The sequence below is a fragment of the Rhopalosiphum maidis genome, chromosome 1 (genome assembly GCF_003676215.2).
Source record: "Rhopalosiphum maidis isolate BTI-1 chromosome 1, ASM367621v3, whole genome shotgun sequence".
Lineage (NCBI taxonomy): Eukaryota > Metazoa > Arthropoda > Insecta > Hemiptera > Aphididae > Rhopalosiphum > Rhopalosiphum maidis.
In genome coordinates this window covers 79,212,102-79,788,817 of record NC_040877.1, presented here as the reverse complement: position 1 = coordinate 79,788,817, position 576,716 = coordinate 79,212,102, and the positions used below count along the sequence as shown (strand labels likewise).

General features: G+C 29.1%; 6 protein-coding genes and 1 non-coding gene across 14 annotated transcripts; 4 read left to right on the top strand and 3 right to left on the bottom strand.

Moving 5' to 3' along the window:
* Positions 1–76,890: 76,890 nt before the first annotated feature.
* Positions 76,891–109,020, top strand: LOC113555761 (serine proteinase stubble). Its single transcript, XM_026960288.2, has 9 exons — positions 76,891–77,346; positions 102,875–102,977; positions 104,883–105,495; positions 106,656–107,014; positions 107,079–107,164; positions 107,243–107,349; positions 107,416–107,713; positions 108,434–108,559; positions 108,632–109,020. The coding sequence occupies exons 2-9, from the start codon at positions 102,887–102,889 to the stop codon at positions 108,788–108,790; spliced, it is 1,839 nt and encodes a 612-aa protein (XP_026816089.1). The 5' UTR covers positions 76,891–77,346; positions 102,875–102,886; the 3' UTR covers positions 108,791–109,020.
* A 9,141-nt stretch (positions 109,021–118,161) lies between these two features.
* Positions 118,162–258,727, top strand: LOC113556807. The gene is made up of 9 exons (XM_026961965.2): positions 118,162–118,773; positions 153,407–153,600; positions 191,572–191,709; positions 191,828–191,973; positions 209,729–209,904; positions 210,397–210,523; positions 212,658–212,767; positions 219,841–219,917; positions 256,756–258,727. Exons 1-9 carry the CDS (start codon positions 118,499–118,501, stop codon positions 256,764–256,766), a joined length of 1,254 nt encoding a protein of 417 aa, XP_026817766.1. The 5' UTR covers positions 118,162–118,498; the 3' UTR covers positions 256,767–258,727.
* Trnai-aau lies at positions 198,803–198,876 on the bottom strand. Its single transcript has one exon. It is a non-coding gene; the product is annotated as a tRNA-Ile (tRNA).
* Positions 258,728–260,941: 2,214 nt separating the features above from the next.
* LOC113555507 (protein TANC2) lies at positions 260,942–444,792 on the top strand. Of its 5 annotated transcripts, none has more exons than XM_026959855.2 (22): positions 260,943–261,125; positions 330,783–331,002; positions 432,766–432,972; positions 434,854–434,954; positions 435,052–435,136; positions 435,219–435,332; positions 435,440–435,532; positions 436,270–436,590; positions 437,539–437,646; positions 437,769–438,044; positions 438,117–438,325; positions 438,864–439,156; positions 439,763–440,204; positions 440,270–440,391; positions 440,956–441,456; positions 442,168–442,483; positions 442,573–442,741; positions 443,459–443,640; positions 443,719–443,888; positions 443,964–444,153; positions 444,219–444,319; positions 444,386–444,792. In XM_026959855.2, exons 1-22 carry the CDS (start codon positions 261,072–261,074, stop codon positions 444,552–444,554), a joined length of 4,443 nt encoding a protein of 1,480 aa, XP_026815656.1. In that variant the 5' UTR covers positions 260,943–261,071; the 3' UTR covers positions 444,555–444,792. The 5 variants fall into 5 exon arrangements, with proteins under 5 accessions (XP_026815658.1, XP_026815656.1, XP_026815657.1 ...); XM_026959860.1 differs by lacking the exons at positions 260,943–261,125; positions 330,783–331,002 and adding exons at positions 386,112–386,465; positions 389,865–389,943 and having other exon boundaries at positions 444,386–444,554; XM_026959857.2 differs by lacking the exon at positions 437,539–437,646 and having other exon boundaries at positions 260,942–261,125.
* Positions 444,793–536,311: 91,519 nt separating this feature from the next.
* On the top strand, positions 536,312–553,756 carry LOC113558811 (hexokinase type 2-like). 3 transcript variants are annotated; one of them, XM_026964362.2, is made up of 9 exons: positions 536,312–536,654; positions 547,161–547,323; positions 547,383–547,525; positions 547,593–547,811; positions 547,956–548,064; positions 550,425–550,614; positions 550,717–550,872; positions 552,236–552,509; positions 552,991–553,756. In XM_026964362.2, the coding sequence occupies exons 1-9, from the start codon at positions 536,553–536,555 to the stop codon at positions 553,099–553,101; spliced, it is 1,467 nt and encodes a 488-aa protein (XP_026820163.1). In that variant the 5' UTR covers positions 536,312–536,552; the 3' UTR covers positions 553,102–553,756. The 3 variants fall into 3 exon arrangements, with proteins under 3 accessions (XP_026820163.1, XP_026820164.1, XP_026820165.1); XM_026964363.1 differs by lacking the exon at positions 547,956–548,064 and adding an exon at positions 549,056–549,155 and having other exon boundaries at positions 536,553–536,654; XM_026964364.2 differs by lacking the exon at positions 536,312–536,654 and adding an exon at positions 545,609–545,823.
* A 4,677-nt stretch (positions 553,757–558,433) lies between these two features.
* On the bottom strand, positions 558,434–558,997 carry LOC113557730 (endothelial zinc finger protein induced by tumor necrosis factor alpha-like). The gene has a single exon (XM_026963288.1). It carries the CDS (start codon positions 558,995–558,997, stop codon positions 558,434–558,436), a length of 564 nt encoding a protein of 187 aa, XP_026819089.1.
* A 4,473-nt stretch (positions 558,998–563,470) lies between these two features.
* LOC113556020 (M-phase inducer phosphatase-like) lies at positions 563,471–571,257 on the bottom strand. 2 transcript variants are annotated; one of them, XM_026960716.2, is made up of 11 exons: positions 570,770–571,257; positions 568,834–569,040; positions 568,294–568,324; positions 568,056–568,218; positions 567,822–567,937; positions 567,634–567,748; positions 567,437–567,568; positions 567,074–567,365; positions 565,480–565,648; positions 565,236–565,421; positions 563,718–563,994 (listed from the first exon to the last, which is right to left on the bottom strand). In XM_026960716.2, exons 2-11 carry the CDS (start codon positions 568,988–568,990, stop codon positions 563,718–563,720), a joined length of 1,638 nt encoding a protein of 545 aa, XP_026816517.1. In that variant the 5' UTR covers positions 568,991–569,040; positions 570,770–571,257. The 2 variants fall into 2 exon arrangements, with proteins under 2 accessions (XP_026816518.1, XP_026816517.1); XM_026960717.1 differs by lacking the exon at positions 570,770–571,257 and having other exon boundaries at positions 563,471–563,994; positions 568,834–568,990.
* Positions 571,258–576,716: the final 5,459 nt, after the last annotated feature.

Sequence of the window (576,716 nt, the reverse complement as noted above, 5' to 3'; positions counted from 1 at the left end):
ATACCTACAACAGTTAGATAGGATACAAGATTAGAGACTTTGATTGAATCCTAACTTTAATACGTGATTTGGTAGCAAATTATAATTCATCCACCGCCTGAAGTAGAATAGGTACTATTAAAAATCATTAATTACTTACATTTGGACAACAGAATTTAAAATCATAGTTGAATAGGAATTCGGTTTAAAAACAGAGGCTCATAATGTTGGGATGTATTCCCGTTATAAATCACATAATTTATGAGTTAGAGAAATGTTATCGGAATTTAATGACATTGAGGGGTCCAGATGGGAAAATGTTGATGGTAGAGCTCGACAAAAAGTCAATAAATCCAAAAATATGTCCAAAATACACGATAATACGTGAACAGTAATTCATACAAATATATGAAGAGTTAATAATGATCTGGAGTTGAGTGATCTAAGAATCAAATCAATTTTTAAGATGTTTGTGTAATACTTGAGATTGATACGTTATTGTCTTCTGTAGTTAAAACTTAAAAGGCTAGTATAATATTATGGAAATAATGTGGGCGACTTGTAACGGCTAACGAGATGAATATAATATACGCGTCGAAATAATAACCATATTTTCACTGACGTCCGAGTCCAACAAGTTATTGGATATTTCATTTGACGTGGTTGAGACGTATGTCATCTGGTTGGATTTGACGGAATGTAATATCAATAGAAGCGAAAAAAACATATGCGAAAAGTATAACAATAAAAATTGGAAAGGTATTACAATACAGATGTATAGGTATTATTGTCGTTATAAAAGATATCGCCCAACAAATTGTTGGCGTTAGTCTCGCATATTATCTAATCGTCATACGCGTGTCACGGCCTTTAAACCTGTATACGAAACGTGTCTGATGTTGTTAAAATGAACCAAATTTGCAGATGTGGTCTCGTGTCAATTGAAACGAAAATAGTTATTTATAATTTTTAGCTTAAATCGAACCATTAAAAAAAAAAAACGTATTTCTGTGTGAAAGTGAGTGGACATTCAACGACTAAAACAATAAACACGCATTTACAAAGTAATGTAGGTACTCGCCGAATGGTGGGAGCTCTTAAGTATCTGTGTCATTTTCGGTTTGTCTTTGTTGACTGTTAACACAATTTTAACTTCTAGGGAATAAAATGTTTGTGCGAACAAATATTTATTTACAAAAAAATGACTAAGGTTTTGGATTTAATGTATTAAGAATCTTAAAAATTGCAATATTTAATGCATATCATATACATTCCGAAAATTACACCGAAAATCCTTATAAATGCTCAAAAGGTATAATTTAGTATGCATATGCAGAATATAAACGTATTCGATCAGCGTTGAAGAATATTTGTTAGTTTTTGAATCAAAATTACCAAAATTTTAAATCGCACTTAGAAGAACTTTACCTGTGTTGTAGCGTTTTAATTTTTTTGATAGTGGTAACCAATAATTTTTAATAATTAAATGAAAAAAACCTTAAGTTCTCAAACCGATAACTTTAATTGCATTCATGTTATCAAAAAAACTAAAACGCTACGTCACAGTTAAATTTCTTCCCAATGGGATTTATAATTTTGGTTGTTTTGATTAAAATATCGCGGGAGTAAAGTTGTCCCGCGCAAAACAGTTTTTAATTACGTTACGCGTGTATAAGACAGAGACGACACATGCGGGTATAGCGTCCTCTTAAGTATTTCGTTATGTTTTATTTATCGATATACACATTTACAGAAGTATAGGTATTATATTTCGAGGCATAGATTATTATTTCTAGAGCATCGTCTAAGCGCACGGAATTAGAATGTTACAAGATAATTTTCCGATACTTACACGGTAGATTTGAAAAAAAAAAAAAACAAACGGAAAAAAAAATGAATAATGCGAACGTAGACCCTCGAGAGATGACGACGGTTTACGCCGGGCGATCTATATATAATATAACTGCACGCCTGTGATTCAAACATACCTCAATAAAAATAAAAAAAACACTATTTACCTGCAGTTATCACCGCAAAAGAGGTCGACGAATTATTCGGTAAAACGTTTTCAGCTGTTTGGATTTACAAAATTATTATAATAAAGTTTACGTGTAGAGTGCAATTTGAACAGCAGCGGCACTATTAGATCGTGAATAAATCGTTTACGAAAACAGGATATTGACGGTTTGTAGCAGACGATACGGTCGAATAAACAAAAACAAACAAGGACAACTATTACGATACCACGATCGCATATAATGTTATTACAATAATACGCAGTGGTCATCTTCGGCATAACAATAAAATAAAAATATATAAATAAACGTAAATCATGTATATAAAATACCGCGTAGACCACCTCCGAAATTGCACCGCCCAGCCGAGTGGACTAGTTCGTGTTTTTTTCCATACGAAAAATATTGAAACTACTTAATATATTCTAAATAATAATATATTTATATGTCATACATTATAATGTCGGTCAAAATTATGTTTCGTTAGTTGTTTGTTTTTGTACAGTATACATAACTCACTCATTTACTATTTAGAATGTTGACACCTACTTAATTTTCAAATGTTTTTTTTCTTCATCTATCTATATAATATTATGATCTATCAGGACAGATGACTAGTTTTCATGCATAATATGCTTTATAAAGTTATTCGAACACGTTGTAGTAAAATTCAAGCAGGCTTTATGAAAAACTCTGTGGACAAAAGTAATATAGTTATGTATAATTTTTTTTTTTATATATTTACATATTTTGAGTTTTTTTTTTATGCTTTTAGACCGTAATGCTCTATATTGTTTTTACTTTTGATGCATATAATTAATATATGAGTACGTACGTCGCAAAAATTGTTAAAATTAATGTTGTATTTATTAACAAAAGTTGTCGATAAATCTTGTGATGAGTAACAAAAAATTTTATTTAAACCTTAAAGAGATAAAGTACAGTCTCATTGTTATGGATAGATAATAAAATAATATTTTACTCACGTATACAATATTAACATTTCAATGACATAACGATTTACTGTAATATTATATAACGCATACTTCGTGTTTTAAGTGGCTTATGTTTATATATTATTGATATTATAATAATATATAGGTATACAAGAGATTCACCTACTATGTTTACTCCTTTTTTCTTCATGATAATATGCAATTATTAGAAATCTGATTATTTTGAAATTGTCAATGACACTTTAAGATTATTTCTTCAAATTTTTAAGAGCTTTTTCACTACTTAAAGAATATGACGATCGATAAAAACTTCTAATTGATACTAAATTAGATTTCTACTTGGTGAAAAGTGTTAGGAATAGTTGGTTAGTCAGCTAAGAAAATTTTCAATATAATTGAAGATAATATTGTTTCTTGAGAAACTCTAGGGGAAATGTCGATTTTTGAGATATTATAATATAAAGAACAAGAGTAAAGAGGAGATAATTGTTTTAACTTAAATTAGAAGCCAAAATGGTAGGTATAGTAAAATTATTAAGCAATAACTGAGAAAACACAGTTGCAGTATAATATTGTTTTCCAATATAAAAGGATGGCATTAATTAATCGATTAACTTATATATATTTGAATGGGAGTGACGAAATACAAATTAAGTATCAGGTAGTGTTATTTTTATATTAATTACGAGAATTATCGATTTGAAGAGAAATTTCTCACAAAATTTGTGAAAAAATTGTAGTAATAAATTGAAAGATTTTTAATCGAATTATCAAACTAAGGAAGAAAAACAATAATTAAAAATTTTCATTGTTAGAAAAAAATTAAAAGTAGAGAGTCTGAGTATTATGTTTATTATGTATGTAAGATAAATAAAATGTCTTTCATAGGAAGTTAGTGAACTTTTAAGTTATATATTAGGTTATTAAATCAAAGCCGATGTGAGACTTTTGACGTGAAGCAGGGGAAAATATTGTTTGGAGTGATCGCTTTAATGTTCAAGTATAAAGGAAGTGTGTATGTACCTATATATGTATAAAATATAATATACTCTGATATACTGTTTTTTTTCAAAAATTACTTTCACCTTTGAAAATGTAAATTCACATTTTAATAAAAAAACTTAGTATCACTACAATAAGACACTCAATTATGGTCAAAAATTTTAAATATATGAAAATTTGATACTCAAGTATACTTTTGAATTCCGACAATAGCATTAACTTTATTAATTTCAATTAATTTATATTATATTAGTTTCAATAATTGGAATCTCTTTTAGTAGTAACGTGGGAGTATTGGCACCGTTACGCCACATATTCATCATTTGTACTCGCATATGGCTCCTCCTCAGTACGTCTCCCACGTTTTACGTCCATAATATTGTGTCGGAAAATCCAAACAACTATACAACACATCACTCTGTTGAAGACTTAACCTAACCTAACTTGAAGTACATCTGTGCATTATTATATATATATATATATATATATATATATATATATATAGTAAATAAATAATAATAATGACAGTATGTGTATGAAAAGAGCAAGTTGCTCAATCGAAACACGTCATCTCCAACGAATTCTTTGTGGTATACCTATTGTGTCATTGACACGCGAATGCCTTTAAACAAAATAATAGTGAAAACCCATACACACGCACAACAATGATCGAGTATAATCGTTTTGTGTATAATGCATAACACCACGATATTATTATTATATTAAAAAAAATGCGATTGTCATAATGTATAATAATATGTAGGTAGATACTTTAGCAATTATTGTATTGTTCGGTTGCCTTATAATTGGTCGCATAATAATAATAATCGAATCGTTTTAAACACATAAACGGTGACCGACATGGTTTTTTTTCTGCTGTCATTGTTTGAATACAAGTTGATAAATCTGCGTAAAAATAAATATTATAATTGTAGGACAATTCTGTTTTCTTGAACTTGCTGCGTGCGCGGGAATATCAAGATATTTTTTTCTATACGAGTGACACAATTAATTACAAAATGTTTACCGCGGGAACTTATGACAATGTCGGTAGCAATGGTAATCGCTACATTTTATTATACATTATTAAACGTGTAACCAACATTTGATAATATATTATATAATATGTGTAACAGGAAATAATGACGTGAACAATAATTGGGATGCAACACAATACCTTTTTTGAATGCATTGTTTCCGGAAAATAAGTTAACGTGTCATTGTATGATTCCATAAATATTGACTGTTGATGTTTGAGCTGCTCATTTAAATTAAAACAAACAATGTTTGTATAACACTGTCATTTGAGTGTTACGTCATAATAATATTATTATATATTAAACGATATTATAAAATACTGTAAATGGCTGCAGATTCGTGTTAATATTCACAGCTATTATACAACACTTTACTATTCACGCTATTCCGGTAAACATGTTATTAAATGTGTATATATTTTTTAAATTAAAACATAAAATTATATTATCTTGCCAAAAATGAAATATTTAGACTATTAATATTGTATATATATATATATATTTAACTATTCAAGTGAGATACAACTTTAAGATATGGGTCATATCTTATACATTGTAAGTTCAGCAATAAAAAATAATGGTCTTTTTTATGCAAATTTCTAATTAGCTTACGAAGAGAGGTGTTAACGAGATACCAAGAAATCGTCTTAAGAAATGATTATAAGTCCACTTTATAATTACAAAAAAAAAATCACGATTAAGTTCAACGAATTCGAAAGAAATAGGTCGAGCATGAAAGTTTTTCATAAAGACCGCATATTTTGCTGTTTATTTTTTATTTTTATTTTTATTATTTTTTTTTTTTTTTACAAATATTATGATTTATTTCCTGAAACTATTACTACGGATTAACAATAATTTAATGTATTCGGAAGAAAATAGGTCAACTATGGCAGTTTTTCACGTAAGAATTACAAACATAAAAAAGTGACTCAAAATACAGATTAACAATGATACGAGAAAAATAATTTTCAATACTTATTTTTTTTCCTTAAACAAATATGAGATATTTTTCAAAGCGTATCGCATTACTTCGTATAATATATTCATAGTATTTTAAAACACGTCAATATATTTTTACGACGACGTGTTGGTTATAAGCACTTAGATACCAAATTTTAATTTATAAAATATGTAAGGTATACTTAAGGTTAGATTATTTATTATAATACATAAATTCCAAAAACCAATTCTAAAGTTACTAACTGCATAGTGCATGATACATAATAATATGAAATAACAACTATATTGTTAATATTAGCACATATTACTATTAATTAGCAATGATTATTATACCTGTGCGGGGTAAAAAATATATTATTTTTAGTGTTAATTGTTCGATATAACATAATGTAGTTTCTATTTTAATCCAAAACTAAACTTATTTTGGAATTCATGTTTACAAGTTTTAATAATATTGAATCTTCTTTTTAAACAGTACACCGTTCGTTATCAAAATAGTATAGGAGTTTTTGAAAATATATTTTTCACTATTTTAGATGTAAATTTGTAAACATTAAAACTATACAATATCGAAACAATAGTTTATTTAATTTAAAGAAATGTTTTCAAGTATATTATAAACGTTACGAAAATTAAATACACGTCGACCGTATTATCGTAGGTACTTGAGAATTTATTTGAAATTGTACACAAACTATTATGGAATTTTGTTCTTTTATTTTCAGTGCCGATTCTACTGTTTTAATATTGTTCTACGTTTCTAAACTGACATTGCAGGTTTCGGACAATTCCCAAAGTCATCCGAAGATGTGGCAGACAACATTCCAGACGGCTTTCTTGACGGAACGGTTGATCTCGTGCTAGTCACCGGCCGTCGTGCGTGTGGGGAAACGATTTGAAAAAAAAAATTGAAAAATCGAAATCATTGCCGTGTGTATAAAAATAACAAAGCGAAAAATTGGTCCGAAGAAAAATTAACGGCAAAAACAGAAAAATTATGCTCGGAACTGGTTGTTGAACAGTCGGAATTATATTATTACTTATCTCGTTTTCTCTGTGTTACACTTTCAAGAAAGTCAAACGACGTGTTAATAAAATTTAATAATGAGTATCATGAGAAAGTGTTAACAGTGAATCTGAAACGGCCATTTCAACCGTAGAGATGTCAACTATTATAAACAGAGTTTATTAAACATAACACAAATATAATACGATAGCGATATATGAGAGGAATAATTAAGCTTGTGATATTTGACAAAGATTTCGATCTCATATCTACGAAAAATCAGTTTGCTGTTTAATAATTATCATGTTTATGGATGGTTTATTTAGGTTACTATTAGAGCGTTATACGATATTAAATTACTTTAGCAGCCGTCTATATTTCGTAACTTGTACACAAGCCATTAAATACGAGTACATGTGATTTTTAACGAAATCGTAAAATAAAAATTGCATCAGGCTACGTGTGCGAAGAACACAATTTACGAGTTAAACAGTATAGGTATAAGTTTGATACTGTGTTCGTTAAATTAAATTTAAATTTAAATTTTCACTTTATTAGTTCATCGAATTTTGTGTGGTGTGTATACAGAAACTTAATTGTGAAATTAGACGATATCGTATAATAATCATACAATCTCACTCGAAATGATCGCAATATGTCTTTAATATTTTTTCTCGTAGTACTGTAATGTATTAATCGATTGTTTACTTTAAATGTTTCTAGTACCGATATCCTGGAAAACATTCAGGACAGCATTGCAATACGTATGCGTATCGCGGTTTGGTGGTTGCAATCCCTTGCATTTCTGTACTTATAAAATACGATAAAAATTGTGTTTAGAACCGGGTAGAAAGTTCCGGTAAATCGTATATTTAGAATCGGACGTAAATTCTTAAATCGACCACGGAACACCGTGCGAATTACGTATACGTTGGATTGTATCATATACGTACGTGGTGTAAGCCTATGTTGGATTTAAAAAGTTTTTATTTTTTACTCGATCTGCAATAATAACCCCGTGTGCTGGATATGCGTATACACGACCACCAAGTATTGCGATTCTCGGAAGTGCGCGATGTAACCGTTTTACACTTTTTATTTTTCTGAATAAAAGTCACACGCAACAGGTGCAATGTACGCGGATTAAATGGTTCGTTAAATATTTTATTATATGAGTTGTACTACTGCAGCATAGTAGTTGCGATTTGTTCCAACGAATTGTGTTATCATTTTTATAATTTTTTTTACGGCATTTCGTGTTACAATATCACGTAATATACTTATACGAATACGAAATAGTGTGTATTGTGGGCGGCGGACGGCCTAAAGCATAATACATAGAATAACGCGTACTTGCAGTGTACACATCGATCAGTTGCAGTAACGAATAATAATAATAATAACGCTCACCCGTCAGCATCATAACTCACTTCGGTAAAACGTGCGCATAAAGCGTCGCATACGACCAACATCAGCTACTATATCGTCGCACGAGATTGATATTATCCAGACGGATCTCAGGTAGAGTGGACGGACGGAAAAACGGTTAAAGGGGCGTACCGAATAAATTATAGTGATTATAGACATTATACGCGATACTAATATTATGGGTAGGTCACATATTATATTATAGACGACTGACGGTCAAGTTTGGTCCTGCGTGGGAGTGTGCAGTCAATAAACACACCACGAGTTGCCCACGAAAGAAAACTGTTTAATATGCACTGCTCGTTAAATCTTTAATAGTTTATAACTGTTTGGTTTTTTTTATCATATATGTATACGTGGTGGCTCAAAAAAAAAAATGTCGGTTTGAGCAAATTGGTTTTTCAAATCACCGTTTAGTTTACAGAAGTTACACTTCGATTATACACAGCTATATCTGATTAAATAAATAACGTCGATCGACTGTAATGTAGTTTTGTCTGCAGCGGGATGAAAGTTCAAATCTATACTTTTATCTTGCACAAAATTTAAAATAAAATTATGTTTTCATTTGATATACCTAGAGTATAGATGTAGTAAATCAATTTATAAATAGGTCGACAGATATAGATTATAGCAAGATTACACCCCCCCCCCCAACAGACATCATTGAAAGCAGAAACCTCCAAATAGCGGAAATTTCTTTCGGGAGTATCGAAAACACTAAATAACTGACGCTGTTCTATAATATAAATTTTTATCTCATTTTAACAATAGGTAATTGTTTAAATTTGCATTCAAATTGAACTTTTTAATAAACCAAAGTAACTGATTGTTGTCAATGAATCATAATATTATGCGCATTTCTCGTCCTCTACTTTTATTTTACTATGGAAATGTAAATTTTTATCTATTAATTTTTAAAATAAATTATGTTCATAAAAAATAGTAATCATTAATAATTAAATATATATATTACTTAGGCTGTTATAATACTCATTAATTTAATCACACTTAATTGCATAATATTAATTCACTCCACTTCATAGAGTATCGCCATTGAATAGTGTACACTGAATACAAAATATCGGTGACGGGAAGTGTCTGTTATTTAAAAGTTCTGTCGTACAATGTTTTCCGGTCCAAGCCGTCTGGTGAGGGAGGGGGCGACGAAAAACAATTTAGTAAGTACAATATATTATTATCGTTTTATAAAGTTATTTGTGCTTATTACAATAACCAAATAATATAGATATTGTTATTCCGAAGATTTCGGCGTGCCGTCTTCTGTGATAACGCGTTACTGCGGCATATTCTCTTATATTATCGACCGTTTCTTTTACCGGGCGGAGAAACGAAAACGGTTACAATATACGGCCTTTGTTTGGACTTGAGATACACAAAAGGACAATAATTATATTATTATTATAGCCGAGATGGAGGCGGCGATGTCGTCGGAAGAATTATAATTTACGACGAAGCCGTTGCCGCCACCTCCACCGCCGCCACGTCACTGAGCGGCGACGACGACGACTACGCGCAGTCGAGAGAGACGGGTCTGTCAACCCAGTGACCGACTGGCGAGAGGCGACAGCCACCGCAAACGGCCTGATTCACTCTCTCTCTCTCTCACCTCTACAGCCGTCCATCATTAAAACTATTATTACTACGGAGACGCTATGGTGTATGGGATTTCATTGTTGTCATTATTTCGGCGGCAGGTAGAATAGACGCACAAAAAAAAAAAAAACCGAAAAAAAACCGAAAAATAACGTTTAGATTCAATGTAAAGTGATATAGTATGTATCATATTATTATGCGTACCTTTTTATATTATTATGTTATCTGTCAGCACGGAATAATAATAATAAAGCGGCTCTCGAACGGCGAAATTCATTTTCGACACTGTTTAGAGATTTTCGTTGTCGCTGCAAACGCGATTTCATTGCGATATCATACGATTGGCGACGAGCTATCGTGACGACCTGAACTCGAACCAAGCATGGCCATCAATGCAGTGGCGCATTAAGATTTTGGCGACTCGGGCCCGTTGATATTTAACGAAATAGACATGTTTATATGGTATTAGCCATTGGGCGACGTCGGTGATACACGATCGCGATTGACGGTTACAGATTTGCGGACAAATGTTGCCCAATTTATAAATAATACATTGATAATGTGGGAATTATGAGCTTATTAAATGAGTATTAATAACAAGAGTTGTAATGTTTATAAAAATTACAATAACATATTACAATATTTAAAAATAATTTGTTATATAATTTATAACAGAGAGATAAAAAAATATAAATTTAAATGTGTACCATATCAAACGCTTCCTGTTTTAATTTCTACAACACCTCTAATATTGTACTTTTTTAATCATTTTTGTAATCATAATATACTAGATTTAATAGAAATATGACGTCAATGTTATTATCAGTTATCATCATTTTTATGTGTATTATTATATTATCAATATTGTGTTTTCCACGGTTTAAGATATAATTGAAATATAGGATTATATAAATATATATATTTAACCGTGATGAAGTCGCTGCTCACGTGAAAAATTTGGTCGATAAAACGATCTTAAAATTAATAATATATGGGCTCAGTAGACTACATAACTTAGTAACATTAATCTAAGTTTTATCCGCAATCATTGGATTTTTTTTTTTTGAGTATTAAACAATATATTTTATTAAATAGTAAATATTTATATTTTTATTACACTCAGGTGGTCTAAACTTTAAATAGTTATAAATTATAACTAACCAACTACTCAATTGAAATTTGATTTTCATAGATCAAATTTCTTAAAATTAATGGTATTTATTATTCATATATTTTTAAAAAGGTAATATTTTTTAGAGATTATTAGTGTTTACTGTTAAAAAATCTCAGTCTTATGATTATAATATTATAATAACTCATAAAGTCTCCATTGCAGTTGCTGGACCTACATTTATTTTATATAATAATAATACGTAATTATTAATTATTAACTAATTATAAAAGGCACGCGAATACGTATAATATATCATTTACATTGTAATTAATGACTGTCTCAAGTATATAGGGAAAACACTGCCTACAGTGGCGTAGTTAGGATTTTCTTAAGGTAGTTATTAATTATCAACATTAAATATTATAATATCATATATACTATATACTACTTACAAACTATAACTTTTATTTTAATCAATTAATAATATGTATATCATATAATACTATGTCAGTAAATACAGATACTCGTTGTATGTTTTATAATTTAAAATAAACGAGTGCATTATTATTGATGATATCGAAATCCACTAACTAGATGGTTATATATATATATATATATTTTATAAGTAACTCACTATTATTGTCTTTGAGGTTATACCATTATGCTTTATTGTATTTTTAAATTTAAAATATAATATAATATTATAATTAACAAATTATTATATATGAACGTTATAAAATCCTTTACCTTTATCCATGTGTGTTTTTAAACCCTTCTTTATATTGACCTTATATAAGTATTGTGCTTAACGTTCAAAATCCATACACACGACCTTTTCGTTTGAATACAATTATTATTTATGACTGTAATCCGCTGGCCAGTACTGCTGCGATCAGTTGCGGTTTTAGAATATTCCTGAAAAGAAATTCGAAATTAGGTTAAGCCTAGAGTTCTTAATTTGTAGTTATCTCAACAATCAGTAAATAAACACCAATAAAAAATACCGGTTTGTAATTTACATGATTTTGGCTTGCTAGAAATATAAATCGATTTGAAGGGTAAAAAATTAGATATCAACACATTACAGCGTTCGGCTTGCCAAAATGTGTACATTGATGTATGTATACGTTTTATAAGCGAGTACACCTTACAGGGTGTTTTTTTTTTTAACAGAAAAACACTCATTATAATATTATGCATATTACATAAAAACTAATGACATTCAAAAAATATTGTTTTTAAAATCATTATACAAAACAATATTTTTGAAAAAAAATTATATTATTTTGCTGTTTCTTATCATTATCATTTGAAAAAAAAGTAAGATAAATAGTATATAAAAAATATAAAACGTTATTTTATAACAAAGTGTGTAAAAAAAAAAAAATTCTTGGATAAATCACCCGATATAATAATATTTATGCGTCGTTCGGAGAGTGCGAGTTATTACTAAAAAATAAATTAAATCGTACATACATAATATCTCTCGCATCAAACAGTAAGTAAAATTATCAAAAAAAAAAAAACCAGATGGGCTACTAGTTTAATAAGTAGGCTACGTGGACGTACAACATCAGTAACATACGTGTCATGTGTGCATGTCGTGTCGTGTCATAATTAAATTTGCCAACGATCAAACGTAACTTACGCGAAAATAATGGCGTACGTAAATTACATGCGGATATTAATGTCGTAGCTAGCAGAGGTGTACTGCAGTGAATATTATTATGACGTGTGGTCACAATAATAATATTCATAAAACAATTTTTTTTTCTCGAAAAGCCGTTTTTAATCGGACGACGTATACAGAAGTGGGTAACCTACCCACTCGCCACTGTAATATAATTATACAACTGCCGATACGCACAAGTGATTTCTGGTTTGAAACGCACGTCTGGCTATTTACTCTGTAAAACGATTTATTTTTTAAACAAAATTTGACCGGACGAAATGACGATGGCGCACGTTATATTATTATTAACTGTATCATTATTATTGTACACGTGTACTACAGGTAGACGTAGCATATTATAGCATTGCGTATGTACAACCTTTTCTGGCGACTGCACAAAACCTTTGATATTCGCTGCGTTTCGGTTTTTGAGCGCACAGCGAATAAAATAAAATAAAAAAAACTGCCGCCCCGACGAATGCATAAATAATTTTCCCTCGGCGACGTATAATTTATAACATTACGATGGTTAGGTACTGCAAAGGTCCAGCGGCTACAAAATATATATGACACCTTGCTTTAAGCCGGCCGCGGTACAGTTATTTTATGCGAGTTATTAATTCGAAAATTTAGTAGATTGCATAACTCGCAAACTTTTGATTTGGTGAGACGCGAATACGCGATGGTTATGATAATATGGTAATATTGTCGCGACATATATTATATTATTGTGTTGTTCCAAGTCCCTGCAAAATGACAACAGTAACAATAAAAAAAATATACTTCTCCGGAACATAAACCCGCGGCCGAAACGAGATAGTCATCGCGCGCGCCAGAGTTTTGATTAGACCTTAAAAACTCAAACCATAATAAAGTCCTAATTTATCCGACGGCAATGCGAAATGTACGATTTTTTATTTCGCGCATAAATTGCGGCAACTTTGGTGTCATCGAGTTGAGTTGAGCGCAAAAACTAATTATGAATAAATAAAAGTTAAACTTTTTTTTTTTTTTGAAGATAAATAACTCACCGTATAATTAATGTACGAGTATATAACCCAATGAAAAATATGTTTTTTGTTTTACTTAATTATGTAATATCTTATGTACATACTAAATTACATAATTTTTTGTCATATAATATCATAAGAATAATAATGCCACGTTTACTCGTTTTATAAAATATAAAAAAAAATCAAAACTTTTAATATTTTAATTGCCACAAAAAATAATGAGTGTACCTCAAGTTATATGCAGTATAATTGTTTTGTGCTCGCACAAATTTTAATGTCCTTTTGTAACGATTCAAGTAGGTACATAATAGTAATATGTGGCTTATAGGTACTTACTCGTACAAAACCATCTCAAAACACGATATTACATTAAGTAAAAATGTTTATAACATAATCATTGTGTGAATATCAAACTTATAATAATTTACTGTAATACTTGTAATGTAATACAAAATTGTTCATTTTACAATAGAAGTAATAAAACTGTAAATTGAAAATGATATTACAATATAATATCTACTCTGTTGAAGTAATTGTTACGTTATTTGTTGTCAAATTTACCTAGAATTTAAAATAATGTTTAATCAAATAAACCGCGTATTAAAAAATCCATATTTATAATATTATTGTTATAAATAATTTAAAAGGTATAAGCGAAAAAAATGATTGGTCAAATCTCAAAAATTATGATAGTTTATCTATTTTTTTTTTATGTAAAATTCTATACTTGAAAAGAAATTCTTAAATTGGAACCTGAAACTTTAGAAATAAAAAAACTAAAATTTTGAACATATATTATCGTGTACCTTTTTTATCACACATATACACGTTTCACTCCAAATAGTTTTTCAATTTTTTTTTTTTTTTTTAATTCGGTATTCACGCAAATAAGCTCAAAATCATGATGTACAATTATTTGAAAATCTGATATTGAAATGCATTGTACACACATCCGAAGCATGTTGGTTATGCACTGTGTGTATTGAATACAGGGAAAAATATATATAACGTGTTATCTTATTACACATGGTATTATTAGAATGAGACTGCTATTACCACGTATTCAAAAGACTATTCCAAAACTTATTGTATTTCAAACGGAGAACGAGCAGAATAATAAAAAAAAAAAAATAATTCACAAAACAAACTGAAATGCTAGGCGTCCTCGAAAACTATAAGGAATTTTTCAAATTCTCACTATACACTAAAATATAATATACTTATTGATCAAACCGGCTATATATATATGATATTCGTACACGGGATAGGTTGAACATGTTGGAGTGCCTACCCACCTACCTAATTTCGACTCCTAGAAATGTGTTTTACGTTGTCGGCGCGTGTTTGTGATAGGAGTGCGGGGTGGGTATCCAATAACTTTTCTACCGCTTGTATGACGTGTAATCTAAAACGGTGTACAATATTATATTATTATTGCACAGAATTTTTATTTTATTTTTATATCATAGCTGTCCGTACAGATATTAGAACGATCGCAATAAACTACTTTTATGTGTATAAAAGTATACATATATATATATATATATATATTATATGCTTGTCGTAACTAACTCTGTTGTCTTAATATACAACACGAGCCTATGGCAGAAAACGCCATATAATAATGTGAGGAAAACAATAATAATAATAATAATGATAAAATATGTTATTAATCAAATTAAAGTTATGTAGAAAATATTTATTTTGTCGACAAAATAATATATGCCCTATTATAATATGCTAGCTTATTATTCTTGAAGTGAATAGTTGAATGTTCGTTCTTGTTGAATTGTTGTTATTTTAAATTTTTAGCATTAATATCTATTTTGTAACTCGTAAATCAATTCAATATGCGAGTTGGTACATGTGATTTTATACAAAATCGTAAAATAAAAATGTCATTAAGCTACATGTGTGAAAAATAAATACAACTTACAAGTAACAGTGTAAGTATGGTATCCTGTTCATTAAATTAAATTTCAATTTTCGCTTTCTTTTATTTGATTTCGTGTGACGGGTTCATAGAAATTCAATTGCAGCCAAATATATCACTATATTAGTATATTATACCATTTTATACTTAATGATCAAAATAATATGTCTTATACGATTTAAATTCTTAGCGAACCTATGAATGTATCGATTTTATAATTATGTGTCATATATACTTTGTGTTTTTTTTTGTATTTGTCATCAGCTTTTGGGATATTAAAAATTTCATCTTTTTCAATATTTTTCTTAACAATAGAAAACCCACCTCAAAAGTAAAAATAAAAACACCGAAAAATGTAAATTTTTACGTTAAACTTGTTTTTGATAAAATTGATTTCTTTATTTTGTTATAATACAAAAATGAATAACTATAGAAAATTGAAAATTATTTATATCACTTATCACAATATTCAGTTTCTATACACTGTTTAATTTTCAAAATATTTTGATATTTTTTACAATATTTATAAGCTATTAGAATTATAAAATTTTTAGTTAACATTTTTAAAATCTTAATAAATTACTCAATAAAAAACTTAAAATTGTAATTAAAAATCTCATATAAATTATTTTCATATCTGTATGAAAATATTAAAAATACATAAGCACCATTTTTTTTGTGTATAGATTTATTAAAATTAGGATTATAACATATTTCGTTAAAATCGAGATAATTAGCAAATTATTTTGTAGCTAAAAATTAATATTAAGATTTTTAACTTTCATACCTAAAATTAAAAAATATAATACAAGGTCCCATATAAGTTTTTAAACCTATGTATGATTATTTCTCGTGTTATTGAATTATTTATGGATTAACTGACTAACATATAATTATTTTGGTTTTATATTGTTAACAAAATCGACGTTCGTAACGGGGGCAGTTCAATGTTGAATACATTTCTCGGTTTGAGTTAGACATTGTCACGGAATTGTTGGGTTCGCGTTCTATTCGATATATGATAAAAAAAGTTTGGGTTTGGTTCGACATATAATTAAAAAGTTTGTTACTAGTTAGATTGGAGATCTTATTTTTGAGTGTGGCACACCTCCAATAAAAATGTACGAGTTGATCGTGGATAGGAGTCACCCGTGGTACACTTCAGTTGTTTAATCTTGTCGAAATAACCTCCTTATACATTTTTAATTAGAAATGCTCCTACGCTCTGCACAGTATTTGAATATTAAATATTACAAGAGTTAAATTTTTGGCTGATATTAAGTTAGTGAACAACTTGCGCTTTTAAATAATCTAAATTTCCTGTAGTTCTCTTATTAGATATCATATTGATGCACAAATGGTGTACGATAATTTTGCGTAAGGTAAACGGTCGATGCGTAATATTGTCTTATGAAAAAAGGTCAAAATGAACAATAGTGATGCGCAAAGCAATGCGCTGTCGATGTAAAACACTGCAGTGCGTACGAGTCCCTTAAGGGCAGGCCACGCATAATATTTAAGTGAGTCCCTCCCGGAGTTGGATGTCTGGTATCAAAGTCTAAATCACCCTTACGCCAGTCGTCACAATACTATTATATTATCACATCAGGTAATTCGAACGATTTTAATCTGAATATGAAGGACTTGGAACGATCTTACTAATTTTAGGACTTTCATTATTGCTTAATTACCAGAACTTTTAATTAATCAATTACATTTTAAATAATTAATGTACAATTAAAATGATATATTTTATTGTACCACTAGTATTTAAAATAAAATAAATTAATATAAAAATTGCATTACATTTTAACTATAACACAGTAGCTAGGGATTTAATTAAGATCCAACTAGTATATAGATAAAAAAAATTTTACTAGTAAATTATATAAGCAATATAACGGTCGATTTGATTAAAATAGCAGTATTTATAAGATAAAATATTTAATTAGTTATTGAGTTAAATAGTATAGGATATTAAAATAATCAATAGTAGTATCAGCAAACAAATCTATGTTAAAATAATGTAGTAGCTTCTTTAATCTAATTATACGATTACTTTGATTGTAATTCGAACGCTACTGGAAGGTCACATAAAAAGCGGTTAGTTGTCTGATTATACGACTAGAAATATGTTTAAAGTTTAAAGTAATTTAAAGTTTAATTTTTTTAATAGTATAAACTTCCATTAGATAACGTACAGTGTCACGGTTGTGTACTGTGCGAATTGTGATTTATTTAAAATAAAGTATCTTTTTTGAATTTATATTCATTTATTATTATTACAACGTAATCGAATGAGCGCCTTCAGACGATCTGCAAATACCTAGCCGTGAATATCGCCACAAACAATAAAATACAAGTTAGTGAACATGAAAAAACAACATGTAGAAAAAAATTCACACTCGATAATCAATACAATATGACATCGGCGGTTTTTCTGTTATCGGGTAAAATTGGTTATGTGTCGACGAAGCATTTCGTACCGTTTCAGATTATTGGTTTCGTTACGCGCAGAGTTAGAGGAAACCGGCAAGTAGGCGAGTAGCGTGTAATGTAAAAAGTAATACATTATATTATTATAAGTGTTAAATGCGTGTAGGTGGCTCAAACTATATTTTCCTCTGTCGTAAGCAGATAAAAATAAATCTTAAAATAGTCAATACGAGTTTTACTAGTGTCCACTGCCCGTGAGTCAACGTGACATTATAGAAAACTCATTTATTATTAAAATCCGAGCGTTTTTCAAGTAAATATTATTATTTTAAAAGCTTTTAACACGTCGACGACGGTAGTCTATTTCGTATGTCTGTACATACCGTTTTTAACATTCATAGTAATAAAAAATATACTTATTTAGAAAAAGTGATTATTTCTGGACGATAGGGTACACCGTGACTCTCGAATTTTATCAGTTTTATGTACTGATTAGATAGGATTTAAAATTTATTAATCTTTATACTTATAATAACATTTTATTTTTAATACCAAGAGGTAATCTTAGAAATTTTTGAGTATTTAGTACAAAGTATTACCTACGTAGAAATAAGAAAAATAAATATGTGCTACAACATTAATAATACATGTATGATACCATTTATGTATTGTATATTTAAAATTTTGAGTGGATTTTACAAGGATATGTGTTTTTTTTTTTGTACCTTCTTAGGGAAGTAAAAATGTTGGGGTGATTTTTGGTAGTAAATTGGATCTAGTTATTGATACTCTGAAGAGAGGGGTGGTTCAAAAGTAAACAATTTCTAAAATTAAATTTTATAATCGGGAAAACAGAGATTTTTATGCGAATCAAATTTACGACAAAACCGATTGTTTTTTTTTTTGTGTATCATAAAAATAAATTACCGTAAATACTTGAAATTATTATCAAATCTTTATATTATCGTTTTTTGTTCACGATAACATTTTCGAAATATTTTTTTGAAACATGTCCTGAAAAAAATATTTGCTGGATAGAAATGCTTGAACGTTTTAATATAAAGCTTCTCAAAAGTTGTAAGTTTTTTAATTAAAAAATATCGAAAATCTATAGTCACAAAAAGTTAGCATTTGGACAAAATTCATAAAATCGAGAAAATTAGTTTATTAGCAATTATTCATAATTTTTTTTTGTTTTGATATCTAAGATTTGAAAATGTAGTACAAGATCCCATATAAGTTGTTAATATAATCTTCTGTAAAAAATATTAAAAAAAAACAATTTTTATTGTATATACATTTGCAGTTAGAAGTTTTGACAAAAAAATTCGTTAAAATCGCAAAAACTGCAAACTATTTTATAGTTAAAAATTCATAAAAAAAACTTTTGTTTTTATATTAAAGTTAAACATTTAATACAAGATTCTTCATAAGTATTTGATACTTTAACTATAAAGTCTAATAAATATAAGTAAATAATTTTTAAAAGATATTTTATTCACTTTTCGACGAGATAACACATTTAAACAATGAATATCGTTATTCGTTATTTTGTTTTTATTTAAAAACGTTATTCGTGAGAACTTAAATTTATGAATATATTATATTATTATAAGTTTTGCTATACGCGATGACATTGTTTTAATTATTATAAGATATTTTTATCGATTTATACTATATGAATCTAATTTTACTATTTATGGTATTAATAATTCATATAAATAATAAGTTACTAGATTTTTAGTTATATAAGTTGATTAATATGGTATAAATATATATATATTATTATTATAATAATCAAATATTATTAATAAAATAGATGCTATTTTTTTGGAAAAAAATGTATCAACCTGCTGTAATACCAATAGTAAAAAAAAAAGACTTAACTATATCAAAAACATATTACGAAATATATTTAGTAATATATATTTGAATTCAAATTTAACACACCGACAATAGTAATACTCAACTAATGTAAAGCAGAGCGAGTACTCACTTACCTGCCTTTTTTACAATTACATTTAAAATTTAAAATAGGTACCCATATTTATTTCGGTGTATTCGAATTGGTTCCGAAACGTCCGAATTCGTTCCCAAGTTGTTATAAAGGGTATAACCGAGTTGGTTCCCGAGTTTTCGGATCAAAGAATTTTCAGTTTTCTTCACTTAGGACTGTCCACATAATATTATGCAGGTTAAAAATTATGATTTTTTCCATTTTTATTTTTATAATGAAATTTGTATGATATTTTTGTCATGGTAAATAAAAAGTAATAATAAATATTAGATTTAAGATTTAATAGTTTTTCTGTATTTTGCATTTTACATATGTTTCAATTTGGATTTCTTTTAATACATACATGAATTGAAAGATGTTTGGATGTGCGGAATAAAAGCAAATTTTGAACTTACTGTTATTATAATAAATATTATGAGATTATACTTCGCCTTTTTCGAAAGTTTTTATCCGGAACCAATTCCGATGTAGTGCTGCCTACCTAAAATATCGGAAACCAATTCGGATATATGTTGCTTGGAATATTGGGAACCAATTCAGATGCAGTCATTTATTTATCACATTAAGCATTTAAAAAAAACCTTTGATAACTAATGATCAACATAATTCGATATTTTTCATTTTAATTTAAAAGTGTTCAGAAATTAATTTTGTTTATTGTCCATAAGTAATTATAAAACAATATCAAAAGTTGCAACTTGAGTTTAGTTTTTTTGTTAATGAATTGTTAAATTAAAGAGTTTTTTTATTATGAATTATGAACAATTAATTTTACTGTAGAACATACACTATACTTTTAATAAGATATCAAAGGTTCTATTCATATAAGAAATTAAATATTTCGATTTTATTACATGTAAATAAAAATTTCTTTTTGTACTTTATGTGGTTAGATATTAATAGAAAATTAAAAGATATTTCCCAAAGATATAATAATTATAGTTAATATGCAAAACAAAAAAGATCATATTATTACTATTTTATGATAAAATGAATAAAATAACATAAAATTACATCTATACAAATTAATTATAGTGATAATAGATAGTACATTAATTCAATTAATATCAATGTTACTATTAGTGGTGTCTTATACAATACACACATATAATATTAAAACTTGTTAATAAATGACTAAACTTTTGAAACCAATTTAGTAATATCATAAGAAATTGTTATTATTTTTATTTTTTTGTTTACTTTATTATAGTCATATTCATCAAGTATAGATATTAATAAGTAGGTGCTTCTAGTGTTTCCACCATTTACTTCTGAAATATTCATAAACTTAATATTGGTTAAATATATATTTTATAATTTTATTTTTTAATAAATACATAATTTATAATTTTTTTTACCCTAATTTATTTCCATATCTAAGCAGGTACTAGGCCACTATAGTGTACACTGGCCAATTATATGCAAAACTATCACTATGATAGGCGAGCGTAGACGCACCTTTAACTTATATGACATATGTTCACGTTTGGAAAAAAGAAGAATTTCGTGTTCGGACAGTGGGTTCACAAAAAACTAGGTTACCTACTGGATCGTAAATAAAGTCTTTGGTTTTAGATGCATATCTCCTTGAGCTGGCCCTAAGTTATGTTATAAGCTGTATGTTTTACTGTTGTAAAATATGATTTTATTAAATTCTATTAAGTATTAGTAAGGGTATTTAAAAAAATGTATAGTGTATACTACGGTGTAGCATTTGAACGTATTGTTTCATAATTTAATTATGCAGACCACAAATTTACATTCTAATAAAAGCACTTGACAATTTAAATTGTGTACTGAATTGTTTACATCTATTATTATAGCTCACCACTATAGTTTAATGCTTTGTAAATGGCATAGCGTTTAATTAATACTACTTGTGTGCGGTTTCGAACAGATGAATTTGATACGCTTAAAATTATGCATTTTAAACTCCGAGATAATAAATAATATTATGTGTAAACGGAGCTTAGAAAATAAATGTACACTTACATGGCACCAACAAAGGTTTTCGTATTCCACTGTAGAAAACTTTACATAAAATCAAACAAAATATTAATTCTTGATCCTTCTCCCTATAGAGTTTTTCAAAAAATGATGTAAATTATTACAAGTCACACAAAAACATCACACTGTTTATTAATGGGGCAAAAGAGGACACCAGAATATTTGCCTCCTACCGGGATCATATTATTAACAACATCAAACACGTTTTCACTGACTGCTCGGAAAAGAGAAAATTCAAACTATATATCTATTATATCTAATACTTGAAAAAAACCGGTCAAACAGCAATTAACACAATTATAAATTATATCATACCTGTCTTTATTAAAAATCATAATTCAAGTGCAGGTGCTTATTATATTCAATCGAGTATTATATATACACAAGTAATAGATGTGTACCGATATTAATATATCGATTACAAATTATAATATTGATATAATGATGACAATATGAATAATGTATAATAATAATAATAATAAACGTAGTAAATTATCTGGTGTACTACTAATAATAATAATCGAATGTATAATATTAAATCGTATAACGTAGGTATATTTTTTAAATTCCACGATGGCTCATCGCCGTGCACTTAACATATTATTATTATTATTATTATAAAGTAAAATAGGATTGAGAATATAGATATTTGTACGTTTTAAATTCGACATTGAGTATTTATTCAAATGTTTCATAAAATTACAACAATTATACCTTTTCAACATGAATTAAAAAAATGTCTCCACGGAATGGTTTTTATTCAAATATTACCGTTTTGTATTAACTACCGAGTCATTTGTAGCACGTATTTTCGTCATAAACAAAACGTAGACATTTGTGTGTGTGTGTGTTTAATTAAAGGATAAAAACCAGTCTGAATTCATGCATATTATTATTACAACCCGCGTTTAATAATTAATCATCGAGAGAATAAAAATGTTTACGGCACAACTGGCCGACCGACATTATAATTTATAATATAGTGAGGTACTGAGGTGCATAGGTACCTACATACATATATTATATAATATGTTGATATATCAAAATATTTTTAATTCGAAAAGGACTCGAAAAACATGCAATGATATGACCAAAAAACAAACCCAACAAAAAACCCCAAAAATACACTGTCGACTACGCAATTAATCGTCATGTACCTTAACACCTACCTCGAAGTTAGAATCATATTATTTTTATCCTTATTTAGCGATCAAAGGACAGTGATGGTCGTTTTGTTAATAACGTTGTCAGTTTGAATACTGCGAGATAAAATTATTACAATAATAATATTACAACTATCCGTTTTCGTGAGTTGACGAGTCACCTTCATGTTCTCCAGGCACGTGGCTTGTATTTTATGCAGATACATTTTTTTTTTGCACATGTTAACAAATAAATTATAAACGATGAATTATATTTAATAATCAACTGCGGCCGAATTCGAGTACTTACGTGGTATAAAAAAACCAATGACATATTAATATATTATTATTATTATTATATTATATTGTACACCGCGAGCTTATAGCGTCACCACGGTTGCGTTATTTCGATGGACCAACACCGAAGTAAAAGTGATAAAGAACGAGGAGGGTAGCGTAGTTAGTACCATAGCACCGAAAACTGGCCAAGCTTTTCATTATTAAATTTTAAAATGTTTATAATATTCATACCGTTAATAATAACTGCCATAAATTATTATTATTTTTTTTAATATTTTCATCAAAAAAGTAATTGACAAAGTCCATAGGAGTAAGGATATGGATTGCTGTCTCATCACCACCGTCACTGATATATGTGTATACAAGATGATTCCCCAAGTAAGCATAATGCTCATCCTTATTATACTTATCAGGTTAAGGTTGTAGAGATGTTGTATAATATGAGTAATGTAATTATTATATTAGAACAAGATACTCATATCTATTTATAAATGAAAATTTAAAAAAATGTATTAGCATAACAATTCAAAGAAAAATTGTGATGCTGGTCTGAAAAAAAGAAGTTTGTGTGAAACAGGACATTCTTTAAATAGTATGAAAATCCTAAATATTTTAAAATATGGTATTCAAGTGCATTTAAGAATTTAAAAAAATAAGGATTCAATTAATACATTATTGAAGGATAAAAGGTGGGTGAGCATAGTTGACACATTATTTTGTATTTTATATCAATGTTTTTATGTCGATTTTTTATAAAAGTAAAAGTAGAAAATTCGTATTTAATAGTGCTACCCTGCTGCTTTTGTACGTAAATACATTTTCTTTCAGTGGTTAATCGTAGAAGGGTAGTTGCTCGCCCCGGAATTCGTCGACATTTCAGGCCAAATTCTTACTCTATCTCGTGAGCGGTTCGTATTGTTTCTGGTTATCGATTGACTGCGGAGGATCAATTCGCATTTTTGAAGCTGGTTTTTGCATTCCTATAGTTCCAAATCGAACTCAACAACTTATTGTAATTACTACGAAAAATTAAGAAGCCGTATATTACATATAAACATTCCCCGTTGGTTGTCTGTTTCGTGCAATTAGAATGTTTTTATTAATATTTATTATGTTTTTATTTTCATTTTTTTTCAAATACAGAGTAATATCACATTATATAAGTGAAGTTTTGAAGATTTCAAAATATAAATCAATCATACACTTCAAACAAATATAGGCATATCTATAAATATCTTAGGCTTCATCTTTTGATCTGACGATGTGCACAGTTCGATTACTTCGATTCGCACACAATATACCCTAGAGTATAGAATAGTCTATACATAATAAAATATATGAGATTTGCGCTAATTTAAATCGAACTAGTTATGAAAAACATATTATTTTTTTATGTTTGAGATGGAAGCTGTAGCTGATTGGTTTAATATATTAAGTACTATGTCTGCTATTACTTATAATATCATTATTTTGTTACTTAAAATCATTACAAATATCATATAATATTACCTTGCCGATCTCGAAATGAATTTGGTAAAAAAAATTACTTTCTAAACTTAGATAAAATGCGTGAGAGTTAAAAACTAAGTGGCTATTATTATTTTTTAACTAATATACCTAAGTAAACAAAAAATCCATATTGTTTGTAAATGCAAATTTTAGTTTTTGTGCGTCCTACAAAACTTTTTCCTGAGAAAAAAAGCGTCAAACAATTTAATATCGAGGATACATTTTCTCTCTATATATATTCGATGTGATAGTGGTATTTTGTTTTATAATAATAGATAAAATCGTAATTTTAAGCATTCTTTTCTTTCATGAATAATGCGTTTATGAGGAGTGCCGATTGTAAGTACTTATTATATACGCACAAATGTATATATATATATGCAAACATACATGATATATTGCACGCTTTACGATGGCTATAATAATAATATATGAAATGAAATATTATTTAAGTCGAAATACGATACGCCTAATAAATAAGGGTCATTAAAACAAGCTGCACTTAAAGTCACGTCGGTAGCGTATATGTATTATAAAATATATATGCATATGTATAAAGGAGAAGTTTGGAAGTTTGGACTGTTAAAATATAATATGTGTAGGGTGATTCTTTTAACACGAGACACTCATTATTTCGATAAGTATTATTACAGTTTTTAACTTTATTTGAAATATACATGAACGGAGTAAGAGTGGAAAAGGTATCAAAACTAGTATTAGAATAATAATAACATTACTACTATTTTTATCAAAGTCGGTCCACCCCAGTAATGACTATAAATATAAAAACTTATAATTAATTAATTATTCGTTGGAAAATTTAAATCAGGTTTTTAGGTATCAACATTTCCAGAAAAATATCCTGCTTATAAAATTAAAAACGTTCGCAGTAATTAAAAAAAAAAAAATACTTAAACACTTAAAAAAATATAGTTTGTTTTAAAAAAGGTGTATAATTTTAAGATAATGACTGATGTATGTTAAATATATTACGCTGTGGTAAGATTTCTCACACATTACAACGAGTTTAATAGTGTGCATAATATACTGAATGAATACTTTTACATAATCTCCATACACACACACACATGTTGTATCGTTGTCATTGATAGAGTCTAAAAAAAAGTTTAAATCAGAAAACGAAATGTAGTTCAATAATAATATTGTTACTAACATTATTTAAACCGATACAAAAGTACAATTTACGAATTTTATAACATACCCGTAATAGATTATTATAATTGCTGGAATAACGCGCGGAATTAAATCTTTTACGGTGGGATTCTGCAAGCCACTTATTTTACGAGTATATACCTATACTTCCTATTCAAACACCGTCGTCGGGTGCGTTAAACTCTAGCGGTCATTGAAGTGTTGTAGGTCATACACACACACACACATATTATACATTATATTTACGCATATTATTCATATATAATGTGTAGGTATTTTGTATATATTATATATTTTATTATCTGGGTCGGGGTTTGCAAATTACAAGTGGTGTGTGATGACAGTTTACGTATACACTTTTGAGTGTGTAAACTGCAATGCTTGTGTGTGTGTGTGTGTGTGTGTGTGTAAGTATTTACACTGTGCGAGCGAAACGCAATGGTTTTTTTTTTTTTGGTGTTTATTTATTTTTTACCCTGCGTTAATGGTTGGCGACGAGTACTTTTGCTATCTCTGGAGGGAAATAAATAAATATCTAATACAATATATTATTACGATACCTATAATCGAGATTTTCCCTCGAAGTTCATATGTGAAATATTATGCTAGCCGTTGAGTAGCTCCCGCTCAGGTTAGGTTAAGCTCATGAGCTTAACAATATTAATGAACTAAATAATTACAAGATTATTATCGTGTACATATTCCATAAATTAATAAATATCGTTTTTCATATTATAGTAAATATAATAGTAATAAAATAAAATAAACGTTTACAAAAATAAAACTTAGCCGAGATTTTCGACATATTTTAAATATAGGTTAGTATCGATAAATCGTTGGCTAGACCGTGTATGATAGTACTGAAATGGATCAGATAATATTGCGCCTATTTAATTTTCAAGTGTTAATAAGTTCAAAATTACCCGTTATTTTACCAAAACGCCGCACATAATTCAACCATTAACGATTAAACGGTTGTAAAAAATATCGTCATAGTTAATTTTTCCTATTTTAGAATTAGGTATAGTATTAGAATAAACTTGTTTTCAATATGTATAGGTCATAGATTTATGAACTGGAAAACTACATGACAAAATAAAAATTAACTTAATTATCAATTTACAAAGTATACCGAATTATATATCCAATTTATAATTAACAACTGAGAACCTATATAACATTTTGGGAGTACCCCTTCTATAAAAAATAAAATTGCATAGGAAATACTATTTTTACAATTCTCAAGAATTTATTTATAAAAACAATATTCAAACTTTTTTCGTTTGATTGTATTTTTATTCAATTAATAAGCTTATTACATTTATAAAATATTTGAGTAATTGAGCTTTAAATTTCAAAAATTGTTGAGTAAATATGAATTTATTTTTTTTTTTATTTTAAGAAATTATTGCTAGACAAATATCGCATCCAGTACAGGTACAATTTTAATAGCACTAAAGATAAATGTAATACATTTTTTTTTTAATATTTAATAATGTTATTGAATTGTTTATACTTTTTTAACAAAATTAATTTAACAATATTTCATAAAATATTCAAACAATCATAACTGACAAAATTATAATTATTACATTTTTTAAACTTTTAACAAATTAATAAAATATATACATTGTGTAATAGATATGTATGTGTTGTCTGATTTTCCTTCATTAAAGCACATATTTAATGCTTTTATCATTAGTTATTTGTCTATTTTTCAGTTTGACGTCGTTTGATTTTTCGAGGTAACTATAACTTATAAAAAAAAATTAATTAATAATACGTTAATAAAAATTATAACTAGATAAAATTATTTTTCTTTTGATATATTTTTTAATTTGCCCCATTCATTTGCTTGAAAATAAACAACCATTCTTACTAGATAGAACTCTCTAAACAACGTGCACTAATTTACTGCACTAACTGTTTTAATTTCTTTTTATAAACATATAAAATCATAAAAACATGAATGTTAAATAGCTTAAGAAAACTAGTATAATATAAAAAAAATTACATTTTAAGTATAGCTATAGAAAAATAATATATTTGCTTGTTGGTACATTTTGCTGTCTAATTGCAGATAAATACATTTCTTACAGACTTCTACAAAATCGTAAGATAAATTGTCTAAAATTGAGAATACCCATGCAGTGATTTATTAATGTATTTAGTGCGATTGAAGTTTAAATTTCAGAAGTAGTCAATTTCTCAATTCAATTATTCCGTATTACGTTTTTCGATCCGAAACAATTGGTTTGAGATAATATCATAACGGATATATATATATACATGTACGTGTGTGCACAATATCCTATATCGTATCAGTAAAGAAGAAGTACACCATATTATTATAATATTATAGCTTGATCGATAATTCTCAGGTGATTTATAAGAGATCTAGGACAAAGACTGGATATTAATCACGCAGCAGCTGGTACATATATATATATATATACAACAGCTATACGAAACGAATGACATTCCAGTCAAAAAAAAAAAACAGTAGTCCGCGAAAGCGGGGATTAAGCCCCCATTTTATCTAATCATTAGCCGGTAATAATAGCATTTCTTTTTGTCCATTAGTGGAGTGCATTCTATGGATTCGGGATTAAAGTCCGGGGGCTTTATTTTATTTTTAATTTTTTTATTTCCCACTGGCCATTAAAGTCAATCCAGTTTCATCTAGACTCTCAACATACTAGGCAGGTTATCATAACTATACTATTAAATTCAGCAGCGCGCCACCCTGTTGCACGTATATATCAACGGTGGTAATGTTTTCGTCAAAATACGCCAATAAATAAACATCAAAATAACAAATCAAAATTAAAATAGCAGAATAAAAATATATTTTATTTATTTAGGTAGGTGATACAAGAGATAGTATAATAGTTACCGATAATGACGCATAATTTAGGCATTATGAATCCTGGGGTAAAATGTCACTGTTCCTCCCCCTCAATGAATTGGGATTGTATTTTGGTTTATAGTTTATCCTTGTTTTAATACATATGACATTAATAATACATTTTGTAGAAAGTAAATAAAAATTCATGTAAAATAATTACAACAAATAAACAGAAATTATTGAATCCATTTTATTTAGGGGGAAATAAAATAAAAGGTTTCATTTTAAATTGGTCCATAACAACGATTTAAAAATATATAAATTACATATTAAGCACATTTTATTTTTATGGACATATTTTTGAGTTCAAATTTTGACGAAATTTCATATTTGAACCATAATAAATGACTTTTATATATAATAATAGTTTTAGAAAAACATGTGGAACTGCTTTAATTGTCTAACACTTAGTGCCCGACTGTTTAGAGTTCAACCAAGAGCGTGTTATGAATGGGATATCCTACAACCTCGACCCCGCACTCGGAATGGATCATGAAAAAACCTAGAGATAATTAATTTTACAAAATAAACTTAATTGTTCAACCTTATATATACAAAAAAAAAAAAATTATATGTATCTTATATATTATAACCTGTATAAAACTAATGGCCTTTGTTGTCGATGTTTTTCTTTGATCAATAAAAAAAAAAATAAAATAGTTTTAGTTTTAATTGTTAAAAGTTGATATGTAGTGATAATACTAGTACTATACATATTATATACATGTTCTAACCACTAAAAAATTTAACACCCATGCGATTTACCAAGTCGCTCATCCCGCATTTTAAATGTCCCACTTAGACTTGGTGCCTACCAATTATATTATCTGAAACATTTGAAACATCAATAACGCAACTTAGCACTTGTAAACGTAATCAAATTATACAATAATGTTATATTGATACATTTTATATTCTTATACGATGAAGGAAACAATGATAGAAAAATTATTTAAACACCTACGGGAAATGGTCAAAACATTCATACAACTCAAGAGGCACCGTTTGGCTCATCTATGACGTACATAAATGTTTTGGCGCATTGACCAAATGTCCATGTAGTCCATTTTATTAGTTTGAGTTTCCTGATTATTTTTTTTTTATTTATTTATCATAGAAAAAATGAAACAAATTTTAGTTATATCATTATCATTAAAAATTTCCTCTTAAGAAAATTAATATTTTCATGAAAATATTTCATAGTTCTCTATATTAATGACGATCTCAATGACTCTAATAATATATTTTATTGTTACATATTTAATATGTGTAAAAAAACCGTTTAAAAATGGTACGTGCATATAATTTATTGATTTTACACTATGACGTCTTGATAAACTGTTTTTGTAGGCGTTTCGATGGTCGAACGCATATTTAGACTATAAATAAGTAGGTAGATGGATATTTTTTTCGTCGAGGAAAAAAGTGAATTTTATTGCCAACAGTATATAACCATATACAATGATATAAGACCCGTAGAACCCTTAATAATAATAAAAAAAAAACTGCAGCGAGCTCACGACTGAATATACCTAATATTAATAATATTGCCTTAGGCCTTAGCAATACACAATTGGACGTTTGAACGACGTGTGAACGCATACAAACATTATATTGTATATTATTATTATTATTTTACAAACTAGACCGTCTGCAGCAGCATTATTATAGCGTATTTGTAGCGATGGCCGATGGCAGGTAGAGTTAGGACAATTTTTATGACTTTTATATATTGTTTTCTTCCAGTCGTGCACATTGTAGACCAAATTATTATAAATTCGTTTGGTATGCCATAAAAGCAGTAGTTATATTGAATATTATTTCACATAATTTTGTATTTTTACTTTAAATGTATTTTTTATGACATTATTTTTTACCATATGTCGTTTAGTATATTACATTGTATATGTAATTTTTTAAATTTTAGATTTTAAAGAACATTTCAAAAAATGCACTTTTTTATTATATATATTAATAATATTAATACTATATAGGTGTTTGTTCACACTGCGCAAGATTTCACAGGCAATACAGGTGAGGTATTGCAGATATAACTAATATATTATGTACGTTATATTGCTAGTGTAATAACTCACGCGGAATATGAATCGTGGTAGCATGTAAAATATAAATAGGATATTTTGAATAAATAATATAATTTTAAAATTTCATATTTGATTGTGTTAAGGGAATATTTCTATGCATTTTTTAGAGTCTTAAATTCATAAACATCTTAACCTTATCACTGTATATATAATATCATATTACGAATTTCATTGAGCAGTTTTGTACCAATAACAATAATATAATATATTATTATTATCATTATATACCTATAAACTATTATTAGAAAGTAGTTAAAAAATAAAATATTATTAATTCATTTGAAAACGTGTTGATTTTCTTATAATAAATAAAATGAGCTTTGCAAATGTATATTTTTATCGCAAAAAACAAACAGTATTATATTCATCAATACCTAAGTGTTATTCTAAATAAGCTTGTCAGCGCAACTCATAATTATAATACACAGGTAATATCACAGGGCAAGCAAGTAGACTTCGCAAGTCCAGACGAGGGATTTTCCGAGGTACTAATATGTGTATAAATTACGGAAAATACTCCAGAGACGATCCTGTTAGGTTATCGCAATATGAAGTCCACGTAAAGTATAAAAATATGCACCTATAATTAGATTGAAAAAAATAATGCGATTAACGACAAAAGTTTATAATGGTTATCACGTTATCTATTATTTAAAATACATAAATTTAGACGAAAAATCATTAATATAACGTATATAGACACTAGCAAAAGATGATATGAGTAATGTAATAATACTGAAATAGTATTGTAAGCTCTATTTTCTATGATTAATTGTCCTTTTTATTTTTTGTCCAAAACTAAACATAATATTATTATGATAGCTTGCGACGCTTGCGTTGATATTCCGGGAAAATGCTAAACTGTAACTGAGATATCTAGAATATTACTGCAGGCAATACGAAAATAATAACGTATTATATTAACCCTGTTATCATATAATATTGGTTGGTTGTACATTGGGATTTACTTAACTTGGTAGTATATGGTCTTAGGGACCTCTTCAAAGTTTTTATTTACAAACTATTTAAAAATGTATTATTAAACAAAAAATAATTAAATAGAAATTGGAATTTAACAAAAACAAAATAATGTTATAAAATGATATACGTAAGTACCTCAGTACTTGTATTTAAAAAGGTACATGAACAGTATAAAGTGGTCAATGAATAACTTTTTAATAGTTGCAACTTATAAAAATGTAATCAAGAACTTTTCATTATATCCCACGCAACCTAAATAGGGATAACAAACATTCATGTGATGCGCTTAGATTTTTGCTGTAATCAAACCACGAAATATGAATGTAGTGTGTAATGTGTATTACTTCAGTAGACCAGATGAAAATATGAAACTATAAAATTAATTAAACAGTGGTTTATATGCATTTTTATAAGGCATTATGGCTTCTACGAATCACAATACAAATACGAAGAATTTAATATAATTATGTAAAATATCCTCCTCAAAGACTAAGCTTCTTACTTGTACCAAAGATCATACACAAATAAAGAAACTTCCACAAATTTATGCGACATGACAAGATTATAATTTATAATAAATTATATTAACCCAGAAACCACTCGATTTCAAGAAAAAAGAAACAAGCTAACAATTTTCAGTAAAAATGGCACATTTTACATCGGACCAATCACATGTGAAAAAAACAAGTCTGTACCGACACACAACAACCATTAAATGACGTGTAAGCTGCGAAAAATTGATGAAAATCTAATCACTTAAAAATATGGATGATATATTTCTAATTAAAAATTCTAAAAATCAGAATATGAATATACTAATCACCGAAGGTCATGGTGGCGACTGGTGACTGGTGAACATACCCGGTATATCACCTGGTATACATATTATGTAATGTACTATGTAGGTATAGTCACAGTGTCTAAAGGAGCTAAGACGAGAAACGCGCGTGTGAAATTGAAATCATAAACAAAATTATAATGTACAAACACTAAGTCGTACGGATAATATTATGTGCATACCTATACACAAGTTAATAGTATACGACATGTACCGTACAATGCGTGAAAGCGTTAGCTCGAAACGATCATTATTGGCCGCTCGGCCGGGCAAGTATAAGTTCGTGTGCTTTCTATCACACGCACACACACACACACATACAGTCGTACGATAATGTTTATTATATCTACAGGTTGACGCGGCGGCGATTTTGTGTTTCTCATCGTCCGCGGCCAACAACAACGACAACAACAAAAACAGCAACAACCGGTCGTCTATCATATGCGATATAATATTATTATTATTACGTATAGAAGGCGAGCCGCGTTCGATGATAAATCGCCGGCCGATAATCAACGTCTAACTTAGCAGCGGTAGTGTTCGATTTCGAAAATATTTATTATACCTACAACGAGCGCGCACACAGGCACACCGCACGCCGCCGCCAATGACTAAAAGCCGACGACGGTTGCCCATTATTAATATTATCCATATAATTTCGTGCCCGCCATCAATTACCTTCCGGTTGTCATATTGGTCATATAATATAATAGGGGGCGGCCTAAATATATATTAGCAGAAGTATTATAGCGCTGCGATTATGTATAATAATATATGCGACGTAAAAGGCGATTCTTTCATCGCTTAACACTAATCTACTCAACTAATTTATGGGTTTTAGAAATTGATTTTATCTTTGAGCAAATTTTTTATCATTATCAGTTTTTAAATTGTTACGTACATTTTTTATTTAGAAACCGAACAGTATTTCTAAAGATTTATGTATGTGTATAAAAATGTTATTTCAAATCATTATGGTTAAATAATTATATCCAATTTCCAAAGTATGTACTTAACGTTTAGATGGCGAAGTAGTGTATTATATATGATGGAATTATCAATCGTATACCAACATTTTGCCTTTCCCTTTCATTATCGTATCTTAAATATTGAAGTTATTATATCGTTATAGGTTATAAAGAATTAATTACCACACGGACAATTCGCGAAAAATATTCTGCTTTGAAATATATGAAATTCAAAATTGTATGTTATCATAACGTTTTATAAAGTGTTGTGATTTTATATAATTTTTTTCTCAAAAATACAAATTTACCTAATAAATTACTGTTTTATAGTAATAAAATAATTATAGTGAGTAATTACATGGGTCAAAGGTTATATGCAGAATGGGAGAGTTATACATGTATATTAATATTTAATTTCACTTTCCTTATTTGACGGCACGATAAAACATAATATTCAATCGACAATAGTTTAAAATTATAACGGTCGATAAGTACCTATATTCACCCTAAACCAAATTCCAATATATATATATATAATACGAGTATATAGTAATACACATTGATGCTTTAATAATAATATTTTGTGTTTAATAAATAAACATAACGCATATATGAGTTGAGGACATTCATCGGCATTTGCATTTTGCGTCAATGTATGTTATAATATATTATAGGAATCTATAGTTACCCGTCGATTTTTAGAAATAGTAGACTTTCGCAATGTCAACAAGTGACCATTCGTAATAAAAATCAGCATTTTTAGTATTAAAAAATTCTATTTTGAACTCATTTTACTATTTTAGTGTCATTTAAAATCATTAATATATTATATTATTGACGACGTATCGTAACTTACCGAAGTATACCGTATAAAGAAACCACTGAAAGGAGTGGGCGAGTAAATCATAACTTCCGCATGAGAGTCAAAAATATAAGATATATGTATGTTACAGTTTGGCATTTTCTTTAAATCAATACGTACATTATACCTACCAATTAATAAATGATAATATTATCTACCTACAGTAGTATTAAATTATTAGTAACGTGAGCTTATTAAATCATAGAATCGTGCCAAAACAGTTTGTATGCCCGACAATATAAGAAAAACAATTCGGCCGCGTATGTAATAATGCACATAAATACGTAATTTTAGAGTAAGTATGTAAACATAGTTATATGCATGTCAACTAGCGTGGAAACGAATATTTGATTATTTTTTTGAAAAAAAACTAAAACACCCAAATATAATTTTGAATATCTAAATATTTGTGTATTGAAAAAAAATAGTATTAGTATTGTATAGTTTATTCAAATAAAATAATAATATTAAATATGTACGATTTTTATTCAATGCGTATTCTAGTTGAAAAGAGACGTAAAAAAAAGGCAAATGTGGTAAAACGAAAGCTTTTGGATGCATTGAACAATGAAATCAGGTTTCGTGATTCAGACTTTAGAAGAACTGGCAGCTTTGAATCTCTTTAAGTTTTCGAAATTGTCCTCACGGTACGTTTGAGAAAATCCTAACTAAGTATTTCGATTTTCGAATATTCTTTAACAGTAAAATATTTTTCCAACACTACAAATTTATTATACCAATTATTTTACATTCATATTACCTATATTATATAATATTTATATATATATATATACATATGAGTTTTTGATATTGGTCGTAAAACCAAATGTTATTAAATATTTCTATATGGCTGTAGGGCTTTTGATTTTAATTTTAATGTTATATATGTCTCTGCACAGAATAATTCATTAAATGTGCTCAATCTTATATTTCCTTTGATTATTTTTTATAATATAAACGTTGATGAATGATGAATGCAGTATATAAATTCAAGTGAGTAGTATTTGAGTCATTCAATTTTACCTACAAAGGATACTAGTTTACAATAATAGGGTTAAAAATATGACCAATATGGGAACTATATGACGGTTTGATAAATCATAATATAAGTACCTACTGAAAGTTAATACTACTATTACTACTATTTACTATAGTAATCTACAGTATTATTATGACTAAGCTGAATATTACATCTTATTTATATTTTATATAAAGTAATTAGGTATATTGAGAATAATTGTCTTATGTGTAAGTACTACTGGTACATATAATTAAATAACTCGAAAACAGTTGATATTTAGATTAATTAACTTATTTTTCAAAAAATATTATATATTTGATAAATTGCACTAAAGGTTGTCGTTTAAAAAAAGTTAATCCAACCCATCACAGGACACTTCTCAAATGGTATAAAATAATCTATGAATATTTGAACATTGATGTTTAAGTATTATACTAAAAAATTTCAAAAATCAAAATTTAAATAAATGCTTAAAAAGGACAAAAAGAGGGGGGCGTGCGTGTACGATGAATCATCCTGTGTTTACAATTTTTTTCGAGGGACACGGGGAAACATGTGGACGCGATTGTTTCGGAGAAAGCGAACCCATGTGACGAAGAATAGGAAAATCAGATGAACTTTCACTGCGTTGCACCTGAAGAAGAAAATTGAACTAATGACCGAAACACGAATCACGATTTACGTGTCGGATTTCTTGATCCACCTATTAAATGCCCGTGATTAATGCGCAATTGTTCATTCGGGTAATTGCTATGTATATGCAGCGCGTACGGTGCCGTCTCATACAATGGCGTGGATGTAATGCGCGCGCAAAAAAGGTCAAATCATAAACGTCAGATTATTATTATTATTATTATCTTTTTTTATATTTCCGTTCACACAGAGAAATGCCTCACATGATGGATCATTGTAGGGAATAGATTTAACGTTTTGGCTTACCACAGTTATTCTGATTGCGGAAAAATATCTTATTTATCGTCCGATGATTTTTCTTTCGTCTACGGATAAGACATATTAAATGGATATTTAAAACATTTTTCATGCTTAAGTGTATTCCATTTGGAAAGTAAAAAATGCACTTTAAGATATACTATTATATAATAAACGTATAGTGCCAATAAACATTTTTATTTTAATACACATAATATATGCACGTATATTTTATATGTACAATAAAATATGATATGTGATTTATTTCAACTATACAGAAAATTAATCATTTTAAACGTTTTTCCAATCGCTTTTAGTTTGTAATATTAAAATTCATAGTATGAGATATTATTATACTGTTAACATGGTGAATACGATGACGTGCAAATCTCGTGTAGGTATATACATAATTTTTTCTACCATACACGAGAAAATTAATTTTAATAACGTACTTTTTTTTTATAATTTAACGAGTTCTCGTATAGTAGATAAATATTCAAAGTATCAACAAAAGAATTAAAAAGGTAGGATTAAAAATGTGTGATTAAAAATGAACCAGATATTTAAAATTTAAATATAAGTTATTTAATCAAAAATGAAAAAAAATAAGCAAAATTACTGAAATACATGTTTTATTTTTATAAAAACAAACCAAAAACTAAAATAGCTATAACACAACGAAAAAGGAATACAAATGGCATAGGACAATATTCGTATTCTATTTGAATTAATTAAACATTCACGTTAACCACCTATTTGATTGTATTATTCATGTATATATATTTTTTTTGTATAGCTTTAAACATTATAACATTTGTTATTATGTTAGATTTAAATTGTTTTAAACGTTTAAAAGTAGACGAAAACATTAAAACAATAATATCAAAATATCAATTACTATAGACATTTTAAATTGTATTTTACCTATATTCTGAATAAAAATCTTCGTTAACAATATATACCTTCTGTGGGCAATATTCGGATTATTATAGACCATGAGATATGCAAACAAACGAAATATTTTTGTGTTTACTATTTAATATTTGCATATTAAGGCCCCTGCAAGTCTGATGTCAATAAAAACTCGTTTGTTAGTCATTAAAACATGCAGATGGCCAACGTTCAAATCCTTTTCGCTTATTATTATTATTATTATTTAGTTAAATCGTTCAAGTGCATAATTATTTCAAACTTGACGGATTAAGACGAACGCGTCCCTGTCGTTTATTTAAGTGACTCGCTTGTATAATAACTTAAAGCTATTGTACGGTTGTTTTTCGTTGTTATATTTTAATACACTATTTCTATACCTATACTATTTTATGAAGGAAGTTTGAAATTTGGAAACTAATTGATACGTTTTACTTAGCGCTGACGACGTTGTTTTTACTTAATAATGAAACAAAAACAACGATAATTAATGTAATATTATAATACCTATGTCTTATTCCAATATCACTACCATCTACAAAACGTTTTCAGTTTTGTTTGAATAAAATCGAAATTTAAATTGTATAACAAGATGCACGGATTAGGTAGGTACTGTTAAATTTCGAACTGATGTACCATCTAACATGATTTTAATTTTACCTAAACAGAATCCACACCTTTAGAAACGGTATTTGGACTGCAATATTTAATTGAAATATAATAACTTACTATTATAATATAGGTTACGTTGAGCCAAAAAGTAAAAATAATATATAAATAAAACCAGTTCTCAATTCAAGAATTATTGCGATACCTAAATCTGATTTAATTTCACTTCTTTAACACTTTGAAGTCGTTACTGCACATTTACATTATATACATTCGACGTATATATATATCGGTGTTATTAAAGTCATAATGTATTATAACATTCAGTTCTTTTGTTTTTATTTCAACGTGTCTATATAAAGCATCTACAAATTCTATGTTGTGCTACACTCGATTAAAAAGGCAACGTATGAAGAAGACGTTTAAAAATTAAATTTAACAGGGAAATAACGTGAGTACATTTATTTTATAGTGTCTTAACGACGCCTAATAAAATATCATTATTTATTGTCATAAATGTAGTTTAAAAAAAGTGGATAATTTATCATCTCTAAAATTTGGTTATGTGGGTACAAATTATTTTCTCTAATATATCATTCTTTATATAGCATTCAGATGTATTAGTATTATTTTGCTTTTAATAATATTTCACAGGTCAGGTATTATTATTATTTTTTAACGATTTAGTTTGTCATATTATATTATATAATATGATAATAATAATTATTATTATTATTATAAAATTATGTAATCATTTTTATTTACAAAGTATAAACTTCAGTTAAAAAAAAATAATTATTGTTATTATTTCGTTATTAAGTTTAAGTAAATAATATATAATATATTATTAATTTCATTATTTTAAAATTAAAATAAAAACACATCCAAAGATTAGGTATTAAAAATGAATTGATCTACAACAATTTAATCCATTATAAATTCATTAAACGCACAGTCAAAAATTATTTTCGATGGTGTACAACAATATTGATAATATCGCTTTTTATATTATATTTTCGCTATTAAACAGTACGTGATACTTTGATTTCTAAACTGCTCAGAGACCAGAGTCCATTTGTAATTGATATAATCTTAACATACGTAGTTGCGATCTTAAACTGTTTTAAATATTTGTTCTAATATTTTAAGTGTTTTTTAATCCAAGAATAAAGAGGATTAAACTACACTTAAAAATGCAATTAACTTTGAATAATTACAATACTCGTATGTATGCGTATGTTTTTATGATTATTAAGTTCCCAATAAAATATCCTACGTATTTATATACCAGTTATGTATTGATTATTTTTAAAAGAAATTATGTACACAGTAGCATTATATAGTGAAAAATAACTCAAATTAAAAAAAAAAGTAATATGATATGTGTTAAACCATCATCAAAAAGGTAAGTAATGTAATCAGTATACGTATTGGTTTATGGTTATAGTAAATGTATCGTTTGATTTACTGTAGAAACTATTTCGAATTACAACTATATAAATGGTGAAATATAATAATTTCAAAAGTAGGTACAATGTTGGGCCAAACGAAGTATACCAAATATCGATACTATAGTGAAATAGTCGTATATATAAAAACAACAACGGTGAGAAAAACTGTAATGGAATTTGTATTTTGAAATGATTACAGTGTAGAAATCAAAGTACATATACCTGATTATCGATGTTGAGAGGCAATTTTACGAGAATAAAACTGTCGAAAAGTCGGTGGTTTTGCTGGTCTTAACAGGAAATATTCCATGTCGGATGTCCGGCCAACGTGCCGACTGCAGACCAGCCTCATTCAGTAGGAGAATCATGGAAAACCCCTATTTGTACCCCCCCCCCTACCGTTTGACCGTCTTCTAGTGAAATGGTTTCCGGTCACACACACACACAGTTGATATATACTCGCATGTGTGTTTGTGTGTGTGCCTAACCTAACCATATATAACATATACAAACCCTCTTACGGCAAACACTCTTTGTTACGAAGCAATTCAACTCGGGTCTTACCTAGTTAAAACCGTTGATTTTTTTGCGGTCTCAACAGTTTCAAACACAATTATCGTTTGCTGTTTTGTATTCCAGCGCAGACAACTATTTGGTTACGCGATTGGGGAAAAAAGAAACGAAAAAAAAAATAACAACAACAACAACATCGAAATCTATTGATAAGCAGTACTTTTATTTTTTTTTTTTTTCACTCATGTGGTAACCAATTAAATAACATCAGCATACCTATAGTACTATTATTATAAAATGCGTACCGCACGTGTACCTCCTATGTGGTATAGACATTTTAATACGTATGTTATACAACTATTAAAACAATAGACACAGGTTCAATTAAAAAAAAGAAAGTAAATAATCGGGAAAAACGATCACGTCATAATGCATATCATAACGACGCGGAATGATTGTTTTCCATGTACATATTACAATAAATTATATTATACATTGGATTTGGGTCAGGGCCTTGCCTGAGACCGAATACATTTTTGTTCTTCCGATATCGCGTACGTACATCTGTGTAAATTATTCAACAGATGAAAATAATTCGAAGAGTACATCAAACGACGAATTTACGAGATCAATTTCGAGACACAATCCATACACTAGGAATATCGAATTTTACGTAAACCTTTATGATGGCTGTACAATAATTAGTTTTATTGAACTATAATGCGTAACATGATTGTATGCATGCGTATACAGTTAAACAATATTCATTTTCTGTACAATTCAAATAACAGTTATTAATGTTATAATAATAAATGTGTTTTGAAGAGTAAACACCGACTTTTTTTAGGTACTTAATATGTTATAATAGTTGTACGATGTTTTTATATCCGTTGCTGTTATTATAGTTATCAAAACGAAATAAACTTTACATTATCTCGTTCCTAGATTAAAATTTAAATGTACTATAATAATTTATTCTATGTATTGGTGATTCTTCGTATAATAATAATAAACGCTTATGGTCTCAAAAATGTTTTTTTTTTTTAAAGATTTTTCTCAAAAAATGTTGATCTTTAGGGGACATTATATTTTTACTAATTTTTATAGATATACCTTTTTAAATTTTTATATGATATAAAAATTCAATTTCGAAAAGTATAGTTACATAATTAATTAAATACTTGATGTTAAAATTAATAGAGTGTGAAATGATACAACTACTCATTCAGCTGCTCACAAAAATTTGACACTCAATATAATTTTTTTGGTATCAACTTAAAATAACATAACAAAATATTTTTAAAACGTTAATAATTTTCTACTTAACAAACCATTTACTGTAAAATAGTCACCACCCTTATAAGTTAAACGATCAATGCAGATATTTTTAACATGGGTAAATACTTATAATATACGTATTAAAGAATTATTAGTTAAGCAATACACTACGTAATTATATTCCAGGTTCATAACGACTAATATTTTGAAATTTGGATAGGCCATATACCATTTTAATTTATATGTTATACTTAAATAACTTATTTATTTCCCTAAAATTCTGCAAAAAATATTCGACCCTTTTATTCACGTGTTAATATTTTTTATTGGACAACATTTTTAAACATTATAAAATGTCGTATTTTTATCTTATAACTATTGATTTCTTTTTAAATTTCGAATTTAACGAAAATTTTTGTTAAATATTGAAGGTACCACCCCACATCCATTTATTTTATAAATTATTCAATTTTTGTATTTTTTCAAGTCCGATAACTGTAGCCAGAAAAACGAAGCATCGTAATTAATGTTATAAATATTTTATCAAATAATTTACTTCTTTAATTCTTTTTCCGCTCTTGATGATGCCAAATAAATAAATGAAATACCAAGTGAATACTTTTAAAATCTTATAAAATCTTCGGTTAAATATAATATAATATTATATTGTAATACAATTGTTTGTATCATTTCTGCATGACTGTATCGATTATCCTGATTGCAGCGAAACGATATCGTGACCGTTGAAAAATATATCCCGGTGGAACGCAAGATCATTATCGAAATCTGTGTTATCAAATGTTTGTATCGCCTCACTTTTATCATTTGTGCCTGTTCGTGACTAAGTTGAACTTTTATTCGAATTTAAGAATGCTTATTGCTTTTAATATAAAAATGCAGATAGATTACGTGGTACACGTATCCTGTACCATACCTAATATTGTTATAATAATACTTTTCGTATAATATTCTCACATAGTATTTCTGGAAGGATATATTCGTCAACTGCTTCGTAGTTCACGTCGTTTGTCATTCACTATATATTTAATTAGTTCTTTCCAATTATTAGGGTTTTTTTGAATTTTCAAAAGTATGTTATATTATGGCAGTGAAAATTCTTTGGGCATGCCCCAAATTATATACACATACCCTCTTGTTCGTTTCTTCCATATTTTGGTCCTCCCTATATCTTTTCTGTAATCATTAAAGAAGTAGACATTATAAAGTTTAATGGATATATCATTTTAATAGTGCTTCATTGATTTCCAGACTACATATTTGGGTAGGAATTATACTCGACGCATTAAATGTCGGTTTTCATTTATTTGGTCTTCTCTTTTTTATTTTTATTCGTCGAGAATATCTATCAATTATCCTGACCATTACAATATCTTATTATCGTGTACCTATATCTAACTAATAGGTCTGACAGATGAGCTGGATCTGCAGTTGCAATCCACGTGATTGTGCGATAGACGCGACGTGATTTATTTTCCGATGTTTACAAAATAATAATATATTATAATACATGGCCAGAGTAAAAATAATGTGCCGGTTTGGTTTTATTTTCCATCGCGAAAACAATCAGCCACCGCGCAGACTATCGGCTATAATAAGACACCGCTGCAGTCGATACGATGCGGTCGCGTGATAAGAGTTTTTATTTTCCACTACAGACGCACACGGGACCACTATACATATATTTAATAACAAAATATAATAGACAACTGTATTATGTATATACATATATATATATAGGTGTTCGGGACGTCATTGAAATACCGGATTCTGTGCGCCCCGGGACCCGCGGGGTAATCAAAACGAGATTGTCTCTCGACGTCCATAAAGTAAGTATACTATGTATATATGGGTACCTATATGGCTATATGGTTGTATGTGCACGCACCGCAGGCGATCACAGATGGATCGCATAGATCAGGCCCCGAGTGTGTGTGTTTGTGTATGACTTTCACGCAGCCGGCCAGAAAATAATAAGTACATATTATAGTATTATTATTTAAGAACTATAATACTATATAGGTACTTATATATACCACGTGCGACCGCTTCTTCGGGCCGGAGGTGGCTTCGAGCACACTTACTACTGCAACGGCGATGACGATAGGTCCGGGTGAGCGCGTAAGCGTGCGTGTGTGCGCGTGGGGGGGGAGGGGTAAGGATAAAGGGCTCGATTGTTTTCCCTCTCGACTCGGCGGCAACCCGCAGGGCGATCGGATTGTTGTGCGCGGATACGAACATATAAAAGCCGAGTGCAAGACAAAAAATAAATTGTGACAAAAGAACAGACGGGAAACAAAATTAATAATGTTATAATAATAACGACGACGACAACGAACGTTTTCGTACGTGTGCTATGATATGATATACGTGTGCGCGCATTATATATATTATTATTATTATTTTGTTTTCGACGTGTGCGGCACGTACAATGGGAAGACGAAAAGAAAGTGCACCCGATTACGAAAGCTCTACGGGATCGCGTGTTCGTTGGTCGTGCGAACAAGGGTCCCCCCGGTCTTGAAGAAAGTAAGTGCTCCTCGGCGTATCGTCCGGACTAGAATGGAACTGAATACCTATACGTATATACGACGACGGCTACTGCAGCGACACTGCGGGATATTTGTATTATTATATAGGTACCGTCTACGTTCATCCTTCAGACGACGACGGTGACGATAATAATAACGCTAAACGTATAACAATAATGAAGTGACTAGACCGCGAGAACGGTACTGCTCCGCATAATATATTATATTACACTATATTGTTGTGGTATTATTATGTTGTGTACTATATTATTATAAACGTGTTTCGACAAATCCTTTCATTTTGAAAACTTTAATTTGATTTCACGTGAGAGATGTTAATTAAAAAAAAAAAAAAAAAACGCGCAGTATTTACCTTGTTGTGTCAACTGTATTATACGATTGTTTATATTATAATAATAATTGGATACAAAAGGAATATATTGTTGTTCATTTCGTTATCGAACACCTGTGGATAATATTTAAAACCAACGAGATAGGTCACATTGGTATATTATAGTATAATACGAATATGTTAAAATATGATTTCATCATTCATATTTTTGCAGAATTATGAGACACGCCTATAATAAACTATACCACGTGGTGTTAACAATAATATTATAGTTTATTATTAAAAATACTATTTATAATATTCATTTTTAATATAAAAAGTATATTATATTAATTATGATTATACTCAATTATAGTTGAAAGTGCCGAGTTATTAGAAATCAAAACATTTGACGAGAAAAAAACTCGAACAAATTTATTTGTATTGATATTATTGGCAGATAGAGAGCAAATACATAAATAAATTAGGAGTCAATACACGAGGCATTATGATTTGTGATTGATTCCTAAACTGAACGCCTACTCTGGCCACAATCCCGTACGCAAAAGCACATTTCGAGTGAGGATTGGTTTATATATCATAACTCATTGTCAATATACATTATAAATCGAATTTTATAAAATATAAATAAAAACAAGATTTACTTCACATATATTTTACATATACATTTGACTAATAAAAAATAAACAATTAATTGCATGTATTCAAATTTTGTTGTGAATTCGTGAATTTTACCTGCTAGATAAATGCTCTCATTTGAAAAAACGATTTTGTGTTACCATATAAATTCACTTGTCATAGTATAAAAAATCTGTGAATCTAAAAATTAAATATTTAAGTATACTTAATAAAAATTCAGAAACAGAAAAAATTAATTATACCAAAAGATTTTGTGCGATGAGCAATGCTATAGAACAGTGCTTCTCAACCTGTGGGCCGTGGCTATATGACTGGGGAGGGCCTTGAAATATTTATTTCATTTAAAATATTTTCGATTATTTAGTTATTATGTAAATATAACATTATAACGTATACATTATATTATAACCGACCATATGATTAATCATTATTTATTAAATCGGGGAAGTTTATCTTACATTAGAGTATATCATTAAAAAAAAATAATTAATGATTCTGATTGAGGGGGAGCTTGACAGTTTTAAATTAAATTTAGGGGGCCCTATAACAAAAAAGGTTGAGAAACACTGCTATAGAATACAGATGATTCATACTGCAGTCTATATAATACCGACATAGGTCATCGGTTTACCACTTACGTATTATCATTTCGCGCTTAGTTTCCGGTTAATTTCATTCGTCATTATTGGAAACATGAAATGTTACGTGAAATGTTAATTGTGTTTTCTTTTTTTCAACCGTCGAAATTTTAAAATGTTTCCAGTCCTGCAACAATTAATGCGATTCCAATTTATAAAAATGCGTTTCGTCAGTAATCCCGATCTCGTGTTACCTATGCTGGTTGCAGTTTGGTGAATCACCCTGTACACGTGTACATCAATACAATATATTATCTATATAGTATATGTATATTGTGAATACTACACAATTTTTGTTTATCGGAGAGAAAGAAAAATAGCAAACATCAAATTACGATGACGTTTATCGGCCACCCGTCTCCGTCGCCGATAGTGTAATGTTAAACATTTTTTTTAAACCGTTTTCTCGGCATCGTTTACGCTCGTATTGTTTTTCGTAATTGGCGTTTTTGACATAAAAATCTTCGCTTGGAGAAAGCTGCTGCTGTACAACACATGCAACATATTAATATGAGTGTATCATGCATGGTGTGTGTGTGTGTGTGTGTGTGTGTTTAGCATTCGAATTACGCAACCGTGAATTAATGTGTTTTTTTTCCTCTTTGTCCACGGACTTCAAACGTCGTCTGGGTTTCGCGTTATAACCTACCTGTATTGTTTGGCAAACGTAGATACCTGTGTATAAAAAAAAACCCTATCGGTTCCGTTCAGAGACGGACTTCCATTCGGATATTATAATATATACGCGCGTGTGTGCAGTCATCGATAAAATGTATAATAATATATTCAACCAATCGGAAATATCGTACACTATATGGTAGGTAATATTCGATTTAAATAATATACGATCAGACGGCGATGGCGGCTGGCGACTGTACGTCTACCGTGCTTTTATCAGAAACCTGTACATAGGTAAAATACCCGAGTAAATTGTGACGGAAATGTAAATCTTTGAACAAAATGTTTTCGAATCCAAGAAATATATTCTTGGAATAATATAGCTTTATGTTTGTCACTAAACCTTATGTCATTATCTTATCTCAAAAAGGCGTAGTATATATTTATTTTTTTTAGGTTTTATAAAACTTGTAAACGTAACATGTTATATCTATAATACAAATATTGAAGACTGAAGTGTAAAAATCTAACAAACATATTAAGAGCTTTTTTAATAGTTTATTAAACGAAATTAGGAAACACAAAAATATGGATAGTAAATTATGTTAGTTTAAAATATTAACCGTATAAAATTGTAGACAAACTTTTTTAGAATATTTTTTTTTATTACATTTCAATCGTAGATTAGGTGTTACTTAAACAAAATATGTATAATAGCAAGAAAAAGCATAGGAACATTGAAAAGTTAATGCGAGGATGAACATTATATCTATATAATAGTCAAATCATATAAAGTTAACATCGGCAAGATTTTATAACATTTTTAGTTTTAAAACTATCTATGTTTAATTTGTTAGCCTAATAAAAAAAATTATCGATATTTTATTTAAAATCACGGAAACCGTAAATATCAATTACTTACCTAATTTTGTTGTTGTCGAATGCATTTTTTAACATCTCAGGAGAATAAAAATAACCCTCTAATGTACAATCTGTGTTAAATTTAAAATCAATTGATTTATAGTAAGACAATACATACAACTTAAACATTTGAACTAAATTTATTGCCACAAAAAAAAGTTTTTGAAAAAAAATAGATCATAGTGAGAAACCATACAAGTATATAGCTTTTGGGATCCTTTTGGAATCAGAAACTATTAATGATTTTTAAATTTTGAGTTTAATGTAAAAATTGTTCATATTACTGGACACTATTTTACATTTTGATTTGAGACGCATATGATAAAATAATAAGATTTAATATTATTCTAATTAATTTAACCTAGAAAACATCAGTAAAAGATTTTAAAAATAACAGCAAATATTATAACAATAATATAATAATATACACTATAGACTCAACCTGTCAATAATATTGTGTAAATTATAGATAATTTAAAACATATTATAAATACAAAAATTAATAAATAAAAATAGTATAAATCTCTTGCAACCAAAATAGTTATTTCATATATAATAGTTTTTAACTAATAGCTTGACAGACAAATATAAAATAAAAAAACGTATCTAAACGTATACGAATAACATATTGGTGTTGCTGTAACTAAAATACAACAGGGGCGACTAGTCTATGACTCGCGTGCCTAAAGACGGAAACATTTTTACCTATATATAAAACAAATTAAGTATAATATTATTTATATCTCTATAATTAGTAATACGGCCCGGGGCAATAATGTACAATGTGCCTAATTTTTAATCAAGTAAGTATGGTAATTAAAATAAAAAAAGTCTGAATTTTTAAAATTTTAAGAATTTAGAAAAAGATAAAGTTCTGAAAATCTTCACTGCACTTCTCCTAGCCAATGTCATTATACATACATATTGCAATTAATACATTTCTAAAAATTGAAAATCAAGAATGTTTACATGCCGATCTCTGACTTGGCAAGCATTTTTTCCAAGCAAGTTTACAGTTTTTATTTTTATTTTTATTGATTTAGCCTCTTATCTATAGCGAGTCTCTTCTAACCGGCCATCTCAGTGCTATCATAATATCGTGTAGAGACTATGCGAAAGGGTGCAATTCGCTATGTGCCTTTGCCGTTATCTACCTAGCTTTAAACCAATGCGATAAAAATGTATTGAAAACGCAATTTAAGCATATAGTCTCGTGGTGTCATGACATTTGCGTAGCTACACAAAAATAGCATTGACTTTGCATGATTTACAAGTATCATATTATACTAAAATTAACTATTTAATTGTGTGTCGTAAACATATTTTTTAAAAACCGTTAATCGTTTCACTGAAAAATAGAAAATGTATCAAAAATTTATGATTTTAACGCGCGTGTTAATATTATTTACAATTTCCTTACTTTTTGCGGTATCAAATAACTTATTATACCTGTAGAATAGCGTGACAGAAAAAAAAATCTATAAAATGTAACAAATCAAAATTACACTTACCTTTCATTAATAGTTTAGTTTATATTAGTTTTCATTAATATATAATTTTTTTCATAGTGAAATTGATTAAAATATAAGTAATTTTATAGCAAGTTAATTAAATCTGTCAGTTCTGTTTGATGCACGTATATAGGTATACTATACGCGCAACAACGATACATCCATATTTATACATGTATATATTATATGCTTTTTTATGTAATCACGTTAAATTTAAGTTGCAAAGCCGTATTAAAACTGGGTTAGCATTTTCAACAGTGTTTTTATTTTATTTTTTTTAATCACCAGAAAAAATACGAACAAGTTAATTAATCAACGAACAAGATATCCTTCGGCTGCCACAGTTTAAGCTCATCGTGATATAGACGTTCAAGTCCGATGATTCTACATAGGTATACATTGTGAATTATTATGAAATATATAAATAGTTTGCACTTTTTTTTTTAGTTCCTCGTAAATCAAACCAACGAGATTGCACTGGCAGTACTACACTCTGTAGCACGCGAATATACGTTGCCAAGAACATCAATAACGATTATTTTTATGTCCCCTTAAACGTTAAGTATTTTCTTCGTTGCAGTAATAAAATAATACTATTGATTTTTAGCACTTTAAATCGAAAATCCGTACTACTAACCTATAAATATATTATTATTATTTTGTACAATTATTATTATTATTATTATTTTTATTTGTATTTGTATTATACGACAAGGATATTTATCAGAAGATGGAAAAATTCGATTCGGTACATTTCGATTTCATGAATACGAATGGCACATATGCATTCGCATATGAATGAATATAGTGACCATCTGTTGAGACATTGACCAGTAAAAAGGTGAAAATAACGAGATGAGCTCCCCATATATGTTCTACCGATACAAATAGTAACATACAAATGTATGCTACAGGGAAAAGTGTAGCCGGTTATAGTGTATGTATAGACATAATGGTTTTGGCCTAATCTTCCCGGAACAATCCAACGATATATTATTATGTATGTACCTATAAATATTTATTCTGATGGTACTCGTACTACGTCTAACTATAATAATATATCAACCAACCAAGGAAGTGTTTTAATGTCTGATATCGGATCGATTGACTAAAAAAATAACATCTAAGCCTACAGATTTTTTTTTCAGAGGATACTGTTGTTGTTGTTGTTGTAATATTATTATAATAGTGTTTAATATTATAAGTTTAATTATAAGTTAATAATGGACGATAATCGGTGTTCAAAAATCTGCAAAGGTTCGGCATGGTACAGTTCACTTACCATACCTACACACTTTGAATACAATTGCAGTTGTATATTAGTAGTATAAATAGCGTTTTAGAGATTGATAATAACAAAATATGACTTCAGCATAAAATATAATATATTTGAAAATGAAAATAAATTGCATGAAGTAAAGATTATAAATTGGTATTTAATTTCACGGATACCGTTTCTGATATACATACTCGTATAATATGTGCATTATAAAATTATAATACATATTAATGATATTTAAATTTCGAAAGACCTCCTCGTGTATCGGGCATGTTATTATAGGATGCTTTGAAAGATAAATTGGTTCAAAATCAAACAAGTTAATATTTTGTGCGACATTAGATATACCTTTTACGCTTAAAAATATAATGAAAACTGTCAAAAACGGACTGTATTTATTATATTATTTAATTTCCCATATACGGGAATAGGAATTCGATTTATGATGAAAACATCGTACGTCCTGTATATAGGAATGGTTATTGAAAAGAAAATGTATTTATGAATATAATTATCTAAAAAGTACACTAAATATCATATATATTTATAATTTTTTTTTTTTTCAGAAACCAGTACGAACACACGCAAAAAAACGGTGTCCGAAAAATAAAAACACACGCACATAATTTATACGACATAATATTAATACGCCATCGTAAAACCAATAGCTTTCTTCATTATCGTTTATCTATGAGTAAAAAAGTACACTGACCACGCAGTGAGTCGAGAAATGTGTCTGTACTAATTACATATACGGAATAAAATATAATAAATTAGTTTTCTATATAATATATAAACATTTGAAGCGATATGTTTCTTGAATTCCACAAATTAAATCATATTGGCAGTGCGATCACATACTGTTACAATATAGTACGATTACAACTAATAATATAATATTATTAGCTATTTAATTACATACGATTTAAAAAAAAAAATCGTAATGAATTATTAAATATCGACGTACTATTATAGTAGAAAACGGGTTTAAAGCGTATCGATAAAAAAATATAATATGTTACTGTCATATAAATATATCTTATATATCTCATATATCAAATATTAATAAACGTGTTTTATTATGTACATAGTTTAGAGTGTTTAGTCACTATTAAATAATGATCGATATACGGTTTTATCTTGTTAAAAAATTAGAATTTTTTTTTTGAAAATTGTATTCTATCAATCTATATATATATATATAAGAATCTAACCTGATTTTGGAGACGAAGAAAACCGGTTTTGAACGTCTCTAAGCTTATCGCTTCCTCTCATAATAATTATATATATATAAATATTATATATACCTATGTACATAGATTACCTAATTCTCGATTATTTGCATATATTCACCGATAAGGATATGTCTTTTTTTTTACATTTAAAGAAATCAGATTAAATCTCGAACGTCAAGCAGTAGAAAATAAAATTATTAGTCGAAGACAATAAGACATTGATTATTAATTTTATTATTGTCTATATTACCTTCTGTAATTTATTGAAATTCAATCTAAATATGCTATTGGTTTGTTTATTTATTACTGTTATTATTATTATTATTAATTATTTATTTGTTTACACTTGCATTTTTCCATTCGAAATATATATTATTCATTGAACAAATAATTTATTATTGCATTTTTTTCTACCTTATCTCTATTCTATAATAAAAAGAATAAAATTTACCACTCCAGTGGTTGAATTCAAAATGTAGGATATTTATTTTTCAGAAATTAGCAATAACAACAACTACAATATGTAATTATATTATATTATTTGTGTAGCCAAAAAATAGTCATATGTTTTTAAATTAAATTATAAAAAAATAATTTCTTTCGGCGGAAGTTCATAGTTAAAAATTACAAACATATTCTATTTAATTTACCCTACCCCAAGTTAAATATTAACCATCGGCAATGTTAAACACGATTTGTGCCTAATTAACCGGGAAAGGCGCACATTACTCGGATATCGGACATCATTAGGTACCCGTTATAATATAAATAATATATATATATATTGTTATTTTTACGTACGGTTTGTGAGTCTTACACTGGTGTCCATTGAAACAGTAAAATATTTTATTTGAGCGAGCAACTATCAATGCGTGTGAGCGTGTGTTTGTATTTGTTTAGTGGCAGTTTGGTCTCGTCCATTAGCAATATTATACAGCATTATATTATTATATACGAGTGTAGAAGAAAATATGATGCGGACCTTTCGAATCGCTCATAATATTATTATACATTTAATCGCTTTTAGTCGTAATAATAATTGCCGTTTCTCTGAACGCGTTGTTCGCGGGCGCAACGCAACAAACCATATTAAATACGTACATATCATATTGATATCATATTCACACACATTTAATATAATACGCCATACATTATTTAGAACCGCAGTCAGTCGGATATTTGGACGGTGTACGGTTATAGGTTATGTCGGCGAGAAAAATTTCACCGAAAAATTTCTGTCCTACTTCGTGCACCGCCACACACACACACACACACACACACACACACACACACACACACACACACACACACACACACACACACACACACACACACACACACACACAGAATACTCTACTACTACTTCAACTGCAACCGGCGATACCGTATACGCGTTAAACTATACAGTGAACGGTGCGAGTCGTTATAATTATTGCGAACGGTGGAAATTCATTCATCCGGCTGCTGCGCGCGTCCATCTCGCCGGGCGGTATGTCACGGACGCTGGCGAAACGCATCCGAACGCGCCCGCCGGGAGACGGACGGCTGTGAAAAGAAAACCGCCGGAGTCGTGTGCGTACATTTTCTTGTCGTTTCCCCTCCGCTCATCGCAGAAAACAATCGAGTTTTTGTCGTCCGAAATCTGGTAGTCGCCCGGTGAAATCTTTTAACGCGCCGCAGTCTGCAGTTTACTGTATATACGACGGATACCGGAATTCTGGTTTTCACGATCGCGACCGAATTCTTACAATGGAAATGCGTATCGTGTAGGTATACCTACTGTGTAATTGACGACTGTACTTTGCGTCGATATTTCCTGAAATCTCTCTCTATATATATATGTATATATAGATAGGCATCCTCGAGTGTGTTATGATCATAAACTATAGAATGTTATCTTATAATTATAGCGCGTAGGGTAATATTTCAAGTGTCCCCGCACAAATACATTTTGAATTTTCCGTGTTATTTATAGACATTCAAGGTTGTTGAGTTTACTTTTCAATATCAGTGTGATAAAATCCTTGTTTTAAGTCTAAAACCGTGATAATTTAATACAACGTTCCTCCTAAGTGTTTTCTTATAGCGATTAAAGTACATCAAAAATAAGTAGTATGCAATATTTTTGTTTCATAAACTTTGAAGTTTAAAATCCAACATAATCGGATATGTAAACAATAAATATCAATATTTTCCATAACGTTTATGATACCTAACCTAATGCCGATATAGCTTATTAAAGAAAAGTTAATAACAATCATACTATATTTATTAGTATTATATAATATGCAATGTGTTTGGCGTAAATCAGTTTAACCTACACTTACCATACTATTACTACGAGTGTGATGTACACAAAGTATAAAACGTCCTCAGAATTGGACGTATATAATATTATATACACACTGTCTTCGCATAAAAATCGTTTTTTCCGTGTGCAGCGATGCATCGTCGAATGCAAATTCGACATATTCATTACTGCAGTGACCTTATCCTAAACGATCAGTCGTACTCGTATAAATCCGTATACTATACAGCCGACCCAGTTTTCCTGGGGCCTTTTATTTTTTATTTTTACCGCGATAGACCGACACTCGCGGAATGCAGATGCACGGCAAAACTATTTCCCGCGTCGAGTTTATACAGCGTCCGGGTGGTATGCGTGGCGTATACCTAGTCTACCCTGTTTCCATCATCGTCAGACTCGAGCGAGCGGTTAAGTATACCGTTGCGGGCTGCAGCAGTTGAGCAAGTGTTGTATTCAAAAGGAGATATCTGAATCCCGCGTGCTCGAGCCATTTTAAGTCTTCCCACAAGTCACAAAGAACGTCATTTCCCTTTGCCACACGCTCCACGTCAACAACACGGCTATTATTATTATTACTACTACTCTACTGCTTAACGTACAGTGTATGTATGTGTTCGTCTGCGCGTACGTATATAGGTACGTGCGACACGGCGACTATAATAATAGTATTATACAGTATTTACTATATAATTACGAAGTCCTATACACGCTGCAGTCGCGCCGAATGCAATCAACGACAACCGGCTAATAATATTACAGAATTCGATTATTCTGTTATCGGACAAATCTATGCGTTTAGCGAAGCTATATGTATACATGTACACGTATAGTAAGTCGTATGCCCGCACAAAATATATTTTCATCTGATTCTTCGCGTCCATGCTATTTACTACTATATAGCTATAAACTCTCGGCGTTTTCCGTTGTTCAAACGATGTATAACGTTTATAATTATAAACGATTCGTATAACGTTGTTCGTTGGCTCTATCACCAGTCGAATGGATTTTCACTTTTAAATCATATAGGTATCCTGAATTTCTAGATAATTATAGTTTTTAATGTTATTACCTGTACCTATACGAATTCGGGTTATAAGACTTCATTGAACTATGCTTAAACATTTTTTTAAATTATTATGCAAAACAATAATTAGTTGTATGCAAATGGCATATTGTATACATTTAGAGTTTTTGTGATTACTTGTGCCTATACTTTACTTGCCGTAAGTGAAAAAAAAAAACAAACATTATTACTAAAATCAGTTCATATATTTTAAAAGCTATCGAAATGATTAAACTTCAAATAAACAATTGCAGAATGTGGTAGATTTACACACACTTTACCGCCAGAGGGATGAAGTTATATTTAAGGGGGACGGGGTTGCATGGATAAATCGCAATGATCAATTAATTGTTGTTTTACTTAAATCCGTACTGAGAAACTGATAGTTGACCCTGTGCACTTTTTTACAATATAATTATTTTTTATTGTAGGTACCAATAATTAAATTATTATTGTGTTATTTAATTTTTTTTTTTTTTACAACCCACATAAATTTTAAAATAATAATATTATTGCTTAGTCACTACAAAAACAGGAGCACCTAATTCATATTTTCAACATTGTCAAAAATAGTTATTTTGTAATTTAGAAAATATTAATTTATTGACTTATTTAACTTTCAGAAATATATGTTGTATGCGTCATTCGATTTTCGTTGTAAGAAAAAAACAAACGCATAAGCCCTAAATATAGACAATCACTTAGGATAAAAAATGAATTAACCAATAGCTATTTATCATTTAACGTCTATCAGTGTATTTTGCCATAATATTCTAAGCCATTAATTGTATATGTTTAATATATTTGTAACAGCTTTTAGATTATTAAATTTGAAATCGTAAAATTCAATAAAAATATAATATAGATTTTTAAATTCTAACATAATATGTTTTTATATTTAAATGTGCACATAATATATTACATAATCTTGACATATATACCTAGAAACGAACTACATTGAATTAGCCAATAAAAACGAAGGAAAAAGTGTCACCGTCATTATATTTTACGCAGTATTATTGGATACACAATATAATTTATTAACTACGTATTATAACTATATATAATATTATATACATATATTATACTTTAAAAATATGTCGTATTTTGTTACAAAATCCCCTATTATTTTATTTTATTCGAAATATGATTTCTTATTATAAAAAGTTCACAATAATTGCCGTATTAGTGGCAAAGAAAAATAATTTTTTAGCACGTGTCCCAGGTTCAATTTCCGCTAATCTGCGTTTTCTCGGGTTTCTGACCTGATTCTTTTCTATTTCTGCGAAATATATTTTATTTCGACTATAACGACATGCCGCTATCGTTACACCCACCGCACTTATTCATCTTCTAGCTCGTTGTCGTTGTAGTGCTACGATGATTTCTCACCTCCACGACGACAAACTCGTTACAAAATAACGCCCAGACCGGCACAGACGCACTTCTATACATCAAATAAACATCTCATAAGCCATAACATACCATACCGTTGACACGTGAATACCTATGATTAAGAGAACGTCTTACCCACATGCGTTGTCTCGGATTTAAGTGCGTAACATGGTCAATTTATGTTCACAAGTTTTAATTTTGCTTCGTTAGTCTTACAATTAGTTGTGAAATGAGTGAATTCACCTAATGTTAAGCTTCAAGGCAACAATACATTAAATATGCTCTTTTTTAAACACTTTAATTTAAAAGAGAGTTATGATCTGTTTTGAATTATAGCACTGTACACAATTTTAACTCGATTCAAAATTAAAATACTGTAAAAGCACTTTCATCAGATCATGAAAAATGTTATTACCTTTATGGTTAATAGTGGATAAGTTTACTCATATTACAGCTATTGAATCCAAACGAGAACTGCTTAATTAAATTTATTTTACGCACGTTTCGTAATTATGATCGATATCATCGCCCATACTACATTATATTATAATTTTTGGTATTTTATAATATTTGATCTAAATTAAAACAAAAAAAAATATAAATAAATATCTTAATTATTTTGCTATGAGTAAAATCATAATTATGTATACTAGACGTTTAATAACATGTAGTTTATTTTAAAATGAATAACACGTTATTTTTTTATTAATTTTATGAACGGCAGATAACCATTAGCAAGTTATTAAATTAAACTAAGAGCGTGTTTTTGATTGAATTACTATACGAACATGAATTAATATAATATTCGAGTGTTGTTAGGTAATTTATTAGTCACTTTTATACACTCATAATATAGAACAGGACACAGATTTGTAATATATATATATATATATGCCGTCTATAAGAAAAGTAAATGCAAATAAAATTGTACGACACCAATACAATTAATGATGTGAATTTCACTATTTATTAGTTAAACGAAATTTTTCTGTAAATAATTAAACAAATAAATATTTATAAATATTTTAATTTTATTTAACATTTTTTTACAAACATTTAAATTTTAGATACAGGAAATGTATTAATAAAATATATAAATATATACATATAGTTCGTGTTTTATTATGATTTAGATCAGGTTTTTAATTGTATTTGTGTTATTTGAAATAATAAAAAAAAAAAATGACAAATAAATTATAATTTTATATGCTGTAATTAAAGCACAACCAAAACCATAAGCTGTAGCTGATACAGAAATACTTTTTACATCGCTATTCGTTAAGTGACTTAAACGCTATTGATCATCGGATATATTTCAGTCTACACTAATCAATGATTCTCCGCAGGTTGTTAATTGGTTGTATATATACAATTTTAGTTGTGTTTTCTTTCGAGCTCGGAATTTCACATCATTCTTTAATGTATTAGTTTCAAGGAATATCGTTCTAACTCACAAACCTTTCTAATACAATTTTTATTATTATTATACGATACAAAATAATACATATTATATCGATATAAAGAGTGTTCATTTTCAAGGCCTTTTATAATAATGATATATATTTTTACTTTAACATTAACAACAGTGTAATACAATAACTGAATATACATTTTATGGACATATTTCTAAAATTAAATAATAGTATATTAGTTAGTGTTAAAAACATCCAATTACTTAATTTTGTAATTATGCGTTATCAGTGTATTCGGCTTTGACGCACTGTATAAATTGTATATTAAAATACTAATTATATAATAATGATGTTATTGTTGCTCTATAATATTGCTTCCGTTAAATTAGTGTTTGTATTCTGTAACAGCAGCCATCGCATAATACAATTTTAAATAGTATCTATTCTAATTTAAAAAAAAGTTTACAAAGAGTCTGCGCTTTGCTAAAAAGTTTTTCGTCCAACCAGGTGTTTCTAAAGTATGCAGCATCTGAACCATACGCTATGAATTACGCAATAAGTCTGCTGATTATAAATTCAGTATTTACAAGACTAAACGCGTTTGGACGCGTCATCATCAAAGTAGAATAAAATATATTATAATATTAGACTCACCAAGTAAAAGTACTCAAGTGCATAATATAATATATATATATATATATTATATATAATACGGCGTGGTTTGACAAAATAAAAAACGCTCAGTACTACATTATACAGGTACATAATATATAATATTATTATATATTATGTACGTATTATATGGATAGCGACTTTCAAGATCGATTATCTGCTTTTACGTACGAGATTGACCCACAAAACGTCGGCGCGCACACACACGAGCTTAAGTTATGACAGGGTTCTGACGTCGCTGGTCATGACACACACTCGGAGAGATATACCAGGACGTGTGCGGACATAATGGATAACGGGGGCAGCTGCTGCGTTTAAACGGCGTAAATAAAATGACACAAGTGGACTATAGGTACATGCGATGTAGATATTAAATATATACGTACCTACACGCCAATTCATCAATGATGACATCCGCGAGCCTGTCCAGTTGTTCACACATTTCCTCTTACCCCGACCCGTCGTAATGCGTTATCTATCACGTCCGACTTGACCGACGATAACAACAATATTCAGAAAAATAATATTGTTATAGTGCTCGTGCTTGTGTTATATATTTAGTAGGTACTTGGTACCTTTATTATGCAAATGTACATATTTTGTTTCTCATATTTACTTACCGACTTTATGATAAATGTTTTAAATAATTCCGAACAAGTCCATGTTTAAATGGTTATTTATTTTCATATTTGTACATATCATAATATAAACACAAAAGGTGAATTCCCCAAGAATATTCACTCAGAATTTCCCCTTTATAGTAATGAATTTATTTAATTTCTGCTTTTTGAAATTTTTAAACATACTTAAGGGCTTAATTATTTTCAAATAATTGGATTATTATACAAGTATTTTCAATTTTATCTTATGAAAATAAGAACCACCTATTTACTATTATAAATAGCTAAGAAGATAGTTTTTTTGAAAATGATGATGTATGTATAAATAAAAATGTTAAGCTAATAGTTACTAAATTATTACAATGTAAATACTAAGAACAACAGTTCATGATAATTTAAATTAAGAAAATATATGAGGTATGACGATTTGAAAATTATAGTTATTAACAGTTACCAAAATGTTCTAATTTGTATAAAAATTCTAACAAATTAAAAATAGACACGTATAGGTAATTAGTAGATACTAGATTAAATATTGTATATATATTATGTAAAACTATTGTTAATGTACTAAAGACTATTATCATAGTTACATAAAGATTGATAGTTCAAAAGATAATCGTCTGACTTTTGATGTAGACGTGCCTACAAATTTTTTTTAACTGCCGTAGAAAATTACGTTTATCATTTGAAAAAAAAGTTTATTTCTCCATAAAATAAACTTTAATTTATAGTTGAATGGTATAGATAATTTAAGTATTTGAAAATATACTTATAGCCTCTATAAGTGTACTTAAAAATTCCAACAATCAGAATGTAAATACGCATGTATTATCGAATGATAAAAACTAGAGGTGAGCTGTGAGCATTTTTAGTGTATTAATATATTTTAAGCAACATACATTTTTTTTATTTTTCTATAGAGGAACATTGGACTAAATGATTGATGTCCACTCAAACTACATCAATGTAATACAATAAACACTTTGGTTTAATTTCAAGTGATTTTAACATCATAGCGATCATTCACATTCAAAATAAAAAAAACGAAATCATACAACACATGGCATTACAATATGTAATGCTATATTATAGCATTATTGCAATCACGCTTAACATGTATAGATATAATCCTATTTTTATAGGGCGTATATTTTAATAGTTACACCATTTTTTCACAAAAAAAAAAAAAAACCTACCATTTTATAGTTTCTAATATCTTTATAGTATAAACTCTCACTGTTTACATACGTATTTTTACTTGAAAAAAAGTATTTAGCTATTCAGAATTACCTAACTATATTATTATGTACACTTAATACTTTTTAATACAATTTAGCTTAAATATACAACTACAATTCAGGCCCGATAGAGATGAATAATAATATACAAAACGTGGATCCGTCTAGATTATACTATATAGACAGAGCTGGCTATCTCAGTATATCATGTATATATATATATATATACTATACGACGATAGTATAATATTATTATTGCGAGTAGTGTTCGGTTCGAGAATAAATATTTGTTCGGCAGCAATTTCGACAGAGTTCGACGGCGGTGGTCGGACGTACCGCTCGCGATAACGACGGACTAGCCAGCAGTAATGTAAATCTCATAGCACCTAATACTGCAGGTTGTAATACTAACGATGATATCTTATTATAATATTGTAATATACGCGTTGTTAATCGGAACATTCGAAAAATAGAAAGTAATGCAAGCACGTAAGTATCATATTATTGTAGAAAGACATTTTCTGGTTCCGAAAAACAAATTATAAACATTGAAAACGGTAATGAAAAAAGCCTATACGCTCCGTTACAATACATGCTTTTGACGAAACACACACACACACACGTGTATATATATATATATATATATATGTTATTGTCGATCTATTTTTTTTCTATTTCGGACGTTATAATAACATGCCAAACAGTTATTGTAATGCGTACCTACCTATACATAGGTACATGTTATATTATTATCATAATAATATTATTGTATCGTTAATGTGTCTCGAAGAACGCAACATTAAAAAAACTCATCGGATGAGGACGCTGCACATTTACTCAACTGTTTGATTTTTTTCACGTATTTATTTATTTTTTTTAATTGGAAAACCAGAAAGAAAGAGGAGACAAACAGACAACGAAAGACGATCCCGTTGTGTGTGATTGTCAACAACGTCATTATTACGGCGATCTTTGAATTACACATTGCATTAAACCGATTCATCAACAAACCGTGAATAACATTCGTAATTGCCGTGGCACAGATAACATTTGAATGGTTCGTTACCGAAAATGGTAAGTGTGACCGTTTCCTTTTTTTTTAAACGATTTTCGTCTTGATTATAAATTACACTTTTTTGGTATTTACGCGCGAGATGCGCTAAAATTTGTATACCTATACGCATGAAAAGCACTTTGGCCATTGCGTTAATTATTATATTATTTATATATATCTTGTATCTTTATCTTATCTTGTTTGACATGAACCGAAAATTTAAACATAGTGCAATATATAGGTCAGTGGTGTAACCAGCATTTTTATTTTTTTCTGGAACGAGAGGTAGGTTTATTATATTAACTTGCTTTTAAATATCTCAGTTTATATTTTGTATTCATTGTACATATTGTGTAGTTATAATAAGACCTATAGGTTGTGATAAAAAAAAAAAAAAAGAATCACCAAGTACATATAGTATAAATTGCGCGGTGGAAGATTCTGGATCAAGAGTTCGCCTCTTTTGATACACTACCGAAATAGGTGCATAATGATGACTGAATAATAATCTAATAATGTAAATGTTATTATTAAAGTATTAATTCAATTGGGTAATATCGTTAAACCTCTTGTATTAATATTGTTTATTTTCAGTTATAAATTTTACCGTTGATTTTCTACGCTACGCAATAGTGCATTTTAAATATTGAACATTTACAACGGGTTTTTATAATTAGCAAAAATAAAATTGATGAAAAAATTATAGGTTCGGAAATAATCACGCATGTGCACAATAAATACGATATTACTTTGGTAAAATAATACTTTTTTTTAGCTTACGTAGATAGATATAGGCATATAGGCATAATGTATTATAAAAGAAAAAAGAAATAATAACTATGCTAGTCTCGTCCACATAAGCTGGCACACGTAAATCTTAAAAAATAATCTTATCATTATCTCTAAAATGTATTACACTGTGCATAACAATTTTATTTTATAAACATTTACTTATTACTTTATAATATGATAGAAATTGAATATTATTATAACATTTTTGTGAGCATAAAAAATAAATATACAACTGTTTCATTGATAGGTATTTAATGTATGTACCAAACTTAATACTATTTCCATTATTAAACGAATTTTAATATGTATGCTCAATAATGTAATGTTTTAATTTATTTTTCATACGTGCCGATATTGAATAAATTCCAATTTCCGAAAGCAGAAATATTATAATTTCGACGTTTTCAATACAACATTTTGCAATACCAAAAGAATAATGTACGAACAGTAGGAATTAATAATATAATATGCAAATATCATATTATTTTAATAACCAACACGCTGCAGTATCACAAGGTCTGAGAGTAAATATGAATTTCATGATAGTCATGCAACTCTTAATAATAATAATTGGATTGTGAACGATTTATTAGATTTTTTTTCAACGGCTAAACCGAATGGAAAGTAAATAATAGGCACATGAATTTTCCAGGTTTTAGAAAAAAATAGGAAATTGTCAGTTTAATTCGATATTTACTACCATCCGTATGGGTACTGCATGTGTGAACGGCGTCGTCAGCGCGGGAAACGGATAGTATACACACGATTACACGAGAGGTTAAAGAAATTACCTCATTAAGCGTTCGTTAGTGCGGTATGTGTTTGTTTTTAAAAAAAAAATTTCATTGGCTATTTGATAGGTTTTAATGAAACTTTAAAGCAATTATATGTTATAAGCTTGTGAAAACAGCACAGACAGAATAAATGTACGGTGTGTATATATTTTTATTTGTTTGTGTCCGTTCGGAAGTAGGATGATATATCTAGTTCCACAGGGTGTTATTATTATATTCAAGATATACTTCGAAGGTATAGTAGTCCACGGTAATAAGAAATACGTCCTGTTTCTGACCGAACAAAAAACAAAATATTGTCTATAATAATATAATATTATGTGCGTATAGTTTGAGTGCATATTATTATTTTATAATCAATAGAATTGATATTTCAAAAAAATATAAATAATTTATTGTTCGACACCAATAACTAGGCTTACGTATATACCTACGAGCCGGCAGTGCGTAGAATTTGTACAAACATAAAAAATAAATAACACAATAAAAATGGACTGTTTGCGGTTACAGCCGGCGCGTATACCCACTTCGTTCCAACGACGACGGCGATGGAAATAATATAATCGAATAAAGGATTCACGGATTCACGTCGTAGTTATTGACAAACTTGAGCGTAACTACGACCATGAAATTTGGTCACCAGATTAATTTTTTTTACGTTGTGTGCCTATGTCCGGTTTAACTGCTGCTGCTGCTACTGCAATATCACAGTATTATATTATTGTGTTCGGTGGAAATTCGACAAGAACTACACAAAATACACCTTCACCAAACTTCAGTCATAATATGCGACGTATTCGTTTACAGGCTATAATGTGTATAGTATGTCAATTTTTTTTTCGTTTTTTGTTCATCATCGCGATACTTGTTTCGTGCCCGTACTACTAAACTGTTCCAACCTTTCGTGAAACCATCACAGTTACGTGATTGATTAGTTTTGTTATTTTTATTATTATTATTATTTTTTTTTTATCAATATCGTGTAAGCACTTGAGTACTTGACTGACGCGAGGAAAGTGACGATTTATTTGCTCATCGGCTCCGTAGTGTTGCAGCATGATATGTTGTGGATGAGTCACTCATCGAAGTAAAAAAAGAAAGATACCACAAAAAAAAAATTGTTTTCGATACCTATAGAAAAATATATACACTAACAAAAAAAACCGTACCTATAGTATACGCGCGCAGAAAAATAATTTCATCATTTTAAGATCATACCAAGACAGATGGTTTTCTATTATGATACATATACAATATAGGTACAGTTTATTTTTTTGGAAATATCATATAGTAAATCGTAATAATTTATGGATAATAAACCAAAAATGTTGCTTGGTGCAATCCGCCGACGCATATTATAATATTAATCGTATAGTCGAACAAACCGCAATTCATCATTGGTCCATAGTAATATGACACACTGCACAAGTAATACGCAAATAATTATAAAAAAAATATTTGAAAATATCATTCTCGTTCTACAACACACTATATAGCACAATATACCTGAATGCAGTATATACTTTTTTGCAATCAAATGTCACGGCCAGTGCAGCGGAAAGTTATCTCCTACACAGATTTAATCTAAATGTATACGCACATTTTCAAACGGATCTGCGGTAAAATTGGGCGCAGACGATTGCGGGAAAAGCTTCTGTTTTAGTGTGGATATAGCGAGAAGATCGCCGGAGGCCCGCCCGAATAAATTAACATGTTACGATTTCCTCGCTCTACCGGATTTTATGCCAACGTATTCGCAGCATATTATAGCTATACTATTATAATACACATAAGTATGTATATATAATAATAGGTTCCAGTCACGCATCCATCATTCGACGGAACCTATTTATTTCGACTACGCGAAATTTATAACGCGCATTTACCGAAATCATAACAATTATAATTATGATATTATGTGGGCTTAGAAATTCTATAATTTGAAAAACAAAATAATCATCATCAAGTGTAATACAAAGAGCGACGATAATATTATATCGTAATAGTGATTTTGCTCCACGACCGTTTAGGATGTGTACAATATTATAGACTGAATTTAATATCATAACGTGTACGTATTTGCTATCGCGGACGACATAATAATTCGCAACGTAATTTATAATTTCAATATACGTTCATCGGAAAAACAATGCACTGAAAAGGACGAGCCATTTCTACTGTGATTTCAAGTACCTAATTTTGTGCACAAAATATAAACATCGCGTGTTACTCTATAAATTAAAAATCTGAAATAACCAATTTATAATGCTAATTTATGTAAATATTTTAAAAGTTGAATTAATAATTTCCATTCTATATGTATATAGTGTATATATATATATATATTAATAAAGTTACGTAAAGTTTTAAAGTTTAGACAGGAGGTGCGTGTTGTATACATAGAAAGGATTAAAATATAATACAGTAAACGGGAAGGAATGTGTACGAACAAACATGGCCAAACATTTTGTATATAATAATAAATGTTTTTTTAGATTTATTCGCTTATACGTTATGTTATTGAAATTTCCACAAAAACTAAAAAAAAAACTGTATATTTTATAAAATATCGTAACTATATTTTCCAATTGGGAATAATTTAACCGATAACTCGTTGTATATATAAATTCGTTTTTAGACGTATTTAATAAACATGATGCAATACTTCCTTTACTTAAGTATATCAGAAATATTTAAAACAATATACATATGTATTATTTATGTTCCAGGTGCGCATGGAAAATACGCCGATACAAATGCGTATAAATTCTATCAGTGGAAATTCTCGTTTGTAATTTATGTAAAATCATTTAATTTATTTTATTTTTTTTTATATCTATTTTAGGTAACAATAATAATATACCGTTTACGGTAACGAACGGTCAGTGCAGGTAACGTCTCTTCGAAGGGCCGAGAAGAAAACTGCGGGAAAAACCATTCCGAAAAAATCTATTGTCGTGGAAAAAAAACCATCCAATTTCACCTAAACAAATCATTTCCCAGTCGTCTGAGATTTCACAGACGGACACTGCGGGACAAAAATATATTATACTATGACGAATGTCCGTGTTTACTTTCACTCGTCGACGTGGGCGCTTGTTTCCCACATGACCTGATCGTAATTATTATTTACCGGGGTGTATTTAATATGCCATTTTGTAATCGACTTTGGCGGTTACCGATTATGAATCGGGTAAAACATGAGTCCGGTCACCACAAGTATTAGTCACGATCCCCCCGGAGACATGCGTACACTATAGCAGCTGCAGCCATATCTGAAACCGACCAATTTATAGGCTTCGGGACGACTCCCGGATCCTCCGGGCCACCCAGCAGGTTTTTTTAATGTCATAACTCAACCACTTCAAAAAATTACTAAAAATAATAATCTATAATGATATCTGATCATGTATGAGAGCCACTCGGTGAGCAAATTTACTTAATTTTGAGTTTATAAAAACGGAACTCGTCGTCGCCTTCGTCCTACTGCATGATAATGATATTACTATGACGGGCCGCCGTGTCGATAAAAACGATTGAAATCATAATATGATACTACTAATATCAAAACGGTAAAACTATTAAAAAGTGGGCTATCGCAAATAAGAGATTAATTATAATTATAGTCTAAACTAATTAATACAATTAATTAATTACCACTTGATTTTTATCTGTTCCGCGTTTTCATTAAGCTCGCGTTTGAAGTATAAAACTACAAAATATACGTGCATACTTGATTACAACGATATTATAATGTTTCCAACTAAAAACAAAAAAATGGAAAAAAAAATTATAAAGTTAGTTTAGAATATAAGTGCTAGTATACATAGCACCATTCGCCTGCACTTCACTAATAAGCGTGGCACCAATTATAATTTTTTTTTTATAAAAGTACTCATTTTTTTTTTTTTTTTTTAATATTTGTTTTAAAGTGATTTAACTTGAATAATGAATGATCAAACAATAAAGTTTCATAACACAAGTGATATTTTAAGTGTTTCATGCTTTTCGTATATTATACCTGCATAATTTAACTATCATTAATAGTTTAACGATTTTTTCAAACAAATATAATGAAATTCGTTTTTAAAAATAATAATGTTAAAAACTTTCACCATATTTAAAAGAGTCACAAGGTTGTGTGAATAAATTTACGAAAAAATTATAATTATTTTTATTGTTTTTACTCTCTAAAATATTTGCATCTAAGAGAATTAATTTTGCATAATATTATTTTAAATTTGAAGACAGTATAATGTGTTTCTCACATCTAAATTTAATTGTTGAATTACTTTAAATATTACTGACCTAACCTAATTTTAAACTATATAATATAATATGTATGTTTGAATACATGATCATAATACAGTGAATGCCGGTTGAATATCTACCAGAACTCGTCTCGCTTCGTTCACTTCAGAATAGGCCTGCAATACCTATTGTGTTATTTTTTGAATTAGAAAATAATGATAATTCGTCGCATTTTAAAAACTGCCCCAACCAAAGTTCATATACAATAGTATTTAAATTTATAGAACATTATAAAAAAGATAAATTATCATAAACATAATTCATGAGTAGAGATTTTTAATGTGTATTGAAAAAGTAATAAATTTGAAATAAGGAACTGTGTAATAGTTATTAAAATGTCATATCTATATCTCGTATTATATATATATATAATTGTATATAATATATACATTATTTTTATATATATACGTATAATTGTATATTTACAAATTGTATAAAATAAAAATCACCAAAATTTGTTCATTGATTTAAAAATTCTGTATAATAGATTTAAAGTTCACAACAATGCTGAAATATTCATTATATAACTATAAAATAAATTTGTTTAAAATAATTGTAATAAGCCTAACATCGTGTTTTTTATTTTTATTAATTTAAACAAAATAATCAAAATAGGTTAATAAAAAAAAAATGTGTTTTATTACAAGTATTTTAGTAGTTATCAATATTGGAGAAAATTCCTAAATCTTCTTTTTCGAAAGCACTATAATTTATTAACATTCTACATATTTCACTTGTAAAATGTTGGTATAAAGTGTTAAAACTAAGTATCTATATGTTATAAGTTATAAGGAACTTGTTCAGAAAAAAAAAGGTATATAATATTAATTCCTTTATTTATAAATTTACAAGTTCTAAGAATCTAAAATAAAATAATTTACAAATAAAATGGTACTTGTCATATTAACGTTCTTATTAATAATATTATAATATACCTACTATTTATGTGTGTATTTATATATATTTTTTAATGTAATTAATTTTTTTGAAAACGTAAATATTATGTTAAAAATTTAAGACTAATGTAAATAATTATACATTGGTCTTGTACCAATATGCATTGCAATTAAATAACATTCATTATTGTATCTTTAACCCTTGCGAATATTAAACTATTAAACAAATATTTTAATATGCTAAAATGCCCATTGGGCTTACTTTTAAAAATGTATTAACATTTTAAGTTTTGAAACTGTTGTAACTGCAATAAAATTAGGTTAGATTAGGTAATAATAATTTAGTAATAATAATGTGGTATTCTGAATTTCGAATTAAAATAAAACTAGTTTTTATCAACTGATTTGCAATTGTTTTTCCTTTGATTCCCAAGTGTGTATAATTCATTATTAATTACCAGCGCAGAATTAGATGAATTTTTTATTTTGCAACGTTGAACGAGTGTTTTGTATTAACATATTAACAATGTATAATAAATAATAGCTTTTTAACCGTTGTCAGTAAGTCATAGTGGTAGTATTTTTATAAGTTAAGTAATTTTTCTTTACAATAATTGATAACGCATCTGAAGTGTAATACTCTACAAATAATATCAATAATAATAAAAACAAATATATATACATATATATACATATATATAAAATAATAATTTTACATTATTATAATGGCCGACGATCAACGTTGGTTATAAAATTTTTTTACAAAAAACCACTAATCAGCACATAAGTAAAATGATAATAATATAAAGACAGGTACCTCCTAATTGTCAAGATTTTTAAACAGAAATTAAATTATATGTCCGTATCCATTTCCGAGGTCATTGTGTTACGTAACTACTATACATTCTTTAGAAATACGTTAAAATTTAGAAGACTACAGTTAGAAAAAAAAATAGGCATTGATGCACGTATTATGCACCATTTTGTCAAAAAAGTTTCACTCTGTGATGTGAATCAACTATTAACACAGGTGGGTATATTCTGTTATTTAATATGCACACTGCGGCTACATGCCTATATGCATATAAGTACTCGTATTACGACACCACGAAATCTAATAAGTAATAATAATATAATATAACATTGTGTTGTGTTTTCACTTATCCATTATTTTTTCGGAGTGTTATGCATTGGCCATTTAAACAACGCAACATACTCGTTACTATTGGCGTGTCACGTTTTTACGATGCAGCGGCGTACCGTATATTATTATTAGTAGGCAAAGAGTTTTCCTAAGGTAGGCGTAAGAAATTGAGAAGAAGAAAAAAACGTATTAATAATACAATATTTGTTCAACCAATTGATTTGTTAGGTGACGGCGCACAAACCGTGCCGTAACGCAGTGACTTGTATACTGATTAGCGCCCACGACTTTCGACATGTTATTTTTGATACAATAATATTATCGATTGGCGGAAATCAATCGAAAGCATTGTAATAGGCTGATATAGTGATTATATTATTATTATTGTTGGTTATTCATGAAAATGTTGATCTGATTAATATCATATTATGTTTCAGTTTCTATAAATCTACTTAAAAAATAAATGCGAAAATAGAATAAATATATAATAGGTAGATCAATCAAAGACGTATTCCTATTAAAATAGGTACTTATTATAGTGTGTATAAAGTACATCTTCGTCAAATATAATAGGTAAAAAAAATATTAAAACAAATACGATTATATCAATTAAGATCTACTTATTAATTTGAATAAAACGCATCATCCAAAATAATCTTATTATTCAAAAAGCATTAAAAAGTATATTTATACGATTAGTAATGCCTATATTTGAAGATCCTCCAGAACTTAAAAAAAAAAAAAATCCTTAATTATTTGATTTTGTAATTTGTTTTAATATTTTATTCATTTTTGGGGGATTAAAAAGTAGCGTTATTTTTAAATCTTCAAGATTGATATTCTTTGAAATTGTTAGTATAGTATCAAGTAATGAAATAAATAATTAGATAATTACTAAATATGGAAAAATAACTAACATTATGATATAGTGTTATGTTTTGCAGAGTAATAAATTCAAATAATCTTATAATTTTTTTTTGTTTGACATAATCGATTTCCTTAATATTAATGAATTACGAATTTCCAATTAAATAATGTACCTTAGACAATTTCCGGAACACTTCTACTGTCCCGGAAAATATCTCATCTCAGTACATTAAAATACCAATTTACTCCCTCTGCAAGTTATAATAACTTTAAGAATTTAAAATAATTAATTTCCTTTTCGGTAAAAAATATGAGTGACTATATGATATTTTCATTCGGGTGTTAACTTTTATTTTGTTACTTTATTATTTTCAAAGCTTATAAAAATATGGGTCAATTTAATACGACAGAACTAAATATAGCAACTCACCATATTATTATAATAACAATAAAAGCAGACAATAATATTTATTATAGTTTATGTATGGAAGTCGTTACTTATTTACACTTTCATAAATCAGTAGACAATAGGCTGAAAAAAAATGCTAGCCATATTATGAATAAAGCTGATTATATACACAATTAAACCTCATTTTATATGAATTAAAAACATTTTTATTTTTTTTTTATTCGATTATAAACATTTTTTGGGTGAACTTTTCATTTTATTCAATAATATATATACATATAAAATATTAAAATACCTACTGCATGTATGGTAGTAATTCACCGTTCATTGGTAATATTTTGTAAGATATACGCAATTGACTTAAATACTACAGATATATACCTATAATAGGTTATAATTCTGAATGGTGTTTATCAAGAATAAGATATTGATCTGTATAATCTATACAATTGATATGATCATAATTCATGATGTATTACCAACAAATTCCAATATAAACTGTCCGTACATGCCCTTCACCATTGTCCGCTTTAAACCTGTATAAAATGATCGATACATTGTATCTATTTAAGATGTTAACTTAGTATGCATTTAATAAAATCGACTGACGTTAAATTTTTATCAGGAATAGAAATTCTGCTAATTATCAAAAAATGGAAATTTCTAACCACATTTTACACAATTATATAATAATAATAAGTGGTCAAAATCGGTTATTAAATTTAATTATTCTTGAAATAATGATGACTCAAAAAATATTCGCAAAAATACTTACGAGTTGATTATAACAACACAACAATTTAAAAATAAAATCATGTGATTAACAAATTACAGAAAATAAGGTAGTTTTCATCAATAATAATAATAACAAAAAAAAAAAAAAAAAAAAAAAAAGAAGTTTGTATCTCAACAAAGTACTCCTTAAATGCTATAGAACATCTAAACATCTGAAAATATGATGGTCTTTAAGTAGATGTAATTAAAAATTTCAAAAATCGAATTTGAATAAATTTAAATACTATAAAAAAAAAGGGGAGCGATAAGCATGATTTGTTGAATCACTTATAGTGATTCCTTAGTTTCCGGTTTATGCGGTTTGTCATTATTGGAAGCAGATGAAATATTACTTATGGTTTTTTTTTAACCATTCAAGATCTCGATTCTTTCAGCCCAGAGTGACACGTAATCGATGTAATGATTCAAATTTATAATGACGCGTTTCGTCATTAATCCAGAGCTCGTTTTATATCTATGCTCATCGATTCGTCTCGTACCGATCTTCTTTACATATTATTATGATTCTAATAACTGGGTCATGGTCGACATACTGCCTCTATTTTCTTACGTAATATTGGATTATGTAGAAAACAAATACACATTCCACTGTCGATTAATCATAATCGGAAGTTGGAGGGTGTGTATAATTTATGAGATGGTTTATAATAATTATAAACAATAAGCACACTGGAAGAATAATATGAAACTTATAAGAACGGACTGAAAATCACTCTTCTTAAATCAAAGTGCGTTTTATTGTTTACTTCTTAAACTTGAAAATTTAAATATTTCATAATTTCACAATATTAAAAAAAAAACAACATTATAGTTGATTAGCCATTTAGAAATTGTTGAATCTAAAATATAGTTTTATTTAAATAATTATATATATCTCCAAAATCCGGGATTCACGGAACACGCATATAATAATATAATATAGTAAGTTAGTTTGTATTAAAAATCTTTAGTGTATTTAGCTTATATTTACATAATTATATTATACTTTACACGATTTTATTACACGGATGGCTAGTCTTGCGTGTAACATAATAATGATATATTGTACGTATCAATTCCTATGTAATATTTGCATACAATTGTTAGTTATTAGATCCATCAAGTTCGCCATTTAAATATTTTCCTATTAGATTGGTGTGATTTTTTTTTTTTTTAATGTTTTAATGTCTTATTTCTTCCTTGAACCAAACGCGTATACAATATTACATGGATATGAAGTAAGCGAATAAAATAATTCAAGTAAAGTTTCGACGCAAACTGTAAACCATAAAACCATTCATACAGATATATAATTTTAGGTTAAACAACTATAAAGTATTATGGAGGTCAGCAAAGTATTTAACCACCGTGTGCGCATTAGATATTGGTGTACCGCGTACATATTATTCTCATACGGCCATACGTTTGATCAAAGAAAGTAAAATGATAATACTATCATAAATATATAAGAAGGTTTTATAAAGACGAACATGACGTTTGAATAGCATCGCGGTATACTTACACGGTAAGCTGAACACACATACACGTACACCGTACATGGCATTACCTAATTACGGTGTTTATGGAATCAGGCTGGAGTATATTATAAAGTGTATAATTTTCGTATAATGTACCTATGTATATATGCGCATGTGTATCTCCGTCTAAATCGCTAATTTTCGATACCTACCTACCTACCTACATGATTTTATTTTCTCATATCCATTAACGTGTAATAACGATGTCCGTGTCCCATAGGCGCTGTATAATTACAACCATAGAGAAAGGATTTAGACAAATCTTATATTATTTGTACACCGTGATATAATGTGTAACAACTATACGTTTATTAGACGTATCGAACGAGAAGAGCTCTGAAAAACCGCGATCGTTAAAATATAAGTAGATATAGTTCTCCGTTTGTAGACATTATGGCCTGTGGTTTTTTTCTTTAACGATTCAGAGACGAAAATGAAACATAATTTGTGTTTTATATATCTGGGTTGGATGTTTTTGTAAGACCGGATTCAGCCACAGTGTCCTAATAAGAAAAATAATGCTGGATTCGAAATTGAAAATCAAGGTTACATCTGAACGCGATAATCTCGAGGGTGACCATAATGTGATCGTGTTGCAGTATTCGTAAACATCGTTTTTCTCGCGTTTAAACAAGCGCCGCTTGAAAACCTAAATACATTATTATTTCGCGAACGAGAAGGTGAACCGATTTTGAACGTTCTTATAAATCGACTAAGTGGTCGAAATACGAACGATACGTCCTACTTAAATAGTAAACAATTTAGTAATAATAATACCTATATAGTTCGGCGATTCGGCGATGCCGGTCGGACCCGATTCGTTTGGAATTAATTGTAGATACAGTTGCGGAAATGCGAAATAATATATTATTATTATACACCGCACATCATTTGTTCGCGCGTTAGAATATTATTGTTTTAGACGTCTCTATCGGTATAATAATTATTGGCACGTCTGATAAACTTCGCGTTATTTGTCCGATCACATTACCGTATGACATATCTGACTACGTTGTAGTCGGTCATTGCCATAAATCGCATTATGATCGATTAATCATGTTAAATATTGGATAATCGGTATTGTGCGAGTTTCAGTGCCGTGCGCGCTTAATAAGTCATAACAACACACATCGATAGCTCAACTTTGACACTAATTTACGTGCCATGTTCGGAAGGTGACGTAATTTATTGCTAACCAGGACAACTTCCTGAATATATTTATATCCCGTATATATATATATATATATATGTGTGTAATGTATTATGAGGTTGTAGTTTTAAGGTCAAAGTCGCTCTTTACCTGCTGCTGCTGTTGTTGTTTACAGGCCATTGACATTTGCCATGGCTCCAACCACAGCTGTGTCGTATTAACTATTTTGTACTCATTAACATATTATAGATCGTAACATTTATTGATTTTAATTTCAACATAATCGAGTTTAAGCCATGTGTGTATTGAACGTCCCGTAATATATGTTACACACGATAGGTGTGTATAAACAGACAATAAAAAAACTCTCACACATATCGTCATAATTGCAATCGTCTGTTTCACCGAATCTGAATAACTATTAGCTACTGAATGTCCCGTTGGCGTTTAATTAATATTATAAAAGTAGCATTAAATAAACCAATACGTTTCCGTACGATAATTGATATTATTCATTCGATAATAAATCTATTAATTCATCTATTTAATTATAGGTTCGTAATCATTATTTACCACTTTACGAGTGACAATACAATTTAAAAGTAATTAAATTGTATTCCCGGAAAATACTATAAGGCGACACTGTTGCTTCAAGTGTTAATTGATATAGTTAACGACTTACCGTAATACCATATTTTAGTTTACAAGAACTAAATTTCTTAAAATGTTAGACCGCTATTATATAATAGTCGTTTTCTAAAAATGTTTGTAGTAGGCATTATATTGTCTTAATAACGTTTCAAAAAATATCAATTTTGCGATTTACTAATTGGAAAATATTAAATTCTTTACAATGTACCTACTATGAATTTGCGTGTTACTTATATGTAGTTTTTATTTTTATTCCGACTTCAGATTCATATCTTGATATAACTATATATGTATAAATAATAATAATAATAAATTATTTTTATTTTATGAATAAAACTACTTAGGATGTTATATTATTAGCAACAACTTTCTTATACCTATTGACCCTATATATGTATTATAAACGTACTATAGCCGTTAAAAATGTATATTTTTATTATATTCATGATCTTTTGATAACATAAATAAAATCATATTAAAAACCAATTTAAATTATTCAATTTTATAGACTTATAAAATAAACATTATTTTTACCTTGATCTTTATATTTTAATTTTTTTTTTCGTATTTTTATTGAACTTCGTGACATTAGCTTCGTGATAAGTAATTTTAAACATTTTATTATTTTAATGCGTGTCATATTATTTGATAATGGAGTTTAAAATTTTATTATACTACTAACTGTATCCATACGTACATTATTATCGTTATTTAAGTTACAAATTATTAAAATTTCAAACGAGTAGAATTAGAAAACAATTATTATTCATATTTTATTAAAATTTAAAATATTAATACACATTTAAATATTAAAAATGTTCTTTTGACTATATAATTTATATTAGATATTATACGTATATTATTTATATTTGATCAAAAGGATTGTTTTTATACGGGTTTTTTTCCATAGTAAAAATATAAAAATATTTTTAAAATTTAAAATATAAAAAACATCTACCTAGCTATAAGTGTGTTAATTTCACACATACTTAGTAATTTCTGTACTACACTATAGTTTTTTAATTGAATATATTAATGCTTTGTAGTAAAAAAAATATATATATATATATAATAAATTCATTGGAAATATAAAGCTTTATTTATTTTACAGCCGGGATAAACTTTAACATCATCAAACCCTTGATGTTCCAACTGACCCTCCATACAAATGTACTTAATCACTTTATTAAAAACGTGTATAGTGCTTGTTAAATTAATAACTCCAACAAAATCAAAAAATGTAATTATTGATGTATAGTGGTAATATTACGCGGATTTATGTGTTAAAAAAAACACACATTTTAAATGTTTTATTAATTAAGAGTTTAAGACTATAATAAATACAATATATAATTTGTAACTTTGATTATTTGTGTTTAATATTGCAATAATGTAACACAATGTACGAGTATGATGCTAATTATATTTAAAATACTTATTTTATTCTATTTATTAGAAAAATCCAGATATTATAGGCAGTAAAGTAGACTCTATCCATCATAGAATTAGAAATTAATATATGATAGTTATACAAAATTATTATAAAGAAATAAATTCTTGTAAAAAGTTTTAAATTAATAAAAATAAAAAAGTGAAAAATTCATAACAACAAATTTCGAAAATTCTTCAAAAGATTTCTAATCGAAAAATTAATTCATGTATTAATATGTTTAATAATTCATAAACAGATTAAAAAAAAAATGTTAAAAATGAATTATGAATGTAAATAAAATTCAATAATTATACATTTATACATTATATATACATTGAATGGATAAAAATATTCTTCAAGTATTCTTTCGTCTATCAAACATTTAGAGATTAACTAGGTACTTAATAAATTAGTATTTATAATATATATATATTCAGAAGAAACGCATGCATATATACTGATATGTATCTATTTCGATTTTACTGTAGAAAAAAATGTAAAGCTTTTGGGATTTTTAACAATTTGTAAACCGACCGGAGTGAATCAAACGAAAAGTGGCAAAATTAATCGCACCTATAGAACATAATGGTGTATCGCGCATGATAATAATTATATATATATTATGTAGATATAAGCGTATGGAACACAATGTAAACACTTATCGGTACGCGTATTAAAATGTAAAACGTACCGATGAATAATAATAGTAATAATAATAATTCTCCCGCTGTGCTCTGGTGTGGCATAAGTAATAACATTATTTTAGAACGTATAATAATAATAATAATAATAATATGACCCACTCCTACGGTTCCCCCCCGATTGCAACAATCGCGACGGAGGCGGCAAGGATCCGTCTGTCAAAGCCACGTGCTCGTCTCGAACGCCGCGAATACCGGCAGTCACCCGCGTTCCGTTTGCCCGACCGCTACACACTGACCAGATAAAAAAATAATATAAATAATATACAAACATAGGAATAAAATAATAAAAATAGCACTGGTCAATGTATCATACCTATTGCGATCGTTAATAATAATAACAATAATTTATAAGCCGACGGTTATTTGATTTCGATTTCATTACTATGCGAGTTACGTTACGCGTGTACTGCTAGTTGTCCGATAATGATCGTTGATTGAATCGCGTGTGTTCAAGTGCAGCAGTGTGTTGTAGTGTGCAATATACCAACGACAGTCGATAGAACATAGTTTATAATTTCTATTACTATTCTCTTACCAGGCGAATTCATATTTTTATTCGTTTATTTTAATGATATCGCGAGTTCTTCAGCGCGGACTATGCAGGCCGGGGATACCAGGCGTGCCAAGTCAATGAATAGTTATTGAAAAACTAAACGAAAATCAGGTACATATTAAAATATTATTACTATTATAATTACATTAATATCATATAGTAAGTAGCTGATACTTTTTACGTATAATTAAAAATTGTATATAATGTATAATATACTATTTAATAAAATAATATATTTTATTTGTTTGCAAAACATTTTATATTTTCTGCAAATATTTGCCGTCTTAACACGATATTACCTAGATATTAATTTTTTAACGCAGTTCAAATTTTCGATAAAACCGTTAATTTAAAATTAAATGTTTATACTTAAAAAAAAATATCAAAATTGTTGTAGAATTGCTAAAAACATTGTTAGTAATTTAAATTAAATAGTCACTCGAGAATATATTAAAACATATAAATATATGAATATATATTTATTTATTTATTTTTCACAATTTAATGGTCGAAGTAAATATTTGTACAATGAAAAATATTTGACAATAACTATGTATACGACTATTTAAGTCTCTGTAAAATATAATTATGGACCATATAAATATTTTTAGATGAAGTGTACACACCTATATATTATGATATTTGTAGAAAACGTTACAAGTATGAGTAAAATGTAGATCAGTAGTTAAAATAAAATATTTTGACCTTTTGATTATAATGGCACATCAGCATTATAATCAAGAATTAAGATAATATACAATTTAACAGAATATAAAATACACCACCATACTGACCTACTAGTTATAATATCGAAAAATAATACAGTTAAAAATAAATTTCCAGTAAAATTTAAATAATGTATGTACATACAGAATAAAATCGTGTTACAGCATTTACTTTGTTTTAAAGTACAATCATCTTTTAACGATTTTTAAATCACCGGTTGTTGGAATATATTGTAATGTAGTAAATATGTAATAATAATATGCTATTGCATGAATAAAACATTCGAAAAATGTAAAACGGTTTTTACTACATATTCGCAAGTATTAAAGGTACTTGAAATAATGATAAGTCGTGTGGGTCAATGATAATAGATACGTCAAATTGACTGGATAGAGGGATACGGAAAAAAAACAAAGAAGGAAAAAAAAGATCAACCGGTTTTTGTTGTATGGTCAGAAGAATAAAAAAAAAAAACAGTAAGAAGAAATATACTGTACGTGTGTCGTATGATTGAAAAAGCCGACAACTGTGCGCTCTCTAGCTAGACAGGATTGTCGTGTTTAAACGGCTCCAGAAATGGCAAAGATGGCCCCAAAACAACTGCCGCCGTGATTTCTGTAATTGGTAAAATTGGTCGGAGAATTTTTTTTCCTCTCGTAGGGAGGCGTAATTTATTTTAGGCGACTTCCAACGACACCTTTTTAGGATATGTCCATTTTACGGACATCTCGGTCACAAACTATGGGCTTTAGTGCTATAAACACTTAAGTATTGCATGTGTAAGGGAGTATGCTACACCATTGGCTTAAGTATACACTCGATGCAGTGGTTTTTTTTAAAGTCAACAATATATTTATTTAACGAATAGGCTATTATTACTTTTAATCACACCCAAATAACTGCAATAGCTATTTTATAAGATATATTTATGAAAAAAAAAATAATATTTACTTATATTAAGTTATAAATGTTGGTCTGTGTAGTAAAATCTAATAATTTATTAGCGAGAAAGTCATAAACAAATAACATTTTATACTTACAACAGAATCCAATGGCTACATCGTAGACGAACATCAACGTATATAATGTATCATTATCATAGGAAAAAATAATACTTATGAGTTCATAAAGTACTTTCTTTTAAATATTGTTGTAGTAGTCTTATAAAATGAAATTATTAAAATTACCTATTCACAATATTATAATAATAATAGCGCTTTGAGCGATGGCCATAAGTCACTTGTTAAATCTAAGAACAGTATTTATCTAATTACATAATAAATAACATAAAAAAAATAACTGTTTGCTCAAACCATTCTCACGGTTGTAAAAACGAAATTATATTTACATTCTCCGTCTTATATATTACTATATACTCAAATTTATTAAACTGCCTAAGCAATCTTTAAGCCTACGATTTTTATTCAAATGCATTTCTTCACGTCGTCATCGTATTAAAATCTTCCGATTCGAATATCAAATTATTGCTTTAAAGATTGATTATAAAGTATTTTATTAAAAGTTATGATAGTATACATTTTAACCGAACTATTAAATCAAAGCACCAAGTTCATTACATTAGTCGTACGTCAATATTATAACATCTCATAAAAGTCATATTATGTGTTTCATCAAATACGTACAAGCAACTGATTAATTATTTATGATATATATTTCACATTATAAACTTACTGCTCTACAATGTACGCCCATCCACAATCATTACGCGCACGTTTATTTTTATAAAACATAAATATATTATTGTGTTTCATAAAGTAATAATATTCCAAGTTTGAAGAATGTTTGTATACATTTTCTACGTGACTTCTGTTGCAGACTTCCCGCGTTGGAAAAATAATAATCATTGAACCATAAACGTTGCACCTAGTGCTATCATGTAAATAGTAAAACATATGTAAAATATATGGACAACGAGTGAAATTCTATTGTTGCATAATATACCGAATGCATCCGTGATTAAGGTGTACTTTGTGAATCAAAGCAAATCGAGGAATAAAGATTTTCTATTCAACGAGGTGTATAAGAGAATACATATTAGAAAAGTGCATTGTGTTGCGATGAATAGTTTATGATGTGTAGCTTATATATTTGTACGGGACGTGCATTTAATAATTCAATAATAATAATAATAAAAAAAAAAAAACTATTAATTACCTATTGTAGTTTTAACCAATAAAATGTACGGTGATAAAATAAAGTGCACTTTTACTATAACCTGGATCCAATATATTGCATGTTAAACTACCGTTGTATGTAGAATATTACATTATTTTTTTTACCTAAAAATACAAAAATGCGCTGTTGTATAATTATATTTCGATACGTTTGATATTATATTATCACATTATGCTATAAAATAATACGTTTAAAATTCACAATATGTGAATAGATTATACCTAAAGTATAATAAAACATGGAAAATTAAATCAAAATATTAACCATTAACTGAACTCTTGAAATCGAAAATTTGAAAAAATATTACTCGTCTTGATAATAACTATAACTAAATATGTATATATATATTGATAATGTACCTGTTGCAAAATAATAAATGTCGGAATAAAAAGCTTAGTGTAATAGATTTACCGTATAAATCCACCGATACGGATATCTAGCGAAGTCAAATTATTGTTCGTAGAACTTGCACGCATATACAGCTGCGGCAACAAAATATATGCATACAAGAAAGCGATAAAGTCGTGGTTTTAGTTTTATGGTCATGCCGCCGCGCCGCCGGTGCGTACGACTACGGTGCATGCCTCTATCATCGTTCAACGTGTTAGAATAATATCGTTTTGCTACTGTTATAATAGGACACCGTGCTACGTATTATTATGACACTGTACGGGACGTGTACAAAATAAAATAAAAACAAATAAACAATTTTCTCCGAGATATCATGTTTTTATCACCTTATTTGTTGCGAAAATATAACGATCATGACCGTAAACATATTAATATAATATCGTCTGTTGTGGTGAACTGATATTATTATTTTTATACAACTCAATAATATAATATTATTATATAGCGTACTTCGCAAGACCAGTAATCAAAACCTAATACATATTGATATAAACAATGGTAAACGCGAAAAACCCAATACACCGCATACATGTATAAAATATAACGACATAACGCTGCGACTATATTGTGTACCTACATTACCGCTTACCTATATATTATAGTGTACAATATTATTAAGCGCGTGTTCGATTCACGCGCATACGTCTTCGTGTAAGTACATTATAATATTGTAAGTCGTATATGCGTGAGCTATAACTGCTAAGTACCAATTTCGTTTATTGCCTAGGTAAATATGTTTACCAAGATTGTTTCTATGTTAATACACAACCATAAAACTGTCGTTATTATTTCTGTATCGAATAGTCGACTGACTTTTATTATTTGAAAAAATTACCATAAAATACGGTTACGTGCAATCCATTGGCTTACGCTTATCATAAAAGACGGTAACGTTGTTTCGATTACACGTCCGTATTCCAAGTGAACACTGTAAGAAGATAATTGAATTCCTGTTCAATCTGAGAGGTTTTGAAACACGTAGTATCCATATTTTCGTCAAGCAAATAATGGAAGTATATACTATACGAGAACTAGAGAGTTTAGACGACACTAATATAACCTCGAAAAATTAATTTAGAATAATAGAATATAGACGCGTATTATAAAATTATAATATACTATATTATTATACTGAACACGATCACGAAATCGAAATTATATAGTTTATAATTATTAAAAGATCATTTATTTTATTTAACGTGTATACGGTATACCCACGTATGCATGACTATTGTTTAATTTCATTGCGATTGTAATTAAACATATTATACTTACCGTTAACGCGATAATAATACTTTGGAAATGTGAATAAATGATTACTAATAATATACTTTGTACTATCAAAATTTAGCGATTGCTGAGCTTCAGCATTTACTTAAAAGCTAATAATCGCATAATCGATGAACCGTCGTAATAAAATAATTATTTCATTAGAATAGTTGGCGTTATAATTAACGGAAAATTAATAAAAAAGAAACTCTGATTTGCTTGTATCGCGGTTCTAAGCAAACACAATGAAATTAATCAACAATAATTATCCGGGTTGGCGAAAATCTATGTCTTCTGTTAGCGTTTAGTGAAATGTACTATTAATTAGTCACCTTCCAATTTATTTTACTCGGACCGTGTCTAACCTAGATTAACAAGACCATAAATGTTAGTACATACACAAAAAAAAAAAAATATTTTAATCAACAACTCATAAAACGTCTACAATTTTAAGGTGACAGGTATAAACGGACATTTATGTTTTTTATTACTTTATTATTTTAATTACTTTCCTATTTCGCTTTCGCATGAGAAAACCAGCAGTTGTAGGATAGCCAACCGGTCTGGTTAAAATCTTTTTTAATTTTTTAATGAATTATTATTTTTACGTGCCCTTGAAACTATAACTCTTAATTTCTATTAAAATATAGTGTACGGAGCCCAAAAACTGGTTTGTTCCTTCCGAGCAATACCAAAAAAATATGATTTATTATTATTTATTTTAACTTTAGGTGCATACATATCGATTAATTAATATCTAAACAATAAAATAATGTAGTAGAATTTGGCCTCATAAAAAAAAAAAAATTAAAATAATTAGAACATTTCAGCAGTTAACGAATGATAATACATATTTACATGATATTTTGATTATCGTTTGAAAAATGAATATATTATTTGAAAACGTGTTTAATTGTCCTAAACCAGATAGTCGAAAAGTATAATTATTATACGCGCGTTTGAAAAATAAGTTCAATAAACGGAATGATTACTATTTGTTTTGTCGATAATCATCGTTATGTGATTTTGAACAAGTATTATAATAACAGGTCATTATAAATGTATAATTCATCTTGCGCTATAATAACATGATGAAAGACACGTATGTACATTTACATGCCTAATAATTTATTTTGATTTTGAGTATATAAAAAAAAAAACTATCTATCCGTCTATTATATTATACACACGAGATTGCGCGTCATTTAATTCATATGATTTAATAAAACTTAAACATATATAATGTAATATTATAATATTAAGTATCAACATCGAGTTTTAGCAAAATAAAAACTGCATTATAATCATAGTTTTTAATGTGTTTAATTGAGAATAAATATAGGTACTAATCCATGGAATTATTTTATTAGTTTTATTTGCTTACTATACACGCATATTATGGCTCACAATATTTCGTTGTGTTACTCTAAATAATCGTACACATAAATCTAATTCTCCGGTAGTCTATGGATTCGGGATTTCGAAATTGAAATATGCTTTGACTAATAAGCGGGATGATGAAATCCTTTATTCGGAACACTATACATTGTTATAGAAATAATGATGACAATGATATATGTTAATATATTGGGCGTATGACAAATTTCCTAAACATTTTTTTTTTCTTAAAATATTTCAACCAGAATCGTAGTATAACAATAACAACTAGATGATAGTTTTCAGTTAAAATATTATCATATCAATGCTGAAATTTCGCGGTTTCTCGTACATTATGTTTATTGAATAAAAGTGTCACAAATTGGTTATGATTACATTCGTTTGTCTTTTAAATAGCGACCAAACTATAGTAGAGCTTTCCCGTATTACTCTCACCGGTCTCACTAGCCTTCAGATACACGTTTACGTATAATATATATTATCAGCGTTATACTTTTTCCATATCATTCATCAGTCTTACTGCATTTTATACTGGACGGTTAACCGAATCACTCAAATGGAACCTCGCGTAGAGATTGAATGTAACATCGTATCCTTGTGGGGATTTGTAAATCGAATTTCCCGCGGGGCTCGAAAAAAGTATTCGTATAAAGGACTTAAAGGGGATACGCTAGCTATATCCGGAATATATACGTTCGCCGCAATTTATCTGTTTTGTTTTTTCACCCTTATATATCCTTTATGTATTCTATGTACAGTTTTTATTGCTATTTCGACGCTTTTGGACCTGGTTTGAACGGCCAATAAAATTAAAAATATATATATAAAATATAAAATAAATAAATACAATATGTACCTATATAGTATACGGATATATCTAACTATAATGTAAATATATATATATATATATATACATGATAAGCAAATTCGTACAAACACGGACACGACTGAAACCATTGAAATCATTCAGATAACGATTTATGCTCAAATTTATGTTTGCGTGCGAGTTTTATTATATATAATAAGACGTACCTATGCTAACAACCAAACAAAATAATATGATTATTACAGTGTCCTAGAAAACGACTATAGCTGGTCGGCTGGTGTGTAATGGTTTTTATTGGGCGTTCAAAGTGATTCTGCAAATCATAATAATTATATAGGTATACGAGGTAATGGCAATGTCCACTGCCAAATATTGATTTTCACCCAAACCCAAATTCCATGTTAAACTCTCTGAATTTAGAGATAAATAATATCATCTATATAACCTTACTATACAACGTATAGTGTTTTATTTTTATGGAATATAATTAATATTTACAGTAAAATATTTATTTCAACCATTGTTATAAAAAAATATACAAAAAATATTATTTTACTAATAATCATATTATGATACACATTAATTAAATTCAGTCTGTAATAAAATTATGCAGAGTACATTAAAAAGCGCAAATCATTGAATTTTTTACTATAATAAATAGGTTGTCTGTACATTGATTCCAATCAGACAAAATTTACAGTTATAGAACTGCTAAATGGATAATTAATATAAATATGTATAGTACCTATTATGTTACGATTACTTATTATCACATAATAACATTATGACGTATTGAGAACACGGAATCTTTGTTGTAATTACACATGCGTTTTTCAGCCACTATTGAAGTCTAATTTAATATTAAATACCTTTTAAAATATTAATTGCATTGATTTTAACATAACTAAAATATTTTATACATTAACGTTAGTTATACAAATCTATATAACATAATATATAAATCGTACGATTATAATATTATGTTATTATTTGTATCGTATCGTTATAATAACACCAAATGAACTTTGGATAATGTTAGCACTCGTTGAATATTATCCGTAAAAATATATGTTGACGCTGTATTGTGTTGTTACGAGATTCTATACACTACACGATAAATAAATAAGTTATTATAATAAGTTATTATAACCAATAAGAGAGTCTAATGGATCGTGTACTAGCTTCATTAATACATATAATATACGAATTGTACATGAATATGCGTTTCAACAACCATTTTCGCACTAATGTTTTCTAGTATTTTCCATAAATTTCTTTTAAAACGAATTATACGCGATTGTTTGCGAGCTTTTGAAGCGAACACTTTCACCTGATCCCGCGGCTGACTCGTGTACCTTATATATGTTTATAGTGTACATGTATTAACGCGTTAATAATGTATGTTTGGCTCTAATAACTCTGCAGACAACGATATACTTGCTCTTTGTTTTTCCGAGTAATAATAATATCGTGTACATATATATATATATAATAATTAAGTAGAAGATGGGAAAATTAACGTCCTACATACAACACTCCCGACGTGCACATTATATCCTGCACTCAGTATGTGCACGGTGCGTACAATATAATATGTATAACGATTTTAATTAACACCGGAGACGTGTCTGTAAGCCGGATGTCACATGATGTCTCCGCGTATGGACGAACATCTGCAGGTCGTATCATTTTCGCGCGCATACACAAATATCTATGTAGTAGCTGCAGCAGCAGTACAATATAATAATAATCATCTCAACGGATTTACCAGAAAATTAGACGTTTTTCTGTTAATACGCACTGGACTGGAGACGAACTCACGTTCAGCCGCAATACTAAATAACTACAGGTACGATTATCGCGTGAAACGTATTAATGTATAATTACCTACTTAAGTCCAGCCATCACACGAGTACACGAACTATTATTGTTATTTCGTTTTATTAGCGTTTTGAAAGACCAACATTAATATTATGTGACATACCTAATTAAACAAATTAACACTCGACACTTGTAAAAGCAAACATTTAGAATTTTGGAAGGTACATGTATAGATATATAAAAGAAAAATGATGCGTCTGTGTATACTATATATACATAAAAAAATGACATTATTTTTATCTTTGCCAAACTTTTGTTTGTTTCTGTTTTGTGTTATATATTTCTACGTATGACGAGTATAACTAGTCGTAAAAAAAGAAAACATCGAAGAAAAATATCAACATGTGTCTAAAGTAAATCTTCATTTTTGTTTTGAAAAAACGCTTATCTACTATTATAACTACATAACAAAACTTTGGCATTTTACCAACTGTGAACTGTGGGGTAAAGATACATGAACAAATTGTTTTTATTATGATAAGATAGATATCAAAAGCGTTTTTAGTAAAAATTTAAATATTTTTCAAGATAAGAATGTTAAAAAAATTGACTCATCAATCAAATAAATTAAACGAGTAACAGTACCAAGGTACCTAGGTACAATCGTCTTTGCTTATAAAATATACAAACAAATATTCTAAAACGAAGAATAATATGCAGGTGCTTCAAGATATTACATTTAAATTCATCAGGATATTGAAACCGAGTTCAACCAGTTACTGCGGTTAGGAAATAACAATTTATGATACAATCGTGGTTGACCGATTTCTACCGATCGCCGCAGTGATTATTTTTCGTGTCATTATACAAGACTTATACGTACCGTTCTCATTAAACCCATCTCTGACATAATTATTTTCATAATAATAACAGTCCGACGACGAGTACCGTTCTCGAATCCGTCGGAAACCGAATTGGCTTGTACAAATAATAATATTATATTATAATCTTGCTCAGTACACCGCACCGGTCTACTGCAGCGCCAACACCGACGATGATCCGGTAGTCCATTGCGTGAACGATACCTACGACGTTATAATAACTGTCATGTGCGGGTACTATTACGAACGTCACCGGTGAGATAGTATTATTATGATATAGGTAGGTAGGTCGGTAGACAGTAATAATAATAATAATAATAATAATATGGTCGAAACGTCTCGCGGGAATCGCGCTTTTGTTTGGCCACCGGTCGCGAACCGCGTCGGGGAGTAAGAACGTCGGGATATTATGTGTAAAAAAAAAAATTACAAAATAAAAGATTGCTATGGGCTGCGGACGATGTGACCCCCTAAAACGCGGAGAGAAAAAACTGCGCTCCGACCGGGTTTAATTTAATTACAATAAAAAAAAAAAAGAAAGATAATCGCGAATAAGGCACAGGGCCGCAGGGTGTGATTTGTGGAATTTTAACGACCAAACCCTCCGGGGGGGAACGTTCTGCACACTCACGAGCACACGCTCTCTAACACATATGACCGCATACGCACTCACACATGTATAACGAGATTACCGGTTACTATCATCGGCAGTACCTATATACCCGTAACTAGAATGACCGCGCGTACTCTGATCGTAGAAACGATTCGTGTTGAGAACGGCATGAGATAAATAGGGCTCGTGTGTTGAATTGACAGTGACAGAAACCGGCCAAAATGATCAAACGTCATTGAAAATAACGAAAATACAATAATAGAGTTTGCAAATATTCTTTGTAATTATTATTATTATTGTTAACGTAATTATTATAATAAACATATATTTTTTTAACAAAATCAGAAATTTCGTTTTTAAGGTGAAAATATGAAAATAATTTAATGTATTGGCAGATATCATATTATAATATTATATACTATACATTATAAAGGTAGTTATAAAAACGCGTGCACTTTGAATATTATTTGCAAATTAATATTTGTATACCTTTTTTTTTTTAAATTTTTTTTAGTAGATAAACATTATATATTGGCAGATGTAATAACTATGACCTTGTATAACTGAGTCTGTATTATATAGAAAATCATGGTGAAATTTATACTTTATTATCAGAAACATAAAAAAAAAAAAAAACAAATAAGTACCTACAATATTAGGTTGTTTTCGTTCAAACTATTATTATAATATCTGTAAAAACGAGTTGACCTATCTATTTTTTATTTTTATTTTTTAAACAATCGTTTAATCCCTTTATTAAATATTATTATCATGCTACTGCAGGTACCTATATTATATGATATTTATATATTTATTATTATTATTATTATTTTTTTTTTTTTGTCAAAAATTCTAGAGTAAACATTATTGATTTTCTATTTTTATTGGTTGGACGTACAGCATGAATATGATTAGATTTTGGCTGACAAAAATTTCTAATCAATACCTACACACGCGTATGTGTTATCTGATGAAAACAACTTTATTACTAATCTTAAAAAGATGCAAAAGACATCCGGAGGGTTTCTTATGCTAGCATAAAATTGCAATTGAAAACCTGTTTGTTCAGTATTTCAGTCACACGATTTCAATGCTTTCAAGCGAGATACGTTTATTGAAGTGCATTCACGATTCACTATCAAACAATTATTAAACGGTTCTTTACTTCGTGTAGATTCTATTTTATCTATTCTTATTTTGAATTTTTTAAACTCAAAGACATAATGAAATTCCATACTTTAAGTTTGCAGTTGATAGCATTAACTCGTGTTGAAAATCAAAGTTTAAATAGTCTAATTTTAAATGATGTATATATTTCTTAATCGATTAGTTAGTAAATCTTTTTCATCGCTATAACAGCCATAAGACATTATTATAATTTATGGTATATATAATTTGATATGAATTAAAAGAAATATATATGTATTTTATTGTACTAATATAATCGTATTTATAAGCATTCTTGATTTTATCACAAAACAGATTAAATTAAATTTAATCTATTCTGTGATTGTACAACTATAGTTAAACATGTAACACGGTAAATAGGTTAAGTTAGATTAGGTTAAAATAGATGTGTGCACAATTATACTTTTATTATTTGTTTAAGTAAAACGGTTATAAATAAATTATAATTAATGTTAATATTCTTGAATACCATGAATCTATTAAAGAACTTATTGAAACTCAAAATCATGGAAATCATCTAATAATTATTTTAATTTCTGTGGAATTTATTAAACAATAAATATTGCAAATTATAAATAATTAAAGATGTCAGATCATAAGACTTATAAGACATATAAGACTTTTTAAACAAAGCATGTAATATTCGACATTAAAATATGATATTTTACTTAGGCAGTGTAAAATAACAGTTAAGATATATTTTTTAAATGTAATTATTAATTATTATTAAAATAATCCGTTTTTTATTCTTTCAATTTAAATCACGAATATTTCCGTCATGATAAAATAATTTACAAATCAAATAATTGAGTTGATTTAATATGATACCTTTTTATATACTTAGTGTTGAAAAATGACAATTTTATAGCGTTTACAATGAACATTGTAAATATAATATCTATTTTACAGTGTAAAAATTATAGATAAAGTAAATAAGTATATATTTTTATAATCCGATTCTCAAGTAAATAGCCATGAAAATTGTAATAATCATTGTGGTTTTTTTGCGTTTATCTCTTTGCTCCACTAACAGTCTTAAAAAAATATTCTGCGGGACAAATCACATCGAATTAGACGCTATAAGCAGTGAGTAACTACGTAAAACACAATACTTTGGTACAAAACAATATAATAATAATAATAATAATAATAACAAAAATAATATAAGTAAGTGACCAAAGTTTTCAGGTTACTAGATTGAGAAGACGGTTGTTAACGCCGTATCTAATGGCCTGTTCGTAGCGTGTCAAAACGTATGAATTCCTAAGAACAGCTGATCCGGACCAACCATTATCTGAAGGTTTTTGATAAAGTTTCGTGTACAGCTTAACCCGTATTATATTCCGTATCGTTATATTCCGTAATTGGACAGGAAAAGGTAACAATAAAAAAATAAAAATACACCAATTATGGAAAACTCATTCGACCGCAGATGATCTGAACAAATAAGATTTGCGCCGATGGGTTAAAAATGTTAAACAAACTTTCAGCGCTCGTTGCGCAAAATTATAACTGAAATAAATAATCACCGTGTATTACCTACATTTTAAACTAAAAAAATAAACATATCAATCATATTATTATATCCATCGTAATAGGTATGACGACGGTTGATGAATGTTTAATGGACATTTAATCATTGGAGTTTAACAATGATCTTAATACTATTGTATCCGAGTATAATACAAGTGTAAAACGGTATTATAATGGTTATATAATTGATAGATAACACTTAAGTGTACAAATATCTTAGAAATTAGTTTCATGATATTATTTTATCGCGCGCAGTTTAAAAACCTAATACGACATCTACTTGATTAATCACCCAGGAAACAAATTAATGTGTAAAATAGAAAAAAATTAAATATGGTAATATTCAAATTATTGGATGTATATCGTGTATCTAAACTATACGTATTTTAAAATAATTATAATATTTAAACATTTTCTTTAAATTTGTATACTAAATTTAAAATCTACTAATTTATCTTATATTTTCTTGAACAAAAATCAAATTTTATTATTTCATTTTAAACAGCGAAGTAGTATGTAGTTTATAATATCGTAAGTGATTCCTTTATAGATTTGTCTAAGCAAATAATTAACATACATATATTTTTATTCGTTATTATTAAATATTATATAACATAAGGTGATTTAAAAAATAAAAATTCCTAACAAAAATAAATGTGTTACACCCATGTATAAAATTATAAATATGGTATAAAATACCATTAAAATGGACATAAATATTAATTCTATCGTATCGTTCAAGTGTATAATTTAAGAACTTAAGAATTACGTTTTTATAATGCGTTATCATTATTTTTAAGTATTTTATTATTGAGATACTTTCACGGCTATAATAAATTGATTTCAACATTTCGCTATAATCGCAATGCGTTTTTTTTAAAGTACGAATTTATTAAAGACGACATCGTTAAACGGTACAAACACGAAAGTGCGTGCTATTATATTATCGTTCTTTATACGATAAATATTATTCAAGTATTATGTTTTTACATATGCAAATAGGCATCATTGGAAAATTTAATAAAAAAAATAAATACTAATAATAATATTTATTATCGATATTATATAGAAAAAGATGAAATAAACAAAACAAAAATGTTTACAGGACGATGTCTGCCGATCCCCAATCGTTATGTTTTTAGGTATGCGTTTTTCATAAAATATTTATAGAGAAAAAAGTTGATTGAAAAATCTATACGTTTTCGTTTATACAGCGCGCAGAGACACGTCATAAAATTATTATCGTCAAGCAATTTTTCTCACTCGCACAAGAACAAAGTACCTATAATATAATAAAGTCTGTGATATTATATGTATACATATAGTAACATTTCGCGTCGATAATAACTATACATAATATTAGGTACCTATACTACGGCAATTTGTTTTCCGTACCATAAGAATAAAAATAAAAACGAACGAAAAAAAAAATTAAAACAATTTCCTAAACAGGTCGGCGGCAAAAATCGTTATTAATTTTACGTATTCGCGGGCAACACTTTAATAATAATATACCGCGAGATGACGTTCCATCGCGGCGGCGGTGTCAGATGCCGATTAGAGACGTATAGCAGGTAGGCATTATACCGGACGCGGTTTCTCCGTGTGGTCACTACATACCTATGCACTCGTCTCACTTGTATACTATAACGTTATTTGTATAATATCTACACATCAAACACGTGCTACCGCGCGGATAATTATTGTTGTCGGGTGCCATTATCACCGGTCGCCGCTTAAGTAACGATCACCCAATTGTTATTGTAATGATATGATATTATTATTATTTTTTTTTTCGGCAAAAAACTACCAAATAGAAAGTGAATCCGGCCGGCGGTGATGTGTCTGTCGATAGACGAGCGTGATCCACGCGCGCGCTACAGAGGCAGACGCGTCATTGAAACGATTACGACGACATACGCACGCACACAATATAAACGGCTGCTATTGTCGTGGAAAGTTCATTGTGCCTTGTACATCCACTCACGCACGCACGCACACAAATTCGGTTACGTCCGTAACACACACACACACACACACACGCACACATATCACACGTACGTGAAGTGTTCGCAGCGTGTCACACGCGAGGACGGCCTTCCGAAAAAAAAAAAAAAAAAATTATAATAACAATGATAATTAAGAGTAAAAAAAAATGTGAAAAAACTTTCCTCTCGCGCGTGACGTAAGCTCGCGGAGGCGACGGGAATAAAATTGTGCAACACCCGTCGTCATAGTATTGTTGTCGTGTAAGTCACATAACTCGTAACACAATAACGCGGATGACACGTCATCCGATTCGTACAATACGGGTACCTGTACGGGGCCGCAGTGTAGTAGGTCAAGACGACGCGTGTTCGTCGTAATAGGTTGGGTATATGACGTTACGTGAGGTTCGGCAATAATGACGATGAATAATATGAAGTATGTTTATTTCTGAGACGTCCAGCCGTCGACACGCGGGCACCTACGCTCTTTATACACTAACAATTTACGCTGTAGTAAGTACACCCGTGATATTATATAAATGTGTATACAACCCAAATGAGATAATCGATGGAGCGTTTTGCGTGAGTAGTAGGAAAGTACAAGACATCAATTAATAGTACCTGGTCGGTATAGGTACAAAATATAATTCAGTATATTCAAAAACGTTAAACATTTTCATTGATTATTAACTTGAAAAAACAATTCGATATCAAATACAATAAAGTAATAATTTTTTTTTTATCACATTTATAAAAAAAATATGTCTTACAATAGAAATCATATTATAGACTATATAATACATTTTTATTATATTGTAAGATAGTACAGACGTAATATTACTTTCAGGAAATAAAAATGCGTTATTTTTTCTTTTTATATAAAAAAAAAAAAAACATTTTTACACATATCACGTGATTTATTTCATAAAAAATTACAAATTGATCTTAAAAGCTGATACACAATGATTTATGGTGTTCTACTAGAATAGTCACTGTCAGTTTTATTTTGTAGTCATTGCAAGTTATCAAGGTAGTTGCAAAGAGTCAGATAATTTGTCGGTACGATTTATAATATATGAAGATAATACCATCAATAAATTAATGTTGAAAATAACTACGAATGACGTTTCAACAAGACATTTTTTTAAGTAAAAATATTGGACTGTTATTTATAAAAAGATTATTATTTCTACTTTTTTACCTACTTACATATTTTATTATAATACATATACTACATAAATAAAACAAAATAATATATTTTTTATTGTGTTAAAATAAGTAATGGATACGTTAAATATATAAATGTACATACCATATTTATTTATAAGTTAAAAGTTTACATTTTTTTTTATTTTGATTGTGACATGTTATTTATGTTGGCTTTTGTTTATTAACGTTTTTGGTAGATACTTAACTATTGTGACAGTCTCTTTATCTCTAAATAACATAATGTGTTATCTTGTTTCCTATTATTTGTTTAGATTTTTCGTTCTCAACAGGAAATTAATTACAAGATGGTCCATATTTATTTCGTATTAAACATCTTCATAGTTGTGTTTACTAGTTCATATTATACTAGTATATATATATATATAGAGAGAGAGAGATATTGTACCTATATGTACATCGATTTTATTACGTGTGTTTTTTCCATCTCATTTCCTCTTCACAATGTTTCCTTAGAGATGAACAAAAATAACATCATATTGTGGCTATTATATTGCTATTATTGAATATCACGCTGATTTGTTTAAATGAGGTCATTATTCACGGTTTGTTTTATACACAAACTCGGATGACACCAGATTGTGGTTTCTAATATTATGATTGGTGTTGTCCCGAGGCCTACATTGGTACGATTTTTTCGTGTACGTACATTTGTGTTTAGGAACACAATACCTGATATTATTGTATTATTTATACCTACGTTTCTCGAGTTATTTACTTGTGATATACTAACCGAATGATGTGTATTGATAAAAAAAAATGTATTAATCGCAACAAAATTAGTATATAAATTGTGTATTTGAAGAGTATAGATTTATTTCTGTTTTAAATCAATAAGGCCATTAAATTATATATACACTACGACTAGTACTTGCCTTACAATTGTGTTCAGAAATTCAACAATGTCAGCGATTTTTTTTTAAGAATATTGACACAGTTACAAACAAGACCATTTGTAACATAAAAACATGTTTTCAGGGTTTATTTTTATTGTCTACTTTATATATAATGATAGTCACGAAAAACCTAATATTAGCTATTTATATTTTGTATGTTTTGTTAAACTTAAATAACCATTATAACGCACTTTCTGTATTGATTAATTGTATTTAAAAAAATTTGCAAATGTTGAATTGTATTGTTACTTTTTCGTAAAAATGTGTGGTTTAATTTATATTTAAACAGAAAAAATAAATATTTGTAATTATTTATTATTTTTTTCTACTATTATTGTTAATGATCAAAACTCAATAGTATTAGATGGTATTTTGGTTTAAGTTTTTCCTTTTTATTTTTTTAAATAATATACTTGAATTAAATTTAAAACTAATTTTCACGAGTTAATTTATATAGAGAATTTTCATATTATTCAATCATTAGTATAATCGCCGGGAACAAATAATTCGTGGATGTGTTCTAGTATGTCATATTCTGTACGGGCTTCTTATGTGTTTTTGTATTCTGTGATTATATTTTTTTTGTAATTTTTATAAATTTATTTAACTGTTACACTTAAAATAATAGATTAATTTAGATATTAGTTTAAAAATACGACGAAATACAGTTTTTTAAATTACCTATAGAAATATAAATTCAAAAATTAAATTTTTCGAAAATTGATCAATATCGTAGTAATAAACTTGACCCTAATTTATATTAATCTAAAAAAAACACCATTAAACTGTTAATTTTATTTATACAAATCTTGTAAGACGTTTAACCAGTAAATACTGTAATGAATTATATTACTTATTGACATTTTTGAAGAACATAACTGTCAATAAATAAAATATTATTCATCAATTCATCATTATAGCTACGAATCATGGTAGTAGTTAACATTTTTTTTTTTTGAATACTTATACTATATGAATACACATGACAATCTTCCACTATATATATATATTTATATATGTTCTTCTCAAACATTTTTATATGATTTTGGGTCAAAATGCAAACTTTATTTTGCATAAAACTGACAAATGACCACATATAAACAAAAAAAAAAACTATTCAGGTAGGATATTATAATAATATTAAGCGCTTTTCTGACATGTTTATCTAGCATAAAACGTCACATTATATCAGCATGAACAGACGAGGGTCACGATTTTCGCGGTTTTTCCCCTCGGTGACACCTGCAGTGTCTTGTAAGTTGTAGTCGTTGGATTGAAAGTTGAATATTGTTTAAAAATAAAAAAAAATTGTTTTCCCTTTCTTATTTTTCGTCTTTCAGTCTTTCCATCTTGGACATGTTTGGTATTTGGGTACCTTTCCAGGTCACCATTGGGTATATATTGGCTGTGATTGTGAAAGCTGCGTAGCGCTTTGACATTGATCGATAATTTACATACAATGCATGTAAATATAGGAGCTTCCACATCAGGGTACTATTTGCCCGTTTTCTGTCTCGTTCTGTTTCCCCGTCTTCGTATCTTCCTTTACTCCTTTACTGTTTTCTTTTCATCTACACATATCTGTTGTTCTGAGACGGCTATAAATTTAAACAGTCCCCCTTACCGATTTCACTTCAAGATAGAGAGAAAACTACACTATTTTTATTTATGCAGAGCATACTATATAAAAAAAATTACTATTTCCTAGGTATAACTTATAGTTGGCATATAATATTTGTATGATTTTTTTATCTTATGTACAAACCTAATACTTATAAAAAAACAATAATACTATGAAAGTATTTTTATTTTAAATATTCATACGAGGTTTGGGTATGAGTTTTTAAATTATTTTTTTATAATATTGCCATAATTAGTGAATCAATAAATACAAACAAAATCGATAAAATTACCTACCATTAAAAAAAAATCTAATTTTACCAAGATGCACTTTTCATTCAAATAGTTTCCGATTAAATCCACAGTAATATGACTTATAATATACTAAACAAAAAATTTAACAAAATTTTTTAGTAGTTTTCTTTTTAAGATATTTCATATGAATGTGTATATATTTTTGGATGTGATCAAAGGATGTGACATTTTGAAAAATATGAAAGTTTAATCTGAAGCGAAACGCAATAAAAAACCTGTCAGACTGAAACGTTAACTAAAATAGAACACCTGTGTCAGGGTATTGCTTCATTTTCTAAAAATTCAACTTCTATATTTCCTCTTATTAACATCAATGTGTAGTTGTAAATATAAATAGAATCAAAATAAAATATTACATTTATTTTTTTTTTTATTTAAGAAAGGTTTAATCAAGATTATACTTTACTATTTATAATAGATTATAATAGGTTATAGTACCTAATACTTACCTAGTAACCACTAGGTAAGTATTAGGTACTATAACTTATTTAAATTTTTAAAATAAGTAAAAAAATATAAATAATAATACATTAAAGATTATGTATTTTAATTTTGTTTTAAAAAATTCTTTTCTGAACCAGTAAATAATACATCGTTAAATACTAACGAAAATATTATAGAAAGAGAATGTAGAATTTGTTCACCTAACTTACTCAGGCACAATCCAATTTAAAATTGTTTAGTTATTACTATACATTTGAAAGCCATCATAAATCATCGTACTCGTAAAATGATTCTATTTTAAATTTGTTTTATTTCATAACATAGTGATAATAAGACATTTTAAAAATGTTACGTACTTATAACAATAATTATTTATGGATTAACATTTAAAAAATGTACCTAGTAAAGTTTATACTAGATATAGTATGTGAAATCTAAGAAGATATAATTTCATAAATAAGAGTTGGCTTACCATTTTTTGCAAATTTGCAACTCTAGATATTCCAAAGTTAAGCAGGTAATATGGATCAGTACGAAACTCGAAATACGCAGACGTCATGATTATTGTACTCGGGAGGCCATGACTTGTGTGATCGACACGAATATTGTACAGCAAAAATACACTGTATATAATAATTCTTATTGGATTATAATATAACCCTAGATTTCAGTTCAGAAGTCATTAGTCAGGACATATTTACACGTGTCCAATTCATTATACATTGAATGTGTATCAAAAATTTAATTTTTGTAAATACAAAAAAATATTTTATTATTCGATAATTTACGTAAAATAATACACATATTTAGGAAGTTTTATTATAATATTATATAATAATATTTATTATTATCTGAAAAACAGTATAAATCCCTGTAAAATAAAATTTTTTTTTTTAATAAATAATAATAATAATCATTATTATTATTGTAAATTAATATGTTGGGGTTGACTTGATGTATGATACAATATATATATAATACTATATTGATAATAAATACAAGAGCTAACCATGATATGTATAGAAAAAAACATTTCTCTATAATAAACTTAATTTTTTTTTTTAATAATTCTATGTTACTTAGCTATTTTTTATTGCGTAATGAAATAATATTTATTAGATACCTATTTAACATTAAAAATACAACTATAATATTGTAATATACTTTTGTTTAAATTAACTTTTAATTTTTTTATTTATTAATTACAATATTACCTAATTAAAGAATATTTATATCTTATTCGATTTATGGAATTCAAAAATTGTGATAACGATTTAAACACATTCATTATTTTTGATAAATAATTATTAATCAATACTCCAAGTATTAAAATAAATATAGACATTTCAAAAATAATGATTTCAGTATTTTTAGTTCATTTTGTAGGATTCAAACATTTAGATTTTCAACAATTTATGTAAATGGTATGAATAATATTAGAAATACAGGATTGTATTGGTAGATAATTAACGAAAAAGAATGAAAGTGTTATTATTATTAAAAAGTTAAAATTCATAAATATTAAAAAAAAACTTTATTTGAAAAGATTGTTAAGTTTTCAATTATGTTTATCCATTTAAAGTTTTAAAATACTCTTCATAAATCTGATTAAATACATGCGATGTAGGTAAATCTAGAACTTGATTTTAAGACAATAGTCACTAACAATAATGATTCGTTACCACAATAATAGGCTACTATCAACTGCTATCATTATAAATAGTGTGTAGCAGGTGTTTTCTACGAGAGAATCGTGTGGCTCAAATTATACTTATAACGTTATAACCCTTAAAACCATTATAATTATTTTTAATCAAAATACTTAAGTAATTTAATACATTAAAAAGCAAATAATAATTAATTTTATTGTTTTCCTATAAAATATAATTGTCATATTGAACAATAGTTTTAAGAATAATTAAATTTAAATACATTTAGATGCGCGAATGGCAATAAAAATAAAATAAGTTTTGCGGAAAACGTTTTCTTTTATTTATTATTTTCGTATAGTATAGTTTTAAGAAATGCTTTAATTAGATTACTATTAAAGTTTGAATTTACTTATTGAAATGATTTTATTTTTGTCAATAATAAAAAAATTATTATTTTTAAAGTATCTTATGCAGTAAATCCCCGATTATCTACCACTCTCTCATCCATCAACTTCTATTATACGCTACCCACTTTCATAATAAATTATAGTAAATTATGAACAGAATATTGCATGCCCGAATTATGGGTATATACGTACTTGTAAACAAATAAAAACTTATCTATAAAAAAAAGCTAAGAATTCATATAAACAAACTAAAATATTAACAACTTTTTTCAAATTATTTTAATTGATCATCATATACATTAATACGTATAATATTAAAATTAACATAAGTACAATAATTACTATAAATATAAAAACTAATTCATTCTTTTATCTAATTCAATTATACATTACTCTCTAGTCTCTTGGTCCCATCGAGGTTTTACTGTACTTCAAAAAAAAAAAAAATAATAATAATAATATTTTTATAAGTATAAACTGAACTGTATCTAACTGAATCATTTTATTTTCCTCAAACCATACATTGTGATTTCACTTGTTAACAATTTATATAAAATAAATGCTATATTATGTTTATTGTTTACGGAATATTTAGTAACATTTTTATCAAAATAAATATGTATTGGTAAAAATGAATTCCTCCATATTTACAAATATTTTTTAATAATACATCATACATTTTAACGAATACATTTAATAGATTAGCATAAAACAATGCAATTATGTTTGAAGCTTTGCAGAATTTGTATAGGTAGGTATGAAAAAATACAACCACCAGAAAAGTAAAAGGGAAAATAAGAAAGCTTAACAATATAATAAGTATTCCCGTTGATAACACCAATCCAATGATTTCTATGAAATTCTCATCACAGATGACCTGTCATGTTTTCGTGGTAGTTTTTGCATCCAAAATGTACAGTCCGAGGGGGCATCCGATGATAATGCAGTTTTATTATCTTTATACTGTACAGTGTACATACACAATTACTGCGATAGAGACCCGTCACGTACACGGTATACTTTCACTTTGTAACCTTATAGATCACATTGCTGTCGATCATCATCACTGGGTTATTGATAGGTTGTTTCTGCTATCAAAATGGTCCGACTTCTCAAACAATTTAACTAAGTGTATATCAATATAAGGTGCAAAAAAAAAGGCACTAAGTCAGGAGCGCGGAAAAAGTCCAATAATTCTATAATTTGCTTTTTATATTTAAATCGTCACTTACTGCGGATTGAACCATTATACCTTAAAAATAAATAATAAATGTAATATTCGTTTACTTTGTTTTTCGATTTTTAGCACATAATCTATCAGCTAAGCGAAATATCGTTTATTTGTTTATATTTTTGTCGAACATAATGTAAACACGTGTTTGGTAATAGGGTAATTACGAGGACAAATCGTATACAACAGAATATCGCTTTCTAATATACATGAGAGATGAGACGATTGTAATCTACGGTGAGCATAATATATAGTAGTTACTACAAAAGATACAGATCTGATTGGACAATGTTACATTGTGTTCGTTTAAAAATTGTATTTGGATAAGTGTTACGTCGTTAAAACAACTTCAAATACAAAAGTCATAAAGAAATGTAGTTTTTAATCGGGACATTTGAAACGGGATTCCCAATTGTTCGTTAATGTATTCTATTCCCACGTCGACTTTGTAATCAAACTATTTAGACATTGACGTTATTTTTTATCTATACGATTCCATTTTAAACAGTAATTTTAATTTATAGTTTCGAATATTATTATTTATTTATTTTTATATATATATATTTTTTTTAAATAAAACCATTAAAAAAAAGTTATTTTCATAAACTATTTTAATAAGTATATCGTGTGATATTTTACTTATTGTTATAACAATAAATTGAAATATTGAGCAGAACTGAAATAGTAAAAATAAATAAGTTTTTCAATTTCATAAGCGACTTATAAAAAGACAACAAATAACAGTAAATAACATAGAAATTTGAAATTAGAGGTCAAAAGTTAAACCTAGTCTTACCAAGAGAAACAAAAGAAATGCAGGTGGTATATGTATAGTGTACATATATATATGCACGTATGTTATGCGTAAAACCGCAAAATGTGATATGGGATAATCATTTTGTTTCTTCTAATATCATAGAGGCTTTCTTTTTACACAGAAACACATTCAGCTATAGAGTATAACCAGGTCTGATTTCATCTGGTCAACAGCGGGGGAATAGATCTCGAAACTAGTTATTATTACCACGTAGGCATACAATTTGCTTAGATTGTCCGTTACACGAACAGTAACCATCAGTAATAAAAATCTAAAGTAATTTATATTATATTTTGCACTTAGTAAAATAAAGAATTATCTTAGAATAGCTTGTACTTTGGTACAATGATGCCTGATAATTTCTTTGATAACCAAACCAAATTTAAACAAAATAAATTATAAGTTAAAGTACAATTTTACAACAAGTGAAATATGATATATTAAAACTTTTAACTGTGAAATAATTAAATAAGTAGAATTATGACAATTATTTGTTTAAACTTTGATCAATTAATGAATACTAGATTGTTACAATTTAGAACTATGATGTGAATAATAATGAAGCATATAATGCATCCACATAAAATCAATGATATTATAATGTTTGTATACATTATATTGCTCAAACATTGAAGAGTAACTACAATGCGTTGCGTTGACTGAACTACGAGTATAAACTTTACATGCTTTCAAATATTATACGATTTAATAACTTGTGTAGTTATGTTATGCAGTAGCGTTCAGATGGGTTACCGAGTAATGCAATTGCAAGCGATGTTGTGAGGAGAAATGGGTGTAAATAACTGATATCACACGAAAGCTTCATATTATATTTTAATAATTATAATTATTGTAGACTAACAATGTGAATATTAATATTTTTGAGATTTTGAGAGCAAAGAGAAAATTTTTTACGTTTTAAAAAACAAAATATATAGGTGGTAGGAATTTTGTTAACTATGTGTGATTTCAACATTTCAATGTGCATCACTGTAGTAAGTAATGTGTTGAATAATCATCAAATGAGTGCAATATGATTAATATTGACAATTTCATCTAATCCAGAATATCATATCTACTAACAAATCAATAGTTTTGTTTTAAATCGTACTTAATATTTTAGTGTTAATGACTTAATATTATATTTTATTTTTTACGATGATATGCATATTTGTTAAGTACTTATATTATTGTTAAAAGTATTTTAGTTTGGTTAGCATGTGTTCAAAACATCATATTTTTTTTTTTTAAATTACTTAAAAATGTTACTTATTTTTATCGAATATCAAATATTTCAATAAAATAATCGCTGGTCATAGCATTTAGCATTGTGACTTAAAAATAGTTTTGTGAGGTCATTGCCCGACAGCAATATTGTATACAATATTATAGTATAGTATGCGTGTATATGTATGTATTTTATGGACTGTTGAAAGTGATGTAATTGAATACTATGAGAAGTATACCTACTTGATAACACGGCTATAGTGTTATAATGTCTGCAATAGGTGTAGAACTATAGACGTACTCTGTTGTTATTAGCCGACTGTGACGGATCAATGTACAACAGGTTCTAGGGTAGCGATCGTAATAATTGTTATCGATAATATCGGAAGCCGAGGGGGTACGGACTAAACGTTGTGTTGTTCCAGTTGTCCAATCGGTTACTGCGGGCTTTGCGAAAAGCGAAAATGGCGTTTACTACAATATATACTGTTGGTGTTAATGATGCGTTAGAACGAGTCTATTAATAGGTGAAAATTCACCGAGTGACCGCGATAATAATTTACACACATATTATATTTTGACAGCTATTGTTTAATCGAGCGTACTTTTAACATTTCAGATTTAGATACCTCTTACCCATGCTTATAATACAGGTTAATTGAGTATTGAAAAAAAAAAATCTAAACAATGATAATGGTTAATTGACTTTGTTCGGTGTTAATAGAAACAAAGTCAGCATGTAAAATAAAAAAATTGCCAATTATTAATTTGATGAATAATATTAAAATAAATAACGCTAAATAATGTGTTCTTATAACAAACCGATTAAAGTAAAAATGAATAGTTCTTTCATATAAAGCATTCATCGACGTTTTTATTATTATATCATCTTACTGTAATATATTATATTTTTTTATAACAAGTTATTGAATGTACTTTGAATTATTATATAGGTCCGTGCCAGCATGAGAATAGCGACCTCATGGATCGTCATGTCTCTACTGACCGCCATATTCGAATCGTCTCAAGGCCATGATCATCACAAAGCGCTTAACAGTGAGTATAAACGTAGTTAAAATATGTTAAAGAATTGAAAGTTGGATGAAAACATCATAAAAATGAATTAAACTGTTTAAAAAATCTATACTAATTTAATTGACTGATTCATTTTTAAAGCTATTAGTAAACTGCAATTACTAGTCAGTATAGACAACAATGTCAATGTTTGTAGATCTAAGCCTTAATAGCATAAAAAATTACCGATGATACCTAAATAATAATATACCATATGTAGTAATGAGTATTTCAAACATACATGAATGTATTCAAAAATTAATATTTTATAGATTACCTATTGAATAAAACTACACGCAATTCTAGATTAAAACGATGAGCTAATACTTTTCACAAGAAATTAAATCAACACAATTATACGAGTTTAGATAAGTCATTTTTCTATGAAATAGGAATACTACGAAGTACGAAGATATTTTACTTTATTTTTGGCAATGATAAAAACAATACGATGACAGTTACATTAAAATTATTGTTCTCTAGTTGTTAATTTAACCAATACAATTATCTATTATGCAATACCCCTGTAACACTGTACAATTATTTAGACTGTAAGACTAACTATTCTAACGGTTAGGCGTGGGCCAACGACTCTAACCATTACAACTAAAACAATAATAATTATTAAAAACAAAAAAACAAAAAAACAATATACAGCGGAACTTGTTTACAATTTTCATTTAAATATAATATCATAATACACAATAAATCCAAACGCCGAAATGACTAAATGAAATGGTATTTCATTAATTTTTAATCAATCATTTATATTATATAATATTTGAAATACATTTTTTAATTAGATTTTACTCGGAAGAAAAAAATAATTTATCACATAAAATATAGTTTAAATTGTACACAGAAGTTCGTTATAAAATGCGTGTTATTAAAATATTGAATACCCATCAACCGTTTGGAACTATAATTATATTTTCGAATTGGATTTGGTCGGGCCACGATAAAACATTTCAACGTTTAAAAACGTATATAATTTTGAACCAAAACAAATTACAGTTGTCGACACGATTATTTCGATTCATTGGTGACTTTAAACGGTTTGTGTTGTATGAGCTATTATTATATGATCGGATACAAAACATTCAATGAGCAAGTAGGTGAAACATCAAAATTTAAGGTATCTAATAATCTTTTCTAAACTTGTTTGAAGAGTGATTTTTGTATTAATAGTGTTGGCAAACTGAAATCGTAAAAAGTATCTTTAAACCTAGGTACATAGGGCACAACGGATCTTCCGAAAAATGTTTTTGTTTGTCGCATCCTACGCATCACCAACCGGCCCAACAGGCGGTGGGAGAATTTCATCATTTAAGTGGACGTTATACTAATATGTGTTGTCTCCGTTTTACTAACGTAAGACATGGCTAGTACACTTCCGTTAAGCGGAATTTTATGCTGTTAAAATTTATAAAATACAATTATCTAATTGACCTTTCCGATAAAGCGAGTTATGGTCATTTTAAAGTTTTTATACTTCAAATAGCTATAACTCACTTGAAAACAAAATATCAATAAAAACCTCTAGACGATATTCTTAACTTTAAGTTTTATAATAAGTAAATTGACTCTTTTTGTATACTAAAGCTAACGGTATAAAATGGATTCTGCTGAATGGAAAGTGTCTACGATGTACGTCGGTATTTACCGAACAACACGCGTGTGGTTACGAGATATCCTCTTAACACGAACGTCATCGCGGAAGACGAGATAAAAAAATTGCCCAAAGGTTGCCCCTCGAAGAAAAGACACACTCAGGAATCGCCTATATATAACAGCGCGGTCCGAGAATAGTCAAAAAATCAATATTCCCACCGCGTGTATATGACAATGACTATAACAAAAAAATTTACGAACGTTGCGTATCCGCAGATTACAAGATCAACAAAAAACCATGTTCGGTGAACAGCCTGGAGGGCACGTGCATGTTCGTGTACGAGTGCATCAACACCGACGGCCGGCACATCGGCATGTGCGTGGACACGTTCATGTTCGGCAGCTGCTGTGCGCACAACCTGACCACTGCGCAGCTGGCCATGTTGCCCGACTCGTCGGAACCGGCGGTGCTGTTCACGCAGCCGGGCGGCAATGGCGTGTCGCAGCGGCCGCAGCACAGGCCGCACCACAGGCCGCACCGGCCGTCGCAGGTGATGACGCGGCCCAACGGCGGTGACGGGGACGGTGCCGCGACGTCGTCGGTGGACAAGAAGTACCACTACCAGCCCGCGTCGGCCACGCCGCAGACGCCGAACGCGCAGTCGCAGTTGGCGCACGTCAACCGCGTACCATCCACCAACTTCATATCGAACAGCCGGCCCAACTTTTTGTCCAGGCCCGCGGCCCAGCCGTACACGACGACCACGACGACGACGACCACCACCACCACCACGACGCCGCAGCCGCCGCCGATATTCACCTCCGGTCGGCCAACTGTCCAGGAAGTGGATGACAACGACAACAAAGTGGATTCCGTCTGGTCGCATAGGTTTGTACATAATAATTTAACCATATTTTCATTCATGCGGGATACTGCTCACCACTCATCCGAACTTAGCGATTCGTCACATTGCAATATTTTCATAATTAATATAGAACATATTATTACAGATCGCGGTAGAACGGTTTATTAAATTAAAACGTTCTGGAATGATCACAATCGGTATGAACGTCATACGTTTTTAAGCGAGTATTTGCAAATACGATTTAAGCAATTATCGTTTTAATTCCATAAAAAATGACACCGTTTAACGGTATCGAAAAAATAATTCCACTAAACAATAAAAAAAAAAAGTCTAAACATTTATGATAATTAGTTTGATTGTATATACAATTTACGAAATACGAAAAAAATATCAAAAATAAGAAATGTTTTAAATGTAAATTATAAGTTTGGAACCCGTGCACGATTATACGAATTCGTGTATAGAAAATATTATATAGAAATTATTTGTAGAAAATAAACGACATTGTGGCATTATAATTATGCACCGCTGACTCAAAGATATTGTGTAATTATTATTATTATTATTATTATTATTCAATATCCCATCCAATGTTATTTAAGAAATAATTTAAATAATTTTTATGAGTCGGTGTAATACCCAATATTTTTAATCTAATGTATGGCACTCAAAATGTGTATATCTATAAAATAATTAATAATTATTTAGAACATGTAAATCGTGCCAAACAGGTTTTTAAAAAACTTATATGGTTATATTATATTTATTAATACTTTTAAATCAAAGAACCTACCTGTTCATAAAATAAATAACTTTTTTTTTCATTGAAACGACTTTATCAGTCTTTGTCAATGTCTTATCACTCGGGAGCGGTATTGTATGTCTAATGCACTACTACCCCTTCTCTAAAGAAGATAATTCGTACGTGTGTAGACAATACACTCAGTGAAGTGGACCCGGCGGGAGGACGGTAGAGCAACCCGATCAACAGCAGGGTGATATGTAGTAGTATTTTTTGCGATGTACCGAAGTTCAAACCGATAACTTTACACGTCATGGCGAGCTGGTGTGGCCATTGCACCATACTTTCACATATAAAATAAATAATCGCAAAAATAAAGCATGTCACACTGTTTTCCTTTACAAATTAATATAGTTTAAACATAAATATTTACATTTTTAGACCTAGTTGGAGTTCGAGTATGGGTAACCATCATACGTTCATCACCAAGCCAAGGCCAATCCCTCAACACAGACCACAATATACAATACCATCGTCGACAACGTTGACGACCATTGACACTACCACTAATCCTACTACTACCACGACAACTACTACTCCAACTCCTACGACAACAACTACAACCACTCCTGCACCTGTACCACCATTACCACCGACCACTACAACTACTACCACTAGTAAACCTTTAGTTATAAGTACTACAACTAGTCCCATGGCCATTCCCACTACAGTTCCGGGTAAGCCAGAGAAACATACCGCCAAGCCGGGTGTATCGGCTGAGATGAATCAAAAATCAATGCGTACGCTATTTACAGATTAAGTTTTGATTAGAAATAAATATTTATACGATTTTGTTTTTCTTAGCTTGTGGTTTGGCTCCTTTGCACCCCAGGCACGAAGTCCGGATTGTTGGTGGGAGAAACTCTGCATTTGGTAGTTGGCCCTGGCAGGTAAACAATATTTTCCACATTATTTTTATATTATGCTCATAATAATACCTGAAATAACCATGATATTATCAATTATAGGTATCTGTACGAAGGACATCGTTCTTTGGGTTTTCCAGTACACATCGATGTGGAGGAGCTTTATTAAATGAAAACTGGATAGCAACAGCTGGTCATTGTGTAGATGAGTGAGTAAACGATGATATTATTTTTTTAATATATAAATAACTAATTACTATGTTAATTAATTATAGTTTGCTGACATCACAAATTCGTATAAGAGTCGGTGAATATGACTTTTCATCCGACCAAGAGCCATATCCGTTTGTTGAACGTGCAGTTGCCCGGAAAATTGTGCACCCTAAATACAATTTTTTCACTTACGAGTATGATTTGGCCATGGTGCGATTAGAAGCACCAGTAAAATACACACCACACATAGTGCCTATATGTTTACCTGGCTCGGATGACCTTCTCATAGGCGAAAATGCCACCGTAACTGGATGGGGGCGATTAAGCGAAGGAGGCACTTTACCTTCTGTATTACAAGAGGTAACAATATTGTTAATATTTATTGTAGTTTTATTATGCATATTTTTTTCATTGTTCGTTATTACCGCTACCGCCTACCTTTCATTTTTACTCAAAACAAATATTTAATAGATAATTATTAATTATTATATTTTTATAAATCAAATATTAACAAAGTTATTCTTCTCGCATGAAATAAGGAATAATATTACTAGGTTTCAAATGTACCCTACCATTGATTGAAAATTTACTGCTAATAAATCACCCCTGACCGAAGTTAAAAACTGAAGCATTTTTCTATTATAAAAACTTTTTTCCACGCAAAAAAAAAACAAACATTATAAAACTAATAAATCTATCGGTATTCACAGAATTTAAAAATCAATATTTTGTTGACTCCGAAAAATAAGATCATGGATTAAGTCTGGCACAATAATTGTATCCGTGTCCAAAAATATCTACACAGAAATTTCCCTTTAATAAACTTTATTACCTTACACATATCTTAATTTGTTGGCTACTTTACGAAATGTAATATCTAATAACAATTTAAATTTAAATTTTAGTTTATGAGGTTTTTTTTTTATCAGACAATAAATGGTTTAAGTAATGTAATTACATAAAGTTTAACATATTTTCATAATACTGTATATTAGGTTTATGTACTTCATGTTTACTCTGGTTAACCTTCATGATAAATATAAATTTATATTTTATAAAATTAATTTGTTATTTATATAGGTGAGTGTACCAATAGTTAGTAACGACAAGTGTAAAAGTATGTTTTTGAGAGCGGGTAGACACGAATATATACCAGATATATTCATGTGTGCCGGATTTGATGACGGTGGACGTGATTCATGCCAAGTGAGTAGAATCCAAATATAACATTTTAAATCTGATAGTAAGAAAAATAATAATATTTATTAACCTTTTAAGGGCGATTCTGGTGGTCCATTACAAGTTAAGGGTAGAGACGGGCGTTACTTTTTGGCTGGAATCATAAGTTGGGGAATTGGATGTGCAGAGGCCAATCTACCTGGGGTGTGTACCAGAATTTCCAAATTCGTACCTTGGATTCTACAAACAGTCACATAGTTATATTATTACCATTATCATAGTAGGGAGTCTTTTATGTAGACTCTCTGACTATGACGTTAATTATACTTATATGTTTTTAAATATTTTTAAGTACAGAAAATACCGAATTGGTAGCACGTGTACGTTCATTTTCGACGTTAAAAAAAAAGTTGTAAATTCTGTTTTTTTATACGTTTGTAAATAGTTTATACATAATATATTATTATCATAATTTTGTTAGAATAAAATCTTGCAATAAATCTATCTTCTGTACGAATAAAACCATAAAATATAATACAATCAGAAAAGTATAATAAAATAATGATTCTAAAATCACATTTGTATTATTATTATTTAGTCTTAAAGAATCAAAAAACTAGAATAAATAAATTTTACAATGTTTTAAAATCTAAAATATTTTATATCATTGAAATTAATTTACCTTGAAATCTTTCAATATGTTTTTGAATTATATTATGTTAATCAACGTTTACAAAAATGTTCTTACTTTACTTTTTTATAAAAGGAAAAATAATAAATTATTTGTATATTTGCATGAAAGAATTTTTACATTAAACGGTGAAAAAATAATCTGCAGATTTTATAAATAAATTCTGCCATCAAAGATTTAGAAAATTGATATTTGAAAAAGCACAGTATTTTTAACATTATTAGAAAAAGTATTGAAATAAATTTTTAAAAGCTATTTACTATTTATACTGAATAAAGTTAATTTACTTCAATACATTATTTTTTTTCAAATACCTAACTAATTTTAAAGAAACTCAATTTACATAGGTCTTATATGAAATATAGTTTTTACAAAAGGAAATATTATTACATAAAACGTTTTGAAAATATATCATATTTTCTAGAATGTTTAAAAATATACCTATATTGATTTATTAAACTACTGAAAATATCTAAGAATTTAAGTATTCATAATTTGTTTGGTGTTAAGATATAACGATATTATGATTAAATTAAATTAATAAAATAATTCAAGTACTATATTACTATATTCCATTACATATTACTGATGTTTAGTATTGAATTAGCATTTTCTAACAGTAAATATTTCAAAATGAGTATTAAAATAAGACTATCGGAAATTTGAAACTTATAAGCTACTCTTTTTCTTAGAAAATTGACAAAAGACGAAGTATCAAGATATTGCTATTAGATAAGTCCCAATACTTAAATCATATTTTAATAAATTTCATATTAATAAGCAAGTCATAATATACACAAAAATTTATATTAAAAAATGAAAGTATAATATGCATAAAATGATTCTTTGAATAATTTTTTTTAATTTCATTTTAAATATAAAATAAAATTTAAAATACTGTTTTATTTCATTTTTTCAAAACTCGTTTTGTAATGCATTTGTTTATTTTTTAAAGGTTAATTTGAGTGATGAATATTTAAATATATAAAAATAATAACATGCATTTGTATGCAAATTCACATAAAAATTTACAATTTGCAGAGCTTAAGTTAGAATAATAAAAATATAAAAATAATATTATGTACTATCCAATATTTAATATGGTTAGATGCAATAAGTTATTCATAAATAATATCTGTTGAAAAATAAATTATCAAGCATGAAACAAAATATTCCAGAAAGAAAATTTTATTGACTTATATAAAATAAACAACTCGGGTCATAAAATCACACATATATAAATAATCAAATGGTAAATATTCCGGTGCATATTATAAGGACAACATAATATGAGTCAATGGGCATAATAAAATAATATAACTTAATATAATAAACCAATAATAAACGAAGAAATACTGGTACAATAGTGGGAGGAGTGTATAGCAAGTTTCTCCCATAAGAAAAAAAATATTATATTCTTACATATTTTCTTAAGCTTATAAGCGGAAAAAACTAAATATTGACTTTAAAAATCTTTGTTTTTGAAAAAGAAAAATATTTGGTATAACGGTGTACATAAAGTATGGTATAATAATTAAAAATTGCAATATCCATAAAATAGTTTCTTAATCAGTTATTTTTAGGTGAATTGTATTCAGTGTTGTATGATGAGTTGTGTATTGTAATTTACTATTTTTAGTATTTAAAGGGACTTGTGAAATTAATCATTATTCATTTATGTAATAATAATTTTCCAGATCTTCCCAAAAAAATCATCAATATAAAACGACACATTTGATAATACTTGAATACAACCTAGTAACATTGATGATTAATGATTTTATTTTTTAAATAAAAACATAAATCTTAACATGTAAAAATGTTATTATAAGTATGTATTTTATAAAATTTAAAAATGCAAATATATATTTCATATAATATATTGATTATTGACCAAAAACTTTAAAAGAACTCTATACATTTAGTAAGTTGGTAATCATACTCAATTTGTAAATAAAATATGATGCATTGCATTAAACTATAAAAGTATGTCTTATTGCCGATGATGTAGTTGTAGTGCAACTGATACAAGTGTACAACTATTACTATTAAACGCACTATACTACTAATGTTATAGTATTGTTTATTATTATATTAGTAGTGTGTTAACATAATAATAATAATATTTTGAATGATGTATTGTGTAAAAATATGTTATTCCACGATTTATTGTTATTTATTGCTCACGTATACACAAATTAATTAATACCAAAATACAGAGATCGTGTATGCAATTTCTTATACATACAAGTAAACTAAATTATACTTTACTCCTAGATTTTAAAATAAAATGATATAATAGTTTTTAGAAAAGGAACACTATATTAGTTTTACAATTTCTTTTTTTTTAATGAGATTTACATGGTTAGTACATAAAATAAGTTGATTTTTACAATTATAAAAATATATCTATATATTATGTACCTATATATTAAATTGAATATTAACTCTTAATATTTATTGGTTATTATAATATAATAACCCAAGTATAAAATCAGTATAATATTAGTTCAATATTTTTTTAACAGAATTTTAATATCCACAAAAAATAAGATTTATGGTTGACAAGAAGACTACAAAAATTTATTTTCTTTCAATATATGTAATAATAAATAATATATTATTTACTTTTTATTTATTTATTTGCAATAAATAATCATTTTACAAATGGTTTAATACTATAAAAAGCAAACTATATAATTTTGCACAAATATTGAAAATCTTCGTTAGTATTTTGCACTACTGTGAGAGATTATATTTTTATGTATATAATATTTGATTTTATCTCCAGTTGAACCATAATAGTTTTCTAAAATCAACGACTACCAAACGCAAATATGGTAACCGTTTACTTAAAACTTTACACTAGAATGTATAATACTAGTTTCAAATTAAATTGTGTTATTATACTATTTAGTATTTATACTAAATAGTTCCACGAAAAACTAAAGACGCCGAAAGAATTTCGTTGAAAATAATTGTGATATTCGTGTAAATATCATATCTATTATGAAGCCGTAAACAATAATTGTACAAAAATAACTTCTCCCAGAAATACCAATAAATAAATAAAAATGCCTGTCGTTTATCTTACGAATTTTAAAATATATTTATATTATTATTGTGGGCATAGTTTTTATACAAAAGTAAGTAACTATATAAGTATTTAATGGGAAATTATCTAAAAGCAATAATAATCATACTCTTACCAATAATATAGCTTCAATTGAATAATACAACATTGATAAGTTGATTAACGAATAACTAAAAACTGCAAAGATAACATTTAACTTAATAAGTTGAATGACTACAGAATTTGTTATTCTAATTATTAGTTAATTAATTATTTTTTTAAATACATACAGATTGGGTAACTTAAACAGACTTCTTCATTATTTTCAAAGCACCTTTAAATTAAATTAAATATGATAAAGGATTAAGCACTGAGATCTAAAGACCATAAAGATTAAAGGGAACATACAAAAAGCACAACCCAAATAAACTTAATAATTATTATCATTCATATTATAATGTTTTTCAGTAAGTCGGATGTTAATTAATAGAACCAGATATATTTTACATATTTCATTACTTACGTGGTTAATACTAAATAATAATTAATAATGGAATTTATAGGTAATAAATAACTTTCTATGCAGATATTTATTATATAATTGTGTACTTACACTGTTATACTATTATACCAATAAATAAAAATGAAATCTATCGTTATCTAGTAGTAGACAAACTTACTTTTTAAATTTAAAACAAACATTTTTTTTTGGTAATTTTTATTTTTACAAAGTTTTTAAACGCCATACATAACTACAATCTACACACAATTTTATTAAAGTAAATATCTGACGTAATTGAATTTACCAGACAAAATTTTAAGATATTAAACATTTACTGTTTCATCTATTTTTACATCATTTTCACATAATATTTTATCAGCTGTATTCACATGTTTATTTTTTACAAACCTATTTTTTATAATATTTAATATAAAAAAAAAGTTCTTGCTCATAGTAGGTATCTCTAACGATGTTGGTGTGTTACTCTATCGAAATATATTGTATTGTATTGTATCGTTAAGTTTGTACACCCTGTGTGTGTCGACTGTTATACAAAGATCAATTATTTATTAGTTTATTGCACTGTTGTCAACCACAATAGTTTAATAACAAGTGCAGTCTGAATCTGATACAGATCTATGTATCTCTTTAAACCTAATTTATATTAAAATATGATATTATTTAATAATATGAACTTACGTAGAATAATATGCGGAGCGGAGAAAATGCATAATAATAAAAAGAATATGAGGTTGTCTCCAAAATATTGTTTACTTTAAAATTTGTTATAGGTGATTTTGCTCTAAATCCACTATAGAACAAGTAATCACTATTCTCCGTAAGGATGTTTTTACGCTTTAAAATCGGTGGTATCACGTCCTCTTAACAATACGTGTATACTGTATATAACTTATATGCATGGGTAAGAATATGGCGCGAGATCATATTTTTACCTTTACTATTTCTAGTGTTCCCTAAATTTTGACATTACTTCATCACTAACGCTGACCGGTTCGAACGTCAAATACAATAAGGTATAAATAATTGTTTTTCATTATGTTTCCTGCATTGTGTTTACTAATCGTTAAAATAATTCGTATAATTTTGTAAAAATTCGAATACTGCATCACAAATGCTTATTGTAAAAATAATTTAACAACTTGTATATTTTCATAATTAATGTTAAAAAAAAAAATTATTATAAAAATATTAAGTGTATATTTTTAGATTTTTTTATTTTTACTATGAAATTCTTATGAGCAACCATATTATATTAAAATTTCAAGTCTTAGATAGGTATACAAATTGAATATCTTATAAATTATTAATACAAAATAATTGAGGAATATTTGTGATTTTGACCAATTTTGTTAAAAGTCAAACTTAAAATACATATGAAAAATTTTACCTAAGTTTTTAGTTACTTTTAAATAGGTATGTTAACGAATAATAAAGAACCTTATTAAATTTGTATGTTTGTTGAACAAGCATTCAAACAAACCATTTTCATTGGTAATAATTGAAAAAAAAATCAAAATTCCTTTCCTATAAATAGTTCAAAAAGAATCAAAATATTTAGAAAATTATTAAACTATATGTAGGATAAGTTAACATAAGTAATTCGTGATATTTGGTAATATCTTGTAATATTTTACTTTTGATCCCTCAAAATACCAACTAAATCGAATTTTTACGAGAATCCACCAGTTGAAAATCGATACATTTTTACTGCCCAAAAAGGTGATGACACTATGACAGACGGGAAAAAAACACAACAATTTAAAATTAATAAATTCATTGCTACGCTCAGAAATCAGAATTTATATATTTATTAGTAAATGAAAAATGGAGGTATTCATATTATGCATGAATCATCCAACATGGCTGTATAATATGCAATTTATATACTCCGGTGGCCGGTATACACATTATGTTTAATAGACATTAGACATAATCTGTTACGATTTTTTCATGAGTATTGGGGTATAAATAATAAATATATTGTTCTAAGAAAAATGTGTTGGGTATGAATAAAATTAAAAATAATTATTTGTATTTAAATTGAACCGTAAATTGTCATGTGTCAATAGAATTTAATACAAATGAGAAGCATTTAATATTTTAACTTTTAAGCTTTATAAACTTAATAATATAATTGAAAAATAAAAATCTAGGTAGATATACTTATTTTTATAAGTATAAAAGATATACGTAAAAATAATACTACAACAATGTAAGTAATAATTACATTCTTTAACAACATAAAAACAGTTGTGCAAACAAACACTAGTGTTAAAGCTCATAGGTATAAACTTTTAATTTAACAATAGGTACATTCAATGTATTTATAGAAAGTCTTTTCTGAGAAAATTAATTATAATAATTTTAGTCCAAATATGAGTTTAGTTTTGAGCACACTGTTAAGTAAAAGCAAAGAATCAGAAAATGTTGAAGATCATAACTCTATAATAACAGTTAACACTGGAAATCTTATAAATAGTAGATATTATATTATTATGATTTTTTAAAAATTATTTGTTTACAAATAGCATTATATGTCAATGATTCTATTATATTTTAGGCTTTAGTTAAGTTCGGATTGATAATATTTTTCTAATGGGCATATACATACAGTTTTACATATTAATTAATTAATTATATTATTCACTATGGTCTGTGGCGTATTGATATCAGGAGAGGGGTAAACCCCAAAGAAATTATTGAAGGATTAATTTCTTATAACATTTATTTTTTAGTGAATAATAACGTAAGAGTAATCGTATATCGTATTTATTCGAATTTAGTTTACTTTACTTAGATATAGTAAATTGTCGTTTATCATAGTAAAATAAACGGTTTACAATTTAAAATTCCTTTGTTATATTGTTTCGTATAATTCTGATTATAAATATTAAATATTACAGGTGAACGATGAACATTATCTTATGTGGATGGATACCTAGGGTATTTGAATAGTTCCAAGAAATTGTCGTTTCCACATAATATTATAATATATTAGATATTACCTCAGCACTTCCAAAAAAAGATCGACGTTCAAATCTGCTTAGTTTTATTCATCGATTCCGCACAATTTTCCACAAAATCAAACCATTAAATATTGCACACACTGATAAACATCAATAACGCATATGTGTAACTAAAATCACATAATCGTTTAGAATCGCACACCAGTGATCATATTTAATTAAAATCATAAGTAATGAAATTAATAAGAATATTTTCAAAACATTAATGTATATTTATTTCAATCTCAGTATTATCTGTTGAATTACTATACATACCTACTTTATTTTATCTTATTATACATAGAATTGTTTTTAATTAATATGAAAATTATAAGATCTCATATATTTAATTATTTTTATGACGATAAATGATAACAATAAATGTAAAAAAATGTAGCTATTAATTACAGTCGGTTTTGAATTATCGACCTTGCCCAATTCCTTTTTGACAATAAAAAAAAAAAATTCGTGCAGTACTGAAAGGTCTAAAACTTGTAGTTATAAATGGTTAGTACTAACTACTAAGTGTGCGTTTTTGAAGAACACCCAATAATTAACGCCCCTTCCTCCGTTAAAAAAATTGAGGTCTAAGTACGCCCCTAATTTTTCAAATAAAATGATATTTTAATGACATAATGCATATTATTATTATATAATGATAATATAATTCACACATATAACTTAGGTATATTATTAATATATTTTTATCTTAAAATTTCTAAAAAAAATTGTTTAATTTTAATTAAAATACAGTTTGTATAATATTATACTAGGCGCTATAGTATAAAACAAATATAATTATTATAAGCCATTCATCTGCTAATTGCTATCCTGCATTTTTTATTTATTTAATTACGTAATGAACTATTATCTGTTAGGTATAACTGTATAAGGATACATGTTATATCCGGTAAGAACTTGATATTCTTAAATCATAAAATGTAGAATGGTTTAAATATATAATAGATAATAAATAAATATACAAAAACCCTAAATGCCTAATCAAGTATTAGTTTGCAGAGCCTTTTTCGTCCATTAACTGTAAGTATAACTTACTACAGTAATTTGTTTAAACAATCCGTTTAAAACACACTAGATTGTCTAGATTTAAAACGGATTGAGATGATAATTTGCTTCAATTTACCTCTCCTTATAACATTTAAAATATATTCTTTCCGTGCACAGCACCGCTTTTGTTGAGCATTTTTTTTATTACACATTATCAGCTTATTATTTATACAAATTTACGCAATTAATTTATACTTATAATAGTAGTCAGGTGTGATATAGCGATGTATATTGTTTACCTACCTAGCACTTATTATAATATGATAGAATATCTATGAAATGAAAATAAAATATTATAGCCATTTAAGTATTATTTTTTTTATTCAAAACAATCAAAACCATTAAACACCTATAGTTGTTTTTAATGACAACAATAATATAGCAATATACATAGAATCATAAAAGAAGTCTTGTGATATCTCATATAATTAGACAACCGTCATAAAATAAAAGTAATTAATGGTAGGTACATAATTGCAGTATAATATATATCATTTATATTATGTATAAAAATTAAAATTATTTAAAATTATATGTCAACAATTGATTGTTCAGGGGTACGTGTCAGATTAATTTAAACAGAATGGCCGAAGAGCGGACAGTAGCTTTTACGCTCACTTCTGCCATACCCAGGGACGTATACGGAAAAAAGTTTTGGGGAGTGTTTTTGAAAATTAGTTATTGAAAAGTAGAACTTTTTTAATAAATATACAAAAAAATTTATGAAAATTAGGTATACTTAAAATACTTTTTTTAGATGCAAACATTAATCTAACAAAATTAATATTAAAATTGAATAATTAAATAACCATACAAAAACCCAAGTACTTCGGGGGGTGTTTGAACACCCAAAACACCCCCCTGTGTACGTCCCTGGTCATACCTATCATGTAGATTTTACGGACGTCGACAGGACTTAAATTATACATTGTTATAAACATAATAATATAATATCTATTATAACAGCTCTGTTTACCTAAACGCTGCAAAATGTTTAGAAGTTCTCTCTATCGTCGTATAAAATAATAATAATGATAATAATAGTATAGTAATATTAATATTTATTAATATTTTCGCGAAGAGCCGCAAGGTCACCAATCACCGATCCACTTCCCGTACCGGTCGCCAGATGGCATTTATGCCTTTTCTCTTCCCGCGGAGTGATTCAGCAGCGGCGGCGCGACAGGCTATATACCTACCTACGCACCGCTCAACCCCTTTGAATGGGACGCAGCGCGCGGCACGAGCTCAACAGTCGTTTCGCGCCCGACGTGCCGACCACACGCGTTCGCCGATCGAGGTTTCCGTCGCACCGGAACCGAGCGGATTTCGCGCCGCACACGGAATCAACCGTCCCCGATTCAATACTATCGTTTCCGGTGACTTTCATTACCGCGGAGTTTCTGGCTTCCGAAATTCCCGAAAATTCTGTCAGGTCGAATACAATTGTCGTTTTCACGCGAAAAAAATAAATCCGAGATCGTCTCGCCGCCGCGCGACGAGTCGACGGCGTACGTTCGTCGTCCGTTGTCTATGAACGATTACCAAGTGTGGTAATATAGGAGCGGATCGACAGAGGTACGCGCAGCCACGACGAGCGTCGACCATGCGTACCGCCGCGCTGACCGCGGTCGCGGTGTTGGCCTGCTGTCGGCCACCGCTACCGGCCGTTCGGGCCGCGTGCTTGCACACGGCCAGAGACCTGCAGGCCCAGGCCCGCGCATCCGAGGTGGTGGTCAAGGCGCTGGCTATGCGCGTGTGGCCGGAACCTGATGGGCTGGTGGGCGGCCACTTTGCGGTCATGGCAGTCTACAAGGGCGCCCGAGCCGTGAAAAACGTATTACGCGTCGGCGGCACCGACTTGTTCAATATGCACGACAAGTGAGCAGCACTTTTGTTTCGCTTGACCGTCTAACGACAATAATAAATGATTATTAATATTACATAATTGAAAACGGTGATAAATGATAATAATATTAAGGCTCGGTTTTCGATAGGTATATACACGAATAGTGCAATATTTTGTGATAGACATAACTCATATTATTCTGACATTTCTATTCACGAATTTTACGTAAGGCATACATGGTTGTGATTAAAATAATAATATGTGGCTGATTAAAACTAACGTAATTTTGATTTTCTACAAGCTTTACATGAGAATTTTAAATGAAAAGAAAAAAAATCGCTATTTATTTCATTATAATCGCTACATATTATATAATAATACATACACGACATTTATTATATAATTTATTATGATCGTTTTGACAGGTCTAAAATATATCAGATTCTTATAACCGTAATAATTGTCATATTTAGTAACCGCGTATTTAATTATACACTTTTATTATAAAAATAGATTACAATGCACTTTTAAAACATTTAATACGTGAGTGATTTAGTGTCGATGCTTTTTTTTACGATAAAACATCTAAAGCCAAAAGCAGTTCTACATTAATAAAAAGTACTGTTAGAGTTTGGTAAAAAGCGTTTTTCAACTGATGGGACCATTTTGTTTTTAAATTATGTAAAATTCGAATGTAATGTGAAAAATACAACGTACGGTAGTATATTATTTTTGGGGATAGAAAACTACATAGAAGCTGTGAAAAACTCGGTCGCTTTTTTTTTTATAAAATGTAATGCTTTTTTGTTATTTCTTTTGCTTAAAAATACGAACCCCTAATAATAATATTATTACAATATTCTTCTGTTGCCGTAAGTGTACGAGTACCTGTATTATGGAAAAAAACCAGAAATCTAATAATAGCGCAACACGATTGATATGAAATTAGTAGACTTTATCAAAACTGAAAATAGTATAACATAATAATATATCGACAATATAAATATCAAGGAATTACGATATTATAGTATTAGCAATTAACATTGATTATTAATACTAAATACTAATATAAGAATACTAGTATATTTTATAAATTTATAATCAATGATATTACGTATTATCCCTGATAATTACTATAGAGTATATATATGTATACCTTTTTTTTTTAAAAACTCCTAATAAACGAATTATTGATTTTTTACAATTAAACAATTTACAAATGATTTATGCGACTAGTTTTGCATGTATTTGTGAAATGTATACATTATGATTGTCAGAGGCATTATTTATTCGTTTCAACCCGATAAAATGTGACACTGGACGGTTTAGATGGAACAACTATAGTACTACGCACTATTTTTTTTTTGTATCTGCATCACAAAGTGTAATCATGTCATATTATAAATTATAACATAATTTACTACGCGCATAATTCTCCCATATTGAGTTGTAATTTTAGTAACTATTTAGTCTGTAGTAGAAGTATCTTACTCGAGTATGTAAAATGGTCATGTTCAGCAAACTTGTATTGTGTATAATATAACAATATTTACTATTTATGGCCATATCGACCTAAATTACGAGCTAATACTAATGTTGTGTGTATGTGAATTAAAATATTTCGATTTCTAAGTATTCTATAAAGATAGTAATTAATTTTCTTGGTTATGATTATTGTATTGTAGATTTATATTCAATAGTATGTTGATTATAACAAATAATATTAATAAAAAAACAATAAAACAACTTAATTACTACTTTACTATTAAATGGCTAGTTATTATAATATAGGTATTTTAAAATTAAAATAATAATTTTATATTGATATTTACTCATTACACTTAATTATAATATTAATGATTAAATTGACAATTGTAAATACTAAATACTATATTCATTTAGTAGTGTACTAGTGTATTTTTGTATTATTTTTTTCTTTTACATCTATTTTTCTTATAGTTTTAGTCATATTATATAGTTTTAATATGTACCTACTACTTTGTGTATTTGTTTAATTTCTAAATATAACATATTTAAGCTACATTTTTGTTTTATTATCTTTATATGAATACCATCATGACTAAATATACTAAATAGTCATGGATGTGATTATAATTTTTATAGGTAGTAATCTTGAGAAATTAATTTAAATATTTTATCTTGTTTAGAAACTTCTATAATGTTTAGTTATTACTTTATTAGTTTATAAGCTACTTGTTACTATAACATTATGATACTTATCGTATACGTATTATTAAAATTAATACACGTTTTACCTTAATACAATGTTGGGTACAAGATTTCAACCTAATTTTAATTCTATGATAATTTTAATACAAATCAGTTAAAATTTCTGAAAATAATTAGTGTACCTTATTTAAATTTTATTAAATATATATATATGTTTTTGTATTTTATATTGAAATAATATCTCTTACAGTTTTATTTCTGGCTTAATAATATAAATTATTTTATTATTATCGATATATTATAAGTAGTGTTTTCTTTTTAAATAATATCATTAATACTGCATTACATATTTTATGAAATTCTATAATCACTATAAATTATAGTCACATCTTAAAATTATTTTAAATTGTAATTATATGATAATATACACGTATAACATTAGGTTTCAGCTACATTATAGTTTTTGGTTTTCAATAGTAGCCACATAAAAGTTTGTTCATAATTAAAATTATTTTCAACATAGAAGTTTTCAATGTATTATGTATGAATGCATGGTATATTAATAATGATAAAGGTACACTGACAAATTTAATTTTATTATTAACTATTTATTATTATGTATTTTCTTAATTAATGTTTTTCAACCCTACATTACTTATATTGAAAAGTTTTGTAACAAAATTATGGTAATTCTATTGAAGTGAAATTAGTGTTTACTTTATTATTATTTTTTTAAAATAATTAGACTTTTATACTGAATACTGATGTATTATTATTGTACCCAAAAATAAAAAACCTTGAGTTTAGGTTTCAAGTGTAACTAAACGTTTAGTATTGTTATGTTATGTTGTGTTTAATTTGAATTTAATAACAGATAATTGTTTTTATGTTTATGAAATAAATAATGATGAGTAGCTAAATATATAGGTAAATCAGCATATACTCGTATTTCCATTAAAAATAAGGATAATGTATTTGTATAATTTTTTTTTATTTTTATTTTCTTAATTAAGTTATTAATATTGAATTCATTTTTCCAATACACCACTTATAAAAACATAACAATCAAAAATCACATAAGTAACTGCATACAACTCATATAAACGATAATATGGTTATAATTTTGTGGGTGGTGTTGGGAATAAAGAATATAAATTAACGCGTATTAAGATCATGTATTATAGTATAATAATTATCCCGACGAAGATAAGTTAGATAGTATATTTTTATTTTTATTTTATGAGAGGAGAGTGTAGGGAGGTCAAAAGTACCTAATACAAGTCAATTACGATGTATTGTATAATTGGACAAAAACTATTATAGTATTAATAGATTAGAATTAATTACAATGGTTTTTTTAAATTTTAAAGAGTACAGAAATATTAGAAAATAATGGTATACGTATTAGTAAACAATCACAACGATTTATATTTCATGAATCACAATAAAATAACTTAAATTGATTGAGAAAAAATTGAGAAAATCACTATAATAGAATATGTTATGGACTATTTTTGTATTAAATTTTTAAGTTTTTTAACTAACAAATAAAGATTTTATCAATATAAATCGAATAAAAAGATAGAAAATTGAAATACTGACAATATATCTATAAATAGTTAATAATTAACTTAAATATGAAATTCAATGTGTATAGAAAATTATAACATAAATATTATATACTAAATTTTGTTTTTTTTTTTCATATTCATAAAAAAAATACGTTTTAAAACAACCGTCATAATAATTAAGTGTTATAACATCGTAGTTAATGTATTAAACTTCAGAAAAACTAATTTCGATGATGCAGGCACAGTATATAATATACATATATATATTAGATTTCAGTGTTTGGCCCAATAATCTTTAATGTCAAATATCACTAACGAAAACTCGCCATTAATATATTAATCGACCAAGTGATAAGAAGTACCTATGCTAATTAAATCGCTTGCATACAACCTACCAAAGTACCAACATATTCGGTAGGAGAGTTTTCAGTTTATTTAAATGTAAGTGTTTATGTATGTACTCGTTCATAGATTACGGTCAAAGCCAGTGAGTTGTATTATAAGTGTTTTTATAAAACATCTTCAGATTTATCTTAATACAGTATTATCTTATAGAAATTATTAAATAATAAATATTATATTAGTGCACCAATTTAATAACATGTTATTCTGAATTTCTGAATGATATTTTAATCGTGTAATATGTTGTGTAAACACAAGTTATACGAGATATTAACACAATATGTTTTTGATCGCACTTAATGAGTTGAACAACAAAAAACTGTTTTAATTAATTGTGGTAATTATAGTTTAAATCTTAAAATTTGTAAATATTAATCTTTTATTGTGTACATAATATTTTAACACGCTTCTGTACTTTTTAATCTTACCTGTTTTAATAATAATAAATAAATAAATTATTTATTTCTTGATATGTTTTATAAAACTTATTAACTTAAAGTCTAATGTAACATTATTTAATCATATGTAAAGTCACTCAGAAAAGTAAATTTATTATACAAAATCAAAGATATATTTTTTTTTTTGTCTCATTAGATAAAATAGAATTGTTTATTCTTTCACTATACATGTACGCGCACAGAATGCGCCAGGTTTAAATGGCACAAGCCGTGGCTTGTGGATTTTTGTACGACTTTAATTCGTTCAAGGATTTTGTTTAATGTTTTACTAAGAAATAATAAAAATTCTAACCCACGAGGATGAGGTATGAAGAACTTTAGGCAACCAGTAACCGCTAACCGTGTCTTATCACTGCCGTTCCATCCGTCTCAAAGCGTGAATTCTACCACGGTTGGAAAATATTGATAACAAAGACATGTATGATATTATATACAATATTATATAAATATATTATCTAGTAACTTTTTTAATAATTATCTATTTGTTCGAAAATATAAAAATGTTTAACAAATAACCAATATGTGTTATATGAATTGATATATTGTATTAAATTTATCTTTTTTGTTGTGGAAGAGGGAGGTTTAGGTTAGGTAGTAAACGTAATTTTGGGAAAGTGGTCCTATTTTCTTCATGGCATACCTCATACCAAAGTCCAGTACAATGCTATGCAGTTTTCAGATAAGTATTCGTAGTTCTTCTACAGTTCTAATATTTTTGATTTTGGTATAAATATTTAGTTTCGTTTCTATGGTTGAAAACATATATATGTAAGAGCAAAAGAAATAGTTAACATAGGTGTGCGCGGGACTTATTGGTAGGTGTTGCTGAAAGTTATTAATTTATATGTATTTAAGCTTTAAGAAAAGAGCATTTACACTGTTAATAATAGGAATTTTTCTTCAGTCTTGAAAATTCATATGATTGATACAAAAATGGATCATAATGTTATGAATGTTCTGTTTGATACTTCTATATTCAATCAATAAATAATTGATTTCTATGTAATTTAGTAAAGATAAATAAAAAATGTAGTTTATGAAAATGTAATTGATAAAATATTATATTGGATATTATGAGTATATTATAAAACACTATTGAATAGGTATAGACATTAGATACCAAATATACTTACTTACTCATGAGTTAATATTTTTTTTCCAAATAAACAAACACAAACTTATTGTAAAATATTTTAAAATAATTTATTAATAAATTTGATTTGTAATGTTATTGTAATTTGTAAATTGTAACTACTAACAATACTATCAATACTAACGTCTAACAATAGTTACTAGTTAGTTAGAAAAAACAAAAATTGTAAGAGAAAACTGTAACTATATTTATTATTTGCATCTCGCAGATGTTGCTAAAGCATACCCTGCAACACCCGTGTGAACGCCTATAATAGTTAATAATATATACTTTATATGAGTTGATATATCCTACTTATTAGATTTATAATACTTATAATATATGTATACGTAATTTATACGTTTAAGATACAAGTTTAGAAATACACATAAAAAGTCATTTAAAATGGTTTTGTTTTAATAATATCTATATTATTCAGATGAAAAAACTAAATTTTAATATTTATAATTCAAGTTATTTTTCAAAAAAAAATCATAACTCAACTAAGTTAATTTTTCTTTTTAACTAAATTAGTTTATTAGTATAATATAATCAAAGTGTATATTAAATGTAATTATTATATATTATTATGTAACATTTTATATAAAAAAAAATACATGTAATTTAAAATTAGACTGTAATTATTTTAAAATTCTGTAAGAATTGAAAATGTAACTTTATTATCTCAACCATGGTAATTACAGTTTAGAATTACTTACACTACCTATATTATAATATGTATAAGAAACAATTATGCAGAGGTTTTTCACATGTATCTGCATTGCAGTACAAAATCTGGTCCACTATATACACCTTATTTCTGGTAATCTACATTTAAGCCAGTGACAATTTACAGTCAATCGCATTTATACGCATTAATTAAAAACTGTTGACTTTTAATCAAGCTTAATTTTTAAGTTTAATAAAAATACTTGATGCGATTGAAATCAAGTGTCAGTTACCCATAACAATATTCCTCACTTTAAAATTACCTCATCGTAATAAATTACATAATATTGTATGATTATAAGTGCAAAATATTAGATGATAAACTGAATATTTTTAAGGTTTTTAATAACCTAACCCTAAAAAATAATTTATCATTTTTTAATCACAGTTAAATAGATTAATTTTCGAAATAACTATAGTTTTTACATTTTAACTTTTTGAAATCAAGAGTTTTTCGAGATTTAATAATTATTATTTGTATAGAATTATATCTGAAATTTGTAATTCTATTTAAATAAATATAAATTAATCATTTTTAACAAAAAAAAAATATGCTTCATTATTAATTGTATTTTTTTTATTATTCACAATTTATACTTTTATTATTGAATATTCCACCAAAAAATATAATTTATCTAACTACTATACCATATATTTAAGTTATTTTATTTGTATTGAATATATACTTTCTATTATTACTTAAATTATAATTTCCAATGCACAATATAAATTTTTAAATAATTTTGGCTATTTTAAGTTCTTTACATTTTACACTGTTCGAACAGAATCTCGGTAGTTACTTCAAAGTTAATAACAGATAATATAAAATACAATTTTAATAATTACCATATTAAATGATTTATATGTGAAATGGTGGTGAAAAATTAGTTTAACTTATCATATAAAAAATTTTTACAACATTTTAAGTATATAACGATATATTATAAGAAATACTGACTGATAGACCATATCAACTCAGAATTTTTTTTCATATGTAATGATTCCTCGTTCAAATAAATAATTACTTTATTATAGTGAGTCCCCCACTTGGTAGTTTACTTGATCTTACGCACGTTATATTTATTTGAGATGTTCAATAGTCTGCACATTCTTAGTACAAGTCGAAAAAATATCTATATTTTGATTTGACAGGCATATGGGTTCGTGTGAAGAGACCATCTAGTATCGACACTTCAGTTTTATAGATTTAGAATTGTAATATTATATTGTATTCATAAATTAAATATAACATGTATTTATTTATATAAATAATTACGATTATTTTATTTTATACAATATTTTATGTTTAACATTTTGTAGTACATTTTGATTTTCTTAAATTAAAAAACTATTAATATTATTAATTTATAGTAGATATTCTTACATATTTAGTGTAAATATTGATAGTTCAATACCCAATTGCAATCTCAAACGTATTTAAAATTTAGTTTAGATACGTTGTGTACTTATTGTTTTGGTCTGTAGCGTATACTTTTTTAAAACATTTTGATATTGGTTTAAACTTTTTATGACAGTTGAAATGTTCAAAAAGTTTCATAAAATACGTCCGTATTTTTTAAACCTATAGTAAAGATGTGTTAGAAAATTACAAATAACTGTGAAGATAGATGAGAAAACGGTAATTATGATCAAATGTTAAACTATATTTTAAGTAAACTTCCATTTTCAATGTGATATATATTACAATTGCCTCATACAATTTTAAATAATAATAAAATACTATTCTCTAATAAGATAATTGAAATGAGACATTTTTATAAGGATCTGTGGTTACTGGTTAGGTATTTAGGGTTTTTACTTAATCTATATAATACTTTATCCTGTTCTATCTTTATAGAAAATTATACTATAACAATTTTTTTTAGTATAATATTAATCAACAGTAATAATATTTAATAAAAATTATCAATAGTAATGACCGGGTATAATTATTTTAATGTTGTAAAAGTAAAAGAAATAATAATAATAATAATAATAGTAAACGTATATAATCATGATAATAAATATCTGCTATTTTCATATGACAACAATATTTATACTTGCCATGAAATTGAAGTCACTGCACTTAGTTGCAGAGCTCGAAACCGTTCATATTTTAAGGGATTTTGTCATTGTCATGTTTTTTCCATTGAATTAATTTGTTATTTTTTTCCTTGTCTTATATTTTATCACTTGTTAAATATTGTTGGTTAGATCATCAATGAACCTAACCTAACCTATCTATAATTCTTACTCATATTTTTATATCTGTTGTGAATTTACCGCTTGATGTGCGCCGTCACAACTAATTCATTTCTTTACAGTGAAGTCTTATTTACTATTCGAAATAATTAATATTAATTAATAATATGTACAAGAACACTGACCTATTGCAATGTTAATGCACATTTTCGATTTAATATAATATAATATATAACTCATTATACTCATGTTGTTGTATATTTATTGTTGACTTGTTTGACAGGTAAATGCTTCCCCTTGTACCTACCTTTATTTACTATAAATGTAAACAAATAATTGTATGTAAACACTGTTATTATCATTGAAGTAAGGTGATAGGCTGACATTCTACAAAGTGATCTCAATGATTGCTTTATATTTATATAATTCTCTTTTTCGGTTCAGATCAAATGAAACAACTGGCAAATTCCCCGAGTTCTAAAACTATCCGGACAAGTATTGAAAAGATTTAGTGCTCAAACAAAGATACTTTAGGGACATAAAGGTAGTGGTTAAAATAGTAGATATACATAATTCATTGAGTTTTACTTTACTGATATTGCAATGTGCTAAGTCAAGCAGTGTAAAATGACATGCTTTTGCTATCGTATTTAATGAGTTTTAGACTTATTTTATTAATTTTCCAATAATTTTATAAATTATTACATAGTGTATTAGTTTTTACAAAACAATGAATTCATTGAATAATAATAATAATAATAAAAAATAATCATACTTAACTTGAATGAAAAAATATATAATTCCATAAGGGCATTGTACTTAATTACACTCATATTATGGATAACTTAAACAAAACTTATAATGCTCATAGTTGTTTAAAAAATAATCTTTGAACTTCGAACAACAACACGAGTTTCTTTCATAAAACAAATGTGGGTTTGTCTGGTATTACAAAGGATAAGTAAAATTCACATTCATAAATTTCATTATTATTATTTACCTAGTTAACTCAACTTAACTATTAACTTAACCTAACTTTTATTTAAACTATTGTTCACCTCATAATATCTACAACTTTGTAGTTTTGTATTCTTTGAATTTACTTTAGTAAATGTAAAAAAATAGGTCTGAATTTAGAATCATTAAGTTTTGTATTAATTTATTCATATTAAAATACTATATTTTTCGATATATTCGTAGTAAGTAAACACACAAATAAATTAATATTTATTTTTTATTTATTTCCTGCAGAATTCGAATATTTAATTTTTTTGAAATTTGTTTACATTATGCTCACTTTAGCTCAAATTAAGTTTTCATAAGAATTTGTTATTAATTTGATACGAATTAAACTATATTACAATTATATTATAAAGAATATTGCCCAGGTATTATTAATTAACACAATGTATTATTTATAATGATTGTATTAATGTGATATGCGAGTAATGTAAATCAATCGAACTGCGGACAGAATTAAAAAAAAAAAGTATTTATTTAATATGTAATGTGTGTTAGGGCAAGTAAGTTGATGCCTTTAAGAATTTCAATTATTTTGAATAAATATACATAGTTTTAACAGGGTTTCCATATCGCTGTGTATGTAGTAAGTACACAACTATTTATTCATGTGCATTATGAATATTATTCAATAATATTTAATTAAATAATAGCAGATAGTTAAAGAGTATATATTATTATATACATTTTATATTTAGTGTTATTGAATAGATACTATAATTACCTTTTACATTTTTTTTATAGCTACGTCATCAAAACAATTGTACCTATTGGAGTATTACACCAATTTGATATAGTAACCGTATAATCTGATTTATCCATTTGTGATCGTTTTGATAATATATTATTTTCATTCTGCAATATAAATCAATGATCGACCATCAGATCTCTGGTTAATGTATTTATTTCCATTTGGCTAAACAATAATGACCTTTATAATTCTTTGTTTTTCACGTGAATGATGCGCATTTGTCGATAGACAAGTAATTGGATAGAACACATAAGGTATACAACTTAAATCTCGTTTCAGATAAAATAAATCTATGAAAAATGTTTTATACACAACATATTTCGAAGTTCTGTTGTACTCGAATAGATAAAAACGTCGCTCTCAGAATTGTTACATATTATTGGTTTTCTGATAAAACTGTATAGACGCATACCTTAAGTTATCTTTAGTCTATACCGTAAAAAACATCAAATGCAAGAGAAAAAAAATGTATTAAACATCCATCTTAAGTTTTTTGATCTAAGACTGTGAATTAAGTATTCGTAAACGAATTCTAATAATAAATTTAAAAGTACTGACTGAAAATGGTGTTTTACTATTTATGAATTATTATTATAAATTCGGAATTTATACTTTGTTAGACATTAAAATCATTATTGTAATTTTGTAATCACTTACATTATAATGATTTAATAATTAGAATTTTAGGTGCCACAAATAATGCCCACAACAATATTAATGATAAATTATTAAGTAATAATTAACTTCGAAAATAAATTTCAATGAATATTTTAAAAACACACTTATTATTATTATTTATATTAAATTATAAGTAGCTTATATTTTTAAATTATTCTATCAGAAACAAGGGAAGTATGTTTTTTTTTATAGATTATAGTTACAAAAATGTATTACAATTACATTTTAATTTTTAGATTACTGTATGAAATTTTCATGATGATAGTAATATTATTCTAACAAGGATTCAAATGATTATTGTTTCCAAGGAAATTGCATTGTATTCGTTGTTTAAGTTTATATAATGGATGAGACTAATTATTATTCGTTGAAATTGTTAACAATGAGTTAGGGTCGGCGAACTAATGTCGACAAAAATTATGGTTTGTGTTCAATTTTTCTATTTTTCCATAAAATATGTATAATATACTTATTTATTTTTAAATGCTTTAATCGTAATAAGTTAATGGGTTGGTGGTAAGAAACGTCCTGTCGTAAAATGTTCTCAACAGTAAAATCGAGGTCATAACGCAAACAGTTGCTTTGGCTCTTTAATATTCCGTGGCGTTGTCAGTGATAAGTACGCGTTTCTCATGTAAAATAGTCTCAATTTCTTTTTCTCTTGTTTTATCTCTTCGTTCGTTTTGCCAAATAAACACCACAGAGAGATATTATTATTATATTTAGCCAATGTCTTATATTTTTCTAACTATGTATGTATATTACACTGCATTACACATTAAAAAAATGTATATATTATATACCTACAAATAAAACAAAGCATAGGCATATATATAGATTAAAATTAAAATGAGCATAATTTATTTATTTTAAGTTGTAAGGATTTTATAATAACAAAATAAATAATACTAATAGTTGTTAACTATTATATATACTAGTATTTTTTATACTTGTTTTATGAACGAATCACAATTTTGAACAATTATTATAATAAAACAGTATATAAACAATTTTGTCGTCAATAAAATACATTTATATATTAACACACACACACACACACATATATATATATTATTTATGTAATATAATGTACTTATTTGGACGACTATAATAATCATAATCATAATAATATTATATTATGTCAGTTGGTTCTGTATTTACTTTTGCCTATACATAACGCCGTCGTAGTTTTATTTAGACATTGACATTTTTAATTTCCTTTCCGTTATCTTACGATAGATTTCAAAACAAATTATTGTTACGACATTTTTTATGAACTAAGTCTAAACTGTTGATTATTATACAGTAGACGTCGCTTATAAGACTCACGGATATAAGATTCAGTCGCTTATTAGACTCAAAATCGTCTGGAACGGTCCGGTCATATCAAAATACATTAAAAATAATCGGTTATAAGACTCAACACTTCGGTTATAAGACTCAAATTTTGTAAAATAAATAGTAAAAAATAAACTTTTTTGGTTATAATTTAGAAATAAATTGGTATTGAAAAATTAAATAATATTCGTGACGATTATTTCTAGTTTTTGTTGGTACCTTATAACACATAATAATTTTTATCGCCGATAAAAGTTCACATTTATCGAAACGATTATCGTTATTATATTTTCAGAATATTAGAACAAAATAAAATTACAATTTTTTTTTCAAAAATAATTTTTCAAAATAAATAATAAATACATTATACATACATCCTTTATACATTTTTATTAACGTATAATTTTTATAATATATTTATATGTAATATTTACCCATTATAATTTTAGTTTTTTTTTCCACTTCGCCTATAAGATTCATTCGGTTATAAGACTCACTTTATACTGGTCCCAAAGTGAGTCTTATAAGCGAAGTCTACTGTATTTCAAAATATAATCTAATTTGACGATGTTATTATTTAGAATGGTAAAATATCAGCCAATCGTAAAGAAACAATAGTGTTTCAATGTTTAGTTGTTGGAATAAAGGAAATAAATTATATTGCAATAGGACCTTTTATGAGTGAGATACAATTTATAAGTTTTAATAATTGGAATATCATAAATGTTTTTATCTAATACTCTTTATATTTGCCAAAACTTATTGTTTCCTCCAAATAATGTTTTTTTTTCAATATCAAATTCTCTACAACCACCGCTTTTCCTGTTTTTTTTTAAAAGTACCTATAGTTAATGATTATGTTGATTCTAAATTCATTATAATTAAAGTTATTATTTTATATTTGGTCTAATCACTATTCAGTGATATTTTTTAACTGTATTAGTATGTAAGTAAAAATAAATTTTGTGTAATGTTGTAGTGTTACAATCCTGTTTATAATAGGTCGTGAATATGCTTGTCTTTACATTCCTTAACGGCTTATTTTGCAAAGAAAAATTGGTTTTTATAACATTAAAGTTGTTACAGTAATTTATAAATAATATAAGATTATTATATACATGAAAAACTACAATTTATTTATATATATCTCAGAGGATATTTTGATTATAAGCCGTAACTATAATGAGATACGAAAGAATCTGCGGTGAGATTTGGTAACGATATCAGCAATGAAGACATGTGATGATGTTTGTGCATGTGTATATCCATTTCACGCATGTATACGATATAAGTAAATCAAGAATCTTACAATCGAGACAGCATTTTAGTTTTACTTTAATGTATTAAAAAAAAAACTAACAGAGTGCATGTAAAAATGCATTTAGTTTACGTGTTGTATATTGTGTAGATCATAAAAGAGAATTTAAAAGAAACGAAAAGTATCCAGTATGTTATGTTATTTCTTAGACCCCCACATGGAACTTGAATAAATTAACCGTAATAAAGTGCTATAATATTATACGATTATGGCATCTGTAATGTGTAACATTTTACTAGCAGCAATAGTTAATCGTCTATTATTGATAACAAATATATATTGGTGTTGGACCAGGAATAGTAATAGTAGTAATACACCAAAAAATTATCAGCTGATGATCTAAATGTTTAATTTACATATTCCATAGACTTATTTTCATACTCAAATTTAGTTATATCTATAACTGTTAAGTCATAATAATGATTGAGACTTCTATTTTCGAATCAAGAATAAAGTTTATTTTGTTGTTCATTTGAAAACATTATTAAACGCAGATGCAAAATAACTTGATGACATGAATGCCAATAACTTCATTAGAATAGCAACATTTAAATGTAGTATATTATATCTTATATAACTCAGTTATTGAAATTACCACAAGTAAATTTATTTATTTACGAGAAAAATAATATTATACGTCTACTTTATACACATACAACTACGTAACCAAATTATTCCAATACCTATAGTTATTTTTTTTAATAATCTGTGTCTTGTAAGATTAAGCCGACACATATAATATACGTATAATTTAGTGGATATCACATGTATTACTCTACCTACAGTGCATGCAGTTATTTATATTTTATAAAGTTAAAAAGTCATTCATACAAAAACGTAATACATAAACATACATGCATTTTCTTTGTTTCCACATTAAAAATTGAAAAAGTAGTTACCCGTTCTGTTGCACGAGTGTACATTGAGTAAATTACTATAATACGAGTGGACAATTTTAATTTAACGATAAATCATTACATATATATAAAACTATTATAAGCAAAGAAAGTCATCCATTCTATATTACTAAATATACAGGTATGTTTCCTGATAATCGGTTTTCTTATCTAATAATTTATTTTTATATCCAACCACCTCGCTGAAGCACTCAACCCGGACCCCAACAATATACACAAGATCATACAATTCCTCAAACAAACGAATCTCATAAACAAACTGTAAATTGTAAATAATACTAATCTCTCTACTTATCTCATAATTATTACTACTTTGTCTTGTTTTTAAATACTAAATTACTTTGTATATTTTTCTTAAATATTAATGTGATATGTAAATATACTTATAAATAATGTACTATTACATCCAATGGCCATAGACGCCGCGGATAGTTGTTTAATAAAAAAAAAAAAATTATTTTAGTTCCTATTAATTATTTTTTTTTTTTAATTTCATCAGCCATGTAGTCTCTTTCTTTCTAAAACCAATTCACCCCGTATTTCTCGTTCGTAAAATGTTTTTCTCGAAGATCGGCAGTTTATTGTAGTCTCTTTTTGTTGTTACTAATGTATTACAGCTATACGTAGCACCACATGGTATCAAGTTCTGTACACATTTTTTCTTTGGTCTTCCTGGATAATAGCCTGGACTTCAACAATACATCTATAGCAAAATACGCTTTGTTAGTAAACTTTAGGCATAGTTTTATTTTCTCGTGCAAAAAATTTGAATTAGTTATATATTATCGCCTAGATACTTAAAACAGATAACTTGTTGAAAGGAAGGACCGTTAACTTTCAAATCATTCGTGTCTTCTTCGTTATTCGTCTTCTTCGTCAGCATTTGGTTTTTTCTTGATTAACCATTCGTTTACTCACATTTATTATACCAACTAGTGCCCTAGTTAAATCTTGTTTAGAATTCCCAAGGAGAACAGGGTTATCTGCATAATCTAGGTAAGTATAATACTCCTCATTCACTTCCATCTTTTGTCCTCTAGAGTCTAGGTAGACTCTTTATAATTTCTTCTAGTGCAAGGTTGCATAACTCAACATTCTCTGACCAACATTTTCAGTAATATTATTGCACATATTAATTAATCTCACGAGTTTCCATGAATTCTGAAATTCTTTAAAGCAGTCTATAATAATAACAATTGAAAATAATCTCCTTTTATCACACACACATACCTTCAAATTACTAACTAGATTCACTTTCCTAATGAAAAATACACTGAAGTTAAAAATCTAGGTATTTCACTACTTCACTGTAAGGTGACGAAAGAAATACAAAAAAAAACACATTCATCATTCATGATTGCACAAAATCGATAGGTTCATCGTTCTGCTCAGGATCTGAAATTGTTAAAAATAACTGCTTTCAGTTATTAAATCTTTTATACAATTTTAATTTAAATAATCTATCAGTTATTCATTTATATTTATATAAATGAAGTATTTTTTTTATTTAACTATAGCATATTATATATTATAAATAATAATGTGTACATATCAATACAATTTAATATTATTTATTTTTCTTTACAAAAGAATTTTAAAAAAAATATTTTTTTTTTTATTTAAAGCTATAAAGCTAAAATTATTAAAATTTAATTTACATGTTTTATAAACTATAAATTTAAAAAGTATAAAAATTCATTATTAAAGAAGTTGATTATAAAAAACTTCTGAACAAAATCATTTATATAAAATTATATATTATATTATGTGACCAGTGTATTAATCCTAATGAAGTTGTGAATTGTATTATTTTAGTATTTGTAAAAACGAGTATCAAAAATGTAAAAAAACGACTGTGGTACATATTATACTATTATAAAAATAATAGTATAAAAACAGAATGTAGTGCACGTTTTGAATTTAAATAAGTCTTTGATTTGGTGGAGACTCAATACTGTTTGGTAAATTATATTATCAAAATAATCCCTTGGTTAGTTTTCATTATCAGGATATGAATATGTTTATTTTTATTATACAGTTAGATAAATAAAATATAATACTTGTTTGTACTTATGAGATATAAACAGTAAACACTAGAAAACAACTTTATCAAGGATTATTTTGATTGTGTTAAACATATTACTATCTACTTTATTTAATTTAAAATCATAAAAATATTCTCAGATACAGCAACCAAACAGCAAATACAAAGCATGTATTTGCTAATTTAATTAAATCTATAATTTATGTTTAATACAATCGAAGATATTGAATTATAGAATAATTGTTTTAACTATTCATGCTAAATTTAATCATTATAATTTATTTTTATAACAAAAAATCGTATAGAATACGAAGAAATTTGTTTTATAATTTAAAAACTGGACTAAAGTAAAGTCAACTGGACTTAAGTTAAAAAATTACACTATAGCTGTCAAATTTGCATCTGTAATACGTAAAATATTAAAATTAATATAAACTAATAGTTATCTATAAAGTATAAATATTATTGTAAATTAAAAATTAAAATGTGTTATAATGATTTTAATTAGTTGTATACACCTTTTTTTGACTGAGTTTGATCATCTAATAACCGTTCCATCTTTTCTTTTAAAAATTAACAAATTATAATGGAAACAATTATTGAGATACCAATTTTCTTGAAGTTTTTTATTTGCATGATATTATATATTATTTTGTTAAGAATCATGGGTTTAAAATAATGTTTCTTCTTATTCTCAATATAATAAAATAAGTCTTGTGACATCGCATTTTCCGTTTTCATAATCAAAATATTTTGGAAATTTAGGGCTTTAGGAATCCTATGTATCAAATACCTACAGTTAAACTATCTTACTTGTTTGCCATTAGATATATTGAATAATTTAGTGAATAAGCTTGTATTATTTGCGTTTACCTTAACTATAACTAATAAATAATAATAAAAAATATATGGTTAATAATATATTTAATGCAAGCTAATGGGCCCACCGATTGACCTAGTCCATTTAATTAATTTATTTAACAGTTTCATGCTTATAGTTTATTCATATACCATATGCATCTCATTGAATATAGTATAGTGGTTAAGTACCCTAAGTTAGACTTTACTGTTATAACAATGTAACGTCTACAGTATAAATATTCAAATTTAGTGTTCAACTTGAACTGTTTAGCAGGGTTTTTATTGAATTATTATTATTAAACCTTATCATTCATTCAATTTTAAAAACAATTCAATTTATTATAACTTTAAATCTTTTTCACAAAATTCAAATACTTGTTTATAACAGTAATTTATTATTTATCATTTACATTATTTGTAAAATGCTTATGTGATCAACGGAATGGTATTATAATAAATTATATGTGACAATGAATTTATTTAAATATTGTTTTCTAAGAAATTACTTGTATTCTAACATAAAAAAGTGTGACAATTTTTAAATATTAAAAAGTAAAAGACTCATAAAGTTGTAGGTATATTATATTATTGGACAATATAATTAATTTCTCATAATTTTCAATGTTTATAAATACCAGTATTTTTAATATACCTAAATATATATATAGAATAAATCAATGTATATTCATAACGCATATACATTATAAATCCTTAAGTTATTACTAATATACCATAAATACATACATTGTCAATAATGTGTAAAGTTGTCAAAAATATGGTGGGTAAATGTAGCTTATTGTTATTATATATTAATCAATGTAAATATATTTCGTTTTTAATAATTTCTTTTAAAATTAAAAATTTAATTTAATCTACTGATTAATTTCAGTATAAGTACAACTTACTGCAATATTATACTGATTGAACATTGATGATTAATGGTTTTATCGAAAATTTCGAATTTAAGAAAGGAACTGATTTTATCTCTTGGTTATTGTATTTCAATACATCATATACTTCAGTATAGGTAATATACTTTACTATACCAACCATTCATCATTTAACAACTCAATATTATTAAATCAAATTTCTTAATTAAATTTATTCATAAAATAATAAATTAAATATTTCAATGTAATTTACAAAATTTGACAACCATCATTATTTCACACGTTCCCTAGTAATTTATTTATGTATATTATGAAGATTTATTAATGAAATATTGTTAATAACAAAATTGTACCTAATTAATGGATTTTGAAATAAATATAAGCACATTTTAAATATTTGATATTATAATATTATTATTTCAATATATAATCTTTAGATATTGAGTGCAATAGATAATAAAATGTGAAAATAATATTTCATTAAAAAAATAAAAAAAATTAAGAAACATAGAATTAATATTATATATTTTCAATTATAACTTATTACTACAAACATTTTAATTTATTAAAATAATATCAATAATAAATAAGCTTGTGCAATTTGTATTCTATTTGAAAAAGAGTAGCTTGATAAATTGTAGGCAGATCTATAAATTATTATTATAAATTTATATAAATAATTGTTAATTGAGAAAGATTTTCAGCCATTGTATATGACATTCAACTATGATAAATTTATTATTAAATCATTTTTAAGATTTTGTCTCAACTTTGGGTACCGATAATGTAAAATAAATAAATTATTGAGAGTTTTAGTTAGTTAAATACTATTAGGTATGTTGTATGAAACTCGGTATAGGTTAATATTAATTCCATAACAAGTTTCTCTATACTTCTTAAAAGTTATATCCGTTTTTGACATCAACATTATAGAGGTTTGAAATAGCGCATAAATTATTTGCAATAAAAATATTTTAAAATTACATACGTTCAATATACTGTGTGGATAATATATAAGCGATCCTTAACAACCAACGGTTAGTACAAATAGTCGTCTGACAAACGAGATATATACACTAAAAAGACCATTGTCGGTTTCGTTTAATGAAATAATGTGTAATTGTGTAATTCACTACGTATACGCACAGCAGACAGAAAAAAACAGCGACGAGATTTCTAGTAATACTAATAAAAAAAAAACGATTTTTCTCGGACCATTTAGTCACCCATTTGTCGGTCCGCATTATTATTATAATAAAGAGAACGAAAAGCGCGCGTGTTTTTTTTTTTTTTACATACTCATATCTATTTATTTATTTTTATAACCTCGAAAATCTCCGAACCGGAATAATGCAAAGTTATACGTGTGATTATATTAGCCGGTACATCGGTTTAATGGGATCGCGGCAGAGCGAGTGAGATACGTAGTGGTAGGTAGGTAGGTAGGTAAAATTTACAATAGGTACATGGGGCTCGTGACTGTCTCTTATATATAAGCACCGGAGCTTCGGGCGGCGGCGGCCACTGCGTATTATAAATCTTAATGGGTCCTCTGCTGGGCTCAAATCCGAATTTACTGCTTTCCATTTGTTGCCCAGTGCGTAAGCCACCGCTGCCGCCGCCGCGGCACATTGCACACCGGAGCCGTAACGTTCGCTAACGATTTCACTTCCGCCATAGTCGTTTTTCCTACAGCCCCACACCATCATACGCCACCCACACACACACTGTTTAAAACCGATGGAGCGTCTATACGTATTATTATTGTTATTGTTGCTATTATTGTTACTGCTATATTGCCTTTATACCCACGTGGTTATAAATCGGGCCAAAAGTCAATAATTCTATCTTCATTTTGTGCATGATATTTATAATATTATTTATACATTACATATATTAGATGTATATACTCGTATATGTATGTGTGTGACGGACGTGTTTCGTTATTATTTGACTTTACTCCCAACAGTTCCAACCACTCTTTTAATCCTATGTGGGCGCCAAACGCGTGAACGCACACATCCGCACACACATCCGACGGTCTTATCGTATCAGAAATCGGACAACGATTGCTGTGGGATCCAATTGATTGAAAACGATTGGCCGTGGTTTTTTTTATGGACAATTTTACCCTGGGGAACAACGAACTCCGCGCGTGATGCGCGCCGACATTATACATACACGCAGACCGCAACACCATTTTAAGGTCTCATTTTTTTGTTTCCCCCGAAGTGCTACTTTTTAATGGAGTTTTCCGATTGCGGTTTGTGTAAAATAATATATATATATGTGTGTGTGTGTGTGTGTGTGTGTGTGTGTGTGTGTGTGTGTGTGTGTGTGTGTGTGTGTGTGTGTGTGTGTGTGTGTGTGTGTTTGTGTGTATGTGTTTGGCGTATGTATGTATTTGTTAAGCCATTTGGTCGGCACTAAAAACTTTTAGTCAACACTGTGTGTACGAGCATTCACTCTTATTTTTTATTTTTTTATTATCGTGACTGATATTCAAACATCCGGTGCTAGTGTATTTCTCAAATCGAATCCACGTATCAGAAAGTTTTCGTAATCATATCATGTACTATGTGAAAACGAAATGGTGGTAGGTATCTATGAATAGACTCATTCATCCGTTGTAAGTAAATAAATTATCTATTTTCTTTTTTTACAATTTGTAGTACATTTTACACTGTAAATGAATTCGAAACAGAATGTTTCAGTTTGGCCTATAAATTCTACTCACTCCATTTCTATTAATTATTGATTTTATGAATTGACTTACATAGAGAAGGTATATAATAAATTATTATTGTTATTATTGTATATGTTATTTTAGTATATATTCTATAGCTACCTATTTAATATTTAATCGACTTTATATTTAATATCAATTAAATTCGAAATAAAGTTTTGGTAAAAAAGTTCACCAAATTTTACATGTCTAATACAACTATTAATCAAAATAAAATGATTAAATAATAGTTATTTAATATGTGCATTTTACTTAAAAATTAAAATTAAGAATATTAATTTTATATTAATATGTTATGTTATGTATTATATAGAATAATTCAATAAGCATTATTACCCGCTTTTTAAATTTTTTTATGAAGTTATTTAAAATATGATTTTTTGGATTTTTAAATAAACTTAAAGACCGTATTTTAGAATTCTTCAAGTTTGTATTGTGGAGAAACACATTATTTTAATAGTGTATCATTTTTCAAATGAGATTAATAGTTTTCTTCTATACATTTTTTAGTTAATAATGTTTCAGAAAATATTAATGTATCTAAATAAAAATTCAGTCGAGTAGTTTTTGAATTGTATAATTTTATGTATTAAGGATCAAATGTTTATGATAATGAATTTAGAAAATACGGGAGCTCCTGGTGATTTGAAAACGTTAGTAATAAATTAATATTAATTTATCAAAATTTATCATTTGTAAAATAGAGTAATGAATATAAATTCTAAACTGAACATTACATTTATTTTTATAACATTTTTTTTAAAACTATTGTCCATAGTATAAGCATTTCAATAACAGAGAAATTACTCGCTGGAATTTTGAATCAGGTAAATTGACATTTTCTAAAAAATTATCTACTGACTAATAATTTACAGTAAAAATTTAAAATATAAAATATTTTTATTTGTAAAACAGAAGTTCTATCACCATGGAACACACTTTATGTAAAAAAAAAAAAAATCTGTAGAATTTTAAAACATAGTAAGCATATTTAAAAATCCGAAAAATCTAACTCATTTATTATTAAATTAAAAAAATGTGTTAGAATATTTTGTGAATCATTTTCCAGAATTATATTATACACATTATAATATAATATATTCATTCGAAATAATAAAATATAGTTTTTATTATTATATAATAGTTGCACATTTACTTGTAACCGTAAATATATAGATAATTTGACTTATTTGTTGTGTGTTTAATTTATATAATCTTGTGATATAATTTAAATTTAAAATTTTTAATTTTTATGTTACTAGGATAAGAAAAATATTGTAAATGTATGAAAATTCGAGTTTTGTTTAGTTGGTGGCGTTAATATATTTATTTTTTTTATGTTGGATATTGGTGCAACAAGAATTTTGTTTAATTTCTTGTTTTTTGTTTTGGCATTAAGCCAATATTAGGTACTTATTGTTTGATTAATCATTAAACTTTAAAGAATTTATCTTATTATGTAATATTATAAATATAAAAATTATTAAAGATAATTAGGTATAATATTATATATTTATGTTTAGTAAAAAAATATTGTGCAGTTATTAAATTATAGATATACCGTTCAAAAATTTTTTTTTTCTTTTATTTACATATTATATTTTTGTTGCAACTTTGTGTTTAAATAGAAGTCGTTTCATAAATCATTTACCTAGTACTATTATAAATCAATGACCAAATTAAGATCATTACATTGATATACAATGGTGTGAAAACAAAATGTATATATAAACATCAAATTTACAATACTCTGTTAAACTAATCCAAATCACGAGAGAAATACCACCTGAGAAAACGACATGGAAAAATTGACATTACTCTCTGTTCATGTAAAAATCGGTATCAATTTATTTCAAGAACACCATTTCCGATGCTGTAAAATAAAAAGTCGAATAGCAATATTTTTTTATCTTCATTCTCGTTAAAAACAAAAAAAAAACGATATCGAGACATTGAATAATGTTGGCTCTTTTTTGTAGTCATAAGATGTTTTCGATTTTTACATTCGACCCGTCTAGATTTTTTAGACGATATTTTAGAAAAATGAGAATAGACTAAAACATATAGGTACATATTAAATTTGCAGGAGTGATAGATACATGACGTTTACTTGTAAAGAAAATCTACAAAACGTTTTCGAGAGAATAAAAATTGATATAAAATAATTGATAAATAATGATACGTAAATATATTTTAAAGTTGAATTGAATACATCAAATAAATTCACGTTTTTTGTATAATATTTATAAAAAAAAAAAAACATGTATTAGTAAACACTATCAGAAATCCAGAACATACCTATATTCAATCTTATTCGAATTACGAGAAGTAGGTATTGTAATATATTTTACACATAGTTTAAACTTCAAACAATTATTCATACTTCATACTGCCTGATGATAAACGCTCTTTGCATAGTACTATATAAAATAAGTGTGACTAAAGTTTGTTACTAGCCGACGGCAAGCAACTTGTTGAAAACTGTAACTAACTGTATTGGTAGATTGATTAATGATCATAATTATTTTAATACTAACTGCAATCTATATTTAATGTCGTATAATTTAAATGATTAATTTATAATTTGCAACTCAAAATAATTAAAATTAAATTGTAATATTTATAATTTTTCAAACATTTTCCAATTTATTTTTTTTATAATTTAAAAATTCCATGTTACGTCTTATGTATATTAACATTGAAATAAGAGGTAAAATATATTTTAGTATGAACAAAAAATAATTAATTAATCATCGTAGGTGAATATTTACGTTTTATAAATATGAAATATTCTTTGTGTTAAGTGTAATAAATAAGTTATGCAAAATATTCAAAATATTTAAACATTTACGATATATATTTACATATAAAGAAAAATAATTATTAATTATGTACTATTAATTAAATAACATATTGTACTTATATAAAACATTATTATTTTTAAATAATTGCTTTTTTCTTTTCTAAAATTATAAAATACTTTCACATAGCTACCTACTACCTAGTATATACATTATACATATACGAGTATACCTTAATATATATTATAGAAATAAAGTTATTGATTGTATAACTGATATTTGGTTTCATGTAATATTTAAATGGAATTTGTTTACATTGTTGATATTCAAGTAAACAATTAGTACACAAAAGTGTAATGTACAAAAAGTTCGTATACTTATAAAATATTATGTTTTGGGTCATCCTTAGTTAGTTAACTAAAAACAACTAAGATGATATGTCTTATATTTTCTCCAAATTATAGATCAAATCTATAATAAACTTTGTAGTAGAATGATACATATGATTTTAAAACTTTAACACACACACACACACACACACACACATATATAAATATATAAGATTGGTACCTTCAATGTTTTAAACTTTAAATGAATATCGTTGATGCATTGTTCTCCTTTATTCCATTTCTACATTCACACACAGATACGAATATGTACACATGTTTCTAAAAGGTGTTGGTAACTAATTTCTACACCAAAGTCAGAAACTTATCAAGGTCTATAAAAAATAACGAAATTTTAACCAAAAGTTTGTATTGAACAATATCTCATTTTATTTAATACAATTATAAACTTTACCAAATTAAGTAATCACATTCAGTTTTTGTTTGATCAGCTTAAGTATAATAAACGTTATAAACTTATAAAATATATTAAATAAATAAAACAACTTTTATAAAATAATTTACTATATTTTATAAATAATACCATACCTCAGTTTTATAAAATTAACATTATGCAATAATTTATTTTCATGTTAAATTAAAAATTGTTTAAAATAAAATATAAATATTTAATCATATAATATAAATTACATAATAGTTAAATATATTAAGATAATTTTACGTTTACTTAAAATTGAGTTTCATTAACGAAAATTATAATAGCGAGAAAGAATTTTTCATTATTAAACTATATAGGTAGGTACTTGTTCTGTATATGTGTAAAGCTAGATTTTAAATAATATTTATTAATTTTCAAACGTCTATATTATATTCATTCATTTTTATGATATTTCAGTTCTAAATACCTATATGAAAGTAAAGTTAACATATTTTTCTCGGATTTTTTATTTAAGTTTTTATGATTTCCATTTTGTCATCATTCTAAAAGGTTCTTTGCAAATAAACAAAAGCACAACCAAACAAATACTCACCAAGCCTTAAGACGCGATAAAATAACATTAGTAAATTGCTGTCAACGGATTTCTATAAAACTTGTTTGCAATTCTTTATAATATTTAACATTTGTTTATCATTTTTCATAAAGATTAATTTTAAGCATGACATTTTGCTTTTGTTTTTACTTTTTTCGATTTACAAATGTTAATTCTTGAGTAAATATTGTTTATTTAAATCAATTTTTCAGACCTAAATTAACTCGACTGTTTAATCATACTATATTTAAAAATACAAATTTCAGTTGGATGTTATAGGATTTGAGATATATAATTATTTTGTATTTGAAAAATCAAATTATATGTGGCAGATTGTAAAACATTTATTTTACGCAGTATGATATAACTAATGATTATGGAATTTTAATGCTTACCAAATAATCAAATTAGTATTTACGTGCTAATTTTACCATAATTTGCTTGATATTTTTTAGTGTTATTCATATTATATATCTATGTCATATATAAATATATATATACAGATTTTAATTTAATTTAATTCAATTAATATGAAAATTTTTTTGTTTTTGGTTAAAAAAATGTTGTAATTTGAATACAGGGTTCATCATAACCTTGTCTGAGCTCACTAAAAAGTTAATCATTATTTTTTTGTAAGCAACTCAAGTTTAAATTCTTACTGAATTTATGAAAATTAGATGAAAATTAAAAGCTATTTTGAGGTTAAAAATGTATAAAATGTTCTGCTTGTATATGCTTGATAAATTAATATAAATTTCTTCATAAATAATTCTTAATAAAACCTAAAATTCATAAAAGTATAAGCACTATATTTTTTTTTATAGATATTTAAAGTTTGATACTTGACAAAAATATAATAATTTTAGTTTTTGTGGTGTAATTGAATAATATCGAAATATGTTAAAAACTTTATTCATTTCAAAAATAATAAGATTAATTTTTAGATATAGCCTATATTTTATACCACGAACCTATTCACGGTGTTCTACAATATTAAGTCTTTACTGGCTAAAAATGAATACCAATTATACATATCATATCATATAATATATAAACATATACTAATTTGTATTGTTTCTAAAACACAAAAAACAACGTAAAAATATACATCGAAAAAGTAAAATGTGTAACTGTAATTGTATATTTAAGTATTACTTTTATTTCAGTTTGGCATTGATCGTATTTTAGCTTATATACAACGGATTTAGAATATTATAGACAAAGAAAAATTTTCGTTAAAATTACAACTGTCCCACAGGCTATAACATAATATCTCGACTTTTGGTGTGACATAAATATAAAGGTCGAATTTACGTAACCAAAACTTTTCTCTTTGCATAAAAAAAAATCGGTCGGTTTGTGTTATGCAGATTAGTACCTACTTAATAACAAGGTGGAATATTATAGTCATAGGTATGAGAAACTTGAAAGCAGAGTGCTATAATGGGAAACAGCTGGTAGTACTCGCCGAGAATTAAGAACCACAGCGGTTGTTGTTTTTTTTTTTTTTAAATATCCATCAACCCATATAAATCGATGAACAGTAACATTACGCGAGATTGGCGAGGGACCCGGTGCTTTGATTATTACTCACAGCCACAAGCGTTCTAGTTAATTTTCCCAAGGCCCCATCACTGATGCGTGTCAGCGTCACTGAAAATCCATTAAGCGCAGTGACAAAATAACAATAAATAAATATATATATAAAAAAAACGATTGGTTACAGAAGTTGAGATAAGCTCATCAAAAATCAAGAGCGACCGTTTATAACAAAGGCCACATTATTAAAAAAAATAAATGTGAGCTCATGGTTTTGCTAAGGTGCACACGGTGCAACATTGACATTCTCATCAAAATTTGATTGGGGCTGTAATGTATGATACACTAAAAATCTGTTCAAAAATATTCGATATCTTGACATTAGTTTATTTTAGTACTCATTTATATATTCCGGCAGTTCTCAAAACATTAAGAACAAAAGGTTTGGTTCTACGTCTTATATCTACTTATGATTCGCAATCAATTACATTATATAATGAAGCATAAAATTAGTTGTTATTAATTAACGCACTCATTTGTAAGTTTTATATTTTATTGAGTCAATTATAAAAAAACGAATTCCAGAAGTATATTTTTTACATTCTAAACTCAATAATTATGAATTCATATATCAAATCAACTAAATTATTATGTACTAATAAATAATATATTTCATATTATGTACAATATCCCATAGCACATAAAATTGTGTAATCGTAAATAATAAAAAATAATTAACCATAAATAATTATACCTATTTTTAGTCGATTGTTTAAATTGTTAATAATTGAACTGATATTAGGACGACCGTGGAAAATATTCATTTATGTTCTTGTTGCTATCAATTCAATTTCCACATGAACAATACTTAAAAATTAATTATTTGTTTTTAGAGCACAAATATACAAGTATTAGTTCAGAGATTTATGATCATCTAAAATCTAAGGATTATTAATTTACTTTTACATTTGAGGAGTCGTACAATGTCCTGTATTAATTTTTTATTTTGTCATTGGTGAAACGACGAAAATGTAATTTTTTTTTCCCGCTTGGTAACAAAATGTACTGCAGAAGTGTAAGTGTAGTGTCAAATTGAATTATTACTACTAGTCAAACACACACTGGACACAAATTTAAGCAATTGCTCGTCGCGTATTTTTCGATACAAAATATCTCTATCACCAGTAACTCTTTTTCTCTATTTCTCTTTTTGAACTTCTCTAGTCATAGATTAATGGAATCCCTCGATCGGTCTCTGTATTGAACGTTCTCTGGACATATTATTCAATTACCTCTAAAGCTATAATTTGTTTCTGAGCTGAAAATCGTTAATGTCATTCTTCAGCGATTGTAGAGCTATAAAAGAACATTAATCATATTCCTGTCTTCTTGTAATACATTTCTTATTGTTTGTACAACGCATTTTTCGTTAATATTCCTATTTATAAATTACAATTAATATTTTAACAATTTCTTGGAATAATAGAATATCGTTAATTTTGAATTAGGTACTTTATCTACTGAAATGACCTAACCTACAAGTTTAAAACCTATTTATTATTTAAATAATTTTAATTATTTGAAATTAAGCTAAATTACATTAAACTAATATAGAATAAATTATTCGTCGGATTTGTAAAGTGATAATACCTAACTCGATTATGGGAATGTATGTATTTGATTCGTTGTTTTATTAAACCATGTTACCTACACAGACAATAGTATCTTTTGAAATAAGCTATAATATTATACGGACTGGTTAGGTTGTAAAAATACAAATTAGGTAGATACTTATATTTATAATAATATAAAATATAACCGTTTTAATTTAATTAAAACAATAAAATCATTTATGTATGTCTTTATCTGAAATCATATCTACAATAATAATAATTGTATTAACATAAAAAGCAGAATAATAATAATATTAAGTAAAAAAATAAAATCAATGAAAGTGAAATAATAAAATTGAAAGTTATTGTGGTTCCCTGTCTTATTACTGTATTTTTTACTTCATCGAAGAAGTTTTGAGAATTTATTAGGATTGTTTGTAATATTAAAAAATAATTAAAATGATTAATTTATAAAACAATAAATATCTCGTCATGCTCGTGCATTATATCCTATCACCAATCACCGAACTAGATAGCTTATTCCATTAAGGTTATTTAAAATCCAATAATATAAACGAATATAGTTTTTCTCCTACTATAATAAATAGTAATAAAAATATAGTTTTATACGTCAGTTAGAGCGTTAGTTTTTACGGGCTCACTGTTGATTTAATATTCGCCAACTCACGTTAAAAGCTTGAAGACATGACTTATCTTTATGTTTATGTATTAAGTAAAGAAATAAAAATGATGTTAAATAAATATATTTTATAATTTAATGAGCATAAGAAGTATGACATGTTATAACAGAATCGATTACATGATGTAGGATGTGTACGTTGCCATGCACTGAAAGACATCAATTTGGACGCCCGAAACCATGGGTATCGAGGCTAAGGCTAAGGCTAAGGATCTTCCTTTGTTTGTGAAATAATAGTAGTCCCTTATTTTATTTTTTAAAAAAAAAAAAATTATTTATGGCTACTTTTGGTATATTATATTCGTATTTGTGTTAGAAAATGATGTGCGTAATCGATTTTAGACTTACAGCAATACAACTACGTGTTATTTATTAATTTTTCGTTGAAATTGTATACATATTGTATTTAAATGTTATATTGGTTACATTATCACACATTCCATACAAAATATAATATATTGAACGGGGTTAGACGTATTTAAGTCTAAATTTTAAAATTATGAACAAACGGTATGTTGAAACGCAAATTGTAACAGTATATGTACGCCCGAATAGTTGTGGATATATTATATAATAATGTATCTTTAGTCTCTAAAAAAGTAATATTATGTATGGATTTATATTCACTATATTATAAATCCTCATTGGCGTCCTATTGGTAGAATTTGACATCGTTTAATTACAGTATTTTCAACTCGATGCCAAGGTATTACACCACCACAACTTCCACCCACTTACTACTGTGGGATACGAGACAAAAAAGAGTTATCGTGAAAACTTATTATTTTGCTTTCTCTGCTTTTTTCATCCCCTTGATGGGTTACCGATTAATTTATTAAACTTTGGCAGGACCTTGGCCAAAATATCAGTTCTTTCTTCTTTGAGCAGAATAGGTATATACACTATATAAATATAGCCGTTATAGGTAGGTATAGGAGTAGAAGGGTGGTAGTTTGGAAAAAAAAATAAGAAAAATCGATTCACTGAAAGTGTAAATTAGGGCACAATGGGGTGCTTCTATTACACCGCTACCAGTACTACTCTTTCCACCGCTATCAACGTGTCTCTAGCATAAGACCTGGTGCCAAAAAATCCTTTGTACGGGTGTATCAACTCTCCTCCCAATACCATTGTTCCTCTTTGAGATTAGTCCTCATTATGTAGTTTGATAAAACGGATAGTTCTCATCGAGAACTATTGTTATCAATATTCTAAATTTTTAAAAATAAAAAAAAGATCTATCGTTTAGTGTTTAATAAATATTTCTTTAATACATCAAACTTAAGTTGCGTGTATCCGATACATATTCTACCTAACCATAGTAGAAATTACTATCATTTTGTAAATTGTTTGTAAATTTGTTTCGTGTTTTTATTTTTTTTTTTATTTCGAGTATTATAAATATATTTATGACTGTATATCAACATTAAATTGTTAATATTATATGTAAACAATTAATTTCTATTAAACGCAATCTAAGATATTTAAGATATATATTTCCTCGTCGAGTTAAAAGTGTTAAGATACTTGTAGAAAATTAGTTTGTTACTGTGAAAAATAGTATTTTGTTATTAACATAAAAGGATATTATTTTAAAGAAAATAATGTACGCAATTTTAAATTTTCTGTATATTTTTAAAATTATTTTCGTTATTTCTTATAAATTTCTCTGAATAAAGAATTTATATGTGTTTTCAATATATCTGTAATAAATTTTAATACGATAATTTACTGTGATAATTTAAATTTCTAGGTATTATAAAATAAGTAATAAAGTATATAAAACCTTTGATTTGATTACTTTACTATTTTTTTAATGTGAAAAGAATCTTTCAAATGGTTTAAACTTGTGCAATGAGTTCTTCAAATACCTAATTAGTTATACAATATTCCTGTTAACTTTATAAATTACTATTTTCATATTTATTGTGTATATAATACATGACTATTTTATACTCAACATTATAACTATAAGTGTAATAATATGTGTTTAATATACATATAATATTTTGCATAAAAAATTGACAATGGAAATATATGTATTTTAAAATTTTATAGATACTTACGATAGTTTATCGTTTTGAATTATTATTATTTCATACTATGTTTTTTTTTTTTTTAATAATAAGACGGAAGTATCATATTATGATATATTTCTTAAATTAAAAACAAACTTGAGAGTTTCCAAACTTTAAAAACCATTTTGTTTGGTTTAACTGGCTCAGTTGCTCACTTATAAAATACCATAAGCCATTTCACAGGTTACCCAAAGTTAGTTCACGCAATGATATAAATATGCCCAAATAAATCTTCAAAGCGATTTTTTACTAGTTTCACATTAAATTGTAATATCATACACTCCAGTGTATTTTAAAAAAATAAGTTCTCAATAACTTCAATGATTAAATAAAAAACTAATTATGAATTTGCATATCTACCTATTGTTTTATATCGAATGCATTAATTCAAATAATCTGCAGAATCAACTACGGTTGATTAGGTTGTATACATAGTTTTTTTTATGTTATAAATGCAATAAACCTAGGTATAGTACGTAGCAATCATATTTTTCAATAATTAAGTACTTAATATAAAAAAAAAATAAATAAATAAATAATCTCGATAAAAATGTATTGATAGTACTAATACTTAATAATGTTAATAATTATAATAATTTACTAAATTATAAAATAATATACACAATAAACAGAATTGCATGTATTTAGTTACGAGTTTTTTAGTTAAACCTTCAATATCGTCAAAGGACAATGTAACAGAAGGAGTCTATATAGATAAAATATGTCTTGACAGCTTCCAGTTGATTTAATTATAGTTATGCTGTTGGTGAGAAGACGTCTAGTGTATATATATACATAAATGTATATAGCTTTAAGGTACCATGTTGTATTGGTGGCGGACGCAGTCAATTTGTGGTAGGAGCATAATATGCAATGCTGGTAGTGATGGTGATTGTGGTGCTGGTAGTGGTGGCAAAAAGGCAATTGTCAAAGGCAACATTAAATCCCCTCCGGATATTTTATTAGATGGTTTTTTTTTCATTTTCACGCTCACGCTATGAGCCAGTATATATTTCAAAAGCATCCTGTCCGGATGAAAGAGAAAAAGAATCCTTTTATTTATAATAAAGGCGGATGGAAGTTGGTCTGGTGTAATTTGTGTGCGTATAGGTGATAGAGGAGTAGCCAAAGAGAAAAACTTTTAAGGTATTCAGCGTTAAATGCGATTTATACGTTAGATAACATTTTATAGTATGAAGGGCTCCTTGCCATCACAGTCACCTACGCTATAATATTATCTGTTCTTATCGGATATACCGGGGATATTCTAAACTAGGATTTTCCGACTTATTAGCATCTTTATCACATGGTTTAAAGGATGAAATTTGTATAATAAGGGATGATTATTATTATTACGTCCCAGCATCCACCAGCAGGTACCCATCAATCCCCAGTCCATTGTCTGACCACGTCATCTGAGCTTCCTATAAACGAAACATTCTTGTTGTCCTTTATTTACTTTGTTCTCGGTTATCGCCAACAATGGCTATGCGGTTCACCTATACCTGCAAAATATTATGAAGCCACATCATTACCGACGTCCGACACCTACTCATACGCCAATTCTGCGCCTTATACTGCTTGTCTATTATCTCACTTCGTGAAAAATAATTTAATTTCCAAAAATGACAATTAAAATATTCGTTGAATATATTACATTAAATTTAATAAATGTATATTGTTTTAAAACAATTAAAAAAACCTATAAATTGTATTACATAATATCTGTTCTGCGAAATTATGGCAATATAAAATATACCAGCAAATACACATTATAGGTAATAATTCGATTGTATTTATGTGTTTCAAGCTATTTATTTTATTTATATACATTTGCACAGTGTAATTTGGTATGTTTGTGTAATTTATATATCATGTTTCCAAACAAAAAGCATTTCATATTTTTTATTTTAAATTTAAATACGTACCATATAAAATATTATCGGTTTACATTATAGTTTATTATATAGTGATTGCAATACAAAACTTAAGGATTTTTTATACGCACGATTACATGTACTAAGACATATATGATATATTTAATGGCGATGAATATTTTACCGATATCAACTCGTTATAGTCCAGTACCAAGTTAATATATGTACTCAAAATAAACTATTTTGCTAGTAAGTTGCTCCTAGCTGACCTAGCTCCATATACTAAGAATTTTAATATTCCAAATGATCGATCCAAAAGTTTTGAATTCACTTTGATATTTGATGGGAATATATTATATAATATACAATCTCTTCAGTAACTTTAGAAAAACTATTTTTTTTTTTTTTACAAGAAGCTTTTATATTTACGAGCACAATATAATATTGCTTTAATAAAATACTGTTTTCTCAAAAAAAGGTATAAAAATATAGTTTATAATGTAGTTAACTGAAAAAAAAAATATGTAGGCAAAATGTAAATTATTCGACACCATCAGAACATTTGTTTACTTTCTTATAATATTTTATTTATTCAATTTAAATGCAGACATCATTGTTATTTATATTTAATTTAATTAAACGATAAATAAAAAAAGATTCTGAGGTGACCTTATTGTTTAAATTCACAGAGTTTTTTTTTTTTTGCTGTTTTGTAAAAGGCATTGAGAAAGTATTTGAATGCACCTCTAAAAGTATTTTTAATGTGTTCTGTATTTATTGTATACAATATCCAGCATAATATGCAAACGATATAACGTGTATTTTTTGTAAGTATTTTCATTGCAAGGAAATAATAATAAAAAAAAACCAATCATTCCGGTCGGAATCCAAGACAGTATAATAACATAACTTACTTCGGCAATCCACCTCACCAAGAATATCTCGTTCTGATGCAGTGGTGGTCAAACGCGGAGAGGGGGGAGGAAGAAAGTTCCCTCCTATGACTTTTTTCTTTAATGTTTTTAACAATTAAATTTATGTATATTGAACTATAATGTTAATGTATTAAATATTATTTTATTTTTACGCCACCCCCCCCCCCCCATGACAAAATCATTTGACCTCCGCTGTTTTGATGAGTACCATATTATTTTATTTATATATTATAATATAATATAGTCATCCGACCGCACGCAAAATGTTCGTATAATATTACTACTGCAGCTCATTTTGGCAATCTCGAATTACCTACTAATTAGACATGTGGTTATATGTATAATAATAACAAATTAATTTATACAAACAAATACGTACGTATTTATATTCTTATGGGATACTTATGCATATAGTAACTTTGTATCATAAAATAATATTATCAATATTATAAATCATATTGTTTTTGTATTAACTCGACTGTCGGTGATTGTTGCAGGAGAATGAACGTGACGGGATTTTGGAACGATTTATCAGATGACGGGCACAGGGCGTGCGGGGCCAGGGTGACTGTGGGCACGTATTATGTGCTATTTGCAGACGTCGTGCACGGCCGATTTGTAGCCAAAGACAGACAAGGCGCGTTGGTCGAGTGGACAGACGGCAATGAAAGGGCCGTGTGGCACGGACTTGGTGAGTAGTGCATAATATTATTATATCAATATACAGATGGATTTACACGTGTAAAGCGTACCTATGCGTATGGCGACCTATATTTTTATTTCAACTACTGTATTGTATTATAGGATAATAATAAATTAGCTCTCGAACGAATAATATTGATTTTGGTTGCGTTTTCGTGACGTATATCGGATCGAATAACGAATCTATGTATACATATTGCTATATATGAATACGTAACGAATACGCGGAACGTTTTAATTTGCTTTGATATCAATAATAAATGAAGAGGTATATTAACATAAAATATACGTGAAATCCGTTCCGTTCCGACATGGCTAATTCATAGGATATCAGATATTCGAGTTTGTTGAACGCATATAATAAGTGCACATCCTTCTTCATGCCGTCCTTTATGCGGCTAAAGCGGGTCGGTATGAGTATATAAACTTTTTCCCTATGATATCTCTTGTGTGAGTCTTGTTCGGCAGTGTTGCAAAAGCTCTATATGCCACTGCCACAGACAAAGAGTATGACTGAGTCGTGGATAACATCTGATACTATTGTTGGTACGTGGTCACAAAACAATAGTTTATTACATATTAGAATCCATATTACGCGCATTCGGTATTATTTCAGTAGTCGAAAAAATGTTCTCGTTATTTTTTATGACATTCGTTTTTATTGATGGAGGGAGGTTAATATAAAAATGTATTATCGAATTATTTTCGTGTACACAATTTTATAATAAAAAACAATATCACTTTAAAGTACGCACGTACATCCTGTGTCCCCGCGGGAATAGAACATATTAATTCAATTTATTGTAGAAGATATGATAAATTAAAACCCCCGTTTAATAATTAGTAGGTTGTAAGCATTATGATATGTTTCGTTTGACAACAAAATATATTTATTATTTAGTAAATATATAAAAAGTACATCATAAACATTGCATCTGTGTGATCTGGTTATTTCGTATATTATATTTTATTTTTTATAATATTTTTGATGACATTTTTTTCTAAATTCGGTAAAAATGTTTTGTTGTTTTATACTATTTGAATTCAAATACACGCTGGTACAGCAGAATATCATTTCATAAGCTTTTTTTTTTTGTTTTCTAATCGATGAAGCTGACTATTATTACAGATTATTGTGTTGGTATTTGAAACGATACAACTACAATTATCATATATTAATTACTAATTATTGAACATTGTATTCGTGTTTGTGTAAATAATATTATGTAAAATTAATAATTCAATAGTATATGTGAACAATATGATAAAATGTATACACGTACACGTTTGTGCAATACAGCAATTAATAAAGTACAGTAGTCTGGTAATTTTTTCTTATGGTATTAATTTTTCAATAACAATTAGGTGGTTAAAATTACTTATAGGTATCTAAATCAATTTGGTGAAAATCTAAAACAGATATACGTGACGAAAGTTCTTACATAAATAATCTTTTGCGTGCCGCCAGAGATATATTGTATTGAATATTTGAATGATATCGCTACGTACGTACAACACGGCTGTACTATGTTTGGTTTGGTGTTTTTTTTTTATATTAGCATAAGAGACTCGTAAAGATATAAAACGTAGGACGTGAGTATGTTGCTAATGTTAAAAACCGTTTGTGCAACACACATCAGTACATCACTGTCGCCAAACGACGACGTATCTTTATACAGGAGGAATTGTTTCTCAGTTTGATTATCATTTTACTAAAATCTTAGGGGTTTCAGATGATCGGATTTACGTTTGTATATATAGTAGCTATATTCGCCATGATATATATGTCATTGTCGAATCAAATCGGTTGATTCGCCACCATCATCAGTATTATCATTATTTGAACTGATTTTTTTTTTCCAAAATGAGAGTTTGTATCATTATCGAGTAAAGGCTGACGAATATTTATATTTATATAAATATTTATTTAGATCGGTAATCCTCCTCTACCGTGATGGTTATTTTGGATCTAGCGTGTATATCATAATGTGCTGTCGTACGTCGACTATACAATTTTTCTGAAACCAATAACGCATAATATATCTAAGGGTCAGTAGTCGCTAGGATACCGTTTCCACGAGTTAATTTGGCGTAGTTTACGGGGTAGCGATGTTTTATATTTGACACACTCTTTATGTACTTTTCCGCACCAATGTTTTTCACCCTCCGCGCATAGAAGTCTCTTTTATCCTACGTCACATCTCACTCTATACGGCCTGACAGAATGAAACCAAGTTACTTGGACCATTGACCGTTACTAACTTTATTCCGCATATATATGTTTCCGTATAGCATTAATGGAGAGACCCGTGCAATTTATGTGGATCGTAGAGGACAATGAAAAAAAAATTGTCCACATAATGGTCACGGATCTGAGTTGAGGACACGAGAGGAAAAATGACTTCTTCTTCCGTCGTCGCAGTGGTAGTATGTTGTAGCAGTATAATAATATAATAGGCAATACATGCACGTGATGGTTCTCAATATATAAAATACACAGCACAGTTGTGGAATCGTATATTATATGTCGCATCCATTTTGCGTTCTGAACCGTTTCGTGAAATGGATAGAAATTTCATCCAGGTTACGAAACGTACACAGATATTTAGTAGTACCTACAGAACTTGTTCTGTAATCTGTACATACACGTCATACACATGACAAAACAAATAATACGTGTATAATTTTTATTAAAAGAAACGATAACCTGTAATAATAATTAAAATAATTATGCGTTCTAGAAAACCACGAGGTAGATTTATATTGTAAAAAAAATTTTAAAAATTATAATAATAATAAAATAATAGGTAAAATTGCGAAGCATACAGTTTATTGTTTATTTGAACATTGGGTAGTATTATGTCAACAAATATTACATTTTAGATTTGATTTAATGCAGGCGTAGTTTTTTGTTTCCCATTTACCTCTACAGTTACAACTATATGAAAATCTTGCTATCCTGTTGTTAAAGCCACTATTTCCCTTAGATTTAACTCTTTTGCTCCATTGACCTTTGATGTTTATATTTTTTCCCGGTTCAATTCGCATACACACATAATACATGTACGAATACATGTCGGAAAATAGAGGTATTTGATTTTATTTGAAATATTGCGAATGGAGACGTCAATATGTTGATATTTTTATAGTGATATAATGTAATACCAAAACTATCATTACTTTTGGGATCTGGTTCAAGATCAACATAAAATAGTGGCAAGTTAATCAATTGATTGAACTAATCATTAATTGTTGATGACATTTCAAAAACAAGAGTATTGAATGAAGGTTTCTATGAAATATTCTAAACCTTATGTCTGGTTGTAATTAATAGGTGTGATATTCTGTTATATCTTAAACAATTTATATTCTTTTATATAGTTACCAGGAGCATCAGATGTTTAGATGTAGCTAAAACTGTCAGGACCAATGACAGCTTTGCTTAATTTATTCAGAAAAAATTGTTATGCCTTTTATGAATATTAATGGTAGGGTGTATTAAACTCTAACTTTGTGTTTAAAATCCAATTTTATTGCCATTGTATGCATTAGGAAAGTTGAGCTCAGCAAGGATATCAAAAATGTATTTCGATTTATTTTTAGTGGTACAGATACATATTATTATGGGCGATCGTCGAAAAAAGTGTTTTCTGCGCTCAGATTACGATATTTTGATTGTGATTTTTGTTTTAATTTCTAACGAGTTATGACTTTGCTGTTAACTATCTTGATATAGTATACGGTGTAAAAAATGTTAAAAACATTATTGGCTGACATCATGATTATATCTTATCTGGGTCCAAAGATCACCGTATGTGATTGTGCCTCAGTAATTGAGACACGATTACATCGATAATTATATATTATACAAAAATACGATTATTAGAATTAACACAATTAATTTATTCACTTTTCTTCAGTGGTGACTACTGATTGAATGATGGAAGCTGGATATTCTGTTTTTCTCTAAATACGATCTTACATCTACTGATGCAGATATTAGAAACATCTTTTGAGATAAATGACACTTGCAATTAACATAATATAGAAATAACAATAGCATGTGTGTACTTTTTATCTATCTGCACGGTACAAGATTCTTTGTATACTAAAGTAATGCCTCATAGTAATAATGAAGATATTTTCATAAGAATATAATATTATTCAAGTGATAATCTTATATCAGGGAGTTGATACTTATAAATAATGATCTAATAAAAATATGTATCACTTAATTTATTATTGTAGTTTTCATTATCATTAGTATCATTAATACTTATTATACTTATATCTTAATTAGGATGTGTTAGTCTTAAATTTAAAAAGATTTACTTATTTATTTAAGTAAAATAATAATAATAACAATTAATTTTACTAGTTAACAATCTTAATAAAAGCACTAAGTAATTTATTATGATATAAAATAAACTTAATTTGTATAAAATGCTATAATACTGCTAATTTAATACAAATTAAAATTTAATGGAATTCTTATAACAAATATGGTTTAAAATGAAAGTAATTTGAACAAAAATGGGTTGTAGAAATGACTAAATAATTTCTGTATGTAATATTTATTCACGTCCATAAATCGTATACGATATATAATTATTATAAAAACAAATGTTTTGGATTTCATACTTACATAATATATATTATATCATATATATTATTGCAGGTATATTGTAGTTGTTTATTGGATTTCTTGTTAAAATTAAACCCTTTTGTATCTAAACAGTATGTATAGGTATGTAAAATATTCACTATTCATCGGTGTTCATGTTCAAAACCGTTTTATTTTGGTAAAATAACCGTACATAGCAAATTTTGATGTAATGTTTATTTCACAATGTTACAAGAAAACAAGAAAAACACACAACATGCCATAATAAAATGGTATACATAGTTGTTTAATAATAAAATATGTTAGTTTAGTTCTCTTCTGTATATAATATTTCAAACATATATCGTTTATATGAAAACTTTTGTTAAATAAAATTAATTTTATTTAATTATAACATATCAAAAAAGGAATGTACGTATGTTATTAATGTTTTGAATTTTGTTTTATTTTTATTTATTTTCTAATAATATGCTTTCTTAATTACAAAAATAAAATTTTACAAATTTAATAACAAAGCAACAGCAACTATAAACTTGTTTCTATTCGCATTAGTTGATGTATTAATTAGAAAAACAAGAAAAACATTTTTATTTGGAAAACATCAACCTTAACCATTTTGAATACGTTTTTTTTTCTAAGAAAATATTTCCCAATCAATTTCTAGATAAAATTAATTCAGAACTTTTCTTAAAAATTGTTATTTGAACTTTTGAGATCAAATAAAGTCAAAAGGACATTGTTAAATACTTCATCACTATATTAGCAAACCTTTGATGTTGTAGTCATATTTGTTTTTATATTATGCAAATATAGATGTATATGTAGAAAAAGGTTGTATATATCTTATTCTATCTTTTGAGTGCAGTAATAATACTAAATTCCTTCATCAAATTCCAAATTCTTATAATCAATATCGCTACGTACACATATTGATGAACTTTCAAGTGAGTTATTGATATGTTGTTAATTATTATTTATTAAAACAAGTTATATACCAAATGACTATTATTTTTTAATTATTTTCATATGATTTTTGTTGTATCTGTACATTTAGATTGATAAAAGAATAAAAGACAATTTTGTATCAAATCTAAACAATCTGATAAGAGTGTTTATATAACGTTAAATTAATGACTTAAATATTTTATACAATGAGCAATTCAAAAAGTTCACTTAGCGTTAAAAATGAAAAATCATTGCTAAAAAAAAACACATGATGTCAGATAAGATTCTTTGCGTACCCACAACAAATATAATTAACTATATGTTTTAGATCAATATTTTATAGAATTATTACAAAATATTTCTAAGCTTTAAGCTTTATGTGATAGCATATTACTGGCAAACTATTCATACACTATTACATTAAAAAATTATTTTTCAACCATAAATTTTACTCACTTCACTAATCTTTATTAATTACAATTTAATTCCGTTTAATTAAAATTTAAGTGCCTAAATTTTGTAACTTAAGTTCGAAATTCACGCAATTGTCCAATTTTGTTACATAAATAAGACGTGTAATAAATATATTAGTTCAGAAATATTAACACAAAAGTTATACTAAAGGATGGTAATGGTATCAGAAAAGTTTTAAAAGTTATTTGTGTAGTTGAATTAAAGTAAAGGATCTTATAAATTAATTATGATGTAATAATAAAACTATATCTACACCTAAGTAAATGTATAAACTAAGAACACTAAAAAATCGGATTTTGAAATTCTGACTTTGATTTCATAATAATATATACAATTTCAATAATATAATTATAATTTAGGTAAAATAATAAAGGTTACCATTGAATCAAAGTTGTAACATAAGATGTTTTTTTTTAACATACAATATTATTTCAGTTCTACTCAATTATATTTATTTCAATAATTAGGTAATAAGATTTACTTGCATTGACAAGAATAGTATTGTAGAGAGCCATTAACTATTAGTTTTGCTTATCAAGAATTATTGATTTTAACTCTTTTAGATTACAACTAAATTGTTTTTAGTTTACTCATTTTTTAGACTCTTATATTCGTGATAAAAATAGAATTTATTCCTTTATGTATTATATAGATATCTACAATTTTACTCCGTTCGGTTAGGTAGTATTTATAATATTAATACTGTTTGTAACAACTAATGGTATAAGGTATAATGATAGATAGGATTTTTCCTTTTTTTTTTTTATGTATTTCGTTAAATTAAGTTAACGCAAATTTTCAGTGAAATGATAAATCTAATTAAACTTTTGCGTTCATATCGTTATTTGTGGTTGACGATTTTTTTTTTTTTACATTGAATTCAAAATCGTCTTTCACGTGGTTGAGTTCACATAATTTAAATCAAAAACGAATTCTATTGTATGTCATAATTAACAGACAATTCGAAGTACTATTATACACTGTTTTTATATTAACACAAGAAACAATTTATATTTATAAAAAATATTTTTAAAACAAACCATAATTTTAATTCTTCACATCCCGCATTCATATTAATAATATATTTTTATTTTAAAATATACTTAATGTCACTTTTATAACTTACTTGGTATAAGAAATAAATATTTATTTACAAACAGAAAAAAAGTAATGATGTTTTCTTTACCTTTTCCACCATTTTTTTGAAATGATTTTTCTAAATTATAAAACAGTCTTAAATCAATATAAATTCATTATTACGAATAATTATATTAATTTGATTAATTTTTAATGTTGTGATATTATTATTTTTAAATCATTGTTTCTAAAGTCCATTATTACAATAAATTCGAAATTGCATTTTATATTAAAGTAAATTTTATGAGCTCAAAATTTTTTGTAACTGAAGCCTCGAGAACGATTTCAATTGTATAATATGCATATTATTAAAAATTATGTTAATGTATAAAATGTATTTTCTTTATGTTGTTGCATACGAATTCAGTTGCTCAGCATTGTTCCCTAAGTGTATATACAAGAGTTCCTAATTAAAAATTACTTCTTCTATATAGTCCGTAGTTAAAATTATAAAACATGTTTTACTTTAACACAATAATTCTGTTGCACTGAAATTACTCACTACTTACAGATTACAATAATATGAAAAAAAAACATAACATGGATGGATGGATAATCGTCGTATCATTGTTAGCTGTTAAGCCGCACCAGACGTCGTCGTTTCTACCCCGATAACTCATCCCAATACAATAGCTATATGCTGATGGTATAATACTTTGCTATGCTATATTATTTTACAAATCAGCTAAACATAAAATAAATAACTCACACATACACACACAAATATATATATAACAGATTAAGGAATTTTAATTTCTTTTAATTGTCTATTATTAATGATATCGAGACTATACATATAATATATTTTCTAAATTCTACAATATAACAATAATAGGTTATAGTTTTAAATCAAAATTATATTTTTTTATATCATTGTCTTAAAATATGGTTTTCTAAGCACAATATTCGTTTCAAACATCAAAGAATATAGAATTTACATTTTGATTTTGCGTTTCATAATATTTTTAGATTTTTAGTAAATCTGTTTTACTTTTATAAACATTACTACAAATTTCCCACAAAAACAAATAATTAAAATACATATTGTACTATACCTGCTTTCAAAAGCCATCGTGTAATATTATCATAAAGGAGTGCAAAGAAAAATATATCGTCTTTCGATATAATTTTTTTATTAGGAATAAATGTCCATGCTAGCTGTAATTAAGTTTATAACATTATAAATAATAATAAATACAAATTACCTACACATATTTGTATAATTTTAATCGTAAAAAATATATGTATTTTTCAAAATAATATTATTTTCAATATACGTGAAATAAAAATTTGAGTAGCAGAGAACCTACTTATATTTTAATAGGTAACAAAATGAAAAGTAAATGTTAAAAAATTTAATTTACGAAAACATTTTTAAACAAGACATAAAGGGTTTAATGGCATTTTTTAAAATTTTCACTTTATAAAATCATTTAGGTAATATAATTGTAAACTATAAATAGTTTCATTAGGTAACGAAAATTCTACTTTATATTATGAGAAATTTTAATGTCAGAGATATTTCCATTTTACATTTTCATATATAAAAAATATACAAAAGCCACGAATACAATATTTTTTAGATTTATTGATGTGTTAGATTAAAATTACATACGTAATAATTAACATAATAACATCCCTGAAATCTCTTGCTCGTGAAATATTTGGGTTGTATAGTCTATGCTCAAAAGTTGTTTAATTATTTTATAGAAGTTAAAACTGATCATTACGTGTGTCCTTGGCAAAGTCAAATCGTTTTATGTCACAATAAATTGTACGTAGTTATATTGTACGGTAGTTGGTTAACATTAACCATAGAAAAATAAAGAATATTGTATTTAAATCACATTAAAATAAGTGATATACAACGAACTTTAATTTTCGATGTAAGGTATTTTAATGACGTAAGATAAGTTCTTGAAAAACTTCTGTGTGTAAAATTAATAAAATATAAAAATAAAACCATTTGTATAATTTAATTATACATTATAGATTATCACGAAAAAAACCCGTCAATAAAAATCACCATATTATTAATTAGTTTATAGACGATACGACCGCTACTATTATTTATATTGTATATTTATTTGTCATCACACACTATATTATAAAGATTTAAAATGCAAATACACCCAAAGACTTTTATTGAAAATATTGCAAAATATAATGTGTTCCTCAGTACGGGGAACATGTTATAAATGGATTTTTCTGAAAATTAAATTCTTAATATTATGGAGAAATTGCCCATGTTTAAAATGTATTTCTTCTAAAATATGTTTTTTTTAAACATTTATTTTTTCTTTTACTTCTGATAATTTCAATGCTATATTTGGGAACGTTTTCAACTTGGATGAGCATACATATTTTCAGGATGAACTCCGACATAAAGATTAATATTAATGAACTTAAAATTTTGCGATTGAGTTATCGGTCGTCACATAAAAACAAATATCATACGAAATCAGACGTAATTCATTAAAAAAATAAACATTTAATTTATTTATTTTCGTAGTAAATTATACATATGTATGGCAATGTATAGTATTATTTAATACACACAATGTTTTATACTAAAATTTTATTTTATATAAATATTATAGATATTAAGAATTGAACGTAAGTGTATACATAATTGCTATACTTGAGTTGAATTACTTAAAGTTTATTTGAATAGCAAAAAAAATTATTTTGATGATTCTATTAATTCACTATTGTTTTAACTATCGATTTCCGAGTTCGATACATTTATTGATATTAATGTTGTATATCGATAAATCTATGTGTATAAATGATATTTATTCAAATGAATATTATTTTAAACTCAGGTAACAGCCGATTCTTTTACATCAGTAATGTTAAATTATTACCGATTTTATTTTTCATTTAATTTCCTTACTGCGTATTATGAAGACTACTTTCAAAGTCTTTTAAAATATGTTTCTTTTTTAAAATAGAATAATAAATAACTAACCGTAATTGTAATATATATACATCGTAAGTGCATACAATATTTTCTAAAAAAAAGTTAATAAATTTTAATTCCAAAGCTATTTAAAATACAAAAATAAACAAACATATTAGTACATAAATATTACAAAATGTTTTGACTTGTTGGACTTTGTTTAATTTAATACAATATATTTAGATTTGATGATAAATCATTTTTTTTTATTATTTTAAATAAATATTATTCTAATTAATCTATATAAAAATAATTTATGAGTAAAAATATTTCACATATGTTTTTAAACATGACAATAGTGCGCATAAATAGATTAATTATATAATATATTATACTGTATTGGAAGTTGTGAAGAATCTTTCTTTTTTTTCGACTTAAACTGACAGCAGTAGTGGATATACGTGAACATTACCTATTATTGGGTTAGTCCTATTATAATATTATTGATATAATTGTATATCATTATAGAAATATAAAACGCTGTGGGAAAGTGCAAGAAAGTCTCCCACTTCAATCGTCTGTTAAAAAAAATGAAGTATACAAATAAAATATACTCAAATATAATTTGCGTTAAAAAGTATTATCAGCTCGCTTCGTGGGTTCCGCCAGACTAGAGTACCGTTTGATGTAAGTTATTAAATACCTAAGACTAAACAGTCTACTAAAACAAATATCACTATACATCATTAAAAAATATGTAAAATGTTAAAAAAACATACCCTAAACATAGTTATCGAAATTCGGAGTTACCATTTTTTTTTTTTTGCTCTCAAACGCTCAATCTTTGAGTCTGACTCAAGGTATTTAATATTAATTATACATAAATATTTTAAAATGTTATACGAGTAAACTATGGTAAAATTATAATAGAACTTTTCAATGGAAATATTTTTGCCTTATTATTTATAAATTGAAAACATCCGCTGACATTTAAAACAGTCAAAGTTATTAAAAAAAATATCTTTTGAAATAATATTTGACAGTTATCTTTATAAAAAACATTTTTTTTCTATATATTTATTTATATTATTTATTAGATTCTTTACCTTTATACTTATTTTACAAAACATTATAAATTATTTATTAAAACGTTGAAGATGAAATAGTTTATTAAAATTGCATTAACTATAAATACAGTCATTTCAACTTTTCTGGTAATGTAAGTTTTCTAAATGATATATAACTTCTTCCTAAAAGTACTGTGGGTAGAACCATTTTAAAATTAAGTTTAATTTATTTTCGATCATAGTACTTTCCGGTAGTGATACTTGTACAGTGTTTAAGTTTAAACAATGCATTGTTAGAAAGTTTAAAATGGAGAAATGTTTAATGAAATTATTTTGTTTTGTACAAATAGTCATGGATGTACAGTAGTCTGGAAATTAATTTACATTCTTATAGATTTATAATATATAGTGTTTAAACTAATATCATAATAATATACATAGTTTGATGGCTTGTACTTTTCCCCTGAATTTATAATTTTATTCTGTGAAAGTAATTCCATCTATTGACGAACTGTAGTTTGGAATAGGTATTGTTTAATGTAAATAATATTCTCAAGAAACAGCTTGATTGGTTTGACGTTTGTGGTGAATGTTTTTAAATTTGAATTTTATCATAAATAATGTTCTATTAATAAATATACCGTTCTATTTAACAATATGTGTATATAATATACAGTTATTATACAATAATATTTATCTATATAGGAGAATAGAGAATGGCCAGTTTACGGACAATATGAATAAAACCAAGGATAATAAATGAACATATATCATAATACATGGGTGCCAGGGAATTGGGCCACAATGAACATTTTTTTCAAAAAGATATTTGGTAATTGGGTGACTAAAATTTTGTACGATATCCGTTTGCGTACATTTACCCTTTTTTGCGACTCATTTTCTTGTAAATTCACAACTCAATAATTTCGTATACAAATGTTTAATACTTGCAGCGTTTAATGTCACAAATGTATAACTCGTTTGACAAAGTCATATAGACTAAGTATTATAGACAAAGTCAATCAATAATTCAATCTTATTTGACTTATTTTTATGTACCTAGTTTTATTTAATTTAAATATATATTTATTAATAATAAAAAAAAAAAAAGGTTAAAATAACACGGAACATATTTTGACAACCTTCGATGTCGTGAAGTGTCGGATATATCGTATTGTTACATATCGGGTGGTAAATATAATTAATTTCCCCGTCACCGCCGTCGACGATGATGTTCCAAAGCTGGTATTTAGCAGTACCTGCCGGTGTGAACGGAAGAAACGGATACTGCAACAGTCGAAGGAAACTGTAACGCGGTAGAACAACTGATGAATGTATTGGGTTTGTGTGGGTAATCGAATCTAAACCATCGCAGCCGATTTAAATACACCAGAGTCGTAGGGCGCGCGGTGACTGCCGTCGTATCTCGAAATCAGATGAATTCGTTTGGGATGGGAAACGGAAATACAGGAGCCGCCGCCGCCGTTGCCACTGCCAGAGACACTGCACACTGCCAACGAAATAACCTTAGGTGTATTGGATTATAGCCAGGCTAATCGAACTATGTGTGAGTTGGCTTCGAAACTGCAAATGAGCTCCGCGGCCGCTCATCGCCTCCATTCTCGTACCAGCGGTGATGCGGCGATTTTCGGTCATTACCATTATTACGACTCCGAGACGGAGAATTTCCAGCAGATAACCGCGGCGGTGAAAATCTCCTGATATCTACACGCACCTAAATTAGATTGTTGATTGCGTGTATGTGTTTTGTCGTAACAATTGTTGTGTTTGAATGCATACAATTGTATATTTTAACGTGATTGGATAGAAACAATTAAGGAAATTCAAACTAACTGGTACGCGAAAGAAAGATTCGAATTCAATCGCTTACGTTCGTCTATTGTATTACTTGAAGGTATAGAAATAATAATAACGTTGTAACTGTCGACAATTCAAAACTACTAACTACACATACTATTAAATCATGAGTAAAACAACAAATTACTTAAACATGAATAATAATTTTTTAGGTCTGAAATTTAATATTTATCAGACATAATCAGACAAGATCTTCATCGGTTGCACGTCACTGGATTTTTTTAAATTTTTTTTTTATAAGGTTTTATTTTAAAAATTGTATAAAATTAATATTAAATACCTATAATAAAAAATCAAAATCAATAGTTAAAAATATCTAATAACTGATTATATCAATATGTAGTGAAAGAAAACATACTCGATGAAAATACAGAAATACCTATTTATGTTTTGTTTTAAATAAATAAAATCAATATTTATTTTAATTCATGTAAACTAGTTTAAAGGCAATATTTGAGTTCTTACAAAATTATGATTGTAGAAAAAAAGAAAAATGATCCATTTTAATTTTTTGACCTATATTTTTTGAAATCGTCAGACGATTTTATTCCTCTAAACGACATAAAACATGTACGATATATCAATACGGTGCTCATAAAACGGTTTTAAAATATTATAAACAGTTTATATGATTTTTTCAAAGTCCTACAATTTATCAAATACAACTTTTAGTCCTGAACGTAATATTATAAATCAAGCAGAAAAAACATCAACTTATGTCAGGATCAAACTAGTGCTGTTTTGTGCTCGTAAACGTTGTTTATTTTTTGGATGATCATAAATCCCGATCGAAAACCTGGATTGTGCTCATCTATAAAGAGCGGTACCGTAAAAAGTTCACATATCAGCGACAAATAACATGAATTATCAGACTAAGGAAATGGGAATCATCGAATTTTGGTCTATTGGTTAAAGAAAAAAAGAGTTTTTTTTTTTGCCAAAGTGATGAATGAAAGCATAGTGTAGGGATAGGCTGGGCGCACTAAAATGTATTGTGTCAAAAAGCGAACGAACGTCGGTCGATCCAGTCATCAATCACCTCTCAATCTTTACAAAATGAATAACGAATTCCAATTTTGCACCTTTTTTTCGTTTCTTTTCTATTTTTTTTTCTTTGTATATTCTTTCGTAAAACTTTCTCTTTTTTTAGCTTTATTGTCACCGCATTCAATACGTATTAGCCGAATAAAACCACCCTTAACAATATATTTGTCATTTGGACGATAAAAGCAAAATAATTTAACTTATAATAATGCCATTATACCTTTTGACTGGCACAAAATACAAAGGATAATGATCAGCAGAACGAAATTGTTTTTCCTCTAAATAGCAATCAACATTAACAAAAAGAATTTCAACCACTTTGTCCATTTATTTTCTCTTTTTACCAATAATCATCAACTTGCCAACGAAAATATTAAATTCATACAATAATATTATTTTTAGTCGAATTCTGTTTGTTTTTCTCTTTATTATTAAAAACCAATAATGTATTCATAATATTTATTTTTAGTTTCAAATACCTCTCATAGTATAATTCGATCTATAATTTTAAGTTTTATCTGGTTTACATTGGGTATAATAGTAATATATTATTATAATTTCAATTTCAACTTATTTATAAATTCAATAACCATAAATTATAAACCCTATTTCAATCAACAAATTTTCAAACAGTACAAATGCGGTATAATATATAGTTGTATCTATCTTAGTAAAATATTTACTTAAGAAAACATGAAATACGAAACACGAATTATAATTATGTCTGATTAGCACCGCCAAATAACCACTTATAATACTTTTTACATACCTAATATAATATTATATAAGACACGCTAAAACCATTTAATATTAAACATTTAAAAACGGTAATATTATGCTAGATATTATATCATATATATATATATACATGATATGTATAATGTATACTCCTAATACCCAGCGCGGAACTAGAATTATTGAAAAGGAGTGTTTTCAAAACTACTAGTATATTTTACTTATCATAATTTTAAAAAAATTAAATAAATGGATTTTTATATTTCCAAAAATAAATTAACGATAATAAATAATATGATTGAAGTATTTGATAATTATGATAGTATGTAATAAGTACCTTAAAAAAAAAAGAGCAATAACTAAAACCTTAATAGGAGAAAAGTTATAATTAACACTATTATGTATACTTATAAACATATTATTATAGTATATTTAGTGAATAAACACTGACAATTGTCAAAGAAAAGTCTCTTTAGATAGCAAGACAATACACAAAAATAATTTAAATAAAAAATGTAAATAATTATGCAAGTACCCAAACATGAGTCATGAGTGGACTATTAATTATTAGCAAAAATTGTTTTTTCTAAGCAATATATGTATACCTATATATATATTATTTATTTTACTTTATCACTACTGTACTACATTTGATCATAATTTTGATGAAAATTAAGTTTTAGCGAGTTTCACTACTTTTAATTTTATCTTTTTTGTTCTTCTTTACAACTAAAATTTCACATTTATTTGTTGTGTATTGTACCGTAGAGTACAATTAGTATTGTTGTAGGTATTTACATACGTGACTTATTTACAAATGATGATCCACTTTATTCGACACACATTGTATTACACTTAATAAGTCAGTACTATATATTATAGATTATATTAAATTTATGTATGTGAAACCGGTGTTTCAATCAGATATTTCTGACTTAGTTAACCAAACAATGTGATTTACAACTATTCAATCTAAAATACATAAACATTTATAACTAAAAGCAGATATAGGTAAGTAGGTACCTACTAGTTTAGTAATAAACTGTGTTTGGTCAATAAGTGTCTCTTATTAATTGTTTTTAAATCACAATGATACAGAAATAGATCAATTCATCGAAGCTTTAAACATTAAAAATAACATTGTATTAAAATTGTTTAGTATATTTTTTAGGTTAAAGAACTATTATTATTTTGTATGATAACATAATATATTATGTAAAATAAATCGCAGCCTTAATGAATACAGCCGAAATTAGCTCCAGTAATTACTTTTAACAGATAGATAAAAATTATTCAGAAATGGAATAAGTAATTCAAATCAAGAATACAATGTTGTTTGATTGTTCAAATTAGTAATTACTGTGTAAAGATTATTGTTAATCGTAATGAATAATATTTATTTTAAAGAGAACAATTTCTTTCTCTATTATAATACTATTCAAATTGCTTCATTATAAATAAAATATGTATTTAAAATTGCAAAAGGGTTGCATTTTGGTGTACAATTATTTTAATTCAGTTCAGCATTTATGTTTACTAATTATAAATAGTCGTGTGGGAAAAATTGTGAAGTATATATAATTTATATAAACCATGGCTAGATATTTAACCCTTTTTAATAATTGTTTGAATACAAAATCATTAATCACAATTGATGTAGGTACCTACTTTTATTTAAAAAAAATAACAATAACGTTATTGCTTAAAAAATCTCTCACAATAATTGTTTATTCAGTCTTCCAAGATTTATAGGTATGTTATATGCTCATGAAAAGATACTTTTTATCAATAAAATAATATTATTGTCTGAAAAATTCGGAAGGATTTATGTGAAAATAGGTATGGTTTTATTTTAATAATACGTATGTATAATTTATATAGGTAGTTTATACTCGTTGGATGTATCTATTAATTCTATAGTTAAAATAGACTACACTAGACTAATTTATTAAATCAGTATAACTTAACTGTTAAACTTTATTTACTAATTAGTAAATAAAAAGTTAATAAATTAAAAAGTTGATTTTTAATTTAAAGTATTTAAGTGAAGTTTTTAAGCATTACATCATTGATTTGTTTATTTTGTGAATAACTTTTTGATGTAAAAATGTAATTTTGGAATAATGTATGTCTGCTAAATATAATCAAATCAAACCTACGTATTTGAATTAGTTACTATAATTGCATTTAAAAGTTACAGTGGTTAAATAATGTACAGATATAGTTAAAGCAGCTTATTTATAATAAATAATTATGTTTTCATTCGGAATTTAAAAATGATTTTGATTTAAATATTTACGCTAAAAAAGGTACATAATACTTACGTTTTAAAGTACGATTTACAAAGTTATACATTTATAAATATTACTACAGTTCGTGCATAATGAGTTTATTTGTATTTTAAAATTTAGAAATGTTATTAAAATGTAATTAATGTTTTCGATATTAATTTGTGTTTTATAATATAATGGTAATCACAAATACACGAAACTTGATTTTAAAATGTTAAAAATCCGTTTGAGTTTGGAATAATTTGTAGTATAATATGAAAAATAATCTTATTTCCTCTTGGTTAGCATGCACTATGTAAGTAAACGACATCATAGTACCGTACATACATACAGTATAAGTATTTAAGTACTGTATTTAATTTATACATTTTATTATGTAGGTAATACAATATAAAAATGCTATAAATTGATTAATTAATTATTGACTTAGTTAATAGTTTAAAATTAAATTAAAACCAGAACAAATATTAACAAATATTGTAGATGGAAATTGAATTTTTAAACAGCTAAACCAAAAGTCCGATTAAATTAAAAGGACTTTGAATTATATTTGTTAAAAAATAAGAGCCATTGCATATACAAGTTATAAAAGGTAAAATTTAGTTTTTTTATTAAACAAATAAATCTCGAATTTAAACATAATAGCTGTTTAGGAGAGTTGACTGGTTTTTCCCAAGTGGGAGTACATAAATAAAAAGATTTGATTGGTATTGGTCATAGGGATTCACGTAGTTTTTATTTGAGTATTATATAAGTTATTATTTTTGATCAATTTATTTAGTAGTATGATATATTTTATTATTGTCATGGGCTGATGTAATAACACTAATAACACAAATTATAATTTCACTTCATAATACGATTTTTCAAAAAGAAAAGTAAAAAATGTATTGGAAAACAAGAATAGTACAAATTTTGTAATTTATAGCGCAAAAAAAAAATCGTCTACCGTTTGTAGGAAAATGAGTCTTGGAAATAATTTATTCCATAATATATTGGTTTTTGTGTAGATACTAGATTTTGGCTTAAGATTTAGTTGAAGCAAATGCATCCCACTGTTCTGTTCTGTTCTTAGATTTTATGTTAAACTGTTTGGAGTGTTTACCATTGGATTTTTATTGTGTTTTGGTAAAAATATTGTGTCAGAAAAGTTTATAAAAGTCTCCTGTGCTTAATATATTATCGTTCTTTTGTTGAATTAATACTTATGATAATCTGGTGTATTTGTAAGCTAAACATCATATAAGTTGGTCGTGTTTCTGACAAGAATAAATTTCATTCATCTTCCAAGTATGTAGAATATACTTTTCTGACAATGTTACAAATTCTACTCTAAAACACTTTTCTAGAATATACAAAGTTAGTAAAGTTAATTTATTTGTGCGCTTAATCAATTGCACCAATGTAGGTACTGTGTTTGGAATAATTAAAAGCTTTGTCGTTATAGAATCATATGAGACTTAAGCTATTTAAAGTTTATAATAAACTCAAATCTATATTATTATAAACGTAGTATGACGCGGCAAAAAACATGAAAAATATATTCATTCAAACTTCAAACGATACAAACAAGTTATTTGAGTAAACATTTTTTTTTTCATTTTCTAATATTGAGAAAATGTTTAAAAATAAAATAACATTTGTTTGTAAGTTTAAATTATTTTATGTCAAAAATATACACCTTTTTCTAATTTCTATCATCATGAATACCAATGTTATAAATCATACTTAAAGTCGTCCTATGAAAAAAAAAAAAAACAAATGTCTCGAAAAAGCGTTTCAGAAAGTAATTTCAGTAATTAGTAATTTCAAAAATATTTAAGTTCGAAAAACTTAAATAACACAGTTGACAAAACGCAATTTTACGAAGAATCTATCGACAACTGCAATAATTTTGTGATGAAATCTGCGGACGGTGCCCTTTAAACAATTAATAATACCACAATGCAATAAAGTATTAGTATATTCTATAACTATGCGTGATAAGCTCACCGGCTGTAGAGAGGGTCCTCGTGTATAGTCGCATTCAGAGAAGGTGATTAGTCCCCCTTGTGCGTCAAGTATCCTCACTGCTACCCACCACGGGTCCAGACAGGATCTGATTAACTGCGGCCTATTCACATCGAGGTTGGTAGGTCTTTTCTCCAAGGTGTGTTAGCAGTCAGTCGTATCCTTTGTAAAATCATTCCGGTCAGAGATTTTCTCTTGTTCATCTTGCCGTACCTAGTTTGTCTAGAACTTGTACAGTACATTTTATTATTTCCAAAATACATATTAGATAGTAGGAACAACAACGTTCCCAATAGGCATTTGTGTAAATACGGTTCTTGTCGAATATATTTTAGTTGCACGAATTTTTGCTGCGTCCTATATAATAACATAGTGTAGATGTAAATTTGAATCAACAAAATATACAGTAATACAGTATAACTGGTATATTTCAATGTTTTTATTGTTATTAAAATATTTGTTGTATATTTTATTATTATTACATTACAAATATTTCTGTTAACTCCAAATATACAAAGCTATTAGTTCCATTAACAAACTGTGATATTTTTAGTTTTAAAATTATACCATAAGTTACTGTGGTATTTACTTATCAGCACTCTAAGTAAATTATATCTGCTTTATAAATAGTATTATATATTTTTATTATACGCAATATTATTATTGAATTTAAAATATAATATTATAATACCTATCACACACAGTGTGTTAAAACGGATCTGTTAATAAACCAGGAATTTAATAATGTGTATACTAACACTACTTAAACTTTTACAAACTGAAAAATGTGTATATAGATAGAAGGGAATACAGTTATTATAAAAATATTGTGTAATAAGTTTCCGTATAGAATTGTTTTTTTTTCGTTATTCTGTTTTGTAATATAACAATCATCCTTAAATCATTTCTTAATATATTCAACAAAATATTTACTAAAATATATTTTAAAGCAAAATTAACCTTATAAAACCACTTTGTACGTAGTGTATTTATAGGTTCTTTTTACGATTAATGTGTTTTACAAATTAAGAGAACTATCGTTATTTATTACTGCAAAAATTATATACCAAAGTATTGCTACTTGCAAGAAACTAGGAAGTAATGTTTCTTATACAATCGTTGTATGTCGAACGTTAAGCATTTCTTTAAGATACATTGTGATGTAACTTACTGGAGAAATAAACAACACTAACTTCTCAAAGTTACTGTATCGAAAGGCTTTCCCAACTTTTATAATCACTGTAAACTTTGGAGTACTGTGGGAAAACATATCAGGTCTTAATGCCGAGTATGTAATTGGAAATTTCTTTCGAATCAACTATTTCACATGTTTGGAAAAATCGAAATTTATAAAACCACAAATATATATATATATCATTGAAAAAAAAAACAATAATTATTTTTTGGTGAAATTTTAACTAACTATTTTCGTTTTTATTAATTTCTTTTCATTCGTTAGTATAATATTTTATTTCGTAAACGCAATATTATATACAGAGTAATTGAACGAATACTATACGAGTAATCTAAAACATTTATTTTGTTTCTAAAAATAAATATAGAAGTTACAATCAATTAAATTATTCTTGTACTCATCTAGTTAACTTGTAACCAAAGTAACTTTAACTAGTGATTTCATAAATCATGATTTATATTGAAAATAAATTAGAGTTATTTTCTACGTGTCTCATTTTTCCATTAGGTTTAGTGAATTCAAATACAGCAAAACGTGTAATTTATTTTACACTATTCGACTCAAGCACCCGCAATCTTTTTGACATAAATGTGCAAATAAAACGAACATTTTAGTATATTTGATATTTGTTTAATATCCCGGAGGCACGATTAATTTCAATCCGTCAAACTCATAACAATATCAGGATTTAAAGTTGCCGACATAGCTATACCACCGAAGTTTTAGGCAATTTTATGAAAGTGGATAGTGAGACCACGGTGGCTTTAAAACTTACCTCGGTCAAGAAACTTTTCAATGCCTTATTTATTCGTGTTTCATATCACGTGATATCATATTTTTTATATAGTACTCGTATAGTATATTTTTAAATTGTAAAATCATAGTATAGATATTTAGTGACTATATTTATTTTTCAAAAGTTTTGATTGTATTATTTTTTAAATATATTTTCTGAAAACAAAGTATAATAATTGAATGTAGCCATGTAGGTGGTAACACAATAACAATTATTGTACATTTTAAACCTTAATTTATTATTTATACATTTATATAATAGGTAGATACTTAAATACATGCGTATTTAAAAAATAATATTATTTATGCATCACAATAATAGTATAAAGAACGAAATCGATTCTGAATCACCGTTCTCTTAAATCTTACGTGGAAATATATAATATTATGATCTCTGTATAAGCAACACGCAATTGACGAGCTCTTCTCAAACAATTAAACACCTCCCCAAACGTGTATTAATTAATCTTAATAGGCAACTCGCTACACACATTAACCATTACTATTCATTAAATACATGAAATCCGTGAAAGATCTATTATAATATTTTTGTTCATGGATCTGCCCACTGTATAAATAAATCATTAACATATTACAGAAATAATTCAATTAACGCTTAATTTATATTGCGTGTGAATCATAGAGTAATTATCCTATAGTGTGCATTGAACATATTATGATAATGCTATACATAATGTTAATAAAACTCGATAACGTGTTTAAGAGGGAAGTGATACAAACACCTACGTGTTATTCTTTCTGCTAAATAACATAACAACGTCGAGTTCGATTGATTCAAGACATAGAAGTTATAATTATATTGAATTGCGAAATAAACACCGATATTTATTTTATTTTTGAAAAAGTCATTGTTTTGCTGTTCTATGTACGGGTGAAATTAATTGTAAGCGACTACGATGTTATATAATATTATCGTACGTCTTACAATTTTCAACTCTTAAATTAACAAAATAAACAAGTGAAGTTTTAAAAATGTTTAACATCTAACCTAACCATTTGCACCCACGGAATATGAACCCAATTATTTATAAGAATTATTAAAAAAGTCAGTCTTTCGTTTCTTAGACGCTTTAGCTTCATGAACTCTGTAAACGATTCCTGGTATACATTGTAATAAACTTGTGTAGAACTGGCCTTCAAAATTGTTCAAGTATAAAACGAACATTTTTTTTTTTTTATTACGGCTCTTATGGATATTATGAAGTTTATAGTTTTACTGAACTGTGTTATTCTAGTATAGTAAACATAATATAATATCCCTTACAGGCTACAACACATTACGATGATCGTGTACAGTGAAAATTATATATCTAATAATATTATTTACATATGATAAACTCTATTTTAACGAAATAAATATATTATTAGGTATACATTTATACCATAGATAAGTGATTAAAAACCATTTAGGAATTGAATTCGTTGATTTCCATATGATAGACCTATATAAGTACACGTACATGAGGATAACCTCTATAACATTAATGAATCCGCAGCAAAACAGTTTGATATATGCACTACACCACAGTGGCGTCCCTAGACCCTTTTATAGAGGGGAAGACGAACTTCATAAATTATATACATAAACACATGAATTACTAGGTAGTGATATAAATTACGTAAATTTGAAAGAAAAAATAACATGGAAAGGCCGACTGCCCCATTTTCCCACCCTTTGAGGACGTCCCAGCTACACCAGCTATAGTATTTTGTTAATCAGCCTATACAATTATTATATTATTCATATATACTTAGGCATAACAGTAAGTTTAATATTATATTATATAGTATGTAATTAGGAGATTAGGCAGTATTATAATATTATTATGACTGCAATAATTACTGGTTAATAAAAGTATTAATACAGAGAAGGAACAATTACTTCTATAAATCATTTATTTTGATTACAGTAATTTATCATTGAAATAGCCCTAATATAAATGTCATTGTCATGTCATAACATATAGGTACATGTTGTTTGTTGGCTCATTTATTTATTCTTCAAGAATATAATCGTAATAATTGATATATTTCTTTTACACTAACAGTATACAATATTTCGATCGGTTTCGTTAAATATCATTGTTGTTTTAACTTTGATTATAAACAAAAACAATAACATTATATCATTGTTATAAGTTTACAAAAGGATTCAAATCGAGTAATATTACAATGATAATAATTATTTATTTCTCTGCGACTGCTGAGTTATTTTGTTTTAATTGTATTCTTCAACTATTTTTAAACAAACATATTGTAGAGAAATCACAAATTTACAATTGATTTAATGTCATGATAAAAATTTCTATTATTTTTTTGGTATTATGTTTAAACCACGTGAAAAGTAACTTAAATTTGTATATATCGTGCAGGACAAATCAAGAAACGGATTTCATGCAGCGTGTTCTTTTTAGTTATCAGTATAAAAATTATAGCATAAAAGAAGTATTCAAAGTTAACGTGGAAATATATTGTAGCCTAAATATATAAAATAAGGTACCAACTCACAAGCTTTTAATTTTATTTAAACAAAAATAGATATCTTAATACTATCTTTAATATTTTATTTGACTAGAATGTATTTATTTATACTCTCGGAAAATCTTATCTAGGTTAACAATATTTAACATCGATTTTAGCTTCTTATAGCTAATCTATTTTAAATAAAAAAAAAAATATTTTATTTCTGCAGAAAGTATTTACTATAGGTTTTTTAAATAGCATAGTAAAAGTTTTAAATTTATAATTTTTATAAAATATAAAAGAATATTGAAAAATATTAGATTTTTGTTTTGTTAAAAACACAAATAAACTATAATTAATTAAATTTAAAAAATTGTATAATTATATTATATCTTATATTATAGAACTATAAGCTATTATTATATCTTAAAAGGTTACACGGAGAAATGGTAGGTTTTAAAATAAATATACATTATTTATTGCAATAAATAAATAAAAACAAGACTTTCAATAAAACTCGCCTTTGGTGATTAAAATCAAAACCGATTAATTTTTAATTTATTGGTTACACAATTTGTTTTAAAATTAATTATATTTAAAGAAAAGTTTGTACGTACAAGTTAAGATAAAATAATTTAATATAATTGAGTCTTGTTTGAATTTAGTCTGATTAAAAAAAAAAAAATCTATTTTAAACAGTCCTTAAATAACGAAGTTTACTTTCGATAAGTATTTATTTACGAAGTCCTCTTCAGAATGTAGGTAATGATTTTTATTGATCAAATAACCATCGTATATTTTATATTTAAACAAATATAAACGATCTTAAATCTATCAAAAATGATTTGATATATAGTTTTAATAAATTTAAATGTCTTAAAATATTCTTTTATTAATTAATACCTTAAAATACCTGAATGAATGTCAATTAATGTAGTATTAGCGGTTAATTGCCAAAAAAAATATTTCATCTTAAAATTATATCCTTTTAAGTTTAATCTGATATTTTTTGTGTAACATTGAATAGCTCATGTGTTTTTTTATTTTACTTCAAGTACCTATAGTCTATAAGTTAACCTAAATTTTGTTTTATTTACTATGAATAGAATAAACGAATTGGCACAATATTTGTAATTTTTATTATTTATTTGAAAAATGAATTAATACCGATCTTACAAATTGTTCAAACTTTAGCCCATCATTCTCCATGCATGACTGCAGACGACGCATTACTTCCATTTGGGTAGCTGCTGAAATGTGTTCTCTTTGAATTTCTGTACAAGCGTTTACAATTTTATGTTTAAATAGTGCGAAATTGCACGGAAATGTGTAAAATCATATGATAGTCGTCGAACAATTCAATGATTTAAATTAAAATATTTGCTCGTTGTAATTTTGTCAATTATGGTTTTAGAGCCACGGCTAAGAGGTCGAAATGACTTAAAAAAATCGGTCTAACCGAATTTGGTATTGAAAACACCTGTTGCTGTTTAAAAAAAAAAATGCAAGTTGTATTGCGTACGCACCATTGAAAAATATAAAGTTGAAAATTGTCCAAAAAAATGTGTATTTAAGTATTCTTCCCTATCTTCTCTCAAAAATCACATACCAATCTGAGGTCACAGGACTGAAATGTTTCGTGTTACCTTTAAAAGAGAACATACTGTATACAATTTATACTAAATAATAACAATAAGTATGTTTGAGGTTAGAAAAAAAAGAAAATTACTGAGGCCGCGTGAACTAAGAAAATACTCATTAGTGATACATCGGTTGAGGTAAAAATATCACGATATTATTTCCTTTTAAATTTTCGTCTAGTATTTTAAGAATAAGGCAAATAGTATGTTTATTATAAATTGAAAATCTTGTCTGCATAATAATGTTCAATGTACACGACGAGAAACATGTTTTATCGATTAATTATATTTTTCATAATGCGCATAAGCAATTTATTAAGATCGCATCGTTAGTAAGTAGAACGCAAAAGAAAATAAATGAATATTCAAAAACACTTTAAATAAAATACAATGATTTCTAATTTAACAGATATAATGCTAATCGTCTTTTCTCGACGAGTATATATAATGCATCGATAATAATAATTGCTCTCGTATTAATAAAACATCAAATAAAGTTATTATACTATATATAGTTTAATCTCTTGTTTAATATTTTATAGTACTTTTCGAAATTCGAGTTTATACATTTTGTTTTTATTAGTGTCTATTTATTTTAAGCCAACCGATAAAATGAAAATATATACATTACCCAACAGCTTGTTTTGTATAAATTATTTTTCAGTATTGTCCGTACCACCACGGTCGACAAACATAGTATTCTGATTCTTCAACAGAAAAAATATTCTACTCTTAAACAATACCCTACCATCACGACAGGCTATAAATTATATTGATCTATATAAGTAATCAATTTTTTTTAGGTATTTAGGGCCACCGCGGTCTTGTCACCGGATAATAAAAAAATATATATTTTTCGCTTTTCGTCATACAGACCGCTATCGGCGGATATTATTAACCAAGTTATTTTTCACCTTCGGCCGGAAGGGTGGAATTCGCCTTCTACACAAGAAGCGCAGAACGTTTTTAACCGATTTTTAGAATAATCGTAATAAACGTCTCGACCTTGGACGATAAGTATTGTAACGATTTCCGCTGGACTTACAGCGGACATAGATAGATGTGTTGATGTGACCTATTCATTATTACACTAGGGGTGGGCACAACTATCGCGACAATAGAATATAATAATATAATTTATGACGTGTATTATGTGTCATCGACGTAGCTTATATTATAATATAAGGTAGCACTGAGTCGTGTTCTTGGGCCACGATGACCGGGATTTAATGCTGTACGCAATATATTGTTTCCTCGAGCCGGGCGTTTCGTTGGTTGTACTATGGTAGCGGTGTTGGTGACGATCCACCCATTCGTCCACAGCATCGCGATATTTTACTATAGTGGGCGACGTGGAACGTATAATTAAGTGGATAGTCCGAATCGAATATTCAGGATAACTTTAAATATTAATATGCCGAAGTTGAAACGCCAAACATTCGAGTGCGAATCGATTATTATATTATATACATTTTTTATTAAATTGATTAAATTGTTATTATACTGATGACGATAGTATTGCAATGACTATTTTAGTTTGATTTTAACCACTCAATGTTTTCGTTAACAGTCGATATTTTTGTATTCGTTAAAAAATCGCTTTTATAAATTACTATGGAATAAAGCTTATATCGCTAATTTTTTTTTTAAATCATGTTTTTATAATGGCATGTTTTTTTTAGAATATTTACAAAATGTTATCCTTACTATAGAAAACATATATTTTCATTATTTTTCTACGGACTTGAATTTCAAGTTGAACCGTTTCAACGTTTGAAAATTATAGAGATGTTTATTGACTTTATATAAAATTTATAGTTTTCAAATGAGCAATAAACAACATTCAACTTTAAGCAGAGGAAATCGTAGAACGGTGTAAATGTTATTTTATCTTCGAGTACTGCTAAAAATTATTATAGTTTACGTACACTACTACTATTTTACCGTGAGTTGTCTTATTAAAACTTTATACATTCATATTATAGCTATAGATAACTTTTCAATACTAATAATAATATTATATTAGATAAATCAGAAAGTAGATAAAATTATTATTTTTAAATTTGAAATTATATGAACGAGTTGCAATACAATTATTACTATAATAATTTATACAAATGTATGTATGATTAAATAAGTTTTTCTTTAATATATAAAAACGTTCACTATAATATTATCTTGACTTTTCTAGAGTTAGTAGAAGCGCACGTTTCAACTCTTTGATGAGTCATGGAGTACCAATATTATTTTAGTACCAAGTTTCGATTATAATTTCTAAAATTATAACGAATTTAAATTGCCAAATAGGTATATATATATATGTATACATACATATTAGTTGTCTGAATTTCGTCTATCACGAAATTTAGTATATCAATCGTAAATAATAATAATTCCAAAACTAACTCGTCAGTAGGTTCCAAAGTAGTATTCCGTGTAATTTATGAGCACTCAACTCCCAGTACTTTCTACTAAGTAATCACATAACCTAACATTATGCAGGTGCAAGTTTATGTTTTTATAGTTTATCGACTTACCCTTAGCAATAATTTCGATACAAAAATATTTTGGTGCAAATATATTTTTGTTTACATATTTGGCCATCATACTACCATTGGTACTAAGGATATAACTAAAGAAATTAATAAAATCATTTTTGCATAATGATAGGTTATGTACAGTCAGTTTAGAGTGTATAAATTAAACGAAACACTTCAATGCAGTAGACAGTTATAATTTATAGACCAGTTAAATGGATGTTCAACATTTTTTTGTGAAACTTTGTTTCGTTATTACACATATTATACTATATTCCAGTTATAAAATTCAACCTATTTAACATCGAATAAAAAAATTACGTTCATAGTTTTTCTAAAAAAAATAAATCGAGTTTCGATTAGATCTATACCTGTATAAGAACATATTTATAATTATACATATGTAAGATTCTGGCCTTAATTTTTGTTCACTTAGAAAAACATTTATTCAAATTCTTATTTTGTAATTTTTAAATTTTTAGTTTTTCGTATTATATACTTGATAAGTGTTCTAAAGGTCATACAAGTTTTTGTTTTTCAAATAAGAATCCTTCTTATTTACTGTAAATTTTTTAGTAAATATTTGTGTTTGATACCTATGATGTAATTAATTCAAAAACTTATTTTTTTTGTTTTTCAGTGATCAATTGTTTATACTAAAGATAATAGTTCTTAAAATGGTTTACAGAAATAGACATATAGATGAAATATTATGTTTATTATATTATATTCTTGATTATTTTTATAAATAGTAAATTTTGAAAAATCAATATTATAATTACTGAAATTTTCACGTTGTCATAACCTATATAAATATATTAGTATATTCCAAACAGATTGTCATAGACTTTTTATCCTGAATATACAAAATTAAACTCAAATTACTCAATCGAATTGAATTTTGATTTAGATTCGTCAATATTTGCAGAAAAATTTTTCACTAAATAATTTACAGTACAAAAGGGAATATCCAGTTGAAAAACACAAGTTTGTATTTCTATAAGACACTCCTTAAGTGGCATGAAAAATCTCAAGAATTTTAAAATATACCTAGTCTTTAAGTATAATATTATTAATTTTTAATTCCAAAATTAGAATTTAAATAAATTATTTATTAAATGAAAATACGGGTGTGAGCATATTTGGTAAATATTGTATAGCGTAGTTACAATTTTGTAATACCAATAACTTGTAAATTTATAATCATAGTACATTATAATAATATGCACTATATGTCTATATACGTATTGATATGCCAAATTTATGCATCCATATAATACTATACCATGTGTTGTGTCTATTGTAACATGGCTTATTATAATGTAGTCCCTTTATGCAGAAATTACTGTTGTTATTATTACAGTAGTCATAGTCAGGAGCAATTCCCGAATAATACCGGAAAATGAATTTCATTAGCATATAGTATAGCAATGATTGGTTCCTTTGGCTGGCTGCCATGTGGGTTCAAAAAAAATAATATTTTAAGATGGTTAAAAAGTTGTAAATTCACATTATGAATGAGTTCCATACCTGGTACTATTATGTACTTACCATATTAAATATAATTGTACTCAACACAAATATATTGAGCGCAAACGCCCAAATCACATTATTTTGCATGATCCGATGAATACGAATAATATACCTCTTGATGTAAGACATATTTATTTTTTTACGTTACAGTAAAAGTAACTTTATTATTTATGTGTATTAATGCATTACACATATGATACACGTAATATAATTGTCAGATATGGTAAGACATATTACATATTATCGAAATAATTAAAAAATCTTTAAATTATCAAATCAACATGATTTTATTTTATAATGTCTATAATTATGTACATATAAATATGAGTAACAAACAGTTTGTTCATTCTGTACGGTATTTATACTTAAGTTCATAACGAAGAAACTGATTTATTAGCAATTAGTTTTTTTTGAACGACATATTTTTTGCTTATAAAATTTTTCGACATACCTTAATTTAATTTTAATTTTTATTAATTTCCTTTTTATATTTATACTTGTTATATATTATTTATGTTACAGTTTTATGTTATTTTCATCTTGATAAATTTATCAATATTTTTTATTTCGTTGAATCATTTTCTAAATTACTTTTACTTTTTTTTTTTTATTTGTTTAATTACGTACAGCCAATCGTATGTAAAATCATATATATATTATAAAATTATTTTTATTTAAAGAATAATATTTTATTTTCAAATATGTATATTTTTATTTTATTCGTAATATTTGTCGAAATCAAAGCTTGAGTGAAATTTAGGATTTAGGTATTTAACATAGATAGTAATTAGTAACACGACTTAGTGATTATAATAACAATATAATATAAATGTAACATACAAGATACAACTGATCTAGACACATATTGTATGACGTACGGTATCTCAGTAATTTTTGTATAAATCAAAAGCCTTATGTTTATGCACCATTTATATTATATAGTCATACATATGTGCATGTGTGTGACATTAAGAAGTATTGCAATATAAATTCAATGTAAACAATATAATAATATAAAGTTTAACTATGAAATATAATATATCGGCATATGCACCCGCGTACTTACAATATTCATACTAATATTAAATGTATATTTCAACAATATTTACTAGCAAATTAAACTAAATTTAATTCATTAAATCGGTGTTATAAAATAATAATGTAAATGTACAGATAGTTTTTTAATATTTATACATTTTTTATTCGTGATAATTTTTCTTATCGAAGCATATAAGATCAAAAATAAAAAAATTCACTGAAAATATTTCTTTTAGGTGGGTAATACTTAAGCAAAATTGTTACTTATTAACACACAATTAAGATTTAAATATATACACTATATAAAGTTTTTGGTGACTACAAAAACCATATGTTTAGGGTATTACGAATATGTAAGTAGCCTAGGTAGATAATATAGAAAATGACAAATCGTAAAAATATTAATAGTGTCTTGTCCTTTAGCATACACAGGAGTAAAATATAATAATAAGTTACAGTAATTACTACTTTATTTATTTAGAATGACAAAATTTATTGACGATAAATTAAAACAAACTTTTTGTAAAAACCATGCATTATAATAATAGCCTTTCTCTGACTTTCAACTGTTATATATCGTTTTCAATTTGTATATTTCCGTTTGAGTTATTGTATAAATAAATACTATAAAGTACGATTATTAATAATTCGTTCTGGGGATTTGCAGAAGAAGTATATTGAGCAAACAGTGCTTGTATGCATTTTAACGACAGCAAAGCCATTTTAGAACACTGTAATTGTATTCCATCATAATAATTGAAGTAACAATTCATACAACACAATGTTCCTCCTAAACCAACTCGTGAACTTGTGTGTTATAATCATTTAATCGTTCCGGTATTATAATCTATGACATTTGAGTAATACACACACACACACATACACCATATACACATAGCTGTCATGATAAAAAATGAAGGAATACTATTTAAGTAGATATTTGACAAAATACAAATAGGTATACTGTAAACATTTTATAATTCAAATTATCGAATAAGACGTTAATCGACTACGTGATCATAAATAGATTATCAAAAAAAAATACAAGTACATTAATAATAATTGTAATAAATTGAAATTCTAAACGTCTTCTTAGTGTCTAGTAAATTGTTATACTATTTGCAAACGTAGTGTAGCAATGTCGGTGAGGTTTTGAAACAACGATTTTAACTAATTTTGCGAGATAATACGAGTTGATCAAACTATTTAACCGCTATATTCATAGACAATACATTTGTCAGGTTTGAACTCAACCCGCGACAATATAAATTTAGTACCTAATCGAGCACAAGTTTGATCTAAGCTTAGGTAAATATGTCGATTAATAACAGGTGATGTCAAGACCGTAAAGCCCAATCACTAAGTTTCAGTCGTGTTATTGTAGTTTGCGACGGTCAAAAACTTTTTGCTTTTTATACTATAACCATTAAACATTTTTGTAATGTGAACATAACAAGTTATTAATTTTCCATCGTTGGTGTGTTCGTACCGTAAAATATTATAGCTTAGTGAAAGTGTTCGATTAAACATATCGTCGATGTATAACCTATCGTTCGATTCTAATTCATTAATTCGAGCTGCTTTGGATCCTTTGCCGGATGATATGGGAGGAAATGAAAGGCTCAAGAATTTATCATCCCCACACATTTAAATACCAACACTAATCATCCTAATTGTATTATATAGAATTATAATATCATTATATAATTTTTAAATTTTTATTGAATTGGGTAATAAGTGTGAGTTAATAATTTAGTACCCACTAATATAAGTATAATGATGTGAAAAAAATCCAAATCGCCCACTTAAGTGAATACGGAGTCTTTTACTCTCAAAACGTGTTATGACTATAACCTCAAAATACGAGTACAAAAGTATCTACCACGTTTGTTAATCTAAGTATACACAACGTATACTGTATATGGGATTACCGTGAAATGTACATTGTACATAGATAGTAGTTATACAATAAAACGTGCTTATACATATATTCTGTTTAGCTGAATAAAATGTGCACTGTGGGAAAAATGATGACTGCCTCATTCACCACACCATCATACTGCGTACATTATTGTCTTATACGCATAGACCCTAAAAATGATTTCTTACCATTTCTTTTTTTCCTCGGTCATTCCACGAACAACTATTTAGACCGTCAGGTTTTGTTTAACGTTATTTTTATTCGTACCCAACATTTTATCTCATCTCTTGTGCACTTAATGCTTAACCAAAACGAATCACTCAAACGTATTTATGAGTACCTACCTAATATATATATATATATATGCATATATACGTTATCATTGTAAATGAGAAACGAATATTATTAAAAACGCATTATCATAATTGTTTCATGTATGTATTGATTGTGTACGAGTATAATAGAAACGATTAAATTAAATATAACGTTCGATAACGAAAGCTAATAAGCTGTATTAGAATTATTCAGTGTATTACTTAAAAAATATATAATATTATAATCCTTCTTAATAATAAAAAAGAAAGAGATTAAATCCTTCAACATTTCATGGTCAAAGCCGGTGTTATAGTTAGTGCGAGAACACCGCTGTACTTGAATGATGATAGCAGATAGGTATCGGTATAGACGTGAATAATATTATACAATATTTATTTATTACGAGATTTTTAAATATTAGATTTTTGTATTATTTTTGGATATTTGTTACATAGTATAAAATTTAATGTTATTATATTTTCTGTTTGACCTCTGTTGTAGTAAATACGTGTATACGAAACAAAAGGATAAATTTTTCATAACGCTTTTCGGTTAATTTGAAAATTTATAAGACTCTATTATTTTTCACTACTCTACCTGTTTTTTGTTCTGATAATATAGTTATATTGAAAAAATATACATTGATAATAATTGTATATTAACGTATTAATGTGTAGTTTCGGTGCCATAAGGTATACCTAATCATTATTATATTTTATTTCCAAAATATAACATGTGCCACTCACTTTTCATGAATTTGCATATATTAATAAAACAAGATTGAAAAGAGACGCAATGATCCACTTTTTTGGGATGATACATTATATTTTATAAATAATCTATATCACATAACGCGGTTGAATGACATAAAAAGCATTAATATTTTATTTTTCGTTCTTTTAAGTATTTTCATACATTAAATTCATAATGTTTTTTGTACTTAACAGCAATTATATTCGCACTTACGCGTATATTTGTATTATAATTTAGTTTTAATATAAAGTTCTTTGGATTATGTAATTATTGTAAATATATTATATATTATTAAATATTATAGACGCTTAAAATTCATCCCTATACATTTTATTGATCGATTACATTTTAAATAACTAGTAACAATATGATGTAGAACATGCAGTTCATCGATACCATTTCTAAAATTATTGTAAACAACTTATTTGATATACAATTCAGCAGAAACAATTGTTTAACGTTTAACGGCGATGTCCGTCAGTGGTTAGCATTTGTTTGGACTGAAACCTCTCTATGAGTAGGGCAGCTAGTGCCAAGGTTAAATTTGAAATTACATCAACCACAGTCAAGTGCTGTAATGTTTGTGTCTAAATATGCATGACTAAAATAAACTCAAAGTCTATTATTATGTAAGTACTAAGTAGACACTTAATTATAAACACAATTTGCACATCAAATTTAGTACAATAAATATATTGGGACAATGGTTTTCAGCCTATGCATCGCGGCTCCCAGAGGCGTCGCCGGTTATTATCAAGGGAGCCGCATTCGTAATAGAAACTAAAAATAAAATTTCCGCGCACCAATACATATTACATGTTGCGTGTGTGAGACAGATCGGCCGTCGATAATCGTGTTTGCGATATCGAATAATAGCATATTTCGATTACTATTTACATTTATTTGATGATATAATGCAACAAAAACAAGCACAGCCGTCCCATTAAAAATAAAGTTAGATTAAAATTATTATAAATAATGTAAATTTGTTTATTTTAAATGTTTGTATGGGAGCCGTATATTTTATTTTAAAATCAAAAGGAGCCGTGGTCCTAAAAAGGTTGACAACCACTGTATTAGGATATTACTGTAGCAAATGTTTTAATTTAACTAATTTTTTTTTTATAATTACTGATAATTTATTTTCTTGATTGAATAAGATTTCTACTCCTCTTCCACAAAAAATAAATAAATAAAATAATAATAATAATAATATTTTCAGTCTCAAAATTATTTGCAGATAATTTTTCAGCAAAATAACCTCTCGCTAGCTGTAAAAGCTAGATTATTTATTTAGAGCTGCCGCAAGATTTTATCAACAAGAATACAAATAATGGGCCCTTTTAGACCCAAATTATTATGGTTGGAAAATTTTTTTTCATAATATGATGCTTTAATATGATCTAATTAAGATTTTTTATGAGTTTCGTAATTTTTACATTTTTTTCATAGTAACAGCCGTTACAGGTAGGTACACTACAGTGTACCTCGGGTCTTTAAAATTAACTATATTCACGGAAATTTATTTTTCGATAAATTTCAATTTTCAATTCATGTACCTATATCATTTTAAATACATAATCACATTTAATATATTAAATGTATCAAAATTCGTATACATAAATAAATATTAAATGTTAAATTGTATGTATAAAAATAACATTTACATTCATTACGTTGGTTATTATAATGAAATACCCGTTGAATGATTTCAATGGCAGTATACACCGTTAGAAAAAAAAATCAATTCCTGTTTAAAGCACTCAGTAACGGACTGACCAGCTGAGTAGGTAAGGTACATAATAATACTCTGTGGCAATTGAAGATTAATAGCCTTATATTCTATATACAAGAATATAAATTACACAGTAGATATATTATGTTAGTTATGTATGAACGTTTTATAAAATACGTATTAAATATTATCGTGTATTTTTATATTCAAATACATAACACTAAAGTACTTGATCGATATTAATTTTGTGTTAGATTTATTTACTAAGTTTAATTGGTTGGGTTGTCTTGTAAACTTGTAAACTATTTAGTATATTTTCTTATCTTTATATTACAAAATTATACATCTTATTGGCTTTTATCCAACCGTCTCAACGAATAGGTATCTCTAAAGTTTATTTTTATTCACCGTTAAATCCTTTGCAAAGTCTGATTTTATGTGTCCAATATTACTGTTATTTATATAAATATATTAACATTGAAGGTTCCATGACATTAAATGTGTACAGGTATATTATCGTAAATAATAAAACATAGCAATATTTATTTAGTTTAAAAATATATAGAAGATAATATTAGTTTAATTTATACTAAGAAGAACTGAGAGAAATATTAGATTTACAAAGATATGTGGTTTTTATTCTTTTTTTCTCTTTACTGGTTTCCTTCTGAAAACACTTTTGGGGGTAGTAAAAAATTCAAAAAGTTCCATGCAGCATTTTTCTAGATTGGAAACGGAACACAAATATGGCATCTACCTTAAAAGTATTATTTTATTTTTATTTTATTTTTTTTTGAATTTCCCTTTAGTAGTTTTCCAGAAAATAGCGAATAACTGCAAAAAACGTTTACAATAAATAAGTATATATATATATATATATATATATATATATATTATAGATATAATAGTTTGTTTTTAGACAAAATGTTGGCTGTTTTTTGGTAAACTGAGCTCTGCACCGAATTGTTTTTCGAATAATTTATCATAACTTTCAAATATAAAAACATCTAGCCATTTGGCCCAAAACAACCGTAGTGCAGTTATTTCTTTATAATATATTATTATTGCCTATTATAGATACTTACCTAAAATTGTTTGTGATTCATGCACATGCACTTCTTTTTTTTTATTATTAAATTACATAAAACTTAATGATTTTAGTTTTTGTGGATAATGTATCAATTTTACAATGAAATGTGTCTATTTTTTTAGTTAATACCTAACCGTTTGGACTAATAAAAATACTTTATTTCACTAAAGGCTGGTAGAAAATTCATTTAATTGATAAGTACTTAGTAGAGATATTTAAAGTAAAAATCCAAGTACTTTTTTAAAATAACCAGAAAAATAAAAAAAAAAGTATAAAGGGGAATTTTAAGGACAATACAAATTTTTGATAAAGTCAATTTTTCTTTTTTTTTATAGGTATTTTATGTTTTATCGTTTTATCTAAATAAAATGATACCATTTAAAAATAATTTTTGGACCTTTTTGAGCTATTTATAGAAGTGAAATATTTTATAAAATATTGATAAAAAATATATTGCCAGATAAAAATACTTGGAAATTTAACAATACAGTTAACAATTTAAAAATAACAGAAATCCATAATCAAAAATAAATATTCATACTAGAACCAAAAAATTTTAAAATAATATACAAAGATTATTATTTTTTATAGACATTTTAAGTTAAAATTTTGAAGAAATTACATATTTTAACGATGAATATTATTTTAATTTAAATACATTATACGTGGAAACTTTTACTTTTATAATGAATTTTACTATATATATTTAAATTTTCTAAATATGTACGTTAATTTTTATATGCTACCTATTAATACCATGCACAGCATCAAAAGTTAAGAACATTAATTTCGTATGGTAGAAATATAATAATATATATATAGTAATAAATTTAACTTTATTACTAATAATATAGACAAAATATTGTTAAATAACAATAAATTATTAATAATAATATAATTAAATAAATGCAATATTTTTGGAAAAAATTAAACAAACAACCCGTATTACTAATATTAAAATACTACTTAATTACTTTTATATCAAAAATCACATGATAGAGTTCACATAGTGGTGTAAGTTGACAGACGCCTCTGCCAAAAATCTTTTTTGTACGTATACAACGCCATATTATTGAATTCAAATAAATAGAATTCATCCATTACAGTAACCAACTCAACATTTCCTGTACCTACGTACAACAGAGTGGTATTCGGTTGACTACTTTTTAAACTTATTTTTTTCTTAATTATTAGTTAAAAACCATAAATTATAAAATTTATTTTTCTCATGCAATGTATTTTATTACATTAAATTTCAAATAAAACGTCTCGAACTTTATTGAGTTAAAAATGTTAATATTTTTCAAATTTTTTTTTTTTAATTTTTTAATAATTAAGTGCGTAATACGCATTATCGTGTAACACAATAGTATAATAATTTTATATTGACTTCCTCATTTCCATCAAACTAAATTAAATTATATTTCGGCAATATAAAATGTATTTAACTTCTAAAATATATTAATTTATATTCAATATAAATTATGTCTTTTAGCTGCCAAATTGTTATAGAAATTGTATGTATAAATATTCGAAATATAAGTACACCATATAATTAAACACAAATACCAATAAAATGGAGTAAATATCAATTGTCACAATACTCAAATATTTTAATAATTTAATAAATTGGAAATGTCTACTTAGTTTAGGTAAGGTATACTTGTACTTGTACGTTATACTACAGGGAGATTATTTAAACACTGATATTGTTATTTCAAAAACTATTAACTTTTTTTAAATTTGTCTTCAGTAAAGTTGTATTCTATTTCATGATATTCATTGTTTTATTTTTTTTATTTTTTATTAAATTTTAGGATGGGGTGACTGGAGTGATTGGTCGGCGTGCAACGTGTCATGTGATACTGGACTGCAGTATCGGTTTCGACGTTGTCTAAAGTGTGGGCAGGGACACAACAAGGAAATACGAAAGTGCAACGACTTTTCATGTGACGGTAAGTATTCGTAATATTGCAATATTTTCATAATTGCTCAAAAATTGCTTCATCATAATAATTTTTTTTAACGTACTTCGATCTTATAATTATTTCCGTATATTTAACGTATATACAGGGGTTACAGAACTGGTTGCGCCAGGTGACCACGTGCGTACCGTCGGTGGTAAGCTAAACGGTAGCGAAAATGGGTTCAGTCTTCTCAACACAGACGGCTTCTCGAACTCATTCTCATTACTGATTACGCTGAGAGTACAACCAAAAGTAAGTGAAAAATATATGTTATATATAGTAAACACGCATAACAATATATTAATATAGTAATATCCAACATGTTCACCGCCACTCTAAGAGAAAAAACCCACCACGCAGACTCAAACGTAAATGGTGCAGAGATAGGTATATTAAATTTAATTAAACATAGATGTGCTACTAATAGGTTTCTTTCTTAACACACTAATCGTATCATATTTTTTTAAATATTTTTAATATCTGATTTATTTTTATTATATGTTAAATTTGTAAATTTTCTTCAAATAAAAAAATAATAAATACTATATCATATAGGTATTTACATGTCTTGAAAAAAATGAAAAATAAATAAAATATTTACTCAATACATTCATTCGCGCCTTTATGTTATAGTTATGGCCATTAGTTTAGTTGAGTTATTTCCAGATAATTTTTTTAAAAAATATTATATATAGGTAGAAATATCGATAAAAAAAAATATTTTGTATAAAAACGTGAGATATTTATTACAGTAAGTCAGTAACTGTACCTTATTTTATAAATGTGATAAAATATATTTAATTAAACAATTGGCATTAGTTATTATTATATTAGTTATTAGTACTTACATACATGTGTGTGAATTCCAAGTCCATCACGCGAGGACAAACACTTAAAAATGTCGACTTTAAATTATAATACTCTGTTTTATCAAATATCGAAAAAATTTGTGTTTCCATGATAACATTTTTAATTTTTAGCACCAGACTTAACAATTTTGTTTTTCACTCTCGGAATACTGGTGAGACATTACACTAAATCTCCGAATACCCTTAAAATAAATATTTATATTATATATATGTGAACACATATATATAATATAAATAAGTTGTTTTCTTAATATTAATTAATATTATACTTGAAAAAGTTCACAATACAAAAAAAAAATGTATACTTTAATACTTAGGTATATATAATGTCTTATAATACTCACATAAATATACTTTATACTCTGTACAAAAAATGGTCCAAAAACAAAATTATATAAATAAAATATGGACGTTTTTATTGCAGTTATATGAAATATTTCATAATTAATAGGCGATTATGTATTAAATATGTGTAACTTATAAGTTATAACTATACAATATCATTATGAAATTGTCTACACCAAACCGTCCTAATCGCTGGCGTTGGTAGATTTCATTGATCAATTTGTCTTATTGTTACCAAAATTAATTTTTAAATGATTCCCTACAATAATACTATAGCACGGTCAGTGCATATTATATTCTCAGTAAACTATCCCCAATTTTTTTAATCCAGTTGGGATGAGTTACCATGCATACTGCACATCTATTATAGTATAGTTTCTTAATTTTTAAAATAAAGCAAATGTGTTGGAGTACTTCGATATGAAAAACGAATTTTTTACGAGTATTTTATATAAGTTACAAATATTATAAGTTAGGTAGGGAGTAAAGTAGCAGTGGCGCAGAAGACTCCATTCAAATATCACACACCTATGATTTCGATTCTAAAAAGATCAATACATAAAAACAGCACATTTTATCAACTCATTGTAAAGTAAAACACCACAAACGTTTTTTAATTCACATAACAGATGTATTCCGATTGTCAAAATTGTTTTCCAAGTAGAAGCAGGTAGAAAGAAGAAGCACTACATTTTGTTTTAAATTGTTACATTTTTACCACATGAAATAAAAAAAAATAATGACTTATTCTTACAAATAAGTAGAAACTGTAATATTATTGTAACATCTAATATAATATGTTATATTATGTAATATATATATATATATATATATATATATATATATATATATATATTACTATAATTATAATTTAATTATTGTTACGCGTATTTACTTAAGTACAATTTCTTAATTTTACATTTTAAATATATAGATTTTATAGTTATGTTAATATTTTGTAATAATACAAGTTTTGGTTTCGGGATACAACAATCTTAAAAAAGGGTGTGATTTTGGATTTATTATAATTTAAAAATAAATTAAAAAATTATGCTTAGAAAAATACATTTTAAATTTCTGTATATGACTATACAATAAAAATGCAATATAATTTATATTTATCAAAACAAAATAAAAACCAAAGTATATTTTTAATAATACCTAAATATTGTTATGATTTCATAAAACAGTGTATTTTTTTATTTTTATAAATTATAAATTATCGATATCTGGGCCAAGATACCTACTATGTATTTCATTAATTAATTAGATTTATATAATGTATATAATATAGTGATGAATATATTAAATATTGAGTTTTTAACCAAAAGTTATTATATCTTAAAAATTAATAAAAAAAAAAAAATAAGTTGATTATAATATTAAATAAATCAATTAATTTGAAATAGTTATAAAATATGAATAGTTATATATATTGGTAGTCGATGGTATGTAATAAAAAAAAAAAATAACAAATTGTATGAGTATTAATGATTTTAATGTTTTTCAGAGACCGGATTAGATATACCAGATAATTATTAACTATGGAATAATTTTTGTATTATAATTTATAAGTACAACATTGTTAATTAATTTATTAATAAATGTTAGGTTGTAAAGGAATAATGATTATGTCAATTCAATTTAAGGATTTTTAGGTTAAATTATCAGGTTTGAAATCAGAAGTAACTAAAACATATATTATGATAGGTTGGCCAAAAAAAAATCCAGAAATAAAGTATATAGCTCAAAAGCTTTATATTATGAGTATTTTTGTGACATTTTAAATGATTATTTCCCAGTGCTTGATAATATTTATTTGATGACTGAACATCCCCTCAGCCATTGTATCCGGATCCAGTGAACAAATCATACATTATTATAAACTAATGTATATTCAATATGTGATTTTAGCTGATATTATTATAATAATTTATCGATATTAAAAATAATGAATATATTATAACATCTTTACCTAAGAACTGGAATAAAGCAATTATAAGTTCATAAAACTAAATTAATTTAATACCTTTAGTAGTCTGTAAGTCGATTTCGAAGCACTTATACAATAATTCTAATCGATTTAGAATAGTCTGGAATATAGCGGGCCAAAAAGAAATAAAGTAAAATCATCAATTTGCAGAAGTGAGAAATTTCAAATTACATTATATTTTTGATACATAAAAATCGTGAACTTTTCGAAAAGTATATTATAATATAAATAATATATTATTTTAATAAGCCATCTGATATTTTAAACACGAATACGTGTATATCTGTCTGCAGATCACCATCTACGCGCTGATGTTGACATATATTACATATATTATTTAAACATAAATTGTACCGCTCATCAAATGAAATTTGTTTAAATTCTCCGAAGTTGAATAACTGACAACTGTCACATATAAATATAATATTAATATATTATTATAATCCATTTTTTAGTACACTTATCTTACCGCTATGCTTAAATAAAATATGGTTAACGTGTGCATCACGGAACCCTAACTAATGATATATTGCAAACATTACATATAATCCTCTATAAATGACGGATCTGGAAAATTTAACAATTTTACACTTTAGTATATCTTCTAGATACACGCTGTATCGACATTTGACAGTACCTAAATATTTATTATAATATACAGGATGAATCACTAAGTATGTTATAGGTAATTACTATTTTTCCTTTAATAATGCATTTATTAAAATTATAATTTATGGAATTTTGAAGTATCTATACTTAAGAACTATATTTTAAAGTAAAGATACTTTAAAATCTATTTTTTAAATTATTTAATGATTGCATTGTTGTGAACCTTACGGAAATCATCATGCTTTTCTATACATCATTAAATGAAAAGTTTTTAAAATGTTAGTGTAATCAAATCAAAATTTGAATAAATAGTTTTTGAATTATTTAACTTAGGATAATCTATATGGTAATGATGTTAGTAGTGCCACGATGAATCAAAAATTATATTTATTGTCAAATGATATTTTAATTATTAATTTTTCGAGAATGGATATTTTATATTTTGTGAAAAATTTCTAAGTATAACATTATAACAACTAGATTAAATATTATTATTTTGTAAAACCATCAAAATGTTTAATCATTCACTTCGTAACTTTTCACAATAAAAAATATTGGTTCTCGTCAAAAAAATGTAGCTCGTATATAGGATTCTCCTTGAATGGTGTGAAATATTTAAGTATTTGAAATAAATTATGGTCCTCACGTATGTATACTTATTATTTAAACATTTTAACAATCAGAATTCATAAAATTAATTATTAAAGGAAAACGTTGGCAAATTAGTAATCATTGTATACATATTGAGACCATATTGTATATAAAATAAACAACTAGACGGTCTTTTCCCTATTTATGTGTGTTGAAATTGTAAGTTAGATGAAAATAATGACATCAGTTCAAGAATGTAAACTCACGATCGCTAACGACGTTAATATAATCCTTTTATTCTCTTACGTTTAATTAAAACAATTCAATAATCACACATAGGTACAAATAAAAATGAATTTTATTTTAAGTTAGATGGAACAAGCACCGACGCCATTCTAGATGATTCAGTATAATATATTTCCGTTCGTTTTGAATAGCTTTTTATACTTTTGTGGTTAAAATACAGGTACAACAATAAAATATAATAATTTTAAATGTCTAAATCATATTTATTCTGCAAACAACACTGACGATTCGTCCGTTGAAAAATAATAAAATAAACATTTATTATAAATTTATTATGCATAATATATTATATATCACACCTTAAATTAATAATAGGATAATATCTAAACATTAATACTTATGTTATAACTCGTTCGTAAAACGAATGGATTGCTAGTTGCTATTCATACAATATTTCTCAACGTGTATTTTTCACTCTGATAACACCAACAACGTAAGTTGTATATACATAAAAATAAAAGCAAAATAAAATACGCAATCAAAAATTAAAAAGTTTTCCTAGTTTAAATAAGTAAATCATTCATGTAGAATAATATAAAAACAAAAATTATAAAATTGTCTTTGTTTTCTCACGATGGTCACCAAACGAAAATATAATACCATCAAGACACATAATAAATAATATATTTTGTTTTATTTTGTTTATTTTTCAAATCCTTATTTGAAAATTTTCAAAGTTGTCCCACTTAAAATTCGAAACTTTTCTAAAAATTACAACTTGTGTCACTATATTTATTTTAGTTATTTGTTTTTTTGTGTATATTTAAATATTAGTTGTACAATAATAATATTTATGTCGTCCAAAACGTCAACGAAATTTCCATTTTAATCAGGAATATACGTTGGTGATGTGCATTTTATTATATAGTACAAGTTTGACATTTCGTTAAAAATTTCCATAAAAGAACCCACACTGTACTAGAAAGATAGAGTGTTGACAAAAAAAGATTTTTTTATGAGCCTTAGCCGTTCCCTAACATGTAATATAACTATGTAACGACTATATATTATGGTCGACGTTCTATATTATACAGGATTGTCCTATTTTTTTTTCTTGTCTTAATCATAAAATAATTTTTCATGTTTTTGTAAAAAACGTACTATAGGTACTTAAAATAATTTTGGTGGTAAAAAAAATGATCTACGTAGTTTTCAATATCAAAATATTTTGATTTTCCTTAAATAATATAAGGTATATAATGGATAGGCCACCTTTAGAATAAATACTTTTTGAATAATGGGTTACTAGTATAGGGTGACCATAAAAATAAAATTAAAATCCGGGATACTTTAGTAACCCATATAAGTATAATAATTAAAAAATGTTCAATCATATTTTGATGTAGCTAAAAAGATAATGCTAACAAAATGCTTTTTTTCACCTTTTTAGAATGTTATAGTATATTATATCTAAACGTCCACGACTACCGTTTTCTATAGAAAATACCAATCCACGTAATATACGAAATATTTTTCCAATTTCATCAGCATCTTTAAAAAAAAGAAATTGTGATTATAAACTCGGAGTGAAACGCAATCTTTTTTGTATTTTGAGAACAAATTATTACCAAATTGTACAGTTAATTTTAAAGAATCTTACTCCACTACGCCACTACGACTTCACTGAACCGTCTATCGTGTACTCGAGATTCGACACTCGTGTACAAAGTATAAATACTAACAACGAATAATATTTATAATTTTACATAAATATACTATTGTAGATATTAGGTATAAAATATAAATAAATATTGTAGTTTGCATCACGCTCACATTTGATAACAAACTGACTGCAGCGGATAAAATTGTACTTGTTTTAACGATGACCGGTATGGTAAATGATAATAATAATAATAATAATAATATTTACGTGTTACGTTTCCGACAACAATATCATAATATTAGATAATTAATTTTATATTTTCTACCCGCAGCAATTTTATAGTAAAAAAAATATAAAAATGACATTGAGAAGTTAGATTCGAATATTCCATTGAATATTATTGTCATACAAAAATATCGTAGAAAAAATGATTTTTTATAAAATAAATTTCAAAAAGGTATAAAAAAAGGTATAAAATGGGAAAAACGGGATTAATACGGGACATACTTGTAAAAACGGGACAAAATGCATATCGTTTAACTTAATAATTATGATCATAATATATTATTGTCTATATAGTTTTAAGTTCGTCAGTAAACAAATATTATATTTTCGCACACATTAATTGTATTAATTAAATTTTAATTATATATTCAAACTATTTATAGAGTCATAGAGTCAAATAATAATATCCAATACTTTTTTGTAAAGTCTAGGAAAAATGTTTAGAATTCATTTCATGCCGAAAAAAAAGTAAAAAATTGTTGGCCCATGGGGGGATCGAACCCACGACCTTCGCGTTATTAGCACGACGCTCTAACCAACTGAGCTAATGGGCCAGATGCTTGGCTAGGTAAAATAATATTATTTAGCTGACTTTGATAACATTAAATACTTTTTTTTTATTTTTTTATTATACAATACTGTTAATAATAGTATATAGTACTTATATACAATAACAATGACTTCCAAAAACCTAACCTACTTACTATAATAGTATAGAAAATAGGTACATGATAATAATATAATATTCAGGAATATTAGATACACAATAATACAATATTATAAACTAATTATATATACTAACTACAATTGTAATAGGTATTGTATAATATACTATAATATTATTATACTTGTGTTATGTGTGCAAATTGATCATTGGATATAAAAGTATAAGAATTTTAAATAAAAATTAATTTTATTATATAGGTATTGTTTACATATTACAAACAAGATTACCTAGCATTTTTCCAAAAATACCTATTACTTACCTATAGGTTACAGGATATTGGATACCATTCAATAAACAATAATAGCATAAGTAAACATTCATTTTTATTCTTATTCAAAGATATCTCTAAGCAGTATTTATTTAGTACCTAATTTAGGTACCTTATAATTGTATGGCACATAATCTGATAGCCACATGGCCACACGGGTATAATTGTATTTATAAAAAAAAAGGTTAGGTTAGGTTAGTATATAACATATCCTAAGTAATATACTAATATGATAGTCGATATCAACTTGACGGGTTATTTTGTGATGAGACTTGAAACGTATTATAATTTATTATGAATACTATCTATAATCAATAGTACTATAGTATTATAATTTTACCAATAATTTTCTCGAATAATTTAAAACAGTTACCTAATAACTGTCAGTTATACGCGTATTATAGATAGTGTAGCTATTACTAGTGTGGTTATAGCTATTCTAAGTTTTATTTTAGAACTAGACATAATATATTAATATAGGTGCTTATACACACAATAATTATTTTTTCTTATGAGTTTTAAATTCATAATTCATAATAATTGTTAGATTTTCTTCAAATTTATGTATACAAAATATAACTAAAAATTACCTAAAATATTTTTGTTAATACTGTGACAAATGCCAATTAACTAAGTGTGTTATTATACTCGTATTTTCGTAGATTTTTAAAATAAATTTTACTTAAAATACCGGCCATAATTTAAAAAATATTAAAAATCACAAAATTAAAAAATTAAAAAAAAATAGATGGCTAAATTAGTTAATTCGATTAACATGATTTGTGTGATTATCCACGAAATTCAAGATCGCAATTTTTCGATTACCCACAATTTAAAAAAATCAATTGGTATAGGTAATAGCGATTTTATAAAATATAAAACTGTAAAGTATTAACTATAAACTAATGTTTATATATTACGTTAGAATAAGTTAGATAGTGGATCTCTCAAGTCCTTGCACGCAAAAAAATATACATTTATTATTTAGGATGACTTATATTCTTAAGAGGACGCCATACCCACATGTGTTATCTGTGTCTTACTAACGTACATCATAAAAAATTTTCGTTCAGCAGAATACATTTTGTGACGTTAGATTTAATATTGGAATAAATTTACCTATTATCAAATTTAAAGGTAAGAATATTATTTAAACAATGACTTATGATTTTATTGATATTATCAGTTTAAAGTGAGTTATGAACATTTTAAAATTGTTATATTCTACATAGCTGTAACTCACTTAAAAAATAATAATATCATTAAAAGCATAATATGTTCATTGTCTAGATAATATTCTTACCTTTAAATTTAATAATAGGTAAATTTACTCTAATATTAAAGCTAACCTCACAAAATGTATTTTGATGAACGAAAATTTGTTATGATGTACGTTAGGAAGACAGAGACAACACATGCGGGTATGGCGTCCCCTTAATAAATCTTTGCTTTTTGAAACATTCTATTAGTTTTGATGTATCCAAATAAATTTATCCACTGAAGAATTTATAACATTAAAAAGAGATCAGGGGGGGTTCTTATTTGAAAATACCGTAATTTACCTATATATCAACACAGAACACTTAAGTAGAATAAAAAATCTCAACAATTTAAAAAATAAAATGATTTATAATAGTATGCCAAAACCAGAATTTGAGTAAAATACTCATTATTAAATGAAAAAAAAATGGAGGTGAGCATAATTAGTAATGTACTCTGTACCTTAATAATATTGTAATATAAATATCATTTGTTTGTACTCGTACATCGTACATAATATTTTTACGCCCATTGTCCGCCAGTGGAGTTCGTTTAGAAAGGGATTCCCTATGAATTACCGGGCTAGGAGTGGGGGTGTGTTCTGCCCTCTGCGTACATCATCCACTACATTGTGAGCGTGAATATTTAAAGCAGCAGCCGACTGCAGCCCGCAGCGGTCTTTTATTAATATAACCTTTTGGACACCGCCGTGGTACCGTTGCCAATCTATTCCTCTCTGCGCATAAAATAATATAGGTTTAGTAATATAATAAGTCAAACCCTTCTGATTCTTGTGTGACTCCGTGTACAAATTACATTGATGCAATGCTGATGATATCGCCTGGACCAACAACTACGGGCTATGATTTCGCAGCCATTGCAACATAATACTGCAGTAGAACACAAGACGTATAAAATATGTATGATACTTAATCATAATCCAATAATAACGATCAGTGTCCAGGCTTTTATGCGTCATTTGCATACTGTGTTAATTTATTTATAATTATTAAATAATAAATAATATATTCTAACAAAACTGCATTTTTACTTCTGATGTAGTTAAACATTACGACTTGTAGAACGTTAAATATGATTTTTAAATTTCGTGTTGAATAGTGAATAACTACAGTGTAGACAACATATGTGACAAAAATCAAACAGAACCAAACACGTTATATTTTGTCCTATACGAGTTGTTGGAATTTTGTCTATGGTATTATTGTAGGTACATACTCGTAATTATTTTTTTCAATTAAATAGGTACTGCCAACATAATACATAGGTACCTAATATTTTTGAGTATACGTTTTTCATAGTTCCAGTCAACTCGCCAACTCGGTGTGACGAATTTTCGACTAGCACTAATGTTGATATTTAAAAAAATCAAAAACGATATTTATGAATTATGGTTGTCTAATTATTATGTCTAAGTACCTAGATGACAAAACCACAACCAATGTGGATTGCCCGACAGCACATTTATTCCGTCTTTATCGTCATGTCGGCTGTGTCGCTAAACTTGATCAGAAACGACAGGAACAAATAGGTATGTAAGTACTAAATAGACGTTGGGTAAATAGTTGTTTACTTCATTATTAGCCATCTCGCACGGCCAATCGATCGATAATGACACTATACATGATGCACATTTCGGCGGGGTGGTCACTGGTCAGCAGTTTTGTGCTGTGACGGCGTTAGGGGTGGACAAGTGGACATATTATATATTTTCAAGGCGCCACGATTATTACCTTGAAACAGATTGACTAAAAATTAAAATCACAAAATTATAAATCATTATGTTTATAAATTATATTTTGTGAATAATAAAAATGAAATGTAAAAATATAATATAACATTAATTTAATAATATTATATTCATTTTTGGGTACTTTCCTGTTATACAAGACTGTGGCTATTTTCGCGACTATCTCCCAAGACTACCTCTGTTGTATAAAACTACCGCGGTTGTTTTGTGAAACACCACAATCCTGTTATCTAAGACTACCAAAATCTGCACACTTTCCTATTATCACAGACTGCCTTAGTTTTATTTAATATTTATATTTGTATAATGCGCCTGCATGTTTAATTCTTTGATATTTTTTTAATCAGTAGGTGTTTTAGGGATGGCTATATTCGAATTATATATACATAAAAAGGATTTAAATACCCAATAATCATTTATAATGTATTACACAACACACGCTACATATGTGGCGTATGGTCAATAAAAACAATAAAATAATAATTATAATAAATACAAAAATAATAGTGGTAAAAAATGATAAATCCATAAAAAAAATAATAAATAATGATGGCCACATTTACGAATTATATATAAAAAAAAATGAATAATATTAGTGTCGTATAATCATTTTAGATGTTTCTACATTAAAAAACTTTTGTATCATAAATTGTTCTCTATTTTAAATATCGATGTGTTAAAATGGCTGTAATATAAATTTTGAATCACTCTGTATATATGAATAATAGTATAATAGATAATATAACAATTGTGAATTGCTACGCTAGAACGCAGCGCGTAGATACCTATCGTACAGTTAATTGTGGTAGTTGCGATAAAAGCGGTAGTCTTGGGTGGTAGTCACGAAAATAGCCGTAGTCTCGTTAACAGGAAAGTACCATTTTGGTAGTCTTAAATAACAGGATTGTAATGTTAAAAATCATGGTAGTCTCGTATAACAGGAAAGTACCCATTTTTGGTATGGTAAACCCAATTAGTTTAATAATAATTATTACTATATTATTATTATTATTATAAATAGACCCAATGCCAATCAATGATTATCGATTTCTGCATGTCACAAAACACAAAAGTAAATTTTCATTTTATGAAATAATTATAAGAATTTAATTCCAGTTTTAGGTATTATTACGTGCGTATCATGGTTATTTTTATTTTTATTGAATAGAGTTGCTTGATTTTATTATGCCCGCATTCGATTTTTGATCGGTAATGCAGTCTAATTAGATTATAAAAACAAAAACTAGTCTTTACTCTTTAGTTTTGATTTTAAAACTATACATTTTGTCGTTAACGCTTAATAAAATCTGATAACACGTAAATTAAAATACACTATGTGGGCATGTGGCGAATTTAAACATTATGCATTTTGTTTAAAAAAAAAAAATTTAATTCTTGTACATTTTAACTTTTGTGTTACATGGTCAAATAAGGATTTTTTTTTTTAATTATTATCTTCATGTTTTAATTATTCAGTTGAAATATATGTTTGATTATGTTTCTATAAATTATAATTGTGCATTAATAATTATGAGTAAAAAAAAAATAAAAATAATTTCTTTGTATTATTATTATTTAATTTAATCTAAATATCTATACAGTAAATTATTATAATATACAATCATTAGTTATAATAAAGGGTCCCGTAAATATTAGCGCCGTCACTGGTTTTGTGCTTAAGACATTATTATATAGGTGCCCGCTAATGATTTTGAAACGACTATTGCAGTACCTAAATGTAGAAATATAGAACAGGGGTCTTCAATTTTTTTTTACGACGGACCAAATCAGAGATACGTTATTTCATTACGTTGTATCATTTTTTGAGGAATAAGGAAGTAATGAAATTGAAGAATAGATAAAGAATATACCTACTATATTATAGTCGATAGTTAGAAAAACCCGTCGATCACGTGTTTCTGTGTTAGGTAGCATTATTATTATTTCGAAGTTGATCGAAGTTAAATATTTTTAGTGATTTGACCAACAGACAACTGCGCGAGTAGGTACACAGTAACTTATAAATCAGATAAGTGTGATCGACAGGGTTTTCTATTATTAGTTATTATGAGTATATAAGTATTAAGTATAAAGTATAACTATAATAAGTTGTTATAAAAGAAACCAAATGAAAAAATTAATAAATTAATTTTATTTAACTAATTAAAAACAATGAAAACTATTATAATATAATATTAATATATTATTTTCAAAACATAAATTATTAGCTTGGCGGGCCATGGTTGGAGACTCCTGATACAGAATATTGTAAATATTAGTTTCGGGAAAGTTTATTAGTTTATATTTTATTTAAGTACTGTGTTCTGTGTGGGAATTTTTTCTTTCACTCACGTCGGTCTCACATGTATTAATTATGGTTAACTAAAGGTACGTTATCCTTGCAGCGTTCAAACGCAGAAAAACGAGATTCCTAGATGCAGCGTTTACACGCAACACGCGCCCGTTTTCTCTGCACGCGTCTCGACGCAATCATTTTTGATTTTTTGATCAAATTGCATTCACATATAGTGCTTGCAATCGTGATCGAGTACACATGTAGGTTTCTTTCATTAATTTTCAATTGTCTTTATCATGATGCAACAACAATTTATTTTGAACAATGACAATATAATTTGCGAGATACTCGGAGAACAAGAAGAATTTGAAGATTAACTATTTTAAGTATGATTTCCAAACAGAGGAATGCATAAAAAATCGTGCCTATTTTTAAATTAGTAAAATAACAATTGATAAGGGGCCTTGTATTAGATTTCAATTTTTTTTTTACAATTTATGTGAAGTTGACGCAGCTAGAACGTTTGAACGCATTAGTCCAGACTAGTTGTATGTGCGTTCGGCCGCACTGCGTGCTAAACGCAGGTAGAAAAACGGTCACATATAAAATACATATATCTAGTAACAATGCGCCTGACGCTGCAGAGGAAATATACTTTAAATAATTTGTATATACTCGTACGTTGTTATAATTATATACTAGACTGGTGGGGAAAAAAATATTTATCATTTTGTTTTTAAATTAAATATTTACTATCGTCTTGAGTCCATGTATAGTATAGTATTAAAGTTGCTTAAACCTAATTTAAAGAAAATCACATTTTTTCAGAACTTATGAAAATATTCACTCTGAATTAGTTTACCACTGTGAGGATTAAAATCGTCTGTTTGAAATGCAATAATAATTATATAAAAATAAGTTAAGACTTTGTTGATGTATTCCCTTTAGTACCTCCTATTTAGAAAACGATAATCGATTGTTTACTTGAAATAAATGTTTTTATGTTAGTAAGCACAGATAAACATTATTATAGATATCGATTTAAAATTTCGTCATCGACGCGATTTTTTAATTAAATGAACACGTTTACGTTTGATTTTGAATAGTACCTACCTATAAGTTTAATGATGAAAAGTCGCAGTGCGTTTTAACAACTAAGAAGAGATGTCGTTTACGTAACTTTGACCATCATCGTTTTTATCATTGTTTCATAGTTTTTCCTATTCAAATTTCTATTTTTATTCTAATTTGGTCGAAAATGCCAAACATTTCAGTTAATCTATTATAATATATTATTATGTTTTATTCCATGCAGCTCTTTTGTTTTTATTCGCTTTAAATTTCATAATTTATAATCATTTCGCGTTCGAAAACGCAATAATGCATGTGTGTTTAATATATATACCTATATATAAATACTTTTGCTTTATCCGACAACTGATTGCAATATTATATACATGACTGCTTCACATGAGCCAAATACAATGTTTTGTTCATAAAGGGAAGTATAAATTGTCATAAACTGTTTTAAATATACCATAATAATTAATATTATGCGTCATAATACAAAAGATATAAATTATTTTATAGTTGAAATACTAGATACTAGCTGTTGTTAGTAGATGGAACCATTTTCAAAAATGTTCTTGCATTTATTTGATAAAAGTTGTATATTTACTAAGTATATAGGTATGTACTGAATGATTCAATAGGATAGATCATCTACATTTTGTCTTCAATTTTTTCAGATTTTTATTTTTTCAATTTTTAAGTATACTTACTCTTTATGTTTAATTAGGTGTTTGTTAGTTGTTGTACTTATTTAAATTTTATAACTCACGGAATATCATGAAAAACACTCTTTTTAGTCTTTTAACTGTATACATTTTTTAAAAATATTGATAGTAGTTTGAGTTTAAGATATAGTGCTAAAATGATTGTATAATTATAGATATTAAAATGTTATTATGTATGTATTTAATCATTTTGAAATTAAAAAAAAAAATACTCGAATGAGATATTATATTAGATTAAATATTACATTCCATTATTTTATGTATTTAATGTCAAAGTAAAACCAAAAATAATTAAAATCTATTATCCTAATGCGTAAAACTTAATAACTTCAAACTTCTCGTTAGAATTTGAATTAAGCATACATTATAGATTTACAGTTAAACAATAATAAATCGTATAATAAAATATAATACGATATACAAATATATAGTATTATGGAGTTAATATATTATATTATAATTTATTATTAGGTTTATTTGGTTGTAAATCAATTATATTTAAAACGAAATTCGAACGAGTAGGTAGTTAATTATTCTGTAATTCTATTTTAAACTATAAACCATTGGACTATTTGCATAGGTATTCACAAAATAATTCTTAATATTTAAAAATTTACAATATATAATATTATCTACTTATTCAATTAGTGCTTAACATTACACGTGTAATGAATTACATGGACACATGTTCTTATCTGAAACGGGGACTATGTACCCTTGTATTTTATTGCTAGTTTGTATTGAAACTATCGAGATTTATCAATTTTGTATTTATTAATAACACATAATAGAAAGTAAATAACTATATCCAAGCAATTGATAATAAATATCATTACAAATGATTCAATATATATTTTATATATTTACTTAAATTATTTAAATTATTTTTGAAGAATATAAATTATAAATGAATTTTATATAATATTATTACGTAATATTTAGTTTTTTAAATATATGAAAATATAAGTAATGATTAAATAAATAAACCTAGACAATTTTAGAAATGTGATAAATAATAATTAAAATGACTAACAATAATGTATAAACAAATAAAAAATAGTAGGAACAACAACAATAATAATAATAGCTATCATCTATTCTTGAATTGTTATGAATAATAAATCAAAAACGAATGAAACTCGATCTTCTTAGTTCTTACAATAATTGTTTATTTTGATAAAGAAAAACTAACATATTTACTGTCTTGGGCGCCAAACAACTTCTCTTGGCCATAAACTATGTTTTTAGCGGCGAGGAACATCGTTTAAAACTAACGGACGCGTTACTGGTATGCCTAGCTAAATACTTGACAGCTAAAACAATCATTAATAGTTACTTTGTTGCATGCGTCTATCACCATTTAAAATCATCAAAACCAAACTTTAAATGTGGTTCTGCTAGGTAATTTTGAAATTGAACTGTAGAATCAGATTAATTATACAATTGTATTTATTACTGTATAGAAATTCAGGTGCACCGGAGTTGTTTTTTGTCTTAGATATTTGAATTTGCATATTGCTATTATTTTCACTAATATAATCTAATAAACACTCAACTCGTGTTCGAATTTCTTCTCTTACATCTGCTGTCTCAGTGTCTCGTGTTCTAAAGCTTTGTATCTTGAGTCGAAAAAAGATGAAATTTGTCTAACAGACATGACACTCGGAAGATTCCATAGTAATTTAAAACGATCTCGTAATACAGAATATTTAAAATGTTCAGTTATTTCATCTTCAATTAATTGAGGTCGTAAATACTTTTTCACAACAACGTTAAGAAGAAGCCTAGCCATTGAAACAGAACAATATTTTAGTTATATTTTATATTATAGTTGCTATAACGCCATAGCGGTCAATTGGCTCATTGTTATTTTGAATTGTTGTGCTACTTCTGCTGTAGTAATTTTAATCAGCAAAAACATTTGATACTAGTCCCCTATTTTTATAAATTCGATTCAAAACCACGAATACAGAGTTCCATCTCGTTTTACAGCATTGAATTAAACATTTCATCAGCAAACCAAGTTGTTTCTGTTAAATTTTTTAAATTTTGAGTAGCCAAATTTGAATGTTTTAAATGTAATGTATGATACTTATGATTAAAGCTTGGATTTGTGTTGAATTATATATTTATTACCAATTTTATTAAAACATTTTTGAACGCTCATGTAATTGTAATCAATTATATATAAACGTATATTTTATAATTGTAATAATCTGGATGGTAAAGTCTAGTCATGGTAAAATTGTTATCACGCTATATGAATATCTTATGACATAAATAAATTATTCAGTGATCGGCCGAAAATGTTGTATTAATCGTCGCTACATTCAGGTTACATAGCGACAGAAGTCATTATATTTATTTAGGGGAGAGGATTGGAATTACAATATTTATGTATATATGTTATTTTAATAAATAAATATTATTCGTATTTACTTCAAACTTTCATCTCCCGATTCAGAATAATTAAAATATTATATACCTTTGAATTTGAGTAGTTGTACCGGCATTATGTAATAGTGTAGTACTTGGAAATGTCTGCCGAATGATCCTGTAGAACCAGTCAACTAAACTCTTAATTTGAATTATCAGTACATAATACAAAATCCTTATAACCTTGGCGTTTACCATATTGCCACACCCAAAAAGTTTTTGACCGATGACTCATCTTTAAAACCAAAATAATAAAAATACAATGCTTCGCGTACCAACAGTAAAACAAACGCCACAAACACACAGTATCAAACATAATAAATAGATAAAATATTTTTACAAACTATCAAGACAGTGAAATTGACGATGAGATACCTCTGAGTTTATTTGTTTAAAATCATTTTAAAATAACTGTATGTCCCTATATATAATATTACAAAATATAATAAAAGTGTAGAACTAAATGGATTACTTACTTACATAATTTGTTTCTAAGAATTAACTCATAATATTCTTTAGGTATTTCATCTCCAACTAATAAAAAATTATAGTAATACGATTTTGAAATGATTGTACATATTTATTTGTTTTAATAACAAATACATTTTATTAAACGAGTTAATAATTACACCGGTGTCAGATTTTTACAACATAGACAATTAATACAAGTATATCGATAAAAAATACTTACGTATTAAAAACACCGATCTCAATTTATTTTTAGTATGTGTATTCAGGTTACGAATACAACACGTACTTAAATAACTTCATATTACTACAACCCATAATTTAAATAGGTCTTTCTTTTTGAACAAACATCTTTCCGTTAACTTAATTTTAGATTTTAATTTTTAGGTGGACTTTGGTACTGTTTTTCGTTTGTCTTCATCGGCAGAACCATTGAAAATCATAACGCTTGAAGTCAGTGGTCCAGATCTATTACGAGTTTCTGTTAACACGAGGCAGTCGAATAGGTCAGTGCTGATCGCTGCAGTTTTAGCCGATGGAATTACTCATCAGCTAGGGTTGGGGTAAGTTTAAAGTATTTTTTTTCGCATAATTTATTTAAAAACTATTTTGAATATAATTTTAATTTACAATAATTTAGTATTAAATAATAATACATTATTTTCATTAATGTACAATACGTCGTGTATTTCGTGATACCTATTATTACAGGTTACAACACTATGAAATTTAGATTTATTTAATGTATTATCATACAGTCGATACAATTGAATTCTGTACACATATAATATACTAAACTATAAATAATATTAAATACATAACTGCATAACATAACATTAACAGTATTATACATTTAATGATTATTTTAGTATAGAAATTACTAAGAAAATATTTCTATTCGTATTCAAAAACATTTCGATTTGTTTTTATTTTATTCACACAATTTGTTATACTTATACAATATAATATTCTATAGTAAATGAATCACACTAAACAATTTTATTTTTATTATTATTAAAAATACTTAAAAAATATTTATTCCATATTATTTAAAGATTTCAAGAAGATGAAATCATAGCGTATTTGGACTGCAGATGGGTTACGACTGAGACGTTGATGCAAAATTCATATGCCTCATCTCCAGAATATTATGACATGGACGTCTTTGAGGAATCGTTAACGGTAAGTTGTATATTTTATAAATATATTATAATGCTAATATTATACTATTTTCTGAGATATTATATCAATATTATTTTAGGTAACGATAAAATAATAAAATAAAACCTGTATTTAATATGTTAGTTGGAACGGCTTATACAATAAATGAGCTACATTTGTTAATCAAATACTTTAATCTTAAATTTAAATCCTTATTTAGATTTGAATTAATTGACATAGTATAATACAGTAGTATAGATTTCACATATATTGTTGAGAACAAAACGAAAAATCCATAACTATGTTTATGGTATATATTATTTTTAACGACTCTTTTAAGATTTAAACTTAGAAATATATTACTGTTTTAATCATATTTTGTACAACGAATAGCGTAAGCGTTAATACTTGTATCGTTTGTCTTTGATATTATTTAATTTTAAAAAGCAATCATTAATTATAACATTTTTTAAGTATTAAAATTTATTTAACTACCAATAGAATAATTATTATCTTGAAGCGTGAAACTTTTAAACTTATATTCTACAAATAGTTATTCGGAACAATTAGATAGCATTTATATTATTATAAAATTACTCATAAATTCATAACCTTATAATATCCAGTTACCTGCCTAAATTTCGGTTCAGTTGATCTGTTTTCACAAATCATACTTTTTAAATAATATTTAAATAAACTTATGGGCACGACAGTAGCTTATTGAAAAAGTCTATATGTTTATCAGTAATTATAAACAATACGTTTTTTGGTTTATTCTTCTGGTATCATATACAATGAAATTTTAAACAGTTTTGATTAATTTTTTAAGATTATGAGTAATACATTTTCTGCATTTTCAAGTTAAAAATCATTCATTTAACCGGTTAGTGAATATATTTCTGAAAATAGTTTTACCAACTTTAGGTTCTGTGTAAGTTAAGTAATTTAAAGTTAATTTTATTTGCCCTGTAAACAACAGAAACATTTTTGTGTTCAGTCTTAGCCCTTAGGTATTTTTTTATTTTTATATTTTAAAATATACAAATGGCTTTATAGAATTTTTTATTTTATTGATTATCTAATCAATTCAGTTTTAGCATTCACTATTCATATTGAAACACTGAACATAACTATAAAAAAATAGACTCAAAACTATAACTTTATCTTAATATTAGGTCTTATAAATAGTAAAAATAGTTAAACATTTGTACTCGATTCGTTAAAAACAGTAAAATTATAGTTATTTCAATCTATGTCAGTATTTTTTGATAAACGTAACGCAATTGTGTAATAATTATTTAAATATTACAATTATTATAAATTACCGTGTTTAATTAAATAAATCATAATTTTTAATTATACTCAAGTATAATGTTATAGTTGGTTACACTATTTGACCTGTATGTCTGTACAATTAAAAAATATTGTTGTTAGCGTACTACACTAATAGGCTTGCTTTAAAATATCGATAGATAATTGCATCATAGCTTACATCAATTAATTAACACAATTTTATCAGTAATATCAGCAGGGATTACAACAAAAAAAAATATGAAATTTGAAATTTGAAATTGTCAGTAATAATTAGTCATTAGAGGTTTACAATATTTAGCTATAATATTATATATTCACTTCTATATTATCCATTTCAATCATAATATGAAATTCGAAAAAAATCAAGGGTTGCATCAATTGGCCCAGAGACACAATTTCAATGGAAAAACTGAGGGTACTGAAGCTTCTCTATATATTTTTTTTAATGTTATCTTGAGGTTATGGATACTTGTTATTATTAAAATCTAAATTAACATAAAACAATTTGCTGGTGCTAATTTCAAAATTGGAGTTGCTAAGCACATCTATTAACCAATATATGGTATACGCGCTGAATAATAATAATAACTTATAATATGTTATATGATATTGTGATTTTATGTGTGTACGATCAACATTACATAATAATACATACGTACAATAATAGATTGGAAACATATGTTCATAATATAATGATGAATCAGTTTATTTTTATTATATCCAAAAGGATCTTTCTTGGATTCGTTTATACAGCGTGGGTTTCCGGTTTCATCTGGTTTACGGTGGTTATAAATAATATTATATTAATTGGATTTCGTCGTTATTGGGGTGTGTTTCGCAGGCGGATTTGGTGCAAATGATCGTCGTACCGGACCCAACAGCCGTTTCAGACCAGTGCACCGTGTTTCGGATAGCCGTGCTGGACACAGAGATTGTCAAAACCAAAATAAGGTCAGTATAATATAATATTATAGTATGATAATGATTATAATAGAGAATTGCCGAAATAAATCTACCGGTATTTATATATTCATTAAAATCCGCAGAGAAAACGCCTCCATTATATAATAGTAATATAATATATATAACCAGACTTATTTGTTTACCAATCGTTTAAATATAGTATTATAAACGATAGAGCAGGAGTGGCCAATGGACTTTGACCGAACAATGCGTATTTTTTATTGGAAAAAAAAATATTCTTCGATTAAATTTATTCTTCACAGCTTCGATATTCGGAATGAATAAACCAATTACGTTTCAGACGTTCGTTATAAATTAATATTATTTAGGTACCTATTAACTTGGTACTTCACATAAAAGAAATTGAAAAAATAATATGCTCACTGTTAAAATTATTATTTGCAGGAGTCTCTTAGTTTTTAAACAATATTTTAAAATATTTAAATAACTTATTTTCTTGAAGTAATTATTTAATATACTTTTCTAAACTGTAATATTGATTAGCAATATTTGTGTTACCGATCAACCGTATAAAACATCATTTAATTTTTTCTATTCATTATTTATTATGTTTATTATTTAACTTTAGTTTTGAAGTGTTTATTTTTAAATGGTACTCTTGTAATACATATCGTTTGCAAGAAAACTGTATAATGCGTCAAGTATAACCAGGGCTTGAAATCGAAATAAAAATTATCGATTTTAATTTCAATTTTGCTTATCGATATCATTTTTTTCCGATTTCGATTTAAAAATAATATATTGATTTTGTAGTTTTATGATTTTTTTATTGATGCAGAATATCGATTTAATTATATTATGATTTCGATTTTAGTTTAATTTTAAAATTTACAATATTAGAAAAAATATTTTTCCAAGCATTTTATTTAAAAAGCCAAACGTGTGTAGGTACCTATCAAAATAAAAAATGCAATAACAACAAGTCAACAACAATCGTTCGTCGAACCCCGATTCTTATTATAGTATTATCCTATAATATGTATACTATATTGTAAATATTCTATTCTCAAAAAACAAAATATTAGACATTAGTTATTAATTATTAATAGTTATTACTATACACACTATTGTACATGATATGCAATATGTATAGTCAATGTTATTACCCAATTTAACAATGAGTGTGCCTATGAACAATATAAAATATAAATAGACCTGATGTCTGTTTGCTTGTATACTTTTGAATTTAAAATTAATTTTTTTTTTATATTTATTTAAAATCGATTCGATTATGTAATGATTTTGATTTTGATATAAATTATCAATTTTAACTTTTTCAATTTTAATAAACATTTTGAACATTTTTTGAAAGCATTCCTGACGTTGATATTACTTTTGATTTTTTAAAAGATTTTTAACGATTTTTATCGATATTTAAAATCGGTTTTGAAATCGATTTCAAGCCCTGAGTATAGCTAATTTAATAAATTTGACTTGACAATATATTTTGTTTTACATACAATTTCTTTACGATTTCTTCAAATATTTACGAAATTTGAACCAACAAATGACTAACTAAAGCAATTATATAAATTGTTATTTTGACACTATACTGATTTTTGTAAAATAAATTTTTATAAAATAAATACTAAAGTCATTATTACCTTATATTTTCAAATATAATATTTTAGCAGAAAAATGTCCATTATGCTAATTTATTTATTGAGCATTGTTCATTTTAAATGCTCGACAATATTGTATTTACTTTGTTCAAGTTTAATATTAACACTTTTGCTAATTAATCATTACAAAACGGAGTTTACATTAATGTATTTTTTGTTTGCGCCGCTTGCGTTTAATTATTATGCTTGTGTACGATGGAACCGTTGAAATCGGTATCATTGTTATCTTTCGACATTTCAATTAGCCTACAGATTTGTACACAGTAATTTAATAGCACATACATATGTGTAGGTACTGTAAACATTAATATTATTGTAACAATAATCTATATACCTATTTTCTTTCTATGATAAATTACAATACATATTTATATCAATACTATTGTTATAACTTATACTTATAATATTTACATATTTTATCATAATTATTATTCATTAGTTATAATATCAGTGTGTATAATTTGATTGAAAAATTATTATTATATATTTAAACCCATAATATTTGTTAATAAACCTTTACGATACACTTTTAATTTATTATTTTAAATTATATTGCATGTAATCGTTCAATAGTTATCGATTTCACATCTGAATACTTATTCCGACCGTCTTAAGTGAGGTAGATAATATTATGCTCTAAATATTTAAGCACGTTTTAAACACTGTTCTGTTCTGTTCGTACGCGGTAGTTGTTACATAAAGGATACTGAAAATTTTAACCGGAAGTACTATGCAATCCCTCAGAGGAAATACCGGATAACGTTTGGACGTGATGCGAGAGTAGAAGTTTCTAACTAAAAAGTTTTTCATTATTTTTAACAAGAATTGCATTCCAAGAATGATCATGAAAAAAGAGAACATAAGAAACATAAGTAATTTGATTTATTTCTTAAAATGTATAATATTATCGTCTATGTTCAAACTATGTCTTAAAGCAAATTATTATTAAGTCTGCAATAAATTAGGTTAAATTTATAATAATACTTATACGGCGAATTGCGCATAAGTATTATTGTAGCTTTGGATTATGATTTTATATTGTTTTTATTAATTTATTTTGTAAGACACATCTGATAAACGTTAGAATCGTCTTTAAATTACCAATAATTGTATTATCTTGAAATTTAATTAAACACACGACAAATAAAGTACTATTACTCGATTAGCCATAAAATACAGAAGTTTAATTGGATGAGAGGTTCAAACAGACACCATAGATGTAAAACTTTGACAGTTTCCAATAGAAAGTTTAAGGTGTCAAAATGGCCAAAGGGTAAACTCGTATAACATTTCTCAAAGAGTAGTAATCAGATAACGAGCCCAGTTTAGCTAAAAATTCCAAGAATTTCTAATAATTAAAAGTTAAATATTGTTAAACTTGATACTCAACTTAATGATAGGTACTCGCTGTAGGCAGTATAGTAAGCTGTAAGATTTAAATAATTTTAAAAACATTTATTAATCTTAGCATAAAAAAAATAGGGGCAAAATATTTGGCAATGTATAGTTTTAAATATTTAATACAAGTGTGAGTATATGTATAATCGTATTATAAATAATAACAAAAGCATACCATAGGATTTGAATGAACTCGTGGGGCGGACGTTTTTAATTAAATCATTTGATAAATCATTATATTTGGAAAATGTTTCTGAGCTTACCTAACCTATTGATTTATAAATTGTCAATATTTGTCTGAAAATGGGTGTTTACTTTATGATTAATGTTTTAATGTTTTTCTCGAAAACCATTAAGACATTATTTTTAAATGTCTTAAGTAAGTCTTTTTTTTTAGATTTTATTACAAGAAAAATTGTTTTTCTGAAAATACTCGTATAAATCAAACACATTGTTAAATCAATATAACTCTATAGCTACGTTTAGATTCAGGCTTAATTTATTGTATTACTGACATAACAACCAGTGAGAATAATAACATTATAAATTTACCATGTTTCTCTAGAAAACCTTACTATGTGAATTTATTTAATAGTCTATTTTATAATATTTTTTAACAATGAATTTTAATGGATAGACTAGTTATAAATTAACATTATTTTATATTAATTTAACTAAAATAGTTCGATAGTAAATATTGTGTGTAAGACCTTCGAAGGTTGAGAAATAATCGAAATTTCTAATTATCACTCATTCACACGTTATCTTGGAGAAATGAAACATTGTCAAAATAGTGTACCTGATTTGTTTATCTTAAATTCCGTGTTATCAAAATTGTATTATTGAATTGTATTTATGAAATGTTATTCTTACTAATTGAAAAATTACTGTTGAAATCGGTTTATTAGTATGGTATACTCAATATGTAATTAATGCTGGAGCTAAAAATAAATGTATCTTGTCAAAAGCATGCAGTGATAAATAAGTATACCAAAGTCGGTCAATTATAAATTATAACCTATAAATAATAAAATATGCAAAACGCATGTTTATGGTTAAAAAAGAAAAGGTCAACATTTAATAAATGTTTTATGATGTCATGAAAAATTCAAAAAGATTTTAATTATTTTTCATTTGTTACCTTAGTTATTTATATAATAACCTTAGTTCATATATAAAATATACTATAATGTTATGAACTCACCAATATCAAAATATTTTTTTTTTCATGTACTTAAAATAAATTAAGCTAATTTAACTTAAATTTTGTCAATGAGGTTTAGGTCATTTAGGCTTAGGTATGTTTTTCGTAGCTGAGTGCATCCCCAGGGCATTTGAAGCGATTATTTATGTAATTATATTTAAACGGTTAATGTATAGTATGTAGACGCAGCTTTATTTTGGGTTTTGTTACACAATAAGTTACAATGTGGGTAAATCTTTTTTTTTCAATCCCGGCCATGATTACTGTTTTGCATACTATATGCAATAAAATTTAATCACATCAATATTCTTATATGTACCTATCTATTTATCTTAGATTGCTAAAATAATTCTGTGATCTTATACTTACCGTCTTAAAACATGGTCTATCATACTTATTTTGTTCTTTTCTTGTTAGTATTGTTAAAAAGTAATCCAGTTAAAGTATATTTGTAAATAATGTAATTCCTCTACAGAAAGTAAAAATAAAAACATAAAGTAAACGTAAAATATCCTTAATTTAAAAAATATAATATAATTATTTATAATAAATACTCCACTATTTTTCCCTTAATTGTTTATTACTAATAGTTTGTCATCTTTAGTCTATTAACAATAAATACAACTATAACGTTTTATCAATCAAATAATCATGACTTCTGTACAACAAATAAAACTATTAAAACGATAATAACTAATACATTCAATATTGCATATTTTTAATAGGTTAATTTTTTATAATCTTTGTTAAATTTTAACTATATACACATGATTTGGTCTTTACGATTATTCATTAAAATACCGTTACTAATGATACGCTTAAAAATACATAAATTACAAAAATACTTAATTATGTTTGTTGTTTTGTGTATAGTTATTAAACTAAGGGGGATTTTTTTTCGAACTATAACAATTTAAATGAAAAATATATATTATATTATTATTATTTATTATATACTACGCACTCATTAGCTATGGCAGGTGGTAGTTAAAAAGTAATAAAAATATTATATAGATCATTTAAATACTACTATAATGTTAATAATAATAACTTATTGTAAAAAATAAGTTAAGTATTTTAGTAATTCTTTGGATGTTTTTATAATTAAAACATTCAGGTATTATCTACCTTGTAAAGCATTGAAAAGTATTTACATTACCATTTTTAACTATTCGCCATAAGTTAAAATGATTTAAAACATGATTTTGCATGCAATTATTCTAGGGATTTGTTTTATAAACACCAACAGTTTTGATGTTGAGTTTTAATAATTAATTTTGATACCACTTTATGTGTAAATTTATTTAAAAGCTAAAATGTTACGATGAGTAAATAATTATTATGTTATCAACATTTCATGAAAATTAGAGATGCACTATGTTCTTATTATCATGTTTTATAAGTATAAAAACATAAAAAAGATTACCAGTTAGATTTTTTACTTAAATTATACTCTAAAAGCTTTTGTAAGATACAGCGTGGTAAACAAATATTTATGCAATAACTATTATTATTATTTTTTTTATGGATCATAAATAAACATTGACAGCAGCGGCCGTTGGTTTTTATATTAATTTACAATAAATGTTATTTAAATAAATTCGTTTAATTTATATTTTCTTAAAAATCTTAAAATTAGGTAGGTGGTGTTTGCGTTCGGTCTGAGTGCTGCGTCTAGACTAGAGTGTTGGGGATGTTTAGGACGTTTAAGTTGTTGAGTTCATCTGTGTCTGGATGTATTCTATAAAAATATGGTTGATTGATAATTCGGTACCGCAGGTAGTGCACGTAGGTTTTTCTTCCTTTGCCATAAGATATTCATGTGTTATTAACTATTATTATTCAACACAAAAATAACATTTTCTTATATTAATAAATTACTCAAGTATTTTAAAGTTTCAAAATTTAAGACAAATTTAAAGAAATAAAAGATTTAAAATAATTATAATATGCAAACAAATGTTAAATATTAAATTATATTAATTATTTTTAATTCATTTTAGTTAAGATTATATAATAATAAACTATAATATGAAGTAATGGAGCGAATTGAAATTGAAAATATTAAGTATAATTTTAAAATTTGTTATGAAAAATCATATAGTTCATCTAACGCTATTAAAAATAATACAAAATAACTATTTCAAAAATAATTATATATTTTTTATAATATCTGTGTGTTTTTATTAATAAATTGTGTGATTTTTTAGAATTCATTATGGTTTTTAAATCGATTGAAATTCAAAGATTTATGTCAAAATGAATATAGTGGCTTACAATTTTAAAATTAATATATTATAATCAATTAATCACAAATAAGTGGCAGTGTTTAAATTAAATATTTTTGTTATTATTAATCCTTTTTAACAAACAAAGTTTTTAAGATAGTTGAATACCCAACTATGTGTTATGTTATATTATTATACAATAAACTAAGATTAGCTAACTAAAAACTTAATTATTATAATATAGTTTTTAAAGTACTACTTTGATGTTTTTTAAGTTAAATTCAGAAATATTTTTAATGTTAAATAATTTGTGGTACAATTGTAACTCAAGTATAATCTTTTCATACAATTTTTAATAATTTTTGTAATTTATAAGATAGGTAATTGTATTTCATTTTAAAGACAAAAACAAAATCGTACAATAAATAATATTTATTTTAAATCTTCTAAGTATTTTTTATCATGGATTTTTAAAGAATAAAAAATATATCTTATTATATACTTATTACTTAAATATATGTTAACTATTATTTTGAGCTAAAATCTCACATATCTAATAGAATATAATATATTTTTTTTATTTTACAGAGATAAATCTCAACGCAGTACCAATGGGATTATTAACGGTGAACATGAAATTAAAAGAACTATTTCCAAACACTCGGGTAAGTGAAAATTATCAATTGTAGTTATTTTATTTTACATTTACTACAGTGAACACCAAATAAAAATATACATTGCTATATATAATGTATATATTTATTTAATTATGTATTATTACATTAAAGTTTTCATCGTTACATTTCTGATATTTATAACGCATGTTTAAATTCAACTTTATAATTTTCATTATTATATATTTACTCACAACAGTGATTATCTACTAAAATGTAAACATAGATACAAAATATTATTGAAATTACTTATTTTTGTAAACATGATTTTTGTTTTAAAATGTTTGAATATAATACACAATATTTTGTTGTATTATATTAATATATTATGTAAAGAGGATTTTCATCGTAATCAAGAATCCTCCACACAAAAAAAAAACCAATTTTATAATTATTTAGGTACCTATTATTATTATTAGTTATATAAACCTGTATAAATATTAATTTATATTAGAATTAATTCTTAGCGGATGTTTCATATTTAAAAGCGAATACAACCATGTAATAAGATTATCATCGGTTTGTTGCAATAAAGTATATTTAATAAACTTATTAAACCGGTATTATTTATACATATATATATAGACGAAAAATATGTTTATGAACAACTATTGTTAGAATAAAATACTAAAAATAATTCCTTAAGTCTGAATCTGAAACCACAAATTCCCTTATGTATAACCAGTAACCACCTAAATAAAATAGTTTTTAGACTTGTTTTATTTTATTTTTTTATTTTTATTTATTCTTCAAGAAGATAATGGGCCTAAATGATCATGTTAATTTCTTGTATGAACTCATGGACTCATTTCTATTATTATTATTATAAAATAATAATAGTTTTATTATTTAATTTAAATTATCTCTATTGTTTTCCTAAAATATTGAAATTCTTCCACATAAAAACATTAAACACGTAAATTTAGAATTAAAACAATAAAATTGATTTTTTTTTTCATAAACGTAACGCCAATTATTTTAGTGAACGACAATTTTTAAATTGTTTAAATATTTATGCTTGAACCTATACTGGCTATATTTGAAAATTTTATTAGCACTGTTTTTGATTAATCATATATATAATTAAAGAGAATAGTACCAACAGTTTAAATCATCTGAAATTTAATTTGTGGTTTTTAATGGTAAGCAAGGTGATGACAAAATAATAACTTGAGTTAGTTAAAATATGTAATTCAACATTAAATTCGTTAAGTTATGAGTTAATAAAGAATGTAGATATAAAAAAATAATAATATATATAATCCTAAAAGTTAATAGTTATGAGAAATATATTAATAAGTATATAATTTAGTTGAAAATTATACTGTTCATTTCTTTTGATTATTATCACCTGGGGAACGCACTGAAATTGTTCATCTTTCAATCTTTTTCAAATAGTAACTATTGGTTTTTATTTTACTATTTATTTTTATTGCACATTTTGTACAAAATTGTGTCACTATAATGCTTCAAGGAATATTATTTATTTTATTATTGTTATTTTAAATTATTGTGCACAGCTTGATTAGACAGAAAAATAATAAATAAATCAGTTATATACAGTTATACATATGTATAATAATGAATTTAACTTGTTGTATTATTTTTAAAATTAACTGATTAAAGTTAGAAGTTATTAGAATAAATACTTTAACTAGCTTTAAAATATTAACACATCAATGTCCTACCTTTAATTGCTTTTTTTATTGTATATTATGTATGTATTGGCATTGTTTTTCACATGTGTCATTGTGTGTACAGAATCATATTTTTGATAGGAAAAGAAATTTAAATTACAAATTTGTCGGTAAACAGATATGCACAATGTAAATTAGATTTTAAACGTTGGGTTTTCTGTTATATAGAGTTTATAACCTTTACCAACGTCAATTGTATTGTTACTGCAGAAAGTTGTCTAGGTTAAATGATTTTAAGTTCATTTTTTTACAAAGTTTATAAATGCATAGAAAAGGATGAACGCAATGAACATTCCGAGTGAAATTAAATGTTTGTTTAAACGGTTTGTCCAAGTAGACGTGTATTCATAGATATAGAGGTATATAATAATATATTCCCTCTCTTACAAGGATCAGTGGGCACCTATAAAGGTTTAAGCCGTTTCCACAAAACGTTTTCCACTTGAAAGTTTAATTAATAGCCGTTACTCTTTGTTCTTGCGTCTTTCAATCAAACGTTTAATTAAACGTTCGTGATTAAATTCATTTGACTTGCTGGCGCAGCAATGTAAAAAAGTATCGAAGAAAAGAAAAGAAAAACTAAAAAAAGAGAAGAAAATATTACAATTATTACAAAAAAAAGAAAAGAAAAAAGAAACTCACTTCTCTATTCTGTAATGCCATATTTAATGTCAACCTAATGAAGGAATGAGCGAATTCCACCTCTTTATTTTCAGTTATTTTTGTTTCGTCTAACGAGTCGACCCGTTCGTTTCCATCCTGTTATAATAATTTCTTATTTGATAGGAAATGAAACTTTTTTTCCTCTTTACGTTTCTGGTCGGTAATCGTCGTTTAATCCGACAACACTCCCTCCAGTCAGCCAACAGCCTGTATTATATTATAATATACCTGCAATACTATAGGTTATAATATAATAGGTTCATATACCTATATTTTAGTTTATACCTAACGAACGGGAGCCACGCTCTACCCGCGAAACCCCTAACGATTGTAGTCGTACTACGGTCGAACCGCTCTCATGAACGTCCAGGCGTATAATATAATGTAAAAATACGTCGTACGGAAAGCAGAACTGAGAACATAGTACATACATATATATTTATATACTTTGCTCACATCCAACGGGCGCCACGTTATTAAAAACCATAAATCCGGTGCCGCACATTTCAACAGGCACTCGACTTCGTGTCTGTCTGTCCGCGTTTAATGGATATCCTTATATTCCTTATTATTGTTGTGCCACTTTGAATAATGTATGGTTTAATATTATTATTATGTGTGTGCACGTTCGAAGCGTTGTGATAATGTTTTGACGAAATACGCGCCGTATAATATAATATTAGGCCACTACAATGGTTCTCACACTACTGAATTGGTACGGGCGATAAACTAAAATATAATGTATAAGTATGTGTATATAAAAAATGAACATTATGCCTCGTGTAGAAAAGTTTCGTTTTCACTTATTATAACAGCGGTGTGGTAATTGACTGATCCGTAATTCTCGTAATTATATTATTATGTGCGCAATAAAATGTTTGAGAACCTCTGTCTTATTAAGTTATAACTAAGGGATAAAATAATAAAAATTTCACTGTTCTCAACCAGGATTGCTCTCACCAGCGTACATACGCATGTACTGTGTAGTTGTGTAGATCATATGAGTACTCCGTTCCACTATGAAACGGAATCTCGCATGCCACCATTCCCAAACCCGTCTGTCGATAACAAGGAAATAATCTCTAGCATTATCTTCTGCAAAAAAACGAAAAGCGCATAATATGCATATTATTTTTGCGATACATAATGTATGCCGTTTCAAGATACTAAAAATACATAACAAATATACTTGATGATTTACACCCCCCCCCCACAATCATTTTTTATATTAATGTATTTATTCAAATTCTGACCTTTGGAACTGCTTAACCATATTTTATACTTAATTCAAGGAATAATGATAAAGTATCAAATAAAAATAGTTTTATTTAAAATAAAAAATAGAATTAATTTTTTTATCTAGTACATATATTTATTATAATACATTTAAATAATATTTAGAATTTTTACATAAAATTTTAATATTATAATATAAATCATTTTATTTTAAAAGATAATACCTACGGTTTACAGTTTACACTTATTAACTCATAAAATATATTTGTTTTAATTTATTATTTTTAAAACCATTGATTTATATAGTTAAAGTTCCAAAATTTACAAATTACTATTCCGGCTCACGTATTTTCAACATGAGAAAGAATAAGTTTGTAAAAAAATATTAATATTATATGTAATCCTTATTACGAACGTATTATTATGTTGAATAACTAACTACAAAACTAGTAAATCACACATAATTCTGAAAGGCTTTAATTATAATGTATAAGCTAAAAAATAAAATCGTGTCGGGTATCTAACTTTAGTGTGCTAAATCCATCAAATACTAAATTTGTTTATTGTAAAGGTTTGTGAAAACGTTAGAGGTATTTAAAATAATTTATTTTAATACCGTCTCCACTGAACTAAATATATATATAAAAAAAATAGTTCTGTGGCCTTCACTCAATACTGTTGTGTTGATTATATATTTTGCTATATAAACTAATTAAAAAAAAAGTATTGGATAAAAAAAAAATTGATGAAAAAACATTTGAGATAAAAAAAATGTTTAGTATTCAATCTCATTTATTAATTGTATACACATTTATATAACATATATATAATATTATAATACTATATTATTATAGTAAAATATAAATAAATGGCAGATTTAATTTACAAATTTCATTGCATATTTGCAAGTTATAATTTCTTAAATATAATAGAAATTTTTAGAAAAAAAGCGAATGTATGCATGTTCTTAACAATATTGTTATTCTTAGATCTAAGTAAGATCATAAATATTCTTAAGAGTTTGTGTTATATCTTCGTTTTAAAGGACTTTACAAAGGCAGATTTTAAAAATTATTTATAAGAAATACGAAAATTTAAATAAATTAAATATATTAATTTCTAATATTATAAAAAGCGTACGAGTACAAATATATTATCTAATAATTATAATAGGTATATAGATTGTATAGGTATATGGTATATATTAGTATATACATACATCAGTTACCTACTTTGGTAAAAGATTATTTTTGAGAGCCTTAATATTTAAATGCTATAATATAGTAATTCTAAACAAAATATTTCTTTGTTGAGTTGATATTTGAAAAAAAAAATGTTCAGACAAAATAAAAACATAAATTGTATTTAAATAATAGCGTCAACACGTTGACGTCGTACAGAAGAGAATTTAAAACTTTCGAGTATATCGTTTGAATAAAAAGACATATTTGGACTTAGTGATTTGAATAGTATATACTAAACGTAGCTTTAGCAAAAATTTTAAATCTCAAATCTTTATTATTTTTAAAATAATTAAACAAATTAAATAAATTAATTTAATATATTAAAAACGGGAATACAATTTTTATTATTAATTAGAATTTAATTTAGGTTGACATATCACGTGTCAGATAAATGAAATAACTAACGTTCGGCGAATAAATCAAAGAATAATGATAAAATCATGATATTTTTTAATGACATCAACGAAAAAAAGTTGATAAAAAGTAATATGATTTAGAAAAAAAAGGTTATTTTCCAATTTGTCGATATTAAAAACGAAACAAATGTACGTTCGTGCGTATTGAATCTTATAATTATTTAAATATTAAATCCTGAAACTGGTCAATCAAAAAACGTTTAAAGATATTATGTGTAGAGTTATCACATTATTTCAGAAAAGACTGAATTTAATCAATTAATTCATTAAAATATGATCCAAAGGTCTCTTAGTAATTTATTTATTTATCTATAACTGATAACGGTTCAGGAAGTTGGATTAAGATGGTAAAAATATTGTAATGCAATAAATGCCATCAGAAATAACAAAGAAAACATTGGAATCCAGCAAATAGGCTTATTTTTTTCTAAATTTGATATTATTATTATTCGGTAAATTTTCTGTCGACTTTTTTTTTTTTTAATCAATTTTTAGATTTTAATTACGTAGTTATTTATCTTACGATAATTTTAAGTAAGATGAATTTTTAATTAAAACGCCGAAAAAAATAATAATGTTATTATATCTTAATATTTGATTTTTATTTCGATTGAATTTTGTCAATTTTTAAATTTGATTTTTATGGTTATAGACCATTGATAAATTGAATGTATTTTATCGGTTACATTATATTTTAAATATGTTACCATACTTGAGTTTCCGAAAGGTAAATCAATTATCAAGGTTTCGCCGCAATAAAGTTTAAAATTAATAGGCTGGACATCAATCATTAAATAGATTTAATTCGTCATTGTTTTCTGAATTTCAAATTGTTATTTAGTTTATTACTATATTATTGAATTTATTTTTGTTGTCATTATACATCGTCAGAGATCGTTATGGAAAAATTCATTGAAATCGTCTTGTGTATTCTAGTTTATATATTTTTTATACCATAACTAGAGCTATTTAATCGATGTTTGAGATTTAAAAAGTCAAAATTCTATGTAATACACCTTTAAGTTATTCAATTTTTTTTTATCACATGTGCATATTAAATTTTTATAATACAATTGCTATATTTTTAATAATTTAAAAATAAATGTATAAATTACTTGAATAAATAATAAATCATTGGTTTTCCCACCGTACAAGAGTGTAAATTAATAATGTTATACCTTATACATCAGCTCAGTGGAATAATTATGACCATTGTGTGTGTGTGTGTGTGTGGGAGGAGCATATTTATGTTTCATAACTGTCTTAAGTTAAGCGTGGATTAAAGCAAATAAAAATATATACCTTTTAATTTATAATAATTCATACATTATATATATATATATTTCATAGTAATATATTTAGTTCTTTTTAATCAATTAACACATTATGTAAAAAAAAAGATCTCAATATGATATATCACCTATTTCAACCTCCCCTTAGTTACGTTATTGCACGAGCTACATATTCTTATTATAATAATATTTCGTTAATATATTGTGCATTCAGGTTGGAAATAAAAATATCAAGTTTTATATATATTATAATTTACGTTTCCTGAGAAAATGGACGATTACTAATTATGATCTGTAATAGTTACTTTTATATATTCTAAAATAGGGTGCATTTAACTTGACTCAAGTATTTTTGTTGCCATTCTTCTGATAAAAATATCATTTAACTATTCATTATTAAATATGAATTTAGGAGTGGCTAGTTTTTTTTTTTTGGAACTAAATAAGTATAATTTTTAATTAAATTATTTTAATTAGTTACTTATGGTTTCTGCAATAACAATCCGTTATTTTCCGAAAAAATGTCATTACTCGTTGACTTGTAAAGTTTGACTAACTTGGTAGTACTTATAACATTTATAAAATGTTCAATTTACGTTCTAATTGAATTACGACTATTTAAGTGATAAACTGTTTTATTTATTAAAAATATATTTATTTTTTTTTTACTTTTCCATAAAATAATTGTATTTATTTGTTTAACTACAGCTAGATAATGTGATTTATATAAATAAACAGTTTTTGGCACTATCGATAGATCTTTCAGAATTTTAAATGATCAGCGATGTTTGGATGTAAATAGATTTTGCAATAATGTTTTTTTTTTCAAAAAAATTCCATTAAAAATAGCTAATATATGGTCTATTAAATCGATTCGTGTATCATATACCTGGAAATTATTAGTCAAACATTTATTTTAAGAATCTCAATACTATTTTATAACATTTTTATTTTATAATTTTGATGATAAAATAAAATATATGTACTATAAGATTTTAGTGAATGTGTATTATTACATTTCTGTATTCTGCGATAACTGTAATAATATATCATTGTTTGAAATTTGGTTTTAAATATTTCTTCAATAATTTTACCGTAGTTTATTAGTATTTAAATTGTATTTAATATGTGTTAATATGTTTTTTAAAGTTATTCATGAAAATTTAGTTATACAAACAAATCATATAATATTATTAAAGTTTAATCTCGACATATTCTGTCAAGGAAAAATCTTAGAAATCAATAATTTATAAATGTTTTTATTTTTGTACATAAATGTTTATCTTCATCCAAAATTTACTGCACACATAATTTATTCTTGTACAAAATTCCGTCATAATTTCCAGATCAAAAGAAGAAATAATAAAATAAAAACGTAACTGTATAAACTTTCACAAAAAGCTTACACCCTACCGTGTGATGTTTTAAGTACATTTTTTTTTTTTTTTGGTTATAAATATAATCTTAAAAAAATATTAACATATTACATATGTTAGTTGAATGCGTTATATTATGCATGGCGAAAAAGGATATAACGTCAAAGTCAAAATGGAACTTCAGTTTAATGGGATTAAGCGGGATGTCAAATAAATTGAATTGCGCATATACGGTAAAGAGAACTAAATCAGATTCGATGAAATTGGTAAAACGTTTTAGAAACCTTTGTTCTTTTTTAACATTTTATGGAAAATCTTAATTTTCACAAACGGAACAATCATTGTAAATCTTTAAATTATGATTGAATCACGTTAAAACGTATTCATACTGTATAGAAATATTAAATTATTCGAGATTTCAGATAATATTAAGTATTAATCAAAATCATATCATTAAACGTTCTAATATGGTAACTAAAATAAATTTTTTTTCTTAAGAAATTGTATACTTGCATGTATATTTCGGCAATAAGTGTCTTTGTATTTCATAGATTATTGCTTATTACAGTGTGTGATTTGGCATACTATAAAAGTATAAATTAACTGTTTGCTCTACTTTATTTAAAAGGTTGGTATAAAAAAGGAGGTAAGGACGGCGAATCATCCATATTAATTACTAATTACCTAATACATTCCAATACTGTATGTGGACATAGAGTATTATTTACTGGTGATAATATTACGTCACCCGAGACCGTTTGTAGAAAACGAAACCGTCAAATGACGATTTATTGGTATCAGTAAATCTCGAAAAAAATAAATACTTTCGTTTGACTATATTATTATAATATTAGATCGGATGCTTTTAATTCGACGACAAAACGGAGTTCTGACATCCATATTAACACGTCTCACATACTCCGCTAACGGCGGCATATCGCACTCGATGTAATATTTTGTTGTGATGACGGAATAACAGTTCTCGTAGGAAATATTTTAGCAAAAGCATTTGCTTCTTCTCGTTTATATTTTATCGTTGTTTGGATTTCATATTTACGATTATATTTGTTTTCAATGATTCAATAAAGAAAATGTCTCATCTATAAATTTCGCATAGGTACTTACTTAACATTTTTAAATATAATGACATATAAGAAAATACATACAATAATTAAATAACTGTATTTTATGTTATACGAACTACGACTACTTTATAATAATAGAAAATAGTGACGAGTATCCAGTACAGCTTATGATCATGTTATGATCATAATATATATTACAATTATTAGAACAAAATAGGTATAATTTTAAATATTTTTCCGCATCAAAAATTTTGTGAAGTGTGAAGATTTATAAATTTCTAATTCCTAACAAAATATAATCTTTATTTTGATAATTTGTAGGTTTTTTTTAATTTTTCAGTAAGTTGTTTCTTCTTTTGCGCTCGCCGAAATTCCGTTTAAAACTAAAAAACTACCCATTTCAAAAGAAACCCATCGGCCATGTACAATTTTCGTTCTAGAAACTTGCCACATAAAACTTTTGAAATACATTTTCTGCTGAAAAACTTGGCCTAACCCATCGTACATCGTTGTAAATGCATTACGTATCTTCCTCCGTGTACAATCTAAAATAGATTTAATTTTGTTCAAATACCAGTACTGTAGTATACAGTAGTAATTTAATTAGTTTATGTCATTAAATTCAATCAAATAACAAATAAGTAGGTATATCATGTAATATAATGTAAGCATAAGCTGCGTTTAACTTTAAAACAATGTCATTCAATATAAATACATCACAAGAGTAGAGACATTTTTTTAATAATACATTGTTTATTATATTACTTAATATTATAATATTATTAGGTAGTATCGTACAGGGAAATGCATTGTGTATAATATATGCGTCATGAAAAATGTTAAATTGGAAAACTTCAAATGAAAAAAAAAATATTAATTTTGTTTTCTTTAACTTCGATGAATTATTAAAAAAAATAATACAATATGTAAGGCTTTCGGTGTATGCAAGTTTATTTTTTCGAAGATTTACGGTGAAAGTTTTTTTTTAATAATAAAGAATACTTTTATTTTACATTTTTAATTATTTCATATTCAAATATTTGACTTAAGAAGTTGGGAAAGACAAATATTCGATTAAAAATTGCTTCTTGAGTTTTTGAATATTTTATTATTATTATTATTTTACCTTTGAAAATTGTCATATTACTAGAATTTTTTTAATTATATAGCGTTTCCACTTTAATTAAAATTGTATTAAGAAGAACGATTTGTATAATAAATTATTATATTCCCATTATATACTTTATAAACATATTAATTATGTTCAATAAGAAAACATATGTATTTAAATTAAATTTTCTTCTCATACTCCAGGTATAATATTATTAAATAGCTATGATACAGTATTGTGAAAAAAAATTGTATCATTAGCCAATGATTGAAATTGAATATAAAGTTTACTTCTTTACTTAAAAATAATAAAATTAATTTAGTCGACATTTAAGGATAGTTGGTTTGTTGAGTTAGTTAAATGTATCATACTATCATACTATTCATATTACGTAGACCTTGATTAAAAATATAACCATTGTTATAATAATTAATTGTGTTCTGCTTTACATTTTTTTATATTTAAAATTATTATTATACATATATTTTATACTCTTTGATAAATTCAATAAATGTATAATTATATTTATTGTATTTATTTTTTTAATTTAAAATTATTTATAATATTCCCTTTAAATATAAAATATCGATTTATTATAGTTTTTCTTGCCCTCCGCTGAATTTGTACATGCCAATATGGAGGAAGTCTTGGGAATTTTAAACGGCGAGTTTCGCGGTTATGTTAAATGAATTTGGTGTAGTACCTATTATGTTGTTCAATATCTATCATTCATACGAAAAATAAATAAAAGGACTTCGACGTAGATGCTAATAATGTTCATGTATAACATTTTGAAGGAAATATAGAGCTCATTGAGATATGTCGATGATTGATATAACATAAAATACAATTAAAAACGAAAATAAAAACATCGAAGTCACTGTGCTGTAAAAAATGTTTTGATAATGTACCTCGTCGTTGAGTAGGCTATAATCTGATGGTTGTGTTAAATTTGAATTCAAAGATATATCATTGTATACGAATGATCAGAGCAGTGTTTCAGCCACTTTTCTTAAGAGTATTTTTTTAATTTATAAATATTGCTATTAATAATATTTTTCTGATTGCAATACGGTAAACTATTTTTTTAGCAAAAACTTTACATTTCTTAATTATCACGTATTATTATTTTAAATTTAAAGTCAATACTTACTACATACCACTACTACGTATAGAGTAGTGTGAAAATGGTTCGAAATATGAACAATAATTTAAAATTAGTATAAATTTCTAAAAAAGTAAAAATACTGTTACATACAGAATATAATATATTCTATATTATACATTATTTGTATACACCTGTATACAAAAGTTGCAAGTACCTACGGACTACGGTTGATAATTTTTGAATTTAAACCAAATTACTAAAATCGTTATATAGCGAAGACGTGATCACGCATGGTGTAAAAAAAATAATTCTAGTATCGGGCGGTTACGCGAATATATTATGAATATGCGTTTGTCAAGAGTGCTAAAAAGGGGTCTAAGTTCCATCAAACCATAGTGCCTGCGGAGCCGTTTTTTTGATTACTATATGATACGGGTTAATGTACGATGTTACCTCCTGCGTATACCGTGAATGCCGTACAAGCGTTGGTTTCATTTAACGACAAATTTACACCGTGTACGAGAAGCACTAGCTGCGCTTGCACTGATATCGTATATATTATAAAATCGAATGTCTATGTGGGCACACGCACTTCGGCTAGCGCCCTGTTGTCGGTAAATTGTGGTAATCACCATGATATTTCCATAATTACCAGCAATCCTTAACAGCGGTTAACTGCGTTCATGGTTTTTCACAATACATGTAGTGATGTCGATATTATATAATAACGTTAACGCGATTAATACAATAACCGAAGGATACCAAAACATATAATTTCGATTTGGCGAAACGCAACGACGATTGCGTCGGCTATATATATTATATATCAAACATATCTAATATATTTTGAAAACACAAAAATATATACCTCTATAGGATATTTCAAATTATGCCACATTACCATCATAGTTGGGAAAATCAAGAATTTCTTGAAAACTGAAAAAATTATAAGCTTAAGCCCTAATTTATTACGAAAGATAACAAATTGGAAAGGTGAAAAATAATACACTTTTCAATTATATTGGGAGATAACTAAATCTAAACTATAGTTTCAATTTTACGCCTGTTACAGTTTATTTTATTTTTGTTTTAACATTTCAAAAATTATTTGATTTTCATAATAATGTATATTATTCTATGTAGGCAATTTTTTTCAATTATGTTTTTCAAATTTATTGAAATTGCATAATGAACTATATCGTATACTTTAAATTTTGATTATATTTATATCCAACAAGATTCTTAGTAGTGGCATAAAATAATAATTTATAATATTACTGTATAATCGTACCTATAATTTATTATAATAACAAATTGTTTTATAGTACTACCATTTTTTAGTCTCGTTATCAAATTAAGTCACCGTGACCTAAACACTTTACGTGTGAAGAGATTCGAGTGCGAGTAAAGAAGAAAACTTCTACGAAGCTTAAGTAATTTCCAGGCAAACTTTCGAATTGTCGAGCCCAGGCGCGAATATTAAGGTCTACGAGTATCTGCTCCTCACTCATTACAGTTTCGTAAATAATTTTAATGAGTTGCCGTGGTGATTTGCGAAAGTTTGCTTTTCTACGTGCTGTGGCGACTTGTGTGTGTGTGTAATGCACTATCTTCGAATAGAATTATGTAGAAAAATGCAGTTCTCGCGATCACTAATCAGTAACGACGAGCGAAATGCAACAATGTTCGAAAACAATAATAAAATTATTATGAGACGTGCACAGTCTAGAATAAATTTATGTGTGTACTCACCGCAATTACGATGATCATATTAAATTATGTATAAATAAAATTACCTGGTTTGAGGTGCTTGTTTTCTCACGACGATTATGCATAATACACGACACTGTTTATAATATTACTTTGTAAATATACACAGGATGTCTTTGTACTGATGAATGATATTGTATAATCGTTTAGATAAACAAGGTGTTAAACCTATGCTATATTAAAATATGAGTGTTTATTCAATTCAATTTCACACCAGTAAGTATTTACCGACGCCTAAACGCCTAATCGTTGAATTTAATTTTAATTTATTTATTGAGTCGCAATAATAATGAAAGAGAACTGCCATTTGGTTTAATATAAAGCTGATGAATGCGACGTTGATGGTCATTTCCGTTTTATCCTACAAATAGCTGAATTTTGAGTTGTACTGGAAAACTTTTTATAAGCGAAATTTATCAGTTTACAAAAACCAACAAATTAATTTTAAATAGTTTAAAAGACATATTAAATTGATTTTCTATTTTAGTTCGGATATATTTTGTGCAAACGAAAAATACAAAATATAAATAGTTTTTTTAAAATTATTTAGAGGTTTTATATTGTATTTTAAACATTTTTATTTGGTATATTATTATTGTGTCACTTTAGTCGATGCCAATATATTTTTTTACAACTCTGATGTAATATTGAAACACAATATGGGATTTATTTATAATTAATTCATATACTGTAAAGAAAATCAGAAACAATTTTCCTATTACTCACTATCAGACAATTTCTCGAAAAATTCCAAAGAAACCTTATGAAATCATGTCTGTATTGCTAGTATGTTGACGAAGTAATAATAACGGTTGAGTACAATAACAATAATAAGTACGAACCAGTTAACCTAACCTACCGTTCAGATTTTTCAAAACAATTTATATTTGACTACATTTTTTTTTTTTTAATCGTGCACTAGATGAAATGTTTGAATTATATCAAGTATTATATACAAAACACAGTATGTTGAGATCAAAATAAACTTTTAAAGTTCCGATCAATCAAAAAAAGATGTATTTACTTTAGTTATTGAACTTTTTAAAGTTATCCTAAACAATTATTCCGAATAAATGTGCGGTAATGCGTACTTACGGTTTAAGCGAGATCTCCAACGATAACTATCGAAATAATAATGGTAATATATATTGCATACTTTAGGTAGTTACAATAATATTATAACATTTATATAGGTACCGTAAAATTAGTCACGTGCAAAAATGTGTTTTTTATTTTTTTCTTAAAATTGTCGATTGAACACAATTAGTGTCAATTTGATGACATTTTTCTAAATGTTATACATTATTTAATTCTTCCATAATTATTCTTTTCTATATATTTAAATCTAGACGTGTTTTTTTTTTTACGAATAAATCCACTGTATACTAAAATATAGCGCACTTATTTGTGAAAAACATTTTTGCCGAAAATAGCTCATATACATAATATTATAATATTTCCACACTGGTTATTTCCTTTAAAAAAAAAATAACCAATTTAAGATATTTTATTATAATATTCGCGTTAGAAAGCAATAACAAATTTTACAATCCAATAATAGTTAAATGTGTCATTAAAATAAAAGATTTATAATATGTCCGTTTTGGCAATAAATGAGACATTATAAGTATATATATGTTTTTAAATTCTCAATAGTTTATAATGATTAAAATTGTATTAAGAATAACGTTACTATCATGTCTTAAGGATTACATCAAAACCTTGTATGTCAAAATTCTGAATACTAATATGATTTTATCATGTTTATGGACACACATTAAATGTATTAATGAATCTGTATTAATCAGTTCACAGTTCTTTTGTGAATTTTGATAATCTTGGTGTTTATTTATAAAAACTTTAAGCGTGTTTTTGTTATTAGAATTTAGAGGTCAAATTTTAGATCCAATATATTATATGATAACCGTTAAATCTCTTTAATGGCAGTGAGTATGCATGTTTGGTTTAAGATACCTACGCAAAATAAAATTTTATAGGTAGGTAGAAGTTTATTTGGCGTATAACATGAAACATCCTAACGTTAAATCTATAATAATTTGATTTAGTTAAATATTTATATATTGTATACATAATATATATAAATATATATAGTATTATGACAGCTATGCTTTTCGATGTCTAACCAAAATTCATATTTAGTAATTGACCCTCTCAATCGTTACTACTAAATATAATTTCGTGTATAACACGATATTATGTATATTCCGCAGGCGCGGGACTCTATGTCGTGCACGTCCTTTTTACGCATACTTAAAATACGCTTTTACTCTCAATCCCAAAATTGTTTTGGACACGCTTCCTCTGTTTTAGACAGAACCACTATAGTAAAATGAGTGCAACTGACAATCGGATATAATTCAAAATATAATAGGTGTTGTACATAATCGAATATGAATCGTTTGATATACTAATTATAATACATATGTCTCATCAACGTTTTAATTTTTGTTAAATACATATATTTATATTGTATATCTGTGTTGGATTAAACACATCTCAATGTTGTAACTTTGTAAATATATATTATTATATAGGTAATACAATATAAAGTTATGTTCTGTACAAAATAATAAAACACTCAGTCGCTTTGAGGTATATATATATATTATAACGCTGTTTTGGATTAAAGTCGTGCACTCGTGCTGAAAAAAATACAGTTTCTTAGAGTGATAAAAAGAAGATTGGCGAAATCCCTCGGTAAAATATGATATTTTTATAAAATAAATAAATACATATATATGGTATTGTACAATAATAAAAATCTAGGTCCTAGTTTTTCTACTTTTTCCATTAAGTAATGGCTCTATATCCCTTTTGTACCTCTTGATCGTCCACAGCTTAGCTAAAGAATAAAAAATATAGGAAAAAACAAAAATTAATTTTCAAAAAAATGTAATCCTGCTAAATTCCACTATACTTTTACAAAGAATGTCCGAGAGAGCGAGAAAAACCAATTTCCGAATACGAAGTAGGTAGGTATAGTTATTGTGACTGATGCTGCGTATAACGTATAAAAACGAGAGTCGTATTTCCTGGCACTCCAATTAGCGAGATACTTCTCTTACGCAGCTTCTCTAACATAATTATTCGGTCTAATTAGTTTACTTTAATAAAGTGAAATTATCTGTTACGTATTTATATTTACGTCGAAACGTTAAAAAAAGAAACTGAAATATTAACACTGTGGATCCGTCTCAGTGTAATATAAAAGACATTCTTTAGAGAGTTATACACGTTGATCCACAAAACACATTCAGCGTTTAACTTCGTTAAATTTATTAAAATTTTGATTTTTAGAATTTTTAAATTTACTTAAAGACTAATCGTATATAGGTATTTTCATAAACCTACTTCGATTTAAATATTTTTGTACACTTATGTAAATTTAAATTTAAATGAATAGTTCTAAATTATTTAGATTTTTTTTTCTTAGAAGTAAGGCAAATAGTCATAGTAATAGGTTTCAATCTATCTATTATATTAATTTATAAAATTTAAAAAATATCATTTATAGCATTTTATAGTTTATACAAATTATTAAAGTTTGATAAATACTAGTCTAAACGTTACATATTATTTTTTAAATTTGATTTAAAACCGTTATTAATAAATTCAGCAATATTAAGAAACTATAAGCGTTTAAATCTAGATTTAGGTAGAATATTTGACAAAAAATAAAACATGATGAACTATTATAAAAAATGGTGTTCATGAATTAGAATTTAATTTAAATAAATGAATTTATCGAAGATAAAACATGGCAATCATGATTCGTGAATTATTCTGTATAATAAAATATATTTTCGTCAACGAACGCAACAATAAAAAAAAATATATTATTTTTCAGTAGAAAATAAAACAAATATTATTACTTTTGATTTCTCACACGCGTCTAAATATATTACGTGGATTTTTCAAAAAGCTAATATGGATCTACGACATCGCTAATAATATTTGTATCAGACGCAACCCGGCAACCGGATAACGGAATAACGTTATAATAGCACAACAAAGGACATCATTCGTGCTGTTTGATTTTCATTCATACTCGTTCCAAACTCGTACACATTTTAGAGCTATTCATTAACCAACTAAAAAGTTTAAATTGAGTCACTTTTAATAAACGCATTATTTAATTAATTTATCTATTTCTAAGCTATTAACTGTTTCATCTAATACAAGCTACAAGAGATTCCTATAATATAGAACTGTATTTTAATTTTCCGAACGATTCCAAAATAATAACGTGGACGTCGCGACGTACGTATTATATAATTTATAATATTATACTGATATTGGAAGCTGAAGATTTCTTTCTTTCTTCTGATTGTGGAATATTCTTCAAATATATATTTTCTTTATCACATGCTATGTATATAATATGCATTTTATAATATTATATATTCTAAAATATCTATGCTATGCAGTTTGATTTTTTTCAGATTTACTAAAATTCAAAGAAGAGACATATTTTATATGTACCTACGACAGTAATTTTTTATTATTACACAAATACACACACACACATACACACATAATATAATACGTAAAATGTATATTCATGCTGTTCATAGTATATGCCGTGGCTATAGTGAATAACGTTCGTGATTATATTAATAATGATTTGAGGATAAAAAATAAAATAAATCACAAAATATCTTGCGATTTGAAATGAAAAATAAAAATACAAAAATCTTTCTCAAATCTTTCCCTCGAACCAAAATAATATTATTATTATTATACAAGTATATATTTTATATAAAATGTGTAGATCTGACGAATAGAAATGACATAAAATATAATATGATTGCAGGAACAAAAGAATATAAGACGAAATGACCAAACAAGTTTGAGCCCTCGGGGAAAGCAATACGTGTATACATACATATTATACATTTATGTATATCTATGTATACTTTTTTTAACTTTTCATTCTTTTTATCAGAAGATTTATATCTTTTATCTGAGTATGATATACATTTTTACAGGGCAGTGGTAAACACTAAAGTGTGATTATGAATTACGTAATATCCCCAGACGGCTGATACTGCCAGAAGGCGGCATATACGCAACGGACATATATAGCAAAGATCGCAAACTTTTCGTTTTCCTCGCTGTCTATGTAAAAATATTATATAATATAATACCATATTATATAGTTTATGTCGACAATCACGTTTTCATGCTCACGGTTCTATGATTATCATAAGGTTTAATTTAAAAACGAAACCAAATCAACCACCCTAATTGGAAATACAGCGCATAGCGAAAATATGTTTTGTGTTGTTCGTTATTTTTAACGTCGACACACAAAACATAATGCTAACATTTGTTTTATTATTATAATCAGTCCGCGACATCTATGGTTATTGAACGTGGCAATGCTTTATATTTTTATTTTAAGTCACAGTTTATGATACTTATAATAGATAACATTTTTTTTTTTAATTTATTAACTATTGAATATGAGATAAAATTAAATTTACAACATACAATATAGTGTAATGGGATTATTTAACAAATATAGTAACATTTGTAAATTTGTGATGGAAGTCTGTCAAATAGTCTTGTTACACCTTATATAATAATAAAGTTTTTTGTGTAAGATTATAGTTGATCGTTATATTTGTGTTTCTAAAAATAATAGAATTAAATTGGTTTGATGATTGGTTTGGGGCTTAATGTTTCAGCAAGAATTTTTGTGATACTGTGATTTCTTTGATTTCGACTTAATTATATATATATGTATATATATTATATTTAATATATAATCTTATAAACATGTTTAAAATATTTATTAGAGAAACAAATTCGTCTGTATTATTCAATTTATATTTTTCATTTATAATAATGTGTTAAGAAATTATTTCTAAAATTCAATAATTTAAAAATGAAACCTCAACAATTTATAAATCTTAGATATAATTCTTAGAAAAACTTCTTGAATTTGAAAGTATGTTATCTAAAATAATGCATGTATTGTGTGATCTGTAACTTTGATAACAATACGATGTATAAACACTTCTTGAAAAATCTATTTTTAAAAATATACTTCTATCGTCAAGTTATAATAATAATTAATATATTTAGTTTTGGAGAACAAAATGCGAGTAATTAATTTAAAAACGGCTATTTCATATGCAACACTCAACTTAATCTTTTCTAAAATGTGAATAACAAGATATAATACCTGCCCGGTGTACAATTATATAGATAGGTATGGTTGATTTATTTGAGACAAGTCGAAAATGGTAACATGGTTCAACGACATTGTACACATAATCATTAGATAAAACGTCTCACCCTGACCTATAATCGGAACTCATTCGTCAGGTCCGTCATAATATAGTAACACTGCTATCAACAGCACATCGTTGATTTATTTCCGACTTATACGTATAAAATGTCGTAGACATCTGTAGTCCCTGACATTAGTTATACACGCGCGAACACGTTGAAAATAAATAAAAACATAGATGGTAATAAATTCGGTTGAATGAACGTATTATTCCACTCAGGTGCCAAAGCGACGAGCGAAAAAGAAAAATCGTATTTTATTTGTTAAAATAATTTATAGTTATGAATTTAATCGAAACCTTCTACTCATTACGTTTTATTTACCCGAGAAATTTATATTTGATTTTTATTTTATTTAATCGGTCATATCTTTTGAAATATATTTTATGGATAAAGTACTTAGATTAACTGGAAAAAACGAAAACCTTTTTTGCGTACCAAACATTTTTATTATTGTCTTTCTAAAGTTTCATAAAATAATATATAAACAACTTATTTACTACTTAAATAGCAATTATATTAAAAATAACTTTTTGATCAACCGATATTAATCTGTTTACATTAAATGTTTAATTTTATTATTTTATAATTAAAACCACAAAAATGGTTTTATTTTCGTTGATAAATATTAAGGAAATATTGAATATTAGTTATTTTTGGAAATTATATTTATATTGCTAAGCAAATTTTTTTGATCATTCTTAATAGGAAGGTTATTAAATTTGCATTTAAATACCTGTTATCTATTCGCTCTCTATTGCTTAAAATTGGTGAATGTTATCGTTTCACGTCGTTCGACAGATTAAACACAACCATATAAAAGTGTATCCATATTCCGTAAACAGTTTCACTACGTAAATTAATATAGTGTAGACGAGATAATAATATTATACGTATTTCTTTAATTTTTTTGCACTAGTAGATACTTACACATTATTATTTAACCGTAAATTAACTTTCGGTTAATTTTATGTTAACACATTATCATCTCTCCTATTATGTATATATTTATTTATTACAAGCTATCGGTGTATAAAGTACATATTTTTATACTTATAATAAAAAAACATAAGTATAAATATAACATAATAATATACTATATTTTTTTTAATTAACATTCCAAAGAATACTGAGATTAAAGGTGTAAAGTAACAACTAAAATTCACTTTATCGTAAAAATCTGAAGTTAAAAACCTATAAACAACTGGAATTTGTCTTTTAACCATATGTTATATAATCCATTTTATAATCGGTAAATTAATTCATACGAAGCCTTCGTATCAAATTCAGGAATAAAATGTTTATTATTACCGGGAAAAATAAAAGGTTTACTCAGATTTTCTTTCCTAAAACCTGGATGTTAAAAAACGAGAGTAATTTGTACGCGTATCGTTTGACATATACTTCGCAGTCTAACAAATATAAATCTGTTTTCCTTACTATATATTATTCGCAATTTTTATCCCGTTTTGTAGGTCTAAACACTTTGAAACGAAGGTCAATTTTGTGTATCAAAAACGTGGTGGTGATATACGGTTGCTGAGCAACAGGATATGGTCGACCGAAGGGATGGCAACGTGGGATTAGGATTGTTTGACTAAAGTTTGTCACCGGATTTCATGAACCATTATTAGGATATACCGTTGAACGTAGGTAATATTGAAATGATTGACGGGTCAGATCAGCGGTTTTCTGCAAACTGTGGAATCACAAATTTAACGATAGTGGCGTATTCAAGTTTAGAATTATTTAGATCAGTATATTATATCTACCAGTAGTACGCAGAAAGATCATCGGAGAGGTAATAGGTGAAAATGTTCAAAACATGTAAGTGGTAATGGTGGTATGTGAATATTAAAATATTGATAATCGTCAGTTTAAACTTTAAATAGTTAGAGTGACTTATAAATTAGCGACGTAACGTATATCTTACAGTAGTTATCAAGCCCTGTGTATGATATGCGTTTTAAATTATTATTAAACTGTATCAGACAAACGTAAAAAAGCATTCGCATTTTTACTTATCTATCAAAGACATTTGGAAATATTAAAATTTCTGTAAACGTATATAAATATATATATATATATATATATATTTGACGAAAAACAGTAGATTTGTACGCAGTGCACTGCGTCCGAAACACAATGGCACTCACCGCCACATCCCTTATATATGTAATATGACAAAAGGATGAGTTGAAAAAGTTTTCAACTTATTGTGTTTGTCGTGAGCATAACAAAACGCTTATTTCCATGTCAACCGCCTTTAGTATAATCCACAGTGCATGCATAACAATGAATTTAATCTAATATCGTGACTTAATTGTGTTATGCTCGTGTTTAAGCACGATATTTTTTAAATGAAATGTATTATTACTAATAATAGGATTACTATAACACGGCTCTATGGATAGGCAATTTAGCTACACTATTGTCGTGGTTTAGTTTTTTTCTCCGATATCACTGGACACGCAGTGCCGTCACAACAATACGTCAAAGCGTAAATTATACGGTTTAATTTATTTTGAAAAGAGTGAACGAGGGTGAAAGAGTATGGACTAAAACATTAACAATAACCTATAAGTACAAAATATTTTAATGAATGCTAGAGGTAATGTAAATAAAAAAATATACATTTAATATCTAAGAAATATTTTTCTTAATAAGTACTCGACCATGATGTTTTTTTATAATAATCTTATTGACGTTCATATATACAATTATAACTATTTTTTATTTGTTTTTGTCTGTTTAATTGAAATTGTTTTTTTTTAATTCCACTTCAAGTATCAATTAATTTAATACCGATCATATTTTTATTATTATCATTATTATTAATGATGAGCTAGAATACCGACGTCAATTAAAACATGCAGATGATCTGTAAATTAAATGATTCAGTTTTTTTAATTTATTAATGTTTCCGTTACGTTATATCAAAGCTTTTAAACATATATTTGGTTTTTTTCGATTGAATATTGGACATAATTTTACAAAATGAACGTTTTTTTTTTTTTTTTAAGGAAAAAATACATTATAAAATAAGGAACACAGCAATAAATTTTAATTTTGTACATTTTCAAAAGGAATAAAAATAAATTAAACATAACTGAACAATATCGAATATAGATCGAGACTTAGGTTCGTGTTCGAATCTCGTTCGAGCATACGTATGTTTTCTTATCGCTCGCACGATTATAGCATCGATTGCGTAAAGACCGATCATAATAAAATAAGTATTATAAAAATTATTATTTTTCCATTATTCCTGCAATTACACAGCGTACAATATTAACAAGTAATATAAAAGCGCATTATCTAATTAATTTACTACCGATTTGCTCGCAGTCGTTATTGGTCCAAGGCCACCTTATCTTTTTTGTAATGAATCTAATATCTAAAATAAACAACCCAGTCATGACTCATGAACTAAGTCAAACTAAGAAAACAGTACACCGTTAATTCTCATTAAACCTTAAATATCTCAGACAATCTAAAAATCACCGTTCGACTGATTCGATAACGTAAATAATTTGTAATTAGTTTACCAAATAGTAGACCATAGTAAATGCATCTGATCACCGCTTGTAAGTTCTCATTCGCATAAAAATCGGATACGAACATATTCATCTCCGAAATCCGTTATGCACCAATATACCGATCATCGATAATACAAATGAAAATAACATGAATAAAATAAATATCCTATGCCCATATTCATTAAAGCTCAGCTTAATTACAATACATTCTGTATCAAAGTAAATGAAAAATTTACGCTAAAAGTTTTGTATTCAAAACTACTATCAAAGGTAATAAAATTGCAAACATTTATCTCTAACTCTTAGAGATCAATTATTAAATTTCTAAAAAATGAAAATGTTTCCTTTTAATTTATACCAATTTATATATAATTATGTCTAGATGACCGCTCATTATTATTTGAGACTGCTTACTATCCCGTTCTTTTCGTGGTTACATCGTGTTCTGGCAGTCGCAATTCGTCAATGATTATAAAAATAATTATTGTTGTAATCGCACAGCCCGCGTTCAATTTATCCGTGAAATGTGAGTTTTGCGCAACATTTATTCATAAGCGCAATAAAATCCGCCTTGCGAAAGATATACGGTTTCATTTTCACGCCATAAACTTTCCGAAATTAAATCCCGACTGTTTTGTGTTTTCTCTCCGTAAAAATAGCGATATTTTATTTACCAGATTAGTAAGGAAAAAACTGTTCGACGTTTGAAAAAAAAAATCCACCTTGGTGCTCGGCAAGTGCAAAAGTCGATATTGTTAAACAGCGAAATATGTTTTTTTTTACCTTTGGCCGTGCGTTTGTGTTAGTTATATTTATTGAATCGGTACACAGCTGAAATAGTTTTTTCTTTTATTCAGTAACTATTATTTACAATCTTTGCCTACTGGCAACGAGTAAAACCGATGACAAGATAACAATAAAAAGTAAATAAATAAAAAAAAAAGTTAATCCAGAAAGAGAGAAGGGACTAAATATAAATATATGTATATACAACAAGATTATAGTCGCATTATAGTCGTGATTTAACGAGAGTTTAAAAATAAAAATACTTGATTTATTAGCTAAATAATAAATAGTAATAATAATCTATATTGTCCAATAAATAAAATTACATTTTGAAACGAGTTAAATATTATATTCCAGAAATTTGATTACAATTATATTTATATCGTAGTATATATTTATACGTGCCACCGAAAAAAATATCGAATTCTGTTAACAGAATTTCTATTTATTCAACTATAAAAATATTTGTCTGGAAGAATTACTATACTATTAGCTGCTTAAGTTGCTAATATGATTTAGTTAAACGCTTATAGTTGAAACGTGTATTATAGTTGAATTCCAATATTAAAAAATAATGTTCATTCATACTAAAATAAATAATTAAACCTATTATCATACTTAGTAAAGCCAAATGTAATATAAAATATAAATAATATAGTAGATAATATCAAGCTATTTTCTACCAAATCCTAGTCCAGATTATAGTAAATGTAACTAAATATTATAGTACTGGTATCTAGATATTTTAATTATGATACTTTAATAATACCTGCTAAATTGAAACAGGAACAGTAACTAAAAAATAGTAGTACCACTTAAAATTTTATAGTATTTTTACACGTGTATTAAAGTTAAGAGATGCTAATGAGAAATTAGATTAGGCATTCCTTTACTATTTGTTTCAATCATATTTATATCACAATGCTCAGAAAACTTAAAAGAGTTCTATAATATTATTCATTACTTATTTTTCATCTGTTTAAATTTATTATAAAACGTTATACGATACTTTTAATGTTGTCAACACTTTATATTATCAACTACACTATTTATGGTTCATGTACAGCTTGAAAAACAATCATACACGCAAATTCGTATAATTAAATGTGTATAAACTATATATATATATATATATATATATATATATATATATATTTGTTAATACGATTACAGTCAAATAAATAATAATGAATAAAAATCAAAATTTATGTATTAAATCCTTTAAAATATTGTTGTATATAGTTTTTATAAAATGTAATTTTACATTAAAAAAACAATTTTTTGAATGCAATTTGTAACATACAATATATTTTACGTTGATTAAGTTAATATCCTCTAAAATAATAATGATAATTTAAGCTTATATTATTACACAGAATAATAAATTATATAGATAAACCATATTAAAACTGGTCATTAAAAAATATTTTCGATTTTTAGTTATATACTCGTATGCATGAAGAAATTACGAATTTAATATCAACGATTTTCGTGATTTGTGTAGGGTTGGGGTAGTGGCTATAAAACCGCTTGTCAGGCCAAGCTCAATCCAAACAATCATTTTTTCAAAAAATGTCAACTCTCAAATTTAGTATAAAATGTATACGAATTAATATAAATAGTTGTGAAATTTGAACGAAATCACTTTAAATCAAAAAATGTTTAGGCTAAGGATAAGTTTTTAAATTTCAAAATCAAATTTTGTGAACATGAATTTCTAAAAAAAAAATAATAATAATAACAATACTGAGGTATTTAATTCGTGAAGATGTTGGTTCTAGTCTTATAGATTGAACATCCACTTAATATTAATAAAAAATTAGAAAATAATATGACTGGGAGTCTGGTAAGCATTAACTTGTATACCTATGAACTTTTTAAAAGTGGTGTACCACGAGTTGAATGACAAAGATATTTTCAATAAAATGTCTACTCACGAACGTGAAACTACTGATATCGAACTCATCATATAGAATACTCTCTCGATTTTTATACACAATATATAACAGTACATATGAGACATCTGCAGGTCATCGATCGGGACACCGTATCCTATATGTATATTATAGTATTGTACTGCATTGTATTATTATATGATATCATCGAATCAAATATATAATTTAGTTCGCGTTGCTGTCGCGTCCCTATCGCCATCACAGACGCACAAAATAATATAATAATATCATTTATCGTGAACGTCGCAGTCCGTTAACTGTCGTGAATATTCTCGGAATATACTCTTAAAATAACTGGCTACACTAGCACGCGCGACAGCACGTTCCTTTTGAAATTGGATTTTTTTCCTCGTGTGACACGCATGAACGGCACTCGGGAGTCTTGTTAGGGTAGCGGCTGAGTATACGTATTATAATATTATGTACTGTAATGGACAGTATCTTAGGTACTTGTATCTAAGTTACGTATACTTGATAGGTTTATATTTGGTGTCTTGTATCTTTTAAAATTCAATAATTGTTCTTTTTTTTAAACATTTTTTAATACATCTTTATTTATTTATTTTTTACGTAAAGAAACTAGATACAGTAAATAATATAAGTATTTTTAAATTTTTAAATTTTAAGTTTTTTTTACCGGCCTTCATCTTGACTGAGATTTAATTTTTTTTTTTTTTGTTCCATTTACTTTAATATAAAATTAATCTATTTTATTTAAATTTATTTGAGGAAAATTATTTGAATTGTCATATTCTTTTATCATAAGTTCGCTGTGTTATGTACTTAAAAATAATATATTTATAAGCCACATTTTAACGAACCATACACAAATAAACCCCATTAAGTTGTAAAATGTAAGAAAAAATTAAAATTTAATTAAAATTAAAATTTCAATATTAAAAATATTACTATAGTAATAAATGATGACAAAATCAGAGGAAATTATCATTGCTTACGAGTATTTTAAAATAGTTTACACTATATAAACATATTTATTATTCTGTCCATAACGACCATATAGAAAGAAATGAAAATATCTCAAGGGTTTTTCCAAGACTCCTGTCAATCTAGAAAATCATCTAGTGTAAATTTGAGATACAATGTCTGCTAAGATCCGGACGAATGACTATATGCCGAATGGATCGGTTGAGTAGTTCAAGAGAACACTTGTATCCGTGAAAAAGAAAACACTCAGTTTTATTATATATATATAGTAGTCAAAATAACGATATAGTAATATATATAACACCATATAGTTGTAGTTGCGCTGTAATATTATAATATATTTAACGATTCAACACCTAATGTAATAAAACATAAACGAAAAATAATGATTTGCTAGTCCCAGCATAGGCGTTGAATAACGCAGAAGTCGTCCAAACCTAAAATCTGGTTATGTGATAGGTAATGAAAAAAAATAAATACAAATTACCAATTAGGTTTTTCATGCGTATTTATACAAAACATCATAATATATTATACAGTTATAATGCATGGTACTAAAAACATTATATCATCACAGTAAATAATAACTATATCGTTGTTACGTTGTATAAAAAAGGTAAAATTTCCCAAAAAAATAAAATCCCAAATCGATTACTATGAAACATTATAACTCTGTGCAAAGTTCAATTATTAAATTTATAATTTTCAAATATATTTGTATTTGCTAATAATTAAAAAAAACTCGCGTTGAATTTACTCATGAATAAAAAAAAATAATAAAATAAAAATCGTGACTAATTTGTAATCAAGATGAGCACTGCCATGTAGCTATTTTAATTTTTTTAAATAACTGTAGTTGTCATCTAATACGGTAGCAGTGCTATAACTATAACTATATCTGTTATTGTTGTTATTTATTTATAGTGCAATAAATATTTTTGTATAATTATTTAAGGCTTCAAAAAAAAAATCGATCACTCACAATACCATCTATAAGTACATATTAAATTATGAATTATGATGATATATAGAATATTTTGTTTAGAGTAAGTTAGTTCCCATTTACAAAATGTACCCTTAACGGCGGGAGGATATTATCGATTCATTATTGCTTTATAATACTCAGTCGAGTAAAATAAAAACAATACACATGATATTACTATAACAATAGTACACAATATGCATAATACTACAATACTACATTAAACATTAAACATAATAGGGATCTGCAATTCAGTTATTATTTAAATGATAATATTTTCTATCTACGAGTACAACATAATCAATACTAAAATTAATAATATTACTTATCTAGAGCTGATATAAAAATGTGACATATTAGTTAATTTTATATTTCTGATATATTTATTTGTTATAAACTTATAACTGAAATAAATAACACAATACGAAGATACATTTAGAAGTTTGATATCTTTGGTGAAGTTTAGATGCTAGGAGTGGCACCCTTGATTAAAAAAAAATGTCACTTACAAGTTACAAAAATTTTTTAGTGTCAAAAAATTACAAACACTCGACATTTGTTACATACACGTATCAAATCTTAGGTTTCTTCACCATAAACTCGTAGTATTATAGTTTTATTTAAGAATTTTTAAGAATAACACGAATTAAGTTTTATAGTCTTTTATATGACTAATTTTCCAAAATTTGCGTCACTTAGTATTGTCTTATTATTTAAATATAGTATTATTTTCATAATATTAAACAATTATCAAATTACATTTAAAATATTTATTGAAAAAATGTACCGTTGTATCTCCAATAAAACTATCAAATAATAGGTTAAGGCCTAACCTGACTGCTAGGTCATTATAACCAGTGGCGGTTTTGGGGGTGAGGCAAGTGAGGCGGCGCCTCATCTAAAATTTTGTGGTAAATATAAAATAATACTCAAAATGTGAACTTCTTGGTTCACTAATAGAACATATTTCGTTAATAATTTTTAACGTATTTATGACTGTTTGAGAAAAAATGCTTTTTCGTTTCACTTTAATTTGAATTATTATTTATTATTTTATTGTACCTATCATTCCGTGTATATTATCAAAAATATCGATAAGCCGATAAGAAATGCACGAAACAATTAGTACGTAAACGTCGTAAACGAACGACGGTATTTCTGCGTATTTCAAATGACGTCAGAGAGGCACCGTTGTTTTACGTCGCTTCTGATTTTGTACTTGTGTACACAAATTATACACGCAACACGTATGTACGCGAATGCACGCGACTGGTTAATTAAGTAGAGCTACGCATGCGCAATAATCATAGTGAGGCACGTTTTGTCATCGCCTCTGCGTACTGAAAATAGATTTACTACTATAGTCAGTGTCAACCCGCAGCCACGGCTAATGGTACTGCGGCAGTGCGGCACGTTCAACAAAAAAATAAACAATCAATTGTTATTGTTGTAATACATATGTGTATGTCACTATATATAATTAAAACTATATTATATTATAGCAATTTTTATATTTTTGAATTCCATTCTTACTATTTAATTTTTGTTATGATATTGGGGGAGGGGGGGGTTATACATAATTCGCCTCACTAAAAAAATACAACCAAAACCACCGCCACTGATTATAACTATATGATCTATACTGTAAAGTCCAGGTGTCGGGAACCTGCGGTTCCGGAGCCGCATGCGGCTCTTTAACATGCAGCCTGCGGCTCTTTGGATAAATATCAATCGAGATCCGTAAAATATAATTTATATTATACCTGCGTTATTATAGTGATAAATAAAGTTTTTCTATATTTTCTAAAATTAAAACGTATTATTATGTTTTTATTGCCTACCATTTTCTCAATGAAATAATAATACTATTTTTATTCTAATATATGTACTAATAAAATAATAATTTATATACCACAATTAAAAAAAAAAGGTTGTTCAAACTTGTGCGGCTCCCTGGATATCATAGTTTTGTAATTTTTTTGAAAAAAACGGCTCTTTCTTACGAAAAGGTATAGTCTATAGTAATATAAACAAAAATGAATTAATACAAATTATAGTAATATACTTAAAAATTCCAAAAACAAATACTCTATTAATTAATTATAAAATAAAAAAATATGAGATTAGTGAATCACTCTGTATATAAATGATTATACAAGTCGGGTACTGCAATAACACAACACGTGTGCAATTTTTTTCACTCCGAGAATTTGCATTTCACACATGCATCCCACGTCGCCACCGATGTCATGACTTATCCGGCGGTGACCTTTAATTTTTCCGTAAAGCATAACGCGCGAATTGGCGCGACACGGTAGGATTACCTATATATTACCGTCGTAATTGTCATGTTAATGTGACAATTTTTTTTTATCGTCTCAACGGAATTTTTTTTTTATTTCAATAATATAATATTATTAGGATATTATATTATTATGCTATTCAGCCGTTATTGTTGTATGTTGTTATTTGAAAAGTCCGATGTACGGTGAAATATGAAATCTGCCCCAGGCGCTATGACCTACAAACCGGACAAAATTTAATCATGCGAATTTTCCGAGTGAGAATAACGACATGTGTTTCGAATGCATAAAAATTCGGTCCACGTTCGTGGGTTATTTATACGTTGTTTTTGTTTTTCTTTTTTCTATCTGCTTGTAGTGGGTTCTAATCATTTTCCATAAATAAAAACTGGAAATAATAATACATGTCGCTTGCGTATTCTAAACAGTCCTGAAAACGGCAAATCAATGTTCGCCGTTTAGCTTCCTAAATAAATATGAAAATGTAGACTTTCGGATCGTATAATAAACAATTTTTGTTTCTACCTACCAACAAACCATCAAACACAACCATCATATATACAGGTACCTACCTATTGTTGGTAGGTACTTGGCGAGGGCGTACTAACTGAAAACAAACAAGGTTTTTTTTTAAATGTATTAATACAAAACTTTTTTTAAACATATTTATTTCCGGTGTCAATAAACGCGAATCAATTTTTAATGACATCGAATAGTAAAATAACCATTGTATAGTCTTTATATTTCAAATAAAAGTGTGTCACATAATAGTTATATAATATTATATACAATATCATTTTAGCCATTGTATGATGACATCAAACATAGAGTAATATGTAAAACCAATAAATTATTAAAATCTGGTGACGATTTGACCTATATACATAGGCCTAATTGAACCGCAAGTATATTATTATTATTATTATTATTATTATATAAATGTACAAAGCGTCCCAGAAGGATTCACTAATTGAATAATTAGTATTAGTGATTTTTTTGTTTTACCTTAATGATTTTTATTTTTCGGTTTGCACAAATGGCGTCCCGTATTTTTTTAATTATTCCTACTCTAGAATTAATAATTATATGCTGCAAATGTTTTTTTTTTCGAAAACGTCTACGCGAAAACACACGATTAAGGCATTACATAAACAGAATGAAGGCTTTCATAATAATAATAATAATAATAATAATATACTTAATAATATGTATATTTTCATATTTTTTTTTTTTGTCAGTTGTATCTTGTACCGGATGAGGGTAATATATTATAATATAAGACGTTTTGTAGTATATTGCGAATTTAAAAATTTGAAAATTGTAAACGCTTGTTTAGTGTATAAAAAATAAATTAAAAAAAAACACAACAAGTTACACAAAACCTTAAAAATATTCACCAAGATTCTCTTAATGGTTTCTTGAACGTTTGAAAAAAGTTACAAATAATAAAAAAAAACTATTTTGCATTCTCATTTCTCTGTATTATAAAAAATAAAACTTAATATAGTACTTGTTGATATAATATAATTATTAGTATCTTACACTGTGTCTTATACTGTACGCAAAAGAATTAACACAATATCCATTTTATAATTTATTGATCCAAAAATATGCTATTAGCAGACATTCTTTAACTAGTTATATATTATCTGTAACTTGTTAAAAGAAGGACAATAAAATATATAAAAATTAACAAACTAATATATAAATATTTATACAAGTTATGTTTGTATAAAAACCAATTTCTATGATTTAATAATACTATTTGGTTTTGTAAGTTACGTATATTGTAAAAATTGGATTAACTATTTTAATGATTTTACAATTATATAATATTGTATATATTATATGCTTTATTTTACACACATATTGTGTTACAATATTTAATTGTATTATATTTTATTATAAAATAATACAATAGTTATTGTAGTAACTATTATTTTACCTATCCGTCACGGTGTCGACCGTTTTATCGTCTTATGTACTTCACAAAATCCCAACGTCACGCAGACTTGGGCGTAAACACATGCGATTTCGTACACACATAATATACACATCCGTTCGTGATTTGTATTCGCCGCTGTTTCATTTCGTTTGCGCGACGCAAAAGATTATACATTATTATAATTTCTTTCACGCCGGCCGGGAAATCGCGTGTCTCGTCGGCCCACGCGCTCTCCCTGCGCCATCGAACTAACCGGTCTGCCGTACAAGTATTTTACCGCCACAGCCACCACCGGCGATAAATCTAGTCTTCCCTGGACCGGAAGTCCCGGTCTGTGCCGATATCACACGCAAAACCGCCAAGTGTAATATGCGTACTTATTTAAAAAAAAAAAAACGCATATATTATATTATTATAATATTATGCAAGTACAATGTTCGCGAGCGTATTTTTAACATAAACACGGTCACCGCCTACCCAATCTCGAGAGTAAGTACTCTGCTGCAGCCGCTAAATTGCTGTGCAAACCGTAAATTAATTCGATGACTGAATGAATTACATATTTAATCGATATGGTGAGCGAATACTTCAATCGGAGTAGGTATACAGTTGTTTGTTTTTGTCTTAACAGATAATTTTTTTTTTTTTATTAGAAAGATTTCTTTGCATCGATCGTGTTCGATAAAAATACCGTGTAGTGTTTATTTATTTTTTTTTCTATTCAAAAACTATGAAATGTCGAAAACACGTTTTAACGCATGTTTTTGGACTATACTTCTCTTTCGCTGTTTTTCTTTATTTGTTGTGCAAAATCCGTTTTCAGTGCTCGTGCATTATTACTATTATTATTATTATTATTGTTGTTGTTTTCGTATCTTAGTTCTAAACATATAATAACGCATCAATAATCTATCGCATTTTTCACCGCACCTCTCGACAAGTACAACATTCTATATAATACAAAAATATAGAGAGAGAAAAATCAACGGAACCCTCGCGCTCGTCTTTATTCACCCGCATCATTGATCATCGTCCAACAGTCTTATAACTATAAAAACAATCACATTAAGCTGTACTTTAACCCGATCGAAAACAGTACGTGGAGCTTAGAATTGCATTGGTATTTAAAATTATAGAAGTCTAACAATATTGATGTATGAATAGTATTAAATACAACTATAGTGTTGTTATTTTTATATTCGGATTGTAAATTATAAATACAACAAGTAAAAATTGGTGTGGCAGAAATAGAAAATCGAGAACAAAACTGTTTTTACGAATAACGGTCACCAATATGTTATAAAAATAATCTCTATTTATCGTAGTAGTTTGTTGAATATGTAATGTATGTCATTATAATGAGAGAATTCCTTATTCCAACAATCTGGTCGAATTTATTTTCTACCCAGTCTTGCCAATAAGTGACATTTGATTCTTACAGACCTAAGTCTTTTGGTTTAAATATCCTATCTACTTTCGTTTTTTTCTTTTTTTAATAGACATTGGTACTATATAATGATATTTATTTGTTACTACACGGATGGTTTGATAAACCGTAGTAGTACAGTGTTGTCCCATGTCGCAATTTGCGACGCAATTCTACGAATCATCCTTATAACTTTGGGTTGTTTACCGAGTTTTTACTAGAAATTTCGATTCAATAATTTCTTCTTAAATTACGTTTTTTTTTATTTAATGTTTTTTTTCCTTGACCATAGATGATATATTTTTGTATTTTATCATTTGACCTGAGTTGTTAATTTTTATGTACGACCCGAAACATTATCGTTTTTATACTCCCGCAAGTTAGGTCAATTGTATATCAAAATTTCGATTAGTATTCCGCCGTTTTGTTTATTATAAATAACTAAAATCACATCCGCAATGAGTTTTTCACTAATCGAGTTCATACAATTTAATTAAAAATGTCCAATATGAGACGAGCTTTTGTAGGTCAAAACAAAAACGTTTTTTCTATCACAAAATTGGTTCAATGACGTAATCTCATATCCAATTTCAAAAAATAATAAAAACTTTTATAATTATTTTGTATCCGCAAAAGAAAAAAAAAACATCATACACACCACAAATGTGATTCTGTTTACACTGTATAGTGTATAGTCAGTATGCGCTAACCAGTATATTCAAACCACCGTTTGATTTTCAATTGCATAATAATGTTAAAAATATTCTTCGCAAATCTCCTCGTGAACTAGACAGTAACAAAATAAAATTACACGTATAATATTGGATTTGTGTTTTATCTTATTGTCGATATAATTTACTCGTTTTCGAACGCTATTTGGACGACTACCAAACAGAAATTCTCTATTGCTAATGGCATTGTTGTGACCATTATTGTTACTGTTATTAACCATCATTATTCTTAGCTTATAGCAATAGGTTGGTATGTTTTAAATTATATCTTTTAAACGTATATTATATTTTTAGCCATTTTTGGTATATATATACAATTTTTAATCGATGAGCGTTGGTTATTAAAATATTACTAACACTCGCGAATATTATATAGCCAAAATATTTAAACACATTATTCTTAATTATTACATATTAAATAATGTAAATATATGTTCTTAACATAATATTGTGCACGGTAGTGGTAGTTTGTTTACTTTTTCGCGATTAAAAAATAAAAGTGTAAATAGTTTTTTAATATACGTTTTTATATAGACACAATTATGTTTATAAAATACATTTTCGTTGTACAATATCTGATTGTGTTTATATTAATTATAATTTATCGGAGATCATCAAAATAATTTATTTGTAGTGGGATATTATATTTTTATATAAATTATGAAAATTACACAATTTAATGATGTATATTATTGTTTCGAGCGATTCCATGCAAATAACGTGCTTGTGTAAACATCATGAAAATAAAAATAACATTTATCTGGTTTCCAGGCGTTTTGTATAGGCAATATAGGTACATTCCAGTAATAGTGGTTTGTCAGTGTTAATGTATAAGTTACATCGCGATAGTATTAATATTATAAATAATATAAAAGACGATAAAACCTAATAAATTAAAATGTATTGGTGTAATTTGTCGAATTGTGTTTGATTTAAATCTTTAAAATTTTTAATTATAATTTTATGATTATAAATATTGTTTTTATTATTAATACTGAAAAATACTTTTGAATTTGTAAAGTTTTTTGATAGTTCACAATGTCCATTATTAAAGTAAGACAACTGTATAACTATAATACAATACAAATACTTGTAGTCCAAATGTCAAAAAATGTTACACTTTTAGCGACTCGTTAATGATTTTAACATTTTCAAAAGGCAAATTCGGCGTTATAACAATACACACAACACATACACTCGCGCGCTCACGAGCAACGGGATATTGGAATACGAAAGCAATTGAATAATGAACGATATCGTTGATAAAACTTAAATAAAACTTTATTGTTTCTGTTCATTCCAATAACAATAACATTTTAGTTTCTTTCGTTTTCGTTTTTAAAATATCAACGTTTCAAAGGTACAAACAAACAAAGAGAATTAAGTTTACCAAATTAATATACAAAATGATTGCAATATTCGTCAGTTTCGGGTTGTTGATTCGAATCTGCCATGGTTAATATAATTACCGTTCTCATACTTCATCGCAACAATACGGACAAGCGTCTTCCTCCGCGCAGATCGGACGTGGATTTGTCGAGTTAAATTAATTTTGGTTTATTGTAACTGCTATTACAGTCGTATCTCCACTTGAACCGTTCGCTGTACTGTCAACGAGCTCGAGAGAGTCAAAACTATTCGCCGGTTTTCGTTCACGCGTGACGTTCTCATAACATATTATATCTATTTTACCTCCAAACGCATCCGAGAGCTATTTATCGCACTCGACTAAATAGTATACAACATATATATATATATATATATTTTATATAGTATTATGTGGTACACGTGCTACTTAGACGAACGCCGACGATTTACGATGTCACGGGCACGGGAAAACCGACTGAAATGTTGGCTAACAAGCTCTACTGTTGTTATGGGTAGTTGTAAATTTAAATTTTTAATGTTTATTATTCCAAGAGATATATAACTATTCCATATTAATATAATATAATCGAATGAAACCGCAACGACCAAACAAAGTTCTGTACGATAAAAACTACAAAAAAATATTAATTTTTAAACGTTAGTTTTCAACATAAAATAAAAGACGGCCACCATAATAACATCGGTTTTGATCGTATGTTATTATTTTATTGCAAACAGTATAGAATTCTATTGTCTCTCGGACGTAATGCGTATTGACATATGTCATCGATCAGTGCAATATGACATTATGAGTTCACAGTATTATAAAATATAAAAGAACAATTTGTTGGCATAAAAATGTATTAATTATTGAAGGTTAAAAACATATATTGTACGTTATTTAAGTACTGTATTTCGTTAACATTTTTTATGTACAATATAAAATTGGTTAACAAGTTTAAACAGTTTTATGATTAAACAATGGTTAAAATGTATTAGGATAATGGATATTGTACATCATATTTGTTTAACACTCATGATTTTTATTAAATGTAATAATATATTCTTTGAATATAGTTTTGTGTCTACCAATGAGGCCAGTTTAATACAATAATGATTACAAATTTACAAATACGGTGTATAATTAGTTTCAATAACTGATTGATTTATGCATAGTCAGATTGTATTTATTTTATAAGCCGTCTATGACCTTATTCATAGAACTGACAAGTTCAATGAAAGATTATTTATTAAAATTTATCGGTTTTGAATAATATCATATCGAGTAATCTTTGAAATTTGTTTGCACAACGCTTGTCGGTTAGGAAAATAGGTATCAAAATTCAAAAGCTCTTTCGTAAGTTAGGTTAAGTATTGCGTATATGGAATCGGCCAATGTACCTACATACGCAGAAACACGATCTCGATAACGCGCGCGTAAACAGTTATAAAAAAAATATTATAAATCACTATCAATATATTTTTATTTCTGATATTTTTCTGTGTTTAACGTGGTTATTATTTCTGTTTCAGAGTCCGTTTAATGAGACTCGAGGATGGACCTCGACCGGAGACTGAACGAAGAATACGTCGACGTATCAACACAAGCGTGTGTATACACTATACAATTATGTGTATACATTATTACAAATATTGTTACAATTTGATAATAATAATATGTTGGTGTTGTAAAAAAAAAAAAAATATTCGATAATTATAAATAATCATAAACGCATTATTGTTCAAAATCCCTGGAAGCATATAGGTACACAATAAGTATGATGTCAATGTATAATGAATTATTATTTTATTATAATATTGTAATAATCGAATAATCGAAGGCTTTTTTTTATGAAATCAAATCGTCCTCGGAACGCAACGGAGTTGAATACCGACGTGATTTTATCTTTATATTGTAGTGATAATAATAAAAATAAAAATATTTATTTGATGTCTGTACATAATAATTATATTACTAAAATACGATAATATTATATGCACGTTCACAGTTGTATGTGTTCGTGCTTGTTGTGTATAACACGCAAACAATGTTTTATTGTAATAATTTTAATACCATAATCACCTATTGAAACGATAAGCTTTTAATCAACGAACTTCCTCTTTTCGCGCACAATCTCGTTTTCGCGGTACATTGTATAATATAATAGAATATACAACAATAACAACACTTGGAACTCGATCGGAATATGCGATTCCGAAAATATCATGTACGCCTTGTATACAATGTTCGTGCGAAATTGATTATGAAAAATACCAGTTTCAAAAAAATCATATTATGACATTATAAAGGCGCGTAAAAAAAAAAAATACGACCATTATACGTTGTCAAGGTGTTTGTGTTTTAATCGCTGTACCAGCGACATGTACATAGTATTATATTATACTGAATTGTAATATATACTATTATAACTATATGTATAGTTTACTTTAATATCGTTTTAGTTCTTATGTCGTGTACAACTATTACAATGATAATTACGTATATATTAAGTGTAAAATGTAAATAATATTGTCGTCACACAAAAAAAAAATGTATCAATGAGGACGAAATCAAAAAATTCGCGGATCGTGTGCGCACTTACTGGTAGCGCTCAAAATTATGTCACTACACTAGTATGTTATATTATATAATATATTATTATACTTAACTTTTTGTAATTTTTTTTTTTTTTTTTTTTTTAATGTTAAGTAACAACGACAACGATTAACTTACAAGCGACTCCGAACCACCCAACGGATAGATTTTAACGAGTTTGTTTTTATTATTTTATTCTCATCATAAATACTTTAAAATGTTTCGATATTTATTATTATTATTATTATTCTTATTATTTTTTTTTATTTTTTTTGTTCCGTGATTGAAAGGCTGACTTTATATAATATTGTTGTTCTTATAAACACTAAACAGTGTGTACGTATAATTTGTTTTTTTTTTCATTATTATTGTTTGAATCCGACAGTTTCAGTCAAATCCGACGGCTTAACGGCTTTTTATCGATTTAAAACAGTTTATTGTAACTTCCGAAGTAGTTTTTAAATGCCTCGCTCCTACTTCGTGTATGGGAAAGAAAATCTGAAATTGTTTAAATCTTCCTACGACCAATGAAGTGTTTTACCTCAACAAGTGGTTTCAATCAAGGGCTCTAATGTTTTATTTTTGATTTGTCAACATTATACATTATTAATACATTATACAGTTATTGACCGCGTGTATACCAATAAAATATACCTTAAAATCTAGACCTGATTAAATTAGAAAACAATTTTCAAATTGTAATACGCAATAAAGATTATTGTTATTGGTGTGTTCATAATATTATTATATAATTATAGTTTATAAAAAATCGGGTAGTCACTGCCGTTCCCCTTGTTTGTGTATAAAATCGATTGAGTGTTATTATGCCGTACGATTGTATTGCAATAGTTTTAGTAGAAATGTTTATATGTTTTTGTGTACACGATAAAAAATAATAATAATAATAAATGCATACGACCAAAATCGCGTTGCGCTGTTGTCATTACTGTGTTGTTATAGCATCATGATACGGGTTGCACAAAAAATTTAATTTCAATTCTACAGCTGTGTTTTATCCGTCGTATGTATTGCGCCGCAGCGGCCCCAAACGACGACGTGTGGTACAAAAAACGATGTTTCCGCACTCATTCAAGACGATGTTTATTTTATTCCACGCCGCGCTGAAGCGTCATTTATGTTGGAGGAGAAAAAGAGAGTGGGTAGACTAAGACGGATGATCCACCAAAAAGTTTTGCTTAAAACCGAGGTACCTAACACCTTATTGCATAATCGTAACGGCGAAAACGCGTTCTTCCAATAATACATACATATTATTATAATTGTTAAATTAAATAATGTGTATTTATATTTTGAAACAAATTGACTGCGTATTCTCTTATCACTTAAAGTGTATTTCTGAAAATACTAAAAATAGATGAAATTGTAAATTCATATTTCTGTTGATTTCCGTCTGGCGTTGACCTAAACCAGCAGACGTATCGCACCCATTTTGTACTGTACTAAATTATTCCCATATAGTTTTATTAATACAACATAATTCTGATTTTAAATTGTTTGCACTTCTTTGCCACCTATCCTCTTGATAAAATCCGAAATAACGCATTTGGGCACTTTTCGTATGTGTTTATAATGAAATTTGAGTTCTCTGTTCCAAACAATTTAATATGTAGTTCGAAATCGAGTTTTTGGAAGCAATAAAATACCGAACTCCCCGTGTTCAAAACCAATTTTCGAACGCCTGCGACCAATCATCGGTGGTAAATATCGCAACGGCGACACTTCGCGTTCAACGGGAAAATTCCGTCAATATTTTTAGATATAATATACGAGTAGCACACCAACAATCGTCTTCGGTTATACTTAAGTTCTTCGTGAAAGCAATAGACATGCGACGTATGCGCGGAACGCTTTTACGTCCTGTAGTCTGCGGAAGAGTAGCACATTTTTCCATTCGCAGCGACACGTGCCAACATGCCAATGACGCTGCCGGTTTTAGTTTTGTCAAACCGTCCGGCATATAAAGTATTAAACTATGGCAGTCGATGTTGAGCAAGACAATTCTGTGATTATACCTAGTTCGATATGATCGACAATTTATTACGGTTGGATTAATTTTGATTGAAAACTTATTGCTGTATAAACATACATTCATCGAATACGACTGTACTATACTTATATTATACTATACTACAATAATTCGAGCGATTCGCGCTGCTAATGATGAAAACAAGAAAAATAAATATTAAAAATTTACTTTATAAAAACCAACTAGATAATGAATAATTTTATCACGCTTCATAAATATCAAAAATCCCATTATAATATTATAATCTATGGTTAATGGTGTTAAGTATTACTTTTATTAAGTTTAATCAATTGTAAACCGTAGACGTTCAATTCTTATTATGTAAACTTTAATCGCCGGTATTGTTGCGAGTTTTTTTTTTTTTCAGTGCACGCGGCTATTATATTGTACTAGTGAGAAATTGCATTCCGTTTCACAGTGACTGCACGGAAATTTATGCTTTTCGTTTGAAATCAAATACGGAGGACGGTTTTTACTTTGCGGACTAGTTTTTTGGCAAGTCTCGTTATAAAACTAGTCTATAATAATACAATACGTATGAACGGTCTATATTTACACGCGGAATTTATTCCCCCCCCCCTCGCCACGACCGCTAACACCACAGTTGTTATCGTTATTATTTATTACAATGTCTCCGCGTTCGCGGGGGACCAATATCATTTCAAAGTCGTATAAAATTTAAATGAAAAAAAAAAAAATCGTGTTCACGCGTTCGCCGCGGAGTATCGGATGAGAGATCCGACGCTCGGGAGTCCTCGGGGCACACGCGCGGCACGCCGGTTAAACAAAAACAAAAAAAAAAAAAAAAAACAAAAATATGAAAAAACCCTAAGAATAAGAAGAAGCCGACGACCGTCGCGTACACAGGATGCAATAATTTCTCGTGGCCCGCCGCCCGGAGTGTACGGCCTATGCATGTCGTAGTGGGCAAGTAGGGACGACGCGTCGCACAGGGTGTATTTTTAAACGCCGTGCGCCAACGGATATCTGCGGCGGTGGCATCGGCAACGGCAGTCGCAGTCGTCGTGCCGCGTCCATTTCGTATAGCGACGCGTAACCGAGTGCAATTGTCACGAGACGACAGCGACGGACAATAATAAATAATAATAATAAAAAAAAAAAAAAAATTGTAATTACGAAACGCCGCGTACACGTGAATTGTAGAAATCGTTGGCCGACGCCGTCTATATTGTAAAGTGTAAACTGATGACGACAGACCATCCACGCGACGACGATAACCGCGCGGCGGGACCGCACGAGGTGAGTACCCATATTCAAACCGATATTTTCCCGCCTTGTCGCGGATGAGTTTTTACGGACGAAAGGGTGAAACGGTATTGTGAATTCAGTGTAAAAACCAAAATGATGAGATACGTATCAGGTCTCTCGAACGATCTATTTGTGGTTACGTGAAACGCAGTATCTCGTTTCAATTCCGCGTGGTGCAGCGCATTGCTCTCATGCAAAATGACTCACCCCCTCCCCAATCGTGCACAGACCCGATTTACTGGCGAGATATTGTATCGGTAGAAAAAACCGAAAATGAGATAAAACACTACTGCGATCCCCTTCCAAAGTCTAAGCTGATCTCGGACAACCGAGTAAAATAGTTGCACGGAGATATATGAATAGGTATACTCGTATAATAGTCGAATAATATTGTATTAGTCAATAATATGTTCGCCATGCAATTTGTTTTGATAAATTGTATTGAAATTTATTACTGACTGCTGAACCATTAAAAAAGGCTAAGTTGTCACCTGCGTCGCACTTGTTAATTAATCATAAGATTATGACTTATAAGCCATTAGTTTATCAAATTCACATCCATTATCTGGTATAGGTATTTATGTCTTATAATAAAATAAGTTCCGAGCGTGGTCCTCAATGCATGTGTCTTTCGTGGGTAGAAGTGTTCTCATTACAATATATATATTATACCTGTTTTCTATTATTGATATTCTTAAAACATTATGTTAACTCCTCGAAGTATGTAATTAATAAATATGTTTAAGTGTATGAGAAACAGTTAAATTAGGTTTAAACGAAAATAAAGCTTAATACCAGGATCTGTTTCTATTATTATAACATTTATTCATTTTTTGCACACGTAAATAAATTTACAAATTGAAATATAAATGTTAAATGTTTTATTCATATACAATTTATCAGTACGCATTGCAGCGAAGGAAAAGGTTAATAACAAATATTAACTTCATAAACAATATTATATTCATAAATTGTGTAAAAAATCGTTGCTAACCGAAAGAATTTAATTAAATATATATTTTTCTTTAATTTCATTTATAATAAACCCGAATAAATTATATAAGTTTGTATTTTATTTTTATTTTTTTAACTCCATTTCAGGTATTTAAATTATTTTTTTACGAGTTTGATTTGTGTTGCTTTATTTAACTTTGAATATTGAATTCAGATATTTAAACATCATAATATTAAATTTACGTCGGAAAAAATGATTTATTTTAATTTCGACGTTATAGGAACGCACATCGGGGATTTCTGATACTGCGCACTATATTAGTAGTACAAATTATTTTCTTAGTAACAAAAATAAAATATGTAAAACATTTAATTTTTTTTCAATCGTAAAATTAATTTCATGTTAGAAGTTCGTTTCTCTTTTACATTAAAATATAATCAGAAATACGATAAGTATGATTTATTTTTATTAATAGTCTACGCATAGTTGTATTTAAAATTACATTTTTAAAAAAGCATAAAATGTATAATATTATACTGTACGACAATTGATTTCTACGAACGCAGTTGTTCAGTCATTTCAAGTGTAATAATAAATATATTAAAATCATTGAATAGACAACTGCAATCAATCATTAAACATACAAGTTAAATCTATAAAATCTGCCTAGTGTACGAATTCATAAACGTTTTTAAACAGTTGACGATATGATTCAAGTATTTTAATATTTCTACTTACCTACATCATACGAATAATGTATTTTATAATATTTCGTCTATTTACAAATACCAACGCCCCTGCGTCATATCGTGTAACGCGACCAATTGTCTTGTCTGTTGCTTTCCGTTTTATATTTTTTTCAAGCCAAGAGATATTATTTTTAATGCTTCCGGTCAAAACATTATTAATACAGTCGGCATCGATTTATATTTATATTTCAAAAATCATTGCCACATGCGTAATGCTGAAACATGACTGCGGTCGCTGCCGATCTTCAAATTATTTCAATAGAATTATTAGTATATCTGTAATATTATTATGTGTTTACGGGCGGTAGCGTGGGAAAAGGATCTTTGATATTGTGCTCTGATGTTTTAAGGGGTGTTTAGGTAATAACGTGCGGGTATATTGATGCGGAAGTATTACGAGGATTTATAATTAGGAGCCTGTAGGCTGTTGGTGAAAGGATTAGATTAACACGAGTTAAATCAGTTATATATCGGCGCGTAAAAGGTTGGCATTTGAAAATGTTTACTGTATATTTCCTACTGCGCGCGTCTGAACGTAATTTCAACGTCTCGTTCTTTACGAAGTGGCATACTCGCACAGGTTAGGAATAGTGACTGGATGGAATTCACTTGTATATCTACGAAGTCAGCTGTGGTTAGGAAATCTTGTCGAATAAATGTGAAACAGCGAATAATACGTATTATTAATTATGTATATTGACACTCACATTTCTGAATTAAGTACCAATTACCCATAACATAATATTTGAGCCGTTCGACAATTTTACGACCACCGTAACAAAGCAATGAACATAAATCACCACAGTCACTGTATTATTAAGATTTTACATATTATTATCATTTTTACAAACACGTATTAAAATATATATATATATATAATTGAACATTTTACTGTTTGGAAAACACAATTCTATTTTATGTGTCGTATTCATCTTATAATCGTAGAACATAGCGAAATTTACATTCGTTATTCAGCAGAACTAATTTTGCAGAATCGAAAGCTATAATATTATAGTGACAGACGACAGTTGACCTATTATCAAACTTAAAATTAAAAAAAAATTACTTTACTCAGTAGCTGATACATACGATGACACAAATGCTTCTTTCACCGTTATAGTTGAGACAATTATAAATTCTCTACTCCACTTTAATTTTTATAATAAACCATTGGATGTACTCCGTTCCGTGTTTGTCCACAGTTTTTACTGTATTTGAATTTACAAGTAAATCGTGAGCACTTTTAAATTACAACATTCTACATGCTCATAAATTGCAATTCAAATACCGTAAGAAAAAAAAAACGTACAAACAAAGATGATACGCTTATACCATTAAATTTTGCAGATAATAATTCTACAATTCACTCTTATGTACCAAACCCGATTTCACAAAATCCGTTGGGCCGAATAAAATTTCCCTCCCCCTTCCATACGCTTTCACATAACACGGATATTGAGCTTCGTAATGATACGCCACTATACAGATTCACGCTCGAATTTAATATATACGCCATGTGTATTATAAAATCATACATACACCTATATAATATTATACGTAATAAATTACAAAAATACATTGCACACCGCCGCCGTCTGGTACGAATACCTATGTGTTTGACGACGCCGCGCGCCGCGGACAAAAAAAAACAACCGTCGTAATGGCACGTCGTTCGAACTTTGAATTATCGTTTCCGGCGGATATACGAGGCGGCGGCGGCGGTGGTTGCATCGGAGACGGCCTTCGTACGTACGCGATAATATTGTATTATTAAATTATTTAATAATATTATCCTCTTTAATGTATTATATCTTTTTACGACCCTGGCCGATCGCGTTTCATTGATAACACGACTGCGGTGCGGTTGTCGTTTAGTTTATGCTAATATTATACACATGTATATATAGTGCGATTTAATTGTCGTACTTAACGACGACGACGTTATACAGTAATATTACCGAGCGCGCGTACATCATAATTCATAATATTATTACTACTCTTATATCATTGTATATATGTATATGTATATATATATATATATATATACGGCCGAGACGTATAATACGCGACTTGTGTAATAATATAAATAATATTATACGACTGCAGCGGACGGAATGCACTGCACCGCACACTGCGCTCAATAATTAATAGTAATAACTATATACCAGCCTGCAGGTGTGTGAGAGAGAGAGAGAGAGAGAGAGTACTTGGGTTAGGTACCTATAATAGCAAGTTTGGGCGAACCGATGCGAACTGAACTTGTGCACAGTCGCAAAAGTCCAATTTATCGTTACGACCTTTAGGTGGTATAATAATATTATAAATACGTAACAACGGTTATTAAACAGGACACGGAAAGCTGTCCGCAGATACGCGAACGTTTTAAAATTCCGTCGGCCGATTACGTCAATATATTATGATAATATACGTGTAGGATGATTTAACGACAATACGTAGGAATAATATTATAATGTAGTCAAGCCTGTTACACAGTCTGTAGATGACAACAGTGACACGACTAAAAAAAAAACAAAAAAACGTGATTTTGTAGTAAGCTTTAGAGAAGTAGATCATTTGTTATGTACTTTGTGTATACATATAATATTAATATAGAGTTTGATGGAGGTTAATAACATATCGTATTATTACGGTACTAAAACCGATCTGTTTTGTTAAAAAGTAACACTTTTCCCGTTTATTTATTTATACGTAAAACGTCACATATGCAAATCAGAAAAATACAAATTAACTAAATAACAGCATTAGTAATATTTACAAACAAGTTAACTAGAATATCATGCTATAAGCAAATTCAATCATACGGTCTATAGGACTAAAGTAATTATTGTTTCGAGTAGTAATCAACAATATGCAATCGTTTATTATTGACATTTAGAACTCTATATTTTATTAAACCCATTCGATATGGACAGATCCTATCATATTATTTGATAACTTTAAATTAAATTAAGAACCGATTGAAGAATACAATATTTTTTTCCATGTATATTATATGATTTATCTGAAAAATATTTTTTTAGCGTAAACAAGTGTAAATAATCTATAGTAAACTTGTGAGAATCAAAAGTAGTTTAATTGAATTTTTCATAAACTCTACTTGAGATCTATTTTTGATTTTATCCTCAGCCACGCCAGAGCAATAAAAACTTTAAAACTTGCCGTTTTCAATTTTTTTGTAAACTTTAAACAAACAAATAAAAATGTGGTTAAGTCGATCAAGAGTTTACTTCACGACGATTTCAAATCCGTTTTGTTGAATCTTTATTGATCGGTATACGCATGACATATAAAACGTCTTTATTCCTTTACGTATATTGACGAAGATCGCCTGATTGTGACGAAAAGTTATATCTTTTTTTCTCCTTTTTCAATAACCGATTTCGGCCCGGTTCTTATGTCGGAAATAATGTTTTTAGTGATTGAAATTTAGTTATTAATACTAAAAAACATATCCTAATATTTCGTCATGCGTATTTTTACATGCATTTAATATAACAAACGTATAAGAGTTAACAATAATTGGCGCGAATAGTGCTTAAAATAATAAAATAAAATAAATAGTTTATGATGGAAAAGTTGATAAGTTGTAAGATTAAAAAGTTAGTGGAACATGATTTACTGTGCTAAGTAGGTACAATATATATATATATATAGATATGATGGAAAAAACAATGATTATTATAAATTATTATACTATATTGTAATTTTTATTGTTATTTTGTATTACCTTGGTGCCATGGATGTAGGGTTGTTAATCTTTTTAAGTTTTTTAAAAAGAAAGTATGTAAAATATTAAATGAAAAAGATAAAGAAGTATTAGTAATATTTAACTTTAAAATTCGCTTTAATACAAAGTTAGCAAATCAAATTAAAAAATGGCGTAGTACAAAATAAACAAAAGCGGTAAAAGTTTTGTTGAACGGTACAAAAATTACAAAATATTTTAAATATATCTTTCACTTTTACTATACCGATTTATTTTTTACACGCTTATACGCTATTTTATCAACAAATTGTGTATGTTTAGTCGCCTTCGGAAAATACTTATATATTTGGTACGCAATCGAGCATCTCCGGTATTGACGACGAACACGGTGGCAAATACAGCAAAATATCTCCCCTTCCACAGTCCCCTAAAATACTCGCGACACCGACTCGAAATGTTACAATAATACATATTATGTCGCCTAAACTACTGTTCGTTTAACGAAGTGCGATGATCGGTAATTATATACGTGCAGTGGCGTACACGTAAAGCGTACAGTAATATGCTTACTGCACCATCGATCGCCGAGATGGAAATATTGTACAATAATATAACGCGGAACAACAACGTTACTGTCCGTCTTATTCCGCTCAGATTTTTTTTCGATCGAGCCCAATAGTAATCCGTTTAACGTCGCGAATAGAACCCGTCAATTCACATCGCGGACCAAGCGTATATCAAACACAATTTTATCATAATATGAGCTTCGCCACGAGTGCGGATGTGCAGCGGAAGTCCCGCGATTTAACAAAATATTTTTGGGTACTATAATCGAAATAATGTACGTGGTTATATATTTAACAAATCTCTCTTATAATACGAATTTGTTTTTCGTTTCCAGTGATTGTTGGGGTGATATGGATGTTTCACCGAATTATTGTATTCCTATACAATATTACATTATCTGTGTTGCCTATATGGTTATAAAATGATATTTGTTAAAGGCTAATCTCAGAAATTAACGAATTGTCTAAGGTAGCCATTGGCTATAGTAATAACATTTAGAAAACGAATGTTATAGACGTGCCATGCGATGCAATGGGATTTAATAATAATATTTGTAATGTATTCTTTGCTATTCAAATATACGAAAAAAATAAAAAAAATATGGACTCAAAAAATACTTTACCAATTTTGACGAAAACGACAGAAGCTGTTTTTTGAAACATCAGAAAAGTTTGGAAAGTATAGTTTCAACTGCGTTAAAAACATATACCAGGTACCTACCATATATCCACCGATGCCGATCTTTCCGCGAACCGAGATATACACTAAAATCGCGATACACCGCGATATGTGTAGAGCCGTTTGTTGTATTTGTTCATTTTTCCCGGACAAAGTCTTGTTATAGTGTTATGTCTTATGTGTTGTATACCTAACCGGTGTTGCTGTCGCGCTGCAAAGTAATCCGATTTCTCGAAGAGAACTATATTCGTTTGTACATTGTCGGTGCGCGTGATAAGTCGTTTTGTACTGCGCTCGCGCTAAAGTATTGAAACGCATCGCTCTTTCGTGTACACTGTACAGGACAGTCGGTAAATATTATTATGTTTTATTATTTACTCGGCAAAACGTAATAGGTCGCCTTCGTATTTCTCTTTGTGTAGAATTTGATGAACATCGTTCGATTCAATATTAGAAAAAGGATAAGGGATGATAATATTGTATAAACTGTTAGAGGCTACGACATTTGTTGGTAAAATTCATTTGACAGTATAGAATAAAAAAAATATATGATATGTCGATGGGGTCACCGTGATGATGTGACCATGATGTGGTCATGTAATGAATGTGTTAAATTACTTAAATTTGAATTCAAAGATGTATCAATGTATACGAAAATCGATACTGAGCGGAAACGATCTATCAGCCTTTATCACTAATTATATCTTATGAAATGTTTATATATATATATATTATATAACTACAAAAACGACCTATATATATTTTCGTTGGATTATAATAAAATAAAGAACTGCTTTAGCGTATTAATTCTCGTTTTCCCTTAATGTTTTATTTGTTTTCCCGATTATAAATAAATGTTCTAAGAATTTCAAATGTTGACTAGTCTGAATCACAAACTAAATCCAATTTTCTGACCTATACCGCCCTTAAAGTTGAAAATTGAAGCATTTTATGGGCTATTCACAATAAATAATGTAAAAAAAACACATTATTATAAAATCAACACATTCATCATTCCACTCAGAGTCTTAAAGTTAAAATCGTTAAGAATAGTTTTAAACATACATAGTTTATTTTTAATAGCGTTATTTGTTGTTGTACGAGTGGGTGTTTGTATGTTTAGTTTGCTTATGTCACAAGTCGTGAACTCCTTTTTTTTTTTATCTCCAAAAATGTAATTTTTTTACTTAAACCCTATCGTGAGCAAACGATTTGTTTATATTTTCAGGACACGTTACACCGAAAATACTCAAAACACATATTGTGGGTAACTAGTATAAGTATATAATTACAATTGGTTTTTACTATTCAAAGTCTTGTATACATTTAATCATGACATAAAAATCCATCTTTTCGCTAAAAATGTCCGTGTAAATTTTTGTTATTGAATCACATTACAATTATAATATCATGCAGGCAATTAGGTTAGAATTTTATGGGCTATAAGTAACATAAAATATTATATATTACATAATGCTAATAATATGTGAAATAGAATATAATTAGCATCGAACCATAGTCGGATCGCTAGATTATTAGCTTTGTATTGTATAGGCATGTCGAGCTTATATTACCCTAATTTCTAGTATATTTACTCTCTAGTCGTGTGTGTGTGTGTGTAGAGGGAGGTGTCAAACACAAACCAAAATCGTATTTTAAATAATATAAAACCTCAAACCGTGAAAACTAGGAGTTTTCGGATCGTTCTCGAAACCGTTAAGATTAAAACGACTTCGGACCCAGGACCCGGTATAGGTGCTTATACATTTTATAAATTTATAATATAATATTATCATATAAGTGTGTGAGACATTGGATATTTCGGAGATACCGAGAGTCGGTAATAATGTTGTGTCGCCCTCGTAGTCATCGTCAATGTGTCGTCGTCGGCAATAACTATCGCAATAACTTACACGCCGAACGTTGGACTCGTATATTATAGAACGTCACGCGGACTCGTAGAATATTATGTGTATACTATTACGCCATTACGTACCGCACACGACACGCGGAAAACTCTCGTGAATCGTATTGTAATAGTGGTGTGTTGTGCGTTAGCCTCCGCTATTTTTAAAACTATATATAAAAATGTCCGCGATTTCACCGCCTTATTGCCACTTCGTTTTATTATTGTTGTAGTTTTTTTTTTTTTTATTATTATTATTAACTTGACTTAACGACTCCGTTATTGCGTTTTCCACGCGGCGATTTTACTTTATATATATATATATATATACATTCATACATAAACATTGCACATACTTTATTCCATCCACCGCTCGGCAACAATAACAACAACAACAACAACAAAACAACAACAAACAGTATATATAGGTACTGCTCTAAGTACCGCCGGGTAAGCCATACAGTATATAAGGTATGAGTCTTACGTTTGGTATAGGGTAGTGTGTGTGTGTGTGTGCCGTGATGTTGGGCGAAGGCACTTAACTGTGACCGAAAACTGTTTCGTTGAAAGCTGACCTGGTTCTAACGGTTTCCTCTGGTCGCGTTGTTTATGATACACTTCGTATGTCTCGCCCCAGCAAACTAGAGCTTTCTGCCGTATCGCCTTAAAATTCAATTGCGTTTTCCATATAATGTGTTACGTGTACATAGTTCTTCGCCATCATCTATATACGAAGCGACATCATCAAGTGGGCACATACCATGATATTACAAATTTTGTACACCGATAACCATGTTCGAAGTAGGTAGTCTACGAATTCTGGTTTGACGTGGGCACCCGATAAAAAATATCACGAAAATTTGTTGTTCGACACTATTCTTAAGGAATATAATACGATCAATGATCGCAATGTATTTAAAACTATATATTTGTAGTATATATTATTGTTATGGTTGTCGACTATCTTCGTCATAGTTTTTACGCCATGAATACACTACAATATTTAGTATATAACAGCCAACAGGTACCATACTGCAAAAGTGACAACGTTTGAAATATAAGAAAAAAGTATTTCTGTTTGTTAATTTCCATCACCGACCGACAATCACTATACATATCGAGAACAATTTCTAAAGATATGGTGATTTTCTTACTTTTGAAAACCGATTATCAATTTTGTTATAAAAGTACCACTCTTTTAGCCGTTTTAGTTTCAATTTTGTTGTGTGTATAATATACAATTAAAATAAACAGAAAAAACTGACTTAAGCTACCTATATATATGTTACGGCCAAAGTGTATAATCGGGCGTTGTAATACAATACAATTTATTTTTGCAACTTAAGCTATCTTGCCATTTAGAAGTACATAGTTTACCTGCGGCCCTACACTTACATTTATTTGTCTTACATTGCTGATTACAGTTACACCCATACTGTGCAATTTGAGTTTTAAATTTGGGGGAGCTATTATAATTTGTATGTATGTATTCTGTGTATGCTCCCTGAGATATATAAAGGCGGAAAGAAATATACAAACCATTTTTGGAAGAGGGACTATGAGTGATTTTGAGGGGGCTTATGAATTAGAGTCCCCCTCAAATTGCGCTTATGGTTATATCCTTGACCGCCGAGATTTGAAAATTTTCTAGCCGCTTCTCTTAATGATATCGGAGATGTTATTGATATACACTATACATGCAGACGCAAAAAAAAACTTACATTGCCAACAAACAACTAAGCACTGTACACAACGCCTGGCTATTGTATAACAATTACTAGGCAATGTACCCAAATTAAAAACAGATTCTGCTTTGCCCAAATATGACGAGCATTGTGCACAATGCCCGAATTATACACTTTGACCGTAACATATAACATGATTACAGTGGTTACTTATGATTTTAAATTATATAATCTTTTATCGTTACCTTTCTACAGACCACCTAAACATAAATTAGTAAAAAATTCAAAATAGTTAGTCTTTGTCAATGGTCAGGTATTATATTCATCAAATAAAATAAAAATATTTAGTTTTTTCCGTTTTATATTTGAATTAAAAAACGGATCTTTTTGCGTTTAAAGGTGAGGTCAGGTATTTTAGGAATTTAGACGACCTAGTTATATTATACTGAACGCAATGCTAAATAAACAGATTTTACACCATAATACTTATCACATTCCGCGTCACTCTCAAACTGTATTTTTTTTTAATATACAGATTCACAGTATTTTTTAAATTCTCATTTCGCAGGTGTATCTTTTTTTAACATTTATAAATAATATGTTAAATGTATTTTTATACCAGTTATTACAATTGACAAAAAATATTAACAATTTAGACAACTCTAAATCATTCGTTGCAGACAAAAAACAAAACCCTATCTTCGATATATATCACAGGAAATAATAAAAAAAAAAATAATAAAATTATTATGATAAAATTTATTATGTGGTATTGGTAAAAAAGTAAAAAAAAGAATTAATGAAAATATTTTCGTTGAAAATATCGTGCAATGGAAAGGTTACTATATCAGTCCCACCAAATTGTATTATTATAATGTTTAATGCATATATCCACATACTCTAACTTCCGTCGAGTTTTCTTCAAAATTGAAACATTTTCTTAGATACCTTTACGTTCTATACAAAATAATCGGAGAAAAATATATAAAAATAGAATAATGAAATTTTTAAATAATAATAACTTTAACAATTTAGATTTTTAAATGAAAAATTCACAAAGAATGCATTGTTTTTGGTTATATATTCATCAATTAATCCATAATATCTTAGACCATGGTCAATGGCTCAAAAGTTTTAGGATTATTTTTTTTTATAAAATGAGTAGGTATTTGAATGTGTAAACGTAAACCATAAATTATTATTTAAAAAAACTTCATTTTATTGGGTTAAGAGACTTCATTATAAACAGTAAATTAAAATGAAATTACTATATTGATAATTTAACAAATATTGCGCTAACATTTTATAATATTTTTTATGATGTACGTAATGTATTTTATTAATATGAAACGAACGATATACATATATTTATATATTTATCTTTGGTTCAATCAGTTATCAATATTATGGAATTTTTTTTTTAAAAGAACAAACAGTATTATTCTCATATTATTCCTTTAAATTCACTTTAATAATTGTAATTCAATTTATTTTTAAGATAATTAAGATTATGAATAATAAATTTATTTATTTCTCGTTAAATTTACTTAGTACCTATTAATTATTTATGTAATAAAAGTGTACTATTATCCCTTTATAAATTTATAAATAATATTAATCATGTCACTATAATACACACTTCAAAGAAAATGAAAATTTAGTGCTCACATCTCCTTACAATTTGATATAAAAAGATCTTTACTGATAGCAGTAAAGCTATGTAGAATACTTAAATTAATAAAAATAAATTTTATAATTTAAATGCACTTAAGATATTATACTTAAAAATTGTCAATTTTACTCTTTTATGTTTATAATTAAATGTAAACCTGATATTAGATACACTACAACTCAATTTAAACTCGTAATCACGAGCAATGCTTATAAAGGAATTTAGAATTTTTTTATTGTTATATAATATTATGTACGTGCATTATATTTGTTTTCTGTTCATCGATTCGCTAAAAATAAATATTATTATGATTATTAAACTACATCTTCAGCTGTTAGACATTAAAACATAATATTCTGACCTACACTTTGTAGATGAAGAAAGTCTCCGAAAAATCGTTTTTAGTTTTCAATGACCACCGTCGTGGCTGTAGTATATATAGTATGATGAATATGAATTAATGAGTAATGAAAGTTTTTGGTTTCGCGGCACTCATTCAAAATTTAGCAAGAAAAACTTTTTCTATCCGAGAGACTATAGAAGCTACGTCAACTCGGGACATTTATGGAATAAATATATTTATACTCTGCGAACATTTCGAATTTGACATCCTTTTCACAATTCTCTGTTTAAAAAAAACTGGAAACCATAACTTTACGTCAAACATCTGTAGCGTCATGTGATAATATGATAAGTTTATAGTATAACGTACAAAAACGCATTAATTAATATGTGCGTAGTGTATACGTTGCCTGATTAATATAACATATCATTCGACTTCATTATAGTTTATTTCATACAGCAGCGCACGGTCTCTGACTTTGATGATATTACGTTTTCTTGGTAATTTTGATCTATTGAATATTATTATGTATTTGTAGAAAATATTGTCACATCATAAAACCAATGGGTAGGATTTATATATAAAGTGTTTTCTATGACAAACAAAACATGACGAATTTCAGAAGGCTCTGCGGATCATAGTATAATATGATTATAATATTATAGTACTTTCCTTACGGAGCTGCGTCGACCGCGTTTTTGCGATTTGTTATTTTTATATAAACCAATAAGATTGAAATGTTATTCTTTTTAAATTAATGTTACCATAATTCATAATAATATTATCCTTATCACTATAGAATAAAAACTTAACTGAATTAAAAATCAAACATCTGCAGAAGTGATATATAAAACCCACGGTAAATAATATTATAATTAAAACGTTTTCCGGATCACAATCCAAGAAGGAAATTAAATTATTTTAAACATATTGTTATATACGTTTATTTTATTAGAAATATTATTTATAAAATTATAAAACAAATATATTTTCTTTAGTGTATAATCTTTATTTGGATATACAATGGTCACAAAATTCAACACTATCGCGCTACTCATTACAACATTTTCGTACGTTTCGTGTGTGTGTGTGATTGAAAAAAAAAATAAATCAAATTAACGAATACTTTGATTACTTTAATATCCCGGAAAATCGTTCGCCCGACATTCCTTTGTCAGTTTATGTATTTAATTAACGAAAGTAGGTACGGCAAAGAAAATACTTCCGTGAGTAAAAACCTTAACCTGTATTTTAGATTTAATCGATTTATATTAGCTCTCCACCTTATCCGCGGCGCATGCTGTTTTAAACGCATGTACAACCAAATTGAATTTCAACCCTATAGTCTGTAAATAAAACGATATTAACTTGCCGATTTGATTAATGTAAAATTAATGATTAAAAAAAATGTGCACCCTTTTACGTTTTACAAAACTATAATATTATCATTATTATTTATTATCATCATCAGCGAGGAATACGTAATTACCCGAATTTTTAAAAACATAATTCATAATATAAGTATTATATACTTTTCGCCGAAAAGCAATATTCAGCGAATAATGGTTTATTTAAAATTTAATTTTTATAAAATATTCACTATATTTTTTTTTAATTATCTTGCTGTAGGTCAAACATAATAAAAAAAAAATGCAGGTTAATTATATCATAATCATTAATGAATAATGACACGGAGACTCCACTAGCACATCATTAATTATGTCGAGTACATTTAAAAATTAAATACATATTTTTAATTATCATCATGTATTCACATTTCCTTTATCCGTGATATTGTTTGTAAAATTTGAATTTTTACCGACACTGCAATAAATATGGCGGCGATTGTATTCATTGTTGGTTGTGAAAAATCATTACAAAACACATAATAAAAATATGGTCAATATTAACGTATCCGTTTGTTTATTTTAATGTTAACGGGCAAAGCTCAACTATATGATATTTAGATGAATGTTGTACAATCATTCGAAACAAAATAATAATAATAATAATAATAGAATACTAGTGCTAATGCAATCGATGCGTGTGAACACAATTTTTATCAGAATTTTCAAAATAAAAAAAGTATTTAGTTAGTGTACTACTAGATGGATTGGAAAAGGATAAACTACTTAAGAATTCATATTTCCAGCCAAAAGCTTAAACAATAAGTCCAAACGTAAACGACACTGATCTAATGTTTCGAGATTGAGAATAAACAAAAGTGGGGCATACGAAGAATAAGAATCCATCATAGTAATTGGGCCTCATTACGGACAATTTAAATGAAGCTAATGGTTGTGTGTGATCCACAATATAATAATGTGCGTTTGTTGCGGACAGCAATTCGCTGATTAAATACTAAAACTCGACGAATTTTTAGCTATGAAAAAAAAAATATATAAAACGCGTATACTTACGCCGAATTTCCAAATCCTCTGTACATTGTTGACAATTGAATCGCCATTGCGAATGAGTTACAACGATGGTCTGTGTTTGTTATCGATTATTGTCAAATAATATTATTATTGTCTAAATGCAAATCAATTTTTCAAATTTAGTTTGTTGTACAGAGTTTCCCATTCACCATTAGGCACTGACTGAAAGTTTATTTTTAATCGTAATTATTATGTACATCAATCATTCAAATTCAATGAGAGTAACTTTATTCGTCCAACACGCTGTCTATACAGTATACACCTACAAACAGATAGGTACATAATATTAATGGATAATGCAAAATGTTATAATTAATTTTATCCGTTCAGTATAATTATTATTATTACTATTTGACTGTTTCGCATTCAGCTTTATGGCGATGTTCATTACATAATATTATTATTGTTCGAAGAATGTTTTTCAAATATAATTTGATGTGACTTAAATATAGGCATTATGATATTAATAAAAAAAGTTTTCGACTGTCTGAATAACTTATGAACATTCTATACATTTTGATAATATATGCATAATTTAATGGCATATACAATACACGTATACTTTATGGTTGGTATATATAATGATAAAATACAATTAATTTAAATATTGTTTTTAAAACGAGTTATTAATATTCAAACATTCAGATTTCAAATAGATTGTAATCATACACAAACAGATCTCGATACGCGTATTACATTCTATTAAATATGTATTTTCAAATTCATAAAATGTTTAAACGATGTTCTGTTTAAAAAATATTTACAAATGCTTAGATTTCGTTTTTAAATCGTTATATTTCTAAAACTTATCAGTTATCATCACATTTAGTTAAAAAGAATAACGTCGCTCAACTCGCTCAAGTAGTACGTTTCGCATGAACGGATGTTTCCTGTGACAGTTTCATTCGAAATCACTGTTCCAACATGCGTTTAGGGCCTATACACACATAGTATTATTACAATGCACACAACGCTTACTTCCGTCACTAGATAACAAAACGTTAGGAAATATTATTTCCAGCTGGCGTTTCACATATCATAGTATTTGCAGCGCGCTAAAAGGCCCCACTAAATATTTCAGCTGGATGACCTTGAATTTAAATGAGCTTTTCGGTATGTCAAATAAAATAACGAAATATATAATTTGAAACAATATACAGTTTTATACAAGCATGCGCATGGTATAGCTTACCTTTTTTAAATAGTAACTTCAGTTTTTCTCTACAGATTCAGACAGACTATTTAGCAATTTTTTAGAAAAATTTTTTTAAAAAAATGTTACAAAGTTAGAGTAGGTAAGTTGAAATTTTTGAATAATATCAATAATAATAACCTATTTTTAAAATGTCTTTGTTTTCTTCATTCATTCTATATTCTATAACTTAATTTGCAAGATCGGACGAAAAAATATTATAGCTAATAGCATGTATTACAAGTTTGCAAAATTCGTAAGTTTAGGTTTTGTTATTTAATAAACATTAATTCTCTTCTGTGTAAAATTAGTCATTTTACTATATCGGGGATATTTCCGAGAATATAATGAACAATGTTAAAATGTCGTTACATCATTAAAAATAACAATTATTCGTAAATTTCGACGAACTCTTTTTTGTCAATTTTGTAATAAGAAAAAAAATTATTGTCGCCAATTAAAAAAAAAAATTAAAAAAAAGTTCTGATGTACAAAGCATGCCTAAGAAATGGTTGAAAATGAAGACATTTTCTCGAAATGTATATTTCGAAACTCCCTTTCTCACCCTTTTCTCAAAAGAAGAACCCTATTTCATTTCAAGATGACTGTTCACTTTAAATATTTAGTGATACCCGTTACCATGAACACTACACTAAATAATAATTGTGTAATATATTGGTATATTTAGTGGTAACTTCCGAATTCGTATAATAGTATTCCGAATTAGTATGTACAAATGCGACACTCAAGAGGGACCAGAAAACAGGGGACTAAAATCGAAATAATCTTGTCCGCCATAAATGGCCGCACAATTTATGTGTTGTAATACCGATTGTGCTATGCGAAGTCACCACGCAGCCATTGTATAACCTTTCAACGCACCGTTACATTTTAAGAGGACGCCATACCCGCATGTGTTGTCTCTGTCTTACTAACGTACATCATAACAAATTTTCGTTCAGCAAAATACATTTTGTGATGTTAGCTTTAGTATTACAGTAAGTTTACTTATTATCAAATTTAAAGCTAAGAATATTATCTAGACAATGACATAGGCTTTTATTGATATTATTATTTTAAAGTGAATTATAGCTATGTAAAATATTACAACTTTAAAATGTTCATAACTCACTTTAAAATAATAATATCAATAAAAGCGGATTTCATTGTCTAGATAATATTCTTAGCTTTAAATTTGATAATAGGTAAACTTACTGTGATATTAAAGCTAACATCAAAAAATGTATTCTGCTAAACAAAAATTTGTTGTGGTGTACGTTAGTGAGACAGAGACAACACATGCGGGTATGGCGACGACTTCTTAAACACAATAAAGTAGCGCTTACCTTCACGGTGGTTGGATCGTCAGTAGCAATCTTATTGCAATAATGTTAGTGATAATAACATCGTGACTTCGTAACTCCTATAAACACCGCGTAGGTGCTCTACTCGGGGCGAAAAGAAATGCGGTGGTCCAAAAACATAAAAGAATACAATATTTTTTTTTTATATGCACTATAATATCATGCAGGTATATTGTGCATATACCGGGTGATTATTTTAATTGCTACATTACCTACGCATTACTTTAAAAAGTATTATCGTATTTTCGAAATGATTGGATATATTTTTAGGACAACATTTGCGAAGTAAAGTTATACTTTTTACAATTTGTTATCTTTATAATTTTTTTTTCATGTTTTATCTTTTTAAACCATGGCATATAGCATGAATTGTACATGGAAAAATATTTTTCAAAGAATATGAATAAAAAAAAAAAATTAAATTTCGAAACAGTTATAAATTTTTCGCGGGTATCTAACGCTCAATCGAGCGGAGTAGTAGTTTTAGCGGGGTATAATATAGACTATCCCTTTGCGCCACAGCGGTGCAGCACTCTGCTCATAAAAACTTTAAGTATTTATCAACTGTACGTATTAGAAACCCAATTTTACGCATCGGAATTATTATCAAAATAATATTCTACATATTCTGGATTTTAAGTTAAAAATTAACATTGTCATTCAAATAACTATAATATTATGTAATATTAAAAAATATAATATGTATATATTTTTTTAATATTGTTTCAATAGGTATGTCATTAAAATATCTGAAACTCATATTTAAATTGAGTGAGTCGCGTTTTTACTTTTAATCGCTCCGTATATTATTGAAGTGACATTCGTATATTGTTATGTACTAAATAATGAGATAATTATGCACTGTGCATAACACTCTTGCGGAGTATATTAAAATAACTGCACCGAGCTGCTTCAAGATTGAGACGAACCGACTGCACACAATTATAACTCAGCCAGAGGACATGACTTTAAATTGATCCAAACGCACGTGTAAATATAAGTGTATATATATATATACATGTATATTGGCCACTGCAGCAGCGCACGTACGCACTGACTGTATACATGTATATCGTATCGTGTGTATACCGGCTATATACGTGTGTAATGTTATATATACAGGTATACGTGCTTGTATACTTGCCTGCAGCAGTCATATATATTTATGTATATATACACACGGACACATAGCACGTATGACACAAGTTATATATGGTTTAACCTAAATATATATATATACATACATAGGTAGGCGACCGGGTGTGTTATAAAAGCCGCGGATGATGACGGACGGGCGAAAAATAATTTTCTCCGCGTCGCGGGTGACGATCTGCCGAGGCACGTACACGTCTTGGGCGGTATCTGAGGTTGGAGAGCGGGTGACTTATATTTCGTCGGGTTTAATTTTCGCTTATCGTCGGCTCGCGTCTTCTCCCCCGTTGATCGCCGAACATCGTCTCGTCGTGAACACTACCATATCCCGACTTAGCACGACGACGGGAGGGGTGTCGAGATTATATTTTTATTCCCGATTGGTTAACTAACGACGCGATATTGCGTATAACATTATGGGTTGATAGTGCCTATATCGTATTCATTCGGTCTACGGCTCGTTGTCTAGTCGTATCTAAGTATATATACGAGTACAGACAATATTTATTCCATCGATTTAAATTAGATTCGGGCCGAATCAAATCCATAAAATCGTATAAATAATATTATAATGTAGGTATTTATTTTTGGTGATGTTTAAGTTTAATCATACACCTGATGATCGTGATATAATAAGAGTTTTGAAATGAAAAAAATAGACCAACGTAAAAAACAAATATATTTTTAAAAAAATTGTAGTTTGTACTATTTAAAGTGTAATTTTATTCAGTCTTATTGTTAATTTATAAAGCTAAATTCCTGGGTTATGATCGTATTAAATAATATTTTTTTTTAATGTATAATGTATAATAAATATAGGCACCTATCTGCACTCGACAAGACTAATAATACATTTTTGTTCTCCATATACCTGCAGTATATCTGTTGCTTGCTATGAACCATTTTTCGATGATCATAATACAAAATAATATATGATACAAATGAATTGAAAATATTATTAAATACATATGGTGTCCTAGGTATGATCATCTCAAAATTTTCCTCGTTTAATGCATTTATTAAAATTCAATGAATAATTAATAATATCTAAAAAGTGCGGTTCTCTTAAAAAAATATATATAATAAGTTGGTGTCAGTACGGGGCAGTCCTTAATAGTTTGAAAAACCTCGGTGGAGTACCTGCACTAAGCTAAGCAATTTCAGAGATCAGAATATGAATAATTGTTGAGTTAAAGGATACGGTGGGGAGGATGTAATACTCGGGCTGATTGGCCCGTATAATAAATGGGTACGTTATGTCGGTGCGTTATCGGGGCAGAGTCAAAAAAAATAATAATAATAATAATAATAATCCGGCCGAGTGCCGCCGCTTCAACGAAAATGTGCGTCTCTCGGCTCTTCCTTTTTTCCTACCCATACTGCAAACGTATTATCACTATATATATATATACTTACATCAGTTTTTTTCCTCTTTTGTTCACAGCGCGCACGACCTGCAGCGTGTATATACATACACACACATGCACATATATGCACACGAGTGTTAACGCATCGCTAAACGCGCTTTGGCGACGACAACGACTCTTCCAAGTCGAATTAACATGCAGAAGAACACTACGGCGTACCGCGTGTTTTAAAATGTTACAGTGTAGTAAAAACCTTTGAAAGGTTGTGTTGCTGTGCGATGTGCTAAAATGTGAACAAAAAAAAAAAAAAAAAACAACAAAAATAATAATAATAATAATAACGCTGTATAGAACTCCGGACGTAGATATAAACAAAATAAGTCCGAAGATTTCCGCGAGTTTGAATTACAATCCCGTGGTAGCAAAGTACCTTCCTGCCGTCGAGTTAGATATACATATTATAACGAACCGCTATATTTAGACCTGCGCCGGACGCATGTATATGTAATACATAGATTATGATATTATGAATATCCTATGAATAAATACAGCCGCACAAGTCAGGAAGTTCCATTAATGGATAGATTCTTCCAGTGACAGGGGTTTCTTGAGTAGGATATACGGATTTAATAGAACTTTAACTGGCTTGCGGGTGCTTCCTCCCTCGCCACTGAGTTGACTTGAAACTTCGGACGAATTAATGTGAATTATAATGTTATCACATTATACACATAAAACACGTTTCCACAATAATGTAGGTATAATAATCCAATATATCAATAGAGAAGTAAAATAATTTTTGCTAAAATAAAAATATATATTTTACTTAATTTAAATATTATTTATATATATAATATATTCAATAGTCAAAAAAATCGTTAAAATTTATAACTCATATTCAACCATATAATTTTGAGACTTTAAAGTTTACGTGCTTGAAGTCGACTCTCAACTTTGTCAAATCGACCGTGGACCTAACCTAACCACGAAAAATATATTTTGAAAATTGTAAAAATGTAATTTTTAGTAATTAATCTATGAAAGATTAGAAATTGAATTATAGAAAACATAATTCAAAAATATGTTCCTGTAATACACAAAATTAAAAAAACTGTATTCAAAATTATCCTTAGAAGCTTAGAATACTTGTAACTCTGTACCTAAATAAGATACAAGTATTATATTATTTTTTTTATATAAAAGTCCCAATACCATATTTCTATTAGCTATATAAGTCTTACCTAAAGATACATTATAATATATGAATGTATATATCCTTTATAGACATCTAATACCTACATATTTTAAATTATTTCCAAAACAAATACATTTATAGCGCTCAAAGTAATAAGTTACTATTTCTAAAATATGAGTTACAAAACATTGGTAGATCTGGAGTCAATCAGACAAATTTTGGAGGGAACACTTCACGCACGTCAAATTATGATATAATTTTAGCATTTCGGTGACATACTAATAAGGCAAACCCATTATTAGCTATAGCTATTAAAACTATTGTACTTAATACTTACATTAATTTTTCATAATATATAGCCATAGAGTAAACAATTAGAATATCAATGTTTACTTTCTCAAAATCAATATTGGTCGATTAAGCAATAATTATTATTGTTTTTTCCAGTTTACGCACATTATTCACCGACTATCAATGATATGTGTTTTTCTGCACTATAAAAATACCCATATATGTATAAATACATTGTATCTGTGGAATGCAAAAAGTTATTTTAAAAAAGGTCAAAGGAATATCCATCACTCTTATCACTTATTATATTGTAAATACACCAGTAGATTCATCACGTAAGCCGAAATATCCATATATTCATTAATCATTGATACTTTCGAGTTTCGCTTGTTGTTAAAATTTGATTTACAGATTAGGTAAATTGTGTTCGTGTCACAATACATCATAGCTGTCTAATAATTAGAATTTTTTATTATTAAAATTGGGTTACAATTATTAACATGCCATATGCAAACATACAACATTAAGGTGTATACGCCGTAACACTGCAGTAGGTGTACCTATACCATTATATAATATTATTTTAATTAATACATTTTTTTATCAAATTTTGACGACGTCGTTTTGTTCCATCTGTACACACACACACACACATATATATATATACATTATATAGATAGCTACACTAAATCGTCGGCGTTTGGCAACCAAATCCTATAATAATAATATACATGTCCGACGCAGTTCGTTCTACGATTTTAGTATTATGTCCTTATTATATTTTAAGACTTTTTTAATTCCATGTACGGCATGTTCTGTATACCTACAGAATTATTATTTTTAGGCCACGTTCATTCGTTTTTATTGCGTTTAGCCGGATGTTGTTTGGCCGAAAAAATAAAAATGATAAAATGGAGTTTTAATTAAAACCGACGGGACGTACATTGTAACTACATTGGTTTGAATAAAACGCGTGAACGCATGTTTGGTACATACATATTATAAACATTAAACACTATATTATGTGTACATAATTATTCCGGTAAATGCGTGTTTTCCACCAACTATATACTGTAGAGCAGTATATTTTTCGTAGTATAATTATTTTACCGTTATAGCGTAGGTACATGTAATAGTATAATAAGTATATATATATATATTATATTAATATATAGATTTTATAACATTGCTGCGTTGTTTGCGAAAAAAAAAACAAATCGATCGGACGCCAAATTGATTTTAGCCGACGACTGCGACGGTACACATCCCATAATAAACACACTATATATATATATATATTCAATACATCCACGAACCGCGCTCGGCTAGGATTGTGGTGGTGTTAGAAAATCTTTCACTACCGAACAAATTGCCTTCGTGACGTTACGACCATAGGATCTATCGAAATCTATTGTTTTTAAATCGCCAACAAAAAGAAACTTATAAGAATTTTTTTTGACCGTCGTAAGTAGTAGTAAATTGTATATGCGGTGTAAATTTCAAGAATTTTAAGAATCGTCAATAATTTCAGAATGACGAAGAAATGACAAAACTCAAATTTCACAAAATCTTAATTTTAACGCTTTTAATTCAGTTTTCCTAGAACGTTTAATACCTAAACAGTCCAAAAGACATAACATTTTAAATCAAAAGTACAAACGATAATGGTATTCAAAATTTGCTTTTAGAGAATTGATATAAGCGTACTGAATGGATAAAAATAGAAATATCTTATTAAAATAAAAGTATGTTATCATGAGAAATAAACGACTTTAGTGAGTAAAATTTTAATTTAACTTAGACTAGAGGGACTAGTCTTTTTTATCTGAGATAACCTTTTAATAGACAATTGAAAATAGTCTTCTAGATTATATAACAGATAGGACATTATGTAACTAAATAATAATCATTAGTCTCAATATTACTGTCGACTTGTCCACGGTAAGGTTTTAGTAACGCGTAACCGATTTTCGGACACGTTCGCAATGCGATTTATATAAAGTTGATTTTTTTTTTTAAAACGTCTCAGTGTTTTATTACATCATGTACAATATACGTCAACATTATATTGTAGACATTTGCTCTGTCTGTTTGCGACGCCTTATCGACAATAAACCTCGTCCATAATTCACAAATAAAACTGCAAATTTCTAAATATATAAAAAATAATTTATTCGAAACTATCTATTATATTATTTTGTCCACCGTAATGCACTAGTGCGCGTTATGAAAATTGAAACGTAGACCAAAAATTGTTCGAGTAAATCCATAATGGCAGACAAGCAGACAATCGTTTTATCGTGAACCGGCTGCAGGCAATATCTCGGGAACTATACAAAATCTTCAAATTATTTGTATTAAAACTTTTAAGAGCACTATATTAAACATTTAAACGTAACATTTTACATTTTTCTACTTGCAATATTTGATCTTGAAATTATCAAATTCATCTTCCATGATAATAACATTATAGTCCACGAGCGTAAATATATTACAAAGAACGACGACAAAGTTAAGCAAAACATATAGTCACCGCAAAAGTTAGCAATATAATATATAATCAGTTTTTCGAGAACCCACCGACCAATCATCACGTAATTGGAGTATCTGCGATTATATAAATAAACGAGTTTGAGGAGCATAAAATATGGAAAACCACTAACTGTTTTTTGGGGAAAGGAACAGACTTTTAACATTTGATATAAAATTATAAAATTTTGTTATAGATAATATAGCAAGATTATGTAGTTTTTGTAATGTTGTTTAATAATAATTAATAGTAACTGTTATTCAAATCCTAAAAATACATTCATTATTTTGCATTTAAAATTTAACTTAAATTTAAATGTAAACACAGAGTGTCCCGCGAGGATTTACCTCGAAAAAAACCCGTTCGCCAGCCGTACGAGCACGCGGGTCACATGTTTGATACAATGATACCACTATCGTACTATGGCACTATCGTATTAAATAATTCGCAGTTTTTTTCGAAACTTGAAAAAATATTAAAAATCAGGAAATTAAAATGTTAAAACGTCAATATTTTCAGAAAAAAAAACCCTACAAAATGGCTATCTTCAATTTTTATTTAAATAATTAAATAAAAAAATACATTTTTTACCAAAACATAAAAATAAATTAAAACATGAAATATTTGTAATTCTTGTTCCTGTGAATCTTATTAAAAAACCAGAATTATGATATCTCCATTATTTCAGAAGATATCGCAATGGGTAAATCCTCGCGGAACACCCTCTATACCTAAGGTTTGAAAATGTGGTACAATATCCTTCCGAAGTTGTTGTCACTGGCATGTAAAAATATCGAAAAGGCATGCGGGAAATTTAATAAGCGTTAACTTTTTAAATTGAAATTGTGCGTTGCTTTTGCTCAGAATTGTTTTTTCGCCCACCTATACAGTAACTTATTGAATTTATTGAATTCAAACCGACTGTACAGTAAATGCAAGTATACTCTAGTTTTGATCATTTATTTTCAAAATAAATACAATCTTTTGGCGTCTGCATAAAAATTCGAGGAAAACAAAATATTTTATTCAGAAAAATACTTACCAATATTACTAAGAAAATAGTGTGTGTTATTTACATAATATTTTTCTATGTAGAATTTTTAAACAAGCTACCCAAGTCCATTCGAGGGGGGTCGAATGGTACCAATTGTAAGGACTCTTATTTTACGCGCTGTTACCAAAAAAAAAAAAAAAATATCGTGTCTGAAAATAATAATAATAAAAAAAAAACACGATATTTAAAAAGAAATATAACGCCCTCCGGAAATACGCACACTAGTCGGGAGTCGCCGTCGTCGCGCACAGCATAATAATAATCACAGTCTTGTGTACAGTATAAATATACGAATATGTTATACATGGCAGTGGCTCTATTTATGGACTCTCGTCGTCTGTCTGTGCAACGAACATTACCGTCAACCCTTTTTGTACTTTACGCGGTCCCGACGAAGGCACCCATAGAGGCACCCAAGAGTCGCTGGGCCTGAACGGAAACAGTTTTTAACACTCGCAGACCTCAATGGGCGGGTGGGTGAGTTGGAGGAGTATGCTACACTTGTTATCAGTGTTCTAAAGTATTTTAGTATTAGTAATAAGATAATTTGTATACTATATACTGTCCATCGTCAAGTATTTGAGTTTATTTTAAATAATATTTTACCGTATTGAACGCATGAGCAAGTTTTCTTCAAAACTTACCTCCAAACATTTGTTTTCTACTTTTAATAAAAATATTAAGAATTTTAAAAATAAGCATCTTATTCAAAACTAAGAAGAGTATCTTTAGTCTCTTTTAAAGATAAAACACATACACACACGCGCGCGCGCGCATAAACACACACATGCACATGCAATAAGTTAATATAATTAACTTATTATTAAAAATGATATTTAAATAGTACTTCAATTTTTTTCAAAAATATTTTTATAACGCAGCTTATTATCATAATATAAATAGTTATATCTGTAACTAGTCCCGTACCATACACTTTATTTTTAATACCTATTTTTTTCGCTTGTTGATGCTTACTGCAGTAATATTACTTAGCCAGATTAAATTGAGTCTACTCAAATACCTATCTCTGGGATTTAGGCACATAAAAACGCATTTTTAATTAACATTTTGATATTACTATAGTAATATAGATAATTCTGGGGATTGCGACAAAACATTAAGAGGAGTGGAAGGAATTAAATACACTGGAAGAACAAATCACGCCGAAAAATTCTCTTACCGGTTACTGTTCAAGCACATTATTAACAATAAAAACTCTTGTTATATTTCAAAATTTTAATAATAATTGTTATTAATTATTATATTTTAATATTAACAATTATCATATTAAAATTAACTAATTTAATCCTAAGGTGTCGGGGTAATCATTTAGCGGTTACCTATTCCCCTTGCCGGAGTCACTACTGGAAAATACGAGTAGATTATGTATTTAATAGGATCAATGAAATTGAGCACTAGCTATTGACGATCGTATAATATTTAAAAACGCTAACAGTTGACTCAAATGTTTTGAAAAATAAAATTTCGTTCGCGGGTTGTACAACTACGGTTTTCGGGCTTACTGCATATTTTCAATGGTTTTTACGGGTATTATTATAATTGTTCCGGTTGATTCGTTTTTTACATAGATATTAATGTTTCGGATCGCCACCAAACAGGCTCGGGTGTTCTCCTAACCGAATATTTAAATCGATATCGAACCATTATGTGCGGTCGTTGATACGAAATCGAAATAAATATATCGCTATGTAGCGTGAAAAACGGAAACCGGAACCACGAGCGGTGTGGTGGAACAATAAATCTTGGTAATAATAGTAATATTTTGAATAATATCGTTCGCAGTAAGCGGTGCCTTCTTATCGCATCCCAACAACATTTTGACGGTCACTTTTAACAGCCACTTTTGGGTGACAGCGCAACTATAGTGCCGCAATATGGTTTTTATCAGTGCGGGCGCAATCATTTTATATAGCCCAGTCAAAATATAGTTTTCTAATATGCAGCTTGGTTAAGTATCAAAAACACAGTTGGACTAGGTATAAATATATCAGTAAAATAAATTCTAATAATATATTTTATTTATAACCAAACCGATCAAACCAGTATGAATAAATGTACCTATTAGTCCGGTACTCCGGTACGTTTTACCGGGTAAAACGTACTGCCAACGACGATTAATCGAAACCAAGCTGAAATCATTGTATGGTATTACAAGGTCACATTACTCCGGTCATGGATAATTCATTGTTTTTAGAAGAACTATTTGACAATTTTACTATACTATCTAAAACAGAATTTTAAATAATAAATTTTGTAAATTAATTTCGACAAAACTATAAGGAAACAACTCATAGATTTGACAACATTCTTGACACTCCGTTCATGCACCCGGGTCAAGAACTGATATTGAAGTCCTTAGACCCTATTAATAGTAATCGGGGTACGGGCTGTACAATTTGGGTATCACAAAACCCTCCTCTCGAAAAATTCAACCAGATATGGGTCTGTACAGTCGCCGATTATTCGTTCATAAAAAAATCGGTGATTGAAGTTAGCGACAGCTGCTTGTTTTTCTTTCTCGAATTCATTTTTTCGTTTAATCATACCACTTGTACCGAATTAACTTTTACTGTCAAAAACTGACGTTTTAATAAAAATTACAAAAATATAATAAACCACTGGAGTCCGAAAACCCCGACCACGTATCTTGAGTAATCATATATTAATCATGAGCTACAATAATAGTAACCTATAGCTATACAGTGTACGCCGGTGCAGTCGAATCGTACATATAATAATTTATAGCATCTGGGCTCTCACTCTTGAGTGGTTTTTCGTTTAATGTAATATTAACAAACTATTTCATAGTATTAGAAGCATACACTGACTAGCTCTACAGCTTCTGGTGTAAACGATTAATAACAATAATCCACTGATTTCAGTATTTCACTGATAAAATTGACGTATACTAACGCAAGTATAGTGCAATACATTTCATAAAAAAATTAAAAATAATACTTTTTTAAATACGCACTTAATAACCTTTTAGACACACTCAACATTTCTTCTGTTCAAATTATAGGTTTATTAAATAATTATTTTATACTTAAAATACCCACCAATATTAGAATGCTTTTATATTGTAAACTATACATTACGGGCCTCTTTATCATCTATTAAAAATCCTATACTATAAAATTTAAACATCGCTTTCCTAATATTAATTAATTAAATTATTTTATTAATGGTTGTAATAAATAGTGTATAGTATTATGAGTTTATAGTCGTACCTTTATCTACTTTCCTCTCTAATTAAATAATATTATAAATAAATAATAATGTAACCAAGTTATAAACTAAACAACCAATTGACTAAAAATAATTTAATTTTTATCATTAGATTACTTATGTTTAACTCTGCTCTGTATTATAAAAAATAATTAAAATATAATTTAACTGTATAATAACACACCAGCCAACAAGTTGTGCTTAATTATAGTGGCTTTAACAGCAGTTTACAATTTTTCACTGGTTGATGCTTTAGCAGAATATAATTATTCATAATTATAATCGAGTAGATTACATAGTAATGTAAATTGCAGCATTATTATCACATTTTATTTGTTTACTTAACGATTTATTTTTGAGTTTTTTCTAAATAAATTGAAATACGCCCGAGATAGAAAACAAATTTAAAATATTGATAAACAAAGTACACAATAATTACAATAATGTACAATTATTATTGAGACCAATTCCTAAGCTCTCGTTTTATTTTATTTTCGAAATCTAAATTCGATAATTTAGGCTTATAATACATATTATGCTGTTTCTCTCTATACCCAGTCGTACCCATACTATACACGATTAAAATAGCACGGGAATATATTTATGGGTAAGACGGATTAGGGGGATGTTTAATAATTGTTATAAGTAATTTCTTAAACAATATTTTATACGGTCGCGATAATATTGTGTGTCACCGTAATTTACTCTATATATGGCGGCTTGTTAGTTGTTGCACGAGAAACGTAATAATTTGAACATTTCCCCGTTACCTCGCCGCCACGGCGATTTGTATGGTTCACTATTCCGTCGCTCGGTGTTTCTCGGCCAATTTAAATTATTTAAACGCGTTCCTGAACTATTCAACTTTATCGAAACAAATACAATATCGTATTTGGGTATTTAAAGGTAGTTTCGATTAGGCTCGGTATTCGTACACACTCGTATGCAACACTGAATACCAATAGTCATTTTTAATTGCAGTATATTGATACTGTCATATTGAAAGTGAATAGTTTTCAGAAACTATTCTACGAATACCAATTAAACCTAACCTAACGGTTTATTATTTATGTGAATTTATCAATTATTAGCAATTAAATTTTTCACGAACGGTGAGTAATGACATTATCACAGAAGAGCAAAGTGCGATTCTGCGAGATCAATTTATATTTATTTCTTTTATAAAAAAAAATAGTTGCCTAGGGGACAGCTCAACAGACATGGAGATTGTGTATACGAACTGCTAAGCTTTAAACGCTCATAGGTACATAAATAATAAAGTATAATGATTCAATAATCAGCATTTGTAGGTAACGTAAGTGTTTTGTTAGAAAACTACAATCTACTCCTACAGAATTGTGTAAATATAAATGGCGACTGTCGCTTTTTAACGGCAACAAAAAGTACGAAACCTAAAAAATAACACAGATGAAAAATATTAAATCTTATGTATAGTATTTCGAATTTTATAAAAGAAAAAATTGTTTCCAAAAAGTTTTTAGAGAAAATAAGCGCAATTCTATCGTTAAAAAATCACCGAGTAACGCAGTGCATCGTGCATAAATCATTTTACTCGACTAGAGTTGTAGAAAATTCAAACATAAAATATTATAATAGTATGCGACTAAAAAAGTCACTTGGCGAAATTAGATCGCTACTATCGCGATCTATATATTATATTATCCATGTATTCTATATAATATAGAACGTAAAATTACATATTATTATTTTTATTATTTTATTCGTGGACGGATCGAGAACTGACCATAATACCATACAAAGTACACCTATATGATCTATGAATTTTTATTTTAAGTAAATATTACCATTATTATTATATAAATAGTATCTATAGACTACTGGTTTCTGTAACTACTATAGGCGAATAAAATGAGATGAATTTTTATGATTTTTGCTCACCTTTTGGCTTTAAGCTTTAAACGTTGAATTTTTATACTAGAATTATTTAAATGACTTTAAATGTCAACGCTTATTTATATACTAAATTTTCAAATTTACATCAAACTTTTTTAATACATTTTTTATAAGAGTTTGTTGCAAATTACTTTAAAATGAGATTAAATTCAACATGTACCGAATAACGTTTGTTTTTCACTTCATACGACAAAAAGCTTAACTGTAACTTAAATAATATTTTAAAAGAACATTAAACAGTATAACAACATACTTATATATTACATATTTAATAACAATAAAAAAAAAATGTTTCACTTATTGTATTAAATAAAGATATTTTAAATTTTTTAGCCAAGTTAAATATGTTGACTATGGCCAAAGTTCAGATTTGTCAGTTGTTTAATCGTAATATTACACCATAACTATTTGTATTACTATGTTTCTCATTTGACTCTTGTTTCCACCTTCCAGCAGGTTGCAGGTATAAGGTAAATCTTACATTATAAAACAATATGGAGTATCTGTTGCAGGAAATACGAAAATCCACGGATAATATTATAAAATAGGAATTGAAAATAAAAACGATTTTTAAACAGGCCAGCTGTTTAGATTTGTTTGTGTCGTATATCGTATATATTATATATATATATATATAATGCGCCACTAAAGGCTGACACAAAGATAATGTCGTTTCAATGGGTTTATCAATATCGCACTAGTTTCCGAAGTTATCTCTCGGCGGGATTTTTATTATTATTTTTTCCAGCCTTTTTCTCCTATATATATATATATATATATATATATATATGTATTATATACTCGAGTCATCCGACTGACATACATGGTTTACGATCGGACCGCCGATTCGTGGTCTGTTTCTAGCAAAACCATCTCGAAAAACGAAAATGGCCTCGTCGTGGTCGTGAACCTATATATATATATACGTATAATATATACACTTAAAGTATATAGCAATACATCAATTTCCAATGGGTTGAAGGCACGAATAACCGAACAATCGATACAAGTCGTTATGATAGCAATCAATTTCACGTGTTTTGGAAGGGGAGAAAATCTCGAAGGAAAATGCTACTATTATAAGGTGGCCGCAAATATTAGATAATCGGCAGCAGTGCGATAAGACATGACAAAGTACAATAATAGGATTATAGTATGCGAGACGAGTGAAATTGAATTTCGCGTAAAATGTGTTCGGAAAATGCAGGAAGAAACTACCTATGTGTACGAAAATGGTATGCCTACTTCGCGAGATGCGTTAGACCCGTAGCGGCGCGTCGCTCGTCGGTAACGTCGCTTGACAATAATATTTCAATCGCATTTATTTTGACCGTCCTTTCCAATAATTGCCTATCTCGTTTATTTTCACCCGATAAACAAGCTTGACGCAACAAACCGTAAAAGGTCTCATCGTATAGTCGTACCACAGTGTGTTGATTTAATATACCTACTTATAGGTACACGACGTAGTGGTCATTATAATTATTGGTCACTGCTATAAACGAGTTATAACAAGTAACGCTGCGTATAGCGTCTTCCGCAGTCGGCCAAATGCACATCACCTCGCGGTGTTGTATGTATTTCAGCCTTCACCGCTTTCGAATTCCACATATCGGTGTCGAGCATGATAATATTTTCATTGACGGGCTAACACACTAACAAGTCACATTTAGAGCTCTTTCCGTCGACAACCGCCAGACTCGACCAACGCCACCATCGGATTCGTCGTTGCCAATAACTTCCGGTGAGATAAATAATGTACTTATACAACATTGAGTTTTGTACGTCTTTGTGCGTAATGCATTACTATTTACTTATAATATTACAACAATACGTCTTTGTATATGCAAAAGTTAGATAAAAAATGTTTAACTGCACACGAATCCAATCACGTACCATTGTCTAATCGTCTTCGTTTATGGTTGATCCGCATAGATAAATTATATCAGAGTAGTGGTGTGTCGAAAATAAGTAAATAATATTCTGTTTATGCGCACAAACTATAGTATAGGAAGTAGCCAGACGGCAAGAGGAGAGGACGTCGTATCAGCATGTGTTTTCACCGTGTTAGGGATAGTTAAATTAAATAATTAACTACAAGACACGTATAAAAATAATACGTGAATACTGAAGGCTGTATTTATATACTGTTGTCGGGTTAATACACCCATCAACCTATATAATATTCCAACCTGTGGTTGGTAGTGTGCACAATATTTATGTATACGTTATAAATAGACGATTCCGTTGATAACTGCAATATAGATAATTTCATAATGTAATAATAATAACATTAAAATTACATCAAAAAAATATTATTTTCTACACATTAGTTATAAATTCTAACGAATCGAGCAATCTCTCTAATATTAGTCATAAAATAATAAAATATAACGTAGATTTAAATTTGAGTTAAATTTTTTTCTGGAATTTCTGAAACAATGATTTTTGAATGCAAAATGCATTTCATACATCACAATAATGTTAGAAAATTAAAAAATGTAGTGTATTTTTTATATTTTGGAGCGATTTTCGTATAATATTATATATATATAAGGGTATATTAATTAGTAAAATTGTATCAAATTATTTTCAAATAAAAAAAAAAAAAAAATGGAAAAAGTTTTAAATATTTTTTTTCATATTGGTTTTATTTTATTCGTGTGGAGACGTATGTGAGATGTGACAGAAAAATCATTGTAAAGCGATTATAAATTCAGTGCTAGTAAAAGAATAATAAAAACGTTGAATATTTATCGTTGTCAATAAATTCTGAAAAAAACAGTTTAAGATAAAAGTAAGCAGTGGTGTAGTGCAGGGTATACGCGGGTATGCGGCGTATACTCAAAACGCTAAAATTCTTAAATGCTCATAGGATAGAAAGTAAAATAAATACGCGGGTATACGGTCGTAGCCTTTTGGATGATAACCATACTACCACAATTTATTAATAACATACATATAATTTGAACATTTCTAATTATTTTTTTGTTATTCTCAAGAGAATTGGTGTATCAGAATAATTAATTATGATTAATTATAAAATGATAGGAAATAGGAAAATTTGAAATTGTCCAAACCTCAAAACAAATATTTAAAATTAAATTAAAATTATGAGTTATGACGACGGCAATATGGTATATATGGGACATGAGGAAAATGAAATACAACAATTGGGCCGTAGATTTTTATTAAATACGTCTATACTAGTACAAGGAATGAGAAATTTTATTCATAATAATACGATGAATGAAGAAATACAGGAAATAAATATACTTATAAAAACATTGCTAGTCACTACAGCAGAATGTGAATGGAGAGTTAGTTATGTTTAATGAACAAAATATGTTCAAATGTATAAGATCTAAATTGACAAGAAAAAATATAACAAATCTTATGTTTATGAATATAAATGGACCACCTCTTAGTACATGGAACCCAACCAAACATGTTGGAAGCTGGCTGTTGCAGCACAGATCGGCCGATGATAACCGCTCAAGGAAAGTGGAGCCATTAGAAAAACAAAGTGGAAAATTGTATAAATTATAAATAACAAATAAATACATTTGCTATAATGGAGCTATATATTATTATGTATTTAAATATATTTATAATAATAGATAAATTTAGGTTAATTAATGTACGGCGGGTGCAGGGAGCAGAGTCCCCCCCACGCATTACACATTTCTCAATTTAGGTGTATACCCAAAAAAATGTTTACGACTACACCACTGAAAGTGAGTACATATTTTTGTACATCATGTTGTATTTTTCTTATAGAACTTTAAAATCCACGCTGTAATTATTATTATTTTTATTTATAGGTATCGTACCTATCCATTACGACTGATATCGTTTCGCTGGCATGCAAATGCCATGTACATAATAACCGTTTAGGCTTGTATATAGTTTAGGATTTAAACGATGATATATCGTTTTGCCTTTTAAAAACGTCTCGTAGAAAAAAATATATAAATAAAATATAAGACGTCATAATAAATTTATAGGTAGTGCACACGTGAAAAAATTCGTCGATGTATTATATGGGCATTAGTGCATACCAGCTAATGTCGGCTTACGTTCTATAACATCTCGGGTTTCGGTCGGTTCTATGTGCTTTTATATCTATCTATATATAATAATACGTATTATATTATGTTTTATGGTTATGACGACGACGACGACACGACGGACGCCCACCACGTGCTGCGGTCGCGTGCTTTTAGTCGAGCAAAGGAGAGCTGACACAGTTTGTCAACTCCCTGGTGTTTTATAGGTTGTGCGCGCGTCCGCATATACATATTATAAAAATGTGTGTGTGTGTGTGTGTAGAAATACGCGTCATACATATATATTTAGGCACAAACCACGCGGGGGAGATCCGTTCACGTGTATTTATGCACAACGACGTGGTCGTTTCCGACTCGCAACACGTCTCCCGTTCCGGTCTCTGTCGCGAGACACGACAGCGCGTAAAAACACCCGTCATGACACTTAAAGCCCGTGCAGCCGCGGAAATTCCTATGCATCGGTTCTTCTTTTTTATATTTTCGCTCGCGGCGTGTCAAAACCGGAAACGAAGAACGACTCAGAAATCCGGCACGAGACAGAAGCGACGATGCATATAATATGGTACCGACTATGTCGAGAATTAATGTTATCGAATCGTTAAATTATTATTAAAATATTTCGACGTATTATTGTCGTAAAACGTTAACATTTACATAACGTTTAAATTTTTAATTCTTTATTATTTCAAAGTCGAGTATTTTCGAGTATAAATGGAATTTTGGACGAATAGTCTACGGTAGAGTGACGCAAGTGAGACTACGCAAAAACATTTGTCTACCAAACTTTAAATAGTATTAACACTATAATAACTAATGTATAGTCAACTTTACTATACTCGTTCAAAATTAGACTTGTATAAATCGATATACTCCGAGAAATGATCTAATATTTTGTGATATTAAATTCAAAATGATATAAGTACGTTCATAAAAATAAAAAAAAAGCTTTACAAACAATAAGGCTATTAAATCATATCGTAATAATATAACCAATAAATGCTGTATTTGAATGGCTTAAATTTATGAAAAAAATAATAATATTTCCAAAAACGTTAATCTTTTTTTTTAAAGAATGAGTGTTTTATATTAACTGAATCACGAACCGCCGTGTATGGATTTTTAACGTATTAGATACACGTCTACGCGCCTTCCTCGGTTGCCGTCATAGCGTCGCCCACGTATTCGTTACGACCATTTCAAATGGTTAATCGTCGATTATAATACGTACACCTTCGGTAGTTCGACCGTGTTGTATCGGAGTCTGCACAACAATAAGATGATTATAACCGTGAATCTATGCTGTCGTCTTCGAAGATCGCCGCACGTATAGAGTGTACAGGAAATAGATAATTTAACATTGATTTGAATATTGAAAATCTGATCATCATTATCACGTTTTACCGCTTAGATTTGTATATTTCTACAACAGCAACGTTTGGGAGAATTGTGGCCAGATGACTTACACCCGTCGATCGGCGCTCAGGCCTCGGCGTCTACGGGCGACGTCTGTCCCGGTGCTGCGGTGGCGTATGGAATTAATGTCTTTATCGGGCGTTATAAAATATACCGACTGCCCACCACGTGTCTCGCACAAGTGCTGCAGGTGGCGCTACCCACCCGCCTACCGTTTACTATCGCGGTCGTTGAAAACATATTATTATAATATCGTGTTTGTTTAAATATCCTATATATATATATATATATATATATATATATATATATGTATATTATGTTTATATGGGCTTCCTCCCGTAGTGGTGAGAGCGCGACAAAAAACGGGGCTCCTCGTCGGGGTACGAGTGTGTGTATAATACGCGTCTTACACCATGACGCTCGCCTAATACAACACATACGTGCGTGAGTGCGTGCGTGCCAGCGCATTTGGAAAAGCGTAAAAATAAGTATTAAAAAAAAAAAATTAAAAATTCACGGTGGGGTCCCGTCTAGACGGTAAATTATATAATACGCATATATACATATATATATATATATATATATATATATATATGCGGCGCGATGAATGAGAGTCGAGATACGCCGCCGTTAATGAAACGGTCACCAGAAATAGAGCGACTCTGGCGGACAAACGGTTATTTGGCATTTGTACAGAGGCAGGAGACACACGCGCGCGACCGTCGGCAGGATGACGGACGGGCGGGGTGGATGGGAAAAAGAGAGTGCGACCCTGGGGAACGACTGCAGGCGAGGAGTGGGCACATATTATAGTGCTGAGTTGCTGCGGCAGACGCGGCGCAAACGGAAATAGATGTCGGGCACGGGCGAACGGAGGTTACTGCGATATATACGTATATAATACAATAATACATATCCACTCGCACACATCGGTCGACGACTGGTGTAGACACAATACAAATTCTTTTAAAGGTCCCCGTATCGTCCGACCGCCGTCGCCGCCGCAATCCTCGGAGCCGTTCCGGTCTGTAATCCGACCGATCGGCATTTTTTGATTCCGGACCCGGATCATCATCGACATTTCGCCACTACTCGCGTTCCTCCGTCCCGACGCGTTTTTCTTTCCGGAGAGATTCTTCGCATACACATCTATAATTCGCCACGGAAAACATCACGAGCCCCCGTTTAACGTCCGTATGCGCTATTTTTAAACCGTCCGTGCGTATCTCTCGGTATACGATATAAATATATTGCATTAGTTCTATCCCGGTTTACACGGCGACGCACGTGTTTTCCGCGCACGGTTTATATCACACAGGTAGAATCGAGAAAAAATTACCACTTGTCTCTCGATCTTTAGGCCCAGTGGCGCAACTATGTAGAGTTCAAATCTTGAATAAGGTGCTACGAATCACGCATAACGCTCACTGAGACGCATCCTGCAGGGGTTGTCCTGAACCCGCGTTCACATTATTATCACCAATATTTACCGCGATAATAATATTCACGTGACGTTATAAGAAAAAAAAAATGCAAACACGTTGTATTTCTTTTATAATTATATTTCACATTAACGCGCACTTTTCGGTTTACTCCAGCCAATGTTATTTTTTAATATTTTTTAATGTCCATTGGCCGAATCTCTTTCGATGTTTACGATACTGAAACGGTGGTGAAACACTGCTATACCATAACATTAATTCTTACCTCTTAGCTAATTTGTTAATCATCGCGTCGAGGAAAAACTATACACTCGCGTGTTGCTGAACTCGCGGGAATGACAATTAATGCAACTCAATGCACTAAACTAATATAATATGATAGAAATACGGAAAGGAAAAAAAAACTAACTGATAATAGATCCTTAAACTTATTTGAAATTACTCAAATATACAAGGGACTTTGGGGTGCTCCCGTAGTCATACGCCACTGTTTATACGCTCATAATATACGGCGTTTATAATATAATATGTCCGTTTTAATTTTCAAATATCCGTCTTTTTTAAGGCGGCTCGGCATCGATAATAGGCGTACATACAAGTAACACGTGGCGTATTTAACTTTTTTTTTTTGGTCTAGCGAGAGATATCGCGTCTTCGATTAGATTGTTATTGTTTTTTTTTTTTTTTTCACTTACAACAACAAACTGCGTTATCGTGCCACTTGATTTTGCCGGTTCGTTTTGCATTACCAATATACGTATATTAATAATAATAATATATGTAACGCACTACAAATGTGTGCAGCGACCGTTGTATTTATATATGCATATACACAAGCGAATAAATTGAAACGGTTGAATTGGTCTTGTGTTCTCAGCCGCACCCTTATAATAATAGTAATAATAATAATAATAGTAATAACATACACGCATTTATACATATATATATATATAATATATAAGCCCACAAAACTCGGCTTTGGAAAACTTCATAAATAAACGGTTTAGAGTACGATAAATATATATATATAAAAAAATACGAAATACGTGCACGGCGTTTCAGATCAATAATTTCTAGCCGGATATATTATTATAGCATAAATATAATATATTAATATTATATGTATAGTATACGTACACGTGTATTTTCCGAGTGCATAGGGTATATATTGTACGTACACGATATTATAATAATAGCGTTTTACGTCCTTTCCGATCGACTAAATAATAATATAATATAATATAATATATATATATACCTATTACGACGACGAAGAGGTTCAAGGAAAGTATTGAAAAACGTATTTCATAATGTATGTAGTTAAATAAAATTCAAAGTCAAAAGAAATAACACATTACATAATATAGTATAAAGGAACAGACGCTGTATTTTTATTTTTTTATGCGCATTTGATAAAAACGACGTCTCACGATTTTCAGAATCGGATTTACGTCATAAAAAGTTTGACTTTAGATTTATGAAAAAAACAAAATTAAACTCCGACCGGTTTTCGATCAAACGTCGACCGTAAATATATTTTTTGTCCTATCCTTTTTTTGTGTGAGTGTTAAATATTTCATTCTTGAATATTTTAGTATAATATAGTTTAGGTGCATTCAAAACGATTTCCAATACCTGGAAATTAACATCCGAATCGGACAGCTTACTATAATTCATTTTTAAACATTATTATGGACAATAATATTATCATATTTGCTTCCCGTATGAATTAATAATAGTCAAAAACTTGTATATACTCGTTTGATGAACATACCGAATAAAAATAAAATAAAAATATATGATATAATAATGAAAGAATGAAAATTTGCGCGAATCAGTCGGTGTGTTAATACATTATGATATTTGAGCTTTTTCTATTTGTAGACTTTTAATCTCGGCGCCGCAGTAGTTCGACATCCCATATGTTATATGATATGAATATACATATTAATATACGTTTTACGCGTATGTTATGTGACCTGCATGCAATACATACTACATGACAGCCGCTGTGGTGGGTACCTTTTCGCTTTGTGATCGGTCATATTCCATCTAGAGATATATAATAGTTATATAAATATTGTATAGAATTTTGCCCTCAAAAAACAGATGATTTTTGAGGCAAGCAATAGTCACCAATTTTTTTTAAAATTAGAACAGTTTGGTTTGCAGATCTTATTATCCAATCGCATTTCATTTAAGCACTAAACTATACTCGTGAAACAGTTGCACGGACCCCTGAAAATGTACAGAGGGTGCCGAGGACTCATTCCTGAGGCATCCCGCGTAAGCCGCTCGGCATCACGTTATATGGCTCGATGGCTGGCGTAAATTATAAAAATACAACGTGATTGTGGCTAATAAAATAGATAGGTATTCTAAAAAATGTTTATAACTTAAAAAATAACTGGTAACTACTGATTATTCAGAAATCGTTCGTTTTCCTTGGACCACCATGTGTGTATAATGTATCATAATTTTTATTTATTTATACGTATGTATTATATACCGCGTGAGTTGGCGAATAGTTTCACGCGCATGCGACGGCGGATGACGAGACTAGACGTCTGCGAGTTGTATGCATATATCGTTCGTTAGTGCCATCGCCGCTTTGTCGCGTATAATAAACCACAATTCGTCGCACCCTTTAACATTCGTTAACGTTTTATCGTGTACATACTACGCGTATATACTATACACGCATATATACCTCAATACCTCATATGTGTTTCCGCGAAGTTTTCCACTTCCAGACGAATAAAGTTTGGACCTTTCGTTCCACCGCAGTCGTCCGTCGTCACTATACCGCAACACACGCACACGCACACGCCTACACACACACATATGGTCGTTGGCGTTTTCCGACCGTTTTATCTGTAGTTAATATTCGTTATATATTTGATGTAGTTGGTTAAGTACACCAGAACGTTTGAGACGAAAACAATTATTTGTATAGACACGAAACAGGTAGCACGAGACCTATAGCTATTTACAGTGCAACAATATTATACTACAGCGTTTCCCAAAGTGTGTGACAATCTCAAGGGTTCCGCCAGATGTATGTGATTGTTGAGAAGTTTATTTTATATTATTAAAAATTATTATTTATTTATTTAATATTATTTAAAAAAAGAGGTTCCACGAAACACAAACTATTTCTCAAGGTTGCCATGATGGTAAAAGTTTGGGAACCGCTGTTATACCACTACATATTTTGACTCGTAGAAATCATTCAGTCTAAAGAAAATGAGAAATGTCGTCGTTCAGTCTTCAAATTGTTTTTTTACAAAAAAAAATAAATAAATCTTGTTTTGGTTTTTTTAATTTTCAACACTGATTTATATTTAAGCCTATTGGATTAAAGAGAACTTAATGCAAAGACTATCCGCAGACATATTATATTAAAACCATGTATACATAATATACGCTGTACCAACCTTTATTATATTATTACAGTAATAATTTAAGTAATGAATAATTAGGTCGTATCGTTTTGTTTTGATTTTACTTTACTTCAATAGATTTTTAATAGAACGCAGATTAATCTCAAGTCATCTGTTAGAACCACACTTGAATAGCGAGTCTGTCGCAGAAATTCAAGAAATTATTTTGTGCTCTCTCGGTAATGTCGTTTGAACGATAGCAGTAAGTTTCCAAGAATCGTGAACAGCTATAAGTTCTCGGTAAACTATAAAATACGACATGACGGGAAAGGCCTCCTCAACTACCATAATTTTCGTATAATACACATATAAGAATATGATAAATCGGAAATATTGAAACCCGCGAATTTTTTCAATAACAACTGTCTATATGCGTATAAATCCGGTATAGTTATTTCGAATTCCCCAGAATCGCTTGTACCTCTATACATCGAGACAAACAGCCGCAGTACGCGCACTTGACACGAATAATAATGGTCGCGTATTTTGGTCGATTTAAATATACCTATATATATTGTGCGTGTGTGTGTGTGTGTGTGTGTGTGTGTTTATTATATAATACCGATCGATTGTACGCGTTACATTACCTATCGGAACGCGCAGACTTTAATTAACTCACCCAGTCACAACAATAAACGATCGGAAACGCGCTGGTGGGCGTTAGCGGTGGCGCGGCGGCGGTGGTGAGCGGTATCCTTTACGTCGTATTCGATCGTATTGGCGGAATGGGGTTGTTGAGACTTTCTGGAACCGTGCCCTTTTATAATATTATGGAGCTATGAAAACGAGTCGACTGCCGAAAGAAACTGATAATAAGTTTCTATGCCGCGATCACGGGCGGAGATCGATTTCTGTGCGCACATCGCCTAAGCGCTAATAGAGAGTTTTAAAATTCTCGGTCTTCGTATTCGAGGATGGTGGGATATAACGAGCGGCGGTCAAGAACTGTGTTTCTCGCCCGAATATTTACCCAAAACTTACGACACTCACGCATATATCCAAGCAGATGACGTGTTCGAGTTACTCGACTAACGGCGTAATAGTAGACGTTTCATTATTATTCTGTAATATCTTACAACATTACCGCGACGTTATAGTAAAAGTCAAGTATAAAAAGAGGAACTTGCATCGAAACGTCCAAGTTTAAAATCGGTAAAGTCGCTATAACTAATAAAAATTGCATCTATCAATATACTCTGGCAATATTGCATAATTCGCAATTAACTGGTAATAATCCGAAATTTTTAGTAACGTATGATACAAAAAATATTTTAATCTATACATTTTCTTGGTGGATATGAGACCGAGATGAGGTTTGGCGAGATCTGAAAAAAGTTTGAGGGGATAATTTACGATATTATATATATTATAAATATTTTTTATTTTTTAACACTATACATAATTATTTATTAATAATATATAAAGCCTTTTCTGATTGGGGTGTTTTAGGTGGAGTAGAAAAGCCCAAATGTTTTCCCAACAGTGACTGCATAATGTCTTAACACAACTCTATAAGTAATTAACCGTATTGACTGCACGTATAATAACCATGATTTTCGATTTACGCTGGTTATCATCAAATGGAGCCTGAAAAAGTACTAATAAATCAGCTATATTACCAATAATATTTTCGCTACAATAAAGTCCCGAGTTTCCGCTGATGTTATAACAACAGAACAATACTCGTTTATAATATTATGTTCTCGATTAGAATCGGTTAAACAAATGCGAAAACACCAAACTGTGTGTGTACCTACTGCACTCGATACATTATACAATAAGAATGGTGTTACGCCGTTCCTTCGTCATTATACTTGTTATTTAACATTTCTAAAATCTCGTCGAACTGTGACGTATTGATACAGCAGCCACGTCAATTTTAATTTATCCGCACAAAATATGATACTGACAGTCTGCAGTTGTGTGCACGTGCCCAGTCGATTTCTGTTTTTTTTTTTTTTTTTTTTTAATAAAAATATCACCGTCGAGAAAATAACTCGTGCACGCGCGCCAATGTTATAACTTATAATGTTTTGTATTGCTATATGCTATCGCATTATGCACACGTCATTCCGGTGCGTATTTCAATAATCTCCACCGTTTATTAGTCCGTATGGTTACGATCTCTCACTTCTAATATATTATAATATATTTATATTATATGATACGCACGCAGAATATAGTATAAACCCGTTTGTACTTTGTACGGTTATTTTAGTGTAATTTGAAACGTATACAACGAGACATTTCCTATATAATATTCTAGCTTGACAGTCCTTGCGTTCATTGTACGACATTATTTAGTTTTGAAATAAATATTATAAGCGAAACTCCAACGAATAACGATAAATGTATTTAATATATTATTATATAGATGCATAATATTACATACAACTTGGACTACTTGATATATAATATACGCACAAATTAAATGCTGTACGCATTCCCACGAGTTTTCTCTCTTCGGTTTAACAATTTTATAATTTTTCAATTGATTATTCAAATTATATTTAAATAATTCATATTTATGTAAAAGAAATAATTTATATACGCATTTAATTGAAATGGAAATAACAAATCAAATTATTCATTTCTATAGTTTGATTCGAATGTTTTGTCCGTACGGAGATTTTTTTATATAAAAGACTTCTAAATAGTTTTATAGTATTTTACAAGTGAGAAAATAACATTAACAATGTGTTCCTTAAATATTCGGAAATGACTTTATTACTTTAATATTATATCACCATTAAACTTTTTATAATTTAAACACATAAAGTTCAGGTTAGGTTTGAATTATATATTCATATTTTAAAATTTAACCCTTTTAGGTTTTAGATTAACGTTTATCATACTTTTAATTTATCAGTCATTGAATGCGTTAGTAAGGAGCTTAGTTAGAAACTTTAGTGTAGGAACCTTCTGCAGATTCATGTTTTCTAAATAATTTATATTTAACATTATAGTATTTAGATTTTTCATTAGTTTTTACTCATTAGTATTTTAAATATTCAATCATACGATTTTGTTATTGGGTTATGATTAAAACGACTCGTACAGAGTCGTACTGTTATTTTATTTTAACAACCCACAAATAATAGTCAAACAAATCTGCGTTTCAATATCGTTATAATAGACCATATAAGTATCCATATTATTCATATTTAACCTCTTATTCACTCATTCACTCTACACATAAGCTACGCTTATTGGATGGGTATCATATAAACTTATCTTTTATGCTTTTTTGCGTTAATATTTTTATTTGATGAAATAAATATTATTATTAAAATGTAAGTATATATTATACATACTATTTATATACTTTATGTATATTATACAGTAAATACGCTAAATGAACTTAAAAATAATATAATATAATAACAGTCAAAAGATAATAATTCGAATTAAACGGTTGAAATACCAGAGTATAATTGTAATAATCCTATGGACAATAATATAAATGCGATCACTATGTCGATTACTATTATTATTAATATAATTGTGTGAAAAATACTTTTCTAAAAAACTATATATAAAATAAATATAATATAATGCTGGCACGTGCTTACTCGGACGTCGAGGTAATTATATTGAGTTTATTTTTTTGTCGGATGCCTTCTAACATATCGCATGGCTGGTTACAGGTACCTACGCAGTAGATTAAAATTTCATTATTGTAAACAATTATTTAAAAAGTACATTTTATATAACGACATAATCGATCAAATCGTCTGTCCTTTAGTGTGTGGCGCCTACTCGTTTCGACACTATATTATACACAATTTATAATATATTATGCACAAATATAAAAGAAATTAATATGTCTTAAATGAGTTGGTCTGCGTTTACCTTTGCATACTTGTCACATTACGAACGATTTATTTAAACACTGCGAATCGCAAATAATGAGTTAATATTATAGCATTATATGTTATTATAATATTCAAACGATCGATCATTCGAATTTCGAATATGTATTATATAAGGATAAATAATTTGTATCGTATGATGTTTTAAATTTGACAAACTTGCTCTGACCAAGTAATTAATAAAATATAACAAAAATTCCACTTGAAAATAAATAATAATAATAATAAGCATAATATTTTTTCAGACCTAAAGGAGAGCGATGAATGTATCAATTTAACATAGATGTAATTTTTTTTATTTTTTGCATAGACATTTTTTTGGTGGTGGATATAATGCTCCGATATTCAGCTTTGAGTGATATTTCTGGTAGCAAATTACATCTAGTTTATACTTCGGGAGTCAAAGGTACAAAATGTCTAAAACATATTTTAAGATATCTAGGGGAAAAAAAATAATGACGAAAAAACAAGAATACTTACGTATGCAAAACAAGTTTTCGACAAAATCAATTTTGTATTTTCGTTGTAATTCACAAACAAATGTTCCTTGAAGTTTGAAGTTTTCAACTTTTCATATTATTATGACCGATAGAAGTATAATATATATTATAGACTAGATGAACATATATTCAATATTTATTTTAAATTATGTTGTGCTCGACTATATTATACTGATGTGTACTATATAGTGTTCTACTTAAACAATACTTTTAAAACTGCGGTAAAATGCATCAAAACGGCATTTAGAGACTAGACAGTGTGGGTGTGTGTGTGTGTGAGAGAGAGAGAGAGAGAGAGAGAGATAGCTAGCGATCGTCGCATTATTCTATGTGACTATGCGCAGCACTTTCCTACTTTTCGGTAAATTATGTTTGCCGAATTTGAAATTCTATCGTCTTGTCGTCGCTGTACATACCTTCACCTTCACCTTCACCTCAACCTTCATCGAAACTTCTACTGCTGAAGCGTCATCTGATCCGCAGTAACGCGCTTCAACACGCGGTGGTTCGAAAACCGTTTACTCGTAAACTGCAGTCACGTTTCGTATAGGTACCTTAGCTATATACAATAATCCGATAGCGTTATTATATTAATATTATTTTTTCCATAATAATCACATATTACTTTCTAAACACATATTATTAAATCTGATTAAGTCTGAAAATAATATGATAATATTATTACTCGTTAATAACAATCGTGAAGATCGTAAAACTAACCTTTCCATTGCAATTCCATCTAAACGCCACGCAGCCAGCGTTTGATATAGTATACCCTTTACAAGATTTCACGCGCATACACATCGTTAAATTAGATAAGTTTCAGCTAGCATATATTATTGTATTCAAAAAGTCTTAATCGAACTAAGAAATCGATTAATAAACGGTATTTTTTTTGTAAATTTGTAATATCTTACCGGTTAACGTATATATTCATGGTTTTATACACACACACAAAACATAAAACTGATGCATACGTCGAATCCGGTCGGTTGGTTCGTGTTGTATAGTATAATATCATATAATATAATATGTTCGAAGCGATGTTATACGACTGGGTGAATGCTAATAAATCATACGATATAATTTATACTATCATATAATATATCGGCGACAACAACGGGTTCCGGGACGAAATGACTAAAAAGGATCTCATTTCACGTGTACACAAAAACCGGTAAATCGTTATATCCGCAGTGACAACGTCGCAGCAGCATAATAGTCGACGTTTTGACTGACGGGACGCTCCGGAAGAAGGTTCGAATATTTTGTACGTTTTCGTTTTCATATTATTATTATTACCACTACCATAATATTCGTTTTTTATATTCTATCGCACAGATTTAGCGATATTATTTTCTACTGAGCATGCCTTTTCCTAAGCACACGTGTATAATATGTTTTATAATATGCATGTTACCATAAATGTCAGAAATTCCAGCAATTTAGGTAATAATTAAAGGCGATTTTGGTAATGCCGGAGGACACCGTTATTGGCAATATATGTATATATACCTATTTCCGTGATTGACCGATTGAATTTGGTCAATGTATTTTTATCGGTAATTCCTAAGGTGGTAATCAATGTATCGATCATTACACTGAATATTACCTTTAGGTTTTACTGTCATTTTTTTTTTGCGGTAGAGGAGAGGAGATAAATGAGTAATAATTTGTACAAAATTACAAAAATGTTTTTTTTTGCCAACAAACGGATAACCATAGTTTCGAAAAAAGTTGTGCGAATGCTAAATATTTGCTGATTTTTTTTTTATTTCAATGGGGTAGCATGCATGTATTCAATGTGCTTTTCAGCTATTATTTTTATAAATAAATACAATAATAAATATGTACTATTCAGTTATTTAAGTTTAATATTTTAATTAATAAATTAAAAATTATTTGCTTTGACTATTGATTTTAATCACATCCATTACTGATTGCTAACATCGACGGTAACATAATATTATACGTGCACGATGATTGGATTAAACGAGATACGTAAAGTAATAATAATATAATGACCGCAGACGCATTGAGGTGTGTGTCTACTCGTAGAAGAATTCTATGTAGATTTCATTACACGAATATTTGGCTGATCGATGAATTTATACTATGTACACGTGGCCACGTGGGGTGTTATTTTTTACGTAAGACGATCGTAATAAATTATTTTGTCTTTTAATTATTTTTCTTCTAAAAAAAAATTACTAAAATAAAATAAAATTAAAAGTTTTGATTTCACTTACACATTATATATTTATATCGTTAAAAATTCTCTGCGATTTAAATCAAATCGAAACATTCTTTTTCGAGTCACATAGAATTACCGCGAAAAAGCGAGCGATTCTTAAACCAATAAAAAATCTTCCTACACATTATTTTATACACAACGTCACAGCGTTCATTTCTCGATTCGATAACGTTCAAACTCGAATACAGATCTACTATATAGCAGTATTAGTGTATAACACGACGACGAAGACACAATAAAATGTGCGTGTACGACCAGACGGTACAGCATTTTTCCCATCAATTGTTAGCCAAAAACTGTTAGCTAACGACAACCATTCACAACTCGCAAGTATTATTTTAGTATTTTATCAAGTATTATACATTTTTTTTCACTCAGGAATATTGAATAAGATAAATACAAAATGTGTTAAACATATTTTTATCGTGGTATTTAAAACGATAACGGAAAATATGCCTTTTCGGTTATCCTTTAATAAAACAATATAAATGTTATTGTTATTGGAATCAAAAGTCTTTATATTATATTTAAAAATGGCCGATATTCAAAAAATGCACGGCTTTTGATTTTTTATGACAGTTACATTGCACGATCAAAAGAAATGATAACAAGTATTGCGTAAGGGTGTCCGTAATTATAGACCTATAGCTTTTCAAAGGTATAGGTATCGTACCATCATCGAAATTTACATAAGACATAAATCATAAAAGCCTCGAATAAACCATAACGTAATGCAATAATTACTATCTGTTTGAATTATAATATACGTCATTCGGTAGTGTATCAGACGAGATATACTATTTGTCATTAATAATAAATTGTAGCTTTAGCCGCTATTGCAGGTAAAATATACGCATATTGATGCACATAATATCTGTACCACAACATACTCGTTCTTCGTCCGTCCTCCGATAACTATTAATTGCACGCCCGTGCAATAAATACAAGCTTATAAATTATATGTCTTACACTCGTACAGCCAACCACGACTAAGACTACGAAACGCCATCATTTTCTCGACGATGTGTTCGTGACGTCGGTTAGGTTAGGTTAGACACGCGAGGGCGAAAATAATAATACGTAAATACAAGACTGTTTGCCGCGGTCAGGATTTCGACTTCGGCCGCGCGGATGGTCGCTGCGCCCGGCGGTATACAAATATCGTTCGATCCCCGCGGTGAGCGACGCGCGGTCGGGTTAAGCACCGCCCGACCTCTTACACGATATCGTTATTATATTGACACGTACGCGCGCCCGTCACCCGATGGAAAAAAAATAAATAACGTCTCCCGTACGCGTCATCGTCGGCCGCGTACATGAGGATAGGTCCGAACCGCGACGATATAACCGCCCCGCGACGCCACCGACTCCCAAACGCCCTCCCGAGCGGGAGACACGTGGCCGTCGACAACAGCCGCCGCAGACTCTTACAGATCGATAAACGAGACGATATCGCACATTACGATGTGTGCGTGTGCGTGTGTGTGTGCGCGCGCGCCGCCGCCGCCGCCGCGGTGATTGATGGTGTTACGAGAGCGAGATGGTAATAATAATATATATATATATATTACAAGACATTAATTAGTCGGATGACGGCGACGTTGATGACGACGACGACGACGACGACGACGACGGTGATGATGATGATGATGATGCTGGAGAAAATCTCTGGACGGATTTCATTGGCGTGGGCTGCATAGGATTATTATCATCGTCGTCGTCGTCGACGGAAGACGGCGCGCGCGTGTGGCGACGATGAGGGGCACACGATTATATTGTTGTCGTGCTAGGGGATTTCGACGAGAACGTGATTTACGGTACGGAAAGTATATTAAAATAAAAAATATCGTGTTTATCGTATGTATATTATATATATATATATTATGCGTATAATAATAATATGTGTACGGACGGTAGAACGCAGTAGGTACGCGGGTTAAAGCGTCGTCGGTGTCGCATGCATCGTACATTATAGTATACATATTGTAATGATATACCTGCGTATACGCCGTTGTAATAACGGCGTTAATTTATCGACGATCGGGGGCGGGGGGGGGGGGGAACACCGATTAGAAAATAATGCGTTTCGTTTTCGACGTCCCACAGTCGAACGGGCAATAATAATAATATGATAATAACGTCGCGTCTATATATCATTTTTACGGTCCACGGGTCGACCGTGTAATGCGTGTATATTATAATATTATGTATCCAACTACCGTAGTACTGCGTTTGAGATTTAATGCGGCGCTGCGCTTCATCCGAATTCAACCGCGGCGACTAAATTAGACGTCGATTTTTAGCAAAGCTACGCGTCGCACGGTATCAATGAATAGTAGCGAATAAATCGCGGTTTCGGTGGAAATTTTCCAATTTTACTATATTAACTAGATTTGAACAAAATCGTGAACGAGCCGATTTTAATTAATTTTTTTTTTTTTTTGGATGATGATTTTTCGTCGCGCATTCGTCCTTATAAATTATAAAAACAAAAACTGATAAAATCACGTATCAATATAGTATCGATTATATCGATTTCGCTAAACCGTTAAAGGATAACGTTTGGATATAATCTTCTAATAGAATGTTTTTAATAAAAATAATTTATATTATTTACGATAAATTAATATTTTACTAGGTAAATTACAAGTATCCATAAATAGGGAAATGTGTTAAGGAAGAGATAACTGGAACGATAATTAAAAAAAAGATGAAAAGTTTTCCACGTAGATAAAATAAACTATGAATATTATATTCGTCGATTGGTTTGTACTGTCTGTAGTGGTTTGTACTGTGTATTTGCGAGACCATTACACGATCCTTACCATCATAGTCACTACGCACGCATGTACAATAATAATATTATAACAACACGGTGGATTATTAACGACAGTTTGGCGAATAATATAAGTTTTATCGCTATTTGTTTATCAGTTTTAAATTGTTCGCGAAGCTTAGTGAACTGAACAAATAACGGCAGATAAAATATTATACATTATTTTGTCCGGTTATTCATAAGAATTTTTTTTTTTTTTTTTTTTTTTTTTTTATTAACAAATTAAGGCTTCAACTACGAAGGTTATTAGCCTTTCAATATTTTACATAAAATTAAGGTACTTAAAATTAGGTGTTACATTTAGGAGATGGTGGATTTACAGTTTTTTAATAATATTAGTAATATTTAGGAATTCAATGATTTTTGAAGTTTGGTGTTCGTCAAGTGCTTCTGCTATATTGGGCGGCATGTTCAGGTCGGTGCGTGTTGAGGTGTACAGTGTGCAATTCTTCACTATATGTTTGATGGTGAGAATTTGGTTGCATGTGTCGCATCTTGGTTGGGGTTCTTTGCTAATAAGATATGAGTGTGTGAGAAAGGAGTGTCCGATTCTGATGCGGGTGATTGCGATGTCTTGACGTCTGTTGAAATGTGGAGGGGTATGCCACCTTTTAATGGTTTTTTTGATATTTTTAAGTTTATTGGATGCTGGTATTGAGTTCCATTGGTTTTGCCAAAGTGAGAGGATTTTTTTATCTATAGAATTTATTATGTCATTAGAGGGAATATTATTTAAAGTAGGGCTTGGAATATTTTTCGTTGCGAGATCAGCATATTTGTCAGCTCTTTCATTCCCTGCGATGCCGGTGTGGGATGGTACCCACATGAACTCTATATTTTTATTTGTTTCGATTAATTTTGTTTGAATATTTAGAGTTATTTCATTTTTTGTGGATAGGTTTTTGAGGGCAAGTAAGGTGCTAAGGGAGTCGCTGATTATAAGTATGTCATTTGTTTCTAGAGTGTTTGCAAGTTTTACCCCTTCATAGATTGCGTAGTTTTCAGCAGAAAAAATATTGGTTATTATTGGAAGCTTGTGTTGGATAATTGTGTCATCTTTAATTACGGAAAAACCTACTCCATGTTCGGATTTAGATGCATCAGTGTATATTTTTGTGAAATTGGAGAATGATTGCTGGATCATATTTTTAAAATGAGAGATGATTATTATATTATTTGTTTCGTTTTTATTGAAGTCAAGAAGTTCTGTATTTAGTTTAAGTTCCCATTTCCAGGGTGGTAAGACTTGGAACGTAATTTTATTTACTACTGAAGTGTGAATGCTCATTGATTTTTGTAAAGTGTTGAATATGTCCCGTATCGATGAAGATTTATTGTGTTTTGTGTTTATAGGTGATACAATATGGTTGTTAAAAATGGTTTTGTGTCCAATGTGATTGGTTGTGCTTTTCCTTTTGATGATGTATCTTAGTGTGTCTTGGTCTCTTTGGAGTTGTAACGGGATTTCTCCGGCGTAGTTAAGTATGCTCTCAATTGGGCTTGTCCTGAAGGCTCCGATTGTCAGTCGGATTCCTTCATTGTGAATCGGGTCCAGTATCTTGAGGAGGTTGGGTTTAGCTGAATTGTATATTTGTGAGCCATATTTGATTTTGGATAATATAAGGGTTTTGTATATGGTGAGTAGCGACTTCTGGTTTGCTCCCCAAGTGTGGTGGGATAAAGTTTTGATTAAATTAATTTTATTTTTGCAGGAGTTTTTAAGTTGTTTTAAATGTGTTGTCCATTTAAGATTGTCATCAAAAATTACTCCCAATATTTTAATGGTTTTGTATATAGGTATTGGTGTGTTATATAAGGATAGGAGTTGGTTTATTTTGGGTTTATGATTGAAGATGATACATTGACTTTTGGTGGGGGAAAATTTAAAGCCAGTTTCTTTGGACCAATTTTGAAGGGTATGTAATGATGATTGTAAGATCTTTAATGTAGTTTCTATGTTATTTCCATTACAATAAATATAGCAGTCGTCAGCAAACATAATATGTTTTGTGGGGTTAGGTATTTTGCAGAAGATGTCGTTTATTGCTATAAGAAACATTGTAACGCTTATTACTGATCCTTGTGGAATACCATTTTCAGTAGGGTAGATTTCAGAGACTTCATTATGTGCTTTGACCTGTATTGTACGATTGTTTAAGAAATTTCTCAAAAAAAGAAACATTTTACCATTGATATTTGCTCTTTGGATTATTTTAAGGATTCGGTTTCGCCATGTCATGTCGTAGGCTTTTTCAATATCTAGAGCAATAAGACACAGGTGTTGTTTGCTGTTTTTTGCATTGCTTATGTCGGTGTGTAGTTTTACGAGGGTGTCTATTGTGCAATGGTTTCGGCGGAAGCCACATTGTTCTTCGGTGAAAAAGTTGGTTGTCTCCAAGTGCCAAATAAGGCGTTTATTTACAATTTTTTCCATTATTTTTCCTATTGTGTTTATAAGTGATATTGGGCGATAATTGACTAAATTAAATTTGTTTTTGTTAGGTTTTGGGATAGGGATAACTATTGCGTTACGCCACTGATCAGGGAAAATGCCGTTATTCCAGATGGCATTGTATATTTTTAGAAGTTGGGTTATACCATTGGAGGACATATTTTGTATGAACGAATAAGGTATATCGTCGGGCCCAGGACTTTTGCTTTTGCAGTTTAACATGGCGTTGTGTAATTCATTTTCATTGAAGGGGATATTGAGATGATTGTCTTGGTGGTGGAAGTTGTTATTGAGTTCATTAATGATTTCATTTTCGAAGTTATGTTTGTAATGTGTAAAGTCTGGATCAAAATTTGAATCACAGCTATTTTTCGTGAATGATTGTGCGAAGGCGTCACTTATGTCTGTTGGAGACGAAAGATGTGTATCATTTAGTTTAATAATAGGTGGAAGAGGTTGGTGAGTCAGTCCTTTTATTGCTTTAATTTTTTTCCATATTTTTGTTGAACAAGTGTTGGGGGTAATTGAATTTGTGTACTTTTGCCAGGATTCCGTTTTGTATTTTTTTGTTATAAATCTAGATTCTGCTCGAGTTTTTTTAAGATTTATGTGATCTGCTGGTAGTCTTGTTTTTTTAAATTTGTTGAGACATTTTTTGTATTTTTTAATTGCATCTTTACATTCTTCGTTCCACCATGGTACTATTTTCCTTCTGTGAGTTGTGTTTATTTTTCCAATGCTTATATTTGCGGCGTCTAGTATAATTGTTGAGAACTGAGTTATTATGGAATTTATTTGTGTTTGGCTAAGTTGGGATTTATTATCAATTTGTATAGGATTTTCTAATAAATTTTGATTAATGAGATCTTGATAAAGTTCCTAGTTGGGTTTTTTTAGGTTCCAATGTGTGTATGTCGATGTTTTTGGCATTTGGTCCAGTAGGGTTATAGATATGGGCCAATGATCACTACAGTTGTATTCGTTGAGGACTTGCCATTCAATTTGTGGTGCAAGTGTGCTACTGGTTATTGATAAGTCAATGGCGGAAAACGATTTGTTTGTTGAGTCGTGTCTAGTGTATTCTCCGGTATTGAGTAGAATTAGTTGGTCATTTTCTAGAAAGGTTTCAATTGTTTTTCCTCTAGGGTCAGTATGGTTTGAACCCCACAATAAATTGCGACTGTTGAAGTCCCCTAGGAGAAGGAAAGGTTTAGGCAGTTGTTGAATGATTTGGTTAAGGTCGTGAAGAAGTAGAGGGGTGCTGTCGGGTATATATATATTGCATATACATATTGGGTTTTTGAGTTGAATAATAATAGCTATTACTTCTAGAGGAGACTGGATTTGGATTTCTTTACTGTTGATATGGTTTGTAACGTAGGTAGCCACGCCGCCACTAGCGCGAGCAGTGTTTTGACGGTTTTTGTAATACCCATCATATCCACGTATGGGAAAATCTTGATTAGGTTTTAAGTTGGTTTCTTGAAAGCAAAAAACTATTGGTAGGATATTGTATTTAGCACGTTGGATGTCGGTGAGATGTTTAGGGAGACCATTGATGTTCCATTGAATTATTTGGTCCATATTATTTGCAGTAGGTTTTTGAGATATGGTTTTTGTTATGAAAGAGTTGTTTGTGTGTCTTGAGGAGGGAGTACTTGAAAAAGTAAATGGGCGAATTTCGTTAGACGAGATTTCATTGATCTTTCTTTTACTTCGGGGCGAATTTCTTCGACTAGATTTATTAAGGACTTTAGATCAATGTTATTTTGGTCACAAAGTGCGTGGATATTAATATGTTTAACAGTAGATTGTTCGAGTATATATTTAAATGTGAGAAAATTTATTGGTGGGTTTTGGTTATTGGAAAAATAATTTTCGATAGAGTTAAATGCTTCATCTCTATTTTCGCCAAGTCTAGATGATGAGTTTGATCGTGAGCGTAATTTAAGTTTTTTTTTTTTTGGGATTTTGTTTTTTCGGAGTTTGAGGGGGAAGGAGGAGAGGGAAAATTAATTTGGGTAGGAGATTTTAAGGATGATGTGGTGGAAATTGGTCTTTTAATTTGAATAGTTGGTGTGGTAGTGGGGGAAATATCATCTTGAAAAGAGTCCGTGGAGAGGTTTGTTTGTTGAGGTTCATTGCTTGTTGTAGCTGGATTGAGGTTTGATTTTTGTGTCGTTGGAATATGTTTCGATTCTACATCTGTGTTGAGGTTCTCTTCAGTACACGAGGTTTCGCTGTTATTTTTAGTGATTATATTTGTTTGATGGGACAGATGTGTGACATCTGATTCTGATTGAGGGGGGATATCGGCGCCTTGATTTGGAAGAGGATTTTTACTATGTTCTGTCGTGTTTTTACAGTGAGCAGATGTATGGCCTGTGCGTTTGCACAAATAGCACGTGAGAATGTCATCAGTAAGGAAAATGCGATAGTCGGTATCTTCGAAGTGTATTGGTATTGAGCCAGGTAGTTTTGGTATATCTTCAAATTTAATGTAGGTTTGTCTCCTAAAACTAATTATGTGTGATAGTTCTTCTGTGGAGAATCCGGCTTTTAAAAAAGTGATAGGAGTGAGTGTATTGATACCTATAAGGTTTAATGCGTCGCTGATATATGTGTGTGGAATAATTGGCGATACGTTGGAGATGATAATACGTTTTGCTTGGTTTTCTAATCTTCGTATATCAATGTTATGGTTTTCAACTGTGATTGTCGGGTGGCTATTAATGATATCATTAACTATATTGGAGTGGGAAAAATATACGCAAAAACGATTGTTTGATATTCTTGAGGCGTATTTTATGTTTGAAGGATTTGTAATCAGGCTAAACGCTTTAAGGTATTCAATTTGCGGAATACCGTCAATTGTGTTAAATATGATGGCTTGGTTTTTTTTTGGAAAGATTAGATTTGCTGTAGTTTCAGCAAACGTTTTATGCGTGGGATTTTCGTTTGTATGATTGGTGTTGTTGGTGGTTGAAGTATGTTGTATTGTGGTGTTTTTTGTATTTGGGTTGGCATGATTAGTAATTTTTGGTGAATTTGATGTAAGTTTGTTAGGGGTTATTTTCGACACTACGTTCGATGTTGAGCGTCTTAAATAATTGTGTGTGGGTTTTGTGGACGATTTATCGCCCATTTTAATGGTTTACGCCGCGTTATACCAATAAAATGATATTGTAGTATATTTTAAACTACTGATTATACATTACCGATAAACGGCGACGCAACGGTCCAATTGTTACGTAACACTATACTGCTATCGGGAGCTATAAAATACGGAGCGCGATAGTTAATACACGTGTGGTTTCAACGGTGTCCAAACACGTACTGTCATAAGAATTGTATTGCTAATAATAAAATATATTAGGTATGCATCATTTCTACCGCTACGCGGTCATAATACTAAACTGCACACTAAACGTTACTATAGACGTTACGTTTTATCGTAATCGCCATCACACTTGTCACCTCTACGTAATTCATATTATATTATTTTGATCGATGGCATAGACGACTATTACTACTATTACTATTATTATTATTATTGATCGTATATCGTATTGATTACAAACGAGATATGAATATGTAATTGTGTTACGTCTGTACAGTGTACACCCGACTGTACGTGTTTAATGGTGATATTATTGTCTATATTTTATATTTCAACAAACATTGTATGATACAATTCAGTTCGGTATTGATTACTATACAACGCTATTATAGTATTTTACTGTAGTTGCGGTCTATAGTTATAAGAATGTTTAATGACCGCTGCTAGTATTATTATTTCGAGTTATCGTCATTCGTGAGCATTATAACCATTGATTCATGAGTGTAGTCAAGTATGACATTTCTTCTTTGTTTTATTTACCTGAAATTTATACATGTATATTTTTTAATAAAAATAACAAAGTTTTAATTTCTTTACTTACCATATTTTCCTAATAATGAACATTTTTTTATGTACATTACGTTACTTATCTGTGACGTAAAACAACAAATATTAATGTATAATTTATTAATAATTTTAAATTTACACGATTTCACCTCACAAATAATTTTACCGAGAAACACAATAGTCATAATACTATATTTTATGTATTTCAAGAATTATTTATAGATTCTAATATGCGTAGCATTAATGATAAAATAATTTTTAAAATTAATAATTTTTAAGTATAAAAATCATTTTAATTATGAGGTGTGACACATATAACTTTTTTAATAAAAAAAAATATTATTATAATTATATTATTAATTTTTGCGACATTGAGTATCTACCATGAACTTTTGTTATTTATAAGTCCTTTATTAAAAAAAAAAAACCTAAAATATTTAATCTTTTGAGAGTTTAACTTCTGTTACTGCGTAGGTGAATTTATTAAATATGAAAATGAAAATATTAAAATTATTTTTATTTACAGTTTACTGCATTATTATTATACTCATTTGTGTTTATGTCCTTTTTTATTTATATTCACTATATATATATATAGTATAAAATATGTATAAATATTTGTGCACATGCCCTAATAGTTAATACCTACTTACTTCAGTTATTATTATTTATTTTTTTATTTATTATTAAATTCCTGTCTAGCAGTAATGCGTCATTTTTTCTTTCTCTAATAAACGTGTTTTAAATAAATATATGTAGAAGTCCCTTTATAGTACTCTTACAAAAATTATATCAAAAAATATTCACTTTGGAAAATATTTTTAATTTATCAACTTGAAATTCGCCTAAGGCTTAGACACTATAAAAATTGCAAACTATAAATAAGATTGTGATAAAACTTTGAATACACTTCAATTTCACATATAATATAACTTTGCTTATACGTTATAACGATTTGCTTGAGATATAAATTCAAAGATTTATTCTACAACTTTTTATATAGATATAAACTATAACACTTTATTATATTTAAGTATAATGCTATTAATGCTATTGGAGAGAAAACATTTCAGGATCTGCTCAATTAAGTCGAAAAGTTACCAATTGTGTTTACACGCAAATTCCTGTTTTGGAAATAGCACCAACCGTGTGAGCTATATTTAAAAGCAATAATTATTATACACCCGTATTATAACAAAAAGAAACAGAAAAAATAATTATACAGTCCCGAGGCGTCTTTTTATATGCTTGTTTTATAGATACGCATAAAATATTAACTCCAGACGTTATTCATTATAATAATTATACGTCAGGAATATTATATTATAGCAATTTTCTTCACACCACGCGGCTTAATAGAATTACGTAAACTCTTAAATTCCACAATTAGATCACATCACAATAATTTGTGCACCATATATTATAAATACATATAATATAACTTGCTCGTGTGCACAAGCTGAATTATGTAAAACCACGTAGTTCAACGAATGATCATTAGTTTTTATCTTAAATCGTATTCGAAATAAATCAAACAGTATATATAGCTTGACGGTTGACGGGTAAGTGTCTCGTGGAAATTCACTAATTTAAAATGGTGTGAGATAATGCAGTTATAACCACTTATAATTAGTAAACTCTCGCGGGAACGCAACATCCCTTACATAATATAGATGGACTTAAGCGCAATCACACGTGCATTACGCTCTATTTATCCAGACAAACTTTATAATTGGACAATAGGTTAATTTGTTTATAAACTTCAATTAAACACCTGCACGCGCATACTTATTATACATTATAATGATAATAAATTTATGGACGTAATTTACCTGTACCTATTCACTACAGAGCCGAGATTTTAAAACTTATACTCGTATATTTTTTTTTTATTCGTCATTTCAAAATTCTATAATTTCGCGCGTCGTTCGTTCGTGGTTTGTGCTTATGTTTTCACGATGCAAAAGAAATCAAATCGCACCCGTACTCGTGCCGAAAAAACCAATCATCAGACACGTTTTTCGAAGGGTTTGTAGAGAAGGGGTTCGCCCGAATTGTACACGTTAACATTTTTCACTTATATATACATTGAAACTTTTTGTTTGTAATTTATTTTGGTTACGATTTATGAGCTGTCTTCCTTGCAATGGTTTTATATGCACGTGACTGGTGCCTATATCAGCTAAAATTATTGGTTAGTCCGGTTCTAATATATTTGGGTATGATAGGTAGCAGGTAGCAGTCGGTTAAGGCTGGTAATATTATGCATCTAGCCCGTTTTCGAGACATAGAAAATTTACCGTACTTGCGTTATCGCTCAGCAAAGGATTTTCAATACTAAAACATATAATGGTCACACACGATCAGAAGTTTTTAATTACAGACGGCCAAAAGTTATATGTACATACATAGAAAATAAAACGTTTGTTTGTTGTGAATTATCTGAAAATCAGACGAAATGCTCAGAGATCATTAACTATAACAGTATTATTATAATGTCAACGATACGTATATTTTGTACCGATGAACATTTTACGTAATGCGTAATATATTACGAAATGTGTAAAGTTAAAATTGTAAATTCTGTACAATCATATTTCCGCTCAGAATCTAAACATCACAAAATTACATAAAAAAAATTATGACAAAATTATTTTAAAACATTTCCAATAATGTTTTCACTATTAATACTTATTAACAGTTCGTAATTTTTCAATTTTATTAATTATAAAAAATGAAAACATAAGACACAAACATATTTGAGAGGGGAAACTTAGCTTTCAAAAACAATAATAATTCAAAAATTTATTAATTTAGGATTAGTGTCGATACGGTTCCCCGCTATGACGCTTTATTTGATTACTGAAGAAATCATCAATGCGTGTTAACATTATTGATTATTGCCGTCTAGCAACTCGAACGTAATTTCACATTGTATATGTACTATTTTTGTATACAAATTGAATCAAAAAACCGTTTTTTTTTTCAATCATCATATTTCAAAAATCTGTTTTTGATTGTTCCGCATTTTAGTTGAAAATAATGCATTATTATGTATAATTATATATTATCAACAATTACAATTGTCAATTAGTTAATTATCAAAATATAACAATCAAACAAGTTAATAATAACACATAGGTAAACCTAACCTATACAAATTATAGAAATATACAGTACACACCGTGTACAGTATGTTTTTATATAATACAACATACATATTATACTGTAATAATATTAATTGATTCGGCTGTGTTCGGCTTAATGTAACTATAATCTAATTAAAATTCACGTTTCAATCATTTATTGTTGTTTTTACTTGAATTTCCATTCATTCTTCTTGTGATTATAAGTAGCTCGCCACTTAATTTTGCTCGAAAAAGCACGGTTTAAATACAATATTCTCTGTAATTTCTATCTAGGTAGTTGTATTATGATTATTATTATTATTATTATTTGAAGACGAATAACAAGAGATTTTATTGTTGAAATTGTTTATTTGGTACAAGAACAATTCATTTTATATCATCCAAGTTTTAAAAATACCTATAATACATTTTTTTTTCAATTACCTAGAAAATATCAATCGTGATTTATATTCAGTAAACGCCGTCCATAATACGTTTTGAAATCATTGAACGTTCGTTAAAATTTATAACCTCGCCGTTTTTAAAAACGATAACGCATTATCGATTTATATAATTTATTTGCGATATTTTTATTAATTGTTTAGATACATAGTTTTTTATTGGATATCACCGTACTATAATACATAGGATATAAGATACTCGTAAATTACACATAAATAAAAATAATATATTATAATACGTAGGAATTTTTTTATTTGTGTAATTGTGTATGTCAAAACCGGTCAAAGTAGTGCTGTGGGTTCGCAGTTTGCAAATAACAAAATACTGCAGCTATTACGAATAGTTTTTGAAAAACCGTTTCAAATTTGTTACTTTATAATCACTAAACCTATTTTTTTTTTTTTAATGAAATATTTTACTATATCCAAAAGAATTAATCTTATTAGGTATAATATTTTTTATTAAAAATAATACATAATTCCGTTTTTGATCCTGTTCGATACTGTATAGAAAAACACTTTTGGTGCTTATATAATAGATCACTTAAATACATTAACATTTAGCCATATAGTTATATGTTTTGACATTATTTTGAATATAAAATGTAAATAATTATGGTTTGTAACTTTTGCACTGGGTATTTATCAGATTTTATTAAAAATAGATCATTTTTTATTTTATTTTCATATTTACTATTTAGTTATATACAAACAAAAGACAATGTCTTTGAATAAGTGCTTTATCGTAATTTCAGTATACACTCATTTGCATACTTATTCTTTGAATTGTATTTTGCATGCCAATTATTATTCTGATTCATGAGTATTTCTTTGTTTCATATATGATTTTCATTTTTAATTAATTGTTTTTTAATTAAAATTTAAAATATTTAAAAGAAACATTGATGCGATATTCCATATTATACATTATATACATAATGTTCATATATGTGTATAATATAATATAATTAATATTCATTCCATAGTCATTGTTTTTACGGTTAGTGTCACTTGATAGATATGAACAAAAAAGTGTTTTGAAAAATAAATTACTCGCTGAAAAACGAAGAAATCGGATTAAAAATCACATTTGTCTTCCGTTACTTTTGTGTATTATTAGCGAGCGCAAAGTGTTTACATTAGTAGTCTCAAAAAATAAAATCATAAATAATTTAAGCATTCATATTCCACATATATATATATATATATATATATAGCATTTTATCAACAATTTATCGTGTACTCGACTAGACTAGAGTAAAAACACACAGCATGACAAAATCAATACATTCATTGCTCCGCTCAGAATCTAAAAGATCCGAATTCGTTTGCTTTTAATAAAATACTTAAAACGAAAAGGTTTGAACTATATAGCTATGATATGAATTTATTTCTTAACGCGATTATTATAATACAGAGTGATTCACCAAACGTGCTCACATCCACTTTTACCTCTAATCACGCCTAATATTTTTTACTTCACGTGCAATGAGCAATATATCTAATAACGACACAATATTCTATTTTTTCAAATGAAAATCTCATTTTTTACTGCAAATTTTTAAACACATTAATTTTTCGAATATTCTGATTTACATAATAAATCAAAATTCAAACGAGTTAGTTACCGAGTCTTATTAAACTCCTTGCACTAAATAAAATAATACGAAGATAGGCGTTGAAGATGTGTTAGCTATAATTAATTTATTTTATTTTGCTTTCATTAAAAATTATAGTGTCTACCTAATTAATAAAAAGTACACTTAAAATTTTTAAAAATATTATAAACATATATTAAGTAATAGACTAAAATATATTACATATTATACTCTCGGTTTTTTATTTTACGCAAAACAATTAGTATGAAATATTATGCTAAGTATATGTAATGAACAATAAATTTTGCACAACTATTCGTGCGGGATTCAACTTAAATGCATCAAAATTTTCAAAAGAGTGTTTAACGATTAACTGTAAAAAAAAAAAGCATTGAAGACAATAACGAGTGTAATCAGTTGGAAGAAAGAAGCTTGTGTCTCCGCTGCAGAATACTCCTTATCTGAATATTTTAATACGCTATCTTTATAGTTATATATTATGCTTCAAAATTCCAAAACGCGACGTTTAAGGATAATAAAGGGATAAACGTGCTTAGTAAATCACCCTGTATATGAATATTTTCCCGACCTAATATATGCAACTAACTATACAGTCAATACTTATTGTCTAAAAGTTCTATGCTTAAATGATATTGTATGCAGTTCCTTATACCAATGTACACAATATAGGATGAAGTTAGTGTGCGGTATGACTGTAACGCAAAGATGGATATTTTACCCCAGAGACGAAATAGAATCGAAAACTTTTTACCAATAACTTAATGCACGTATTTATAAATAATTCTGTACGGCGGCGGAGTGCACACACAGTCCCACGCACATAATGTGTAGGATATCGTATGATAAATAATAATACACGTATATGGTTGTCGAGATTCGCATCGATTTTTCGTTAATTAATCACATCGATCGGATTCGACTCGTGCTTTATTCACGAAGAATATGCTTAAAATGTTATGTATATATAGGGAGCTACTATTATATACGTTCACGGATAAAAAGCGCGTGTGACGAGTGGAACAATGGCTGTTTACCAACAAATAATGATAGTGTTAGTTGGTATATAGATCTAAGTTCGTTTTATGCAGAGAAAAAGAAAAAAATAGTTCTTATTATATTTTTCATTGCTTCGGAAAAGATGGCGAATAAATAAGGTTATAAAATGTTATATTCGTGAGCCGTTTTATCGAAGACAAAGTGCATTAGTCGGTCGGCCAAATGTGAAAATGAAAATAATACTATCACATATTGCATAATAATATGCAGTTACCTATATTACGTGTAGGTATTGGACATGGCTGGTGGTACTAGATATTTTATTTGAAAAATTTAAAAAGCTAATATTTATCGCGTTCACGTATACGTAGTTGTTTTAATATCCGGTTTGTATACTTTGAGGTACCGTGGAAATCCAGTTCAAACGGTCTTTCACAAAACGGGAAACAAGCGCTGACTCGACTTGTGAATTATGGTTGGTATAATATATGACGTCGTTTATTGCGTTAAAAAAAAAAAATCTAATATTTGCTGTAGGTATGCAATGATTTTTTATAACGAATTATTTATCTGAAAAATATGTAGGTATTTTATAATTAATAGTGTACTTGAAAATAATTGATTTTCGTATGAAATACCGAAAATCAAACATAATAATATTACATTAAATACACAAACTATCCATATCAAAGTCTGTCATATTGGCACAGGCATGTTTAGCTAGGACCTTAATACCAAAAACCTTGGTAAGAAAGTTTACTGGAAAATTGTATTAACTCCGATCGCGAAATGATACTTTCTCATATCCATCGCCGGGCTAAGCTCGAGCCAAGCCCAAATAACATATATAGTTTTTAATAGCCTGCAGTTATAAGGCAATTTAAGAAAAATGTTCAATCATTTATAACTTTTATTATTTTTTCTATGTAATCCTATACATCTATATATATCCAAAATGTATTCAATTTTTAATTTGTTTTTTAATGTTAGTTGTTAAACCTTATATTTTATAAATAATAATAGGTACATTAAAAATAATGCATGTTTACACATAGATAAACATCTAATGTTAGAAATAACAATGGTACTCAGTGTTATTTAAATAAATTATTTCAAATAATATTTATATAAAATGGACTGTGATAGCTATTGTCTTTGTATACGCCACAGCTTAAGACGATAAACAAAAATATTATGACATGGTTTTTTTTTTTTTTAATTTACTGAACTTTGGACTACTAACAATAATTATCGTTATAAAATAAAAAACCATTCTTTGGTAAAAGGCACTCCATTCTTGACCCGATAAGGCACGTGGACACTCTGCCTATAATACAGCTATTACATAATAATCCAGGACTGCCCACACCGACATAATAACATATTATATTGTAATAAAGTCGCGACGTTGTTATAAGACGTGTACCGACTCGCACAGTGTCTATCATGTGAATCCGTACTCGGGATATAAGTGATGGGAATTGTTTCGATCGCTTCGCACTGGCCATAGGTACGGCGAGTCCATGGAAAGAACATACGTATAATATGTGTTCCGGACTCGACCAATTCGACCGCGCGACTTCGATATTCCGTGTTAAAACGACATTATCAACGGGTAATCACAGTCATAAGAATGTCGTTAGATATATATATATATATTTTTTTTTGTGCGTACAATAATAAATTAATATGCGCGTCGTCTATACGACGGCTGGATGATTACACCGAACTCGACCCGTGTCTGTAGGGCATTTAAATTGCGTACAGAATTAGTTAGGTTCCTACGTCAATTATACAATATTTCGACAGTTGTTATCTCGCTCGTGTTGTGTACAGCTCCAGCTATACGTGTCAAAATACACGCGAATAAAAGGGAAGTCAGCCGTAGAACGCGTGTGTATAGCGTGTTTTTGTGAACGTCTCGCCTCGGTCGGATAATTAAAATGTAATATAAATTAAAACCACACTAAACAGTAATGGGTATCAAAACAAACGACCTTGGCTAATTTCGTGCTCGCCCTCGTTAGTATTATTTTTTAAGCTTAATACTTTTTTAAATTGTTTCTTTGCGGTAACTTATACGTCGTATATCGTATAGCCTTATACGACATGCACGCATAGTAGTATAATAAACGTATAATATATACCTACTTAATTATAATGTAGCGTTATACGAGAGTATTATTGTTTGGAATGGCATTTGAAGTTGGTTTTGAAACAAAATTTCATGGAAGAGAAATTGTTTTAAGAAAATCTTTAACAGAACAACAACCATTAACGCACGGTTAATGAATGGGTTGTTTTGCGTTTTTATTTTTTCTGCTCGTTAAGTAAATAAACTCGGTTCGTAAGTAGGTAGGTACTTATAACTTATAGCTGCTCAAACATACGCTAATTATCAATTGAAAGTGTTTTAATAGATTCCTAATCGACTTTCACGCGTTAAATCTATAACGTAAGAATATTGATTTACGTTCAAGGACAATTACCACAAACACTTGTTAGGCAGTATAGGCACAGTGCAATTAAAAATAACGACATAAATTCCATTAATAATACAAGTTGTAATGCCAGGAAGATTTTATTTCATTAGAAGATAAAAAACCACATGAATTCTCAGTATGCACATACATATATTATATAATATGGTTAATAGGTACTTAATAGTTATTAGTTTTAATTAATAATCTACTTACAATTATTTATTCGCTCATTCCAAATTTGTTTTTTTTTTTAACTTTCAACGTTTTAATTTATAACGTGGTTAACACTTTTGATGTAGTAATATATTCATATTCAAACTTATTTATTTATTTATTATTCCGATTTATATTTTTATTTTCGAATCTTTTTTATAAAACTTGATTTTACTTTGATTTTTTTTTTTTTCAAGTACTTAGGTATTTTTTAAGCAATTTATTGAAGTAGTTGAGCAGTTGTTATAATTGTTTTTGAGTAGTACGAGTTTCTGTTTTTAATACGATTCGTCGATTCATGTATACCTACCTAACACAATTTAATATAGTAAAATGTTTTATATAAACACGGTAGGTATTAATATTTTTACAATTTTTACACGATTCTTTTTCCTTTATATAATTTTATATCAGAGGTACGGAAAAACATGAACTCTTTAAAACATCGATGTATGATATTATTTTTACACATTTAGCGATAAAAAACAACTACCAGCCCTAAAGTAATCCACCCGGTATTATAATAGAAACTAGGACTATGTACATTATGATAAATAATAATAATAAAATATGCAATATCGTGTAACAATATACCTATCGTGTATAATAATAATAAACGTTTTACGCTTATGATATAGCGCTGTTCGGTTTACTGACTGTGTAAGTGCACATAAAACGAACGAGAATATTATAATGTATAATAGGTGTAATGATTTACGTGTATTTTGATTTCGAAACATGACAGTAGTGATGGCTGTGGTATATAATTGACTTCCGCCACTAGTAATGCATATTTTTTTTTTAGAAATTTAATATCATAATAGATTTTGTCTGATTGACCGCATTTGAATCCGTAAAATTCGTCGTCGCGTTGAAAAATAATTTAAAAATGATTTTCGGTCTAAAATATCTCGTTGCGTCCGCGAGGTTAACCCCTTTCGCTTTACCATACTGCCGCAGCAGGCAGGACGTACGTTAATCATAATTTTTAATAATAATATCATGATAGCCGATCGAATGACCCGCCGCAGTGGATTTATATGGTTTCGACGCAGTGCAGTAGGTACAGAGGAATACCGGAGATGAAAACCGCAAAAACGATACCTGCGCGGGCGTGTTCGTTAAAAACGAAACCAACACGGCGAGATAAAAATAAAAAAATTGCAACGAAATAAAATGAGAAAAATAATATACTACGCATTATTATTATAATAATATTATGTTGTCGTTGGCCAATCTCCGTTTTCTCAGCTACTATGCACTAGGGACGAAATATTATGTCGTATTGTCGTTGCTAGGAATTTTAGAAGTCAGTATGCCTCCGAACAATTATTTTTATCGACTCTAAAACTCGTTTATTACGACTTTCTGAACAATCAATTTTTGTTGAAAACACATGATATTATATCGGCCTTGGTACAATGCGTAGTATTCACAGTTTGGGTAGGACTGTACGATATTTGATTCAACAAACGAACTTATATAGACAACAATTCGATCGCGATGACATTTTTATTTCTCACATCGAACATAATATGTGGACATAGTTCTAAACTTCTAACTAATACAGCGCGATGACGATGTCTTATAAAACACGATTCTATTGATTATACAAACGACAATTTTTCGAACAGCCAACGGCGCACGACGTGTGTGATGATATCACGGTAATCGGTGCGCGCGGGTGGCTATTGAAATTCAAATATTTGGACCGCGGTATAATATTTCACACGAGTCGGCGTGGCTGGGTGGCTGCTGTGTACCGTTGTCTCGTCGACTCCGTATCGTCCCGTCCCGAGAAACGTGTGCGTTTTTATTATAACGCACGTACGCCAGGTACGTGTCGCAGAGCCGCCGAGCGCATAATAATACGACGGTGACGACGATGAAGTCTCGAACTCTCCCGAACAGAGAAAGAAATTAAAATAAAATAATAACAGTGCGCAACACTTTGAACGCCTGCAAAGGCGCCGTTTCCTGGAAACCCGGGCTCGAGCGCCGGTGTCATATTGTTTACTCGACTGCACGGCCCGTACGCGACGGCGTTTGGATTTATTAATTATCGCGGGCGTCGCGTGCGTAATCGTATATTGTAAAGTTGTGCATACGCAATGATAGTAATAATAATAATAATAGTACTGAAATAATGTAAGGTAGTACGCACGTCGATGACTTGACGAAATAAAAAAATAACGGTCACGCAGACGACGGGCGAAGTGTATTTATATAATATTATCGTTATTCGTGTATTACAGGTACATGTGCCATATATATAAATATTATGTATGATTATATGGTACTGCGATGCAACTGTATATATACCTATTATAGGTATATTTTTGTTTGACGTTATGTTATTACCTTCTGCAGTAATATGACTTATCGCCCGGAGCGTCCGGCGAAGGCGCGTGTCATATTCCCGAGCGCTGCGGTATTATAATATATTTACGCGATTCATGACGATTGACACACATCCGGTCTACAAACCGAGGCGGTGGAGCGTAATTTTTTTTATTATTATTATCACCAGCGGTATATACACTGTAAAGTTTGACCACCGCCACTTGTATATGTTCCGTGGTTCACAATATTATAGCCTTTACGTCCGTTCATATTGACAAAATAGAAAAATATTTAATATACACCGTTATAGTTATTATTTTCTTTATTAAAACGATAAAAAATAAAAAGTAGAATTTGTTTTTGTTTAAAGTCAATACATTGACAGAAACGCTCACGGTTTCGAATAAACAATCAATATCGTTGTTATAAGCATTGCTAAAAATGTACATATTTCAAATCCGCGATTTTAATTATTTATTATATTGACTCGCTGTCACTGAATTCAATCCTGAAAAATATGTTCGCTCATGGTCAGTCAAAACTATTGGAATTCGGCTGATGAGATTTCAGTAGTAAACGCAAAATATAAAAAACAACACATTAATGAAGCTGTGTGGAAATTACTGAGCAATTGAATTTACTAAATTAAAATGTTGTTGTAATATTATATACTGTAATTTTAATTGAATATTAAACTTTATTCTAGTAAATTCAGAGTTACGATGTCTGAAATCTAAAATATACTTTTGTTAAAATAAAAATATTTACCTATTTGGCTATTTGTTAGTTTAATAAATTATAAACATATTAAAATAGTGTGTTGTATATTTATTCTCGTAATTGAAAAAAAAATTGATATAAAGACAGCGTAGACGTGCCGTACATAAATCCTTTGTTGTCGTTAAAATGAGGTGGCGCGAATAATTGGTCTATATAGACAAAAAAGGTTTCGAGTCATGAGTAAATTGTTTTAAATTTTTGAAAACAAAAAGATACAATTGCTATTTTGATTTTATAAGCGTTCCAGTTCGAACGATTTTCCATTTCGAGCATTATATTATTACAAAGATGCGTGAGTCATAGGTACCTAAAGGCTAGAATTCACCATTCTACGTTCAACAAAAAGTTCATAGACAGACAATTCTTTCTCGCGGTTGTGTTGTATAAATAATAAAACTCCCCGGGTACTTAAGTGGTTACCAGAACTTGGTACTTTATTCGTTAAAACATTTTAAATATGCTCTTAAAAGTGTCAAAACATACAATAATACACGCAGGTTAAGATATATGTATTTATATATATATATACATCACTCCTAATGCCACCATCACGTCCGTGCCTTAAAATATGAATGAATCATAGTCATCCCACCGAATAAAGTGACACCGATATTCAAGCGTGCAAACTTTGCACACTAAGACGCCAACGCTCGAATAACGCCAACAACACTGTGCCTAGATGTATTATGTATATATATATATATATATACCTACCAGCTACCTATATATATAATATATATTATTATATTATGTGTAATATATAAAATGCGAGTTTCACAATTATATATTTTTAAGGGATTTAAGAAATGGCCTATTTGCTAATCCTGAACATATACTATCCCTTCGACTAATTTCCTCCAAACTTCCAAATTAAGAGAATGTAATAAGCACACTATACGTATTTGTTTTCTCGCTCTAATTCGCACACAATACTAAACATTTATTACATTCAGCAGAACCAACCTCGTGCTGATATTGGCTTTATAGTATCAGAATGAACTGCTTTATTACAAAACTTAAAATTTAGGATATTATCTGTGTTTGTACGTTGAGATTCTAGCGATGTTTCAATAATTTTGAAACGATGAAGTACTCTTGCTATGTATTCATTTTTAAATTGTAATATTATTCATATACTCAGAACTCGAATAAAAATTATACTGAAATATCATAAGAAATCCAACGTGCAAACATAGATAATTTGAATTATCTACTTTAAGTTTAATAGCGAGGTAAACGCACTCTAAGACTTAAGGCTACACCATGAGGTTGGTTTTTCTTAATGAAAATTAACGATGTTGCGTGTGGTTCGCATATAGAGAAAAAAATAGTGCGCTTAACATATTATATTAATACAAGATGATAATTGTTCCGTCTGATGTTTCAGCTATTACCAGACAAATCCACCGCAATGGATGTCGAAACTATCGTCGATGGTGCCGACGATGACGATTACGTGTTGACGCCGTTGCAACCCGAGGCCGGGGATCCAGAACCGGATACCGGAAATTATGATGGCAGCGGTGACGAGGTAGTTGACGAGACGGTAACGGCAGCCGATGACTACGTCCAATCGCTGGTCACCATTGAATCCAACTGGGAGAGCGGTAAGTGTTGTTCAAAACTCGAACCCATAAATTCGCATATTTTCAGTCGTACAGGCAGATCGCAGTATCATAATTATTAGCATTGTTGGTAAACTTATAATCACTTTTCCCTTATAACGAATATAAAGTTACTTCATCCGTCGGTCAATGAGACGGTAGAGTCTATAAATCTTGAAAATCAACGATAAAAAATATCTCGAAAAAACTTTGAAGTAAAATCGTTAAGGCATTTTCCCGATCTAACTATGAAAAATGAAATTAAAAAACATCAAATTATACCTATCCATAAAATACAATTAAGCATCACAGTACTTAACAGAACAAAATTTTAGTCTTATGATTGAGCACTATATTTTATTTTTTTTTTTTGTTTCAACATTGCCAAATCTAATCATCAATATTATTTTTAATATTGGTGTATAAATTAAAATCCATGTTATGTTAAGTAAGTTAGTAAAATATTATATAGTTTATCAATTTATGGTTTAATGATTATATTATATTTTATTTATGTTAAACGATCTTGCCATTGATTATATACATTGTATAATGTAATATAAATATTATATAGTTATTAAATTGTGTTATGTCTTGTAACTAATAATTTAAAGCATTTAAATGTTAATACCTAACTTTTGAATTTAATTAATAACTTACATCTTATTAACTCCACGTGCTAACAAATATTATTTTATGTCATTATTTTCCTGAAGAAATTAACAAAGATAATTAAGTTAGCAACTTGTAATATTTTAAATGTAACTAGGTTATAAACTATTATATATTGAAATTGTACTAAGCTTGTAATCAGTGACCAACTTCCAAGTTGTACCTATTCTGTTGTAACTATATAATACAACCAGTTATAACCAATCGAGTGACATGTATGTATTATTTATATTATATGTATATATTGACAGACTCTTCATAAGCTGACAAGGTTTGACTAATAATTTGTATTTTTTCCTTATTAGCTTATTATTTGCCATTTCCAAAAAAAAAAAAAAAACTAATAAAATAAACGATACATAGTAACGTTACGCATAATATCATACTTAATCTTATTAGAATTTGATGTACACGATAATTAATTTGTGAAATTTTAAATATGGTTTATCGATTGACTAAAAAAATGTTTATTTTTTGTTCTATAAACGGACTAAATTACAGCATAAAGATTATTAGTAAAATGTAAAACTCGTGGATAAGTCTTTCCTATAGTGATCAATATTAAGTTTTTACCGAGTATATATCCTTTCAATTTTAATCCTACCACTGCGCGTGTCTCTTAAATTAATTTTACTCAAATATTTTTCCGCCCAAACACAGAATCTCCACTTCTACCGCAGCACAATGCTCACCGGCCAACGAGGTCTTCCAAATATTGTTTGACGAAACTTGTGGGGATTTCGATTACGTTAGTTTATGCGCCATGCTCGCAACTTTAGTGGTACATTAGTATTATTACGTCTAACGCAAATCCCGCATTTGTAGTATTATCGATTTAGTTACCTACTTGGTGTAAGTACAGATAATTCATCGTAGGGTATACGTATAATATATAACGTGCATGTGTACGCATATATTTTACTATTTTTACAAAACACGATCGAGTCAAACGGCGAAAATAATCTTCACCCTCACGCGCCTATACACGTGATTGATTTTTTTGTGCAGTACTATGAAATGCGATGAAAAATTATTCCATGCTTTTATTCAATGTTAGTTTGTCGCGTTTGGATCTCTCTTGTACGGGGCCGTGTAAATACAATAATAGCGTAGACACGTAAGTATACATTTTTGTGTGCGTACAACTCCGCGTCTTACAGTGTATACGCAGTGGCTTTTATAAATCAAATTATAATATAATATATTTCCGTCTGCAGTGTGGACAAAAGCCTTAAAAGCACGCGAATTTTCTATTATTGTATTTTTACATTGCTGCACTCCTCTCGCTAAACCGCAGAACATTATGTATTTTTTTTCTTCTTATATTCTTTTGCGTCTGTGCAACACACGGAGTTATGTAAAATAGTAATAATCACTACTTAATGTTTCGCAAACATCACTCCAGCAGCATGAACTGCAATCACAAACAAATACGTAATAAATTATTATAATAATATCCGATATCGCTCAACGTTCAAAATGCCATAATATTCTAATATTTGTATGATTATATGTAGGTACGCGCATTAATGTCTGTATACATCATTTTAAATAATTTTTGATTCATTCTTATGCGATAATAAGGGCGAACACGTCGCATTACAACAATACGTTTTCATTCATTTAAAATGCGCCGTTACGTTACAAATGATGTACCATTGTAATTTCCTTGACAATGTAGCACGCGTTTAATTCGATAATCTCCGATTTTCACCATTATTCTGAGGACGGTTATTAGGTCGACAAGTTAAACGCACGACCGCCATTATTATTCTAATAAAACATAATATTGTAAATTCACAAAATAATTAATCAACCCGAAGTTATTACGTAATTGACTCTAAACCGATTAGATTTATAGTAAAATGATTAAAATATTATTGCGATATCATTCGAGCTTTTAATATGAACATCGAGGGTTAAAATAAACTTCTCACCCACCAAACACTAGATTATGGTATACCTAATACAATAGTACGTTTGTGTTTCATTAGCCCGTAATGAAAATTATAATAATATTGAATATCGAAAATAGAAAATCTGTGGTTTCTTATCGATTAAATGCTTTGTGAACAATGCGAAAAAAATTCAAAATTTATATTTTTCATTCATCTTACAGTATTTGAAGTACCTATGTCTAATGTATATCCTACCTACTATGAATTCCTCGACATCAAATATTTTTATTTGCAGAATCGATACGCAAATTACAAAAATAAATTAAAGTGATATTTTTACCAGTAAAAAATAAACATTAACAACCGCATAGATATAAAATATTAATTTAATCGTTAAACATAGACTCAGGGTTAGAATAAATTTAAAAAATCATAAAATTTTAACGTAATATTTTCAATGAAAATTTGTTAAATTGTATTAGCAATATTTTTAATTTTATTTATTGTTTTCGTTAGAATTTAAGTTCATTTTACTTTTAAGCTACTGCACAACATTCTTTATAATGTACCTTTATATTACACTTGATACAAATTGTTTTAAAAAAAAATTATAAATAATTTAAAACATTATAAAGAATATATTTTCATAGGATTTTTAACTCACGTTGTGTAATGGTACCACGCGAGAAAATCTTATCGATTTATAGCGATAGGGTGTAAGTATATTCTATTTATCTATTATAATATTGTGTAATCGTGTAAATCGGGAAAGGATAAACACATTTGTTCTAATTATACGCCTTAAATGTATATCGGGTATTCCTACCAACTAATATCACTGTTTTTTATGCAACTCGCCATTCGGAACGATGTCATAAATATTGCATTGTATCATGTTACATTTGTTTAATGTATAAGTAGATACTTAGATAAACAAAACCCAACAGAATTATTGCGTAAAAAATGTAATTTATATAATTTAAACATAATACCTAATGGATGTAAAACAGTCATGATATCAATATGCATATTAAAATTCTACATAATAGATATACACGTTATTGTAAACTATAAACAATATCTATATAAAGTCATCGGAAAAACGAATTTCGAAATATATTGAGTGTTGTACAGAACATTTTACTTTGATTGCATGAAATCGCACAAAATACAATTCATAATACGAGTACGGTACTAAAATCCATCCACACTCTGTCGGGCTGGCACGGAAATGCACGTCAACAAAGTATAGGTATATACCTACTTTTCACATAACATCTCTAAGTAAACAATCCGATAACTTTATCGGATAAGGATAAATACATTACGTACGAAAAAAAAGTCCATCAACCTACGTCATTCGAAAATGGTAAATACAACAAAAGTAAAAACGTATATATACTATATACATATAAATGTGTTGTACGCGTTTGTATGAGTGTATCAAACGAAATTTTATGAGTGCTTCAGCTACACAATACATTATGTTATTTAATAATTCTGAGTTCAGATGCAACTTTTATTAGTTCCCTAATTTATTTTCTTCAACTTCCAGTCCACTTTTTTTTGGTCGTATTGTATTCACTTGTTCCATATTTGCTAACTTTTCTGTATACGCGCGGCGTGTATACAACTGTTTAATAGTTATATCGTTATTTGATGAAACATAACTTGTCAATTATGATTAAAGTATATAAGTATATTAGTTGTAAATATTGTAGTTATAACGATAATACATTAATTTATCGGTAAATGGTATTAATATTAAAAATCAAAACTACAAGAACCTATAAACAAAGTTAGTTTATTATATTACTTGTACACAAAACATTACATTTTTTAACAGCTAATATTTTTCCAATAACAACCACTCATTACATCGAAAAGTACTCATAAACTTTGTTTGGTAAAAAGATTAACTACGCACAATACAAATATTTTATGGTGACTTTGATTTTTCATACTTACATATTTTTCGATAAATCAGTCTATCAAACTCTTGATTTACTAACCTTAACATTTATAGTTATAATTTCATATAATATTGTATACGTCATAAATAATAATAATAATGCTTGATCCTCGTGTTCTCTCAAAGCTTATAGTATACTATTTATAGACGACATATTTTTTTGGAAAACTCGTTCGGAACTTGTTTTGTAGGGTACGCGTACCTATCTATCCCAATTTAGCGATAAAATATAATAAATGAATTATGGAGGAGTCCGAATAATGGCTAAATTTTTATTATTTATTAATATCCCATTTGCACATACTGATATACTCAGTAGTGTACTTATGTCTCGGATCATTAGTGCAGCCTTCGTCCGTCGACAGAAACTGCGTATAGACATCATTCTATATATCTGTGGCAAATATTTCAAACACTGTTACTTTTAAATGCCACGCCGAGTATGTTCCATCGCCGGCTTTTCTCGTGTATACAAATATAGCTTTCAAACATATTATTATAATATTATTATACTCACAACACACGCCGTCTCCGGATCTTATACCGACCGCCGGTAGTGAATAACGACGGGTCGTTAGTGCCGTCTTAATATGTTATATAGGCGTTACACGACGGTTATATACAGACTGCAAGGCTCCTAATGAAAATCTCCACTAAGACCATGTACGTCTTGATGCGTACATATGACTAAAATGCACATTACGCACACATATATATATAGACACTGCGCCGAGTTACAAACTGTCGTTATTATGTAGATCTATACATTATTATTATAACGCGCGCCAGACAAGACGACCGCCTATTACGACTGTTTGGGCGCGAGTGATCGATACATTTATATTTTTGGATCCTTAGTGGTGTTTAGGTCCCGGCGACGATTGCAGCGGCTATCACCGTCCGTGAAGTGTAATTTTGTACACGTGCAATGTGCATTACTGTGATACAGAGACGGTAACTGGCGCCTAACCGTTTAAATGTATAATAAGCGTATATGAGATCAAACGACAGACAAAGCAATTTCAGAGTAAATTAGTAATTACTCTCCTACCCCTTAAAAAAACAAAAACTTCCCAAGTATTATTGTTTTATTGGAGTATCATGATACGTAAAAGGTTCGTTATTACTTTTAAATTATTAATTAAAAATTGCATTCGGTTTTGGTCCACTTTTGGACCATTTTTGGACTATCACAAAACATATAGATGTTATTGTAGTCTGTTATAGAAATATTAATATAATGTTTTTGATTCATTTGAATTCAATGGGGTATGCGGTTTATGGCACTCCTTTGCGTTTTTTTGAATTCATAAAAGAGTCACTTTAAAAGACATTTTTATTTTTCGATAGGTAACTCAAATACCCAATATTCATACATATTTTAAGACCAAGTTTTCAAAAAAGTCTTTGAAAATATAGTTATTCAAGAAGTTAATGAACCAGTTCTTAATATTTGCGGGCTTTAATGGTAAAGAGGTAACTCACACTTGAGCGCTTTAGTCAATATAAAAAAAAAAAAATGTCTTTTGTAGTAACATAGACAACATAGTATAGATATGTTCCCGTGTATTATTATATTGGAATAACCCAGTTATAGTAACTATACTGTACCATCGCGTGCTAATGACTCAATAGTCAACATACAATAGTGATTTGATCGCCATATAGGTACATCACAAGTTGTTAGAATATGTGTCGCGTATTATAGCCATAGTCCATTTTTCTAATTATTATATTTTGATCCTTGTTACGCGATAGTGGCGTGATAATGTTGTTATTATTATTATTATTTTAAGATATAAATAAACCTAGGTATATTTAAATATTAAATTTCTTCGCTTATTTCGATTACCTACTATGTAACAACACCTATAATTCGAATGACGATAAATTGTGATTTTTATTACTTTTTATTTGTATAGAAAGATTCCTGTTATTTTAAGAGTAGCTATTTGTCTTGTATACTTTCATAATCTACCAATTTGGTCTGTTATGTGGTAATCTCAGACCGTAATTAATTATTACAACCATAGATGCACAAAAATAAAGTCTACAAACACGATTAGTATATTGTTATAATTTCGTGATGGCTCTATTATAATATCAAAGAATTTCTCTTTTTTTTTTTATAATAGATACTGTATATCACAGTTATTACATACAGTTGGGTTCAAAAAAGAATGACGAAACATTTTTCTTGTAAAAAATATGTTTAATTTCAATGGACAAATTTTTAGATTATAATTTATTTATCGGTACACGACTTGTGTATTTTTTTTGGTATAACACAAAATATTACCGTAAACAACTCACGTAAACCGAAAAAAACGAAGGGACACACTTCCGTGTTTGAGACTTAACTTTTTCGTAGTCCTATGTAATATAATTATATTAATAAAAATGTATTCACAGGAATGAAAACGTATTGTTTTGACTTTTAATTTTCAATTGGACGGCGGTGGCGAGTAATATTATTATAATTGAACCTCACACGCGGACGGAAACATAAATATTACGTCGCGAGTTAAAAACAAACAGCGGGACAAAAAATTCTTTGGCGTATATTATAATACCTATGGACTGTATATATACGTATTATTCACATTCGGCGTGTGAACGAACCATTTCTGTGGCACGTTTTCCACGATTACGCCTCGGCGGGTACTGCCGCTGCGGTGATTATACGACTTCTCACCTACCCGCGCAAACGTAAAAAAAATTTTAAAAAAAAACCGTATAATTAAAGCTAGTGTCTATGTATGAATGTGTTCCGACACTCAAACACTGACAATCGTATACGTGTATAAAATCGGATTATGTTTTTCGTTCGTTTATACGTATTCGAATGCTTTCTCACGCGGCGAGCGAACATCTCTCCCCGCAAGATGACCGAATATAGGTCAAATCGTGATCAATTATCTGACGAACATCGGTTGCATTCCTACTTTTAATATATATATATATATATACATTACAAGTATACCTACTACGGCTGTGGTCGGATGTCCGTTACGACGATTTTATTGTCAACGAAATTTGGACGATTTTAAATCAACAAATTACCATCATTACGTGTTATGTGATTATGTGTATAGTTATTATTGCTTGAACCCACGCTGTAGTATTATATAACATTATTTTTAATCATATACGACTTAGGTCAAAATTAAACCAATTGATTTCTATTCTCCGAACATATGGGCTAGAATTTTATAAAATTCAAAAATTTGTTTTACTCTGACGGTGGTTTGCAGTTATATCTGTACTTACATTTTGTACCGTGAACGGATTAAACATTAAAATAACACGACCACATATTGTTGCAAATATTTGGTCATGACATTTTGTATAGCCCAAAAATTATATTCATATAAAACTGTAATTTTGTAACGAAGATGTCGGTAATTGGTAACGATGCATCACGTGCAATGCACAGCGTACACGATGTTTTCAAAATTATCGAGGCCATTCAATCATTGTCATCGTCACGTGGATTAAAAGCAAAAATTGATATAGATATTGTTTGCTGGTACACGGTGTTAGTATATACTATACCATTAGGCAGGGACTCGCATTCAAATTAACCAAAACCAATAACACCGCAAAATGTGGAAATTCTAATCCTGAATAATATTTTATTTTAAAAACTTTAAATTTTCATAATGATACATAATTATGTAAACATTTGTTGACTTGTTGTGATTAGTTCAATTTTAATATTGAATAATTATTATTGACGAAAATTATTTTTCTATAAATTACTAATTAAAATAAAGTATTGGCTATTGTCTAAATATTTATCGTTATAAATAATTTTTAATTTAATTTAAGCATTATATGTTTCGTTGTATCCATTATTCTTTCTTTAATATCTTATGAGATGAAATAATGTCCTATGAAATATCCTGTAATATAAAAATTTGGTATCTCACCTAACCTGCATAATGTTCGAATTAAAGTTTTTTTCTGAACTACTCAACGCTCATATTAATTCAGTTAATAACGCATAATGAGCACCTAAACGTCTGTTTATTTTTTTTTTCATTCCTGTGTATGAACAATCGAACACGTCCAGTGTCAGAAACCTGAAAAAAAATGACTCGTATATGTAAAGCCCTACCTATATAAAGGTACTTCGCAGCTGGTCCACGTCCACGGTATATCTACTTAATGTATAGTTGTCTGTAGTTGTCGACGCGACGTGTAATGACTATAATAAACACGCACACACAGTTAACCCATACTTGCGCGTTCGCTCTAAACAATATTATTTATTAACTATTATACGAGCGCGCCAAAAATGAGAATGATCAAGGGAGCTCTCAAGTGGATTAAACGTCTAACAAATCCCATTTGGCATGATACGAACACGTCTGTTTTCGCGAACCCCCAAGAGACTTCATCGATCCTATTTCCCAACTACCCCCGTTGGTGTCGTATATTGTTTTTAAGTCGCCACGGTGGCCAAAGACGTCCTGCAGATACTTCAACCCTCTCCCTGCCAACGGAGCCCTACACCACGTCCACAAGGGTGATAGAGTCGTTTCGTAATCAGGCTCAGAGTTTAACGACTTCCTTAAGCGTTCAAAATGTATAAACATCGACGAGCGTTTTTCGTAGAAAAGCATTCAAAGTTTAGTCGAATGATTGAGTGAAACGGCAAGATTGAGGGTATCCCGCAAAGAGCATACCAAAATGTATATGGTTCGTTAGTCTGCAGACGCTTATTGATAAAGACAAAAACTATTAATGTAAATCGATATTAAAAAAAAAAAAAAACTATTTTGGTAATTAATTAAAAAACGTACACACACACATATATATATATATAAATATAATCGTGAAAAAATGTGATTATCATTTGTGATGCCGTGGAAGATGTAGGTATGTACCGCAATAAACACTCGAAAATAAATTGTCTAGGAGAATACGGCAAATGTTGTATACAGGAATACAGGATATAGCCCGTTTGTCTCTCTTGGCGTGCATTATATTATAGTATACACTATTATGTACACCCGACGATATCGTTTGGAACCTTTTAGTCATCGATTGGCCTGCAATGCACCGCAACAAGTACGATAATAATAACAATAACAATAATAACGATAATATACAATAATACGCGCACGCGATTACTGCGATAATTAAATAAAACCGTCGTCGTCTCTGTACAGACGTACGCGCATATAATACACATATATATATAAAAAAAAAACGCTAATCCCGCCGGAGAGTCGCGATCGGAGTATAAAAGCGTTTGTTTTTGTTTATTTACATTTCGCCGTGTGCGTATAATATATTATATTACACCGCAGGTATATAAAGTATTACACTATTACGATATTATGTACTTGTATAAATATTTTTCAAACGAGCTGGAAACGTTCCAATAGGAGTCGCAGCGCCGCGCGTTACAACAACAACAACAACAATAAACCTATACACCGATGCCCATAACACTATATATACACGCGCGGCGTATTAATGTGGTCCGCTGGGTATATAATACTATATATATATTTGATTTTATATTATATACTTTTATCGTGGTCTTTAATTGGATAAATTGTGTATAATAATATAATATATGAGCTAATGGAATTAATCGCCCGGCGTTATCGGCGACAGAACAGTTTGTGCATACTAGTTTATCTCTCACCCTCCGCCCCCCGCCCCTCACCCACCATCATCACGCACCCCCTCAAGTGGCGTCCCCGTGTCAGATATGGGTATTCGCAAAGTTTTATGTCCCAGCGTTAATGCTTAATAAAGGACGAACCACTCGGCGAGTCGGACGATTTTCCGGCGGTTTTATAGTTTGCCGTCGCCGATTTCCGCAAAGGTATACATCATACAATATAATTTGTCCGCGTAGCTGTCTATATATATATATATATTATATACTTAGAAAGTTTATACTATACCTGCATATGAACGACCTACGTCTGACGGTTGTGAAGTGAGCATCATATACTTTATTATTGTTATTAAATTGTGTAAATGTTATTGTACCCGTACCGAAAATGCCGACCTACCGATGAACCACACGACCGAAAAACTTCGTGTTATATCTCCGTATAACTATATTTTTTTTTTTTACATTTTATTGGCCCGTCAAGTATCATTCGTTTAAACATTTGATAAAACAGAAAACCGGTATGTATTCGTCAGATTTCGATTTTTTCGATGAACACAAATGTATGTGTTTTTAATTGTCTCGACGTTTTCAATTAACTATATTTTTACTAATATATATACGATATTGTGTTTTAATGTAGAATAACCGCAAGTTGAACTTTAAGATGTTTGGCAGGGTAAGTTTCCCCCAAACTTCATCCAAGCCCAATCGACCACTCCTTAAAAAATGACTGAAACATAACAGTTTGATATTTTTTTTACTGAATGTTATACGCAAATAGAAATACAATTAGCAAATTTCTCAGATCAAGTGAGAAATATCTCTAAGTAAAAAATAAGTTTCTCAATTCTCACAAACTGTTTGCATGAGCAGTTAGTGTCTACTTTCTTCTTCCCTTCTGCAACTAATAACTGTATCCGATTTCTGCCTATAAATCTGACTAGATTAATTTATTATACATTGTACACCCCACGCATTCATATATACACATCATCATATCGTACACGACAGTCGAACTTTAACAACAGCAGGTACAGAAATGTCAGTTGTTATGACTAAAAGTTATACGTGCAATCATAGGCAAATATGACACTATATATGTAAATACTATTTAAATAGGGCCCAGGATTATGATGTTATAAGCGGGTTTTAAAAGTTACTTTAATTATGTATTCAATATTTCAATGTCTATTTGAAGGAATACAATATTAAATCTTTCAATAAGTTTTTTTGTTAATTAAATTTAAAGTGCAATAAATTAATATCGATTTATTCGTAAATTGATCGCAAGTATTGTTTCTCGGTTGGAAATACAAAGTCACAATTTTCACGCCATTTTACAATAGCATTTTTGTATTTATTATAATAATGCATAAAATAGAGACCAATGCAATCACTTTACAAAAATATATAAAATAGTGTAAATCTACACAATTCAATTGTTATACAAAATTAAACAATCATACAAAGTAAAACAATAATTTTAAATGAATATTCATTTAGGTTTTATTAATTTCAAAAATTCTCGTAGCCTATATGTTATACCTATATATATATATATATAGTTTATACATGTAGGTACATAAACTATACGGTAGGGCCCACAACAGCAGTTGCTGTAGCTCAACATGCACTTGGTGAATTTCTTAGTACGAGACCAAAATGATCTTCGTCTAGGTTTGACCGCATGTTTGTGGTTATCGTGGCGTCCGTTATTGCATCATCCGTATTCTGCAGGTCCACACAAACGGCAGACGCCACCACATTGAGTTGGGTCAGGCTATCCGACTCCGTTGGGACTATCGTGACGTTCGGCGCTTTGATTTCGGTTTCAGGTGTCATCACCACAACATTATTGACATGAAAAAACAGTTTTATCAGTCGTATGCTACGGACATTATAACATTAAATTATAAATAGTTCGTTATATAGACAGAAATATATTGTAACAACCCTTAAACTGTATTGTGAGGAGACGGATAACGGACAACCAATGAACACCAACTATACATTTGAATTTAAATTTTACAAGTTATAAAACTGTGCCAAATAATTAAATATGGCGGCATTCAAACAGAATGATTCACCAAGCATGCTCACCCTCGTTTTTTCTTTAATAATGAATCTATTCAAATTATTTAGAATTTATAAATATTCTTGAAGACCACGTTTTAAATTATTTAAATTTTTGTATCATTTAAAAGAGCGTCTCCTGTGGTTATATAAACTTACTTTTTTAAATAAGAATCAACCTTTTTTACTAAGCTGTATACTTACATACTAATAAATAGTAAAAAAGTCTAAACAACTGAAAATAAGGTTCATATAATATATACGTACCTATACTTAAAAATTCCATCAATCAGAATTTGAATAAAATTTATTGTTTAAAGGGGGGATGGATGCAAACATGCTTGCAGGTGAAATACTATGTATACATTATGTATTTTAATAATTCAATATCACGAGGGTATGTTTTTTTGTTTATTCTCGAAATGTATTTGAATGCAAACCTGCGCGCACGTCGTATACACTCGTGGTTCTCTCTGCATCACAAATATATATTATTACCTATATATAACATAAATTCGAATTTACAATATTTCGAATGCACCGTAATAATGTTACAACGCGCCTCCGTTCATTGTATTAGAGTTCTTCGCCAATACACACACCACAACTATACACTGCGCCGATTTTATACATAAGTACGTATAACGCGTATCCCCTTTGCGTGATCTCAATTTTTTTTCTTACTTTACATATTATTATACTGTCGTTATGTATATACATATATACATATATTATGTAGACGTTTGGTGGAAACTGCAACAATTTTATAGTGGAAAAAAAATGGTTTGGAATAGAATAATTTATTTCTCTTTGATCGGTCACCGCATTATGTCTTTCCATTATGAGCATTATAATACCGGTTTTGGATAACGACTTGAGGGCGTGCTCTCTCGAGTCATGAAACAAAGCAAAGGACACCGATCAGAAATAATGCGCCGCGCGGAGACCTCGCTCAGATCGTATTTTAAGTCATCGCAATAACGCGGAGATTTTAATTGGAGTGATGCGCGATCGCGAATGTATATATACGTGTGTGTGTGCGCGCGCGCGCGCGGAATAAACGACAATGTCCAATTGCGAAAGTATTTCTTAAATGACCACGTCTAATACACGCAAAAGAAATAATATAACGTAAATTCTCGCATTTGAACCCGGCGTCCATTAAACGGGTTACGATAGATCCAAATGTATATATATATATATAATATATGTCTATTATATATGCTTAAATAATTATACGGAAAGACTGCACGCCACTGGACGTTTAGCTAACGGACGTTACTTATTAATAACATAACCATTTTTCATTTTTTCTATGTACATTATAAGCTCACGCCCTAAAATCAACCGTTGGTGAATGTTGTAGGTATACATTATTATATATTATTAGCATACATTATTAATTGTACGATTTAAATAGGCCTCGTCTAGTTTTTATCACGATTTCTGTCGGCGCTGTGAGCTGTCGTGCTCGTGTTGAAATTTGAGCGATTAAACAATGTCTAACACGGTTGGCCACATTCACTTTGTCGTTTAAAATATCACATGTATTGATACTATATGTATTCGAACTTAGAAGTCACGATGAAATTCTTTTTGGTCATTCCCTACGTTGAGATGGAAATTTTAAGAAAATCTTTAAGACGTGCATAAAGTTCTTGTGTGTATAACCTAACCTTATGATAATTTATTGAATAATACTTCAAAAGCGGCACATATTGAAAATTATAATTTACATTATATTATGTATTGTATAATTAATGTGACATAATATATGTATGTTAAATTATTATAATCATTATTCTACTTTTTGAGTCAGTTACGCACATCATGCGTTGGTTATTGTTAAGTGCAAAAAAATGTTTGAAACACTTTTTTACGAGTAAATTTTAACGACATCACTCATAACCAGAGCTCGTAAGTTCATATATTTACATATCAGCCTTGCAAAGTCGTATGATATGCCGTGTAACATAAAGAAAGAAATCGCTTCAAGTTAACAGGGCTCAAGTATATAAAACTTTATTTTCCATATTATTACATATCTCAAGGTTTTCGGCATACTATTATGGTCTAATCGTTCATGTTTTTACATTTGAAGAGTATTTGATATTTTTTTAAATTGTTTTCAATACATCTTGAATATTTTGAACATGAATATAGATACTTAATAATTTTTTTGATGTTAAGCAAAAAAATAAAATCTGTTTGAAAATGTAATGGTGTGTCATAAAAATCATTTAGTTTCTATTTTTAAGTGTATTTAATGTTATAAAAAAATGTATACTACACAATCAAGTCTGCTATATAGTTTATTACAGCGGCTGATATTATGTTTAAAATGTTAGGTACATAGTTTATATAACACGTTTTTTATACTGTATATGCCAGTCAGCTGCATCTAGCCTGTTTAATGTTTCGAGTGTGAAAAAGAAAAAATCTAATTATTCGTATAGCACTGAATTCATAAAAATATTAAATAGAATATTATTATTATTATTATTATTGTGATATTGCAGGATTCGTAACACCACCACCGACGACAAATTAAAATTTTTTTATATGTATATTTATAAAATGTTATTACACAATTATAATAACGACGACGGTTTCACGCGTTAAAATAAATGGATATTATATATTTCAAACTAGACTTTAGTCTTATAGCAATATTGTCTTGCGGTCGTTAAATGAAACTATAACAATAAACGGTCTAAAACAATATGCCATCTTATACATCAACAGTTTTATATAATATAAGAAAGAAAAAACGTAACGCTTTTATTTTATTTTTAAAGCCTAAGAAATTAGCATATCAAAAACTTTTTTTTTCTTAATTCTTCCTTGTCTACCTTTAATAAAATATTTATTGGTATAGTAAAAAGAAATGATATGGAGATGAGTTTTCCGCATGAATAAAAAAAAACAACTATCAAATTAGAACAAATCAATGGTATAAAGACATTTATTTTAAACAAAATTTTAATTTGTACATATTTTATCTGTCTACACAAAGTCTTAAGCTCTTTGGAATACATTTAAAACGCCAGGTCGCGATTTCACTGTCCAAAAAATTTGTGAAATGTTACAACCAAATGCAAATTTTAAGGAAGTTATAGTACCCTATTACCCTTTTACCTCCCCCACACAAAAAAAAGTATTCAGCTTTTGGGTATTTTTTTGTAATCCGACAGTTTATACGTATTGACCTTGATTATAAATACTAATACGATAATAGCTATTTAATATTGTTCTGATTTGTTGTCAAATGTAATACAAATAATGAAATAAACGCTGTATGCAAAATTGCGCAATAATATTTAATGTAAAAATATTAATTTACTAACAAATCAATAATTCATAGAAAACAAAAGTATTGTAATACTGTTAATTTAGATTCACCAAAACAATATTATCGAATTATTATGCCTAAATTGTTCGATCATTTCACAGACTTAAAGAGATGTTTTTAAATTGAAACTTAAGATATAACACATCTATAAAATATGATTAAAGCATATATCTAAAATGTATACGTATGTTGACGTTGTTGTTGTACTATAATAATATTGCATTTTGTCAATACATGGAATTAGTTCCAAGCTCAGACAGGTATATAGTCCGAAAATGACCGTCAAAAACACTACAAATTCCTATTAAAATTTCAGGATAGTCCACAATTCAAACAATTTAATGTATACATAACATAATACTATGATAATATGATGTACTCGTATAGTATTATAAATTTACCGTTTATTCCCAGTACAATGAGCTGCGTCGATTTTTGACTTATTGTATATTATATCGGCTTGGCGTAAATAGCTTTTGTGACGAGTCTCGGTTAAATCTAATACCTATATTATGAATAGTGTGTCAGCTCGAATATTGTATTAAATGTCTGTTGTTATGACTGGCATATTTTTTCTTTTAGTTACATGTTAAATTATAAATCCATTTATGTATAACCAAGAAGCAGTCATATTTTGCATATTTTTTTTTCAATTTTAAAAACTTTTCAGTATTAATGAGTTGTTTTTATATAATAGACCAGATTAAATTGTAAATTATTTTTCACAAATTTTTGGTTTCAAAAATCACGTAATAAATTATTATTGGTTATTTTTAATTATTAATTATTATTAAAAATGTATTGTACATCTGTACTTATACTACAATTGTTTAATGCGGGATTTGATTAAAGTTTATTCTTTAATATTTATTATTATATACATTCATTTTTTTTAAGGTTTTAAAGTTTAAACATATTTTATAACCATATAAGTGTGTAATCCTAATACTATCATATCATTATACAATTTTACAAAGTTCGTATAATTTAGATCCAAAATGTTCAGGCGTTCATGATGCGCACTATGCAGGTATATATTCTATTATCTATATGCCAGTGTACAGTAGAAGGCGAATTCAATGACCTGATAATCGGGTGGGCCCAAACGGTACGACGGCCGATGCTTTTTATTAATCGACACGTCATAACCGGATATTACAACACTGCGTTGCAATTCTACGCTTTGGAGGCAAGTTGCACCAACAGAAGTCGTCTATGATCATTAGGGTGCTCGAATCATCAGAATAAAAATCGATAGCCGTATAATCATATTATATAATACTGTTGTATACTATGGACTCCTCGATGATAAAAATTAAAAAAAAAACTATTTGTCTATAGGTATACTGTTAATGTTTTTATTCGTTATATGAACTTATCCCCGCGAGTTCGAGTTGATCTATTACATATACCGTTCTGCATTTATTAATCACTGAACACACACACACACACACACACACACACATATATATATATATACAATATAATATAATGATTGATTAGTTAAATTATAGAACACAATATACAGAATTAAAACTATAGGTAGATAACGTAGCCGCCTGATGACCTGTATCGGATTAAAAATCATAAAATATAAATAAGAAAAAAAAAATTAAATACACCCAACAACGATGCTGTACAACACATGATTTCTTGTTACGAGAACTCTATGTAATAGGTGCAACATAGTATCAGTGTTTATGTGACGTATTTGTACGTTCACCCCGAGCGGTGTGGTGGGTGTCGATTTAACCAGCAACTTCTCGTGTTACGCGCGTACAATAATACGCGCACACGCGTATGGATACTTAAGAATAATATTATAATATATCATATACGTGTATTATCGTGATTACGCGCGGTCTCGATTACCTTAACCCATATGTTTTGTATACTCGTAAATTTCAATCGCATAGAAAGTCGACGGGAAATGCGCGTGTGTATTACACAGCGTGTCGACCAAAACAAAAATAATATATTGTGATATAATAATACGACTTTACTCACCATCCTCATAGGCCCAAAAAGGGGGGGGCGCTTAGGGGGTATTAGCGCACCCAATTTTAAAAGCAGCACCCTCAAATATTTTTTTTTTATACCATTACAATCAGTAGAGCTATTCAACGCTATGCCCGGAAAATGAAGAGATTAAGCGCCCTCAGTTTTTTTTTTCATTGAAACTGCGCCTATCACCGTCCTATACATTTTATTATAAAGTGCAATACACCGAACCCTATTGCAATAGTCCGGCACGGAAGGTTAATCGCGTCGATTTCGCACCGCAAAGGTCGTACGAACACAATGTCGTTATGTAATCGTACGAGTACAAAAGTCGACAAGGTGCATTTACACTGTACGTGTACGCGAATTTGTTAACGGCGCCGGTCGCGAATCTATCTGTTCCGAGAAACGGTCCGAAAATATGATCGCTGACCGTCTAAAAATAACAAAACGTGCATTATGCAGTATAGGTATAGGCACCCGCTGTGAATGTATAATTATACCTATTCACCTCGCAATAATTATACTCATTAAAATGTTTACGCGCAACAACGCGTTATACTATTATCGTTTATCACATACACCGGACGGATGCGGAGAGATCCGAACGTCGATTAGACGCACAGCGCGGGGGCAAAGTGCCACGATTCGTTATCGTCGATTAATTCGATTTGTTTAACGAACACGCGAGAGGCAACCGCATTTGGACGTGTAACATTTTTTCAACAGACGATCAAAATAAATATTAAACGACAGTTCGAACTTATAATATTCGCACGAGTTTTTCCTATACTATTTGGCGGTTGAACACCGTCACCGCAACATCACGCATCTTTTGTCGGGCCAGATAGACGTGCACGGGCCGGGGACCGAGTATTTTGTGTGTTTAAACACCACCCGACATTTTTGATATTTATTAATCATTAGATAATGTACCGAGTGTAGTTGGTATGGTTTTAATTTTGTTGTTTTCGTTTTTTACACTTCACTTATGTCTATATTATAATTGGAAAAAAGCAACGTACGCATTTCAAATTCTGATTTTTGAAAAGTAAAAAGACGGGGGTTGAAACTTTTATCAACGTACGTGTTTGTAGGAATTCCGTTCGATCACAGCAACGAGCGTGTTTGCTTTAATATTTTCGATTGATTAAAGTCAGCTAACTTTACCAATATACATGTACACAGTTAAGTTATTATCAGTAATAATATTACGCAAATTATTTTCGAATAATTATGAATGAAAATCCTAATACTGAGTATGATATGATAAAGTATTGTATTCCCGTAGTAACACAATAACCTATATAATAACCTATATACTACAACACATAAAAAAAACAAATACCAGCGAAGTAGACATGTATTTATATCACACGGATATTTTTCATTAAAAGCTATGTAGACAGAAATAAAATTATGTATATTATACAGTATACTATTTTCTTTATGATGACGTTCAAACGTACCGAAAAAAGAGTACATAATAACTGATAATATTATCATGACCAACGTTTGAAAACAAAATCTGATTATTTTTCGCATCTACCTACCTATATATCGTCGGCTTAATTCACAATTATTTTCGTAATTCCTTATTATTATTATTTTTATTATAGTTACATTTTAGGAGTAGCTAAAAATAAACATTTAATTAATATATTCATTTATATTTATATGTATAATAAATATAGTATACATAATGTCCATTAGTTAGCTACCGTACAACGCATAATTAATAACAGCATAGACTTATTTTATCGAATTTTAATGGACGATTCCATGTAAGGGTGAATAAAATTTAAGTGGTGATTATTATGTTAAACGATCAAAATCGAGTGGTTGGAGTCACGTAGAAATTCATAATTTGATTACAATATACTAAAACGACCATATTCTGTCTTCATTTTAAACATGGAGACCATCCGTGTCATATTTTTTCCATAATTTTGGTCATATATTTTTCAAGTAAATTACGAGTATTATAATATTGGCTTATTTCAATTTTCCGCGGTTGTCCGTGACAACATAATAATATTATGTGACTTGTTCTAATCCTTTTTAATTCAACCGCAATCAGTCGAACAATCACAATTATTATGTATCGTGCTATTACCACAGCCCTCGACACAGCTTTCGATTGGCTTTTAATTAAAATATCTGTTCATTTATCGCGACATTCAGCAATTTTTAGTGTTTTCAGTGGTAATTATAGATATCGTTTTTTTTCCAAATTTATCGAAAAATAAACGTCACTACACCCGAATACCGTATTATAGTGACGTGTATTTTTCGATATACGATATCGGTTACGAGTACGTCATAACAATCGATATGCGACATAAATAAAAGATATTTTAACGTAAATAAAATGTTTGTAGTCGGTTTTAAGTCGTTAAACTCGATTTTTAACTACTGCCGGTGTCGTTATAAACGATTTCAACTGTATGTATCATACAAATACTATATATAATATGAAGAAAGGGTGCCTGTGGTTTTTTTTTTTACCGTATTGTTCTCGGTAAAAGTCAATACGGTTTAAAGAGCCACGCTACAGTAAGTTGTATTCGTATACGCATATACGATAATAATATGCGGTTTAGTGTCTCGTCTTCTTAGAAAAAAAAAAACAATTATTATATGGTCTGCGCGCCGAGCAAACGAACAAGGCGCTTTACTGTCGGAGAGTAAAGTATTTTATATTTCAAAACATCCGGTACATCTCACCATATAGTCAGTTCAATCCCCACAATATACGAGTATTAAATGTGTATTGCTCGCGATGGTCGTCTCTCGACCGTCTGGGTCGAGTTTAATTGTCGATTTTCGTTAACAAAACGCAAAAAAAATAATTAAATGATTATTGAAATGAACGGGTGCGCGTGTATTATAACACAAACGTCTATTATATAGCATCATCATTTTATCATGCCTATTATAATATTACAGCTGCAGACCTTGCGATCATTGCAATCTCTGTAAAATTGATACAAACAATTGCGGGAAAAAAATGTGTTTCTCAACCAAAAACAATAAACAATTTTTATTGTCGTAAAATTCCAATCGATTAATTTAGGTACGAACCAGGTTGGGTAAAATCTATTTACACGTTATAATAAATATTATTAAGTCCTCTGTTTTAATATAATATTAATATTACTTATACCAATTAAGTACCTATAATACTTCATATAAATGTATAATAATATCTTGTGAAACCACAGCTGTAGTATTTATGAAATTATTGTTTCACGTAGGTTTTACTGAACATCCTGCTCGTTTATTAAAAAAATATGGAAATAGTGAGCACAAAAAGTTAATCAGTTTTAATCTAGTGGGCCGCGAACAGATGCATAAAAGTACAATAGTTCACATTATTAAGGTCAGATAGGCGTTGCGTACTAAATCAAATCTTTAAAACTTTAAATAGATTATATACTAATATATTTATACTATAATATTATTTTTATTTATTACTAATATTTATTGCATACAAACTTATATTATTGTACAATATCAGACCTCCAATTATAATATAAATGTGATTTTTTCTATGTATATTAGCGTTTATTGGTGATAAATCGACAACTCAATAAATTAAGATTTTGGTATTTCTATATATCTACCAATATACGAAGTGAATATTGAAACATTACGTTTTAAAACATAGATACTTCCATAATTGTATTATTAATATATATATATATAGCTTGTAGACGTACTCGTGATATTTAATGATTATCAAAAATGTTATTTGATTATACAACCTGTAGTTTTCAACTCTGTGGAAATTTATAGAACAAAATATAAATTGTTTATAAAGTAAATAGTATATATAATACATGTAATTATAAAATAGGCGAATACCTTCTCAGTCCTCGAATAGTTTAGATCTATAAATCGCGAACGTGTCTATTATTTCTTTAAGAGTCGTTAATGAACTAATAATAATATGCTCTATTATCATCGATCATAGAAGAATCCATTCTGTAATCAGTGGTTGCATATATGTTTCAAACAAAGCATAAAAAATATGTTCTTATATCTTTGTACACTACAAAAAGACGATAAATTCGATTAATTATTATTATATTATTTCAAATCATACCTTAAAGAATTGATTGTACAAGGAATAAACGTTTCGACGAAAACAAATGATAATCAAAATTACAGTGTTATTTTTTATGAATAAAATTGATTACATTTTTATATTATAAAATGATTAGAATGCAATATCACATTGTTGCACTTGTATATTTACAAATTAAAATTAATGTTAAAATATTTTCATTATGAGTAAATTTTTGTTACATTCTTTGTATTTTATATAACTGCGTTTCACAATATAAGATTTAAATGTGGTTGGATGATTCAACGTTTCATTTGTACGTTTGACATGTGCATTGCAAAAAATATGATTAATTTTTAAATAAAAACCTAAATTGTCGGTCTCCCGGAATCAATGTCAATCAAAAATCAAATTATAAATTATAAAACATATTTTATGTGAGAAGTGATTGTGATTTGTAAATTAAATAATAATCGTATTTTTAATTACTTTAAAAACTATGTAGTAGTGGAAATAAATCTTTTATACAGGAAATTCCCAATAGTCATACCACATAGAAGCAACGAGACAAAAATTGTACTTGGATCGACCAAAAATATTTTCCCTTGAGGGAAAAGCTTTTCACGATATTCAATATTTTTCGGGTTCTGGTTTAACAACAAATTGTATAAGTTTGTTTTTTTATTTTTCGATTTTCTTTTTAAACTTATTGAAGATCAAAATTTAAATATTTTAAAAATCACAAGAAGTTGGATTTGACATTAAATTTATTATCAAATATTTTGAAATTGGACTAAAAATAATCAAAGTTTTTAATATTTTTTACATTTTAGTACCTACTGTTAAATATTATCGATTAGGCCAAATTAGAATTTACGCAAAATACATACTTTAAGTAACCTTTTATAGATCAATAGAAAATATTTAATTTATTTTAAATAAACACTAAAGTTAGTTAATAATTAAAGAATTAAAATCGTAGTTATTTAAATTTTAAATCATATTATTTTTTCTTATATTTGATTGCTTTCACCAGATAAAAAACAAATAAAAATGTTTAAATTGAAATAAATATATATATATATACAATAACTTTTGAAAAAATCATAAATCAACAGAAAAAAAATTTTAATGGTTCTCATTTAAAATAAATAAGGTTATATCACAAGGCAGTTAACACACGTGTAATCACAGATTTGATCCATTAATTGAGAAAAAAATCCAAATAATTGAAATTATGGACTTAAATCGCCAAAAACGGAATTCGAATAAAATATAAATTGTTTAAAGAAAAGTATTATTGGAAAAAACAAAAACAAATACACACCAAATCACGTTAAGCGTATAACATAAGTAACAATAAAAACACAATATATGCTCGTAATCATCATAAATACATCGTCAAAGGGATAATAGCGATGATACAAATTGTTCGACAAACTGTTATAATATTTCTTCTATCTTTTATAATAAAAAAATAAGTCGGTGTTAGTCCCGAGTATATTATAGTATCGTAGTAGTAACCTAATAATAATAATATATCACGTAGGCCCGTCGTTTTCGTCTTCGGGTAACATAATACACGTCGACGACCATTATATTATTATAACGGCTGCGGCGACGGGGACGTATAATTACGTGGCTTATAGGAGGATTATTTCGGACGTTCGTTGTCGTCATCGCTGCAGACTTATTATAAGATTCGATTTTTCTATATATAGACATATATAGATAGTAGACACCGTCCCCCCCCAACTTTCAATATTACCCCGGACCTATGAGTTTTGTGTGTGACGTTGAATTATTTTTTATGTATTATTACTTTTTGAAAATTCAATCGTATTAAACCTATTATACAAATATTATCAGACGAGAGCAGAGGAAAAAACACTCTTTTGTAACTCTCTCACTGAATGGAACAATCCTGCCATCTGAGAATACAAGAAGATAGTGACGAACACAAACAAATAATCAATAAATAAGTGAATTAATCAAAACAGTTATAAAAAAATGTAATGAAAAATTAATACGATACATTTAGACGATTGCATTAGAAATAGTGCACTAAATATAAAAAAAAAGCAGTAGAAACAATAGCGAGTTACTTTTTTAGGAAGTAATAGTATAGCTAGTGTGTTAATGTGCTACAAAAAAAAAAACAGTTATGTGCCCCGACCACTACCGAAATAGTTTCTTCGGATCTACAGTCAGTGGTCCTTGTAGTGATTAGTCGCACTAGTCGCAGAATAAATTGCCAAATTGGTGTCGCATACATTGTTCACGAGATAGTAGGTTACAAATAAATACTGCAGTTGAATAGTCACCAGACGATTGAAAGACAATCTATTTTTTAAACAAACGAATAAAATACATTTCACAATAGGTAATAGCTTTAGATTGTTATAGGGCTGCATAAAATAACTTCGAGCAGATCGCATACAATTGACTGACTACGTGTCGACATTGAAACGACTAAAGGAGCCTCTTTATCACAATGGTTCACTAATTCCGATTATAAATTTAATCAACTTATAGCTAAGTGATAACGTATTACCAATAACATTTCATAACCAATACCAATACGTATTGAAGGTATACGGGTCAAATGCACGATTCAATGCAGTGCAATTATCGAACAGTAACAGTAAGTATTATAGACAATACAGCGTATACGCTTCCTATATAGTAACGACGTCTTTCTTTTCTTGATCTTATAAAATTCAACAGCACAGAAGAATAGGAAACAATGATTTCAACCTATACAAATCACCTATTTTATACTTTAAAAAATTTAACATTCCTATTTAAGTACAGACTGAAATTTGTTTAATAATAATAATATGATTTTTTTTTTTATCATATATATATTTCATTTTTTAACGTAAACCTACTTTAAACTATATTAGGTAAATCCACAATAATAATATTACGAGTATATTATTGTGAGTAGTTAATAATGATATTTATCGATAAAGATATACGCACGACACAAAGCACCGTTATTTTTAATTAAAGGACGCCACTTTTACCACCCACGTGTCGTCTGCTTGTATCCGTCTTACAAACTTACAACATGGCAATTAATTTACTTTCAGTAGAATTAAATTTGTATAGTTGCCTTTGATATTAGAGTGACCTATTATCAAAGCTTAATTAAAAAAAAACTCGCATAAATATAAAATATCGTTGTATCTAATATACAAACATACATGACGTGCTTACTTCTAAGTTTAAATTTGGTCGCTCAATTCACTATGACAATTGACAATGGTTCTGCTTTACGAAAAGTTATTGTTTATATGTGACGATGACAACTCACACGGGTCATCCACGTTTTTTATAACCATTATTAGGATCATCATTTCGATCTAACAAGTATAATTTTAATTTTAAGACTCGTACACTATTTATTAATTATATTAATTTATTAATTATTTATTATTATTTACACTAATTATTTATTTTAAAATAATTTTAAATGCATACAATATCATTAAACTTAATATCAGTGGTAGCATAATGATTTGGATCTATATATTTACTATTAGATATTTTATCGAACCTCCAGAGATATCATATTAGAATACGCCATGATGCCGGTCACCTGCAGAGTTGTATACTATGAGTACAACGGTAATCGTCTTCTAGAAAAATATAATAAAATAATAATACCGTATCGGCTTCAGATCCCGCGGGAGTGCTATAATTACAACTCCGCCGCACTCGCGCGTAAGATAACCATTATGGATTAAAACAATTTGTCGTGCATGTGTTGTATACAATTTTGTCTGAGGTAGTTTCCGTTTCGTATGTGTACGGCGAGATGAGAGTGTGTATCGTTAAAACATGATTTTTTTTTCATCGAATGTCACAGCTGCGACACGCGGGTGGAGGTCCGACGCGTGTACTGCTTGTCTTGACTAAATGTATCGCTTTACTAGAACTGAGTGAAATGCTTCCGTTTCGATTGTATATAATATTATATCATGACCGTGATCCATTTAACGCAAGACACATTCGTTATATCAGAAAATAACGTTTTTGAAAACATATTTTTTACACAATTTTCAGTAGTTACTAAACAATAAATTTTTGGGAAAAACTAAAAAAAAAAACATTTTATCGTTATTATTATTTACTCTTTTGAATGACAGTACCTATACATTTTAAATTTCATATTCCAAAGCAGAATACAATTCCGGAACATTTGGATCCATAATAATCAAATTTCAAACAAGTAGTTTGTTATTAATAAAAATTTAAAGTCTAAAAGAGCGGAGTAGTAATCTATTATTTTGCAGGGTACCTATCTGTGATACTCGGTTACTCCACTCCACTCATCAAAACTTTAAATACCTACCTACTTATAAATTATAACGTATGAAATACTCGTTCAAAATTCGATTTTTATGTATCAAAGTACTCTAAAAAAATATTCTGCTTTGAAGTAATAAATTATAAATGCATGCTTTTATAAAAATATTGTTAGTTAATAACCAACTTAAAATAATGTAAAAAATCTTTTTTTCAAAAACATTAAAAGGCTTTGGCATAATGGGTGACTTACGTCAAATGAACCACTCGATAAACTTTGGGATGTTTTGGGTTTTAACAGAACGTATTCCGTCAGTCAACGCGTTTCTTATGCGTACGTAAAAATAATAAACGACTATAGGCTCTCTACAATTAACGTTTACATAAATTATATTATAATCAATGAATAATATAAAATTTATAATTTTCAATAAAATGATTTCTCAACAACTATATGGATCGTAACAACATAAATAATAAAATAATTTAAAATTGATTTTATGATTAATATGACGGAAAAACGGACCAAAACGGAATATGATTAATATTACAATTTCAACCAATTAAATTGGATTTATTTTAACATACATAGTTTAAATTAATATCCCCATATTTAGCAAAAGTATAATATCTATTCCTAAAACGAATCAAACTTAAATTATGTTAAGGGTATTTTTTGCGCAACACGGCTGTTTTACCGCAAAAATTTATATTTTTATGAGGTACCTACCACGTGCGTCTATGATGCCGTCCCAACTAAGTGGTCGTTGACTTTAGAAATTGGGTAATTTTACTACATAGAAAAGCTTCAGGATCGTTTTTAATAATAATAAAAAAAAAAGGTTAGACCATGAGGTATCTATTGTAGTGCGGTTGCGTTGTGTCGTGGGCTTTATATTACCTATATAATATAGTCTCGTTTTGGCCGTCTCGACGCAAGCCATTACCGCAGAATTAATCACTGTTATTATTTTTAATTTTAAATAACAATCATAAAATATATTATCATTATACTTTTGGGAAACGATTTTTTTTTTGTACAGAAAGGTCATAGCTCACATAAAGTCAAAAACTTTTGTTTGAAATGTTTTCAACTATTCGTTTAACTGCGGTGTCTTGAAGTTAAAACAATTTATTTTTACTTGAAAATTATGGCTTCATAATTGTGAATTATTTGCCTGTCATTGAATTTTACATTATTATTTCTTAGATACTAAGTATTGTAATATTATAGTTGATTTTAAAAGTTATGCAATTTCCAATTTCATTTTTTTTTTAATTACCTACATTTTCAATGTAGGATTTTCAATTATTTTCGTAGTTTAGAATTAATTGAGCTCTGTTGCTATGTTGAGTGGCATGTTAGTCTGTTAAGGTCTGAGAGTGTTCAAGTATATTATATACATTTCTCCATTTTATGTTTGACAGTTGGTGCTTTGTGGCATGTGTCACATATAGGTTGATACGCAACAAAATTGTTACAATACTTATAGTATATATAGTGGTACTTGATTAGCATTTAAAAATAATTTATTTAAAAAGATATCATATTATACAATATGATATCTCCTATAGAGAATAGAGGCACCATATGTGAAGGGATGGAAATGTTTTTGCTGTTCAAAATAAAAACTAACTCGTTAATCGCTACATCGCAGTATTATTATACAGCGTGTTATAATAGATTTACCGATCGACGACGACCCTCATACATAGCAAACCGTTAACGGTGAGCGCGAACGTAATTTAATACAATAATAAATTTATTTAGATAAAACGACAAATCATTTACATAAATAACATAATGTATACGTATAATAGTATCTATATTAAAATTAAATATATTACGTTGTGGTATAAACAGGAGCTGTCCCTCCGTCGTCGGTTAGGTACGGTATTTACGGGAAAAAAGGTTTCCTCCGTTGATGCGTATGCGTAATCCCTAAACATCTATACTTGTACGTAGAACACAAATGTGCAATGCGACAGTTTCTTGAGTTTTTTCGCAATGATTTTTCAGAGCAGACGTATGATTTCAATGCAATATCATGCAATTAGAATAACGACGAAAATTCCTATTTACAAAATACTTTAAAATACCTACTTTTTTTGTATTATTTCTATTAATATTTATGTACAAAATGTCAAAATAATAACGAACTTTAGAAGAATTGTCCATCCTACGGCAGAGACAAAAAAAATTGTGCAGTCTTCGCAAAAGAATCACAAGAGCTAATATATGGGCGATACCATATTATATCTCGCTAAGATGCAAATTAAGGCTATGAACAGTGATGCGTAGAACAAAAAAAGCTCTGTAGGGTTTTTGAGTGTATTACTGTACCCGTAATTGGTATTGTACTCTTGTATTACCATATTCGACTCGTATTTTATCATTGCGCTAGACCAAAACGGTTATTTACTTATTTCATATTATTATTATACGAGTATTATACTCGATTTCAAGAAACATCTTCGTTATTTCTGCAGTACGAAAAATAACATTTCTATAATATCGCCAAAAATACAATTTTTACAGTCAAGGTTTCAAATCCAAGTAGAAACCCTGAGGTCCAGCGCCTGGATAATGTGTATATGCTTATACAAACTTGTGCGGGAAGACACGCGTAAAAATACGATAGGCGCGAGCGCACGCAGTATAATAATAATAATAATAGTAATAATAGTATATGGACCGAAGAGTCTGCCGCCGGAGGAGTTCAAATGAGTGTGTTGTGCGTTTATACAACTGCATATATACACATGAACATTTATTTGTTCACGCACACATACACGCGTGTGTACAGGACGAGTGGCGGCGGCGGCGGTGGTTGATACCGATGAATCATCGGACATGTGGTCGTGCGGTTCTTACCAATTTAGGAGAGATGCAAGTAGTCGCGGTAACCGGTTGGCACTCCGCCGCCGTCGACGCAGCCGAGCTGCATCTATATAATATACAACTCGCGACGACGGTTTCGAATGCGCGACGAGTCTGCGGTATATGCACACGACAATATGTAATGCACGCGCGCGTGTGTGTGCATGTGTCACGTGTGGAGTGTGCGCTGACGGCGAAATGGATTAAGTACATGGACGTGGTTTAACGTCAGCTCGTAAGTCGACTTATACCACGACCGAGTTTTGCCGTAGGTATACCATACATCGTATACCATACGCATCACTGAAAACGTCTGCACGGAAAAACCCTACCGCGGTATATTACACAACTGAGCGAGTGTATACCTATACTTGCAAGTAAACAGACGTGGTTGCCGTTTTTGTTACCGCGATTGGTCAGCAAATTCCGAGCTTATCTCATTTTTTTTTCGTGACTATTTTAGAGTAGCCGCATGATGTCGTCGTATCGTTTTTGTGCCCTATATCGATGTAAATCACGATATGCATACCTATATGTCATATCTCACAAAGCATAATACAAATAAATAGACCATGATGCGACGAAAACTAAACAATTTCCGCTAAAAGAAACGCGAACGAAACCACACGTGAAATTTCAACAAACACCTTTAATCGATTTTTTAACCGCTTGTTGAACGGTAAAAAAAATTTACGATCGGTCGAACTGAGTTCATGTTTCCGTCTCAAATATGTAATGTATACTAAATGCACGATAGAAAAAACAAACAAACATGTTCAATACCGAGTCGATAATTCGATAAACGCGTCTGTAAACTTGAGACCTACGAACGTATTATATGTATGACGGCACGTTAAAACGTGTACAATTTAAATTATTGGTTATACCAATACACACGAACACAATCGTTCTGCGTTTACCATTTTTGCGTACAGTAGAGTGTACACGGCTAATAAATAATCATCGCTAAATTCAACCGAGACGAAACGTAATTTAAAAAATAAATCCGCGTTTAATTAATTCCGTAACATTTCATTTCCGTACATGAACACATTTATTTTTTAAATTGAATAATTAACATATTATTTACACGCGTATAAGCATATTAATAATATAATATAATATTATTATTATAATTCTACGACCATTTCCGTTGTTAAAATCTTGACACGTTGCATTAGTATTATTTCTATACACTACATTTGTCTGTAGACTGTAATAATTGTCGGACATCAAATAGACATATTATAAACAATATAAGCAACTATACATAGTTATTACACAAAATAATTTACATACGGTATTTAAAAAGAACGTTGTTTTCACTTATTTTGTATGATGTGTAAAATTGGTATCAGTCGATAACGTCCACTTACTTATGTACGTATTGCCTACACTACACGATCTAAACTCGTCAGAACGAATGCTATTGTTGTATGAACGCGACCGCTGTTAATTATTGTTATTTAATTATCACCGTCGACCACCATATTATACAAACAACGGTTACCAGTGTTACCACAGACTTTAAATCGCAGACCGCAGTAGTATTACACAGTACTGAATACCGACATACCCCACCGTTTATAGCATCAAAATATTTTAATATTATTTATCAATTAGAAATTATAATATCCAAGTATATGTATTATAGTTATACGTATACGTTACATGCTTTTCGATGATTGATACCCCGCCAAATAACTATATGACAAATTTGAGGGAATAAACTTACGGACGGAATTGATTCGCGGCAAAACGTGTATTTTGGCTTTTAAATATTAAATTTATATTCATCGCGTTCGTGACCGGCACTTAAAACCTGTTCAGCACGGTGACCATTTATATGAGAAACTAATTCGAATCCAAAGAGTGGAATCGAAAATAATAAATAAAAATACAGCCATCGTTTTACTGCTCTGTATAATAGGCCAGGCTAACAACCGTTGCACGTGCATATGACACTTGAAAACAAAAATATCACAGTGTGATGCTCAAGTTCGAGACCTGTGGAGTGTAATGAACCTATACCGCATATTAAATATGTATACATAGGTATTATATTATATAAAAGGCATATTGATTTCATCGATACGACGTTATCTGACAGTAGGGTTAGTGCCCAAGTGTTTTAATAATGGCGCTCAGCTGGAACTATCAAATGTATACGCGTATACGACGTATAACGTATTACATATCTTTAAATTTCAAACAGTAATATAGGTAATACTACGTTTGAATTGTTCATAAATCCGATGTTGGTTACAGTGTCGATTATTTTGTATTATGTCATTCTAATTAAATTATAGAGTACGATTTATAAAATATTCCCTTTTTAACTAGATTGATATTTTAAATAATTTTCTAATAAATTAGTGTGTCATAATATATATATATATATACTTATTATAATTATTGTTATACTCTACCTTTTGTGTTAATGTGTACGTTTAACTATCCATGTACTATTTTTTTATGAAAAAATTCTATACATAATTTTTATATCATAAATATACGCACACCTCTACACAATAAGCATATCTTAGAAACAACAACGCGCACTATAATACAATTGTACTAAATTATTCTTAAATTACTAAAAACTCATAGGCACTAATTTTACTAGAAAAAAAATTGAACAATTAATAATGATTTATAAATCCATTTATAGGTACTTACCTTACCTGTGATATAATGGTATAGAACTATAGAAGATATTAGAACGTTGCCTGGACCTTGTGATAATACACGCATACTTATTGCTTATAAAGTCAATTCGTATTGTATATTTATCTGTACATAGTTACAATTATTGCTAATTAACGATAAAGCGTTTTTCGATGCAATGATCAGGAGTGCGATTTTTGGGGTGGAATAGTTTGCCCTCGTACCACCTTGAAACTTTTTCCATAATTTATTAATCAAGATGTTATGCGATACTTTAAATTTAACATTCAGGATTAAGTATTCAATTTTTTTTTATCGAAATTTAAATAATTAATTTCTCATTTTGCTTGATATACTAAGTTATTAGTTTAAATAATAACCCGATTTTATTACTTGAATTCGTGCTTAAACATATTATATATTTATAGAGGTATTAACTACATAATAGCTGTGTAAAAAAAAATTAAAACTAATACAAAATTGTATGTTTAAAATATATATATTTTGTACTAAAGTTGTAATTTACAGCATGTAAATAAGAGCTTTGACCTAGTCTGGCCAATATTTTTTTCGTCCTCATTACAAAATATTGTAAATATGTTATAGACATAAAATATAGTTTATATGTATTGGTGTTTTGCTTTTTTACGTAGATAGGGTGTATACTGTATATATATATAAATAATATAATTATGTTTAATTTTAAGAAAAAAAAGCTTTAATTAAAAACATAGAAATTTTTTAATAACAATTGGCCTGCCTAGGGCAGGAGAAATGGTTTCAAAAAATATTTGTAATTACTTTTAAGAAACTGAAATGGCGCATCTGGTGAAAAAGTACAAACGTTCGGCAATCGTCGATTTTGGATATTATATATTCCCGCCGTGGGTTTGATGTGACTTCGCGGCCCGTGTGGCGTCTCAGCAGCGCGTGAGCGAAATTAATAATTGACCGTAAGCACTCGAACAAGACTATAGTACTCCGTTTATGTGCAACAGTCGTGCTGGGCTATAATTAAAAATTTCGTATTTACTTGTTCAATATAATATATGAAACATATTAAACGTATATCACCGCTTACACGAGTTTAGGCGTGTAGAAAAGCGATTTGGCTGAGGCAAACGGAACGCGAAACGTTCGTCTCACCGTCGACGTCGAAAATGATTGACACGTACGATCCGTACAATAGATACGACAATGTAGATTCAAAAACCACATGGAGATGAAAGTGATTCAGAACTCAGAAGCAATACTTACGTACATCGTATTATATATGCTTTAAACCACTCGCACGCCTATTCGAACATTGCAACGATGCACTCGAGTGCATATATAGTGCATTATGACGGCTCACGGGTCTTGACAAACGTTTTGTTTACAACACTTTCCCCGATCGCTTTGACAGTAATACATATATTATTGTAAAATGTAAATACGTTATTATAACACAATCGATATAGGCGTTTGCACGCAGTATAACTGCACTTCCGGTGCGGCGGCTCGCTCACTATGCCCGTAAGCTCGTCTACGAGTGCGTTTAAATTAATATATTATTATTATTGATGCAAAACTGCAATAGCGAGTAAGTACCTAACTTATATATAACAGGATAATATCATGAGTGTAATGCATACGTGGGAAGTGTCGATTGAATATTGCATGGCAATTACAAATTTGGTATACCTATCGCTGCGAGTTTGATAGTTTGACTGACTCAGCGTATATATTATAATAATATAACAAATATGGCTCACATTTAAATACCATATAACTAACAAAAAATACTCTAAAATTCTTATTACCATAAATATTGTATAGGAAAATGAGTTAAAGGTGTTATAAAAAACTTTAGAAATCGTAAACACATGAAAATTCAAAATACAATTTTCACTTTGGAAGCACCAATCCTACATGATTCGAATTATGTACTTGCTATTTAGAAACTAGAATATATAGATTGACGCATTGTTCTATAGAGCGCCCAATAAAAATGTACTTTGCATTGCAATGTGAGCACTAACAAATAAGAAATAGTAAGAAATTTCGCATAGATTATATTATGGCAGCTGCGGTTTCCAGTTATTCGTCGTCCACGCCATCGATATATTATATATTTTAATGGACGATCCGTAACGCAAGAGATCACGATTTCACGAAATTTTAGATCACGATATTGCAAACATTCGGGAATAGCTGTAATTTAGTACCGGATACAAATTGGAATATGAAATTGTACGGCGTCATGTTTTCACAACGATCATATTATTTTTTATTCTCAGGAAGATGTAGATATAGTTTTTTAATTTATTACAAAACATAAATCAATGTGCTCTACAAATCTCTTCACGATGCACAGTTATTTAATATCGTGTTCAAAATATAAAAATATTATTTTAGTTAGTCGCACACAACGATTAAACTGGTAGATAAAATCTTACACCTTCTACTAAAATAAGGTTATACGAATTTAAGTCAATATATATATATACACAAAAAAACGAAGGTGTTTATTCTTTCTTATAACTCGCAATGTTATACCTATATTTGATACTTTTGTACTTGGACATTTCACAATAACAATGTTTGTTATCACAATTTCGTTTTTTTTTTTTTTTACTGTTTTACGTTTACGATATTCATAAACAATCTAATCTCACGAACCTTGAAAAATATTTATATATTATATTAGACACGTCATATCCTCACATTCGTGTGATAAAATAAAATAACTATATAATATATGGTACTGAAACAATATTAAAATTATTTTATTTTAACGTAGGTACTTTAAAAATTAACAGATTAGTCATCTTAAATAATTTTTAAGATGATTTTTTTGATTAATAAATGTAAAATTAATATTATTATGAACTTTTTGAAGATATTTTAATTTCTAAGCACGTTATGAGTAGATATTTCTAAATTTTAATATGTTATACGTATACTGAAATAACACATGCAGATAAGCAGTTATAAGCATCATCTTAAAAATTGTTTTACCTTTATGACATGCATCTTAGACTCTTAAGGCAGAATACTCTTATTTTTTTAAGGCTTTTTGAAGAGTATGGTTAATCAATAACCACATACCAGTGAGCGGGGACGTGCCTAAGGAGAGTGAGGGGGGATTTGTTTTCTCTAAAATTTTATAAACACAAATTTGTGACTAGATAAACAAGTTTAACTCCACTCATGCTGATGAGTTTATGACTAATAATAAAATTATAATATGTATGATTTTACTAGTTGATAATATTTAATTGTATTGTAAAGTATTTAAGTATTAGCAATACGCTCAAACGAATCGGGTTTATAACAATATCGATGTATACATATATTATATCATATTTGTATTGTGAATATATATGGCATATAAGTTTGGATAATAAAAATTATTTATATGTGAATTCGATTAGAAATAAAATAATGTATAGCCTATAGGTGTTGGAAACGCGTCCTGAATTAAAAATGTTTCATTTCTCTTGTGACGTTCAATAATAATACACAATAACTTCACACGACATTGTGTCGTCGTCATACACACCCGTTTAAGTGTGAATCGTCTAATAGTCGATTCGCGCGTGTTAATCAATAATAGAAGACAACTACGGTAAGGCAACATAATGGCAATAATAATAATAATAATAATACCTTTTTACAACAAAAGCGTATTAGAGATGTGATCATCGTAACATTATGTACACGAGACGTTAGCGCTCGGCTCTCACACAGGTATACCCTACATGACGGATGCACGCCCGTCGGGTGGTCAACACTCGACGTGTACGACGTGTGTACTTGCGGAAAAAAATTACCGAAAACTGCAGGTCGATTTCAATTGAATTTTCCGAATAAAAACGTTTTCGGGTGGGAAACGAACGACGGCAAAAATAAATAACAGACGTCACGTTTTCAATACGGTTCTGCGAAAACGAATGGATATGATATTGTGTACGCAATGCGTAGGTACTATATAGTACGCATATAGTATATACCTATCTATTATAACCATACACGCATCCGTATGTCTGTATTCGCAACGCACACGAGCTGCGCGTAGTGTATTGTTCGGTTGTTGCGGGTTTATCTAAATATAATAATAATAATATAGTGTACATACGCTATCGCAGGGGCATTATACGCCTATAATACGTACCTGCAGCGCGCTTATACGATGCGATTTGAACGTAAAGAAACACAACAATGGTGACGTTATTTTTGGAGTGCGCACTATCTGCTTTGTCCGACAGTGGCGGTACGTGGCCCGAAACGACGTCCCAGTATTTAACAGGGACCACCGGGTACGTGATTTTCACACCGTCGCCGTATCTCTCATCGTTCGCTTGCGATTCCCGACGCGTGCTGCACTCGATAATGTAATTTTATTTATTGTGACACAGCGCAGCACCTACATAGGTATATATATATATATATATATTAATGTGTGTATACAGAGTACAGACGATATCAAATGACCTCGTTTTGTAAATTAAATATAGTCGCGACGAGACGAATTTTCGTTTTACGGCGAATTGTGATTCGACTACACGTGTAGTTGTACAAACATTTATCGTATGCCTTGTATTCTAGTATACAGGGTGATTCACAAAGTATCAGAACCCCACTTTCCCTTTGTAATTCACCATTTATCCATATTCTAATTTTTAAGACTTTCAGACATTATGCATATTATCGTATAGCATAATAAGTAAATGATATATGGATGACAAAAAAAAAAAGTACAAGAAGATGTGAGAAAGGAGACAAACCTATTATTGGTAGCACCTCTAAAGTATGTTAAGTATAATAGTTTTTTTTTTTATTTAATTAAGTTTTTTTCTATGAGTGAAAAGTAATATTTATTTTGTTAAAGCGTTTCTTGGGCAGTTTCTCTTTACCCTTCAAATAGGATTTTCCGGAATGGTTAGAGAGGGAGATAAGAGGATTTTTGTGATTTATAAGTTTGTTGTGAAAACGATTATAGTATTGGTGAGCTAGTATTTTTGAGTATATGGATATGTAGGTCATTGTGTAAATCTAGATTAGAGACATACCACGGTACAATAAATATTAAATCCAATAAAATATTTATTTTATAGTTTTTTAAAACCACTACGTTAAAGAAATGTATTATTCTAAGTGTACGTATACAATTTAATAATTCATAAGCTACTGGTTCAATTTTTATTTAGATATATTTAGTTTAAAAAATATATCATATGTTTACTAATTTGAAGGAAAATAATATTTTACATACTCGTATTATAATAAATAGCACAGCGTGTTTTTATCGACGTCGACGACTCGCGGACGATAATATTATTATATAATATAATTAAAATTATTATTATTATTACTATTATCTCCTCCCTAATATCTAATTATAAACTCGCTTTTATAGCAATTTGAACTTTTCATTCGGTCAACAGCTGCATGCATGTGCGCAGTGTCTCCACTCTGCAGCAGCAAAAAAAGTTTATCTTTATTCTATATCCGACTATAGTATACCAATATTACGGTGCATAATCGCCATAATAACTTACGTTACGGATTTCGATTAATTTTGAAATTATTATTTTTTTCGATTATTATCATTTATCAATATTAAATCGTATGCAGGATAACTATTAAATGCAATTAGGTTTAGTCCGCGTGATGAAGAGCTTTAAGGAATCTCGAGATATATATATATATATATTCGTTTAATTTGTCGTCCGTACTATCGTATATGCCATCCGCGTGCGCGTGCGTCGAATATATTATTAAAAAAATTATACACGTTTTGTTTTCTCATTACCGGAAACGATTGTATTGAAAAACACGGTTAAAACAATAATACACATATACACATTACATTATTCGAATTTTAACAATAATTATTTACGTTTTCGACGTTATTGTTTAATAATCGTCACTGTACGCAATGTTATTCGAAATTTATTTTTTCCACGACTATACGCACAAATACCATAACGCATTATCGAAAATATTAATTTCAACTTCGATAATGAAAAATTAAATTACTTCCATTTATACTAAACATAAATGATTTTAGGAAGAATAAAATAATAAAAATAATTATAATAATTATTGTTGTCTACCTTTACTCACAGTCCAGAAGTGCACGCGTGTTTGATTAATTCGGCGATCGAATAAACTTCGCATATACCATACGTATTATACCATTATGTGACTATAATGTTATGAGTTAAAACTTATAAGTTAACACGATGGTATTTAATAAAAATAATCGTACATAGATATATAGTAAAAAGAGATTAAATCAGGAACATGTACAGATTTGTGACATTAAATAATTGCATATCCATAAAACTGAATGAAATAGAACGTTGTCGCAGAGTAGTGCATTTTAAAAGTATACTTCCAAGTCGGTACAGAGATTTAAAATAAGAAATTTTAATTTTTTCAATTTAGCAACATAATTTTGAATTTTTAATGTGAAAAATCTCAATGATTTTCTACTTAACTGTTTATTTAATGTTTTTTCTTTTTAATATTTGGTATGTTGACTCTTGAACTAAAATTGTCAAAATCAAAATCAAATTGAAAAGATAAAAAATTAGATCTTGAACATTTTTGTATTTGGTTTAACCTAAATAAACCTAATTTACCAAACTTGAATTATTTTTACAAGTGATTTTGTATGAAATCACGTGGCAACCAGTTCTAAGGAAGACAACATTTTTCCCATTATATAGCGTTATAAATTATAAACAATGATGTTTTATATGATTGTATTTTTACTTAATTATATTATTATTCTAATGAAATGTGTAATGTCTAAAAACTAATCTAAACTGTCTAATATGTATTAGTTTAAAAAAAAACTGTGGTTGTACTGCTTATTTCCATGCTTTTAGTCCATGTACATGTATGCAATGTAATTGCAATTAGGTTCCTATGGTAGATACATTAAATTACATTTTCTGGGTCATGTTTTAACGTTTTATACGGAAGCCGGGACTTTGTAAAAGTTAATAACAAATAACTAATTCCTAGGTAATAAAGTTACCGAACGAAAATTACTCGCACATAAAACCGTATGGGTATAGCATGTTTTATCATATATATATATATGTATATATATAAGCACTTTCGTAGTAACATTCACATTACGTATTATCACACGTTAGTCAATCACTTTGTATAACTTATATTATGGTATATAGTCGTCGACCGTCGTCGTACATCGAAATTATTAATTTATAATTATATCACATACGTATGTATTTAAAGTGTAAGTACAACCCTATATATATCTACAACCATTAAATCGTCGATTTGCGAACGCGAGTTAAGTTTACTGAACCTATAATATATACATTGTCGCTCAGGGAAGTCGCCAATCAAAGGCGAAAACGTTTAAAGGCCGCCGCCAAAATCTGACACCTATTTATAATTTAAACGTCGTATGTACAATTATTGTTATATTCCGTCTGCGAGTATATATATATATATTATATATAGTGTAGTCGTAAACTTTGCTCAGCGTTACCACTACACTTCACCTCTACATCGTCGTCCTAAAGTACACCACTTATGTACCTTCGTGTATATATTATAATTATTATTAAGTATATATATATACAGTCACACATTATCACTCATTCACAGGCCATAGTCATTGTGTATGTGCATAGGGCAGTGACGGAAGGAATACGACGAGCTTGGTCGTCGACAACAGAGGTAAGATGGAAATCGGGAGTAGATGTGGTAGCGATATCGCTATAATTTTCCTACAGTGATAAATTCACAAACCGAGACCTGCTGCAGGATAAACCGCAGAGGCTGGCTAATGATGTGATTTGAAATATGCAGTGCACGAATGCGAGGGGTGTATTTAGGGGGGCTTATGGCTGTAATCAATATACTGTTTCAAAGATAATATCGATGTATAATTTTTTTGATCAGTTGATTTAAATAAAACGGCGTAATTTTATATAGTTTCTATGCATAACCGCTGCGGTATAGTATAATAGGTAAACCTTCGACATTATGTCTGCGTTTATGAATCGTCATCATTATTTTAAAACAATACACGAGTATAGTGTTAAATTATTATTCATTTATGATGACTTGTGTAATAGGGTGCATATTTTATATATTTAGCCCTCTATTCGATTCATTCCTACTGCCTAGATCCGCCCGCGTAAGTGCACGACACGATAACGAGTTTACGACCTTCCACTCAGAAACCCACTTGAATTGAGTACATCGGAAATTGTGCGATTAAAACCAAAAATATTAAGAACCAAACAGTCTTGATAGGACGTTTTACCCACAAGTATAATAAATTGTCTCTGCTTTAATTTCAGAATAAATTTACCTATCATCAAATTTAAAGATAAGAATATTATCTAGGAAATGTCATATGCTTGTATTGCTAGAACCATTTTAAAGTTAGTTATAGTTATGTAAAATATTACAACTCTAAAATGAAAATATCAATAAAAGCATATGACGTTTATTAGATAATATTCTTACCTTTAAATTTTGTAATAGGTAAATTTACTTTAATATTAAAACTAATATTACAAAATCAATATTCTGCTGAACGAAAATTTGCCACATTGTATGTATATAAGACAGAGACAACACATGCGGGTATAATGACTATAATATCCTCTTGGGTAATATTATTTTCGTCAAGTATTACATTGCGTACTACATAAATACATAATTACATAATAGGCGGCCAGTCACTCATCGCGCGCAATTTAATTAGCATACCGTGTACAGAATGATTCACCGGGCATTTTCATTCCCATTGATTCCTTTTACTAGAAAAGAACGGTTTTCATTTGAAAAACAGAAGTTTGTAAGTCCACAGGACACTCTCTATAAATAGTACAAAAATGTTGTTTTTAATAACTATACACCATGGAAAAAAAAAGGGTGAGCACTATAAGTGAATCATCTTGTATATTATAGAAGTTATAACTTAAGGTACACGCGCAAAACGTACACTCGTGTGAATTTATCGCATAGTATATATTATTATTATTATTATTATTCCGACGACGCAGTAGTATAATACGCGCGTCACACACGACGACGGTATAAATTATATCCGGTTTTGCTGCAGCTCGCTGCCAGTGCAATAATTCGTACGACTATTGCGGTGCGTGCGCGTGTCTGCGTATATTATTACTATTATGTATGCTTTGCGTGTGTGTTTAAGTGCACGTTTTATTTATTTTATTATTATTATTATCATTATTATCATCATCGTCGTCGTCGCGTTATTACTTTTGGCAGACTCGTTGTAGACTGTAGAGCCCGAGCGCGCTGCTATGTGCCACCGCCACCTGTACGGCGGCGCGATGGTCAGCTGGCGTGGCGGGGCTAAAAGAAAATGGCAATAAAATAAAACTGGAAAAGACAAAAACTATAATAATATTATACATTTGCATTAGTGCCGTGCGCCTGTAGGTACATATAATATAATATACATCGACAACCCATGTGTGTAATATAATATTATAATGCGATTTGCGTACCGCCCATACGTATAATAATACTATAATGGTGTTTTTTTTTCATTGCGAACAATTTTTTTTTTTTCGCCAGTAATACAATATATAATTTCGTAATTACTCGCGTATATATTGCCGGTTTATCGGCCTTAAAACAGATGCTCGCGATTTATTCTATCATTTTACGCATCTAATTGAGTATAACATTTATTGCGCCGAGTACCAATTATTATTATAACAGGTATTATATAATATTTATAATAAGTAGTTTAAGTATTAAACACTAATAAGATATTATTTTACACTGCAGCGGCGCGTAATATGCTCGACATTCCACGTGAGGACCTTTAATACAATCCTATAATGTATGCAACGAAATCGTCTCGACGACAAATTACCGTAAAATAACCAGCCTAATTGATCGTTTAATACTTAGAATATACTAGATATTTCGAGTTTAAAATGAAAACTATTTAATGTCATAATTTTGATTGTTTTTTTACTTAAATTACAAAGTTATAAACATTTTTGAAACGTCTATATTATACTATAACATTGTATAATAGTGCAGATAAAATTACAAACACATGCCCAAAATCGTTTCGTCTGAGCAGAATAATTAGGCAGTCATATGATTATGCATGCGATTTGAATAAAATTGCAAATCATTTTTGATCGAATAATTGAGGTTATAAAGCATATAACAACACGGCAGATGTTATTATCAAATCAAGGCTTGCCAGTTGCTAATTCGAACATTTGCATATCAATCATGCTATAACAATTTATGGCATTACTCAAATTTAATGCTAGATGATATAATAATAGAAATATATTTAAACATGACATTTTACAATATTTATATTTTAATATTTTGATATTTGTACCACATTCGGCTTCATTGGAATATTTTTGTTTATATTAAGTACCATTTTTATAATTATATTAACTTACTAATATGCTTTTTTGGTGAGAAGATTGTATAGAATAACGTCATATCATATTTTCTATGAAAACATAATACGTACGTCGCGCTTGCAATAAAAATATATGTAGCTACATGTGTTGTGTATTATATAGTTGATCAAGGAAACACAAGTTTACGTACTCGTAGTGAGATTTTTTTTTTAAATTAAAAATAATTTATATAACCTGGTAAATACTTTTACACATCTATATATTTTAATAGAAAAATTAAACATTTTCGTCAACATAATATTAAATAAGTACATAATATTCTAGCGTTTCTTGGACCATGATAATAATATTATTGTACATATATTCAAATTGATTTAACTATTTAAGTACACGCACTTCAAAGTCCCAATAATCATTATCGATTTTGGTAGGTACTTATACGTTATATAGGCGCATGCGTTAATATAAATAATGGCATAAATACAAATTTTGAAGTAGCGGTGGTGCGTAAAAAAAAAATATAATCATAATTACCGCTCCTTATTAGATTATCTGCAATTAGCGTCGCATCTATATAAAGTACATAATATATAGGTATAAATACGTTTTAAAAAGTACGGAGGCGCCCGTTGAATTACAATCGAGCGTATTAAAATATATATAAATTAATTTTTTTTTCTTTATCTCGTTGGACTTCCGGTCGTGTTCACGACTCGTTTATCCGGATGACTAAATAGATTCGTTCGATGTCTCGAGTGGCTCTTTTATTTCTCTTTTCTTTTCTTTTTTCATGCTCTTCGATTTCGCTGTTTTTTACTCTCCGCTCTCCACACCGCGTGACGGCAAAATGATCGCGACCACCGCGAGACCATCGCGCTCCCATCCACTCGACCCCAATACCGCTTGTCCCGGTCGGTAAAAAAAAAGATGGACGTGAATTTTTTTCTGCCGTATCTCTTACACATGTCAGCAACTTTCTAGCTACAGGTAAACGAATTATTTTTAAAAACGTTTTTAATCTTTTTAATTTCCTTTCCGTTCCCGTTGTAGGTTTTTCTTATCATCGCGACGTCATTCAGCATTCAGTATACAATGCTCGTGATATTAGGTTTAGGCAGCTATATATATATTATTATTATTATTACTACGCTGTCGGCCACGTACGAGCAAATCAGCAGTTATAACGTTATATTATAATATCGTATACCATTGACAGAGCGAACAAAAATAAATACTATTTAATAAAAAGTAACAACAACAACATAAATATTTATTCGACTTGGATCATAAAAAATTAAGATTTTATAAAAAACCGTTCTCTCTCAACTTTTAAATTATATTAAACTGTATATTTTGTTCGTGAGCACTTAGTATGGTCCAACGTTTTTTAAATATTTCAATATAATTATTATTTTACTGTACCATCGTATCTGAAGTATATTTTTCAATAGAGGTGAGATCGGCGCACAAAGCCACACGAACCATTACCGTCCGTCAGTCAGTTGATTAATAATAATCAATTCTATATACCTACTTATTATTTTAGATTAATTTAGGTATATAAAAATACATTTAGAACAAAATTTATTGAAGTTCCGGTCGTTCCATCTTAGTAAAAAAAAAAAAAAACAAAAGTCCCGCGAAAAAATAATTGCGTACCGTTGCGAGCGATTTTATGGATAGATATACTGTCTGGTTAGTATAAAAGCTTGTAACTAACAATTTTTACCGCTTCTTAAGCTTATTAAGATTACGCTTATGTCAGTGCATATAGCAAAATACTATTTTATAATAGCAATTAAGTGAATGTCAGCGCACTATTAGATTTCCTCCTCCGACCCACGCACAAATTAGAAAATTTGTGTTCAACAGAATCAATTTTATGTTGTTAGCTTTAATGTTAGATTAAATTTACCAATTATTAAACTTAAAAGTAGTAAAAGTTTTATCTAGGGCATTTTATATTCTCATAGGCTTGTATTGATACTTTAACTTTAGAACAAATTGTGAACATTTTAAAACTATAATATTTAGTTGAAACTCACATTAAAATAAAAATATTACCAATAATTCATGAGGTGCTCCAAGGTTAATATCCTTCTCATAATAGAAGGTCTGTTTTAATATTAAACTTGACTATTATCCACAAAACTGCAGGCACAACGTGAACTCAAAATTCTGCTAAACTTAAATTTGGTACGTTTTGTGCGTGAGTTGGACTGTGAATAGCTAACCAACAAATGCTACCTACACTGAAACCTGCTGATAAAAACAATCGATTATGCATATTTTATATTGTAACTTTCACACAAAGTTGATAAAAAATATACATATACCATAAATATTGTCGTTAGTGTGTGTAACCACGAAATTAGTCTGCCGTAACTCATAAGTCATAAGTCAATGCGTCATACGTGCAGTGCAAGATTATTAATAATATCTAATATCTATATACCATGGAAACTGGGTTAACCGGTAACGATATTAATCATATATTATTATATATGAAACGAAAATGTACGAACACGTGCTAAAAAGTATTTTACTTAATAGATATATTTTTAGACGCAAAAAACACGTAAAGTAAATACATTAATCATTAGAAAGTTATTTACAACGAAATGTCTTAAAGAGATCCGTTTTAATAACTATATTAATAATTTTCCGTTATCTCGAACCGTCCAATATTTCCCTGTGATCTTAAATGCTATTGAAACAGTTTTAAAAAATGGCTTCTTCGTAATATGAGTCAATAAATAATTATTGATATGCGGGAAAATACAGTAATAAACTCTAGCTAGAACACTGCGGAGATGATAGCTGCTCGTAAAATGACGAAAACCAATAAAACGTGATTTATTTTTGTTAAACCACCAACCGAACATGATAGTAATTATTTTTTTATTGTTATAGAAACTTTATTGCCCGTTGAATATTGATAAACTGTTATGTTCATGTCATAAACCGCAGTTACTCATCCGTAGTATACGCACTTCAAACGAAACGTCTTTATAATGAAACTATTTCATTCGGATTTTTAAGACCAACAAAATACAAAGAGTTATACAGTTCAATCCCAGACCTGGAGTTACATTTATGACTGAATTTTGTCAAACAATAATCCTAGTTGAGTCCAATTTTTATCAACAATTGACACTCTAACTTTAATTTGTTGACACATTGTTGTGTACTAGCAGACGGCAGTCCTGCGTCTGCAGGAAAACAGAAAGAAAAATGTTACATTTAGAAATTTTTTTTTCAATTCAGTACCTAGGTTACTTTTTAAAACAAATATAGAAGTGAATTTGGACACACGTTCTACATGAGTCAACTATATAATACGTTCATAACGTAATATATTCACGGATTTAACAGTCAACATTCTCCGGGATCGATCGTAAATATTAAATAATAAAGATAAGATAATATTTTAAGCAATATAAAAATATTAATTTCATAAATGATACATTTATAATAATATTAATCGATTATTTGATAACATATTAATATAATAACGAAGTAGTAGGAAGATCAATTATTAAGTTTGGTATATTGGTAATGACTAATGAGCTATGACGTAAAGTGATAACTTACACTATATGTATGTATGATAATGGTAGGAGTCTAAAATTTCGATATTATATTTCGAGATATCGTTAGAAAATATTATATCGAAGTTTAATTATTCATAGTAAACGTTTACAAAGGTATCCAAAAAGAAGCGTGTTGTTTCGTCGTTATTAATACTATTGTTACTCATTACTTATTAGGTAATTATTATGTAATTTATTAGTGATATCTCCCGGCTTTTTAAAAATTCCTATAATTTTTATTAAAAATAAATTAGAACAAAAATTAAGCATAAACAAGACCAAGAGCCGATCTCATTAAACGTTTCAGTTACACGTGACAAGATCTTCTTCACTGAATCTTGGCGTTTTTTATTTTTTTAAATCATAATGATATCCTACGCATAACAACTAATAATAATATTGGTACACTATTTTTGGAAGTTCCTTGAAAATCGTTTATACTTTTTTATGAAATCAATACAACAGTTATAATTGTTGTTCAAATACGATATTGCCTCTCCCGTAAGTTTAATGATAATGATTGATTGTCGAAAACGCCCGAGACGTCGCGTCGCTCAGCGGTGAAACGGCAGAAAGAGAAACAGGATATCCGCTGCCGCCGTTTACATTAATTACTAATTAGTATAAAATAATATTATACTTCAGTTGTAGTAGCACTACACATATTATATTCGATAGCCGAGTGGAATTATTGTTATTATTATTAATTAAAAACGTTATATACGTTTTATTGTTTTAAACAGCCGTTTACTGGCCTTCGAGCAGTTCGAGCGGAACGATACAATATAATGTACCTACTACCTAAATTATATTAATATAGTGTTTTATAACTGAAAAAAGATTGAGATCACTTAAAAACCACGAATTTTGAATTTTGAATTTTTAGGCATACCGAAAGGTCTATATTTTTAAATACTTTAAAACAGTATGCAATATTTCCAATATTTATATAATAAGATTATAGGATTTAAGTCGTTAAAAATATATTCCTGGCTCCTGCAGTATTTTCCAACCTATTGGTCGAGATCCAAAATTTGGTCGCAAAATATTTTTGATGGGTCACTAGAAGTATGTACAATCAAAAAGGAAAATAAAAATAAATATGAATTTATAAATAATCTTTGTATTCAATATAATTAAATATTTATTATTAAAGTATTGTATACTATATTATATTAAAATAAAATAATACAATTGCTTGTAATGAAAATGATTATTAAAATTACTATATATCATACAAACTTTAGTTTTTCAAATTAAAACATCCCAGATTTTACTGGAAGATGTTTTCTTGTTTAAATATTGATGCATGAATTGAAATCCAAATATTTAGACAAGTTTTTAATGTCTCTCTAGACACTGTACTTATATACTATTTCCTTCATATCGGTTTGAAAATGATAAAACATTAATAATTTTTAAAAATTGTCCGAACAAAATACTTGAACTATAGAATATATATATATATATTTATGTTCAACTTTTTATGTAAAGTATTAATATAATAACTCCCGTATAGGTTTGTACTATTACTTATTTATATAATATATTCAAATATTAAATGGACTATCTATATTATATAGTTAAAGCATATTATATTATATAGTATCCTTTTACCACTAAAAGTTGAATACCTCAGAAACTAATTCTTCGAATACTTTACTATAAAGACAGTACTAAACTTAAATAGCATAAAAACTTTAAGTATATTTAAAAATAATACATGCTCGTTTAGTATCTATGTTATAGTAATAATAAACTTAAAAATGGAAATAGTATTCAATCATAAAAATCACCTTGAAGATATTTTTTGACAGCCCCTATATTACTAAGTACTGCACAGGCCCCTTGTTTAATATAGCGACGCGTGACCATCCCTTAGATACTCGAAATTTGAACGCACGTCTATATTATATAATGTTATTATTATTATTATGAACATATTGTGCACTATAGGAGTACTCCGATTCATGTATTAAAATCGTAATAAAATTTAACGAGACTTCCGCGCGGGAAAATATATGAAACGATGATGTCCACTGTCGGTTTATGCCATAGACATTGTAATAATATGTGGTACGCGTTCGAATTTAATAAACCAGCGGCACGCGTGGACAGTATAAAGTATAAAACGTTCGCGTTGGGGTTTCAGTTTTGCTCGCAACACGTATATATATATATAATACCACATTACTACCATACCGCCGACTGGCCAGTCGCCAGCAGCAAAAAATAAAGTTTTTGATTGAAATATTTCGACTATCTATCCCGTCGTTTGGCTCACGGCTTACGTTTCGTTTTATTTATATGATAAAATGTATTACATTTTTAATCGGTTATATTATTATTTATAATTCAATGTTGATTCGGATCTCGTTGAAATTGTGCGTAATCGTATTAAATCATCAGATTTTTACTATTTTTTTTTTTTTTATTATTATTAATTATTTTAATGTCTCGTTTGTGTTTACGCACTGAAAACGAAACGTATGATGAAACAATAACGATATAGCATTATTATAACGTATTGGTTAATTTGGTTATACGTACTTATATTCTATAATATTATTTTCATTTTTCATTTTTGATTCTACTTTATGATATAAATTATAATTAATACATCTCCGCACACCAGCACACCAATAATAAAGAATACAAACTAATCTTTATGTTTCAAATGATTCAAGTCCAAATTTTATATATAAAAAATACGTACTACGTAGTAGTAAAATTTTGGAACTATTATCGTAATAGGGCTTGGAAAAACCATTCGATAAATTCACTTTTTGGAATTTTTCAGGGCTAATAAAAAGTATTATTCTTATGATGATAAATCTATGCTTAAAATTGTTATTAAATGTTATTTTTCCAACTATTTATTTGATTATAAATTGATAAAGAATATTGTTGACTTAAAATGTAGTTATATTTTTTATCTTTAAATTAAAAAAGTTTAAGTTTATGGATTTATCTGGTTGTTGCACCAACTAAAAAATAGGATAAATCCATTTTTTTCTGTAATAATTCAATAGATAATAATCGAATAAATGTTTATGCACCAATAATTGATGTATAATTTTTCCCATGATATATTTCCATGATAAGAAAAAAATGAATCTAACTGGTTGTTTTTCCAAACCCTTAAATTTATAATCTACATAATATGGAGTTAGGGGGGATAAACATAGTCACGTAGGTTTTATGTGGTGTCCAAAATTATGGTAAATAGTAAACAAAATTTCAACTTTCGGGACTATCTAAATTATTTTTAAAACATCAACACCACGCCTTTTGTTTTAATTTTGTTGTTTCTGTGCAGTGTACACTGCCTAATGAGTTGCTTACCAGTTACTACTAATTTAATTAAAATTAAATTATATAAATTTATATTATAAATTCATCATAACACCCACTATAGTTGTGAAAATATTACGTGGGTTAGTGGCTAATTCAATACACTAAATAAAATTGTATAATGTATAATACTATTTTCCAAGTATTACAAAATCACTATGTACTAATTATATTCCATATATTATTGGATAACTATTATGATCCATATAGGTTATTTTTGTTCTTGACTATGATAATATAGGGTGTAATTTTAATAATTCAATCGAAGCAAGTCCCTTACATAGAAAACCTAGCTTTTACTAAACCTAAATATAATACCATACTGCTCCAGTACTATGACCACACTCCTTAAAATATTAAGGAAGATAGATATATACTATAACCTAATCTATAATCTACCGTATCTATTAAATGTACCATATTATCATTTAGTCATTGATATAATTATTACACTCATCGGTCGATAGTTTTTTTTTATACACTGTGATTTGTGGTAGTAATGAGCGCGGTTGTTGGTTATTATTTAATTTATAATTTAAAGGTTTATTATCAGCAGTACTCACTAACTACGAAAGGAAACTATCGTAATGATATTAAACGGCTATGACATATAAATAGTAAATACCCTTTGTCCGTGTACATAGTCTATACGCGTAAATCACGGTTCTCGCGTTTATCATCCCTTTCATCAACACCAAAAATGTATGTTACGTCATAACCTAATCGCATGCCCGTGTTGGTAAATTAATGATTTCAAATTAACCTGTACGTTTTTAAAATAATATACTACACGTGAACGCCGAATGACTTTTAAACGCTATTGTAAAACTAGGCGTAAACAATGCTTAATAATAATAATAATAATAATACGAGATATATCGTATACGAAGTGTATATTGTATTATTATTATATTTTTATTAGTTTAGTTTCAAACATTTCCGAACCGTACCCGCCCAATAACATCCGGTCACTCGAGTCGCGTAGGTTAATATTTATAATATAATATAATATGATATTATACGTACGTATAAACACGACTAAATTCCACATTTCCAATAAAGCGACGAACACAACAATATTTTCAACGAGTTTTGGAAATTAATTTGCCACAAATGAAAACTATAATAATAATAATTTAAATAATATTGTGATATAATATTAAGTAATATTCATATTAATATAGGCCCATTTCGGCAACCTGAATAATATCAAACTATCAAAGTATAAATAAACTAGCTACAGCATATATGGCGAGTATATAAAAATATAATATAATATATAATAACCACTGTCCATTGCCTATTATAATATTATTATGGTTACCGGTTTACCACGTTTACATTTTGGTATGTTTTTTTATATTTTTATGACTGAACTACTGAAGTCGTGGGAAACTTAAAAAAAAAAAATGTGGAAACGAAATTTATTATATTTTTATCATTTATTTTGAGCAACAGGAATATAAAATTATTATACGTCTAATGTTGATAATAGATATGGTCGTATATATACGAGTATATAATATTAGTCTAAATCGCCTTTTCTGCGGTTTAGAAAAAACTAATTTAGTCTTACGTGGTCTTATAATTTAATGTTATATGCAGACTTATGGACTCGTATGAACCATTATATTATGATTTGTTAGTACTTGTTTGTATGATCGTTGAAGAGTTACAGAAACGTCAGAAACCGGTTAACGGCTAGTAGGTAAGAAGTAAGAAAATAAATGTCCCGTAGCGACTTTTTTTGATTGAACCATAGCAAATGTATACGATAATAACAAAATATGGTGTTCGTAATCACAATTTTGCCATGAATGGGTGGTGTGCTGAAAATGTATTATCTGTGTCCTGACTCCTGGGAGTGGTTTAACTATGATTCTTTATAAGTTTGGTATGCTAGATAAATAATATTTTGGACTTTCACAATAACCTTAACACAAATTACATCTTTTTAATATAATAATATGGTTACGCCTTGCGTAATATGTTCACAAAACATTAAAAGCAGCATTTTTAAATTTTAGAGGAATTCTAGAGAAGGAGCTCATAGATACCGCCATTGTTACGCCACTTGGTATACGGGTATACATTATATATACTGTAAAGCTATACTTATGTTTTCACAGGACGATTGTTGATTTCGTGCTTGCTCTCCGCAAATCCTGCGAGCGATCGCGATTAAGTAGTAGATTAATTATTAATGTGCTCATTTTATGAGTAGTAAATGCTTTTATACAGAATAATCGAACGAAAACTATAAATACGATCCAATTTATTTGACCGCGCCCGTGGATTAAACACCACATGGCGTGTCGAACGTTCATATCAAACGCTGGCTGCAGTTGACACGCAGATATTATTATATTATGCTTTTTTTTTTATCACTGATAGCTGATATATTATATTATCATACGCCGCCCGCTAGTACGTACGTATAACTACTTCATCTGCGGTTTTTATCACATTTTCACGATTTTATTCTCGTTTACGGTTTTTTTTCCTTTCTTTCTTTTCTTTTCGAGATTTTTATCAGTTAATTTATTGCGACTCGTAGGTATCATTAGCCAAATAAAATCCGCGCAAGCTGATATTAATAATATGTAATACGTGTTTCATGTATACAGTAAACATGCTGTAGTATGCTAATGTTACACATACAATGTAATTTATTTTTTCGAGGATTGGCAAGTTTAAAGTTCTCACACGAATGTAACTGTGTATGTTCATATAGGAGTATAAAAATAAAAATAAAATAAAATTAGACAAATATTGTATGAAGCGTATTTATAGAATTTTCTAAAATCTTCAAGTTATAAGCAATATCATAAGTTAAAAAACAAATTTTCTTCATACTCATCCAAATTATGTATAGCTGGTAGGTTAGAATTTGTTTTTTTTTTTTGTGAATTAAAATAACTTTGTTAAGTGCTAAATTATGAATTAGTTATATAAGTTTGCCCATTGCTGTCCACCGAAAAATCCACTGTCAATTAATAATTTTTTTCTAACTATGTAGAAAAATATTACATATTAACAAAATTGTATTAAACCAAATTTAATAATTAAAAAAGTACTGTAAAAATATAGAATTTATTCCAAAATTACATATTTAATAATAAATAAAAATTTTAAATAATCATGTCATAAGAATAACGTACAATTTATGCTATTCTGTTAATGTTTATTTCTAAGAAGACCTGACTTAGTCACTATTATTACTTATTAATTTTATTAAAAGTAGAAACTTGCATTAATATTTAATACTATGCAGGAGTAGGAACTTACCTACATCATATCTAACTTTTATATTCGTAGCGTTATTCATTTACAGTAGGTATATTATTCACAATAATATAATTTATTGTGATTTACGTTATTATTTGAATTTCCTAAAAAACATGAAACTATGAGAGTAGTATATTATTATTTATTTACAGTTATAATGATTTCAGTATACGAATATACACGACACACGGAATCACGTTATATTTCTAACATTTTAACCGTAAAAAGTAAAAACCACAGAATATTAAACAATATTCGCATGAGTATCATACGCGAATAAACCGGCGTACTTATACCTTTATATCTTATAAAGAATTATAATAATTTAAACTTCTTCATTTCTTTAACGGTGAAAATGAATATTAGATAGGTACTGTGGTGATTTTATTTTATAAACTGAAGTACCGTTTATATGTATAACTTTGGTGTAAGCTTATATTATATTGTATTTAATACTTGTTATATGACTATTGATTGTAATACATTAATTTATTTTCTAAATGTTTAGTATAATGTTTTATCTTATAACAGTTTGAATATTATATTAATTAACTCATTAAATGATAAACATTAAATGGTATATATATATATATATAGTTACGTGCTCGTATTTCAAACACATTACTTTTATGATAAGGTAATACACCAGAAACAAATTACCCGATAAATGGTACACAATGAATTTGTTAAAAATGATTAAAAAGATTGAGAAAATATCGTAATATTATTATTCCAAGCTCTTTCGGGATATTATGTTACTCCACAATGTTATTTCTCATTAGTTATTTGTGTGCCCGGACGATTAATCAAAATGGAGAGAGATCACTGCCCGTCTGCCATAATCAAATTAAATATATTCGTGTCTTTCACACGGACATAATTTTTCACGAGTGGGTAATAATCGTACGGCGTGGAATATAACAATCATAATAATAATAATAGTGCATTTTGGACAACCGATCGAGTCGTAGGCTGGTGCATATAATGAATGGTAGACGTAGACCGGTATTGCAGGGGTCATGATGTGTAATTATAAAACGCACGTTTTAAGTGCAACCTTTCTGGAGTCTCGTTTTCGTCCTAATGTCTTTTTGGTACACGACAGCGGACGAACGGGCAAAGTCCTCCGTGGAATGTATAATAAGTATAATAACAGACATAGTCGAAACACTAATAGATAAAATTAAATTTCGTTTCACGAAAAACACAATTCTCCGCATACACTTCCCACATCGTTCAAATGGTCCCGAAATAAACGTCATAAATTCACATTAAAATGTTATGAACGTCCGTTGAGCATTTTCAGACACCCTGACAAGAAGCATGCTTAATACTTTTAATTGACACATTAATTACGGCGATTATAAAACATGGATGTGGACTGTGTGGTCCATTTTAGTGCCAGAGTATTCTTCTCGTCAATTTCTCAACGGTCGTGGGAAATTAGTTTCTCGAATAAATCGAACTCGGCTGAATATATTTCACGGGAAAACAAATTAAAGCAAAGTAGTTAACACACAATGAGTGTTTTTACTTTTCACTACAAACGGTGTTTTCAATTGAAATCTCATGAATAAAATCATAATTTTAAGTCAATAGGTGTTTTATTTCTGTTCTCAGCAGTCGTGATTTTTAAGGGGACTCCACGCCCCCGTGTGTTATCCTCATCTTGTCATTCCTACGTACAACGCGATGGTAAATTTGCATTTAGCAGAACCAATTTTGTGTTGTCAAATATTATTAGAGTCAATTGAAATATTCAATATAAATAGATTTCTATAATTATTATAGTCATAGAATTCTCATAACTCGCTTGAAAATTAAAATAACGTTTACCACCAAAAAGAGTTCATGGATAATATTCCTACCTTTAAGTTTGATCGTAAGTCGATTCACTCTAATCTTTAAGCTAACAACACAAAATCAGTTTTATTGAATGCAAATTTGTTAATTTATTATACTGTACGTTTGTTAGACGGAGACAACGCATACGGTGTGGCGTTATTTTAATAGTTTTGTTCGTTACACGACATCATTATCCACAGCAGTTTACCAATCAATATTTTCGTCGTAAAACACGCGTAGTCGCACAGATTGTACGGAAAGATTATTGAACAAATCGATTACGAGTTCTTATAGGAGACTACCTCTATAGGTTCAGTCTGAACAATATCATAATATGAATCGCATGACGAACGCGTCGTAGGTAAAAATAATTATGTCGGTGTTATACTATAAAAGGGGCACCATACCCACATTATTTCGTTGCAATCGTCACAATATTAATATCATTATTCATTATCTGTCGTATTTTTGTTTTTGTCGAAGACGTGACAGTATAAACGTAAAATGTCTAAATGTCGTCATAACTAATATGTACAACAAACTTTGTACGATTCACGCGCGGTCCAATTGGTATTTACTAATGTACAGCAACACTCGAAAAAGTCGAAAATATTAATGTTACTGGTGCAGTGTTTAGTTTTAAAGCGAATTTTCTAACGCCAACGACAATAACGCGTTGACGTTAAAATAATAATTACAATGTTATAATAATAATTATAATTGTTATTAATCGCGTAACAGGCGCTCGAATGGTTAACGTGCAGGTGCCATGTAAAATACAACAGGACGCAGACGGTTAATATGTTTACGTCGATACGGACCGTTCACAACGCGTTCACTATAATATTATTACCGTGTGTATTGGTCCACAAAACGTTCGTGTCGGAAAACGGCGAAAAAACCGAACCGAACGAGATAATAATAATATTATTATTGTTGTTGTTGCGTTGCGACTCGTCGGCGCGGGGTCAACAGGTTGGGCCGTCGGAAGCGCTGAAGTAGTGTGCGCGTGTGGTGGTGTGGTTGCGCGAGAGTGTGTGCGTGCGCGCGCAATCAGTGTGCGTTCAGTGCGTGTCTGTTGCACAGCGACCGTTTGAGCGTCGTACCGTGTGCGCGTGCGTTCTCTCGTCTCGTCGTCGCATTCGTTCGTTATACGTTTTTTTTTTAAATTAAATTTTTCTTTTCGACATCTCGTGCGCCCGCGTCATAGTCGCGGCGGTCAGTGGTTTACAAACGGTTTTTTTTTTAAACTATAACTGAATTCGCCGTCCAACGTCGTTCGGATTTCAGCGGTTAAACACGTGATCGTAGCCGCCCGCAGTGCGAGTTAAAACTACTTGTCTCTCGAGTTTTTCGTGTTCGGCATCGCCTCGTAAAGTTCGTATTCGCGCACTCGAGTGTCATCGTCGCCGCTACCGCTGAACTCTTACGGTAGGTACCAGCAATTTGTACTATATAACATATTACTATTTGCGACGAGTAGATAACGAGTATCACGAGTATCATTGTTTCATCGCACGCGAGTATGAAATTATTGAAATGAGTAGGGCAGGGTTACCAATTAATATTTTTAAAGACCACTCTAGAAGTTCAGAAAATTTTCGGAGCTTTTAAAATTTTAAATGTACATCCCAAGAAAGTCTAAACAAATTCAAAATATAAAATTACAATTAATGAAAACCTTTTTTTTTAATATCTTTTTAATTCACTGTCAAAAAAATAATTATATACATTTTCTATCCACAAGCTAGATAAAGTTCGTCCACGAGTTTTCCGTTGGTGATCATTATCTTGTTGGTAACGCCATAATTCCGGTTAATTTTTTTCTTATGGGACTCATATAGTCATACTTGTTCTGTCTTTTGGTCCGTACGATAGGTACCGCATTTTATGAGATACGTCATGTCTTATTTTGTCACTGGCGCATAGTGTGAGTGAGTCACGGACCGTTTAGAGGTGTGGCGAGGACACGCGCGCTCCGGACTTTCATTCGTTTACGACATAACGTGTATATTATTATTATAAATTATTACATATTAAAATATTATAGTATAATAATATATTTAGTGTCGCCCACGGGTCTCAACCGGCCGTCCGTCAACTTACTTAAACGACGATAATGTTTTAACACAAATTTGTATTATTGGTATATGCCGCGCCGATCCGATCCGATTTTACGCGCAGCGCTTCGTACCGCAGTGTCCCAGCGGTTTCAGAATTTCCGAGCGAATAATAGCGTTCGTTCACATCGTCCGTTTACCCTTCTTCACGGTGACGGAAATAATATGACGTGGCGCATTCGACGCCCGTCAAAAGCCGAAAAGTGAAAGGCTTTCCCCAGTCCGTTGTACTGCAGGTGCACCATAGTCGCATTATATTTAATGTAAAATAAAAAAGGAAGGGACCTGATTTTTTTTTGTCCGGGATCAATATTGTAGTGTGTGTGGACAATGGGAGAGGGGGAAAATCGCATTATATATTAATGTGCAGTTGGAGGGTCGTAGTAAATCACACACGATCGAATGGGGTGGTTCCCAAAACCGGCTCCCAGTCCAGGGGTTCGCCGGGACCTGCTGCAGTTGGTGGTGTCGGTGCGGTATGACGCACGCCGCTTGTGTTACAGACGAATTGCATTTTTTACTCATTTTGATCCCGCGATAGCAATTCTTTAAACTGCTAAGTTGCAACTATAGTGTCGGATGCTGGCCTCGAATAAGTTAACGCCTGGTGGCAAATTAATGATTTTCGATGTCGATTATTATGCTGCAATATCATTATAATACATGTATCAAACCAATGCTAGTTATAGTCTTATAGGTCTCCAAAAACGATTAGTCGCCCCGAATAACGTGTGAACTAATATTGTTGTTGTTCCTAAGTGTTTGAAGTACACTCGATAACTGTTTGTTGTAGGTAAAGAGGTCTTTATAAGCTTGTAATGAATTGCGAAATTGCGGTATCTTTGGTCAAGCGAACTGCGATTTTCCGTAATTCTGAAGTGTTAAAAGTTTAAATTGATGTTTTTCGAGTGGTTTTAGCAGACATTATGTTTCAAGTGTATACTATTGATCGTCGTGTCGGTTTCGATCCGGTTCCCCCATTGTCGAATATCGTAGTATATTATACATAGTTACCAGTTATACCCAAGGTGAAAATTGCAGATTACTGTCGATTTGACGTGGTTGTGCGTATCTTATGACAAACTTGTTCGAACGTATTTATGAAGGACTGCTACCGTTTGTATTTTATTTTAATAACAATATAATATTATATCGTTTTTTCGGAGTCGTCTATAGTCTACAACTCGCTGACGACGGAATTAAAACGTCGTTTTACGCTATTTTCGCTCTCGCGATATCTTCAGCTGTTAAACACGCATACGCCTACCACGCAGTCGTAAATTAACCGTAGCTGAGTATCGTCTTTTGTCTTAACGACGGAAGCATAAGATAATAGAAAGAAAAAAAGTTGCAATCTTTTTTAAAAATCGAATCGGATGAGCAGGCCCGAGGCTATATAGTGATGAGTAGTTTATACTATACGGTTCTTCGTACAGTCAGACTGGTAGTGACTTCTTGATTTGGTATGGTCGAATGGTGCAGCTGGTGCAGTAGTAATTTTTTTTTTTTTTTACCTCTGTTTTTCTTCATTACCGTAGTAATCGTTGCAATTCGAAACGGTCTTCTACTAGGTACCTGTCTACCGTATAAGTATTAGAACACACGCCCATAATAAGAGGAATGAATATCGTCTAGTAATTTCAGCGGCGCGCTTTTGGTTTCACGAAATATACTATTATTTACGTAGTCTCTGTCGTTGTACGATTCCAAAATCTTCCGTGTGCTTTGCGCTTACAGTTGCCCTACAGTGCGCATATTTAGGATCATTGACGCATTGACCAGGCGATATGATATTGTTTATAATGTTTATATGCGTCAAAAATTCGTTTTTAGCACTCGCCCTTTAAAATTCCTCTACACCTTACCACTAATGACCCACTCGCAGTTAAAAATAAAATAACTTAGATGGTATCTAAGGTCTAGACATATCTTATTGTACTTATCGTTGTAAATAGTTGGTAACTGGTCAAATTATAAGTATCTGCAGGATATACATATTTTGAATTAGTAACTGTTATAGTCAATGTCACCCTACCCCATTATCGTAGTGTCGAATGTCTCAAAATAAAACATCATCGACACTGTTTTTGCCGGACGATAGTATGATAAACACCGAATTTGAAACCACCTCGTAATAACTGTCGTTCAGTCGTTGTACATACGTAATACAACGTCATTGAATAATATAATAATCGTAGAATCGTAGTACTGCGTGCCACTGTCATCCGAGTGCGGACATATGTCTCGGCGTATCTGCGTGTGTTACCATCTCGGCGGTAGTGCAGTGTACATGTGTCGAACACTAGGCGGAGAGAAACTCAATATGCGCCTCCCGACCGGAAGACCGTATAACCGTCAAAACTTATCTCTAGCACTTGCTTTCCGCCGTCGTATGTATCCGTAGTAGTAGAAGCGTATATTATAACATCATGTATCCTCTATTATTGTGGCGCCATGTCGAAACTAAAAAAAAAACGCTGCCGCTACCTTCGTTTTTCGCGTTAAAACGACATATATACGTATTATATACGTAGTATTGTTTATTGTTATCACGAAATGTACGTCATGTTATATACAATAGACAATAACGGTGAGACACGGTAGTCTTCGCGCCGATTTATCTTGTATAGGTGATCAATGATACTCCTCGTTGTCGTCGTATTATTATTATAATATAAGCGATACACCATTGTAATGATCACGTTTGCAGGACACCGCCGGAGCCATGCCGGGACACGACCAGCACGGCGACCGGGAAGATGACGACTTTTGGCCGAACATCTCGTCAGGTACACACGGCATGATATGTTATACCCAAGACTCAACACTGTTTTCTTGTTATTATGTTGTACGATAGTTCGAATAGACGAATGCGACATAAAATGAAATTGGGTGGCGTTTAAAAGCGTTTGCACTGTAATATATGCATATAGTTCTAGTAATATCGGACGTTATTGTAATGTGTTATTTTATTAGTATTGTATGCATCTGCTCCGAGGGTGGTGTGTGCCCGGGAAAGATGTTAATTGCGATTATAGTAATGATACGTGTTCGCGCGCCCGTCCGCCCGTCCGTGTACGAAATTATAATCGTAAACAAAAAATATTGCGAAACGTGTTATTGTTATATACCTATTATGATAATAATGTACGTCGTACCCAGATAAATATTTAAATGGTTCATGTTGATGTTTGCAAAGCCGTCGTATTTGTTCGTCTTTCGTCGACTGAGCAAATTCGACGCGCGGAATGAAACTCGAGGCACGTTCGATTGGGACCGTCTGCTGTCGTGGTCCATTGGCGTTTGATGACCTACGCGCATTACGTGCCCGCACGTTATCGTCGCGTCGTATTTACACGGTTCTATACACAAAACGCGAGCTTTGGGTTTCCAAGCGAAGCGTACAGTCTTGGCTTTGAGAACGATAATATCTCGATTTCGCAAAACGTATTTATACTGTTTTCAATATTATTATGGTAAACGCAGTTATCGGCCGAAAGCGGTTGTAACGTTATCCATCAGCTTCTTATCGTAAATCATCAGAAAGTATAAACACATTATGAGGTACCTCGTACCTATGCCTAATTGATTACGATATAAGTGTTTATAATATTAATAATATATTCTGCACGTTTTGTTGAAAGTACAGTGTAATAGTAATAATGTTAATAAATAAAATATTTAATATTATGTACGACACGCGCTACGCAACGGCGGAGTAGATCTTAATCAAATTCGTAGATTATAGTTAAATACATTGTATATTATAAATTATAATAATATTATAATACTTCCTCGGGTGATTGATTTAAATGAACCCCATCGGCTACAATAAAGTTTTTCATCGCTTTATTACTCTACAATATTATATGAGACGTGATTTTCCCGCGTACTTTTCGTAATATCCGGAGATAATCTCGGCGGCAATAATTTCAATAACAAATTGATTTTATTTTGTGATAACAAAACAAAGCGTATATTGTGATCGGTACGGTGAAGTACTAAATTTTCCAACCATCGATATTGATCTCGGACAGTGTTATTACGACGTTATAATAATATCACGACAGAAAATTACATAAGACTCCTTTTCGTTTATTATAATAAATTTACATACGAACCGTAAAATAACTGAAATATCGGTGTTCAGCAACCATACTCGTTTATAAGAGTTGGAAATTACATTGTTCTGCGATAACCAATTTAAACTAAAAAAACTGCGTTTTAGCTAATCATCGAGTTGTACTATGCAGCAGTGCCTTTCGCACTTCAGTTTAGTTCCAGCACTTATTATTTATAAGCGACTCGTTGCCAGTGGTACACCGTGTTCAAATGCCTATCAGTAAATAGGAAAAAAATGGAGAACTTTAGGATTGGCTCAACTAAATTAAGTACACTACTGATGGTTATCGGGATAGGGTAGTTGACTGGTAGCAGTTTGATAAACTTGACAAACGTGGTTGGGGGAAAGCAGAGTCCAGTTATGCTTATTATTTTATTAATTTATATATTTGTATACTTTCCTGTTTATAATACAGACAGTTACAGCTACCTGTAGTGTGCTAGTGTACCGTACGATTATCGTTATGGTTGTTATTAAATATTTTTTATATCGTGTATATAGCTATGCATCCCCCGTCCCGTCATCCCGTCATCGTCTCGGTCCAGTGTATTGTGTTAAAATCTAAGGCGCTTGTATTATATTATTATACTGCAGGTAGCCACTGAATCTGTTTAACGTTATGGCCCCGAGGAAAAACGCGCTGAATAAGCTCCATTGTCATAAATCAGTTCGTCGCTTTAAAATATAATATTTATGACGACATTATTATTACTATTATAGCGTTCTATAACCATCTACCTGGCCACTCATTGATGGTATAATAATAGCATAGAATGTCTGTTGTAGTTGTTGTAATATTCGCATACACTTGCTGAGCAAAACGCAGGCAGACAAGAATATATATATATATATATATAAATTGCGAATCTAACCCTTCGAACGACTGCAACAGCGGCGACGGGTGCAGACGGTCGTTTTTAGATTGGTTCGGTGTAATTTTCTGCGGCCGTGATGCCGGAAAGATACCGAAAATGAGCTCGTTGGCCGTCAGCCTCGGGGATGCATTCCGGCGTGTTCGGACCTCTGCCTCCACCTTCACCGCTGTTGCCGTTCAGAGAACAATACGAATTCCGGTACGTCGTATTCGTATACGTATACACCTACCTACCTGCCTTCGTGCCAGTGTATATAGTAATAACGTAGCGTATAGTTGTCATCGCGTACTTATATATATATATATATATATATATACACACACGTGTGTTTGTGACATTATTATCTATTCTCCAAACGTTCACAGACCTCCGCGCACGAGCTCCTATTTCACCAACGACGTGCGTATACAACTACAATACAAGTGAGGGTGCGAGAGTGTGTGTGTGTGTGTGTGTGATACGCGTATTCGTATTATGTTGTGCGGCATGTAAATAATAATATAATATCGTGTACACGTACGGAGAAGTCGCGCGTTTCGGGAGACATCAACGCTGCAGGTCTCGCCGTAGATGACGACGACGTCGCCTCCAGGGCCCCCACGTACTCGTCCGTTAAAATCCGCTCGCTTATTAATTCCAACCTATGTATATGTAATATATATATATGTATAATAACGAATCATATTATACGCATACGCTTTAACAATAATAACAATAATGTGTAGCGCGATGCTAACGGGTACACTGTTGTATATGCATAATATATTATTGTTATAATTGCGGTCGTGGTGTGCGCCAAATTTGTGTGCGGGAACGCCGCCGCCGGTCGCGTCGTTTGTCTCGTGCGACCCACGCCACAGCGGCCGGTAGTCAAAACAAAGTATAAACTATTATGTAGATAGTATCCTTTCGCGACTTTCTCTGTAAAACATAATATTTGACCCATCGGCGGGGACGGGGGGGCCTCGGGACTCTCACGTAGAAAGCGTGAAATTGATTCAAAGGCGCGTACTCTTTTAAATAGATTAAAATTGACCTACCTGGGCATGTTCTTAATAATGTTTTAATTGAAATATTGTCGACATTGTTGTGTGTTTTGTAACAAACTCGGTCCGAATGAATTGTGTGAATCTCATTATTTGTATACGTGGCATAAGTGGAGACTTGTGTGAGAGTGTAGCTAGGAATCCGTATCTTTTGTAAAGATACTTTGTGGGTATATACTTTTTTTAAATCTAAGTTTTCGATGAAGCTTAGATCGTTTTTAATTTTTGTCTTGATTAATATTGTATTTAAATATTTAATTAATATTGTATTTATATATTTTATGTATATTATTGTTTATGGTACATTAGATAATATTAAAAAAAAAAAATCAAAATGTTGGGGTGGAAAGGGGAAAGAAAGTTGAATGTAACTTGTATACTTCACAAAATGTTTATTATTATTTAAATTCTAGTGGTAGGATAAAAAGATAAATCTTTTTTGTTTAGATAATGTGATAATACACAAAATACAGATATAGGAGGACGGGTAGACGACTGCTCTCATATCCCTTTATAATCAGCCTAGATCTCTTATAGTATGTGGTAGTGGTGTTATGCACCATTGTTATTGGATTTATGAAAATAATTTATTAAAAAATATGAAAAATCGATCTTATTTTTTAGACGCGTATCCCACCACCGCCGCAAAGGAATGAAAAAGTGGAATTTGTGGAATTTTAATCGTATATTAGGTACCTATAATTCGTATTGTTAAAAACGAAGCCTCCGGACTGATTGAAAAACCAATATAATACAACAATACCTCGGCTTAGTTGATTGAATAATTATATTTATTCAGAGTATAAAGCATCTCTCAGATTAATATTAAGACTTGTTCTTTTTCGTTTCAGGCGGGCGCTTAATTTTCGAAACTGAATTAATGAAGCGAAAAAAAATCTTCTACACATAATTCGTAATGAACACATCTTGTTCGCTCGTGTCCAACGTGTATTGATGTTATTAAGTCATGCACTATAAGTATATAATAACAATTTATTATTATATATTGTAATCAATAGATTTTCATGATTATACTGCTGTGCAGTGTACACTCGTGCTGCAGCCGCTCTCTGCAACGTCTTTTGGGATTCAACGGCTTTTACGTGCACGCGCTAATCCTCAAAGTGAAAGCCGTCGGCTTCCGGTCTAATTAAAAATAATAAACACGTGGTGCGTAGGTACATTACATGTATCATTTTGTTGTTCGCAAAAAAAGAAAATGCCAATTAATGAACGATTTAAATGCAAGTACACACTCACACGACGCGTACGATATGTTGTACTTCTGCAGTTATATTGTATTATATTAGCGTTTCGTTCAACCGGTGTAAAACATAATATCGTTGTGTTACTGTTGGTGATTCATTAAGTAGCCATATATAATATTATATACCTATTATTATTGCAATTGTGCCCATGTGCTACAGTATTTCTTCCTAATTAGAACAATATACTATGCGTTTTTTGATTAACGGTGAACGTGTATTGCTGGGAATAGCGCGAAGGGGTTAATTATTGATAGTTTTTTTTGTACAATTCTATATTTTATTGTATATAAGTTGTTTAATTATCTATATTTCGTTTAAAAGCTCGCAAAAACCGTTGACCTGATAATAGTGTTGTATTAATAAATGTATGGCGAAAACATTATTTTTAAGAAATATGAAATAAATAACAGAATAAACGTCGTATCCCGGGTACCAAGTTATTAAGCTCTTTAAACTATTTAATATTATTATAATGTGTGAGATGGAGGTTAAATAATTATTTTAATAACAATCAGATACTTCTATTACATTGTAAATTTGCAATTAATATTTTTGGTAAGTACCTACTGTGTTATATTATAAACTTTTTTGTTAGTGAATAATGAACATAAAAGATTATTAATAATGTGGCTGTAAATTTATTTTATAAATTTTCATTTATAATTAGTCTCTAATTGGTCACTATTTTACAGAAAAAATCTTTAAAGTACTTAATTTTAAACTATAGTTATACTGAGAGCACTGTATAAGTCTATTCTTTGAAGTCTTGAAAAGGAGCTTATAATACGGCCAAAGCCAGACTTTTCATATCCAGTCAATTAAATTACTATCAATAATATTATTTGTATTAACAAGAGAGTTTCATGCATCATCGAGTGTGTACAAACTTAATCTTACTTGTTAATATCTTTGTCCAATTTACCTTTTAAGATGGGTCATATACCCATCTGTATCAATATATGTACATGTTTCAATATTTAAAAAAAACTGGCCGCAATCGCGCCGTAAAAATGCTTTAAACAATTATTATTTTGATTTTTGAGATAAAATTTTTTGGTGAATGTTGAACAATAAAATAATTCAATTTTATTAGTGTTGTGTAGGTAATTCAGTTTTACTACATACATCCGTGATATTCCTATTCATATATTATGTACAATTGATAATATTGTGTATGTAGTACGAACCCGGAATAGTAGTTATACATATACTCATAATTTCAATGAAATAAATAATATTATAATCTATTTAGTATTTACAAAATGGTTTATCGACCACTCGTCCTAACGATTCCTATTTTTGCCGTAATTGTAAAAAGACTATTCGTCCAAATTGGTCCCATCAAAATACGTGTTATTTAATTAAACAAAAAAATAACAATATAAATTATACCTATGTGTATTGTGTTTATTCTAACAATATTTATTAATAATATTATTTCGTTTTTATTAAGATATACTGACCTTATTTATGTGTATATTTTGGAACTTTAAAAATTACCGAGTATTATTACATAGTTAATATGACTATATAAGATAATTTTTTATTTGTTAATCATTAAATTACAAACATAATATTGTATTTTCGTACAAGGAAGATAGTCAACGTAATTTTAAAAAAAATTACATAAACCCGAATTTGAAGTACGGAAACCGTAGAGAAGTGTAAGTAGACAATGTAATCGTCGAATTATTAAACCATTACGTTGGTATTCACTATATTGTATATAAACATAAACATGTTCACAAATTACCGGCTTAGTATTTGAAAATATGGTCTTTAGGTATACCTATAAATTTATAATTCAGTAAAAATTGGGCATAAGATTGCTCGAGGAATCGCCTATAATATATAATATTATAACAAACTAAGTATACTATTAGTCGAGCTATTAGTCTTTCTACGAAGTTTGTTATTTTAACGCTTTGAAGTTTTGACTCGATGTAGTGGAAGGCGAGTCAACGGGTATTGATAGAGGTGTCTACTAATCAGACAATATAAATTACTTAATATGTATATAATACTTGTCTACTAATTGAAACCGAATACTAGTCCGTGGCGATAAGACTGAATACGGCGTGGCGTGTTCCATGTTGTATTTTGGTTCATTATTGACACCTTGATATATTTTTATCATTGTACCATACGAATCTGCTCGCGACGAATACGCTACGATGCGACGAGGCATCAAATCATTATTTAATCGTGTGATATACCGTTATAGGTGTTGCGAGATCACTTCGTGGTCGTGATCATTAAAAATCGACGATCAAACAGCGGGCGCGAGTGCGCGACACCATCACCATCATCGCCGTCATTAAATACCACGCGGCGAGAACATAACACACACCTATATAAAACTATACGCTATTATTATACCAGGCGTGAATCCTACTAATAGTAATAATAGTATATTATGATATAAGAATTGCACGATTCTTCACTGCACGCGTCGTCTGAAAACGCATAAACATACGCGTGTCTTTTTTCACAGAACATTATTGTATAGAAGTGGAAAAAAAAATAACAGAAAATCTTCCAAATGGCGGTCGCACCGATCTGCGGCGTACAGCTAACAATTCATCTTGCGGGATCGTTCAAATTTGTGGCCGTTGGCCTGTAAAGCTGTAGCACATAGTATAATAGTATACATGCACAATGCACTTATCTGGACGGTGCATCATTGCTGCAGCAGAGGCAATGGTGTATATATTACGATCCAACAATAATAATATTATGCGCGCGCGTGTTTCGTGTAGAAAATCGTTATAATCTTCAGGGATGTAGACGGATGGATATAATATTATGTTGTGCGCGAGAACGTATTGCAGTCGTATACACGTATATACTGTATATACTATGTATATATTGATATGTTATTATGTTTACACAATAGGCGTATATAGTTGGCCTCCTATTCGACCGTCACCAGCGGTATAAAAACTGTTAAAACAATTTGTGCAGTTCGTGTAAAAGAATAAGAACTTTTTCAAGGGGATTATAGTAATTTATTTGATGTGCTGGTTGTTGTGAAATGTGTGTTATCATAATGCGAACTACCACTAAATCGTTATTAATCGTTTACTAATCTATATTATATTCTAGACTAAATATAAGTTTACCTGATAGATTATTGTATATGGGCCAAGGGTAGGGGGTCCGGATTCGAGATAGGTAATTGAATACAAAAATCAAATATTTTGATAGTGAGAACCTTCCGTATAATATGTTGTGTATATGCGTGCCTGCGTTTTTAGTGTTCTCGACTCCGGTATCGGTGGTGGTCGGCCACCTGTGACCCTCAGTTGGCGGTGGTGCGATGTTCCGAAGATACGAAAATCCGTCGAGGCGTGAAATACGGATCGTTGCACGAACCATACGCGGTCATAACTCGCGGGCAACACGGTGGGAATTGTTGTTATGATATTACCATAATATTATAATATACTATATCGAAATCTGTTTGCCATGTCTGTTATATTATTATGGCCGCAGTGGTGAATTTAGAAAACATACGTATAGCTCAAGGGCAACATTTATCCTTCCTAATTAACTGATTGCATATTAATTTATTAAGCAAATGGTATTTAGAAATTTTCGAGTAAAAAATGTTATCTAAATAAACGTATCAACTAGGTTGATTAAAAAAAAATAATAATTTTATATTTTGCTTCGCTCGGTTCAACGAATTGTCGAAAAAAGTCTTAAAAATAATCAGATAATAATATACGATTGATGGATTTTGTGATGGCAATAATTATTGATGGAAATATTTGAAAATGTATTCTGTTTTTATTTTATTTTTTTACATTAAAGCGAAATTAGTCATAAGATAACAAAAAAATCGTATTCGATTAATTTTTAAGTAATATGAGATTAAATGATGCTTTATTTCACTGAAAATATAACCTGGTGTTAGGGGTAACGTGCATTTACTACAAGTAATAGTTTGCTATTTATTCGTCAAAGGGCTGGATGGAAAAATGTGACGCGTGTGTTGTATTATGCGTGTATACACAAACATATTATATTTTACGTACAGGGGCGTATCCTGGTCACACGGTTGAAGCGCAGTGTTCCCCTATTATACAAGAAGACGTACAGATTTTTACACGTCCGGCCAAAGTTATGACTACGGATAACATCTCGTCAGTTATCTAAAGCGAACGTTTTATCTGAAGCGCCGTACCGGCTGTGTACGGGTCGGGTATGTATCATTCCTCGGATCTACGTGCATGTACCGTTTGCCCCGAGAGTACCTATTTACCTATATTAATAATATTACATATCTTGGCCGTCAACCCGTCCGAATGAATTCAAACAAAAAAACGACGTTTGACGTCACATTAAATCGCCGAAGTGTACCCTCTTGAGACACACTGAAACCCGTTGTGAGTAAAATTATGCACTGAAGCAATAACACGGAATCACGTAGTTACAAATCAGGATTAGTTCTCACAGTCGTCCGCAGCTCTGATTTTCAAGTTTTTTCTCAAGTTTATTTTTTGGGAGTAGAAGCGGACAGCGGTCGCGTCGTTTGTTTCTTTGACGATGCCGATGGCGCTTGCGATATCCGCGATGGCCAAAGATCTGTAGGTACGCGGGAAAAATGTTTCCGAAATATTTCAACTAACCAACTTTTCATTTATACATTGATACATTATTGTCGTTAAAATTATTCAACCCCAAAAAATGTGAAACAAAATCGTTTGCTTTGTTGTGAGTCAACGACAATCGTTGCGACTTATACATGGTTTATATAATATAACGCCTATTGGGGGTTTGTCGGCGCGAGTCTTAAATAACCTAGTTTTGTTGTCGATCCGGATTGATATCTTGAATCACGACTTTATAGAATTATTATTATTATTATAAGTAAAAGTGGCATTGAGCATTATATAATAATATAGTTTCGGATTTCCGATTGGACGTGTATCGATCATTCATCGTTGGTCCTTAATAGATAACCCTTTTCTATTCACGGGATACTCGACGTCGTTAAGCATGAATTACGTTCTTGATGCCTAACCGATATCGCTTTTAAAAGAAAATGTTTGTTTTGGTTATCTTTTATTTTTTGGCGAACGATTTTTTATGGATTCTTCTATTATATGTTCAAGAGAAGTATTCAAAAAGATGCATATAACTTGTATTACAGTATACTAAGTATATACATATCGATTGGAAAATAAAAAATAAAATATTACCTATAGTGCTATAGATATATATTGTATTTATTTACTAAAAAGTAGTCAATTTTAAGATTTTTCTCCTGTTTTCTAGTAACAGGAAAAATTAATTGAAATTTGTCTGCAGAATATTATTAACAAGAATAAAAATGAAGAAAACTATTTAAATACAATACTACTTTACCTGCAGAACTGAATTTTGGTATATATCTGATAAATTATTTTGTCAATACATAATAATTATAATAATAATATGTTTGTTAAAATTGCATTATTGTATCCTTTAATAGTATTTGTGATTTGTTGAATTTATAGGAACGACATCAACATTATAATATGTAAATTTAGAAATATGAAATAAGATAATAACGACGTTTTTTTTTTTTGAAATTAATAAAATTTAAATATTTGTGTAATCGGAAAACTAGGTTTCATCGGTATGCCGTTTGTATATAACGATTTCCGCGGTAAAAGAATAGAGCATATAATAATAATAATAATAATAATTTATTTTATTTATTGCTAGTAGAAGTAATGTGTACAAAGTATAATGGACGAATGTATGAAGTTACTAGTTTTGCTCTACACTGAGGTAAACCTCTTATCGTAGAGCAAGAATACTTATCTAGATGTTATTTTAAATATAAAAAAGAAATATGCAATAAATAAACTAAAAAGTAAATTTAAAATAAAGAATACAATTTAAAAAGAGAAAATTCACAGTTAGATATTAGAAGGGATACAATAAGAACTTAGGAATAATTTTGTATCATAATATACGGGTTCATCGTGCATATTTACTAAAAAGTACAATGTATAATACGTGTAATATTATTTTACACGTATATAGTATAAAACAGACGGTTCAATAATAAATTTTTATATAATAAATAATACATATACCTATAACTATATACATTATATTTTGCGCTCCGGAAGAACGGCGTTCACAACGCGAATAATCGCAATGGCGTTGGTATTTATTCGGTCCTATAATGTCGTGTACCCGCCTCTCCCAAAATACCACCTGATCTGTACATATTAAGTGCTATGGGAACCGTTTGTTGTGTATTATACGCCGGTACGTTATTATACGATGAGAACGTTTTGTTATGATTTGAAACACCTTTTGGGCGGTGTGGGTGGGGGGATGCGAATCTGAGAAAAAAATAGCGTTATCCCGACAAGAACCAAAGCCGCCTCCGCGTATTATACACGGACAAAAACCAATTTTCACGATCCCTTTTAACGCGTATTTCGCCGATGGTCGGGTGCGGGGGCGCGAGTGCATTTATCGTGTGTAAGGCGCACATAATATAGGCGTCGGTGAATCTCTCTTTCGGGCCAACAACAGCCGTCACCACCACTGCCCGCTACACAGTCCCACTCTACAACCAACACCACCGAGTCGTGTCGACCGGGGCGATAAATCGCGGACGAATTCGCAGAAAAATATAAACATAATATACACATGCAATGCTCGTTGTTAATAATATATGTCGGCGAACAACAATATAATATTTTATTTGTTGTACGCGTCGCCGTCGTCCAACACGTTTTCCGTAGACACCCTAAAATACCGGTCCTATGCTCCTATCGTTACAAATAAATTATCCGTTTAATAAGAACAGTCTGCGGCGACGTGTAGGTCCCGTCGTTCCAAAACCGCGCAGGTGCCGAAGTTATTATAAAATATATACAGGATGTATCGGTTGATAGTATTGGTAGCACAGTTTTTCACTGATAAGATACAAATTAATTTTTATGTTGTTTAGGTACTAGACAGAATTTGTGTTATTAATATAAAGTGTCATTTTTTTTTAACTTAAATTTCTTTGAATAATGCAATACCTATTATGTGTGTTATGCCGTTGTTATGAACTTCAATAATAAATATCCATAATAAAGAACAAGAAAAACAAATAGTGAATAATTATTTTTAGAATAGATGACGACTACACATTCGAATATATTATTTTATTTCGTAAAGTATTAACTGTTAAGTAAGTCGAATTATGAGAGTTTTTAAATATCAATATTATACGTGCTCATGACTGGCTTAAAAATTAAAATACTGTAAAAAAAAAAAAAAACGAAGAAACGTATAATTTTTGATTTTAACGAGCGTTAAAAAACCACACGTACAACGACGTACTAGACACACCCTGTACTTCACACATAGATATCATATATATTATATAGGTGTATTAAAAAAACGCGTGTGTATGGACCAACTGACGGGAGTTGCTTCGGCAGTGGCGGCGGTCTCGTGTAAGCCTGGAGCGTCGTTCGACAATCAGTTTCCGACTGCGCGTCGGCTACCGGGGACTCGCGATCATCCCGTGTCCGCCCACGGACACCGTAAACTTTATTATATAGTATCATGGAATACACCGAGTGCATGTGCCGAAGTATTTTCATGGTCCACCTAATGACTGTCCTCCCCCCACCATCGTGTCACACACCGGTCTCGGATGAAAACTCTTTCAATCGTATATCGAAGCAACGGACGAGTATTAAAATATTATTAATTATTATTTATAGGAGGAGATCCGTTCGGAAGGACGACTCGACGGCAACGGGTTCCGAGAGAATTCTTATTATTTTTTATTATTATAGGTATAATACCGTGTGTCGGTCGTATTTTTTTCGAGTCTGGACAAGTGCGATCCCGCGGAGGTTCCCATGAAAAAACCGCCGTCGGTTCAACGTCTTTCGGATGCGTCGTCAATATTTCTCCGTAGTCCGTTATATCTATATAATATAATAGAACGTTATTATTATCGTCATCATCGTCGTTATTGTTATTATATTGTGTCCAAACCACGGCGACGCGATTTATTCGTCATCGTCGAGAAATACGTACAAGTATATAATACTTAAATGTACGTGAAGAATTCAGAGAGTCCTCGAAAAATCGCGTCCTTCGGGTGTCATCGTAAATCGTCCGGCATATCTGGAATGTACGAACGGTCCGCGATATATGTACATGCTCCGTACACGTCACTATTTTGTCGTTTTAAATTCCTCGCGTAGCAGTCTTTTCATTGTATTATATATTAAATGTATAGATAGTACAATCCGTATTACCTGACTATACCTGAAAAAAAAAATTATCTATTGTAAAATAAGCGGTGTAAAATAAGTCGATCTATTTCGAAGTTTTATCACTTTATGTGCAAATCGGGGTTTAACTCTTGAAATGGAATTATAAAGACTTATAAGTAGGTCAATTGAGTATGATAAATCACTATATAGTTTATGTATAACATTCCCCGAGTCCTGACGAATCTATGTTGATATAACTTATTAAAAATAGTGCACCCGTTTGCATACTTAAAAGAAAACTGTACACATAGATAGACTCATTTATAATGAATAAACAAACATATAGTTTGTTATAAAAAATAAAAATAATAGTTTGATGATGTATTCTCTTCTTCACGCAAACGTTGCCTGTGTTGTTATCACATGTTGTTTATATTTGCTCTCCGTCATTAGAAGATAATTAGAAAATAAATCATTTTAGCCTATGATTTGTTAAAAAGGGATATATTGATAGGCTGTTGACCCTGTTTGGTATTCATATTCCCTAAGCGGTGAATTATTTATTTATTCATCATTCTTTGTCATTTAATTTTTATTGTAAAAGTGTAGTGTAGTTTCATCTTTCGTCTTTTCACCTTGCGCGGTGATCATGTGCATTAGACTTTCGTGTAGCCGTAAAAGTTTTAAATATATAATGTATATTTGATTGTACTATAATATGTCATATCAAGTTACTTTATTATTAAGTAAAAACCTTGTGTATACATAATTATAATTTATATACATTTATAGCTGTATTCTCATCTTATTATTAATCGTAATTGTTAATATATTTAAATTTGCAATAGCGTGTCTTTATTATTTTTAATATTAATAATTATAAAGAGAGGACCTTGATAATATATTAAACAAATCATAAATAAAATAAAATACATGCAATAATATACACACTAGGCTTTGTATATATATATATAGCCCGTGATGTGATCTATAGACAAATTTTAATTTGTCACAGCCTTTGAGTAGAGTTCACTGTCTTCTATATACTTCATATAAACATCGTAACAAAAATTCATGACTTTCGATTATACGATTAGAGTTTGTAGTGTTATGAAACTAAATAATTTTGAATAATTTTTCAGTTGCTATAATACAACTACACATTATGATAATACACAATAATATTATATAGTTGTCGAGGCCAAGAAATGTTAATCTATCGTTCGTCATATTACAGCCGTGTTCGTTGATACGACGGTATACCTATATACGAAGGAATATATCTATAATGTTATCGTAGTTATTGCCGGTCAGCTACCGATTTACGGGTTTTTTCGTTTAACGCCCGCACAAATTTTGTCATTTCTTTCGGTATAGGTACTTAGATAATAATAATGTGTACGGACGAATCACGATTGCAACGCGACGCGACACAAACTACCGACATAAATCAAGTGTTCGCGCCATAACAGTTCTATAGAATTTACTCCAAATTACTTCTTACTCTTTTACTGTTATTATATCCAATACAACGTCATTGTGTATCGTTTGACAAAACAAAAAAAAAAAAATGAACTTTCGAGCCAACGGTGCGAGTAGATGTATAATTTATCTAACGTTATGTATATACATATATATGATGCTTGCTCATTTCGTGTATGTATGTCGACAAGCGAAGAAAGAATAGTTGTCGTAAAATCCGTATTCCCGTTTTTTTTTTTTTGTATACAAATCCATCGATGTACGATTTTATTATGCTCGCGTTGATTTATGAAAGAAACTGTATAACTTATATATATATATTCCATAATTCTACTTTCGCTCTATCTTTTTTTTTTTTATATTTAAATTTATATACCTTCACGTTTCCTCCGTGAACTGATCAATTTATATGTCCGTTTTGAAAGCGCTTGCGTATAATGTATATATATATATATATATACATGTATATGTATATGTAGAGGTACACGGGAAATATAACCGTGCGATGTTGTAAAACGATAAACGAAGAAGGATGCGGCGCGCTATAACATTCGTTCTCGATACAAAATATTATTCGCACTCCATTTTTAACCAGGTAGATATAGGTACTATAATATATATCCGTTAATTTCCATCTCGTTTCCGCGCGCGCTAATTATATATTGTGTGGATAGGTAGGTGTATGGCGTCGGCGGCGTTAATATATAAAACATATTTTACCAACTAAAATTACGACAAATTATGTTTCCGTTATTAATGTCTGCGTTAAAATTTACTATACAGAGTTTAGTATGTATACGAAACTTTAAAGCGGAATTTTCCGCGAAAACTTCTAACCTTCTGCTTCGACGAATATTTTACACACGTCGTTGTTATATATTTCGTCTCTTGTTTTTATTCATTACGCTTTTAAGCTTTACATTATCTGTTGCAGTTTTCTATGTCTATCCCTCTCTCCCTGAAGTCTACAGTTAGTCTACAGTTATTTACTATTTGATAAAAACATGTTTCTGAGCTAATGGAAATGCGCTTTGACTTATATTCAACAATTATAAAAGTACAATTCATTATTATGCAGCGGGGCCCGTACATGAATGCGCCCCGTCGTGTATCCCCGCTGCGCAGTCTTCTTTCGAACGTCGTGCGTAATGCACTTTTATTTCACATGTCTTAACACATCTTCATTAGTATTCCATCACGCAGCCATCTTACACGCGCGTGCGCAAATATACATGTACGATCTATTGACATTTCAAAAGCCTTTATAGTATATATATATACGTGCTCCGCGACAAAGAGAGATAGAGAGAGCTTTTTGGACGAATCTAAAGTGCACACATTACTCTTTCAGAAATGTCTTATATATATAGTTACTTATTTTATTACGTGGAATTTGTGTGCATTCCTCTCGCAGTTGCAACGCATGTGCAACCTCGTGACGTACTAAAAGTCTTTAAATTTTTCGTATTAATTAGAGTAAACGTACGTGATATTGTAATTGGTCTACAGTTTGTACACGTCTATGATACTATATAATATAATATTTTCGCTTCTGGTACGACCACTGCATGAGTCTGTAGTTTATTATAAAAAATGAGACCACATTGTTGCATAAATAATATACTATGCTCTGCACTCGTATTAGTCGTATTATAATACTAAAAACACGGTTCGCTTAAAGCGTAGTTTTCTGTCGCGACTGCGCCAGCTATATGTATGTAATATGTACTTTCGTTATATTATACATCGTTATATCGTGTTGATTAGCGTCGTTCGGACATCCGTCCTGCCATCCGTCTTATTTCTATAATATGCATCCATCCACCGTCCGTCGGAGACGCTAACCCGCGGTGACGCGTGAAAACTACGCATCTTCGTCGTCGTCTGTTGTTAGTATCATACAATATACGCCGCCTCGGGGGCCACCGGTGCACCGCAGACCGGCTCTGTACGCATATTATGATGTATATGCTGCAGAAGAAGAGGACGGCGGCGGAGAATTAACTAGCGTTCAACAAAAGGATACCTTCCACAATAATAATATCATATATATATATATATGTGTGTGTGTGTGGTGTACGTACGTGAGTGTCTCTAATAATGACTACCTGCAACCGAGAAAGAATGACGGGCTGTATATATTATATCGTGTGTATGTGTGCGCAGCAAGAAAAAAAATGTGGACGGCCATGAAACTCCTCGGCGAGCGTATAGGGTGACTTGTGTATGTGTGTGTGTGTGTGTATGTGTGCGTGCATACGTGTGTTCAGCGACGTGCGACTCCAAAGGGTTGCCTGTCTGTCTGTCTGTCTCCGACGAGGAGAGCCCTAAAGCGACCAATAACTCTTTGTCACGGTGTTGTTATTCCCAAATGATCTCTGAACGCGCGCACAAACAAAGTACCGATCATTAAGTAGTAACCATTTTTGTTCGTAACTGCAGGAATGAGATTTCAATTCCGGTTTGGCTTTTTGATATTTTTTTCATCATTTTTTCGTCTCTGAAACACAATAACATTATATTCTACTAAACAAAACTTAGTTTAGTAGAATATGTAGGCATTAATCAATTGCGACAGCGCGGCGGCGGTTTTCACGAGTTTTTATGTAACAATATACACGATGTGTCCCTACGTAGAATTTGTCTATCAATCGCTGGTTTTTAAATAATTACGGTTTCGATGTTGCTCGACGAACGACGGAAATTGTTACAGTACAACTGTTTTATCGACGTGAGTGTGTGAGCCAATATGATACTGCTGAATTATTACTACCCACTATCAGTACTACCGAATACATTTCCATACAATACGTTTTTTTTTAATGAACGGCTGCTTACTTTGTTATGTCACCGAATTACGCGTGCCGAGACGAGCTAAATTTATTATTTGCCCACCTCCCCACAACTTATTCAATTTGCTATGTAAATGCATTTATTTACACAATTTTACGGGTTTAACTGAGTCTATTATAGTCTTTGGATATCGTCAAAAATCGTATATTCTGCGCTTCTCTAACTATGTAACTTAACGCCTATATACGCTCGACTAATGCAATACAGTATGGTTGATATGCACTTTGGCTGGGCTGTGCACAGAATCTTCTAAATGTATATTAGATTTTATACCGTCAGCCTCGGTTCGAATATCGTATAGCGAATAGCCTATGTCAGATAAAATCCTTTGATCTTTAACAATGTATCTATACGTCTTCCCTGCAATGACCAACCAGCAGTCGAGTGTAGAGAGTGTAATATTATGTTCGATTTTATTGTACATAATATATGGATACGCACTTATAAATAACTTCATCATTAGATTATTTATCTCAGAAAATGAAAAGTTACTTATAAATGTTGTGTTGTGGCGTATTTTTTGGAAGAAGAGTCGTCCTCCGTCTACAGTAGAGCGGACGCCTTATAGGTCGACAAAATAAAATAAATAAGAAATAATGATAGGTATTGCTTTACATGTAATTTATTTTTACACAAAAGCTAAAATTGACATTTATTCGCAAACGGATTTATGTTGTAATAATCATAATTTTATTATTATTTGTAAAATGCTAAAATATTTTGTATACCTACTATAAAATTGATATTATAACTAACCCCTGACATAATAGTATTTTATAGTTGCATTACGTATAGGTTAGCAATTAGAAATAATTTTTAATATCGATATAGATACTACTTGAAAACCGCGTTTTTTTGTCCACAAAAATGTACGCATTTTTACCCATTATTTAATGTAGGTGCATCAGAGCTAGTCTCTAAATTATCTTTTTTTTTATCGACGTCGAAGATTCATCAAATTTCTACACAGCCATCGCCTTAGGTTTGTTTGTATAATATTTATTAAAATTTAGCTACATTATAAGCTGCTGGTATATATGTAGTTAAAATTATAAACAATTAAGACCTTTTAAACTATTAATATTAATAATGGGATTAACTTTATTGCAATTTGTATGCAAATATACAAAAATAATGAGAGATTAAATAGAAATTTTAAAATAGTCTAAAATATAATTTTTCAATTCATACCGCTGTATTATACATAAAAATGCTCATTATACAATATTATCATATTATTCATTTTTAATTTTAAAATTCAAAAACATTTTGTGTATGATTTAATCAATTAACGTTTATTATAATTCATAATACATTAATTCTATTTGAAATTGCTATGAATAATGAAACTAGTATTATTTATAAAAAAAATAGACACCTTAAAAAGTTATCAAAATACACCTGTAGGCGTTTTTGAAATATGTAGACAGAACGTACCTATCTATAACTCGGTATGAAGTAAGGTTTTTTTATGTAACTTTTATCTTTATAATTGTTAATAATATACAAAATATGTAGATTTTAGCGTTTATTTAATGCGGGTACTTATCAATTTAAAACGGGTTGTATAAACAAGATACTCGTCTGTTGAATTTCAATATCATAGGTAGTATGTAATTTTATAAGTCGAAAAAATAATGTTTACATATACATATTAATATAATTATTATTACAGTAGTAAGATTATTATGTTATTAAATATAATATATAGTCCTGGAAATGTTGTTTTTATACTCGGGTCTTCATAAATAGAATTAAATTAATACGGAATTAAATTCCGTATCGGTATTATTATAGTTACCTGTTTGTTTAAGTGTGTAAAATGCCAATGATCTCGTATAAGAACATAATACAATATAATATTATTAATTAATTCGTATGATCGGCTAAACAGTGAAGTTTTATTTTTAATAATTTCACTCTAATTCTGTCACATTAAAAATAAATTTTGAATTCTTGTTCTTTGCGTCATTTTATCACAACTTATCAAATATTTGAACGATCTACGTGTACGCACAATACAAAATCAATCTATATGATAGTAATAACAAGTCTATGGGATGAAGTGTTTTCGGAAAAGCTAGCGTAGCAGCTATATTAATCAATATTGGACAATCGTTTTCAATGAAAGATCAATTTCTGCTGGACACGGTCGACGTGTCATATTATGTTTGTGCAACGTTTTTAATTACGAAAATAAAATCCTTTTCCGATAACTGCGACGATTATAGTCGCGATGCGATTCGGTGTCGACACTTGACGCACGCAGTGGAGAGTTGAATTATAATAACACTCGACAATGCGCGGTGCGAGTGTTTGCAGGACGGTATACAATCGATTTCGTTTTTATATACGAACGCTCTACAATATCATCACGAAGTACGTGCCCAGATCCACTCTAGTGACTGGTCAGTGGATATAATATTATTGCAGCGATGAAACTTAAAACTGTCCGCTACAAAACGTCCACTAAATGCGCCCTGCTATTTCTGTTTTTTGGCCGGGTATTGCGCGGGGACTCTTAATTGGGTTTTTTTTTTGTTTCTTAAGGCTTTAGAACGTCTTTTCCGTGAACTGAATACCGAACATCGTCACGTCCGCGCTCGGAATTTTCCGAAAACGTCGTAGCCCGTTGGCGCAATCTCGTGCAACTGCCGTTTTAAATTCAGGAGAAATTAAAAAAAAAATATATAATAATAATTTTTGGCTGAAACGTTCCGTTATAATATTGTATAATGTCTGTCGCAAAAAAATCGATTTATTATAGTTATCAAATCAATCATCATTATGTGATTTGAATTTTAAATTAATATACCAAATCTATCCTAACCGTATTTGGAAATTTCGTTTAACCTGCAGTGCAATGTGTTTATTTCATTTGCTTTTAACGAATTTAAATACGTTTACAGTATCAGGGCTTGCTTGGCGAAATGTATAAAAATGTTTGTACACGAAAAATGGACTTTATCGATTTTCGCGTATAAAATATTCAGATTGTGTGTGCGTATACGAGAATAAAAAATTGTATGTATAAACGTTGTGTGATGAACAACGACGCAAAGCGCGTGTAGAGTTTGAGTGGATTAATTTTTAATCGTTTCGTATTATTTTCACACATTTTACTATTATACAATACGCTGCCGTAAAGGTCAAGAGCCAAGAGCAAATCAATTAGTCGCAATTTTTTTCATTCGTTTACCGCGGCGGCTACTATACAATGTTTAATCGCATTCCCATTCATACATTATATGCATCGGTGAGCCTCGAGTTATCGCTACAACAGCAATCATAGTTGATATAGTTACATTACATGGTGTATTAATAATAATAATAATAATAGCTCTCGACTTATCGAGTATAGTAGCTGTAACTATTTTCGCTTGCGTACACTCATTTTCTAAAAAATAATTAGGTAATTTTATAGCATTCATAATTAAATAATCCACTAGTATTTTACTAGTCACTACGCCACTTACCCGTTCGTTTTGATAGGTTGACCTTTCGTATGCGCTTTTGGTTCTTCTAAAACCAACATTTCTGTATGCGAACGTATATTTTGTTGTAGCCGGTTTTTTTTATTTTTTCGCTATTCCGCCCTTCACATTTTCGTTCCATCCCATTCGCCGGCGTGGTAGCCGTTAGGGCAGTTCGACTTTCGTCAAACTACGCGATTGTAATATTATTTATAATAACAATAATCGTATAATATGCATACGGAGATTATCGTGTGTATAGGTACTTGTACACACCTCTGCTGTTGCTGGTAATTGTCGTCTCGTTGAAACAACGCCCCGCGGGGAGACCGAACACTGTATTAGACCCGTTGTGCGGATGAGAAGCTTTTAGTAAATTGTTTTATTATGTATATGCGCACAATGCCGGCTAATGGCGAGCTAGCCAGCAGTGATAGAGAGACGATGTCAGCGGACGGTTGGACCTATATATATATAAATATATTATACGTGTGTGGCACTAATCAGAGTGTGTCTGAGCGCGACAATTTATACACAAACGTTATAAATGATTTGCAATTAACGCATTGAATTTGCAGCAGTAGCAGTAGTATGCGTATATATATATGTATATATATAATATATATTTTATGTATACAACGCTCAAGTCCAAGCGGCGAGTATAAACAATAATAATTAGTGTACCTATATGTATAGTATGACCTCCCACCCCCCCGGAAACACGGTCAGCGAGTGTGACGTGAATTGAATGGACACGCAAACGCAATTTATACTGACCCTTTCACTCCTGTCGACGTGGATACACATCCTTATCAATTTAAATTATATGACATGTTATGGATAAATAAAGTACATTATAGGATGTATAGAATTTTGAATTTCTTATTCAATGAAAGGAACACCCCGTGGTTTATAAAACTGTAATGATTTTTTTATAAAAATGTTGAATTATAAATTATTACATTGAATTATAATGACAAAAATGTATTATATTTATACATTTAAAAATTATCCAAAAAAATCTTAATTGATTAATTTTTATTAATTTTATTGAACATCTCAGGAATTATATATTAAATAATAGAATCTATAGACTATAACTCAAAGTAAATTTCGATGAGTAATTTTAGTTTTTAATTTAACCAGTAAACTCGCATAATTTCGATTTATGATGGTTAAACATTTTATCAAATTTATGAAAATTGTTCAACACGCAAAGTTAGTTACGTTTGATTTTTCTATTTAGCAGTGAAAGGGCTGAATAACGTGATGTGTGTGTTTGCATTTTATTCAATTTTACACATCATCGTTAAAGTATACGTGAGATAGCACTGTCGCTGCAGTGACCATGGCCGTTTAAATAATTTTGTTTCTTATTCGATTGCGTATAGCTATATCGTCATTTTCTTACCACCCCCGCTATCACCAACCTACCTCGGAGTTTTCAATATCACGCCGATGGTGCGCGCGGACGACGGAAATTCTAAACGAAAAATCTTATGCAGTTTCGCGGTCGAAGATTGTTGTTTGCATCACGCGTCGTCGTTCGGGCGGAATGAACAAAAAAATTATATTACGTTCAAAACAGACTGCAGTCAGAGTCGAATAATAATTTTCAGTTTCACTCGTCGACGCAGCATATATGCATTCGGGATGAGATCGAATTTCCAATGTACACACGTCTTATACGTCTTTCCGGTGGTTTCTCGGTCGCACTAATCATATTTGATCATCGTTCACGTATATTACCTTTATAGCAGTAAACGCGGCGTATACTGATCGCCCCGCGTGTCTCTCTGACAACGTTCTTTACAGTTTTTTAGGTTTCCCGTAGGCCTAATCGTAAAAAAATAAAAAAATGAACAACAACAATAATATACGGTCATTAACGAAACTCTGGATGACAGGACCCGAAAGTAAAAAAAAAAAAATAAATATCTTATGTTTATAGAACGACGGCCTAGCATAAATTATACTATTATACGTATATTATATTAATGCGTTTTTGACCTACCGCTTAGTTCTTGTCGTCGCGGAATATCGCCGGGAGATGAGAGGTCACACACGTGTAAGTATAGACATGTCAAGTTTATCTATAACAATGTAATAATAATAAATACAATACACGCACGTATATTCTCCCCCGCGTAAGTCCCGTCGGGGCGGGGGTTATCGTATATGATGGTCAGTTGTCGTCGTCGTCGTCGTCGTCGTTCGGTATACACAATATTAATCATACTTTCGTGAGGAAATCGCCATTGAACACGCGCGAATTTCTCTTCCACTAAACGTGTACCTGTATACACGTCAGCCCGCGATATCATCCCTCGCTCGTTGGCTGGGCTAATTTATTTTGCGAAAGATATCTAAGGCGTGTATAACTCTTCGCGCGCTAGCTGAATGCGGGGGGAGGATGTGATTTTCGCCAAAAATTACGAGATCGCGTGGAGGACTTCTCAGTTCTCGCCGATGCTTAACGAGTTTATAGCTGTTCTGCACCACGGTTGGGGCTGTAGCGTGAATTATACTATATCGTTGTTGCTGTTATTTTTTTATTATTATTATCTTTATTTATGGCGATAAGTAAATCTAAACTTGAGTAATATTTTTAGAGTTGCCGAGATCAGTGCTCAATCATTTTTTAATTTTTTTTTTTTGTAATGTTCCTCTACACACCGTTTACATAAAAAAAAATATTACAAATGAAAAATTTGAATTTAAAACAAGAACAGAAAACAAGGAAGTTAAAAACAAAGTATTATTTATACGTTGTTATTTAACTTTGTATATTATTTTATTAAAGTTTTAATCAAATATGAATATTTCACTTAAAATAAATCTTTTTCTAATAGTTACAATTCTAAATTAAATTTTAAACCTATTAATTTACTTAGTTGTTGTTTAATTGAATTATAATTAAGGTAAAATTGAATTCAAAATATTTATCAAAAAACGAATATGTACTAGCTCTGAATAATAATTGCCCTTTGTAATGTTAGTAGCCGACTGAGCCTTTTTCCTTAATTCCACCACTGGGTATAAGATATAAAACCGTACCATCGTTGAGTACCTAGTAAAGTCTATATCCGCATTGAAAATATATCATAGTATATATTATAAATTCATATGCGTATGTTATTATGATGAACGCGTAGGCTGCAGGTGTTTATGATATTGTATGTATATACAAAATAGTGTGTACCGCCGTTAAACCGCGTATATTATGTACCTACATAATAAGAGCATCGCTGGGGGTTTTATTTTTCTCGTTAAAATTTATTTCCTTGTTTTTTACCATTATTTTACATTATAATATTATATTATAAAAATGCCGACATTAAAATATGGAAATATTAAAATATAAATATCATATTATACCGTCATCTGAAATGATTTATTTTTAATTCCTTAAATGTGCTACGATGAATAATGATGATCGTGTTTTTTCATTTTTACTATTGCAAATTATCATGTTCTGTATATAATAATATAATATATATATGTGTGTGTATATTTACACACGACGTAATAAAAAGAGGGTACTATATACAAAAAAAAAAAAATGATGTTAATTAGTGTATTAACATAAATTTAAATTGCATTTCATGTTTTTAAGCGAAACGAGATCTCATTTAGTTTTAAGTATATATTATTATATATAGCATAAAAATTATCATGTATACACATTTCTATATAATATATAGTGCATCAGCTACGCATAGCCCTGTATGTGATTTTTAAAATAAAAATGTTTATACATCTATCACCCAAAACCATTTTCCACAATGTTAGTAGTTTGATCCTTATTCTATAATGTATACACAATAAGCGTAAGAGTTAATACATAATGAATTGCTCGTATAAATTTTATACAATGGTATATAGACTATCGTCGTATGATGACGTACTGAATAAGAAGTACTTAATGGTTTTTATAACAACACGGTGTGTTTAGCTTTACATTGACGACAGTATTAGAGGAATACATATTCACAGTCGCAATATTATTTTTCATGCGGTATATTATAATAGATAATAGAATAATAGGCGATTATTTTAAAGGTAATCGCTGATTTTCTCTACAAATATTAATGTTTTTAAGACATTATTATCGCTTTTATTGCTATAATTTTTCAATTTTTGCAAGGTTTATCCAGTAAATAAATGTTAAATCCACTTAAAGTCGAGGACCTGCATTTAGTGGTTTACCTCTCCGTAACTCGTCTACATTTAAAATATTTATAAGCTATACCTGTATATTATAATTTATAACTACTTAATCAGGTACCCGTTCGAAATTTTTTTTTAAACATTATACTCTGCTTTGGAATTTAAAATGAAAAATGTATTATTACTGTAGTCATTGAAAAAAAGTAAAAACTTAAAAAAAAATTTTCGTTTCAATAGTGTTTTTTTTTTTAATGTTTTTATATTTTGGAGAATAAATATTTCCGTAAATGTCAACACTATAGGAGAAAACGAATATTGACCTTTAAAAGAAACCTATTGTAAATTACATACTATATAGGTACGCGACCGCATGGCCTGAACGAATCAATGGTAAAAATATGTGATATTATTGTGTGCATCGCGTCTGCTCGTAAAGTGTGATGTTTCGACAAGAAAACAACTTATACGGGTACGCGTAGGTATATATGGTATAGGTATCGGTGCAACAGTGTACAATACACGTTTGTCTGTTATATGGTTTATTTTTTCGTCTTTTGCTGCTCTTAATACGCCTTCACAACAGGATCGCTCTCAGTCACCCTAAAACGTGGTCCTTCGATGTCGACGACGTCCCTTTGTTGAGTACACGCGCATGTTGTAATAATAGTACTCGAAGCCGAAGATTTATCGGTCCGGTCGTCTATCGTCTCTACGCGACAATAAGGTCAATATTATCGTTCCTGCCGTCGTTATCGAGTGGCGCCGTTCACATTATAATAATATAGTCGCAGAAATATCGTCTAAAAAAGAGTAGAGTTCATACCACTTACACAGTATAGGTATTTTCCACTGCACTGCTGGAGTATCTAGTCGTGTAAATTTATAAAAACGGTAAAATTTCATTTAAAGTTATTTTTTTTATCTAATAAAATTACTGTCACGTTACGAGTTATTACATAAGTTTAAATTCTCAACTGATTTCAATTTATTTTCACAGCGTATCTCTATGTCTAACAACACATTTTTAAATTATTTATAAGACATTGACAATATAATACCATAATGTAATTGTATAATTATAGATATAATTATAATTATTATCATATTTTATCAGTAATTATTTATCAGACCTTATGCCAAGTATAAGGTCTATGTTATTTATATTTTTGATTTATCACAGCAACGAATTTTATTTACGAACTATATTTTTTTTGTTTATTTGATTTTTATTAATAATGTACGTCATTATTAAATATAAGAAAAACAAACTTTTAAAATTACAAAGATGAAAAATAGTTAAAAAATATAATTTTTTTACTTAATCATTTTCTTTTCCCGCGCGTACTTAAAATTATGTGGAAAGAAAAAAACACTACAGTGTTAACTATTAAATGCATCGTACTGTATATATCAACCGATTTTGTAACGTGAAATTCAAACGAACCTATATATAGTTGTATATTTTATTATTTCATATTCATGCCTGAAAAAGCGCTGTGGTCGACGGTTATTTGCTTGCAAAAACAGACATTTGTCCTTCTTGTGTTTTTTCCTTCGTTCTAAAATTACCGTTTTATACAGTATGGCAAAAACTGTTATTTTATTACCTTACACGGTTTTATTTCGTTACATATTATTGCATTTTTGCCGGTTTCGCAACGTTACGATATTATTAATTAGTACATAGAACCGGCGTGTAGCTATAATTATATTCATAATATTATCGCGCTGATAAACTATGAATGAACTATGGAAATGTAATAATATATTACAATTTGGCTAATCATCGGTTATTTTTTTATACTTACTCCTTAATACTTTTGTATTATTAATCGTATGGTAATTAATTAGACATGTTCAATATTTTTCTTTCCTCAACACGCGTACAATCGATGTTTGATCGTTTAGAAATAGAATAACGACCATCAATTTATTGATACATTATATTATATACATATACGTATATTATGTATAGCACTTAATAAAATTATTGAATGCTTCATTTAATGATTTATTTAAAGAGATCGACAATACTATAAGTGCCGCATTATATAATATATTCTTACACGTGGTACCTACTAAAATACTGGCGCGTTTAATAGTAATATTATACTGCCTAATAGATAATTTGTGTTTTTCAACAGTTGGGCGTTTAAAAACGTCGTCGTTAATGCTTTGGTATGTATCGTATCGTTTCATAATATTATATAGAACGATAAACTATTCGTCGAGTGCCTACTTGATAGTAATAACATCATAACATTATTGCGTCCATTCTTTTCTACCAGCGAGGCTGAATCATCAAAATTACGAGTTCATATTCCAAAATAATATCGATCACTGTGGCACAATATAGACATATGGTAAAACGATATGTATGATGTGGTTCGACAATAAATGGCGGTTGAGTATGTACGTAACTATCGTATACGATACATTATTATTATTGCATATCCCAATTATCCATGTTATGATTAAATTGTTCCTCGGGATAAAAATCCGAAGAAAAACCGTGCAAAATGTCCGAAATTTTTTTTAAAAAGTTACAACATTTTTATGCACCAAAAAATTTAATTTATACAAATTCTATTATATTTATTTCTATTAGTAATAACACTAATAACTGTTATAATGTGATGACTAGGGTAGCCCTCGTAGGGTAACCTATTTGTGGTTGATCGTTTACACTGTTAACAGATTTTATTTTGTTGCTGTTCAGTCGTCGTCGTCGCTTTAGATAAAAGATACTTGCATAAAGTTCGGCTGTAGCTAGACACGGAACTGTCATCGCCGGTGAGTCTCGACGGTAATGTACGGCGACTGCAGCTTATATATAAAACATTAAAACGAGTGACGCTGAGTCGAAATCGCGGATTGGCCAGAGGAGATACGCAGAAAATATATCATTATATAAAAACCTGTGGATATAGTTCACTTTAAAGTCCCTACTAATGGCGTTATTGTAAAGTTTATGTATCATGCATGCGTATACGTACCATTACGATGACTCGTGTCCGTCCTATACTGTCCTTGTATGGGTCACATGTGCTCTCAACCTTAACTCCCACCTCCACACGCCGTGTGCAACTACTTACATATCCGTTATAAGGCAAGGTATATCGTTTATGTTTAAATTATAAACGTATAAATATAATTTTTCCGTCCGTCACGTATTTCTTCCATCTGTTACTCTACCTCCCTGCCCCCCTCCAAACTCAAAGTCCCGCGAAGTCTGGTCCTTCCCACCGCCTTACAAGTTGCGGGATGAAGGAATGATCGCCGTCTTGCACGGTTATAAGCAGCTGTATACCTATACCTACGTATATAGAAATCGCAGGTAAGCTTATGTCATGTACTACGATACTATATAGTATTGTGGTACTTGGTATGCGCGGTATACACACGCGAGTTCATTCTCACGAATAGACGTTGTTATTATATTGACTGTCCGCCCGCCGGAGACCACCATATACGGACCAACGCGTTTAACCATTGGTAATCTGCGACTACGAGAAAAAAATATCCGGTAAACACGCGATAAATTTCTGAAGTGAGCGGCCGGAGTACATAGTATTATATGCTTGGGAACCTGCTGTATACTAGTACCCGGGTGTATATAGGTATAGTATATATATATAGCTAGCACTGCGGCTCCATGGTATAATCCATACGCTTTTCGATTTTGGTTGAGCTTTATTTTATGGTGTGTGTGAAAAACGGTGCCGACAAAAATGTTTCAAATAATTCGCCCATGTGTTATTTGTGTATTAAATCTCAGGCGATGAACCTTTATGACACGTTGGCCAAGTTTTAATGGCACGTAAATAATTTTATATCAATGTTAAATTTTACATTTATGAAAAAATTCTTAATTATTCCTTAACAGATAATGATGTTACTTACCATTTAATGTTAAAAGTTTGAAACTTATTTGAAATTTGACTCGTTTTCCATGACTATAAGTATACACTCCGTATTCGCGTCAACATACAGTTGTGAAAGTTTATTTTAAAGTTTTCCACAGCGAATGTGATAAAATCAAAATAGAGGAATTAAACATTAATGAGGTGAAGTTAATGCTGTTTATTGTGTTTCATTATTAAAACAAACAATATGCACAACTGATTTTAAAAATATTTCTGGTTTTTTTTAAAACCTTAATCACGTCGAGAAAAAAATGTTTATAGATACGCATATAACAACATATAACTGGCACTTGTAATTTTTTTTTTTTTAATTGATTACAACATTTTGTCACATGACCCGAAAACGATTTGCCGCCCCTAATATTTAGGTACAGTGTACCTGGTGCACACACACACACACACACACATATTATATATCAAAATCGATAAGCAGACCTCAATTCGTGTTTACACACATAATACCAGTGTATCACGAATTCGTCATGGACTATAACGTCGTTCTATTTTCTTTATATTGAGGTTTTAAAATATTTATCTTGCTGCCTATATATAGCGATGCTTTCGTATATCTTATGCGCGTGTACACAATACACATCAAGGATGCCGTTGTGGTGGTAGTGTTTGGATAATATGATAGCCTATAACCAGAAATGCCATGACATTATGAATCTCTTTACTCGTTAAACACGAGACGGACTTATAAACTCGTACTTATGTAACAGCGAAAATGTTATCTGTGTATATAATTATGTATTTACGTATATTAATATAATTTCGACGGTACAGAGACACATTTACGAGATGACTGTGTACACGATTTCCGTAGATATTAAATAAATATATTTTGCATAAGCGTACTAATTATTTCTGGTTCAGTTTTGAGCAGGATGTGCTGTACCCACGCATATGGCGGTACGCCCATACGACGTTTACATTTCAAACGATATTATTATAATTACGTCCCTAGAAATGAAAATATGTGACCGACTTTTGGGTTATTCGGTTGCTCACACAACTCTTTTGAAAGTGGTAAAGGGTCGTCCCGGCCGACGTCTCTAAAATATGAGAGGTGGTGGTATCAAAGGTGACCTATTGCTCTCTCTGCATTTTGTTGCCGGTAAAAAAAGACCACCTCAAAACCACCCCATATCTTCTAAACTTCAATCAACTTTTAAAGAATTATTTCATCATTAACTGACATCGTGGACATTATCGGCTCCTAACCCACCGAGTCGCATCGTCTGTCGCGCTATTACTTTGTTTAGTGTTGTTTTTGCCATTTTTTTCTTATTGCTTGGCTTCTAGGGGTCTTAACTTGATGTTAAATCTTTCTCGAGAATTGGGTTACCAAAAAAAAAAAGTGTATGCCATTGCTGTATAGCGTTCGGCCGGGTATCATTATTATAACTTATGAATATATTGCACATAAATCGTGTAGGAAGTACCTTTAGTACATTACCTGTATATTGTATAATAACGTAGTCACCGGTACGGCGCGATTTATCGCTCCTCGATATACGATAGTGGTTATAATGGTCATAATAATAATATGTCCGCTCCGCGACGGTATCCGTCTGAATAATGAACGAGACGTGCAATAACTAATATTATTAATACGATATATTTTAACCCGAGAGAGAAAGAGAGAGAGAGAGAGACTGAGAGAGAGAGAGTGGAGAAACACGACCAAAGTCGAATTGTTATAATTCACAATTATTTATTTATTACAATAATAATAAGTGTCTGCTCGGCGCGCGCGTTCTGCCCACTGCGGTGGCGGCAACGAGCTAGTGCAGCGCGAGCATAAATATATCGACCATTGTTATTTCGATGCGCGTCTGCAGCCGACTGCAACTCGATGTCGTTAGTTTTACATTAGTGGCTCGGGACAAAAATCCTCATCTATGGTCATCGTAATAATAGTAATAACAATAAACACAGTACTAGAGCTATAATATAATATAATAAATGTGCTGTATGCCCAACAACGGTACAGTGACATGCTTCGGCTGGTCATAATTATTATTGTACGCTATACGTCGTAATAGCGAATAAGTATAGTAATAGTAACAATCGTCGTGCGGTAGGTTACGCGAAACAGTCCGACGGTGACGTTATGATGTCGGTGATGACGACTCCACAATATTGTTTGTTATCATATGAATCATATTTTATTTCGCGATTGATTTTGCATAATAAATGTGAAAAAAAAATGTTTTTTTTTTTTGTTTGTCGTTTTGTTTAATATGAATTTGGCGCGCTAAATATTCATTAAAATCCGTTGGTCACTTTATGTGTTAGAGAATTTTCAGCAAATCGTCTTCGCGGTCGCTAATCTTCCAAAACATTTTACCGGCTTTGCATGTGATCATCTCCTCGCGAAGGACAAAAACCGTCGACGCAATGATATTAAAAAAAAAAATGGTGCAAAGAAATTTTTCAGCTTCTTAACACGATTGTAGGCTTTGGTTAGAGTCTGTGGTAATTCATGGGACCAATTATTATTATTATTGTACACCGCTGTCTCCGATTTTTCATGCTTTTTTTTTCGAAAAAACGTTCGAAACCATAAAATATTATAATATAAATCCATGCAGACAATGGCATTGGTTATAAATTTATAAATTATAATAATACTGTGTACTGTGTACATTGAACCAGCGCCGCCACAACTACGTGTATTATTTAATCGGCGGGGGTCCAAACATATAAGTCAACAAATAATTTAAATCAAAACCACAGTTGTCCCAGATCAGTAGATTAAATCATAGTATAGTATAATATAGTATTATTTGAAATCAAATCGATGGGAACGAGCTGGTGCTAACTTCAAGTTGTACATGGAACCCCCGGTAGCTAAGACACTGAATTAAACGTACCTACCTCCTGTTCGAACCGGACGACCGCACATATTACACGAAAAACACCAACTGTTCGACATCAAACGTTTTAGAGTGTGTACGGCAATATGTTTTACGCTCCGAGGAGTTTCAAAACGACTGACTGTTTTTCATGCCTCCATACTTTTTCATGGCCTTTCAAGGCTTTTTTATTCCAACTAATCGCACTGTTTATGTGGTTTTGAAAACAGGTTTTGATTTCACTTATTATCTTAATTTTATCTATTTAGAATTTAGATCATACCAAAACATTTAATCAGATTTGAACTTGTGCTTATCAACATTTTCTCTCAGCGTTTACAAAACTACAAAGTATATTCAGTAGTGAATTATGTACGTTTTTTTAGATAAATAATTGAAAAAAGGTATTCGTTTTGTGATCTTTAGTACTTAAACATATTAAGATGTTCAAAATTTCAAATCCGCACGTTTTCATCATGAAAATTGCATTGGTATGTTAAAATGGAAATTTATCAATTTACTATTTAGCCTGTAATTATATATATATTTCGCCTGTATTATAGAACACTTTACAAATGATGCATTTCGAATCCCCTTCAAGCATTTTACTGTGACACACCGCTGCTCATTCCTTGTTATGATGTATAATTATTAAACGGTGCGATGACCGAACGATACATGTAATTATTTACCTACCGTTGCACCACTGCTGTTTGTGCAGACGATACGCTCTCGTCGACCGTGTAATCAAGACAAGACGGTCACGCCCATTTCATATTATGCGTAATATATTTTTTATAATCATGCGACCGGTCGTCTTCGTCTTCGACGATTATTAATTGTGTTTCGAAGATCGCGCGTCTTTGCAGTTTTCCTGTATTGTCCCGCCGAGAATGTGGTTATTCAAAGTAGTCCCCCGTCGTGTGTTAGAGGGGTTGTTGGTTAAGTATATACGACTGGATTATAAATTATATTATTACCACACGAGTAAAACACACCGGCCCGTGAAGAGAATGCCAGAGTTTGTTTTTTGATAATTATCCTGTCGTGGATGCCTGCTGTATAGTTATACCCGCATTACCCCAAGTATATTTTGTGTAATGGAAATTGTATTGAAACCAAAATTACGAGTTATTATTGGTGTTTAAAGTGACGTGATTTGGTTTGAACGTTAGTATATTACAAACAAACTATTTTTTGTGTTATAATGGATATTAAATGTATTGACTCATTTGATACAAAATGTGTGTACAAGAAGTCAACATAATTTTTTATGTTTTCTAAAAAAATATTGACGAACAATAAGTCATACCTAAACTAATCATTATTAAAATTGATGGTTATTATCACTGTTGATATTATTTGTCTAGGTATTAATATATTATTGTATATAGGATATTAGACATAGATAATTGAATATTTATAAATTCGAATACTTTTATGTGGCAAAAGTTACATTTGAAACACTTCGATTAACCAAAAAACTGACAATTAGACAATCTGACGTTATTGTTCTGAAGTATTTTACAGTAAAATATATTTGGTACGTGACGTATTTAGGGTTTTATCAAGAGAGGGGTATACGCTGGCAAACATATCATTTCTTCGACGGAGAGGGGAGGGAGATGTACACTAACAATCACCACCGTTTCTCAAATATGTTGAGAATTTATATACTTATCATCAGTAAGTACAAAGATAAATTTATAAGACAGAGAAAACCATAAAAATATGGTATCAAATTTTGGTGTATAATATAATACAACCAGATCATCGTAAAACGCGCAGACCGCTCTCCAATTATTTTTCCGCACAATATAATATTAATAATATGGTTTGTCGACTTGTCGCCGCAGTGTTTTTTTAGTTTAAATTATTATTAAACGTATATTATACATATATAATTTAAGGAGATACTTGTAAAATAGTGGGTATATTAAAATCAGCAACCATCATGAGTAACTTATTCACACGTATAATAATATATATATATATATATATTGTAATGTTCACGTGCCCGATGGTCTTGGAAAGTCGATTTCACCCGTGCATATACAGTTTAATATTAATAATATAAACTGAACAGAGATACACACTTTTTGCTCAGACGATAACAACTGAGCGTGTTCGTATGACGAGATATCTACGTTGGATTCCGATGCCGCTTTTTTTTTTTCAAATGGACCGTGTTCTCGGGGTTGGTTATCGGTATTTATATTACCTATACAACGATGTTCAGACAATATATTAATAAGTAATGACGTTATCTATGTATGAGTTGCATTTGACTAAAAAAAAAAAAAAAAATAAACCATCGGTTCCTATTGTTGCAGGTAGGTATAGGTATAGGTACTCTTTATTTTACTGGTGTTATCGCCCAGGGAGTCTGTAGCAGGACGTCGGGCCGTATTTATCTCGATTTCGACATATTTTTTTTTAATAAAATAAAAATATATGATATACGATCTTTTGACGATGACTTGTGACAATCGACTGTTATTTATTTTCTATCGAATAATATGTCGACGGCCGCCAGCACGTCTGCAATGCCTGCACAGTAAGTTATCTGAAGGGGTAAGTGAACTTGGGATTTTTAAATGGCCGGATTTCGTTTAACGACAATGAATATAAAAACAATTCGATTTTATCGTCGCGCAACAATTGTTATATTATAATATATAAGATGGACGACTTTTATCATACTATACATTTTGAGTTCGGTACAAATGCGATTCGACAGTGCAGCAGTGTAGATTATTTTTACCGCCACGAATATCGCCCAAAATCGTTTTTAAATTTTAATTTTATCGTCGAATACCAGCTAATACGTTTCCGAATAATCAAAACTATATTAAACATTCACTGTAATATAATCTTCTTTACTCTATGCGCCATGTTTCTCGTTTTTTTCACGATTTCAATTTAGATAATAAATTATTGTCCACGCCAATATCTTAATACCAAATAACATTAGGTACATACTCTACACGCCTTTATCTCGATATTGTCATAATATCATAACGGTCGGTGTCGCGTCGTAGTACACCTATATGCCTGCGTTTCCCATCATATGAATTATATTGTGTATTGTATAAATTTCAATTTTTTACTGCCGGCCCGTGCATAATAGTGTATATTTAACGGGCGTGCCGTTTTATTATCCGGTTGCGTCGGTTTTCGAGCGATAACAGTTTTTATTCGTCCGTTAATAATTAAAATATTATTATTTTTTATATACGTACCCGGACGACATGAAACCGGAGCAACGGTCGCATCTCGCCGTATACATTTCCACGTCACAGCGCGTCGTGATTGTGGCGCCATTATAACGTTATACTGCATACATTATTTTAATAATATATTACAGTAAATATCGTGTTATCGTGTTTAGTACACGATTAAATGATTTCGACATGAAATTCATAAAACTCCGCCGCGTGAAAAATCAACGGAGCGCGCGTTTTACTATATACAATCTCCGCGTGACGACTTTCGTACCATACTGCATTCGGCGCGTAAAAACTATACAATTTACGTACATCGGTGATTACCGATATTTCTAATTCGGGAACTATCGTAAACTAGCGAGTTTTTTTTTTCGGTATGATGTATGAGCGGCCATTTCGATGATCAATTTGAATGCGCCCGCAGTCAGACGTTCGTTAGCCTTTATAATTCCAGCACGTTTGTCGTAAAGGGAGAACGATCGCCTGCAGGTTAATCACCGACTATTCAACTATATACTACGTGTGGTATACATCGCCGTACAGAGAACGTTTCAGAAAATTTATATTTGAATAGGTAAATAGAATTATTGCGCTGCCGCCGAAAATATTATATAATATTCGTACTATATATTGTTACCCTCTGGTCGTAGTGTCGTACATTTTTACCGGTCGACCCGCAAAAAACGGTTTATTGAAAAATATCCCGCTCGAATCGTCGCTAAACCTTATTTTTTCACCGCGCACGCCGCCCACCACCGTTCTTTATTATTTTAGTCAACGGCGTGATCTGACGCGGGAGTTTTACGGGCTAAAAGTTTTTTCATTATTACAATTTATCCCGCGCCGCCAATGCTTATGAAAAGTCACTGCGGTTTAGACGCGGCGACGGGACGCCCAACAATAATTTACGCGGTGCCAGTTTTCGTTCTTTCGAAAGTGGAAAAATGTATACTTTAGAAACACGCCGAGCGACAACATGTTTGTAACGGTTATGGTTATTTTACGTCAAATTTATGTGTCATCGTGAAACGAAAACGTGCGTATTAGGTATACATATATATGTGATTGCATTATGTATGTATAATAAAAATAATAACGAATCGAAGCCGATTGAAATTGGATTTCCGTCTATATATTTTGAGTGCTTACCGTTTACCATTATCTCGGAATAAAGAATAACGCGCGTGCAATAAAAATAAAAGTATACATTATTGTGCGCTTACTATTTCCTTTTGCGCATTTAATCGAATAAAAACCTTTGAATGACTTTTAAAAGTTTTTGCAGTTCAGCGATAGAGCGGGCGGTACGACGATATTCACCCGGTTTCTCTTGTATATCTATATATACACTATGCAGGGTGATTTACCAAGAATGCTCACACACCCCTCTTATTGTTTAATAATAATGCACTTGTTCAAATTTAGATTCGCGGAATTTTTAAAGACCTCCATACTTTCAGGTGCTATAAAGAGTTTTGTACCGTTTATGAAGTCTCCCGCGGTGATACTGAACTTTTTTTCCGATGAGAACCGCCCTATTTTACTGTTCATTAACAAAAAAATGTTATTTTAAAAATTATTGATGCGTCTTAATTTTTTTATATAAATTCTAACGTGTATATATATGTATAGTTATACTTGAATTATTTAACTTTATGCACTATATGAATACGCCTTTCCTATAGCTTTGGGTCAAACATAAAATATGCATCATAATTTATATCCTAGCATTAGTACGAATATATATTATATGATAGCATGGAACTTACATAACTAAATACCTCCTGTACAGTAATTGGTCTGATCCTGTACACTGTTACCATAATATAATGTATAATATCGTTTACCTATATGTTATTATTGTTATTATTAATCTTATTACTGTGACAATCCAATCTCACGTCATTCCTGCGGGAAAAAAACCCGTTTTTTATTGTTGTATCAACAATATTATTCATACACCAAAAACGCCGAGAGTATAGGTAATATTATATTACGAGTATATATCTAGTTAACGTGAACGCGACCCATCATATAAAAAGAGTTGTTTACCGTACGGACCGGAGTTTGAAATCCTAACGAAACGTAACGTTCTCCTAATTCCTGTAAATATACGTGCGTACTTATATGTATAATGTTTTATATTTGGACCCCGTGTGACCCTAATTGAATTTTATTAACGAGGGATAACAATTTTTTATACGTTTTTCTCCGGCTTGTAAACAGTAAAATGTCGCTGTTATTATATAGGCGCGTCTGGTGGGTATTTACTGTATAGGTACATACATACGAAAATATTCTCGCCTTGCAGTAGCGATAGCGGTACTTAAAAGTTCTTAATTTCCGCCCGTGTCTCGATACAGCTGCAAACACGTAGGTACGACAACAGATTAAGATTGTAATAATGTATGGCAAAATATACATTTTCAACGTATAAACTCGTTTATCGAAATATTCCACTCGTGTTTTTATTATTCAAGTCGTCATGTTGTATGTTTCAACGACATGGCACGCGGTTTCCATAAATATATGACATCCATGGGTACCTATGTGCTATGTATTTCGATGATTCGATTGCGGCGTGTAATTTAATACAATAGTAATATAATGTATTCGAATCTAGTACGCGTGTTATAATTGAATAATATCAAACGTACGGTAATAAAAATCAAGTGTTGAAAAAAAAAAATAACGTTTTGTATCATAATATGAAAATCAGTTAATAATTATTTTACAGACCGCATTATATCCTATAAAATCACTATTGGATATTGATCATATTGCTATTATACATAAATATATACTTATATTATATGTATATTATAAATCTATGTAATATGCATATATTATACTATGTACTTACAAGTCTGTTGATATTTGTTTTTGGTCTGAGAGAAAAATATATTTCCATCAGATTATAAAATATTGATGGGAGAGATAAAATTATATTGAATGTTATATTGCATCAAGTACATATTACATTTTTTTTTTTTATATAATATTCCGTTTTTATACACTCAGTATTACAAGATATTTGGTTGTATAAACAGTGTAACACTATATATCGGTGCCATAACGTTCACCCCGATATACTGAGGACATGTACATATAAATTTAGCGCTACTGGCTTAAATTTTGTCGGCGACTCGACAGTTTATGTTTTTTATACGTGCGATAACTTGATTTGTGCGTGTTGATTACGTGCTCCGAAATATATACGTATATACAAAATATAAAAAGCACTCGTTAGGGGTGTTTGAAAAAATAAAACCGTACGCGTTATACACTGTAAGCCCTCTGTCGTCGTATATTATGTATAACGTGCACACACACACACACACATACACGCGTATTATATGTCAATCAAATAAATCGTCAAGTCGTCGGATTCCGACGACGACGGTTTGGTCGATATACGGACGAGCGAAGTCGTCGGGTCGTTTGACATAATTTAGGTTAAAGCCAGCGTTTCATATCATTTATATAAATATTACTGACTCGCTTTCTTTGCAGTGTGTATATACTATTATATTACACGATCTATTCATTAATAATAATTATATGTGTATCGCGAAGACGAAAATATAGTGTACACGCTAGATTGAACGTCGGACGCCGTTAATTGGGGCCACTCGATTTGCGACTTCGCGCGTCGTGTTTACGATCTCGATATAATAAACAGCTTCGATTGTACCATTTTTTTTTTGTACCTCGCCCATTGGAGGCTTATTAAAACTTTACCTCTGTGATTATATTACGGTGTGTGTATGTGTGTATGCAGTGTAAAATGGGTTATGATCGTATAGTGTTTATGTATGTATAGGAACAGACACGCCCATCTCCGATTCGGATATTATTATAATAATATTATGTAACATGCACAAATCGCGCGCGTACAAACGTAGAAAACATCAATGAAATGATATAAATTATTAGCTCTCGATTTATTACGGTACCGCGGATACGAGTGGTTCTCATTAAAAAAAAAAAAAAAAAAATTAAAATATACGTGTACACTCAGTTACTCACTAGTTAATATATGTGTATACAATATGCGTATATTGTAATATACGATAAAATGTGTTTGTATATTATATTATGTGCGGTGGAAGATAAAAAAAAAAAGAAGTATTTATTAATGGTAACGTAAACGTATTGTACGCTAACTGCAGTGGGTCGAATGTGCGTGCGTGCATCTCGTCGCCATCGTATGTGTCGTACGCGAGTATGTGTACGTTGCGCGCGTGTGGGAAGTCGTCCTGGCCCACTGGTTCTCTCAATGAACTTTATTGACGGCGGCGACGGCTCGGCCATTCGTGTCGGGTACGCGTCAATGAACGCACCGCAGTCGCACTCGCGGTCGTCGTCGTCATAGTCGTAGTCGCAGTCGTAGTCGTAGTCTTCGCAATCGGTGGTTTTTCGTTTCGCGCGGTCGCGTCGTGCGTTTATTTTATTATATCGTTCACTTTTCGACGACGACTTTATAATGTATAATATTACAATATTATATAAACAATAAAACCGTCTGTGTGTGTGTGTGTGTGTGTGTGTGTGTGTAACAGTTATCACCGTTCGATATGATAACCAAGAGCGGAATCGGCGGAGGAGCACGTCGCCCGCTGAAGAGCAGTAGCAGAGCAGGCCATCCGAGGCCAGTCAGCGGTCTAAGTTTCAGCGTTCTCGGTACGTCGTTATCGTCGACTGTACACACACGGTGTATAAAGTCATGTTCAACATGTACCGTGGTACAAAATATATTTTTACGTACCATAAAACTAGGGTTAGGACGTCCATGAATTTAAAAACTAATAAACGCGTGCAAATATATTCAACAAACATCGAAGTATGCTCTTAAAACAATCAAACATGACATAATAAAATTCAATATAAGATAGTGATGATCCTAGCGCTATATTGTTGTTTTGCTCTTCATTTAATTCTAAAAAAAAAAAAAAAACCAAGTCGATATCTCTGTTACAGTTATGTGAATATACATATATACACACACCTATCTGCCCGAGGGATTTTCAGGGTTCGAGTGGTTTGACTTTGAAAGCGACAATACCTATATCGCATGTGTGCTTTCGCCGAAATGTTAACCTTGACCGCGGTATAGCGCGCCGCCGCTGTACGGGGGAAACGATGTACGTTATATAGTTTGTACTATTTTTTTTTTCGCATCGATCGCATGTTGTTATAGCTACGTCCGTGCCGTCGTACAATACGGTAGATAATATTATAATATATCGGCGATAGTACATTATACAAGGTGTACTGTAAGAACACAAAGTTATATAATGTACCTATTAACTCGGCGTACAATATTGTCGAATCCTTGACGAGCCTGCACATTGCGGCGTGATAAAATATGATTATGAGACAGAAACGCGGATCGACGAAGAAGAATGTTTTTCGTCCGTTCGCGTTCGGCGGAATCCACAAAAAAATATATTACGTAATATCACGCCGGTGAAAACATACACACTACACGTGTATGTGATATATATTTGTGTGTGTGTGTGTGTGTGTGTGTGCGCCGTGCGCGCGCGAAACTAGTTCTCGTCACAGCCAGACAAGATCATCCGTCGCATACTCGCATCCGTCGAATCGTTCATTCCGAAGTCACACCGCGTGCTACATCGTATTATACAGACGACCATCATAAAACATACGTGTATTCATTAGTTCAGCGTTTGGTAACATAATAGGTTATGTATAGACGTACTCGTTACTCTATGACTTAACCATGTACTAACGCCATAATGATTTAAGTATTTTTTTCATCATACATGTTTTATGTCATGTTTTGATTTTAAATTCTAACAGTCGTTTGGAAAATTAAAAAAAAATAACGTAAGCAATTTCGTATATATATATATATATTGAGTTTTATAAATTATATATTTTGAAACTTAAATTCCATATTATTTTAAAATACTGCTGATCAGATAAATTTTAGATATACATTTGGTATAAAAGATAAAAATCTCGTAAATATGTAATTCTATACTCTTATTCGAAATGCATTATTTTTTAGTTATATCTACATGACAAAATAATACTATGTGACGTGTCTTACGTATAAATAACACGTATTTTTTTTATACAACTTACGTAGAAGTGATTCCAATTACGTTTTACTCTGTAACGCTTAATTAATGACGACAAGACAGATGTGCGTAACTGTAATATTCGTATAATATTATTATGTAGATGATACGCCACAATGGCGTTTGCCCGTCTATACCGATTTTCGCGTACACATCAACTATCGGTCTCTAAATCCCTTGCAACGTATGATCACACAACGTTATTCGTTCCCGTTTCTCTGCCGGTCTACGTATACCTAAATTGCTAAGTCTATATGTTAATACGTATATGCGTGGCTGTAGCTGCAGTGTCTATATAATGTGCGTGTGATGTTTAGTGTGTATGTTTATATCTGCGGATGTTTTTTAAATAATTGCCGAAACGCCTCTGGGCCAGTTCGAAATTTCGGATCTGTTTTTTATTGCTGCGCGTCCCGAAAACGATTTATGACTGTACGCGAGAAGACGACAGACCATATGTGACGACGTCGCCGCTCCCACATCGCGCGCTGTTACTCATACTACGGTCCGGGTATCTATATGTGTATAATAATATGTAGGCAGAGTCGCGTATATATACAATCATTTTTTTTACGCATACACATCTTCGTACATCTCCCTCCCGCCGTTAATGATAAGTGCGCAAGTCGCGGCCGAACAATTTCAGTTTTCGGAGTGTTTATATGTTGAAGCAATCGTTTTTCGTGCGATTGATTTTTTTATATTTTATAAAAAGGGCGAAAGGAATAAAAAAAAAAACCCACTTCCGATAAACGCAGCCGTTGTTCGTCCCGGGGCTGCGGATTATACGTGGTAAAGGCGCGTGGGAAACCGTCTGCGACTGTGGGAACGATTATACGTCGGCGGGAGAGAGGGGGCGGCGTCCTTACGGCTGCAGTAGGTATATGGTGTATGTATGTATATATACTATACATAACCTTATATATTATGCGGCTCTGCCATTGAGTGGTTGTGGTAGTCCGGTTCTCCAAAATGCGAAATGCCCGTCGTACAAAGCCAGGTTTCTACTATACCGTTTATTATGTATGTAACATTGTATTTAACTTTTAGGTACCTAACGCGTGTTACCGACATTTTGTTATCAGCATATTAAATATACCGCCCGGAACACGACACTATGTAGTGGAAATCCGGCTTTTAACGCGCGGAAATTACTGCGGTAACGTTATCGATAATAAAATACCGACCGTTGACTTCGCGGTGCACTGATAATAATATACGGACAGATTTAGGTGAAAAACGTGCAGTGGCGGTCGTGATAATTTATTATTTTATTTTGTGGAGGGGAGGAATTAAATGAGTATCGTCGAACTAGACAGTCGGACGGAACGACGATTTTCGTACGCCCACACGACTCGGCCAAAACCGGTGTTAATAAGTACATAGTATATAGAAACCGGATTCGAGAGTTTGTTCAAAAGTCGTCCGTCCGTCCATCACTTGGCCGGCACCGTAGTCGTGAATGAACTCCTCTACAGTATTTTTGTTATTGTTGTTGTTGTTGCTGTTGTTTTCACTCGGTGTGACTGATTATGGTGTACTCGGACAGTCACGCGTAAGGACTACGACCGTTGCGATAGAAAATATTATTATAATAACGCCGCCGCCGTGTGTATAATCAGGTGGTATTATATTGCACACGCGCGGATCTGCTAGTTGGTTTAATATAGAGGTGCGAAAACTGTTTGTTCGTTCTGACAACGCGCGCTTTCTAAAATAATAATAATAACTTTGGACCATAGTAATAATAAATTATTTTTGTTGCAAAAAAGAAAATCGGTAATAGGTCACCCGGGGGTAGTTTTTGCTGAGAGTTGCCTTACGACGAGCGAAAATCTCATTGACATTGTCGCCGTATAAACGTCTGTTAAACGTTAAATAAGCGTATATTAATATATCGATGTTCATGTACGTGGCAAAATCGTCATATGATAACGGTTTGGTTTTTTTCGTTTTGCAGATTTGGCCGCCATTCGGAAGCTGTTGGAAGAAGGTGATGGAGATGAGACGTGCCCCAGCTGCGGCATGCCATTCGACAAGGGCAAAAAGAGGAAGCTCATCGACTCTTGCGGACACGAACGTTGTTACGCGTGTATGTTCCGCAACGAGGGCTGTCCGCTTTGCGCCTCGGCGGTGGCGGCGGCCTCCGAAGACTGCCCGACGAAAGGTACGGTATACTCGATTTTACCATATTTTTTTTATATATATACTATACGAGTATTATATTATGATTGTTGCCCGTATTTTATGTCGTATTTGTATAGTAATGTAGCTAGACGACATGTTTCTCATAATCACGATGTAGTATAAACGGTCAAACACGACTAATATGTTAAAATGTATTAATTGAAGCTTTTTTTTTTTTATGAAAATGATATCGGTCAGAAAGTTTCCATTGTCGTTAACGAATTACTTATTTATTATTCTTTCACGGATATGTTGTGGAGAGATCTTTTTTGTTTTTTCTGCCTTTAATTTAAATTTCTATTCATCATTAATTAAACGACCACTTTTTAACAGATTTTTACTAATTTATTTTAACGTATATTATCTCTCTTCGTCTGGAAATAGGATTGTGACTTTGATTCTTAAATATCGACTGAATTTAAGAAAGACTGTATTTAATAAAGTTTATCCACTTTAAAAGTTCAAAGAAAAGAAATAAAAAAACAACCACCAATAACCATTCAAAGTATACACCGGATGCTTCAAACGACCTCTTTGGGGAAACCGTTTAAATGAAACCAGGGTTAGGAATTTTATAATTTCGTAAAGTACTTTGTTTTTATTTTTCGTAAGTATAATTCGATATAATAAAAAAAATAGTCATACATTGTACTGTAGGGTACCCCTTCACAACAATAACATCATTCAATCGATTATATCAAATTTAATTTTGCAAATGATAAATAATATGGCAAAGTAACACAGTAATAACTATTAATATTATAATAATGACTACTGCAGTAGTCATTGGCTTTAGTCTTTACCAAACCCTCGTTTATAACACATTCAAAATATAACTTTGCGTTTATCGTATATAAATTTTATCTGCGAATAAAAAATAAATAAATTCCTAATTTTAGAAAATAAAATATTTATGTCATGGTAAATGTTAGTTAGGAGGTATATACGAAGATGATACAAAACATATTATATTATGAAAAAAACGTTTTTGATTGCTTTGACATTATTATGATTATTATTATTAATTATTATTATTAGGTAGTAGTAAAATTAAGAGTTGCGAACGCGTGATTACTTTAATAATACACGTATTAAAACTTTCACAGCGAACAAAGTTTTATTTATATTTTGTTTTAACAGCGTATAAAATACAAAGGTTTCAAAATGTTTTCCTTGACCAATTTCAGGAAAATACTCAGAAAAAATGATTTTAATTAAAAATTAAAAAGTTTCATTTCAAAGAGGTTCTACAAAGGTTATTAGGAGTTTTTAATTATGTATAGTACATAGAAGTTCACGTTGTAATATTATAAATTCGAATTGATATGTATATATATTATAAATTGGTGACGCGATTCTTAACAATTTTTATACGAAAACCTAAAAAACCTAGTTTATATTTTGAATCGGTTTTGTTGACGTCCATATGTGTATTGTCGTGCACAACGCATACAATATAACACGTTTAGTTATATTATATTTTTTTTAATTATTATTTAACGGAGGGCAAAGCACAGTTGTTGAGTTTTTATTTGACACTGTGACGTTTCCCACGATATTCGGCAAAGCTATACCTATTATATGCGACACGGCATCGTCGTCTCTAATTGTCGGAAGTCGAAAACAAAAAATAGACAATGAACCAAAACGAAATAAATATATTTTTAATTGAAGTTGAAAAAAAAATAAGTTTAAATCGCGTAGGTTAATATTTTTTCCCGCGTGTTAGTGACAGTTGATTAACGTGTGTAGTATGTATGCATGTCGGCACGCGTATACCAGTTGTACCGTCTTGACGAAAGTTTTTCGCGCGTGTAGAATACTAATAAACGTGTAATATTTGTTTCCTTTCTCTGTACAGCTTCCAAGAAATCATTGACCGATGAGCCGATTTACGTGCAAAACACACGAGCCAATAGACCAAGGGTCAAGACTAACGGACACTTTTCGCCCTACGTTCAAGTAATTGCCATTCACTCAACCACGCTATTCCAATAACATTATTAAATGTGTGCACTTACAGTTACTCATTAATGTTTGTTGATTTCGTTTGTTTTAGTCGAGACAAGGTTCACAGGAACTCAGTCATTCGCCTAGTAGGCTTCCTAGACCCAACAGGAACTTGGACGAAGTCATGACTCAGAGTAAGTTCTCGAAAGAAAAACAATTATGAATCTAGTTTTGACATCCTTGATTTATTTTTTTCTTCATTTTTATTGTCATTAGGCTGTCCAACGCCTCCACAGAGCAGGAGGAAATTTTTTCTCAGTCCGAAAACCATACGAAATCAATGGTCCATGCGCAGTGGATCTAGGTCGCCTTCCGACAACGCACTCTCCGGTAAGTTTTTTTTTTTTTTTTAAATCGATCTTTATTATAATATATTATAAGCTATATGTATACACGTAATATAACACGGTTTGTATTAAATGCATTATGGAATTTAGTAATGTCAGCATCGACATCAACAGTAACTTCGGATCAACGGCGATGGTCTTCGGTGGTGTTGGGCAAGATTAGATCTCTGTGGTCGTTGAGAGGTTTGTTAGGTCTAAAAATGAAACGTTTTTGTTTGTCGTTGGCCGTGTGTGCACTTAAGCTTATTAGAAAACACTTTATTAACATTATTTCACCGTAGTAGTTGAATCGTTGAATGTGTTCTGCAATTGAGAGTTAACCTAAATGTTTTGCTCTACAGCAAGGTCAAATCAATAAATTTGATTTTTTTAATACTGTATAATATTAACTATATTGCATATACATACTCTGGTCGTCACGTGGATTTTACTGGCAAAACTGCGACTACTTATTCTTTGATAAAACAAACCACGTGAAAGAAATCTTCGAAATTTGGTTTTGATGATTTATTATATTCAAGATTCATTCGGTCCTCGGAGACGTTTTGTTCTATTCAATAGTCGGTCAATTTTTGTTTCGTAAATTTTTAATGAATATTTTTTGGCGTTAGATCAGATGAGTAAAATCAATAAATTATACCAAAAATATATTATAATGTTGGTAAAATTATCGCGTCTCGATAAGTAAGTACAACCCTGCAATAAGGCCAGGGTAGTAATCCACGTGTGTATGAAAAATAAGCCATGCATTTAAAAAGCACCTATTTTTGTCTTGTGTTCACATTTGTTTGTTTTTATATATGTAATTGCATGAACACGGACATTAGCTTTGTGCACCTATTTGTTTTAACTCAATTTGTTTTTATCGTATTTTTTTCAAATACAAATAAATTAATTGTTCCGCGTATTATATACTTTAGACGACGAAGGCGGAAATGTGAAACCGCGTGGATCATTGAACCAGAGGAGTTGCAATTCAGACACTCTGTACACTAGACTGGGACTGCTGTTGTCGAGGGACAACAATTCTAGATCGTTTACGGAGGGCGTGTCTTTGTCGAGCATCAACTCTAAACCGGTGTCGAGTAATGGGAGTCCCGTGTCCACGCTCACGGGATCCTCGGAGACTGAACATAAAGCAATCAAAGAACAATCGTCTGACAGTATTGGATCTCTCATGTCCATGTCCGGACAGAGCAACGGTTCGTGTAGCCCTCTGACCCGAAGACATTCTGTCACTAGTGAGTGGAATTTTAATATGAAATAATAAATAACGCTTATTGTTTAAAATGTAAATACTAAATATACTAATATTCATTTTTAAAGAGTTCAGGTTGTAATGCAATATTAATGCAAAATAATATCTAAAAAAAAAGTAGGCAAGTGGGGGGTACCGCTCCATTAGGTATCGATTGAAACTCGTTATTGATGTGTAAATTACTATAGTGGATTTTATTACATTTTAATTCAATTATAACCTATACAATAAAAAAACCATCCTGAGCGAAAACTGTTTAAATTTGGGTGACTATGGTTACAAAACAATTATTTTAATAATAACATTGGATTTGGGAAAAATTTTCATTTTTCCTTAATCTTTGCTTGTTTTCCCCGATTATAAAAAAATACTGTGCATTTTTAATTTCGACCCCAGTACAAACTAGATTAAATTTTGTATCCAATACCATTCACAATATGAAAATCGAAGCATTTTATCGATTACTTTTTGTGTACACACAAAAAAAATATTATTGTAAAATCAATACATTCATTGCTCCGCTCAAAATCTAAAAAAAAAAATGTATTCATATATTTAAACAAAAAAAATCTGGCTTAAGTATTTTTCGTAAGACGTTGGTGATCAAAGAACTCAAAATTATTTATAGGAAAAAAATAAAAACGAAACGCATTTGCAGTATGTTATGTATATCTATTGTTTCTCAAAACAAAGCGATTGCTCTTAAATCCGAACCAATTTTTTTACTTATATAATTACCAATTACGTAAACATAATGCATCGGATGACGTTTTCTCGTATTGGTACTCCATAATGTATTCAACGTCCGACGCGATTTTGAATTCAACTAAAACTATACATACGTATATAGTTTACCATACTCATCTCGCTTCGCTTTTTAACAGCGATTTTATATTGTTCGTGTGCGTTATTGTTTGTGTTTGTCCTGTAGCGTTGCAAGCGGGTTCTGTAGACGATTTGCGTTCGTTTAGAACGAGGCGGCAGCCGACCAGGAGGTCCGCTAGGTCCGGTACAATTAAGGGACCCATCGATCCCAAAGGTACGGTACAATATGATGGTTTTTTTATTCGCTTATAAATTAACAATTGAATTTTTCGCGTATGAAATAGCTGTTGACGAAATTATTAAATTATCATTTCCCACTCGTGTTTTTCCCCGCAGTGCGATTTGCCCAGTACAGAACGTCCCCGCACCAACAACAACAACAGCAACAGCAACAACAACTGCTCGTGTTGAAACCGTTGTTCTTCGAGGTACCCCAACAAGAGTCCGACCCATTGTTCCTTGGCCGCGAATGGCTAGTACAAGACATTAGCAAAGCGATGTTGCACGACCAGTCATCCGGCGTCGTGGTGACCGGGCTGCCGGGCACGGGAAAGACGGCGTTCGTCCTGCAGCTCGTTGAGCACAGCTGTTTCGGTCGTCTGAAATCGAATGGTAAGTGCGATTTTATCGATTGTTGTGGTCACGCATCATTTTTTTAAACTTATTTTATCTCGTTTCTTCCAGTATCCGATATAAACGCGTCGCAGACCTCTATCGTGTCCGAAGAACTCAAGTCTCTAGCCTCACGCGTGGTCGCCTACCACTTTTGTCAAGCCGACAACAACAGCACGTGCCTCATACCCGAATTTGTACACTCGCTTGCGGCCCAGCTATGCCAAGCGCCACAGCTAAACATGTATCGACAGCACGTGCTGACGGAACTCAATCTTCAGGTGAGACAGAAAAAAAGGAAAAGTTGTATGATGTTTCTAAAGATTTAAAATGACAAACGTGTTTATGATATATCTAATAGAGTACCTATACAAATGTTTTGTCTGTTATCATGTATATGGTTTTACACGTTAATAAAAAACAACAGCATTTTACGTCAACATACAATTTTTTGTTTAAATTAATTTTAATTATATCACCTACTCGTATTTTGTTACGGTGCCTGTGTAGTGATAACACAATCTTACATTTTAAAAAAGAAAATTATTTAGAATAATTAAAATTAAATTGAAAAAAAAAAAAGGAATTAAATATTACAAGCCGTTTATGTTGATATGAGTTTTCTGGTGTATCGATTATGTCTCACTTTAAGACATTATAATGACATAAACAATACAATTAATGTTACCTATATTTATTTATTTATTTTATATACTATTTAGATAATATTATATTGTGTTATAATAAGTATTAACCCTATGTTTAAATTTAACAAGGAACTTAGAAAAATATATATTTCTACGTTTTTGTTTGCTGCAGGATTCACTGTCGATACGCGAGTGTATCGTGGACCCCGACGCCGCGTTCACGAGAGGCGTCCTGGAACCGTTGAACGCACTCACTCAACTGGCCAATACAATCGGCACTGGTGGTCTAGTTATCGTCATCGATGGCTTGTGTGAAGCCGAATACCACCGACCTGATCATGGAGACACAATCGCTTCATTTTTAGTGAAGCATATGACAAAGTTTCCAGCTTGGCTCAAAGTTGTTGCCACATTAAGGACTAACTTGGAAGACGCTTTACCGTCGTTGCCATTGACAAAAATTTGGTAAGTCACCGCCCAACGTAATGTTTGTAATAATAATACGTTATGTATGTATTATTGTATATTTTATACTATAATTTTAAACCGATATAGAGACATTTTATATTATTAATAATTTTTATATACATTTTTGTGTACTTTCGATTATTTTTCGATTTTAAAGACACATACCTAATATTCAAAGTTTTACTAGTGTTTTAATAAACATTTTCAGCATTTTAAAATTAATCTAATGAGTAAGTATTACAAGCTTTTCGGATTATATGCAAATGCTTCGTAGCAAGGCTGTAGAAGAAAAAAAAATTAAGGTCCAACATTTTTTTTTAATATAAATACTGAAAATATATAGTTAATAAACTATATTTGTCACTAAAATGTTTCTACTTTTAAAAATGTCGAGGGAGGGTCCGGCCTCTTGGACCTTCTCTCCAGTTACAGCCTGTCTTGCTTCGTAGCTTAAATCGTATTGTAGTATATTTTTTAATTATTTTTTTAATGTATATTTCTTCGACGCATTTTAATCCGATATCTACGAATAAATTAATATTATATGTGTAGATAAACTTAAAACTGATACTATTCCGTGATTGATTGTATTCTATGTTATAGTGTGGACGTAAATTCGACGAACAAAGAAAATGTGATAAAAGACATGATGGACTACATCGGTTTTCGAGTTACCAACAGCGCAAGTATTCAGAACAATTTGATAGCCGGCACAACGGGACAGTTGAAGTTCTGCCAACATTTGCAAACCGCCAGCAACGGGTCGTTTCTTTTCGCCAAACTCACTTTGGACCTGATCGAGAGGGGCCACCTGGTAGCCAAATCCCAAAGTTTCAAGGTGTTGCCTGTCACGTTGGCTCAGATATATCAGCTCCATTTCAACCTGAGGTTTCCGACGACTAGCTCGTTTGAAAAAGTCGCTGACATTTTGAGTGTATGTCTCGCTGCGCTGTACCCGTTAACGATTTTGGAAATTTACTATTCCGTTAACTCACTAAACGTCGACGAATTCATTTCGTGGGAAGCCTTTTTGCAGAGGTTCAAGGTACATTAAAAATAAACTTTTAGAGGGGAACAACAATCTTCAAATACTTTATTTTATTTTCACAGTTGATCTCGGGACTGCTCATAAAACGGTTGGACAATACTTATATGTTCTTCCACCCATCGTTCAGGGAATGGCTGATGAGACGCGAGGACAGCGAGTCGAAAAAATTCGTGTGTGATTTAAGGTCAGTAGTCGACCCTTTTAGTCATATCTATAGCGTATAATTTTAGAGCTATAGGTATAAATTTAAAAAAATGTATTCAATTTGGTATTTTTTTTTAGTTATACGTATTTTTTTAATATACATTTATTATTAAAGTAATAATTTATTACAAACACATATATTTTCAGAAAATAATTTTTTTTAATAATAGTATAATACTATACATTATTATTTACAATTTATAAAAAAAGTACAAATTAAGAAATTTATTTTCTGAAAATACATGTTTTTGTAATAAATTATGTAATTTTATAGTGTGTAATACTAAAATAAAATAATAAATAATTTATTACTTTAATAATGAATGTATTATGTATGTACCATATGGTAGCTAAGACAAAAAAATACGTATAACTAAAAAAAAAAATCAAATTTTATTAATTTTTTTTTAAGTATATCATTTTAATAGTGTTTTTATTTCTTTCCCGTACATTAATGTATAAATTCGTTTCACACAACTGATAATTATCAATATTTACTTTAATAAATTTTAATTCTATTTTTATTTTCGTGTGAAAAATGTAGAAATGGGCATTTGGGAATCGCCTTACGTTTTTCGAGACTCCAGGCGCCGCTGGATAGCGAAAAGACCCTGGAACTGGGCCATCACATCCTGAAAGCTCACCTGTACAAGAACGTTTCACTGCAACCTTTGGACGGCGCGTCGTCCAGAGACCTTCAGGCCAATTGGTTGGCGTCTGTATCGAGCAGTGTATCGTCCGCCCTGTGTTCGATGCGCAATACGTACGCTCCAAATGTCAAAGTGTCACGGCTTCTGTTGCTCGCCGGCGCGTCACCCGACGTCCGGACAGACATGCTGGGACGGGCGCCCGCCATTTGCGTTTATGCTCACGAGGGCGTCTATGACATGGTGGCGGTGCTGTTGGAGTTTGGCGCTTCAGTGAACGTGTCCAACAGTCAAGGCAGAACTCCGCTGTGGATGGCCGCGAGTAGGGGCCACATCGATGTGGTTAAGCTGCTGATCGAAGCAGGAGCGTCGCCCGGACTCACGGATTCGGCTGGCAGGTGAGTCGTTAAAATATATTTATCTGAAATCAAAATAGTCGATGACGTGAAATCGATATAGAAGTCGGAAAACATGATAATTTAATATTTATATATAATATTGATTTATTATTTAAGGCTTTATTACAAAAATGAAATTGTGATTGAGAGCTTATAATATTTTACATCGATTAGATCATTTTTTTTGTTTTTTATTTAAAACAAAATGTAGGTAAGACACGTATGCCTAGATAATTATACTCTAAAATTCAAATTTTCAACAAAAAAAAATATTAAAATAGTTATTTTTAAATAAATTAAATAATAATAATAAAAAAAACATCTATAATAAATAAATATTGAAATATCACGTGATTTGTCAATATCCCGTCTGATAAAAATATGATATTATGCTTAAATCAGAAATATATTAGTTGCTTAGAATCACAGATTATTTTATGTTATGTGCAAGAAAACGGATTTTCTGTGATATCGAAATAATCGAATTTATTTCCTTCTGCAAACGGAAGTTAAATTAAAAAAACACCACAACTTATCAAATTCACATCTCTGTCAATTCATTTTTCGAACATAGACAAAAAAAACAATTAAAAACCGATAAAAAAAAAATAGTGTTTTCATACTACTGAATCTACCCGGCCCTGAGCTTTTGGAATGAAACTGAAGTGTTTCGCTTTCACTGACCAAGGTTTTTCCTTATTCTCATTGCAGGTGTCCGTTGGTGGAAGCCGCCAAAAACGGCCGTTTCAACGTGGTGGCGTTCCTTTCGGGCTGCGAATGGACCGTGACCGATCCTAGAACGGAGGTCGATCACGCGGACGCCTCGCAGCAGGCCCTGGTCCAGGCGGCAGGATGTGGAGTGGACGACGTCGTCGAATACCTACTGGACGTGGCCGAAGTGACGGTGGACGGACACGACAGCCTGTCTGGAGAGACGGCTCTGACGTTAGCGTCGTCCAACGGTCACAAATCCACCGTAGTGCTGTTGATCGATCGAGGCGCTCAGGCGTCGTCATCCAACGTGAAGGTAATTATCGCGGTCTACCGTCGCCATCGGCAGACACCGCCACCGTTTACTTACAACCGTTTTTATATGCATATTTTTGTGTTCGCAGTAGTATGAATGCCTTGGCGCTGGCTGCTCGTGACGGCCAATGGACAGTGGTTGAGACATTATTGCACAGTGGCACGCACGTCGACATCGTTGACTCCGAACAGAGGACGCCGCTAATGATGGCCGCGTCCGAAGACCATTCCGGTATCGTTGAACTTCTTCTCGACAGTGGTAAGGACTCGTCTAGTGACCATTTTCACGGACATTTCACCGAATTAACTCAATAGATTTGTAAACGATGGGGGTGGGGGACGCAGAAAAAGTCTACATTTCGATGTGTAATGCAATCAGTATTTTGATCACACAAATAACAACATCTCTTTTTTTACGTTGAATAATTTAAAATGAATATTATCAAAATTTCCGCGCGCGTTAAAATGAACATGTTAGAGAGTAGTATTTTGTTTTTAAACCACAATTTTTTGAATATTATGATTCGAATGATTAGCATAATTAATTCTTAATACCGACTTTTCAAAGCTATAAACGAACGAAATCGAGTAAACAATAATTCTATGTTCGGACTATGCATTATAAAAATAATGCTGACAAAATAAACAAAAAGTATTGTACATTTATTTAAAGCTAGTGTAATGTGTAATATTTACTTCTAAATTTCTACATACGGTGAATGTACCATTCATTCAAATGTTATGGTTTAAAATATGACTAATTATTTTGTTTTGTATGGTTTTATAGTTTTAAATTACAATAGAAGTTTTTTTCTCTAAATTGATTACATTTAGTGTTTTATATTATATACTTATAAATCTAGTTAATTTAATTATAACGTTTACTTTTACTTTGTTATATAAATAGTAAAACAGATTACAACTGTAAATGTTGTATCAGTTGTAGTGTATTATAAATTAAGTTAATTGTATGTAGGTGCTAATTTGGGTGCCGAAGATCGCCAAGGACAGACTTCGTTGAGTTGGGCTTGTCTCAAAGGAAGAGTAGCGATTGCCCAATATCTTCTAGATCGTGGAGCACCCATCGATCATGCAGATAAATCAGGAAAAACTGCTCTTGATTTGGCAACTTTAAACGGAAATCCGGCCTTAGTACAGGTAAGAAAAATAATTTAAGTAATAATCAGATATGCGAGTAACATAAAAATATTAAATTATGTTTTTTTTTCTTACTAGCTCTTATTAGAGAGAGGAGCATTGATTGAACATGTCGACCTTTATGGAATGCGTCCTTTAGATAGAGCAATCAGCTGTAGAAATGTACCAGTTGTGCAAAACTTTTTAAGAAGAGGTGCAAAGCTTGGCCCTACAACGTGGAACATGGCATCAGGAAAACCAGATATAATGTAAGCATATTTTTTTATATTTCCACATGAGCCAACTTACAAATGCATTTATTGACCGCACAAATTATTGTATAGGTTGGTTTTGCTCAACAAGCTTTTGGAAGATGGAAATACATTGTACAGAAAAGGAAGATTAAAGGAGGCCGCTTACAGATATACGTACGCTCTGAACAAATTCCCACCAGAACACGAACTGGACTCTACTTTCAGACAACTTCAGATTAATTTCTATTTGAACACTTCGCGTTGTAAAAGAAAGTTGAATGTAAGCATATCACTTTTGTAACACTTATGCATTATCAAAACCTTAAGACTAAATTGTTATTGTAGGAAGTTCATGAGTCTGTCGAGTTTGCAGAAAAAGTACTGAAGCTGAAACCAACATCATTTGAAGCATATTATGCCAGGGCAAAAGCTCTGAAAGACTTGAGGTATGTGATTACAAAAGAATAATAAAGTTAAAAATTAAAAATTATTATGATTTTTTTTTTTTATAGGAGATATGATGATGCTTTAACGGACATCCAAGAAGCTGTAAGACTGGTACCGTCTGGAAATTCCGACATAAGACATGTTCTATTCAGACTCAAGGATGACATACAAACCAAATCGGCTTTGGACCATACTGCGCTCAATCAAGAAATTGCCGGACCTTCCTACCTCTGAATCAACGAGACAATGTTCCTAATGACAACGTAGATAATTTTTTCCTAATGATTTGTTTTTTTCGACAACTATGGTTTTCCATAATTATTTTTAAAAGCGTTTTTTAGAAACTATTGAAATATACGTACTTAATGATAGGTTAACTAGTTAATCAAAAAAAATTAAATTAAATTAAATTATATTAAATAAAAATATTCAACAAAACAATGATAGTGTGTACAACAATAATTTGACGTATATGACAACAGTTATTATTATAATATTGTTTTTAAATCTAAAAATGATTTAGTGCATTTCACAATCGTTTTTTTATTTTTATTAATACACAATTTATTGACATTGTTCCTGTTTTTTTGTTAATTTACTAATTTATGTAATGTGATGTTTATTTCAATGTGAAATATCGTGATTATAGAAAGACGAAAGAGTTTTGACTAATCAATGAAATTTACGTGCAATCATGTTACTAATTTTAATTATTTAGCTTGTTTTTTTTTTTTTTTGGTTTTTTAAAAATACTTTTATTTATATTTTATACCATTATAAAAGTACCTATTTAGTTTAGCTAGATGTTATGTTTTGTCACAGTTTTTTTTCTTAATAGAATTTGATTTGTTTTAAATTAATTTAATAATTTATATATATATTTATATATTTTTTAATATGATAATAAATGAAAATAATAAAATTGTTAGTTAAAACTTAAAAGCTATAAAAATTTTGTTTTTCAATATTTTAACATTTGTTATTATTTGTTTATGTACTTATAATAAAATGCTAAACAATTGGTATTTTACATGTAATTAATAACCATTATGATCTCTAAATTGTATAACATATGCTTAAGTATAATATTGTACTACATTTAAAATGTATAGGTAAAACATAAATTAATTTGGATCTTAAGTGGGTGTGAGTGTCTATAACTTCTAACACATACAAAAGCCTATAGTTAAACCGATTAAAGTTCTTTTTTCTTTATAAACAAAAGTGTGTAAATAATGTTAGGTAACAACAATTACGGTTGTATATTAAATGAGTAATGCACTTCATTATTCATACGCTTAAAAAATTATAACCATTGAAAATGAAATTAATTAACACTTTAAATTGTTTTATTTATTTAAATACTTACAATTTTGTTTAGTTGTGGAGGGATTATCACTTATTAAATTATTTTCAAAACACTATTGCTTGTTCATATTGAAAAAAGAGTATGACGAGTATTAAGTTTGAAAAAACGATTTTGTTCTAATGAGTGTACATTAGGCAGCTGATATAACAAAATATGTGCTGACGTCATTTAACTACTATATGAATAACAGTTTATATGTAATGTTTTCAAAATTCGAAATGACTTTTTTTGCACGAGTTGTTTTAACGAATTCTTTGGTGGTGTTAAAATAAGTTTTGTGTAATCGTCATCTGAATCTATAATTAATTTTATGTCATGCTATACGACCGAGTGCTAAAAATATTTTCCTGCAAGGTATTTCGATAACTACCCAATAAAAGAATAGACAGCTAAAAATGTCAATAACATTAAAAGAATTTCAATTACATATTAAATATTTGTTTGGGTTTTTTTTTTTTTTATGTTATTTTACTTTTCCCCTCACCGTTTAAAAGTATTTTTTCCATTTCAAGGGAATTGTTTCTTTTTACATATAAATGCATAATGAAATGTAATTTTCCAGTCAACCAAAAAACAGTAGTAAATCAGAAATATCCAATTATAATAGACTCTTGTCGACGTAATACGTTTGAGGTTCTTTACACATTCTTAATTCAATGCATAAAAAAAAACCCGAGCATTAGTTTAAAACACTGATGATGATAATAATAATAATAATAATAATAATAATATTATATAATAAAATATATTTTTTATTTTGACCATTTTAACGATTTTTTTCCAGTTTTTGTTTGACATACGTTCGCGTATAAGTATTTGATGATTTATCGGTATTTAATTATTTTACGCAGCTAGAAACATTATCGGACGTATTCTATAGTTATTAAAGTCATATTGTATGTTGCATCTATTCATATACAATTGTGCTGTGATGTATTCTGTGATCTATGTCACTGTGCAAAGGGTTTTTATTTTATTATTTGAGGAGAATATGATGCATTCGGTGCAATGCGTCTCTGAAGATATATATTTTTGCGTAACGCTGCAAGTGAGTAATTAAACGCTACAAATTAAATCCAAATTTTAGTTTCGACAAAAAAAAAAAAAACGTGGGTTTATCGTGCTACGTTAATTTCGCAAGTGCGAAATAAAAACGTTCGGAAATTTTTTCATTCTCCAACACTGTAACAATGTTTTTCCATCCCTCGTTCGTTCACATTTCGTTCGTTTACCGGGCCAATATAATTAATGTGTTTCGATTTTTTTTTTTTTGCGATGGCCTGTTTTTTTTTTACGAACTCCGATCGATCGGTCTACGTTTTGTATATTCAGTCATTCGTTATAAGCGTTTCTAAAATAAAAAAATAAAAAATAAAAAATACGCATATTCACATACAGTGCAGTAATAAACAATACGAGGAAATTTAAAAAAAAAAAAAAATTTAAAAAACCAGAATTCTAAATAAACTGCAAGCAATATGTTCATGTAATATTATTATGTTTCTAAACCATTGCATGTGTTAACTCAGTCAACTAATTAATCAAAAAAGTCAACCCAGTGTGTGTTGATATATCTAAAATCTACATTACTTTTTGAAATTCCTGTGTTTCTAATACCTTTTTATTGCAATTCATATAGGTAAATAAATTCAAACATGGCCTATGGATTATCAGAAAAATCGATGCTATGGCATAATAATATAAACGTCAGGGAAATGAAAGTATTTTTTTCTTTTATAAATTGGCCAGAAACTCTTGTGATATTTATTACAATAGTTTAAAAATTTACTAACATTATAAAAATATAATATTCGTATATATGCAATATGTGCCTATAATATAATCTATGTAAATAAAAATGAAAAGCTGTCCATCGGGAATTGCATCACTTGAAAATGACTGAGCCGATTAGTTTTTTTTAAATATTTGAAAATATAGCCTGAATAAGGATTTTATAAAAAGGAAAATTTAAATAAGTTGCCCGGAAAATTGGATTATTTAGGAAAAACTTAAGATGTATTTGCTGTTATAGAGTTCTGACATTTTCCACTGGCATATTTACTTCTGATTGAAATGATATGTTTTATAACGGAATACTCGTAATTACATTTTTTTTATGAATACTAACAGCAATTAATCTATATTTTCAAGATTTTTCTAGCAATCGTTATTTCATACGAAATTTGTCTTTCAAAATAATACTTTGGGGTGTTCTGACTCGCCCCCTTTCCAAACTGTATATACAATTCATTATACGCACATATATTCTAAGCTGAACGTTTTACAAATACAACATTTACCATAATATTATAATACAAACGCACGTATATATTTGCATTTTCTATTTTATTTTTGTACTGCCTATTTAATATAATATTATTTCGTATTATACTGGCTATTAACGATCAACACATCAATATACTAGTTGTTCCGTAGTGAACGATTACTATAATCTCTATATAATTATATCGATATCGTATACCGGACACGGACACCTCCCACTCGTCCACGCGATTCCGACGACGTACGAAAACACCTCGTACGTGAATTTATTTTTATTAACCCTTTTGCGTATGAATGTCGAATGATCACAACGTTCGCACCGAATCACACCGAAAACCATCATAATACGTAGGTACCTATTATCACTGGGTAGGTATTGTATATTATATACGACGTATATATTTGTTCGAAACAATAAAATTCAGTTTGCAGTTGACCTATTGAGTGGTGTACCTAAGTAATAAAAGAATGTCCTGTGGTAACCGTCGTTGGTTGTCATCAGTGTACGATTATACACATAATATGTTATTATATTATAAGTGTAGTAATAACGTTTACGGTATAATTTGTGTATGGCAAGAATACATCTCGCGAGTCAACGTGATGTGCCGCGACGAAGAAGGCGTTAGAGTTTCAAACAATAACACACGCGATGATCGGACAGTAATATGTACACGAGTGCCTTATTTTTTATGAATATTAAACACAGCCTCATGATTTATCAAGCATGCTTGTTCTAATTTTTTCATTTATCATGACCAATGAAGCTATTAAAATTCAGAAATATTATATTTCTAAACTCTTTAAGAATTTATAAACTACTTAAGGAGTGTCCTGTGATGAAAAAACTATTTTCTGCTTTTTAAAAGAGAAACCCTTTTTCGATTTTTACTTAAAATTATTTAGAGGATAATTTTTTTAGAAAATGTTGATACATATAATTCAAAATTTGAACAATTAGTTTCTAGGTAAGTTATTAAAAAATGGCCAAAAATGATTTCACATATACTTCCGAATGACAAAAGAAGAATTTGATTATTTATACTATATTATTACCATTTAAGAAATAATTAATTTTTTTATTAAAGTATACACTTTCAGGGCAGGATTTAGTGGGGGGGGGGGCGTTATCGTTTTACTTTGTTAATATCCAATAAATTGTTCAAAGGACGTCAGTGTATTGTTTGTTTTCTTTCTCTGGCCCATGCGCAACATAGACAAAATGCATTTATGCAGATGCAGAACTTTTTTTTTTTGTTTTTGAGTATACCTAATCTTAGAGTAAAATCACTCACTACAAAAACGATAGAAAATAATATTTTTGAGGGGATGACATATCGTAAACAATTTGAACATTATTGAAAATGTATAAAATAATGTAAATTATCTTTTTAAAAAATAAAATATTATCACTTATCAGGCTGATTAAGAATATTTAATTACCTACGTTACCGTTTTTTCACACATAATTCAATAATATTCATAAATAACTACTATGGGTATACCGCATAAATTTATAGTGATCTTTTACAAGTTTTAAAAAGTCATGTAAAAATTAAAATCAGCTTATCATCTTAATAAATAAAGTGGGATTAATATTTCAATCATTATTATTATACTTACAAAATATTTTGTTCTTATTAGAAACATAGAAATCCAATACTTTCGGACACGTTATACAAAGGTATAAACTATAAAGTAAAAAGTGATTACAAACTATACATACATGTATACATGTACTATGTACATATAATGTACTATTTATATTATATACATACTATATTCTGACTTAGTCTTCTGATCTTTAAAATGGTTAATTCATTTGGGCCCAATTAAATAGGTTTAATTGACAAAATTGAAAAAGTCCAAAGACGTAAATTTGAATTCAAACTAAATTTGTCAAGTCAGTCAATCTCTGTCGTTGAAAAAAAAACTGTAATTCATTATATTTATTATTACTGCGATTCTGTGAGATTAAAACAATGTTCTGTTTGTATATTAATTACTAAACGGTAATATACAGTGTAGTGTGGCGGGTCTTGAATAATCATTAAACAAGATAAATTTTCGCATTCCATCCGTGAACACTTGTACTAATAATACTTTCAAAATTCAAAATGTAAACAAAATGTTGTTTTAAGACTTAAATAGCTTAATACAAAATAATAAACCGTATTTTAAATTATTTTAATAGTCATTTGAATAATAATTATGATTACTTTTTTGATAATATTAATTTGTTAAACCACTAAATTATACATAATTTGTTTACCAGGTTGTATAACATAATTAAAAATTTAATTAGTGCTCTGTTCTACCCATTAGGCGTTATGGATTAAATAAATACGTAAATAATTAACGTTGGCGTTTGCCACGGACGTACGTTTCGTGTTGGTTGACATTGGTAATACGGGTGTTAAATGGTTATAAACTATGATATGATAATTCTGTAAGTGCAATTATAAAACTGGATAAAACTACACGGTAACGTCGTTTATCATGTTACAGTAGAAACATAATAAATGTTAGCATACCAAAAGATCACCGCGGACACTAAACAATCAAAGCGAAGGATTTTTGTGCAAGTATAAACCCACCTTATGATTTAAGATCGATAGAATTTTATTTTATAGTTTAGTACGCAATATACAATTAACTACGGTATTTAGTATTCACTTATAAACAACATTGTGGTATACCACTTCCTAGTTGTCAGATTCAGCTAATCGTAGTGCCAATTTGTTTTTCCAGATAATTATAAGTAAATTAATTAAGTTCATTGGTGTATCATTGACAGATACCATGTCGTATAATAATAATATTATTATTTGACCAGTATTTTTATAGGTATCCGTTATCCGATAACCATGTTTAGGGCCGTTCTTACCGTGTGAGAGTTAATTTTTTTAACCTGATGGTCACCCTAACCTATAGGTTGGGTCAACTAGAGTATAAACTTACCACTTAAACTAATATCTTTCTCACAAACTTTTTAAACATTCATGTTTGGGCAATCTCTAGATTAACACCGAAATTTTAGTACCGATGTTAGTAACTATGTTTGTTATTACTTTTTTCGTTCTTATCATTTATTTATTTATTCATTTCGAGTATTTATTAGATATCCGAGGATACTCAAATACTGTAAAATACTGTTTTTAATTTTAATATTGACAATATAGTTCAAATTTATTTTCATTTAATTAAATAAAAAGGAAAAATATTTATTTTAATTTAAATTCTAAAATATATATTATTTAAATTATGAATACAAGAACAAGAGGACCTAAGTATGACGAAAGTCATCTGGTGAGCCATCATTTGGTCCGGTACCTATATAATAACTGATGACCATTAATCCGCGACATTTGATCCGGTTCAAAATAATCGGTACCAAAAATATCCTGCTAAAAAAACGTGCGGTTACATATTATAGAATATTATAGAATGTAATAAGCGGATAGTCCACCTTACATAAAGACTATCTACTTTATATACAGAAAACGGTCGAAAAAGCCACGAATAAACGAATCTAATCAGCTCTCAACGGTTTATCAGATATAAATTATTCTTATGACGAAGATAGTGTAATATCCATTTTTTCGATTTTAGTACAGGTGTACCTAGCTGTAAGCGAACGTGTATATTGTATATGTAACGTTAATGCTACATAATTATGTATATAATAATGCCACATTTATTCATAAAAAGTCAAAAAGGCATAAATATGCTTATAAATAAAGGTTTTTTTAATATATTATTCATGATGAGTATACGAAACAAAAGAAGCATGGCGTTGTATCGAGTTTAAATAGTTATCATGTAAAAGTTGATGTCACACAACAACAAAATATGAAACGGGTATGTGCTTAAATCAATATAACAAATTAATTGAAGCAGGAACAGGGTCTCCAAGAAGCAAAACTCGAAATTAATATTCTGGGTGAAAATAACCCCACAAAAAAGGAAATACAAAAACATAGACCAACGTCTAAAAAATACAGCAGAAAACTATGAAACTAAAAATATCAATACATATTTGAAGGGTATCGTTTATAATATTAATATCTAAATATTTGTATTCTATATTACTTTTATAATTCCACTACATTATTTTATATTATTACTCCTTAAACAATAATTCATAATTTATTTATTAACTGATTATTATTTTTTCTTACCTGACGTTTTTATAAATTATGAAAATAAAATAATTCTGATTTCTAAATATTTATATTTTATATTTATTTGTTATCCGACGTTTTTTAGCGGGATATTTTTGGTACAGGTCCTTTTTGAAGCGGATCAAATATTGCGAATCAACTGCCACCGGATATAATTTACCGGACGAAATGACGTGCAACCGTCAGAACTATCAGTTGAAGAAATAAAGTCGACAATATTTTTAATTTCCGTGTTAATTTTAAGAAAGTTTGTAGGTAAACGAATATACGACACAACAAAAAATGTGAAAAAAAAATGCGATTACCTATACAAAACTTATTATAATAGTTATAATAATAATTAACCATGTAGTTTGCGACCAAACGGTAGGAACAACTAGCTGTTAAAATAACCTGGAGGATTAGACAAAAAACCTGTAGTTTACTATTAAAAATTGTTTGGTGAGGAATGTATATTCTCAACCTATAGGTTTATTATACACTAACCTAAGGGTATATTTTAACCGTGAGATGGTAAGAACTACGTGTCTACGTGTTATCGTGAACGACGTGAACAACCAAGAAGTTAATAATATGTATAGGTACTTTTCACCGTATTATAATTTATCATAAATGATTGAGAAGCAAAAGGAAAAGAAGACTATGGTGTAATGTGGTCGGGGAAGCGGGGAACTCTATTACGACATTATTAGTTATTCAGTGAAGAATTTCTAATGATTTTAGATACGTTTTCCGTGGCTGGGGATTTGAGCACATTTAAAAGAGAATTTTATTAATAAAAATATGCATTTGGTTTACAACTATAGATTAATTAGTATATTTTAAATAGTGATTTACTTTTGATATCTCCAATATCGGCTCTATCGAAAGATCGAAGACGATAATATGGAAAATGTTTTTGCTAAAAATCAACTCAAATCAAATACATTACTTACAAGTTGAATATCGAACAATTCTGTACAACACAATACATAGCGAAAACCTACAAGATTTATCAAAAACGATTTTACATATTATTGTAAGGCCATAATCACTATACATGGTAAAATCCAAACACGGTGTACATTTTATTGTATTTGTGCATAATAATGTAATGAATAGAACTGTAAAATTAACGAATTATAATAAATAACTTACACTAAAAAACCCTTATTATTACATTAAAATCTGAACGGATCCAGGATAAGACTCACTTTAATTACTGGTATACCTACTAAAGAATCATAATAAATTAAAAAATGCAGTCAAGTGTAAAAAATTTTAAATTAAAGATATAAAAGATACTATTGATTAAGTACGACGTGCATACAAAACGAATACAATATTTCAATATTTACAAGACGAAAATGAAAATAATAATTCATAAAATATATGTAAATAGTTTTAACTGATAAAATCGTATTAGAAATAACAATAAGTAAAGAAAAACCAAAAAATGACCAAGAGCTAAAAAAAATAAAAAAATAAAAATATCAAAAAATGTAAAATAAAAATTTCAAAATTTCATTCATATTAATTATTAATTGTTTATTAAACTTTGTATTACAGAAATTACGGTTTACAGTAAGCAATAGTAATGCAATAATGCATTTTTCTTCTACTAATTCACAATCAATGAGTATAATATACTCAACTTTTGGTTTGTAAAATTCAAAAAATAAGACATTGATAAAAAAATAGTCGGGTAAACGCTAACGATGCGTATGACACGTTTTAAACTGAAGTCAATTTTTCATTAATAAATATTATTTTATATTAAATCCTAATTCATTCAAAACTACATTCACTCACTATTTTTAATAATATATAACACAGATAATGTATAATAATATGTGGTTTTCAGTATAAAACACGTACCGAATTCTGTTGGATAACATTAGAATTACCCACACTGAAACAATACGTTTCCTGGTTTCTACACAGCGCTCTACATACGTTTTTATCAGAAACGTCAGATATCGAAAATTCTATTTTTCCATTTAAAAATTTACTGAACTATGCCGCAATAGTTATAAAAAAAAAATCCAATACTAAAAATATTGTTGTATCCGAATTACAATTTGTAATTAGTTTTTTTTTTTACCTATCAACATAAATATATATGATCATTATTGTATCAAAATCGTTAAAAGTTAAACAGTTTTTATTCAGTTTACATTACAAATTATATTCAGGTAATTAGGTACATATTACATAAATTCAACAGTACTCTTGCCATGTCCATACATAACACAACGCTTATCATCGATGATTATTATTCTAAGTGAGTATCAAAACTATTTTCAACCATATAAATTGTGCTTATAGGTATTTCTACCACTATAAAATGTAAATTTGCACTCTGAACCCGAAAGTAAAGTTATAATTCAAATTTTTAATGGTTGTATAGGTGGTCATAATAATGTTAAATATTTTATTACAGTGGCATTATGTTCTCGGTTGACTTCGACATTTTAATTGTTCGATTTCAATAGGTTTAAATATCGTTTTAATTAATTCTGAATATGTGACCAATCAAATGAATCGTTTTGAAAATATTATCACAAACACTGTTAAGACTTCAGGCACGACTTTGAATAAAGCTAAAAAAACACAATTATTATTATTAGTCGTTTAAAATATAGAATCATGCAGCAGCATAAAGAAATATTTTTACGTTCATAATATAAAAACGAACGTTGTTGAAATAAAAGATAATACAATTTTCTCAGATTATCTCATCAACTGTTAATTATATATTACATATACACATTAATATTTACTAGATACTTTAAAAACTATAATAATAATAATAGGTATAATTATAATGCATTCTATGCAGTATAAGATAACTGATCGGATTATTGAAACGTGTGAAGAAAACCGAAAATAATATACTCGTAGCTCATAGTTACTTTGTACTTAATTTAGATAATCAAAGTTATCTTTAGATTATCTAGTGGTTTTATATGATTCTACTACATTCTATAAGTTGTTACTTATTAATTATTACAAATGTATCATAACTATTGTATAATTGACATAAAAGTAAATATTATTTTAATACATAAACTCGTCTATATTTTGTATACATAATTATATTAACACCATAATTTATATATTTTTCTCCATTCACTTCGGAAATTATTACTCTCTCCTTATATTATAGTACCTATAATACTTATAACGTCATCAATACACCGATCATTGAATTTCGGCATTTAATTTTAAATTTTATAACAAACTAAAACGATGAAATATCAAATAATTATTTTCAAAAACACTAAAAATCATTTATCAGATGTGCGTAATAAAAAATTGGTCAAATAAGTTAATATGATTACAATACGGCATTTAGCCATTTAGGACAGCAGAGACTGAAATTAAAACGATATTTGGAATAAATGATTTAATTTCTATATAATAAGTTGTCATTAGTAAGTAATAACATTAAAAACAGTCACTGTGCATGATATTCAATATATATACAATATATATATTTTATAATTTGATATACAATAGTATATTATTATGACTTATATTTAATTAATATAACTATAATTTTAGTTTATTTTTGAAAATTAATATAGTACTATACGTCTATACAAAATGTGTAGTATAATAATATTATAATAAATATTACAATAATTATTGATAAATTAAAATGCGCGAATTAATATTATAAAATATTATATACCTTTTATAGAATGTTTAAACAGAACAAATAATGAAAGCATTGAAATTTCCCTTTTGAATACAAAAATAATTGTGGATATCAGTTATTATAATAAAATAATGCAATTCAAATTGACTAAAATATAAAAATAATTCTGAAAAATATATCAGTGCATAGGTATTGTACAGTATATGTACACACCAAAATGATTAATGAATAAATGAAATAAACATTTATTTCTATTGTTACTATAGGTAGCTACGAGATGTCATTAATATATAATTAAAAAAATGAACAAAAATATTTTAGTTATAAAATACGTCATTTTTGTATTCGTAACATTTTAAAATGCATAAAATGTAATTGATTGTAAATCAAATTGCCTGTATAATGTATTTAATGATTAAATTTACATAAAAAACAAATGTTTTTAGGTAAACGTCAAACGATGATCCTACAATTTTTAAAAACGGTCGTACAAATACGTAAAAATTGCATACTACGTTATCATGTAGTAAAGCTAAAAATACAGCATTTTTAAATTTGGATAGGGTTGAAATTATATCACCTCAACCCCAGCCCCTATTTTCTTCGGTAATTGAAAAATTAAGATCGTACAAATTACATTCTAAATTTACATTCTAAATATTGCTAAAGGAAATGATTAAAAACTGTAAATAGGTTGTGGGCCGGGGATGTCACACACGGCGTTTAGTATAGGCATTTCAGGTACGTCGCTGTCGTGTTTGCTTTATTCGTCGGGTGTCAATTATAGTATAACACCAATATTAGTTCGCGTTACAATATTATTGTTTTTGATTTTTCAAAATCTCACGTGCTAAACCCACTGCTATATTGTCTAATACATAATATTATTTTATGGTACTTATGTTTTAATTGGGACTATTGGTTATAGTAAAAAAAAAAACTAACGTTTGAGATGAAATATTTCGTTTTATGTAATCGGGTCAACAGTATCTTATCAACGAAATGTTAGCGAGCTATTCGTCGGGAAATCGACGACTTTCCCGTCATTTCGTTTATCACGCATTATTTTTGAAACCGTTTCCGCCCACGCACATACACGCGCGCGCGTTCCTGTTCAATCGTTCGCTCGTTCGCACGTTGCCTAAAGATATCAGTGCAGGACTATTGATTTTTGAAGGACTTCGGAAACCGTATAAATAATTGGTTTTATTTTATATTTGTGATTTATAATATATATTATATGCATTGAGTCAGTACAATGTTTTGGCCGTGAATTCAAGTCATCTGCAATTCCATCAACATTTAAGTATATGTAGCAATCGATGTGTGTTTCTCTCAGCATTATAATATGTCCAATTTGTAACATTTTTAACATTATTAATATCTAATCTAATACAATGTATATTTTTAAAATAATTAATAATTTTCGAAAAAAATTGCTGTGGCTTATTGTTTTTATGGGTTTAATTTTTCTACTAAGATTTCTTAAACTGTGGTACGCTTAAGGTCAAAGTGGTAATATACAATACAAAAAATAAATCACGACACGCATACATATTAGTATATTACATTAAAAATGATCAAAATATTATTTTACGGTCGAATTATATTATTTGATTGAATATAAATTACTATGAAAAATATTTTACAATTTTTAGAAATCGCTTGAGTGACGATTAATAATAAATATTATATCGGTGATTAACATCTGTCTTATATATTATTATGTTACTTATAATTATTATTATACATTACTTAGAATCCGTTTAAGCTATACATTTTTAATATATTTGAATGTTGTGTTCCTATTAGCGCGCGCGTGGAGCACAACGACCGATAGACTATTCGTTCAAATTTCAATTTTGATATGCATTGAAACTCTTCGAAAAATCACTAACTAATAGTTTTGTCTCGGTATTATAAGACACAATTCTTAAGCGAATCATTCTACACATTTGAACGTAATCAAAGTATGAAAAACGGGAACGAGCGTGCTCTATGTCGACTATCTGATTTTTCGGATATTTTTAAACACTGTGCGCCACCTAAAACCGATTGGGAAAGAACGCTGTGACGGAGCGACATCGCTATACACATACATAGCATTCTTCGGATTATATATTATCAATCATATTGTCTTAGGTTGTTTTTTTCTTTTATAATATCTAAATATCATGGTATTATCGTATATCGTATTTTGTACAAACAACAATATTATTTATGACCACCGAAAGACCGCCATAAACACTTTTTTCGAGTAGCCCCACTTTGCGGTTACGCGTTACAATAACAAACATTTGGCGTTAAAAACAATACACAAAACCATATTGTGGACATAGATGTTATCTTGTCGAACTTCCCAATACGCAGCGAACACCGCGGACAGCGTACAATGCTATAATCACAGTATAACAACCATATAGATAATTATCGTTTTTGTTGTCGTCCCGACGACAATTACATTTTTTTTCAAGCCTTACTGCGCGTTGGTATACCTATACAACATGTCATGTCATTGTTGTCGTCGTCGTCGTCAAGTGTAACGATTAAACTTTTAATTGCGTTTCTGACATTAATACCTCTAATGCACACACACACACACACACAGAATACAGTCAAAGCGCGTGTAAAACACGTTAAACCGTAATTTAAATATTAACATACGTCTTATCTACGCGTTATAACGTAATTTAACGTCGTTTAAACATCGCCATTCGGGAGGAAAATACGCGCTCGTAGGTATTTGTCGGAAATGACTAATCATATGTATATATATATATTCGAACGTGGCTCAAAAGGTCAATTTCCAGTGGGCACATACTGTTATTACAATTTACTAAGATCGCATGCATAGCCGTGCGTATGACAATCATTATTGCTATACTTTGTAGTATTGTACACGTGCACGACATTCTCGCGGCGGACTGCGCTTGCTATACGAACGCTCGTTTGACATACCTCATACAATAATGATATACAGTGTTTTCACTAATGATCGAAGAGCGATGTACTGTGATATTCGCGAGTGGTTCTTTTTAACGTTATGCTGTACGACGTATGACGCGCTATAGGACGAGGTATAGTTATCGATCGGATTGAAAAAGAATTGCAATAGAATATTTCCACAACATGTTAAACGTGCGTGGGTTATTGAATTTCTAGTTAACAATAACTCGCTGTATACAGTGTAACAGTACACACGTACGGTACCGGTTCCAACGACGAATTATTAGAATTCGACGACAGTTTTTTTTTTTTTTTTTGTTTTTTTTTTTCAATATTTTATCTCAACTGACGGCGTCACGTCGGCGTGTTTTTATAGACGTCCTTAAGTCGTCTGCAGGATTTAGGTATTTTATCCTCTCAGATATGTGTGTCGAATGTTTCCACAAACAAAATGCTGACCACCTCCGGTCTATGTATTATAGCGTGTGTTGCACTGTAAATCGTATTATAATATTTGAGTGAGTTTCATTTAATGATATGTCTTGTAGTCGTAACAATCGAACAAAATAAAATCGCAAAACAAACAAAGTGTAATACGACGAAAATGAAGTTCCACTTGACATTCACAACCAGATAAATCCGAAACCGACTACGTGATATTGAATATAGGTTTTTATAATACGTTGATTCGAAATTATTATTAATATTATTCGATTCGGTCGAATGTTCGACAATCGCGTCGAGGAAAAGTTTTCGGACTTTTGTAACACATATTGATTTTGGCTCGCGGTTATAAGTTCGGGCAGTTCGGGGTATCGTCGTACGTCGTAGAAACTGTGCTGAGCTGTCCGAATTCACCTACAATGCCCATATACTGAGAATCCGAGATATTTTTTCATTTTTTCAAACCCGGTCATAGTTTTCTAATCGGTAGACGCGTCCGAATCGTTAATAATATATCAAACTGTCACTATATAATATGCGTTATTGTACCAATGAAATCCGACAACGACTACAATGCGCGAGATCGTGTATAAAAAAAAATTATGACTATAAAGGATCGACAAGACTGATAATTATACAATATTATTGTAATATAGTGAAATGTGTAAGGTACAACAATGTACAACACGGCGACACGGCGATTAACCGATGGACGTAAGCCGCATCAACCTGCAACACGTTCCCGTCGAAACGTTCGGTTCAATGTGATCATTCCATAAAGAGTTCATTCAGTATATTTTATTATTATATAACATTAGCCGAGTGTAAAGTTTGATATTATGTGCGAACGTGGCCTTTGAACCGATCGGTATTCCATATTGATTTGATAGTAACGTACGACATACAATACCTTATACAGAATGGTTCACCAAACATTCTCAACCCCCTTATTTTATCCTAGAATTATGTATTTATTCAAACTCTGTTTTTTTGAAATTTGAATGTTCTAGATTTTCAAAAACCTAAATTTGTTATTACGTATTCGAGATGAAACCCATTACATGTACAATTAGTGGTTTTCGTTTAAAATAAAATATTAGATCGTAGCATCGACCCGAGACACTCCCATAAATATGCCATAACAATGCAAGTGTAACAAAAATTAAAAATTTAATACTAAAATAGTCTTTATTGTTAATAAACACGTACGGCGTATTATTATTTATATTGAGCAGATTATCTATAAGCACTAGAAAATTCCAAAAGTCGGAATTTAAATACATAATGAGGGCATGGCATCGTACTGAGCGAATCACTCTGTATATACGCGTATCGCTGTGTCTGATGGGTACCATGCCGCCAGTGGCAATCAATGAAGATAATACAATTATTCGATTGTAATTCGTGAAATATGCTTAATTAACGTTGCTTATCCGACAATCGGGTTCGATGATCTTTCCCCAATGCAATTATGTAAGACGTGTGTAAACGCTTGATGATATTGGACGTTTTACACATTTTGAAAATCGAAAAAATCTCCGGACGCATGCCACCCGCTCAGACATCACTGAATTTGCAATATTTTATTTCTACTATAATTTCAGTAGCCAGTATCTAAAATATTTGAAAATCGTGTACTCCGATACAATACTATAGTTAAAATACGTTGACGCATATCCGTATATTTGCGGTGGAAAAATTGCGTTTAGGCAACGTCGATAATACGTGTATTTTTGGTGTATAAGTATAATAGTTGGTCGAACCTAAATCAATTTATGTGTAAGAATACACGAATATAATAGGTTTAAAATGTCTATAACAAAATAATAATTCTTCGAATAAAATTACTGATTATAGTCGTTATTAATAAGGAATAACTAATCCGTTCGAATGATAATTTTACGTGTTTGTTTAATTTAATATGTAGATAATCCATGACTAAATGCTTCGGTGTATTTCTCACAATTTGCAATCAATGCGATGTACGATTAGTGAATAATAATAATTGAACCCGAAATCATGTTTTACAATAATTGCACTTAATTTAAACGTAAAACTAATAAAATATTTATTGAATTATTTTTTATAGAATTTTTTAAAAAATATTTTATATAGTCGCGTTCATCTGAATAAATTGTGAATTTGTCAACTGCGTTCTAGAAATATACTTTGCGGCTAGCGTGTGCATTTTTATTATTATCATAGTCTTTACTCTTTGAATCATTTTAAGTTTAAATAGTTTTTTCAAACATTACCAAACAATGAATAAATATATATAATATTATAAATTTAATTTTTATGACATTTTTCTCGTCACTTAATGTTGGCAAAGAAATTTTGATAGCGCGATACTACTTGTGAGCGTTAGAAATAAAAGTTTTTTTATTGTTATAATAATAATATTATGCGATTTTTCGCACGATAATCTAGCCGGAAAAAGTTTAATATATGTACACAAACAGGAAAATTAAAACGTTGTTTACAATTTATTATAGGTAATTGGGTAGGTAATATATGTTTTAGTGTACATAAGAAAAAAAGTTTTACGTCATTAATGGTACATTGAAAAGTCGAAAAATAAACACAGTTTTTGTAATTACCACTTGCAGTTATTGTGAAGTTTTAGTTTTTTATTATTGAAGTATATGTTTCATAATTTAAATCGAATAATTTGTTAAAATGTTCTTAACTGGAAGTCGTAGAGAAAAGTTTTATTACAAATCGTAGTCTTTTAATAAATTAGGTACCTAACCTCTATCAATTATCAATACACTTACTGGAATATATGTACATATTTAAGTTTTTTTATCTAGTTCGTACTAATTATCGACTACAGGTCAATAGAAAACTTCAAATATCCAATTGTTATCCGTTTTTATTGTAGTTATATTATGCTTATCATATTTTAATTGTTTGTTTTTTTACTAACAATGTTATCATCTGTTTATTATAATGTTAATTAATTTTTGTGTCATAACTCATAACCTTTCATATATTCATACAAATTAAAAATAATATTCCTAATATTTATACTTATATGTTATATAGTATAATAAGCCATTTTATGGAATTTGTTAATTTATTAATTAATTAATGTGAAAATATTAAAATATTCTATTTAGACGTATATGTATGGAATAATATTATAATTATTAGACAAATAACCAAATTAAATAAATTATGACAATTAGGTAATATAGGTAATATATAATATATCAATGATAATACCTTAAATACAAAATGTTGTATTTATAAATGTGATAACATTGATTCGAGTTGTAATGTTCTAAAAATGTACAGAATATGCATTATGTATACATATAATTGGAATTAGTCACATAAACAAAAAAAAAACATAATGACTGGTTATTCATTTTTAGAAAATTTAGGACCAGATAATATATATTATATGTAGATATTATATATTACAGAAATTAATATTATGTAAAACATTAGTGTTTAATAGATAATACTGGGACTGTGAATTTGTAGGAAAGTTCATCTTTTTTATGGTTGTAAAACGTAGCTTTGTAAGTGTATAATTATAATTATGTAACAACAAATTAATTTATAAAACTTTTATTTTGCATTTTTTTGCATTTTTTGACGATATCTAAAAATGACCAAGTTGACTTCTTATCCTTTTGATTTGATTTCGAATAGACCTAAAATATTATTGTTTGTGAATAAAATTCAAATTCAAATCAATAGTCTAATTATTTTAAATGTATGAAGTTTTTAATAACATAAAAGATATTATTAAAACTATAAAGTCAAGAAATATGACAGTTAAAATCTTTAAATATTCAAGTATATATAAGTACTAAAAATGTTCGAAAATATATTCATAAAATTGTGAAATTAATTTATATTTATCACATAGAAATTAAATTTAATACGCCAATAATTTTTTACTAATTCAACCAATTAGTTTTCGTAATGTGTTTTTCCATCGATATGATAACAATAGATTAACAACAAATACAATTGTTTCAAGTAGTTAGACTACTATCTAATTACGTTATTATATTTTAAACAAATAATAATTCATCATCAAATTTAGTTAATCTTAGTGCCTATTGTAATGATTTTATGTAATATTATAGTATTACGTTATTAGTGATTTTTGGTTACATAATATAGTTAATAATTATTATAATTAATAATATACATTATCGGAGTTGTGTACCAGCATTTTGTAGGGTTCCACTGGACTAATTTATTTTTTGATTATTCGTATTGTTCGTGTTTTGCAAAAAATCAGTGTTCACTGTTGTATTTACGTTTAGCCAAAATGTTTTAAATATTTTAATTTATAAAAAAAGTTGTTATAGGTACTAAATACTAATATTGGAAAACGCTCGAAAGACTTTTTGAATATAGTTATGATTTACATTCAGTCGTTTAAATACATAAATTATTAGTCCTCAGATCTTTATTTGAATGTTTGAAATGCAGTTTTTGAGTTGTCTTCACTCTCCACCGTGATTAACGTATCGCGTTCGAATATTTTTATCAAAACTTATAATAAAGTGACAAAAAAAAAAAAAATTCAATAACATTGTTAAATTTTAAAACTGAAATGGCGCCCCTTCCGCTGTCAACGGTATTTTAAACGCTCTGTACTGGCGTGCGGGTTAATAAGTCGCCTAATTATGGTTTGGGTTACAACCAGACGAACGACGTTCAGCAAAGGCATCTGAGTGTATTTAATCAATCGAGACCTAATCCTCCACGCGATGACGTGATTTACTGAGCGATTTGTTCGCACTTGTAATCCGCACGCAATTTCAACAGGTGCCGTACGGTGTATTACTTATACGCGTTTACAAGATTCGCGATATAATATGCTTTGGCTTTTACTCTACTGTTCGTCTTCTTGTCATTATTATTATCATTTTCATCCTTCTTGTTGTTTGATAGTTTATTATGTGCATGTCTACATTTTCACCTACTGGTGACGATGATATACTACATTTTCATACACGAATTTACACGGGTATCTACTGCATGTACTAGTGTATGTTATGATTTATAGAAACTGCGTTTGATTCGTCGATATAGTCCATGTATAATGTATAATATATTGTAATATTGCAATTTATAGGTATTAATGTATTTGTAGTTGTATATACAGTATAGCCGTGGAATACATATTTTACACGATGATTCTCGCCCCCATTTTAAATTTCAATAACGAATTATTCACGTTTCGATTTTTGGAACTTTTAAGTGTACTTGAAAATCAAATTACTCAGTTTGTATATAACACCTAACCAAAGGATTATGTTTTATCGATACAATTTAAATATTTGAAAGTATGGCCCTTCTATCCTTCTATTAGGATGACTAATAATTTAAAAAATCAAAATTTGAATGAATGTTTTGTGAAAAAAGTAGTGAATAAAGTATGATTGCTCTACGAAGTATTATATATATATATATATATATATATATTCGCTTACACTCGATTGATATTTTCGATTAATAACGTACTATATTTTCTAAATAATTTTAACCTATGTACTCATACACGAAAATTAATATAATAAACCGATAAAAATTATGGTAATAAATAGTTTATACAGGCAGTTAACAGCGTTGTATTATTGACAGTAAATCCAACACGGTAAAATCGTTTTCACATCCACCCAATTTATATGGGTGCACATGGTTTGCGCACATTTACTAAAATTACAACTCGTTTGCGCACACATTTCCCTTCCCACTTATACAGTAAATAAAGTAAATATATACATCAGCGTGTTTTTGGTGTGCTATGTGTTAAAAAATAAGTATAATTAATTTTTATTGTAGCGGTCATTTGTTTATATTTATTTTAATTACATATTTCAATGGTTTACCTTGGAAGCGGTTGGCTATTTGTTCCAAGTAAATCAATTGGTCAATTTCGTTATTTGAATACTTTGTCCAGAAATGTTTAATTAATTACATTTTTTATACATAGATTTAGATTGTGATCTTACAATAAACTCTCGAAGAACTCTTACTCGCCGTATAAATGATGATTTTAAGAGGACGATCTATATAAACCATTATATATGTATAATCTATATATTTTAAAACATGGGATATAACATATAAATTACTTTTACTACAATACTACACATGATTTATTTTTAAATTTAAACATTTAATACTAAATGAATAAACATTGCAATTTATAAACAAATTTATTCTCTTTTTTATTATACCTAATGTAAATGAATAAATAAACAAATAAGTATTAATAAATATATAAAATATCTTGTATCTTATATTATACATCTTAGCTGCCCGTATCTCAGTATCTATTATCTTTGAAAATATCGTAGTATATCTTGTATCTTGTATTTAGATACGAACTATAAATGTATCTTGTAGGTATTTAGATACTTTATTTTAGGTATCTTTCCAACTCTGATTATATGATCCTATATCTTATGTATATAATGTATTTCTAATAATGCAATGTACCTATGTGATTCTAATAATAATAATAATAATAATATATGTATATAATATAAAATATATTTTAATGTTTACAATTTTTTTTTTTAATTTCCAATACCCGAACTTTTGCGTATCCGAACTAGGTGCGGTCCCAATTAGTTCGGAAAATCGAGGTTCTACTGTAAAAATATCATGTACGTAATATATTCATGGGTATATCATATTATTCATATTATTGTGTTAACGAGAGGTCTCTTCTATAATATGTAGTGCGCGAATAAGTTACAGGTTTTAACAGGGAAATTTTAAAATATGCACAAACTAGTTGTAGCCACTTATATGATAAACCCATCTAAAGTGTCGATCGCTTCACAAAAAATATATTTTGAGTTCGGCGCCACTACACAGAATATATTTAATATTTATATTTTCATCACTTCTAATCTAGTCCTTCTTTTAGCACTCATCCTTCAATCAATCAAAAAATAAATCAATAATATTATGTCCGTGCGGAGCTATTTGATATAATACGAGTAGCAATTTTACTGCGGCTTCTCAAAGAATATTTAAGTATTTAGAGAAATTAATCGCGATTCGGGTTGACCCAAACTAATCTTGACGCGTCCAAAGCCAAATGTAGTTTACCGTACGTACGGACGTATAAATGATTTCGGTTAGTGGTTATTGCGATGAAGACAAATGATGGGTGCAGAGTTTGATAATCGTACTTGAAACTTAAAAAAAAAAATAATAATAATAAACCATTCACAATAATTATCATAATATTTATACTAAGATCATCGTAGTACACAACAACAGTGCAGAACGTTAGACTCGGTGACGTATGTTTATGTATGAGTATGATGCGTGTTACGAAAATGACGTCAATCGTAACACCACATAATAATAGTAATAATAACAATAATATTTATGCATCATTATGAACGTTTCAATTGGTTTTTTGACAATAAGTTTGTTTTATGTTTTTTTTTAAAAAAACAACGATTTTCCTACAGGTACGCGACGTCAGTTTGAAAACTGTGTGTTGAAGTATATATTCATCGTGTCACGCAAGTACAATAAAATAAATATAAACAAATAATACGTGTTTTCAAGGTCGCTGTGACCTACGTCTCTTATAACCCGGTTCGTACCGCAATAAATATTACCATGATAATATTATAATAATCGTATTATATTATGTTATTTGTACGACCCGCGATGTCGACGAGATACTTGAGCGAGACACATCAATACGTACGATTCGCGTAGACGTCCCCGCGGGCAGTGCAGTGTAATATTAATAAGTAAGTATGTTAAACGAAAAAAATACTTTTCCCCGCGTGGAACGCGATTTCCGAACTAAATCGATTGTCAGGAAATCGTGTGTTGATTGATCGGCAAAGTCGTAAAAAAAAAAATCGCATTTTTTTCCGGTTAGCACGCGATGCACGGAACACATTGCCGTCGTATAACAAAAAAATGTTCAGAAATAAATGATGATGATAATAATAATTATAATAATAGCAATAATATTTTTATTATACTCCGTGTGGTACACCCATATAATGCGCCTTTGTACTTGTGCATCGCGTTTACTGGCAAAGTCGAGAGTTCGATCGATGCAAAAGTCGTCGTGCAAAACTGCAATACCTCTTCGCGTATGTATATTAGCCGGAAAAAATAGTATAGTCTGCGCCGCAAAATCATTGACGCGCACAATGAGAACTGTAAATAATATTACTTATACAGCTGCTAATTATTACTTTATTAAATCAAATCATCATTTAAAATTAATTTATAGATATGACCCAACGCGCGATTTTCGGCCAACTGTATTCATATTTGCTCGCAATACTACTGTCCGTTTATATGATACTGTTACATGATTTTATTGCGTTAGATGTATTTATTAAACGTAAAATAATTATTATTATGTGTCGGTATTTCTGTGCCAATGTGTTGAGATGTGAATATACACTACGCTGTACATTTTTTATATACAGTTAGGTAGTCGTGTATAATTATATTTTATTAATCGTTGAGAATTAAAGAATTCACAATTATTTTCGGTTTTTAAAAATCAAATATTGTGTGTAATGTCTCATCTATACATTAACCATGTTTAATTTAACGTTTATTATATTAATATTGTAATTTGTTTTCATTTTCTTAAAAACATATCTAATCAGCCCAATTTCAACAATTACATACTTATTTACTTTTACCGTAACTCGTATAATAGTCACCTATAGAATATATACAGGGCGATTTACCAAGCGTGTTTTACCCTTTCTTTAATTCGATATTGCAGAAATTCAAAATCCGATTTTTGAAATTTTTTTAATAAACTTTAAGTTTAAACTGTTTAAAGTTTTCAAATTCTTGGGTTATTTTAAACAACTGAAGGGCTGTTCTATAGAAACTTCTGATTTTTAAATAAGCTCCTCCCATTTCTATTGTAAATTATTAAGTCAATATTTTCCTGAAAATGTTGACGTATCAAAATCAAAATTCAAACGAGTTGTTTTTGCGTTATTTAACTTTATATACTAGGGTTAATATACTCATGATATTTATTGGGTTTGAGATGTATGGGGGCTATGGCGATTTAAAATTTTTTACATTGACATGCTATTTTAAAATCGGCTGAAGTACCTACAATAAATACTAGATGACGTGATATTTTTAATTTTTGTAAAAATCATCATTGAACTATCTTAAATCATAAATATTTTAATAACTGGAAAAGTACCAGTTCAAATTTTGAATTAAGTATATTGTAACTGTAAATTGCCTAGAGGATAAAAAAGAAAGGTTCTTTTTTGAAAATATAAGTTTGTATCGCTACTGGGTAATGTAGTAAAAAAATCTCAAGAATTTAAAAATATAGTCATTATATATGTATATATATATTTACACATTCCAAAAATCATAATTCGAATAAATTTATTATTTGATGAAAAAATGTGGGTGAGCATATTTGGTGAATCGCTCTGTATAATATAACCATTATAACATATTACTATTATTGTTATATAAATACACTCTGAAGGATATAATACTTTCGATGCGCATTTTTGCGACGTTTGGCATAATCTTTGCATAATAATATGTTTTGATGTTTAAGTGACGTGATGTAAAAATATGTACACCTATATGTATAGATGAACGAAAAGAAAACGCGCGACAAACAATACACGCGACCAATATCAATAATTAGCTCTAATTATTATTAACACGCGTATAAGTGTGCATACTCGTAAATATAAATATATTTTAATGATGAAATTTTTTTCGACGTCCACTTTGCTAATCGCATTTTATAATATTATATTTGTTGCATAATAATAATAATAATAATAATACAGAATGAATTATATTATATGTATTATTATTATCAAGTATATATTTTTTTCAAAATATCATTTATGATGGGTATTATTGCTGAGTTGTGCGATTTAAACGCGTTTATCAGCTACTGTTTGTTGTATTAAATCATAACCAAATATCATACACTGTGTAACGAAAAAAACCGAAAGGTGTTGAAATGCAATTTATAAACTATTAAAGTAATACGTATATTATGATAATAAAATAATCAATATACTAATACTACATTAATAATTATTAAACTGACATTTTCTTGTTCCTTTTTTGTTACCTATTATTAATCAGAGCAGATGACTTTATAGTACACAGTAAACGACGATACATATTGTCAGTTTTTGTTGTCACACCCTGTGCAATACACAGACACGGTCGTAACAAGTTTTATAACGATGTTTTATCGCTAATATTTTCTAGAAAATTCAATGGTTTACGTAATGATCTAATTAGCGAATTGCGCACATAATAATTCGTATTACGAACATAATATAATTAGTACAGTAAAATGTGTGTGTGTGTGTGTGTGTGTGTACACCGTCGTCCCGCAAATCGAAGGTACCCATCACCATCGCGAATTTTTATGTACTTCAGAACAGTTCAGTATGCGTATACAGACTGACATTAGCGTTAGAAAAATATTTTCAATAAGCTTATTGCGGAACCACGTCAAATGGAATATTCAAATGGTACCTACTCAGACGTCTGAGAGTTAAAAGTATTCTGCAACGAAACGATTATTTTCGCACGCGTCTTCAATAGTTATGAATTCAAATTACGTTTAAATTAAATTAAGCGTAATACGTGTTAGACCATAAATAATAACGTGTACAATGTGTATAAATAATTTAAATAGTGATGTGTTTCAAGGGCTTTTTTAAGTAACTGAATTTTATTGAAAAAATATATTTGCGTTACGCGTTTCACGACGGACAGCTATACATAATAAGGACGATTTTTTAACACTCATTACCCACAACAGTACTAACGTTTTTGAAAAAATTGCTTACATGATTCGCGTGCGTTTATTTGTTGATATAATTTTAAATTTTTTACACTTTTAAATTACAGCATACATACATTTTTAATTGCATAGCCTGAAGTAAAATATTTTTATAATTTATATGTGTTTATTTATTAATAAACGTGAATTTCAAACGGGTATTTCCAGTCAATGAGCGAATTAATAGATACTAGAACAACATTTTGTACCCCTATACCATTTTACATCACTTGACGAAACTTTAAATAATTATCATTAAGTTACTATAATTGTTCAAAATTTAAAGTTTTATCAAAACTTTCAGAAAAATATTCCACTCAGAATTACTAAATGTAGTCATTAAAAAAAGTAAAAACTGTAATGTAAACCTTATGACGCTACAAATAATAAGAAAAATATAATTATTTAAAAAAAATATTGTACATACTTTTAAAATATTTGACGTGTATATTATGATATACATTTTTGTACTGTAGATAAAATTATATTTAGGATTAGAAATTCGGCTACTTTGATTTTTTTTTAATGAATTATGTAGTATTTGATAACGTCGTACTTGTGACGATTGTAAACCACTCACATTTATAATTTACTAACATAAATATACTAAATAGATACACATACATAGGATGATTCAATTTTTATGTTACAATCATTTTATCATATGAAAAAATATTCATAATAAAAAAAATATTTTTAATACAAAAGTTCTTTTTATATAGAAATAAAAATGTTTTTATTTTATGATTGGATTTCAAAAAAAGTATAAGTTTCTATTAGAATTTCTCAAGTTCACCATAAAACCCCTAAAATATTGAAAAAATGTATAAAATTTACTGATCATTTTAGATATTTATACAAATAAATAAACTGTCGTAAAAACATTTTTCTCTACTATAAATATTTATGTGATAAAATGGTTGTAACATACATTTTGAATTACTTGTATGTTCAGAATATCATATGACATCTCCTGACTTCGTAGATATTGCAAAATGGCCATTCACTCTACATACGACTATTCCGTATGCTATAGTGCGCGTTAAAAGTCTGAATACAAGTATACTTATAAAATATATTTACATTTTTCATCAGCATCTACGTTTAACAAATTAAATACATAATATTTTCGTTTTTTAAACAAAATTCTTCAGTTTTAAATTGTCTCATTTTTATTTCAATTTATTTGACTAAATATTCCATTATTTTTAGCAATATTTATTGATTAATGTTAAAACTTTTTCGTGATTACACGATTAACATAAAATGTGTTAGAGTAACTGTATAATAACGTATAGTTTGGTAACCTCAAGACTGCCTCAATTTTTATCTTGAGTATTTTCGTTATATTTGCAATGCTAATTATTCAATCTTGTATGCATAGAAACTGATATATCCAACCAATATTATTTGAGTTTTTCAATGCTGAAAATTGTCCTTGATGGAAATATGGAATCACATCGTTACAAATTGTATCAATTTAATCTTCCGTGTAAATAGAATAAAAATTGGATTCATTACTCTGTTTTTGGGTATTATTATTTCAAATATTTATACAGTAAGTATATATATCATACAAATATTAATTGATTAAAACATCATGAATATTACAAATTTAACACAAAAAAATACTTAATACATAAAGCTAAAAAAAGATCGTTTATGTTGAGACGTATTTTATTAATTGAACATTTTTTCATTTATATTAAGAAACAATAGAAAAATCTCTAATGATTTATTACATTGTCGTTGGATAACCTTAAGATATTAGGAATTCAAATGTTAAGGGCATCTGAACAAATACCATTGATTGGATAAGGAGATTTTAAACTAAGAAAATATTGTTTAAAAATGACGGTGTGTATGTTGTTTTATTAGTTTAAGTCAATAGCAATGAAAAAATGTCAATATTATAATCTAATCTTTTATAAGTAAGCCTTAATTTAAACAAAATAATGGTATCAATAAATACAATATGAATTACTGTTGTTTCTAAACCACTTATTGTATTTATATAATAAATAAGTAAATTCATACTTCTATTTGTTTATAATAAATTATTTTCCAAGTCTCGTTGTTTATCTGTCTATGACTTTTTTTTTTTTAAGAAATAGCGTTTATTTGTTTCATTTACAATTCATACATATTATATATGTGTTAGGTATATTATGTATTTTGAAATATTAACATATAACATGTCTACACTCAATCTTCTGGGGACTATTTCTAGAACTTTAAAGGGAATAATTGATTTATTGACGTGCTGATAGAGTAGTTAAATTACGCCGGAATGACGAATATTATATATAACCTATTACTTATTGAGCGTATGTATTTAAAGTATTTATGAAGAACTTGATGATATATCATACTGAAGAACTTCTTCGATTAACTTAATCGACGCAAGCAGATAGACTGAATAATAAAACGCTTTGAGATTTTTGGTTTTTGAAGATGTCGCCACACCAGAAAGAGGAATTCTGCGAGACCTTCTCGAGATGATGCACTAATGATGTTAAATGATGTTAAATTTATGATGTTCACAATGTTACTATGAAAATAAAATTACTTTCTAATATTTTTCTAAATAAAATGTCAAATTGTATGATTGATAAATATCATATAAACACAGCGTATTATATACACGAATGACAATGACGTTCACATTTTATTAAACGCGTACATTATTGATCGATTATATGGCCACCGAGGCGTGTCGTACTGCAGGTGAATAAATGCCGGGAAAGGGAAAATACCATGGTTATTCAGTTATGAATAGTATATACATACATAATAATACAAAATTGATTTTCTTACGAATTTTTCGATAGAATTTTCTGAAATTAATAATAGAAAATAAGTCTAATGATATATTTTCTTAACAGATTTGTATTTTTTGCACAGTAAACAAATTGTTGTGATTTAAAAATAACATTACCTTAAAATTTAAATACTATGTCTAGTTAGTTATTATTAGTTTAATAAGAATTATTATTTGAATATTATACAGCATAATATTATTAATATGTTAAACTAGTCACTTATATTAGGCTGTAAATCTGTGATTATAAATTATATTATAAATATGTTAAATCACTTTTGTTATTTGTTATCAAACTACATATTGTATTGTATCATGAAATTATTTGAACTGCTAGTAATAATAATTGATAAATAGTAAATAAGTGTCATTATTATTATACATTTATATTAAATAAAATATTTTGTTACGTTCGTAATATAGTGATATCATTAGTTTTTTTAAAAATTTTTTATTACTTCTAAGTAAGAATAATACATATGACTAGACGATATTTAATAGCTATTATTATTACAATATTACAATCTTGTTATCTTAATATCTTATAATTATAATAAATGCATTGTCGATTAGAAATATTAGAAATATTTTACTTAATACGACAATAAAACTCCCGGGCATAATCGATAATTTGCTTACGTAGGCTAATAATAAATAATTATTAAAAATGTAGTTATGTTATAGGTATTTGTACATTTTAAAGGACCAATTAATAAATCTCTGTTTGGTTTTGACCAAAAATCCTACCACCTACCCATTAAAAATGCATTTAATTTATTATAAAAACGTCATCGTTCGATTTAACACAGTACCAAGTGCGTAATATTAAATTAAAATCATTATGCTTTGAATGAAAAGTACCCTCCTCACTGCTACACACCGATATGAGAACGGCTGAAGTAAGTTACACTGGGTAACAAAAGAATCCAGGCTAAGTGTCTAACCTTAACTCATTTGTAGGAAGATGAATGTTTCGGATCTATTATGTAAGGTCAACATTTTAAGGTTAAATTATGCCAATTTCTATAACAATAAGCTTATCTTGTGTATGACGAAATTAGCCAATTAAAACAATCATTCCCAAATACACAGCATATTATTTTTGATTCATTTTTACTTTTTGTTAATTTACGTTATTTTCATTAAATTTTATAAACATATATTTAAATATTATTGTGTTGTGATTGTTTCTATAGTGTATACAATTGAGTTGTCCCATTAATTGTAACAAATAAATTATCATAACATTATGAAATTGTAATTTCGGTTTTCAATAAAAAAAAAATGACCTGAGAATCAAATTGACCATTAAATGATATAAAATCGAATATTGTAAAACATTTAATTTATTTTAATTCCTATAGACTACGTCTTAGACGTACGTTAGCACGTTATTATTATTATACCATCATTTAACGGTGAATTCTCGTACTCAATACTCGTAACAATTTGTTATGTTCTCCAAACTATAATCAAATTAAAAAGGATATTTATCATTTATACTGAAGAAATACACGACTTTATCGTTCGTGGCTGTCTCGATCTCCGACCCCTGCAGTATCCAGTCGTATTAAAAATTATAATCATATTTTGATTCTGATGTTATATAAGTTGTATTAGTATTATATTCAAATATTATTTATTAATGTCGGTTACTTCTTAAGTTTTCAAATAATTGTACTAATTGTCTGTTATAATATCAGTATTTAGGTTTAATTATTCGACAGTTATTATTTTATTATACGTTTATCAATGTGTTCTCGGCGCCGCCGTTCGTTGTTTAATTTGTTTTTGTTTGTTGCGATAAATTTTCAACTGGCATTTCTCGTTGTGTATTTATGTGACTTTAGGTGAAATTGATCGCAGTCAACCAAGTGTTACACGTACGGTTGTCTTACACAAATAGGCGCATTAAATAAACGGATCGTATACACGTCTAAGCGGCGTTCTGCCACCGTTTGGACGAAACAATTTGTTATTTAGTTTCACGTGAGCCACATCGGTTTTATTATTGCGTACCTGTCCGACAAGGTGACGACGACGTTGAGCTTACAACGATAATGACACACGGCACGATAACGGGAAGAAGAAAAAATATATTGCGCACTAAATAATATACGAGTATAATCCCGAGTGTACGACGTTACGACGGTTGACGTGTCGACGACAAATTGATTATAAAAATCGTCTTGCGACGTAGACGATAAGACGTCCGCGCCTTATATATTAGGTACATGCCGTAGGTACAGGTTTATTCTGTATATTGGATCGCGACTGCCGACGATATTAGGTATGTTATACCAAAATATATTATTCGATATGGCGAATCCGAATCGTACACTGTAAATTTCATGTTTTTCTTCCAAAAATATATGATATAGTGGTATTTTTTCCATTCAAACAATACTAACGGACGGTTGTGAGGTTAATTGCGTATTATTATATACAGCGAGATCTCAAGCGTGCTTACCCCTATTTAAAAATTTAAATTATACCTCTACTAAAAAACGATATTTTCATTTAGTTTCTAAAATTAGGAGGGCTCTGTAGCAATATAAACTTATATTTTTCAAACGGAAATCTTTTTCATTGTAAATTATTAATCATGTGAGTTTTTTTTAAAAATTCTGATATATATCTAAATTGAAATTTAAAAAAGTAATTACAGGTTGATTAAAATGTATTAACCAAGGATTGCTGTCCCTAATGAATTCAAAAAAAAATGTATAATATTAACGGTATTAATTTTACTCGATTATTCTTATAAAGTATGAAATATTGCTATATTAATATAAACAATTACTTAATAATTTTCATATCATCATAGATGTACAAAGTTAAATAACTCAAAATATATTAGTTTTTATTTAAATATAGATACATCAACATTCAAATCTTTCAAAAGAATCAACTAATTAATAATTTATTGATTTTACTGGCAAAAACAGGGATTTTCATTTATTAAAAAAAGTTGGTATTATTACAAGGACACAATTTACATAAATGGTATAAAAAATTTAATTATTTTAAGATGTGATTATAAAGTATACTTAAAAATACCACAAATCATAATATGAATAAATTAATTAATATAACAAAAAAATGATAAAATGATAAAATCTATTCGATGTCATCGCTGCATAAATTAATCTAAGAACTTGTAATTTAATTTAATAAGTATTTGTTAATGTAATAAAAAATATTTAATTTTTTTTTTTTTAAATCATTTATTGTTTTTATTATGTGAACAATTTTTGTAAAGCAAATTCTAAACGGTACTTAATTATATTACGATATTGGAGCATTGCATATTTAATTTGTTAGCCGTAAAATAATTAATTTATATAAATCGAAAACAAATAAACAATAATCGACAGTTAAAAATATCATAATAATAAAAAGAAATGCATTAAGAAGAATAATATAAATAAAATTAATATTGTAACTAGAAAATACTAATTTAAGTGTTTTACAAAATAATAACTCTTTATTTTATATGTGAAATTATGAAAATTATTATTACATTTACCAAAGACGTGTATTTTATAAAATAATAAACGCTGTACAATATAACAGCTGTTATTGTAACTTATAGCAGTGCATATTAAAAATATAATGAGATAAACTTTAAAAAAAGAATCAGAACATTTATATAGTTAATGTACGCGTTTCAATTATTTATAACGATTTTAATATACGGTCATTGAACGCGTATATTATACGCGTTGTATGCGTTACCTATTATAATATATTAAGCAGTGTGTGTGTGTGTGTGTGCTATTCGACAATCAAGCTGCAGTATTGCTCTTCATTTTCAACCTATTCCCGACTATATTTATCCACTTTTTTTCGTGGACGTAACAAATAAAATCACTTTTCCTTTTCGTGATGTGTTTTCGGTTGACCGTACAGTGAACACCGCTGCGGTCAGAGTACCTAATCAAAGCTATACACCATCACTATAACACATGTAGTACAGGCACTGGAAATAATTATCGTCGAAAACTATACATTCCCACATAATAATGTACTTGTACGAGCTTTATTGCTCGCGTGACCTTTGAAAAAGTGAATGGCTGCGGTTATGACGGAAGACAGAGCGTTTTAGAAAGTCACGATCAAATGAATAACAACACATATTATCGAAAACGCATTTTATCGGGCGCACAAATAATAATAATATAATTATCACGATATATTTTAAAGTAGTTGGCAAAAGTGCGAATACATAAATTATTGCGTAACATTAAGAACAACTCTTTTGTTGGTATCGATTTCCTGTTTATAATAACCATTAACGTTCGAAAACCATACAGTCGAGATATAATATTAATAGTATAGTAATTATATATTTTATATAATAATATCTGCAAAGTGAACTTTTATACTTATATCCTTTTGCAGAACAAATACAAATCACAAGCGTAGTACACTTTTCAAATAATATTTAATTCGATATTTTCGTATCGAGGGATTTATATGGTGAATCACCATGCACTCCCAACCCCTTTATCCTTTAATGGTTATTTATTTAGTTTTACATTTTTAAGTATGCTGAAAAACCATATTTCAAACAAGTAATAACATTTTTTAAACAATTTTAGAAGTGTTGTATAGCGATACCTACCGATTTATTTTTTTTTTTTAATGAAAATTACGATTTCTCAGTAAACTGTTATTACGATGATTTTTGTTATTTAACTTTGTGAACAGGAATAATAGTTCCGCGATAAGTAACGGGTTGGGATGATATGAGGGCTATGACGATCTGGGCATTTTAATCAACAACATATACATATATTATATATTTTATTTATTCATCCTTAATATACGGTCAATGAGATACTTGTTACAATGATACCTTTCTAATAAAATTAACTTGTGTGTTTTGAGTGGGTGACTCAAATGCAGAAGTTTTAATATGTTATATACTCGTACGTTTAACGACATTTTCTAGAAAATGAAAAATTATAAATATAAATAAAAATAGATTATTATTACTTAATACACTATATATGTACTCAATATTATCAAAATTTAATTTTTAAACTAACATTTTCTTATTTTTAACATTGATTATAACAAGTAACAACATTTAATTTTCTACAAAGATCAATATCTATAATATGTATCATATTCATTTTCCAAAATACTTGTTAACTTTTAAAATATTTAAATTACTAAGATTTTTCAAACGTGTATTAAATTTATTTTGTTTTTGTAACAAACTTGAATAATTTACTATTACCATACATAATAATATTATGTCAAACACAATTTTACTTTAATTTTCAATTAAGAAAATTAAATTCTTGAGATCATTATATAAATATATATATTGTTTATTGAGTTGACATATTCGTAAGAAATGTTGCTTAAATTAATGTGCATATTGTAATTAACAATTTAGTCAAATGTATTACAATGTATTTTGTATTATACGATCCCCGTCAGATTATTAATAAAAATAAAAACAATCAATAAGATGATTAAACATTTCTCGTATATAGTAGTACTATGCCATAAGTACCTCTTTAAATATTTTTCAAAATCATTTTTAATTACTATTGTCCTTATATGTTATATTTATAGGTTAACTCTAAAACCACTAGTTAAAATTTAAATTTAGATACATTATCGTTTTTGAAAATTTCGTCTGCTTTACTTTAAAAATATTGATTATCATTTAAAAAACAGTCATTTGTATCACCTGAGGATATTCCTTTTTGGTATAAACATCTAAATAATTTAAAATTTGGTATTTAGACAAATGATTCGACAACCTCTCTGTATTTATTTTGTTTTCGTAGTATCCGTTATTTGATTAGACGATATTAGTAGATACATAAATATAAATTATAATAATAGGTATATGATGATGAATTTTAAAAATGATTTTTCAGAATAATGGAAGATAATAAAACTTAACATAACATTCTTATGTTGACCTTGTTTAAAAATCAAAATTATGTAAAATGAATCACAAATTACCTTATTTTGTATTTTTAAATTTGTTTCGTTTCTAATAAAATTGTGTGATTCAAAACACAAACGATGTACATCATATAGTATAATAAATAATAATACTCATGGAGCACACGGAGATCATCATAACCAGCTAACACTAATTAATACGATTAATCAATCGTATGATAATTATGCGTATAATATTGAAAATTTTCGATAGGGTAAAAAAAATTAACAAATTATAACACTATGAATATATAATAGTATGAATGTATAATATATTAATAGAAATTATAATATACAACGGTTTATCATTTACTTTGTCAATTGTTAATTTTTTTTTTTTTTTGCTTTTATAAAACCTTATCGAAAATTTTCATCATCAGACGTATTCTTAGATTGATCGTATCAATTAGTGTTAGCCAATGCAGTTATTGAATTTCTAATACAATTATTACCTACGCTAATAATAAAGGGTGACCGTATTTTTGTTTCGGAAAACAAAATTAAAACCTATTCCGCCCAAAGTACTCGTAATCGTTGGCCAGTGGTCACGTGTATCAAAATATGAAAAATATAACACGACTTGGCATACGCACATAGCCGACTGATGCATTATACCTATACGTCTCGAGACCGACGGTTAATTCAATTAATTTTTAAACCGTGAACAAACACGAGAGTAAAATAAATTATCATAATTAAATTGAATCATGATACTGTCCGTTCATCATAAGAAGATATTAAACGTAACTGATTAGTTTTGACCTCTCAGGTTTCTTATCTAGTTTTTAATATACTACGTGTGCGCGTATAGCAGAGAATCTACTAGAACTACACGTTATTATACACCGGGTGGCTAAAGTTTACCAAGTTGTGAGTTAAAAAAAATATGTATAATATTAAATCGTCTGTAGACCAATTTTGAAAATTATCCGTTTCGGAATCACGATTTGTAATCATTAAACAATGCTGATGGACAAAATTAATAAATATATTTTGATTCCGAATAACTTATTTGTATCGAAAATCAAATGTACAATGAATCATAAATTACCGTTTACGCCAACAAAAGCTAACTCAAAATCTAAAATACTATACATCTAAAATTTAATTTAAATATATCAATACGTATTTGGCAATCATAAATACATGTTAATACCGCTCTAACCAGTATAGTTGTATATACTGAAAACAACCCAAATCGAATAGTTATTATTTAAACTCAAACAATGCGTATCATAATATTTCACCTATATATTCGTTTTCCTATTGGTACGTTCGTCGTGTACCGTTATCTTAACTGTGAACGAATACTCGAAAAGTAGTCGTTTTTATATCGAAATGACGTAAGATAGAAAATTACTTAAGTGTGTGATAGAAATAGTTCATTGCACTGGTCGACTACATACTAAAATACATCGTTCAAATTGAAATTTTTTTTTTTTAAAAAAAAGAACCCGTAAGCACTTGCATAATATACTTTACGGGAGCTGCGCATTATGCACACGGACATTCAAGCCAAATCACCAATGTATAAATCTCAAAAAAATGATAAACAAGAAGCTGAAGAAATATCAATCGTTTTTTGGACGGATTATTTTTTGTATTCATGACATATTTGAAAAATTACCATAAGCATGATCCATAATAATCGTGGCAGTTAATTTAATAGTTTTGTATATTATCAATAAATTTCATTCAAAATGTTGTTTCTTATATTTATGTATATTTACCACAAGTCTGAATATAAACGTTATAGTGTGTGTATAAAATGAAAAGGCATTTATTTTTTCTTTGTTTTTATTGCTAATGTTTTTTCGTGAGACGATGGGAATATCGTGTATTCGACGTTTTATACCAATATATAATACTTTATTATGAAAAGTTTATACTTCATAAATTCTTTCAAAATGCCGTTGTATAAAGCTTATCCATTTACTTATTTCCATACAATATTTTACCACTTTAATACATTTAAAAATATATATTATAAATGAATACATTTTATGAACATTTATTTTTAATGTGATTAATTTTAAATGTCTTATTATTTTTACTGTTTTTTTTTAATCAGATTTTAGCATTTTATTATGTGAAAAAATTAAAAAGAAATATATTCCCAGCGCTTTAAATGATATTCAAATCGTAACTACACTTTTTAATCGTACTAGTAATATCTCTAAATAAAATAATAAACACGTTTTGTGTCCACTGCATCCAATTTTAAAACTTTTGTAACTATTGTGTTTCGTATAAACGGATTAATAACGGTTTTATTATAATTATTATTATTTTTTTTTTTTATAAGACTAAATTTAGTGATGCCGAAGACGCGGACCTCTCTATAATACGAACGATCGTTATACCCGAAAATACTCTTCCACTGCGAAGCAATAAAACACAATATCACGATAGTTTGTGCTTTATTGTTAGTTAGAAAACTGATCTGTTTGATAAATTGTGTTGTCTCGGTCGTCCCATGTCTGGCCATCAATTTCCCATTCTATTGTTCTAAAATTTAAAAACGAGTTTATTTTCACATTTTCATATCTCAATACCTATGTGTCGTACCCTTTTACTCTAATGACTCTCAATTACTTTACTAAGTATATTATTCGCTGTCATGTTTTCTTCATTTTATTCTGCACACACATACACACTCACACGGTGTTCTCAAAAACTACATCTCTTAGGCGTTTGGGGAGATTTTATTCAAACTCATTTATAAGCCCATCTATTTTATAATATACTAGTATATTATAAAATCAATGATAATACCTAAGTCTTACATCCATTAAATACTACACTTCTCTCCATATATTATCATTATGCACTTACGAGGCGTTTCTTCACACCTATGCCATTGTGTTATTAGAGCATAGCAATTTTTCATTATTAGTATAAATGCCGAGTGCAGACTTAATTTATTATGTAATCCTGGATAATATTTTCACGACGTATATAATATTCTGCATTGATTGATAATTTCCCTACTTGAGTATTTAAAATTTTTCCATTTGATCAAGTAACCGTTTGCCATCTTGTTGGATATTAACTATAAATTCGGACCAATATTATATAATTCTATAGGTATTTCGTCCGACAGGGCATACGTAACTGCAAGGACGGAGAAGGACGCCGTGAAAGATAATACCACGCTATGCACTTATAAATCACAGAATGTCATAAGTCATAATTTCTATGCCGTTGGACACTCGAAATGTGGCGTGGCAACGCACCACGACTGGGACTTGGAAATTAAATTGTCAGACGGAGGTGACAAGTACCTATGTACACGGTATCCGCCGTGCGCTAACCTATAATATTAGCAGTGGTTTGCGGTGTTTTCGATAAAAAGAAAAATAATGTTGTCATATTGAAAGCGTTGAAAATATACAGCAAATGTGCTTATAATATTATGTGTCATTTTTGAGTGCCAATAGTATAGTATTCTTTTCGGATGAGACATGGCGTGGTCGAGGTCGTCAAAAGTGGTTAGCGGTTATCCGCGGTCTGGATTAAATTGGGTCTATTAATAGAAAGTTAAGTACTCTTCTAAGATATAATTATAGACCATATAAATAGTTAACGCTATTTATAATATTTTATAATCTCAACTAATAGGCTTACGCACGATTAATTTTAGTATGCACACACTAAGTACCTAAGTATGTATCTGTACAAGAGACAAATAAAGTTATCGTTTTTTATTATATCTATGTCTACATAGTATGTACATATTGTAAATTTTCGCGTTATGTCACGTGTTTGGCACGTGCTACACTCAGACCTCAATTTTTTACATATCGCAATTCCGGATTTAGTCTGATATGTAAATATACATGTTACTCGAACATCAGGCGAAAAACCTTGATCAACGAAATCTTGAGGGTGGTAACGATGTAAGACATGTCATATCATCAGTGCAGTATTCCGAAATGTACGAAAAAATTGAATCCATTTGGCTTCATCGGCTGGGGAAAGGTAATTTCATTATTTTAGAGGTGCATCAAGCTATCTAACTACCTGCCCCAGCATTCGAGATTTTTTTGAAAATCGATTTGAGACTTTGAGAGTGTCCAATTATTAAAAGTCACACAGTGATGTTATTATTGTTAATCTTGAGTCTTTGTAACTGCTCACGACATCTCATATGATTTCTGTAACTTATTTCCATTATAATTATAAATAAAAATAGTATTATTTGAAGAAAAGAATAAACATATTATAATCTAGTACTACGTACCTGCAATAATATAAATAGTGAGATATGCTGTAAAACTCATTAACAATAACTTAGCGACGCTTTTTAAATAAAATATCACACATCCCTAAGACATTGTTATAATATTGGACCTGTCTCGACCGGTTTTGCTAATTAAACCACTGTAATTCGAACAGTTGGAATAATTTTTCAGTCATAAAATTATTGTGACGTCTACACTCGTGATCGGTATGCATATGGAAAAATGTTATTAAAGTTTTATAACGCTCATAATTATTATAATGTCGTGTATTAACATTTTAATTTACGGAGAGTGGTTTTTATCATTTTTTTAAACTTATAATAATGTGCCTTGTGGAGAATCGTGTTTTACAAATCTAAACGCATATTTTCCTACATGTGGCTTAATAAATATAATTGCTATTAAATTTTGAATAATTGACTTTTTACGCTAACAGCTAACACACTGCGTACTGGTGCTACGGTAACAGTAATAATAGTAATTACAAATAATATGTTTTGTGGAAAGTTAAACTACGAAAAAATCAATTACACAAATATAATATTCTAGTAATGTTATAGAGTATTCCGTTCGTTAAAAGCCTTACACAAAAATACAGCGCACTTACATAATTTATATGTACATAATATAATTCAAAACAACTCAATCACAATAGCAATACATTATTATTTTTATTTAAATAAAAATTTACATTGTCAAAAACATATTAAATACAAAAGATAAAATATTATCATAATTATTATTTGTTTATTTATTTTTAATTTCATGCTCGTTAGATACTGTGTACAATTATTATTATACAATACAAGAGTTTGAATAACAACTCACAACCATAAGGCATATTAATTATAATATAACAGACATAGTGTGTAAAATATTTATTATATTATTATACTCAAGGGAAAATCAGAGTATCGAATTGCGTAGATATCGACATTTACAATAAGTAATAATTACTTGAGACGTATCGCATAATGCACATAGCAGATTTAATTTTTTTATATATGAACAGCAGTAAAACGAAAAATTCCTCGTGGAAACTGTGAAAACGTTCAAAACAATTTAAGCGAAAAATATTAAAAAAAAAAAAAAAATCCTAAATTATTAATTACTATCGATTTTTTTTTTTTTTTTTGTTTCTTGTACGTAAAATGGTCGCATGTATCCGTTGTAGAATAAAAGTCTTTAAAAATTCGTTAAACGTATCGTAAGAATAAATAAATAATATTATTTGCTTAAATTTAATCTTTACAATATATCGTCATCTCACTTGATCGCGTTGTGCTATAAGCGATTGAAAAAAAAACAAACGCATTATAATAGTAGGTACTTAGAACATCACTTTCGATCGCAAGAACTGACTGTATAATTAAGCGTAAGGTCATTTGGACAGACTTGAAAAACCTTGTATTATAATAACATATCGTACAAGCCTTTTTAGTGTTACAGCTACGCTATATACGCTTCCCGATTGTTGTTTAAGCTTTTGATCGTTAACCGACGTTTTCTATTAATGTTTCAGTTGGACACTTTTAAATTATTGATTTCGATTATTGACCCAATCGATTGTGCAAATGTCGCAGTGTCTGAACGCGTTAGTAAAAAGATCTCATATAGTATAGTAAAAATATCAAAAATATACGAGTAACGAGTGTAGTTCATGCCGTGGGTCGCAAAAAATGTCGATAATTTTAATGTACCGTTTAACGGCGGTATAATCGTATACACCAACATGCCTATTAATTATATTATTAGTTACGACATAATACCAAACAACCATTTGATGTTTAATGGAAACCGTTTAACTGGAGTAGACTTACGAGTATGTATTGACGTAAGTAATACCTACTTAACTGTCGTGTAAACCGATGGGAAACATATACGTCTAGAAGTAGGCTTACGGGATGACGTATATTTCGGCAAAAGATTTACGTCAGAACAGTAAAAGCAATCGCTTTCGTGTCGATAGCCGATAGCTGATATCGTCGGGCTATCGAAATAAAACCATACTGGTGTCTATGTATAATATACAATTGATACAGTGTTTACACACACGATGTTAGAGAAAAAAAACTGCCAAACGTATCGATTTGATTAACGTATTAAATTTCTGTAATAATTATTACCAATCATTGTTATTATTATTATTTTTTTTTTATCTTCCATTTACCTGTTTGTAGTTATATGTGTTGGAAATAAAATTTAAAATATTGATTAAAATAAAAGTCATTTCATGGTTTATTTATTACAGTAAATTATTTATGTTACACCCTATATGATTATTTGAACGTGCGTGGGTTTTAAAAAGACCTAGTCACGAACAGTATGAGTTGTAGCAAAAATCCGTCAATGTCGTTGCGGAGACCTTTAAAAAAAATAAAAATTCTAATTTCAAACTGTGATTTTGCCGTAAACGGCACGTGCGAATACGCCCCATGTAATTGCGCCAATAACAGTATAATTCCTACCGCGATGGAAGAACGGTAAATTACCGATGAACGTTTCGACGACATTTCATTAGCCACGCAAAATGCATGCGACTCGAGTATTTTTTTTATCATACAACAAATATTACGAATAAAATTACGACGCGAGTGAATTCGATTTAATGTTCAGTGTGTGTAGGTAGCTTTTTGTGAAAACTTTTCTTATAATTGATCAACTTCGATCAGAATATTATTATATCGTAGAGAAAATTCTAATCATTAAAAAAAGTACCTTACCGTTATAATATGCATATGAGTATATGACGATATTAAACAGAGTGATTAACCAAGCATGCTCCCCATTATTTTTTTTTTTTTAATAATAAATTTGTTTGAATTCTGATTTTTGGAATTTTTATTCCATCTATTATTTAGATTTTTAATAATATTTAAGGGATGTCCTGCTGCGGCGTTAAAACTTTTTTTTAAGTGAGAACCCCCTTTTTTATTATAATTTGTTTGGTAGATAATTTTGAAAATGTTGATATATCTAAATCAAAGTTTGAACAATTACCTAGTTTCAGTGTTATATAATATACTATATAGTATTATAAATATATAAAAAAAGAATAATAGTCGTTAAATATAGAAATAAAAAAATATTAAATAAATGTAATAATAGTAATAACTAATATTTATTTATTATAAAATGATGATAATTTTATCGTAGCCTCCGTATTTTCTAAACTTTTTTTTTGGATTTATTATCTTTAGTACACAAATTAAATAACTCAAAATAAATAATTTAAATGTCAAATTTGATACATCAACATTTAAAAAAAAAAAGTAATTCGCTTAACAATCTACTATAAAACTTGTTTTAATTTAACAAAAATTATTTGGTATCGTCAAAGAACACTCATTAAATGGCATAGAAATCAAAGTATTTTATAAAATAGTTTGTATAATTAAGCAAACTTAAAAATTTTAAAAATCAAAATTTAAACAAATTGTTTGTCAGAGAAAAATATAGAATCAGAATGTATTGCATTAATTATTTGTATAGCAATACTGTAGATCAAAAACCAATGATAGAAAAATAAGAGCATAACAATAACAAATAATATTTGTTAAAACTAATAACTTAAAGTAAAGAGTAATGTTTAATAAAGGAACCACGGGTCCTCATTTGTGAGTCAAATAATACATCATACATGTCAGAGAAGAGAGTTTGATAAAAAAATAGTTAAAGAGTAAAAAAGAGTAAAATATAGATAGTTGCATCTCTTCCGACGAAGGAACACTCACTATTATATTCTGTCGTAATCAATACTGTGCTAATAACGAGAGCACTTGAATAATTACAGTCTTTATAAGTATTTGTTTGATTTGTTCATATATAGCCGTTATTTAATATCAGTGCATTGAATCGAACCAAATTGCGTACGATTTATTTTTTGTGATCATGATTGCGTGTATAAAGTAGAAATTAAAATGTGACACTATTTCTTACTAAATAAGCTCCAACGTCATACAATTTAAAGTCATATATTTTTTTATTTTTTATGATAACACGATCATATTAAATGTTTTTGTCGGTTAAGAATAATTAAAAAATGTATCGATTTTTATTTCACACAATACCAATCTCAAATTTTCAAAGTCTGGTTAAAGATAACTATTAAAATATTGTTAAGAAAAAATCAAATCAAATTCTATAAGAAATGGAAACTTGTTAAGTATTTGGAAAATTATAATTTATAATACAATTATATGAATATCTAAAATCTCCATAAAAAATTTAAAATAAACACTTTTCTTAAGATATATAGCCCAACAGAGGATAAATACATTAAAATATGTTCATATTGAATTATGTATTTAAATATTTGAATTGAAATTCACTACAATTTTCGAATGGAAACCTTTTTAAATTGAACACATTTTTATCATTTCATCAATTAGGTTCATCGTTGATATTTATACTACAATTACTACTTCAAGTGATGGACGATGGCATATGTGACTCTATACATACACTACGGGATTGGATTTTGTACATTGTATAGCCATTAAATGTGTTTTAATATAGCCATTTTTCATTCTGTTACTACATAGTTTTCGTTTTGATCAAACTACGTTTTTCTCCTATACGACGCTATTTTTCTCTATAGCTGGTTAATAGAAAGTAATATGCGAATATGACACAATCAGTCTGTGATTTACACCTATAATTGGTACGATGAATACGTATTTTGCACCGAACCAAATGAAACATTATCGTACTTCTAAATTTCTAGCATTGACTAAAAATCTAAGTAGTTCGTTTAGAGCGTATAAAAACTATTTATCGAACGATTCGAACGGAATAGAAAATAGTCTACACGCACTTGCGGCGTACCCCGGCGTCTTCTTCGTTATATTCTGCGTTACCTTGCAGACAGGGTCCAATTTCCGATCCAATTTAGTTGAGATACTTACGTCTTACGAGTTACACTATACTTATACTTGTCCCACTGCACTGTTGTTATTTGCCACCTCCGTGCAGTGGCACACAAGTGTGGGTGAGGGTCGTTATTCGTTATGGTCGCCCCGGCGAAAACTCATTGCACCGATATCACAATATAATACGCGACACGTAATGAGTACGAAAATGAGTCGACAGTATATTTACGAGTTTCGCTAATGGACTTCATTCCCGAGGAGTACAATAAAGAGACGAAAAAAGGCCACGTGCCCACGAGTTGGCAATTTTATTCACGCATTTTCGTTTTGACGATAATAAGTCATAACTACAATACAGCTTTGTGTTTTCACGGACACGACGGAAAACCACCATCATATCCGACACGTTTTGCTACGAACCCAACCGCAGAATTCTCGTAAAGGGAAGTACGAGTCCGCTACAACAATATGTGTGCACAGTCAATTATATTTACCGTGTCTGCGATTCTGGTTTAGAACATAACATTAAATTGCAGATAATAATAATGATGTCCATAGCCAATAACAATAGCTAATCATGCCTTGCAAGGCCACCTAGCCTGTTTTCCTTTAGAAATAATGTTTTTTAGACAAATTTTTTAATACTGCTATATTATATTTGCTTTTCTGTTATACTTGTTAAGTCGAATTTCTTTGAAAAAACCCTACCTACCTCCCCGAATGGCGTTAATTCATGAAAATAAAATTTAATCATACCGCGTTGTAATTGTTCGTAATTAAATGTATATAACTATAATTAAACATGTACAGACAAAAAAAGAATACTAAAAATAGTCTTAAACCATATTCCACTGATAAACGTACTTGATGGATTATTTAAAGTGTTCATTGTGTATTAATATTAGTATAACAACAATTAATACTATTTACAGAAACGCTTTAAACATCACACATGCAAACACGATTTAATTATTTTCAGAACACCATTATTTACGCCAATAAAACTGTTTGTACAATCCAACAATTATAAAATTAGAATCTTGTATAATAATTAATATGTTATTCTTCAAACGGGTCTCAACACCTTTATTAACAAAAAAAACCTACAAATACATATGAATAAATGTAAATCACACAAAAAATTATAAACACACGATCAAAATATTATTATGGACAAGTAGCACAAGAACGACAACACCAAGGTTGTACGTAAAAATAAAATGTATATCTTACATATTTTTTATATTTCAAGAGACAATATTAATACTTGGGTATAAAAAATATATAATAATTGTATTGTCTTTATTGGTCAATAACAAAAAAAAAATCAAGTTATGAAAACCCGCTCTGTGAGCATGTTAAATTCACGATCTCTAGACGTTTTTCAAACAGTAAAGTATAATCTAATTTATAATTTTAAAAGACTTTGGTTAACTAGTAAATACTTTTATTAATTAAGTATCTTAATTTGTAAATAATTTACGGAACATTTTTAAACAGAAATTCATACTATTTAACCAATATTAAAAAGAATCAGATAACCTATATAATATAAGCCGGTTATTAATCACTATTATTTCTCTACGTTTCAGACAAGAATTATTATATTACTATATTATATAATAAGTAATAACGTTTATTTTCCCAGACCTCATCATAAACTTTTCAGTAGTTTTCACAAATTTATTCCGTGGGGAGGGGAGGGGAGCTAGAGAAACGTTTCATCACACCAAATTTTTTTCAGGCTTTGAAATTAAGATTTGTTAGAACAGTTTACAAAAAGTATTTAAGAAAGTTTTTATATTATCTCTGAATGTGAGTTCCAATCTTTTATCATATTATAATTAGGAATTATATCGTATAATTTTCTATTGAATACAAGACTTAAAAAAATAAAATAAAATAAATTTTGCGTGCGACTGAAATTCGGCCATGTTATAGGTTCCTCGTCCCTATTGAACGCACATAGACGTATAGTGCTCGTGCGTCATAGAGTGATTTTGTGATGCACGATCGTGAGCCGTGGCGAGTGCGGGGGCCGAGGGACTAGCGGTTAGGCTCCCTGCTCGAAACGCATCGCGCAGTCGGTTCTACGGGGGTGAGGGGTAGTGTACTATCTCTACATATTGCGATGCACCCGGCGTATACTACCCACCCCGGTCGAGAAGAGTTCGTCGCATAACAGTAACGATAACAATTAAATATTATTATTGTTGCTGTGTCGGGTTTGTTACACCGCGCCCCTGCTTACGTGTGCAATACAATAATGGTACAATGACACCCCCCTCTTGGCGATATAATGTGACCGCATCGTGCACAGCGGGTTTCGTGTCTGTCGAGAGTTTTCCCGTGCCGTTTTCCATGCACTGTTCATGCGGGTCCATCCATTGCCGTCATTTGGCTTTATAATAATATCAATATGAATAGTACACAATTAAAACTAAGGACTAAGAGCCCTAAAAAGTCATACAACATATGTGCGTTTGCCGCCATTTGATCTCTAAACAATGCACAAAATATTCTTAAAAATGTGCAAAAAAAAACTAAAACATTTAAATTAGCACGTTGTTATTACCAAAAAGAAAATTCATAATAACAATGATTTACAGGTAAATAATAACTAAAATTAGGGTATATATACATATGTGTGTGTGTGTGTGTGTGTGTATGAAATAAAATTAGAAATTAATTATCCACAAAACTTTTGATAATATTCGCGTTGTGCATCACTAAAATTTTGTTAATATTGTCAAAGGTAAACTTTTGTATTTCGAAAATAATTGATAGACGCCGACAATTATGATTGGACCAAACTTATAATAAAGAAGGTGATTTATTTGTATGTCTTCAAGAACTCCCTACATTAGAATTTTTATACTTTCTAAAATTGTATATAATTTATTTTTATATTCAACAATCATTTCTTTCTTTCTTTCTTTCTCAATGATTATTATTGATTTTTTTTTAACGTTTAAAGATGAATTGAATACCGATTTTAAAATATAAGAAAAATAAGTATTTAAAACGAAAATATAACAAAATTTGCTGTATAGTAACGTAAAATTGAATTAAATGAGCAAAATATGCAAAAAGAATGTCTATGAACTGCTAGTAATTAGAAACAAATTTCTGTGACACTTGACTGACTATATTTTTATTGATTATTATAGAAATGTTAGCTCCTATAAGTCCCTATTTAACCTCGCTGAGGAATTTACGTATTGCACAGGAGAAAATATATAGTGATAAAAAATGATGAGAATAGCATTTAACGAAAATCAAATGAACACAAAATAGATAGATAATTTTAAAGACATCAAGTTTTAACTATGGCAAAAACCCACACGTTGAGAAACAAAACTATTTTTAAAAACTATTACCGAAAAAAAAATAATTAAAAGTTCACCACCAAAGGTCAATTATCGGGGTAAAAGTTTTTACTCGTTTATACCACTTTTGAAATATGATTTTTGTAAAACGTAATGGTATGAGGGGAGGGTGTGCCCATCACCGAATGGCCAAAAGAAGGCGCCATAAGTTTAAAAGGTTGAGAATCACTGAACTAGAGTATATTATAGTGGTTTTAATTCGAACGCTTCGCGCCATTTATAAAACCGCGAATAAGCGATTAAAAGGCGTTTTGGGCGTCAGATTCGACCGACGGCACGTGGATCACATGGCTAATTAGAGTTGGGCGTACAGTTTAGTTTGCGGAAAGCTTATTAGTTGACTTTGTCGTGTGGATTAGACGTCGTAACGCTGACGTTAATTCGACGTTATATAAGCGCACTTTATTATGTCGTATATGTATATAAATATATATATATATATATTGTACGGCTCCATTCTGCAGTGTCGCAGTATCATATGGTTTTTTTATGCGCAAATTAAAAAGCGATGGTGTTTTCGGGACAAAGGGACTGGGCTTAAGATTTCACCATAAATAGAGAATGACATAAAAGCCACTGTAGTCTGCACAGCCGGCGGAGAGGTCAAACCGACGATAGTCTCCACGTCTTATGTATTCCGTGCCGGATGGCTGTTTGACGTTCGAAACGCGCCGAGATAGACGATTCTGACGATGAGAAGGATAGGGCAGAGTAATGCTGAATAAAGTCATAAGATCGCCGGAATCGCAAATCGGCCAACTCGCGGATGGATGTGTTTGACAGACGCGTATCGTATTAGCTGCGGCGACACAATAACGTCATAATAGCATTATAATTACACGACATATACGACGCGCACGCGTTATACTCGTACAGTATTATAATATTATTACAGAGATCAGTGTCACTATTTGAGTTTTTTAAAAGGAGAGCCAAAACATGAGCACACTAGTTTTTTTCGCCGCCAGCAGGTCACTTTTACTTCATCGCAGTACGATAAGTACGCGTATTTTATGTACATATTATATACGACGTATTTATGGGGTTAAAGGGTTATATACTAACTTTTATGCAACGGCGTGTTCATACAATTTATGACAAGCCAATAAGACGCAAATACAAAATAAGGGTGCCAAAGTACACTCAATCGCCTTGCAAATGACACCCTAATTAGAAATTATTGTGGTTTTGCACACATACCTATAATATCTTATATCAAAAAACACGTCATTACTTCAAACAAAAAAAAAAAAAAAAATGGATGTTTATGAAAATATTTTTTTTATACACAATTTGATATTATTACAAAAATACATATTTTTTTTAAGAATATTTTATTTTTTCTATATTACAACATAATATTATATTGATAATTTTTAATACCATTAGATTCAATTTTTACGCTTCAAAATACTAGAAAAATAGTCTATTATGCGATGTATAAAATTAACAATCAATGTTTTTTATTTTAAATAATCAATTTTATTTATAATATTCTATTTTCAAAAACACTTTTTTTTTTTGTTATAATGAGCATTTACTCATCATCGTTAAGTTTTTTCTTTTTATCACTTCAATATACCTACGCCTCATTCATTATAAATTATATAATGATCTTAATGCACAAATTGATTTCGAAATTGTACGACCGGAAACGTTTCGATGTTAAAAGAAATAAATAAAAACAGATTTTCTAGGTCAACTGAAAAACATTGAAATGTACAATTATTTTAAGATTAGATAATTTTTCTTAGTAATCGCGGTTCATTGAAATCGAACCTCTATAAACGTACTATTCTACGCAACCTATTAAAATATTATAATATAGTATAATCAATGTAATCCTATCAAACATTTTTAATATCGTTCGACGTGTAAATGTACAAAAAAAAAAAAAATTAACATCGGTCATCGACTGTAGTTGAGTTCAATATCGAATAAAATTCTATGTCGATTATCATACCTTTTTTAACAACACGCTTTTTAAAAATATTTTTTAGTTAAAAGCATTAAATTGAACGAGAATATTATTATCAGTTTTCTAGCTTAATGAAACAAATAACTTTAAGCACGCTCGTCCCAAGGACATTCGATACATTAGCAACATTAAATCATATTACGTATGTGTACATATTATAAATTAAGATATATGACACACTTTAAAGTTTAAATCAAATATTAATGATAACGCGTGGTGAGATTTTTCAAAACATATCTTCAATAATTCTCTTATGCAATAGACTGTGGAGCACTTTATACTAAAATTGGTCGCAATTGTGCAGTCTGACTGTTTTTACAAATGTTGCAATTTATGATCAATTCAATTTTCAAACCGAACTGAATTTGTATGAGGTGTTTTGTTTTGGTACATAAAATAAACTGAAAATCAAGAATATTAAAGACATTTTATAGATATTGGTATTATTTTCGTATTCACAGTTAACAATATATTTTATTGTTGGTAAAATTATCCTAAAATAATATATATATATATATATTTAAACTTTATTATAATAAATATTTAACTATTAAAATAATAAAATGTAATTATAATCTTAAAAAAAAATGAAAACATAATAGATAAATAACTTAAATTGGCACAATTTTAGAATTATTTTAAAGTTTGGTACGGTTTCAAATTTTATTAGTGTTATCTCAAAAAATTAGAATTCATAAAATCACATCATCTATCTACTGCTATACTTAAGTAGCTATATTAAAACAACTAATAATTATTGTTCTATATTTTCCAGGAGATGATAATATCAATAATATCTAGGAAAATATGATAATATGGTATGTTTTTTTTTATAAAATTGTTGTGTAAAAATGTCTATGAATCGCAACAACTATAATTCAAAGTCAAAATTTGTATGATACATTTTTTGTTTTACACATTTGTGATATTGTATAAACACTATAAACACGAGAATATTGTAAATGCTGGATACCTGTATGTCGCATCATATTACACTGATAATTTCAATTTTATAAACGAGTGATTTTATTTTGGAAAATAAAAACATTTCAATTAATAAAAAAATGTTATGAATTTATTTTAGTGTGTAATATTTTAGCGAACGTGATTTAGCTTTTATTATTTTAATTCTTTGTTTCGGTCAACTATTTAAAAACAACAGACAAACAATGAAACATAAAATATTACATTGAATATAATTAATTAATCAACAGTGAGATGTTAAATAAATAATATTGCAAAAATTAATTAATATCATGAGAAATATAAAATTATATTAATCATATAAATCACAATTTAGCCCACGAAAAACTAACTTTGGTTTTCTCATTCTATGTGTTTTAAAAGATGCGCTCTTCACTTAATATTAGTTTGAAAATTATTCGTCATTTTCTGTCGACAAATTCTAACAGAATCAAATGCGCATATTTCATAATTGCACAGTGCATATGCGTATTACACTTATAACCTAGCCCAAGTACTATATATTACTTACATCATTTGTTATTAAGACGCCTAAAACGATGACGATCACTCTTTATCTCATTTTTTTTCTCTCGATTATCCGAGATAACGCGGGCGATTGATCCGTTTACGTTATAATATATTAAATCTTAGGAAGTGTTATGTCTAATAAATATTTAAGTACTTGCGTCAAGCGGAACGTAATTCTACATAATATAGTGTGGGTATATGGCCGGTTGATGTGTATCATTATTATAGTGTTCGCGCGGGGTCAACAGGAGCCTCGACCGGGTCGTGTACGTGCAACGATATGCGCATTTGCTAAATACCACAAATACCTACTTTTCGTACAACGAAATACGATCATAGTAATTCAATGTTTATTGTTTTTTTTTTTTTTTCAAATCGATCACACGCGAATGAAAGCGTGACGTAGGAGATCAACGATCACGGTAACTCCTCGACGTGATGCGTATTACATTATATAACTTCGAGACGTCAAATAACGCCGCGCGCTTTCTGCGAGGTTAAAAAATACACATGTATTTTTTCGTACAGTGCGCGCGCCAGTTTACAGCAGTACACCCAGCCAATTGAAGTTAACCTATTTGGATTTTGACACCGAAGTTTAGAGTATTACGACTTGACATGATGGTTAATTTTCGATCAAAAGTTTTTTTTTTTTTTTTGCTCTTAGAATTACGTAGAACGTAAAACACCATTGTCCTGACATTAAAATATCAATGAACGATCACCATAAAACATATACTTTTTTTTTTTTTTATATGTTAAATATAACAATAATGTTGATAATGTTAAATAATGTTGGACCAAGTATAGATCCTTGTGGGACGCTAGCTAAGATTGGTTGGAAAGAAGAAAAGTTGTCATTTATTTTAACAGAAAATTGCCTGTTAGATAGAAATGAAGTTAGGGAGTCGAATAGATAATTTGGTGTGTTAATAATGTTGAGCTTGTACAACAACCCATGATGCCATACCTTATCAAAAGCCTTAGAGATATCAATGAAAACGGCACCCGTGTGACAGTGTATTTCAAATGAGTTACTTATATGTTCAGTTATACGCATGAGTTGTTGTGTAGTAGAATGATGTGCTTTGAAACCAAATTGGAATTTCGGAATTGTGTCTGTACAGTTTAGGTAATTTAGCAGTCTCGAGAGGATGACTTTTTCGAAAATCTTAGATAACGAAGTTAGTAGACTAATTGGTCTGTAGCTGTCAGGGTCTGTTTTGTCTTTCCTTGGTTTTTTTATGAGAATTATGATTGCTTTTTTCCAGTTTTCCGGGAAGTGACCAAGACGAAGAAGTGAGTTAAGAAGAGTTAAATAGAGAAGTCATGAACATAATTGCTTTAATAGGAAGTTTTTTGTACATAAGATTCGTGATGTCGTGACCAGGAGATTTTTTATTAAGTAGCCTTTTAATTATTGTTTTTATTTCTCCTGGAGTAACAAAATTGATTGAATTTTGTACCGAGAAGTTTGGTGATCTCAGAACATCTTCAACCTGATATCTATCGATATCTGCATCGTTTTACGGTCGACGTCTAAACTCTAAGAGTGTATTACTGTATACGGGTATTTTGACGAGTATATACATTTATAGTCTTTCCGGTGCGGGTTTGCAGTAATAATCGTGCCCGTGCTAAGATCAAAGCCCCGAAACAAAATCGCTTTCATTCTGTCATTCTGTTAGTGATGTATCCCAATCATTTGTTTGAGACTCGAATTCGACGAGTATCGTCTTCTCGCTTTTGGTAATAGATGGGTAACGATAAACTTTTCGGGACGTGATCATACTTCACAGAATAATATGTACTCTATATAGTATTTGCACATCACGACAACAAATTTTTTTTGTTCCATTCAATTGAAAATTTTTACGAATGATTTAATAATATATTATTATTATTTATTTATTGATTTTTATTCTGACAAATTGATTAGGTATTCTTGATTCTTCTCCTACCGTTTCTAATGTAAGACATTAGGATATTATACGTTTGATCGTGAAGGTAAACGAATTAAACGAAAACCACAACTCAAGACATTTATGAAAATTAATGCAGTTATAGTATTTTTATCGATAAATTCAATAATACGCAAACTATGCATAATATTATGGGTACAATTAATGTACAATAGTCAATAATAATATTATTATCACATGATTAAACAATAAATAATAGTTAATATTTAATGAATACATCTACGTCTTTAATAATAAAATCTGCGGTTAAAAGTACTTCCACTGATACTGTAACCGATTGTGACGGTAATTATCAATGTACAATAAATTAAAATGTAAATTTTAATAAAACACATATTTATATAAATCATAAATAAAAAACTATGAGCGTGAAAATATGATATTATATATATTATATTATCTAAGAAATGCGAAAAAAATACTTTATCTATGAGTCAACACTGAATATCAAAATTGAAAATTAATTATAACTTACTTATCGTCATTACACCACATACATGGGCGTTGGATAGAGGGGAAAGACGGGGAACTTGCGGAGGGCCCTGGAAAATAATATGAGCTTATAATTTAATAAATAGTACCATGATTTTACCATTTTGCCTAATAACCTAGATAGCATAAGATAAATTGTTTTTCTTAATCACTTGAACTTGAACAAAGATTATTTCATTCAGAATGTCAATAATATGTCTGGAATGAAACGAAAAAATGTGCAGTTTTTATTTTACGAAACTAAATAATGAATTTGTTTATATTTGGTTTTTGATTTTTTTTATATGAAAAATGCATTATACAAACGTAAATTATTCATACATTTATATGTTAAACAGACCATAAATTGGGATTTATTCGAAATTTTTTAAACTGTTTATTAAGAAATTATAACTTTAAGCAAATATTATAATATGGTATATTTAAGTTTTTAATGTCAATAAAAATTAAAACGTAGCGAAAAAATACTTATTCAAGTACGATATTGTAGTTTTCTGAAAATATAGTAAGTGTGTATATTGTATTCGGTTATTAGGTCGTGTAATAATGAACTAAATTATTACCTATATAAATAATTTAAAAATAAAATAAATTGACATTAGAACAATCGGAGCTTGAGTTAAAGTTAATATGGACTGATCAAAATCTGAGATCGTGGCGTTTTTATAATAATATATATTTTTACAACAAAAATGCATTAAACATATTAATATATACAACCACTTTAGCTAGGCCATTTTAAAATAATTAAAATATTTCATAATTAATACATATTATAATACGATATAAGTATAGTGCATGGCATACACCATGGATCTTATTAAAATATTTTAAAAACACAATAAATAGATAAAAATTCAATCTTTATCTTAATAATTGTCCTTAATAAGGGTTCCTCAACACACACATAATTTTATCACAAGATTTGCAAAAAAAAAATTGTTATAATAGACGGTAACAGTAAAACAACAAACACTAACGACTACTGAGATGCAATATAAAAATTAAAAATTATAGACACTAAAATTGCAAATTTGTTGCATGAAGCTTTATTGAATTCCAATCTCAATAGTTTTGGTAATAGTATAACTCATTGGCTAATTACTGGGTTCGCACGTTTTCAGTAGTATAATTAGAATTAGCATTCTTTAACAATTGCTTAATATTTAATTAACCAATTAAATAAGTTTAAAGGGTAATAATTATTTATTTGTATAATAATATAGTTAAAAGTTGAATAATTATAATTTTAGTTAAAGAAGTTTTCAAATTATACAAATTCGTGATCACTCATTCATATCAGTCATACATATTGCACAAGTTATAGTCTATAGATATGATACTTGAGGCACGAGAGGCACGAGAGTTTCAGCGGAGCCTATTGTTCTTGTTTCTGAGAAAAAAAAAATAAAAAAATATAACGTATTATTTGACTTTATCAAAACTGCTACTTTTTAATAAAAATTCAAAAAAAAAATAACAAATTTGGAAAAATTAATAAAATATAATGAAAAAACTCAAAACACATTCTTATTAGTTATTATAGTACTCACTATGAGATTTTTTTATCATCAAAATATAGTTTATGTAACTTCGTGATTATCATTAATAATATTTAATTATTTGTGTTTGTGTCTTGTGAATTTATCAATAATTATTATCATGTTTTACACCATTATTTCATTTATTAATATGAAATAATAATTAATATTATAACATAGATCTAAAGATCTAGTAATAATAATATAATAACTCGACACCGAGATAACGAAATCCGTGATTTTATATATAAGACTAATTTGAACTCTAACGTACTAAACTGTTAACGCAAGCCTAATTAAGTGTAAAAATAAAACTATGTTTGACAGGAGTCCACTAAAACTTTTGTCTGGATCTTTTCCGACAAAACATTACACATTACAATAAACTCTAATTACGCGTGATGGCAACCCAATTCCATAAAAAATAATAATTTTTCGATTCCCTTTTTTTCTGCCTAAGTGTATTTTTTTAGACGCTTCCACTAAATATTTTTTTGGGAAACAGCCGAACTATACTGTTATGTAATAGCAAAAAAATTTAACAATTTAATTTGTGATGTAAACAGCAATAAAATATTGCGTTATGTAATTGCACACCGGTTATAACTAACAGCAGAAATTATTATTTTTAATTTTCACGGTCAATTATTAGGTCTAAGTAATTACGGGTATCGCCGTTTCGCTTCGGATGTACGTTCTTAAACGTATGTGAAAGGAGTTGATGATGTACTTTTCCCCCGGTAAGGTAATAGGGTTTATTGAAAAAGTTCGCGTCCATAGGTTAAGTGACACGAGTTCGGAGTTTATATAAAATATTCAAACATAATATTGTACTGTATACGTTCTATGATAAATGAATGTATGTGAAAAAAATTTAAGTTATAAATTTATTGAAACATTGTATTAGGTGTTTATCAATTGTTTACACTTTACAATATAAAAACCCGAAAAACAGAATACAATTATAATTAAATTCTAAAATTTTGTTTTCGTTGAGCAACTAATGCTTACAAATATTTTTGTGTAATTATGGTTTTATGTTTATTTAAATATTGTTCTTTCTGTAACCAATTCAAAATCAGCGATCAAATCGAATGGGTTTGACAATATTATCCATTAAATTGTCCATTTATCTATTAACGCTCACAGCAACTACACCCACAATACACAGATATTGTTTCCAAAAAAAGTTATAATCAATCTGACGCTATAACAACGAAAAATAACTAACAATAAACCAATCGGACGTATACAACGCAACGCTTGATTTATTTATTGACGTGTTGATAGTTGATAGTACATTCGATCTATTCAGAAAAAGAACTATGTGCATATTTGAGGTCATATTACCTTCATTTTTTTATGCGATTTTTTTCGTAATTATTATGAGTAAATAGAGCTTTGATAAAATATAATATAAAACATTACAGCTCAACAATAATTATCTGCAAACGCACTCGAATACAAGATAAGCTGTTTAGTATAATATTTGCAAAAAGTGTTTGCACTACTTCTGTGTACTATTATAGTGGTTGGTATTTGGACGAATTTATTACATTTGTAATGTATTCGGGCAAATTGGGAAATGTGCTTTGGCGAACAAATCTTACCAATGGTTAACCGTTATGGTATAAGTACTTGTTGGTTATTATCGCTCCGCCATAATGCGACATTATGTCAGCAGTTATTAATCTAATTAATTCATTTTTACACAAAAACATATCGTAAAAACAAATAAAATGTGTGACATATTTTTATAATCTTTAGGAATTCGTGTTTATAATATATTGTAAACAATTATTAATATTTTTATTTTAAAGTTTTGTAACAGCAAATAAAAAATATCCAAATACAGCGAACGGTCACCCAGTGGCATAGCAATGACAAACAAGTATTGTTGTTGTCTTATTTTATTTAAATGCGAAATTGTACACATTTTTTTTTTTTATGTTTTCATTTGAACATAACCAAGAACGTCAAGTGTAGAATTAAAAAAATACGTGTATTTAAAAGTCAATAATTACTATTCATCGATAATTGTACATCTTTAATTAAAAAAAAAAAAAATCATTATCACCAAAATGCTCTAATTATATGGTGCTATATTAAATAATACATTGGTCCTGGTTTTTTTTAAATAAACAATTCTAAGTGATATTTGAAAATATATGGTTTTACACATCCTGTACTTACTTTTAAATGTTCATTATTCTAGTGAATATATTAAATAGTGAAAACTCCATTATATGCATAATACTAATGCAAAAACATTTATATTATATATGTAATAAAAACAAAAAATAAAGCAATAGTCCTAAAAGCATTACGACCATAATATTATGTTCGTGATTGACTTATTTTTATTCAATATTCTATTATCTCACACTCTTGCCAATTATCTCCGTCAGTTATTTTTGTCACGTGAATATAGAAAAAAATATTATTTTTGTATTTAAAAAAATGACATAATAAAATATAATTGTATGTAGTTTTTGTTTTTGTTTGTTTATTTTATTTTATTTTTAATGTCAATGTATTGTTTACAATACACAGAACAATACGGAAGCACAACACTTAGTATGGTAGATTGTTCAATCACCATACATACGTTGTTGACTAGTATTAAGCTAAATTAAACATATTTATAATAATAAGTAATAACAAAGAATTATGCATTTATGTTTTGATCAATCGTAATGAATAATATTTTAAAAAACAATGTTGTTTGTCTGCAATGTATCATCCATACAATTTAATTATAAATATAAGCCGAATGTTTTCGCTTAAAAAAGTTATTTTAAGTCATTAAAGTGGCCGTTTGCCAACTAAAAATTATGGACACGTGTTTTTGCCAAAAATATTTGTTTGTTTACTAAATGTTCAGTTGATAAAAAAAAAATAATTATATTATATTCGCGCATAGTACATTGTATATTATAATTCATAATAGCCAACGATTTATAAAATCGACTATGTACATATTTGATTTTTCATTAAAATTACAAAAAATATTATATATTAGATTATTTGTTATCAATAATGACCTCGTTATTCGTGTATATTATAGATAGCAGCAGCTGGCTGATGATGATAAAAATGATGGCCTTCCTAAGCAACCATCGCAGGCTCCGTCAGAGGTCAGAGCCCTGTGATAAACATTTTAGCGCCGCCTTTGCTGCCGTTTTTATTTTTTTAACTATCCTATAGACCTTTTGAGTTCTGGTAAAATGTCGTTTTAAAAATGAATTTCAATCTGGTTGTAAAAAATTAAAGTATTAACTAATAAGCAATATTATTATGCAGATTACAAGGTGCACGTAAGAGCGTTAAAAAACTAGATGAGTTATCTAATAAGTATTTTTTAAATGAACAAATAAAATCTGAAAATATAATTTTAGAGTATTGGTATTAAGAATCGAATTTAATGTTATTATCACTCATACAAATTATAGTAAGTACCTAGTATATTAATTATTTTTCATATTTTTATAATGGTCTTATACTAATAATATTATTATTATACTATCAAATTGCGAATTGTGGACATAGTGACTATTACGTACCCATAATATTATACACTGAATGGCTCATTATACCTCAAAAGTTAAATCATTAAATTATTTAAAAAGAATAGTTTAAATAGATAGTGACTGTTAATAAAGACACACTATATTATGTACACTACACATAGATATCCAACTTTTACGTCTCATATCGTTGGACACTTACCAATTTACTAATAATGTATCGTCACAATTATTATGATACCGTAGTATAATATTAATAAGGAATTTCAGAAAGAAAGAAAAATATTTTTCAAAAATATTCGATCACATTTAAAACATCAATACAATATATTATGCTTGCACGGCACATTGCATACGATTTATAGATAATATATTTTCAAATTCAGAAGATTCGTACAAGTTCTGGATTGGTAATGTACATGCTATAATTTATTTATAAACTGTTAAATTTCGAAAAATTCTTCTGAGAATGAAGAAATTTTATTTTTTAGAACCATCGCGTTTTACAATAATATACAGTGAAACTTCCACATAACGAAGTCGAATAAGCAACAAAAAAATGCGTAATATGGAGGAATTCGTTAAATAAAATTACGTATTCATCAACAATGAAGGTCATAGTTCTTAAAAATATTTTGTTAAACAGAAAATTTCGTAAAATGGGAGTTCGTTGTATGGAAGTTTCACTGAAACGCGACGCGATCAGAGAATTTAAAACCGCAAAAGGCCGGCAAACCATTGTCGTATTGACGTTTTTGGGCGTGCTCGTGGTGGTATCACGCGTATGATGTCATTGCATACATCTCAGCATAAAAACGGTGTCTGACTTGATTTTAAGATTTCGGTAGGTGTTAAACAATATTTGTTCTTTCAGACTTTTATATACATATAATATTATATATTTTATCAGCTCCTATACGTGTCCGAATGTCCGATAAGATAGTATTAATACACCGTGGAAATATCGATAACAAATTTCCGGCGCGCGATAGACCGCACATATAATACATCAAACAATATTATAATATATTACCATACGATTGTAAACGTGTCGAATAATCGGTTTATCGTTCTTTCTATTCGTTGCGCGCATATGTATACGTCTACAGGTACATTGTAACTATATATCTTTAATCTTTATAGCCTTTTGCGGTAGTGTAGTAAGCGATAACTAGCAAAGGAGCGAATTATACGCGTATCCAGCTTAATATAACACAGTATTAATATGTTTCACAACGTTGACCTGTCCGTGACTCGTGTACCGGACCGTTGAATGTAGGTACATGCTAACGAGTGAGTAGATTGCGCTGAAACAAAAACAGAAAACACGAAATAATATTTTCAAGGGGTGAAAAAACCGATTTAATCGTGACTTACTTCCGAAACTATATAGGCACAAATTCAACCGTCGGTGATTTAACTCGTAAGCGCTTAAAAATTCAGTAATCTAGTTGTAGGAGGCGGCTGCAGAGTGGCGCACCAAACTCGTTAACTCCTTTTTATGTTATGCATTTATTCACGTTCTAATTTTTGGAGTTCTTGAGTGTTTTCAAAAAGTTTAATAGTTTACAATAAATTTAAATAGTTAAACATAATAATATTTTCAGATACATAGGTTTTGTAACACCATTTTACACCAACGAATCTTTTTTTTTTTTAATTAAGACAACCCATTTTCACTATAAAATGTCAAGCAATATAGTTGTTTTTAATATATAATATAATACAATAAATGTAATATTTAGAATAACACTTGTTAAGCTCATACAGTTTTTGGTTTTTACAAGCATTATAAATTGTTCATTTATTTATAATTTAATTAATTACTTATTATTGTTTTAAAATTATCATAGCGTTCATAGCAACCTTAGTTGCCCTAGTGAATAATAAAAATTATTCATTAAACATTACGATTTCAATAGATAACGTTACACACTGATTGTATACTTCATATAGAACAAACAAAACGAAGTTGTTAGTCATTTTTTAAACCTCTTCTCGTTATTTCAACGTTTCCACGTTTTGCCTAATCTTTAATTTTTAAATCACACGTTTTAGGAATGTTATTTTTATTTGAAAAATCCACAGTGAGACCTGCCTATAACTGTAGTAAAATAAATATAAAAATATAGTGAATAACATGTATATAAACGAATTTTTGACTTAATCACATACAATCACTAATTTGGTTTTAACAAAGGATTGTCATAATAAAATCAGTGGGGAAAATGTTAAGTACGGTAAACCTAACATTGAAGGCTTGTGGTTTTTGCAAGTGACGCATTATTTACTCTACGAAATAGTTTTCATTTCTGTTCGTGTATAATAATGTATACGATATTATTTAATAATACCTATTAAATCATTCCGATCCCGGTTAGTTTCAAACCATCCATAAATTTAACACCGTCGGATTTTAATAAATTCACATGTATTTATAGTAATTACTATTTTCCCACTAATTAAGCATAATATTACAATGTATTACGTTTTGCGGCTTTACAACAAACAAGCATAAGTTGACTTTTAAATCATCTAATTTCCAGCTTTCGCTATCTTCCCAACAGCAATAACCTTACCAGACGTCTCAAAAGAATATGGTAAAGGGGAGATATGTTCTCTAAAATCATATTCCACTCCTTAAACATAATTCTTATAGATATAATATATATATAAGTTCGTTTATTAGACTTTATATTTCAAAGCTTGTTTACATTTGGTAAACATTCCAAGTCATTGATTATGTTTCATTTAGTGTACAGGTTGTAAATAAATTTATTTTTGTTAATTAAACAAAAAGTCGTTTTTTCAGGATAACCAGCATCGTTATATTGTATTGAACAACATTTTTTTTTTTTTATAATTTGATATAATTACGTATGTCACGGGATCATTATCTTGGCTAATACAAGTGCGCATAGTATCAGTATTAGTTTTTATTATTATGTTAAAAAATACATTGGTACATTTATTGGATTTAATAATCTCTATTTTGAAGTAAAATAAAGCACGTTATTTAAGACTTTATATACACACCCTAAAGCCACAGACAAAGTGAAATGAATTTTAAGTGGTTTCAGTGTGTACGCTTATTGATATTCTCTCAAAGGATACGTATCTTAATATTTTTCACTTGTCTGTATAAATATATTTATTACAAATTGTAAAATATATTATGATTCTCGCTAAAACGATTACGAAATCTGAAATGTTGATTTTGTATTCATAAATACTTGTTGAATTATTATACGATCAGTTGATTGTCAACAGAATTCAAACACGATAATGATTTGAGGTAAGTGCATTAAGTCATAAATAAGCTTACAAGTTATACAATATTATCGTGTGATATTGTTTTCCTTCGTAGTATTACAATCGGTTTCAATTTTAAATTACCAATGAATCATAACATTACTAATTGAATATAATATTAGAATTTTGTAGATGAGCTAACAAAGCAAAATAATGAAAAATCATATTTATAATTTAGATAAAATAATTATTAAAATGTAATTGTTTCATAATAATAATTCATCAACATTACTAACTACGTAGTTTTTAAAAATATTTACTGTTTACACAAGACTTCCGTTTTATCTTAAGATTATTTCGAGTTGCCTGCATAATGGTTATTTTGAAATAAACAAATTTTATTGCCGTTCATTGTGTAATTAAAATAAATGCTCTCTGTGTCATGCTTAATTGATAGTTATATAGATTTAAGTTAACGTGGGTACAATTGAAGCATTCCAATCAGTCGGTTAGACTGTCTGACTACTGCAACGTATGGTATGTTACAAAATATGAATTGTACATATCACTTGAATATTAAAACAGTCAATGAACTTACGTAACTTTACTATAAAATATTCCATGCCCAATTAACCACAAACAGAGATCCATTACAATATCAGAAATATTCTCCACAAACATCTCTGGTAAATGGTAAATCAAATAGAGCTCTATTCCTGGGAAACACAAAAAAAACTGACTTGCATAAAACATCTAAACTAAAACTATAAATAACAATAACAAAACAATTTTAGATGCTATAATTGGATACAAGATACAGCAGCTTATTTACAGCGAGATAGTCTAATTGCACTTTTTACCTAAATTAAATGGTCGAATTACTCTTAGGTTAAAAAAGGTAATGGTCGAACAGCACTCCGGTAAATAGTAGGCATAATGACCGGATTTCAATCAAGTTAAAAGCAGATGTTCAAAAAATAATGTTAATTTGAACTTTGTAAAACACTTGTTTCTCTTCCGCTTAAAATGCAATCATTGGCATACTCGCATACTAATTATTATTTTTTATACTTTTTAATTGTATAAACTATAATGTACCTATATTACAAGTAAATATTATTTAATACAATTATTTTTTATAAAAATTTTAAGAAAGTAGTTATGACATAATATTATATAGAACTGCACTGTTTTTTGAACTGCACGTTCGACCACTACCTTTTTTTTTTAAGTGCAATTGAACTAAAATGAGTGTATTTCGACCTTACCCATTAATGGAAAAACTGAAAGAAATGCATCTTCAATAATAAATAATATTATCAGTTCCTTCTATCACTAAAAAAAATTAAATTCTAAATACCCAAAAGGTAAATAGCTTATATACGTCCTCACTGTATATAAAATGTATAATGTAATTATTGTGTATACCATAATATTGTTTCTTATTGTATACATTTTTTTAAATTCTTCTAGATAAATAAACATATATAAATATATTTATATAGTTAAAGTGAAGTTGATATATTAAAAAATATGATTTTCGTTTTTGATATTTATTTATAGATTATCAATACGTAAAGGATTTAGTGCATTATATTAATGTTTTACCAAAGTTTATGTACTTTTTAAATTACCTTAAGATTAATAATATAAATACTTTGATTCTTATTATACTTAAAAATTGAGATCTGAATTGTAAAATAATTTAACCTAAATTTCAAATGGGTTTTGAAAAATACTCAAAAAAACATTCAAACCCTAAATTTTTTCTTTTGAATATTTAAAAAGATTAAATATTTATAACGTCTATAACTTATAATGAAAAACGAATCACGCGATAACATTTAATCACTTTGAATTCTCATATCGTTTGTTAGAAAAATCGTTGATCCAAAAATTAATAGTTTTTTCATTGTTCACGTTTAATTATTTTAATTAAAATTTTAAAATAGCAACATTTTAAGTTTTAAGGGTAATAGTTTACTTATACTGACCTACAATGATAAACTTTAAATTTTAACTATAATTACTTTATATTTTAACATATTATTATATGTACATATTAATATATTATAAATAGTTTTTACTATTATATTAGTATAATAAATAATGATATATTGTATAAGCAGCCTTGAATCTAAATTAGTTGTTCGCACAATTTATTATATTATACTCCTCATCGGGTTACTTAAACAAACGTAAGGTGTAAAATTGATAAATTTATTTGCACTCTAAAGTATCGATAAATATTCGTGATATGTATTGTACATCTACAGATTGGCACGTGTAAATTATATTCTAATAAAATATCAAGTATTTGAGTAAACACAAATGGAACCTTATCTTAAGGTTAGGACGGTTAGTTAACCTAACCGTCACCGTTCAACGTTTTTGTTACTTATTTTTTAAGGATAGATAACACGGTCTTTGTTGAGTATAAATATGTGCAAATAAATTTAATTCGATAAATTTTAAATCGCAAAACGCTAATCAATAGTTCTCATCAAAAGCACGTGCACGCTTTAACAAATTAACAAAATGATTAACGATTAGTTATTACGAATTGGATTAAAAAGAATCTTCCTATGTTTTTTTTTTTTTTATTTAGCATTTTATCATATAAACAGTAAATAAATGAACATATCCAATAAATGATATAATATTATGAATCTTTCAACAAATTTTTTGAAGTTATCTATCCTATTAATTTTTGACTATAGTTGAACAATAATGTATGATAAATTATTTTTATTAATATAGATTAGTTTGTTATTAATTATTAGCATTTGGTCAGTAATTTTAAACTAAATATTTTTTAACTCCGATGGTGATTGCTCATAATTTGGATAATTTCCTCTTCATACTGTTCATCCCGTGTATTATTTATTAATATATCAACATTTCATATTGTTGAAAACTGTCTTATTTAAAAAACATATTTTTGAAATATACAATTAAAACTAGCTGAAAATGTTCTAAAATATAAAGCTAAAATTATAGGGAAAACGGGTACGTACCTACCTATATGAAAATAAGCATTAATTGGATACATTTAATAGTAGTTTAAAAATGCTTAAATTTTACAAATTTAAATTTATTGTAAAATATTTTGTGTAATGTTATACCTATATAAATATTATAGTACGGGTGTAATATTGCACTATATTATAATAGTATTTCTATCTATTACAATACTGTAACCTATAACACGAATACACGATTATCGTTTGTACAATAAAGTATACAAAATAAATTGGTATGAGCAATAACTGCAATACTGCAAATTATCAAATTAGATTGTCTAATGATTATTACATAATATAAGCACATACAATCGTACGGTTTAACGATTGTAATTAATAATTGCATTTTTATAAGGTTAAATACTAAATAGGTATTTAAATGCTTATAAAGGAGTACCTTTATAACTGTACTGAAAATTATTCATTATTTTCTTTTATTATGTCGATGCTCTTCTGATTAAAGTTTAAAACTTATATTATTATAATTAAGTATGCATTTTGTTTGATATTACGTTTATATTGAGTTCCAAAACCTTTTTAATAGCAATTACACTATCGTACACTTTAATGTGTATTTTTATATAATTAAATTGAATTGTTAAGAAAGTAAATTCATAAGAACATATAAACCGTACACCTGTTTACCTGTTAATTGATTATAATTTTAACATATTATTCGTTTGTATAATAATTTTGTCATCAATAAAACTTAAATTATAGACATTTTTTATTGTTATTGCTCAATAAATATCAGTATTAATACAGTACTATATAAATCAATTCTACGAAAAAAAATTATAAATAGGTACGTAAAATTAGTTCATTATATTTATATAATTTAGTTGTAATCATTTGATTCTTAATTCTCTATCTAATAGAGCCTATCGCTTTTCTTGTGAACGATTTTCCAATATAAAGGTACATTAATTGTTATTATCCAGTTATTGCTTATTAGGATATTAAAATACTTATATTTTACTCCAATTTTGAAAGAATTAAATTTTGTTGTTCTGTTTAATTTTTTATAATACAATTCGGTGGACGTTGTAATTTTTTTTTTTTTAATAGAACGTTTCTTTTAAACGCCATCATACTAATACACTCATGTGATTATAGCTGAGTCACGCGGAAACAAAATTTAAAGGTCGTTTGGATATTCAGATAAAACATAATAAAGTGCGCTTCATAATAAAACATTCGAGAATAAACAATAATTATGTTTGTTTTCACTTTTCAAATCATATCATATTTATTGACACAGTGGAGAAAATTACTACCAAAGTATAATCAACAAATTTATTAAATATTTTCATGTATCTTCTAGACGTTGGATAAGAATACGTAATATTATTGAATAATAAATATTTAAATTATTATCTCATGCCGATATAACTGGAGTTAGTAAAATGCTTGAGGCTATGGTATTAGACTTGTAGTAACTCCAATAATATCGGCATGAGACAATACCAAAGTACATAGTACGATATAATATATGCATAAATGTATATAATACTATAATATATATATATATATATATATACTTCACTGTATATTTTCCATAGCTTGACTGTGGAACATGTTATATCCAAAGGCGTAACCAGTATTTAGTAGTTACATAGGCTAGAGTCCTAAAAAACCTCAATTCCTATTAGTAAGCCGTTAAAATATAGTCAAAACTTACCTACTTCGTCATTAATTTTTTTTTTCTAAAATCAAATAATATTACGATTTAAAGTCGAATTCTTTTAAAAATATTCCATTATCGCAATAATAATAATTTTTCATTAATGTTATTATCTTTCTATATTCAATATAACTAGAATACTGAATCTACTTTGTGATATGATCAATATTGCGTATGTTTTATTTCTTTTCGTATAAAAAAATAGAACTAATCATAATAAATTATATTTTCGTATGTCACTTCGATTATTTCAGCAAAAACTGGAATACCAATAATAAATATAAACATCTAAAATATAAATATGTATTGTAAACCTACATAATTTATTTAATTATACTAGCTGTCCACGCGCACTTAGTCGTCCGTGAAAATGCATCCGTGTTAAGTTTGGTTGTCTATAGTACTAACAATGCTAACATTTAGCGTGAGGACAAAAAATATTTTTGGTTTTCTGATTTGGTGTACATAGATGATATTTCTGACATACCAATTTTACACAACTGTCCCGCCTAGATTTGCATTTTTTCAATCGATTAAACGATTATGTATCATTCGTTAAAAATAATCGATTAGCCCTTAACACAATAAAGAGGTAATATATTTAAGTCATTAACCGGGATAAAAAATATCCTATCCCATGACGGAGATAAAATTACACATATTGATCATAATTTCATCAAAATCGGTTAAGTAGTTTCGGAATGCATCGAGAACATGTATAATATGTATATGTATATTTATATGTATATGTGTATTTATTTTAATTAGTAGATAACTCAGAGGTTTTTTAACTTAGACAAATTCTATTGCGATAGAAACCTTCTCCGTGATATACTCTTTCATTTAAAAAAACAAAAATCAAGAATATCGGATAAGTAATTCTAGAGTTTACCCTGTACAAAGATTTTCATTTCACATTTATATAGTTAGATAATAATTATTTAATAGAGGGGAAAGTTTTTTTTTTCTTTTTCAAAAATTTGGAATAAATGTCAGTAGGAGCTAAAAACATCTATTATGCTTGCCACTCCTATGCACTGTTTATGCCGATAGTTATATTGACGCAAATTAATAATCATGACGTACTAATTAATCGCATAATTGGGTCTCTACTGACCGACGTAAAAACGATTTAATATTATAAATGCGTATTACCAGACTCCGAACGAGATAAAATTAATCTATCTTTCTATTATTTTCCGTTTTCCGTCAGTTGAAATATATTGTAGAAACACAATATTTATTAAAACAATTAATTTTATAATTTTTCCATTTATTAATTCTGGACATATTTTTAACATAAACACGAACAACTGAAGACAGATTCAATGAATGGACAATTTCCGACGTAAATGTAATATCTTTAAGATTTATATTCGTCTTTAATTATACTTTTACAATGTTTGCATAAAAAATATGTTCATTTTAAGAAAGTAAATCATAAAACTAATCATTGTAATAGTGTTCATAAGTACTTGATTTTTACATTTATTTTAAATATATATTTTATAAGAAAAATGTTGTTTATTCCATATTTCTACTAATTATAATAGCAATAGTATATTATAATATCTAACCAATGACGACCATTTAAATAAACAAAATAAATATTTGATATTCGCGGACTTAAAAAACACCTTCAAAGTTTCAAATAAGCTATTCCTTTAACTATTGAAAATGACCCAGTAGTTGTTGTATGTATAGAGGACAAAGAAAGAAACATTCACTACACACGTAGATGATAATAATATGAGTACCTACACCAATCTTGTAAATATAATACACGCCATACGTTAGTAATACTTAAATATATATTTCTCTAATTATTACGTTATTTATTATTATTTATCACCATATTATGCGATATGACTTTCATAATGTATCGCGAAATTGAAATCAAAATCATTATCGGTCGCGTTAATATAGTGAGCTCGTTGATCCCATTATAACGTTCACGTATGAAAAAGATGATCGTGCTACATACGATTTAAAATATTGCAAAAAGTCGTCCAACCGAAACGCACTACTTTATTATTATTTCAGTGCAAAGTTCTTTGCTCCGGCCAAAATTCCGTGGCCAAACATACCTGTACATACACAACAAACAGCATAGGTTCTTCCGCAATCAAGTAATTAAAAACAAAACGGTATTTTTCTTGTGTGTTATACATTTTAATATAAATCTTGGCCTTTACAATGTCGGACAATTCGTTATTCACGCGGTGTTTGTATGTCGGTATTTAATAATATTATAGGTATGCAGTCGATTTAATTATACATTATTTTAAGTCATTCCAAAACATTTTTGAAAAAAAAAATAGTTACTTTAAGACTATTGCATTATTAACTTTTAACTTTTTTTAATGACAAGATATATTTTCAATTTCAAATTCCGAAGCTGCTAATATTACTCGTATGCTTCTGAGAATTTAAATATTTTATATATTGAAATAACATTGAGTAGTTAATTAGTCATAACTTATAAGTATTCAAGGTTTAATTCTAAATTCTATCGTGTAACTCCATTCCGTTCGTCTAAACTTAAAATACTTAATACTAATACCTACGACTCATTGTACATCTTTAGAAAAACATTCTTCTTCGAAACATAAAATTAAAATTATTTTTAGTTATTTAAAAAAAATTTTGTATTGTCATATTTTCAAATATTTAACAGTAATTACACATTTTCAAAAACATTAATTCTTTTTGACACCAAGAGCGTTTAGTGTTATAAAAGAATCCCCCTGTATAATATGACTTGAATTATTGACGTAAAAAAGAAAACTCACATACACACATTCTCAGATTACGCACGATATTTAAATATAGGTCAATACAACATATTATTATTATCATTGTTGTGTGTGTGTATGTTAACGACGTTTTGCGAAACGAGTGAGAATAAGGATATGAAACGTACAATAATAATATTGTACCATGCCTTTTCGCGAGTTTCGTTATGATACGCAAAGATATCAGTGATATGCTCAGAATTAATTCAAAGGTGATGACAATTTTTCTATACGAGGCTTAATAATTCATCAGCGTTTATAACTTTTTCAATAATACTGTGTACATGTTAATTGATATTTATTTATTATTAATAGCTCGGTGCCCACCTAACCTGACCATAACATTTATATTTTAATAAAATGTATACTTAGAGCTTAAAAATTACAATAGCCGATACGTCTTGTTAATAATATTGTATTATAAATGTTTCTAGGCTGAAAACAACTTATATTTTTTCTAATCGATTTCACGTGGCCTATTTCACGCTATAGTTTTCATGGTAACCTGCAAACAAGAATAAATATAAAATAAATTATGTTATAAAAATATAACTTTGCATTGCAGTACGTAGGTTGTCCCTAGCAACTGATAAATAATAATATAATTTAGTTACCATAGTAACCAAAAAAACAAATCCTTCGAAATTTAGATACAATTTTTTTCATACGATTGCTCTAGCAACCGATAATCAATACAAATACGTTACCATAATCCACCCCCCCCCCTAATACATATTCTTTTAACCATAATCTTAAAAATATACATATGAATCAACATTTTTCCATGCAGTGGATAAAATATTTAGTAGCACGCTACTACGTTTGTACTTTTTATTTAAATTTCAGGGCGATTACCCTATCAACCCTTCTACTGGGAGAGGTATTTAGAATTTTTGTGCCCCAGTGCTAACGATTTTCCCGTCTCCTCCTTACAAGTTTCAATTTAAGATAAAATGTGTACATAATTTAAAGTTAATACAAATTATGAAAATTGTTTAAATGTTTTTATGATTTAGTTGCTGACATTTTGTATCGGATTTCAAAAATCACAATCTCCTAAAATAATGAATACAAATGTTATGAATTATAATCATATGTTATATATATATATATTATGTATAAAAAGATCTTGAAAAAAAATTTTACTTTGTTATTAATTTACTCCGAGAACAATTAAATATCATAAGAGTTAAATTCCAAAAAATATTGAATAATCTCTATTTCAATAGAACAATAGTTTTTCTTTGGTATGATATCAATGTTTAGGTCAGACATAGATCTCGGCTCTCGTGCTTGACAAAATATCGCGTGTGCGCAATGCGACATTACGTGTAAGAGCTCATTATGACCATCATGACGATCAACGGGTGAATCGCGCAACAGTAAAGTTAAGATGCAAAATGTAAACAGAAAAAAAAAAGGTCGGCGGTCAGTCGGCTGATGTAAAAATCGGCTGAATAACAATGATATATTATATTGTGCACGCGCCATGGCGCGAGCCAGATGACGGGCAAAAAAAACGAATAGATACGAAAAAAAAAAACGCCAGGAATAGAATCGCGTTCGGCACACTTTTAGAGAGCTCCAAGGTCGGCAGTGGCACTTTTCAGGTGCAGTTCTTTATTAAAATAAGGACCGTTTCGCGTGTCTGTTGTCTATACATAACATAATAGGTACCTACACGAAATCGTATTATAATAATATTATGTATATTATAATGTGATATTTTAATAACCATAATACTGATGGCCGCAATACGTGCGACAAGATTCCCCGTGTTGCATGTAACGATAAAACCGTCTGCACGGCCAGCTTTGTGTTTAAATTGATAGAACCATACTTTTAATAGCATATATTGTGTACAAAATGTTGAAATTATACGATTTTTACCTATAGGTATACGTAAAACCAACGTAAAATTGAAATATTTCAAGTGCTTATAGGTAGTGTAGTAGCATATCGTTTGATAATAATATAATAAATATACGATAGACAAGTATGAAGATTTTAAATGACAAAACCATAACACAGTACAAACGCGAATGAGATATAGTTTCGGCGTATAACACCAAATAACGTGTCGTATTTTAAGGGGTGACAGTAAATTGGCGACTCTTCAGTTTTACTTGTATATAATATAATGTATAATATAATATCTAACTTTGGTTTGAAAGTTTGTAAGTTCAAGTTTTCTGTACTACGAACAACGTGTGAAATGCATTTATGAAATTTTTAATATTCAAAACAAAAATTATGCAACACTGTAGTTTCAATAAGGGTTTTTTTTAATTAAAAGATAATATCCAATAATAATAAACAACTTTTAATTAACTTCGACACACGGAGGCTGTACATAATTTCCATATAATATACTGTAAAATTAGACACAATATACTATCATAAGCATGATAATACAAATTAATTGTGTTCTAAACAACTTTCGTTGTTCAGCTCGTTGTTTATTCAAAATCCTTTATTCTTCATATTATTCATCATATTATCGATACTCAAATTATTCGCATTTTTGACTAGACACATTTTTCGTTTGATTAATTGATTTTTGAAGAATTCGTATATTACCCATCTTATCTAAAAAAATAAATACTGCATATTTTAAAATCAACAGGATAAATCTTTACTATAATATTGTTCATGTTTTTTCTTATAATTTCTAAAAATATATTAGGTAATTATTAAATAGTTAGGTTAATTAACACTTTTTTGATGTTTATGATGACGTATTATTATATAATAATTTACAAACCATAATGTTATAAAATTTAAAATATAATTATGTAAACTGTTTCAATATCAATTTATTTTTAGTTTTATATAATCACTAATCGGATATATAGACGTATAGTTATTTTATAAATTATCTATGTATTATCTAGATTATTTTATTTAAATTTTTCCATTCTCTCATTTAAATGATTATATTGCAAAATATCTACCATTTTATCTAGATGACTATTTATTTATAATATTATGCACTGGTTTTGCCCGTGAACACATAGAACGATTTGAGTCACAAGTTCAAATAGTCGCTATTAAATTAATATATAATAACAAAAATAAAAGATGATTAATATAACCATTAAGACGAATAACGTTGGAAGAAAATTAAAGAAAATCGATAAAAACATACGTTTATTTAATATTAACAAAAAAACTAAAATTGAGGACCGCGTTACATTATCTATGCCCGACCCTACTGACCATACTGCAGTCTTCCCGCATTCAAATCATCAATTTGACGCATGAAAAACAAAAAAAACGAAATCATAAAGAAAGAATTTTTATTAATGTCAAATATAAAATATAGGTAAATAAAAAAACGCCGAACTCAACTATCACTATTTGTCATTTATTATATTTGACAATTATTTTATATCTCAACCGCTTACACACTGAGTAAGACTGTTAGCGAGCATAGCCGCGGGTAGTTCAGCCGGCAATCATATTATTGAAGATAATTATTATAAGAGGAGAACTCCCCGACCGCCGCAGCCGTCTCCGCGAACACCGCCTATTGGGTTGTGTCAGTTAAAAACGATCAACGGTACTCGCAATCAGCCCCTCGGAGAAACTATATAATATAGACGGATTTCCAGCTGTGCCCCCAGTACCCGTGTACGACCTACGATACTACCCTTTCGCGCAGTCGCCCGACTGCCACGCACTTGGCCCAATTCCCGAAACTCACCGACGACCCTCACCCAGTTTTCAGCCGTCCGCGTGCAAACGCCGCGGCTCGTTAACGATAAACAACGAACGAACTATCTCTGTACAATAATTTGATATGTAAATACACACAGCCCACTTTAACAGTGTAATCCATTACGACGTTATGCACACAACCAAAATACGATTATTTATTAATGCGTTTTATTGTAATGGCCGATGCCGATGGGTTCGTTCGAAAACCGTGTCATGTTCCGTTATACAGTGAAACTTGCGTATTACAAACTGTCGTGGGGGAAAACGAAAATAAAATGCGAAAACGTCTGAAACCGTGACAAAAATCATTCGTAAATTAGACGAAGACCGTGCCGCGGTACGAGAAAAACCCGTTCTATTTGAGTCAGCTACAACGGTATAACCGCGAGGTTATCACTTCATATTTTGCATTTTTTACATTTTATAAATTAGGTGCTAATTATTATTATTTATTGTTGTATCATCAACAATGCATTAATAATAATGAAATATACGATCTATACAATAGATTTTTTTCATTCTATCGCGCGATAAGTAATTGCGAAATTCCCGTACGAATACAATAATATTATGTTGTTACAGAAAATTAAGTGTAATAATGGGTGTAAGCAATTTTATTTAATTATAATGCTTTAACAATATAATTTTAGTTATCATCGAAAACTTTATCTACGCTAATAATATATTTCATCGCACACTTTATGATCAGTCAATCCCAATATTTATTACACCGCGTTTATAATGCCGCCACAACCGAATCCTCTTGTATTTTACAATCGTGCCCATATAACGTGCGTTGTGCTTAGTAAGTCGTCACGACGATCCGACCGGCACATCGTCGTTGGTAAAATATTATTAAAAATTAATATAAATAATATTATATAATGATAGTGCGCCAATACGATGAAAACCGTTTTTAATAATTATAAATATAACACAAATAACGAAATTTAATAATGCTAAGTTTTGGAACGGTTTCCGTACTTGCCTGTATAAATACACTGAAAGTTCAGAAAGGCTACGAATTTAATGTGTTTTTTTTTTCCTATTTTGCAAAAGTAATTGAAATTTCGTTAAAGATTTGTCTCGTATTCTGAGAAATTCTAATTCGAACAGTCTTGCACATTTTATTATGTAAGCATAAACTAATTATAAACTGTATTATATTGTCTACAATTATTCTTATTTAAAAATCGTATTTGTCATGTCTCACAATAGTTTATCCCAACACGATTGATCTAAATTATATTATTCGACCATAAAAAAAGTTTTTATTTATTTCTATTTTAAATTGTATATTGTGTAGAATATTGTATTATGCCAGCTTCTCATCTATGGCTTCACTGTAGATGTTAGTTATCTGCCTGAGTATTTCTTGCCATGTGAAAACTTAGTTACATTATTCCAGTTTTGAACTCAGGAACTTCTTAGTTCATAACTATAGAATCTACCCCCAATCTGATGTGTTCAAATTATCTATTGTGCTTACAATTCTATCATTGTGGATAGATAGGTTAATTATAGTCTCTATAATCCTATCCTAGAAATGCAAATGCTCCTTGTTAAATATAAGTAATATTTTTACATAATGATTCGTTATTAAATAGATGTTATATTGACTTTACAGAGGCTTTTGATCGGGTATTCGGGTGAATGTTTCATTTCATGGCATTTACCCGTAACACAAACCAATCGATTTTTATTTAGATACTTCGTTAATCTATTTTATCGTGACTTCGATGTCATCCTTACTCCTACAATTTTCTTCCGATTTACACGTCAAAATTCCACGCTGCAAAACACTTAACACTTTTGATTTTATTAAATGAGCTGTAAGTGACTTAAGATAGTCAACACCTTTTGAGGTTTTATAATGAGCATTTATCAAATTAATATTAGATTATGAATCGGTTCTATACTTCTTGGGATCCTAATGGCAATAGGTAATTAATATATAAAGAAAACTAAATTAGTTTTGTTTTAACTATAACTAACTATGCCAGTCTATTTATAGTATGAATTGAAACACAAATTATAATTTATTATATGTAAACGACATGTATATGCGGTATATTATAATATCGTTTGTTCCGAAGAAGCCGTATAATAATACGTAAAATCGAAACAGAAAAAATATGTAACATATATAAAAATATATTTGTGATAAAAGTATTTTTACTCAAAATATAATTGACGGCGATAGAAAACGACTTTTTTTATGGCTTACGAATAACAATAATTATATTGTTCGGAATCCAATCATAACGGCGGTACACACAAAAAAATTAATGCGACCACAAGAACACACAATTCGTCATCTTTTGTATAGAGCTTTATTTCGTGATTTTTTTACGAATCTATTTTTAACGATACCCAAAATTTATCCTTTATCATAACCAAGCAATTACAAACCAAACAAAAATAACTAAAATATTATAATGTTAGTTATTATAATTTTGTTTCGATAACAAATGTGCTTCTACTAACCATATAATAAGGATAGACTTATAATATACAAATAAAAGCATCGTTCAACACTAGCATTTTTTAAACAGGTATAGTTATAGTATTACGTCAATCTTAATGAAATCAAAAAAAATCTGAGACTTCAGCACCCTTAATCGCTATGTATTAGCATTTGTAATTAATATGTGTCTGACAAGTATTGGATAACCTATGTGCCCTACGTAGTAATCTGATTCAGCTTCAACTTCTCTCGATTTTCACGGCGTTATACTCGCGTATATAAGTATATTATAAATACATTTATAGAGATTAATAATTATTATTATCAATAATTTGCACGCAAATCGATTAAAAAATAAATAAAAAATAGAAATTACATTTTAATAAAGTGTTATAATGTCATATTCTGCTAATTATTTCTATATACCTACTATATATGTACACGTTATGTTATCGATAGTTCAAATATAAGTGTACCTACTGTACCTTTATAAAGAAAAGCACACTCGACGAGCATGCTCCAAGTTCCTGGTTTTTATACGTGATTTATTACGAGCCTAAAATTAAATGAACCTAACCAATAAACGTATATGATATAATATAATAACTGATGTTGTTCATATACTAGATAATCGCCTCATTGAAGATCGAAATGCAATGTGTTCTAACTGAAACTATATCAAAACACGGTAAATAACGCATAAAATATATAAATATTATACCTATGAAATCTAGAACCCTTGTACTAGTCCATTGTTCATATTATCTCGTGTTGACATATATTTTTAGTTAAGTCAATGTCAATAAAGCAATATTATTTTTATTTAAGTAGATTGATAAATGTATATATATAGATAGATAGATAGAGACAATGAAAGAGTGAGCGAGTAAGACACTATGCGTGTTTAAATATCTTATATCAATAGTAAACTAAAGGAAGGGAAATAAAGGTTGTTTAAATTGAAATTTAAGTATTGGTGTAAATGTCACGCGTATAAATAATCCAATTATTCAAATAGTTGTTATAATGTTATTGCCGGTTTTTTTTTTATATACAAAAAAAAATAAAAAATAGTTTAGGACCTCGACCTCGATATGGTATGGAAAAAATTGAAAGTTTTTCTATCATTTAACATAAATACATTGTATTGCATTTACCCACTCAATTTAAAGTATAGGTAATATATTTTTATTTAAAGTTTTTAGTGTTTTTACGTCCAAGAAAATATTCGTTCCAGTTCACCGTGTAGGCGTTTATGCATTGTATACTTTATTAATTTCACTTTTAACTTTCTGCATAAATCTATAAAAATGCACATAATGTATTGTATATATAGTTATTAATTATATAAAATTAATAGATAAAATAGATATTCATATTCGACGTACTTAAATATTAAAAAATGTATGTATATGATATTGATTATTAGGATTGTATACTAAAAGCAACTTTTTTTCGTACTATCGAAAATTACAAAACAAATATATGTATAATAGAAAAATAACAAGACCTGCTTATAAAAAGTTATCAAACCTATTTCAACAAATAAGTTTGAAGCAAATATTTAAATATAAATGGATAAGTATAACACTATTTTAACTATATAAAATAATTTAATGGTACTAGCACTGGTGCTCTGTATATTGCTTTTTTAATGCTTTTTATTTAGTTATTATAGAATTATAAAAATAATATTTTACATTAAATCTATAAAAAAAAAAACATAATTTTGAAAAATATAACTATTTTAGAGTTTTTAGGTAAACGCCCACGCTATATTCATGCTTTTAATGATGTAATATTAAACTCATACAATTATAATCAATAAAAGGTTGAATTATACTTCGTTTATCTACCAAATTAACACATGATGATTGGTGACTGAGTATAGACAATCGTAGCAAACATACCCGCGTGTTAGGTATATCTAGCTTGAATTCACGGACAAAATTATATAATATAATATTAATATTATATTTCTCGTTGACTAGTGGTCAGTGTACCTAATAATCCCGTTTTACCACGTGACGTACGTAATGTTACTCTTATTGTGTTATGCACACAACACACATTAAATAATCTCGTTCTATTAATGCGCGCAAAGTTTGATATTTGCAATTTGCATTAAATATTAGCACTTGCCCTGACCCGAATAAATCAATTTCATTTTTTTTACAATCGTGATAAAATTATTTTCACATCATTATAATAGTATTAATAATAAATAATATAACTCTCTCATATCTTAGACTATACACATACAATATTATTAAACCCTAATAATATTATGATATACTACCATTGTAAAATATACAGAGTGATGCACCAGACATACTCATTCCTTTAAAATTTTGAAGCATATTGAAAGATATTTTAATGATAAGATTTTTTTGTACTATTAAGTAGTATCCTGTTGGCTGTGATAATACAATCTTCTTTTTTTCGAATAAAAACCCGCCTTTTTACTGTAAACTATTATGACTATTATATGACTAAACATTTTAGTACCTTATAATCTTAATCGAAAATTTGAACTAGTAATTTCTGTCGTTTCTGAGTTATTGAACTTAATATACTTACTATATATGAAAAAAAAATATCTTAATAATGGTTTTATATGAAAATAGTTATTATATTTAGTCTGTTATTATTTATTTATTACACTGGTTCTCAAACTGGAAGAGAGGGCGCCATTGTCAGCATTAACATTAATTATTAAATATTAATTTCGTTATGTATTTTTTTATTTTAAATTATTAATATTTTATATTAATTTATTACTATAATATTTCACCTTAATTGATTGTTACATTTTATTATTTACTATTATTTATATTTTATAATTATTATCATCAATAAAAAAGTAGTCATTCCGAATATTGTATAGTTTATTTTTAAAGTACACACAAAAAGGTGATCAATTTTTTTCAATTTGTTGGAGAGGGTTGCGAGATTTTTGAAAATCTATAAAAGGGGCGTAGAATAGAAGAGGTTGGTAACCACTGATTAGTCTGATTTATTATATACTGAGAATTTTTATAAATTAGAAAATTGTGTACATCTTATAATTTTATATAAATTATTAGCATTATTTCTAATCATCATAAATTCTATATCGTCTGACCCTATTATCGTGAACTATTATCTTAAGTAAGAACTTAAATTTTGATTTATTAATAAAAAAAAAACCATCTCTTTAACAATGTATAATCAAAATATTTAATGGTACTTATTTGAATATAAGTCACACTTTAACTAGTGTAAAAATGTAAGTATTTCAAAACATGTTCTTAAGTACATTTAAAAGTTCCAAAAATCAGAATTCAAATAAATAAAAAAGGAAAAAGGAAAAAGTTGCGGCGGCCGGTGGTGAGTATATTTGATGAATCACTCTGTATAACATAGATAGCTACTGATATTATATATATTATATTATATTACATACAATATACATTAATTATATAAGTAAAAACACGTCAAATCTAATCATATTTTTTAATATTATACAAAGACACCCATTGAAAACATTGATAATTAAAAAGTAAAACCATAACGACCATAATACTAATTATTATGACGTTCAATAAACTACGATCATATTGTAATAGTATAGATACGTTACACAGGTAATCATTTTTCAGTACACTCATTACTCGTATAATAATGTATTATTATTTATTATTTTCAATTTTTGTAGATCACTTCGACAATTGGCAAACAATAAACATTTCAGTTTTTCCATTTCAATATAATAAATTAGTGTAGCTTACTGTACGTAACACCGACTTACAGCAACAATTAAGGTTTAGTTTTCAATTCAAAAATGATTTTATTTAAAAAAAAAATTTTTATTCAAATATAATAGTAATTTAAAACTGGGTTAAAGGTGACTTTAAAGTTTAAGGAAAGGTTGCCTGTGGAGCAGAGGAGGACCCCATAAAATACCAAACTATATTTCATAGTAAATTAATTTAATAATTGAATTCTAGCACATTTTAATAGAATCGTGCAACAATAATGAATATGTTTATTTATTGGGTTTTACCTCTCAAAATATTTAATTTATATATACATTTAAATCTACCATAAAATAAACGATTGGTTAATAGGATAGAAGACGCTTTAAATATCCGATTGTCTGCAGCGCAGTTTTCTATAAACTAATTAGCAAATTTATTCTTTCGGGTTATTAGCCTTCGCCATCGACTAATATTTGCTAAATTATGTTTAATTAATTTACTAATAGTGTATAGGTAATAATTTAGTAGCATTGATAACGGATAAATTATATATTATAATTTATACTAAACTGTCTTAACTAAATATTGATACGTCTGGCCAATATACGCACAGACAATTGTTTAATAATAATGATTAAGAATATTGTACAATAAATACGACTGTGATGCGAATGAATACGATATAATATCATATTATATTATATTACAACCACTTCGAGTATTATTTTATACCACATCTCGAATAATATATAATGTTCGTTGTAAATAACGGTTAATACATCGAAACAGCGATACGAATATGATATAAATATATTTATAAATCAACAGGCAAAGGAGAAAACAAATTGTTTTTTGGAATCCGTAGAAATATCGTTCTGTTTGCCATATATAGCCCACGAAATTTAATCTAACCAAACCGCACAGAGAACGGAAAGTATAATAATTTCATTTCTACAACGGTCTATAAACGCTGTTCACTTTTCAATTTTTATTTTTATTATTTCTAAATCCTTGTCGATGAACTTATAGCTTAGTATATCGTCACGCAACCGTCAAGTTTAGTTATTGTTAAGTAATATTGACTTAACAATGCGATAGGAATATGTATAGGATTGATTAAGACAAAAATACATTATTGCAAATCTATATATACAACCGAACAGTGTTGTCCAGTCGGAACGTGGTCTATATATATAGGATATAATATGTCAAAGATTGTTGAGATGAAAAAATAATGAGATTATTCACGGATTTGCGCGCTTTATGTTTATCGCAGTTTTAAACAACGATCACGCGTAAAACAATCATAACATGGAACAAAACCCGTGTAAACGCTCTATACGAGTGATGTATGAAAATGGGGGTAATTCATATTAAATCGACGGATGACAAGCGTTAAACCAAAATTGTAAAACAACGAACGCGGAACAACAAATATAAGTAAATACCATATACCTAAAGTACATCCATAATATGCGTGATTCGACCTCGAGAGATACCTACTAATTTTCTATGAGCTTAATAATTATTTAACGGCGAGGTGAAAAGGAGCAGTATATATGGGCGTTATGATAAAAACACCGACTTGCAGTAATTGAGAAAACATAATAAAAAAAAAAAAATAATAATAACAATAATAATAGAAAGAACATATTTTTGAAATTAATTAGTAATTACCTATACATTTGTAACTTTAAGATGAGCGGATTAATGGACTAACGAGATGCCACTGTGTCACTCCACTTCTAGCCATCTATACTTCATATAATATATTTTACATATGTGTTTTAAAAAAGATTAAACGATTAAGAATTTATATCTAGTTGGTATCATCATCCCATGATGTTTCAAACATATATGCATGACATTCACTCTGTGAATATCGTTATAATCTTATAATCTTATAACCATTATTGGAAGATTATGAAAGAAGGATTATGAAGATTGAATGAAAACTTGTCATTATTAGGTCTCGAAGAGCCCATTTTCAGATTTTTCATCGCAATTTTGACGTTTCGTTCTCTTTCTTTTTCCTTAATTCAACGCTAGATTAATAGAATAACGTGTTATTTTGATAAAATAAATGCTTTTGATTTTCACTTAGTATAATAATTGATTCAATAAATTCGTATTTCCATACAAAACAAAGTACCTTAATCTTTATAAAATTTAATTTTTATACATCGAAGTTCTTAAAATAAATATTCTGATTCAAAGTATGAAATACTTTATAGAATAGTCAAATAGAAAATGTCATAAGAATAAAAGATAAACTTATTAAAAAACTTTTTTCAAAAACATAATTTTGTAATTAATTCAAATCATGTACAAAAAAAAAATATGTTAACACATTTTGAGAATGATGAATATTACTATGTATATTGTATATCCAATTAACTATTACATTATTACGTTAAGTTTAAACATAAAAACGATAATACTTTACAATAGATAATCATTGTCAGGTCATCGTGGACAAGTATTTATTAGGACGGAAAACTTGTCAATATTATTGCTTGATAATACAACCACAATTATTATACAAGTAGAGACGCGTCTCTCGGCAAAACATATTAATTATACAAATCACAAATTTCACTGTTCGATTAGTTAAATTAGTTATAGTTATTTGTTTGTATATTTACGTGTATATCTTTGAGCCCACCATAAAATTACAAGAAATTCCAGCGCAATCGCATTTGGTGATCGTTTGAAAACAATTCATTCAATAACAAAATCTGACGGTGATTTACTCCGTCAGACGATATACAATCTGTAATAATAATAACAATAGTACAAGTTTATTCGCCGCCACGAAACTATAATACATCGCCCGGCAAATTACATTTTTGTGTTATAAACGAGATACTTGCATCGCAGCCCCCCTCAAAGTGTACAGCTATATTCTCGGAGAAACCTTGAAAGAGTTATGCCCACATAACACATAACGTATTACATCGAAACGAGCAGTAGTTCTCCTTGGATCTTGCGGCGCATATCCCCAAAAATAACGACCTTTATTCCTCTTCTTTTCGCTCGGCTTTATTTTAAACGTTTTCCCCGACAATACCGCGTCATTATATTGTGTGGCGCATTGTGTTTTATGTTTGTATCTCGGCATTAAAAACTTCCTTGAGCCACATTATTACAATAAACTCGATATAGAACTCATGGCTTGATGATTACGTGATCAATCCCAACAGAAATGTGGCAAAATATCAAATTATAAACGAATTACCGCTATACCTGCCTAGTATTATATTTTATATAGTGTATAATACAAGGTGAGTTTTTAAAGCTAAACGCATACTTTATCAAAAAGTTAAATATCTTTTCTTTTTCTTTTTTACATAATTTTAAGTCTTTACAAAACAACATATCTTTAGAAACAACTATAATTTTACTATGTTTAATGATATATTTTTTAAAGTTTTATTTGAACAGCGTAGGTTTTTAATATTATATACCAAAACAGAGTATTTTTGTTGATTAATTATAACTTATATTTTATAAGTGTTTAAAGTCTGGACAAGTGAATAATGGAGTATCACAGCCCACGGGGTACCATTAAAACAATAACCACTACTACTCTATACTCATATCAACTTTGATTATAAAGTTTTAAACTTTAACTTATCTTAATTCGGACTTCATACATTGAAATTCTCAAAAAAATATTCTGATTCAGATATAAAAATTCAAAAAAATATTTAAATTCGAAAAAAATAAAAAGTTTGAGTAATCGCAACAAAATTCCACGTTACTCATTTCTCATTACCATTACCTTATATAATTTAAAATTTTCTACTAATCACTTAGTTTTCTATAGAAATTCACATGACTCGTGCTTAGAAACACAACAATGTGTTTGTTTACATACAATTATTACGTCCTTCGTCCAACTACTGTAAAACCTAATTATAATTATATTTACATGTATGCAATTTTTATAAATTCGTTAATTCGTTAATTTTCCTCGATTTAAATTTCATATAATACAACACGATCGGAACGAATTTGTTTTCTAGCTATTCCGATATTTCGAAACCGATTATTATTTTTCGACGCATTCAACGTGTATTCTAAGCCTAGTTACAATAGTTATTTGATATTCTCGTTTAACTGATTCAAATACGATATATAATAGTACATGATTAACGCCAATTTTTTAAAACGGCAAATAAAAGTAATGTTTTCAAGAATATATGTCACTAATTGTTTTACGGTGATAATCGAATTGAATACTGTGGTGAGAAATGATGGTTCTACAACAGTTCACGTATATATTACAATATTTTCAATTATTATTATATATAGCCGTGATGTCATTCCTCGACTGTCGACAAAAAAAATAGTAATTAATATGCCAATGGTGTGTATAACGAACGTACACACTACGACTACACGTACATAGTTATACTGTATAAAACCCATAAATAATAAAAACAAAAAATATAAAATCACCATGCAAAGTCTCGCTCATTCGGCGTATTATACAATAGCGGACTTATTGTCGTCTCACATTCCTCAAATCATATTTTCGGTATTACAGTACAAACTACAAAATGTTATAAACAGTTTCTATTGTTATCCGATTTATATAAGACTAACGTCTTCCTGCTTATACATACATAAACGTATTGACGGTTTTTATCAACGGAAAAAACTTATCCGGTACCGATTATAAATTATAATTAAGTTAAATTTTATTAAAATTTGGTACACAAAATAGTTCTGATGCCTATAATTTTATTATTTCAGCAATATATTATAAACTGTACGGGGTGTCTCACGAAGATCTGACAAATGAAATAACTTTTGTTCTAATCAATATTTTTTAAATATGATTCATAGACACTTGCGGTACATTTTTAGTATACATTTTTTATTTTTTATTTTTTAATACTGAAAATAAAAAACTAAAATATTGATAAAAAGATTTCCAAAATATTCGAAAAAAGCCAATTTGGGAATCTAATTATAAAAAAATTTAGATGGTAAAAACATGTATTTAAGTCCAGTGGTTGATTTTTTACAATTTTTTTTAAATATCAATATTCTCGTTAAGTAATTTACGATCTAGTTTATGTAAAACAATAAAATAAATAGCTAGATTTTAACATGCATCTATTTAAAAGGATTATATAGAATATTTTAAAAAAAAATTAAATTTTTTGAAATTATAATGTTTCTAACATAAACTTAACATAATTTTCGAATAATTTGGAAATTCTTTTATCAATTTTTTAGTTTTTTATTTTTAGTATTAAAAAATAAAAAATGTATACTAAAAATGTAGCGCAAGTGTCTATGACTTATATTTAAAAGAAATTTTATAAAAATATTAATTAGAACAAAAGTTATTTCATTACTTCATTTGTCAGATCTCCGTGAGACACTCTGTATACTATACTACAATATTATATATTATATAATGTATTATCAAAGTTTGGCATTAACTAGTTAAAAAGTTGATATTTTTATTTCTAGTTAGTAACTTAATTTTCTAATCAATTTAACTAATAAAAGTATCCATTGTAATAAATTTGTATAGTTAATTTAAAAATAACACGTAAAACAAAATTCAATTTAAGTATAAAAAATTATATATAATTGTAGTTAAAACTAATTAATTATTTTTTTGTTTAATCATGTTTTATTCAATTGTGTGAATTAAACCTAACCTACGGTGCTAACCTTTAATTACACAAAGAATAAGAAAGAATAAAATAATTTATTTTAATAAAATATTTAATTATTATTTAAAAAAAATTGAAAATTGCATAATAATAAGTAAACACTATAATATGTTTGACTCACATGAAAATAAGTGGAAAATTAAAATTAATTAACTCCTTGTTATTTTCTATAGTAATTTAAAACATTTCGAGTCGAATATATCGTTTGTTAACTATTATAACCCAACGTTCTTAGTGTTTACTTACTTGATTATAACTTAAAATATTTTTTTTAATTCTATAATAATATACTATTATTATATCGAATAGCTTTCCCACCTTTAAATATTATTTTTAAGTGTATAACTGTAAATGCGGCAGAAATGTAAACTATGAAAAACAGTTATATATTACTCATATCAGTGTATTCGTTGTCAATTTAATTTATTTATGACAAATATTATTAAACATTAACCACAGGTAAACAGACATTTTATAGTACATTCATCATGCTAGCATAACATGAACAAATTATACATTAACTATGATCTACGACGAATGAAACATAATTGTTTGATTAATTAATCGGGCGATAAAATGCATATGCACAATATATTAATGATAATAAATTACATTGTTTGAACTGCATTTTGGACCAAACACGATGATTAAATTACCGATCAATGTTTATTCATCAAAAATCTACTCTTTAGTGGTGTACCTATTGATAATGGATTAATGTTTTAAACTAGGTGATATCAATGCGCGCGTGATAGATACATTCAGAATGCACGACATTCGCACATTTATTTAACACGTGAATTTTATTGTATTGATCGGTTGCTTGTATACACAATTGTGTCATTTCGTAAGGGAAATATTTAGGCAATAGATTTTCCTCTTTTTTTAAAAGAAAAATGTTCAAAGGTAAAGTAATATTGGTAATATATTATTTATATATATTTTTACTAAGAATATCTACAAACAGTATTTGAATATTATTCATAACTAACTGCTATATTTAAATACATAAATACAAATACTTATTTATTTTGCAAGTTCTGAAAATTCCAATCAATATTAACTAAGTATGAAGAACTGTAATTTAAACATTAAATAGAATTGTTTAGTCATGATGTGGAGAATTTCAATAAATACCCATTTGAATTAAATTTGAGGAAACGTAATTCAGCAATTAGATAACATAATAAATTAATTTATAGATATTATATAAATGCGTATAATATAGTATATTATACTATAATACTAGGTAAGTAATTTGCATAATAACGACTTGCATCTAATTATCTAATCAATATATGAAAAATTGAATGAGTTAGCAAAGTAATATTCAAATTGACACAAATTAATAATATTTTGTCAAAAAAAAAAAAGAAAGAAAACAATAAAAGTTGAATTTACTAAACCTATTTCTAAAGTATATGAAAAATAAACTAAATAATTATTTAATAATTTGTATTTTTTTGAAGACTTGTTAACTATTTATAAAAGATTTGACATTTATATAAAAGCAATTTACTTTTGAAACGGTTTTATAGATGAAACAAGTATAGTTTTAATCAACTACGCTTACAAAAATCTGTAAGACTAATGACAATTTTAATATAATAATATATAACTGTATAATATTAAGTTAATTATGAATTTATAATCATTATTATTATAGTGACCGAACATTTTTTTCTTAATAAAAAAAATGTAATTGCCAATTTGATAACCTATGTATTTAACTTTTTTTTATTAATAACAATATAATATTATAACTACATAATTATGTTTGTTATTATTATTAATTATACACATCAGCTTTTATTACATATCAATAGTATATAGATATATTTATGGTATGGTTGAATTGGGAATATGAAATAATGTAGAAACGTATTGTTGAGAAGATTTCAAACAAATATTATTTTATATTTTATATAAAGCATACAACTTATCTCCTGACCATCACATCATTTTAACGCCTAATCTATCCAAAATTTTATTTTAAGATTTAAATATTTCAATTGTTGATTTATATAACGAAATTAAAATAAACAAATAAAAGAAAGTAATGAAATTGTTAGCAACATAATATGAGAAAAATTTAAATCTGTTTTCAAAAGTTATATCTGATAAATAAATCATATGGTCTGACAGTGTGTGTGTGTGTGTGTGTGTGTATTATGGTAAATATTATACGAACATTAATGATCATATTATACTGTCTAAGTATGCTCACAATTAAATAGCTCGTGCACGCGCACGCTCAAATTGTCAATTGCCTACATTTAACTCCTTAGAAACGAACAATCCCCTTGGCAAGAATATAAAAACTCTAAATAAGAAATATTTTATTAAATGTAATAATAAAACTCATGTTAATCGAATAATTACCTGTATGTTTAAAATACAAGATGGTTATTTTATCAAACAATGTTTATTATTTTAAAATCTATTAATGTAATAATGTTTTTGAAAATATTTTTTTACATAATTTCTAGTCGAAATAAAACAACTTTATTTAATTATATTTTTATGTTTTTTGAATGACAACATAAATTTTTAACTTCACATTTTGAAGCAAAATATTTTTCGAAGTACTTTGATAGATAAAAATCTAAATTCGTACAAGTAGTTTTTAAGTTATTAATGTATAAAGTTTGGGTAAGCAGAGTAATAGACCAACATTTTGCAAGTTATCCCCATATCTAAGTTATTCCGTTCTAACCTAAACTTTAAATACTTATAAACTATCAATTATGTAAAATAAATTGTTTTAAACATTAATAGATTCGAAATAATAAGTGTTTTACGATAAAATAATCATTTAGTATTTAAAATCAAAATAAATATTAAATTATTTAAAGTTTTTATTTGATCTTAGACAACCTACGTATATGCACATATAACTATAGAAAAATATGAATAAATTAAAAAAAAACTCTGATTACCAAAATGTAATTTAGTATATATTATTATATAATATCAATTTTTTAAATTATATTCACTAAATGGATTTAGATTCTAAAAAATAAAAATGTTTACCTACTAGCTACTGTATATATATATAATCACGTTTATATTTCATAAAATTGAAATGCCTTACTTTTGATTGTTCACTAGATTTATTACCAATTTTGTATATAAAGTTATCTTTATTCATTTATAGACCCAGTGGTCAATTATTATACTCATATTGTGTATATTTGAGAATATTTTGGTATGTTATTCATAACTGTAAATATCCTTGCGTGCAATGGCTTAATGAAAGAACACACTCGAGTAAGTGAGGTACAATGTATTGTATATTCAAATTAATGTAGGCTTATACCGTGATTACTAATTGTATTGTATTATTGTGTATTTATGTATATTAATAAAATAATCATGAATCAATACATCAACTGCATTAACAAACATACAATGTTCAATCAAATTTCTACAGAAGTGCAGGCGGTGATTTTTCTTTCATATAAACTCATAACTGTCTATTTTTAAAAACAAAGTAGGCAAGTTAATGAATAACACTTGGATATTCGATTGGAATTAATGGTTTTGTGAATACTTTAAAGACTAAAATAATGTTTTTTTCTTATTTTTGTTTATTATAATCATTATTATTATCGACAATTAAAAATGTCGGTCTTCCCAAATTTGAAATCAACTAGGAAAATATAGTATGATTACGAATGTGCAAATGTCATTATCACAGTTTGTTAATACAATATTGGTAGTCAAATTCTAAAACAAAAAATAAGTAGTTACCTAATTTTCTCAGCATTATTTATGTGTATCTGAATGTCAAGGTATTCTTGTATCGTGTTCGTGATTATGAATTAATAAGTTGTTCCATCTATACAAAGCTTTAAATATAATAAATATGATGAATATTCAACACTATTATAGTGTTCAAAATAATCTATTTTTTTTTTTTTTAATCGATTCAATTTCAACAAGTGTTTTTATTATTTAAAGTTAAATTAACAAAATTATAATGTGAATCGTAAACTTAAAGTAAAACTTGTAACTATTAATCTTCTACAAAATTAAATATGTGCCTGCGATTTATTTTGAATCTATAAAGCAATATATATATCATAAATAGTTTGATATTGTATAACGAATAACAATATATCTGTGAATACAATGAATTTTTCTGTACATACTAAATAATATGATAGTATCTGTTACAAATGTTTTAATATAATATAATATTAAGTACAATAGAGTTATAAAATTGTTGTGAACATTTTTTTTCTTTTTTAATATAAAAAATTTCCTTACGAAATAATATTTTTAAAAAGACCTGCTAAAATATTGTTCTATTTACTAAATTATTTTTAGTGTTTAGAATAATTGCATTCCACTTTCATCGACACAAACATTAGCTTTCTGAAAGTCAACTACAAATCCTGGCCTAAGGCCCTGAAATTATTGCAGTAGAAGTCTGTTCGTTATTCCATATTATTTTTCTGTTAAGTGACAATTATTAATATTAAAATCTATTATCTATTTTAATAATTAAAATAATATCTGATTAATTTCAATTTGGCCGTTACCGAATTTAAAACTAGAAATAATGAAGGAAAGAATTAATAGTTTTTTTGCCAACTTTTAACTTATCAACTTTTCTTTTCATATTGCTGTAGTGTAACGTTTACTTAAAAATGTATTTTTAAACATAAGGTTTAAACATACATTAGTTCATTGAAAAAATTAATTACATAGTATAAGTCTTTTTTAAAAGTTCATATGTAGAAATTATGTTTGTATGATCTATAATCTTTTATTTAAATGTATTTATAACATATAAAAAATGGGAAAGTGGATACCCTTCTGCTGTAGGAGTAGAAAGGAGTCACTGTAATGAAAGTATTAAATTTGAATTCAATGATATATCATTATATACAAAAAACTGTTATGAGACGGTCTGACAGCCTAGGATATTTTTATGCAGTAAAATATTGTTATTGGCAAATAGATAAAAATTAGAGTATTTCAACTGTCATAGCTCAAAAATAATCAAAATATTTTGAAAATTATTCTATGTAAATAAAATTATAGTCTTAACATTTTCAAATAATTTTTAGTAAAAAAAACAAAATTGATTTTATCAAAAACTAAATTTGCATTAAAATTCCTGTTATTCCTTAATTTTTTTTTATTTTTTCGAATTATCAAGAAAAATACTGAGATTTTTTTTACTTTGAACACTTCCCCCTCTCCCCTCTAAAGTACTAAGTAATAGTATCTAAGTTACTTGCAAAAACTACCCCCATGGTTGAAAATAAAATTTTTACTATCTAAAAAAGCGATGATAGATACAATTTTTTTTTTTTTAAACACATTATTATAAAATCAACACTCATGGCTAAAGGTCGGATTTATATTCTCTTAAAATCCTTAAAATATGATGTTTTTATGTCACATAAAATAGGAAATATATTCTCTTAATATTCTTTTAAAATACCAAATATATGATGCTTTATGTCCTTAAATATGCAAAATATTCATTTAATTAAAAAAAACAATTCAGTTTAAATTTATTTTTTATTAATTTGGTTTTAAATATATTTAATTTAATTAATTTTACAATAACAATTAATTACTATATATTGCTGACGAGACGGACGACTAACGAATAATCGTGACAGCTAACGAAATAACCGATGTGCTATCGCAACCGATACGGAATACCTGGAGATTAATTTTTATTAGAACCCAGAAACCCAGAAATAAATTATTTAGTGAACATTGTATTTATCAAAGTGCTGATATATGTAAAAAGTGTTCATTATATGCCGATATTACAAAAATATTCTCAAATATTCTCTAACGTGTTAAATATTCTCTAACCCGTAAAATATGCTTTTTTATGCAAAATAAATTTTTTCTTATGAATTCTGTGTTTCATGAACCGTAAAGATTTCTCACTCCCATTTAACTACATAGACTAGAAACAAATATGTAAAATCATAAAGATCCGACCTCTACTCATGGCTCTGGTTAAAATATAAAATAGAATAATGCATGTAGCTTGGAATAAAGATATAATAGTATTAAAGACTTCCAGACTTCCTGAATTAAAAATTGTTCATAAAATCTAGAAAATGTTTATGTTTATATAATAAATCCATTTTCCAGAAAAATGAAAAAGAATAACATGGAAATGATAATGATTATCACGCAATTGACATGAGACATATACAAACATTAAAAGTAATATCATATATCAATAAATCTAAAGCTAATAAACAAGCATGATGTTATACGTGCGTTAATGCATTTATAAATGTATAATGTTAGAATAATAGTAAACTTAAATCAGCGTGAATTTATAATATTAATCTTATCTTATTCTTTTTTTTTATGTATATAATATATTACGGTAGCCGCCTCAGATCTAGGTGCCCGTTAGTACCTACGTATCAATATAAAAATGTCTAACAATCGAAAAATCTAATTCGCGTTGAACGAAAAATGGTTTGGAAAAAAGCAGTCAATAAACATCGAAAGAGAAAAACAAACGACCAAAACATAATATTGACAAGACGAAAAAAAGTATATGTACACACAAAATAATGCAATATAAGGGTGCAGAAAGCACAACAAAACCCAATAAAAAAAGGAATAAAGATCAGTACGGAAAGTCGACAGTGGCGGACTTTATGTTATATCTCATAAAAATGTAAGTGACCGGAATGTATATCACACTATATATTCACTGCAGAACCAAGAGTAAAATCATATTAGACACTACGAGCTGCGGGGTAGACAAGAAAACTGTACATTGATTTTACTAAATATAATAGTGTGGCTTACATTTTTTTAAATAAAACGTTTTTAGAAAAATTACTTTGCTCAAACATGTTCCTATTATAATATGACTAATAACAACATTATGGTAAGTTAGAAATTCTGTGTAAAGACACAAACTGGGACACTTTTCCGAGACCTTTTACAAACTATTCGATAATTTTCCAAAACATTTTCAATAAGACCGTTCATAACTTTTGAATTCCTATGTATAATGCATTGTATAGAACTATAAACCATATAGGGTTTAACATTTGCTCCGACCCAACGGCCCGGCAAGAAACGCAGACAACTGTTGAGCCGAAAGTATAAAGGTCGAAAGCCTCGACTGAGACCTGAGGCGACCGCGTAATCAGCTCGAACCGAGATAACCGCAGACGCGCGCGCACCTCCCGTATTCATTGAATCGTATCGCGATCACCATTGGTCGATTTTTATTTCCCGTTCCACGTCCACGAGGAAATAAAAAAACAATAGTACAACAATCAACACACTGGCGTACTTTATAATATTTACTACGGTAAATTGTTTATATTGTTTAATCAGCGCGTGCTGTGTGTATACACAACTAAATACGTAGCATAATCATTCGCCCCCCCCCTCTCGATATTACCACTCCACTCCGTCACACCACCGCCCAACCGTTTAGTATATAAAATAATATAATCCCCGCCAGCCACCGCTCATAGACATAATGTTATTATCACGCATAAATTATTACAGTGACGACGATACGCCCGGGACATGGTAGAAGGAGAGACCAGTTTCGCGTTATATAAGACCGCGTACCGGCCGGATCGTTCTCCGTGTCGGGTTGTGCTTGTGATATTGTAAAACGTAAATACCATCAGTTCCGCTGCCACCTGCGCTGAAGACTGAAGTGGAACAAAAAACATTTAATATAATAACTCACAAATAAAAATATTCAGAGTTTAATCGCTCTACTGCCGGCCAACCCCGAAAACTTTGCAAGTTTTCGATCGTACACCAATTTTTGTATCACTATACATACAACTGCCAAAACATGAGGACCAAGCCGGAAATGATGGGGCAACTGCGTCCAGCTTTCAGCGAACTCAATATTTCAGAAGGTTTCGAATTCGACACCGAAATGGTCACCAACGAGGTAAATAATTTTCGTTGAAGTTTTTTTTTAATCCCCCCCTCCGAATTGCGTTTCCAATAAAGGACATCTTATTTCTGCACCACTCAAGTTTGCGATGACAGTGATTTTTCTCGTATTACGATATAGGTATATTTATCTACAAAATGATATAAATAATTTCCCGCGTCGTATACCAATATAGTATGTAATATATATTATTATCCCAATTCTTAACAGTCATAATTAATGGTATTGTAAATCGAAATATATTAATATGCATATCTACACCTAATTATATCCTGATCGTGGAATATACGCGCACATATAATTACAGATAAACAGTATTAATAATTAATATTACATAAACAATACGTGAAAAATTGCGAAGAAACCGTATAAATATTTAAAAAAATTCAAATATTTTAGATGGTATAGATATAAGTTTTTATAGTCCACTTTAATTTAACGACACAGCCCAATAGCTAACAACAATTAATAGCGGTAATATACTAATATATCCAGCAATAAATTAGGTGCACTCAGTTGTCGTATTTTAGACTTCAATCAACTTTTACCCGACGGACACGGTAAATATATCGTTAATAGTATAATATTTAGTATTCACTCTGTCGATCACAAAAGTTTTCCAATTAAACACACACTCCGGGCATATAAACTGACCGGTGATTTGTTTGTTATACAATTTTAAGCGAAAAACGTCGTAACATTGCCTATACGGTAACTCGACTTTGATTTGTATAGACAATTTTAATGCAATCGTGGCGTGGTGTTGGACCGTGCGCGGGCAACGTGCAGCCTGCACGACACGCGATGACTTTAAACTAAAAGTTAATTACATTATAATATGTACATAGGTAGTCGGTATGAATTCAACTGTCACGCGTTTTTAAACTGTCTCGTACGCGTCATTATCATATTAGTACGATAATTAGATGTAGTTTTTTACCGCCTGCATAAATTACCGTTCGCGGCGTTCTCTCGAAATAGCTATATAGGTATACAGCGCTGCGGGTTTTAATAAATTCAATAATTACAAATCTATACGTATTAGCGTGTATATATATATACCTATAGAAAATGTTACGGGTAATGTAAACTATGAATATAATATTACTAGCGTTAATCAACTTTTTTTTTTTATAAAATATTTATGGGCATAGGTATTATAATATTATGTTTAAATGTTAAATAAATAATTAAAATTGCAATGGGTATATCATATATGAATCAATTAATAAAATTGTATTGAACGTTTTTATGATTTCACCAAGTTTTTAATACAAATATGAAATGTTTTAAAATAATTAAATATAAAATATGACTTTTTTTGTGTAACAACTGACATAATAACTGATTATTAATAATTTATACGACTGATGATAAGAATGAATAAGTATAATACTGTATCGTGTATACTATTGCAATAATATGTATAACTATATTTATTTGTACACGATAAATTATGCACTAAAATAGTAGAACACTTAAATGACGCATAGAATTTCGAAGTCCATCAGCTTTTCTACACACTTAGTGCGTCGATCGTATTCATACATATAGACACCTACCAAATCGAAATAACGAGCTGCTCCTCTCGATGAAATTTAAATTTCCGGTACGTCATCGATTTGTAAAAATACGCCGACCTTAGTGACTGCTATACTTATAGCATACTATAAGTATACAACATGTATCAATCAACGATTAATTAGAAGCCAAAAACGAAACAGAAACTACAGTATTTTCCTATTTTTTCAATATTTTTTGTGGGGGAGGGGTGGGCTGGAATATGATTGCCCCGAAAAAAATAAAATAGTACGCACCCCTAGCCGAAACATTCGAAAACATATTATGTAGATAAAAAGACAGACTTTGCAATATTCTAAAACAGTGTCGTTCTAATAAGTTGCAGTATAATAATAATATATGTGTACAAATAAATAGGTAGTAGGTAATGTTATTAAGATTATAAGGTAATAACATAATCGTATTTCTAACCTTAAGTAAATACGAGTAAAAGTAATCTTAGTAATAATACTTAATCTATTAAATTATCATAATCAAAATTGAATAGACATACTTAAAATCGAATCGTTTTAAACAATAAATTCGTATTAAACACTCGATACAAACAATTTCGGTTTTGCTGAGTCGAGATAATTGCTATTATATAGATTAGTTATCCTATATTTTGTCTACCGAGGCGGCTTGCCATTTAAATTGCGATTCGATACGCTTTAATATCGCGTGTACCTAGATAGTATATAATTAAATGACGGGGCGGACTTAGCGCCGGAGCTTAACACGCGTTTTAATCCCACTCGGCGTTAATCCCCGGTGGCGGCATGATCTCCATCAGCTCGGCCGGCCCGGTCAAGGTACTTCCGTGTGAATTCGTGGTATAGTTTTTATTATTATTTCTTCAAGGTTGCATAATTGGCGAATTGTTATTATTATTATTATTATTATTATTACCATTACTGTATTAATATTATTGGTTTTTTTTTTATTTATTTTTATCTCCGCCTGAACTTAAGTATGGCGAGTGAGAGGTCAAAAAAATTGTCTTATCTATGCTATATCAATTAGAGACTGCAGCGCGGATCCATCGTCGCCGCTAGCCGCGCGCAAATCGGTTTCTCGGCGAGCCACGTGACTTTGCAACGACCTTTAGTGCGTCACGCGGCCAGGCCAGTTTTCATCGTTGTCGCGGTGTACACATTGGCTATAATGCTATATTTTTTGCATATTCGCACTCGCGTCCAAATAACGTCCAAACATTTTATTATGTTATTTACATATCGATTGCCGAAACCGACACCCAAGTAGTGACTCCAACAGAATTCCATCTGACCTCTGTGCCCCTGCCAATTTTGAGAAACTACAATATATTAGACTTGTGTGTGTGTATGTGTTCATATTTTGTAATAATTTATCTTTAAACGAGAATCTAATTTACAAGCAATTTTTTGTATGGGTAATATCGTTTTTCAATAGGTATAATATTATGTGTCTCCAAAATGCTCGAATGACATCGATCTTGCACACAATTAACGATGAAATAATTATTCTATTATTATAGGAACATTATATCATACATATTTAATATGATAAAGCCTCTAAATACCACACTCTAGATCGTTGAAATTTTGCCCATTATTCAGAAGATTCAGTCTATGGAAAGTTTTTAGTTTTACCCCCCCCCCCCCAAAAAAAAAAAAAAAAAAAAAAAATCTGTAATTAGACGGTGTTAGTTAGGTCAGTTCTCACTATAGCTAAATACTGTGCTTTGTAATTTAACGAATACCTATTATTATAATAAATATTTTAGGACTCAAACATAATATGTCTTATAAAAAATCTAATAATATAATATTGCCTATGACGTTTGTTTCATAACTTTAATTTAAATAAATAGAGTTAAAAACATATTGCACAAAGCATACATGCTTTGTATGTAATATATGGAATACAGGGCGCTGTACTGCTTATATAAAGTGAAATTTTTTTAAGGGGTGAATATTATCTTCAATATTTCAAATTTGATAGTTTTTAGTATAATAATTAATAATAATATAATATTAGATACTTGAATGTAAGAATTGACAAAACTAATTATTTTTTTTAACACATAACCAGTCTTTTAAAATGTGAAAGTTGATGATCTTTCTTATATTATACAAATATGAAGTATTATACACTTGTATAACTATATTTCAATAAATACTTTTTTACGTAGGAGCAATTTATAATTAATTTATCTAATATACGAGACATAAAAACTATTATGATGCAATTTTGTTTAAAACGCGTGCAATTATTATTAAATAAATTTATAATTGTGGCATTATGCGTATAATATAAAACATCTGCACCGTAAACGACAATTTATTATACAGAAAAATAATTCGTGGTATCCGATTTTATGCAAAATATTTTCAATAGATAGCGATTCGAAATTGGTTACATTTTTCATTCACACGAACTATATCCTGTATAACACACACGCGTTTTTCGAATTTAGAGTGTACTTTACGATCATTAATGTATAAAAAAAAAAAATAATAAATAAAAAGTAACATAAACACACATAAACAGACAATAGTAGTAGTAGTAGTAGTAGTAGTAGTAGTAGTAGTAGTAGTAGTAGTAGTAGTAATAGTAGTAGTAGTAGTAGCTATAGTATAGTAGTAGTGTATAGAAAACCAATAATTATTTACTCTCCGATTAATAACAGTGTTTACACAATTGGTAACCAATTGACACGGACTTTACGACAGCAATAAATAAATATATTATATACATAATAATTAACGTTTTCTGAGAATAAAGCAATAAGTGGTTCCTAAAGACGAATAGGTTTTTTTTTCATTTTTATAAATAGGGCTGACAAACGAGACCTTGAAATGCTCTTAAAAAATTTGAATTTTTTATTTTTTCCATCGTCTGCGGCGATCGCTACGGCGGAAAAAAAACTGCGCACTTGTCTCGTATTATATACCTACCTGATGCGGCCATGTATATAGGTGACTATATGCAGAACATATACGTTTCCTTTTTCAACTATAAATACCTGCTGTAAATTCAACGTGTGGCATACATTATAATATTACACGTAAGTCCTACGACGTAGATGTTAACACGTTTTACACCTCTCGTGTATATAGGTGAGGGAGTGCAATATTCCAATTATATTTATATGTATCGCAACCGGTCGACGGTGTGTGTGAACCATCGCCAAGGACACGCGCGTTGCCCTCGGGAGTCGATTTTTCTTCCGATTTTTTTTTCTGCGATGTGACATGTGAATATCGTATTATGCATTGCCATAGTGCCTACGCGTAGGTACTCTCTGCACAATCGGTGGAGCGGCAAAAAAAAAAAAACACCAGCGCTGACCGTAATGCCACCGACATAATAATGGAAAGATACATCGGCCGCATTCCTGCGCGCGCGCGCGCGATGCCCCTGGTGTACGACTCTCGGAATATAATATCCACATGTATATAATAAGATACGTATATCCTTGTAGACATTTGAGATTTACGAATTCCAAACGGAGACTAAAGTGACTTGAGCAACGGAAATCTGGTTCTCGCGTTGTCGATTTTTCAGACAAACCGCCCTTTGTTAAAACGCTTGAATGGTGATTGTGGTGGTGGTGCGTTAACACTATATGGTATAGGCAACTAGAACTACGGGGTTTATTATCCCACGATGTACGGCCACACTGAGTATAATATAATGTGATGATAAATCTCCCTCGATCGTGGTTGTCGTGGCACTGGGATAAATATAATATGATGTACCGCGAGGAATGCTTATATACACGCCGAACGGACGAGGCGTTTCGCTGCAGCTGCATGCCACCTTACTCCTCGTCCGTTATTTCGTTTTGCTGTCCTTATTGTTATTATTATTATTATTATCATCATCATCATTTTCGTCCAAAACGACCGAAAAACAATCGATACCACAATACACGTCCCACATTTTCGTTTCGGATGTGCGCGCATTTCGACATTCGTTCAACTATTCATCAAGGCTGCAGGGTGAGTACCGAACGACGTATATAGTTTGACAGCGGAAGGACGCCGCCGATGATGACGACGGCCAAAATAATAACATAGTGCGTCGTACATAATTCGTTTCGAGAAGAATGTGTACGGGACGATGGTGCGTCTCGAACCGGAGAAAATCACGTTTGTTCTTCTCCCCATACAAATATTAATACAATAGGTATAATATGCACACGAAGACACCTCGGAGCATGCGTGCAATCCTAATATTTTACAACGCTTTTAAATCGAACGAATTATCTAGTCAATATTTCGCTCGTAAACTGTACGAAAATGTAAATCGCTATATATATATATTCTAATATTATAGACAAGTACATGGTTAGAAATGCGTTCCAAGGTTAACGCCACCGTCACCGTCGCCACTGCTCGTCGTGTACCAAAGATATTACAATCATAATAAAAAACGTCTATATATGAGTTCTTAACGATTAGTATGTACTTAAAAGTATGTCCCAGACACTCAAAAAACGAGGTGCTTCCTTGATGATGATGATGATGATGATGATGATGATGATGATGATGAACCGCGCACAAGCTACAAATTTCCGTTGTCAGGCAATTGAAATCGATGATATTTATTAATTCGATAAACGCTGCAGCGTTATAAACGATATCTTACTAAAATTTTCTGAATAGGAAACTCATTAATACTATATATACTACTCGAATACTTTTCAATTTATAATACACTTGAATTACTAAATTGTTCACTGATTATTTTTATTTGTTACTTAATATTTATTTTAAAAACTTAACCGATAGATATACTTATACTGCAAATATACAACATGTTATTTAGTTGTATACATGCCTAATTATTTTAGTAACTATAATTCAAAACTTTAAATAGTTAACACAGTACCTACCTAAATAATAATTATTATGTCGAGTTGTAACACTCGATATGAATATTTTTACTAAATTATTTAATTATATAATCGATACAATGACATTCTAAATAGGTATTTCTGTCTTCTGACCTCTGAGTTTTTTTAAATTTATTTTGTTAATACAGGCAAAATATAGGCACCTACAACAGTATGAAATTTAAAAGATTTTTAATTATATAATATCAATGTCCCGATGTATCATAAATAATAAATTTTAAAACCATAACGATAACTCGAACTTGTCGATTTATTGAATAATTAAACGATAATACCTGACACATATATATTAACAACTGACGCTTAAACTGTAGTATATTATTAGGTCATATGCTATAAATTAATATTAACGATTATACGTGGGCATAAATGCATAATATACTTTCTATTTTTAATTTTTTTTTTAGTTTGACTTTGAGACATAGGTGTAAGCGTTTAAAAAAATTTTAAATTTAAATGTTTTTGTGAATTGACATATTGTTTTTCAATGTACATCACGCATTAACAACATTATAACAAAATTAATTAAAAACGTTCGCTAGTTTTGCAAATTAAATTTAAATATACCTACATTGAATCTATGATTAATAATTATTAGTTTTATTATTTTACTCCTTTATTATGTACCAATAAAAAGATATATTGCCTTAATTATTAAATTGACTTAAACTAGAATAAAATATAAAAGTAAGTATAATTCATATTTTTATCGCACTAACACAGCTATTTAAAATGGAAGTGTATTGACGTACCTACTCAGCAATTATTATACGTCTCTTTCTTTTATGTACTTAAATATTTCATAACGATAAGCGTTTTAGGAATAAAAAGGAAATTATAAAGATATTAATTAGTGTATACTGTATTTATGCTTAATAATAATAAAAAATACGGTATTAATACCTATAAAATATCAATACAATACGGTCAATACGGTATTTAACTTATAATAAAACTTGAAAACAGCTCGAAATGTATAATGTATTTATGGATTAAATCCTTTTAGAATTGGTTTTTTGTCATATTGTCAAATGTCGTACGATAATAGTTTTACTGTGTGATTCTGAACATTGGATTTAAAATAGACACGTTAAAACACTTAAAACCATTCCACCAGGTGGTCGCATTCAACCGCGGTCGACGTTGCCCAACGATTTCCGAGTTGGACGCGTAGTCGAAACTTGCATACTCGCACGCGTGTCGTGTATAGCTGACGTTTTGAAAAAACATTACGAATATAATATTTCATGTTATCTTCTATAGTTCTATGCAAAAACTAACAGCCGTCGTGTGCACATAAATAACTCGTATACCTAACGGTACCTGCACCTGCCTATTCAATCGATTAGCTTTAGTACGAATAAATTATAATATAGTAGAAATCGACTAATAAAAACGTATTCATAAAATTGCCTACTCGCATAATAAATGAGTAAGCCCCGTCGAATAGTACAGTATCGTACCGTATCACCGCCGTTTCTGTACCGGTGCCTAGGTAGCGCCTATAATGAGTTGTGAAGTGGTGAGGACTCGGTATTCCCCAAAATTTACCCCCGGACTTCGAATGTTCCCTCTAAACCTCGGATGATAGTTTAAGCAATTCACTCGTGAAGGTCGCTGTAAGTACACAAATATCGTTATTGTCTATCAATATGTATAAATCATACCTTAACAATGATTATATTATGTACCTATACTGATAATCGGCCGAATACCATAACAACATTACCTATGTACTCATCTACACACAGTTAATGAGATAACCGTAGTCTAGACCGAACGAACCTACGAACCGGTCACGCAATCTAATTTTAGAAGCATCTCTCCCGTAGTCCGGTGAAACGAAAATCGATAACGTTCTCCCCGTGCCGTCGATGAAACCGCGGTGACGCGGCGTAACCTTCAAAATCCGGGCGAAACGTACGATCTACGTCGCGTGGTAATAGTATATTATCGTGTGTTTACGAGAAATTGGCAAAAAATTATAAGTAGCAGTTGTAGTAATAATAGTTGATGGTGGAGGTGGTGTCGTTGGGAGAGGAAATTTGACCGATTTCTTATTGCGGGAGTGACGTAATAATAATAATAATCGGCGTGGCGGCGAGGGCAACTTTCGGTCGATAGCGGTCGCGAGCGCCGCCGGTGACCTGTTTGGCGCGCGGATGAATGGTCGCATGTGTGTGTATGTGTGTGTGTGTCGCGCATGCGCGACCGTTGGAATGGCCTGGCGGCGGTGGCGGAGGGGTGTGCACTCACACGCGCGTCTCCGTCGTCGTGTACTCGTGTGACGAGTGCGCCAGCGCGTTGAAAATGTGAAAACCACATTCGGTCTCTGTCGGCGGCCCGACAGTCGGCAGTCTAACCCTCTCGCCAGCAGTTTAACGTCCGTCTCGTCGTCGCGTTTACGTTTTTTTTCGCGTGTCGTGTTTTTTTTTTTGCTCGTCTCATCATCCTCCGACTCTATCCGATCGTGCCGAGTCCGCCGCACACGTGTGACTTATTTTCGCTACCGTTTTCATCAAATAATAATAATTTATAATTATAACGTAACGTTAAACACAATTTAGGTACTTTATATTTATTAAATTTTGTCAATTTATAAACGCCGCCGCCATGTGCATCGTAATCCATCCAATCCTGCGCGCCCTGTACGGCCTGTTCACCGGAGCCACTTCGTCTTCGTCCGCAGTCCGCGTGACCGTAAGTCCTCCTCTCGCCGTCAAGACGGCTTATTTAAAGGGTGGTTGGATTTTGTGGTGATTATGATGGTTATGAAGGAGGGGGGAAATCATCGAAACATACACAACCGCTCCGCCGCGCGTAACACATTGCCACCCGTGGTCGCTCCTGCGCCGTCGCGTAAAACATCCCGCCTCCCCCTCACCACCGCTCGTTTTTCGGCGGCGCCCACATGAATTACTGCCGCGGGGGGTGAAACGTGTGACCCGGTGATCGCGAGGATGAAAAACGGCGAGGTTTTTTGTGTTTGCACTATGAACATAATTCATAATAATATAGTATGATGTACATTTTTGCGGGGGGGGGGAGGAGGGTTTGTAGTGGAATTCCGTCTCCGTAGCTTTCGTTTTCTATTGCCGTCAAAAACTACGGCGACCCTTACGCCGATCGTACTCTTTTGAACGGTCGATTTCATTTTTCCCAGGAGAGAAAAATGATCGATAGGTACTACCGCATGATTGCAATTCGTAATAGATAGTATATTAATATTACTATTATGGGTATTATTATGCCGAATACTTCCTCCCCTCCCTTTGTCACAATTTATTAGTTTATAATTATAACTAATTTAAGCTGTAAAAACGTATAAAACCATAATAACAATAGTACCTGTAACTTAATGTACAAAAAATCGAATTTTACGAGTTTTGCGCTAGTATAATATTATAATAATAATAATAAGATTTTGTAGGTGACTTTTACGACGATTTTTACTGCGAAATACTTCTATTGACGATTGTGTACAATTTACAAATGTTTTCATTCGTATCTATACGGAATATTTTTACTCCGAATTATCGTAAAAATGTCATATGTCTATATATCAAGCGTACCTATACAAATTATCGTACGACTATAAATTATGCGATGTGTATTCAGTGTACACGATAAGCTTACATAAATAATATTTCACCGTCTAAATTACAAATGAAATGTCAATGTTAAAGTTATTTTTATTGCTCCTATCTGATTTTTTTTCTTGACACTAATAATTGGTCATTTTTTATTTTTATTAATAACTTATTAATTATTACATGTGCGGATTTAACTCATGATGTACAATTTCTGTACGAATACCTACCTAATATGTATTACTTATACCAGATTAGGATAATACACATGTACATAAATATATATTATGAGGAAATTTTATCAAGTTTTCCTTGTGTATGTACATTTCAAATGTTATGCTAATAGTCATGAATAATTATTTTCAATAAATTCTTTATTAATTAACATCTTATTTCATGTTTTTACTTTAGTAATATGGACTGACAATATTATGTTTTTATTTTTAGATCAAAGAAGATTGTAAATCACTTCTTTTGTCCAATGAACAACTGACCACCTTGATGAATGATATGGATGGAGCCATCAGGAATGGTTTGGCTAAAGATACCAACCCATCTTCCATTGTTAAGTGTTATGTCACTTATGTACAAGATTTGCCTAATGGCACAGGTAAAAAGGCTAGACATAAAGATAAAGAAAATATTTTATTAGTATTTTTTTTCTTCTAGAAAGAGGCAAATTCTTGGCTCTGGACTTGGGTGGCACCAATTTCCGTGTACTATTGATTGAATTGGGAGAGAATAACTACTTCCATATGGATTCTGAAATCTTCAAAGTGCCTGCTCATATCCAAACTGGCAAAGGCACAGAAGTAATTAAATATAAACTTTTTATTAATTGATAATTTCTATATTTCTATATACCATTATGTTATCTAGTTATTCGATCATATTGCTAAATGTCTGGCAGAATTTATTAAAAAACACAACTTGGACAACAAAAAGGCATTACCGTTGGGCTTTACTTTTAGTTTTCCACTTAGACAAGTTGGTCTTACCAAAGGATATTTAAATAGTTGGACCAAAGGATTTAACTGTTCAGGAGTGGTTGATGAAGATGTTGTCAGACTTCTCAAGGATGCTATCAAAAGAAGAAAGGTAAATAATGATCAAATTACTAAAATCAGTTAATTTTTTTTTTCTAATACCTAACACATTCATCTCACTTCAATGATTTTTTGTATTTTCATAATACATGTTAATAAGTATCAACAGATTTAAGATCTTAGAATGTTAATGTAGGGCCTGAATCTACGTTTAACGGCTGTATTGAATGATGCAACCGGAACCTTAATGAGTTGTGCCCACAAAACACGTTTTTCGAATAACTGTTTTGTAGGTTTGATTGTTGGTAAGTTTGGCTAAGCCAACATTTCCAAAATATATAATGCCAGCTGTTTGCATTGGGTTACGTTATACGACATTTAAAGTCTGATGAATGCTTTCTGTTCATATACATAACTTGTATACATTTTATATTGTACTGTTATGTCAAATTGTCTATAAAAATATTCTATACCTACAAATTCAGAGCATGAACTATGTATTGTAATTGTACAAAAAACTGTCTGTGATTGTCCAATTAAAACGTGAGTTAAATAAATCTACTGGTATTTTATAAATATAAACTATAAGCATACTTGCTATTTATCATATAATTTTGCTTAAATTGCTGATGATTGTTCCATATTATTTTTGTATATGTTCATGTATGATGATTGGTAAATAAGTTGCATTATTGTTAATCCTTCAAGAATGCTTTCTATGTACCTACAGTTATAAATATGACAAATGTGTCTACCATAGATAGGCCCAACATGCAAAATTTGATTAAACATGCGTAAATGTTGTATCAATAATATTGCTATTCCTTTTAAATAATAACTTTTTTTTTTCTATAAGTTATAATTTTCTGTAATGATAATGCTTTTTTACAAAATTTAGGGGGTCACACTCCTTATCCCTATCTTGTCTAACCAGTTTCAAATTCATATGTATAAGTATTTAACTTGTATGCAATGTAGGATTGAGTCTGGACATGCCTATGGCCACAGTAAAAATGTTTCTCAAAACTTTCCTGCCAATGCTCAACTTTTCTTGTAATATATATTAAAATCAATATTGTATAAAAGAGTCTTTATTTCCTCAGCTCTAAATTAAGGTTCAAAGTTAAAAAAAATAATATGCTAATACTTATTAAAACTGTTTTTTATATAATGTTATTCATTCAAAAACGAAATGTTAAGTAATATTATGATTACTTGTAGATATTAAAAAATATGTCCTTGTCTATAAAAGAACATTACATAATAGAAGGTTTGTTTCGGTGATAATTTTATTAGGACGTCGAAATTGATGTGTGTGGAATATTGAACGATACAACCGGTACAATCATGTCATGCGCTTGGAAGAACCCGAACACCAAAATTGGACTTATTGTTGGTATGTTGAGTAAATAGACGTTTAAGTGAGTTAATACTATTAACTCAATAAGTGTGTGTGTGAACTGTAAAGTGTTAGTCACACAGTTGAGTTAACACACACAATATTTTACTTTATTTCTTACTTTAATAAACCTTCTCTTACTTTAATTATTTGTTCATGATAATATTTTCATTTTCTTTTAACAACATTAGAAATATTATTTCTTCTCATTTACTTATTAATATGTTACATTAGTATTATAACTATTTTTATTTTATTTATTATTATTAACAATGCACTTATAGTATATATTCCTATATTTAAACTAATTTTAATAGTAGTAAATAGCTTTTTATAAATATATATTTATTTATTTATTTATAGACAAGATAGATACATTTAGATTTTCCTATTCCTTCCTTCTTGTAAAAGTTGTATTTTACGTTGTATTTGTATATATGTATATATAGTTATAGTATATACATACATACATTTTATATTGATTTGATAGCCTTTGTACTGCAATCAAATAACCTCTTATTAAACCTCGACATCATTAAGTGATAACTTTATAAGTTTCTGTAATCAGTCATCGTGAGTCAAATATGAAATTATCTTATTGCAATGCGATTGTAGATTTTGTTTATTGCACTATACCTATTATTAATTTCAATCGTATACATTTTGGACGAGACAAAAATATCTGATAATAAATAACTGATTTAGACATTTTGGATTTTTGGAATATAACATATGAATAGTATGTTACAATTTATATTAATCTAATTTCTTAACAGACCCTTTTAAATGCGATGATAATGTATAATTTTATGAAGTTGTATTCGTGTATAAGTTTAAATTTTTATTTATCCTTTTACATTTTTACGATTTCTACAAACTACCTACAAAATATCACACTATGCCTATATAATACCATCTATTCGATGTAAAAAATTGCATTAAAAACAGACCATTTTGTGTTTTGAACTTCTTCACATTTTTATTATTGTTTTAACGGCGCCGCAGCTATATGTGTTACTTAACAATTTATACATAGTATATGCATTATACATTAAACATATATGTGATTTGACAATATTATCGTAATATTAATAATACTACTGTATAGCTTTTGCTTTTATTAACTCGCCTGCTAGTGTCAGATATGCGTTGTTTTCATACGACGAATATAATACTCGGCGGCACCGCATCTACTGTGCGTTTCGAAACGAATAAAGCTCAACAGTTCTGAGAGTACGGTTGTATTTTAACACGTTGTTTGTGCAGGAACGGGATGCAACGCGTGTTACGTGGAAAAAGTTGAAAACGCCGAACTTTTCGATGGCGACAAGACGAAACCGCACGTGATCGTAAACACCGAATGGGGCGCGTTCGGAGATGATGGAAAATTGGACGCCGTCCGCACGAAATATGATAGGGAGATCGACGAAGACTCATTGAACCCGGGACAACAAAGGTAATAAGCATGTGTCGATCGACAACAACGAATGTGACGGCAATGGCGTTTTTCTCTATTTCCGCAGTATTGACGGTGTCTAAAATGTGCACTGTGTTTTAGATTCGAAAAAATGATCAGTGGCATGTACATGGGAGAGATCGTACGATTAGCCATCGTCGACTTAGCCAACCAAAACAAACTCTTTGAAGGAAGACTGTCCGAACAAATGAAGACTAAAGGAGCTTTCGGCACGTCATACGTATCAGACATTGAAAGGTACTATATTATATAACATTATAATAAATATATTTTAAGAACTCGAATGTGAATATCATAAAATATTATTATGTGGTCGTGTAAAGGCGAGGCCGATCTGAAAAATATTTTAATTTTTAGTGTATACGCTTCATACTTTATACTCAATCGGAGCACATGTAATAATATATTGATTACAAATTTTGGGGGAAGGAGAGAGGAGTACATAACGTTTTCCTTTAATTGTTAACATTATTAACACTATATTTCCAATCAATATAGAGAACAAATGTAAAAAAATGCATAAATTTAAATTGTATTATAAAGTAGTCAGCAGAGCAGTAGCATAGGAAACGCCACACTACCAATAACCTATTAATGACAATCGTTTGGCGTGAGACAAACATACGAAACTAGTATCTTTACAAAATTTATCAGAGCAGTAATTAGGGTGAGGCGAGCGGGGCGCCTAATGTTGGGGGGCGTAAAAATATTAAATGATTAACCTAAGAGATTTTCATCGATCCGTAGATATAATGTTGAGAATTAAATCATTTGGGCTAAAAATTGTATTTCTTGTTTTGCTCGAAACCTAATTACTAAGTTTCAGATATTTCCGACTCTTATTAAGAAATATTAAAAATTGCAAATGTATCACCCCCACCATCCAAGTAGCACATTATTAAAGTTCTGCCTCAGGATAAAAAATGGATCGGTATGGCTCTGAAACGTATACAATAATAATACATAAAGAACAATTATATAATATGACGTAAATATTATGATAGAATTTGTTTTTCGTTCATTATAACTAGAAAATATTCTATATTAAAATTTATTCAGAAGGATTAGATTTTTTTTATTTATTTATTACAAATTAGTGAAAGTTGATATTAAAAACGCTATGTCGTAGATAAAGTACTTCTTTGTGTATTTTGAACGTTTGGTAAAACTATAGATAGGTATTGTAAAACTGTCTCCGTAAGTTTTTTCCGCGCTAAACCGGTTTTATTTATTAAAATCTCGTCTCAACCATTGTTGACACCGATATAATCAACTTTGAAAATACATACTTTGAGTTAATATTTTAAGTTTCCTCTAATTTTCATTAAAATTGATTATATAAAACTTGATTATACGCATCCTCTAAATATTGCCAGTTAGACTAGTAGACTAGTAGGTATAATACTAGTATAAAATATAAATTGTAGAAGGAAGTGGATGGGCTAAGATTTCCGTCCTTCTCAACAATAAATTTGCTTATTTACATCGGCCATAAAGTATTCCGTGCGACACTACTCACGTGTTCACTTATTGTGATTATAAATTTATATTCTATTTACATATTGTTGTTTAACTAATTATTGTGATTTTCGCATTTTAGCGACAAAGCCAATTACAAAGAAACATTGAAGGTCCTTAGCGAAATGGGCATCAACGACCCATCGTTGGTTGACTGCGCCAACGTACGATACATTTGCGAATGCGTGTCCAGGCGGTCGGCGCATCTGGTGTCTGCCGGTCTGGCCGCACTTCTCAACAAAATGGACGAGAAGTCCGTCACGATTGGCGTCGACGGTTCGGTTTACCGTTTCCATCCTTACTTCCATAAACTCATGGTGGAAAAGACCAAACAACTGACCAAATCCGACATCAAAGTGAGTGAGAGATAGGATAATGTAAACTCCCTAGTTGTATATGTTAAGATAACGTGGTTTTTAATAGTTTTTTCGTTTAAATTTAGAGGTGGTAAATATGTGTGAGTTAGGTATAGTTGTTACCTTTTCTTTTTTTTACCTTAAATAATTATTTGTTGTCAAATATAAGCCCTTATGGATTATACTTTACAATAATAATTGTTTTAAATTATTTAATTAACTTAAACATTATGAAACAACCAATCCTTAAGTTAATACGAGTACTTGGAAATTACTACTAGTCTATTGTTTATTATTTACAAACATAAGTATTGTATTAGAATAAAATGTTCTGTATTATTTTTTTTTTATTTATATTTATTAAATTGCTTAACAATTTAATATAATATAATTGCTATTATACTATTATTTTTGTACACAACTATGATTATATGATTCTTTTGAATAAGATTTAAGAACAGTTTTTTTTTAAATTTTGCAGTTTGACCTGATGTTGTCCGAAGACGGAAGTGGTCGTGGAGCTGCCCTTGTTGCTGCTGTAGCTGTCAGGGATGAATTACCGTCCATGACGAATGGATTCTCGACAAAATAATTAGTGGTATCCAACTAGTGTGTTGAAGTTGTTACCAAAAATGCTCGAAGTACATTAAACATTATTTTTAGCATTATTTGATTTGATTTTTTTTTTTTTTTAAGAAAAAAAACGTTGGTGCTAACGCTAAATAAGTGTCCCTTAGGCGTATTTTATTCACTTAACAGCGTGAGTCTTGTATGTCTTAGAGTGTTGTCATTGTTGTTGAGTGTTGAATCCTGATTGTTCATTGTTAAATATGTTTTTTTTTTTTTAGATATTACTATATTAGTTAATAATACATTTATATTTATATAAAATCAGCACTATAAATGTATCCATTATAATTTTTTATACCAATAATATATTATTAATATGTATGTATGAAAGAAAAAACAAAGAAAAAAAAGTTTTATCTATGTTTTAGTTTTATACAAAGAATCTACAATATACATGTTATATAATTGATTTATAAATCTCGGGTGTTATGTATCTATGACAATAATAGTGATAAAGCCCAATGTAAGCCTAATATTATTATTATTATTATTATTATTATTAATATTATATGTACGTGTACGTCTAGTTTCAAATCGTTCCATCAATTTGATTTTTACCATTATCATTGCTGTTGAACATGAAATTAGTTTTATTATAATTTGTATTTATTTTATTATTGCTGTTTATTTTAAATTATTTTTCTTAACTTATCATACTGATAATTTTAGTTACAGACAGTACCTAAATTCAATATTTTTTTTGCTGGATGATATAATTTATTTTTTATTTTTTTTATATAATAATATATATCTATAAAAAATTAATATCTTATCTCCTTTAAAACCAATACATAATATGATAAATTATATCATTACTTATTTGTACTTAAGGTTGTATTTAGTGAAATGCTAATTTATAATATATTATTATATAATACACACATTGTTTAAAATGTAAAAGCTTCAGTTACTTAGTTTGGTACTTAATGAGTACACTAATTGTAAAAATATTAAATAATAACTATAAACAAATTCTTGAATATTTTATTGTTGAAACTTATTAAGTAAAATACTAATTTTGAAAATAAAAATCCGTAACCAAAATATTGAACATTGTTTTTAACATTATTTATTTCTTTAATATTTGAGGTTCTTTTTAAACATTTAATAAAACAACTGGGGTATGGCATGGGGCTTAGTGTTAGTCACTAAACAGTGCTGCGGTCAAAACATTCAAAACCATCCGGTATTTCTAACTCTCGGATGAGTCTGATGATTGTTCGTCCAAGTTATTAGCCACAAAGCCAAGTGCGACATACAGAAACACATGTTCCAAAAACCTACCAAACCATAACAAACATAAAAATTCCACAACTATTGACCTAAGTTTTCGGAACATAAATTATTATGTCCATGCAGTCAAACTAAAATATATTTTTACGTCTTATTCTAACTTTAAAGAGCAAAAGTTAAAGGTTTTTTTTTAATTTCACTTTTACTACGCCCAACAATAATAAAAACACGAATACCTATATGTTGATCAAATGAAAAATAATCAAATATTTATCAATGCGAGAAATACATTATGTAGTACAATAAATGCTCGATAATTCGAAATTCAGGGAACCGAACTTAAAATTCAATTAATAAAGTGTTCGTAAGAAAGTTAAAAAATATTATTACATACATAGATATTTATTATTTATTACTTATACCTACTTATTTTTGATATTTATTAATTGTATTACGTATTATATTTCATTAAAAAAATCTGTGATCTATTGACGTGATGAATTATTGGTCACGTGCAAATCTGGTTCATAGCGTTATCTAATTCACTAATAAGTGATAACCTTGAAAATAGTCTATATATGAATCAAAAAATTTTGCATCTTTCGTCAATATTACAGTAACCAATTATTCTTCTTCGTCATCACCATCATCATTCATCAGGATCGTACTTATTTTATCGTCAGTAAAAGTACCAGAAAAGTCGAGAAAAAAAGTTTGTCAGCTGTGGCACTAACATTAAAGTGAACAAATTATTCAAATGATACAGAATCTTCAAATCCACGTGTTCAGCAGATCTTTTAATCTTTAATAAAACTGCAAGTTCTAAAGCGATTCGCGGTGTTTTTTGTTATTATTCTTATTATAATTACAAGGCTCAATCGCATTGATCAACGATCATTGACAGCATAATTAGTGTATTGGTTTTTAGTACATAATAAGGATACAATTTATGTACATATAATATCGAATTAAATAATAAGTAAATAGATAAAAATCAAAAATTAAAAGTACATTTTTGCTTTAGCTCTGATTATATGATTTTATGTAAATTAGCGTCCTTGGTGGATTTTAAGCTATAGATGTTTAAAGATTCTGTATGATGGTCTGTGTACTAACATTTCCTATTATACTTTGCAGTTTGTATACCATTTTAATAGCAACAAGTAAAGACATTTTAGACATTTTACACGAGCATAACAGCATCAGTTCAAAACTGTTCGTACCTATAACTTCCTTCTGCAGATACATATCGTTTTAACTTTTTTTTTGTTATTTTCTGTTTTAGTGGTTGGAGAATCGAATTGATGTTGGAAGATAAAAATTAATATTATTATTATTATTAATATTTTCAAAAATTTAATTTTAGGTTTATAGCTACATAATTTATTACTGATAAACTATATAATAATATTTTATCACTGTCGTTATTAATTTGATTACGAGTAGGCCAATTGAACTATTTGAACTATTTTTATTTAAATATTTTTGAGCTTACATAATACAATTAAGAAATTCGAAATATCGATGAAATAAGCGTTTAGTTCGATTTATGGTGTTTTTCAATTTTATGGAGTCAATACTTCGTGCCTTATTCGTGCTAAATGAAATACCTATATTTTTGTTTGCGTATAACTATAAACGTACAACTACTAAATGTGATAGTAAATTAAACAAACTTCGTGGAGTTCGATTGTAATCGCGAAAAAATCGTTGAAATTGTCAAATTTCTGGACTAGGCTAATAAGCATAAATACATTGCAATTATTTCACGGAATTTATAAATGAACATTTTAATTTTAACTTTTGAGGTTCTTTAAAATTTTAAGTCGACTTTCTTAATGGCATATAAACGTTTAGTCAAATACATACATACATACATACATACATTAAAAATGAAAATCGGACGTTGTGTAATAATTGACCACCGCTTATTGGACCAAAACGTGTGAAAAATACGTGCGCTACGGTCACCCCCTTCGATCGCAAATTTTAACCGTGCGAAACGCACACCAAGTACATATCATATCACGATGAGCGAATTTCATAGTGCCCTGGTAGTCAGTGTACCCACGGCGCGTGTCACGAAACGGTTATTATAGTGTATATATACTTTTTCGTTTCGCGCGCAAACTCGACGAGGAGAATCAAAGGCAAACGAATAAACGTTGCCAATCTCGTTACTATAGTGTGTCGTGTGTAGTCGTGTAGACGTATCGTACAGATCAATATAGATCCCGGCACGCGCCTACTGCCCAGACAGGAAGATAATTTTTTTTTTCAATGATATACTTTCCGATTAATAAATTATGTTATGCATAATGTGTTACCCTCGATGATGATCGACTACAGGCGTCTAAAATCCAATGTTGGCCGTTGAGTGAGATACTTTTCATAAAAAAATCAAACTCCTTTACTCGTTACTCAAATATAATTGTTATACGATTATTTTATATTTTAATCAAAAGAAGTAACTACGTTATACATTTCAAAAAATAAGAGTTCACGGACAACTAATTTCTTAACAATCGTGTTATTCGTCAATCGACATAAATAGGAATAGTAGGTATATGTATTATATTAGAACTTAATATAAATATTTAAAAAATAAGAAAATATTTTTAAAATGACGAAACAGTAAATATACATAATAATTAATAAGATATAAATATATAAAATCAGTAAATACAGAGAATAAAAAATATGTATTATGTATACTAAATAGTACAATTCATTTTTCACATTTAAATTAACTGAATGGGTTAATGGGGGGGGCACATAGCCCATATAGTTTTCAAAAAGAAAATCAAAATACTGTTTACGATCAATGACTCAATAATAACAATATAAACACTTTTTACAAATATTTTAACGCTACACACGAGTGCTATAAATATAGTAGACAACTGTAATTATAGGTAATACGTGTATTATATACATATTAATATATTATACAATAATATACTATAATATATACTTAAATGAGCATATTATTATGGCGCTTTATATCATTTCATAGCTACCATTTAATTTAACGTTATATTGTACTCGAAAGTAGGTATATTCGACTTCAGAACTTATATTATACAGAGAGGCTCAGATATTTTAAATTGAACGGGTTTTTTATTACTCGCTTTGCATAAGTGTTCTAAAACCCAACGTTTCTGCAATATATTATGGAAAATGTTATTAAAATCCAAAACAGGTATTATCAATCTACCACAAAGGATGCAGTTAAGTATCCGGTACCTATTATGTTTATTTCTTTCGACATTCGTATGGGTCATTAATACATACTTATGACTCTTTTTTTTAATTTAATAGTCTTTCAAAGTTGATAGAGAGAACTAAAAAAATAACTTTTGCACTGTTTCTCCACGTTTTGGCATTACAATTTTTTTAATAACATAAACATTATACTCTATGAAAAACTTTAAAACTTTAAAAAACAATTTTTTTTATAAAAATGAATGGCAAAGCTTAAAAGTACTAAGATAAAAATAGCTTCTTATCTTTTTATTCAACTTTAGCACTACTTACTGCATACTTTGTACTGAATCCACCCGATAATGAAACCCTCCTCATCACAGAATACAGTCAAATTCGCTTATAAATATCTTCTAGGGACCTAATCTGATCGTTATAACCGAACTTCGTTGTATCCGGAACATAAAAACGAAGCGGACGTCGACGCTGTCTGCTATAAGCGTGTTTGACAAAAAATGTCCTTTCGATATCAATTGTTAATGATGCCATTTGATAATTATTATTATTATATATATATGTTCGTTATTAACCGCGCACCCGTGTTCATTTAAAATTGTTCTATGCGCATCAAAAAATAAATATAGTTATATATGTTTCAATATTATATATTATTTATTAACGTTTGTAGCGAAAACCATTTAGTGGTCGTTCATCTTTATTTTTAATAAATAAGCCGAACTACAGCCGCGTCGTGCAACTTGCCGCCGACACGTCTGCATAAACAAAAACATCGTCCTTTTATTGTAACTCGTCGGACTGCCACAACGAGTGAACTATACTTGCCTCTGCACACGTCATCACAGTGGTGCGGTCACAGTGGTCCGCTTGCGCACCGTCAAACCGCTAGTCTTACATTTTATCTCGGACGTTATTACTGCTGTGCCGCGGCTTCCCGCCCGTGTGACGCGTCCGCCCGGTAACGTCGGCGTGCCATCATCACTCGAACTAAACTTCACGTCACACTCACCGCAGTGATGGTTCGGTTTTGTGTCCTCGTGCGTCTGCGCGTGTCTGGTCAAATTGCCTTTTCGGGCAAACGACTTGCCGCAAACGTGACAGCAGTACGGTTTATCGCCCGTGTGCACCCTCAGGTGCCTGGTTAAGTTGCTTTTTTGAGAGAACGACCTGTGGCACTGGTAACAACCGAACGGTTTTTCACCGGTGTGAGACCGCTGGTGTATCGTCAGTGCGGTTTTACTAATGAACTCCTTGCCGCATACGCCGCACGGGTATGGTTTTTTATCCGCGGTGCACGTACGCGGGTGCACTGTCAGCTCGCTGTTAATGACAATCTTCAGATCCGTTCCTGTCCGTTGACGCATCGTCACACGACAGTTCTGAGTAAATTCCAACAATTCCATGTCTCAAACAAGAAGCACTTTCGCAATTATACTAATAATAATAATATAACGGAATGCTATAGTGGCAGATACGATATGACGTGCAACTAGAGCTCGAATGTAAATGTTTTTTTAAATAACGTATTTGTAATTTGATGTATTGGAAACTAGATTGGTTGTCAACACAATTTTTCAAACCAGTATTGTGTTTATCTCCGTTTTATACAAAAATAATATTGTTCGCGACACTCGGTCTATTTTATCTATATTATAATATAATCGACGGTAATCGCCGACGATGTCTAGTTAGGTTGGGTTATGTAAATAACACACACGATGCTACAATATTTTCACCATTTGGTAATGATCTCCAAACATTCCAAGTCAATTACTTGTTGGTATTTCAAATCCATTTATCAATATCCTCAATACTCTGAAAGTTACTCCTAACTAACTAAATATAATTTTTATTCCTATTTTCATAATAATAATATTTTATTAAAATCATATTATTCATAACACAACCGAAGTCTGTCAAAAATTAAATTGACCAATCAATCTTGGCTGAACTGTATCTGGCTGGTGGCCGGTACCGGCTCATCAAGCGTTTCGCACTTTATCGCCGGTAGGTCAAACTCCATCCCTATTGGTACAGGTTGCATGGATATCCGGTATTGCTGGCTTGCCAATTGCTTCCTGGCCTTCCTCTTCTCCTTCAGCTTTTGGAAATTCCAACGGTTCCGCGCCTGCCGCGCCCTGTCCTCTCTTTCGCCGCTTGTGTGCAGGGTGTCCCTGACGCCTCGGGTACCGGTTACACACATTCGGGTATTATATTAAATTACCTTAAAAATATCATAAATACGATTTTAGCAATTGCCATACTACACCGGATGTATGACTAAATAAAAATATAAAGATATACCAGCCACCTATAAGCGTAATACTCATACTGTAGTTAATACATTTTTACGTTAACCTCCCGTACAATAACTATAACTATATTAATAAAAATAATGCAAGTACTAGTACCTAATACTACAATATATTTTCTCAGTAAAAGCACAATATGAAATCCATCTTTTTTCAACAACATCATTGTTTGCCATTCTTCGAAAATAAATGCTTCTAGGATCAAACCTAACTTTGGAATTATTTACAACAATCGGTTGAATAGGATAACGCTCTAAAAATGTTAATTTAGCTACTATGCTATCATTTTTATATGGAGGTAACAATACAAAAGCATTAAAATATTTAAAATGTGTTTCAAGATCAACTTTAATATTTTCATGTTCTATTCCAATTTCTACACATATTGATTCCATAAGATTTTAAGATGCAAAATAAATAATATACAATAAAATAAAAATGTTTAAATTAATTTTTTTAATAATAGAAACACACAGATTTTAAAAAACTTATAGTATCTATTTCTAATCTAATATTTCTTGAGATACAATTTTTTCATTATTTTTTGTAGTACAGTTTTTACTTGTTTTGTTTAATTTATTGCAACTTTTAATTTTAATGTATATTTCAGTTTGAAAATGTTGACCCGGGAGAGCTTATATATTTCCTACGGGTAACCATAATGTTGATCTAGGAGAGTTTACACATTTACTTTAGATAATAATAATGTTGACCCGGGAGAGTTTACCACCGCCCATAGATTCAACATTTGTTACAGATATCTCATAATTTTTTTCCCGTTAATTTTCATAATCTAAGAACTTATCATGATCAACGATTAACATTTTTAGAATTAGATGAACACTGTACAGTATTAGAAAATGCAATACTAACTGGTGATACACAATGTCATATAAATAAAACACAATTTATTTTGATTTTTGTAATTTTTAACTAATTTCAATAACTTGTTCTCTTTAATTTTTCTATTTTGGCTACTAATATTCAGTTTATTTTTAATCCTCCCCATATTTTAGCAATAAATTGTGTGAAATAATCTAATTAATAAAATCAATATAAAAAAATAAAACACATGTAGAAAACATATATAATATATAGTGTACTAGTGTGCTATGTGTTCAGTGTTGACAGTGTTGTATGTAAAACTAAAAGAATCAATTAAATTTTGTTGTAACATGTAACATAATATATTGTTTATTGAATCATTACCTTATTACACACAATAAATCGATCTATTATGTTTTTTAAGAAAAGAATAAAAACAATTAATAAAAATGAATATATACCTGTGAATACCGGCGTCCGGCGATCATACGTATTCTGTGCGTTTGAAATATAAGAAAGTCAAAACTCAAAAGTAGCACACTACGTCTGCATAGATACATAGAAGACCACGTCAAAGACCATAGTCACCCGTCGACCGTCAACGAGTCGTCCCTTATCTATGTTTTTTTTTTACAATACGCTGCGATGTTCGACGGCGGTGGATTTAATAATAGTTATTATAATGACAGATAGAATGTTTATTCTACGGGCTAATGAAATATAGACAAAAAAAAATATAATACTCGCTAATCATATTGTCGTCGACGGCGTGAACAAAAACATAAATAATTATGACAAACTTCAATATTTTTATTTTTATTATTTAAAAAAATTGCGTGACCTATCATATTGTCACTTGTTTTTGTACGCAATATATATGTTTATTCATTTATATAAACTATTAGCTATGATAGCTGTACTTATTATTTACTCGTTAGGTAGTCGTAATATTATATTAAATTCCTTTTAACATTACCTAACTATTCTTTAATTACATACTTACATACTTATTATGCAATAGGAGTATGTAGTGCCTATGTAACTAATCAGTGATGTACGAGTTATATGACTATCAATTTTTAGCATTAAGGCATTCGAATTAAAATTTTCAAGTTATACGTCAGAATTTATAAATAAATAGGTATACGTTTAAATTAATAGATACTAAAGTATAAGTGTATAACTACAAAATATTACAAAACTGTATAATCCCCAGGCCTGGATTAAGAAGGAGCAGGAGGGCATATTTCACACAAAATATTCTTTAACCTTGGAATATGCTTTTTATGCGCTAAAAAATTGTGCATATAAATTTATAGATAAGGGCGTTTTCTAAACTGGCACATTTAAAAAACAATTATAGAATTACTTCAATACAAGAAAATTAAAATTCTCTAATGATCTTATCACCGGAAAAGATATTTTTGAATCTATTGGCTTTAGTGAAACTATCAAAAAATTAGAGATTCTTTAAAAAGTTAGAAAAAAATGTTTTCAAATAAACAATTTAATGTAATAATATATTACACAGATAAAAACTACTAAATTAAAGGAGCTATAGTTTTATTTTTATCAAGTTTTTATTTTGATTATAATAAAAAAAATTGTTTCAGAAAAAAAGATTGATTTAAGTGAATTTTGTCAAATCAGGAATTAAGCTTGATCAGGTTTAGCCGTGACCCGTGGGTAGGTGAGTGTCTTAGCTGTTTGGTAAGAGACAACACTTTTTTATATTGGTATAGCTAATTACTTGGTGATCCAATACATATCTCATGATTTTTTAGAAGTCAAAAAGTGATGAATACATCTATACATGAAAAAACAACTGATTAGTTTCAAACTAAATTTCTATATTTCGAATAATAACATTTTCACATTAATACAAAAATATAATAAATAATATAATAATCTAAAAATTCAATATTGCCAATAGAATTCTCTTTGTAGATGCCAAGCATAATATTTCACATATATTTTAAGTCGACTTATCTAAAGAAGAAAACTAATTTGTATAAAATACTGAAATATTAAAACAATTTGTTATTTGTCAAACTCAATATATAAAAGATTGAAAAAATAATGATAAGAGTTCATAATATCTATTGTTAATTGACATTAAATAGAAATGATTATTATTAAAAATGTATAGAAAAAAAGCATTAAAAGCTAGTTTTGACTTTTTTTTTATTTTACGCTCATCTTAAACGAGTCAATAAAAAGATTGTTTAAAAATAATTATAATATAAAATTGTAACTAACAGCCGATGACATAAATATATTAAAATATAATATAATGTACGTATGATCTCATAACTATTAATATTTTAGACAAAATATGAAAAAATAAAATAAATAATAAAATTTTTTCGAAATACTTAATTTTACTACGAGTATATACACATTTTACTAATTACACATAAAAATTTAGAACACATTGGCAAAGGGATATGAAAATAAATAATAAAATGAACACATTAAATCGTTTTTCATTAACTTATATCTTACTTATTGTAATAATGCTTTGTAAAAAATAAAATTAATACTACAAGTCTTTTTTTTAAAAAAATGTTTACAAGCCGACTAACATTATTTTTTTTCAGTTTAATGTTATATAAAAAAATCACATTGCACTTAGCAAATATATTAAAATCACACAAACACACGTACATAATAAACTATATGCATTTTATTTTATATTAACAATCTACCTATCTATATAAAATAATTAAAACCACTAAAGCTGACGATTAAATGTTTTTTTTTGGAAACTTAGCTAACAGTGCTTTTACTATTATATAGCATCACAAAAGTTATACAAAATTGCACTGGGATCTAAATTAATACTTCAACACATCAGTTTTAAAATAGAAAAAAAATTGGTTAAATGGTTAAAAAAAAATTAAAATTAAAACGCAAAAAAAAAATAATCAAACAAATCAATAAAAAAAAATCTCAACTTATTTACATGAAAGAATACATAAAGCGATTAATTAAAACCCAATCGTTTGAGCGTGTTTTTTCCAGCCAATCTTGGCATTGCATCGTTATGACAAGCCCATGTTTTTGATTTGGACCTGAACTTTCTTAGATCTGAGGTGTGGGCCGGATCATACATTGATCGATAGCTAGATGGTACACACAAGTGACTATGTTGACTAAAAAATTTACAGTATCCACCATCAAGCAAATACATTTCTGGATAGTCCAAGTAAGGATAGCACATACTGTTCTTTTGACGATCCGCATTACGTAGGTATCGTGACCTAAAATACAGTTTATGAATTACTTTAATTTAATTTTAAAAAAAATATGAAATAGCTCGATTATATTTAATTAGTACTTTAGACAGTTTATTTTAAAGTTATTATAAAATAATTGTGCTACAAAGTTCAGTGGATTAAATTAAAATTTTCATGATCAATAAACAGTTTGTTTGACAGTTCAAATCAAAACATTTATAATGCAAAACCCTTAAGAGGATGTCACAATATTTGTTTTCTCACTCAGACCCACGCGCAACATAAATAAACAAAAAAAACAATAAACATAAACACTTTTGTCTAAAATCATTTTTTTTTTTTATGATTTTTGAGTAATCTTAAAATAAAATTACTTATTACAAAAGTTATAGAGGATAATATTTTTGAGGGAATGACATATTGGTTTTATATTTTATTGTTATTTAATTTTGTATTACTTTCAATAATTTATAGTTAATTTTACTCTGATTACTCAAAAAAATAAAAAAATTATTCTAAGTAAATATGTAATCCCCACCCTGAAATTTTTGTTGAGTACTTATAAGACCCTACCCATTCTTTGAATTAAAATAATTTTTAAACAATTCTGACTTACAAAGTTATTAGACTTAAAAACAATAGTTGAATAAGTTACATGTATACCTTAATTTTAGTAGCTAATTGGCAGTTTACAGATTGCGCCTTATACATTTTACAAGTTATTTTTTGATCGTCAATTATTCAAAATTAAATACCAGTTAGGTACATTACACTATTTCATTATAATTTGTGTCATAAAATTCTTGATACTGTTATAAAATATATTATACCCAGTCACTTTAATCAATAATCAATAAATTAATAAATAAGTTTTAATTTTTAAGTATTTTAGTATGTGTTAAATAAACACAATTGACATACTTTTCTTAAAATAAAAATAATGCAATTGGTATACTGACCCTAAACAAAAATTTTGTGTTAGGCGCAATTGGTCCATGCCTAGCTAATCATGTTTAATATTTAAGAAAAGTTATAAATAATTAAGATACAATAAAAAATAGACTGTAAATACATTTTTATTATTACTTCCAAACTGACTTTACTGACTCGCATGTCCTTAAAAAGCTTCCTAATATATTAAGCTAATATTTTAAAAATAATACATAGTAGCATTTTAAATTTGAATATGTGTCCATAATTTCTTACCGCTTTTTTAGTCTATTATAAGTAATAATACAATAGTAAATACATTAAATTATACTCACAAACTCGGACCTCTTTCTGATGAAAATTCACAGTGAAATATCAAAACATTTCTTTTTGCATTAATGTTATCAGTCTTATGAGACTTTTTACCCAACTTGTCTTCAGTATAATCTTTAAATAATTGCTCTTTAGTAAATATATTGATTGCACCTCTTATATGACCACCTTCATACTCGTAGGGATATCTAAAAATGGGATTAATTAATAAGTACAGTTTTACTTACAATATAATATTTGAATTACCGGCAATCTATTATTAGATAGGAGTCAATACAATCATTGAACGAGCCTTCTAATAAATGAGCTAATGTATCAGGGGATATGCTACGGAGATCTGCATGACGACCAAGTGATAACAAAGGCAATATAAATGATTGACTGAAGTCACCAATTAAATTTGATCCATTATCTTCTACAAAAATAAAAGAATAATATTTTTAAAACAATTGTGTGATTTTAATTATAGAAATTAAATAAATTATTTATGACGGATATTTAAAGCACTTGGTTTTTTTTTTTTTTTTTTTTTTAATAATATATTATCCAGCAAAATACTTAGCAAATTTATATCATTTTACTACAACTTTGAATATGCGATTTAAAAGTACTTATTTTTGTGGTGTATCATTCAATAGCTATATGTTATATTTTCTACTTAATACCACACAAACAATAGCTATTTATAAACTAAACTTTTTTTGCAATCTTAGAAAACTGAAAAGTATTATTAGCACAAATACAAATACCTTCTATTTAATATTTTAAGGGGATAAATTTGGAAGTTTATGAGAAAAGATCCCATTTATTTATTTTTTGGAACTGAAGATAATGTTTATTAACTACTTATTATGAGTTCTGTAAGTTTTAAACTATAATTATAATAAATATTGTAAGCTTTGAAATCATTTAAGAGAATATCAACGCACTATTTGTTTTTTCTTTCTAACACACTTGAGTGATAAGACATTTTTAATGTCAACAGGAACAACTTTGTATCATAAAGATATATTAGAGTGAATTGTTCAATAAACAAAAAAATGTACAGGAAAAATATTATCTAAAACGAATTAAATTTTCATTATAAAATGAGTTATGACTGTAAAATATTACAATTCTAAAATCCCCATTTTAATTCAAAATTTAAATATAAATAAAAGCTAGTGTCCTAGATAATATTCTTACCTTTAAATTTGATAATGAGTCAATCTACTTTAATTTTAAAACTACAATAAAAAACTGGTCTTGTTGAACTCTAATTTGGTGTGAAGTGTACTGGTCAAAGACAGAAAACATTAAAGCACAAACATCCCCCTTAAGGACCAAACTAATCATAATATATCCTCATACAATTCATAGTATACATTTAAAAAAAAATTATTATTATTACTACTTAGAAAAATATACCATGTATAAAAAATAAGAATATAAACATTTGAAGACAAATATTCTGCTTTAAAGCAGTGTTTTCAGACAGTATTTTTTTTCTATAGTAAATAATTTAAGAATATAAAATTTTTATTTTTGTTTGGCCCACAAACCCTTTTTAATTTGTGAATGTGGTCCAAGAGTCCTAAAAGCGCCAATCACTACTTTAGAGCATTATTAAGAATGAAGACAAAAGGAAAAATTTAAAAAGAAATAATAAAAATAAGTAAATAGTATTTTCAATTACAGAAATTGACTAAATAAAATTATTGTAATAGATTAAATCACCATAAAAAGTTTCAACAAATTAATATAATTTAAATTTAAACTTTTAACTAATTTATTTATCATGTAATTATTTTATTTATAAAAATAAATAATTGAATGATTTCATTTATAATGAATTACTTACCTTTCTCAAATGCAGCTTTTATTGTGGCTTCGTTAGTTGAAAATGATCTTCGGAGCTTGGAAACACTATTTTTGCAAAATCCATAGTCAAAAAGAGTAGTTTTTTTATGCGATACAGGAGCAGTTAAAGAAGTATTTCCGGTGTCTAATCTTGGAGAATTAAATGACATTGAAAGGTCAACATTAGGCTTCAACCTTTTGGATACAATTGATGACTCAGAAGGACATTCAAAATCATTAAATAATTTACGTTTTTTCACATCATTTTTCTTATTTTCTTCATAAACTAAATCCTATTTGTAAGAGAAAATACAATGGTTAATTGAAAACAAAAATTATATGCATTAATAAAATAAATACTTACAACTTTTCGAGGTGTCTCTGAAGCATATTTGGAATTTTTTCGTCTGACAATAGGTTTTATTACCGGTGAATGCAATGCAAAAATATCTCCATCAATCAAAGTATTGAATTCAGATGGAAGTGAATCTTGAGACTTCAATCATCAATAAAAATTGAATTTTTATACTAAAATATAATATATTATTATTTATTATTTACCAATCTTGCTGGAGAATTAACATTGTCCAGAAATGGATCATCTATTTCTGGGATTCCTTTGTGGCAAACATTTAATGATGAATTTTTCTTTTCAATAACATTTTTTGGTTCAAATCTACATATACAGTAAAATATATTAATCAGTTAAAAATATAAATTTAAGTTAATTACTGATTTTAGAAAAATACCTGGTTAATGATCTAGAATCTTCAGATAGCACGGAAAAAAAGCCACTGTCTTGTGAATTTGGATCATGATCTTCCAACGGGTGACGACCTCTTGTATTACGACTGTGCATCAAAAACTACAAAATAATAATATACAAAATGACTATCAATTACTTATTGAATAAGAATAAATTTAAATTATTTCATACACTAGTTAGAATAAAAGTTTAAATAATTATTATAAAATAAAATTACTGTTGGACTTGATTGGGATGGTGATAACATTGTTTTAGAGACTATTGCATCGGCACACTTAGTTGTGTTTTCCTTCTCGACTGGACTGTTTATCATTTTTTGAAGCATCAAACATTTCAATGCAGGACTATCATTAATATTTTTTGAATTTCCTTTGAGTAATCTTTAATAGTATAATACATAAATAATTAAATATTCTAATTATCAAAATATTCATTGTAGTACAAATATTATTTACCTGGTATTCGATGAGCTGTTTATATCGTGATCTATTGTTTCATTTATTCGATTGAAAATAAAAAAATCATTTTAATTAAATAAAATACAATATAATTATTTTAATACAAATTATTCAAAATTAAACTACTAATGATATATACGCTTAATTATCAAAATTTTTAAATTTATTAAAATAGTAATCATTGACCATATATATCACAAACATATTTTGTACATCAAGCTTAATCTATACCCAAAACAAATAATATAGAGAAAGAGACATGAGTAAACATGGGTGAATAGAAGTTATCATTAATATGTGTAATATTAATCATACATTTTTATTCAAAAAGTAGTACTTGGTTCTATAAAGTGTACAGGGATAACATGAAAATGTTTTAAACTTATACAAATTGTAATTATATAGTGTATATAATATTAATTACAATATGAATAATAATTGTATCTATACATAATAAGGTTCAAAATCATCAAATTGTTTGTAATAGGTGTTGACATATTGATCAATTAAAATTTAAAATAAAACCTTTAAGTTTACCATGAAGTATGTTGTCATAACATTTTTTTGGAGTTTCACTAGATTCAGATAAAGTTAGTCTGCGTCTGACTGTCAGTGATGTTCCAAGACAATTAGCTAAATTTGTCATTGGTGATGACACCTCTTGGATCGATTTTCTATCATTGAATGAACTCATTGTATAACTTGTTATTTACTGACTATGATGTATTCAGCAGATAGTATGAACTGTAAAAGAAATTAAAAATTTAATTATTTTATAACGATTAAGTAGAATTATCAAATATATTACAAATATATTACAATATGTAATTACTAAATAAATAATCATAGAAATGAATATAATTTAACTAATGGCTACTACTTACATATTGTTAGATATAATTTTATACATTTTAATGAAACACATACCTACAATTTGTATTCATTCCAAAAAAAAATTGTTTTAGGTAACTATAATATGGTTTCTTTAAAATGTTTGCTTCTATGAGAATATTAAATAGCCAAATAGGTAAATAAGTAAATTAAACAAAATAAATTATTTATTATAAATAAGGTTAGGTTAAATTTGTAATTTAAGGTTTAATTGGTATTTTTCAATTTAAATGTTTATTCTGATTATAGGTAGAAAGGTAGAGAGGAAAGTGTTTATGCACTTACTCTTTTTTCATAGTTAAAGTAATATAATAGTTTCATGAAGCATAAAACATTTAAAACATTTTTAGTATCCCAAAAAAAATAAAGCATACCTAATTTTTAAGAAAATCAATAGCTCATTCGCTTTGCGTAATCAGTGGCAGCGCCAGGGATGAGCAAGGTAGGGCCATGGCCCACTTTAAAATGCCTGGCCCTACCAGTGACCTAACCTTAGACATTATAATATATTCATTTTTAATTTGTTGTGGCCCTGATTTAGAATTGTTGGCAGCCCATTGGCCCTAAATAGAAAAAAATCCTCACTGTGCATAATATACAAAATATAGTTAAATTTTACATAATTATAATTGTGTTTAAAATATCTACATTAAAAAATGTAGATTTTCTAAAGCTTAATCTATACATATCATGCAAGTATAAGCATATGTTTGGAGCATAATGTAAAAATTAAATTATAATATAATTATTTACTTAATAAAAAAAAAAAAAAATTAAATGTTATTCTATAAGAACAATTTGAGAAAAGGGAAATAGAAACTACAAATTGTATTTTTGGCAGTAATTTCACTATGCATATTAAGTAGAACCTTTACTAACAAAAACTTACTGAAAATAAGTTTAATACCTAACCTATTCAAACTAATATCTCTAGTAACTAGCAATAATTAGAAAAATAAATTTGTTTAAATTGATTAATTATTAACTGGTTAAAATCTAGCTTAAATAAACAATTATAAATTTCAAAGTTATACACATTAAATTAATCAATGATTCGATTGTATTAATTCATAATAGCACTTAATTTTCAACATATTTTATCCACACATGGTCTAAAAATTACTGGTTTAAAATTCTTTATAATGTCTACCTTGCTACTATTATCTAGAAATTCCACAGCTATGTCAAAGATATTTTGTAAATTAGATACTCGTATTAAGATTAGGTGTATCATACCATCGACTATGTACTTATCAGCCAGTTATAAATTTATTACAAAAGAACTAAAAAAAAAACCTAGGCGAGCTGATTACCGTTAATTAGTGTAGATAGGTTGAAAGAATATTTTTTACACTGTGGGGGCGCAGTTACACACAGGCAGTAGAGTGTACACGGTTGTGGAACGAAATCAAAAAGTAGAGCAAACATTAGAAGTGAAAGAGTGACGATGCCTGATGTTAAATGTCTAAAGGTAACGCAGTGTAAATAACCGTGGTAGGTATGCCACTCACACGTTGATATTTAGAGTATATAATACTTGTGCTCGTGTTTAATTGTGCACAAACAAAACAATTGGGACTACCTTTCCAGTTTGCGTCCCGGTGTCTGAACCGTTGCACGAGAACTCTTCAAAGAACTCTTCTTTCGAATATGCTCACTGTTCACAATGTCAACTGCTGGTACTGCTGTTGCTGTTGCACAGACCGACGACCGGCGAACGCCACATCGTTTCGTCCGCGACAACACCAACCGTCGGAGAGTTCAGTCGTCGTCGTCGTCGTCGTTTACGATTCTCACGGGTGGTGTGGGAGCCGAAAAAACGATCGCGATTAAAAGAAAACCGTAAAAAATACTATACACGGTGACAAAACGACGAAAGAACTCGGAACCGGACGGCCGCCGTCGGACGATACAACGATATTAATAATATTATTACAACGACAGCGCTCAGGCCGGTCCGTTTCGGTTTTTTTCTTTTCAAAAAGTTTAACGGGCGACGTGGCGGCGGCGGCAGGTGAGGTGTACGGTGGTGGTGGTGGTGGCGGTTGTGGTGGTGGTGGTAGGCGTACTGTGCCTCGGGCCTATGATGATCGGTGTGAACCAGTACGAACGGACGGCATCGGCTACGGGCCGCTGCCACCAGACGGCGTCCCAGTCGTTGTTCATCGGCGGCGGCGGGGACGACCGACCGTATGTCGTCGAATCGTCACGGACTCACGGTCACGGCCCTCGGCCGTCGTTCGGGGCACGGGGGACGGGGGACGGGCAGAGCGCACAAAGACAACAACACGGTTCGCGCTTTTCCGCGGCCGGTTCGACAACCCCTAGCTGCGACGGACCCGGCACCGTGGACGCGTACCTACTCGGCTATTATTAAAAATCACTGTACAGTTCTATGCGTTTCGCAATAGCGCGCGTGCTGCTCGACCGCGCCAATCCGTTACCGCGGTAATGGTATATAGCACCGTACAATACCTTCCAACTACGGGGACCCGCCATGTGGCGTGTGACGTTTTTTTATTCGCGAATCACCCGCACGCCGCCGCTGCATTACAATATATTATTACGTGGCCTTTCGACGTCGCGGCCGAGTATATGTACCTACTATAGTTTCCGCCGCGGTATCCGAGCGGCTGCTTAAGAGGGTGCCGCGCGGCCGTACATAGTATATTTAGGGGTTAAGAGTGCGATCAGGCCCAAAATCTATGTATTGGGGGTGCCGAATTTGTGGGCAAACGTACAAAATGCATGCCGAGATATTGTTCGCGGTGCACATTACTTATAACGTTAATATTGCGTATTACGGTTGCTAAAGACATCATGATATAGTATAATGTATATTATAAATCATATAGACTATAGAGCGTAGAGAACAAGCTTGCTTAAGTTCCACCCCAAGACAGTGTAGAAATATATTGTAAAATTAAAAAAAAAAAATAAGGAAAAGAATATCGCCATCAATCGTGTTTACGAGATGTACTGCAGATAAATAAGATCAATAAATATAGAATACCGTTTAAACTTAATAAATTTAGTAAATTTGGAAATATGGAAAAAAATATCAACATTTTTGGCATACTATAGGCTGAAGTAGTTCTGAAAAAGTTGACTAAAATCCAACTATGCTACAATATATTATTGTAACCGTTTAAAAGTATATATCGCCATATCGGTGTGTTGATGCAAAATTATTAACCATGTACCTACATGACTGTATGATCATGTCTCATCTTGTCCTTATTACTAAAATCTATATAAATTATGATTTATAATATATCACTATATACATTGTGTCCTATTTTTCAGATTTATTATCGATGTATTCAGGCACGTATACAAAAGAATATTATTTGTTAAAGTCATCAAATATGTTCAAAAATCTAACATTACTATACAGCTCGACACTAATCCTGATTTAACTCTCCTTTGCATACCTTTATTCTATTTAAAATATAACCAATTAAACGCACAGATTTCTGTACTGTATTGTAATTCACTGTCTATGTAGCATAATATTATGTCTAACGCCTGGCATTATGGATTATTGTATATATTATTCAATGTTATAATTTATTTTTGTAAAATGTGAATTCACCACAAAACATGTTCGCAATCATAGATGATAATTATACGAATAGAGTGAAAAACAACTACAGTATTAATATACGCAAATGTGCACGAAACCGATTACTGAATAATCTATAGTATTACACAATTTAGATTTTTCGTGTTGGTATGTATTAAATATTAATGATTGATGGTCGATAGCACTCTATACAGCTATCTATATGTAATATGTAAATTACGCATTTAGCGACCTATATTATTTTAACTATACGTTTATACCTAGTATTAATATTATAATATATGTAGGTAAATTTTAAATTGTAATGGGCCTGTGTCCGTTACTCGTGAGACTCCTGCTATCATAACCGACATAACCATCGTACCACAATAATCTAATGAATAACATTACGACGATTATACAAACGACAATAATAATGATTTCGTACTAAGAATAACAACAACAACAATAAAATAATTTACGTTTAGTAAACGACACAAAATTAATAATTAGGTACATATTATATGTATGACGTATTACATTAAACCACGATTGAAACCATTTCTATATGATATAATATTATGTTTATCGGTCAGTATTCTGTGCGCGTTTATAAATATTAATTGTTAACTATTATTATAATTTTTAATCCCACGTTCACATGTTTTTTTCCCACTGATTAATCGTAGGCATTTGTAGACGAAAGCGACGTACAATAAAAAAAACTCGTCTTTGCGTGGGTCGATAGTAATAATTATATTTTATAATATGTGGTTCCATTTTTAACGGGCAACAGCACTCACGAAGAAGACGTCGTTTCAGGAGTATTATCTATATATATTTTAATACATTATGTGTACGCTGTACATATTATATACGATATGGTCTCGGACGTATCACGAATATTATACATCCTCTAGTTAGCTCATCGTGAATATTAATCGACTCAACGCGCACTTAATCGAACGGTTTCACGACTCGCATCCGATTACCTTCCTGTATACTAACATAGTATACCTATGTACATTATTTCACAAGTACATAGTATTATAGGTACACATCGACATCGTAAGCTATGCCTTGCTGATGCAGTGGACTCGGTGGAGGCACCCAACATAATATAGCTATACCTTATACAGATACACGCACTACGCAGTAGCCTTATGATGCGAAGCGCATGCGCATTTCTGTGATTTTCAAACACATCGTCACGAAAAAATACGTTAAGAATTCAAGATGTTTGTTGTAGCCGTTGTAGGCATGGTTGTAGGTGTATTATAGCGGTACCTGCACACGTATAGCAATGTAATAGCAGTGCAGTATTGTGATCGTGGGCGTGTGTGTGTGTAGAAGTATAAAATATAAATTATATACAAAATACGTATTTTACGACCGGGACGAAATCGCATTGGAATTTCGAGAGAAAAAAAGTATAATAATTTATAAATGGTATATATATGTATATATTATATTATGTAGGTTTTACATGACAATAATACACTTTTACTCATATCTTTGTCGAGATCCCGAAAAAAGGCCGGTGGTATATATTTATGTACATCGTTTGAAACTCGCCTTGTGTGTTATATGTTATAATATTATAGTATTATACGTAATATGTGTCAGGTATATATTATACGGAACGCGGTCACACGTACGATGTAAGATAACATAAAATATACTATATGTCTATACATACTATGTATTTATATAATATATATTATACTATAATCTAAAACATTTTAATGGCGTGCGAAGCGACTGTTGTGCGTAAATGTAACAAGCTTTGGGGGGAGGTTGTCAAAAAGAAACCGTTTTTTTTTTTTTTTGAAAAAAATTTCCCCGAACCACATATGGACCTTAAAATCACACATATATATGTAGGTATTATATCGGGTGCGTCTTGGCCTCGAGGGTGAATGGGAGCGGTATCGGAGTATATAGATATTTGGGGCGACCGAACGAGAACGGCGACACGGGCGCCTTATAATAAACATTATACGCATATACGAACGACAAGGGTAGGTAATATATTATTATATGTAGTCACGACTTACGACTACGCACCGGTTCGGGTTTTACACTACACCGTCTGTATATGTTTGTGATGTGTGTGCATGTATATATATATATATATTTATATATGTAATATCTGTATACTGTATATGTTAAGGGGTGCGGTGGGACTCGGGGCACGTAGGTAGTCGCACTAACACATGTATAAATATAATATATATTATATGTGTGTGTGTTGAACATACAGAGATTTCGTTGGACAGCGTATAACAATCGGACTGCAGACGGTTATTTTTCAAATGTAAATTTTTTCGATAAAGAAAAAAACGTTGAAATACTGAAGATGATGTTCTTAGGATTTTTCCATGGTCAATATAAGTATACTTATATATATTAATAATTTATATATATTAGGTAATACATTATAATATATCTACGTGATAGGTATTCTCTTAACAATTTACATTTTATCGCGTACAAACGCTTTTATTACAACGGCGACACGACGTGTAATGTTTTATCCGTAGTCCTACAAGTTAATTGATAATAAATATGAATTTAATTATTATTACCTGATATGTGTACGTTAACAGGCAACAGCGCATCATGCACTTTAGTTTATCTTTATAGTTATATATATAATATAACCATGATATACCTATAAAAATGGGATAACAATTTACAAGGTTTCTGTAGATAAAGATAACCAAGCGATATACAATAATTAAACATAGTTACATATTTATTTCAAATTGAATACTATATTATACAATTTGTATTTAGTAATAAATAATACCTATATGGCTATATTATGTATAAGTATATATATATATATATATACATATATTATATATACTAAGATAAAGAGTAAACTGCAGAGACACTAGGTATCTAATATCTAACTATAAATAATAAATATCAACGAAATTTTCATTTTAAAATATCATATAATAATTGATTAATGTTAAGTCAACAATTGACTTGTGCCTATAACAGCTGCAGGACACTCAGAAGTCTGCATGTTATACCATATACGTGTTATTATACATAGATAAGAAATTGGTTCACGCACGAATGTCGTATAAACAATAATAATATACTGTTGGACGTTGGTACACGTAATGTTTGTCTTTTTCGACGTTTCCGGTATAACAAAGTTATTACTTCACTTGAGCGCTAGTGCGTACATATTAAACAATAATAATATAATTATATCATGTACCATATATATTATATACTAATATATACTTGATCTATCAATATATACAAAATACTAAATGAAAACATACGTTTCTCGAACTTTTTGACGTTATTATATAAATATTACAATTTAAAACTGACTATAAATTATAGTATTATATACAATATATTATATTGAATATAGCAATGTATAAAATGCAAATGCTATTGAATCATTGATGTATTAAACTATGTTAGTAGAAATCTTAATAAGTCAATTAAAAGTTAACATTTTTATGATTACATATTAATGTTAAATTTATAAATTAAGAAGACATTTTATCAGTTGCGTTAGTATTGATATATTATAACTCGTTTAAAATAAAAAAATTATATTTGAAACATTTTTTATTGCATTGTGAACCAGATGATATACCAACAAATAACCTATATAACCATGATCGACAATAAAAGAAACGCCATACCTATATAGAAATACTGTATAATATTATTTATTATATAATACCTGCAAGTTATTCTCATGTGTTCTAAAATACCATCATCCCCAACTTATTATTATAGGGGTGGATCCAAATAGGGTAGGAAATATAGGGTCTATGACCGCTCACTATTCATTTTAAAATTGTAAAAGAAACCCTTTCGTTTTCATTTAATTTATTTGTTATTAAATTATGGATTAACAAAATACCCTAACACTGCCAATTATAATCATTGGAAAAAATTATTGTTTTGTACGTAGGTAGTACGT

Coding starts and splice junctions, on each gene's coding strand:
- LOC113555761 (XM_026960288.2), top strand. CDS start 102,887: ATGAGAATAGCGACCTCATGGATCGTCATGTCTCTACTGACCGCCATA. Junction 105,496..106,655: donor GATTCCGTCTGGTCGCATAG/GTTTGTACATAA, acceptor TTACATTTTTAG/ACCTAGTTGGAGTTCGAGTA. Junction 108,560..108,631: donor GTGGACGTGATTCATGCCAA/GTGAGTAGAATC, acceptor TAACCTTTTAAG/GGCGATTCTGGTGGTCCATT.
- LOC113556807 (XM_026961965.2), top strand. CDS start 118,499: ATGCGTACCGCCGCGCTGACCGCGGTCGCGGTGTTGGCCTGCTGTCGG. Junction 191,710..191,827: donor CAACGACTTTTCATGTGACG/GTAAGTATTCGT, acceptor ACGTATATACAG/GGGTTACAGAACTGGTTGCG. Junction 210,524..212,657: donor TCTTTGAGGAATCGTTAACG/GTAAGTTGTATA, acceptor TGTGTTTCGCAG/GCGGATTTGGTGCAAATGAT.
- LOC113555507 (XM_026959855.2), top strand. CDS start 261,072: ATGACGACAGACCATCCACGCGACGACGATAACCGCGCGGCGGGACCG. Junction 261,126..330,782: donor GCGCGGCGGGACCGCACGAG/GTGAGTACCCAT, acceptor CTGATGTTTCAG/CTATTACCAGACAAATCCAC. Junction 331,003..432,765: donor TGAATCCAACTGGGAGAGCG/GTAAGTGTTGTT, acceptor TTCGTTTTGCAG/ATTTGGCCGCCATTCGGAAG.
- LOC113558811 (XM_026964362.2), top strand. CDS start 536,553: ATGAGGACCAAGCCGGAAATGATGGGGCAACTGCGTCCAGCTTTCAGC. Junction 547,526..547,592: donor AAACTGGCAAAGGCACAGAA/GTAATTAAATAT, acceptor TATGTTATCTAG/TTATTCGATCATATTGCTAA. Junction 550,615..550,716: donor TTGAACCCGGGACAACAAAG/GTAATAAGCATG, acceptor ACTGTGTTTTAG/ATTCGAAAAAATGATCAGTG.
- LOC113557730 (XM_026963288.1), bottom strand. CDS start 558,997: ATGGAATTGTTGGAATTTACTCAGAACTGTCGTGTGACGATGCGTCAA.
- LOC113556020 (XM_026960716.2), bottom strand. CDS start 568,990: ATGAGTTCATTCAATGATAGAAAATCGATCCAAGAGGTGTCATCACCA. Junction 567,569..567,633: donor TTAATTCTCCAGCAAGATTG/GTAAATAATAAA, acceptor TGATGATTGAAG/TCTCAAGATTCACTTCCATC. Junction 563,995..565,235: donor TCAGAAAGAGGTCCGAGTTT/GTGAGTATAATT, acceptor ACTGTATTTTAG/GTCACGATACCTACGTAATG.